This window comes from Lissotriton vulgaris, chromosome 1_1 (assembly GCF_964263255.1).
Source record: "Lissotriton vulgaris chromosome 1_1, aLisVul1.2, whole genome shotgun sequence".
Classification (NCBI taxonomy): Eukaryota; Metazoa; Chordata; class Amphibia; order Caudata; family Salamandridae; genus Lissotriton; species Lissotriton vulgaris.
Genome location: NC_141685.1, coordinates 834,099,788 through 834,676,503, shown reverse-complemented (window position 1 = coordinate 834,676,503; position 576,716 = coordinate 834,099,788). Strand labels below are relative to the sequence as shown.

The following is a 576,716-nucleotide window of genomic DNA, read 5'->3' as shown; positions in this document are numbered from 1 at the left end:
GAACTAGAGAGCCTCACACACCCAGAGCGTTAGGTGTGAAACACACCCTGACTGAAGGATGTCCAGTATCATCATCGGCTCACTGCCCCTCGTCAGACCGGCACTGCAATGTCCGACGGAGTCCCCTAGGGGGACTCTTTTGGCGGGGATCTTTTGTTCCTTGCCGATGGTGAGTGTGAGTGAGGATGGAGTGGAGTGTAGTCAGTGTAAAGTGAGTGAATGTTAAAAAGGGTAGTCAGTCCACAATAAACTTTATTGACGTGGCTGATTCCCTAATTAAAAGGGGTGGGAGGGGAGTTAGAGGCTGAGGGGGTGTACAGACATCTAACTCAACCCCCTGGTGTGGTCAACATGTTTCTCGCCTACCGGCGATTCGTCAGGACCTAAAACAAGGTACTACACAACAAAACGAAACAGTGGTGTGCTCATGCACTAAGTAAAGAGCAAATACAACCTCTCAGGGTCGGGTGCAAAGAGGGCCACGGGGTCCTGCTCTAATTAGGCGACCCTAAGGGAAAGTAACACGGGCTTCGCAGCATGCTCCCGTGAGGCCAGCACTGTCTGGTGGGTAAACCTCAGTGTGGGCGCTGGCACGGCGGAACACCTACCCCTCACGCTCGCGGCACCTGGTCAGGGTGCGGAGCAGCTGGAGAAAAAAAAAAATATATGCCCCTCTGGTCCCTGCATGTGACGTGCAACATTGTTTTACTTAATGTAGTTGGGTGACTTGACTACGCCCTGTTTCTGAAGCTTCTGTTTTGGGCTCCTTTTTGAGTGATTCCTGCAGGTCATTGGGTGTTTTCCTAAAGGCTCATGTAGTGTTGGTTGTATTGAAGCACACCAGTGGGTGTTCAGAAGCTGCTCTTTGGTTCCCCTGTGGTTCGGATGTGGCAATGAATGGGATTGGGCCTATTGCTCCATTGGAGGATGTTAGCGAGACTCTGTGCAGTGATGTGTGTATCTGTGCACCTGGTGTGTGGGCTGGGATGGTCATCGAAAGCTACCCCTTTTCCTCGAAGAGCCTCTCTTTCCCTTGGATCCAGGATGCTTTGAGTATGCCGCCCTCTGCAGGGATCAGGGTCTTCATACTCGGTGACAGTCTACTCCCACCGTTTTAGAGGGATGTGATCACAAACTCATTGAGGATCCAGGGGAGAAGCCTGAGACAGAGAAGGTACTACTCCCTATCTACATGTATAACTCACAAGTACACATCAAGAACAATGGAGTGAAGATAAAAAAATAACTTTTACAGTGTGGGTGTTGGCCATCATATTGATCTGACTGGCTACTGAACTCTGGTGACGTGTGTGTGTTTGTGTTTGTATGTGTGTGTGTATATATAATGTATTTTTTTCTATGTAGAAAGGCATTATGTGGTCTTGAAGAATGGCCTTGTACCCCAAAACCCCTAGTCTTCGCTCCTTTTAATCCTGTCAAAGGGGACCTCGAAATAAATAGCATTTGGCCTCATGTAGACAATTTTATCTCACATCCTATTTTTCATTGCACTCTGCCCCTCACCACTGTCCACTTCATCCCTTGAAAACACCACAGCTCCTCTTCAAAGTCCAGAGAGTTGTAGCCCACACCAATGACCTTGCAGCCTTGGTGTGAGGAGAGAACCAAATGATGAAGCATGTCACCTTTGGGTTATTGTGGGTTCTTGTCCCAAAAGAAGTCTTTCCCTATATGAGGGTTGGGACACTCAGCCCGATACTCAGACTGTAAGAGTTAATTTCTCTGAGGGACGTGATCCAAGGAGTAGACTTTGGATGTTGGAAGCCTTAGGACAGAGGTCTTCAAACGTTTGTAGGTTGAGCCCCCCCAGCGGATTTCTTTTAAATGTCGGCCCCCCACCAACTGACCGAAATTTCATGAATCTCGCATACCACATAATCAACCGCCACCCGCATATCCTGGGCCATATCGGGCAAATAATGTCCAACACAATAAGTGTGTTTATTATCTGCAGGTTTGTGAGTGGGTGTGGTTATATGACAGAGGCTTATTATACAGCTCAAAACTCAATTTTCTAGCAGGTACATTAGTCAACAGACACTGGTGAACCACACCTGAATATAAATGATGGCGCTTTTATTGTTGCCTAAAAACTGCTGGATAAACAAGGAACTTTGCAGTGTCAGCCCCAAGTAGCAAAACTGCCCCCACCTTTCCAGCCTACCAGAGAAATGCCTGATACCCAGTGTGGCCAATCCGGCCTTGCTACCACCCTCCAATGGTGCCCCTGATCTTCGCATAGACCGTCCCTCATGTGTATTTGATTTCTTTTATAGTGCTACTCATCTCAAATATGAACAGCAGGGTATCAGAGTGTCAGCTAAGTTCATCCCCACAGTGTTTTTCTCAAAACATGAGATCCATTTTTCTGCCTCGTCCATCAATGAGGGCAGTTTGGTCTTGAGCCCTTCTTTGTCCATCTGGGCCCATGGCACATATACGTGCCTTTCTATACTAACAGCCATAGTATGGCTTGGAGCCACTCTGCTGGCTTTTCTGCAATGTACTGCTCTCATCTTTTTAGGAATTCCGGCATGTAGGGTAAGCTTCATCTGGGATCTCCCCCTGTATGCAGGATGCAGTCTTCTGCAGAGGCCATGTTCTCTGGTTCAAAGGATCCCTCCTCTGGCCAAGGTCTATCGCACTTGCCCTCCGTTTGGGTCCAGCGGGCTAGCAGTTGACAGAATGGTTGCATGTAGACCTCGCCTTCTTCTCTCAACACTATCTCTGTAGGTGTCAGCCTGTTTAACCAGCACCTTCATGGTAGTGGCAGATGTCCTCATTGCTGCTCTACTCGTGGGGGCACAGAAGCACCATTCTGCTTTTCCTATATCTTAAGTGAATTTGGGCTAGGCTACCCTGTTGCATTATTTCTTGATCATCCCCCCTCCTACGCTGAGAATCTGGTGGCGTTTTTTGTTTCTAGTGCAGGCCTCCCATCTGGTTCTATTTCGGCTCCTAAGTTCGCGGAACCCAAGGTTTAGCTCGGCTCTCCTCCAGAGGAGGGTGCATCGTTCTGTTCTCCCTCTTTGTTCCCCAGGCTATGGCTCTTTCTCTCTCATCCTCAACCCGCACCTCTCTTCCAACTCCCACCTAGGCTGCCTTCTTTGCTCTGTGCTGGGTGCGATTCTTCTTGGTAGAATCTTTTCCTCCAGCTCATTTACTCTCATTTCTTCAGCAGCTTGAGCATACACTTAACACCATCAGTGCTGCAGCAATTCCCCCTCTGTGCTGGCTCTCATTCATTCCCATTGTTCATGACGAGCTCTGCTCGTCATGAGCACACGAGCAGTGTACTGCATGACGAGCTGAGCTTGTCATGAGCATCAAAGGGGTTAAGGAGTATACCCTGCGGGCTGCCCCTCAATGTCTTCCCGCCTACTAGTGGCGTTGCTATCCAGTACTGCAATGAACCTCCCAGTTACCTGTGAGCGCTCAACTGGACTAGTTGGAGGGTATTGTCCAGTGCCGTTGGGGCTTGATGAGTTGTGTGCGATGGATGGGGGCTCGCCCTTTTGGGAATTCTAGTGCTGAACTGTAATGAGGCAAAAATCGCCTATGTTTGTTGATCTGGCAACCAAACTGCCCTAGATCTAGTGGTTAGCTGTCCGGTGGAGGGTACTTCTGCCTCTTTGACTGGCAGATTGGTGTAACCCAGTGCAGGAACAGCAGTGATGGTCGGCATTAGAGAGAGCACCTCTGTGCCTGTGTATTGTGGGCGAGGTAAGGACGCCTTGCTTGCGGTGTCTGGGGAAGAATTGTAGGTTGGGCCACCTCAAAGACAGACCAAAGTTCTAATAATGCCTCTCTTCTAGCCTTCTTCTGCAATATGTACTTGTTCTGAATGTGTGTTCCATTATGTTGGTGTCAAAGGTTCTCTCCTCTTGCCAGGGGAACACATGCATCTTAGTGTGTGAATGCCATTCATGGCAATATTTATCTTGCTTCTAAGTCTGCGTGTAGAACCTTCTTTGCATGTGGTTTAACAGCGATTCCATGATGGGTTGGGAACTTTCTAAGGGCTAGTACACTTCTGACTTAACAAGTCTTTAAAACAAATGTAAATACTATTCTGATTGTGGGAAAAATATGTACAAGGCATTATACAAGCAATAACTACATTCACTATGAGCTCAGATTAGGACAATGATGCATAAAATAAACTTTCACAATACATAAAACAACACATAGGGAAAATAACAACCTGTAAGAAAGTGCACTGGTTAACTCAAAAACGTTATGAACTGTACTTCTAACAGCCAAATAATAAGATGTAAACAAATGAAGAATTGTTTCATACGCACAGAGAATCATTAACTGGTCATAACATTTAACATAAAACACAGTTTGCCATAATTTTATCAGGACCATAATATCAAGAACAAATGCATCAAATGAAAACAGAATAAAAAAATTACAGAGGAAAAAATGATGGTCTTGTCCAAAAATTCCTTAGCCCGCTACTAGCACATGCCGTTTAATGACGAGGGGAGGCTCTGGGCAGTACACGGAACTAAGTGAGCCTGAAATTCTGTCAGTGTTGGTTTGGGGACAAAGATAGCCCTAAATACAAGATGCACCTTACTTTCCGAGGTCCAAATTTTTCCCTAACATCTGAATTACTCACTATTTCCCACCCAGGAGTTATGCGTACTGGCTGTGTCATGCCCAGTGGTCCATGCGAATAAAAACTCCCACTTCTTTCAGATACTACCAGTGTTAAGAAACCAATAGCACTAAGAAAACTCATTTGGACTAAAAAAGTAATATTGAGATACTGGCTCTATATTACACCCAGAGCCTATGCGTACCCTCTATGTTATGCCCAGTAGTCCAAGTGGCTCTTTCTCACACCTAAAGAAAAACATACCCTCTGTGTCTCGCCTAGCAGTCCAATAAGTCCCTGTATCACGCCCAGAGACAAGCGTACCCCCCCCCCCCCCCCCCCCCCCGGGTCATGCCCCATGGTCCAAGCTACTAATACAACTATCACTGTACCTAGCGTGCTGACAATAAAAGAAAGGTAATCTCTGTCCTAAATTTTGCCACACGCCAAATGCTGGGACTAAGGATCAGATGTAGTCTCTTACACACTGATGGGGCGTCAGGGTAGACATCCGCCCGCGGATGCAGCAGAACTTTCAGTCAATTGCTGTCGCTGCTCACCGTTCTTGTTGCACCGATGGGAATCTGTACCGGTGGGGTCTTGTTCCTTCAGTTGTAGTCTGGCTTGAAGAACCTATCTTTCCTGGCTTGCTCACCAAAATGTTGCTTGAATATGAATTTACCTTGAAAAAATTAAAGACAAGAGGCGTTTGCAAAACTGGAACAGTTGGTTTAAGTAAACGCAGTGGCTGGGAGAGCAGGCAGCAGATCGGGGTCTGAAGGCTGTCTCAAAACACATTGGCTTGGGTTGTATATTTATACATTTCACAAAGTGTAACAAAGCAATTTGTGTGTTGTTTTTAGAACAGTAATCTGGGCCTAGTCATAGAGTAATAAATCTGATTAAGAAACACAGGTGGGTCTCGACCCTGCGTGGACACAATGCAGCACTAGTGGGTACATGTCCAGATGTCCGACATGGGGAGCGTGTAATGTGTGTGGTGTTTTCTGATTGGTTGAGTGTTCCTAACTGAGTGTGGCATCTGACTTTCTGGTATTTTAGGAACATGCACCCCTCCGGCCAAACATGTCTTATTTGGGGCAAGTCTACGGAGACCATTGTGGTGTTGCTACCTATCGATCTGGGTTTTCCTCGTCACCCAAGGGTTATATGTCGCCCCATTTGTGATCTGTCAATCAGTTGCTTCAGCCCTAGGTCGCAGGGCATACCTGACCACATAATTAGATTCAAGGTTGAGAGGGAGGTCATATCTGGTGAATTCAACAACAGAGATGTGAATTTGTTATTACACCTACATATATCATGGTGTATATCAACATCTTATTTATCAATATAAACAACATTTCCAAAAAGGAAGGGATCCCATCGGGGCTCCTTCCCCTTTGAGAATGTTAAGAAAATGTTTGTTGGGGAGTAGGCAGTGATCCATGGGGCCACTGTCCACTCTCAAACAAACTTTAAAAAAATAAAAGTTTCTTTTTACATGCAGCATCGCTTTCATTTAAGGAAAACTTTCTCCATTACAAAATATACTTTGTCTAAATGCTATCACAGATATAATGGTCTGCTGACCATTCAGAAAGTTGTCAAACATACTGCTTATTCCAAAGAGGAGATAAGAGGAGTAATTAATCAGAAATGGTCTATTACTTTAACTGGTGAAAGACCAAAAGGGTTATCAAAAAGACGTTGGACTTTGTATGGAATACACCTGTTGATCACGTGCTATATAGAACAGTGTTCACTCTTTATTGACCTTCATATGAGTGTTGCCAAACTGGCCAGTGCTGCACCGGTCTCGCCCTATCCCTGTTCAGAAAGCTGAATCAACAGCTTGCACTACACTGACCTTCTAGTGAAAGAGGAGAAACCCAACATGTGCACAGAGTGCTGACTCTTTAGGAAGAGAGTAAGAGTCATGGAGCAGACACCTGTGCCCTGCATTGTCCCTGTAGCCAAAATGTCTCATTTGACATGTGTTTTAAATTAGTCCTTGAGAGAGAGAAGAATTTACTGTACACTTTCAACTTATACTGCATTCAGAAAGTAAATGTCATTGTATGCAGGATTGTATAGCAAGCCCTTGCAACCCCTGCAAAGGGAGGGGGGGTAGCCCTTCAGTGTCCCCAAACCATTGAGGGGGGCCCCCTTGAGCCCAAAGCCAATGAACAACGGTGAGGTTTGGAATACTCAGGGGCCCCCTGCACATTCTGTGGGGGTGGGGGTCAGCAGAATGTGTAACAACACTGATTCTCTGCACTATCTTGAACCTTCAGTCATATATGGGGTGTCACTGTGTGCACTACCTTGACCCTTTAGTCAAAACAGGATGATTCAACATGTGATCTACATCAGGCCTTTAGTGAATGAAGAAAAATCACTGTTCACATTAGAATGAAATCAGAGAGCAGTAGTCAATCCATGAACTACTCTGCCCACAGAGAAAGAATAATACAAAGTGTACACTACAGTCATCCATCAGTAAGGTAGGAGAAGTCAGTGTTGTCAATACACTGGCCTTTTTGTTGAACAGTGTTGGACCGTATCACACGGGACTACAGCATTTAGGGGCAACAGTGCAATATTTGTAACAAATATTGGGTATTACCTCTTCTTCAGGGCCTAGAGAATGTATAGGCAACAGTGCAATCCTTGTAACTTACATTGAGAAGTGCTTCTTCTTCAGGGCCTAGTGAACTTAGAGGCAAAAGTGCAATCCTCGTAACATATATTCATATTGTCTCTGAAACCCCTGAAACTAGATAGTGTTAAGAGCTCTCTAAATGATCAAATAGATATTTTTAGGCATTGACGTAAAAGGGTGGTGGCGTTTAACGGTCAAGATTTACCATTTGAGTGGGATGGAGGTTAACAACCTCAAACATCCTAAATTAAATACCTCTCAATGGCTACCCAGGAGAAGTGGCAGTCATATCAAAGTCTCCCCATGGCTTTTCGGGTGAGTGGTGCAATCCACTTGATTAAGGGGTCAAAGAGTGGTAGGAGGTCTTTGGGCAGGGTTAGCAAATGATTTTTACTGGCACCAAAGGGTATAGCGGCCTCTTTGTCACCTGACACACATAGCAGCAGTGGCAGTGTTTAATCCTATGTCCCTCCACCCTCCTTAGTGACAGGTGCGTTTTTTTGTAGGTGGTTCCTTTTGTGTGGCATATGTAGGCAGATTTCAACTGCTGATTAGTGTGGCTTTGACAGAGGTTCTGGGGTTGTTCTTCTGTTGTTTTGTGCCACTATTAGGACAGGTTCTGCAGGTAGCTGCAGGAAGGACAGCATTGTCAAGAGTACATTTCAAGGTTTGGGAACACTACAAGTGGGTGATTCTAGCTAGGAGGGCTCTGGACAGATATTGAGGTTGATGTATGATATGGGCTACATTAACAATAGCAGGGCTATTTATGTAAAGAGAGTGGATGTTTGAGGGTGGGGAGGGTTGAATTTACAAAAGTTAAAGGGCAGCAATGTTAAGTAGTTTCATTGGGCAGGAAGGCTTCTGCCAAAGATTTGACTTTTTTACAGACCTGTTCTATTAAAGAGCCTTTTTCACTCAAAAAGTTGGATATCATTAGATAACTGCATTGTCCACACCAGTGTCATAGAAAAAACAAGGGTTGGATTTAGAGTTTTGCAGGTGCAGGGGATCTGTCAAAATTCACCAGATGTCCAGTTCATCCTATTTAGCATGTATCCTGCAGCACAGTCTGATGCTTTTAATCTACCTTTTTCACAGTGTGGTTTTTGTCTTACTGCCAAGGGAAAAACACTAAGGGGCCTGTTACGATGGCACCGTAACGATAAACGGGACCAACCACCAGAGGTGCGGCTGTCCCGCTCTGCCCATTAGGATGCGACCCCCACCATGGCGGTCGCATTCCACACCTTTTACATTGTGGTGGGCAGTGCTGTAAGCAGCACCCCGCGCAATGCAAAATATGCATGTTGTGCATTGGCATGCACAACGTGACAGGCACTGCGCGTGCCTGCCACATTGTGCATGCCAATGAAGAGAGGTACCATGGGTACCCGCCAAGTGCAGCCAACCACACCTCCACCCCCTGGGCCCCCAAAGTAATTCTCCGCATGACTTTCCATGGTGGAGTCTCCGCCATGGAAAGGAATGTCCCACGCACAAATAATATTATGGATGGCAGTGCCATTATGTGCCTTTTACACCCGGCCGGCAATAGAATGGCGACAAAGCGCTGGATGGTCTTTTTGTCCGCCGCCGGGGCCCTCGTCACCATACTAATATGGTGGAGGGTGAAACAGACACATTTGACTGGTGGATTGCCACAGCTGGGCCGGCGGTGGCCACAGCTGGGCCGGCAGTAGCGATCCGCCCGTGATCCTAATGGGGCCCTAAAATGAAACTTCCGGGCAATTCAATAGATAAGATTGATACATTTGAATGGTTTACATGGATGAATACCAGTGTCAGGAAGGACAGCATACTATGTGCATTAATCAATTCTAGGTCCCTCTCGAAAAATAAGGTGGAATTTCAGGAATATATTCAAAGTCACTCCTTAGATATTGTTTTTGTCACTGAAACATGGCTACGCAAGGTATTGGACCGGATCTTGCCAAAGCTATTCCTAGGGGTTATTTGATTGTTAGATTGGATTGCGTAACAAAAGTTGGGAAGGACAATCGTGTATAGGGGCACTTTCTGTTATTCTAGTGAGCCTACCTGATCAGGATACTGTGAAGCCCTATTCTTTCGGATATCTATTATTTCTAATATTAATTGATCAAGAATACTATTGTATCACCCTCCTGGACCATGTACAAATTTTCTTCTGAATTGAGGGCACTTACTAGAACCTTTTTTAAGCAAACCCATTTTTCTGTGTTAGTGGACTTGAATCTCCACTTCGAAAGTGCAGAGGATAAAGACATGATTGCTATCCTCAAAACACTGAAAGGATTTCTTTTTAATCAGTTAGTGACCGCTCCCACGCTTTCGGAAGGACACATTTTAGATGACATTTTAACTAACTGTCCTAAGGTAGGTATCAGAGGAGTGTTCTGGCTGATCTGGTTAGATCATAGGGCAGTTGCTTTAATCTGCCTCTAGATTCTATTACAGAATTCGTTTTTTTCCCTCTAATGGAGCAACATACTTAGGGGCTCATTAAAAGCCCCTTGCGCCGCTGGTGTGTCCATTTTTATATGGGGAAAATGGATGCACTGGCAGCTCACGGGGCTTGTAAAAAAGTCCCTAGAATCTTATTCTCACAATCACATCAGGCTCAGCATCAGATGCCTGTCCACGTATTCTTCAATTGGCTCCAGAAATGATTTATAAATCATTAACACCTATACTTAACCTGATTATTGAAGCAGGCACATTTTCTAGCATTTGGAAAAATACTAAAATAATTCAGCTCATTAAAAAATAATCTGCTAATCATAGTGAGATAAAGACTACTGCCCGGTTTCTATTTTACCCTTTCCAGGTAGAGTTATAGAGAAGGCATTGAACTCAGAATTAACTGTAGTGATATAAAAGCATGCATTATTGTTATGTTGTTGCTAGGTGAATTCAATGTAGCGCTCGAATCACCCGAGGGCATCTCATGCTGCCAGTAGTACCACGCAAACCTCCACACCAAAAGAGGATTTGTAAAAGGGAGGCATTTGGCAGTTTCTTAAATTGGCAATAGTTCATACAGGTGCAAATATAAACAGAAAGTCTGTTCCAATAAGAAGGAGCCAGGTAGGAAAAGGCTCTCCCACCACACCTAACCAAACGGATGTAAAGTTCTCACAACAGGGCTTTATCCTTAGATCATAAACTTCTGGTGGGTATATGCATTTTAATCTTCTTTTGGAGATAGCTGGGGCCTCTGCCTTTTAGGGCCATATATGTGGGACAACAGGTCTTGAAATACTCTTTTTTCTTCTGGCAACCAGTGCAGGGACTTCAACGAAGAAGCAGATGGGGAACCAGGCATGAGGTTGAGGACAAGCTGGCTGCCATATTTTGAACTACCTGAAGTTTAGCCACTAGTGTCTCATTTGCTGCAGCCAGTAAAGTGCTCCTGTAATCTAATCAGCTCAATACCAGAGCTTGGACTAATTTTCTTCTGGCCGCGATCGGAACGTAGGGAAATATTCCACGTAGAAGATGCATATTGTGGTGGCACAAATCAGTTGTAGCCAGAATATGGTCTTTCATAGAGAGGGCTTGGTCATTTTTTATGCCAAGTTTCTTCACGTATTGTTTGAGAATTGAGACTGATCCGAGTTGAGGAGGCCACCATTTATTTTACTACAATGTGGTGGCTTCACCAAACAGCAAGATCTTGGTCTTGTCTACATTCAATTGTAGATAGTTGTCTGTCATCCAACTCGCGATGGCAAGAAGTCCCTTAGGAAAGCGAGTTTTGGGTATGACCAGATCAGAATAAAAAATGAAGGTCATCTGAGTATCGTCCGCATAGGATATTATTCCAAAACCAAAAAGCTCAATGATCTTATCAAGGGGTGCCATATAAATGCTAAACAAGTTAGCAAGTCATGAGCCCTGTGGTACACCCTTGTCCAGAAATGTCTTTCAGGAGGTGGAAGGGCCAAGAGTGATTGTTTGAAATTTGTTGTCCAAAAAATTGTGTAGCCATCTAAGAGCTGTCCCCTGAACACCTATCGCGCACATGCTCTTCAACAGCCTGGAGTGAGATACTGTATCAAAGGCTGTGGAAATATCCAACAGCAGTAGCAGAGAACGAGTTCTTACGTCCAATGAGAGTCTCGAAATATCAGTGCATAGCTGCCAAGGTTTGAGATTGCTATGTGTGACATTTTCATAATGTCACTGTAATTATGAGTGACATTTCAACGACTATGAGTGACACTTTCTTGCAAGCAAAATCAAGCAATTTAGACAAGTAAAACATAGAAATATAAGATATTACACCCAACTGAGCAAAGAGAAACTCTAAGAAGATTTTAAAACTGCTGCGAACCACCAGAAATTGAAGGGCTCTAACCGGAGACCGATTTTGTGAGTGCAAAATAGGCAGCCACGTTTTTTATGTGTGGCATGTCCATGGTATTAGTGGACTTCTGAATGACATTTAACTACCAAATGTGTGAGACTTAGAGTAACACTTTCTCACAAGTAAAACCAGGTAATGAGGTGCATGGAAAGAGAAATATCAGAAATTTTACACAAGAAGTTCTAATAATATCTTGCAATTGAAGCAAACCCCGTGAAAGGTTACACTTGCACTCTAAATGCCTGCAGTTTGTTTGGCAGGCTAGCTTATATGATGTGTTTTAGACCTGGCATCCTTGGTGTGGTTTCCCATGACTTTTTGCCTCTACCTCCTGTATTTTTGACACTGTGCTGGATTTCGTTTTTGCTGGTTTAGATGCTTTAGGCACTTTGCCACTGCTGATCAGTGCCAAAGTGCAAGTGATCCTGTTTAAATTGTTATTGTGATTGGTTATCCATGATTGGCTTATTTGTTTTACCAGTAGGTCCCTAGTAAAGTGCAATGAGTGTGCCAGGGCTGGTAATTCAAATGTTACTAGTGGGCGTCCAGCACGGATTGTGCCACCCGCATAAGTAGCTCTGAAACGAAGTCTCAGGCCTGCCACTGCAGTGCCTGTGCGCAGTTTGTTAACTGCATTGTCGACCTGGCCAGTGCACCCACTTGCCATGCCTTACCCTTCCCTTTACTTACACGTTGGACACCCCGATGGTAAGCCCAAGGTACATCAGGGTGCAGTGTATGTGAAAGGTAGGACATGTACTAGTGTGGGAACAACTGATGGAGTTAGGTAAGCGGGAATGTAAAGTTCTTAATCAACCACTGCCCACTACGAGCTACTTGAGAAAATCCCTTACATGTGGTCTGATCAATAGCCACTCGTTAGTTAAACACCACATGGAGGTGTCAGTAATGATTGAGGACTTGAGCTTGGATGCACTGTTCCTAACCGAAACATGGATTAGGGCAGAGTCCGTGGTAGAAGTGGGACTTGCCTGTCCTGCTGGCTATAAAATCTTGCATAACCCAAGAGTAGCGGGTAGAGGAAGAGGGGTGGGAGTGATCTGTAGGGAGGAATTGAATTTTAAGGCAGTCTTCTTACTGGAATGGTATGCTTTAGACCCCCGGGGTGTGCTACTCAATACCACATTTTTTTGAATACTGTCACTAATTTAACTCGGGTGGTTAATCAAAGAGAACTAGCTATGTCTGTGTGCTATGTGTCTACATGGGAAACCATTTGGTTTAGTATGAAAGCCCTCACCCACCAACCTAGTTGGTGGCATGCTTCATCATCGGGCCCCACCCGAGGCACCGAGTGCGCCTCAGGTGTGCTTCGAAGCCAGATTACTGCAGAGCGGGTTTTTTTGAAAGGTGAGTGTGCTGTGCAGGCGTGTTGCGTGAGATTTTTAAATTCTGTCTTTGGGGTCCCTAACTGATACTTTATTGGTGGGCCCCACGCAGAGGTCAAAAACAAAGGCTTGGGACTCTGGGAAAAGTCAATTTTGAATCAAATTTTGAAATGCACCGCTCAGGTAAATGGATCTCCACCATATGTGGGTGATAGAGTTTATAATCAAAAATTGTTCCAGATGAAAAACGCTGAATCCGTAATTGCAAAAGAGTTCAGAATTCTTTTAATATTCCAAAAGAGAAACCAGCCAACGCGTTTCGTTGTCAGGCGGAACTTCTTCAGGGCTGTAAATCATAAAGTGAAACATACAAAAACCTGTGTGAGTTACTTCTAACCAAATTATGTGCAGCGTGATAAACTATACAAAGACATTACATACACCAAAAACAAACCAAAGTTAAAAACATCCTTCAGTTTAAAATTGCAGCATTCACATCTCAACAATGCATTGCTTAACCATTTCTCTAAATTCCTATGCTGCATAGACAATCTAAAAGCAGGTCCCATTATAAACCCGCAAACAAACCCAAAAATTGAGGTGATTTTATCGAGCAAAAAGTGTATACATTTTCAGTTATTCTCATATTTTTTAAGAACGGGTAAGGCATGAAATATTGTTTTCAGAATTGCAGTTAACAGAAACAGCGTTATCCTTATTGTCATTCATATCTGAGCATAAGACTGTAAACATGATTCTGCACCAAACATTTTACTTTGACCGAACAAATCATGTCATCATCCACGATCGGAGACATTTGTATCAAAAATTAATGTTATCAACATTGTTACAAAAAGTATAGTCTCAAGAGGAGAGGTGATTTTTATGTATATGAATCTTATGGCACATGCTATGTAACCCTAAGTCACAGACCATAGTTTTATCCTAGTTTACAGATATGGATGTCTGAAAGGAACACTTGTTCTTTGAGAGATAGGCCCATTGTTCGTGTACGTCTATTTTTTAAAAAATATTGAGGATAGTACTAAGTCCCCGTCATCAATGGGGCCAGCCCAAGCCACACGGAAAAGCGACAGCAAAAACTCTCCACATTAGTCTCTATAATTATAGATTGGTAATATAAAACATGTCATTCATTCAAAATATGGATATGTTTCCTACCGCAATGGTAATCAAAAAGCCGCGAGTATATTCCAAATCAGGGTATTGGATTGAAATAGGAGTCAATTCCCTCTGTGTGGGTGACGGTAAATGAGGTAGAATTCCAGCAGTGTTTGGAAATATGGTCTTCACCTAGAGATGCATGTAGCAAACGTATATATAGGGGAAAAGTTATTGGTAATACCCAGATTTATTTACATACGTTCTAGGTAACTATGTCTGCACTAGAACCCTATATCGTGTGGACAAATATGATAAATATGTACCTTGCAAATTCAAGAGATATGATTCTCGAAAGGGCGCTCATATTTCTTCATCCAGATTTCTGGTATGTTGCATAATTCACTGTATGGTATTAGCCTAAAACGATATTAAAAATTGTAACTAATTCAGTCACAGAAATGTATGAGATCTGCATTAGTGGCATTTTGTCTCTGTGAGAGTTTAGATCTCACACTAAATCTAAGATACTCAAGTAGCCTACCTTTAATAATATGACGTGCACGTTTTGCACCGTCACGTGGTCAATTTCAGCGGTCCTCGATTGACTCCAGGTTTACAGTCACTTTAAGGTAGTTACCTGCAAGTCGATACAAATGTACACGTTCATACAGTAAATGGAAACATAGTTCATAAGACAGATCCAGATGCCTCTGCCTCTAACGCTACCCTTAAATAAGCGTGGTGTCAGTTCCCCGAAATGCCACCTTTAGCGTCCCTTGGGAACACAGTAAATATATCCAGAAACTATGTTGTGCCTCTCTATGGAAACATAGGTCACGGCACTGTTGCATCGGGTTCTAACAGGCAGGTCATGGTAGCCGTAAGGCCCAAAATTTATATACCCATATCGTAAACAATTGTTACGCTACATGTTTGTCTGCATTTGAAATGTAAGCAAGATTATACCGGAATATGTGCCCATGCCGCAAGTGTATGTTGCGTTCTATAGTTATTGGCATGGGGAATAGGTCCGAACGGATTTCGAAAGAAAGAGTCTCCTATAAATCCTACCTGTCAGGGTCGTATCCGTTACCCCCAGATGGCGTCTCTGCAATCCGCGCGCCAAATCCTTTCCGGCAAGTATTGGGAGGCACCCTCCTTAGAGTTGGTTTAAATATAGCCACACCTTCTCCACGTGTGAAAGAAAAAGGTCGCGCATCCTGAACCACTACTTTTCGGTCCAAAACGGCCGCCATTTTAGGCTAGTGAGTGGAAGCTTATCATAGTTCTATTTTCTATGAGAGCCAGTGCATATATTAAGAGTAACTTTACGGTAGTGCAGTTAGACTCATGCAAATTCCTACTTTTATATCATCGAATTATAGTATATAAAATAATTTACTTATTGGTATTTAGTAAAACATATTGTTTACGATTAAGCCTAAATCAAGATATATAGGCATGCCGTGAAAAGTATATTTGATTCACGGTTGTTGTTTGAAATGGACCCACTAGGAGACTTATTCTAATTTGAGACTGGTTAATATAATCCAGTACCTTGAGAATATTGCATTCTATCGATAAAGAGAAATTGTTGCTGCTGCTCCATATGTAACCCGGATTGGTATCATGACGACAAGGAATATCTGGCCTCAATATGTTCGTACAACACAGCCCACGATTCAATCCAAGAGATGGAAAACCATTGTGTGTATTGGGTGTTTTAGATTCATGATGAAAGATGATGGATAATAAGTGCGGTTAAGACGCTGGTGGTGGAATACAAAAAATCACAAATCACAAATTGAGAGGTGGCACATTGCTAAGTGAGCCAAATGTCATACATATACAATACATTTTAAATTGGCCACAAATTTACAGATACCTGGTGGTCGCACTAGCACTAATATCCTAACTTAAATAATAGTGCATTTCTTCCTCTGTATTGTGTCCCCTTCCCACACATCTTAAGCGACATATCCAAGCTGCTTCCCTTTTCCTTAGGGTAAGTTCGCGATTTCCCCCTCTAGGATGTAGTGGTATATGGTCAATACCGTGGAACCATATTGTCCTATTGTCTTTATGGTGTGCTTGCATATGGTAAGTCATGGGGTACTTTAAGTCTTAGTTTTTCATGGCTCGGGTATGTTCTTGGATCCTAAATTTTAAAGGCCGCACAGTACTTCCAACATATATCTTGTTGCATCCACAGCCAATGACATAAATCACATGGCTAGTGTTGCAGTTTATATAGTGCCTTATTTCGTATTCTCTATCTGTATTGTATCTGAATTTCTTGGTTTTGTTCTTACCAAGGGGGCAGATATTACATCCTCCACATGTATAGAAACCTTTTGGTTTTGTCTGCATCCATGTTCCTGTCTTCTTCCTAATTGGGTAGCTGGGGCACAAAATGTTACGTAAAGTTTTACCTCTCCTGAAGGTAATACTGGGTGTCTCATTGATTTCTTCTTTGAGGTTGGGAACTTCACACAGTAATTTCCAATGTTTTCTCAAGACTTTGAAAACCTCTGTACTGTTTTGTGTGTATTGGGTAATGAAAGCCATCTTAGATTTGTTCTTCTTTTTATTATTCTTTGCTTTCTTTATAAGAGTATTGCTGCGTGTGACAGTTAGAATTCTCTTTTCCGCCTTGTCCAAGGTTTTGCTGTTATAGCCTCTATTAGCAAATCTAATTTTGCTGTCCCGTATGGCGTTCCTAAAGTTCTCTTCTTTACTGCAGTTGCGCCTAATGCGCACCATCTCACCATATGGAATATTGCGGATGGTTGAACTGGGGTGCGCACTGGACGCATGCAGCACGCTATTACAGGAAGTGCTTTTGCGGTACAGGTTGCTTTGTATTGTATTGTTCTCTACATAGAAGAGTATATCCAAGAATTCTATTTGGTTGTAGTTTGATTTCACTGTCAATTGTATATTATAGGGGTTGTCATTCAGATAGTTGAAATATTCCAGTAATTGTACTTCACTCCCTTTCCATAGCATGATGATATCATCGATATACCTCCCCCAAAAGATGATCATATCCATCCAGGGGGAGGCATATTTACCCCAGGCATGTTCACGTTCCCACCACCCCATGAAGAGTCCCGCGTACGAAGGAGCAAATTTGCTCCCCATCGTGGTACCCCTTATTTGGTGGTACCAGTTGTCTTTATGTAGGAAAAAGTTTCTAGATAGTATCAATTCCGTCATTTCAATGAGCATTTCGTTGTGGTCTATGTGATCTGCTGTCCTCAATGATAAGAAAGACGAGAGTGCTCTGATGCCAAAATGTTGCGGTATGCATGTATATAGTCCCGTCACATCAAGTGTGACAAACATTAGGTCGGCAGACCATTCTAGACCATCTAGTTTTTTCAAAATGTCCCCCGAGTCTTGTATGTAGGACGGTAAATTGACCACTAAGGGTTGTAAAAACCCGTCAACATATTGTGAGAGGCGTTCTGTGGGGGAATTAATTCCCGATATAATGGGGCGTCCTGGTGGAAAGTTGCCTCCCTTGTGTATTTTGGGTAATACATAGATACATGGTGCAGTTGGGTGTGTTACCTTGAGATATCGACATTCTTCGTCGGACAAGAGACCAACTTCACCCCAATCTTGTATTCAATTGTTGATGTGGGTGACAAGGGAGGGAATGGGATCGTCCTGTAGTATTTTATAACAGGTAGTGTCACTTAGTTGTCGGGTGATCTCACTGTCATAATCCACCGTGTTCATTACGACCACATTGCCACCCTTGTCAGCTTCCTTTATCGTAATGTTATTGTCTCTGGCCAATCCATCGAGTGCCACTCTTTCTGCCTTCGTTAGGTTATTTTGCTTGTGTATGTATTTATTGGGTGAGTCGATCATTTTACAAAAGTCTTGTGAGACTCTTTCGTTAAATAAATCAATATTTTTGTGTGTGTTTATGGGCATGTATTTGGAACGAGCCTTCAAACCACTATTGATGGTTGTGTCCTCATCAATGTTTAAGTCAGAGCGAATTTCCTGCAATGATGGATTATCACCAGTCTCAATTGATAACAAAAGTTGTGCGTTCTGGAGGTCAGAGATAGTGGTGGTACAGACAGGTTTAATGTTCAAATCACAAACAGGAACTCTAGGATTATTTTGAAAGTGATCTTTTAATTTCAAAAGTCGTATGAATTTAAACAAATCCACCATCAATAGGGTTGGGTCCCCAACCTGTTTACGATATGGGTATATAAATTTTGGGCCTTACGGCTACCATGACCTGCCTGTTAGAACCCGATGCAACAGCGCCGTGACCTATGTTTCCATAGAGAGGCACAACATAGTTTCTGGATATATTTACTGTGTTCCCAAGGGACGATAAAGGTGGCATTTCGGGGACCTGACACCACGCTTATTTAAGGGTAGCGTTAGAGGCAGAGGCATCTGGATCTGTCTTATGAACTATGTTTCCATTTACTGTATGAACGTGTACATTTGTATCGACTTGCAGGTAACTACCTTAAAGTGACTGTAAACCTGGAGTCAATCGAGGACCGCTGAAATTGACCACGTGACGGTGCAAAACGTGCACGTCATATTATTAAAGGTAGGCTACTTGAGTATCTTAGATTTAGTGTGAGATCTAAACTCTCACAGAGACAAAATGCCACTAATGCAGATCTCATACATTTCTGTGACTGAATTAGTTAAAATTTTTAATATTGTTTTAGGCTAATACCATACAGTGAATTATGCAACATACCAGAAATCTGGATGAAGAAATATGAGCGCCCTTTCGAGAATCATACCTCTTGAATTTGCAAGGTACATATTTATCATATTTGTCCACACGATATAGGGTTCTAGTGCAGACATAGTTACCTAGAACGTATATAAATAAATCTGGGTATTACCAATAACTTTTCCCCTATATATACGTTTGCTACATGCATCTCTAGGTGAAGACCATATTTCCAAACACTGCTGGAATTCTACCTCATTTACCGTCACCCACACAGAGGGAATTGACTCCTATTTCAATCCGATACCCTGATTTGGAATATACTCGCGGCTTTTTGATTACCATTGCGGTAGGAAACATATCCATATTTTGAATGAATGACATGTTTTATATTACCATTCTATAATTATAGAGACTAATGTGGAGAGTTTTTGCTGTCGCTTTTCCGTGTGGCTTGGGCTGGCCCCATTGATGACGGGGACTTAGTACTATCCTCAATATTTTTAAAAAAATAGACGTACACGAACAATGGGCCTATCTCTCAAAGAACAAGTGTTCCTTTCAGACATCCATATCTGTAAACTAGGATAAAACTATGGTCTGTGACTTAGGGTTACATAGCATGTGCCATAAGATTCATATACATAAAAATCACCTCTCCTCTTGAGACTATACTTTTTGTAACAATGTTGATAACATTAATTTTTGATACAAATGTCTCCGATCGTGGATGATGACATGATTTGTTCGGTCAAAGTAAAATGTTTAGAGCGGAATCATGTTTACAGTCTTATGCTCAGATATGAATGACAATAAGGATAACGCTGTTTCTGTTAACTGCAATTCTGAAAACAATATTTCATGCCTGACCCGTTCTTAAAAAATATGAGAATAACTGAAAATGTATACACTTTTTGCTCAATAAAATCACCTCAATTTTTGGGTTTGTTTGCGGGTTTATAATGGGACCTGCTTTTAGATTGTCTATGCAGCATAGGAATTTAGAGAAATGGTTAAGCAATGCATTGTTGAGATGTGAATGCTGCAATTTTAAACTGAAGGATGTTTTTAACTTTGGTTTGTTTTTGGTGTATGTAATGTCTTTGTATAGTTTATCACGCTGCACATAATTTGGTTAGAAGTAGGCATGGGCGGAAAATCCGTTCCGCTCGCGGATTTTGCGGATTTTCGGGAAATCCGCAATCCGCGAGATTTGCGAATTTCCCGCAAAATCCGCAAATCCGCGAGCAGCGGATTTTGCTCGCACTGCTCGCACTGTTCGCGTGAGTTCGCGCCCCGCGAATAAGTGCAAAATTGCAGAAATACGATCTTAGCAAAACTGAAAGTAACTACTTACCAGGTTCAAAAGTTCAGGCTCATCATTAGTAGCCATTTCCTGGAGTGCTTCCTGAGGGGCCCCTCCAGAGTTCAGTTGCCAGTTGAAACTATTATGTGACCCTGCTCTGAACCTCAGAATAGTTACACATATGCCACAAAGGTCCTGAATTACAGCTAAGGGAGACAAGCAGGAGCCAGGCTGGAAGTTAAAATCCATTAATCAGCCCCTAATTCATTATTGTCAGTTGGGGCAGGGCAGGTGTTGTAACTAATTTTGCAACAATGAAAGCACTTAGCAAGTGCAAAAGATCACTAATCAGGGCGCACTAAGGAAGCAGGTGCCAGCTAAAAAAATATTCTGTGACACATGAATCAGCCCCAAATTATTTCAGGTCACTTGAGGCAGGGAAGGTGTGCTTTGCTTTGCCGAAAATAATGTACACTGGACAACCAGAGGGTGTGGTGATGAAACAGAGGGTGGCATGGGTGGGCCAGAGGGTGGCATGAGTAGTCAGAGAGTGGCAGTGGTGACAGAGAGTGGCAGTGATGAAGAAGAGTGTCCCAAACAGGCTGGACACGTAGAAACAACAAGTTCGCGAAACTTGCGACCCGACAGGTAAGTTCGCAATTTGCGAAAGTGTACAAAACCCTCGCGAACTGGCAGAAACACGGGCGAACACAAAAAAAAAAAAAAATCCGCAAATTCGCGGGAATTCGCGGATTTTGCGGATTGCGAATCCACAAATCCGCAAAATTCGCGAACGCGAGATCCGCAAAATTCGCTCATGCTTAGTTAGAAGTAACTCACACGGGTTTTTGTATGTTTCACTTTATGATTTACAGCCCTGAAGAAGTTCCGCCTGACAACGAAAAGCGTTGGCTGGTTTCTCTTTTGGAATATTAAAAGAATTCTGAACTCTTTTGCAATTCCGGATTCAGCGTTTTTCATCTGGAACAATTTTTGATTATAAACTCTATCACCCACACATGGTGGAGATCCATTTACCTGAGCGGTGCATTTCAAAATTTGAAACAAAATAGCTACTCTAGTTCCTCTCTCTCTCCTTGATTAACAGAACTAATTTAACTTTAGCACCCTCCAGAATGATTATACTGGGAGATTTTAACTTGAGGGAGGATGGGAAGTTGAGCAGCCATTTGAGGGATCTGAAACATGCATGTGTGAATCTCAGCCTCCAACAACTGGTGAAACATCCCTCCCATCGGGGGGGGTACATTCTTGACCTCCTGTTCGCTAGTCATTCTGAAACAGAAGTACTAAGCATAATACCACAAACTGGACGGATCACTATTTAATACACTTTAATATCATGTTACCCTACCCAGTTGATAATTCCAAATATTTTGTGACATACCGGAGAGGAAGGGAGTGGGCGAAACTAGGAAAGGATATAATCCAATTAACCCCTCTTGACGCACATCTTTTTGCCTCTACCGCCACAGTAGAGGAGAATTACAAAACCTATTACAACTATATAACTGATGTTTTGGATCAAGTAATCCCGGAAAGGAGGCTGAAAAATAGAAATAAAATTACAGCACCCTTGTATATTAACGAACTTAACCCCTTCGCTGCTCATGACGAGCTCATCTCGTCATGAGGCACACTGGAGCTGTGCTTATGACGAGCTGAGCTCGTCATGAATTATGGATAATAGCAATTTCCAGCACAGGAGGGGAATTGCCTTAGCAGCCAAGGTGTTAAACAACTTCGCCTGACTTGCAAGAAGGTGGAGAGAAAACGGAGGAGGAAGTACTTAGAGCTAGACAAACAAGAATTGAGACTAGCGCAGTCTAAATATAAGGAGCATATTTTAAAGTCCAATGCTAACTTCTACGCCAACTCTATTTCACAAGCACCCAATGGCACAAGGGCACTATTTAAGATCGTTAATCTATCTGCTCCTACCTTTCTGAGTAATAAAGTGGTGGCATCGCAGACATTGTGCAATGAGATTGCTTCTTATTTCACAGATAAAGCTGCTAAAATTGTTGGCGCCTTCCATATTAATGATTATGGGGACGAGGATAATTCCGCACAGACGGTGGTGGAGGACTTGTGGAAGATACCTATTCTGGATAATTTTCAGATTTTTACTGATATTTCATTTAACATCCTGGTACATAGTGTGTCCTCTGGCTCTCCCCTTGAACCTTTCCCTCACAAAGTCTGGAAGACTTGTGGCCAAGCTACTCTTCCTTGGCTGCGCCAGATATGCAACCAGTCTCTAGAAGAAGGCATAGTTCCGGAGGGTTGAAAGCAGACTGTAGTGACACCCTTGATTAAGAAGCCTTCATTGGATCCGACTTCTCCAGCAAGTTTTAGACCAATCTCTCTTCTGCCATTTCCGATCAAAATCATGGAAAAGGCTGTAAGCAAGACTTTATCTTGCTTCCTGGAGGATAATAAACTGCTGGACAAGGACCAATTTGGGTTCCCACCGGGCCATGGGACAGAGACTGCGTTGGCCTCAATGATGGATAACTTACGCTTGCGGGCCGACAATGGGGATGTTACTGTTCTAGTACTTCTCCATATGTCGGCCGCATTCGACACAGTGAGCCACGCAATCTTAATGGAAAGATTGGAGAAGATTGGGGTGAAGGGACGGGCTCTGCAAAGGCTGCGATCCTATCTGGAAGGAAGACAGCAGGTGGTAAACTTAGTGTGTTTTCCGCTCGTAAATCCACGTTAGCCTATGGGGTACCACAGAGCTCTGCGATTAGTACCATTCTTTTTAATATCTATTTGCAGCCTCTGTTTCCCATCATTAAATCGTTCGGGGTTGACCTGGTCAACTATGCGGACGATACGCAACTGGCGTTCGCTCTGGAAGGAAAACACACAGTATCCATCGAGACGTTTTAGGAATGTATGTGTCAGACTGCAGGTTGGCTTCGGAGAAACTACCTGCAGTTTAATGGGGGGAAAATGGAGGTGCAGTACTGCTCTGCTGCTAAGATCCCTAAACTTATTCCATCAGAGTTTAGGCTTACTCCTGAGGAGGAACCTCTGACCCCCGTTAGTACGGTGCGTAATCTGGGTGTTCTTATAGATGACAATCTCCAGATGGAGTCACAGGCCAACAAGACAGCCAGCGTGTGCTTCTCCTTGATGCGAATGTTGCGCCAGATACTTCCAATTCTTCACAAGGACTCGCGCACTCTTGTAGTAAGAAGCACAGTTTTGAGCAGACTGGATTACTGCAATTCCCTGTATCTGGGAGCACCATGTTACATCTTGCAGGGGTTACAGAGAATCCAGTCGACAGCAGCAAAATTGGTGCTAAATAGGCAACGTAGATCTTCATCTACTCTTGCCCTGCGAGATCTCCACTGGCTGCCTATTAACCACATCATTGCTCTTCTATTTTTCCCCTCCTGCCCTGAAATTTTCAAAATCCCATTGTTTGTGACAAGGTCAACTCGTCATAAGCACAGGGCAGGTAAAACCCATGACGAGTTGACCTTGTCACAAGCATCGAAGGGGTTAAGGAGAGGGTCCATTTTAAATCGCTCTGTATGGTGCACAGAGCAGTACATGATCTGTGCCCAATCCCACTACAGGAAACCTTCACCTGGTACCTCCCTAAGAGGCAGCTTCGGTCTTCCAGTGCAAACTTGCTGGTAACTCCTAGATTTAAGCGATCTAGGATGGGAGGGAGGGCCTTTAGTGTTGCTGCTGCCCACCTTTAGAATGAGCTACCGTAGAACATCAGACAAATCAACTCCTTAATTGAGTTTAGGAAGAGCCTGAAAACTTGGCTATTTCCTAAGGCGTGACCCTACCTCTTCATCCTTCCTGCGTTTTGGCTCACCTAGATGATGACTACTTTCCTTTTAGTCTGAGCGCCAGGATACCCGTAGGGTGGCAGTATGCGCTATATAAGAACCAATTACATGACATTACATTACATTTACACTTCATATAAATAGAAAATTGGAATCTGGAATCACTGAACTCAGAATTTAATAACACATCTTTTAGGAAGGATGGTTTTTACATTTGGTGTTTGAAAATAGTACTTTTAGAAAGTGGCTATTTTCTTGTTCAACCTTTCTGTGTGCCTCTGCCTGATTGTGGATTGACTGTATGGTTTGAGAGGGACTGGGACTGGAGTGACTCCAGGAGTCTGGGTGAGTCAGCACTAGGCTGAATACACCTATCGGCATTTGGAGTGGTGGGAGGAGTAGCACCTGGTCCTGAAAAGGGCTGTGCCTGCCTTCCACAATGCTGGCTCCACCTCCTGTGGTGTGTCTGATGACCCTGGCCCACACTGACCAAGGAAGATGTTGTGCACTGGCAGAGTGCACCCAGAACTAGTTTGGACTGGGTCCAGGACCCCTCACACATAGAGAACAAAGACTTTTGGGGTATAGATATGAGAGCTGAAAGTTAGACTACCTCATGATCAAGTGGAATCACTGCCAAAGAAGATCAGCTGAAGAGACTGAGCGTAAGTACTGCCCTTGCTGTGTGTCTGGGGTTGGCCTGCAGTTTGATGTTTCTACTGAGGAGAGGACTATAGGACTCTCCTGTGCTCTGTGTCCCCTGCTTGAAGAAGGACTTTGCTGTGTGCCGTGTCCATCTGAAGAAAAGCCTCCAAGGGCCTGAGAAGAGCTGGCCTCCTGTTCCTGAAGTCCCAGCCCCAAAAGGACTTCACCCCCCAGCTTCCCTGAACGTCCTTGCTGGGAGTTCCCGTCTGCCAGGAGGGCCTATAACTGTGTGTGAGGACGTTTTGCTGAAGGGAGCTGGAAGCGCAACGCAACGAGAGAAGCGTGACGCTGCCGCAGCAGCCACTGTCACATCATTGAAGAAGAGTGTCGCCGCTGCCACTGTTCACCGTCGCATTACCGGAGAATCGTGCCGCTGCACAAAGGGTGCTGTTGCATCACCGGAGAAGCGTGTCGCAGGGCCATCGCATCACTGAGGAAGCGCGCTGCTGCTGATTGCCGACGCAATACCTGAGAAGCGTGTCACCGTCCCTGAGGGTTTCGTGGCATGACCGGAGAAGCGTGTCTCAGGGCCTGTCATGGCTCAGAAAACCATTGAGTTTGTTGCACAGCCGTCGGGTGTCCACGCATCACCGCCACGTTGTTGCATCGCAGTAAAGACACCATTTTCTCGTATCACACCGGATCGTCGCAACGCATCAACGCTCCATCTTGTCACATGGGAACCGGAGCACAGGAAGAATCGACGCATCACCTTCTCTGCGACACTTTTGTTTGTTTTGCATTACGCATCCCAGGTACTTTGTGAGTAAAGTGTCGAATTTTATTATCTACAAGTTTATTTTTGCAACAACCTTTCTAAAGATATTCTACTGAGTTTTGTATGTTGGATTTTTGTCGTTTTGGTCTTGTTTAGTTTAGATAAAGAGATTTTATTTTTCTAAACTGGTGGGGTGTCCATGTGCGGTGTTTTCACTGTGCTACTGTGAGTGTTGGTACAAATACTTTACACATTGCCTTTGGGATAAGCCTGTCTGCTTGTGCCAAGCTACCAAGGGGTTATCTAAAGTGGGTATCCCCCTTACCCTGACAAGAAGCAAGGGTCCCTATTTGGACAAAGATACCTAACTCTGCCAACTAGAGACCCCCATTTCTAACAAGTGAACTTGTATTTGTACTTGACCCACAGTGATTGGTGTATATCACAAGATTAGTGCAGACTACTACGCAACCACATACTGTGTTTGATTTTTTGGTCATGATCCTTGAGTCATCCACGCATCATGTCCCAAAATGGTAAAGTAGCAAGTGAGAAACAGAATTGGAGTTTAACATTGAGGAGTTGTATTCCTACAAGGTGGTTTAACTGAAACAATTTTGCAAAGATTTGGGATGTCCCACAAGGAGTAGCGCTAAAAAGGATGAGCTGCAGAAGGCCTTAAAAGCCTGGTGGGAGGACAAAGGAGCTGAAGAGGGAGATGATACAAATATGGATGAAGATGATACAAATGTGGATAAGAATGGGTTCAGGTCACAAGATTTGCCTGTGCCAAGGGCAGCTTCAAGGGCTGCCAGTGTCCATTCTGCATGAAGTCTCTCCAGAGAGGGACAGGAGGAGAACCAGGGGATCAGAGAACATGAGTTGGAGGTTTTGAAACTGAAGAACCAGGCCAGGGCGGAGGAGAGCAAGAGCGGTCTTGCCCTGGAAGAAAAGAAATTGCTTTTGGCTCATGAGTTGAGCATGAGGGAACTGGACATTAAGGCCAAACAAATGGAGTCCAGTTCAAATGGAGGTAGCGCACAGCCAGTGCAAGGGGGTAAGGTGTACATACCCAAGGATTTAGTGCAGAATTTTCAGAAGGGAGAGGATATTTATGCATGGTTTGAATCGTTTGAGCTTGCATTGAAGATGAATGAGGTGCCTAAGAAGAACTGGGGGGCGGGCCGATGGAAACACTTTGAGACTTCTGGGAGGGATGTCTTACCAAACTTAGAGAAGGCGGGTGCCCTGACCTACGCCAATATGAAGGAGGCCTTATGCCTCACGTATGGGCTTACCCCAGAACAGTACAGAGTGAGGTTCAGGAATTTCATGAAGTATGATTCAGACACTTGGGTTGAATGTGTGAGGTTGTACACGTGTGCACTGAAAGTGTGAATGCAGGACAGCAAAGTTACTGATTATTAGGGGTTGTGTCATCTAATTAGTTGGGAGCACTTGAGCAGTCTATGTGTTCCAGAGCTTCGCCAGCATCTTTTGGACAGTAAGTTAACTGATCCCAGTGACCTTGCTAAGGAGGCAGACTGCTGGACCAGCACCAGGGTCCACAAGGGGATTGTGGGTATCACAGCCAAACGTGGGCAGGGTCCCCAAAAGAAGAGTGGTAGGGACAAAGGTAACCAAAAGGAGTTATCTAAAGGGCTCCAAAACAGTTCAGAGGGAAAGGAGTCCCAGTCGCCACAGCCTAAGAAGCTGCAGCCCTCAAAGGGGGGCATAACTTCTAGGGTCCCCCAGGTGTTACCACTGTGGTGAGAAGGGCCACATTGCCCCTAGGTGCCCCCAAGAAATCCCAAGCACCCACTGGTGCTCAGACACTGGGTTTAGTGAGTGTAGCTTTGGGAGAGGAATTATTTCCGGTGAGGAAAAGCAGTTATGACCCTTTTCTCTTTAGGAGACATAGAGATGGTCCAGGAGACCTACCTGCCTGAGAACACTAAAAAATACAGGCAGTGGGTGACCATCAATGGGAGGAGGATCTAGGAGGCACAGGAGCCAGTGTGACATCTGTTAGGTATCAGTGGGTGTCTGAGGAGCAGGTCATTCCCGATGCACTTCACCCTGCAGTTGCTGCAGACAACTCCTTGCGCCTCTACGAATTGGAGCTAGTTGCTTTGAGTGGGGGGGTCTCAGGTTCCTTGAAGGTCATTGTTAGTCCATCCATGCCTGTAGACTATCTGCTAGGAAATGACCTGGAGAGTTCCCCATGGAGGGAGGTGGAAGGGCAGGCTCATTTGGAGATGATGGGTCTGCCTGAGTGGGTTTGTGTGACCACTCGTTCAATGGCAGCAAGTAAGGGAAATCACGGGGACCAGGAGCCTGAAGCAGTGGCCCAGGTGCCTCCCAGGAAGAGAAGGGGCAGGGGGCATGGGAAACCAGCCCCAGCCGTTCCCACGGTCCAGGAGGAAACAGAACCTCAGGGGGATGCCCTGGAACCTACAGGGGAAAAGGTAGCCAAACTGTGAGACCTGCCTGAGCTGACCCATTGGCAGCAGGAAGGAGGTCCCTCCAGGGAGGAGTTCTGCAGGTGCATATGGAATTCCCTTCACTCATTGGTCTGCGAAAAGAGGCTGCAGACCAGGCCGCAGGTGGAGAGTCCAAGACTCATCTCATTTACTGGAAAGATGACTTACTCTATAGTGAGCCTAAGGTCGCTGAGCCAGGTGCAGCCCCTGTGCTGGTGGTACCCGAGTGCTTCAGGAACTTCCTACTGGATCTGGCTCATGACGTGCCTCTCGCAGGACATTTGGGGTGCGACAAGATCTTTCAAAGGCATGCCACCCACTTCCACTGGCCCCAAATGAGGAAGCACGTCAGTACTCACTGCAGAATTTACCAGACTTGCCAGGCAAGTGGCAAGAGTGGAGGGAAGTGTAAGGCGCCCCTCCAACCGTTTCCTGTGGAGAGCACCCCTTTTGAGCGAGTGGGCATTGATATTGAGGGGCCATTGGAACACAAGACAGCCTTAGGCAACAAGTGTATCTTGGTCTTGGTGGACCACCAGGTACCCGGAAGCTGTCCCTCTCCGGACAATCACAGCCCCCATGGTGGGCTGTGCATTGATGGGGATCTTTTCCCATGTGGAGTTCCCCAGAGAGGTGGTCTCCGACTGGGGTACCAACTTGATCTTGAAGTACATGAAGTCTTTGTGGAAGGAGTGTGGGGTAACTTACAAGTTCACCACTCCTAACGATCCTCAAGTGAATGGGTTGGTTGAGAGCTTCAACCGAACCCTGAAAGGCATGATAATGGGCCTTTTGGAGCTCATGAGGCAGAAGTGGGATGTCTTTTTACCACGCCTGTTGTTTGCATACAGGGAGGTACCTCAGAAGTCCTTTGGATACAGTCCCTTTGAACTCTTGTACGGTCACCCTGTGACAGGACCTCTGAGTCTGGTGAAGGAGGGTGGGGAGAAATCCCCTGGTAAGACCCTCCAGGATGTGTTCAGCTACATGCTGGCCTTCTGCAACCAGACTCGATGCTTCAGGAAACTCGCTCAGGCGAACCTGGAAGCTAGCCAGGAAATATGAAAAGATGGTGTGACCAGAATGCCACTCTGGTCGAATTTCAACCTGGGCAGAAGGTGTGGGTGATGGCGCCAGTGAAGCCTTGCGCACTCCAACAAAAGTGGACTGGGCCATATGAGGATGTGGAGTGCAAGAGCGATGTAACTTATCTGGTTGACTTGCAGTCTCCCAGGAACCCTTTGAGGATTCTACATGTGAACCGCCTAAAGCCACACTTTGAACGGTCTGATGTGACAATGCTCCTTACTACAGATGATGGGATGGAGGAGGAAAGTGACCCTCTTCCTGACCTTCTGTCAGCAGAGGAGCAGGATGGGTCAGTGGACGGGGTGAACCTCTTGCCTACCCTAACCCCAGAACAGCAGAGGGACTGTCGCCGTGTGTTGGGTCAGTCCACCTCCCTGTTCTCCCTGACACCAGGAGTCACCGATTGGTGCATCCACGATGTGGACACTAAGGACAGTCTACCTGTGAAACAAAAATTTTACAGGGTAGCTGACCAGGTCAGGGCCAGAATCAAGGAAGAAGTTTCCAAGATGTTAGCGCTAGGGGTAATTGAGCCCTCCAGCAGCCCGTGGGCTAGCCCAGTGGTCTTAGTACCAAAAGCTGTTGCACCCGGTGCCACTCGAGAACTCCGGTGTTGTATGGACTATTGTGGGTTCAATGTGGTCACCAAGACTGACGCACACCCCATCCCCAGAGCTGATGAGCTAATGGATCGGTTGGGCTGTGCCCAGAACCTCAGTATGTTTGATTTATCATCTGGGTACTGGTAGATTGCCTTAACTGAGGGGGCCAAAGATAGGTCAGCGTTTTAAACAACAGAGGGGTACTTCCAGTTCCGTGTCATGCCCTTTGGGTTGAAGAACGCCCCTGCCACCTTCCAAAGACTGGTCAACTGGGTACTGTCTGGGTCTGGAGGAATTCTGCGCCGCCTACCTGGATGACATTGCTGTGTTCAGCTCCAGTTGGGAAGAACATTTGCAATACCTCTGTGAAGTGTTGAAGGCTCTGCAAAGTGCAGGCCTCACTATTAAGGCCATAAGTGCCAGATAGGGCAAGGATCTGTGGCGTACTTGGGACACCAGGTAGGGAGCGGCCAGGTGGCGCCCCTACAAGCAAAGATTGATACCATTCTGGCTTGGGAGCCCCCCCAAGACCCAGACAGAGGTGAAAGCCTTCTTAGGTCTCACCAGGTATTACAGACGGTTATCAAGGGGTATGGCACCATTGTTGCCCTCTTGACAGAGCTTACTTCAAGGAAGCAGCCCAGGAAGTTGCTCTGGACCGATGCCTGCCAGACCGCGTTTGATGCCCTGGAAGCTGCCATGTGCACTGCACCAGTGCTCAAGGAGCCAGATTTCGCCAAAGAGTTTGTGGTGCAGACAGATGCTTCAGAGCATGGACTAGGAGCAGTACTCCCACAATTGAACACAAGGGCTTGGACCAACCCGTAGATTTCATTAGCAGGAGGCTACTTCCCAGGGAACAGAGGTGGAGTGCAATTAAAAGGCAAGCTATTGCTGTGGTCTGGGCACTGAAGAAGCTAGGCCCTACTTGTTTGGGACTCACTTACGGGTTCAGACAGACTACAGGCCCCTCAGATGAGGGGTGAGAACCCAAAACTGTTGGGGTGGTCAATCTCCCTACAGGGAATGGACTTTACGGTGGAACACTGCCCTAGTACAGAGCACACCAATGCTGAAGGTCTGTCCAGGTTCTTCCACCTTAGTGATGAGAACTCCCAAGAGGGTGGGTAGTTCTTCCTACTTTTCAGCTGTAGGGGACACGTGTTAGACATGGCATCCTAGGCATGGTTTCCCATGACTTTTTGCTTCTACCGCCTGTATTTTTGACATTGTGCTGGATTTTGTTTCTGCTGGTTTAGTGCCAAAGTGCAAGTGCTCCCTGTGCAAATTGTTATTGTGATTGGTTATCCATGATTGGCTTATTTGTTTTACCAGTAGGTCCCTAGTAAAGTGCACTGAGTGTGCCAGGGCTGGTAATTCAAATGTTATTAGTGGGCTTGCCGCACTGATTGTGCAACCCACATGAGTAGCGCTGAAAAGAGGTCTCAGGCCTGCCACCGCAGTGCCTGTGCGCAGTTTGTTAACTGCCATGTGGACCTGGCCAGTGCAACCACTTGCCAGGCCTTCCCTTCCCTTTTCTTACACATTGGACACCCCTATGGTAGGCCCAAGGTACCCCCCTGGGCAGGGTGCAGTGTATGTGAAAGGTAGGACATGTAGTAGTGTGGGTAACATGTCCTGATAGTGAAATACTGCCAATTTCGTTTTTCACTATTGAAAGGCTATCTTGACTGTAGGACAAAATGGGGAATGCTGTATAATTTGTTTACCTGCATATCTTCCCATAGGAGAGAGATAGAAAATTGGAATCTGGTATCCCTGAACTCAGAATTTAATAACACATCTTTTAGGAAGGATGATTTTTAAATTCGGTGTTTGAAAATAGCACTTTAAGGAAAGTGGCTATCTTCTTGTTCAACCTTACGGTGTGCATCTGCCAGTTTGTGGATTGATTCTCTGGTTTGAGAGTGACAGGGGCTGGGGTGAGTCCAGGAGTCTGGGTGAGTCAGCACTAGGCTGAATACACCTATCTGCATTTGGAGTGGTGGGAGGAGTAGCACCTGGGCCTGAATAGGGTTGCGCGTGCCTTACACAATGCTGGCTCCACCTCCTGCGGTGCGTCTGATCACCCTGGCCCACACTGACAAGGGTAGCAGAATTTAATAGCAAGTTAAAAGTGAGTTTGTTTAAAAATAGCAGTCACCAAGAGAAATCAAGCTACATAAATTAGAAGCTTTGCATTACACATTCTAACAACACAGAAGCTTGCCTGTATTTCTCCACGAGTTCAGGCCGTCATCAGCTTTTATAGCCGGGAGAACTAGCATGCTAACTGTGAAGTCGTGCAAGGAACAAGAAGAGGGTCAGATGTAAAATGCCACTTTTTCCGCTACAAACAGTCTAATGACTGTGACGGACTGGAAAGCCGCGGCACAATTTAAAAGCAAATTTAAAGTGGGTTTGTTTATAAATAGCAATGTCACTAGGAAAAATCAAGCTACATGATTTAGGAGCTTTGCATTTCACATTCTAATAACACAGAAGGTTGCCTTTATTGCTTATTAGATCAGATTGAATCTAGGTTCAAAAGTGTCACAGCGCGTAGTCAGCTTTGATAGCCTCTAAGACTTATTACCTCCTTGTCCTGTCTTCCCGTCCCATTCCTGAACAATGAGCAGCTAGTCTGCTCCCCAGAAACCTAATACCTAGCAGAGCTTTCAGCACTTCCCCCAACATGGCGTCACCAATCAGGTGAGGATATAGGGGGAAGTGCGACATACCACATCCCGTTCATTTTTTTCTGACTTCCTCAGTTGCCTTTATGCCTAGCGGAGCTGCTGGTCGGTTAAGTGTACCTTCTGTTTTCTTGTAATGTGTTTTGGCGGCCAGTTGTAGCAGCCGCTCCTTTTCTTGTGTTTGGTGTGGGTGCAAGGCAAATGTTGCTACGGTGCATTTCTGATTTGTGCCTTCTCGCGGCCCGCTCTAGCGATAGCTTGTGCTGGTTCTTTTCCCGGCTCCTCGCCTAATTGTACGGCCTGCTTTGGACACCGCTCCTCTCCTGGGGGGTCCCGTCAAGCCCTGCTTTAGTGGGCGGGGTCCTCTGTATTTTCCCTGCTGCACGGCGCGTCCTTTGGGATTCCTGCCACCCCTGTTTTTTTTTTGGGTGGTCGGTCGCTTTTTTATGTGTCTGCCCCCTTGCCTGTTAGCACGAGAGGTCGGGCGCCTCGGGACTTTGTTTCTTTGAAAACAGGTCAGTTTGCTGTTGGTTCTAGCCTCTGCTGGTTGTGTTTGATGCCCCTTTCCCTTTGCCTGTGATGCCATGAACCAGGGTGCTTCTGGTGCTGCCGCTCCTACTTTGGATGCCCTGCGCCTCCTGATTAATGAGGCGGTTGCTGCTGCTTTCCGGGCTCTGGAAGCGGCCGGCCCCCCTGCCAAGGTGCCTCATGGGTCTCTTGTTCAGCCTGACCCTTCAGCTGACTGTGTGGGGACTGAGGAGGATGATTGTGTGGGTGGCCGCTTTGTTCAGGGTGCGGAGCTCTCTGCCTTGTTTGAGCATTTGCGTGGCAATTTGGGTTTCGCTACTCCTGTGCCGGATGTCCTGGAGGATGACTTTTCTACTCAATATCGCCAGTCGGATCCTGAGTCCTTGCCCTTGCATGGTGCTGTGTGCAAGGTGCTTGCACATGAGTGGCAGGATGTGGATAAGTCCGTCTTCCCTCGCTTTTTGGGTAAGCGATACCCATTGGAGGGGGTTGCTACTGAGTTTCCTCAGTATGTCAAGGTAGACAATTTGATGGCTGGTCTTTCAATGCAGGGTTTGGTTCTGTCTGATGATGCCCTTCCTTCTGACGCTTTGGATAAGTGGGTGGAGGGGGCGGTGAAGCATTCCTACGCTGCTTCCAACTTTACGGTTAGAGCAACGACCTACTCCAACTACACAGTCCAGTCCCTGCTGAAGGATTTCTAGGCCCTGGCTCTTCTTTTGTAGGACGGGGAGGATGCCTTCTCTCTCTTGGCCCTCATGGAGCTACAGGTGCGCTATTTGTCAGACATTTCCTTTGACAATTTGGGTACCGCAGCGGCTGTTTCTGGGGGTTTGATTGCTGCTAGCTGTCATATCTGGATTCGTTCTTGGAAGGCTGAGTCCTCTCAGAAGTCGGTCTTGCTTAAGTTGCCCTTTGTGGGGTCCATGGTATTCCGGCCCCAGCTGGAGGATTTGGTCAAGCAGTCGGTAGAGAACCGCAAGCTGGAGGCTCCTGTTCGCAGTCGGTCTCGGGGGCGAGGGTTTGGCTACTGCCATGCCTTTGGTTTTCTTCTACATGGGGTGCTCCACAGCCCTTTCGTGGCAGGGGTCGTGAATATGTGCCCCTGTAGGTGCCAAGTCACGGGCCCCCTCTGGTTGTGCTGTCCCCGCCCCTTCTGCTGCGCAATGACTGTCTACCTTTTCCGGTTGGAGGTCGCCTTTGCTTTTTTCTGCATCAGTGGTTGACTCTTCTGGATGCCTGGGAGGTGCAGACTGTGTCAGCAAGTTATCGGATCACGTTCTCCTCTCCTCCCCCACCAGTCTTCTGGTAGACACCCCTGCCCCGTCATCCTGGAGGGTGTGTGCCGGCTTTCACTGGCTGCAACCCATGAACGCGGACCTAGCACAGCCCTATATCTGGAATTAGGAGCACGCAGCTCCTTTCCCCATTGAGATACTCAAGCCATTGCACCTTTCCCTTCCCATCACTGGTTGGGTCTCACTAATACCGTGCCATTACCTTTGACGCTCTAAGCGGTCCGGTTCCGCTACACCTCTGATTGTATTTTTCTTGTTATTACAGGCAATTGCACACAGGCCTGCTTATTCTAAATGTCCTGATGATAATCCATTTATTGTATATATGGATCGAAATGCCGTCGACACCCGATACACCTTATACACTACTCTAAATTTTCATGTAATGTGTAAAGGTATTCTCTTGCAGTTTGTGTGTTACATTGAAAATTGTGTGTTTAACAAACCTACAGCTTTGCCTGAGCTTTTTGTGTTCTTCATTGTTTGTCTCTCTTGGTTTAGTAGGATACAGGCTTGTGTTCCACTTACAAATTGTTTTGTCTGTATTGTTCTTATATGAATTTAAAATATTAAATATCTGACCTCTGTCTGGCTGCACAAGTTATACAAATATAGTACTGACTGGGTCTATATTCATTCCCCCCCCTGCTTTTTACTGTTGTTTCTCCAGGAAAAACATAACAGTGCAGAAAGTTAGGGCATGTCAATGGGGTGGAAAATCTTTTAGGCATGAAAGGCCTTATTTACAAGGAATTAACGCAGCGCGGTGCCGCCAGCCATTTGGCTGCACTGTGCTGTGGTAATTTCGAACTGGAAAGTCCAGGTCTTGTCTCAAGAAATGGTGAGACATTAGAGACATTAGAGCTGCTTCTGATATGATTTGTCAGCCTCAGGTGTGGACTACAAACACATGTTAAAGTGTAGTGATGCAACCTATGCAGAAGGATTGTTGGTGAGGTCCAGCAACAGGAGAAGTGTAGGGGCAACACACCCACAGAAAGAACAATGGCGGAAGAAGTGTGTCTTAGCAAATACACCAAATATTGGTGTTTCACCCTTCAAGCTCTTGACCTTTTGAGGCTCTTGACCTCCTCCATTGTTCTTTGTGGTCAGATATGCCAGTGCAATTGATCTCTCTCCTAGAGTAAACATTGAGGGAGGCGGGGAGTGATGATGTCTGTCTTAAAGCAATGTCTCGGTCACTCTGCATAGTGGCAATAGAACTCTAGTCATAGATAGACTCCTCAACACACATAGCAGGTCATGAAGGCGGGCTCAAAGCAGCTAAGCTGTAATGATTGTTATGATTAGGCAAGGCTGGCTCTGAGCTCACAGGGTGGGTGCCATTCTCCTCGAGTCAATGCAACTGGGAACTTTTTTCCTCACTCCTAGAGTCTGCCCTTGATGGTTATAGAAGGATAGCAATACAGCAATGCTGGAACAGCTTTCATAGTGGTGTTGCTGCCATCAATGTTACATAATTAAAGTTACGGAAATTGTGAAAAATCCATGAGTCACACTAAGAGCAAGTGTAGTAAATGAACCATGCCTGTTCAGCAGGAGAGTGGTAAGGGTGTGATATGTAGCTGGTGATTCATTCTAGAGTTACAAAAAAGTGCTCCATTTATGCTTTCCTAACTGCTGACATATTTTGAAAAATGTGTAGAATTCATTTATAAGTATTTGAATTTGATTGCGTTAGAAAAACATTGCCATCCTACAGTGTTTCATTTCACATTCCCTGTACCCTGTACTCTTTATAAAATGCTCCTTGTGAGAAAATGGGGTTTTGTTGCTGTACCCCTCATTATTTACTGTCTTTTGATGCAACTTTGACTGAAGTTTACTGGACCCTTCTGTTCAGGTTCCCAGCACCAGTGTTCTTTCCCTAAAACTGTACTACAATTGACACTTCAGACCCCTCTGTAAGTCGGTAGTAAATGGTACCTTGATACCTAGGGCATGGGGAATGAAGTGGGTCTCCTAAGAACCCCACTGTAAAGGGGGGGCAGGATGCACACCACTTGTACCAACTTTCCCAAACTTGTCTCATTTAATCAAAAGAATGCGTGCTGATTGAGACTGGTGCCATGCCCTAATGGCACTAATGTTATATACATCACTGTAGTGGGGTTACGTCGCACCCCAAACAATCGCACTGCTCAAAGTGCCAATTGCTTGATTATTTACTTGTTTATTCGCTTTGTATCCAATTTAATCCATAATTTTTCTAACTTCTCAAACTTATTCTCCAATTTTAATGCGGGTCCGCACGCTGCGTGTATGTGCCGTTTCCGAGTTTTTACTGTTCAAACCGTGTAAATCCAGACTTTATGAATGAACAGGACTGAAGCATCAATTCATATCAGGCAGCGTTTATTTAAAATACCCAATGCATTTCGGGCTCAACGCCCTTCTTCGGGGGTTACTGTAAATAAATAATAAATAGCCACTGTCACACATTGTATGCACCTCAATGTAAACATATTCTAAATACTAACATATTGCACGTTAAAAGCATTTATGTCATGGTAAAACATTTATGTCAAACAGCGCTTTACACAACTAATCAATGATTCACAGTGGACCCTGTATACCAAAACATCCTAACTGTTATTCTCCTCCCTTATTCTTTGATTCAACCCTTATCACATTCCCATCTTTCTTTTCGAAGTGTTGAAACATCCCAACAACCCGTTCTTTACATGCACGTTCCAAACTACAGTTTCCTTTCTGCCATTGATCTTAATTCGCCTTCGTGAACTGCTCTTTTTCAGCCGGCATTGTTTAACGGTGTAATCACTCTCTGTTCCCACCCCTCCAATTTAGTTCACTTATTCGCCAAACTGTTCCCTCGCTTTACATTCTGATTTCTCCTAAGAACCCCTCACCAAGGCCTTGCCACTTCAGCTTGCCTGCCCTAGTGCAGTGAAAACAAGAACGACGGCATGGCACACTGCCTGTATGCCATGCCAACCAGCATTGCCTAAGAAATACGTATGTTAACCCTATAGCAGGCCTTACAAGCCCTAAGGCAGAGTGCACTATATCTCAGGTGTGGATGAGCAGATATGCCTCTACAATATTTAAGTTGATTCCTTCATATTGTAAATGCCAGAGAAGCCATAGAGAGTTCATGTGCTCGAAACTCGACAACTCAAGTTCCACAGCAACATGATGGCTTCACTACACACAGAAGTGTTTGGTACCAAACAACTCCTTTCAATAAACTCACACTGATGCCAGTGTTGGATTTATTGAAGTATGTACCCAGAGGGTACCTAAGAGATGCCCCCTAAAAGCCTACCAGCCCTGGTGTGGTCGCTGACTGGCTTTAGGCAGCCTGCCACCACCAGCCATGTTTCCCTGGGTCGGGAAACTCTGCTCCCTGGGGCCAGAAACAAAGCACATCCTGGGCAGATGTGTGACACCTCCTCCCCCAGGATGGGCACAGTGCTCAAGAGGAAAGCTTCAAGGCCTGCCGCCTTTGTAATGCAAACCCCAGCCTCTGCTGCTAGCAGCAGATGGCAGCCCCTGGTGCATACCCCCACGTTGGGCAAGAGAACTGGCGGGAAAATCTAGCAAGAATAGGAGGTCTGCCCTCCTTCACCAGCTCCACCCCTCAGGTGGAGGAGGCAAAGTAATGCACACTTTTCAGTGAACACCATTTTGGGATGTATCCAATCAGGGATAGGGCTATGCCCCCCTCCCACAGGAGGATGGCATAATAGTGGGTGTAGACACCTCAGGTAAGGAACCCACTGGTCCCTACCTGCTACTCCCCTGTAACACCCCTAAATGTAGTATTTAGGTGGCTTCCTTAGACATGTAATTAGTTCTTGGTGACCTAAGAAGAGAGAGGATAAAGAAGGCACTGTGCAGAGAGACTGGTGATGCCCACTGACTTGGCCCCACTCCTACCGGCCTGTCTGTAGCTTTAAGGACCCTGCAAAGAAAGCAACACCTGACCTCCAGTCAGCGACCTCCAACACCCCTGGGAGGACTGCCTGCCTTCGAAAAAGACCGGAACACCCAACAACAGTGGACCTGTCCCCAAGAAACCAAGACAAAGGACTCTGGTGCCCTCCGGAACCGCAACCCCTGGCCACTCTGCACCCGATGCCTCCAGCCTAAGCCCAGGTGGACCACTGGTCCAGCAAAGGTCCACACTGGCTGACTCCTCCTGGACTGCACGAGGACGCCTGCAGTGTAAATCCAAAGGATCCCCTAACCACGACTGGCTCTGGTAAGAGACACCCGATGTCAAAGGACAACCCTGCACCCGAATCCTCTGGGGCTTGGAGGGCTTGACTGATGGTGTCCCTGCAGCACACAGCATCCCAACGTACTTCTGCTGTTGCTGGTGTTCTTTGTGCAGCCTCTAGTTTGACGCCTGCAGCATGTTTCCAAAACCGATTTCCTCCATTGACTTGCATTGTACGCCCAACACCGTGTTTGGACCCTGCACACGACCGCTCCTGTTCTGCTTGTGGTGTAGTATTTGTGCTCACCTGAACCTTGCCCTCAGCTGACTCGAAACCAGAAGACTGGAATTGTAAGTTGTGTACTTAACTGCAAAACTGCATTATTGTTTTCCTCCCATAGGCTATCATTGCAAAGACTGAAAATTGCACTTTGTTTACTTTTCAAACTGAAAAACTGAAAAGTATTTTTAGCTAAAAATGTACTTACCTTTTTGTGAAGATCTTGGTATAGTAAATAAAACTTGTAAGAAGCTTATTTTTATAAAATTAGTGTGGATCTCCTTTTTGAGTTGTGTGTCATTTTTTGGTCATTGTGTGCACAACAAATGTTTTACACTCCTCTGTGTTAGGCTGCTTGCACACACTACCAAAAATAGAACACGTTGGGTTTGCATTGAAGCCTGTAAATGTCTGGAGGAATCTCTGGACTTAGTGATATACCATATATGGAGCAAGCTTCCTACACTTTTACTTTGTAGTCAGAGAAAGAAAAGTAATCACCAAGCGCCATGTGCTGGATTTTGTTTTTGCTGGTTTAAATGCTTTGAACACTCTGCCACTGCTGATCAGTGTCAGAGTGTAAGTGCTCCCTGTGTAAATTGTTATTATGACTGGATATACATGATTGGCATATTTGTATCACCAAGAAGTCCCTAGTAAAGTGCACTGGGTGTGCCAGGGCTGGTGATGACAAATGTTACTAGTGGGCCTGCAGCACTGATTGTGGCACCCACAAAAGTATCCCCAAAATGGTGTCTCAGGCCTGCCACCGCAGTGCCTGTGTGCAGTCCATGAACTGCCATGTCCTCCTGGTCAGTGTCCCCACTGACCAGGCCTAGCCCTTCCCTTTTTGTGCACATTGGTCACCCCTATGGACGGCCCAAGGTACCCCCTTGGGCAGGGTGCAGTGTATGTGAAAGGTAGAGCATGTACTTGTGCAGATGACATGCTCTGGTAGTGAATTACAGCCATTTTCGTTTTTCACTGCTGCAAGGCTATCTTGCTCCATAGGCTATCATGGGGGATGCTGGCTACAGTGGCTACCAGCATATCTTCCCATAGGAACAAGATAGGACATACAATTCTAGTATCCCTGAACTCAAAATTTAAGTTTTTGAATCCTGTGTTTGGGAACAGCACTTTTAGAAAGTTGCTGTTCTCTTGTCTGCCCTTTCTGTGTGCCTTCGCCTGTTTGTGTATTGACTGTCTGGTTTGAGAGTGACAGGGGCTGGGGATTCCCAAGGAGGCCGGCTGAGTCAGCCCTAGGCTGAATGACTGCATGGCAACTTGAGTGGTGGGAGGAGATAGCACCTGGGCCTGAATAGGGCTGTACAGCCACCAAGGACCACAGAGGGAAAATAGAACCCTGGTCACCCTCCACTCACATAGTCATATCAACAAAATGACCAGGTCCTTCTTGGCCTATTCTTATTTCAAAATGTGCACATCTTATCAGACTCAATCTGTTATTTTATCTCCCCACACTTAATGCTAATAGGGGTAGAGAGTACACTATTTCCAGGCCAACTTTAAAAGCAACACTATCCCATAGTGATAGTCAAAAAAACAACAGAGAAAACTTTCCTGTGCCAATCCAAATAATATGGAACGAGCTGGAATCTTTGGGACTAATGACTCTAAATGGAAATATGAAGGGCGATCAACCCGCAAGAATTACCTTTTTGAGTGGAAACAAAAATTCCACAATAGATTTCACACTAATTAGTAAAGACCTTATACAGCTGGTAAATCACTTTGGAATTGTAACCCGACTTGAAAGTGACCACTTCCCGCAAGAAACCATACTAAGCCTAAACATCGAAGAAAAAACGAGCATTGCGTCACTAGCTATAATCCCGGAAATATATAATCTAAGGAAACTCAAATGGAGAGGTCCAATAATTAGCGAGATAATGGATACAGTGTTTAGGCACATAATGAACACTGAGGCCCTCGAAAACCAATCACTTGAAAAAATGTGGGAGAACTTACACACTCTTGTGTTAGAAAAATTTCCGGTAAAACCAGAAGTGAAACATGCACATGATTCTAACAAAGAGCCATGGTACACTGCAAAGTTAAGAGATAAAAAAAAGGAAATCGCTAAAAAACTAAGAATCAAAGCTGCGAAAATCAGGCAGGGAAAGGATATAGAAAATAACGAGATACAGAAAATGAAAAAAGAATATAAAGAGGAATGCAGAAGGGCAAAAAGGCTTCATACTGGGACAATCTGGGAAGGTTTGCTACGGACAAGCGAACTACCTAACATCAGTGAATTCTGGGGCATAATAAATAAATTATCAAAAGGAACGGTAGAGCAGCAAAATATAGGAATAAGTGAAACTACATGTCTACAATATATCGACAGCCTGTACAATACCCACATGTACCAACTCCCGCACAAAGAATTGAACGAAGACATAGTAAAAGGAACAGAACCGGGGAGTGCAGTAATCAGATATGAAAAAAACAAACAGGAAGAAGAACCATCTAATGGTGAACCTGAAGATCTGTCTTTTTTAACAACAGTAAAGCAAACAACCGTTCTGATAAAAAGATTGAAAGCCGAAGGAGCCGCAGGCCGCAATGGACTACCAAACGCCTTATTTAAATATGACCCTGAATTTTGGGCAAATTACCTTACTCCACTCTTTAACCAACTGTTTATGGAAAATAAGATTCCCCGGTCCTGGCATGGCAACATCTTCCATACTATATACAAAAATGGATGTAGAATGGAACCCGGGAACTATAGGCTGATTGCTCTCATCGATGTAGAGGCAAAGCTTTTTGCATCCTGCATATTGCGTTATCTACAGGAATGGATAAACAAAAACAAAATAGTACCAAAATTCCAAACAGGATTAGGGAAGGCATAGGTTGCACCACAAATCTTTCAGTACTAGCGTTGCTAATTGAAAGAGCAGAAAAAAAGAAGGCAGGATTATTGGCATGCTATATCGATTTAAAATCCGCCTTTGACCGAGTTCCAAGAGACCGTTTGTGGAAAAAACTTGAATTATGGGGTTTCCCCCAGAAACTAATTGACATTATAATAGCTTTATGTAGCGAAACATGGGCTAAAGTAAAGCTTGGAGATGGGAGAAGGATATCTTCAGAAATAAACACAAGAAACAGCCTAAAACAGGGCTGTGCGCTCTCTCCAAGCCAATTCAATGTATACCTAGCAGACTTAGAAAGTCATCTGCAGAATGTGAACGGACACCTACCAAAACTGGCAAATGAATCAATTCAGTTTCTACAATACGCCGATGATATTGTGATATTAAGTTAAACCCCGATAGGCCTACAGAGGGTCATAACCAAATTAACTGAATATTTCGACCTAGTAGGCCTGGAACTGAATACCAAAAAAACAAAGGTAGTGAGATTGGCGGGCCCAAGCAGAGGATCATTTAAATGGTATACTAAGAATACGTAAATCCAGGAGATAACCTCATACAAATATTTAGGTGTTAAACTAAGCAAAAACATGTCCCTGTTGAATCAAAAACGGGATATCACAGCTAAAGCTCAATCACTCATGTACGCCTATAAACTGCTTCAAAAGAAACTTCAATGTCCTTCATATGGTCACCTTTTAAAAGTAATGGCAGCCCAACTACTACCAACCTTGTCCTACGGGTTGGAAATATGGCACGGGAAAGAAACTGATACCCTAAACAAATTACAGACAAAAGTATACAAATCTGTGTTTAATCTTTACAAAGGAACATCTCCAGCGCAAATACGACTGGAATTTGCCCTGCAAAATCAAGTTTACCAAAGGAAAGCAGTCTTTGCAAAATAGTGCTGGAAACTCAGATCATCAGAAAAAGGATCATTAAATAACATATGTTGGCTGGAAATTAAGGAACAACAGGAACCAAACTCTTGGGGTGACTACTTGCGAACAGCCCTGGAAACTCTAAACATCGAGGAGATTTGGAACAGCCACTTGGAACGAACATCATTTAACAAAATTTGTAAACTGAATTCAAAGGCTCTATCCTTGGTAGAAGATAAAAGGACTTTGGCCAAACTCCGTCATGCATGGACCGTAATTAATTCATATAAAAGATTAAAACCACAACCTTATCTTGAAGCCAACTTCCGGTTATCTCTAAAAATGAAATTTATGGCACTCAGATTGGGCGATCACTGCTCAAAAGACTTGATTCCGACGTGGAAAAATAAACAGCAAGAAACATCATGCCGACTATGTGGGTACCACACAGAAAATCTGCACCATCTAATGTGCACGTGCGAGACAGTAAAAAAGGAAAGAAGAATTTTGGTGAAATCAATTCTAAACTCCCTACAAATTTGCACCTGCAGGCATGCAGTTACAAGCTGGATGGGTGCCGTTTCGAACATTCTTATATGCCGCGGTGTAAAATTCATGACTCTGGTGGAGACTCTACTCTCAAAAGTTGAATACGTTTAAGACTGGTGTCTGGAAAGTAAATGTTTTTTAGAAATATAAATATTTTAAGAATATGAATTTTACTTTTCTTTTATACCTGATTGTTATTTTTATATGTATACTTTATGGTTGTGATAAACCAAATAAAGTTAAATTTGACTGACTGACTGTGCCTAAAAAAGTGTGAAAAAGGCAAGATGACCCCTCACAGGCGCACCACCAACGGGATTAACTGGTTGGTACTCACCAGTGTAGCCCTATTATCATCATCGGCGGTCATCAAGCCTTAAAAGAAAGGTGTCCAAACAAAAATGTAATGTAAGTGCAATTGAGTGCAGTGAAAGAGAAAAACCAACCAAACCAAAAAATAGATGCATTATAAAGTTAGGGATGCACATCATCAATCACTTTATTCTTTAGACTTTGTGCAATCTAACTGATTAAAAATGGAAGAGGTATAGGTTGCTAATCATGCAGCCCTAAACCCACCAGCCAACATTTTTCATTGCCTTTTACCATTTGATATTTACAACAAGGGGTGGTGAGGGACAGAGTCTCTGAATTAAGCAGAAAGCTCTCACCCAGTCAAGAGATCAGGGCTAGATCCAACACCGTTTTTTAGCTCACTGCACCATCCCAGTTTCAGAACCTGGCTGTATGCAAATTAGTCTGTTCCTGTCCCAGTGCATGATGGGAACAGGGCAAACCAAACTACAAAAGCCAATTCTTACACTGGGAAGGAAACAAGCTCCCGGGGACCGGTTTCTGGCATTACAGCCGTCTTCGGCCCGGTTTGCTTGAATCCTGATGGTGCAATGAGCAAGGGTCTCACATCTGAGAATACCCTTCCACGCTTAGGGTGGACAAAAATATTTACAACAAGGGGTGGTGAGGGACAGAGTCTCTGAATTAAGCAGAAAGCTCTCACCCAGTCAAGCGATCAGGGCTAGATCCAACACCGTTTTTTAGCTCACTGCACCATCCCAGTTTCAGAACCTGGCTGTATGCAAATTAGTCTGTTCCTGTCCCAGTGCATGATGGGAACAGGGCAAACCAAACTACAAAAGCCAATTCTTACACTGGGAAGGAAACAAGCTCCCGGGGACCGGTTTCTGGCTTAATTCAGACACTCTGTTCATCACCACCCCCTTTTCTAAATCGTTTTTGGCCACTGTAGGTGTGGCAGGGTATACTCAGACATGAGTCCCTTTCTCACTGCTCCATCAGGATTCAAGCAAGCCGGGCCGAAGACGGCTGAAATGCCAGAAACCGGTCCCCGGTAGCTTGTCTCCTTTCTGGTGAAGAATTGGCTTGGTAGTTTAGTCTGCCCTGTTCCCATGATGCACTGGGCCAGGGACAGACTGATTTGCATATAGCCAGGTTCTGAGCTGGGATGGGGCAGTGAGATGAATAACGGTGATGGATCAAGCCCTGATCTTTGGACTGGGTAAGAGTGGTCTGCTTAATTCAGACACTCTGTTCATCACCACCCCCTTTTCTAAATCGGTTTTTACCATTTGAGGTAATTTCATCAGGGCATAAATTTTCTTGCCACCGCTTCAATGCTAAACACAATGTTAAATAAGACTGTCAAAAGAAAAAATAATAAACAACTACTTCACAATATGCTCATGTATATGCTACTTATAAAAACATCACAACGCACAGAAAGCAACTCGTATTTACCCCAGCCAAGCTATGGTGACTCCTACCAGCTGCAAGGGTCAATTAAAAATGAGGCGCGACCCCTCCTGTAAGTCGACCTCCGTGTACTATCACAATCTGCATTAGTGGCAAATGAAAGACCAGTAAGTAAGTGACCGTTCATCTTGAACATTTCGGTTCCAAAAATCGAGCGTTTTTCTTACATATTAGTGCTCGAATTCTCTCAGGAGCCCTATGTCCAACCCCCTCTCCTTACCGGTAAAGAACACGCAAACCTCTTTGTCTCGTCCAAGTACCGGCATTATTATTATTATTATTATTATTGCATTTATTGAGCGCACAGCTACCCGGAGGTTTCCCGGAGCTTGCCTTGGGAACCCGTCCTGGCTTTTCCCTGTGAGATAGCCCCTACAGGGCATCCCCAAGGTGAAAGCCAGGCATCCCGCCGCAGGGGGCCGTTGTGGAGATTAAGCAAGCTTAATGCCCAGAGTTGCAGAGTGTGAACCCATGCTTAGAGCAGGCACCGAAGCAAGAATTATCGAGTCCGTGGACATTTGAGCTCAAGACCCTGCCGCGTCGGGAATTGAACCCTGGTCCCGGGTCTGACCTCAGCTTCTGGGTCTGCCTGCTCTACACCGTGAGCCACACTTCTCCATCAAGACAAGCATTCTCTATTTAAATAGGTGTGAAACACACTAACGTGGCCCATGGTTTAATTATCGCGAGATCTCTATCAGTAAACATGCCGCCAACTTGGAGTGGGGTAATATTGTTTTTCGATCGCTGCATGTCGGTATTTAATCGATTCTCTGTATATGTGGTAACTTCTTTTCACTTCACTTGGACTATGGGTCGCAACTTTCAATTTATAGTCCGTTGTGCATTCTAATGTTAACAGCAACAAATCATATAAAAGTTCATAACTTTAAAAAGAAATGAAAATTGCTTCCACATTTGTGCCAACCCATTGAGGCTTCCATATAGACGCACAGAGTGCTCCCGCGTTAGTGTGCACAACGTCCTCTTCTTCGAGTACCTACATTTCATCAATTACGGCGCAATACAGAAAAGTAGTGCAGCCATCTAGTAACAGGCTGGATATTATAGAAGATGCATATTAGACGTCCCTCATTTAGCCTTATGCACTGTTATGTAGCTCTTACCACTTCGACATTATGTTGATATTAAAGCTATACCGAGCCTCGTTCAGTGAGTATCAAGGCTCCAGTACTCATGGATACAGCGTCTCGCTGCGCAAGTCTAGTGTGGGCATTTACACACGCTTCCCCAAGTAGCTCAGATAAGGGAACCTCAAAGGTAAAACAGTCATTCTGCATCTATATCTTTATGTTTCAATGAACCTTGTTCCATTCTACAAGTTCATTGAGTCCGAGCTATTCACTTTTTTCTTGGAAGATCCACCTGGCCTCTTTCGATACCAGTTATCTTTCTACAGTATGGGGATCTCCTACCACTTTCTCCAACACTGTCCAGGTGAAACCATGTTTGTAGGTATGGCAATGCTGTACAAGTTTCGTGGACAGCTTACCAGCCCTTATCGTACTTAAGTGCTCCTGGATCCTGATTTTCACCTTTCTAGGTGTGAGGCCGATATATTGCAAAACGCACTCACATTGCAGCCTGTACATCACATTAGTGGTGTTACAATTGCTAACGTGTCCCAGGAACAACTCTTTTCCTGATCTTAATGTCACACTGGTTACTTTGTTCGTTAAGGGACATACTGAACACATCCCACATGGGAAATGTCCTTTAGGGATTGTCCCAGCTGTAGCTGTTTTCGTTGGCGGAGTCCGGGTGTGCACTAGTTTATCCTTCAAGTTGCATGATCTTTTCAAAGCAAACCCTGGGGGTGGCATTTTAAACTCATTGGTGGACAGCAAGGACCAGTGTTTGCGAATTGACTGCCTTATCTTCGTTGCCAAGGGGTCGAAGGTCATTACTACTGGGATGCATTGGTCTTTTACTTTTGGGTTTACCTCCAGGAGGACACTTCTTGGAGTATTAAGAGCTCTCTTCTTAACCTGTCTGATAACCTTGGCGGGATAATTACGGTCCTGTAACTTGCTGCTTAATCCCTTAGCCTGTTCAAGGTAATCCTCTGTTGATGAGCAATTTCTTCGGTTTCTGAGAAACTGCCCCACCGGCAGGTTGTCCCGTAAAGATCTCGGATGGTATGATTCATACAATAAAAGGGAGTTCCTGTCGGTGGGTTTCTGATGCACCCTTCTAGCTAAATGTCCCTCAGAGGCCTCTACATCCAGATCCAGGTAGACAGCCGAACCACGACTGTAGGACCAGGTAAAGCAGAGACGTGAGTCTTGTGTGTTAAGCCAATCCAAAAACTCTAACAGAGTAGATTCTTCGCCTGTCCATACACAGAGCACGTTGTCTATATACCGCTTCCAGAGGTCGATGTTCCTCTGGAAGGGATTGGTGGACGGGTAGACGACGTGCTCCTCGAATTGGCCCACATAAATACATGCCAAGCTTGGTGCCATCATAGCCCCCATAGAGGTGCCCGTAGTTTGCAGGAACAGTTTGTCCTCATATCTAAAGAAGTTCCTAGTCAAAGCCAACTCCACACGCTGGAGGATGAAGGTTTGTGGTACATCATAAAACCATTCTTGTTCCCCAAGAGCGCGAGCTGCTGCCACCAGGGTTGCGTCTTGGGGGATACAAGAATATAAATATTCAACATTGATAGTTACCAGAAACTCCCTGGTGGAATCAAACTCCATCTCACCCACTATGTTGAGTATATCCATCGTATCTTTGACAAAAGATTTCTGATTGAGTACTGACTCTCAGAGGAAGAAGACAGTGAACTGGGATAATGGTTCTAAGACCGATTGAATCCCAGGTACGATGGGGCGTCTCAGAGGGGGGCGTGCGGGCTTGTGTATTTTAGGGAGGATATAAAATGCTGGAGTCCTGGGGTTGTTACTCACCAAGAACTCCGCCTCCCTAGCTGTGATCCATTTATTTTCTTTAGCCGTACTGACCATCTCTTTAATGGTTTTAAGTAGTTCTTGAGTAGGGTCTTTTTTCAAGGGTTGATAATTTGTGCGGACATTGAGGAGTCGGTTAAATTCCAGTTCATAATCACCAGTATTAGGGACGACAACCGCTCCTCCTTTATCTGCACTTTTTATATTAAAGGCAGAATTATTTTGCAAACTCGTCACTGCATCCCAGTCGCATTTCGACATATTTTTATATTTAGACTTGATGTTACTAGACTCAAAATTCTCAATATCTTGTAGCACTTTAGATTCAAATACTGATACTTCAGGGCCCACTGATCCAGTGGGGGTCAAAACTTGGATGGTTTCCTCAAATTAGTACTGAATATACATCCAGTATCATCTGGTTTATTTGCAAAGAACTTTTTAAGTTTTATTTTCCTGACAGTGTCAAAAAACTCCAACCTACATTTGAAACTGTCATGAGTGGGGGTCGGGACAAAGCCCAAACCCTTATTCAAGACTCTCTCCTCACTGATAGTTAAAACAAGATCAGAGAGGTTCACTACAATGTTGTTTACAATTGTTGTCTCCCTCTACTAGACTCAAAATTCTCAATATCTTGTAGCACTTTAGATTCAAATACTGATACTTCAGGGCCCACTGATCCAGTGGGGGTCAAAACTTGGATGGTTTCCTCAAATTAGTACTGAATATACATCCAGTATCATCTGGTTTATTTGCAAAGAACTTTTTAAGTTTTATTTTCCTGACAGTGTCAAAAAACTCCAACCTACATTTGAAACTGTCATGAGTGGGGGTCGGGACAAAGCCCAAACCCTTATTCAAGACTCTCTCCTCACTGATAGTTAAAACATGATCAGAGAGGTTCACTACAATGTTGTTTACAATTGTTGTCTCCCTCTGCTGCGAGTCACTCGTAGGGAGTACGTTTGCCATTGGGGTGGGTGGTTGCCACAACCTCTTCCTCTGCCCCTCTTGTTCTGCTGGGCCTTCCCTAAAAAAGAGCGTAAAAGTACTCCCAGATCTTCGTTAGTGTGTAACCTGTGGATCGAACCTGACTTTGTTTGGTTGCGGACCTTAATGTTCCTCCTCACTCTGGGTATTATCAAAGGTCCAGTTAGCGGGGGTGCGTCTATGTTGTTGTTGTCTACCACCTCTCCCTCTATTCTGGCCCCCCTGATTAGATTGTCCTGTGCCTGTTTGGTAGTATGTATCACTAATATAAGGGAAAGCCCATTCGTGAGTGTATCTCTGTAAATTACGCGGGAGACCTTTTATTTTTTGGTTCACCATGTAGTTTTTATATTCACTGAGATCGTCTTGTATTTTACTCAGATGTTCCTTAGTATTGGTGAAAGAGGTGTCACGTTTAATGCTTTCTTCCAATTCCAAAATCTCTCTCAATAGTTCTTCACTTAGTCTTTTCACTGTGCTAATAATAGGAATGAGCCAATCCCTGGTGCATTTATTTGATATATAGCTCCAGTCTAACCTGAACTTGCTGTCATCAAGAAAAATTATTGGTTCGATTCTGACAAGCAACTCGCAGGGGATGCTCCTGCCCTGTAATATTCTGACATTAGAGCCCCATGAAGGGCAATCCTGACCTGCTTTTTCTTTAAATTACTCAATTTCTCCCATTCCTCCCTCGCAGATGTGTTCTCTAATAGGGGAGTGTCCGGGAAAAGAGATGGACCTGCTAAAATTGCAGCAATCTGTTCGTCTGTGAAGGCTAGACAATTTTTATCCATTATCCACCCAAGTAACACAGATTGGTTCTAAAAAATTAATTATCAAAAAATTGTTGCTGTGCGAAGTGATGTCAACCGAGCATATGCGTTAGTGTGAAGTGGCAATATTAAAATAGGGATGCGACGTTGTATAATGCTCTCACGGCTGAGCCGCCGTCCAAACCATACAAACACCAAGGAGCACTGAGGGAAAATAGAACCCTGGTCGTCCTCCACTCACATAGTCATATCAACAAAATGACCAGGTCCTTCTTGGCCTATTCTTATTTCAAAATGTGCACATCTTATCAGACTCAATCTGTTATTTTATCTCCCCACACTTAATGCTAATAGGGGTAGAGAGTACACTATTTCCAGGCCAAGTTTAAAAGCAACACCATCCCATAGTGACAGTCAAAAAAACAACAGATAAAAATGTCCTGTGCCTACAAAAGTGTGAAAAAGGCAAGATGACCCCTCACGGGCGCACCACCAATGGGATTAACTGGTTGGTACCCACCAGTGTAGCCCTATTATCATCATCGGCGGTCATCAAGCCTTAAAAGAAAGGTGTTCAAACAAAAATGTAATCTAAGTGCAATTGAGTGCAGTGAAAGAGAAAAAACCAACCAAACCAAAAAATAGATGTATTATAAAGTTAGGGATTCACGTCATCAATCACTTTATTCTTTAGACTTTGTGCAGTCTAACTGATTAAAAATGGAAGAGGTAAAGGTTGCTAATCATGCAGCCCTAAACCCACCAGCCAACATGTTTCATTGTCTATTACCATTTGAGGCAATTTCACCAGGGCATACATTTTCTTGCCACCGCTTCAATGCTGGACACAACGTTAAATAAGACTGTCAAAAGAAAAAATAATAAACAACTACTTCACAATATGCTCATGTATATGCTACTTATAAAAACATCACAACGCACAGAAAGCAACTCATATTTACCCCAGCCAAGCCATGGTGACTCCTACCAGCTGCAAGGGTCAATTAAAGAATGAGACGCAACCCCTCCTGTAAGTCGACCTCCGTGTACTGAATGGGGCTGTGCATGCCTTCCACAATGCTGGCTCCACCTCCTGCTGCGTGACTGACGACCCTGCCCCTCACTCTGAAAGGAAAGGAGAAGCCAGGAAAACAAAGTGCTCAATGAACACCCAGAACTGGTTCAGACCGGGCTCAGGGTCCACTTGCACAAAGAGAACAAAGACTTTTAGGGGTATAAGTACAGGACCCCTGACAACAGAAAATTAGATCATCCTGGAATCAAGAAGGAACCTCTGCCAAGAGAAAGCTGAAACTGAAGAAGGAAGATTGCCCTGCTGTTGCTTTGCTGCCAAGGAGAGGGGAAGTACTTTGCTTTGTGCTATGTTCCCTTGCCTGAAGGAATCTCCAAGGGCCTGAAAAGAGGTTGCTCCTTGTTCTGAAGTCCCAGGAACAAAAGGACTTCACTCCCAGCTTCCCCTGAGCTCTACTGAGAGAGCTATGTCCTTCCTGGAGTGTGTGGCCCATGTGTGGTGCCTCTGGAAGTTGTACCTGTGTTGGGAAGCTGGAAACCAAGCTGTAAAGACTTTGCTGCAGAAAAGTTATTGCATCGCTCGCTGCGGAGCGCATCCCCGACAGTGCGAGGAAATTCCCGCCGCTACGAAGGCCGAGATCGTCGCAGCACCAGTTGCCGCTGCCAGAGCCGTTGCATCCTTCGTTTGCGAGATGCACCAGACCGGTGCGGGAAGACTACCATAGCTGCGAGTGTCATCGCAGAGCCTGTCGTCGCTGGGTGAGATCGCCGCACCGCTTGCTTGCAGACCGCATCACTTCGCTGCGAACATACTCGCAGAGCCATCGCATCGAGGAGCTGCGAGAGAGAGATCGCCGCTGGATCGGGCATCGTCGCCCCGGAGATCAGCACAGCCCCTACAAGATCGGCGCATCGTGCCTTTGCGAGTACAAACTTCCTACGGAACCTACGCACCGGAATCCATACGAGTGGCCTTCCTCCCCATATAGACCGGATTCGTCGCAACACGCCCGCTGCTGCAGCGGGGTTGTTGCATCGCCTCCCCAAGGTCTCAGGAGCAACGCATCGCTTGTTTTCCACTGCATCAACTTCTGCTTTTGGAACTTTGTCGCATCTAAAGGTTCTGTTGGCTAAACGTGACGCAACTGTGAACTTTTAACGCAACTGTGGATTATTTTTATCGCAACCTTAAGAATTCTTTTGCAACCATATTCTTGAACTGTGTATGTTGGATTTTTGTCATTTTGGTCTTGTGTAGTTTAGATTAAATACCTTTATTTTTCTAAGCTGCTGTGGAGTCAGTTTGTGGTGTTTTCACTTGGTTACTGTGAGTGTTGGTACAAATACTTTACACATTGCCTTCTGATTAGCCTTGACTGCTCGTGCCAAGCTACCTAGTGGGTGAGCAGGGGTTATCTCAGAGGGTTTCCTCCTTACCCTGATTAGAAGCAAGGGTCCCTATTTGGACAGTGGTGCCTACCTCTGTCAACTAGAGGCCCCCAGTTCTAACACTACCCTTGTCTTGTCTTGTCATGTCTTGTCTTGTCCAGAGACAGAGAGATACCAGACCTCCTTTATTCTAAACCAAGGTACAGAGCTGATTAGACCCTAAGAGAAATCTTGGATAGATTCTTGGCAAAAAAAGAATACTAAACTTATGCTACACCACACTTACTTCTTCCCTCGTACTAGACTTAGGTTAGGTACATCGGGGTAGGCATATCTTAGAAGCACCAGTTGAGTACTTTTATTTTTTATTTATTCATGTATGTATTTTATGGCTTAGAAACCATACCATGCTTTTACAGTATTATTTTATAATACTATTCTTGCTGTACGCATTATACTTTGCAGCCAGTATTACGATTATAGCAGTTCATTTCTTCTGCATGAGAAAGAAGACTGTTCAATAAATACTTTTATTGAAAACGCCCATCTCTCTATTTCTCTGCACCTCCGGTGAAACGAAGCATGTACGATTGACTGAGTAAAATATCCATCTATTTTTTCCACGACTCTGAAAATGCGTTTTATATTGGGGAAACAAAGTTGTCATGTTTATGCGGTGGTCAGAAACGAATCCCTTCTTGTGAATTTGAGAACGTTTCTAGTGACCTCTGAGCTAACTGGCACTCTCAATTAATTCTAATATATTCGATAGAGACCTAGTAGACCCAAGTCCTACGTCGTCACATCTATAGGATATATTATTCCAATGCGCAGAGCCTATTGGGAGTATAGGAACTACACTACAATTTGACCTATGTCTTTAAAAGCACAGCAAATGTGACAAGATAACAACAACATTTAAAGGCATCCTTATTGCTCAGTCCCCTTCTAAACTCCAGTATGGTCTGCAACACCCCCAAGTCCCTACTTCGAGCGTCTAAGCCATGTTGGTGCATATAACTTTATAAAAGTCAGATCATGCACAGTTCATTAGTTGGTAAGGTCGGAATATATTCAGTGCTTGTGGCAGCTGGTACCAGGCTATCACTGATACTCCTCAGCTTTTCAGGATATGGAGAAAGCCAACCAAATTCAAGTGCATCCTTTTGTAGTTCATTCATGTAGCCCAGTAATATGAGTGGCCCATACGAAATGGAGACTGGCACATATCACATTTCTTTGTCCCATGTAAGAGTACTAGCCACTCTCTTGGCCTCTGCTACTTCCAGGCAACACGCTGAACTATTTTAACTTGCTGCAGCCCTGGGGGTACACATAATGAGCCTCTCTCCCCTCTCCTGGATAGTTTGCTCATCATGTACAGGGAAGGGCAAGGGAATGAGCAGTAAAGGGACATGCAGAGAGACGACGGGGCTACAAGGAAAGTCTACAACTCTCTCAGTGGTATGCCACTAGAACACACATTCATGGCATACCGAGGGGCATCCCAACCCCTCAACTGCAGGCAAACATACCATACACATATATCTCATACTTGGTGGATGGGATGGATTCTTCTCATGACGTACTGCACACATTCACCTCGGAGGGCAATTACTTGTCACCAACAGTCATCAAAAATAGAGCAAATATCCAGTAATATTGGAAGGAGTTTCACATTGAGTGAGATCTGTCTCTCTAGAGCTGAATTCACTGCAGACAAGAATACTTTTTACCAAATCATGTAGATCACCTCTCAGGAGACACATGACACTGGCAGGAATCCACAACAAGTATGGGGGAGTGACAACATCAGGAACACAGTGACACAAGCTTACCACCAAGGAACTTTCAAACCAGCAAAGAGAAATCAGTTTGCACACTATACAGACTCCTCAGTCAGAAAGATGAAACCAGTGTCCATACCACACTGAACCATCAGGGCCGATAACTCAATGTGTGAACTGCGTTGACCCTTCATTTAAAGGTGACGAGTCACTGTGTGCACTCAGTTGACTCCTCAATCAAAAGGACGGGACGAACCAGTGCACTGGAGTAAACTCTAAACTGAGAGCCAAGAAAGTTTCTTGCTGGATTTTGACCTTCTGGTAAACAGCTGAGGTGTGACGTAGAATCGCATTGCACTCATAAAGATTGAGAGATGTGGCTTCTAAAAGGAGAACATGATATTCATTCTTTTGAGCCCTGTGATCTTTGAAATGAAGAAATGAACTCTCTACAATCAGAGAGAAGAGTCAACATTTATATTTAATCACACTGAATTAATGTTTATTTCGGCGCAAAGGCCATAAAAGAGCAAATTAAGAGCACAATACATACATATATATAAAAATAAATAAAACATTGGTACAAAAACTCCAGAACATAGGGCAGTCGAGCCAAACTTGACGAAGAGTTTTATATTCTTATATTAATACAAACGATAAAGCCAATTAGACATGGAACATTGCATTCAAAAATATGTTAATAAGATGACAAACAGTATCAGCTAAAAAGTTGGCTAAAAAGAAGCAGCTCTGGATAAAACATAGACCTTTAACTTGAAATGTTGTTCTGTCTAAGCTTCCACATACACATTAAAAATCTAGAGACTGGAATAACAATGCAATGACTGGTATCACTTCTTAGATTTCTAGATGTTGTGCTTAAATTCCTAGTTTTTTCGTTCTAATAACTTGGTAGTTTGGGCAGAAAACACCAAAGTTCTCAACCGTTTCAGCCACCCATGGACAGAATAGGCAGAACCTATCGCTATCGCTAGTTAAACCATTCCATTTACTGGTGAAGGTACAAATGGGCAAAATCCCCAAGCAGAATTTAATATATAAAGACTTAGCATGGGGAGGTTCAATCTCATCCAGGTATGTTTTTGAGGCATAATCCGCCTTAAACTCAGTGAGAGAACCAGCCCTAAGGGAACACAAGGTTAAATTGTCAATTTTGTTAATGGGCACCTTTTAGCTCCGTTATAGAATCCAAAACAGCATCTGCAGGGGAAAGACACAAATTCTTGACCCAGTAATGTAAATTGATACTTGTATAGCGCACTACTCATCCGCAAGGGTCTCAAGGCGCTTGTACGAATACCGCTGTGGAACCCATCCTGGTGTTCCCTGTGAGGCATCCACTCCTGGGCACCCCCAAGGTGGAGGCCAGGCATCCTTAGCGTTGTGATGGCCGTTGTGGAGATTAAGCAAGCTATTGTCCAAAGTTGCAGAGTGGGACCCATGATTGGAATAGGCACCAAGGCGAGAATTATCAGGTCTGTGGAATTTTGAGCCCAAGACCCGCCGAGGCAGTGAATTGAACCCTGGTCCCGGGCTAGACCTCTGCATCAGGGTCTGCCGCTCTAATCATTGAGCCACACATCTCCACAAACCCAGTCAATCTTTCATTGTCCGAAGCCATGCAATCTTACAGGCCAGGGCTGCCTGGTGCGTCCTCTAAGTCCATACGAAATGGTGTGAGCTCTGGAGTTATCCAAAGTCTCTGTCAATACACAAGCGGTCTTAACCTAACTATTTTATTAATGCGTCTAAGGCCATAATCTAGGCAAAGGGGGAGAAGCGTGGTACTGACATGTAGACTGCAAAGATTCCTCACAAAATGATTTTCTGTAACTTCTATGGACCTGGGGGCATATTACCAAGCAATAGCGATACGTATCGATATTGCATGGTTAGCGTGAAAAAATTATCGCCGAGCTGCAGCGATTTTTATCGCAGATAAACCTTGGTATTATCAAGGTTTATCGCAAATGCGATAAAAATCGGCCGCAATTCATGAATATTGCTGAAAAGTCAGCGATATTCATGCATTAGCGAGCTAATGCTCTTAGCCATGTTATCCACCTCCCATTGGATAACATGGCTAAGAACTGCTCAGGGCAGGTGTTAGCTTTTGGAGATATTCGAGCTTAGCACGAATATCTCCAAAAGTTGGTAATAGGAGATAGCGATGTTAGCGACTGTTTACAGTCGCTAACATCTTGGCACGCCCACTTTGCATGTCATTAGTGATAAATATCACTGATATGCAAAGTGGGGCCCAAGATGGTCGCTATCTCCTACTAGCTGTCGCTAACTGGTGTTAGCGACAGCTAGGTAATAGGGAGATAATTTTATCTCCGCTTTCTTGGCTTTTAAAGCCAAAAAAGCGGAGATAAACCCCCTTGATAATATGCCCCCAAGTGTCTTGAAAGCTCAAAAGTTCCACACCATACAAGGTAGCTCCTAAAGCCTATTGTTTATAGTTTTCTAGGGCTGGGCTCACCGGTCGAAAAAGAGAACCACAGTGGGCCCTCAAGATATCCCCACAGTGCAGCTCTAGCTTGAGTCCATGTACTCAAATGAGAGATGACTCAAATCAAATCGCTCTGTGAGCGTAACCCCAAGATAATTGTACACCTGGGCTCTTTCCAGGGCTACCCTATTGAGTGTCGGGTTTGCATGGAAGTTGGGCAGGCGTTAAAAAGCACATATTTTGTCTTGCTGAGGTTGATCTCCATGGTCAAACTGTTAGCAGAATGACCAAAAACAATCCAAAAGATTCTAGATATTTTTTTAGTCTGCACAGTGCACTTTATTCCTAATTTTGTGCCTTCATTGATACAATATGTTGTTTATCTACTGTTGGTAATCCTTGGTGTGCCCAATGAAATTTATATATATTGCATGTTGCCCCATTTTTATGGATTTTATTGAGACTCAATGAGCTAATTTGAAATTGAACTCTCGCAGCAATATAGAACCGTCTTGGAAGTCCCCGGTGACTGGCAATATCCTTACAGTGTACTTTATTCCCTATAATATGTGGGTACGCCATCACCTTTCCCAAAAACCACTTAAATCCTTGGTGATTCGTTCTTTCATATGAAAGAGATTGGATCATTGCGTCAGGTGCGTCACAAGTAACCTGTAATAAAGACATTTTTGACAGGTTCTCATACTGAATCCCATTCACTATATACAAATAATCTGAAATTTTGCATTATTTGTCTTCTACAATGATGCACATATTTTACAAGCCATATTTCAAGACATCAACAACTTTTTTAGCATCCCAAGGTGAACACTGTGGACATGAGGAGCTGCCTAAAAAGTCATACTTTCAAATATTGATGTTTGTGTGATACCCTTCGAAAGAGGGCATTGCAAGAGTCCACTTTAGTTGATACCAAAATCAGGTTGCACCCAGAATGTCGAATCCTGACAAGAAATCTATGATATTTCTTTGCTTCCCATGTTAATAAAAACGTAAAAAAATTGACATTTATGCTGATTGTATGAGTGGCGATTTTCAGCTCTGGGGGCAATTTTAGAAACAACAATTCCTAAAAACAAATGTAGCATATGCTTGTTGCTGGTGCACCATCGAGCTTGTTTGATCCTCAACTCCTCTAAAAGGCGAGGTCTCGGGTTGGAAGCAAATATTAAAAGTATGCTTTGATGGCAGTTTACATTTCTTTGCCACCTTATGCATGTTATGGAGATGGAGTAAGAATAAGTGACAGCACACCTTAGCTAAATAGGGCAATCTAACATTCCTATAATGATGGAATTTGTGGAGTGTGAGAAAAAAAGCTGTATTTCACAGAACATAAAAATTGATAATTTATTAAGGGAAGTGTTTATGAAAGACAGTGCTTGGAATATGAATTTAAATAAACACGGCTGACTCGACACTCCTCACTTGGTTGTAGTATGTTCCCTGAATTTTCTCCATAGTGTGGCACTCTGATGTACACATGTGTCAAAAGTAGGTGGAACACACGGTAATGGCAGAGTGAATAAGTCGACAGGTGCGGTAAGTCCACGCCTGTATGTTGGTGCCCAATAGCAGTCACTGTTTGGAAATGGCATGGTAATGGCAGGGACATACCGCACAGTACGTGTAACAGGAATGCAGTTTTATCTCTAGGCGATTACTATCACAAACGTGATCAGACCCTTATGGGAGGCTGCTACCAAAACCTAAAGATGTAGTCAAATGCATAGTTCAGCATGCCAGCCAAAGAGTGCATGGACTCGAGAGCAAATATTCAACCTGCCCTGAATCGCCAAAGTGGTTGCTTTGAATAGAGCATCTGAGGAAAGAAATCTCTGGCTCACGCTTCAGCTGAGTCTGTAAAGGAGTTATTGCAAAACAAAATGAATCAATAGTCTATGAGAGAGAGAGTGTTTATTGTACGGTTAATAAAACCCTCAACAAACAGACATGTAGATTAAAAGCATTTAGCGTGCAAAGTTAAAATGTTCCTATGAGTACAAGCAAGTATGAGTTCGACACAAAGGGATTGAGCCTAGCGGTTGTTAAAACGGAAGAACAGGATTTGATGCTTATTTGATTGCTAGACGGCAATGCACAAAATTGCAAAAGCAACAAAGACAATACCAAGCCCGTTTAAGGCACACAAAGATTAAGCTAAGTCATTGAGGTTGGGGATTTTGCGGTTGAGTAGGAGGGCCGTTGGACAAGAATGTGCATACTGCGGTTGAATTCACCTTTCAAAACATTCTAGGAATCTGTCAGTTTGAGTTTAGATTTAGAAGATGAATAGCATGGCTTTGCACGTGAAGGAAAATTGGGTTGAGACTTCCGAAGGATTTGATTGGTGAAGCCTGTCCACTGTCTAATGGGAGAGTTTCTTACGTCGATGGATGCATTGTATTGAGCTCTCACACATGCCAGAGAATCCTGGTTGATATCTTTGTCCCATTTTAGCCATTTTAGATTTTCTGTGCACACTACAGTGCTGGTGGAAGGAGTGGCTTCCAGTTTCAATGGGCAGGCAGAGAAATAGCTGTTCTGCGGTCTATGGTCACTGTCAAAGTTGGCCCCTAGAGAGAAGTTGTTGATGTGTTTAAAAAATCTGACTGTACCTAGGGTAATGGCAATGTAGGAGGTGAATTTCCCCGCAGCTCCTGTCTAGCCGGGTGGTATATCGCAGCTGAAGTGCCCATTGAGGAGCCTGGGGCCTAAGGGATCACACTGTCAGGAAAAACTCTGTCAGCTTGCTCCTACAAGTTGCCACAGATAGATTTTGGGCTGTCATGTCACACACAATGTCCAAGAAGATAACCTCATGATATATCGACCCCCCCCCCCGAACAGGTTGGTATTAAAGTCGCCAGATAGCAAAACATTTACTGTTGAAAATTTTAGCTTAAGTTCTGTTAGAGTGGACACTAAAGTCCCTAAATTTGCTCTTCTTCCCTGAGTTGGTGGGGTTAATGTAGACTTTAATACCAGCAGCGGCCCGTGCAGGTAAGAGCGGTGAGCCCAGGTGGGGGGTTTCAACAGATGACAACGAGGGAAAATTATTTATTTATTTCATTTTCCCTCATGTTCGTCTGTTGAATCCCCCCTAACCTGGCCCCACTGCTCTTTACTGCACAGGCCGCACCTGGTTCATAATCAGAAGCGAGTACCTTTTGTTAGTGTGGAGTATGCTGAGATGGACTGCTTGAGCCCGTGGTACTTTCAGAGGGATCTCCTCCGCCGAAGAGTGCAGCGATGTTGAAATGTAAATAGCTAGCCCTCCCATTGCCAGACCATGTCTATTGATTTTGCTGCCAGCTTTCGGATACTCAACATAGCCAGTTAGAAGGACAGTAATTTGATCCCAAGTTTCTTGTAGTAAGAGAAGATCAAAGTCACTCCAAAACGTTACAACTTGATTGTATTCCACTTTTTGCGTAGGACTGTGAGTATACCATGAGCATAGGCTAAGTCTAGCCCTGGCTGGGCATTGGTTGGCATGGCTTATGGTACTTTGTCACAGGGAATTCTTTTCCGAAGGGCATTTGGCAGCCAGTTCAAGTCGGTTCGGAGGATATCAGTTTGCCTTGGTCCATTTGCTCAGTGTGCACTTATTGCTCCTGGCCAGCCGTTCTGGGAAGCCGTACGTATTAATGGGATGTGGTTTTTAAGACCTTGAGCTCCTTGTGCGTTTTTTAGGATGGAATAAGTGGGAGGAGTGGACTGGCGAGAGAGCACAGTTGGATATCCTTTAACCTTCACTCTTTCGACCTCTACACCACAGCCTTCCAAAGCTGCAGGTTTCACCAGAATTAATTTAACTCATGACTGGAGAAGCAAATGTGACCTAAGTGGGTTCTGATTCTTGCTTCCCTCTTGGCTCTAAGAACTCAATCTCAGAAATATCAGCAGATTTTATGTGGTGTAGATAAGGGATCAATTGAAGCAGGGGAATAATCTTACCCCTGTTTAAAATATTGTGGCCCCTCTTGATTGCTTGTAAGGTATAGGAACCAGCTAATTAAGCTGAGAGAGTCAGATGGGAAATTGAGGGGGTCCCATATGCTCAGTTTCATAGGAGGAGAGTGGTGGGGTGAAAAATTGATCTGATGAACTTCACTAAGGGGTGCTCTTATGGACAGTTTAAAGCTGGATTTCTGAGAAAGGCCAGGATTGTTTTGGTTCTCTGTGAGTGCTTGTCCCTTAGTGCGCGTGTTGTTACGATTGTTAAGGAAAGGGGGTGGTGATGGATCAAGCCCTGATCTTTGGACTGGGTAAGAGTGGTCTGCTTAATTCAGACACTCTGTTCATCACCACCCCCTTTTCTTAATCGTTTTTGGCCACTATAGGTGTGGCAGGGTATACTCAGACATGAGTCCCTTTCTCACTGCACCATCAGGATTCAAGCAAGCCGGACCGACGACGGCTGAAATGCCAGAAACCGGTCCCCGGTAGCTTGTCTCCTTTCTGGTGAAGAATTGGCTTGGTAGTTTAGTCTGCCCTGTTCCCATGATGCACTGGTCCAGGGACAGACTGATTTGCATATAGCCAGGTTCTGAACTGGGATGGTGCAGTGAGATAAATAACGGTGATGGATCAAGCCCTGATCTTTGGACTGGGTAAGAATGGTCTGCTTAATTCAGACACTCTGTTCATCACCACCCCCTTTTCTTAATCGTTACGATTGTTAAGGCATTCTGAGTGCAATGGGACTCTTGGTGATGCCTGAGATAGCTCTTCTTGGGTGCCTTGGGTGATTAATGGAACTTGCCCCTTCCTATTGTCAGGTCCTGAATACCGATTGGTATCTAGGCTGTCTTCTGCTTCGAAAGAAGCTTGAGGGCTTTGTGTTCCAGCAGTGCAGCTTCCGGCGCCAAGATGTTCATGGAGGATTTGCTAATCAGCGCTGCTGGGTCTGAAGGATGTGTGGATTCATTGCATTTGTCTTTAATAAATATGGGGTATCATAACCCTTGCCTTACTGTAGTAGACGCCTTGTGGATCTTGTTCTGTTGTTTCCGTAGCCGTTCACAAGATTGTTTGCTTAGCTTTGGGTAGGATGTTTTGCTAGGCTGGGGTGATAATACAATGGGCTGCAGAGGAGACTGCTGTAAAGCTACAGGTCCATTCCTGGGTGGTGGAGCAGTGGTTGGACTTGCATCCATTGCTGGGGCTTTAGGGAGGCCCTTTGGTGCAGTTTGTGTCCTACCAGGACCCAGAATGGTATGCTTTGGATCACACTCCTTTTCTGGGAGGTTGACGGTCAGAAGCTGTGATCTGAAGTTCTGCCACAGTTCTTCCATGACTTGAGGCAGAGTGAACAATTTGTTCAAGATTGGAGAGCATGGGTATGAACTCGGAGGCCTTAAGGGCGTGTCAGCTGGGTCTACCGCTGATTGCGCACACTTGACCAGACCTTTCAGGGTGTCTAATTTCCTATCAATGCCCATGATAAGAGTTGCAAGAGAGCCGAGGATGATCACTTGCACATCTAATTTGTAGGAGGGGTATGTCAGGGCGGCTGCCAGGGATTGAATGGTGCTCAGCGAAGAGGACCAATTGTCCATCGTTTACGTCATTGAGATGAAAGAGTTATTTCTGTTTAAAGGCTAGTTGCCTTGAGTTCTGGAGCCTGCATGGGTAGAGGATGTAATTAAGCTTTGAGCAAATACCTCAGGTGCTATTTCAGTTAAGAGGCTTGATGTAGAAAAGGGACCCCCAAATGAAGACGGTAGGTTGGTGGTGATGAAAGGGGTTTGAACATAGGACCCCCCCCCCCCCCCTTGTGCCTCGTTTAGCCTTCTCTTAACTGGGCCAGGCAAGCATAGAGCTTTAACTTTAACTCCTGTTTCATCATGGAGTTGAGCAGGGTTTGGGCTAAGCGCAGGCACTAGAACTTTCCTGACAGGGGCGAGGGAGAACCGGTCAGGGGATTCTTTGTGTGATAGTTTAGAAAAGGGGTAAGTGTGTTCTCCACATGGAGTTACATTAGTTTTCCAAGATTAATATCCGTTCTTCCCAGGTCATAAAATGGTGGACAGAGACATTTTTGTTTTGTAGTGCAGTTCCTTTATTTTTATTTTCATTCATAGAACAAGGACAGCCGACACGTGTTTCGCCCCGTCTTGGCGATTTGCGCCGGGGCTTTCTCAAGGCTAAATTGGCTAAGTCACGTAGGCAAATGTCGTATCCATATGATTAACAATATCTCAAGTGCAAAAATATAGTTCTTCAGATTTGAAAACAATTTTTGTAGGCAAGTGCCTCTGGTCCTACGGTTCTTCCGGCATGGCGGGTCTCGGGTTGAATCCCAGCGCTGGGATTCAACCCGATGTCCACCATTTTATGACCTGGGAAGAACGGATATTAATCTTGGAAAACTAATGTAACTCCATGTGGAGAACACACTTACCCCTTTTCTAAACTGTTTCTTCATTTGAAGTTCGAGAGGTCCAGAGCTTCAAGTGTGTCTCCACCCACCAATCAACATTACTTATTTAAGTGTTGTTCAGGCCTCAAAATCCCTGGACCTTTGCTACCCTACTCACGATTCTTTGTGTGATGTTGATCTAGATTAACTGTTTGAGGCCGGAACCTGGTTGCTCACAGCTGTGGCTGCTCTAACTGGTGTTTTCTTTTCATCAATAGGTTGCTCGGCAGGGGAACTCCTAATCTGTGCCTGACCCCATGCCTGTACTTTGGCTTATGGTGCTTCTGATGACGTATGTGGAGATGCATCAGTAGCTGCGACAGTTCCTGTGTAAGTTGCTGCCTCTCGTGATGTGGCTTCTGAAAGGCCAGCACCACCCACTGACACTGTGTTTATTGTCCTCTGAAAAAAAATCAGTAAACTGATTCCCAGGAGTTAGCAGGAAATCAGCCCCTGTTCTAACTGAGGGAAATACTGAGGATATTAAAGGGCTGGAGTCAAAAAGTGGTTCTGAATCAGAGTCACTCTGAATTTTCCGATGCTTGTTATCTACGGAATCCGTAGTGTAAGCCTTGATACTCCTGGGCCTCAAGCTTGTCTTGCCTACCATACCATTAAAATCTTGGTGCAAAATTACACTATTGATGGGGCAGCTGATGAGATGACCGGCTAATGTACAGGGAGTTCAGGGGTATTCTGGCTGGATTGACTAACAATTAAGTTCCAATATAAGTTGTTAGAGTGGTTAGTCACTCCAGGCCCCTGCGAGCTGGTAGGAGACAGACACTTTCCCATAGGTTTGAAATAAAGGCAAGCTTGCCAAGAGCTCCTGCCTGACTGGCCTGGCCGGCAGCTGACTGGTTGCTGTGTTGCAGGTTTGCGACAGAACGGAGAAAGAAGAAGAGCCTGCCATTAGAGTGATGGAGGAGCACAGGAGCTTGAGCAAAGAAGTAATATGCTGATTTGCTTTTCATTGTTTTTTTCCTCCAGCTCCGCTAAAGCGTGCTGATGCTTGTGCACTATGCAAAAACAACAGTTGATGGACAGAATGCAGAACAATGTCATACATTCACCCCAGTACAGAGATCTGGGCTGAAATCCATGTTTTTTTTGCTCACCATGCCATTCCAGTTTGAACCCAGCCATATGCAAATCAGTCTTGACCCTGTGCCCCATGGGAACAGTCCAGCCCGAACTGCCAAGCCAGGTCGTCCCTGGACTGGAAACAAGCATCCAAGGACCGGTTTCGTGCTTTTAGCCCTCATCAGCCTGGATAGCTTGATTCCAGTGGCATGGAGAGCACAGGACTCACGTCTGAGCATACCCGTCTCACTCGGGGTGACAAATGCAAAAACAACAGTTGATGGACCGAAAGCAGAACACTGTCATATATTCACCCCAGTACAGAGATCTAGGTTTAAATCCATCATTTTTTTCCTCACCATGCCAATTCAGTTTGGACCCAGCCATATGCAAATTAGTCTTGACCCTGTGCCCCATGGGAACAGTACAGCCCGAACTGCTAAGCCAGGTCCTCCCTGGACTGGAAACAAGCATCCAAGGACCGGTTTCGGGCTTTCAGCCCTTATCAGCCTGGATAGCTTGATTCCAGTGGCATGGAGAGCACGGGACTCACGTCTGAGCATACCCGTCCCACTCGGGGTGACAAATGCAAAAACAACTGTTGATGGACAGAATGCAGAACAATGTCATACATTCACTCCAGTGCAGAGATCTGGTCTTAAATCCATCGTTTTGTTGCTCACCATGCCATTCCAGTTTGAAGCCAGCCATATGCAAACCAGTCTTGACCCTGTGCCCCATGGGAACAGTCCAGCCCGAACTGCCAAGCCAGGTCCTCCCTGGACTAGAAACAATCATCCAAGGACCGGTTTCGGGCTTTCAGCCCTCATCAGCCTGGATAGCTTGATTCCAGTGGCATGGAGAGCACAGGACTCACGTCTGAGCAGACCTGTCCCAATCGGGGTGACAAATGCAAACATAACAGTTGATGGACAGAATGCAGAACAATGTCATACATTCACTCCAGTGCAGAGATCTGGTCTTAAAACCATTGTTTCTTTGCTCACCATGCCATTCCAGTTTGAAGCCAGCCATATGCAAATCAGTCTTGACCCTGTGCCCCATGGGAACAGTCCAGCCCGAACTGCCAAGCCAGGTCCTCCCTGGACTGGAAACAAGCATCCAAGGACCGGTTTCGGGCTTTCAGCCCTCATCAGCCTGGATAGCTTGATTCCAGTGGCATGGAGAGCACGGGACTCACGTCAGAGCAGACCCGTCCCACTCGGGGTGACAAATGCAAAAACAACAGTTGATGGACAGACTGCAGAACAATGTCATACATTCACCTCAGTACAGAGATGCTTGTGCACTGGCCTCGATAAAGGAGGTAGTAAGAAGGGAGGGAGTAGCATATGAGTAGCGGATGGGTGAGCAGGGAGCAGGTCCAGGGAGGTGTGGTGCTGTGGGGCTGCAAGCCATGCTGAACCCTGGCTAAGCCACCTCTTCCGCTGCTGCACTCATGCCACCTGCCCTTACAGGACAACATTCATTCATCATTTTCGGCCTCTAGCTGCGAGCAATGGAGGCTAACAGCAACTGGAGGACCATGGGGATATAAGGAGTAGATTGAAAAGTCAGGTTTCGCCACAAGCTGCACTCAGACCTGGCTGTGCCACTTCCGCGGGGACCAGGGCTTACCTCTCTGCAGTAGCTGACTTCAGCTGCTGTGCTTAAGCGCTCACCCCCCCCCCCCTTTAGCTCGACGCTGTGCCTCACCGGGTGGCAGAACCCCCTCATAATATTGTGATTTTGGCCACAATAGTTCTTGCTCCCATTACGGACCTATGTAACCTTTATTTCAATTCGGAAGCTCTTCCAAATATATGGAAAGCGGCTCAAGTTAGGCCTATTCTTAAAAAACCCACGGTAAACCCTACAGATTTGGCCAACTTACAAGCCAATGTCATTGCTCCTTTTTCTTGGGAAAGTGACAGAGTCTTTGGTAAACCAACAACTTGTTTCTTTTTCAGAAGCCCTTTCCTTATTAGATCCCTCCCAGTCAGGTTTCCGTGCCTCACATAACACGGAGTCTGCCCTGGTGCAAGCCACTGACACTATTAGGCTTGCCTTAGATCTGGGGAACTCTGCTATGCTGGTTCTTCTTGACCTATTGGTGGCTTTTAATATCGTCTCTCATTCTATCCTAATCCAGAGATCTGGGGAGACGGGTGTCTGTAACGACCGGATTTTCGGACCAGATAGAATCAGCTCACCAAGACACCACCAACCCGGCCGAAACTTAACCACCTCCCTCCTCAGGACCTACTTACCATGGTACCTGGGTACCTACCTAGGGATGGGAAATTAGCAATATACAAGCTTAGATCATCCAAAACACCACCAAATCCATAGGGATTACTAGAAAGAATCACTAATTGCTACGGAATTCCATATTCTACACCACACTCATACCTTATAGTCTCGTGGCAACTTAGGCCCAGACTATGCTACCCTCCTACTCATAGTGAAGGGGGCAGTTCTGATTACTTACCATTACACACTGACCTCAATCAGTGCTCACGCAAGCCACAATCCTGAGGGTATATACACGGTATCCTCCTGGTGCTCTCTCTCTCTCTCTCAAGCCACAATCCTGTGGGTATACACACCATGTCCTCCCGGTGCTCTCTCTCTCTTTCTCAAGCCACAATCCTGTGGGTATACACACCGTGTCCACCCGGTGCTCTCACTAACGCCGCTACACAACGGCGATCACTGTCCTATTGATACCTTTAACTCTCTCTCTCTCTCTGGGGAAGTTTCACTATATACCACTGGGATACAATATTATAGGTTATGTGATAGATAGACAGTTCAATCCTCTCACACAAGAATGGCCAAATTACAACATGCAAAGGTTATTCTCTGATATAAGTGCTCCCTGCTCCCTTGCTCAGTTACCACTTACCCGGACGGGAAAGGCATCCGTCCACATAACAGCATCTGACTAGAAGAAAGGTTAACTTTACCATAAAAACAACAGTTACACAATGGTTCACTAAGAACTGGGGTCCCTTTATTACACAATAACAAATTATAACAACAATATAATACTGTAATATAACATATAGCCTGAAAAGCAAAGGAAAGAATTTGAATGTGTGTGCACGCTAATAAGAAAGGGTCGACGTCACCTTATGAGTACGAAGTCTGGACTCAGTTGTCATCTGGGTTCCCTTCTCGTCTGTGCCTTGGCTCATCTTAGGATCACTCCTGCAGTCACGGATATACGTCTGCACCGCTATGCTCTGTCTCCTCTGCTCCCCTCCAAGTCACTGGGACCTCCCTCTTGTTCTCTGTTTCGTCTGTCTCACTCTCGTCGTTCTGCACTAGTCCTCTCTCCTCTCGATCACGGGCTTTCTTCACCTTCCGTCTTCGATCTTATAAATCAGTTACTGCCGCTCTAGTATTTGTTCGCTCTGCTAACTTCTTCACTCTGCATGCTCTGATCTTAATATCAAAGCTCACCAGCTGCTCCAACTAAAGTAACTTCAATCTTTCTGAGAGATTATCAGCCTTCGGTCTTTTCGGACTTCAAAATGGCGACTGTCTGCTTTAAGTTGATTAACTGCAATAATGCTAACAACTAGCTGCCGTCTACTAACTGACTGTATGAACTCTCTTCCTCTCTGTACTTTCGCTAATATAGAACCTTGTTCATGCATGGAAATTTCCAGCCAGTAACCTGCCGCCCACCAAATTCTTGTACCACCCCGTGCCAAGGAAACGTTCTCAGCCGGCCGGCCTGATGCTATGTCTTCGACACAAAGAAAAATACAGTCTTTCGATAAGGGCCAGCTCGAGCCGGTTCTCTCCAAGCGAACAACACCTTATAACTAAAACATTACATTTGACCTAAAAGCGTCTCAAGCAGCCGAGGCAGAAAGAAAGATGGAGTCTCTCCTGTTCGAGGCCTACAAGGCCCGAAGTAAGCATGAAGATGAATAACTCTATCAGGAATATACTAGTAACCTTACAAAAGGACAGATTAATACTAATACTAAGGAATCTTTCCCCTAACATAAGCTTATAGGCCCTAGAATAGAGAAAAGAATAGGGAAGTATGTCAAGCACCTTGTAAATAGGCCAGATCCAAGGCTCTAATCCCTCTATTAGAATGATAGTAGGCTAAAGTCACCTTCACTCAAAAAGGGGAACAAAAACCCGGTCAGAACAGTGTCCATGGCAAAACTTTGGGTTGGCTGGTAAACATTTTGCTGGAGAGAACCCACATGCTGCAAGAAAATCTCTTTAATTCCAGACCCTTGGTCCTGGATAAAGGGGTCTCACAGGGATTCATTTTAAGCCATATTATTTTTAACAAATATGTGGCTCCCCTGGCTTAGGTTATCAGGTCGTGTGGCTTTGATACATTACATATTCTGATGACACACAACTTGTCATCACTATGGACTCTAATCTGGAATCGATCAAACTGAAATTTAGGGACAGCATGTTAAAAAACAGCTTCTAGATGACAGCTAATTTTCTTCAGCTTAACGACAGTAAGACTGAAATGTTGCTCTTTGAAAGGCACATGCAGTCTGGTCAATGGACTGGTGGTCATGGACTGTACCCCACCACTGAAAAAATTGTAAAAAATCTAGGTGTTCTCCTAGATGACACACTTTCCATGACTGAGCATGTCAATTCAATCTCTGGGACATGTTTTGGTGTTATGTGCATGTGTAGGAAAGCCTTTCAATGGGTTCCTATGCAAACCAGAAAATCCCTAGTTGATGCTCTAATAGTAAGTCACCAGGACTATGGGAACTATTTGCTGGCTGCAATGAATAAAGGCCTTTTTACCAGGCTACAGGTGGTGCAAAACACGGTAGCCTGTCTTGTCTGCAACCTTCGTCCTCTCTCTCCTTCTGAACCTCTCTTACGTACCTTTCACTGATTTCCCATGAAAAAAAATCATGCTCTTTTTAAACTTCTTTGTTTAGTTTTTAAATCTTTGCACGGGTATAGTCCATGGTATCTCAGAAATAAGTTGCAGCCATACATTCTGGGTCAAACTCTTAGATCTAGAGTTACTACTTTTACGCCATAAACATATTCCCAAAATTAGGTAGGGGCCACTCTTTTTCTTTTTTAGCCCCTCAAATATTGGAATCAACTACCCCTTCAGTTACATTCCTGTTCAGATCTATCCTCTTCTAAGAAATCCCTAAAAACCTGGCTATTTGATTTCTAACACCTCCATTGAAATGCGACCAGTGTGGGCTGCTCTAGCACCAAGAGATCCCCTCTGGATGATGTGTGCGCTTAATAAATTAAATGAATGAATAAATAAATAAACCACTTCCTTTGATCAGTGCGATCCAGTTGCAGAACCCTCAGGGGAGCTTGCTGGGAGCTCGGTTGCGCACATGCACACAAAGCTGCTGCTGCTGACTCTACCTTTTCGCTGCCCTCCTGATTGTGGGAGGGGCTCATCTTAACATCTCCCACTTTCCTGTTCTAAAATGTTGGCATGTATGTTTGTTAATTATAACAATAATGCAATAGTCAATGAGTCACAGAGCCATCTGAGAAAGGGATGCCCTCAAATCCGCAGTGATGACAAACTCTCAGAGAGATTGCAACGCTACAATCTAGACGTTTTGAGTATGGATTACTATAGTTACTTCTCAACAAGAACACAAGCAGGTGCTTCAGTTGTAATTATGAGACTAAGGAAATGACCGTCAACATTAGCATAAATAGTTTTGGTTGAGAAAGCTAACTCACAAACTTCACATCGTGGGTGCCAGAGCGTAAAGAATCTCAGCCTCAGAGATGGGCCCCTCCTGTTGGTAATGTTGGCATGAGGAGAAAAAGATGGCTGCGGCCACAAGTTACAGCTCTGACACGCTAAATCAAGTAGATGTATTTTAATTTCACACATCCAAAGCACACGTACTGCTGGACAGTGTATGCACTTACTTCTGCATACCTACATAACCGTTAATACACATTATCTAAAAAATTCCAATCAATTTATCAGTTCTGCAGTTTAAGACACTTAAAATACAATGGGGTTGATTCGCAAAGGGATTTAGGAGTATGTGAAGTACTACTACTATTGTACAATCCTAATACTCTTACATGCCTTTGTAAATTGCCCCAAAAATGTCTAAAATGGGAATATTCCCTTATTTATAAAAAAAAACATTAACAATATGGCGGACCCCCTAACCAGCCTGCGGGCTAGGTGGGATCACGATGTCGCATGTCTGGATGACATTGAGTGGCGGGCGGCGGTGGCCTCCCCATGTGAGCTGGCCGGCTCAGATTGGTCCAGCTTAGGCTGCTTCACAGGTCCTACTTGTCGAGACCTCTGCTGGTTCGCATGGTTTATGTCCCATAGGGCAGCTGTGCGAGGCAATGTGGGCAGGAAGGTACGTTCATACATGGTATTTGGGAGTGTGCGTTAATCCAGGAGTACTGGAAACAGGTAGTGGGCCGGATGGAGGAAACACTGGGGCAACAGATCCACTGTAACACAAAGTTAGCACTGTTAAATATTTGGGACCCTAGGAACTTGAACTCTAAAGAGCAACTGTGGGTGACACATGGGTTCAAGATCGCTAAACAAAATATTGCACGGCTCTGATGGGCTCCAATCCCGCCAAAAGTTGTGGATTGGTCAAACGATATGGACTGGTGCCTGGTGACCGAGAAATCTACCTACGAATCTAGGGGATGCCCTAACAAATGGACTCAAGTCTGGGGTCAGTGGAACTCTTACAGAGGGGAGATTTGTGTACTGCCTCGGACCAGAGAGGATGTCATTGTGGGTCTAGATGTTATATAACAAGGTCACTATCTTGCTACTGTACTAGGTGCTCTGGGAAAGGTTAGAGCCTCACCACTGTATGAACCGCCTTGATTGCAAATGTGTGTCTGTGTAACATGCCTTTTTTTCTAAATAAAAAAAAAAGAAAATATACAACTCAATAAGGAAGAAGATTTGTGAAAGAGCATGCACATAATATGAAGGGAAGGATACACTCTGATTACCCATCACAGTCTCCAAATTGCACACTAATGGCATGGAGATCGAGCATGGTACTTTGAATTGCAGTGCAACGTTAGCCCCCCACAATTACTGTGCTAATTGCAATCGTTAGCGAGCTGAAAACAGTGCGTAACAAGGTCTATTACTTATAATACTTTAAAGGTGGAGGGTAGATTGTAAATAAAGGGTATAATTACAACATTAGAATTTTTAAAGTTTATGTATTTTAAACTTGATTTTTATAGGAAAAATACTTTTTCCTAACTATAACTAAGCTTTAACCGTTTTCTGATTGGATTTCAGATTCTTTTACAATTTTTAATAAAAATATGTTTCAATCATCCAGTGCCACAAGTGTAGAGTTGTTATGTGGAGTGTAGTACAGTACAGTAGAGGATAGTGAGTCTATTGTCAAAGAGTGTAGGATTGTAGTTTGGAATAGAGTGGAGTAGAGTAGAGTGTAGTAATGTATTGTACACTGTAGTAAAGTGTTACATATTGCTGTGGTGTGGTGTCTCATATAGCAGAGTCAAGTATCAAAGATTGGAGCAGCGAACTGCACAGTGGAATTGCGTGTCAAAAAGTAGAGTAGGATGTTGTAGGCTGCTATGGAGTGGAGTAGAGCAGTGGTTCCCAAACATTTGACCCCTGAGGACCCCCATTGAGTCACCACTGGAAGCCGGGGACCCCCAAGCAATCTGTATGAGTTAAATATCAAATATTAAAACTGTAATAAAAAAAAAACACACATGTGCACACAATACAAATACTCAAAGTACTAAGGATTTTGGGGGCAGATGTACGACCATTTTATTTAGCGCTTCGCAATTGGTGACCCATTGCGAATGGCAAATTGCGAGTCGCTAAATGAAATGTACAACAGTGTGTTTAACACGGTTTGCAATTCACAATGGGGTCGCAAATTGCGAGGCTCATGTATATTAATGAGCCTCTCGCAATTTGCAAGCCCATTGGGAATGGTAGGCCCTCCCAGGTATGGTTGCCTGCTGGGCTCAGCAGACGACCATGTCTGGGACTACTTTTAAATATAGCAGTTTTTAAAAAATAAAATGCAGCCTGTTTTCCATGCATTTAAAAAAAGAAAATGAAACGTTTTTGTTTAAGTTTAATTTTTTAAGGGCAGGCAGTGGTCCCTGGGACCACTCACTGCCCTTAAAAAATAATTTTGCATGCATTTTCAAAGAAGAAGGGGTCCCCGGGGGACCTCTTCCCATTTGTGAATTCATTACTATCTACTTGAAGTAAGTGATAATTGTGGGTGTTTTGCGACTGTAATTGCAGTCGCAAAACATTTGTACATGGTTTTGAGACTCGCTATTTGGAAGGGAATGCCCCTTCCAAATAGCAAGTTGCAAAACCTATTTAGCAAGTCGCAAAAAAATTGCGGCTCGCGAAATAGGCTATGTACATGGCCCGATGGGTTTTTGTATGCGCAAACGGGTTCGCGAACCCGTTTGCGCATATAAAAACGGGTCGCACATCTGGCCCTTAGTATTTTATATTGAAGGAATACCCCCTCTGTCACATGTATTTCCTTTGTTTTATATCATCTCTCATACCATTGTAGGATGTCAGAGCACTTTACATCACATACATATTGAGATAATGAATCATACATGTAAATCAATGTATAGAAAATGGTACATCAGGTAAGGGGACTATAAGGTGTAGCATTAACATGTCATTCATACTGATAGGCATTTTTAAAGAGTGCTTGGCCTGGAAAAGCACAAACTCAGGATTCAGAACATAACACAGTGGCTAGCACTGACTTTTACATAAAAAATGTATTTCTTTCCAAATAAATCTTGTTAGAGGTCTCTCTGCTAGATTACAATTGTCACTTATGAAGTGCACAGTAACAAAAGAATCTCTGTGACAAAATCAGTAACCACGGACCTATGCACATCAAGTCTGTTTGTTACACGTTCTTTGCAGTAGGCACATTAACCCTCTGTGCTACATTAGTTAAGTCAAAGCTGCCACTGAACAAAACTCTCCTCTCTCTCCAGCAGGTACATTAATCACTGGCATTATCTTGACACTTTTATTGTTGCTCGAACTCTGCTAATTATACAAGACACTTTGCTGTGCTTTTAAAACTGCTGCCCACGGACCCCCTGGGAATGTGTCACGGACCCCTGGGGGTCCGCGGACCCCAGTTTGGGAAACACTGGAGTAGAGTGTTTTAGAGTTGAGTAGGATGAAGTCAAGTGTCAGAGTGGAGTATCGTCAAGTGGAGTGTCGTAAAGTATAGTGGAGGAAAATGTTGTAGAGTGAAGTATTGTGCCATACAGAGAGAAGATGAGTGGCGTGTCATCAAATGTCATACAGTGCAGTACAGTGGTGTGGGTTGGATGGTCATAGAAGAGAGTAGAGTGGCATAGAGTGTGGTACACTGTTATAAAGTGGAGTTGCATACACTGTAGTACAGTGTCAGACAGTGGAGTGGAGTAGAGTACAGTGGTGAAGAGTAGGATTAAATGTCGTAGAGTAGAGTATGGTGGGGTGGAGAACACCTATGTAGGGTAGTGTAGAGTGGTGTAAAGTGTCATAGAGTATAGTGGCATGTCGAAGACTATAGTGGTGTGAGTGCAGTAGGATGAAGTGGAATGGCAAACAGTTGATTAAAGTGTCATAAATTGGAGTGTAGTGGGGTGTTGTACAGTATTGGAAAGTGATATACACTACACTAGGGTAGAGTGGCATACAGTCTGGGTGATTTATGTAGAGCGGAGTGGAGTGTAGTACAGTACAGTGTTGGAGAGTGTGGTAGAGTGGATTGGCATACAGTGTTGTAGAGTACAATGTCATAGATGGATGTAGAGTGGAGTGGCATACAGTGGAGTACTGTATCAGAGTAGAGTGTTTTGAAGTGGGGTGCAGTGGCAAACAAAGAGTTCCGTACAGTATTGTATTCTGATTTAGAGTATTGTAGAATAGAGTAGAGTAGAGTGTTGTACAGTGGCATACAGTATTGCACAGTGTTGTACAGTGAAGTGAAGGGGTAACATGTCAGTGTGGCATACAGGGTAGTAGAGTGTTGTAGAATGGAGGTGCATAGAGACTTCTAACAGATTTAGAAAGCCTACAACTGACTCAGCTGGTAGTATCAGCCACACATGTTAAAGGTCACTCGTTGGATGTGGTAATCTCCAATGACCCTGACTTGGCAGTAGCCACCCCCATACCGGTACCATGGTCAGATCATCACTTTATCCCTTTCAACATACGAAAATCAGGGAATGGATATAGAGACATCACCTCCAAAACTATAATAATGAAAAGTGTTGGGATAAGATCAATCCGGGAGAATGGGAAGATATCCTAATAAAATCCGCAGGTTCAAATTCAGAGAAGGTGGATTTGGTGGATGAATGTTATTCACAATGGATTACGCAATCCCTAGACATAGCGGCTCCTAAGGTCGCCCATAAACCCAAGACCAGAACACTAGCATGATGGTTTAACCCTCAACTATTAGGGCTAAAGAATTTTTTTTTTTAAATTGAAAGGGAATGGAGGAAAAATTATGATCCCAAACTCAAACTGAAGAATAAATTAGCTATCAAAAATGATCATCCGGGGGCGTGGCTAACGGCCGAGCAAGATGGCCGCTTTGTTTGTGAGCTCCGGGGACGACGCAGCCCTTTACATCAATCCGTCCACTGATCCGCAACTCTCAGCGTTCAAACCACTGGAGCGGAAGTCTAAACCCAAGCGTCACCGACCGGAGGAACTCCGGTGAAAATCCGAAGCTGCGCACTGGTAAAATTATCGCCTGATCGGGAGCGGCCTGTGTGCGTCATACAGTAGCTAGTGCCACCGGAGACGCACACGAGCACAGCGCAGTGACAAACACAGCTAGCGATTGAGGGAAAAACGACACCTGGCTCAACTTCTGATGGCGCCTTCGATACAGGACTACTGGCACTCTACGCCAGACGGGCCCCGCTGTGAAAACTGGCATTGAATACTGGGGGCCTGCTGCCGGCAGAGCAACCGGGTGCATGAAGCTGATTTTGAGGCCGGACAAGCGGCGCCGCACAAAGTAAAGATAAGCGCCTGTGAGAAGTTGGAACTATTGTAGCGCTACTAATTCCAAAACACTTCTCCTTGAATCAATTTACCACAGCTACAAGACGTACGGTCCCTGGTGATAACGCGACCGGAAAACCTATACCGATGTGATCTGATACGCATAGACTAAGGGGTGAACTGACCTGGTATCCGGCGCTAAGATCCTGGCGATTGGTGGCGCATTAAGAAGCTGACCGATATTGATAGCGGCGACTGCACGTATAAGGAGAAGACAGCACGCAGGGGCCTGATGGTGGACCTAGAGAAGAAATGTCGACATGAGATGAGTAGTGCTGGCACTCTCCGTCACACTGTGAGGAGTTAGCGTCCGGCGATATCGTTGATATCACGCAAGTCCAGGGTGGGAAGAGCAAAGCAATCTACTATATCGGGGGTAAGCTAGCGGTTGGGTTTGCAAGGCGATTTGAGTTCCTATACCCCTCTGCCCCCTAATCACCGCAGAACACGACCTTACAGAGGTGATACCCAGGGAGACAACGTCGCAGAGCAGAGACATTGGTATATAAATAAAGAACGAAACTCAGTGGTGATAGTGAAATTGTGTAAGATTAAAACCCCCGTGTGCTCATCATACTATTAAGCAATGGCGGGCAGGGGACCGAGAGGCCATACCATGCAAACCAAACTGGATAAATTAGCGTTCGATAAAAGCTCAACCCCAGCGTCAGAAGGACGACCGTCCCTAAGTAAGGAACCGGATGGAGAAGGAACAAAAAAAGTCACACTCGAAGATATTATGAAAGCTCTGGCGAGCGTCCAGGCGACAGTCGGAACAATCTCCACAGATGTCTCTCTACTGCAGGCAGACCTACACAAGATGGCGGATAGAGTAAAGGAAGTGGAGATAGTTGCGAAATCTTTAGTTACGGACACATCAGAATCACAGAGAAGCTCGATGACCAGGAGGGACGCGCAAGGCGGAATAACATACAAAATATTGGTATTCCGGAGACTGAAGGCACTCAAGCAATGGATCTATATGTGGAAGAATTGGTAAAAACTAGACTACAACCTAAGGGACTCTCCCACTTCTTCTCAGTGGAATGCGCCCACAGGGTGCCTGGTGGCAGGCTTAAGCCGGAAGCACCCCCAAGACCAGTACTCGCCAGGCTATTCAATTTCAGAGACAGAGATGCAATTTTGCAAACGGCGAGGGACTCTCCACTCAGCCGAATTTTAAATTCCACTATCACCTTCTTCCCAGATTACACTGCAGCGGTATCCAGATGCAGGCAACGTTTTTTTGAAGTTAAAAAAGTGCTACGGGCGCAAGAACTGCCTTACTCTATGCTCTTCCCTGCAAAACTCAGAGTAGTAGCTGATGGCCGGACATAGTTCTTCGAAACACCGGAGGCGGCACATGACTGACTTGAGGGATGGCGACCTGTTAGCCATGCTGATTGAGGGAATAGAACTCATCTCCGACGAGATGGAGAAGAAGACCCTGGAAACCAAAGCTCCAGAAGCCAAGAGCCAGACCACGAGCTGTTGCTGGAGGAGGAGTAAGCCAAGCAGTGGTAATGGTGATCCCCGACGAACTGCGCAGCTACATAGACTACTGCGATTGAGCCGTCTTGGGATTCTGGACTGAGGCATGCCTTGGAGGTCAAGAAGGGCTGTTGCCTCGCTGAGCTCATTACCTCCGACAAGCAAGTACCGTGGTTTTGGGTGGGAAGAAGCACTCTGCTAAGTTGGGGTGTCGGGCAGTTGTAGGTTCGCTAAGCAGGGAGGCAGGGAGGGTGGGTGGGACCAAGGGAAGGGGAGTATTGGTCTGTTTAATTTTGTTGGATTGGTTGAGAGTAATGTTGACGGGGCAACAAATTGTTTCGGTAGTGGATCCATGCGGGACAAATGTAACTTTAAATGTTTGACACCTATCATTGTCATTAATGGCCACACATACCCCGCAAGAGCTTAAGTTTCGACAGACACAGCTGCAACTACAGACAGCCTTAAAGGTGTTGACCTGGAATGTTCTAGGGTTAGGACACAAGGTGAAGAGGGGCCTGGTGCTGCAATATTTAAAGTGATGCGGCCCTGCAGTGGTTCTACTGCAGGAAACGCATCTAGTGGGCTCTGCTATGGATAGATGGGGGTATAAAATGGTGGCACATACAGACTTTTCCTCTGGCTCTAGAGGTACGGTGATCCTTGTTTAAAAAAACTTCCCGCTGGTGATACAACAGAAGTGATTTGATGACCAAGGTCGTTTTGCGGCGGTTACATGTCAATGGGAAGGACAGTTGTTTAATTTGGTCTCTGTTTACATCCCGCCCGCCTTACACGCATAAGCCCATTCCGCTCTCACAACATTCCTGCTGACACTACCAGCCGCGACATTGCTGATAGGAGGCGATTTCAATGATATACTTGACGGCAAGGTAGACAGATATCCTGTCAGATTGGAGACGCAGGGTAGGCTACGCCTGCTCAGACTTGTAGACGCCCTGGGACTCACAGATAGCTGGAGATACAAACACCCTGGAAAAAAACAATACACTTTCTATTCTGGGGTCTATAATTGTCTCACACGGATTGATTATTTTCTGATGTCAGCAGATGGCCTGAAGGGAATAGAGGAGGTAGAAATTTGTCCTAGGGGAATATCAGATCACTCCCCACTGATGCTAAAGTATACACATCACCAGACTCATAGAAGGCGTATGTTCCCGGTTCATGCTGGTTACTTACATGTATCACCTCTTATGAAAGGCCTCACAAACACCACAAGCACTTTTTCTAAGAAAATGCTGGATCGGTGGACTCCCCCAGTACGTTCTGGGAGGCCTATAAAGTCGTCCTACGGGGACAGGCAATGGCCTCAATAACAGGTCACAAGCGAGCGCAACGAGCGGATTTGGACAGACTTGAAGCAGATTTAAACACTGCAACAACCAACCATGCGGCACACCTGACACTGGGGACCGCCCAGGAGGTTCAACTTAAGCAAACTGCATTTGTAACGTATCAGAGGGAAATGGCGGAAGAAAAACTCCAAACAACTTGGCATAGAATTTACGAGACGGGGGACAAAGTGGGGAAAATGCTTGCCTGGCTAGATAAAAAAGAAAAAGTGAGCAGAGTAATTGCACAGCTGGCGTCTTCCACAGGTTCCATGGTCTCTGATCCCAACGATACAGCTGGCATCCTAGCTGATCATTATGAAAAAATATACGCTCCCCAAGCGTCCTACACAGTTGAGGAAGCATACGACTATATTAAGGATCTATTGATCCCTCAACTTTTCCCTGAAGTGGCACTCCTTCTAGAGACAGACATCTCCACTGATGAAATACAGATGGCAACTTACTCTCTTGCGTCTGGTAAAGCGCTGGGACCCAATGGACTCCCAGTGGAACTGTATAAAAAAACAGTGCAAACAACGGCTCCCTTCTTATTGAATATGTTTTGCGATAGTCTTAAGTTTGGAGAATTGCCGAGGGATCAGCGTCTTGCCACGATTGTAGCAATCCATATGCCTGGCAGGCCCGAGACGGACTGCACCTCCTACCACCCAATTTCCTTAATAAACGCGGAACCCAAGATCCTAGCCAAACTGCTGGCGATGCGGTTGACTCCCCACCTCTCCTCCTTGGTGAATCCAGACCAGTCGGGATTCATGCCACATCGTAGTACAGCACTCAACTTGCGTCGGCTATACGCGGTCATGGCGCACAGAGCCTGCATACAGGAGCCTGGAGTCATCCTCTCTCTGGATGCTACCATGGCGCTCGATACAGTGGAATGGCCTTATTTGCTTGCAGTGCTGCAACACATGGGCTTTGGTCCTAAGTTCTGTGCCTGGATCCATCTGCTTTATGATAAACCCATGGCGCACGTGGCTGCCAATGGGCACATCTCAAGAGACTTCCCACTTGGCCGCGGCACAAGGCAGGGATGTCCGTTGTCCCCCTTACTATTTGCACTGATTCTGGAGCCACTCGCGGCCTGGATTAGATGGGAGCCCTCTATCAAAGGACTCCGTTGGACCAACATATGGGAAGACCGCATATCCCTATATGTGGATGATATACTTTTATATCTCACTTCCCCTAAGAAATCTATTCTGGAATTACTGAACGTATGTGAGAAGTTCGGAAGAGTGTCGGGTTATAGGATTAATTGGTCCAAATCTATCCTATATGTTCTGGCTGGCCCCCCACCTGTGCTGCCCATGAGCTGCCCCCTACGAACTAATACGAATGCGTTCAAATACTTGGGCATTTACGTTACACCGGACCCAGATAAATTTTATGATATAAATCTAAAGCCCCACTTGGACCATTTCAAACATGACGTTAAGGTATGGCACACTCTCCCTCTTACACTACTGGGAAAAGCGGCACTATATAAAATTATGGCACTCCCGCGCTTCTTGTATGTACTCGAAAAAACGCCATTTCTGGTCCCTGCATCATATTTCAAAGCAATAGCGGCGGTAGTTTCCAACCTACTATGGGATGGGAAGCCAGCACGCATCACGCAAGACAAGTTAATGAGAGGCTGGTATGACGGGGGTATAGCGCTTCCAAATATTGAGCTATATTATTGGGCAGCCCATCTTAAACAGATAAATTATTGGCTGTATGCCCCACAAACCGAGCCGGCATACTTTGCAGATAGACAGTGTTTGGAGTGTAAAGGACTAATGGGAAATCTATATAGCCATCGCATGCCAATAGACGTAATTGGCCCTATGCAACACTCTGTACAACTTTGGTACAAAGCGAATAGGCGTCTTCAATGCTCTGGGACCATCACGCAAATGACACCGTTGTGGGATTCATACAGGTTGGGTTTTCTTCGTAACAGTAAAGGGTTCCAGGTCTGGAACAATATAGGCATCTCTGTGGTAGGTGATCTTTGGAAGAAGGGAAAAGTGGTAGAATTCTCCCACCTGCAAACAACATATGAAATGGCACAGACAGAAAAGTTCAGATACTTCCAAATTCGAAATGCACTCCAGTCGGCCATACCGCCAGGTACCGAATTGCAGGAATCTTCCCCTCTAGAAGACAGACTTCTGACAGAACACATGCCGAGTAGAGCCACATCCTTTACGTACCGAAAACTAGTCAACAACCTTCCAGACCCGGCGTCCAAACTGAAACAGAACTGGTCCCGAGACGTGGGTGACTTAGATGAGTCCGAGTGGCAGAAGGCCCTTTCCTCCCCCCGAGAAACAGCGATACCCTCCAGGTTAAAACTGGTCCAACTCAAAATATTACATCATACATACTACACTAGAACGACGTTATACAAGATAGGGAAGGCGTCACATAAATATTGTATGCGAAACTGCGGGGAGGAGGAAACATTCTTCCATACTATCTGGGGCTGTAGGCACGTGGCACTATACTGGACAGCGGTAATGCGTACGATTTCCCAAACCATAGATGTTTCCTTGGTACCGGAGCCCCAACGCTGTTTATTGAACGTATGGGAGCCCAATGATTTAAATCACCGACAGCAAGATTGGGCTATGCTGGGTATGATGGTGGCGAAACGCAATATCGCTACGTTGTGGGGCTCAGAAGTACTGCCTACACTCCAAAAATGGTGCAGGGATATGGACGAAGCAATGGTGGCGGAGAAAGAAGTATTTATCCATCGCGGGTGCCCCAGGAAGTGGGAGAGAATCTGGGGTGCTTGGAATAAGTTTTGAGGTTATATTTGTGAGCCACCAAACATAGAAGAGGATGATGTTTCCCCAGAGTGATGGTAGATGGCTAATTCAGATGTGATAATGAGATGCTGTGTCAAAGTGATTGATCAATTATGTAATTCAAGTATTGGATAAAGTTGATTTGTGTTTTGATGTATCCACGAGTCATAATGATTCGAATGTATGTATCTTTGCCCTGATTATTATTTTAATAAAAACATTTTTTTTTAAATAATTATCATAACAATATTAAATCAAGTCAAGCAAAATTTTATGATTAAAAGATTAATGGTGCTCAGAATTCGGCAAGGGAACTGTACACAGTTATTAAGACCCTCACCTATTAAGAACGGTCCCTCCGATACGCCAGAGGAAAGATGCAATAAGTTGGCCTCATACTTTCTCTCAAAAGTTACAGACATTTATAGCTGTTTCAATAGAACAGGAAATTGACCTTGCTCTAGCCCCCTTGCAACAGTTATCACTGACTTCCCGTGTATGGAACAGAAGGAGTTAGACACCCTATTAGAGACAGTGAAGTCCGGATCGCCGTTGGATCCAGCACCTCCGCATATTCTTAAAATAGTAGCGCACATTATTGGACCCACCTTACTGGAGGCTATGAATCTGTCACTGGAACCAGGCACAGTCCCAACAGCATGGAAGCATACAGTGATAAAACCCCTATTGAAAAAAACCAATGCGGATCCGTCACAACTTGGGAACTTCCGCCCCATCTCCCTACTACCACTTGCTGGTAAGTTATTGGAGAAATACGTTGATAGACACTTATCAGTATTTCTAGAGAGTAATCATCGCCTACACCACTCACAGATGGGATTCAGGGCTTAGCATAGTACAGAAACTGCCCTGTTAGTGGTGGTAGAGGAGCTAAGACAATCTTTGGATCAGGGGAAACCAGCCGTATTGCTCTTACTAGATCTGAGCGCGGCTTTTGCCATGGTGGATCATTGTATATTATGCAGAAGGCTTGCAGACATTGGCATTAGGGGGAGGGCACTGAAGTGGGTGACTTCATTTCTCAGCGATCGAACATTTCAGGTACAGGAAAATGCTATCTTCTCCAAAACCGTGTCCCTGAAACGTGCGTCCCGCAGGGCTCGTCATTAAGCCCAACACTTTTTAATGTCTATGTAGAGCCACTTGCTAAAATCGGATTGGAATTTGATATATCCATGACTTCATACGCTGATGATACACAGCTGATCATTTCCCCTGATCCAAATAATTGTAAGGACGGGGAGAGACTATTCTCTTGTTTGGTAAAAGTGAAAGACTGGATGACAGCAAGCTGTTTAAAGTTAAACAGCGATAAAACTGAGCTTTTACTTCTTGGGAACAAAGCAATACCGGGACCTATCATAGACTGGCCTGAATGTCTAGGCAAACCACCTATTCCACCAGGAACAGTAAAGAACCTACGTTTCTGGCTTGAAACGGATCTTTTGATGGCGACTCAAGCCAAGAAGATCGCAGCAATGTGTTTCGGACTTCTTAAAAGCCTGCGCAAAATCCTAGACAGAATTCCCATACAATTAAGGAGGGCTGTGGTGCACTCTCTCGTTACTTCGCGATTGGATTACGGGAACTCATTGTTCTTGGGAGCACCCAAATATGTCATTAAGAAACTTCAGGTGGCCCAGAATGCAGCTGCAAGACTGCTGTGCAACATTCCGGTACGGGAATCAGTGGGAAAGTATTTACTTAAATTACACTGGCTCCCAATTAAGGCCAGAATAACATTCAAGACACTGGTCATCACTCACAGAGCACAGCATAATAAAGGCCCAAAAAGAATTAAGAACTTAGTCTTGCCCTATATCCCGAAGAGACAGCTGCGTTCCAGCACCGAAGACCGTTTAAAACAGACAAAGGTTAGGAGAGAAAAATGGGGAGGACGATCTTTTTCCCATCTGGCCCCTAAATTGTGGAACGGGCTACCATTGGAATATAGACGGATTGACAGGGAGCTTCAGTTCCGCAAAGAGATCAAGACCTGGCTGTTCAAGCAATATCTTTAAGGCCTGGCCTGCCTGTACTTAGCATTCGACCACTAGCACTGGGAAGCCCTTGAGTAGCCATGCGCTTTATAAGTCCCCTATAATAATAATAATAATACAGACTTGTGTGAAACAGGGGAGCTGCGTAGAGTGGATTGTTGTATAGTAGCATAGAGTGCGACAAAGTCTCGTAAAGTGGAGTAGATTCTGGTGGAGTGATGTAACTTAGGGACCCATTATGATGGCAGTCGGAAAACCACCCCGACCGCCATGATAGCAGAAATCAACCGGCCGCCTGTACCGCGGAAGAACCGGCAGTACAATTAGGATCAACCACCCCAAAATTCCGACCGCACCTGTACGAGGCAACGAAAAACCATCTGTAGCGGGCAGAGAAGGCTAAAATCCATCCGCGGTGGTCGGATTTGCGGCGGAAAATTACCAAACCGCCGCCATACCGTCGGAGACACCGCACAGAAAATTTGAATATCCCGGATGTGACCGCGGTACGTTGTGCTGTTTCTGACCGCCGCTGTCGCAAACAGTGATGAATGAGAGAGCCGGTGGAAGAGCTGTAGCATATCGACCGCTGAGGACGCTCCGTGACAAATATGGTGGTCGACAGAAAAAACTCACAACAAGGCCACAAAGTGCACACAGCAAACTAGCCATGCCCCCAAAAACACAGAACACACCCCAATGACACAACCACATGGGAACTACAAAAATACATATCCCAGGATAACCCACACAACACACCTGACAGCAATACCCCATTTGGACCCTGCCACATAGCTGAGCATAAAACCAGCCCCTTCCCTAACCACAATCCTTAGCAATACTCCACAACTGAAGGGCACAACACCAGAGCACAAAGGAGAGGCAAGTCAAAGCACCATAACTATTCACACCACACAAAGCAGCACCACCATCTCAACACCTGCACTTCTAACCCCTTAGCACCTCACACACCATACACATCAGCCCCCCTTACACACCTGCACCTCTGACCCCTTTGAACATCAAACACCATGGCACCACAGAAATTGCCCAGATTCACAGAGAGTGAGTTGACAGTCATGGTAGTTGAGATAATCAGGGTAGAACCACAACTGTTTGGTAACCTGGTCCAACAGACACCATTATCCACAAGAAATCAAATGTGGGTAAGGTTAGTCGACAAGGTCAGTGCAGTAGGGACCACCCGCATGACAGACATGAAATCATGAAGCGGTGGCATGACCTGAAGAGTCTTGTCAAAAATAAGAGGAGCAAGAAGCGTGAGCTGGCTCAGGGGAATGGCGTTGGCCCTCCCATTCCACCAAGAACACTGCGTGGGAGGAGAAGGTGCTTGTCATACTGCATCCAGAGAGTCTCAAAGGAATAGCCGGGGGAGTGGATGCTGGTAAGTACAAACAAATGTAGACCATTATACTGCTATGTACTGTCCAGCACAACTACAAAGCTACATATCAGAGGCACAAGTATATCCATATGCACCACAATATCCAACACATGCCCTACAGATGTAACATACACTACATCTGAATCACCCCAAAGGTAGCCAACATTTACAGGGTTGTATGTTGTCCGGCAAACAACACTAAAACCCCCACAATGCCCCCTGTCCAACACCTGAGCAGGATGGAGCACCCATGAGCAGTTGAAAGCCATTGTATTTCCACAAAGAAAACTTACAGGTAGGTAGCCATCTTCCCTGGGAGGGCTGTTTGGGTGTGGGAGGCCTGCACTACAACTCCCACCATGCCCCTTGTCCCACCCCTGAGCAGGATGGAGCACTCCACACCAACCCAGAAGCAGTGTGCAGCCATTGTATGTTTCACCCTCACCAAACAGGTAGGTAGCCATCTTCCCAGGGAGGGCTGTTTGGGGTGGGAGGCCTCCACTACAACTCCCACCATGCCTCCTGTCCCACCCCTGAGCAGGTTGGAGCACTCCACACCACACCAACCCAGAAGCAGTTTGCAGCCATTGTATGATTCACCCACACTGAACAGGTAGGTAGCCATCTTCCCTGGGAGGGCTGTTTGGGGGTGGGAGGCCTGCACTGCAACTCCCAGCATGCTCCCTTGTCCCCCAGCTGAGCAAAAAGGAACACTCCCCACCCACCCAGAAGCATGTGGCAGCCACTGTAGTGCAAGAACGAACCTCACAGGTAGTTAGCCATCTTCACAGGTTGTGCTGTTTGGGGGCGAGAGGCCTGCAAAACTACTCTGCAATACTACTCCCAGCATGCTCCCTTGTTCCTCAGCTGTGCAAGATATAGCACTCCACTCCCACCGAAGCATGTGACAGCCATTGTAGTACTGTAGAAGAGGATTTCGGCTGATTCTGGGCAGTTGTTCCAACTGTGCAAGCATTGTCATAACTCACCTAGCTCCCTGACCTGGGACTTTGGATTGGTTCAATTGGGAGTTATTATACTCCTACTCATCCTTCTTCCAGTAGATTAGGGTGTTAATCAAAACCTATAATTCACCATATTAAGGACGTAAGCAACTGGTTACTCCACTCTTGGGTTACGATGCTGTCTATTTACCAATGATGACAGTATAAAAGACTCTTCTTGCCCTGAAGAAGTCCTTTTGATAAGGACGAAATGTGTTGGCTGTGTCTTGATCATCTAAATCACGTTTTTAAAAATATTGAAATAAAGTAGAACATTTTTGAAAGAATACTCTTTGGACGTGGATTTTATAAAAACTCTCGTTCCATTCTTTATTGTTATTGTTATTGTCAAGTACTTTTATATAGCACGCAGCTGCCTCAGTGAAGGGGCATCCCGGCACTTGCAGCAGTGCCAATGGAGAGCAAGGGCTAGATCGTATGGAATAATTAGGTCTTGATGGCCTTACGGAAGGACAGCAGACAATCTAACCGCCGAATCTGAACAGGGAGAGAGTTCCATAATTTAGCGGCAAGAAATCGAAATGACCGGCCCCCACTCTAAGGGGCTTCACACAGGGGACCGTTCCAAGGGATCGCTCTGCCGAACATAGCTGGCAAGTAGGGACATAGGGGACTAGCAGATTAGACAGGATCTCAGGGGAAGACAGCTTTAAAGTTTTAAAGGTCAGGCATAGAGCTTTAAATTGGATCCTTTGGGGCATGGGTACCCAGTGAAGGCGCTGTAAGGCACCTGACGCAGGGCTGGTCCTGGGGAGCCTCAAAAGGACTTGGGCAGCTGCGTTCTATACTCGCAGCAGGCGAGTGACTTCAGCCTTATTGGCACCTAATATAAGTGAGTTGGCATAATCTAATCTAGATAGGATGGTTGCCTGGACTATCAACTGTCGGGTCAAAGAAGTCCAGCACAGGCCTCAAACACCGCAGGAGTCGGAAGCAAGTACCAGCGATCTTCTTGGTATGTTCCTGGAACCCAAGCGTGGAATCAAACCAGATCCCTAGATTTTTTACTGCCAAATTGGGGGTAGGGGCAATCCCCAGAGAAGCCGACCACCAATGCTTGCTCCAGAGCCCCTTATACCTCCCCACCAACAGTACTTTTGACTTGTTGGCATTAAGTTGCAGGCATTTTGCCGTCATCCAGTGTGCAACTGACGCTAGGCAATCCCGGATTTGTACAGCACCCTGAGTATGGTCATCCGAGAGGGCCACCACTAGTTGCGTATCATCGGCGTACAAGACCATGGTCAAGTAAAGATCCCTCGCCACCCTAGCTAGGGGCTGAACATAGAGATTGAACAACACGGGCTTAAGGCCGAGCCCTGGGGAACCCCCTGCTTGATGAAATGAGCTTGTGAGAGGAAGGGGGGGCGAAACCTGGAATGATCTTTCAGATACAAAAGAGAAAAACCACTCCAAGGCCAGGCCCACCACCCCGCCTCCTCTAACCGGTGCAGGAGGATCTGATGGGAGACCGTGTCAAAATCGGCACTAAGATCGAGTAAAATAAGGGGCGCGGTTTGACCCTCATCCAGGATGTTTGTGGTGCACCTGTGCTGTTGTTTTCAAATTGTAGTACAACAAATAAACTCACAGGTAGGTAGCCATCTTAACAGGGAGGGGGATTTGTGGGTGTGAGGCCTGCACTGCTACTGCCGCCATGCCCCCTTGTACCACAAATCATCTAGATGGAGCACTCCCTCCAAACCAGATGCATATGTCAGACATTGCACTGTTCACTTTAAAATAACAGGTAGGTAGACATATTATTCTCTCTTGTCCCACCCCTGAGCAGGATGGAAGCCTCCAGCCTACACACACACAGATGTGTCACAAATCCAACACACATGTGAAAACAGAACAGGTAAGTAGCCAGTACATGCACCCAGCCATTACTCTCAAAAAGCATGGTGCCATATGACAACACCAGCCCTCTCATCGCACAAACATACACACAGATCAAATTGCCACTCACAGTGTGCAGACAGCTAAGCAAATGGAACTGTCACAGCAACCAAAGTGTGACTCACCAATTCACATGTAGAAGAAAGTCTGTGTTCAATCATGCACAGCATTGAATGCCATAAGAAAGTGCCATGGAGCAAGAGCAGCAAGGACCACATAATGACAAAAAAACATGGTTGCTGGTACAAATTCAGACATGCACATGACATGACAAAGGTGTGCATGAGATGACAATGGCATTTCATGCTCAGATGTAACGTCTGCCAGGGCAGAGTAATCAACAAAGAGGCTTCACCGAAATAATTTTTTGCGCTAGTCGTCAGATGACAACATGTCCCTGTAATCACAAAATATGCACGTGGCGCATGCTATGTATTGATACCTCACACCATGGACAAGTAATGAATGTATTGCAACATCATGTCAGTAGGCACAGTTGTGCATATACAAACAATGTGATGATTAGTCAACTGTGTGGTGTACAAACAGTGAATAATACACAGCTAACACGAAGATTGCGGGGTGCACTACAATGACCATTTCTCATCTGACCCACAGGTGACCAAGAACTGACTGCAGAGGACAACACCAGCAACCTGCAGAGCCAGTCTCCCCCCCAGACCATCGACTCTCGGATGTTGACTGCCGGGATTCTTTGGACAAGGAGCTCAAAGTCAGCCCATCTGGTGTGGGCACATTAAATTCGGTCGAAACATGTTGACTTTGGCAGTCTTGGGAGGGTTGATGTGAGTTCCTAATATTCTCACAAATAAACCCATCCGTTCTATTTGTAATCCTGTCAATGGAATGCTGGAATAAAGAAATTGATAGAGTACCCACGAGGCAGTTTTAGTTTCACATTCCACTGCACTTCTTCTTATCACTGTTCCCAGTCAGGGTTGGTAGCACTTTATACTCACCCATATATGTTTTGTTGTTTATGTTGTTTGTTTAATCCCCCTCCCCTATGCTCCATCCTGTGGGTGACTACGCCAGGGTGTTTTGTAAGCAGACCCGATGATGAAGCATTTCACACACAGACTTGTGTGTGAGTGAGAGCAGTTTTACTAGCACTGTGTGTGCCCCCGTATGTTTTATCCAGGTTCCCCTTTCCTCTCTACCCCTCTTGGTATGTTTAATGTTCACCCCCTCTCAGGTCACCATAGTAAAAAAAGAATCCTTACACACATGCCGTTGTTTCTGATCTGTGTTTATTCCAGTATGTGCAGTCTCCACCATGATTGCATTGTACCAGGAGTATTGGATGTATGTAGGCAAGAAGAGGCGGAAGGGACCTAGGAAAACACAACAGAAAAATACTCACTAGTCTGGGTGTGACATCACTGACATCACACAACACTAACCATCAATCCAATCCAACATGCACACATCACAATGAGACATGTCACTGATGATCTTTTGGATATATTTAGTAATTTTTTCTCCTTTGTCACTTTCCCATGAGTTTCAAGTATTGAATTGCCTAGGTTATTATATTTCATAAATTGTGTTTTCCTGACCTAGGAATTACTATATTCATATATTCAGGGGGTCCTTGTTACCTATACATATCACATCACAATGAGCCACAGTGCCAACATACACAAACTGTAGATGTACCGAACTACCCTGTGCAAGAAACATTGTCAGCCACCACTGGGTCAACAACCGGATGCAGTCACAAAGCTCACATACACCCTGACAATAACAGCAACATCATCATACAATTGGTCCGTTGTACAGCATCACTCACTTTCAATTGAAGTAGCGGGTGATGAGCTGTAGACGCAGGTCAACACCTTCCTCCTCTCCACTACCCTTGTAACTGGACACGGGTTGGTTTACAGGTGGGGGCCTTGCCTGCTCATCAGCATCCAGGAGCAGGGGGATCTCCCTGCAAATGGCCAAGTTGTGGAGAAGGCAGCATGCCACCACACTCTGACACACCTTCCTGGGTGAGTACATCAGTGCACCTCCGGTGTTGTCCAGGCAGCAAAACCGTGACTTCAGGAGACCAAAAGTACGCTCCACCACACAACGTGTCCGCCCATGGGCTTCATTGTAGCGTATTTCAGCTGGTGTCCAGGGATTTCACAGTGGGCTCAGCAACCAAGGATGGTTGGGATATCCAGAATCACCTAGGTGTGAGAAACACAGAGAAACCTTGTAATGTTACTGTGGCAGAGGACAGCATATCACACACAGCAAGCTTTTTCACTATGCATACTCACCCACAATCCATGCACGCTTTGGAAGCAGATTAGCCATCAGCTGTGGTACAATGCTGTTATGCATGATGTATGAGTCATGGGCTGAGCCTGGAAATTTTGCACACACGTGCGAGATGATCATATCCACCTGGCACACGGCTTGTACATTTATGGAGTGGAAATGTTTACGATTTCTGTAGATGTGCTCACATGCCTGTGGTGAAACAAGCTCAACATGTGTGCAATCAATGGCACCAACAACATGGAGGATGTGTCCAAGGGTGCTGGACACCGTGTGCTGGAATGATCCAGTGGCAAAAAAATGCAGGGCGGCCATCAACTTAGAAGTGGGGGTGAAAGCAGTTGGATATGTCCTGCGAGGCTGCAGGTGGGGCTCCAACATAGCACATAGATTTTGTAGGTTGGCTCTATCCAGACGGAATTTACGGATTACCTCCTCATTCTCCATGACTGCCAGCACTGTGAATGGACAATGCAGATTTGGTCTACTCCTAGTTGAGGTCAAAGTGGACACATGTCAATGCTATACACCATGAGATGTGTACAACATCTTACGTTTTGACTGACACAACGCCAATAATGACTGTTATCATATTTGAGTGACAGACCAGCTTATATGTCGGGACTCCTTCAGTTACACAACTCGTACACTTGTCCTCTTTCACACAGAAAGTACCTCTGAAACAACATCTGACTATCAGAATGCACAAAGGGATATGGCCACATCTAGCATCAGCATATGTGTGAAACTGCTACACCACTGTCTCATACCTAGCTGCTGTACATGCCACACATTCATGCGTAAGTTGAACTTGGCACACATCAACAACACAATGACAATAGGCTGTGCATAAACTACAAGTGTGTGCATTAGCCAAGAAAGGTAGACCATCAAATCTGCACATTGTTCATTGAGACATACATCACTCAGATTTTCCAAGCACCTTCACACATTGACATGTGTACCTATTGGAGAGTCCATCACAACACTGTTCTGTGTACATGCCCATCAATATCACAAGTTACATGTGAGGGAGTACATGCCAATCTCCCAAATCACATAAACAAACATGGCATGTGTAGTCAGCCGTGGGGTAAATGTTACATAGCCAATGTGTGCACAATGATGTGACATTAATCATGTGGCCACTGTGCACTGTTGATAACTGCCCATTGGCCACTGACACAGCATGATGTGTCCATGGTGATGTGTCCAGGTGCTGTCACAGTGCTCTGCAATCCAAATCGCAGTCACTCATGTGAATGTATGGCACCCAAATTGCGGTAGCTACTGCCTGGCATCGGCGATGTGCCACCACCTATCCCCAAAACGTAAGAGCGGTAGTGATAGCCATATACACATGCCCAAATGGTGGTTGGCATGCCCCACCACCCAAATTGCAGTCACTCATGTGAATGCCTGGCACACAAATCGCGGTAGCTACCGCCTGGCACCAGCTGTGTGTCACATCCATGGAGCATGCCCTTACAGTAGACAAATGCAATTTTGAAAATCGAGGTAGGCGTGGTCCACCACCACGGGCCAGTCTTTGGATGCAATTGAAAGATGCACCACCTCGGTAGTGCCCGCCTGACCCCTGCAGTGTGTCATCGCCTAGAGCATGCCCTTACAGCCAATGGGAACCTTAATTGCGGTAGACAAATGCAATTTTGAAAATCTCTGTAGGTGTGCTCCGCCACCGCGGGCTGGTAATTGGATGCAATTGAAAGATGCACCACCGCTGTAGCACCTGCCTTGCCTCTGCGGTGTGTCACCACTATGGAGCATGCCCTTACAGCCAATGGGAATCACAATCGCGGTAGACTAATGCAATTCTGAAAATCGGGGTAGGCGGGCTCCACCACCGCGGAGCCTGTCATTGAATGCATTTGAAAAAGGCTGACCTAGACCACCAATTGCAGCAGCTTAGAACCACTGAAACGACCCCAGTGGGCTATATATACGTGGAAAGAGCCCCACATTTCCACAGCTCACAGTGCCTGCTGCCTGAGACCCCTCACCTGCTGCTGCCTCCAGGGACTGCTGCCTGAGACCCCTCCAGGGACTGCTGCCTGAGACCCCTCACCTGCTGCTGCCTCCAGGGACTGCTGCCTGAGACCCCTCACCACCCACGGCCACTGCTGCTGTCACCTGGCCACAGTGATGTCAAGGACTGGGAAGATCCTGGCCAGTCCCTTCACCTGCGAGGAGCTGGAGGTCCTGGTGGACGAGGTGCTCACACAGTATCCAAGGCTATATGGTGCCCCAAATGTCGTGGTAAATCTTCAACAGTGTGAGTGACAGTGCAGCGGTGGGCACACGTGTAGTTGATCTGATGCAGTTTGTGGCTGAGAGTGTGGGGTTGTGTCATGAACTGCCTAACATGCTGTCTCCAGGGGTAAGGGGGGGTGTACCTTATTTCACACGTTTCCATGCCTGCACATCAAGATTGGAGGGACATGTATTATCTTGTCAGCCATACAGTGACGCAGAAAGTTTGTAATGCAGGATTCAGTACATTGATTGCTTGTGTGAATGGCTGTGTGGGTCCCTGTTGTTCATCTCAATGTGAGCCCACCTGGCCTACACTGTCAACATTCAAAGTGTCACATGTGTCTTTCGTCATTGCTCTCCATCAATGAGCCATCTCAGCCCTGTAGATTGCACACAACAGGCCCTGTGAGAAGGATGTGGGTTTGTGAGATCATGTCCCTCAGTGTGACATCCATGACACAGTGAGCCATTCACAGAGCAAGGACATTGAGGGCTGCGCAGTATTGGACACAGTGAGTCTAGTCTCAAACACATGTTGATATATAATGTATGTCTTGCTCTACCTAAAAATGGACAGTAGATGTGGGCTGACTACACATGGCTTTCTGTGCTGGCATCCTGCATGTGTATGAGATGGGCAGGTACTGTGTTCCCCCTCACATATGCATGCATTTACATGTGCTTCTCCTATAATGAGGTACCATGTGAGATGCATTCTTGTTTCTGAAAGACATATCTGTGGATGTGTGATGAGTCACTATCATGCCACTGTACAAAGAGATTTTGGTACATAACACTGTGTCACTGATGTTTTCCACCTCTAGTCTTCCATGCCTGCAGCTCAAATTACACCAGCGTAAGGCCGTGTGGAGGGCCATTGCATGTAAGGTGCGGGCTCTGGGTGTCTCCAACTGACGTCGCACCCAACATCACAAGAGGTCGGATGACATCTGCCGGCTGAGCAAGAACGTGGCGGAGATGCAGCTGGGGCTGCTCCCTCGGACTGGCAGGTTGGCGGGGCGGAGCATGATACCACTAATGGCTCGCATCTGGCTGTGACACAGCCTGAGCTGTATGCACGTTTGAAGGAGCATCAGCAGCAAGCTAGACATGAGTATTCTTGGAAGGGTGACTTTGGATGTGTGTGTCTGCATGTGTTCACAGCCTGTGCCAGTGCTGGGCAATGTGATGTTGGTAGTGTGATGCAGGTTCTTGTAAGTGGCCTCTGTGTTGGGTGCAGCTGTAATGCATTTGCACTACCTATATGTATTGACCGGGTTTTTGGTTCTATTTCTGAGTGATGGTGACTTTACCTTGCTACCATCCTAGATCCCTATTCTTAGCCTGTTTTGGTCCTTTTCAGGCCTCTTTTCAGACCTAGAAGCATAAACTAGAGGATAGCTGCTTTATATGATGATAGATCCCTTATTTCTGACTCTAATCCATCTATTGCCTATTGGCTTTGACATAATTATGTGTCCTTTCATCATTCTCAGGCCTGAAGACCTATATTAGAGGGCGGATCCTGTAGTTCTGACTGTATATTACCTATTGGTAGGGTTTGTGTATGTATCTTGATAGAGCTATGTGTCTATTTCATCCTTTTCCGGCCTACAAGGCCCAGAACCAGAGAGACTCCATTTTGCTTTCTGCCTCTGCAGACTGAGATGCTTGTAGGTCAAAGTGTGATGTTTTAGTTATGAGGTGTTGTTCGCTCTTTGCAAACTAGAGAGAACCGGCCGGAGCTGAATCTTATCAAGAAATGTCCCTGGGGCTCAAGTCTCTAGACGAAACAAGCAGCTGATCACTGTGAGAGCGTCTGGAGCAGGGAGCCTGGTACATGGATTTAGTGGGAGGAGGCTACTGGCTGGAACTTTCCACTAGGGGAGAGCATTCCATATTAGCGAAGTGCAGAGAGGTGGAGTTGTCAGAAGCAGTTGTGTTCAGATGGATCTCGGAGCTGTCAGATGAATCTTGGAATGATAGAGTTCAGATGGTTTTTAGAGCTGAAGAAAGCAGTCAGAAGCAGTTGCAGTCAGAAGCAGTTACTTGTCAGAAGCAGTTGTGTTCAGATGGATCTTGGAGCGGTCAGATGAATCTTGGAATGGTAGAAGTCAGATGGTTTTTGGAGCTGAAGAGAGCAGTCAGAGATGATCCTTGGAGTTGGAACTGTCAGCTGGAGCTGCCAGTTTGTCAGAATGTATTGAAGCAGTTGCCAGTTAGATGGAAGAGTTGGAGCTGCCAGTTGGAGATTTTGGAGCAGTTGAGCCAGTGGAGTGAAGCCGTGGTGACAGAGGGAGAGAGCCCTGATTCCACCAGAGAGAGAGAAACATTCCTTTCTTATAGGGTGAGGTATTCTAAACTAGTTTGCTTTACACTTAATCATTCACTTTCCTTTATTTCCTAGGCTATATTCCCTACTGTATTGTTGCACTGATTAATCCCTTTTCTTTCAGCGGTGTGCAGTCCTCTTATAATCCATTATTTCCCTTTTTAGCTATCTACAGTTCCTGTCAGCTATATGTGGATGTGTTAGTAATAAAGCTTTATGTATTCCTTAGATGTGTCTATTTCCCTTTACTTTTCAGGCTATGTCTAGATTGCTAGTTATTGTGATGTTATAATTTGCTATTGTGTAATAAAGGGACCCCAGTTCTTAGTGAACAGCTGTGCAAGTGTTATTTTTTCATGACTAACCTTTCTTCTAGCCAGATGCTGTTATGTGGACGGATGTGTTTCCCGTCCAGGTAAGTGGTAACTGATCAAGGGAGCAAGGAGCGCCTAAATCAGGGAATAACCTTTACATATAGTAATTACATTTGGTTGTTATCTTCTAGGACAGAGCTAACCCTTCTTTTTACCCAAATGCTGACAGGAAAAGGATGTGACATTCCCTTCCCTGCAGATAATTGAGCATGGAAGATTGTGTGTAGATCAGGTCAGGAGATAACCTTTAAATACTACAATATGGCCATTCTTGTGTGAGAGGATTGAACTGTCTATCTATCACATAACCTATAAAATTACATTCCCAGTAGATATTAGGTATATAGAGAAACTTCCCAACAGAGAGAGAGAGAGAGCACCAGGAGGATACGGTGTGTATACCCGTAGGATTGTGGCTTGAGAGATAGAGAGAGCACCGGGAGGATACTGTGTGTATACCCACAGGATTCTGGCTTGAGAGAGAGAGAGAGCACCGGGAGGATACGGTGTGTATACCCATAGCATTGTGGCTTGAGTTCGAAAGAGAGAGCACCGGGAGGATACGGTGTGTATACCCACAGGATTGTGGCTTGTGTGAACACTGATTGTGGTCAGTGTGTAATGGTAAGTGATCAGAACTGCCCCCTTCAATATGAGGAGGAGGGTAGCATAGTCTGGGCCAGATTGCCGTGAGACTATAAGGTGAGATCATAGGATGTGACATGTAATTCCTTAGTAATCAGTGAGTATTCCTAGTAATCCTATAGATTTAGTGGTGTTTTTGATGATATGAGCTTGTTATTGCTAATTCCCCATCCCCAGGAAGATACCTAGGTACTGTGGTAAGTAGGCTCCCGGGAGGGAGATGGTGACGTTTCAGCTGGATTTGTGGTGTCTTGGTAAGCTGGTGATATCTGGTCTGAAAATCCGGTCGTTACACTATACTTCCTAATGTTCTTTGAGTAATGGGCATTGACATTGCATTGAGAGCTGTGGGCTTCAGGTCTTGTCAGCATTGGGTCAATGTGGGAAATACCATGTAAGGGCACGGCAGTGTGCACATTCTGAGATGCTTTCATCAATGTGTGCATTGCCTGACCTCAGTATGTTGATGTTTAGACCTCTGACACCAATATACAACAGTAGTTGTGCCCCACAGTACAACATGGTGTAAGGCATAAGCTCATGGCAAGTGTGGACAGTTATGTTGTCGTCTGTATCTGTGTTATCCCCTTTTTGTGCACCCAGATATGCCAGTGGCAACATGTGGTGGGGTACATCTTTGCCCCCTTCAGGGCCCTATGTGTGCTCAGAGCTATTTGTGTGTCTGGTTGGAATGAACGTCATCAGACGCCAACGGTGATGCATCTATGTTGGCTGGCACAGGGGGACTCAGGGGGACTCAGCCTCCTCTTCCACCACACAACGTACAGTGCCTACCCTCCCACCTACATCCACTAGTGCTGTCCGTGTTCGCACCAGTAAGAAGGGAATAGTGTCCTTCACCTCTGGCACTGCTGCCCCTGTCACCCCTGCTGCCATCAGTGCTGAGTTTGTGGACCTTTTTGAGCCAGCTGTGTGTGGGCCAGGCAGCTCTCCTCAATGCCTTTCTAGACCACAACAAAAAGTTGACACAGGTGGTTGCTTTCATAGAGGGCATTCATTCAGACATGGGTGGACTACACTGGACTTTCCAGTCTTTGTCCTCCACTGTGACAGCAGCCCTTCAACTGGCACAATCTCAGAGTCCAGCTCCAGTCCCTTTGTCTACCCCCCTGCTGGTGGCCACATATGATGATAGGGACCACACACCACAGACACCAAAGGCTAGATACAGTACACCCAGCACACAGCAGCAGCAGCCCAAGAGGTCCAGGGCACAGACACCATCCCTACAGAAAATAAAGACACCCCAGAGCGCAAAGACAAAAGCTCGTCAGGGAATACCAAGGGCCACAAAGGAAAGAAGCAGGCCTCAGGGTCACATGCCTCAGAGGCATCCCCAGCCCAGGACTCTCCTGTCCCAAAAGTGTCTCGCAGTGACAAGCAGACGGCTTCCCTGCCCACTGAGAAGATGGTGCCTGCTAAGCGTACACATAAGAAGAACTCCACAGCAGATTCACCCACAACTTCTACTCCCATCCAAAGCCCTGTGAAGCAGGAATAGGAGGGCACTGTAGGGGGTACACCTGGTAAACAGGGGATGGAGGGGCATAGGCAAGGCCAGGCTATTCTGGTTCCAGCGTGGCAAGGCCAAGCCATGCTGGATCTAGCATGTCCCCAGAGGGATGGGCACTGTCTGAACTAGATGCAGCTTTGGTGGTGAGTGTGCCTGTTGTGTACACACCACTTTCCATTAATCCCAAGACAGGGAGGCCATTTTGAATCCCAAAGAAGTGGAAAGGCACCCCTCAACAATCTCCCACCCACACTGTCTCACGGCAGCATGACTCCACCTCCACGTGCCACTACACCACCTGGTCCAAGCAGCTCTCCAGCTTTCCAACCCAGTGATGCCTCAGCCTCAGCTGGGACTCTCCCAGGTCCAGTCCTCCGACTTTCTCTGACACACAGCTACCTTCCAGTCTGACTGACAGCAAAGTCTGAGTGGAAGTCCCCCTCACACACCTGTCTCACCCACAGCAGTGCCTGTACTGCCCATTGGTACCAACCTAACTGTGTTGCTGACCATGGCAGTGTACAGTCACACACATTCCCTGTACAGGATCTCATGCAACTACTCTGAGCATTGGACTTGCCACTGGCCTTGATGTGTGCCCCTTACCTGAGCAGCTTCTCATGGACACACTCTGCACTTTGCCCTGGACACTGGCCTTGTTGTTCCCTGCTGTTTGACACTTGCCTGTGCAGGATCTCATGTACCTCATCTGCTCTTTGCCCTGGCCACTGGCCTTGTTGTTCCCTGCTGTTTGCCACTTGCCTGTGCAGGATCTCATGTACCTCATCTGCACTTTGCCCTGGCCACTGGCCTTGTTGTTCCCTGCTGTTTGCACCTTGCCTGTGCAGGATCTCATGTACCTCGACTGCACTTTGCCCTGTCCACTGGCCACGTTGTGCCCTGCTGTTTGCCACTTGCCTGTGCAGGATCTCATGTACCTCATCTGCACTTTGCTCTGGCTACTGGGTGTGTTGTTCCCTGCTGTTTGCACCTTGCCTGTGCAGGATCTCATGCAACTACTCAGAGCATTGCACTGACCACTCGCCTTGATGTGTGTCTCTTACCTGTGCAGCTTCTCATGGACATACTCTGCACTTTGCCCTGGACACTGGCCTTGCTGTTCCCTGTTGTTTGCCACTTGCCTGTGCAAGATCTCATGTACCTCAACTGCACTTTGCCCTGGCCACTGGCCTTGTTGTTCCCTGCTGTTTGCCACTTGCCTGTGCAGGATCTCATGTACATCAACTGCACTTTGCTCCTGATGTGCTGCTGTGTTTGCTATGTGATTTCTTGGCATGTGCATCTGTTGTGTATCCGATGTGGCGGTGTGCAGAGTTTGGGCTGCGTTGTCTCTTGCAGTTGACAGCTGTTCTGTGTGTGGTGTTGTATTTGCATGCCAGTGTGAGTGTTTGGTTGGCGTGTTTCATTCAGATGTGTATGCCAGTGTGTTGTGCCTTACTTGTGTGTCTGTCACATGTACGTAGGTCCATTCTAGTTCCTGTGGTTGTGTTTGGTGTGTCCTTAGTGTTTCCTCGTCTCATATTTGAGCTGTCTCTTGTCATTCTTGTGCATGTGCGTGCATGTGCTACACTATGACACCATGTTGACTTGATGGGTGGTCTATGTGTCTTTGTACGCCCATTTCTCCCAGTTTGTGTCCATGATTGTTTTGGTTTGTGTTGATGCACTTCTTGTCTGTGTTGTGGTATGTTGTCTGTGCATTGTTCCTGACTGATGAGTTTTTGTACTTCTGTTGGTTTTGTGCTCCCATTGCCTTTCCACAGTTTTGCTGCACAGGTCATGTTTGGTCTTGTTGTGGTTTGGTGTGTGTTTTTATTGAGTTATGTGTTTGGCTGTTATTTTTGTGCACACATTGGTTCAGGCTTTCCTGTGTGTGTGATTGTTTGTCAGTGCATTGACTTGACAATATTGGCACCCTTCTGTGTGTTTGACACTGGTGTAGTGTGCTGCAGGTGTGAGGGAGTATGTGTGAAGGTTTATACGTGTGTTTGACAGTCATGGTGTGTTAAATGGGCCCTGTGTGTTGTGCTCCTGACATACTCCTGTCCAGTAGTTGGATACAGATGTGTGGCTGTTCACTGTTTGACTTCATTCCCTTCCTTTCATCCCTGTGCCTATACATGGGTTGAATTGCTGTCTCCCTGAGTTGTTGCACTGAGATGACTGTGGTTTGACTTCACTCACTGTGCCAACCATGTGTGATTTGATTGGCTGAGGGTGTTGTTATATGGTCCTTGTCTTGCATGTGATGTACTAATGCTTGGTGGTTGGCTCCTTGGCCTTCCATTTGTTTGCATCTCACTTTGGCTTTCCTATTTGTTGTCCTCCATTGCTGCTGGCATGTGGTCTGTGTATGTGGCTGTGTGTCAGTGTGGGGTATGTCTGTGTGACTTGGCAGGCTGTGTGTACAGTTGGGTGATTGTTCATTATCTGTGTGTGTGTTCATTTTGTGCTTGGAGTCAGTTTCCTTGCCATGAGTGTGGTGTTGTTATGGTGTATGGGTTGCTCTGATCCTGTGCTTCTGTGCTATGCGTTCCTCTGCAGCCACACCAACTGTGGCTGTTTCCCTAGTTGTTTGGTGTGTGGTACAGGGTGTGGGCTCACCTGGCTAGATATTGTGCATGGGGGAGCACAGGTGGGGCACATGGCATGTCCCTTCATGTTGGTGGGGGCTAGTTTGTGGAGGGTGGAGGTGTGGCCCTGTGGTCTTTGTGCACTACCAATGCCTGGCGGCAGCCCTGCCTTCTACATTGTGTGCATGTTTTCACACGGCTTCACTGCTGCAGTGACGTGACCGGGACATTGCTTTAAGATCACGGTAGATGGGTGTCCTGGATGCCGAGGGGTGCTTTTGTATCAGGTAGGACATGTGTTGGCACACTTGTGGATATTTTCCTGTCCCCACCAGGGTGTCTGATGTGGCCAAGAACACCATATCAGCCCAGGAGATGTGTGTTGTGGTTGTGTGCGGGATAGTGTGTTTGCGTACCTGATGCATCGTCCGCGATGGTGCATGAGTTGCTGGTAATGTATCAGGTACAGAACCGGGAAGACGTGTATCGCTGGATCCACTGCGGTCATGACCGGGTGGTAGGGTCCGGGACTCTGGTTTCGCGCGCCGCTGTTGTGCTTCCGCCGTCTCTGGTTGGGCGGTTTCTGCGCTGCGACTGTATGTTTGGGGAATCCTAATTTGTACGGCGGACGGGACATCATTCCGCACAGCGGTGGATCTCCATTGGCTCCCACCACCCTGGTGGCGGGCGCACTTTGATGGGGGGTTCGCTTTGCACCGCAGCGGATGGGAAATGGGCTACATTTGGCTATCCTAATATGGCGGGCGTGAGGGCCGCAGCTGGCGTGCGGAAAAAAACATTTTCCGGGAGCACCACGGTTGTACCTCTGCCTGCCATCATAATAGACCCCATAGTGTGGAGTAAAATACAATAGAGTGTATTGGTGTGTTGCACATTAGAGTGGCATGGAGTGGAGTGGAATGTACTAGTGTAGAATAGGTAGTAAACTGTTATAAACTGGAGTGGGGTCTCATACAGTGGAGTGGAGTGCTGTGTTGTATAGAAAAGTGTTGTATAGTGGTATAGGGTGCAGTACTTTGGAGTGTACTGGCAAAAAAAATAAGAAAAAATATGAAAAACTGAGGAAGTATCGTCTTTGAATTTAAGGGTGACATTGGAATAACACTTCTATATGAGAGAGTTTTGCGTGTGGTGCGTACGTAACAAAAGGAGGAATCCAACTAAGAGCCATAAAATACAAAAGATATTATTAATCAGAGTTCCCAATAGGACGAATTGCCTAATCAACTGACGGTTGAAACTCTGCATACAGACCATCTCCCTGCATTTTCGCTAGGATATCCATACAGAGTCCACAAATTGTTGGGACGAGCTTTGTTCTGTCAAAAGGTCCTGAGGAAGGTGGTCTGAGCCCACCGAAACGCGTCGACCTAGCGTGACAGTTCACATAAAGACCTGTGACTCCTTAGACACAGATAAAGAGTGTATTTTGGGTGAATGATAGTGTATGTATGATACATTTGTGAGACTGTTTAGATGTGCTCTCTGTATGGTATTTTGTGTATATTTTTTTATTGTTTACACATGCATTGCTAATTATATATATGTGTTGATTCAAATTTTTATGAAATGCGAATATAATGAATTCATATATGAGAAAAAAAGTATAAATAGTAATTTTGCAAAAAAGTAAAAAAAGAATAAAAGAAGAAAAAAAGTAAAAATATGAAATAAACAAGTGTGTTTGCCATGTTTTGAAGGACTTTTTTTGAAAGTAGAGATTACACAACATTGGTAAAGAAATTTGGGCCACGAGGGAATTAATCTTTGTTAGTGTACTGGTAAAAAGTCATAACAATATATTAGTTAGCTATTTTAATAACTGTCTAATATATTGTTATGACTTTTTTACTCTAATATCTATCTCTTTTTAAACATTGTATGTAAACAAAATCAAACAATTAAGGCATATCTTTTGTTTATTAGAACAAAGGAAAGAGATTTTTTCTCTGGTCATCAGTTCACTTTGATTCTATTGTATGTTTGTTAGAATCATTGTACACCCATAGATTCATGTTAACTGTTTCTTATCCAGGTATGTTTCTAAATATATAGAGTAGAGTAAGGTATAGTGGATTAGTGTAGAGTGGGGTGGCATACATTGATGTGGCATAGCATAAAGCTGAGACAACTGCTATAAATTGGAGTGGCTTCTCAAACAGTAGAGTGGAGTGCTTTGTGGTAGAGTGTTGAAAACAGTTGTAGGGTGGATTAGAGTGCTATACAATAGAGTGTATGGGCATTGAGTTTAGTGCAAATTTGAACAGTGGAGTGTGCAGGGATAAAGTGGAGTAGAGTCTAGTAGAGTGGCATAGAGTGTACTAGAGTTTTGTAGAGTGGACGTATATAAAGTGGAAGAGAGTACACTGGACTGGCGTAGAGTGGAGTGGCATAAAGTGGAATAATGTAGAGAGGAGTAGTGTAGACTGGAGTGGCATACAGGTGAGTGGCATAGTGTGTAATAGCATAAAGTGTATTATCATACACTGAAGTGGCATAAAGCGTAAGAACGTATAGTGTAGTAGCGTACAGTGGAGTGGTGTACAGTGAAGCGGAATAGACTGAAGTGGTGTATTGTGAGGTGGGGTAGTGTGTAATACAGTGGAGTGGTGTACAGTGGAATACCATACAGTAGAGGGGCAAAGTTTGAAGTTACGTACAGTGTAATAGCATGGAGTAGAGTGGAATAGAGTGGAATAGTGTAGAGTGGAGTACAGTGAATTGACATAGAGTAGAATAGCATAGCGTAGAATAGCATAGAGCGGAATAGCGTAGAGTAGAATGCCTTAGAGTGGAGTGGCATACAGTGGAGTGTTGTACAGGGGAGTGGGATAGAGTGAAATAGCATATAGTGGGGTGGCGTGGAGTGGGAACCAGTTTCAATTGGTACATCTTGCCAAGTTCTCTTCTAAGAAAATGAAATTTTACTTGTTGCCTTCCCCAGGGTTCTGCCCTTTCCCCGCTGCTTTTCAATTTGTACCTCCTTCCTTTAATCTCCTCCTTGCGAGAAAGGAAAGTTGGGACATATAATTATGCTGATGATCTTCAATTGGTCTTCAACATCAATCTCTCTCCATTCTCTGCGTCTCACTTTCAAGACACTATGATCTTCATAAGTGAATGGATGAACGAAAATCAATTGAAGCTCAACCCTGATAAAACTGAGCTTATCCTCACTGTCAGGCTTGCTAATCCATGGAACTCCAACTTTTGGCCTTCTATCCTGGGTGACCCTCCCCTTCCGGTCAGTTCAGCCAAATGTTTAGGCATAGTGATAAGGAATGACCTGTCCTCAAAGGCTCAGATCAGCTCGGTGGTCTCTGCTGGGTTTTTTCAACTGGATAGAATTAGGAAGAACAGCAGATTTCTGTTTAGGGAAGCCCTGGCCTTAGTTATCTTGGCTTTGGTCATCTCCCAACTGGACTATGCCAATTCACTCTATGTAGGCATCCCAGCTTACCAACTCAGACGCCTTCAGCTAGTCCAGAATAAGGCTGCTAGACTGATCTTTCACCAACCTAAATGCCATCACGGCAGACCACTGATGAAAAGCCTCCACTGGCTCCCAGTCGCCATGCGTTGTGTTTTTAAGTTGGGATGCACTATTTACAAAGCTCTCCACGACAATAGTCCAGCCTCAGCACAATTTCCTCCACACTAGACAGGTCTAAACCCTATCTCCTCGGCCACTGGCTAGTCTCCCCCTGGTAATTACTCAACCTAGTAACCCCTCTCATCCGGGTCTCTCCATATCCTAAAGATGCAGACGCCTTTGACCGTTACCGGCAGCACCTATGCTGGGGTCTTTAGCTGCCACCACCCTTATGGCATGACTATCTTCCAAAAGAAAGAACAGGTCACTCACAACATTTGGTACGCCCCTTGCAGAGAAGCACCCTTGGGCCCTTGACCTAGGTCCTGGCTGGGACACAGGCATCCAGTCCATGACTCACCACCACACTGGCAATGCCGGGGAGGGCTGAGGTTGCCTGGTCAGGCAACCCTGCAGCACACTCTGCCATGTAGCTCCACAGAGAAAATCCCCTCAGGACCCTTGAACCCTATTTTTGTTCTTCCCTGCAAGAAGAGGGCCTAGGCACCCAAACCTAGGAGGTTGCACAGTAAGTGGGGGCCAAGCATACCCAAGACCATAGGATTTGATTTTGATATGATTTGAGGATTTATAAAGCGCAACGAATGCCCATGGGCGTCTTGGCGCTAAGGGAAGAGTACGGGACCAAGCTGCTCAACATAAACAAAACTAGCCCGAGATTAATAACCATGTTTTTATCTCTTTTCGAAAGGAGAGTAGCGAGGGGCTATTTTTAATTGAAATTGGAAGCTGATTCCAAGCCTTTGCTGTATACAGCAGGAAGCTTCTCCCTCCCCACCTGACCTGTTTGTATCTTGGAATCTGGATCAGTTTTAGATTACTTGATCTGAAGGACCTAGTAGGCTGATACCTTTCCAGGAGGGTTTTTAGGAACTGCGAGCCTACCCCAAGGAGGGCTTTATAGGCCAGACATAAGGATTTAAATTTTATTCTGTTTTTAATGGGGAGCCAGTGCAGAGATCTCAATCTGTGAGCTATTGGCTCGTGTCTGGGTATGTCTAGCACCAACCTCGCTGCTGCATTTTGTAGGCTTTGGAGTTTTGCTAGGTGTTGGGTCTGGATCCCCGCATATAGCGCATTACCGTAGTCCAGTCTTGATAGAGCCAACATTGTGACTACTGTTTTGCAGGATGTCAGGGGGATGAACGGTAGGAGTTTCCTGATCATTTTCAGGATAAACCAGATTGATGATGACAGTTTGTTAGTTTGTGCATCATAGGACAGTTTGTTGTCAAGGAGCATACCTAAATTCTTTACCTTGTGCACTGGAGATGGACAGTGACCTAGGTTATCTGGCCCCCAATCCTGGGACCATGTTTGCAGGTCCGAACCTAACAGCATCACTTCACTCTTGTCTCCGTTCAGCTTGAGGCAGTTCGTCTGCATCCAGTAAGTTATCTGTTCCATACAGTGTTTGAACCTGGTAGCTGTCTCTAGGGCATTGTTTGAGATTGAGACCACTATTTGAGGCTCTCCTGTCTTAAGACAACTCCTTGGCCTCTCTGGCAGCTCTGCTGAAGACCACCTGGGACCCTAATGACCCCCTTCTGGGACCCTGACTGGTGACCATGTAGGCACAAGCTGCCACCTTAGGACACCTGCCTTATACTCTGCACTGCAACAGTGCACCCTTCAGAAGTCTGCCAGACAGAGTCCTCTGCAGCCCCATTTGCATCTCAGACCTACAGTTCTGGACAGAAGTGACTACACCAACCCAGTCAGAAGCACAGGGTCCCTTCACTTACAATAGGCCTCACCTGGCTCCCTGGTTATGCCACTGAGGCGAACCGGCCTTTTGTATCTTGCTGAAGGCTGCACCTATCAGCTAAGCCCCCTCAAGGGGCCTCAGGGATGTGCCCCAAGGCTGGTATACCTAAAGTGCACCAGGCAGGAGTCTGTTAAGGCAAAGCCTCTGCAGCCTGTTATAACAGACGTGGCTTCCTGCCCCTCCTTTTTTCTTGGAGTCTGACCCCACAGGACATACCTGATTGGTCACTCGGCCAGGAACTGCTATAGCCACCACCTCAGGTTAAAAAACTCTAGGGTGTCATCCTTTACTCTTCTTGGGAAGTCACATATCCTACCCTGATATCTTAGGGTCCACTGCCACCCTCATCCTGGAACCTAGGGAGTCCGCCACCTCAACTTAGATTCCCTAGGTGGACTAAATGACTGACCATGAGAATATCTAAGGATATATGATGATACAACGCATGTTATTACAACGCATGCTTTTACATCGCATTTTTTACAACGCAAAAACTTTTACAACGCATGTATTTACAACGCATGTTTTTACAACGCAGGTACCTTTACAACGCATACCATTACAACGTAAGTATTGTTAAATATATGTTAATTTTATAATCGTAAATTAATTGAAAAAAATATAATTTAATGTAATTTAATTTAAATTTAATTTTAATTTATTTTTACCCTGTACCCCTGTACCCCAAAAACCCAAAACTGACCCTGAACCCCAAAAATACCCCTTTACCCAAAAACCCAAAACTGACCCTGAAACCCAAAAATACCCCTTTACCCAAAAACTAAAAACTGACCCTGAACCCCAAAAATACCCCTTTACCCAAAAACTAAAAACTGACCCTGAACCCCAAAAATACCCCTTTACCCAAAAACTAAAAACTGACCCTGAACCCCAAAAATACCCCTTTACCCAAAAACTAAAAACTGACCCTGAACCCCAAAAATACCCCTTTACCCAAAAACTAAAAACTGACCCTGAACCCCAAAAATACCCCTTTACCCAAAAACTGAAAACTGACCCTGAACCCCAAAAATACCCCTTTACCCAAAAACCCAAAACTGACCCTGAACCCTAAAAATACCCCTTTACCCCAAACATATAAAATTTAAAATATAATTATATACTTACCAATACTTACGTTGTAATGGTATGCGTTGTAAAGGTACCTGCATTGTAAAAACATGCGTTGTAAATACATGCGTTGTAAAAGTTTTTGCGTTGTAAAAGTTCCGTTGTAATGGTATGTCGTTGTAAAAGTTGTGTTGTAAGTGATGTTTCCCATATCTAAGGTCTACCACTACACCTCCTATCTGGGACCACCCTCCTCTGGGGCCACTTCCCGCCATGGGCCACCCCTGAGTAGCTCAGCCTCCCACCAGATAACCTATGGGCCTGTGGGAACCACAAGTTTCTTGCAACCCACACTGTGAGAAAATGTATTGGGGGCCACACCACCCTCCTGATGGGAACCCCTAGGGGTGGCACTACTTCTAGGAAAGCCTTCCGCCCACCATTCCAGTTGTTTTGGTATGTGTCACTGGCGGGAAAACCTCTTTGGCGAGAATGACTAGCTTTGGCCTCTCTCTCTCTCTGGAAAACCTTCCCTTGACAAACGCAGGAATTTCCTGAAGCCCCCAATCACCTCCCACACCCCCCAAGAAGCAATGCCCACCCCTATTCCCCAAATCTTTGATGTGGGTATCAATTGCTTTCCCTAAACCTATACAGAAAAATCCTACTCCCCCAGAACTAGTGTCTGCAGTGTTTCAGCTTCAAAGGGACACTGTGGCCTGGAACAATCTTATGGAAAAAAAATTTGAATGTCCCACCCAGCAAACACATCCTTTGTAAATGCAAACCAGTCATGACAACAACATTAAACCTCAATACCTTCACATGACATATATGTGTGTAAGGGTTTCCGAAGGGCGTGGCTTGGCCACCAACAAGAATGGACGTGTGAGCACGAAGCTCCATGCTCACCTCTAGTTTTATCCTGCTTCATTTTGCCATGCTGTCCTTGGAGGGCTGACCATCATTGCCTCCGGCTGCTTAGCCCCTGGGGAGCCGTCCGCTGTGGCGAGTGCCGACCTGCAGCGGCGAAACGCAGAACCGCCGAGGAGTCCATCAGCCCGGCGCCGGCCATCTTTCTGCGGCCTACACAACCAGGCTCATCCCCGACCTCGAGTGCGCTGTTGGCCGGGCCGGAGTTCAGCCGAGCGGGCCCCAACTTGCAGCAGCAGCCGGTGCACCGACAAAATCTGGAGCGAGGACGCCGGAGGTGCGACGGGCCTCGGAGCAGCCGGAGATCCCAGCCGCGCCCTGCTGTGACCCTGGAGGGGTGCAACAACGCTGCATTCCAGCGACGCTTAGACCTCGAGGTGAGGATGCGGGGCGGCCTGCAACGCCCTGGTGGATGCGGATACCACCAGCGGCCAGTCGACCCCTGGGACCAGAGTGGGCGGACTGCTAGTGGAGTCTGGCTATAACTCGGAGGGCCCTCACTGATGCCTTTGCGGGACAGCGCTAGGCACCTCCGCGAGCTGGTGCATTCGGCCTAGGCCCTGGCCGGGATCATGCGGGGGCCTAACTGGAGGTGTTACTCGGCTGCCCCGCCTGCATGCAATCCTACCTGCTGACCTGGGGTGCCGGCGGGCACCGTGTGCGGGAATCACGCGTTCCGCCTCATTGTCCCGGTGCTGGTCCCTGCGGCCCCGGTTGAGGAGTGGGGCAATCTGTTGGTAACCCTTGACAGTTCGCGTACCAGCAGCGAGGGACCCAGGGGTGCTGACGGAGATCCACCTCTTCTGCCAAGAGACACTATTGACGGAGGGCGGTCTCTGGGCCCTTCACCTGGACAGACATCGATGTTGTGAATACTAGGGCCCTGACTGCATGGCGTCTGTAGCTCGCCACCACATCCGACTTGCAGCACAGCTGATTGACTAGGATTGGCAAGATCACGGGCGCGTCTTTGCTTCTACTTCTGGGGGCTCTGCGGGTCCTCAGGGACCTGGAGCGGTCTGGTGTTTTCCTGGGACGCCCGGCGAGCGAGGCCGACTATGACCACCTTGGAGACCTGAGGGTCATCCGGCGCGACAGAGTGGGGTCTGCTGTTGGGAGAAGCCCTATCGCCTCTGTGATCGGAGGTACGAACTGTTGCTGTAGAGGGGTGCTCCTGGCGAACCTGTTTTGGGGGGACGTTCACAGACGCAGGGCCGGCGAACTGCATGAACGTCAGTACGACGGGGAAACTGCCCTGACCCTGCGGTGGACCTACCCGGAGATCGTGACCAGGGCCTGTCTGGGGACCCCGCGGCGGGGCTACAGCAATGCCAGATGAAACAGATCCTAAAAGCCATTGCCGACACGAGGGAGGCCCTACATCATGACATCGCCCAGGTGTCCACTGGATTGGGACTCTTGCGTGCAGACCACGGGAAGCTGGTGGACCGTGTCACGCAAGCCGAAGTTACGCTGGCTTCGCTGGCACCATCTCAAAAGGCGAAAGATGCCACCCTGGGGGGCCTACAGAGGAGAATACAGCTACTGGAAAAAAGGGCTGAGGACGCAGAAGGCCGCAACCAGCGTAACAATATACGCGTGGTGAGTTTGCCAGAAAAAACAGAGGGGATTGACATGGTGAGCTACCTGGAAACTTGGTTATGCGAGGGGGTTGCGTCTGAGGGGCTAACTCACTTTTACACACTGGAACGGGCTCACCGGGTCCCGGCCCGTCCTCCGGCGCCAGGGCGACCCCCTCGACCAGTTGTAGCACACCTTCTGCACTACAACGATAGAGACACAATCCTGCAGAGAGCGCAAGCGATGGGGCCCTACCAAGAGGACAATGCACGTGTTTCCATCTACCCCGACTACTCTTTTGAGGTACAACGCCACCCCTCCTCATTTTTAGCAGTAAAGAAAGCTCTTCGAGAGTAGGGTATCCGATACTCGCTCTTGTTTCCAGCCCACCTACGGATAATGATGGATGACAAATCCTCCTTCTATAACACTCCTGAGGAAGTGTGGAACTGGTTGGAGTCTTACAAGGCCGGGACAGATGCTCACACGGCAACTGGGGAGCGACAGAGCACTGTACCCAAGCCTAGATGGAGCCGACAGAACAGAGGACGAACGGCGCGGATGCCCTCGGAGTCGCAAACGGAATTGGAACGCAAGGAGGCCCTCAAGGCGGTTTCCACTATTTCCAGGGCGGTGATCTCTACTTCTGCAGTGGAATCCGGGTCTTGGAGGGGATCAGATGATGCAACATCTGAGGGCTCAGGGGGCGGTGACCAAACGCTGCCCCATGTCACGCCGCGAACTGCAGATGGCCTTTTGGATGAGTGACCCCTGTACCCCCCTCATCATGGTATAGTACGAGACTGTGATTATGTGCCTGGGGCGGGGGAAGGAAGATGTGGTTTAGGAGGTTGTAGGCTTGACGTGATGGTGGAAAAATGTGCTTCAAAAGTCTTTATGATGGCTGCCTAGGACTATGGGACATCAGGGAAGTTATTTGGGAGGTTGGGTTACCAGATCACGAGAGATTCGTTGTCCATGATACTGAGGTGCTGAACCCCCTCGCTCTCACACCAGTTGTGAGACTCTGGTGGCTACCAGAGACTTTCTTTAATTAGGGATTTTGACTTTGGATGGGTTCCTGCAGTTTAGCACCCGTTCTGGGGGTGGGTGGGAAGGGGGTTTGGTGGGCTGTTTTGGGGTTTCATGGGACTGTCAGTGCGCCCGGGATTTGATGAAGAGACGATTCACATGTATGCTTTTGAATGGGGCTTGAATTCCATGATAAAGCGCCACAAACTAATGCCTATCTGGTACGCAGGGGGGTCCAGGTGGCTTTTGTGCAGGAAACACATCTGGATCAAACTGAGGGGCGGGCCTTGCAGCGCAGGTGGAGGGGCGAATTGTTTTATACTACCTTTTCGGTTTTTGCACGGGGGGGTTCTGATATGGGTGAGAGCGGGAGTTCCGTTCCAACCCCTGACTACAATGGTGGATCCCGAGGGGAGGTTTGAGGCAGTGCAGGGCGGACTAGATGGGAGGGACTTGACGCTATGTAGTGTTTACGCCCCGAATGTGGAGCAAGCTGCCTTTCTTGCACGTTTATCTGGTAAACTGGCAACAGTCTTGGCTGGCACGATTCTACTTGGGGGGGACTTTAACTCTGTCGTTGATGTGGAGCTGGATAGGTCACACCCACCTTTAGCTCAGTCCACAGTGCATAAGATAGCAAAGGGGAGACGAGATTGGCAAGACACGTGGGGTCTGGTTGACACATGGCGGACACACCACCCTGCTGAGAGAAATTATTCATTTTATCCCGCACCACATGCCCTACATGTACGACTGGACAGTATTTTATGCTCACCAGATGTCCAGGGTTTGGCCTGCCATAGTTAGTACCTGGCAAGAACAATCTATCAATCAATCAATCAATGGCATTTATAGAGCGCACTACTTACCCGTAGGGTCTCAAGGCGCTGGGGGGGAGGGGGGTGCCGCTACTGCTCGAACAGCCAGGTCTTCAGCTTCTTCCTGAAGGAGAGGTGGTCTTGGGTCAGGCGCAGGTCGGTCGGGAGGGCGTTCCAGGTCTTGGCGGCCAGGTAGGAGAAGGACCTTCCTCCTGAAGTCACTCTTCGGATGCGGGGGACGGCGGCGAGGGCGTGGTTGGCTGATCGGAGGTGGCGTTTGGGAGCGTAGAAGTTGATTCGGTTGTTGAGGTAGCTCGGGCCTTGGTCGTGTAGGGCTTTGTGTGCGTGGGTGAGGAGGCGGAAGGTGATTCTTTTGTTGACTGGGAGCCAATGCAGGTCTCTCAGATGTCCGGAGATGTGGCTGGTTCGTGGGATGTTGAGGATGAGTCTGGCTGAGGCATTCTGGATCCGCTGGAGTCTCTTCTGGAGCTTGGCGGTGGTGCCGGCGTAGAGGGCGTTGCCGTAGTCCAGTCGACTAGTGACGAGGGCCTGGGTGACGGTCTTCCTGGTCTCGGTAGGGATTCACCAGAAGATCTTCCGTAGCATGCGTAGGATGTTGAAGCACGCCGAGGAGACGTTGTTGACTTGCCTGGTCATGGAGAGGGAGGAGTCCAGGATGAAGCCCAGGTTACGTGCGTGGTCTGTCGGTTTAGGTGCGGTGCCCAGGGCGGGGGGCCACCAGGAGTCGTCCCAGGCGGAGGGTGAAGAGCCCAGGATGAGGACCTCCGTCTTGTCTGAGTTCAGTTTCAGGCGGCTGGTCGTCATCCACTCGGCTACCTCTTTCATCCCTTCGTGCAGGTTGGCTCTGGCGGCGGCGGGGTCGTTGGCCAGGGAGAGGATCAGCTGGGTGTCGTCGGCGTAGGAGATTATGCTGAGGTTGTGTTGGCGTGCGATGGCCGCGAGGGGGCTCATGTAGACGTTGAAGAGGGTGGGGCTCAGCGAGGATCCTTGAGGGACACCGCAGATGACTTCGGTGGCCTCTGACTTGTACGGTGGTAGGCGGACTCTCTGTGTTCTTCCGTCGAGGAAGGAGATGATCCATTCCAGAGCCTTCTCCTGGATACCGACGTTGCTGAGGCGCTGTACTAGGGTGCGGTGGCAGACGGTGTCTAATGCCGCGGAGAGGTCTAGGAGGATGAGGGCCGCTGTTTCTCCGTTGTCCATCAGGGCTCGGATGTCATCGGTGGCGGCGATGAGGGCGGTCTCGGTGCTGTGGTTGGCACGGAAGCCAGATTGTGAGGGGTCGAGGGATCCATTCGTCTCCAGGAAGGCGGCCAGCTGCTTGTTGACGGTCTTCTCGATGACTTTGGCTGGGAACGGGAGGAGCGAGATGGGGCGGTAATTCTTGAGTTCGGTGGGGTTCGCTGTGGGTTTCTCTGACCATAATCACTGTTTGGTGGTGGTCCAATGGACTAGGCAGCGACAGGCGATTCCCACCTGGCGTTTGAACCCGCTGGCGTTGGAAGTCTCAGTTTTTAAATCGGGAGTGCAGGAAGGTGTGGAACGTTACTTTGCTGAAAATTAGGGGACGGCGTCAAGTAGGGCCCTTGAATGGGATGCCTTTAATGCGATGATTCGGGGAGTGCGGGGCTCGCTAGACTCTGCTGCAGGATCTTGAGAAGAGCGAAGATCAATTACGTCAAGCAGAGCAAGCCAGCCACGCAGATTTGGGGTCTCACGAAGCGGTTTCGACTGCACGTGAAGAGGTCGCGGCACAAATGGAAAGACTCCGCTGTTTTGACCATAAGGAATACCTCATTCGGGCTCATGCCGAGCGGGATAAGGTGGGCTCCCTGCTGGCCTGGCTAGCGAATCCTGCCGCCCACGGCACCCAAATTTTGTCCCTGTCTACTGTGGAGGGCCGTTTGGTATATTCCCAGAAAGAAATTAATGACCAATTCTTCGCCTATTATGAACGCCTCTATAGGAGTGCGATGCCTGACATACCTGGAGATCTTGATGGTTTCCTAGCTGCTGCTCAACTGCCGTGCCTAGATCCGGAACTGGCGGATATCTTGGGAGGAGAGATAACAGAGGGCGATATTCGTACAGTAATCAAACATATGGCTCGCCGTAAAACCCCTGGTGCGGACGGTTTACCAATCGAGTTTTACGCGGCATACCAGAAATATTTGCCCCACGATTGCAAGCTATTTACAGGGAAGCTTGGGACACCGGGGTATTGCCTGTGACTTCAAGGGAAGCACTTATAATCCTTTTATTAAAGCGCGGGGGATGCCAGCTCTCGCTCAGCTTATCGGCCATTATTCATGCTTACAGTTGATTATAACATTTTGAGCAAGATCCTGGAGACGCGACTCCTAACGCACATGAGGGGCCTGATTCATCTGGATCAGGCCGGTTTCATTCCCCAGCGCACCATGGCGACATGTATACGCCGGCTCATTTGGCTCCTGGGGGAAGATTTCGAAGGGCTCCCAGAGACTGCTGTTCTTTCAATCGATATTGAAAAGGCCTTTGACAGTGTTGAATGGCCATACCTGTTCCGAGTTTTGAAGGCGTTTGGATTGGGTGACCGGTTTGTGAAGTGGACTGTGTTGCTCTATAATGCAGCTACGGCTAGAGTAAAAACAGGAGCCACAATATCAGCCGTGTATCCGGTAGGCCGTGGGACACGCCAAGGGTGTTCCCTGTCCCCCCTCTTGTTTGCGCTGGCCATCGAGCCCTTGGCATCTCATGCTCGGATGGGTCAGGCGTACGAAGGTTTGACTCTGAGGAGTGAGACCCAATATATATCTCTGTATGCAGACGACCTGCTGATGTTCTTGGCGAATATAAACGACTCGCTCCACTGAGCCAAACTCCTGCTTCATAATTTTGGCCAACTCTCAGGACTGAAGGTCAACTGGTGAAAGTCTTGCCTTTTCCCAATGACCCCCAAAGAGGACACACCCCAGCTCACCGGGAACCTTCGGTGGGAGAATCACTGTCTCCTGTATCTGGGCACCCATATTTATCACTCTCCACTGGACCTATTGGAGGGCAATGTGAACAGGGCGATCAGGAGCCTACAGAGTAACATGAGGTTTTGGCGTACCCTGCCTCTATCGGTGGTGGAGAGGGTGGCTCTGCTGAAAATGGTGGCGCTTCCTCGCCTATTGTATTTTTACGCACATTGCCGATATGGATCCCAGCGTCGATATTTCAGAAACATCTGGGGATCGGGCAGGTGACGAGTCGCTTTGACCACTCTGCTGCGTCCCAGGGCTGAAGGGGGCCTAGCGGTCCCTGATTTTGAATGGTACTACCTGGCAGCACAATTGCAATGGCTTACGCAGGCAGTGGCTCAGGAGTTCAGGGGACCGGAAGGACCGCAGGGTAGACTGATTCCCAGACATGTACTTCTTTTATAGTATTGCATCAGAAGATAGAATTAGAACAACTCACACTTGAAGAACGTACCATTCGTCTCTGCTGGAATTGGAGTCACAAACGCTCGGGTATCACTCATCCGTATGCCCCAGAGATTCCTCTGGGAATGTGTACGGCTCTCCCACACGGCGGCAGTTGGTCGGTGTTGGCTATTTGGGAAGATCTCGGGCTGCATATGATTGGAGATTTATGTAACAATGGGGTCTGCTGACTTTTCAAGAGTTTCAGGCCGCTTACGGGCTCCCGAGGGGAGATTATTTACTTCATGCCGCGTTGATAGCTGACATTTCGAAACAATGGAGTATGGGGCTCTCTGAGCCTCCGACCTCTCTGGGCTGCCAATACGTGGTTATGGCGGCTGGTACTTACAAAGCTGTGACATGCCTCTATAGGAGGCTATCAACGGAAACTTTATTGCCTCTGGAGGGTTTGCAAAGTTAATGGGAGGCAGATATTGGAAAACCTATTCCTGAGACGACGTGGCCCCAGTTGATTCGACGCGCCTGGAAGGGTACTAGGAATGTTAGATTTCAACTAGTCCAGTTTTTTACGTTACATCGGGCATACTTGATTCCGATTAAGATCTCGCAATATTTTAACGGCGCTCCCTCACAATGCCCAAGGTGTAGAGTAGATGGAGCTGATTTCTCCCACATGTTCTGGTCATGTCCAAGCCTAACAAACTACTGGACGACAGTGGTGGATTGCTTGAATACTGTAATAGACCGGAAGTTAGAGGCGGACATGGGTACCTGTTTGTTATTATGGTTCCCTCATACCCCCCGAACGAAGGTTACTAGCAAATTCTATGACCTGTGTTAGATTCTGGCCAAGAGAGAACTCACCATGCATTGGAAATCGAACATAGGCCCTAGTTATCTGAGGTGGAATGGGAATCTACTGAGGCAAAGGCTGAGGGAACGCTCCGACTACAGCAAGCCAGGCGATTAGATAATGATAGATCCCTAGCAGCGGCTAGAGCTTGGGAGGCCCTGGTGACAGCGCTCCAGACCCCTGCAGAGGGTTCAAGTGCGGGGGAGGAAGATATGGATTAGGGACGCATAGCCAACTGGCCCGAACCTAGAGCAGGAGGGATAGATAGAGTTTTTCGCAATGGGTTTGTCTTGAGAAATTGTCCCCTTTGCATCACCTATTGAGGAGAATTATAAGTTATGGAGGGTACCCATGTAAAATGAGCTTCTTATGTTTTGGTTGCAGGCGCACTGACAGAGGGTGGGGGGTTTGGGGGAGGGGGGAGGTTTCAGTTTACTCCGGCGAGCTCAGAGTGTCATGTAATTTTATGTGAAATGTTGATAAAATGGCATGGTATGTTATTATACACGATGCTCGCCTAGTTTGCGAATAACAATAAAAATGTATTTACAAAATGTGTGTAAGGGTTTCCTTTCCCATACTTTTAGTTCTGATAACTAAACCTTTGAACCCTTCTCAGAGCCTTGCGCTCTAATATATCCTCATTAATGCATAGGTGATGTGTGGCAAAACTGGACTTATCAAATGCTATTAATACGTACTGGAATGGGAAACTATGTTTCCTGCTGCTGAACACCAATATAATAAAATGGGCCATTAGGTGTGTGGCCTGCAGAAGTAATGGATCCACATTTGTACTCCACTGGGAACCAAACACCCCAGTGTAGTGCTTGACTCTGTCAGGGTAGCGAAGCTGAGCAGTACAAGACCTACTCAAGGCACGTGGTGTGGGATAGTAATTACCATTTACAGGCACGCAACAATAACACTCAATAAATGATTGTCCAGTCTGTGCTTTTTCTTTAGAAAAAGGAAAAGTACATTTATAACACACACACTACTCAATACTATGCAGTAACATACAAGAGGCTGATGGAAATCCTTTTTGATGACAATGTGTAATCATCTCTGACCCTCCAAAAGGGTCAAAAGCAACAAACCACATGTCAACATATAATTTTGGGAGGCGATGCAATAATTATTAAATGCATTTACACATGATTATTTTTTAAGTTAATAAATAGGGCTCTCAGTTTTCCGTTTTTGCTGATTTCTACAGCTAAATACAGACAGAAAACTGTTTATTTTCCTGTCTTCAGTTCAAAGTACTTTATTCGGTTAGAGAGTATAACCATAAAAGCATAAGACATAAAATTTAATTTACATTGAAGATTTAAACATTTTGTATATAGAACATATTTTTCTTGTGATCAGAGAATTACAATTCATCAAAGCTAATCAATTTTTCCCGATAAAAAAAACAAACTTTAAAAATGATGGAACTGTTTACAGCAAGTGAAATTTTGTCCAATCTCTATAGTTCTAAAAAACAACGGTATATAATTCATTACCTCTTAGGGACAAAATAAAAGAATAAAAATTTCCTACAAAGTAATGTCCGTAACCAATCAATCCAACAAGTGTAAACCAGAAAATAAATCAAAACGATTGTAAGTGGGTATGTTATGGCTGCTCGATACAAGGGCTCTACTACCCACCATGTAGTCAATTTCTGCATTCATTCTTGGAGGTGGGAGATAGGATGTTCTAGGGTAGAAGTCTGCTAGTTCCCAGGTTACAATAGGGCCGTCTCCTATTTGTGGCTGCCAGCTTTGGAGATAAGGGACAACGTGGTTATCCCTGAAGTTTACTATAACCAGGTCTCCAACTATATCTTTTGAAAGAGATCCTAACCAGCCCACCCTTCTGACGTTTAGTATTCTTCCGTCGATGTTTGGTGGAAGGGGTCTGTTTTTAGTTAACCAGAATGATACTTTATTTTTTTAGTTCCTGTTGGCCTTCAATTTTTCCCTTTGTGAGCACAGGCACTCCCGAGAGGATGCACACAAATGGTGCGGCCTCCGGTGGTAAGTGTATGTTATTAGTTTTCCTTGAGATCATACATTTGTTAACGACTATCCCATCCTGGCTCGTGGCTTCTTTGTTCGGATTTACTCTAGGGGCAGGACTCTGTACTATAGCAGGTTTTGGAGTTACTTTCTGAATATTTAAGGCTGGCATTTTTTGAGCTACTGGTTGATTTTGGGAAACAGTATTTTGGGCAGTAGTTTTTGGCGCATTAGTAGGAGCTAAGGTCTGTTTGTACTTATAACCTGCTATTCTTTTTATAAGTAATGCGTTTGCCTTGGTGGATTCCTCAATGCCCGTCAGCCTTTCCCCTATACTCTTCATTCTTTCTAACAACTGGGATATTAACGAATGAACCAAATGTTCAATGTGCACCAATAGAGTAGCCTGTGAACAAGATGCTTGAATTTCCAGTGTTGGACCTGCCTTAGATGCTATCGGGGTGGTGATATAGTCCAGTGGGGGACTTGAATGTAGTTTTTGTTGTTTCGATAGTCTCCCCATCTGTTTAGCACCTTTCGCTTTCTCTTAGCAGTAGGAAGCTGAGGGTGCACTATCGCTTGCCTATTATCTTTAACTGATGGTGAAAGGGGAATACCCAGGAGACTTTTGTTTAATTGAGTAGGTATGCTAGGCTGGGGACTTATATTTCCCCTAGGGCAGGTGGGAACACCACTTTGAGCGTTTCCCTGTTCCACAGGATCATAGTTGGTGTTACATATCTTATTTAATCCCTCCAATAAAGAAAAAGATTCTACTACGTCAGCTGGCATCAAAGGGATCGTTTACTAGATGTAATTTCTATAGAGAGACATTGTTCTGCTCTCTCTAATTCTTGATCGATTACCGTTGTTGCCCTGGTTAGGTAGTGGTCGAATGTTCCCTTAAGAGAGATGGTGTTTTTAGAAATCCCTTTACAGGACATAGTATGGCTAGCATTTATATATGTAGCACAGGACACATAACCACAACAAACATCTAGAGCATGTAGCTTAAAAGCCAATGTTAAGTCCCTTAAGGAGAGCCAAAGTGCCCAGTGTCAGTAGTTTCTAGGTGTAGCTTAGATCTCTTTACCTCCTTTTACCGGAGCATCAAGGGGGGGTGGCCCAGCCCGGCCTCTACCGGCCCCGGACGGCCACAGACGGTCCCGCGGATATATGATGTTACAACGCGGACTGTAACAACGCATACCGTTACAACGCATCTTTTACTTTTTTTTTTTTTTTTTTTTAGATTTTATTTGGCAATTCACAAATGCAGACAAAAAACAATACTTTTTAGTCACCGAAAACAAATTTACAAAAAGAGAACAAAAACTACGAAACACAAAATGGAGAAAAGAGAGAAAGAAGAAAATAAAAAAAACGAGAAAGAGAGCAAGATATTATTTACATAGGTGATTTCATTCTGGCTAGCATTTCTAGTATTTGCTCCAATTCTCAATTGGTTTCCAAATCTTAATACCACGTGCTTGAGCCCTCAACCCTTTACAGGCAAATATCGCTTTCTCTTGGTTATACATACCCAACAGTCTTGATAACCATATCTGAAAGTTGGGGGGATCTGTGTCTTTCCACCGTGCTGTTAATATAATACGAAAGACTGCTGACCCCAAAAAAAGCAGTGCTTCTTCTTCATTGGTATGTGATAGTGTATTATCATATCCCAAGATAAACAAGGAGGGGGATTCAGCGATTGGATGACTAAACACTTCTTGCCAGAAATCCATTATCATTTTTTTCAATAATACTAATTTTCCACACTCGTATAACATATGAATCAAATGTGCCGGGCAATTTCCACATCTAGGACATTCTGAATTAGCTCTTTTCCCCCAAGCGAAAAGTTTAGCGGGGGTGAAATATAGATCATATATGGTCTTATACAACTGTGCTTTTAAATTAGAAGACATAAACAGTTTTGTTGACAAAACCAATATCTTATCAATATCGACATTGGGATTATTTAATTTCCTTGACCAACCCTGCTCCACCACATCGACGTCATCAGATTGGCTGTCTATTAGTACATCATAAATCGTACCAATCCTAGTTGATGATCTTAATAGACAGTCAAGTAGAGGAACATTCTCCAGTGTAATATCTGCACACCTTAAGCCCAATATCGTGTTAATCTGAATGTACTTAAATACACTATTGCTATGAATAGAAAATTTAGATTGTAACTGTTGGAATCTTTGTCCAACAGGAGGGGACAGGAAGTCACCGAGAGTCGTGACTCCACATGTTTCCCATTTCCTGGCAATTGTATCATATATAGCTGGTGGCAGTATGGTAGAGTGCCAAAGTGATGTATACTTATTGTATTTCGTAATATTCAGTTGTTTTCTAATTTTTTTCCAAATACCCCAAACGCTCAGTATAGTCTTAAATTTAACTTTTTTGTAGTATGAGGGCTCAAGCTGTTTTACTAAAAGGCCTCTTGCCTTATCCCCGATAACTAGTTCGAATATTGAGGGAATATAACTCTCACCTACTTCGTTTCTCAGCGATCTTATATAAAACAGTGGCTTCATCTGATATAGTAGAGCTGCAAGCATATAGTACCCTAAGTTAGGTATTGCGAGACCGCCTCTTATGACGGGGAGAGAAAGAAAACGGATAGATCTCCTTATCTTCCCGTATCCCCATATAAACTTACTCATCTGAGATTCGAGGATCTTAATGGTTTTGTCATCCACCAATAGCGGGATCGCACGGAACAAATAGAGAACCCTAGGTAGAGTGTTCATTTTAAGGAAGTTACTTCTTCCAATGATTGAGAGATGTATACCATCTATCCGCTTTAAATCTGTTGTTATTTTCTGTACTAGTGGATCATAGTTTATTTTAATAATCTCATCAATTTTAGAGGATATACGGACTCCCAGATATACCGCGCTATCTACTTTCCTAGGGTCTATAAATTGGGTATTTTGTGTACATATAACCATCGTTTTATCCGTATTTAAGGAATATCCCGAAACCTGACCAAAAGCATGAGTAATTCGTTCAATTTCCGTTATTGCCTCCTTGGGGTGTGATGTTACTACCGCCACGTCATCGGCATAGGCCAATACTTTAGTGTCGAATGGACCAAGAGTTATTGGTCGAATTGCCTCGGTGTTTAATAATTTTATAATGAGGGGATTTATATACAGTGCGAAGAGGATAGGGGAGCATGGGCACCCCTGCCTAGTCCCACGGGATATATCAAAAAGACTCGATTCCTGACCCATCGCCAAAACTCTGGCCCTAGGTGAGAAGTACATTGCTTTTAAAGATTTAATTAGACATGGTCCCATGTTATTATACTCTAGCACTGCCCACAAAAAAGCCCATGAAACCCGGTCAAAGGCCTTCTCGGCATCCAGGAGGACCACCGACATCCGGCCCCCCGTGACAGCCATGGCATCAAACAGGGCGATGACCCGTCTAGTATGGTCCGTAGTGTCCTTACCCGGAATGAAACCATGCTGCCACGGGGAGACCAGAGACTCGATCGTCCCCCTGAGCCGATTAGCCAGGATCTTAGAGTATAGCTTCGAGTCTGAATTGATCAGAGAGATCGGTCGATAGGATGATGGCAATTTGGGAGATTTATCTTTTTTTGGAAATACCACGATGTTCGTTTCCAACCATGATCTAGGAGGTTTACCACTAACTTGAACTCCAATAAATAGATCGAGGAGAATAGGAATTATAATACTATCCAAACTTTTATAGAGCTCAAGGGGAATTTTGTCGGGACCTGCTGCCTTGCCCGAGGCCAGTTCTGCTAAGGGTAGTCTTACTTCACTCAGGGTTATATCCCTTTCTAGGTCTTGTTTAGTAGCCATATCTAACCCTGAGATACTTCCTGATTCAACAGCCCATCCGGCCACTTCGTTTTGAATTGCTTTGAGGTCGAGAGAGTCCTCATTATTATACAGTTTCTTATAGAAATTCTTAAAAACTTCTAATATTGCTTCTGGTGTTGTATGTTCTTGTCCCTCGGACTCAATGCACACAATTGAATTAAGAGATTGTTTTTGTCGCGTACTGAGTGCTAGTTGCTTCCCTACCCTCTCTCCAGTTTCATAAATCTCATTGCGGTGGGATTGATACGTCTCAGCTGCCTTTTGAGTTAGTTTGCTATTTATCGCTGCCTTGAGGATCGTCATTTCTCTCAAAATTGAATCCCCCTCTCCATCCTTGCCACCCTGAGCAATTATAGCAGTATGCCTCTCTTCTTTCCTAGCTAAGTTTTGTAGTTGTATATCATTTAACATAGCAATTTCTCTTCTGTGCCTGGCGACGTAGCTAATTGTCTCCCCCCGTATCGATGCCTTAAAACAATCCCATACCGTATTTCTGGATGAGCTATATCTATTACAATCGAAAAATCCTTGAGCCCATACTTTAATATGATCAGTATATCCCCTATTAACAAGGAGTTTTCGATCGAATGTCCAGCTTGTCCGAGGTCTAGCCATATAATCTATATTTATATAGAGTACTAACGGATTATGATCCGCTATGAGTTTCGGTAATTTACAAATTCTTGCCTGGCTAGCCCTGTTACTAGACAACCAGATGTAATCTATTCGGACATATTTTTTATGAGGACACGAGAAATATGTGTATCCTGGATCTTGTGGCTGTTTCAGATCCCATATGTCGGATAGACCTAAACTTTCCTTTAATTGAAAAAGAGCGCTATAAACTTTAGGCTTACGGCCAGTATATTTGTCACGGGATTGATTATAAGCGCATTCCATTTTCGGCAGGGAGATATTGAAATCACCACAAAAAATAAGTGCTTGGGGCCACGATGACAACTCTGTCTCGAGATCAAAAAATACAGAAGGATCGTCCTCATTTGGGGCATAAATAGAGCATATTGTAATCCCCTGCTTAAGCTCAACTATAACCCATCTGCCCAGTGAGTCAGCAGCTACGCGTTTTGGTTCACCCAAAAAAGGTTTAGCCAATATAGCAACCCCTCTAGTCCTTGAGGTATGAGAGGTACATCCCAACAATTTGAATCCAGGGACCCTTAATACTCCCCTTTCATCCCAAGGAATATGAGTCTCTTGAAGACATACAATATCGAACGCATTCTGTGTAATTATCCCACACATTTGCTCTCTTTTTGTCCTATCATTGAGGCCAGCCACATTCCAGGAGCAAAGTTTTATCCTAGCCATATTATGTTTTGTTTTTTCCCCCATTCCTGATCCACTATATTGTCAAACAAAGCTTTATTTTCCCAGTTAGAAATACAATTTTTTTTTCTGATTCTGCTTCTGCTTCTACATTCATGATTGCTTTTTTTAGATTTTTTCCCCCAGCTGCTCCCCCGCCCATTCCCACCCTCTTGCCCTTCCCTCCCCCCCACCCTCCAAAAACAAAGGCAATTAGACTCCATTAGAGTCTGTGGTGATGTGCGTGCGTTGTCACTCTGGTGCTCCCAGTCCAACAGTTAATACTTATTCATAAGGTCCTAATCCCATAAGTGAAAAGTGACCAGAAAGAATTTGTAAATGAAGAAGCAAAAATGCAGCGTGAGCAATCAAATATAAAAGGTTTTAGTCTCGTCTTTTCCACCTCATGGAAGGCTATCTAAATACTCTTTTGCCTGAACCTCTGAGGTAAAAAACTTAATCTGGGTACCATTAATCACTTTCAGCCTAGCAGGATTATTTAGGTATGCCTGGAGCTTCTTGTCTTGAAAAGGTTTTATGAGCTGGCGCAAGCGCCACCTTCGCTCAACTGTGGTGTGACAGAAGTCAGGGCGTACAAAATAGGTTATCTGCCCGCTAGTTTTTTTTGACTCTGGACGTGCTTTTTCCCATATTGCCTGTCTCAGCATGAAATTCCCGAAGTATACGAGTATAGCTCTCGGATATGCACCGGGTTTCGGGGCATTTCTCATGGTGAGAGGTACGCGATGTGCACGCTGGATCTCTAGGTCCCAATTCCAGGCTGACAGTTCTGGTAGGGAGTCCTGAAATAGTTTGACCAAAAAGGGGCGGGCGTCCGCTCCCTCCGCTCCTTCTGGAACACCTAGGACTCTCAGATTATTTCTGCGTAAGCGGTTTTCCATATCTTCGAGCTTCCACATCACATCAGTAAGCCCCTTCTCATGGTTGTCAATCTGTTCGCGATTTACAGCGATCTCGGATTCATTAACGACCACCCTTGCTTCTACCTCAGTCATACGATCATTAAATGAAGTAATTTTCCTTGATAGTTTGCGGACCACTCCCTGAACTTTTCGTAGCTCCGCTTGTGCCTTCCGCCCATCTTGAGAAGTCTCTTCTCGATGTGCCGCAATAGCTAGCAGCACCGTCTCAATTGTAGGGGCGGATTTATCAGTCGCAGTTGGAGTCCCAAAATCTGGTTGTTGGGTCGCTAACGCAGCTGGCGGTGGTATACTACTTGTAGTTGCGTAGTCCCATGTTAATTCGTCTGTGTCTTGTTGGCTCCTTCTGTGTCTATGTAAGATTTTTTGAGCAGTTTTCACAGCCTTAATGCTAGTTTCATCATCACTAGAGTCACCTAAATTTGAACCTGATGTCCAACCAAGTTCATCTGAAAAGGAATAGAAATCACTCGGATCCTTATCCTTATCTCTTTCCTTATCCATTTCCCAGTCTCTGTCCTTATCTGTATCATCTTCACCATCAGCTTCAATATCGCTCTGACTGTGTGATTCTGCTGGGAGAGCCACCCCTTGTTCCTCATGTTCCTCATGTTCCTCATGCCCCAAACGATCCAGATGTAGAGCAGCCTGAGATTTTGTCTGCCAGTTTGTTTGGGTGTCCGTAGGCTCAACTATAGCTGGAACTGGGTTTATTGGCTCCAGAGTGCAAGTTCTAGGTTCAGCAGGAGTTTCAGTGACAATACTTATTCCGTTGTGCTGACTATCTGTTTGTACATTAGTCCCGGGAAGTATGACCAACCCAACATCCATATCCACTGGTATCACGCGTGAGTCTGATTGAGTTGATACAGCATTTGCCCCCCTAGAGATGTCATTCACACTCTCAGTAACTATAGATCCAGGTGTCAGCAAATTGGTTTGTATTAAAGAATCAGGCAGTTCATTTGAAACTGTATTATTTAAGGCATTTGCAGTTACCAATGCTTTTTTATTCATGCTGCTCGTTTTACCCTTGCATCCCATATTAGCATTGACACTGATATTGACATTGTCCTCGCTCACCGTTTTGTCCTGCGTGATTCCTCCTTCTGTCCCTGCTCGTCTGTGTGGAGCCCTTTCGTTTGTCATGGCACCAGCTGGTTCACACAGAGCAGTCTCTGTTGCCGGCGTCTGAGGTCTGAGCTCTGCGCTTGACTGACTCTGCACAGCTTGCCCCGGAAGGAGCTTCCCTGGGGGTTTGCGGAGGAAGTCGGCGACAGAGGGAGTATTCTGCCCGCCTTTCCGAGCGGCGCCAGTAGCCGACTTGCCAGGTGTCTTCTCAAGGGCCCCCCCGGCTGCCGGACTCCTCACTCCGCCTCCACCTCCCCTAACCGAGGCCTCCATATTTTCGCGCTGAGCGAGTCGCGCTGCTCTCGCCTTTGCAGCAGCCGCTGCTGCACTCTTCGGCGCCATACCAACACCGCAATCGCGGTCACCCGGCACACTCGGCTCCGTAGGCTCCGGCGTCAAACCAGGCTGCGGGTCTGCATCTGATCCCACGGCGGAACACAGGTGGGTCAGGCAGAGGCTTCTGTGGTTACTGATATGCTGGAAGTAGTACTGTATGACAGCGAGTCCAAGTGCCTTAGCCAATATGGGGAGCTGGTTCCTTACTTGGCTCTTTACGTGCGTGGTCTGTTCTTTGTAGAGGGTGTCTGCAGTCATTATGCGTGGGGCATCTTGTGTTCCCCGACTGTGATTTAGCGTAAACCAAATACAGACCTTCAGCTTCCCTTAATGTCTTTAGGTTGTGGTCTATTCGGTATTTGGTATTTTTCGCTCAGGATCGCTTCATTTGCTTCAGTTTTCTACGCTCATTAGGGTCAAATTTCCTTCGAGTTGACCGAGAGCACTGAGTGACCTGCACTGCGGTCTCAGGCGGCCGCCATCTTGCCTCCCGCATCTTTTACAACGCGGATACTGTTACAACTCATGTATTTACAACGCATTTTTTTACAACGCAGGTACCTTTACAACGCATACCATTACAACGTAAGTATTGGTAAGTATATATTAATATTAATATTATAATCGTAAATTAATTTTCTAAAATATAATTTAATGTAATTTAATTTAATTTAATTTCAATTAAATAATTTAATTTAAAATTAATTTTACTTTATTTTTACCCTGTACCCCTGTACCCCAAAAACTCAAAACTGACCCTCAACCCCAAAAATAAATTAAAGTAATTTAAATTAATGTAATTCCAATTAATTAATTTAATTAAATATTTTAATAAATTAAAATTAATTTTACTTTATTTTTACCCTGTACCCCTGTACCCCAAAAACTCAAAACTGACCCTCAACCCCAACAATAATTTAATGTAATTAAATTTAATTTAATTTCAATTAATTAATTTATTTTAAAATTAATTTTAATTTATTTTTACCCTGTACCCCTGTACCCCAAAAACTAAAAACTGACCCTGAACCCTAAAAATACCCCTTTACCCAAAAACTGAAAACTGACCCTGAACCCTTAAAATACCCCTTTACCCAAAAACTAAAAACTGACCCTGAACCCTAAAAATACCCCTTTACCCAAAAACTCGAAACTGACCCTGAACCCTAAAAATACCCCTTTACCCAAAAACTAAAAACTGACCCTGAACCCTAAAAATACCCCTTTACCCAAAAACTAAAAACTGACCCTGAACCCTAAAAATACCCCTTTACCCAAAAACTGAAAACTGACCCTGAACCCTAAAAATACCCCTTTACCCAAAAACTAAAAACTGACCCTGAACCCTAAAAATACCCCTTTACCCAAAAACTGAAAACTGACCCTGAACCCTAAAAATACCCCTTTACCCAAAAACTGAAAACTGACCCTGAACCCTAAAAATACCCCTTTACCCTAAAACCCAAAACTGACCCTGAACCCTAAAAATACCCCTTTACCCAAAACATATAACATTTAAAATATAATTATATACTTACCAATACTTACGTTGTAATGGTATGCGTTGTAAAGGTACCTGCGTTGTAAAAAAATGCGTTGTAAAAACATAAGTTGTAACAGTATCTGCGTTGTAATAGATGCGTTGTAACAGTATCGCGTTGTAAAAAATGCGTTGTAACAGGTGCATACCCGGTCCCGCCCTTGCCCCAGGCTTCTCCCGGCGCCGACCCGCGCGCGATCCCGCGACGCGGGTGCTGGAGTCCTTTTGAAGCGCCCCCCTCGCACTGTGGTCGCTGGTCTGGATTTGCGACTGCGGAGGGGAAGGATGGAGCTGAGCTGGTCCCTGTGAGCTGGTCGAGGTAAGCCCCCAAATTCCTCTGTCTTTATATATTTGTAAATGCAGAAAAATACAAAAATAGGCCTTCTTTGGATGATTTGTTTCTATTGTCAATCATGAGTGCCAGGTCGGTAGGTGAACAGATTGAGAAGTAGGGCAGATTAAAAAATACAATAATTACACTTAATTAGGAAATCTAAGTGGTGCAGATCTACAGTTATGAATGCTATTTTACAATGCAAGTGTTTTTAGATAACGCTATTGCATACTGCTGAAACTTTCTGGAACATTTAAATGTGAGTATACATTTTTCAGTTAAAAAAATGTGGAAAAATACCCACTGCAGGTTCATTTATACAAAAAACACAAAATGAAAATGGATAAATACAGAAAAAAAGAGCAAAAGATAAACATGGATAAATACAGATGGAAAGGTTGAAAAAATAAATACCATGGGGCGTGGCTTGGCGCCCGATGGTGATGGCGGCGTTCGTGTGAGGCTCTGCTGAAGCTTCAGGAGGTGTAGCGTCTACAGCTCGTCTTTTCCTGATGGACGGCTTTTTACCAGCGGCGGAACACTCCTGAACGTCACCGCGACTGCTGAACCTCCGCTGCTATGCCCTGAGACAGAGAACTCTGCCGTAGTCACCAGCTACGTTTCAGGTACAGGCGCGGCCGCCATTTCGTGACTCCGCGCTCCTCCAGCTTTCTCTGCTGCCACATGGGGTTTTCTTTGTACTGCCGCCGCTTGCCTCCTGGAACCTCCATATTTTTTTTCTTTTCTTTTCTTGGCGGCCTACAAGCTCTCCCCTCGCTTCAGTCTCGTTGTGAGAGGCTGATACATCCTTGCTCCTTTCCGACCGCCATTTTGCGAGGCTTATGGCGTTATCGCCCATTGTTTTTGCTGATGTGGCGTGGGAGTGCCTGAGTTAAGAGGCGGCTACCTTCTCTTCATAAGTTGTTGCTGAGCATTGGCCACAAGTTATCCTCTAGCTGGGTGATTCCTACTCTGTTCCTCAATGAGACGACACGCTTTTGCCATGCCACTTAATCTACCTCAACCTCACTGGATATCGTGACGAGGGGAGTTACCGCGATTTGCCCTTTGGCTCTAATCTGGCTCACCGCTTCAGGAATGAGGCGAAATACTGCTGCCTCATCGTTGTCTTTACTTGTTACTTAATGTCTTCATCGATATTCTTCTGCCCTATTTTGATTGTGGCGCGCAAATTTGTGCACCAATAATTACTGCTCCTTGTCCACCTGCTGCTACCCATCGCTGTTTTTAGGTTTAAAGCATTTTTATTAAGACAAAAAACATGGGATAGGGGAAAGGAGGTTAAGGTTACATACAGTATAGCAAGAAGAAGCGTGTCTCAGGAGCGTTGGTCAAAAGTAGTCCGGTGGTCCAGAAGGGAAATACAACAAATATAAGGCAATTAGGCAGTTTGTGTAACCTTCTCATGCACTCCAGCACCCCACCCAAAGTCGAGCGCGAGTAGCCATCAGCGATCCAATAAGGCCTAACCCCACCCCTCCATGCCCCCCACCCCCAATGAAGGAAAAAGAAAGGAAACAACACCCCAACTCCCCCGTCCAATGGCCCTGTCTCAAGATAACCCGCCCCAAACAGCCCACACCCCACCCCCCATGCCCCTATCTTCTGTACACTCTAATCCGCCGGGGTCACCGGTGGCGTAAGCCTGAGAAGGCGAAGGTACCTCGGGCAGGTGAGTTCCCGGAATTCCGTGGACAGTAGTGCTAAAAATGGTTGCCACAGTTCCTCAAATTGGTCCACATCCCCAGCCACTGTAAGCGACATCTTCTCCATACCCAACACCTGCCAGAGTCTATGCAACCAACCAGTAATGGAGGGGGCAGTGGCGGTGCGCCAGTGAATAAGAATATTCTGGACAGCTGAGCCTAGCGCGATAGCAATCTGTCTACCCCTGCGGGACTTCAACGGGTACATGAGGTCATTGGGAAGGCCTAACAGAACATATGCTGGGAAGCGTGGCAGCTCAATCTCAAAATGCTTATCTACCTCATCCAAGACCTCCTTCCAATAAGCAGTCAGCACCGGGCATGCCCAAAGAATGTGCGAGAGAGTACCCTCCTGTCCGCAGCCCCGCCAACACCCCTTGTCAGTGTGTTTATGCATTTCGTATAGCCTCTCTGGGGTGTAATACCAATAAGTAGACACTTTAGTAAATGTCTCTGTAAGTCCAGTGTGGTATGCAGAGTGCCTCGCCTGATATGCAATTTTGTCCCATTCTTTATGACTAAGTGTTCTACCCAATTCTCTGTGCCAGCGCTCCCTCCCTGGGTTATGATAGTGAAACGTCGGGGGTTGAAGAAATTTGTACAAATCAGTAATTAGCTTGGCGTCCGAGGTCCGGGTCACCAACCAACGCTCATATGGTGTGATTTGGCGAGCTGCGGTGTCGCGCACTTGGGGTTGGAGAGCCCAGTGTCGGACCTGCATATAGCGCAGTCTGTCCATCTCCGTCAGGCCGAAGTCCTGTCGAAGTTGCTGGAAAGGAATCACGCCATCCGGCCCATAGATCTGGAAAAGCGCCCTGCAACCCGCGCTCACCCAGTGGGAAAAGGCTCCCGGCTCCAGGCCCGGTGCAAAGTCCGGGTTACCCACTATGGGCGTGAACGGCGAGGGGAAGGTGGTCAAGTCACGGGCTTCGCAAACCGCGTCCCACACCCGCAGGGGGGTCCGCGTGACAAAGGAGGCGTAGAGATTAGCAGGGCGATGCGTGCGGCGCAAGAACGGAACCTCCTGGAGGGTGCGGCCCGCCACTGCCTGGTCTTGAAACAGCCAGTGCTTATCGGATTCCCACCTGCTCCACTCCACCAAGTATCGCAGTTGTGCCGCTTGAAAGTATTTCCGGAGGTCCGGGATGCCAAGACCTCCCGCCTCCGGAGCAAGCGTGGAGAGGACCCTCTTCATCCGCGGCCTGCGGCCTTGCCAAACGAAGCGGGAGATGTCAGCTTGCGTTGGCTGTATCCAACCCACAGGGGGTTGGAGAGGTAGAGCGCGGAAGAGGTACAGAATCTGGGGCAGCACCGTCATCTTAACCGCCGCGATACGACCCAGCCATGACAGCAGACCCTTGTTCCACCGGCCAAGTTACTCCTTGATCTTCCTACTGAGGGAAGTGTAATTGGCTGTGACCATCTCGGACAGTGTGGGCGCCAGCAGAATCCCCAAGTACGGCACCGCAGACGAGGACCACTGCATGGGAAAAAGACGTTGGAGGTCTCTCCTGGTGTCCGCAGCCAGTGACACGTCCAACGCCACCGACTTGCTCATATTCATTTTGAAGCCGGCTACTCGCGCAAAGGCGTCCAGTTCCTGGACGCAAGCAGGGAGTGACCTCTTGGGGTCGTCTAGGGTCAGCAAGACGTCGTCCGCGTAAAGCATGACTGTGTGAACATATTGGCCCATCTTAACCCCAATGGCGTCAGGATTATTGCGAATCCTCTGAGCAAACGGCTCCATATAGAGGGCGAACAGAAGCGGCGAGAGGGGACAACCTTGTCTCGTACCGCGTTCGATGGCAAAACTACCGGAGCTGCACCCATTGACTCGCACCGACGCCGATGGACTTTTGTAACAGTTGAAAACCATGGTGCGGAACTTCTCACCGATACCCAGTTTCCCGAGAACCAGCTCAAGGTACGGCCAATGAACCCTGTCAAAGGCCTTCTCCGCATCAACTGATAGCAACATCCGCTCCCCGGGGATACGCGAGGCCTTTTCTAATACATGCGTCACTCTTTTGGTGTTGTCCACCGTCTGTCTACCGGGTACAAAGCCCGCCTGGTCCGCCTCCACCAGTCCCGGTAAGTGTAAACCAAGCCTGGATGCTCGAATCCCTGTGTATAGCTTGAGGTCAACATTTAAGAGTGAGATGGGCCTATACGAACCACACAAGGTCCGGTCCTTCCCGGGTTTCGGGATGACTGACACCGTGGCGTTGAGGAGGTCCGGTGGGATAGCGCCCGGCTCGGAGAAGGAGTTAAACAGTCGAGCCAGGATTGGGGCCACAGTGGTGCAGAAGGTCTTATAAAACAAAGCTGTGTAGCCATCCGGGCCCGGGGCCTTACCATGCTTTAGTCGCGCTATAGCGGAGATGACTTCCTCAACATGGATGTCTCTCTCTAGATGGTCCACCTGGGCGGAGTCCAGCACCGGGAGGGCTACTGACTCCAAATAATCCTCGGCGTCCCGCAGCGAGGAGGGCTCCCCAGCGTACAGTGTCTCGTAGAAGCTGCGAAAGGATTCCGCCACCTCCGCGTCACCAGAAACAGTAACCCCGTCCGCTCCCACCAGTTCCCTCACGACATTACGCTGCTGCGCCACCCGGAGTCGATGGGCCAGAAGCTTACCACACTTGTCTCCCCCTGAGTAAAAGGCATGCTTCAGGCGCAAAGCGGCATATTCCGCCCTATCAAGATCTAGCGCTGATAAGACCTTCCTCGCTGCTTTCAATTGCCGCCAAACTCTCGGAGCCCCTGTGCGGCGGTGAACCTGCTCAAGCTCCCTGACCTGCGCAGTCAGTTCGTCCCTCTTACGCTGCCGCTCCCTATTTTCGGCTGAGGAGATGGAAATAAATTCCCCTCGGAGGACCGCTTTCAAAGCTGCCCACTGCGTTGCTTGAGACGTGTCGGAGTTGCCATTGTGGATCAAATAGTCCTGAATGACCTCCCCTATGCGCTTCACAACCGACTTCTTATGTAAAAGAGTATCGCGAAGACGCCACGTCCATCTGTTCGGCATATTTATACAGAACCTCGCCTCTAAAGGAGCTGGCTAAAAGAATGGCCACCCCCGCTGTCTTGGTCGCTGCTGAGGAGAAGAACTGAGTGGGGAACTTGGCAGAGCGCAGCCTATGGCTGTCCCTGGGCAACAAATGGGTCTCCTGCAGGAGGCATATATCCGCCTGCGTCCCCTCCAGCAATGACAGGATCGCCCCACGCTTCACAGGGTTATTCAGACCCTTAACGTTCAGGGTCACTACCTTTAGGGACGGCATTCTACCCGGGGAACAGAAGCGCCATGCAGCAGGCATGGGGTTGATAGGCGGGGCGCACGGGGCAGGCGCGCGGAAGAGGCCAGGACAGGCCAAGCGTAGGCATGGGTAACATCGGACGGGACCCTCCCAACAACAAAACAGCCCTTACTCCCCCCCAAAACATACTCATGGCAACTAGCCAAAAACAAAAACAGATGTAAACACCCCATTGTCTCAGTCAAGCCCAAAAAAACGGGCAAGTCCGTAGGAAACAGAAAAGTGGACGTCCAGCCACACACCTCCAACCGCCCCCCCCCCGGCCACAAACCCAGCGTCGTAGAGGCTAAGAATCTCTCCCCCCGGAGTGAATTCAGGCCGTCAAGGCCATGCCATTGGAGTCGGCCAAGTCCCTGGCCGCTGCCCTCAAAGCATCTGCCATGTCCGCCCTGATAGTAGGGGAATCAGGGCGACTTGCACTCGCTGGTGACTGTCTCCTCGTCGACCTCCGTCGGCTCCGTCTCTCTGGACGCCTCCAGGACGGTGTAGCTCCGTCTTCCTCCGTGGCCGTGAGGCCCAGTACTCCGCAGATGTCTTGTAAGGAGCGCAGTTGGTGCACCCCGTTCCACCGAAAGATCAGACGGAAAGGGTGTCCCCAGGAGTAGGGCGTCTCGTGTTCACGCAAAAAGTCAGTGGCAATCCTGAAGGACCTGCGCTTCTGAAGCGTGATGGCGGACAGATCTTGGTAGAGCGCCACAGGCCGCTCCCTGAAAGTTAAAGGCTGCTTCTTTCGGGCCTCCGCCATGATGCGTTCTTTCAGCGGAAAGTCGGGCAAGAATGCCAAAATGTCCGGGGGGGGCGCCGATGACTGGCGCTGTCGACCCACCCTATGCGCTCTGTCAATGCGGACAGGGAAGTCTGCTTCTTCTCCCAAGATCTCTCGGAACAGGTCCTGTAGATAGGCCACCAAGTCGGTCCCCTCGTCCGCGGACGGGACACCCCGCACCCGGATGTTGTTCCGCCTGAACCTGTTCTCAAGGTCTTCAGAGTGGGCCTGGAGCTCGACACATTGCTCCCGGAGGCGGAGAACGTCCTGTTGAAGATGGACTATCTCTTCGTCTCGGCGCTGGCTCGCCGTCTCCACTGAGTCAACCCGCTCGCCAAGGCCTTCCACCTCCCTGCGCACTTCACGGACTTCACTAGCCACCTCTCGCTTCAACGTCTGAAAGTCTTCCTTGAGGGAGCTGAATAATTCCTCCATAAAGGACCTCGTGACCGGTGGTTCGCCTCCAGTCGCATCCGCTGAGGCCCGGGAAGACCCCGGCGACGGTTGCGTTCTGTCCCGCAGCTGCTGGGCCCTGCTGAGCATATCCGGCAGGGTGCGGTCCCCCTTCTTTGAGCCGCCTCTACCAGTCATCGTGATCGCTGCAGTGGACAAGGCCTAAGTCCGGCCGCAACAGAGTTGCCCAGCCGCCCGTGGGTGCCAGATGTGGAGACAGCTCTGCAAGCGAGAGTGCTGCGTCACAAGCAACAAAATGGCGGTCCGGCTCGGGTACCACCAGTCGTGGGGTCCGACCAGGGCGGCAACTGGGATCCAAAGCAAGGGTCACTCTTCAGCACGCCCCTCGGGAAGTCAGTTCAGTAGTGGAGGCGACAACAAGCGCCCACCAGCCAAAGGCACCGACGGAGGCCACCAACACCAGCTCCTCAGGGACAAGATGGCGGCAGGGCGGGGCCAGGTAGAGCGGCCCGGGCTGGCAACACCGCCGGCGACCCTCGGGATACAGCGATCAGAGAAAGCCCACAGCCGTTGTCATGCAGTTCCATCTGAGGGCCCCGACGGGCCGATCCCAGTGTCGAGGCCTCCGGTCGTCGTTCACGGGGCCGGGACCCGCACAGCACAGTGTGTCGCTGTCGCTAATCGGGGGGACAAGGCGCAAACTCAATTCCAAAGTCTTCGGGGTCCCCAAGACACCGTCCGCGGGGCACTGATATCCTCCAGTGCGCGGCGGGTCCGGTCCCCTCCGGATCGGCAGCTTTCAGCACCAGGCCCAGCCGACGGATCGGCAGCTTTCAGCACCAGGCCCAGCCGAGGCGCCTGGACAGCATTGCAGTTCGCCCCGCCCCCTAGGTTCTTCTCCGTGCTCCGATCTTTGATCAAACTTTCAAAGTGCTTCCTCCGAGGCGATGTGAGCCAAAGTGGTATCAATGTGTGCACCAGAGACTCCGGCACACTCCTCTTGCTCGCTGAGCAGCAGCGGGGGGAGAGAAGCGCAGAAAAAGGGGCTCGAGCTGAGCCGGGCCGGAGGAGCTACGGGAGGAAGCGTCCGCTCACCCCGCCATCTTGGCCACGCCCCCCCATCGCTGTTTTTGACGCTGCGGATGTCGATGAGGGTTGAATGCGACTCTGCGCATGGTGGTCAGCTTTTACTTGGCATCTTTATAGATTAAGACTCTGCTGTCTTCAGGACTGCGTTTTTGGACTATTTACTTCTCTTCAACTTCATGGTAAACTGCACATATTTCTGCCTAGGAGCCATTACTCCTTTACACTGTGTGTTTTTTGTTGTGTTTTATTGCGCACGTTTACTTCTGGACATACATCCAACGCTGGAGTCCTTATCCTCTGTGCAATAACATAATAAGCACCTGTTGGTCTTGGACTCTATCTTGTTGGTCGCTTATTTCCACCTTGTGCTTGACATTTTCAACAAGTGATTCTTCTCACCGACCTTATTGCCTTCCTCATCTCTTCAGAGATTCTTTTTGCAGCTTTTCCATCCCTCCTTGTGTTGAAGTTCATCCTGTTGTGCAGGCAGCGCGCGTTACGTAGATCGTTCCGTTCTCGCCTCTTTCTTATGGGACGACTTAAATCCATGTCGCGCACCTTTTCCAAAACTACAACAAAGGTGGCCTTCGTGAAAAACTCCAAAGTATTTTCAACTTTTTCTAACTTAGAGGATTTTCTCACCTCGTCTGGCTCTGATACTACTATGGAACCCCCTCAGTCATCATTGGGGAAAACTAACACCAAGAGACTAAAAAAAGATCCTCCTTCGCCTCTCAAGTCGTCCACGCCTGTCTCAATGGAACTCTTGCTGGAAGAGATAAGATCTTTTCGCCCTTTTCTGGCGGAAATTGGGACCTTACGTCCCTTTATGGAGGAAACCAATGTCAAGCTTCAGGCTCTTACGGACAATTGGTCACAAATTGAAACAAGAGTTTCTTCAGTCGAACAGTCCGTTGCCTCATTCCAGGAAACTCACACTACGGTTTTTCATCTAACCTCACAGGTGGGCGCCCTCCAGAGGCAGGTGGAAGAGTTGGAAAATAGGAACAGGAGGAACAACCTCCGCATTTACGGCTTGGTGGAAGGTCTTGAGGGTTCGGCCTCAATCACTTTCTTTAAGTCCTTCCTTCCTAAATTACTCCATCTGCCTGAAGGTACGACTCCTAACATTCAGCGTGCTCATCGATTGGGTCGCCTGCCTACATCTGCTTCCATGTCACAACGCCCAAGAGGTGTCATTCTTTATTTTTTGGAGTACACTGATCTTCTGAAGGTTCTTACGGTTGCCAAGGCTTCACCAAAATTAGCATGGTCTGGCTCCTCTTTGTTCTTCGCTCAGGACTACGCAAAGGCGACTGCCAATCGTCGGAAAGCTTTCCTAGGCATGAGAGACGTCCTTTGTTCCATGGGTGCCAGATATGGCCTGTATTCTTCCTGCCTGTTTAAAGTCACCTACAATAACAAGACGACTACCTATGAGGATCCAGTGCGCCTACAGAGCTTCATTAATGCACCCAAGACTACCGCCATGGACTCCTCTGGGTCTTCCCCCTCTCATCCTGGCTGAGATGATGCCCTGCTTGTTCTTGTTTTTATGATGTCCATGTTTTGGTCAAGTTTTGCCTTTCTATTTTGTTTTGTTCTCTTGATTGTTACTCCCCTTCAGTTGCATTGCTGTTGTTGATTGCTCCCTGTTCTCCTTTGACTTATGTTTGTAATCTGTTCTCGTATTTCCTCTCTTTGTTTCCACAGGAATTCCTCCCCGTCTGATGATGTCTCCCTAGCTTCCTGCCCAGCCATCCACGGTTGTGTCGCCTTGCCTATGTGGCCCCTCCCCCCCCCCGACTCCTTCTCGTCTCCTCCTTTTGTAGGTATGTTCTTCCCTTGTTTTCTCCTCCTATTTTGTTTCCTTTATTTCTTACCCTTCCTCTTGTGTTTCAGCTTCCTTGTTTATGCAGATGCCATAACTTTTTTTCAGGTTGTAGTTTTCTTCATATTTTCTCTCCTCTCCCTTTAACCTTCCTGAGCTTCTCTCTAGTTTTTACTCTGCTCTTTCTTTCTGCATACATTTTCGTTCTCACCAGTTTTTTCTCTCTTCTTTCTCTCTTAATCTCAATTATATATCTGTCTCCTCTTTACGCATCCTCATTCATGGGTCTTTATCCTACTTTTGCATATGATGTTCTTTATGGATTATTCTTTATAGCATGTCATCTAATGTTAAGGGTATTAACTCTCCCATTAAGAGTCAACGCATTTTATCACACCTTGCCAAATTGAATGTTGATGTGGCGTTTCTCCAGGAAACCCACCTCTCCAACATTGAATCTGCAAAACTTAAGAGAGGCTGGGTGGGTGAGGTCTTTTATTCACAAGGTGATGGTAAACGTAATGGTGTAGCAATATTATGTCGTAGATCTCTCCCTCTTACAATTATTTCCCAAGAATCGGATACTAATGGCAGATGGACACATGTCAGACTATCGCTTAGAGGTGTTCCAATCTCCCTCCTTAATGTCTATGCTCCCACTAATGGTGAACCTCTTTTTGGGGCTGAATTCTCTCAATGTATAACTCAATTTATGCATGACAACTTAATCCTAGCTGGAGATTGTAATCATCCTCTATATCCTTTTGTTGATAGGAGTTCTGATGCCACTTATGTTCCCAATGAACCACACAAACATTTTACTCTAGCCATCTCCCAACATAAGCTTGTTGACTACTGGCGACTATGTAATCCGACCTTGCAGGAGTTTACTTTTTACTCTCCCTCTCACCGATCCCAATCGCGGTTCGACTATATTTTTGTTTCTCATACCCTTGCTCAAACACTCACCGCTGCTGAAATTGGTCCGATTTTGCTTTCGGATCATGCCCCTGTTGTAATCAGCGTTGATGTGCTTTCTAAGATTGATGGGCCCAAGAGGTGGCGCTTTAACAATACCCTCCTCTTGGATCCCAAATTAACTGCTTCCTTCACTGCCTTTTTTGACGAATTCTTCCTGTTCAACGATACTCCTTCCATCCCGAAGCCCACCGTTTGGGATGCTTTTAAGTCAGCAGCACGTGACTTTATTATTAGCTATGTTGCAAAGAAGCTTAGGACTGCTTGCCAATACACTAAAAATCTCCTCTGTGACATTAAGAGATTGGAACATGTCTACTTCACCTCACATTCTAAAGATACTCTGACAGCTCTTGTTGCTGCCAAGATGAAATTTAATGAGAAGTCTACGGAGGATGCCTCCTTATATTTGCTTAAGTCTAGTGCTAAGTTTTGTGGTGGTAGGAACAAGGCTGGGAAAATCCTTGCCAATTATTTGAAGGTCAAGCACAACAAGCTGAACATTGAATCTATTTATGCCACTAATTCTAACTTACTACACAAGGACGCCGACATCCTTACTGAGTTCTCTCGTTTTTACAAAACCTTATACACCTCTGAAACCCAACCCTCTATTCATTCTCTCACACATTTCTTTTCTACTATCCAAAAACCTGCACACTTCCCTCTTGATCTTTCTTCTTTGGAGAATGACATTTCAAAGAAGGAATTGATCATCGCACTCCAACATCTCAAACTTAATAAAGCCTCTGGACCAGACGGTTTTACTGTTGAATTTTATCTCCACTTTTCCAACTTGGTGATTCCAAAACTACACTCTCTCCTTAACACTTTTGCTGTTCTAGGTAGCTCCTCAGGAACCTTTTCTGATGCACACATTTGTTTAATCCCCAAAGAAGGAAAGGATGTGAAACATTGCAAGAATTACATACCCATCTCCCTTGTCAACATTGACTACAAAATCTTCGCTAAGGCGTTGGCGATAAGGTTGGATCATTTGCTTCCTGACCTCTTGGGTGAGGAGCAGTCTGGTTTTGTTAAGGGTAGGTGCATCACTGACAATACTAGACTTCTATTCAACATACTGTCGAAGTGATCTCATCTCCAGCATTCCCTTGCAGTGATCGCCCTAGATGCCGAGAAGGCTTTTGATAGGGTCGAATGGCCATATCTTTTCCATACTCTCGATTGGTTTGGTTTTGGCCCTAAATTCATTTCCCTAGTTTCATTATTGTATCACACCCACGGGCTGCGTTCTATGCGAACGGTCAGATTTCCTCTTACTTTGACCTTGGTAGGGGTGTTCGCCAAGGCTGCCCCCTTTCACCTTTTCTTTTCAACCTCGCTTTAGAGCCCTTTTTGTCCAAGCTTCGCCAGAATCCCGACATTCATGGTTTTCAGACTGCGGAATCTCCCATTAAACTTGCTGCTTATGCAGACGATATTTTACTCTTCATTTGTAACCCCACAGACTCCATTCCCGCTTTCCTAGAGGAAGTGCGGATTTACTCCTCAATCTCGGGCTATAAGCTCAATAATGACAAATGTGAGATTCTACCACTGACGAAATTCACCTTTAAACCTGATTTCAGTGCTTCCAACTTTGCCTGGAGTTCCTCCCATATTAAATATTTGGGTTTGCACATCACCCCTTCTATTTCAGACACCATTTCCCTCTGTTTGAATAAGTGCTCTCAGAAAATATCTGACCTTACCGCTAGGTGGCATCCTCTCTATTTGTCTTGGTGGGGTCGTCTCAACACCATTAAGATGATGTTATCCCCCATAATCCTCTACACAATCTCTAATATCCCTGTCTCCATTCCAACCAAATTCTTTAAGAAAATTAATTCAATCTTGTCCTCTTTCTTATGGCATAACAAGAAACCCAGAATGTCCCTAGCCAGACTAATTCGCCCTGCTTCTGAAGGTGGAGTTAATTTTCCGGACTTTCCAGCCTATCAAAAGGTCTTTTTGTTACGTCAAGCTTCTTTTTGGTTCCAGGATCCCGCCTCCCCCTGCCCTTTGTGGACTAAGGTTTAGCGTCTTTTCCTTTCCCCATTCTCCTTTGCTGAGTATATCTCTTTCTCACGTAAACCCTCTTCGATTCCCACTCCTATTCATAAATTCACTGTCAAGCTCCTTTTACCCTCCAATCCTCCTCCTCCTGTGACTACTGCTGACTTTCTCTCGTCTGCCATTTGGCATAACAAGTATCTTTTAATCAATAATAGACCCTTTTACTGGAAATCCTGGAGGACCAGACGATTGCTATAGACCTCGCAGTTGTTCTCCAATTCAACCTTTCTGCCCTTTCACACTCTATGTTCCTCCTTTGATTTACCCTCGTCCTTTGCTCCCAAATATCTTTTACTTAAGGCAGCGGTCATGGAGATCTACACACGACTCATGCAAACAACACCCCCCTCCATTTCTCCTGACCCAGCTCTCCGGCTTCACTCTCTCCTACACATTACTCCTAAAGCTTCCACTATCTACAAACACCTTCGTGCTCATACATCTACTAGACCCAAGTCTAAGGTAGAGGAGCAGTGGGAACAGGACCTTGCTACATCATGGCCAATACCCCTGTGGGACAGGATATGGACAAAGGTTTGTAAATCGTCTAGGGCGGCGTCCTTGACGCAATCCTTGTTTTTCATCTACAACAGGCTGCTTCATACTCCTTTTACCCTTAACAAGCGGTTCTCTACTGTTTCAGACGCTTGTTGGTCCTGCTCCTTGCCACACGCTACTCTGTTTCATATGTTATTTCTCTGTAAACATGTACATGCCTTTTGGTTGCAGTTTTGGGCTCAAATCAATGTAATTTTTCATACCTGTATTCCCCTATCAACACTCATCTTTTTTAGGGAGCCTCTCTCCTTGCTGGGAGGGGACTGACTTACCTGTTCGCATTGTTGATTTGTTATTGGCAGTTGCGTTTCAACAGATTACCATCAATTGGAAGGCTTCTTCTAACATTTCTTTTAAAGCATGGTGGTATAATGTTTCTCATAATCACAGACTTGATACTGCTTTTGTGTTTCCTGCCTAATTGGCAGCCAAACGTTCAGACCTATGACTCCCTGTTACAATGTATTTGGATAATTGTGTGACTCGTTCATTTGTTTCGCCCAAGACCTGTTCAACAGGAGGTTCCCAAACCTTCCTGATACCCTTTTCATTTCCTTTATTTTTCTGCATTATTACTTACTATGTCATTATTCGCATTTGCTGGAGTTCCACGTCTCCCCGTAGTTCCCGGGCTTCCTGTTCCTTGCTCCCCCCTCTTCTCTACGAGGCTGATGGTTGATGGCGACCGCTCTGTTTCGGCGTCTGGGCAGCGCCTGATGAACTCTCCCGGACCGGACCTCTGACAGCGGGGTTTAAAGAGCCGACTGCAGCGTTACAACGTGGTGCGCCGATTACTTGCTGGGACTTGGATTTGGATCTGAACTTCAGTTTTGTGGCTTTTCAGTTCATAGTATATTCACCATCGAGTGTGGAAGGGACCAGTGGCGATATGGCCGGGATGCCCATCACCCCCTCCCAACACAATCCCCCAGAAGCAATTAACAGCCCGAGCAAAGGGGAGAATACGTCGTCAGCAACTGAAAGATGGGGCAGAAGCGGCCAAAAGGGCAGACATGATCGCGGATAAGGAATGCTCTTCCGCTGAAGTTTCCGAGAGCTCTGGTGAGGGAGAAGATGAGCCTCCCGATGTCGTCTCTACCCCTGTCTCCCAGCTGAAACATGGTAAGCCGGGCAACGACGCTGCGCAGGAGGGTTTTGAAGCGTCTTTGATAGGAGTGGATAAGTTAGTCGCTACTGGTGGGAGAGTAGCGGACAGTTCTATTCAAAACGGCTCGCAGGCGCCTCAAGAAGTAAAGTCATCTGGAGCTATCAAAATCTCCAAGCAATTCCCATTATTTGAGAGAAGATCAACAATTGCTGTATCTAATAATTTTGTTCGCTCTGAGACTAGATTGGCTGCGCATCCTTGTGCACAAGCACCAGCCGCTTCAATCACTATAGCTCCATCTAAAAAGCAGGAGACCCTGGATTCACTGTTAAGCCCTATTGAAATAGCTGATATAACAGCATCTAATCCTTTATCTTCCAATGCAAAAATTTCTTTGGCTGCTGGTAAAGCAATTTATGTCCCAGCCTCCCCAGTAGCGTTACAAACCAATTTAATTTCTGTTGATGCCACCAATGTACAGAGCTTGACTATGGGGAGAGATACTGACACAACCGGCGATTTCCAAATATCAGTAAAAGATATGCTAAATTTGATCCTGGGCTAGGTTAGAGAGTTAAAGCAATATCAAAAAGAGGAATTGGCCGTAATCAGTCAGCGTCTCGATAAAATCGAAGATTCTATGGCCTCTCTTCCTACTCGACTTCAAGAGGCTGAGACCAGGATCTTGAGCTTGGAAGATAACATGTCGGAAATGAACAAGGATGTCTCAAATATGTCAAAATTGTCAAAAGTTTTCGAATACAAGCTTGATGAATTGGAAAATTATAATAGGAGGCCAAACCTTAGAATAGTTGGCTTACCAGAAAATATCGAAGGATCCGATATGAGGCAATGGATTACCTCTTTTTTTCTCCAGGAGGTTATCCCTGAGTTCAAAGGAGACTTGACAATCACCCGTGCTCATAGAGTCCATGCGCGTCAATTTTCCAATTCCACATTCCCCCGGACCATCTTGGTGAACTTCTCAGATGTGCGTGTTAAAGAAACAATCCATTCAGTAGCTTTTAAACAAAGACAATTTGCTGCCAATCCCACTACTAAATGTCGGATCTATTCGGATATGTCCGCTGCAGCCGCTAAGCGGAGAAAATAATTTGTTAAGATTCTTCAGTTATTTAAAGATAAGGGCGCACAAGCAACGATTGCGCAGCAATCAAAGTAAAACATTTTGGTCAAGGGTAAATTTTATATGTTCACCTACGTAGATGAAGCACGGGATCTGCTCTGTCAGATTCAGCAGGGCTAAATATGACTTTTTGACTTGATTTCTATGTTCCTCTTTTTATCATCTGGGGCGGGCCGCCTGTATAATTCTTTTTTCATTCTGTCTTTATTCAAATGTTCTTGCTGAATGGAGGGGGGACAGGACAGGAATAAGGAAGCCACGGGGTTAAGGGATGCAACAACAAGGCACCTCCATGTTAGGGATTTGCACCTGGTGGCTAGCGTGGTGGGGAGGAAGTAGTGTAGATCAGGGCCACAGGGCTGGGTACAGGATGCTGGGGCGGGGGTTACTGGGGTTGCTGGGGGAAAAAAGGGGAAAAATTGAAGTGTCTCTGGGTAGAGATGGAAAATTAATTGGACAGAAAGGATACATGGTGATGTCCGGGAACTTTTTCTTGCACAAATTATTTGTTCAAAATGTCTAGTAGGGGGCTTCAAATAATTTCTTTTAACGTTAATGGGCTAAATAATAGAAAAAAAATGCGAGCCATAGAACTTTGGATTAAAACGGAGAATCCCGCAGTCGTGATGTTGCAAGAAACCCATATTGCTGCTGCAAAAATTGATGGTTTTTCTATGTTTAAAATATGGGCCCCATATTGGGGGTTTTCATGCTCTGTAGAATCTCAACGCGGAGTTGCTCTTTTCATAAATAGGAATCTAGATCCAGACATCCTTCAGTTTGAAGAAGGGGGTGTTGGACGTTGGTGCTGGGTTACATGCTTACTAAAAAATAGACACAAGCCGATTACTTTTGTTTGTTACTACGCCCCGGTTGATGATTGCCCCCAAATCTATGAGGGTCTGTTTCAGTCATTACTTATGGTCAAAGTAGATATAGTTATTGGGGGGGATTTTAACATCCTTATGGATATAAAATTGGATTCGACCACTCCCCCTAAACGACAACTAAAACCCGAATCACGTAGATCAATTAAGCATAACAGAGCCGTATTAGATCTCTGCGACCCATGGCGCCTAAAAAATGCACAAAAAAAAGCCTTTACTTGTTGGTCGGGGAGACATAAATCTTCCCGAATTGATATTTTTTTTTGGCCTCCAGGCAATTATAATTTTCCTATCAAAGCTTTTTTTATAACGGGTTTTCAGACCATGCGATGTTAGCAATTCAATTTGCGGCTGGCGAAGAAATTAGAACTCCGAAAAGATGGTCATTTAATGAATTATACTTACAGGATGAGAAATGGATCTCCTTTTTAAAACTGGAGATCTCAGAGTTTATAATACGCAATTCTGATACTGCCCCTCTTCACATTATTTGTGACGCAATGAAAGCTTTTATTCGTGGCATTATAATAAGCAAGGATGCAGCAGAGTGGCTTGCTTTTAAACAAGCTAGAAATTTATTATATCAAAAAATAAATAACGTAACTTTTTTACGACACTCTGATTCTTCTAGCGCCGTCCAAGGTAAATTGAACGAATTAAATTGTGAACTTAGTGCAAACTTTTACACACAAAGCGAAGAGCAGTTCCGAAGACAATCTCAGAAAATCTATGAGGAGAGCAATTTTACCGGTAAATTTTTAGCCTGGCAGGCGAAAGAACAAGCCGCCGCTAACCAGATCCGCTCGCTAATCTGCCCGATTACACATATAGAAACATCAGAATCTGCTACAATTGGTACTATAATGCTCTCCCATTACCAACAGATATACAGTAAACATCAAAATATAGAGCACTCACAACTAACTAATTTTTTAGGTAGACATGAATTGCCTTTTCTTTCACAAACGGAACAGGATGCTATGATTAATCCATTTTCTATGGCTGAATTAGAACTGGTGGTGAGGGACTTACCAAGTGGTAAGGCCTGTGGCCCTGACGGTCTTCCCGCTGAATTCTTTAAAGTTTTTTTTACCTCTTTTTCGGATTTATTACTTTCATTATTAAATTCTATGTTGGGTGCTGGGCAAGTTCCAGATTCTTTTGGTGTAGGCACGGTTGTTAGTTTTTTCAGGAAGGGGAAAGCTCAAAAAAATCCTAACTCTTATAGGCCTATTACATTACTCAACACCGACTATAAGATCACTACTAAATTACTATCAATAATTTAAACACTATTGCAGCGGGACTCATTCACTCCGATCAAAATGGCTTTATTGCGGGTCGTCAATTAGCCACCAACACCCACTTTTTGATTGAAGCTTTAGATTATTTTCAGATTAAAAAAATTCCTGCTCTAATTTTCTTTTTGGACGAAGAAAAAGCTTTTGATTTGGTAGTTTGGTCAACATTATTTGTTATTTTAGCACACTTTGGAATCCCGCCACAAATTATTAGTTTAATTCAAAATTTATACACTGGTGCTAAAGCCAACATAATTATTAATTCAGTAATGGCCGGTACAGTGATGGTCCAGCGCGGCACTAGGCAGGGTTGTCCCCTGTCCCCTATTCTTTTTGCTTTTTTTTATTGAGCCGCTAGCCGCAGCAATTCGTAACTCTGAGAATATGGCCCCCCGATTACTTCTATGGATAAAATTAAACTTTACGCCGATGATATTATGCTATTAATTAAACCAGATATTCAAGCTCAGACTTTTGTTTTAAAACTTTTTGAAGAATTCAAAGCCTTAGGAGGCTATCGGATCAATAAAAAAAAGACCAAAATTTTAGTTTGCGGAGGAACGGACTTAGAGTTACACTCAGATTTGGCTGGTTGTATTAACTCGAGACCTAAGAAATATTTAGGTTTTTTTTCTCTGTTTTAGTCGCGGATTTATATAAACTTAATTTTGAACCTCTTCTTCGGAAGGTTCTATTTTGGGCCGCGTGGCCCTGATCAAAATGTCTGTGCTCCCGCTCTTTAATTTTATTTTTTCAACTGTCCCATGTTTTTACCTGGTACTTTTTTTTCAAAAGTTGAATCTTTGTTTTCTGGATTTATATGGGCTAAAAAAACTCCTTGGCTTGCAAAAGAGACACTATACGCAGATACCGAACTAGGAGGTCTTTCTTTACCTAATATCAAAGATTACTATAGTGCATATTTTGCTCAGTATTTAGATCGATTCAAAACTCGAATACATAGTCCAAATTTATTTATTAACTTTTTTGTCAATCTGATATGTTGTGAGGCCCAAATTCCTTCTCCTTTACAAATTCCTAAATCCCCGAAACTTGTCCGAAATAAGGTCATGAGCTGGTTCTTTAAATGCTGCGATACCATTCTTAAAAGATATTCTCTTCCGCAGTTTAATTCTAGAACTCCATTAATGAATGTCTTTATGTTTACGGGTATTAAAATTGGACCAGACATCGTAATGCACTGGAACCGTGCTGGGTTTAATACCTTGGAAAAAACACAGTTGATGGACAGAATGTAGAACAATGTCATACATTCACCCCAGTACAAGGATCTGGGCCTAAATCCATCGTTTTTTTGCACTCCACACTACCCTGGGTTAGACACTGGCTATATGCAAATCAGTTTATCAAAAGGGATAGGACACTTGTGACCACTTATTCCAAGAGATAAATTGAAAAGCCCTCATAAACGCTGCGTATCTCGAGAAGCGGTATATCTTATTCTCCGCCCCACGCAAGCGTTATGGCAACAGTCATTGGGCTTATTCAGTCAGTATCTTGCCAGGCTCACCCGAGGCAATCTCTGGTTTTTTCGTGGCAGTATCCAGAGAAAAAGGGGTTACCCCACTGAAGCTGAATGATAAGTAAAATAGTATGCAAGTGATTATGGGTTTTATTCGAATCACTTGACCACTAATTAAAAACTAATTGGTATGCTCTGGGGATAGTTGGGAATCCTTAGCATAAGTCATTTGGACAAAAAAATAACGTCAACATGTTTCTGCTCTATCGGCCCGAGGGTCTAAGAGCTTTCGTCAGGACATATAAACAGGAATACACACAGTGAATAAAAGATAATGTCACTATTTGTGACATAGAAGGGTCTCTATTATTTGATAGTCTTACCCATGAAGGTTTTCAATTTACACCTAAGGAATTAGAAAAAATGAATAAATGGGGGTAACTTATGGCCTTTTAACAATTTCATGTTAAAAACGTGGTCTAAATAACATGCATTGTGTTAATCAGCACTTTGCGCGCTTATATTGAAACATTTTGTGCAATTTTTTAAAGAAGCACACAACAGTAGTGACATCATGGTGAGTTAAAAGCAGGGAGGAAGGTGATATAAATAATATGCAGTGCACACTAAACTATGTGGTATGTTAAATCATACCGCTGAATTAGGAATTTACACGAAGAACCTCGCTGGAAAGAAGGGAGGTGGGAATGCAAAGTCGCTCTTTTACATGAGTTTGCGTTTTTCAATACCTCGTGACGAGGTCTTACCTTAACTAGCAATTTACCGGGTTTCAGCAGGAGGTCCCAGGCTGAAGAGACATCGAAACGAGATTGTTAGCACGATGTCTGCCGGTAACTGATACACGGCGTGTGGAGAGGGAAACACTCACCCGCTCTGGAAGCGTGTTCCGCGTCTTGTGCTGGCTCTGCCTCCTGGACGCTAGGAGCACGCTTCCGATGGCGTTTTTACCTTGCTCAGTCATAGAGATAGAAAGCCGACATATGTTTTCAACAATCGGGGCACATTAAAAGTCATGAAAATATGGTTTTAACTCCCTTTCTGTGTCATAATAACTAATTTAGGGTGATTGGCATGACTTGTATGTAAATATCAAAACGTTAGTAATGAAATCTTGTATTTAAGAAATTTCTGGAAAATCGGCGAAAAAGGTGCCAAACTAGGTGGCTCCATGCTATTTGACTATCACTATGGTATTATTAGTGATCTATGTCTTAAAAGTGCATTATCATATTGGGCTTCCACTTAGTTTGCAAGAACTCATGTATATCAGAAGGCTCCAGCTTTTTAAGCTTATAAGTTCAGCGTGCAAAGTGATGCCATGAGATTTCGTCATTTAAACAATAAGTTTGGTTTAAATGACGAAATCTCATGGCATCACTTTGCACGCTGAACTTATAAGCCTAAAAAGCTGGAGCCTTCTGATATACATGAGTTCTTGCAAACTAAGTGGAAGCCCAATATGATAATACACTTTTAAGACATAGATCACTAATAATACCATAGTGATAGTCAAATAGCATGGAGCCACCTAGTTTGGCACCTTTTTCGCCGATTTTCCAGAAATTTCTTAAATACAAGATTTCATTACTAACGTTTTGATAATTACATACAAGTCATGCCAATCACCCTAAATTAGTTATTATGACACAGAAAGGGAGTTAAAACCATATTTTCATGACTTTTAATGTGCCCCGATTGTTGAAAACATATGTCCGCTTTCTATCTCTATGACTGAGCAAGGTAAAAACGCCATCGGAAGCGTGCTCCTAGCGTCCAGGAGGCAGAGCCAGCACAAGACGCGGAACACGCTTCCAGAGCGGGTGAGTGTTTCCCTCTCCACACGCCGTGTATCAGTTACCGGCAGACATCGTGCTAACAATCTCGTTTCGATGTCTCTTCAGCCTGGGACCTCCTGCTGAAACCCGGTAAATTGCTAGTTAAGGTAAGACCTCGTCACGAGGTATTGAAAAACGCAAACTCATGTAAAAGAGCGACTTTGCATTCCCACCTCCCTTCTTTCCAGCGAGGTTCTTCGTGTAAATTCCTAATTCAGCGGTATGATTTAACATACCACATAGTTTAGTGTGCACTGCATATTATTTATATCACCTTCCTCCCTGCTTTTAACTCACCATGATGTCACTACTGTTGTGTGCTTCTTTAAAAAATTGCACAAAATGTTTCAATAAAAGCGCGCAAAGTGCTGATTAACACAATGCATGTTATTTAGACCACGTTTTTAACATGAAATTGTTAAAAGGCCATAAGTTACCCCCATTTATTCATTTTTTCTAATTCCTTAGGTGTAAATTGAAAACCTTCATGGGTAAGACTATCAAATAATAGAGACCCTTCTATGTCACAAATAGTGACATTATCTTTTATTCACTGTGTGTATTCCTGTTTATATGTCCTGACGAAAGCTCTTAGACCCTCGGGCCGATAGAGCAGAAACATGTTGACGTTATTTTTTTGTCCAAATGACTTATGCTAAGGATTCCTAACTATCCCCAGAGCATACCAATTAGTTTTTAATTAGTGGTCAAGTGATTCGAATAAAACCTATAATCACTTGCATACTATTTTACTTATCATTCAGCTTCAGTGGGGTAACCCCTTTTTCTCTGGATACTGCCACGAAAAAACCAGATATTGCCTCGGGTGAGGCTGGCAAGATACTGACTGAATAAGCCCAATGACTGTTGCCATAACGCTTGCGTGGGGCGGAGAATAAGATATACCGCTTCTCGAGATACGCAGCGTTTATGAGGGCTTTTCAATTTATCTCTTGGAATAAGTGGTCACAAGTGTCCTATCCCTTTTGATAAACTGTACCTTGTTCTGGGGAACTGACAGGACAGCTATTCCTCTTCCCTCCTCTTGATAAAAAATATATATGCAAATCAGCTCTGACCCCGTGCCTCATGGGAACAGTTCAGTCCGAACTACCAAGCCATGTCTTTCCCAGACCGGAATCAAGCATCCAAGGACCGGTTTCTGGCTATCGGCCTTCATCAGCCTGGATAGCTTGACTTCAGTGGTGTGGAGAGCTTGGGACTCACGTCTGAGTATACCCAGCACACTCGGGGTGAAAATTGCAAAAAACACAGTTGATGGACAGAATGTAGAACACTGTCATACATTCACCCCAGTACAAGGATCTGGGCCTAAATCCATCGTTTTTTTACACTCCACACCACCCTGGGTTAGACACTGGCTATATGCAAATCAGCTCTGACCCTGTGCCTCATGGGAACAGTCCAGTCCGAACTACCAAGCCATTACCTTGCTCTTTTCCTCCACCAAATAAAACATAATAAAATACACCCAAAAAAAATATATTCGCATTTGCTTCTGACGTACAATTATTGTATCCCTTTTAATACTATTGCCCACGATAAGTCTTTTGTTATTTAATTTTCTTGTAAAGTATATCTTGTTTATTTTTTTCTTTGTTTCCCCCTTCCCTTTCCCTTATTTCCCTCATTTCCCTTCCCTCATTCTGTATTGATGCCTTATTTTATGATTAATAAAATTCTTCTTGAAATTGAAAAAAAATAAATACCATAAATGTGGGAGCCCTATAAATAAAGCATATATCTTTTGATCAGTAATCACTGCCAACATTCTTTCAATAAAGCATTAATGATCCTCACATGTGGCTGGTGTGCCTTTTATATACTTTTAACATCGAAAATACAATTATAATAATCAGCCCCTAGAAAGCATTACACCTTGATCACACACGAACAACATACAACCATAAACTTTGTCCATAAGGAAGCGTTTTCTTAAAACCCCTTTAGGTCACAATACTTGCAGCCATAGACTTCCATCCCTAAAAGGACCTGCGCTTCCAGCTGAAGGACACATACTCCAGCCAGGGGAGTGCTTAAATTTGATAGAGAACCCAGGGTAGTATTTCTTTCTTAGTCCCACCGAATTTAGGATGGGGACTTCTTGAATCCTTTAGGGTGAGGCTGTGTCACTTCTGCAGCTCCCCTGCACCTTTTGACCTTCTTGATGGTGGTCAGTGGTGACCCTGCCACCCTGGGGACACCACAGGGGGAAAAATAGCCAAGCCCCGCAGGGGCAATATGGGCACTGCTCGCAAGCTTGTGCATCTTTAAGTAGCAGCTCTCCCACTGAGCCAGGGAGAGCCACAGTGTCCAGCTGGCACCGTGCAGTTTTAATTTCCTTTGTTCTAGTCTGGAATGACAAGTTCCACTTGGGAATCCCACGCAGAGCTAAGGGTGGCGCAGCCCAGGGAGGCCAACCTTGGCTACCCCTGCTGGCTCCCTGTGTAGGCAGCACTCATTTGTGCTGCTGCGGGAGCTGGCAGGTTTCTTCTGCCCTGCCTGCGCCTGCGGGCAGGGTGCTGTGGCGCGTGGCGGCCTCCAGCTCCCCTCAGACATGGAGAGCAGGGCAGCCAACCACGTCTGGGGAACACAGGAGTGCTTCCCCCGTTTCCTTTGGCCCTCGGGCCAGGGGATGGGTTCCTCGGCCCCTCCCTTCTCTTGCCTGGTGCAGGGAAAGTAAAATGGTGCTTCCCTGTATTACCACCGTCAGGGGGTAAAAAGGCTTGGCAGGGGGGCTTCAGTGCTCTGGCCTCGCTGGAGGGGTCAAAGGACAAATTCTTTGCAGGCTGATATCTCATGGCCCGTTGCACCATTTCGCTTGTTCCTGGTTTCATTTGGCTCCTGGTGTTGAGCCCTATCCACCTGGAGTACTATCTTTAGGCCTACTGGGCTCAAAGGTGTTGAACTTTGAGGGAGCTGGTTTCACTGGCTCCCTGTGCCAGCCATTATCCTTGAATATCTCTGAGTCTCTCCTCCTTGGCGCAAAAGCCCAGTCTTTCTTCTAACTAGTCCTCAGGGGGTGTAAGGGGACCAGCTTCCCTAGTCTTGGGGATAGTCTCACTGGTCCCGTGGTCACATGAAGTCGAAGTCCTAACTCCAGACGCCCATCAGTAGGTTCTTCCTTTCAAATGTCCAGGGCGACTGCCGCCAGTCCCAGTGTCCAGCAGAAAATCATAACCAAAAGAGAGCTCTCCCCCCTGTACAAGCCCTTTTAAGTGGGGGTGGGAGGTTCCAGCACTGAGGCACCTCTGGCCCATCCTGGAGTCCGATATCACCTCTCTGCCCATCCCAAACTTTTTGCATAGCGTGCACTTCAAAATCGCCTCACCCAAGTTTCAAGTTTCAAGTTGAAACTTGAAACTTGAAGCCTCACCCAGGAGTCACTTGGCAGCTGTCCATGGGGACTCAGCTCTGCCCCTCGCTGACGTCACTGCCAGGCATGCCCTAGCAGATTTTCAAAGGAAGCCCCCTCCTGGGTTAGCTCCTCATATCTGGGCTCCCTCCTTTGTTTAGTGGCTTAGGCATACCCATTACTGGCACACTGTGACAGCCGGTTGATTGAAGCAGAGCATTTTGTCCCACCCCTTTCCTCTTCAAGAGCTGAGTGAAGCACTGATAATTGCTCCCTTTGTGTGCAGATGCCTTTGTTTTTGCCGCTGGCGAGAAATGAATTTAGCAAAGCAGGATTACAAAAGGCTTGGGTTTCTGATCCTCAAATCAAATCAAATTCGGTATTTGTAAAGCGCAAACTAATCACCCCTAAGGGTCTCAAGGCACTGGGGGCCGTCTGGGAGATTAAGTAACGTTTGCAATTTGTTCATACATTAAGAAGTTACATTTACTATGTGTGTAGAAATGTGCACACATTTGTAACCCTGTGCACTATTAAGTTGACATACATTTTTGAGCCTCGAAAACTGTTTCAGTATGAACTCACTTTTAAAGTCTATCATGTAATTCATATTTAACTTTCAATGTAGCGTGTAGAAGTTAATAATTTCTATTTCTACTGTATGTGTGTACAAAGCCTTATTAGCTAGAAAAGAAGTTTTTTTTTTAGTTAGATAACAAGATATGATAAGATGAATCTTGGCAAGAAGAAACATGGTAACGAGCAAAGAGGTGAGTTCTCATGGAGAAGGAGAAGAATAGCCAAGGATGAATGAAGTGGCAACTTATCGATGGGGAAAGGTGGTGCCAATAACCAACTTGTGCTGGAATTGTGGAAAGTTAGTGGAGATGAACATGTGACTTACCTTGAGGGCAACAAATGTATTAGCTGTAACGTAGTGAGGGTCAGAGGGACATTCTAGAATTTCATCCTGTACAGACCTCTGCTTCTGCTTCGAGTGGCTTCAAGCTACTTGACCCTTCTTTGGAGTTCTTCTATTGAAGTCTCTGACCACTGACATCTTTCAAATTTTCATTCGTATTCAATGCTTCTTAGTCTAGGGTTGACCCTTTTAAGGCAGTGTAGGGAGAATATCTTGTGCATGCTTACCTTTGAGAATCACTTGATGCAATGTAATGTCCAATTATTTTTCCTGATTACTTGCATCATTATTGAACTATTATTCTGCTTTTTGTTATATAGGGTTAATCTCTTTAGGAGGGTTAGACTCATTTTGTTTGTTTGGTATTTATATATAATAGGCTGATATCACTCAACCTCAGCATTGTTTCTAAATTTATAATTACAGTTTACTAATCACAGATTTAGTTGTTGAGTGGATTATTATGTGACCAAATTCGGCTACATGGTATTGAAATCCACTTGTGACTGTTTCCTTCCTCTTACCTCTAAAACAGCTAGGAAGACCATCTGGTTGAGTCCAAATGTTTAAGTGGGCCCCAGCTGTTTCAGGAGCAACATTATAATCTATTTAATCAAGCACAACAGATTTTTGTACAACTGTATTCTGAACTCACATATTTGAAAGTGTTTTCATGCACATTAATGAACAAAAAGAGTTTTGGTGAAACAAAATATTTGCCTAGATTACACAATTTCGACACGGAAGTGGCAATTCAGTTTTTTATGTCACTTTGTACATATCAGCCAGCAAATGGACATCTATTTGTCTTTTCTTATGTTAAGGCTTTGTTTTTACCTTCTGTATTTTTCTGCATTTTTTTATTTAACGTGAACTCAACACAAAGGGATTGGAGTGCTTTGCCTGTTAAATGTTAGTTGCAATACACAAGTTCACATTCATTGTTTAGAGGCAGGGGAATATTAAGGGCCAGATGTAGGAAGGCTATTACCGGTCGGTAACGGCCAAAATGAACGGATTTCGGCCATTACCGACTGGTAATAGGCTTTTCTGATGTAGGGGCCGAAATTCAGGATTCGGTAATTTACCGAATCGGTAATTTAAGGAATAGATAAATTACCGATTTCTTAAATACCGATTCGGTAAATTACTGAATTCCTAATGTAGGGAGCACTTAAATGCTTATCCCATGGTAGGATTCGTTATTTACCACCAACTGCAAGTTGGTGGTAAATAACGAAAAAACAACAAAAAGCTATTTTATGCAAATTGCTTCAGTGCCATGCTGCAGAAATACATGCCCTTAGGGCAATTACCGATTTTTACAGATTTGGTAAAATTTACCGAAAAATTACCTACATACTATTTACCTATTCTTAAATACCGAATCAGTAAAATTTGGTATTTAAGAATAGGCAAATAGTATTAACCTACATCTGGCCCCTAAGTGATTTGCCCGGAAACACAGCATAGCAAGGTTTTCTATTCAATAAACTTGCTGAATGTTGGATTTCCGAATGAAGCTGTGGAGACCACATTGGTGTATTCTTGCAAGGAGTATCAAGATCTTCTGAGCCGGCGGCAGTACCCAGTGACTTAAAGGATTGGTTTGGTGGTATTCAGCAAGTTATAACAAATAGACAACCTTGCTAGGCGGGAGGCCGTTGTCAATTTTTAATCAGGCAGCTTAGCTCAAGATCCACAAGTTCATTGTCCCGAGGAGACCCTGAACATGAAAGGGTCGAAATGCATCAACACAATTTAACTAGGGAACTAAGGCTTGATAAAAATTGGAGGGAGGCCTGAACATAACAAGCATTGGCAAAGCCAATAGGTTTTGCATATGCGAGGTCTATTGACTTTGCAATTTGTTTTTAGCTATGTTGCAGAAGGCTGAACGTAAAGAAAAACAGCTTTATGACACAGCCAGCATTGACTGCATTATAGTGTTTTTTAATTACTTGCTTCTATGCTGCACCGAAGCCAGAACAGCTGTATAAATTTATACTATACCGACGCTGTAGAGCTACAGTCTGGTGGCCGCAAGCCCACTGCTGACCTTTGCATGCGGCCCCCTGTTCAATAAACGGGCAACCATTTATTTACAAGTTAATTAACCTGAAAGAAAGCAAGTAACTAGGGTGTCCTGCACAGTTTATGCTTGGGCCACCTTCATTTTTAAAGACATTCTACTAAAAATGTGTACAAATATGAAAACTTCTCTTCAAAAATTCCAAAAATGTGTTTTACACATGCAGAACTGTTTCATCTTAGTAGCAGTAGTACATCAGACTAAATTTCTGCAGGTATTTCTTGAGAAATAGTTTTTAAATATGAATTGTGAAAAATTCATGTTTCCTGTCCCTTAGGACCTATTGTTTTTTCTTTACTCAATGGAAATCACTTTAGGCACTTGCAGAATTATTCACGGGCTTCTATGAAATGTCCCATGCACTGTTTTATCATAAGAGATTTACCTCTTTGCTACAGAATGGGATTTAAAGCTTCCATGTGCTTCTCTTTTTGTAGTAAGATAAATCTTTCCAAAAAACCAGAGCTCTTCTGCTGTGGCTCCAGTGCTGCTATAGATTGTTCCATTAACCTCCACTAGGCAGTGGAGGTATATGTTTCAGAGGTACGGAGCACCACAAGTACATTTGCCTCTGAGTCCAGAAAGCGACTTCTGTTTTCTGAGACTACCCAACAGTGTCTTGTTACCCAATATCCATCATGTTAATTGGAAAGCACAAAATAGAAGTGTAACACAGAGACCTGATTACTTTTCTACGTGTAATCTGCTCCTAATACTTTTTCAAAGAATATCAAACTGACGGGCCTCATGGATTCATCTTTACAAGATATATTTAAAATACAAATATCTCCGCATAGCATGTTCAATGCACACATCTTTCTTCAGCAAGGCAAATTCATTGATGAAATATATACCATAACGGTTTAATAATTATTTTGTGAAATCACATTTTAAAATACATAGAATGAAATGCATTAACACTCATGTACAGCATATATACCTGTTGCTGGATATAAAAGTAGAAGATAATACTCGATGTACAACTTGTTTATAGACCAATATTTACTGGTATCTCACTGAGTTCACTGACATCATCAAACTGCCTCACATGTTGCCAGATGCTTCTAGTCTCTTTTTTGTCTCCAATCTGAATCTGATCTAGATCCTTCTGCTCTACACTTTGCTTTCCTCTGTCTTTTTGCCTTTGTCTTACACATTTCAAGTCTTTTTGCTGCTTTTCTGTCTCCAACATGCCTCTGGACTGTACCTATCTAGTCACTTTGTTTCTCCTTTTTCTCCAGGTGGTACATTATTTACTCCTTTTTTTTGATAATCAATTTTATTAATTTCAGAACATATAAACAGGTCAGCAATGACACGGAGGACCACAAATGTATTGCATCCATACAAATAAGGTATCTCCCAAACACCTCCCTGGCATTGCAAGTCAATAGGGCGGTTTAGCCACTCAGTCAAAGTTTCCAACAGTGCCCAGCCATTTGCCCCATACCCTACGTTATTTCTTAGGGCATCTACGTGCCACGTACAGGGCCCTTTCTTGGGTCGCGCACCAGTCCACTCCCTTATGCCACCTCTCCAGGGTCGGTGGGTCAGGGCATTTCCATGCCGCCGCTATATCGTGCTTGGCAACAATCATGGCCGGGTTGAAAAAAATCTTGTTGTTTCTGGTACTGTCTAACCCATCTGTGATCCCTAATATTGAGTGTCTTGGATCGTGAGGAACCTCCCATCCAAGGACGTCTGTGAGCTCCTCCTCAATGGCCCCCCAGAAACTGTCTGGTTTAGGACAGGACCAGATCTCATGGAAGAAATCCCCTGGGAGCAAGCCACACCTTGAGCAAGACGCATCGGGTCGCAAGCCCACGCAATGGAGGCACAGTGGAGTGAGGTAGGCAGCGTGTAAAAAGTATAGTTGAACTAGCATAAGTTTGGCGGAGGCCCTGATTGTCTTGGGTGACATAAGGGCATCCCGCCAATCTGCCTCGTCTAAGGGGCCCACCCATTGTATCCATTGATCCCTCAGCTTGTCCAGGGGGGTGGGGTTATTGTTAACTAGGGTACGGTAGATGCGGGAGATGCCTCCCCTACCCAGATCCCTCAACATAGTTTGGGCCTCGGTGGGGCTGTATTCCAGAAGCCGGGTGTCAGTGGCGATGTGTGTCCGGAGAGCATGCCTTAGCTGTAGGTACTTATAAAATTGGGAGGAGTGCAGGGAGTAGCGGGTTTGCATTTCTTGGAAGGAGAGCAATCAATCAATCAATCATATCATTTGTAAAGCGCACTACTCACCCGTGAGGGTCTTAAGGTGCTGGGGTGGGGAATGCTGCTACTGCTCGAAAAGCCAGGTCTTGAGGAGTTTTCTGAAGGTCAGCAGGTCTTGGGTCTGCCGTAGGTGGATGGGGAGGGTGTTCCAGGTCTTTGCGGCGAGGTGGGAGAACGATCTGCCACCTGAAGTAGGTCTTCGGAAGCGGGGGACTGTAGCGAGGGCGGCGGAGCGGAGCTGGTGGGTGGGGGTGTAGAAGCTGTTAAGGTACGTTGGTCCGGTGTTGTGGAGTGCCTTGTGTGCATGGCTGAGGAGCTTGAAGGTTATCCTCTTGTTGACCGGAAGCCAGTGCAGGTCTCTCAGGTGGGGTGCGATGTGGCTGTGGCGAGGGATGTCGAGAATCAGGCGTGCAGAGGCGTTCTGGATGCGCTGGAGCCGTCTCATGAGTTTGGCCGAGGCTCCTGCGTAGAGGGCGTTTCCATAGTCCAACCTACTGCTGACAAGGGCCTGGGTGACTGTTCTTCTCGTTTCAGTGGGGATCCACTTGTAGATCCTACGGACCATGTGGAGGGTGTTGAAGCAGGAGGAGGAGACGGCATTGGCCTGTTTAGTCATGGAGAGGGTGGAGTCGAGGATGACCCCTAGGTTGTGTGTGTGGTCGGTGGGTGTTGGAGCAGTTCCCAAAACGGTCGGCCACCAGGAGTCGTCCCAGGCCGAAGGGTTGGATCCAAGGATGAGGACCTCCGTCTTGTCCAAGTTCAGCTTCAGTCGGCTGTTCCTCATCCATTCAGCAACGGCCTTCATTCCTTCGTGAAGGTTGGTTTTGGCGGTGTGGGGGTCCTTGGTGAGGGAGAGTATCAGCTGGGTGTCATCGGCATAGGAGAGAATGTTGAGGTCATGCCGATGGGCGACGTGGGTGAGCGATGCCATGTAGATGTTAAACAGAGTTGGGCTGAGGGATGAGCCCTGGGGTACACCACAGATGATCTTGGTGGCTTTGGAGCGGAAGGGGGGAAGGCGGACGCTCTGTGTTCTACCAGAGAGGAAGGAGGTGGTCCAGTCCAGGGCCTTCTCTTGGATCCCAGCGTTGTGGAGGCGTGTTCATAGTGTGTGGGTTTCTTGAGTAAGGCGTTGATCTTGGCGTGCTTCCAGCTCTCTGGGAAGGTTGCTGTAACGAAGGAGGTATTGATGACTTTCCGGAGATGGGGTGCGATGGATATGCTAGCTTTGTTGAAGATGTGGTGTGGGCATGGATCTGACAGAGATCCGGAGTGGATGGTGTTCATGATTTTGATGGTGTCATCGTCGTTGATGTTGGTCCAGTAGAGCAGACGGTTGGTGCGGATGGTGGTCGAGGGGGCGGAGGTCTCAGTGGTTGTCGTGGCGGTCGTGGCGTTGAAACTGTCGTGGATGTCTGTGATCTTGCGGTGAAAGAAGGTGGCCAGTGAGTTGCACAGGTCTTGCGAGGGTGGGACGTCGTTGGTGTTGGAGCTGGCGTTGGAGAGTTTCTTCATGATGTTGAAGAGCTCTTTGCTGTTGTACGCGTTGTTGTCTAGGCGGTCTTTGAAGGAGGCCGTTTTAGCGGATCTGATGAGGTGATGATGTCTGCGGGTGGCATTCTTGTGGGCGGCGTGGGTGTCCGGTGTTCGTTCACGGAGCCAGATCTTCTCCAGCTTTCGGCAGGTTTGCTTGGAGGCCCGGAGGTCTTTAGTGAATCGGCTAGCTTTCTTGTTGGTATGATTGTCGGAGGGTTTCTTGATCGAGGGTGTTGGTGCAGTCGTTGATCCACTGTCTGAGGTTGCGGGTGGCGGGGTCGGGGTCGGTATGGTCGGTGGGTGGGCTGTGGGTGAGGGTGGTGGTTAGCTGGTCTTCGGTGACTTTGCTCCAGCAGCGGTGAGGTATCTGTTGGGTGCAGTGGTGCATGGTGGGTTTCTTGAAGGTGAAGTGGATGCAGCGGTGGACGGTCCAGTGGAGTTCGGTGGTATGGTTGAAGGAGACATGGGTGCTTGCATAGAAGATGGGGTCAAGCGTGTGACCGGCGGAGTGGGTGGGTGTTGTGACGAGTTGTCTGAGTCCGAGGTTGGCTAGGTTGTTCATCAGGGTGGTGGAGTTGGTGTCGTCATTGTTCTCGAGGTGGAAGTTCAGGTCCCCGAGGAGGATGTAGTCCGTGGAGGCGAGGGCGTGTGTGCTGACGAAGTCGGTGATGGAGTCGCTGAACTGTGGTCGGGGTCTGTAGATGAGTGCAGTGCAGGTGTTCGATGGTGCTGAGGGTGTCGTCGGTTTTGGGCATATGACCGCTCACCCAAACTTCTCCAAGCTGTGTGATGCCTATCAGGTCCCAGGCTCCAAATCCCCGCAGACCACTCGTTTCCCGAAGCCAGGTCCCGTGCCACAGGGGTGTGCATTGTGTCAGTTTACCCGACCATCAAGTGTGATGTAATGAGACACGCCAAGCCAACAGGTCAGACCGAGTTACGTCAGGTATTTGCGATGAGAGAGTTCCCCATACATCATGGTTTGAATCCTGGGAAGGCTCAGTACACTTAACTCTAGCCGGTAGGCTGGGTCAGACCATCCCCCATTAAACCAATCATGGATCACTAGGAGACGTGTTGCTAGGAAATATAAATACAAGAGTATCAACCCCATACCCCCATCGAAGGATGGAACCCGGCACACAGACAGGGCCTAACGCCCCCCCCCCTCCCCCCACAGGAATTTAATCAGTAGCCTATCTAGTTCCCTAAACCAGGACATGAGAAACAGAAGGGAGTATTTTGAAGGACATAAAGAAATCTGGGAAGGATCATCATTTTAAATAAAGTGACCTTACCTAGGGGGTTAGGGGTAGTGAATTCCACTTCTGAAGGTCTTCTTTGTCCTTTGCGACCAGTGGAGTGACATTGAAAGACCAGCACAAATCCGGGAGCAGGGTGATCAATATCCCCAGGTTATTTAAAGGAGATGCGCCGAATCGGTATATTAGACTGCTAGTCGTAGCAGTCTCTTGATAAGTGGAGCGGGACCAGCACCAATTTCCCTGGGTTCAACCTAAGCCCTGAGACTTGCCCAAAGACCTGTAAAATATGGAGGCATTGTGGACCAGAGGTGGCGGGGTCGGCCAGGAAGATCAGAGTATAGCGTGATTTTCTACGACTCAGTATTCGGCCACTCCCATCCTCGAATGCACTCATCCGCCCCCACCAAAGACCCCAAGGGCTCCATCGCTAGAGCGAACAGTAGGGGAGAAAGACGGACAGTCCTGCCATGTACCCCTCAAAATGGGAAAGGCCTTGGATAGTACGCCGTTGACCAAAACACACGCGCGTGGCTGCACATAGAGGACCCGGACTAGGGCCAAGAACCAGGGACCGAACCCCATCTCAACCAACACGTCGTGTAGATAAGCCCAGTCCACCGAATCAAAAGCTTTTTCAAAATCTACAAGAAGAAGAGCTAAATAAGGGGTAAGTAGGTGTTGGTGGGCCAAAGCCAGCTGCTCTCTCAGAAGACAGTGTCGGGTCGCACGTTTGGGCATGAAGCCACATTGATCGGGTGGGTTTGGGCATGAAGCCGCATTGGTCGGGGTGGACTAATATGGATAGATAAGGCTTCAGGCGCTTGGCCAAGATAGTGGCGTATAATTTGACCTCTGTATTGAGGAGGGATATGGGACGTAGTCTGCACATGAGCGGGAGGGAGACTGGGATTTCGGGATAACAACAATAGTGGCAATGTCCGTCTCTAACGGGAAGGAGCCCTTCTCAATGGCTTCTCAGAATAGATCATCCAGGTGGGGCAGAAGAGTGTTGCGGTACAACTCATAGTACTCTTGGGGGAGACCGTCCGGTCCTGGTGTCTTGCCCGATGAGTTCTTTCATGGATATGGGTCAGTCCAGGTCTCGTTGGGCGGCTGTCTTCAACAAAGGGAAGAAGTATGTTGCCCCTCGCAAGAAGAGCACAGAGCAGTAGATCAGGGGTTTGTGCCGGATATAATTGCCGGTAGTAAGTTGCGAATGTGTGGGCCATTGCCAATGGGGCGCTGTGTAACAGTCCCTGTTCGTCCGCAACCTCTGAAATTATACAATTCGCCTTTGGGTAAGTGGCCAGTCTGTGCAGAATCGTACCATTTTTGTTTTCCCACCCATACACCCTCACCACTGAGGATCTCCACGGGAGCTTGGCCGCATCCATGGACAGCTGTCTGATCTCGGCCCAGAGGTGGTAGAGTTGCCGGCTTTGGGCGGCGTCCTCGGACTGTGAGAGTGACTGCTCCAAGCGAAGTGCCTGCGCTTCTCTTGAAGTAATGTCACGCAGCTGCTCCAATCTCTGCTTCTTGAGCTGCCCCTTAGCAATGCCTCTTATGGTCGCTTTCCTGGCCTCCCACAGGGTACACAGGGCGGACACTGAGCCCACGTTGGTGAGAAAGTAGAGCTCGAGCTCCTTCCCGACTGCCTTCTTAAAGTCTTTGTCTTGGAGGAACCATGCATTCATTCTCCAAGTTTGGCGGGCCGAGGGGTGGGGGCACCTGTACACAGGAGCACTGGATAGTGGTCTGAAATTCCTCTGGGTAAGATGTGGGTATCAACAATCACTGAGCAATCCGCTGCTGGGACTAAGATTGCGTCTATGCGTGCTTGTGTGTGGTGGCCTGCAAAGGTGTGAGTGAAGTGTCTGGTACGCGAGTGCCATGTGTGCCATACATGGATGAGGCCGAAGCATTCGGACCAGGTCCGTAGGTGTTTCGCTTGCGCCTCGCCGGAAGCCGAGTGAAGACCCGTTGTGTCCATGGCCGGGAAGGAGACTGCATTAAAATGTCCACCAACGACAGAAATGCCTAGAGAGAACGTGGTCAGTAGGGCCGCGGTTTGTGCTATGGTGGGAGCAAGCATCTGTCGTGTTTATATCTAGGACCCTAATTCAATATTCCCGATTTATGCCCTTGTGAGGTTATAATCAATAATATCCTGATAAAGGCATAAGAATCAGATCCATATTCAGTAATAGCCCATGCAGTCCGAAGCACAGCACGGCTAAACCCATCGACTCCTAGAAAGCACAACACGTTCTTTAAACAAACCAAGCCTCCAGCAGCCCGGGAAATCCCCCCTGCTTTTGTTTTGATTTGAACAACAACTCCTGAAGTCCAGCAAGAACTGTTAGTTCTTAGGGGCACATGCATCAACAGAAATTGCATTCGCAAACAGTGCGAATCGCTAAAATTTGCCGTTTGCGAATGCAATTTCTGTTTTTGGAATGCATCATTTTTTTTCATAATTAGGAATCGCAATTGGCTTTGCGATTCCTTATTTTTTCGGAAACAGGATTGCGAGTTTACCTAAATTTGCAAAAGTAAGGATTCCTTAAAAAATTTGCGAAAAGCGGAATGCATGAAAATTCACTATTTGCGATTTTCATAGAAATCGCTATTAAGAATTCCTAAATTTAGAAGAAGTGTGAGCAGGTGTTATTTTTTTTTCTAAAACAGAAACATGTGCAATTGATTTGGCAACTACAAAAGGGGTTTCACAGACCCTCAGGAACTCTTCCAGGATGGCAGCAGTGATTGTGCTGGCACGTAGGTGGGGTTTGAGAGCAGCAGGGAGGAGGAGAAGAATACTTAATGAAAGAATATTTAGATTGCGAATCACTTTGTTTGGGCAGACACAGGCAGACATATATGATAAGTATAGGCTTAATGCAGACTCAATTTTAGATCTGATAGCAGAATTAGACCCCATATTGCAGAGGCAAGCAGCTAGGACTCAAGCCATACCCACCCATGTACAGGCGTTATGTTGTCTTCATCTTCTAGCCTCTGGCTCCTTTCAAGGTGTCATTGCTGTTGCTGGGGGGGTTTCACAGAGTGCTTTTTCTAGAATTTTTAGAGACTTTCTTAATGCAATGCTACATAGAATAAACCATCACATAAAGTTCCCTACAACTCAGCAGCAGGAGTTGCTGCAGACAAAATTAGACTTCTACAACATGGCACATTTCCCACATGTAATAGGATGTGTAGATGGAACTCACGTTCCCATTTGTCCCCCTTCTGCTAATGCATATATTTTCAGAAATAGGAAAAATTATCATTCCTTAAATATTCAAACAATCTGCAATGCAAAAGGAATCATCACTGACTTAGTTGCCAGTTATCCAGGGAGTGTTCATGACTCCTACATTTTTAAAAATAGTGCCATCCATTCTCGCCTGCTTGCTGGAGAATTTGGAGATGGATATTTACTAGGTAAATGTAATTATTCAATGTGAAATGTATTTAAATGTCATGCTCTTGCATGTAATTGATACTCATTTCCAACTTGTATTTTAAAACTTAGGAGATAGTGCATATGGTGTGAGGTCATACATACTCACACCTTACCTGACTCCAACAACCCACAAAGAACAGCAATACAACCATGCCCATATCTCAACCCGCAGTATCTTAGAGAGGACTTTTGGTGTCATGAAGTCTAGGTTCCGCATACTGCATAAGACTGGTGGAGCATTGAAATACCGTCGGGATGTCTGCTGCAAAATAGTTGCAACATGTGCTATCCTGCACAACATAGCTACTAGGAGAGGCCTTGAACTTGATATGGAGGATATGCTACCAAATATTGACAACCAACCTCAACAACCCCGTCCAAGATTACATGGACCTGACACAGCAGAAGGGAGGAGAAGAAGGGCAGAAATCACTCAACACTATTTTTGACAAAAGGTGAGTTTAATGTAATGTGTATAACATTTATTTAAAATTTGGCAAAATACTGCTTGTAATTTGAAGACAAAAATAAAGTGAAAACAAACTTCAATCAGTCAAGGTCTAATTTGCAGAATTAGATGAAATCATGACAATAGTTGCAAATTAATAATGAAAATCATTTCTTCCTTCCATGCAAACCTAAAGCTTTGGTTTTGACATTCTCAGAATTTTTTGGTTTTCCTGTACTCATGTCTTGACCTCTTGCACTACGGCGTTCTGGCAAATCTTTAGGTTTAATTTTGTCATTGCTTACATCATAATCAATGTTTGGACCCCCTTCATCAGATTTATTAAGGTTTTCTTCAGGCTGCATCTCAGTAGCAGCACTTCTCATAGACAGCATACCTTCACAGAGTACCCCACAACATCGACGAATGTCCTTTTGAATGGAAATTGTATGTTTCATTAGTCGTGCATTGCTGGTAGTAACTCTGTTTAATGCCCTGGCATATGTGTGCATGCTCATCATTGACCTCACGTGTCTATTGCAATTTGCAATCTTCTGGCCTTCCATTCCATGACAAATGTTCTCCAATGCACTTGCTATGAGGTCAAAATTGTCACATGAGGCCTTGTGTGCACCTTCAATCACTTTTGTTAGTGTAGTAACATTTTTGTTCATTGCAGTAATATTTTCACTGATATCACTGAGTTTCCCCTTCATAATTCTCATATACTTCCCTTGCAGACGCTACACTTTCAATAATTTTAATTCTACAACACTTGCAAGGGTGTTATCGTCTATGGAGTCACTTTGATTTGATGACCTTGGCCTTCTTCTGAAGAATTTTTGAAGTCTTTTGCGCCGACTTGACTGTTTATTAGTATTGTCAGTGATTGCAGCAATTTTCTTTTCAACTTCAAGGACATTATTTTTTTCCTCAGTGTCTGAATTCAGAAGCTGACACACTCTCTTTCTAACTTGCAATGTGTGCACAGGTGTTGAAGATGTTTCTGACTTTGGATCAAATGTGTTCTGCAAATCCATGTTGGTTTCTTCAGAAACATTTATTTCTGTTTCCTTATCAACATCTACAAATTATAAAGTGCATTCAGTATATGTATGATTTGAACTAACATGTTTTAATGTGCACTAAAATGCACATTTGTTTACCAATAAAATTGCTAACTGCAAGCATTTTAAGTATTCCTTATGTGATGTTTAATTTCTTAATTGTAAATATGAAATTTTAAGAACCTTTTAAAAATCATGTTGAAAAGCCTACATATCCCATGATGCACTGCTTCCTTCAATAAAATGCCCTTTAAACTGCCATAAGCCAAAGCAAAGTGTCCTATTCTTAAAGGGGTTTGAACATGAGCTTTACTACTATGTGTCATTACATCTTGCAAACCAATCAAATGAAAATTAAAATGTATCAAATTTACAATATACACATACCTTGTGAAGTGCCAGCATGCTCAGAGGTGTCTGTCTGAATCACTCCAATCACTGCTTCAGTCACAAGGGTCCCCTCAACCAAATCCTCAAGGGGGGTAGTTGGTGTGTCCTTGGGAGTGCCTCCAACAGTTTTCTTTGCACTTTTGATCCTTGTCGCAATCCTTTCTTTTGCGCGAGAGCGTAAGTCATACCACCTTTTTTGCAGGTTGGTGAAATCTCGTTGGGCAACCCCCACAGCATTTACCTTGTCTTGAATGGCCAGCCAATGTTTTCTTTTGACTGCTTCTGGGACCTTCAAAGACAATTTTCCAAAAAGCTCTTCCTGCCTCATAGAGACCTCCTCTATTAATATCTGCAACTCCTGCTCACTGAACTTCATCTTCCTTTTTGTAGCATGAAGGTCTTGACTTCCAATTTCTGAATCCATTTCTCCCTCTGCAGCTCTCAAAAAACAGTCCTCCTGGTGCAGCAAACAAAGTTGTAGTGACCAACTGCCACTCTCTAGTTCAAACTAGGTCTCAGGTGCATTCAATTAGTGTGTAGGCTTCCTGGGTGTGTCCTCAATCCAATGCATCAAAATGCGAATTCGCAATTTTGCGATTTTTTTGCGAATTAGCAACATGCAAATTCGCTAAAAAATCGCAATTTATTTGCGAATTCGCAAGAAATTGCGATTTTTAGCGATTCCTTAAGTCAACTCAAAAAAATGATGCATCCCGTTTTACGATTCGCAAGTTGCAATTCCTTAAAAATCGCAATTTACGAATCGCAAAACGGAACAATGATGCATGTGCCCCTTAGTGACGTCTTATGTCCAACCTTACGTCAAACCTGGCACCTTCCAGGTATAAAATACCAACAGTTGCCTTAAGCAAGCACACGGTGGTTTGGAGCAGAGCGGCCATCTACTTGCCCGAGAGCCCAGCTGATGCGAGAAGCCCACGGAAGCCGCCCCTCCTGTTTGACGCACTGAGAGAGACGCTGTCTTTTTCTCCAGCCGAGAAAATCCAGCTCTGGTGTGTCCAGCCTTCCCTTGCGGGTTGCTGGAATATCGAGTCCTGAGGAAAGAGATACCAGACCTCCCACATTCTATTACCAAGGTACGGAGCTGACTAAACCCTTAAGAGAATTCTTGATGCAGATTCTTGGCAAAACTATCTTAACCAACTTAACTTGACCTGATACTTACTTATCCCCTCCCACGTATTAGGCTTAGGTCAGGTACACTGGGGTAGGCTTCGTTAGAAGCACCAGTTGAGTACGTTAGTCAATGTATTTGTGTATGTATATATTTTATCAATTTTAAAGTGTCATATGGCTAAGAAACCATATCAATGCTTTTACAGTATTATTTCATAATACTACTTTTACTGTACGCACTTTACTTTACTTTAAGTATTGCAATTGTGGCAATTCATTTCTCTTGCATGAGGAAGAAGACTGCTCAATAAATAACACCTTTTATTGAAAAACGCCCGTCTCTCTATTTCTCTGCATTCTGGTGAAACTAAGTATGCACTGCTGACTGAGTGAAATAGCTGTCTATTGTTTTCACACGACTCTAGAGATACACTCTTATTCTGAGGGAGCAAAGTTGTCATGTTTATGCGGTTGTCGGAAACTGAATCCCTTCTTGTCTGAGCCAGGAAAGTTCATCCCTCCCTATTCATTCGAGAAAGTTTCCAGTGACCTCTGAGCTAGCTGGCACAAACCTAATTAAGTTTAACATAGTCAGTAGAGACCTAGATGACCTCAGTCCTACGTCTAAACTGCTGTTTATGTTATTCCAATGCGCAGAGCCTATTGGGAAAATAGGAACTACACTACATGGCGCCCAACGTTTGGTAAGGCGATAATCTAACGCAAGACAATAGAGTAACTCAGTCGTGCTTTTTCACACAGAACCCTTTCTCCGTATAACTCCAATAGACGTCTGGAGTGGGTGAAAGGTTAATATCCGCCGGAACTTAGTAGGATGAGAATCCTATGTATTAGTTTTTGGTTTGATCAACGTTGAAGGATACAGTGTTCCAAAATATTGTGCACCTAATCTTTGTTTCCTTGAAACTTGATCTGCAAAAGAAAACTTTCAGTCAGTTAAATGGCAGAAAGTGACGAAGAGAGGGAGCAAGCTAGACTAGCAGCTCGACTCTTAGAGGAAGACACAAGTATCCAAGAAACTGACCCGGATGCAATAATCATTCCAATCAATATAAGAAGAACTATAACTCTAAAACTTATAGAAAATGGACTGACAGCACGAGGTGGTACAGTCATATTCGTGGTAGAGGCACATGAATATCGGCAGACAGAGGTATTCTATTCATGGATACATTTTCCAGCAGCACACGCTGTGACAAAAGACTTCCACTATTACAAAATAGAGGAACCTCCGGATGAATACACTCCTTTCGAGGAGGTTGAAATCCCACTAAATTACCAAGAGCACCTGCTCTGGTTTAATGGCACCCTAAAACATAATAATCACATCACCAGGCTCGGTCCACTAGGTAGACCAGAAGCAACGGGGCCGGTCCTATGCAACTATGCAACACACCCAGACTACGAAATAATGTCAAGCGAAGAACTCCTAGTTAAACTAAAATAATTAACAAAGGCATGTAGAGAATTAGTTCAAGTGGCAAGGGATGATATAAAAAACATCCAGAAATTGAAGGAAACAGATATAGCAGAGCAACCATTTGAATTTGCCAGAATCACAGAAAAATCCTATGAAGAGCTAGGAAGAGATAGTTTGTGTGGGAAACCGGTAAAACCCCAACTAACTGAAAATCCTGAAAAAACATTTATTAAAAATAATCTAAAAACTCCAAAAAAAAGTTGGGATGGTAATAGACAAACCACTCCCAGGGAAAAACATTTCCAGTCCAGAGGAAGGTCTCCTCAGCGGAGAGAGAAGTCTCCCCAAAGGGAACCCTCTGAAAAAAGATATAACCTTAGAGATAGGGATAAAATAAGAAAACCTGACAGATATCAAGATGTTGATACACGTCCCTCTCGATCCTTCTCACTCAATCTTTTTCGATCTTCCTCACAGAAATCGGAAAGAAGAGGACGGTCAGAACACGGAGAAGAGCACGTCAAGTCCAAAGACAGGGAACCTGCTCATCAAAGTAAAAAATTACAATTTCCCAGAAAGAAGGTAGCAAGTATTAAAATTAAACATGCAGAGAATTCTGAGGACACAACTGAAAAACGGAGAGTGGGCACAGACAATGCTTCCCACGAAGCTCGGGTCCTGCAATGAGACAACGCCGGACAGAGCGGAGCCTCCTTTTTCCTGAGCTGGGTTCCAGGAGAGGTGAGGTACACTCCCTGAACTATTCAGATGTAAGAGACACCATTTGGTACAGAGGAACACGATTTTGGACTATTTATGTATATCCTTTACAGATTGTCGTTACGTTCACTTTATGTATGCAGTAGCTAATGCTTAGAACTCTGGCCCTGAAGAAAGCCATGGGATCTTGTCCCTACCGGCTGAAACATGTTGGCCTTGTAAATGCAGTTATATGTTTAGACTGCTTCCTCTGCATTGTTCTTGTTTGTTTGAGGGAAAGGACAAATTACATTAGAGTTTTTCGCCTATTGATCCTTTTACCCCTTGTTTTTAACTCACACATCTTTTGATTTTTGCACTGCACTCTATCCCATCTTTATCTTTTGTTCATGGGTACCTTAGCGATTGATGGTGCGACCCAATTGAGTAAGGGCGATGGATGGGTCTCATTGATCAAGAGACATACCACCCCATTTTTGGATGACCAAATGAGAACACTTGATTTACATACCTATTTGATGGGAATCCAACACATCTCTGTACGGGTCTTACCAACAATCTCAGTAGGTCCTTCGACAGGTTTGTCCTGGCACACATTCTGATATAAAGACTTATATAGCTCTATTAGCGCCTAACTCACTTATGTAGGAGTTTTGCAGCAGCTCGGAGTACTTGAAGCTCCGTTATAGACCCCCGGTTCTTTTGTTGTTAGGATTACAGTTAGGGGGATACAAACTGGGCAGGTCTTTAAATTTCCCTCAGACCCTTCTTCAATTGTTTGTGTTTTACAGACAATGCTAGACAGAGCAGCAGAAGTGAGCATAGCTCGCAAGATTCTGATGAATCTTCTGGAGACAGTGGACACGAATGAGTACATTCAGGTGGAAACTGCAGACACACGAGTTAGTGTGCCCCATAAACTATATGAAATAACATTACATATAGAGGGAGATAAAACTAGGAAAATAAAAGGTCTCTTTTGGGAAAAACTTTCAAAAGGCTATGACATTCTGTTAGCTGAGAAAGACTGGCCACCAGAGTTTGTCAGGGAGTGCCCTCATGGCGAAGAAATGATTATGCCTGCCTTCTCGAATCATATCCCGATTCATAAAAAATACACATGGGCAAGAAAATGGGCAGTAGCCCAAGCTCCTGCTTTATACAAAAATCATGTAGGATGGGATGAGGATTCACCTCACCACAAAATCCAGTTAAAAAATCAGCCCACTGCACAAAGGCAATACCCAGTTAAACAAGAAGCTAAAAAGAAAGTCAGGGAGATCTTAGATCAACTGGAATATCAAGGGGTGATCGAAACATGCACCTCTCAAATGAACAATCCTTTGTTTCCTGTCTCCAAGCCAGACGATTCATATTGTCTAGTTTTGGACTACAGACACCTTAACTCCTGTTGTAAAACATTTGCAGTACAAAACTCACATAGTGCAGCACTTATGAATAACATTGTGCGCAAAAAATATAAAACAACATTAGATATCTCTAATGGATTCTTCTGTCAAAACATTGCACCTGAAAGCAGGTTTTTGACCGCTTTCTCAATAATTGGATCGCAAAAACAATTTTGCCGACTCCCACAGGGATTCAAGAATAGCCCAGGATTATTCTCAGCAAGCGTAACAGAGTTACTACAAATATATGATGATGAAGCAATATCATATGTCGATGACATCTATCTCACAGATGATGACCTGGAGACTCACTTAAAGAGGGTGAACACCATAATACTTGGGCTCGCGTCAGAGGGTTACAAATTCAACTTTAAAAAGTCACGAATTGCCCATTTAACTGTCCTATTCTTAGGATACAAATTATCAAGTGAAGGCAAAAGCCTGTCAGACAATTTCTTAGAGAAATGTGCTGTACTCCAAGCACCAAAAACGCTGAAGAATTTACAATCACTATTAGGTTTCCTGAATTTCGGAAGAACATACATTCTAAATTATGCTGAGAGGGTTAAACCTCTCTATGAATTAATAAAACCAGATTTCAAACAAATCAATTGGACTCAGAAACACACAGAGATTTTGATATCATTGCAAACAGACATGTTAGCTAAAACAAAATTACAAACTCGCGAAAACATACGCAATCTTGTAATCCGAGTCATCCCAGGAAGATACGGATTCAAATACCTAACCTCTAATGAGGGAGAAACAGTACCTATAGCTTACAAATCACATTTGTACACTGAAGCTGAAATAAAATTCAGTTCTACAGAAAAAATTCTGTCTGCTGTTCAAACTACTGTAGCAAAAGAAAGAGCCCTAGCCCAAGGCAGAAGAATAGCTGTTTTTTCATCAGAACCAGCCCTTGAGGCGTTGACAAGTCCTCGTAATCTGGTTAAAGGGGTATTAGATCTAAAATGGATAGAATGGGAAAATTCATTTGCTACAGAAGACGTGAAATACTATTTTGACCCAAACTGAAAAAACTAGATGATCTAGTATATGAACGAGAATATCCTCTGCCAGCTGAAATTCTGCCTCTAGAACAATATACCTGCGTAATCTATATGGACAGATTTGCACAACACTACGATGTAGAAAAGAAATCCTACGATGCAGCGTGCGCGATTGTTAAAGGTCACTGGCGCTCTGGTAAATTCAAACCAATGATTACCAAAACTGAATCACTCAGGAAATGTTCGGCTCAGCGAGCTGAAATAAGAACTTTAAAGAAGGCGCTTGAAAATGCAGATCGCGAATTCCCCACACTAATAGTGTGCGATTCGTATTTCTCATACAACAGTGACATGCAGACATGGATCAAAAACGGTTACAAAGATGACACAGGTGCCACAATCAAGCATAAAACGCTTTGGGAACAAGTAGTTCTTTTAAAGAAAGAACTACGAAAGACTCACGTGATACACGCACTGAGTCATCAACGTGATGGCGTTCACGTTGCAGGGAATTCATTGGCTAACACAGCCACAGCGGAAGCGGTTCAACAGGCTCCTGTAGCTACGGAAAAGCGTTCAGAAAAACAAATAGATGGAGAAACCATGTTGGCAGTAAAAGCCTCATTAAAAGGCGATTATGCAGTATTACCTCTCAACTATCCACTCAGTAACACATACATAATTGATGCAAACTCCGTTCCGTTTGCTCGAATCCCTGGAGTGGGGGATAGAGTAATTCCAAACACGAAGCAGAGAATCTTCTTACTACAGGAAGCACATATGGGGTTGGATCTGAGGCACCAAGAGATCCTGAAATCTCTGATGGAACTACAATCGGAGTACTGATGGCCGGGAATGAGCGTAGATATCTACTATTTTGCTAAAAACAGCAAGGACTGCAACAGAGATCGCAGTTATGAACCGGACCAGCCTGTGGCCAGATACCACTATTAGGTAGCATAAGGCTATCTATAGCGCAGAAACCCAGTTGGAGAAATGCGTCCCATGATTAATAAAAGACTTAAAACACTTAAAAATGTGGCCCCAGCACTCGACTGACACCAGAACTGTTATAAAAGATTTGCGAGTCTTTATCGGCACATACGCAATTGGCATGCTACATTCTGATCAGGGTCCTGCGTTTAGCTCTCGAGCTTACAAAGAGGCCATGAACAGCATGGGCATCGCATTGCGGTACTCTTCTCCCTTCCATCCTGAGGGAAATGCGGTTGTGGAAAGAAAAAACCGGGACATAAAGCAATCTATAAAGGCAAGGGTATTAGGTTCGGGTGATGGGTGGGTCAAACATTTAACAAGTGTCCAACGTAGTCTTAATAATCTGCCAAGAAACTCTCTAAAAGGTCTCACTCCATACGAACTATTGTTCTGAACTAGAATGCTTATTCAGGATCTTGATAGTCACACTTCAGTGGTAAAAGATAAATCCTTTGATATCGTTTGGCTGTTTTACAGGATTTAAATGAAACAAGAAAAAACCTGAGTAACATAAAGTTGAAACTACAGCCGACAGCCACTGAAGAAAAACCACCTGTCCCAGCAAAACCTGTCTGGATTCCAAAGATTGGGGATCTGGTCAGAGAGAAGATCGCGGTAAAGAAGGAATTTGGGCCTTCTTAAAGAAAAGCAGTACCTGTGTAAGCTATCAGCGGAACAAGATCAGTTGTACTACCGCCCCTTGCTGGTAAAAGGGAGAACAGGGTTGTATCCATCGACCTGGTAAAACCACAATCATGTGGCCAATAATAAGTAGTAGGCCAAGTGAACTCCCAAGAAATTGCAGAATACTGAAATTTGCTACAATCCAAGAGGCTCATACTGAGAGACTAATCACATTTGATAAACCTGCAGTGAATAAAAAAGGACTATGCAATAATGCCATGGAACTAGTGCCTCTTGAAACCCAAATAGTAACAGTTCATCAAGAAACACCAGTCTACAATGATGTAGCTTCAGACTATGCTAATGAAACAAAGAAAAATGCAAAAACAAATGAAAATAGGGAAATAATTGACAGAACTGCATCTGGTTACTTCATCAATTTCGACGACTTCTCTGAAGATCCAAGCGAGAATCAAGAAACGCCTCCAACAAAAACTCTCAAAGACAAGTTAAATGAACTTTCTCACCAACCAAAAGAAACATATCTGATTTCACCATGGATTGAATTTTTGATTGTGTTAGGGGTACTTACTCTCCTGCTTTGGCTCATCATGATCCTCTGTTTGGGAAAATTCATTGATGGAAAATATAGTACAATGGACACAGCAAGTCAGAACATCAACTTGGTCCTAAAGCCTCACACATCCTCCCACTTCGAGAAAAGAGAACTGTCATCTGTGAACATCTCAGCCAAACTAATACCCGGTGGGGTAGCATGGGACAGAACTGATTATGACATTTTTGGCCCGGTTGAGCTCTTGAAGTATCTACATCAGTTCAAGGTTTCATTAAGTAACTTTGTGACACCAAGTACATTCTCAGATGATTAGGACTTTGAAAACATTAATAATATGTTGTCAGATTTAGTAATGTCAGCTAAATTTACAGAACATGATTACTTACAGGGTTCATCAATTTATGAAGATCTATACTGCTACAGCCATTATGGTGATCACTATTTGCATAAAACTGCTCAGCCTAGAAATGTTTTATCTTATAACCAGTGGGAACACTGTCCAACTCCACCAAAAGGCAGTTCAAAAACATTTTATGAGATATTCCAGTACTTCTCAGGGTTTAATAACAGTGATCCAGAAACGTTTTACTTTAAAATGTTAAGTAGGACAAGAATGAAAACAATGTTGACAAATACTAAACTGATTTATTCTGAAAAATGTTATGATAAAATGTCTACATTTGGTTTCGAATTTTGGAAAAACACTATTGAAACAAAAACGATCTGGGGTTCCAAAGATTGGCAAGTACAAGGCCTAGAAGCATTATTTAGGGCCTGCATGATACCAGAACAAATTATATTCTTGAATGATACAATTCAACAAACTATTTGTCTTGGTCTAGCTAAGATAAAATAGTGACAGCCCTGCAGATGTGGAGATAGACGTATCCCATATTTTACACCAAAACAGAACACATCCTGATTGGAAAAAGTGGCTGATCTGGCCAACAGACACGAATAACTGTCAAGATAGATTCCTGAACAAAACACAGGGGTTAGAAAAGACCAGACCAGACCCTAAATACTCCCAGAGACAACATCCAGGGATAGTTACAACATACAGTGTAGGGAAACTTTGCCTTGAGTGGCTAGAGAAATCCACACTGGCTGAAATTAAGCAACACTTGACTTTACTTAAAGACGGTGCTGACTTGCGTGATTTCATAATGGGACCACGCAAACAGAGTCAAAAATGTTTCAAAGTGGCCGGTATATACGCTGCGTACAACGAGGCATGGAAAGTAATGCAAATTGAAACAGCAGAAAAAATACGAGAATTGATCATATAAATTTGGAAAAATCACTTTCTGTTGTGGACAATGGGTTAACGACTCTGTCCTCCAGAATATATTCTCTGGACAGCATTGTATCATCTGCTTTTGATATATTAGAGCAGGACTTACTAATGTTACAACATGGTCAGTCTCAATTACGTTCTGTTGTACAGCTTGGTTGGACGTTGCAAAATCTGCGTTCAGGCTACGTACCATGGCGTTTAATCAACACAACCTCATTATTCGGCATCTTTAACCTTACTGATAAACAGATCAGTTTGGCACAAAAAGGAGCAGACTACACGATTCTGAGCATTGAAAAACTCGAGAGATTACCATTGAGAACGTCAGAGAGACCTGTCATTCAATGGATAATGCATGGAATGATTACAATTCCGATAACAACTTTCCAGTTCAAATACTGTCAAGAGTATATACCTGCAGGCCAGTATGAAAGGTTGGGTAAAGAATACATCAAATCAACCTGGGATTTACCCTATACACACAGATGTTATAGTGAAGGCAACAAGGTGGTATTTCTTAGTGGTAAAAATTGTAAAAAATCACTAAGCCGTACACTTCTGTGTCACGGTATTAATTTGCATGGAGCCTGCGAAGGGTCTTCAAATAACCTTTCATGTCACATGCATGGCTCGCCTGCAAAACGGATAGAGCCATTTTTTAGACCACTTTCTAACGGCAGTTATGTTTTAATAAGTGACCACAGCTGTTGTGGCATGCTGCCAGGAAAAGCCTATCTGACAACTGTAACTTCCAGGGCCATTTGCTGTATGCAAGTATTGTATCCACACAGCAATCCAGATATGGGGGCTGCATTATGGCCTCGGTTGAATATCTCTTCTATTCGAATTGATACTTTTAAGCAGGATGAAGTCTATTCTTTTACAGACAACTGTGCCTTTAACATCATCAAAAGAAATGTATGATCTGCAAGTGGCAAGGACATCGGCAGAGATACATTCCCTTTTATCGACAAATTGCCCCGTCCATTTCGTAGAAATACTAAGCCAAATCTTAAACATGCCTGATACCAGTGGCATCGCATATGTATTTAAGACAATTTTTTCGGGACTGTTAGCACCCTTTGAAACAGTTCTGGGCATCTTCCTGAATTTTGTCCATTCTGTTTTTTGGCGGCCTACCCTTAATCTTGGGACTCGTGGCAGGAATTTTATTTTTGCTCCTTCTGCACCGATATGGCAAGCCAATCCACAGACAAGACTCTGGCAACGATGGAAGAAACGATCCTAGCAATACGATACCGAGACCGTATCACTAAGGTCCTCGGATTGGCCCGGCTAAGAGCTCTGAGTACGACTTGGTTTCTTTCATTCAGACCGATCTGAAAAGATTGCATCATACCTGTGCTTCGATGTCTGCTATGCGGAGAAGAATGCGTGTTGGACGACTGTCTTACACTACAATCAGCAGTACCAATGGATATCAATACTTTGCTAGGTCCTGTAACGACTCATGCATCGTGTTGTCCCCAGTGGCTACCGATTCTGATGACGGCATTCGTTGAGACTTCACCGCTACGAATAGGGGGCGGTGATGTACAAGAGGAAAGCAGCACCGAACAGGTACAGCCTTCTGTGAGCATTGCTGATCCAACCATCGATGATAGGAATCACGCAGAGAACTGCGCAGTTGCAGTATTTTTGAACTTAGCCGAACTTTCACCTGATGTGGTAGACCAATTTTTTGCGGGTCTGTCTGAAATAATGTTCTCTCCAGTCAACGAGAATAACTCTTAATAAAAATAATGAGCACACAGCGTTCCCTGAACTCTGAATTCGGCCTTCAGTTTTTGATAAACAAAGCTACAGAAAATATTTGGAACTATTTTTCCCCTGAAAGTGAAATTATTTTTGCCCATTTTACAAAATAATTACCTTTTTATTTTTGACACATGGTACTCTGCTTAAAGTAGAACTATTCTTAGAGAACAGAGCTTCTATTTTAGGATACTAGAGACAATATTTTACCTCAGCCTCGAGCAGATATACAGCAGTTTGTATAAATATGTGATGAAATGGTCTCGACCTTCTTTTCCTTATTAAGAGCCATTTCATGTGTAATTTTCGCAATTCATTCAGCTGATATATATATGCATTTATCTGAATGATGACACTGCTTGAAAAGCGTACAGTACCAACACTAATTTTCGTGTATTTACCTTATACCATTTCAAATGCGAAATATGTATTTTGGGGTGGGTCGGAAAACACACATGCATCGTTGAATGTTTACTATTGCTTAGTTGTTTAGTAATGATGGACATCAATCCGTGGAGTGGGTGTCGTGTTTATATTAGGACCCTAATTCATTATTCCCGATTTATGCCCTTGTGAGGTTATAATCAATAATATCCTGATAAAGGCGTAAGAATCAGATCCATATTCAGTAATAGCCCATGCAGTCCAAAGCACAGCACAGCTAAACCCATTGACTCCTAGAAAGCACAACGCGTTCCTTAAACAAACCAAGCCTCCAGCAGCCCGGGAAATCCCCCCTGCTTTTGTTTTGATTTGAACAAGAACTCCTGAAGTCCAAAAAGAACTGTTAGTTCTTAGTGACGTCTTATGTCCAACCTTACGTCAAACCCGGCACCTTCCAGGTATAAAATACCAACAGTTGCCTTAGCAAGCACACAGTGGTTTGGAGCAGAGCGGCCATCTACTTGCCCAAGAGCCCAGCTGACGCGAGAAGCCCACGGAAGCCGCCCCTCCCTTTTGACGCACTGTGAGAGATACTGTCTTTTTCTCCAGCCGAGAAAATCCAGCTCCGGTGTTTCCAGCCTACCCTTGCAGGTTGCTGGAATATAGAGTCCTGAGGAAGGAGATACCAGACCTCCCACATTCTATTACCAAGGTACGGAGCTGACTAAACCCTTAACCCCTTCCATGCTAATGACAAGGTCAGCTCGTCATGGGTGTTACCTGCGCTGTGCTTATGACGAGCTGACCTTGTCATGAACAATGGGAAATAAGGATCTGCAGCACAGGAGGGGAAAACCCCCTAGCAGCCAAGGTGTTAAGAGAATTCTTGATGCAGATTCTTGGCAAAACTATCTTAACCAACTTAACTTGACCTGCTACTTACTCATCCCCTCCCACGTATTAGGCTTAGGTCAGGTACAGCGGGGTAGGCTTAGTTAGAAGCACCGGTTGAGTACGTTAGTCAATGTATTTGTGTATATATATATTTTTATCAATTTTTAAGTATCATATGGCTAAGAAACCATATCAATGCTTTTACAGTATTATTTAATAATACTACTTTTACTGTACGCACTTTACTTTACTTTAAGTGTTGCAATTGTGGCAATTCATTTCTCTTGCATGAGGAAGAAGACTGCTCAATAAATAACACCTTATATTGAAAACTCCTGTCTCTCTATTTCTCTGCATTCTGGTGAAACTAAGTATGCACTGCTGACTGAGTGAAATAGCTGTCTATTGTTTTCACACGACTCTAGAGATACACTCTTATTCAGAGGGAGCCAAGTTGTCATGTTTATGCGGTTGTCGGAAACTGAATCCCTTCTTGTCTGAGCCAGGGAAGTTCATCCCTCCCTATTCATTCGAGAAAGTTTCCTGTGAACTCTGAGCTAGCTGGCGCAAACCTAGTTAAGTTTAACATAGTCAGTAGAGACCTAGATGACCTCAGTCCTACGTCTAAACTGCTGTTTATGTTATTCCAATGCGCAGAGCCTATTGGGAAAATAGGAACTACACTACACATCGATGGAGGAGAGTATACGGACATTAGGTTGAGGGGGAGCCTGCCAAGGAGCCACAAATTGCTACGAAAGTGCCTTGGGGGTCGTGAGCCACCTGGGAAAGAACAAAGGTTAGAGCGCGTTTCATAATTATTTACTCCTTTATAGTATATTTCTTTCTACTGTTCTGTCTCCTGGTGTACTCTTATCTAGATCCTCTCTTCACCCCAATCTACAGGTCGTCCATTTGACCTTCATCATGTTCTAAACAATGCTTCAAGTAACATAATTTGCTCAATCATTTTTGGAGATCACTGTGAGTATGATGACAAGAAGTTTCAGAGTCTCCTGAATCTGCTCGAAGAAATTATGAAGGCACAAACTGGATTCCTTCCTGAGGTACTGTGATATGGGAAGTGTGATTATTAAAATATATTGCGTGCATTGAGTCTGAATACTTTATCTTCTCAAATATAGACGTGTTATGTTAGCAGTTATTCATCATCTATTATTTTTTGTTTTGAAAATGCAGCTTTGTTCACTGAAGGATGCAAGTCTGAAATCTGAGGTTGAGAGAACCTCTAAATGATGAGGTTGTAAGTTTATATCAAGGTGCAAAAGACAATTGAAGCAGTGATATATTGGTGCTTTTCTAGGGGTGATTTAGAGGTCCGACGTTTAGGTGGAATTTGTGATGAAAGCTGTAAATAGATGTCCCAGAGACTGGATGTGTGTTGTCAAAGAATTTCCCCAAAAAACATTTATTTGTGGAACTGCGCTTTGCTGAGAGTGAGCTCCAAAGGCATGGAATGGGCGTTTGGACAAAATATCGATTCAAAAATATCATGTGGACAAAATATTGTGTCAAGAATATTGAGGAAAAAAATATTGGGATGGTAAGTGTATATGTGTAAGCAAACATATACTATTCTTAACTCCACATATATGCACCTTGACGATATATGTATCTTCTTCAAGTTATGGAGATATGGAGTTAAGAGTAGTAAATCTATTCTTACCTATTTGCACTTACCTTCTCACTATTTTGGTCCTCTATATTTTTGACACAATATTCTGTCCATACAATATTTTGTCCTTGATACTCTATCAGATAACCCCTGGAGTGACTACATTAAAAGATCAATCACCATTAGCCGATTTACTTTTTAAAGTTATCATTCTTATGAAGGTGTCCGCCATGGTGGTGCAGTTTTTGTTTGATAGATTTCTCTTTCAGATAATTTCCACAACTATCTCTATTGACAGGTACCTAAACTTTACTGGGGTAATGTGTACGCATCTCTGTAGTCAATTATTCCCCTGATGATCTGTGTTACCAGGATCTTAGAAAGGCTAACTATATTGCTATTGCATTTCGGACAATTTGGAATATGTTTACAAAATATTTACATATATTCCATAAATAATTTATTTTAATATTAAGGATAGGAAAGATTAAGGGCTTATTTGGCCATATTGAAGTGGCAAGAGGAAGCAGATTCAGTTTGCTCAGAAGGTTTAAAACTCCTTAGCACAAGCCTGCAGTTTTCTGTGTTTGTTGAAGGACAGTAACGAGATAGAGGGAAAAGGTACCTAGCCTGAACACAGAAATCTGGGTAACATGGAAATTGAAGGTGGTAAAGTCCCAGGTTTCAAATCATGTCTCCCTAATGCGAAAACATATTTACTAATAGGCTGCCTTGATGCAGGCTGAGCCGGAGTTAAGGAAGAGATGTTGACCATTTTGAAGTGGTTACATTGCTTCTGTCACACCTACACGATGTCCTTCCCCATTTCTTGTTTGTATTGAAATTTTATGGCATGGGTACCCTCCCCCACCCCCCAGGACTAGGCTAAAATCCCCCCTCACATTCTCCCTAGGTGCCTGCTTCTTCTCTCTACCTCGTGCTTATATCCCTCCTATGTACCTCTCCTCCTCTGCCCATTCTCCCATTCTCTGGGTTCACCTACTGTGTTAGTCCTCCTTTGCAGTATATCCTTTCCTTTGTCTCAAGTCTTCTTTTCTGTATTCCTTCCCTCACACTCCCTGAACTCTTCTGGCATCGGCTCCATCTCTCAATAATACTATGGCTGATCAGAATAGTTCAGCCTGTCCATTCGAAATGTAAAAGACTCTCCCAGAAGTAAAACTGATCCATCAACAGTTTACTGTGGTTGACTTGAAGCTGCTATGTAACCCTTGCACCAGTGCACGGATCCTTCATTGCAGATGTTCAGATGGTAATTAGAAGTTGAATATGTTTCCTTTTAATTGTTGGTTGAGATTTGTGTTCTAATTGTATGCAACTGTGTTTGTTAGGTCTTATAACTGAGCGCATACCCTAAGGCCTGAAAGGTCTGTCTCAGGATTCAAAAGTGGTTTCCACTTAATTGTCCGGCAAATGACCTTAGCAAGACAAGTGTAATTTACTCGAATTAGATCATGATACCCTTTGGACCTTTGTTTTGTTTCACTTACAATATACCTTATTTGTAGTGAGTGTTTGTGGGAGACGCTTTTGTATTGTTGTGTGCTCTGTTCTGTTGTGTGCTGCGACAAAGAGTGTGCCAGGTCGCAGTTGGGCCTAACGGGTAGCGCAGAGGCTGGCAGCGCAGGAACTCAGGCTCACACCGTGGTCACATTCGGAAGTGACGTGCACGAGCGCCCGCCCTTCTTTTATTTCACCCCGCAGGCCACGCCTGGCCTGCGGATGTAGGGATGCGTGTGTGCGTGCGGCAACTAGACCGTTGCCTGCATTACATCCCTATCCAACTATATATATTTTTTTTCAAAGGGCGAAAAACAGTCCTGACTTGTAATACAGTTCGAACACAAATGCCTGGGTACTTGCGTGTCCCTTGATGACAGCTTCAGGGTCTCAGCAGGCAGGCATAGTCTATCAACTTCTGACTCGGTGGTGGGTTGGGCCGCAGGTTATATCTCCGGGCATTGGCCCTGCCACCTTCAGCACCTCGAGGAGTGCCTCTGACCGTGTCCGGCGGTGTTTGGGGCACCGACGCGGATGCAGGTCCTTCCACCTGGCTCTCTGGGGGTATATTACCTTCTTCCCTGGGAGTCGCCGCCGCGGTGGATCGTTGTCAGATTCCGCGGCCTCCGGGTGTTGTCTGGATTCTGGTGGTAGGGCCTTGAACCATGAGGCATTTTGTGATACTTCCTCTTCCCTCTTTTGGGCGGTGACCATAGTACCTTTCGTAGACGTTACTGTCCAGGTGCCCGGCTCATATCGAGTCTGGAACTTTCCCCCAGGGAATCTGTCCCGTATGATCACCCGGGTCCCTTGGCTCAAGTTTCTTGGAGTCGCTCTCCTGCATCGGCTGGCTCGCTGATTTCCTTGTCGTCTCCGTTCCTGTGCTTCTGCAGGGTCGACCGGGGAGGGTGTCCAGCCTGGGGCAGTAGGGAGGAGGTCCCTTCGTGGTCCTTGGAACATGAGGGTCCATGGGATTCTCTGCTTTGTGCAGTGAGGAGTGCCCCTATACTCTCGTAAGAATTCATGCAGTCATTGCTCGGGTCGGCCTGTTCCACCATGGCTATCCGGAATTCCTTGTTGAGGGTCCGCATGAATCTCTCAACGTCCCCATTTGCCTGGGGCCACTGAGGTGTGATTTGTCGGTGATGAATCCCTCTGGTCCTAAGGAACGTGGCGAATTCAGTCCCTTGGAAAGGTGGTCCATTATCACTCCGTATCTCAGATGGGTATCCGAACATGGAGAATATCCTTTCCAACGCCGGCCCTACATGTGTGAATGCCATGGAAACAACCCTCTCCACCAGCGGGTACTTCGAGTAGGAATCGATGGCCACTAACGTGTGTCCTTCCCCCGGGAAACTTCCAAAATCTATGCTGACCTTGGTCCAGGGAGACGTGCAGGCTTCTTCCGTGATCACCGGTGCGGGTATTTCAGGGTCACTTGTCAGCTGGCAAGCCATGCAGTTCCTCACGTATTCCTCCACCATGTTCTCCAGCTCCGGGAACCATACTTTTTCCCTCATGCGCGCCTTCATCTTTGTCGTGCCCTGGTGACCCCCATGGGCGAGTTGTACTGCCCGGTGTCTCAGGGTCTGGGGGATTACCAACCGTGACCCTCTTAGTAACACTCCATCTTCCGTGGCACTTAGCTCATGTCGGACTCTCCAGATTTTCGTGAGTGACTCTTTGTCTTCTGCGGACCAGGAATTGGGTGGACGTAAGTAGTCGGCCCACGAGCCTTCTTGAACCACCTGAAGAGACCTCAGGTAGATGTTGTCGGCGGCAGCTGCTTCCTTAATGTCTTCTATTGTCATGCTTTGCGAGCATGAGGTGAGTGCCACCCACTGGGCATACTCCTCACAGTCGTCGTCCATTGATTCTGGCTCTTGCAGAGAGGGATGACGCGACAGGTAATCTGCGGGATTCTTGGCCCCCAGGCGATATACTACTTCCATCTCGTATGATTGTAGTTGGATCACCCATCGTTCAATGCGAGGTGGCGGGTGTGGGGCAGTCCCCTTGAAGAGGGACACCAACGGTTGGTGGTCGGTGACCATGACAAAGGAGTGTCCTTGTAGATATAAGTGAAAATGGCCACAAGCCCACTTAATGGCGAGAGCCTCCCTCTCGATCTGGGCGTACCTGGTTTCAGTCGGAGTTAGGGCTTTGCTGGCAAACGCTAATGCCGTCCACTGGCCGGGTTCGTGCTCTTGGGTCAGGACCGCACCGAGGCCCACCGGGCTGGCATCAACGATCACCTCCGTGCGTTTTGTGGGGTCAAAGTATGAAAGAGTGGCCTTTTCCAGGAGAGCGTCCTTGATACTCTGGAACGCTTCGTCTTCTTTCGGGCCCCACTGCCATGCGGCATCCGTCTTCGTCAGCGCTCGTAGCGGCTCGCTCCGAGTAGCTAGGCACGGTATGAACCGGCCACAGTAGGTGGCCATTCCGAGGAAACTCCTTACTTCCGTCGGGGACTTCGGTGCTAGGGCATCCTTAATGGCCTTGGACTTCCTCGGGTCTATTTAGATGCCTTCCTGGTTAAAGACGTATCCGAAGAATTCTATTGAGGGCTGAAAGAACTGGCACTTTTATTTGTGGAGTGTCGCTCCATGGGTGCTCAGTCTCTTTAGGACATCCCGCAGCTGTTTGTGATGTTCTGATGCGGTGGCAGAGTGTATCAGAATGTCATCGCTGACATTTATTACCCCCGGCAGTCCGGACAGGAGTTCCCTGATGGTGTTCTGAAACACCTCCGCCGCCGATGAGATGCCAAAGTTTAAACGCTTATAGCGTCGGAGGCCAAGATGGGTGCTAAAGGTGGTAATAAAGCGGCTTTCCTCCGCTAAAGGTAGCTGATGGTATCCAGCGTTTAAGTCTATTTTCGAAAACCACTTCGACCCGTTTACGTCAGCCACAATGTCATCCATTGGGGGTCAGATGTCTCTCCCTCCGGATCGCATCATTAGGTAGCCGCATGTCGATGCATAGGCGGATTTCGCCGGGTTGCTTAGGCTTCTCCACAATAACCATTGGTGATACCCACGGGGTGGGCCCCGTGACCTTTTCTATGACGCCCAGGTTCTCCAGTTTCTCGAGTTTCTTTTCCACCAGGGGGCGTAGGTGAAATGGTATCCGGCGGTGGCGCAGGGCGGGAGTGACGGATTTGTCAATATGTAGTTTGATCGGTTCACACTTTATGCAGCCCAGGCCTCGGAATAGTTCGGGGAATCGTCCCAATAGTTCATCTACTTGATGTGCTCTGATGCGGTTGGCAAATGCTATTAGTTTCAAGTCTTCAGCGGTGTGACTACTTAACAGAGTGTCGGCCTCTCGGTTGATGATGTGGACTGTCGCCATCACTTCGGACTCATCAGCCTGAATGGGTATTGTGATTTTTCCTTTGAGGGGTAGCGGTGTGTCCGCTCCGTAGGTGAAGATCCTTGTCTTGGACGGCACCACCAGGGGCCGCGGGCGTAGTTTATTGAACTGCTGCAGGCCAATTACGTTGACGGTGGCGCCAGTGTCAATGATGGCCTTGACTTCGTTTCCCGCCATCTGCACAACGCACGTTGGTTGCGGTCGCCGCCGTCGCTTGAGTTCTCGTGCGAATGAGACGATGTAGGCCTCTTCATCCTCTGACTCCGAGTCATCATACACCGTGGGTAGGTGTTGTTCTGCTTTCGCTGGCGGTGGGTCGGCCAACGACAATTGACGGACAGCTTTGGTAGGCGTCCGTGATTTCTTGAAAGTCTTTGATGTGTTCCTTCTGCGGCACACTGATGCGAAATGGTTTGGGATTCCGCAATTTGCACACGTTTTTTCTTGGGCTGGGCAGTCCTTGGCTGCGTGAGGCTCGTGTCCGCAATACCCGCATCGCGCTCGTGGCGGGTCTCTCCGATGATCTGGGTCCCTCCGATACTCTTTCTGCGGTGGTCCCCGCGATTGAGGCCGTGCCTCATCTGCCCTTTCAATCTTGATGGTTTCTGTCTTGATCGGGGGTTTGCGTAACGCTTGTTCCATGGCGGTGGCTCTGATGTTTGACAGTTCATGAGATCTGGCCAGAATTAGGATATCTTCCAGGGAGATTCCTGGTTTGCGTAGAATTGACCCTCTCAGTGCCTTGTCTCGACATCCTTGAATGATCTGTCTCCTTATGGCCGTTGGTTGGTCTTCGTCGGTGGAACTGGCTAGCTCCCTGACGCAGGCATGGAACTGGTCCATCGTCTCCCCTTCCCTCTGGCGTGCTTGTCCCAGTTTGAACACTTCGAAGTCTACATTCAGTTGGGGGTCAAAATGGCCGTTGAGGGCAGCAACCGCCACGTCGTAATTGTCCGCCGCCCCCGTATTAGGCAGGTGTTTGAACAGTCTGAATATCTCATCCCCTGCATAGTGTAGCAAGAGTGACCTTCTTACTGCTTTGTCAATCAATCAATCAATCAAAGCATTTATATAGCGCACTACTCACCCAGAGGGTCTCAAGGCGCTAGGGGAGGGGGATCCGCTACAGCTCGAACAGCCAGGTCTTGAGTTGCTTCCTGAAGGCGAGGTGGTCCTGGGTCAGGCGGAGGTGGGTCGGGAAGGAGTTCCATGTCTTGGCAGCGAGGTAGGAGAAGGACCGTCCCCCTGTGGAGGCTCTTCGGATGCGGGGGACGGTGGCGAGGGCGTGGCCAGTCAATCAAAGCTGGCGTTTGGGAGCGTAGAAGTTGAGGCGGCCGTTGAGGTATCCTGGGCCTTGGTTGTGTAGGGCTTTGTGTGCGTGGGTGAGGAGTCGGAAGGTGATTCTCTTGGTGATCGGGAGCCAGTGCAGGTCTCTCAGGTGTCCGGAGATGTGGCTGCGACGGGGGATGTCCAGGATGAGTCGTGCTGAGGCGTTCTGGATCCGCTGAAGTCTTTTCTGGAGTTTGGCGGTGGTTCCGGCGTAGAGGGAGTTGCCGTAGTCCAGACGGCTGGTGACGAGGGCCTGGGTGACCGTCTTCCTGGTCTCGGTGGGGATCCACCGGAAGATCTTTCGTAGCATGCGCAGGATGTTGAAGCACGACGAGGAGACTGCGTTGACTTGTCTGGTCATGGAGAGGGTGGAGTCCAGGATGAAGCCCAGGTTGCGTGCGTGGTCTGTTGGTTTGGGTGTGCTGCCTAGTGCGGGGGCCACCAGGAGTCGTCCCAGGCGGAAGGTGAGGATCCCAGGATGAGGACTTCCGTCTTGTCCGAGTTCAGTTTCAGGCGGCTGTTCTTCATCCATTTGGCTACCTCTTTCATCCCTTCGTGGAGGTTGGCTCTGGCGGTGGCGGGGTCGTTGGTGAGGGAGAGAATCAGCTGGGTGTCGTCGGCGTAGGAGATGATGTTGAGGTTGTGCTGGCGTGCGATGTCTGCGAGGGGGCTCATGTACACGTTGAAGAGGGTTGGACTGAGCGAGGAGCCTTGAGGAATGCCGCAGATGACTTCGGTGGCTTCAGATCTGAACGGGGGGAGGCGGACTCTCTGTGTCCTTCCGGCGAGGAAGGAGATGATCCATTCCAGTGCCTTCTCCTGGATTCCGACGTTGCTGAGTCGCTGCACTAGTGTACGGTGGCAGACAGTGTTGAAGGCTGCGGCGAGTTCTAGGAGGATGAGGGCCGCTGTTTTTCCGTTATCAAGCAGAGCTCGGATGTCATCAGTGGCTGCGATCAGGGCGGTCTCGGTGCTGTGGTTGGCCTGGAAGCCAGACTGCGAGAGGTCGAGGGATCCGTTCGTCTCGAGGAAGGCGGCCAGCTGCTTGTTGACGGTCTTCTCAATGACTTTTGCAGGAAACGGGAGCAGCGAGATGGGGTGGTAGTTCTTGAGGTCGGTGGGGTCGGCTGATGGCTTCTTTAGTAGAGCGCTGAGTTCGGCGTGCTTCCAGCTCTCCGGGAAGGTAGCGGTGTCGAAGGAGGTATTGATGATGTCCCGCAGGTGGGGTGCGATGACAGCGTCGGCCTTGTTGAAGACGTGGTGAGGGCAGGGGTCGGTAGGAGATCCGGAGTGGATGGAGTTCATTGTGCGGACGGTGTCTTCGGTGCTGATCGGGGTCCAGGCGTGGAGGGTGGTGATGGGGGGCAGTGGTTCGGTTGTGGCGTGCGTCGGTTGAGTGCTGAAGCTGTTGTGTATGTCCGCGATCTTGTTGTGGAAGTAGGAGGCGAGGGAGTTGCAGAGGTCTTGCGAAGGGGTGATGTCGTTGTTTCCGGCGTTGGGGTTGGAGAGCTCTTTGACGATGTTGAAGAGTTCCTTGCTGTTGTGTGCGTTGTTGTCCAGTCGTTCCTTGAATGCGGTTTTCTTGGTGGCGTGGATGAGTTGGTGGTGTTTTCGGGTGGCGAGCTTGAGGGCAGTCATGTTGTCCGGTGTTGGGTCTCTGCGCCAGGTTCTCTCGAGGGCTCGGCAGTTCTTCTTGGAGCTCTTGAGTTTGTCGGTGAACCATGGGGCTTTCTTGCTACCGGGTCTGCTAGGCGGGGTCTTCAGAGGGGCGAGGTCGTCTGCGCAGTCGCTGATCCACTTCGTGAGGTTGGTGGCTGCTTGGCTGGGGTTCGTTGCGCTGGTGGGTGGGTTCTTGCTCAGGGCGGTCAAGAGCTGGTCGGCTGTGATGTTGTTCCAGCTTCTGCGTGCAACCTGTTGCTGGTGGTGGTGGATCGTGGTCCTTCTGAAGCTGAAGTGGACGCAGCTGTGGTCCGTCCAGTGGAGTCCGGTGGCATGGCTGAAGGCGATGTCTTTGCTGGATGAGAAGATGGGGTCGAGTGTGTGTCCGGCGTAGTGGGTGGGGGTGGTGACCAGCTGCTTGAGTCCGAGGTTGGCGAGGTTGTCCAGCAGGGTGGTGGTGTTGCGGTCGTTGTTGTTCTCCAGGTGGAAGTTGAGGTCCCCGAGGAGGATGTAGTCAGCGGAGGGGAGGGCGTGCGGGCTGATGAAATTGGCGATGTCTCCGCTGAATTGTGTGCGTGGTCCCGGGGGTCTGTAGATGAGGGTGCCTCTGAGGGTGGTCTTGGGGTTGATGTGGACCTGGAAGTACAGGTGCTCGGCGGGTGCGAGGGTGTCGTCGGTGTTGGTCGTGATGCGGATGGTGTTCCTGTGGATGATGGCGATGCCTCCTCCGGTGTGGTTGATACGGTCCCTTCGGATGATCTTGTAGCCGTCTGGGATGGCGATGGCGATGTCGGGCGCTGAAGAGGCGTTCATCCAGGTTTTCGTGAGGAAGGCGACGTCTGGGGCTGAGGTGTCGAGCAGGTTCCAGAGCTCGACGGCGTGTCTGTGGACGCAGTGGGTGTTGAGCATTAAGTATTTCAGGTGGCTGCTGCTGTTGCTCGTCTTGGTCTTGGTTGGTGCTGGAGTAGTGCAGGTCCGGATGCAGGTGAACTTGCAGGAGTTGCAGCAGAAGGGTCCGTGGGTGCGTCTCGGGGTGGCTCGGTAGCATCCTGGGTTTCGGCCGGCGTTGAGTGCGTTGAGGGTGGCGGCGTCGTACGTCGGCGCTCAGTCGGTGCTCCCGCTGCACACGTCCGCTGCGCGGTCGCTCTGGGGACATCATAAGAAGGGAGCCAGGGAGGCGGGAGCGAGAGCCAATCGGCTGGCGGGGGGGCGGGGCCACGGGCTGGGGCGGCGGGAAAAGCTGGAGCGGGCTTGGCGGCCCTCGGGTGGCTGAGGCTGCGGGAGGCCGGTGTGGGCTTGGCGGCCCTCGGGTGGCTGGGGCTGCGGGAGGCTGGTGTGGACTCGGCGGCCCTCGGGTGGCTGGGGCTGCGGAAGGCCGGTGTGGGCTCGGCGGCCCTCGGGTGCTTGTCTGTCTCTATCGTGACCACGAAATAATTTGACAGTCTTTCAAGCCAAATCTTCCATCTTGGCGCGGCAGTGGACGGGTCCTCCGTTTCACTGAATGGGTGTGGCACCCCAGAAGCAGCATGCTGAAATGGGATATTAACCGTAGCTGTTGGCGCGTCTTCGTCTGCCATGGTGGCAGTGCGCTGGGGTGGCTTTCTCTATTTGTCTTTACCCACGATTGGAGGGTTGTGCGCACCCACTGGTTGTGTTTTACATTTGCTACTTCTGCTTTGTGATGGTTCTGACAGTGGCTCCGTAACTGCGCCGGTACTGCGGCACCACGTGGCAACTGCGCGGCTCACCTCGGCATCGATGAGTGTCTCACTGGCCTCCGTCCGCGTGATGGCGCTGGAATTCTGTTTGGGGTCCTTCTTAGAGCTGCGTAGCTGTATGCACTCCCTCCAGGGCACAGTAGGATGCACCCCTAGCCGTTTTCCACATCTCACGCGCAATGCGTGGGCATCAGTAGGGCGTTTTCCTGCCTCTCACGCGCAATGCGTGAGCATTTGCAGGGCGTCCCGGGATCCGCGGCTCACGCGAGATGCGTGAGATACAGCACCTTGTTGCGTCTCCGGTCAGGTGAAGCACACCGCGGCGCCATGTCCTGCAGGCAGCCACCGGATCTTCTGGGGCTCAGGCATGAGGAGGCAGGGGTGGGCAGGCACAGGAGGGCACCACGCCACAGCAGGCAATGTATCGCGGTAGGTACCGCGTAAGGGAGCAGGCAGCTCTGGCAGAGTCACCAATGCGCAGGCGAGGGTTGGGCCCCCTCCGCTCGTCGCCAATGTTGTGTGCTGCGACAAAGAGTGTGCCAGGCCGCAGTTGGGCCTAACGGGTAGCGCGGAGGCTGGCAGCACGCAGCGCAGGAACTCAGCCTCACACCGTGGTCACATTCGGAAGTGATGTGCACGAGCGCCCGCCCTTCTTTTATTTCACCCCGCAGGCCACGCCTGGCCTGCGGATGTAGGGATGCGTGTGTGCGTGCGGCAACTAGACCGTTGCCTGCATTACACATTAAACAGTTACCATACATTTAACAGTTCACTATCGAAAAGCTGAAACAAACACCTTTCAATACGGCGAGTCATTTACTTTGATGTTTGAGCAACACAATGACAACAGGGGAGGTAAGGGGTGAGGGTGACAAGTGATGGTGCATACCGAAGTCTGTGTAAGGAAGAGACAACTTTATTGTGTTTTTAACAGTTTTTATAATGAGATGAGGTTGGGTTTGAGGTCTGACGGATGGTAAGAGTGAGTTCTAGGAGGAGGGTGCTGCCAATAAACAGAAACTGTTCTAGGATATAGATCTCTAGAATTTGGGAAAATTCGCAGGTCATTGTGACTGTGGAGGTTTATTTGGCCTCCTTAGGTAGGCAGCATAGCTGAAAGGTAAGGGGGTATTTGAGTTTATTGCATTGCAAGTAAGACAGCACAGTTTGAAAATGTAATTATTCTAGCTTTCAAATGTAGCCAGTATAGTTCTGGCAGATTCTTCTTGTGTCAATCCCAGCTGCCCTGCGAGAGCACGGGCAGCTGCAACGTTGTGGGCCATTTGTTTTGTAGACTCCCAGTGGGGACCCAGGAGGCAGTTAGTGCCAGTGGTCATTTAGCCTCAGCTGCAGCGCCAGTTAGCAGCAGCTGCAATGAGGGGCATTCATTTTGGTTTGCATGCAAAAGGAGTGAGATACATTCCCCCTGCCCCTGCGCATTGCACACATTTTCTTTAGCTGCAAGTGCCAGCTTAGCGCCCTGACATTCTGGACATAGGGCATTTTGAGCCCAAGTGAAAGGCCAATTTGCCTGGGGTCAGTTTCTAAGGTAATGTATGCACCTGGTCAGTGTACCATGGTGCACTACATTTTATTGCATAATGTGTTTCTGCTTGTGATACCTAATGTCATGCTATGATGTTTTAGGATGATGCCTATTGCGCAATGTGTTTATGCTAATGAGGTTTTGGCCTAATGTGTTTTATGCCTACTGTGATGCAGACATAATGTGTTTAAGTTGCTAGATATAATGCTGCGGTCATTTTTGTGCCAGTAGTTACTGGTTGTGTTTTACATTTGCTACTTCTGCTTTGTGATGGTTCTGACAGTGGCACGATCGGCCCTGGCCTGTATATAGTCGTCTGTCAATATTGCCTAGTGCCAGTTGGCACAATGTATATTGTGTGATTATGATTCTAATGTATTTATGATAACACAAAGGCTATTCTTGATATACCCTTGAGTGGAGTTTCTTTTGCCTCTGGGATAAGCCTGACTGTTCCTGCCAAGCTACGAAGGGGGTGAGCAGGGGCTATCTTCAGCATGTACTCCCTTGCCCTGACTAGAGTGGATGGGTCCAGCCTGGCTTAGGTCCAAGTCATAGCCAACCAGAAATCCCAATTTTAACAGGGCCAAACTACAAACTTGGATTCTCCCAACAGGTTCAATATCCTTGATTCAAGCATTCCATATTTCAAACTTCACAAAAAATGGAGAGACGCATTTCCATGTCAAATGAAGAGGACCTTGTCATTTTAGATTATACCTCGAGATGCCTTCAGAAAAACCTTGACGCACTAACAGCATATTATATGTAAAATCACTTAAGGATCAACTTAGAAAGGACAAACGTGCTAGTTTTTGGTGATAGAGTGTCTAATTTCAGTTGGTTTACAACCACGGGGCTCCGATGAAGTTGCATGCTAGGTAAATTTGCCTTCTACAATCATTCTACAAATTGTGGCTTTGATCTTTTGCAGCAACCGGGACGCCCATGAAGCTGGCACTTGAAGCGCTTTGAGTTTTTTTCTAGGAATCCTGGAGAAGAACTTCACCTTTTAATAAACCACAAATTTGTGGTTTTTGTTGCTTTTTTCACGTAGTCGTGGGCAGGGTACACCTTAGCGTGTGTACACCACCCAGACTACCACCACTGGTCCTGACGAAAACCTTACATTTGCATCATGGTTGAAACATGTAGACCAATATTTTAACTCACTACACGCCTCTTTTGACACCACTAGCCTACCTAATCAGGCCAAGGCGTCCCACTTTGTTGTTTTATCCGTTGCCCAATCACTCTAGAATAAATTCTACGAGTGAGTAGTATTGGACAACTTTTAAATATTCACTTCCAATCTCGTACATATAAAAAACAAAAAACCCGCTCCAGTGTAGTCAGGTGTCGTAGCACACCCGGATGGCACTCGGCTGTCCGGGTGGGACCCCAATGATGAAGCATGTCACCAACTAGGTTGGTGAGTGAGGGGTCTTCTAAAAGGACAAAATCTGTCCCCTGTTGTGTGGCACTGTGTGCACCTCGATATTCTCCTGATAGAGGCTATTCATCAGCTTTAGGCGCTGCTACCTCATGATTGACAATCGTGCTCCATTGTTACTGGATCACCGCACGGCTGCGCTGTGCGCTAATTGAGCTCATGCGATAGTAAACCAACACAGTGTTACACCATCAGTGTCAGTATCAGCCAGCATGCTTTAATATAAAAATTCACAATCCGAGTAGAATGTAATTGCTAGCATCAAGTACTAGGGGTGCAACTAAGGGGGTCATTAGGATTGCGGATTTTCCGCATCCTCTGGGCCGGCGGAAGCCACCGCCGGCCTGGAGGATGCAGAAAAACCGCAGCGGACCTACCAAAGACCCACCGCCACATTAGGATGGCTGGTGGGTCCTGGTTTCCGTCCACAGCTTTTCCGCCGCGGCTGGCTTACAACCGCGGTGGAAAAGCTCTAATATGGGGACGGTGTCTGTCAGATACCGTCTCCCATATTAGGATGGCCTGTTTCAGATGCTTTTCCGTGGCGGGTTTTCCGCCGTGGAAAAGCATGTGTAACTTCACTGCGGGGGCCAGTTGCGGGCCCCCTAGGTGAAGGGGGGCTGGGGGGTGCACATGGGGGGTATCTATGGTACCCCCCTGCATTTGATCGCAGAAAGCGGCAGGCACCTCGCATTTTTAACATTGCCGCGGGTGCAGCATGAAGCCGCACCCGCCGCAATGTTAAAAATAGAGGATGTGACCGCCAGGGTGGCGGTCACATCCTAATTGCACAGGAGGGAACTCTGCATGCCATGCGGAGGTTCCCTCCTGCTCTGGGGTCGCGGACGGACGCAAGTCCGTCCGCGATCCTAATGAGGCCCTAAGTCACTGTGAAGCTGGTATGCAGTCCTGGTGGTCTGTAGATGAGAGTGCAACTTAGGGTGGTGTGAAGTTGGCTGTGACGTAGAGCTTGAATGACAGGTATTCCATAGTTGAGGATGTAATACCGTGGATCTGTTGCAGCTGATGGCGTTCTTGCGGATGGAAATTCTGCCTTTGAGCTTGTGGAGACTGTATCGCCTGGCAATCTTGTTGTGGGGGGGATGGACTGCTGTTGCGATGTCAGGTGCTAATACAGGGTTCAGTTTGGTTTCCGTGAGGAAAAGCCGGTCAGGAGCATTGTCTTACAGCAGGTCCCAGATCACTGTGGAATGCGTGGTGAGTGAGTAGGGAAACATCTTTTACCCCGCATGTGTTACTCCGCATGCCATTACCCCACATTTTTTACACCCCAAAATCTTTTACAACGCAGGGCTTTACACGGCAAACTATTACAACGCATTCCCTAAAGTAATGTCCAGTGGAGTTAGAAAATTAAATTGCATTGTAATAGGGAAGACTTTGTAATGGATTGCTTAATAAAGCCCTGCGCTGTAAAAGATTTTGCGGTGTAAAAACTGGGGGGTAATGGCGCGCGGAGTAAAAGTGTGCTGAGTAAAGTGTCCTATTCGAGTGAGTGGGTGTTGAAGAGCATGCATGTGAGAGAGGAGTGTTGTTTTGGGGGTTTTCAGGACTGTGTGAGAGTGGGGTGAAAACTTGTGGAAATCACAAGAGAATTCTCCCTTCGGGTGGTTTGGTGAAGCAAGGCAGCAGCATATGGAACTGTACCCAGGGTTGAGGCCACAGAGGGTTGCAGCGCAATAGTGGCGGGTAAGTGTAGGACCAGGGTTCCTGTTGCTGGGTGCAGTCCAGGTGCAGACAGGTTTGCCTTTTGCAAACCCGAAGCATGCCCACACTGTGGCACCCATTGAATGGGTCCTAGGAGGGAAGAGAAGTGATGTCACTATGTGTACAGATGGATGATGAGAAATTCAGTGATGGATTATGGGAAATCCAGCAATATCACTTCCTGTGCAGATGGATGAGAGAAATCATCCCACTCAATGAGCGCTGTCTTACAGACTGATCCAAAATGCAACTGACCCTCCAAATGCCAGGCAATTACAATGTAAGAGACAGCTTTTAGAAGCTGACTCTACCATTGATCAACTAGATGTGCTGTGCATCACAAGTATTGTCAAATAAACATAGGGAACACCAGCTTAAACAAAGGTAATCTGCTGTATGTTTGTCATCCATTCCTATGAACACAAATCCAATGCAAGATGGCTTCCATGGCTTGCTATAACACAGCAGACAAAAAGATTCTGTCCTCCAAAACGACCATGTGTTGCATTGAAGGCCTTGCCGCTGGTTTGCCTCCTTCATGCAGTGTTAAGTGCTGGCAAATCGAAAGAGCTTTGCTCTCTCAAAGCAACTCTAATTTAACACAGTACACATGAATCAAAAGTGGCTCCAGAGCTTATGATTTATGATTTCTAGTTATATTCTGGGAAGGTATTGATGACATTGGTCAGTAATAAAATAGCAAGGGCCAGATGTATCAAGATTCCGTTTTGCGAATCCTAAATAGCGATTTTTTGCGAATCGCTATTTAGAATTCGCAAACTGGTATGCATGTACAAATTCGCTATTTTTTAGCGATTCCTTATTATTTTTTATTTGCGAATTCGCAAATTGCGAATTCGCAAATAAAGAATAATTTCCAATGCATTCCTATGGGCTAGGAGGCCCATAGGAATGATAGTGCAATAATTCTCAAATTGCGAATTCGCAATTTGAGAATTATTTCAAGGGTGCAGGGGTGTCTCAAAAACACCCTGCTACACCCCTGAAATCTACATGTGTGTGCATGTGGCACACATACATGCCCTATGGGCATGTATGTGTGTCACATGCCACCCTCACAAATGCCATATAGGGCATTTTTTAAAAGAAATCGCAAATTACCACCAACTACAAGTTGGTGGTAAATTGCGATTTCTAAACACAAATTTGCAATTCTAAAATGTTTCTTACATATCATTTAAGGAATCGCAAAATTTGCGATACCTTAAATGCTATTGCAAAATAAGGAATCGTAAATTATTGCGATTCCTTAAATTGCGATTGTTTCATACATAAGAAAAAATGCAAAAAGGCCGTTTGCGAGTCGCAAAGGCCGAAATTCTGCGAATTTCGGCCTTTGCGAGTCGCAAAAGCCTTGATACATCTGGCCCTAAGTAAATAAACCTTCAATTGAGTACATAGGAGCCTACAATACGACCTCTAGTGTGTTCCTAATCACTCCTCATTTGGAAATTAGTTGCTCTTTACCATGCAGCTAAAGCTTTTGCGTTACATTGAGAAGTGCTACAGAAAACCTTAAAATAGCCATAGAATAGGAAGCAAAGAATTTTGAAAGAAGATGAAAATGGACGAAGAGGTGAGATCACTCTTTACACCCTACAGCAGGGGTGTCCAAATATAATTACAGAGCCATGACAAATTTCCTGATTTTCATGCAGGATCAATTTACAAACAATACATTTCATTGGAATTATTTGCATAATTTGAGTTATTACTGGAAACCTGGCATGGATCTGGCTTAGAAGATCAATGGTGGAAAATTCCTTTTATAGGGTTTTTAAATTAAACTGTTGTGGGTGCTGCATTGGAATCAGAATCTCAGAATATCTATGGTAAGGAATGTTGGTTTCTCCCATTAGGGTATGATTTGACACACATCCAGAGTTTAACATCATTGCACATCATTGAATCTGTCCCTGCATCTGTGCCATATTGATGACCTCATTAAAGAAAAAAACTTGACCACTGTAAATGCTCTACTTCTAAGATAAGTTATTGATGGAGAGGCATATTGGCAAATATGTCTCAGATAGTTAATTCAATTTTGATATAATTTACTGTGTACAACTTAAAAATTGTCTCTGATAGGGGGTAAGCACAATGATTATTCCAATACAATAATGGGCCACAAGACAAACTGTTCACTACTGACAAACAAAACAACGTATTGGCGTGCTAACATTTTAGGTTGTACCAGGTTTAAACTGTGCTAGTAGAAATGTCTGCATAGATTCTACCCTTCGCTCTTTTGTTTGTTGTGCGATGACCCAAGAGTGATGGATGTGATCAGATGTAAATTGCATGCTCCCCGTGCCACAGACCTCAAGCTGCACCCTACTGATGAGGCCGAATCAGGCTGGGGTTGCTTTTGTTCCCATTCAGAGGAAACCAGGTCTGGCATTTAGGGCTTGACTGTTCCTAGTGGAGCACATCCAAGCATGATTTGCATATGGCTGGATCCAGTCTAAGGTAACATGGCAGACAAACAAAAATTTTTGTTGGAATGCTGTCCAGTGTACCTATCTGTGGCTGAGATTAATTCAAGCAAGCCCCTCATCACCTGTTTTTTTCCTACACATCGGCCTATAGCATTATTATTCAGAAGTCCCGAAAACTAGCATTTCCAAAGATAGAAGCAAAATATCATTAGAACTTAGTAATATTCTGTTACCCTTTGGATTTGTGATTTCTGACCATATATAGCACACACAAAAACAGATGACCAGGTGCTCAAATGTTTGAACCACATGAAACAACTGCCATAATCACAGGCTCTACAGATATTTCTTAATACCCATTAGTACTTTTTGGATTATAGCATCCAGATTTTAACGCAAGTCCCTGAGTTCAAACTAGTAAAGCACTGCATGCAAACACCACTGGCTTTGGTTCCCCTTTTTATTCTGGAGTCTTGAAAAAGACAGAATTCGAATCATTCATGTTAAATACAAATAGATCAGCTAGGCTTACGGTGAATGCATGGCCTAGCCTCATACTTTTATCAGGTGGGAAGAATACATGATTCCATCCTTTCTGCAGCTGGACATCAGCTAAATCTATAAGGTGAAATGGTCACTGGAGTCTATAGGTGTACTAGTATTTGAAGACCTGTATTTGTCTCAAAGAGATATGGCACTGGACTGAATATCTGCCATTAGGTTCATAAACATGATGAACATATTAATGGGGCTATTTACAGAGTAGCAGACAAGATGTGAAACTGCCTGTGTAGTGAAGGCAGAACCTTCATCTCTTATACCCTGACATGCTTTGGAGCTTTTTATTCTTAACCAGCTCCCACGATCAGGACAGGAGCCACACTAGGAGAAAAAGAAAGTTGTAGATTCTGACAGTCCAGACTTTCCCTCACTTACCACTCCCATGACATGCGGGTCATATGCATATGTGTATGCTCAGAGGTGGGTCCCTTGCTCACTTTTCCACTAGATTTGCCACTGGATTCAAGCTAGCCTGGCTGATGAGGGCTGTTAGCCCAAACCAGTCCCAGGATGCTTGTTTCCGGTCCAGGGTAGCCGTATCTTGGCAGTTCGGGCTGGACTGTTCCCATTAGGCTCAGGGTCAATACTGATTTGCATATAGCTGTGTCTGAACTGGGGTGGCGAAGTGAGCTAAAGAACGATGATGGATTAATCCCAGATCTGTGACTGGGGGTGAGTGTGTGAAAAGTTTTAGCGCTCCATCCATCATCTCCTTGTTTTTGCATATGCATATGTCCCACCGGTCCTTGTAAAGTGAGAACCTTTGTTGCAGTCCTCCTTTCCTGATTCCATCCTGTCATATGACTTCTTTTCCCACCACCAGCACCCAATCCCGAGGGCCCTCGAAATCTATATTCACTTTGAACCCACCATCATGGTATATTTTCACATACTGGTGGATTTGCCGAGCCAGTCAGATACATTTTCACTGTTTTCTGTGCAATATGAAAGCAGAAATGGCGTTGGAAGGGCTGGATAACATTTTAGTGTCAGGGCTAAAATCAGCAACACTGTATTCCCATGACCTCCAAATGAAAAGTGGAATGATGTGCTGGGCAGACTGAAGATAAATCTTCTAGGTAAATGGGGTGTTACTGCCCGCTTGTACCTGAAATGCCTGGAGAAAGGATTGGTGTCAGTACAACGCGGATTTTTACATCGCATTCCGTTACAACGGAATTTTTACAACGCAGGATCCATTACATCGGATGCCATTACAACGCATGGCATTACATAGCAGATGCTATTACAACGCATGGCATTACATCGTAAGTATAGGTAAGTATACCTTTTTTAAAAAAATGTTATTAAGTTAATTTAATTAATTTAATTTAATTAATTTAATTAAAATACATTTTAAAATAGCCATTAATTTATTTTAATAAAATAATATCTATTTAATAAATGTAATTTTAATAAAAAAAGGAAATAATTTAATTTAATTAAAATAATGAAATTAATTTAATGTACATATTTTTTAAACTTGAAATTAAATTAATTGAAATAATTTATTTAATTTAATTAATTTAATTTAAAAATGTAATTAATGTAATAAAATTAATTTAATTTATTAAATATATTTTAATTAATTTAAAAATGGTAAATATAATTTAATTATCCCAAAACACAAAACTACCCCTGAACCCTACAATACCCCTGTACCCCAAAACCCAAACCCTGCCCTAAAACCTAAAAACACCCCTGTACCCCAAAACCCAAACCCTACCCTAAAACCTAAAAACACCCCTGCACCCCAAAACCCAAACCCTGCCCTAAAACCTAAAAACACCCCTGTACCCCAAAACCCAAACCCTGCCCTAAAACCTAAAAACACCCCTGTACCCCAAAACCCAAACCTTGCCCTAAAACCTAAAAACACCCCTGTACCCCAAAACCCAAACCCTGCCCTAAATCCTAAAAACACCCCTGTACCCCAAAACCCAAACCCTGCCCTAAAACCTAAAAACACCCCTGTACCCCAAAACCCAAACCCTGCCCTAAAACCTAAAAACACCCCTGTACCCCAAAACCCAAACCCTGCCCTAAAACCTAAAAACACCCCTGTACCCCAAAACCCAAACCCTGCCCTAAAACCTAAAAACACCCCTGTACCCCAAAACCCAAACCCTGCTCTAAAACCTAAAAACACCCCTGTACCCCAAAACCCAAACCCTGCCCTAAAACCTAAAAACACCCCTGTACCCCAAAACGCAAACCCTGCCCTAAAACCTAAAAACACCCCTGTACCCCAAAACCCAAACCCTGCCCTAAAACCTAAAAACACCCCTGTACCCCAAAACCCAAACCCTGCCCTAAAACCTAAAAATACCCAAACACCCCAAAACATATACCTCAGTACCCCAAAACATATACTCCTATACTCATACTTATTTAAAAAATTACTTAAATTAATATATTTAATTTATAATATTTAAAAACATAAATAAATATTTTTATTTATAATTAATAATAATTAAATCAATTATATAATATTAAATAAAATTAAAAAAAATTATATACTTACCAATACTTACGATGTAATGGTATGCGTTGTAATACCATCTGCTATGTAATGCCATGCGTTGTAATGGCATCCGATGTAATGGATCCTGCGTTGTAATAGCTGCGTTGTAACAGCATTACGACGTAAAAGTTGCGTTGTAAGTGTTACATACCCTGGAGAAATATTTCATCACAACAAAATCTAGAAAAAAGCACAAATTCAGAACTGTTCAAAAGTCACCTTGGACAACTACATTTATTGCCGATGTTTCACTCTTGCAGATGATTAAGAATTGTAAACAGTCAAGGGCTGCATTACCAAAGCCTCTTAGCTAGAAACGAGAGTAATTTTTTCAGACAGGAAGTATTACCTTATCGGAAGGAATTGAAAAAGCACCTTGAATGTCCTTGTTTTGCTCAGCTAGGATCCACTGCAGTTATTGCATCACTGGCCTAACGAGGTTGGTCTTCCTTAAATGTAAACACAGTTTAGCCACTTCAATAAGGCATTTGCAGAAAAAACTGATACTCAAAAGGGAGGCCTGGCACTGGCTATGAATCCCTGGAGTCTCTGATTTCTTACTTTTTAGAGCTGATGTAAACTATATTAACAATAATGCAGTCTGGGCAGTATGACAGCACATTACTAGTGATGGAGCAGGATTTTCTCCAAAGAAACCTGCTAGGTCAAACACCCCTATAATACGTACTAACAGTAAGTAGTGTCAGAACAAACTAATGTGCACATTTAGACTACACGTGGGAAGCTTGCTTTGCGATATGCATGAAATACCCCTGAATAATACATAAATAAACGGAAATGTAATAATTTTGTGTTTAAAATGAATTAAGACGGTTTGCTTGGCAAGGCTGCATGTGAAATCGGTAAAAAGCATAGTGTGTGTTGCAAAAAACTACAAACTAATGCAGTGTGTATGCTTGTGCTATGCTAGACTAACTATTAATGAGGAGTAGAGCTAAAATAGGGGGTAAACAGTGAAAATTGCATTGTCTTATAATTAACAAATGTTCGTTTTCCGTTCTTTTAGTAATGGACAAGTCCTGCATATTATAAAGTTAGCCTAAAGCTAGAGAGGGTGGAATTAGGAGCAAGCATGGACTATGATCACGTGATCGAACTGCTGTGCGCTGCTGAAAAAGCTTGACCTGGTGAAGGACGGAACTCTTCTATAGCAGCCAAAGCCAGTGTCTTCATGGGAATGGAACTTGTAGACGTTGAATTTAACAAAACGTACAATAAATTGTTATATGTGTACTCATGAGAGAGAGCAAGCATTGATGACTGTATAAAAAATGTTTTAAACAATGGTGTAGTCAAAGGTAGTTGATTTCCTAGTGGGGCGACATCCCACCGCTAAAACACAACCAATACCTTAGCTGTAAAAATGTATTTAGCAGCTTGTGGGAAGGACATGTAATTTTAGGGTATAAGAATAGGGGCTTTAGTGGTGTGGTTACAGAAGTAGGAGCAGGTCGCTTAGGCTGTAGGTGTCCGGGAGAGGGTGCATTGCTTATCGTCGGTTTGCTGTGAGGCCTAGCTGGTCCTGTCCTGTCCCTATTTTGGTCTTGAGTCTTTGATCTCTGACTTTTGAATTCAGGGCTTCTCCCCTGCTACCTAGGCCTGGGTGGTGGTTTCCCTTTACAGATCTCTTGGGTTTGTTTTTAACTTAGCTTAGCATTGCAGAATATATTTTGCAGATTTATTTTTGTCTCTGAAACTTCTGTCTCTTTATCTAACCCCTCCAAAATGTATGGATTTGTTCGATATATTTGTTTGCATCTAATGTCTCTTCATCTATCCACTCTATTGCAACGTAAATGTTGATGAAAGATTCAGTTTTTACTCTGTTATAAATTGGAGTTTCTCTCTCATGAGGTTTCCAGTTTTTGAACATATGGATATTATCGCTATAAGCATTTATTATTACTAGATAAAATGTTTAACCTCACAAGGAGTTTGTGGTTATTTTTGCCAGTTTTATGATTTAAATGTCTTTTGAATAGCCATTGCTATCAACTCTTAAACTAATTGGTCCATCAACCAAGTAGATGAAAAGTCGATTTACATATGTTTAAATACACTAAAGTACAGGATGAATAAAATCTAGTGTTTGAGTACACTAGAGTAGAGTGAAGAAAAACTTACAAACTTGACCCCAGTGCATCAGGGATTTGGGTGAATGTGTATGGGCCAAAGTGATGTGATGTTGTTGAATATTTACCCCTGATCAATATATATTTGGATTTGCGCTGGGTCACTAGAAACGGTGTGAAAGAGCGAGATAAAAAGCTTTTAGTGGACACTATTTAGGATACCTTCTGGAAGACATAATGTACAGTGTAAAACATTTGGCCTCAGAGTATCAAAGTGGGGCAGCATGTTGGACTATTTTATTCAAAATATTTAGCGCCTAATTTATTTAATGGAAGGAGGCCCGTTTCTCCATCAGGGAGATGGAGTAAATTACTCCATCGCCATGACGGAGTTGGTGCCTGACAAGTTTAAATATCCGCCAAGCTGGCGGTCATTTATAAAGCATTGGCAGGAACCACCATCAAGGCTGTTCCTGTCAATGCCTTAGTCAGTTTAGTACAGGGCTCTGTCAAGAAAACTAAGCCCGGCACAGAGGTGTTTTCTTTTTTTATTATCAAAAAGAATATTCCAGTAACAGCATTTTTGGGGGGGAAATAAGAAAGAATATTTCCCCCTCACCATGAGAGTTTTTTTCCCATGAAGATGGGAGCATTTAGCAGGTTTCACTGCCCTTTACAGCCAGGGTTATCCTGGTAGTGATAGGCAGTGAAAACTGGCCTCTAATTCTACCCATCTACATTAGGTGTGCATAATTACAGGCCTGCCTACAAAATTCCTTACTTCGCAGGGCCATCGGAGTGGTTTAGTCACAGCGCAGAAGGAGTAGTCTCTGCCGTGATTAAATCAAAGGTCCACCCGCTTTTAAATTTGGCTGTCAGTTCATTATCTTGGCGGTAGGTATAACTGCAGCCGCTGTGGAGCGTACATGCCACCAAATTATAAATCAGGCCCTCAGTCTATAGTAACTGCCCGCCTCTCTTACTATACCTTTTGTGGTGAAGGTGGAGATGCTGAACATGGAGAAATGTTATCAATGTAGCTGATAACCAGAGTGTCATGGATTTCCTGCAGGATGAAGTCCAAATTTACAACTGCAGCTGATGACTTTTGGAGCCCATCTTTCTCAATCGTATGGAGAAGCAACTACAGAATACTTATCTAAGAGAGGGTCACATAGAGAGGAACACATATGATGGGTGGGGTGTGCAACAGGCATAGGACTCATTTTTTAAAATTTTATTTTGGAAATTTTGTTTAGCGCAGACATTGCCCAAAAACATTAGTGTGCTTTACAAAGTAGCAGAATACAGGGTAAAGCAAGTTTCAGTTACAATAATTAAAATTCAGACCTTAATATCGGTAGCTGCAACCAGGACAGATGCAGCAGATTGGTCAATGGTGGAACACAGTTGAAGCAATGATTAAGATGGTGGTGTCACATTATGAGGGAAGTTTGAATCCTGGTGGAGAGAGTACCTAAGTCTGGTTGAGAGTGATTAACCAAGGTGTCTGTCAAATACAAGGACATTGAGGTCCTTTTTGAAGGTGACAATGCAGGTTTTTAGGTGAAAGGGGGAGGTGAGGAGTTCTAGATTCTTGTAGCACTACTAGGAAATGATTGGCTTATGTACTGTTCTCGACTGAAGTTGGTGGGTTCCAGGAGCAGGGATTGGGCATTTTGGGGAACCCATATTTGCTCTAGAGATTTTCAGTTTCTCGCTTAGATAGAAGGGTGAAGAGGAGTGCAGCGCTCTGTGGGTAATGCAGGCATGTCTAAACTGTGCTGGTGCTTCAATGGGAAGCCATTGGACTAAGATCTATATAGGATTCTTCCCCATTAAAGATATACAGAAGAGGAGAGCAGTGCTCTGTGGGTAATGTAGGCATGTCTGAATTGTGCAGGCGCTTCAATGGAAAGCCAATAGACTAAGATCTATATAGGAATATTCCCCATTAAAGATATACAAAGCTGGTTCTTCTTGTACAAAGAGAGTGGACAACAGCTGAATAATGTTGGAGAGTCCATTGGAGGTGGATGGTTATCTCACTCTGGCACAGATCTTGTAGAAATTAGGGCTTCGTGTGATAGCAAAGACAGCATTCTCTTTCGGCCCAGGCTGTCCCTCAGGACTGGTAAATGTGAAGCACTGCAAGAGGGTGGTAAAAAAGAGAAATAGCTCCATCTTGGCAAGTTGTTCCCCCAAACAAACACGACGACCTGCAGAGAAAATGAGATAGGAAGCCTAATCAATGACAAAGTGGTAGAGTGTTATTGTGGGAGAAAAACATGCAAGAGCATTCAAGCTGTAGGATCTAGATTTCACTGAGGAGCATTCTTCAGATAGATTTGCAAGGGACTTCAGTGTTCAATTGGCAACTTCCACCCACACTGGTGATAACCCAATTCTATGCACGTCTAGTTCTCTCATCTTTATCGCGATCATATGCAATATGGTGGCAAACAGCATTCTGGAAAACCATGTCCACCCAAACTAATGTGCAGAAATAGTAATTTCACTAATTGTTTTCAGAGAGCATGGCTCTACGAGTCCCATGAAAGTGATGTGTGCCATGATTGTAACTGTCTCTCACACACACACATGCGCACACACACTTGTATTCCCTCCTCTATCAAGCACAGTCCTTATACAGAGTTGCCTTTACCATGAATTTTCACGTTTTGGCATTTACTTGTTGTTTTAGAACGTGGTATATGACAAGCAGGTTTGGCAGTGCGGCAGCAGAGCAGACCCGGTAACGCACCGCCAAACTCGTAATCAGGCCCTATGCATGGAAGGGGCAAAAGTTATAGTTATGCTTTGACTGACATTTTCACCTAACTATAACATCCCTATAATGTATATATACACACACACACACATATATATGGGTATGTTTTTGTACATAAATATATATTTAATATTAAGAATTACCCAGTGCCAGGCGCCAGTGGGTAGTTATAGCTAGGACTAAGTTTCTATGGGAAAAACCTTGTTTGGTGTGCTTATAACTTTGGCTCATTTGATGGATCTTCACAAAACTTTCCCGAAAAAGTTCTTTCACCTCAGCTCTTTTTTGGAAAGTTTCAGAGTGATCCATCAAATGGGGGCTGAGAAATATTGCGGCTGCCATTGCAGGACTTCGTGGAGTTACCCTTTGTCTGAAAATGAGTAAAAAAGAAAGATTTATGGGGGCAGAGTAGGTATACCCTGCTCCCCCCAGCCCTTTTAAAGAGAGGTGCCAAAATGCAATTTTGTTTGTTGCTATGTTGGGGTACTCCTACTGAATCATGGCAAACAAAAAAAGGCATGTTCATTAAAATAAATATGAACCCTAGGATGAGTCAGTGCCTGGGGTCAATAAATATTGTTATTTGGGGGATGGAGGTGTGTGGCCCCTCCTCTACAAGCCGATTTTGGCTCAAGGGGGACTGCATATATATATATATATATATATATATCTAGAAAAAATACTTACGTACCTCTATCTCTACCTAGCCCTGAATCTTAAAACCTCCTTACCGCCCTTAACCTCTTCATGGCCCCATAACCCTTAAAAACCCATTCCCCATTTACTTCTACCCATATCTAAACCCTAAAAAACCCTAACCTCCCTTCACTGCCATTCCCTGCTGAAACCTAAAAAGCCCTTACCTCCTTCTACCTCTATCCACCTCTGAACCCTAAAAACCCTACCGCATTTTACCTCTACTTGTCCCCTGAACCCTAAATAACGCTTATGTCCCTTAATCTATACCCACCCATGTACCTAAAAAAACCCTACATCCCCTTTGCTGTAAATACTCCTGACCCCTTAAGAGCGCTTATGTTTCCTTACCTCTAGGTACCCCTGAACCCTAAAAACCTCACTTCCCTTTGCATTTCCCCACCTCTAAACCCTAAAAAAGGTGAGCCTTAAATACCATATTTTAAATGATGTTAACAATGTCTTTTAAAAAAAATTACTTGCCTCCCTAGTAAAGTGCTGCGTTATGAATAGGCCAAAAATTACCTGCGTGGTATACTTACCTGTGTTTTACTGACCTACAGTGTAATGCCCCTAGTAATAGAAATTGCATGGCAAACGTCACATGCCCCTTAGACAGACAAATATATTCACCTGCCGAGAAAGCCATGAATGCCTCTCGCTTCATAAAGTTCCCATCTTTATCAAGGAAGTGTTGAGGGTAGAACTGGTGAGGCTTTTCCCAAACCGTCTCATCCTTCAGCACAGAGGACAGGTTGGTGATTACAGTTGTACCCTAAAGAAAAAAACAAGACCAGGAGAGAAATGTTTCGGTTTAGTTCATTGTAAAAGGTACTCTCCAATTAAAGGGACTCCTGCCTTCCAATGTTCTACAAGATGCAAATCCAACATACATGGCCTGGCGGTGATGAGTAGATCACTCTAAAATGAGCTGGAAAAGATTGGTATAAGATTTATTTAGGGCCAGATGTACGACCATTCAGTTTAGCGAATTGCAAATTGTGCAGAATCGTGACTCGCAATTTGCAACTTGCTAAACTGAAAGTACAACAGTGTCTCAGACACTGTTTGCGATTCCCAATAGGGTCGCAAATTGCATGCCTCATCATATTCATGAGGCAAGCGCAATTTGCTTTTAGCAAACACAGGGATAATGGCCTGCTGGGGTCAGCAGACAACCATGTCTGTGACTGCTTTTTCAATAAAGCAATTTCTTTTTCTAAATGCAGCCCGTTTTCCTTAAACGAAAACGGGATGCATTAAAGGCAGGCAGTGGTATTTTCGCACCCATTTTCAAAAAAAAGAGGTCCCCAGGGGTCCCCTTCCTGTTTGCGAGTGGTTTACTACCTACTTGAAGTAGGTGGTAAACTGTGATTGTTTTGGCGACCACAAATGCGGTCACAAAACAATCATACCTTGGTGTTAGACTCGCAATTAGGAAGAGTCACCCTTGGCACGCACCTTCTTAATACCGAATCGCAAACCATATTTTGTGAGTCGCTAATAGGTTAGGGACTCGCAAAATATGATTTGTGCACGGGCAGACCAATTTTGCATTCGCAAACGGGCCGAATTCCCGTGTGTCTCCGCAAAAAACGGTTATATATTTGCCCAATAGTGTGGAATAAAGTAAATAGGTAGCAACCAAATAATCCAGATGCAAAGCTTTGTCAGGATAAGGATTACGGTAACCCATTCATTGGGTTAAAGGTTAGTGACAACCATCCCCTTTACATCACTTCCATAAACTTCAGAATGATTCAAATTCGTTGATCCTGGGTGTGGGAAACAACCTTTACAACGCAACTTTTACAACGCACTACCATTGCAACGTAACTTTTGCAACGCAACATCCATTACAACGCATGCCATTACAACGCAACCATTACAAAGCATGACACTACAAAGCATACCACTACAACACATGTCATTGCAACTCAGTCATTACAACGCATACCATTACAACGCATAGTATTACAACACATAGTACCCTTACACTATCTAACACTTACTCTACTGTTGCACCCCCTGGAGTTAGAATATTCATTTTTACCCCTACACTATCCAACACTTACCCTACTATTGCACCCCCTGGAGTTAGAATAGTAATTTTTACCCCTACACTATCTAACACTTACTCTACTGTTGCACCCCCTGGAGTTAGAATATTCATTTTTACCCCTACACTATCCAACACTTACCCTACTATTGCACCCCCTGGAGTTAGAATAGTCATTTTTACCCCTACACTATCCAACACTTACCCTACTGTTGCACCCCCCTGGAGTTAGAATAGTAATTTTTACCCCTATACTATCCAATACTTACCTTACATGCAATGTAATGTTATGCGTTGTAATGGTATGCGTTGTAAAGGTAGTATGCGATGTAATGGAATGCGTTGTAAAGGTAGTTTTTAAATATTCGTTGTAATGGCATGCGTTGTAATGGCATGCGTTGTAATGGATGTTGCATTGTAAAAAATGCATTGTAAAGGTATGCGTTGTAAAAGTATGCGTTGTAACGTCATACATCCATGGGTGTGCATCTTCTCACACCTTTTTACTTTCAGGGCTGTTAAAAGTAGAAGTGTGAAATGATTCCTTAGAGCTTGTTGTGTACTTCAGCACTTTCTCTTGACCTTGTGACATCCTACTGAGTTTGGGTTTGTTAGTCTCTATTGTTGGTATTGTCTTCATTTGCTGCTTACTGGAACTGGTCATCAGTTCCATTGTTCTGGTTTCATACAGGAAACTGGAGTGTTTTGCAGTGTTCACCAACTACCCCTTTCTCTATCTCTTGTATCCCAGAGGAAGGCCTCTCCATGTCACTTCCCGTTTTAACCCCTTGTCCGTTGTGTTGCATTAAGTCTACTCAGCCGTCAATCTGTTCATGTTGTCATGCCTGTTAAGATGTATTCTCTCACCTCTAGCTGTAGCTAGATGCACTTGTCCTTTCCATGCCCAGCAAATTTGCTCTCAATTTCCTAATTCAGTGCTGCTCTTCATGAGGAAGGTGGGCCAACCAACATTTCACTTTTTAGCCTTGGTAAAAACTGAGAGCGGTGGAATAGGTTTTCAGCTCTAATCTACTGAGATCAAATCAATTTAGTATGGAATCTTTGCAGCCACCACCTATCAGCTTCTAAGTCGTGGCTAAGGGGAGGGTTTGAGCTTTTTCAATCGTTTTTTAAAAATCTGTATTTTTAATGTTTAACATTGGATCCATTGGTGTGACTAATCTTTTCTAACCTTTATGCTCAGTTGGCATTAACTGCATTGTATTGGATTTTGAAATGATGTGTTCCTGCTTGCTTCCTTTACATTAAATTAGCCCTGTTTACGACTGGTCAGTCACTTCCGAATTGTGTGGTAACTATTGTTACTGGACATATCAAAAGTAGGAGAATTTATTGCAACCTCTACATTTTTCATTAGGTAGATTTCAGCATTGCGAACCTGCTGATATTCAGCATGCGAAAACTACCCTCTAGATAGTGAACCATTTGGCTTTTGGTGAGAAGAGAAAACTAGGACTCATTGGTATTTAGCACACCGGCAGATACCGCCCCTGGATAATGATATTTATGAGGAGCCTTTTGTGATCGCATGGTGTTCTTTTTTTAAATGCACTAGGTGTTTCTGAACTAGGGAAAGAAAGGTTCAGATACAAAAGCACTGGTTCTGGAAAACAGACATCTCCGGGATTCGTATGTAGGTAACTCTCATAGGTTCGTAAATTTAATTAGAATATAGGTTCTCCAGTGCTGGTGCTAACACCAACCTTCATTGAAATCTCTGCAATTTCACCTTTTAGGCTTACATTATCATGAACTGAACGAAGTTGCACAAACTTTTTAATAATAACAACACGGTTTGGTAATGAGAGAATCTGACAAAAATCATGGATGTTCAATTCGTAGTCCTCTTTGTCTCCCCATCCAGGTGGGAGTGGGGGCAAGAAGGCATTCAAGACCAGATTGCAGAGTCACCGTCAACTCGGCTATCAGGTCTGCTTCCTGTCAAAGGTGATACTATCAATAAGGCAAGAGGACCAGCAGCCTGAATTAGGGCGGCAGATCTGTTCCCGTTTATTTTTGGAAATGGTTTAATTGAATTTTAAGTCAGCATAAGAGTTTCAGACAAAATAAAGACAGTGATACTCGCACACTGCCCCCCTCACCACCAACCTGAGATTACATGTTGCGCCCACGGTTCGTTAAGGCGAGTTTGTCAGCTGCATGCCACGGTTCCAGGCGACCGGGCATCCTTTTTTTTTTCTTTGGCCTCTGTCAACACAGTTCTATTTTTCCTGACTTCTCTTCTGTTTTCATTTTTGAAAAGTCACAGCCGCACAAAACCCTCAGCTAAAACATGGCATTATTGCATGGGAAGGCCACAAAATGTTCCTGAAGTAAAGGGAAACGATCTTAGGGCATTAGAGATATTTTAAATGTGGGTCCCCAAAAGGCACACCAATTTTCATATACTATTCCAGAAGCTACATTGAACTGGCATATGGTCTGGGAGGGAGCAACAACTTAAAAAAGGCAAAACACATATAGTCAAGGCTTGAATGAGGACCAATTTGTGAGGTATGAAGTTAAGCATGATGGTGGTTCATGGCACTGGTGTACAGGGCCCAGATGAAGGTGGTCACAGTAAGGGACCACATCACAATCCAACAAAGACCTGCTCACCCAAGCAGCTGGTAATGTGGCCTCAACTGTACAATCCAGTGGAACATAGACCGCCAGACTGCCAGAGATATTTCCTCTGCGGGCCAACAATAAGCACTAAAGCTGTCTGTCCTTTGTAAAGAACTTACCTTTAGTGGTTTACATGTAAATTAATTGTATCCAGCAAAACCCTTTTCTGCAGTGGTTTTCCTATCATCTGGAACAACACTTCTCTTAGCCGGTGTCTGCGTAAAGGATTGGCTCTGTAAAAGTATTCTTTGAAATGTCATAGATTAATTTAAAACAAATGTGAACTTTAGGGATCAAACAACTTTACAAAGTAAGTAATGGACTAGTACCTTAGGGATAAAAAAGTCTTGGATCCAGGTATCTCTGTATGTCATATGTGGCAAAGATACTGGAAGGATATCTCCATAGCGTTGGGTTTCATGGATCACGGCATTGGTGAAAGGCATACTGGCTTGATCGTCCAGGACAGGACGCCTATTTCGTCCAATCACTTGATCAATTTCCTGGTGGACTTGACCTGCACACAATAAAGAACACTTTAGCCAGGATGTATGAATCTCATCTGTACTCAATAGATTTCATCTATACATTATCAGGTGAAATATGTGTTTGCTGATACAAACAGATGTATAACCACTTACTTTTGTGAAGCCACCATGAGCAATATGGTCATTATTCTTATGATTATCCTGGACTGATTCAAAGATGAATCTCTGCTTCACCAACTATCTCTGGATAGACTGTCTGTACCGGGGACTGTTCTTCATGTGATAGTTCTCTCCAGGCTGTCCTGAGAGTGCACTCAATGCATCATTCATTCAAAGTACAAATGTTATCATCATAAGCTGAAGTCAAACCTACCTTGAAAAATGTAACATACAAATTCTCTCTTTTATAATATCCATATTTGTTTACATCTAAATTGGAAGATTCAGAAACTGTCTGAAATGGCTCCATAAATTTAGAAAAAGGTAGACTTTTACATGGCAGAGGAAGGGCCAGTAAATTTCAACAAAGCAGGACAGCACCACCTGACCCAAGTACTTCTTTTAGTCTGCGGCCTTGTATGATATTCAGAGGCCATATTCATCTTTTCTTCTAGCTGGCTGACATGATGTGACAGAATAGGGTGCTGCAAGAGAGAAGGTCAACCAAAATCCGCATTTAAAGGTGTATCACTAGGTCGTTCAGACGCATTTCATAATGTGTGAAAGGGATGTGGCAAGAGGAATGAAAGATTTATTATATGGGCAGGCACTAGTGACCTTTACTATGTTGGTACTTTTTAATGACATTTATTATGTGTGTAGGTTTTAGGGACATTTAGAACGTGTGCACAATGTAGGGATATTTCTTGTATCTTTTGTGTTAATGGCAATTTATTTTATGGGAGAATTCTGGGTCCGATTCACAGAACTGACTTAAGACAAAAGATTCACAGAACTGACTTAAGACAAAATCCTAAACTTACTACCATTTTGGTATTCACAGAAGACACTTACTCATTTTGGTATTCACAGAAGGCACTTACTCATTTCGGTATTCACAGAAGTTAGGAGTCCTAACTTTAAGACTCCTAAATGTCTTCTGTGAATACCGAAAGTCTTAAAATTAGGATGTTTCTCAATTTAGTAGTAGTAAAGTAGGACTCCTAACTTTAGGACTCCTAAATGCCTTCTGTGAATACCGAAAGTCTTAAAATTAGGATTTTTCTCAATTTAGTAGTAGTAAAGTTAGGACTGCTAACTGCCTTCTGTGAATACCAAAAGTCTTAAAATTAGGATTTTTCTCAATTTAGTAGTAGTAAAGTTAGGACTCCTAACTTGGAAATACACTTCCGGCTGGGGCAGTCCACAAGTAGCTCATCCCCAACTCACATAATAGATTTTTAACAGAACTGAACCACACAATTTTCTTGTTAACATCTAAATCCCTCACTTCAAGGAGGGCCTGGGCATAATGTGCAAGCTCAGGAGTCACCCTAAGCTGCCTCCAATATGCTAAAAGCCTATAATGAGCCACATCCCTTATTGAGTGGCAGCCCAAATCCAAAAGAAGAGGAAGTAATGGAGTGGATTGGGGGAGGCCAATTAGCGACCTTAAAATTTATTCTGGCCCACCACTAAGGTATCCGGATTGACATATCCCCACAACTCCGCCCCATATAAAATTGAGGCACCAATTTTTGCATTATCAATCTGTATCACAGGAGCTATTGGTTTAGTATGTGAACATCTATGTTCCTTAAGCAAGGCACCAGATAGTTGGACATGATAAACAGAGAGGCAATCTAATTGTGGCTTCCAGCTCAGTTTTCTATCGATCAAGACCCCTAAATAGGAAAAAGTCTCCATTTGCTCCAGGGACCCTTCCTTCATACTAACATTGGCAATAACTTTTTTAGAATTGTGCAAGACCATATACTTCGTTTTGTCGACATTAACAATAAGGTTGTGGTCTGCACAAAACTCTTCAAATCTTGAGAGGGCACATTGGAGTCCCTGTCTTGTTTTGGAAAGTATAAGAGTGTCGCCGGCGAACATTAGTAACAGGGTCTTGACCCCAGCTAAAAAGGGAGCATCTGTGGGGAAGTCTTCAAAATAATTCACTACCCCATTGTTTACATGGAGAAGGGGGTAGGTGCTAGAACACATCCCCGTCTTACCCCTTCTCGACCGAGAATTTTTCAGTAGTGCCGCCTGCCGTGTCCCATCTGACCTGGGCAAAATTGTCTGTATGTAACGTGACTACTAGAGCAAAGAGTTCAAGCGGCATTCCCAGCTTAAGCAGGGTGTGCCACAACTTAGGTCGCGGGACCAAGTCAAATGCTGACTTCAAGTCTACGAAGGCAGCATAGATAGTACCTTTCCCCAGGGTTACAGTGCACCAGTATATGAGAATACACTTTAGAACCTGGTCCACTGTGCTGATGCATTGCCGAAACCCAGCTTGCAAATCAGAGAGGATATGACAATCCTCCATCCATGCCTGAATTCTACATAGCACCACCCTAGCAGCAACCTTTTGGATGCAGTCAATCAGGCTTATGAGCCTGTAGTTACCCGGTATTGAGCGATCCCCTTTTTTGTGAATAGGAACAATTACGGCTCCTGCCCAAGAACTGGGCAACGATGCTCCTTTGGCAATGGCATTCAGAAAAAGTTGGATATACTGTGCCCCGGAATTGAGATCCTGAAGGAACAGGTCCGCGGGGATGCAGTCTAGTCCGGGAGCCCTACCTATTGGGGCCAGGAGAAGGGCATTTTCCACTTCTTTTTTAGTTATATATATGGCGGGGATAGAAGACGGCATTACAAAATTATCTTGGACTGGTGAACCACTTGCAAACTTGCCTTTGTAATGGTGAACCCACTGGTCAGGTGCCACGTGATTCATTGGAGTTATACTTGAATCCCCACTCCCCCACTTCACCAAATGCCAGAATGCGGTCATGTCTCTCCCGGTACAGACTTTAAGCAGGTCCGCCCAGTGTGCTTCATCCCAGTCCCTTTTGGCCTGGGATTGTGCTACCTTATAGGCCGACCTTTTCTCTCTAATTAAGGCACCGTCTTTGCTCCTGATGGCAGCCACTAATGATCTATAAGCAATGTGGCAAGAAGAGTTATACCAGACAGCAGCCTTCTGGCAGGAGGGTTTAGCCAATTTTTTAGGTTTGGCAATAAAAAAACTTTTAAGATCATTAAAAAATTGCTCATGAACCTGAGCAGCTCTAGACGTGGATAGATCATGTGCATCATCAACCTGGAGAGTAGCTATGGCATTGGTTAACAGTATACTCATTTGATTCAAATGGTCTGCCTTATTTATCACATTTGACCATTTAAGGCGTTGTGTGTCATTTGTCAAAAGAATCTCTATATGATCAGCATGTGGTAACAGATCCTCTCCAGAAATTGGATGCTGATCCCGCAGGGAAAGAGGCAAAGGAATGTGGGCACTTTTCAGGCGAGAGTAAACCTTCATGTCTATCAGGTAGGTCCAAAACTCCTTTTTAATAATAAAATAGTCAATGCGACTAGTACGTTGACCACTAAAGTAAGTTGGCAAGTCCTTTTTGTCTGATATGGGACGCCCATTTGCTGCTCTCACTCCATGTTCTAAACATAATACTTTTAATTGAAGTGCTGTGCTAGACCACCTTTAGGGGTTCGAAAGTACAATTAAAATCTCCGGCTATTATTATGTTGCTTTGGCCTCTTTGGTTTGTTAAAAAATCAACAAGCAAAGCTATAGTGTTTGAGGCCTTCCCACCCTGCAGATCCCTGGAGTAAACATTAATTAGTAGGGCATCAATAAGATTACCCTGATAAAACCTAATAATGAGAATGTCCTTAGAATAAATGTAAATCTCCTCTACCTTATAGTGGACACCCTGCCTAACCCAAGTTATCAAGCCCCCTTTGGACCTACCCCGTTCTCCCTGTTCCGCACTTTTATAAAAATTAAAATAACCTGGGCGGAATACCTGATCCACTCCACTGCCCACGTCTCTTGGAAGAACAAAATATATTGATCCTCAATGAATGAAGACCAATCAGTTGAGGCAGTTTTGCTTACAAGCCTGCAATATTCCAAGAAGCGAGTTTTAGGCCAACGCAATTAACCTTGGAAGCTCCAATTCTTATATGAGGGCTTGGGGAACTCCTAGTCAATAGAGAGCCAATAACTTGTGAAGTGGGATTCATAGTGGGAAGCATACCACAGTCTACATTGCTTTTTAGGCCAAACGGACCTAACCTATTACACTGAGGTGGCCCTGAGGAAGCATGGGAATAAGGAGGGTCACTTTGCGTGGGGGACATTGCTAGGTTGCCCACACTCATAACAGCCACTGGGGATGGGATCTTTTCACAGGCGAACAAACAACCCAGTCAGTCTATGTCTTCCAGATTGGATAGTGTATTGTAACTGTTGTGGGTGGGAACATTAAATTCATCAGTTCCGGAAGCATAAAGAATAGCTCGGTGGTCAACCATCCCGATGGGCAGTGTTGGAGGGTTCCGATAGAAAAACCCCAATGGTAAAATACTGATGTCAAATGCCTCGACCCTGCCCTATCTAAAAAATGGTTTTAACTAGAAGGGGGGACCCAAAATTCAATACTACACAATCACCTCTACTAGTTTTGGCAAACTCTCAATCCATGGAACTCTGCAAATCATTTTAAATTCCTGAAATAGGTGACTACCTAGCCCAGTTTTATTGTTTAAAAAGTGAAGGGCCTTGTTCCTCACCAAAACCCAATGTTCCCCATTGCCAGATTGTATTGGGGGTACATTAGATAATATAATAGTGTAGGGTGTAGCATCGGGGGGTAGATTAAGGTAGTCAATTTGGTTAGCCGAGCCACCCCACGTCCTACCTTTATTTTTGCCCCCAGTTGGTTCCCTCATGGGGGCAGCCTTTGGATGCTAGGAAGTGTACAACTGGGGTTCACAAACGGGGTTGGCACAACTAAATTAGCACCTGCAGCAACAGCAGTAACAGATGAGGTTGTTACCGTGACTGGGATTGTGTTGTGATCAATAGGGCCACTAGTAGCTCCTTTGGAAGAAATGGGTTTTGGGAGAGAAAGCTGATGCTCAATTTTGTCCAGTCTTAAATCAATGTCAGACAACTTGGAAAATAAAGGTTTAAGCAGAGCTGTAAGTCTATCTTCAATTTTGGCTAAAATACGAACTTCATAATCGCATGACACGTCACTAGGTCGGGCCTGTGCACTGGTCTCTAGTGAGCTAGATATGCTAGTGTCTGCAATTCCCTGGGAACTGCCTTTGTTACCACTCGCCACTCCTCTGGTCTTAGGCACTTTATTGGCCTGATGAGTGGTAAGTGGCAACCCATCTGCTTTCCTTTTCTTCGCTACAACTGTAGAGGCACCCTCCCTACCCTTTGACTGTGATTGCGAGTAAGGAACTTGGCTGGTGGCGGGGGAGTGGGGATGGGCACACTAACTGTAGTAAGGGCATCAGCTAGTGGTACTATAGGCGACAAAGTACCCTGGTGGTGCGTGCATTCAGAAGGAGGGGCTGAAGTTAACAAGGGGCCAACTAGGTGAGCTTCACAGAAGGCTCGACGGGGCTCTAAGGAGAGTCTCCTTTCCGTAAGCTCAATCTCATGCATGAGAACAGATTCGGCCCTCAACAGGAATGCTTTGAGTGTGTCTACAACACCTTGCCCCCCCCCTCTTGCGGCTGCCCTTACTCATATTAGCTGGTAAAGAGATTGAAAAACCACAACTGAATTTAAAGGATAAACCGCAAATCCAATTACACTACAAAAGTACTGACCAGAGTCAATGCAATGTCCAACGAAAGGGAGGTGGCCCTGTGCTGCGGGAGGCTTAGCACGTTTTTTATGAGTGCCTCCTGGCGCTTAGGAGTGCCCGCAAGGAATGCCGGGAGTAGTAGTTCGGGAACGCCCATGGTTTCACCTGCGGGACGGTCTCCCCAGCAAAGAAATAATGCAGGCGTGAGGGTCCTCAGTTGTCAATGCCCTGTAAGTGATGTCCCACACGAACAGGTTGCCAAGAAGAAACACAATCCCGCGCTGCGGTAGGCTCATCGCGTTTTTGAGCGCTTCCTGGTGCTTAGAAGTGACGCTGCCAGAGTGCACCTGCGAGGGATGCCGGGAGTAGTGGTTCGGGACCGCCCGCGACTTCACCTACGGGACGGTCTCCCCAGCAAAGAAAGAATGCAGGTGCGAGGTTCTTCAGTTGTCAACGCCTGGTAAGTGATGTCCCACACAAACAGTCCGTCACGCCGAACGAGCCTGGAGATGACAATACTGCCCTATCCTCAAAGCCCAGTACACCTCCCTTCTGTTGCAATACAAAAAATCCATTCTGACTACCAAAACGGACTACTTTTCCTCCAAAATCCTAGTCGCTGAGAATAAGCCCAGAGAAATTTCCTCTATTGTCAACAAACTAGCTTACTCTGACAGAACCACCCTCAAACCTTCCCCGTCACAATCTTTATGCGACTCCTTGAATACCTACTTCCTGGATAAAATCGCAAAAATCAGAGCCAATATCCCCCCCTCCTTCTTCCTTCCTTAATCCGCCCTGCCCCCCACTCAGAGGCTCGTCTTGACTCATTCCCTCTCCTAACAGAAGAATCCCTTCTCTCCCTTCTTCCTCTGGTGAAATCCGGGTCCCCACTTGACCCGTGTCCTGCCCATATTCTCTGTCACATTTTCACCAACTGCCCGCTACCCCCGCTCACTTTTCTCAACTGCTCCTTGTCTCAGGGCATTGTTACCCCTATTCTAAAAACCGCTATAATCCTCCCCATTTAAAAAAAGGCTGGCACGGACCTCTCTGCTCCCACCAACTATCGCCTCATTTCTTTACTCCCCTTCCTTGGGAAAGTTCTGGAGCGACACGTGACCAGAGTACTCACCACCTATGTGGAAGAAAACCGAGTTTTAGCCCCCCGTCAGGCCGGATTTCGCCCTGCTCACTCCACCGAGTCAGTAGTGCTATCGGTACTTGACGACCTCAGAGAGGGATTGGACACAAACATCCCCCAGGCCTTGGTCCTACTCGACATGTCCACCGCCTTTGACACGGTGGACCATTCCATCTTACTTTCCCGTGTCAGGGCGGCGGGCGGCGGCGGCTCGGCCTTGGTCTGGCTGTCCTCCTTCCTAAGTGATCACACCCAAGCGGTGCGCCTGGGCGACTTCTCGGCCGAACCACGGAAGGTCTTATGCGGGGTCCCTCAGGGCTCTTCCCTTTCCCCACTACTATTCAACCTGTACATAGCCCCCCTTATCTTCGCTCTTCAGCAAAGGGAGGTCTCCGTATACAATTATGCGGATGGCCTCCAGCTCATCTTCTCTCTCTCTCAATCTTCTGACTCTATATCTAATTTCCAATCCACCATGCTCTTTATCCGGGACTGGATGAATCTCAACCACCTGAAACTAAACCCAGATAAAACAGAGCTGGTTTTGACAGGTGGTTTCTCCAGTCCCTGGTCCCCCCTTTTTTGGCCCTCCTCCCTTGGACCCCCTCCATCCCCTTCCTCCTCTGTCAAAACGCTCGGTATCAAATTCAACGACCAACTCACTTTGCACTCCCAGGTGAGCTCGGTGGTTTCCTCTTCTTTTCTCTCTCTCCGCACTATCCCCAAGGTCTCCCGCTTCTTTTCCTTCACCGCCCTAAAACTAATCGTACTAGCTATGGTCGTCTCTCGCTTGGACTATGGCAACGCCCTATACCACGGCATGCCAGCCTATAGCGTACGACGACTACAGCTGGTACAGAACCAAGCCGCCCGCTTGGTTCACAACCTGACCAAATCCCATCACATTACCCCCCTCCTAAAATCCTTGCACTGGCTCCCCATTTGTGAGCGCTCCCAGTTTAAGGTGGGTTGCCTCACCTTCCAGGCTCAGCTAGGCTCCGCTCCTGCTTTCATCTCTTCAGGGATCAATGCCTATGCCCCCGCCAGGGAACTACGCTCTTCCTCTCAACACCTTTTGATAGCTCCCCGCTTTGGCGGTAAAAAATGGGGAGGCTCTAAATTCTCCACACTGGCCCCCATCTTCTGGAACTCCCTCCCAGCCCATCTCAGATGCTCTTCCCAATACTCTCTCTTCAGAAAGGGGTTAAAAACCTTTCTATTTTCCAAAGCTTTCCCCCAATAAACTCTTGTTCTGTTTCTCAAGGACTCAGTATACTGTAGCGCCATGAAACCGCCAGGTGTACGCGCGCTTTAAAATTAATTTAAACTCAAACTCAAACTCACACAGGTTGCCAAGAAGAAACACAATCCCGTGCTGCGGGAGGCTCAGCTCGTTTTTGAGCGCCCCCTGGCGCTTAGAAGTGACGCTGCTGGAGTGCGCCTGCGAGGGATGCTGGGAGTAGTGGTTGGGACCACCCAGGACGTCACCTGCCGGACGGTCTCCCCAGCAAAGAAAGAATGCAGGCATGAGGGTCCTCAGTTGTCAATGCCCAGTAAGTGATGTCCCACACGAACAGGTTGCCAAGAAAAAACACAATCCTGGCCTGCGGGAGGCTAAGCGCGTTTTGAGCGCCTCCTGGCGCTTAGAAGTGACGTTGCTGGAGTGTGCCTGCGAGGGATGCCGGGAGTAGTGGTTCGGGACAGCCCACGACTTCACATGCGGGACTGTCTCCACAGCAAAGAAAGAATGCAGGTGTGAGGGTCCTCAGTTGTCAATGCCTGGTAAGTGATGTCCCACACGAACAGGTTGCCAAGAATAAACACAATCCTGCGCTGAGGGAGGCTCCCACTGGCGGCTCCATGTGATATTCATGGTCGCTCACATTGCAGGTTACAAATAGCTCATCTTCCGAAGTACAATAGCAATTGGAAGCGATTCCTCTTTCGGACGAAGCCAAACTGTAACTTCAGTGGGGGCTTCAACTAATGTTATTTACTTTTGGTAAAAACTTTTTGGGTAGAAACTCTATCTAAAAGCAGATTACCAACCTTGTGAATACCCCCCAGACTGTCTCTGGAGATTTTTTTATGGCAATTCCCATGCGCATCAGTAGGTGTCATCACGTGGCACCGTGTCGAATCCATACCTCCTTGGATGTGAAGTTGAGGCGACTATATTTGTAATACCTCTGTGAACCAGCATCAGTTTGTTTTGGATCTCAATCCACACCTCCGGATGCAGAGCTCATAGAAATAAGAATGGGCCAGTGTGCAGATCACTAGATGGGAATGTTATAAACGGACCGTATGAGTCCATTCCACAGAACTGGGAGGAGGGTGGGCCAGTGAGGAATCTGCAGTTAGACAGTGTCTCTACCAGAAAAGGTGGTACCAAAGGTAAGTAACGTGTTCTTCTGATAGACTTTAAACTGCAGATTTCTTACTTATTGAATAGATTCCATTGCAGTACTTCCTCAGGTGGTGGGTTTGTGGAATGGCTCAGGCCAGGAAACGCTGCAGAACAGATTGGGCGAAGTGCGTGTCCTGCCAGATTTGGTTATCTAAACTGTATCGTTTCATGAACGTGCGGAGGGACATTCAGTAGCAGCCTTGCAGATGCCCAAGACTGGTGCACCGTGAGCCAACACAGTGATAGAAGTTTCTGCACTGGTGGAATGAGCCCAAAGCATTCCAGGGGCTGTTTTTAGATCACCCATAACAGATCTTAATACATGAAACAGTCCATAAGGAGGAGATGGTTCATTTTTTCATTGCTTTCTTCTTTTTTTCTCCACAGAAAGCCACAAAAAATTGGTCATTCAATCGATGATTTCTGCTTTGATCAATATAAAAAGTAAGGGCCGTCTTTGGATCAAGCTGATAGAGCTGTTCCTCTTTCTTGGGTGGGTAAGGTGGAGTATACAGCCCGAAAGTTGATGGATTGTCCTATGTGGAAAGGCATCATTATCTTTGGCATGAATGTCGCTTTTGTCAGGAAAGAAGGATGTGAATGACTGCTGGACGGACAAGGCCTAGAGTTTACTCACTTACAAGACAGAAGTTACAGCAATAAGGACTACAATTTTTATGGTGAGTAGACGTAGAGAGCAGCTGTGCAATGCGTCAGAGGAGTAGGAACAGGTATGTGAGAACCAAATTAAGGTTCCAATGCAGCATAACAAAAGGTTTCGGCAAGAACACGTAGACCAGCCCCTTCAAGAAGCGCATCACAACAGGTGATATGAAAAGAGATGACTAACTAGGCAAATGCAAAAAGGCTGAAAGGTAACCCTTAACTGTTGCCACAGCAAAGTTTTCTTTGGCTTAAGGAAAGACAAAATAGTAGAATGTCCACTAACTTTGCCTGTAAAGGCTGACTGTCACAGGAAGAACGCAAGACACATTTTTCCGCCTAGTGTCCATTCTATACGGTTTTGGTGGAAGAAATTACATGAACCACTTTATGCAGGAGATCGGTAGACATCGTATGCTGCTGTTCCATTTCCATGCATGGAGGTGCAAGATGTGCACATTTGGGTGCAGGATCAGCCCCTGCTGTTGCAACGTGAGGTCCTGCAGAAGTGCAGCAGTAGTGGGGGACAGATTCTCATGGCCAGATGTTCTGGGTACTCACTCTCCTTGCTCAATTCGGGGTCACTACAATGACTTGTGCCTGGTCTTCATTGATATTTTTCAGTAATCTGGGTAGGAGAAGCAGGGGCGAAAAGGCATGCAGGAGTCCTGAGAACCAGCCGAGGTGAGAGGCATTCTTAAGGGAGAATCGTTTTGGAAACTCCGATACACAAAAGCCTGGACACCGCGTGTTCTTTGCGGTGGTGAATATATGCAGCCAGAGTTCTCACCATTGTTAAAAGATATGCTATATTTACTCTGAGTGCAACTGCCGAATGTGATCTGCTAGGCAATGTTGGCTGAGTCTGTTCGTCCTGGCATTTAAAGATTTTTCCAGGTTTAGGATGATCAAGGAGGTGCCTTCGGTCACTTCCAGAGATGCCTAGCACAGGACCTGCCATGACCTCATGCAGTCATGTTTGCTTTAGTACCATATGGCGGTTATGTTGTCTGTATGTACCTGTACCTGTTCCATCTATATAGGTGAGAGGAATGCTTTCAATACCAATTGAATTTTTCAAAACTCAGGCAAAATGATGTAGAGGCGAGTCTCTGCTGGAGATCAGCATCCCTCGATCTCCACCTCTCCAAGATGAGCTGCTCAACTCAGTTTTGATGTATCTGCCATGACCGTTAGTTCTGAGTGGGGTAGAGAGAGGGGTCTGTCACCAGTCAAGCTGCCCCCACTGAAGATCTTTTGCAGTCTCCTCTGACACCTGGAGGAATATGCCAGCTTTTATTGGTGGTGGGTCCACTGGAACTTCAGATCCCAATGCAAAGCCTGCATAAACCACCTGGCTTGGTTGAAAAGCAAGATACAGGAAGCCTAGCGGCCAAGAAGCCTCAGAGCCACTCTCACTAAGACTCGGGTCAAGGGCAGGAACATCAGGATCATAGACCAAATGTCCTGGACGCGTTGAGGTGGAGGAAAGATCAGGATAACCACCGTATGATGAAGGAGAGCCGCTGTGAAGAAGCCTGTTGTGACTTCTGCATGCTGATAGAAAAACCTAATGATGTCAACAGGTCAGCTGTCAAATGGAGATGGCTCACCACTTTTTGAGGCAAGCGACCTTTAACGGCCAGTTGACGAGGAAGAGGAAGACTGGTATTTCCAACCTCTGCAAATGGAAAGCAACCCCCACCATCGCCTTTATGAATACTCAGCATGTACTGGTGTGGCAAAAGGGAAGCACGAGGTACTGAAAGCGCTTCTGCCCTACCTGAAACTGCAGGTAACATCTGTGGGACTAGATTGGTTCTTCAGCTAGTCAGATGACAACACGGTGAGCTGAAGTAGGTGAAACCTTTCTTGATACCTTTGAAGTGGACTAAACATTTGTGCAGCCTCTGCATTAGGAAAATAAGGGCATTTTATTTGTGGAACTCAAAAGTCCGTAAAAATGCACACATAACTTAATTTCATTCATGCACTCATACATATCTGCCCTTTTGGAGTCTCGCAAGAGCCATGGGAATTGAGACTCCCTCAGATCATATTTACAGATGATTTTGAGGCTCCAAAGCAGGGCAAGAGACCAGGCACACACTCGCCCTAATAGCACAATTAAGATATCAGAAGAACCAGACAACTCTAGGGACTCTGGTCCTTGGACAAATCTCTAAGTAGATACCATGGTCTCCCTGCTAACATATCTGGGTACCCAAAAGGTTGAATGCCAATCTCTATGGGTTTTCCCCAAACCCAGAACCTAAAGTGGGATCTACCAAGGTTACCTAAATAATCCATGGGTTTCCTAATGCTATGACTGGCTGAAACACACTGCCTTCTTTTTGCTCTTTTTTCTGAACCCTTAACAATTTGAATAAATGTACAAGTATCGAATTCTCTGTGTGCCTTTGGTGTTGGTGGGTATTAGGCTTGCAATGTGGGACTGAATTCCAGTGACTCACCACGGAACCTTGGTGCGTCCTGTGCAGCATATGGCTATTATGGAAGTCTGACCTGGAACTGCAATCCCAGATAGGAGTAGGAGAAGGACATCCATGGGCATGCTCTTCAAACTCTAGTTTTCATTTGACTCATCCAGACAAACATACACAGTCAGGTTCTAGCCCTCTCCTTCTATTGCTAAGGCACGCCTCGCTTCTGTCGCACCTATAAAAAGTGTAGCATCATCACTGCCACTTCCAGGAACATTGGCAGACACAAAAAGGACTTCCCATTATAAACTTGATATACCTGTGACATAGGACTCTATAAACCGTCATCCTAACAAACAGAATTTCTGAAAAAACGGATGCACTGAATCCCCATAATGTGCTGGAGCGTATCGTCGACTATGGCATCACTAGACCTCACATACATGTTCTCTAAAAATACCTTAACTATTTGTGGGAGCAAAAAGGTTTCATATACGTATTAATGGGCCTCAATGACTGTAGCAGTGTTCTAAAAACAAAAAGACAAAAGTTGGAAGAAAACAAAATCTACATCAATTGAACCAAGTCAAAGGGCATGATTTAGATCATGGCGGATGGGTTACTCCATCACAAGTGACGGATATCCAGTTTGCCGAAATATGAATCCCATTATACCCTATGGGACTTAGATTTTGGAGGACGGGATATCTTTCACTGTTGTGACAGAGTAACCAGTCTGACAAGATTTAAATCAGACCCATAGTCTTTCTCAAATATCCTTCTAAATTAATTGGGACTTCAACAGAAAGAGTGAAGGAAGAACTTTTGGTGGCTCAGTGTATTATAATATCTTAATTTTGTGGCAGCAGTTGTGTTTTTCTGTAATAAAACTAATGAATCTTAGCTGCCTGCAGAAAGTCAACTCAATTAATGACTAAATGGTAACAGTATGTGCATTGATTAAGGTTTGATGGCCAATCGTGGATTCAAAGAATTGAGGGAGAGATTCAACCTTCTTTCTAATAAACTTACAAAAAGGAATAGTCTATTAAGTATTTGAAGTAGCAGGTTTTGACTAATGCAAAGCCTTCTAAATTTGTGTTAGATATTATAGGAGCTGGCAACAAGGGAATCTCAGGTTGGTAAATGAATCACAAGTGTAGATTTGCCATTCTGTCCCCAAATAATGTGAGAAAATATGACACATTTTTACAATAGTGAATGGCTGTATCAACACTGCATAATGTGAAGAATAGAACAATCATTTGTACATCTTTTTCACATTGAATATTCCTCTCTTCTTCTGTTATGATTGCTACGTAGGTAAAACAAAGACAATTACTCAAAAAGTAAGGAAGGGACAACAGCCTTTATAAATATAGTCTATACAGATATGGTTATTTTCATATTTTGGGATGAGAGGTGGGTGTTCATTCAGAGGGAGAGAATTAAATACTTAGTAAAGTGTCCCTTCATATTAGAGGTGTTGATGGAGGAAGAAGACAATCATTAGAGCTCCAGGATCAGAGTATTTCTGGAATTGGCACAAGCGGAAGCTGCAGAAACGTAAGTGTACTCTTGAAGTACCTTCCTAGGCTCCATGATAAACATGAACAAGTTACTCCTTGAAATAAACCTAATCGAAAACAGAGTGCCATGATCAATACACAGTGATGTGCAGAGTTTAGACACAACAAAACAAAGCACAAAGAGTATCATTTAGAGTTTGGTGGTCACATTTGGAGGTGGGGGACCAGCTGGATGTTTGACAGCAGAACCTCAACTGGCTTCACAAGCAGAAACAGTAAACCTGGCAGTGCATTCACCACTAGACAGACAGTCACAGTAGCAGTCTCCTGAATCTCATTAGTGAAGGTTGACAATCACAGTCTTTTACATCTTGAGAACCAACATCCAATAAAGGAAAATGTTCAACTGTTGATGACAGGCAGGGAGAAAACTCCTTCCATGCTAGGAACATTTGCCTTTTGTTTTGGCCGCAACAAACCTCTGCTTTTGGGGTTCTTGCTGCATATCAAAAGAAAATGCTCAGCTGGGCTTCAACATGGTAGAGCTAGGATTTCAACAGTAATGAAAGTGCAAACCCCACAATGGCTGATACACTTTCATTAAAGATCCCTAACTGCCATCTGTCTCAAAATATCGGGTGCAGTCCTCCACCTAGGCCAGAGTAAGGCCCCCACCAACATGGTTGGCTGGCAGGCCATCTGCTAATGTTTAATAGCCCCAAAGTGTGTCGCGGTTGGCTCCTGAAGACGAATATGCACAAGAGAGCAGACGCTGTTTCTCCAAGTTTGTTGCGGTTCGAGTTGTACAGAGGTCGTAAATCCAGCACAACTATTCACAAATAAACACAAGTGTGCACAAGTCAGCCATACAGTATGGAGAGGACAGGCCTATGAAAATGGAGAATGTATGTCTCAACATAACCTGATATGCCTCAGACCAATATCTAACAGTGATTTCTCTTAACATTTGTGATATATAATAAACCAATGAAAACGACCTGGTGAAGGAAAATATTACTTAACTTGTGAGCAAGTGTTTGTAGCATGTACTGCTGCAGATTCTCATGCTCTCCGTACTCTGCCACTGAGTGGTGTTTTTCTTCAATAACTCTTTCAAGTCACAAGGTGTGCTGTCACTCCTTTCTAAGTGGACTCCACGTTAGATTGTTTTTGACAGAGGTTGAGAATGTTTATGGAATGTTGAGTAGGTTTAGCATGCACTTTGTGTAGAGGCAACTAAGTGTCAAAAGAAAAGATTGCATTCAAAACAAGCTTCCATAGAGGAGGGTGGGCGCATGCGAATCTACAGCACAGCATGCTATGAACAGATGCTTACAGAGTAAGCAACATTAGACATTCGTAGCATGTGTGGCTTTAGATACACATGCTCTGCATCAATTGTAAACAATTAACCTCCATAAGCAATTGCTAGCGTGTGGACGATGCAAACGTCTGGAACAAAATCCATGACAACTGTCTAGCCCACCACAGCCATCTTTCCCTGCTAGTAGGATTCAATGTCCACAAAGTAGTTCTAGGTAAAAGTCTTTGGGGTTAACCAGGTGGCAGCACTACAGATGTCAGCGGGTGGAATGTTACCTAAGAAAGCCATGACTGACCCTGTCTTACAGTTGGGAGTGTGCCCTGTGCAGAACAGGTAAGACTCTCTTAGCTCTGTGGTAGTAGGTTGCAAAGCACCTAACTATCTAGCTTTCTATACATGTTTTGGAGATAGGATGGCCCTTGTGAGGCTTGCAAGGGCTACAAAGAAATGGTCAATTTTGTGATGTGATATGTAAGAGTTCTTTGACATCTATCATGCTTAGAGCTCTTTCTGTTACTAAATCAGGCTGCATAAAGAAGACTGCCACTCTATAGTAAGATTTAGGTGAAAATATAACACCTCCTTAAGATGGAATTTTGTATTTGCTCTAGGAAAAAACCTATCTCTGTGATCCTGAATGAAAGGTTCTTGTAAGGAACTGTAGGGTATATAAAGGTTCAAAGGATGACCCCATGAGTCCCCTGAGTATCAGGTTCCACATGGGCACAGGAGGTGTTCCTTGAGATATGACCCTCTTGAGACCCTCCATGAAGGGCATAACTATCGGGATCTGAAAAAGGGAAGACTGCTCCATTTTTTGCATGTGAGCTGCCATGGCAGCCTGGTGTAGGGGCACCAGTGTGTCGACGAGGCCTGACGATGTAACACATAAGAGCTCTGTTGCAATCTAAGGTTTGTAGAGCTCTTTCAGCTACTGAATTTAGTTGCAGACAGAATACTGGGAGCTCTTAGTCTAATTGAGGTGAAAAGGAGATATCAATTTTGGAATTTAGGATTGGTTAAAGCAACATCTGTGTCTTTGTGAACCGGAATGAAAGGTTCTTGTAAGATGAGTGCTTGAAGCGCACTAATGCATCTCAGGGAACTAAGAACCACCAGGAAGGCCACGTTCCAGGACAGGAACTGTAGGGAGCAGGAGTGTAAAAGTCCAGACGGTGGACCCAAGAGCCTCATGAGTTGTTTATTCCACAAAGGGGCAGGAGGTGTTCATGGAGGTGTGACCTTCTTACAACCCTCCAAGAAAGCCTTGACTACTGGGATCATAATAGGGATGATTTTCCATGTTTTACATGAAAGCTGCCACAGCATCTAGGTGTGGGTGTTCTGATATGTAGGCAAGGCCTGAATTTTGCAGATGTAAAAGACAGCAGATGATGGTCTTGATGATAGGCTTTAGGAGATGTTGGCCTTTTAAAGTACAGTTCTGCTCAAATCTCTTCCAATATGCAGTGTAGCAGGATTGTGTAGCGGGCCTACATGCTTTTGCAGAATGGTCGTGTAATCCTGAGGATGGTTTAGGTAGCCAAATTGTATGACCTCATGTGCTGATCACTAGGTTGAGCTATCTGGCATCTGGGCGTCTAATCTGACCTTGTCTCTGAGTGAGAAGGTCATGCCAGAGCAGGAGCTTCGTCTGCAGGCTGATAGACATCTCCAGTATCATAAAGTGCCTGAGCTGCCTGGTCCAAGTGGGAGTCTGCAAGATGAGTGTTAGGGATGTTTGTCTCATTGTCCTCCCTACCTACAATAGGAGTTGGAGAGGAGAAAAGCCTAGGTAAAGATAATTGATCAATTAATTCATAGTCTATGGACCATGTACAGTGGGTATCTGAAGGAAATGTTTGGGCATTTCACATTTTAGTGGGTGGTAACCAGGCCAATTTGCAGGTTGCCCCAATACCAGTAGGGCTTACAGGAGGAGTTCCCACCAGTGGACTTGCTAATGTGTACTGCTGAGCAGGTCTGCAAAGTCATTGTTCACCCCAGGAACATATTCCGATAAAACTTGTATGTCTTTGGGAATTGCCACTGCCATATCCCCAATGCTAGTGCTGAAAGATGGGGAGATTATGTGCCACCCTGTTTCTGCAGGTAATACCTGGCGATCATGTTGTCTTTCTGGATAAGGACTACCTTTCCCCGAATAACATGAAAGAAAGCTTTCAGCATGAGGTGTATCGCTAGCAGTTCTAGGTAGTTGATGTGGAGGTCCTCCTATTGAGGGACCCACATTTCCTGCTCAGTCAAACTATTAAGACGCCACTAAGCCTATGGGAAGGGCTTCTGTGGAGAAGGTCACCTGCAGAATCTGTTCTGAAAAGGGCCTGCCCCACAACAAACTATTGCTGTTCCCCCAGTGCAGACAGCAGTGAGTGCTGACCTTAACCAACACTTAATCTTCACAATGAACTTCTGCCTGGAACCACTGACCCACGAGGCACTTCTGCAGGGATGCATATGGAGCCCGGTATAGGGAACAGTGAAGACACACATGGTCGTCATCACTAGGAGGCACATCAATGTTCTGGTCTGTGTGTTGACAATTGAGCTGGAAAAGAGGCAGCAGCTGCTGATATTCCAACATACTTTTTTACTTGGTGTAAGCTTTCCCCATAACTGTGTTCAACACAGATCACAGGTAGAGTTAGATCAGATGAGGTTGGAGGTGGGGTTTGGTGGCGTTTGTAGTAAATCCCAAGCTGTGGAGAAAGTAAACTGCTGCTTGGGTGTCGGTTAGGTATTGCTGTCTGCCACTGTTCTTGACCAATCATGGAGGTAGGGCAAGACGTGGGTGTCTCCATCACAGATGCATGCACATTACTGCTAGGCTCTTTGCTCTTCCTGCCCTCTTTCTGTATTTCTATGGAAGGTGTCTTACCAGCTTCTGCCACTGGGACCTATCATATTTTGAAAGGAGTTCGAGGGAGATGGATATGCACCAATGCGTGGCTGCAATGGCTACCATTTTACCTACTGTATCAATCTTTTACTTTATTTATCTGGCGGTGGGCCAACGCCTGAGGCTTGAGCAGAGGCTCTTTTGCAGGCAGCCAGTCAAGAGGAGCCTGGCTTTTGAAAGAGATAGGGTCTCTGGATGATCATTTATGTTTTTCTCAATCATTGGTGTTGCTATCCTAGCTTTAACTGACTCCTAAGGTTCTCTGAGGCAGACTTGAGCATGGACTTAAAAGTGAGCACAAACTGCAGGGAAAACTCAACAAGGAAGTTATCTTCCTCCTGAACGATGTGCATGTCGACTTTGTGATACACCAAGACCGAATAAATGACTTAATGGTAGGTTGTGGTATTTTCAGAATGTGGAAACTCTAACTGGGTAGTGGTCTTATGGGGTAATTTGGACTGGCTGGATTGAAAAATTTACCTGGTGACCTCTAGGTGGTTGTACTGGAGGCAGAGGAGGCGGTGTGTTTGAGGGTAGTGGCAGAAGACGTGGAGTTGGTTGATGATACAGAATCAATTTAATTTATTTGGGCTTAGATAAAATGTTAATCTGTAACCTGCATTAACCCTAGCTTACATGATTTACTTGCGATTTCTTCATTTTGTACTCATAATATGTCATTTATAAATGTTCACATTGTTTGTATTTAGATTTAGCAGAGTGAACTATATATTTCATTAACATTAGTCAGCTAATGTGAATTTAAAGTTGACGTGAGTGGGCCTAGGTCCCTCACTCCATTTTGAAAATAAACTGTACATTTGTGCTTGCTGTAAATAATACTTGCCTGTCTCAGGTACAAAAGTAATTGTGTGCTCATTTAAAATGTTAGCTTACATTTTAAAGGTCGTAGTTTAGTGATTAGTTGGGCTGTTGGGCAGGATCAAACTTTAATACCGGCAGTGGATGAGAAAGTTGAGCAGGCAATACTCTTTTGTGTGATATCATTATGGTTGTGGTGGAAGAAGAAGTTGGCATTGTATAATTCCGTGAGAAGGAGGCTGACACCAAGTAGGGAGAGAACACTGGGCTTTGATTGGCTATCACCTGGTGGGAAATCTGAAAGTTTATATCATTTGAACAATGATGGAGCAAGGTAAAGAACAACATTTTGTTCAAACTTGCGAAGTTAATCACTCCTAATAAAAAGTAAACAGAATAACAAGCTTGTGGTGAAATTATTAATCAACTTAGTTTTAAAGATGCACACATGAAATACACGTGGGTCTAATATGCTTTTTGTTGCAAACGCAAAGAAAAATTCATAAACTAACCTTGTCTATTGTCTTTGTCAGTATTAAATGCGGCTGTTTAATTAATGGCATGTGCGTATTTTATGTGCTTATATTATGTCTTTTGTGACAAAAGCTTTAAGAGTTCAAGACATTCGAAAAGGATTGGTGAATATAATGCTGCATTCTTGTGCTCAAGCTAGGTAACATGATTAACTTGGTTAATTAGTCAAGGGGGAGGGTAACAGAATGGGTCTTAATTCTCTAAATAATTGATGTCTTGTGTTTGTTTAATAATAGTTTTCGAAGTAAGGCCTAAAGAGATGGTGCAGAAATATGGCTGACAGAGCTGCAGACACGAAAGCTTGTCCAGAGTAATTTCCTGCACATGCGCAGCTGAGAAGAATTTTGCTGCAAAATTTTTATGGAAGAAACCGACTTCCTTGTCGTGTTGAACGTGTTCACGGAGGCAGCCAAGGACAGCATTTTGTTATGCCTGCCAAGGTTAGGAAGTAGATGTCCTACGCTCGTGAAACAGTATCCTTCTTGAGGAAGCCGAGGATGTGGAATTGAAAAGACAATGGGCCTTATATGAAACCCGGATAGTGGTCAGGAATCGAATGACCTAATAACTTTTATCATGGACTGACTCAAGACAGCCAATGAAAAGCTCGGAATGGCTAAAAAGAATGTAAAATTTAGAAAATTTAGCTAGAGAGAAAGGTATAAATTATGACACCATGAGTGGAGAAAAAACTCTTACTTTCTGATTCCTGAATGGTACGCGTTATGCTGATGGACTTTTGGCGCATGAAAGGACAGCAGATGTATAATGATTTATTCCTTTCTAGGTTAAGACAGATTGAGACAGGGAAATAGATTCTATGTCAGGACCGGAGGCTTCAGATTATGCTATATCTTCCTTCGCTTTATTAACATAAAGAAACCACAGCAGCTTAGGAAAAGATATAATAAGAACAAAAAATGCTTTAAACATAAAGCATTAACGTAATGTTCAACAAAAAATCAACAACAACTCCCAAGAGTCTCTTTGTTATAATCATAGTCCACAGTCCTTTGTCACTGTTCATCATCCCTATATAACCGGACTTCCCATCATCTTCCTCCTCTTTCTTCGCTGCTCCCGCAGCCAGATAAGTGCTTTTCTATTTGTCTTCTTTTATTGTGATTGATTGTCTTGCGGTCTTTGGGGACTCCTTGCATGGTTTATTTCCTTTCAGAGTCCCCTAGTTGCGGGAACGTTCTGCCGTTCCTACGCGACTTTTTTCCCACTTGTGTGCGGTGTGTACATAGACCGCATGGGGGCGGCCTGTCGCCTCGCCGACCCTCCGGCGCGCCTCCGCGGTACGAGGAGCCGCGCCGTGGGGTCTGCCTGCGCAGGGGCCGACCCTCGCGTACCCCTCTGACACCTGGTGATCCGGGTCTGTACTTTCACAATCTTGACGCCCTTTGGGGTCTGTATGGCGGTTGTGACCGCGTGAATCGCCTTCGGGCGAGATCTGTGCACCTCTTTATTCGTGTGTGGCCTAGCGCGCTTGAGGGGTACGTAGACCCGGTCCCGGCGAGGAGGGTCTGCGCGCTTGGGGGTTGGTGCAGCCCACCTGCCACGTCAGCTGGCCCAAAACGTGATCGCAGCCACTGGGCCTGCCCACATTCGAGAACTTTCTCGGTTGCCGCCCTCCTGGGTGCCCCGCATTTGCCCTTGGTTCCGAGATGGAAGGGGAGTATGAGGAGGAGGCCTGCCCCTATCTGCAGGATGATGAGTTTTATCAGGCGGTGGACAACTCCATCTATCGTTGTGTGACGGAGGTGGTAGGGCCCATGGAGGACCGCCTTTCGGCCCGCATCGTGGAGGAGTGTGCCAAGCTGGCAGCGGCGCAGGTGCCGCCGTCCCCCGTGCTCCCGGGGACGTCCGGCGAGTTGCCGCCCGCTCCGAAGAGGCCCCGGGGTGAGGGGCCCTCATCGGAGGCCCATGGCGTGGATAAGGGCGCCTTCGAGCGTCTTCGTGACGCCTTCCTGGCCAAGGCGACGGCGGTGCCTCCGACACCCTTGGTGGACCCTGGCACTTCGGGCGGCCTGTCGACGGCGCCCGCCTCCCCGATCTACGACTCTCCGGACACGGATGACGACGGGGAGTCGACCCGTTCTTGGCTCCCGGCGCCTTCGGGAAAGGAGATGCCCCGAGATGAGTCGGGCATGCTGGACCCGGACGAGATCGTCCACCCCCGTTCCGCGGCCTGGGCCCCGGGGGAGACGGTGGCGAAGTTTGTCGCGGGCCGGCTGCGCAAGCCCCTGGAGAAGGAGGCGAGGGGTTGCCTGCGCGGGGAATGCCCTCGGCCTACTTTGGAGGGGAAGGTGGCCATGACACCAGAATTGGACCCCAAGATGGCCACCTTCCTGGCGAAATTCATGAAGGACCCCAGGAAGGGGATCGATCGGTCCTGGCGGGCCTGCCAGGACAAGCTGTTGGACGCAGTCGGGCCCGCCACGAAGATCCTCGATATGGCGGAGGAGGCTCGAGCGAATGGCACCGCCATTTCACCGGAGGTGCTCTCCAACTGGGCCCAGAGGGTGATCGTCTTCTTGGGCAACGCCAACTGTGCCCTGTCCACGGAGCGGCGGCGGTCGCTCCTTATTAAGCTGGACCCGAAGCTGGGGGACCTGGCCTCGTCGGAGGCAGGTGCCGTGGCCCAGGGTGGCCTCTTCGGTGAACCTTTCATCCGCGAGCTTGGGAAGTTCGTGAACACGTTCACGTCGCTGGACAAGGCACAGTCCAGCATCAAGAGGGTGTTCCACCAGCGTTTTTCTGGAGGGGCCGGTCGCGGCAGGGGCCGCGCGATCGGCCGTGGTCAGCAGACCAACAACCGTGGACAAGGCTCCGGAAGAGGTCAGTACCAGACCTCGGCCAACTACACCAATTTCTACCCCACAAGGGGACAACGCTATGGTGGAAGAGGATTCCAAAAGAAGTCCGGACAAGGAAATGCCCCCGGTAAGTGTACTTTGCTTGGATCAAGTTCCGATTGGGGGGCGGCTGGCAAGCTTTTACGGGGAGTGGGAGTTGCTCACTGCCGATGCTTGGGTTTTGCAAACTGTGAGAGGTTTCCATATAGAGTTTCGCGACCAGCCAACTCAGGTGAGGCCCCCGCGCCCAATGGTTTTCTCAGATTCCGACGCGCGATTGATAGACGGGGAGGTCTCGGACTTGCTGCGCAAGGGAGCCATCCGCCTATCAACGCGCCACCCGCATGGGTTCCTCAGCAACGTCTTCTTAGTAGACAAGACGGATGGGGGCAAGAGGCCTGTGATCAACCTCAAGGAATTCAATGGGTGGTTGGTCTACCGTCACTTCAAGATGGAGGGGATCCACCTCCTTTGGGACGTGCTCCTCCCTCGGGATTGGATGGTGCGCCTGGATCTCAAAGATGCCTACTTGGTCGTTCCTATCCACCCCCCTCATCGTCGTTTCCTACAATTCCTGTGGGACGGCCAGGTGTTCGAATTCACCGCCCTGCCGTTCGGCCTTTCTTCGGCCCCGTGGTGCTTCACGAAGGTCCTTCACCCGGTAGTGGAGTTTCTCAGAAGCCAAGGGGTCCGTATGATAGTATACTTAGACGACATCCTCCTCATGGGGCAGTGCCCGGAGGTGCTGGCAGGACAGCTGCGTCAAGCGGTCGACCTGCTTCAGAGACTGGGGTTCGTCGTCAACGGCTCCAAGTCAGTCTTGGTTCCCACTCAGCAGATCACCTTTTTAGGCTTCGTGGTGGACTCGGTGCAGGCGGTTTTGAGCCTGCCGAGCCGGAAGGTCGCAAAGATACGACACCTGCTTCGGCAGACGATCGCGAGGGATTGTACGTCACTGCGCCATGTCGCCAAGGTGGTGGGTCTTCTGTCGTCCTCCATCCAGGCGATTTTCCCAGGCCCACTGCACTACAGGGCTCTTCAGCGCCTGAAAGCGCAGCATTTGCGCCGTGGGATGTGTTACGATCAGTGGGTTCCCCTCACGGACGAAGTGAAGGAGGAGATGTCATGGTGGCTGTCTCACATGGAGGCATGGAATGGGCGAGCGATCTTCGGGTCGGCCCCGGACTTAATAATAGAGTCCGACGCCAGCAGGTCGGGCTGGGGCGCCCGGTGCGGGGATTTTTCCACCGGCGGCGCCTGGTCGTCAGAAGAACAACAATTGCATATCAATTGTTTGGAGCTCCTTGCGGGCTCCTTCGCGGTTCGCTGCTGGACCAAAGATTCGGTCAAGGCTTGTGTCCTGCTACGGATGGACAATGTCTCGGCGGTCCGATATGTGAACCACCTGGGAGGTCCTCGGTCCCGCGCATTGGCGGATTTAGCGAAGGACTTCTGGGATTATTGCCTGTCTCGTCACATTGCGGTGACGGCGGAGTATCTGCCAGGCCAGTCCAATCAGGTGGCGGATTGGCACTCTCGACATCTCAGGGATGCCAGCCAGTGGAAACTGGATCCGGGGGTCTTCCGGTGGCTACACTCCCTTTGGGGCCCCTTCTCGGTGGACCTATTCGCGTCCCGTCTCGACCACCAGCTGCCGCGGTTTTACAGCTGGAGGCCGGACCCTCTGGCGGAGGCCACGGACGCGTTCTTGCAGGATTGGAGTCGGGAACAGCCGTTTGCGTTTCCCCCGTTCTCCATGATCATGCGAACGGCGGCTCAAATACGCCGCCAGGGTGCGGACCTGGTGTTGGTTACACCGCTGTGGAGGTCTCAAGTTTGGTTTCCGGTTCTTCTGGAACTTTCCTGGGATTTTCCAATCCTACTCCCCCTGTTTCCTCTGCTCCTGACGAGCCCGGATCGGGAACCTCACCCTCTCGTCATGCAGAACACTCTCCGCCTCGTGGCGTGGAGGCTCTCAGGAGACGCTGGACGCTCCCGGGCCTTTCGGGGTCAGCTGAGCACTTGCTCTCCAAGGCATGGGCCGATAGTACGACGAAGCGTTACAGATCCGCTTGGCTTAAGTGGATGCGTTGGTGTTTACGAAGGGATTTGGATCCCATGGTCGCCGGCCTTGTTCCCGTGCTGAATTTCCTGGCTCATTTGGCCAACAAGGGCTTGGCGTATAGAACGATCAATGCTATCCGGTCGGCGATTTCTGCGGGCCATGATAACATCGATGGCCACCCGGTAGGGGAACACCCTTTTGTGTGCCGGCTTCTGCGTGCGGTTCGCCTCGCACTGCCGCCTGAGCCCAGGTACTCCGTCCTTTGGGACGTCAATTTGGTTCTGAACCTGTTCCTATCGTGGCCAGCGAATTCTTATCTGTCTCTGAAGGAGCTTTCGGCGAAATTAGCCATGTTGTTATGTCTGGTCTCTTGTAGGCGCGTCTCGGACGTGCGCGCGCTGGATGTTTCTGCACGCATTTTTTCCCCGGAGGGGGTTACTTTTACGGTGGGTCGACGCACTAAGACGTCGTCGCGTTCCATCTCTTATCCAGCCTTTACTGACACTCCTAAGTTGTGTGTTGTGCAATGCCTCAAAGCATATGAGGACCTGACATTGGATCTTCGCCCTCCGAGCGAGCGTCAGTTGTTGATTGCCCTGCGGAAGCCACACAAAGCTGTCTCCTCCCCCACTATCGCTAGGTGGGTGCGTTGGGTCATGCAAGAAGCGGGCATCAATACTTCTCTCTTTGGAGCACACTCCGCCAGGGGGGCCATGGCCTCTAAGGCATTCTCGGTGGGTGCTCGTCTGGAGGACCTTATGCGAGCGGCGGACTGGTCCTCGGATTCCACCTTCAAGAGGTTTTATTTTAAGCCGGTGGTGGATTTAGCTCAGTTGGTGGTAAGTAAGCTTTAAACTAGCATAATCTGAAGCCTCCGGTCCTGACATAGAATCGAAATTTGCCTAGCTTACGTAACGGTAAGTTTCAATTCTATTAAGGACACGGAGGCGAGGATTATCCCACCCGGACTACGGTGGTGTCTCTTCCCACCCGTATGGCAGTAAGTAAAGCGTTTTCCTTTACGTTGTCTGTACTGTGTTGTTCACTGAATGCTCCTCGCCTTGTTGTAACCTTTTCCTGGGCCACCTCGCTTATGCTGTTCCTTTTTTGGCAGGCAACGACGGTGCTAAACAGGACCAATGAGGCTTAGCGTGATCTGCGCGAAGAAAGAGGAGGAAGATGATGGGAAGTCCGGTTATATAGGGATGATGAACAGTGACAAAGGACTGTGGACTATGATTATAACAAAGAGACTCTTGGGAGTTGTTGTTGATTTTTTGTTGAACATTACGTTAATGCTTTATGTTTAAAGCATTTTTTGTTCTTATTATATCTTTTCCTAAGCTGCTGTGGTTTCTTTATGTTAATAAAGCGAAGGAAGATATAGCATAATCCTCGCCTCCGTGTCCTTAATAGAATTGAAACTTACCGTTACGTAAGCTAGGCAAATTTCGATTCAGGGAAAGGGAAACTGTTATTTGCTAATTCTTCATGATTCTGAATTAACTTTGAAATGTCAGTTTTAATTTTTACTTTCTTATTAAAAATGCTGCTTTCTTATTTACTTATTAAATAAAGATTATAAACTTAAAATGTTCTTTCTTTTGAAATAATAAAGCTAATAAATTAGATTTTAAATGACAAGCTGGTCTTGTTTATTCATGGTCTAGTTTCCATTAGTTGATCCATCAACCTTAGTGGTTTGATTTAAATAATACATTGTTTTATGTCATGATAGTGACAAATAAACTGCAGTTGTACATATTACTGTAAATAATATGAGAATAGAATATAAATAAAATCACTTGATTCAGCTGCTCAATAATTGTCTCATTGGTGTTATGGGCCTGTATAAGAGTTTAAATAAATAATGGTGAGTATTGAGGTGTTAGGTAGCGTTTGTGAGACAGTTTTTCTATAGGAGCGCTGGATCAATTCCTTGGTAGAAGAGTTAGGTTACTATGGTAACTGACATGTTACATGGTAATTACATAGGATTACATGTTTAAAACGTGTTACGTTTGTATAGTTGTTAAATGTAGTCGAAAGGTTTTTTCCAGTAGTGTGAAAATTCCTAGTTGTGCCGGCATGAGTAGTGTGATAAGTGAGGTTACACAGTACATTTGTTCTGTTTCAAATTAGTGACATCGTCGTATATCACTAGTGTTGTGGACATTCAGCACACGTTTAGGGATTTTAGGTGTGTAAGGTAGAATGTATAGCGAGGATTGTCTATGAAATCGTAGCTTTTGAGTATAGGGATTCTTCTTTTCTTGTTTTAAAACTCACTGTGAAAAGAGTAGTAGAATTTATCTAAGCTTTAGTGAAGGGTAAGGAAGCGTTGTCTATCTTACTGGTGAATGAATATTTCTAATAGCAGGTTAAAGTCACACTAAAGATTCATGTATGAATGGTTAGGGATTCTTTCCGTATAAATGTGCGTAAATGAATGGGTAAAGTAGCCTTACTTTATCGACAAATTTAAATATTCTGTGAAAATAGTGTTGTCTATTGCACGCGAAAAGAATACTTGAATGTTTGAGAAAACTATCACTTTATTTTAGCGAAACAGACAAATGGTTTGTTCTCTGTGAAGTTCTTAACTGAATTTCATTGAAAGTTTTGTAAATATGGCGCTGTGAAAATTTTTTGTAAAGGAGGGGTCAGTTTAAAGAGTGAGAGGCGGAGCAGTTTCTCTGCGGTGGTAGCATACATCACTAGTGCCGCGCTGTGATTGGCTAACATACGTCACAGTATTCGCGCACTGATTGGTTCATGTGACAAGGCAGGTTTACAGCTGATTGGCTTATGCAGGAAAACTGTAATTTTATTGGTCGAGGAGAATAGTGACAAGGTTTCTTCTGATTGGTTTGTTAGCAAGTTTCGCGCACGGATTGGTTGGTCTCGCAGAATAACAACTTCCTTGTTACGATCTTTTTCGAAGTTGAGGAAATCGTTTAAAACATTGATTATTATTTTCAGAAAGAGAAAAAGAAACTTTCATGGTTTCAGAAAGTGAAAAATAAAATGAAACCCGACAAGAAAATTGCAACGCGAGGCGGAAAATGAATTCATAAGTACAAAACGCCTGCAGCTTATATGTTAGGTGAATATGGTTATCATACTTGTCTCTGGATTGAGAATTGGATGAAATATACAGAGAATGATGGTGTTTTAGCATGGCCAGAAGACGGATCATTTAACATAGCAGTCTTGAAAAATTTAAGAGAGAGAATTATGGAACTTATACCTAAGCCAAGACCTACACAATTTGAAGCTTTAGTTGAATGGGAAGATGAGATGCGTGAATTAGAACGAGAGAATAGAGGATTTCCAAAAAGATTAATTAATGAAACACATCAAGATAGAATGCGTCGATGGAGAAGTGCAGACATGTGTGATGGCTTGTACCCAGTGAGATTAGTTGATGAAACAACTGGGAAAAAGAGTTCCCAAAAGAAAAATAATACTAGAGAAGAGAGTGATTCAGAAGATGCGGTGCTAGAAAAAATTTATACTAAAAAACCGCCACCTTATCAACCAGTTTGCACATGGATGACTCCTCCAAGTGCCCCACCTAGAGAAATTAATTTTGAAATATCCCCTGAAATAAATTTGACTAATAGTAAAACTCCAGAAAGAGTAGAAACAGGATGTAATTCAAATGTATCACCAGTAAATAGTAATTTTACTGAAACTCCAGTTCAGAGAAATGAAACCCCAAGACCAAGAGGTGAAATCAGTGCAGAAAGGTACGAAGGATTACCATTACCAGATACTTCAGAATATATTTGTTCTGCAAATGAATTAATACAACAGTTAACTAAAAATACGAAGCAGTAACAGTACCTGTAACGATTGGACCTGTTCTTCCAGTGTTTGATCAAAAAGAAATTAGACATTCAGCTTTAACTGTTCCGTTAAATACAGAAATACAAAAAGTAACTGAAAGATTTTATTCGGATTTGACTGAAATACACCGAGAAAGAATGAGGATGCCAGACTTAACTCTTAATCAAAGTTTATCCTGTAAAACCCCAATTGGTGCAGATTCTGATTCCGGATCGCCAGAAAGAAATATAAATAAAATAAATCTAACGCAAACACCAGATGGTAAATTACTTGATGTTGGCAAACTGAAAGCCGATATTGAGGAATTAATTATTGGGACAATTGGAACTGACAGTTTAAAGGCATATCAGGATGATGAATTATTGTTTATTTGCAAAAGCATAACATGGAAAACGAAAAACAGATATGATCAATTGGAAGAAATAGCTTCAGAATTTGAAGTAGATTTAAGCAAGCAGAAAAATGTGCAGAAAAGTTATAGGGTAGATTTCTCTGAAAAAGACATTGAAAACATGAATACTTGAGGAAGAATTACACATATAAAAGATTTAATTACGATTCGGAGAAAATGGGGTGAATTAAGTAAATGGAGAGCAAAATGGACAAAGAAAAGAGTTGAAGACAGAAAAAGTTTAAACTTTCCTGTAAAGGAAAAAGATAAAGTAATGAATGAATTTCCAATGAGGGAAATAGCAGGTGGTGGATTTGTGCATGTCCCATTGACAAGACAGGACATTTTACTGTTTACAAATGATTTTCCCCGATTGAGAGAAAAACCTGTGGAATGGTATCGACAGGTAGAAAGGTTTGTGAAAGTTTCAAAAGTTTTATGGGTTGATCTTGATGGATTATTTGACATAATTGTTCCATCAGATATTTGGACTGAATGTAAAATTTCTATAGATTGGCCTAGAGAAGAACCATCTCGAGATAAAGTAACAGGTGCTCCTTCAGCAGATGTAATGAAAATGTATGATAAAGTAATTGTATTTTTGAAAAACAAGATTCCTCCAAAAGAAATAGATTGGGTTAAAATTGACAGAACAATTCAGGAAGCAAAAGAATCAGTACATTCGTTTTATGAAAGATTACTGCTGGTATTTAAACAATACAGTGGTTATGAGCATCTGAGTGAGAAGGACATGAGCCATTTTATATACAGATTTGTATATGGCTTGAGACCTGAAATTAGTGAAATGATAAGAACTGCAATAGTTGGTTGGCAATCACATACAGTTGATGATATTTTGAGAAAGGCAAAATACTGTAGTGATGAGATAGATGCTAAACAAAAGAAGCTGAAAGAAAAAGCAATCTGGGCACAGGTGAAAGTGGCTGAGCAACAAATAGCAAACTTAGGAAATAGAAATGCTGATCAGAATCAAGGAAAATTTAAAGCTAATTGTAAGAATCCGCCCAGAAATTTTGTTAAAAATCAATCATTAAATCCACAGATGCAGAATTAGATAAATAAGCAGCAACAGCTACAGCGACAGGTAGTGTTTCAGCAAAGTCAGTTGCCACAACAGTTACCACAACCACCACTTCCAAACTGTGTACATTTGCAGAGATACAATACAGAAACAGGATTCAGCGGAGGTGAACAGGTAAACAGATCACCGAGAGTGAATGTGCCGAATGTGTCCCAGCAATTTTGGTTGAAAGAAGATGGAGGGAGTGAAACTGAGGATTACTTCTGACGGTGCCTGAGAGAGGAGGAAGCGTGTGTGCTTGGAGCCACTCTTGAGGTAGATCAATCTGGTCCATTTGTGAATGGTAAAGTAAATGATGTAGAAATTACTTTCCTAGTGGATACAGGTGCTACCCGTTGTACTGTTATATCATTGGAAATAGAAAACCTGCATCTCTCTGGTGACAAGATCCAAGTAGTAGGTGTAGCTAATCAACAAATCAAAACAGATCTAACTGAACCAGTTGAAGTTGAAATAGGTAAATTTAAGGACATGCATAGATTTGTAGTTTGTGATAGAAGTCCTGTAAATCTATTAGGAAGGGATATTCTCTGCAAGATGAATTGTAAGATATATTGCTCACCGGATGGTACAGAGTTTCAAACTCTAGAAGAAGATGGACTTTACAAATTAACAATGTCAATGGTTGAGGCAGAAGAAAACGGATTATTTCCTGTGTTTGATAAAAACAATTTACCTGAAGAATTAAAAGAGACAGTAAATGTAAAAATTTGGGATTTCACTGGAGATGAAATGGGTTTGATTACAAATGTAGACCCAGTACAAATAACAGTAAAACAAGGAGCAGATTATCCAAATATTCCACAGTATAAAATGAAAGCAGAAGTGATTGAAGGAGTAATTCCTGTGATAGAAAAAATCATAAAACAAGGTGTTCTAAGAGAAATTGAAAGCAGTCCATGTAACTCACCGATTATGGGAATTAAAAAGCCAAACTGAACTTTCAGAATTGTTCAGGACCGGAGAAAAGTTAACAAAATTGTTGTTCCATGTTGTCCAGTGGTACCAAACCCAGCGGTAATTTTATATCAGATTCCGCATGATGCAGAATGGTATACAGTCATTGACTTGTGCAATGCATTCTTTACTGTTCCACTGCACCCAGAAAGCCAACAAATTTTTGCGTTCAGGTTCAAAGAGCGTGTTCTAGCATGGTGTAGAATCCCTCAAGGGTACATTGAGAGTCCATCGATCTTTAATCAGTTGCTAAAGAAATCCTTGGAAAATCTAGATTTACCTGGAAAATCTACGTTAGTGCAGTATATTGATGATCTCCTTGTTGCTGCAAAGACAAGAGATAATTGTGTAACAGATACCATTATTCTTTTAAATCATCTGGCAGATGAGGGACATAAAGTGTCACCTGCAAAATTACAATTTTGCAAACAAGAAGTAAAATATCTTGGTCACAGAATTGCAAAAGGTACCAGACAGGTAACTACAGAAAGATAAAAAATGATTCAAGCAATGCAACCTCCAAAAACACAGAGACAGTTTAGAATGTTTCTAGGCATGGTGGGTTATTGTCGCCAATGGATTAGTGGATTTTCAGCAATTGCTAAGCCATTGCAGAGACTGACAAAAGCAGACATAAAAAACCCGATTATTTTATCAAATTCTGAATTGGAAGCTTTTGAGCTGCTTAAAAGAAGTTTGTGTGAAGCCCCAGCATTGGGAATGCCTGATTATGAAAAAGAGTTTGAGCTGTATTGCATTGAAAGAGAAGGTTGTGCATTATCAGTTCTGATTCAAAGACACGGAAGAATGAGAAAGCCAATAGCATATTTCTCAGCTGTTCTTGATCCTGTTGCAAAAGCATTACCAGGCTGCTTAAAAGCAGTAGCTGCAACAAGTGTGAGTTTGGAACAAAGTGAAGGAATATTTATGGGATTTCCTGTAAAGGTATACGTACCACACTCTGTTGAAATTCTCCTTACCAGAAGCAAAACACAGCATTTGACAAGTAATAGATTGACGACATATGAAAAAGTGATTCTTGGATCGGACAATGTCTCGATTGCGAGATGTGTAAATTTGAATCCTTCCACATTGTTACCTGACATTTCTGAAACTGAAATCAAAGATGAAATTGTTGATCATGAATGCTTGGATGTATTAGAATATTGCACAAAACCAAGGCAAATTTTACATCGGACACAGCGTCCCGCTCAATCAGTACTAGCATATTGTTAAGCAGGCATGCTTGGCTCAGGATATCTGAATTTAAACAAGAGGTGCAATCCATTATCTTTAATCAACGTTTCAACCAAGAACACCTATTTGGCCCAGTCGTAGACACATCTTTAGAAAAAATGAGAAAGAACACGGAAACTGCCAAGTCTATGGGAGCCTTGCAGTACATTATTCTAGAGGATCCTTTCAACGCTCCTTTTATAGGGCTGGCTCCAAAACCAACACACCCAGAGCACTCATCCTCATCCTACAAAAGCCCAAATCAGAGGTCCTTTTCCAAAGGATATTTTAGGGGAGGTTACAAAGGTAACCACAACAACAGTAGAGGCCAGGGTAACAACACCAGCAGCTCCCCTACCACCAAGCAGTGACTTCTCTGTGCTTCCCCCGTTCATTCCACACCTGTCTGGGGACGCCTTTCAGTTTTCCTACCTGTCTGGAATTCAGATTTCCAGTATGGTTGCTGCCTGGAACTCTCAGCCAGTCCCCCACATATTCACCCCAAACACCATCCAATGTCTGCAGAACATTTGACTCTACTCAAACAGGAAATTCTCTCCCCTGCGCAAAAATGCACTAGAACCAGTTCCCTTAGCCCAACAGGGCACAGGGGTTTATTCACTCTACTTTCTGATTCCAAAAAAGGTTGGCTCTCTCAGGCCAATATTGGAAGTCAGACCTCCAAACTTCTAGATCAAATCAGACCACTTCCACATGGTCACTCTCCAACAGGTACTCCCACTACTTCAACAAAGCAACTTCCTCTCCACTCTGGATCTGAAAGACTCCTACTTTCATATTCCTATTCATCCCTCTCACAAAAAGTATCTCAGGTTCATGGTGGACGGACAACATTATTAATTCAAAGTCCTTCCATTCAGAGTAACCACAGCACCCAGAGTCTTCACCAAATGCCTCGCAGTGGTAGTGGCTCACTTAAGAAGGCAAAACATCGCCGCTTCCACTGGCACGCCCCAACTTTTCCCCGGCCTCCTGCTAATCCTGTGGCCCTCTCTTGGACTTTTGGCCTGGCTCCCGACCTGCTGCTAGTTTCCTGTTATTTCCACGCATAAGAATTAAGATGGAAATATTGTGCTGTGGGAATTTATGACCTTGAGAAAAACTTTCAAAACAACGAGGTTTCCTGAAGTCTGTCACGTGACATGACCAGTGCGAGCCGCCTAAATCCAAAATACTAGACTATCACCAAGCGCGGAGAGAAACTTGGAGACAGAGAGCTCACTTGGTTGCTGCTGGGTTTGAGATTTCCGTCATGACTTCAAACAAATTAGTTGTAAAGGGGCAGCTGAAATTCCAGGAGCCTAGTCCCGACAGCTCGACGACTTCGGAGGGCTGGAAGGGGTCCCCCGCTACACGGCGGAGGAGGGCACTGGACATTGAATGCTGTCTTATGTAAAGCGCTTTGATAACCTAATCGGTTCAAGATCCTGAAATGTGCAATGTAACTGATTCTATGTAAACTGCTGTGATAACATGTAACGGAACTGGTGCTATGTAAAGCGCTCTGATAACCTAATCGGTTCAAGTTCGCGCTATAGAAAACTCTAAAAATAAATAAATAAATAAATAAGGCAGGATATTAAAGATGTTCCATTGCCTGAGTCTGACTATGTCTTGTTTGTTGATGGTTCATGCCTGAGATCAGATGAAGGTGTGTTGCACTCAGCATATTCAGTGTGCACGGTTGCGGACGTGATTAAAGCTTCAAGTATCAAAGGAATTCGTTCAGCTCAAGTAACAGAATTAATTGCTTTGATTCGAGCATGTGAATTGGGAAAAGAACAAAGAATTACCATAGTGACTGATAGTCAGTACGGTTATGGTGTAGTCCATGACTATGGCCAGCTTTGGTCTCAAAGAGGTTATTTAACTTCTGCGGGATCATCAATAAGGAATGCTAAATTAATAAAAAGACTGATTGATGGTATTCAATTACCAGAAAAAATTGCAGTAGTTAAATATACAGCTCATCAGAGAGGAGTGGACTACATAACAAAGGGAAATTCATATGCTGAGGAGATTGCAAAATTCTGTGCAAGACATAATGCAGCAATCAATCGGGAAAAATAAAATGAACATGTTTTGAACTCACTTATGCTAATATCTGTAGTTGATACTTGGCAAGGAGTAAAACAGTTACAGGATGAGGCAAGTGATGAAGAAAAGGACAGTTGGTTAAAAGCAGGATGCAGACAAAGAGAAGAGGATGAGATTTGGGTTTACAAAGATGACAGACCAGTAATGCCAGACAGCATGATTTCTGACATGACACGCATGTACCGTGGTCCAGGACATATAGGCAGAGATTCCATGATTAGGCTATTTAGGCAAACATGGTACAATCCAAAATTCAGAATAATTGCAGAATCCTTTTGTCAAAGATGTCTGATCTGCCAGCAGATCAATCCAAACAGAAAAACTGTTGTAAGCATGGGAACCATAGGACGGGAGGGAGGTCCTTTTACCAGAATACAGCTTGACTTCATTGACATGCCTCCTCACAACAAACTGAGATATGTCTTGGTAATTGTTTGTTTGTTCTCAAGATGGGTGGAAGCTTTTCCAACTCGTCACAATGATTGAATCACTGTTGCAAAATTGCTTTTGAGATAGTTCATAATTAGGTACGGATTCCCAGTGTTGGTCGAGACAGATCGCGGCACACATTTTGAAAACAGATTGCTAAAACTGATTTGTGAAGCATTGGGCATAAAGCAGACATTACATTGTGCATACAGACCAGAGGCATCAGGTGTTGTTGAACAAGTAAATGGAACGATAAAAAACAGAATTAGTAAGATGTGTTTAGCAACAGGAATGAAGTGGACAGATGCACTACCACTTGTTTTGATGACTTTGAGAAGTATTCCTGATAAGAAAACAGGATTGAGCCCTCATTAAATATTAATGGGCAGAGTCATGAGACAAGCATTTGTTCCAGTTGATAAGTTACTGAGTATAAATGATAGCGTCATTATGGATTATTGCATAAATCTATCTGACGTGGTGACTTCTGTGTTACATCATGTAGGAACTGAAGTGCTCACAAAAGAGAAAGAACAAGCTCATGATCTGTTGCCAGGAGACTGGGTGAGGACAAAAGTGCATCGGAGAAGAAATTGCCTAGTACCAAGGTGGCAAAAAGCAAGACAGGTGATTTTGGTCACAACAAATGCGGTAAAGTGTAGGGGATTGAAAAGGTGGATTCATGCGAGTCATACCATACGAGTCCCAGAACCTGAGAATCCAGATGAAGAAGGTGATACAACAGCTGATTCAGATTCTGAAGAAGAGCCTGAAGAAAATCCAGATCCTGAAGATCGACAAGATAGTCGACATCTGGAAGATTCAAATGCTAATGAGGCATTGAATGAAGAATCTGAAAAAATTGTGATACTAGATTCTGAAGGAGAAAATGACATTCTGCTAGATCAAGAAGCAGAAAAAGAAACTGATCAAATAGTGATTCAAGATCAAGATCAGGAAAGTATTGAATAGCAGATTAGAAACTTTGGAAGAAAGAACAAAGATTCTGAAACTGGTGAACTGGAAGTAATTGAAGAAGAAGAAGAAAAAATTCCAAGTACCAGCTATAAGAATGACTTTCCTAACAAAGTGAAACTGCTGAGTAAAAAAGTACCTGAATCTGATGAAGAATCTGACTCAGAAAAATTGATCATTATTGAATCAGCTGAAAACACAGAAAGTGAAACAGATGACAGTGAAGATGAATCTAAATTGAAGAAAACAAGAAAAAGAGCTTGGAGAGTGGAGTGTAATTTGAAAGAACCGAAAAAGAAGCTAACAAAAAAAGGAGATAATTGGCCAAAAGAAATTGGAGCCATAAAATTTAAATTAGTGAATAAAGCAAAAGAGCAGGTTAATGAGATCTCATGTCAAAAGGAGGAAGACTTGAGTAAGAAAAATCAGGCAGGTAAGAAAATAGAAGTAATAAGTAGTAGAGCAAAGAGAACAATTAAGCCAAATCAGAAATATAAGTCGCCAGAGTGGACCTACATCATTATCCCACCAGTAGTGGAAGTCAACAGTAGCCAGGAATATTATGATGACGCAAGTGACAATGATTGAACTTATTAATTAATTGACACAAGGTTGAAGAAACTGTGTTAGGAAACACAAGGTCGAAGAAATTGTGTTCGCTGAAAAACACATTTAATGTATGACATAAGGTCGAAGAAAAGTTGTTAGGGAAAAAAAAGAGGGGGGTACATTTAGTAATTTTTCAATTTTTATTTTATTTTTAGTTATTGTTTTTAATAGTAAAGATGCCTTATACTAATGAGAATTCGAGATGCTCTATTCTTAGAAGATGTTGTAAATTGTCTTCAATATGTATAATTTTAGTTTGGTTAATTTTAGCTGTTATTTTTCCTTTTGGTGTAGATAAAGAAATGTATAAAGTCAACATGACAAGTAAAGTTGTGGTTAAATCTGAGAAAACTGATAAACTATAGAATAATTGTACATAAACCAGAGATTCATCAAGATAGGTCTATTGGAGATTTTTCTAGCAATACCTTCTCAAGACTTTCATCTGAATATGTTAAGGTGATGAATGCAAAAGATTGTTACGTTTGTGTAAAATTACCTACTTCAGTATCAGAAGGGTTTAAATATAACATGCTTCCTCTTACTTATGGAATAACCTGCAGTGTAATAACAAGTTTGTTATATAAAACTGGTCGTCTGGAATATTATTATTCCGACTTTGATGACATTTTTGCAAATTTAAAGGTTATAGATAATCTGAATAAAGTGAAACCTGCTAAACAGATGAGGGAATTTTTCCTAACAACTAGTGAACTTACATAAGAGTATGCTTACAGAAATATTCTAACATGTACATTGAGAACAGAAGAGAAAAAATTCTTAAACATGGTGGAAGAGAGAAGGGCAATTTATAAGTGTAATGAGATGTCGAAACAGACTAAGTCAAAGTTTTGGCAAGTTGAAGATGAGAAGCTTAATGGTGGAAATGTAAATGTTGCAATTCATATAGATAAACCTGTTAGTGGAAAATTTTGTATAAGAAAAGATAATACATTGTACGATAATTATTTTGTAGGAGCAAGTCAATGTGAAGATACTTATCGAATTATAGGGGGATGGGGATGTAAAGAAGGCAAAGATCCAATTTTTCCTGGAATTTATTTTGTTTGTGGGAATAAAGCTTATTACAGCCTTCCTGACCACTGGTATGGAACTTGTTATCTGGGATTAGTTTTTCCCCCAAAAAAACATGTAGATAGAAATGCAGATTGTTCATTTGAAATTAGTAACCATGTGAATAGATTCAAAAGAGAAAGTTTTTCAGAAATTTTGGGAGACATATTTAGTGCATTAATACCTATGGTAGGAATTACCTTGAATGCAAACAAGATTAGAAAAATGTCCACAATTGTTGACAGATTGTCAACAGACACTGCAAGTGGTTTCCAATTAGTGAATACTGAACTTGTTGCCATGAGAACCATGGTATTGCAGGATCGTCTTATGCTAGATATCCTGCTGGCAAAGGAGGGAGGAGTTTGTGGAATTTTACATGTTCAACACTGCTGCACATACATACATTCCTGACAAAAGTCAGAATATAGAAATGTACATTAAGAATATTACTGAATTACATTCAGAAATAGAACCCTTAGAAGATGAGAGTTTTTCAGAATGCTTGAGTAAAAGATTTTCAGCTATCAAACATTGGTTTCAAGAGATTGGTAGTTCAATTATAGGTAAAATAGTTTTCCCTTTAGTAATAATGGCTATGGTGATAATTTTGTTAAAAATTAGCTGCATGCTACACAAGAGAAGAAAATATGTAACAGAAAAGAAAAGAATTTATAAGCTAAGAGATGAAAAGGAAAAGGAAATAGAATTAGAAGGGTTTCGAAAAGCTCATTATGAAAGAAGCAGAAAATCAGATGTTGAGTCAAAGGCTTAGAAATACTAATATTAAGAAAGTCCAAAACATGTTCTAAGGTTGAAAATGTATAACATTTTGGGTATTGTTTGGTGATTTTGAAATCACCAGATGAGGGAGTTGATGGAGCAAGGTAATATGGCTGAGATACCCGCCACCCCCTCTCAACACAATCCCCAAGGATGGGAAACCGGAAACAGTTCTGAACTTTTGGAAGACGGGAGGGAGTGACCCTCCCGGCCGTATTTATTAAAATATGAAACAAAATTAAAACATTAAAATAACAGTTTCATATTATGTACAATTTCATTACGACATTGCGATGTTTGGCTAACCTTAACATATTCTCTAATACAAAGGTTCTCCTAGCCGAACTAACATCCTACAAAACATTTAACTTGAAATTCTGAAATTGTACATCCTAACGTTTAAGGGCCAACGGCAAGGTCGTAACCGGTGTCAAGATCCCTAACCAGAAATATCCCCCTCACTTGTGAGGGGCGACCGCACAGGGGTGTACCTCAAGTGCAACTACCAGTTTCCCTTGACTTGACGGGGGCCCCATTAAACTCGACGCCACTTAAAGGTCGTCCGAGGACTCGTGTGAGGTATCTAGAAGGTAGCGTAGACCCCCCCCAAACCCCACACAACTTACCACATCTGCCGTCGCAGATGTCCTGGCCCTGGGAAATTCTCCAGGAGGGGGCTGTAGCCCCTCCTACCCAGGAAGGGGCCTTGACCGCCTTTCCTTTCCTTTCGGCGGCCCATCCTTAGAAGGGACCGCCTCCCCGTTGAGGGGCCAATGGCCACCTCCCCCGAGCGCTCCCATCCGTAATGGGTGACGCCCACTCATAGGGATCTTCCAATTAGTGCTCACCGATCATGACCTTACCGCCCGACCAAAAATAAATACGACAATTCTAAACTAAATGACTAATTTACTTAAAAGACAGTAACAACAATGACTTTATTAAAAAATGCTTACTGATCAACACTAGAGCAGGATTACTTTATTAGCACAACATATCACAAATTGACCATTCTTTATTGCATATTCAAAGTTATCACGATAATAATCCGAACCTGCAAACAAACTTAGAGTTACCACATCAAACTTTATTCAAAAACCACTTGCTGTCCTCAGGGGCTGGTGGGTGGGTCAAAATTGGCTCTTCGTTCCGTCTCGAGCTCACGTGCAGCGAGGTGGTGCAGCTTCAGAGCACAGGAACAAGAGGATGCTTCCTTGGCTTGTTGCTCCTTTTATCCGTCTTCAGGGCGGGCGTAAACCCGCCCCTGCCTGCCCCAAGGGCGTGGCCGGCCGCGTCAGTGTCTAGGCCAGCCCACTCCAGGGCGGGAAAAAGGCGCGCCCCGGCTACGCCGCTTCGGGCATACCAGCCGAGACTCGCCTCCCGCCCAAGATGGCTTCCCGGGGGGATCGTGGTACTCCGCCATACGTTCGGGGGGACCGAATGGTCGCCCCTTTCCATATGGCTGAGATACCCGCCACCCCCTCTCAACACAATCCCCAAGGATGGGAAACCGGAAACAGTTCTGAACTTTTGGAAGACGGGAGAGAGTGACCCTCCCGGCCGTATTTATTAAAATATGAAACAAAATTAAAACATTAAAATAACAGTTTCATATTATGCACAATTTCATTACGACATTGCGATGTTTGGCTAACCTTAACATATTCTCTAATACAAAGGTTCTCCTAGCCGAACTAACATCCTACAAAACATTTAACTTGAAATTCTGAAATTGTACATCCTAACGTTTAAGGGCCAACGGCAAGGTCGTAACCGGTGTCAAGATCCCTAACCAGAAATATCCCCCTCACTTGTGAGGGGCGACCGCACAGGGGTGTACCTCAAGTGCAACTACCAGTTTCCCTTGACTTGACGGGGGCCCCATTAAACTCGACGCCACTTAAAGGTCGTCCGAGGACTCGTGTGAGGTATCTAGAAGGTAGCGTAGACCCCCCCCAAACCCCACACAACTTACCACATCTGCCGTCGCAGATGTCCTGGCCCCGGGAAATTCTCCAGGAGGGGGCTGTAGCCCCTCCTACCCAGGAAGGGGCCTTGACCGCCTTTCCTTTCCTTTCGGCGGCCCATCCTTAGAAGGGACCGCCTCCCCGTTGAGGGGCCAATGGCCACCTCCCCCGAGCGCTCCCATCCGTAATGGGTGACGCCCACTCATAGGGATCTTCCAATTAGTGCTCACCGATCATGACCTTACCGCCCGACCAAAAATAAATACGACAATTCTAAACTAAATGACTAATTTACTTAAAAGACAGTAACAACAATGACTTTATTAAAAAATGCTTACTGATCAACACTAGAGCAGGATTACTTTATTAGCACAACATATCACAAATTGACCATTCTTTATTGCATATTCAAAGTTATCACGATAATAATCCGAACCTGCAAACAAACTTAGAGTTACCACATCAAACTTTATTCAAAAACCACTTGCTGTCCTCAGGGGCTGGTGGGTGGGTCAAAATTGGCTCTTTGTTCCGTCTCGAGCTCACGTGCAGCGAGGTGGTGCAGCTTCAGAGCACAGGAACAAGAGGATGCTTCCTTGGCTTGTTGCTCCTTTTATCCGTCTTCAGGGCGGGCGTAAACCCGCCCCTGCCTGCCCCAAGGGCGTGGCCGGCCGCGTCAGTGTCTAGGCCAGCCCACTCCAGGGCGGGAAAAAGGCGCGCCCCGGCTACGCCGCTTCGGGCATACCAGCCGAGACTCGCCTCCCGCCCAAGATGGCTTCCCGGGGGGATCGTGGTACTCCGCCATACGTTCGGGGGGACCGAATGGTCGCCCCTTTCCATATGGCTGAGATACCCGCCACCCCCTCTCAACACAATCCCCAAGGATGGGAAACCGGAAACAGTTCTGAACTTTTGGAAGACGGGAGAGAGTGACCCTCCCGGCCGTATTTATTAAAATATGAAACAAAATTAAAACATTAAAATAACAGTTTCATATTATGCACAATTTCATTACGACATTGCGATGTTTGGCTAACCTTAACATATTCTCTAATACAAAGGTTCTCCTAGCCGAACTAACATCCTACAAAACATTTAACTTGAAATTCTGAAATTGTACATCCTAACGTTTAAGGGCCAACGGCAAGGTCGTAACCGGTGTCAAGATCCCTAACCAGAAATATCCCCCTCACTTGTGAGGGGCGACCGCACAGGGGTGTACCTCAAGTGCAACTACCAGTTTCCCTTGACTTGACGGGGGCCCCATTAAACTCGACGCCACTTAAAGGTCGTCCGAGGACTCGTGTGAGGTATCTTGAAGGTAGCGTAGACCCCCCCCCAAACCCCACACAACTTACCACATCTGCCGTCGCAGATGTTCTGGCCCCGGGAAATTCTCCAGGAGGGGGCTGTAGCCCCTCCTACCCAGGAAGGGGCCTTGACCGCCTTTCCTTTCCTTTCGGCGGCCCATCCTTAGAAGGGACCGCCTCCCCGTTGAGGGGCCAATGGCCACCTCCCCCGAGCGCTCCCATCCGTAATGGGTGACGCCCACTCATAGGGATCTTCCAATTAGTGCTCACCGATCATGACCTTACCGCCACAGGCCGGATAGTTGACCGGCTATCCGGACCCCCCACAACACTCCTACCTAAAGGTCATGTCTTAAAGTCTTTAGCCAAGCTATCAAGTCTCCTATGAGTAACTCGTTCCCCACCCGGGACAAATGAACACCATCCCCCAAATACATACTGTCACCAGTAATACAACCATGCGAAATAGAATGCAGTGTATTGGAACGGAACAATCTACTCACTTTGTTATTAATTTTCCTTACAGAATGATTCAGAGCAGAAACAGAAATAGCCCCCCGCCATACTTTTCGCGGGATCATATGGGACCATGCAATTGTGCACCCTGGAACTCTCCTCGCTAACCAACTTACCGTGGAAAGCATCACCTCAAGAAGAAGTCGTCTACCAGTGGTGACCAAGTCATTGCCCCCAAGATGTACTATGACTATAGACGGCGGTGACCTCGTCCGCCCTAGCAAACCCTCGAAAAATGACTGAAACTGGTCAATACAGAGTCCGCCCCTTCCGTGGAAGGACACACTGTACCCGTATTCCCCAGCCACGTGAATCATGTCACCTGCTTTGAATACGTCCGCGGCACGCCTCACGTATGAGTGGCCCACGACCCACACCTCCTTTTTCACAGCCGGTGAAGTCTGACCGCTGGCCCGGTGTTGGGTCGACTGCATAGTCCGCCCCGCCTCGTAGGCTTGCGCAACTGAAACCAAACAAAAACAAGAAGCGTGAGTACAACATTACAGCTTCACAACATGTGCAACCGCACATACCTTTTATAACAATTGGAGGACCAACGCCCCACACGTTTAACTTGTTCGACATTCAGACCCCTGGCTGTAGCCTCTGTAGCAGCCCCTATCCGAAAGGAATGGGTCCCAAACTCGCCCGGGTTCAAGCCCGCAGCGGTAATCGACATCGCAAGCACCCGCTGAAACTGAAACCTCGTCAGTGGGGTGGCGTCAGCGTGTCTCAACAAGGTCCCCCCCCATGATGCCACCCTTTGTGCTAAATATTCCTCTACACAACTCACCGGGCACATGGAGGACCCGGGAATCCTTTGTATGATTATGCAATCACCCATCGCACCCTGATCGGTCTTGGACCTGACAAACGAGACAGTCATTGTCCCCCCTCTGACCCGAACGTGCTCTCGGCACAGTCCCCCCATCACGTCCTGCTTGTTCCTAGCCACTAGTTCGCTTACCCGCATAGCCCCATGGAATGCCAGCGTAAAAGCGGCTCAGAATAACACTGTTTCATACTGGGATGAACACGTTGCAGGGAGTATGGATAACAACAGGGCCAACCTATCCAAACCTATCGGGCGCCTTTCATCTACTCTGCGACCCTCAAGGCGTTGCCACCCACGTAGCGCTTTTTGTACAACGAAAGACGCTGTCGGGTCCTGGATCCCATGAGCCCTAGCCACAAAGGAAATGGCGGCCCGATGCCTCTGGGCCGTAGCCACTGATTTGCCTGCCTGATGTAAAGACAGCAGGAATTTCACTACCCACTCCTCCTGGCCCCAAAGCTCCCCTCTAGCAGTCCCCAAAAAGGCCCAATAGGAACGGAATGCCCCTTCATATGACTTCCTCGTCCTGGGTGCTAAACTCTCTCCCACGAGGTTACGAAGTTCGGGGCACCGAGAGACCAGAGAGCTTCGGGAAAGGGTGCCGCCACCGGGTCCGCTGTGGGCAGAAAACCCCAGAAGGCCTGCATACGAAAACGAGAAAGGGCATCAGCCGCCTGGTTCATTACCCCCGGCACATGTCTTGCCTTAAATAGCACATTCAATTGCATACATAGTAATACAATTTCCTTGAGCAATCTCAGAATCCATTTGCATCGTGCTGCCTGGCTATTGATACACTCAACCACGGTCATGTTATCAGACCAGAATACCACAGAGTGATCTCTGAACCCCTCGGGCCAAGTTCTCAGGGCCACCAGAATGGGGAAAAGTTCCAGAAAGGCAATGTTACTTGTCAGTCCACTATCATGCCACCATGCCGGCCATTTTTGTGCCGACCACTGAGTGCCGAATATGGCACCAAAACCAATGCTCCCTGCCGAATCTGTCCACAGCCCCAGCTCCTCAGAGGACACCGCCGGTGTGTTCCAGACAATTCGACCATTGAAATCCGCCAGAAATGCCAACCAAATGCGCATGTCCTGGCGAACCTCTGCCGAGAGCCTTGTGCGATGATGACCCTCCTTCAGGCCGACCATGGCTTGAGCGATCGAGCGGGAAAAGGGGCGGGCCATCGGTATTACTCTTAGGGCAAAATTCAACTGTCCCACCAATTGTTGTAATTGATGTAGCTTAACCTTAGACTCATTTATACACATTTGCAGGGATGCCCTGAATCTTAACACTTTGTCACCTGGTAAACGAAAACAACCTTCTTTGGAGTCGAGCTCGATCCCCAGAAACTCGAGGCAAGTCGAGGGACCCACAGTCTTACCTGGTGCCAATGGCACGCCAAAATGATTCATCAATACACAAAATTCATTCAAAGCCTGTCCGCATTCCGGATCCCCGGCTGCCCCCAGAAACAAAAAGTCATCAAGATAATGCATAACATGTTGAAACCCCGTCTTCTTTGTGAAGACCCATTGCAGGAAACAACTGAATTTTTCAAAATAGGCACAAGATATAGAGCACCCCATCGGCATACACCTATCCATGTAATAGTGACCCTGAAACATGAAACCAAGGAGACGCTGATTGTCTGGGTGTACCGGCAGCAACCGGAACGCTGACTCAATATCTGATTTTGCCATCAGCGCACCGGGCCCCAGGCGATTCAATATGGCTACAGCCTCATCGAAGGATGCGTACCGCACCGAACATACTTCCGGGTCTATCGCATCGTTTTACGGAAAGACCACGTGGGGCTGATAAATTATGTATCAGCCGAAACTCCCCCGGGTCCTTCTTGGGGACCACCCCTAAAGGGGAACAAACAAAGTTAGCAACTGGTGGCACATTAAATGGACCAGCGACTCGACCTCGAGTAACCTCTTTCCCGATCTTTTCCTGTACCACGGTCGTATGCTGCAAGACCGATATCTGGTTTTTACATTTCGCTATACCCTGAAATTCCCCCAATGGGATGCGGAAACCATATGAAAACCCGTTCCGCAACACCCCAGCGGAAGCGTGATCCGGGTATTCGCTGAGCCAGGGAATCATTGCCATGGTATCAATCGGAGTAGGTAAAGGCGCCCCTCGGACTATGTCAGACCTGTTTGGCGCCTCCTCTACCCCCGTTATCACCCGTTTTGGCTCTGCACATGGACTCAGGATGGGATGAATGCCCACACCCACCACATTCGTGCCTAAATTTGCATGACCCCTGTGGCCTGGTACATTTACCCCTGTTAAAATTCCAGCAAATCCCCCTTTTTCCTGTGGTGCCGATTGGCCTCGAGTGGTTGTCGTTACTCGTACCTGATCGAAAGGGCGTCCCAGCATATTGACGAGAGGATTCACCCACGCTACTCCCTACCAATGGCACCTTCAACATACCAGTATCTTCCATTTTGGACCAAGACACAGAATCATAACAATCCCAAGTTAAGTTTCTATCATGTTCCTTCGCTTTTCTAAAAATATTATCGTAACAGAACCACTGATTGCCCTCGTGTGATACAGAATATCCCATAATCCGTGACTGATAAATCGGCAATTCGGACAGCAAATCGGGCCTACGTTCACCCATGATGGATGTAAAAATCCCCCATGCTTTGCCCCAATTGCCAATATTTTCATTTACCTTAAAGGCGGCCATCTTTGCGCGCCAAACACTTGGATGCATGAGCTCCTTCTGGCCCTTAACATGCTCCATCTCATAATGATCGGTAAGTAAAGAGAAGATGTTTATATACTCCCCTGCCCATATCTTCTCTTTGATAGCCAGAGGGACATGTTGACCCAACTTTTCCCTCCGCGAGGGTGCCGACTCATCCCTCGCAATCGGCAATGGCCGCTTACCTGAACCGGAAGCTGTATCTGCGACTGGACCTGTCCCAGGTGGTTTCTCTACTGCCGCAGCCGGCGATGGTGCCTTCGTCGCTTCCCTTGTTTCACGCAGTTGCTTCATCAACACCTGCGCGTCGTCAGCCGTGGCGCCCTTGCTACCTTTACCCAACCACGCTGCTAATTGTGCTGCCAGCTCGGGCGGCATATCCTCCCCGGACACGGGGGTGACCACCACGGGAATCGGATTCCCTTCCTCCGGCACGGGAGTTGGTGCCCCAAGCGGGGCCTCGAGTGGGGTACAGGGAACCGGGATGTCTCCCCCAGCTGCTCCCCTTCTGGGCCTCTTGCCTTTTCCTCCTGGAGCTGCTCCTGCCAAAGGACGTTTCGGCCCCCCTTCCTCGTCTTTATCCGCCATTCGCCTCTTTAGGTCGGTCACCTCTTTCATAAGAACACGCAGCATCTGGTCGGTAGTCATTCTCTTTCCCGCCTTCTTGGGCATTTTCCGACAGAGTATCTGCAAAACAAACAAGAAAGATTACAACGCTCAAAATTGGCTCTTCGTTCCGTCTCGAGCTCACGTGCAGCGAGGTGGTGCAGCTTCAGAGCACAGGAACAAGAGGATGCTTCCTTGGCTTGTTGCTCCTTTTATCCGTCTTCAGGGTGGGCGTAAACCCGCCCCTGCCTGCCCCAAGGGCGTGGCCGGCCGCGTCAGTGTCTAGGCCAGCCCACTCCAGGGCGGGAAAAAGGCGCGCCCCGGCTACGCCGCTTCGGGCATACCAGCCGAGACTCGCCTCCCGCCCAAGATGGCTTCCCGGGGGGATCGTGGTACTCCGCCATACGTTCGGGGGGACCGAATGGTCGCCCCTTTCCAAGAACAAAATTTTGTTCAAACTTGCGAAGTTAATCTCCCCTAATAAAAAGTAAACAGATTAACAAGCTTGTGGTGAAATTATTAATCAACTTAGTTTTAAAGATGCACACATGAAATACACGTGGGTCTAATATGCTTTTTGTTGCAAATGCAAAGAAAAATTAATACACTAACCTTGTCTATTGTCTTTGTCAGCATGTGCTTATTTTATGTGCTTATGTTATGTCTTTTGTGACAAAAGCTTTAAGAGTTCCAGACATTCGAAAAGGATTGGTGAATATAACGCTGCATTCTTGTGCTCAAGCTAGGTAACATGATTAACTTGGTTAATTAGTCAAGGGGGAGGGTAACAGAATGGGTCTTAATTCTCTAATTAATTGATGTCTTGTGTTTGTTTAATAATAGTTTTCGAAGTAAGGCCTAAAGAGATGGTGCAGAAATATGTCTGACAGAGCTGCAGACACGAAAGCTTGTCCAGAGTAATTTCCTGCACATGCGCAGCTGAGAAGAATTTTGCTGCGAAATTGTTATGAAAGAAACCAACGTCCTTGTCGTGTTGAACGTGTTCACGGAGGCAGCCAAGGACAGCATTTTGTTATGCCTGCCAAGGTTAGGAAGTAGATGTCCTACGCTCGTGAAAAAGAATCCTTCCTGAGGAAGCCGAGGATGTGGAATTGAAAAGACAATGGGCCTTATATGAAACCCGGATAGTGGTCAGGAGTCGAATGACCTAATAACTTTTATCATGGACTGACTTAAGACAGCCAATGAAAAGCTCGGAATGGCTAAAAAGAATGTAAAATGTAGAAAGTTTAGCTAGAGAGAAAGGTATAAATTATGACACAATGAGTGGAGAAAAAACTCTTACTTTCTGATTCCTGAATGGTACGCGTTATGCTGATGGAATTTTGGCGCATGTAAGGACAGCAGATTTATAATGATTTATTCCTTTCTATGTTAAGACAGATTGAGACAGGGAAATAGATTCAGGGAAAGGGAAACTGTTATTTGCTAATTCTTCATGATTCTGAATTAACTTTGAAATGTCAGTTTTAATTTTTACTTTCTTATTAAAATGCTGCTTTCTTATTTACTTATTAAATAAAGATTATAAACTTAAAATGTTCTTTCTTTTGAAATAATAAAGCTAATAAATTAGATTTTAAATGACAAGCTGGTCTTGTTTATTCATGGTCTAGTTTCCATTAGTTGATCCTTCAACCTTAGTGGTTTGATTTAAATAATAAATTGTTTTATGTCATGATAGTGACAAATAAACAGCAGTTGTACATATTACTGTAAATAATATGAGAATAGAATATAAATCAAATCACTTGATTCAGCTGCTCAATAATTGTCTCATTGGTGTTATGGGCCTGTATAAGAGTTTAAATAAATAATGGTGAGTATTGAGGTGTTAGGTAGCGTTTGTGAGACAGTTTTTCTATAGGAGCGCTGGATCAACAGCATGTTATATTTTAACTGTGCAAAGCTTGTTAGTTAGTTAGATCACTTGCAGGGGGGAGGCGTCATTTCTCATCTCCTGAGACCAGCACTCCTTATTTTCCTGTTCATAGAGATACTCTTGAATTAAAGTAACTTTCTTCTAATTATAATTGGAACCTTTATCTGGTTCTTCTTTTGTACCTATTTTGGTTTACGCCAGCTGCTTCTGAATTTCTCAGGTCGTCCCACAACTTTATCCTAGAATTAGGGAGTTTCCTTTATGGAAATAAGTCTTTGCTTGGATTTGCACATGTTGCGTTCAATATAATGAAATAGCTGCCTTACTAATTAAACTTTTTGGATTATATTCATGTATGCTGTATCCAGGTGATTACCAATTTTGCTTAATTTATTAGATTTGAGATGTGAATTTCCTAATCTGTTAAAAAACCTTAACGGTTTGACAATGTACTCCTCTCTGGAGTTTCTATGGGCAAAAGCTACTTCACTCAATATGAAATGCTAAACATTTTGTGATTTTAGCCTCAGTACGAGACAAATAGGAAGTAGCAGGGATTTAAGATTGTGCCAAGATTACCGGGTGCAAGGACAATCCTTATCTTATCTGCTATTAGGTTGCACAGGTAGGAAGGTGGAGGAGAAGGTGGAGGTGTAATAGAAGGAAGAGGGCTTGTGCCCCTATAAGGAAGTGTCTCACATGGCTTTGGCAGAGGTGATTTCATCAAGGTCTTCCCAGCGTTAGGGTGAATTAAGAGATCCATTTGCCTGAGCTTGAGCTCTTCCTGGAGTCCCTGCAGAATTGGTACCTCTGACTGCTTGGATCCATCAGAAAACAAAACTTTTGGATTGACAAGATCTTCAATGTCAACAGGATTTTGGGCATCAATGGGACCTTTGTTCTAACTTTGGTGGTGCCTTCAACGCCAGCTTCTGTGGAGAGCGGGGTGGCTCAATGTCCTGGGATCAGGAAGGGCATGATGGCCAGTGATGGTTGACATCCATGGGCCGAGCTTCATTTGACTAGCAAGCCTTCTTTTGGTGCCAACCACTGTCCGTAGAAGCTCTGGAGGTGGCAGTCTCTCATATCCGTGCTTGGGGCTCATTTCCTGCCTGCAGCAAGAGCAGTGCTCTCCCTCAGCGTGGGACTTTCTATAGGTCTTGGCTAGTTTGCATAGGTCTCTAAGCCAGGCAGGCGTGCGTATTATCACCGATTTGAATATTGCCCGGACTGCCAGTATTCTGGATGGGCTGGATCTTTGCCTTCTTCATCACCAAAGGGATTGCCTTCCCCAAAATATCCAGAGTTTTGGAGGACACCTGCGCATGCATTCTCTGGTGTGTCCAGCACCTGTCCCTTCTGTATGTTAGGGTCTTCTTTGAGTGGCAGGTGAGCCATGACTCAATGGAGGTGTGGTCCGAAGAGAGACACAAGTTGCAGACCTTGTGGTGATCTGACCACAGATACATTGGGGCAGTGTTGAAAGGGCAGCAGTCTGTAGTCTCCAGTATTAATTGGTGAAGGATGACCTGTGCTCCTGATCCAGTGAAGAATCTCAACAGAAAATCGACAAAGTAATGACTGGTTTTCTGATGAGTCGGTGTCAAAATACAACTGTGTGGTGCCTAAAAGATTGAGAGAAACACACAAACTTGGAATCCTCTCCTTTATGTCCAAATCCGATGGTGAAAGAAAAAAACAACCTAAGACGGAGTATGTGCCCATGACCATTGTCTAATATGAGAGGAGTCACGACACATCTCATGACGCAAAAGACTTCTTCAAAGAAAAACAAGTTGCAAATGTCTGAGCCCAACACTAGAAGGCAAGAGTTTGCAGAGTATGTGTATTTAGAGCAATACATGCTATAAGCACATTCTTCCACTAGATGCAACTTGATGAAGTGGACCAACTTACTCAGGGGCATATTCCCCTTGAATAAAAGTCCACCTGTAAGTCTCCACTACCAACTAAAAGTACTTTCAAAGGCAAACTAACCACTACCAGAAATTCCATCACAACAGCAATTACTCACAGCTAGCCCCTCAACCACACATTATTGAGGAGAGCACCTAATCAAATGTAATATGCTCTCCTAGACCTTTTCTACCTCTCCCAACTTTTAAAAGGATGTATGGCAAACAGTCTATGCAGACCTTAGACTGCCTCATGCTGAAGCAATGCTTTGATACCACATCTGAAAACCCCTCTGAAAAATTCCTTGACTCAGGGCTTCTCAGAATTCCAATTAGTCTGAGTGGTATACACAAAGTATTAGAAACTGTGGTATATTTCCTGCACACTATTTTTTTTGGGACATGAAGCATAACACAGTATCATTCCTTTAAAGAACGTTGTCACTTCAACTGGGCCTACATTTTTTAGGTGTTCAGTTGATGCTTGAAATGATAGTGGTTTGGATTGCATAAATAACGTTCACCTCTTGTCTAAACCTTGCATGACTGTGGGTGACTTTTTCACACAAACATTGCTCCAAAACGTAAACACATCCTAGTCGATTAGTGCTAAGCCTTCTGGTGTTTCATTACTGGTCTATTTCTAGTGTGGTTTTGGCATGTAAAGTTTAATATTTCTTGCACATATGTGACAATGTAAAATCCAAATGGTCCATCTATGCATCTTTCTCATCAAAGGGAAAAGTCTCTATCCACCGACATGCAGATATATCACATCTATGTTTTCATGCAATTCAGTACATATATTTTGGGCTGATCAGTTCAACAGTAACCACACATGCAAATGTCACCCTCTGAGAACATTCTTATTTTCCTGTGCTGTTTTGATTTGTCTTCTGAGGTTACTTAGTTAGGGACTTCCCCCGATACCCGATTCCTTTTTTCCTGATACCACTTCACACATGGACTCCATTCCACCAAGTCATAGGCCACAGGATCAAGAAGAGAGGCTGAGCTAAGTAACTTAAAATGTTAATAACCCAGTTGAGCCATGCACTAATATGGATGTAGATACAGGGATAACATAAGCTATGTCAATTGTTGGGTCTTCTTTTGTGAATCACTACTGAATGTCAATCTTTGCCTTTTAGAGGATGAGTAAGATTCTGTCAATATTACCCCAGTCTTCCAGTCCCATCACCACTCCTTACTTTGGATGTCAGGATGGAGAAGCATGAACAGCAGCCCCCAGCGCAGGGTGGTTGAAGTGGTCTCTGTGCCCGCTACAAAAATGTCAACTGTTGTCAGGGGTAGGTTATCTTCATTGAAGCTGCTTTTGGGGTCATCTCGAGCCTGATGGAAAATGCACATGAGAATAAAATAATATCACTGCAACACCTGTGGCACAATCATAGAAAAAACAAAACAGCTTTACAAGGGTCTCTACCCAGTGATGGAGCAAGGTTTCGTACGTAAAGAAACTTGCTCAGATTCAATCCTCTCAAATAACAGGTAATAATGTACCCAACATGTTGTTGTGAATACTAATAAATACATTACACATCATATTTTACATCTAGGGGAAGCTTTTAAATGTGTTTTACTAACCAGTAACCAGAGTGACTAAAAATGACTGCACAAAAAGCGGGAATCTTCTGCGCATGCGTGTACGTCATCTATGTAGTATGACATCTTTAGCTTGATGGGAATTCTTTGCAGCTGCGCAGTAGTACTTAAGATGGCCTCTTAACTCTCACATGCTAATGCACATGCTGTGCTAAAACTAAATCTTGCTAGTTCTACTAAACTGCTAATGCATTAGTAAAAATATAATAAGTGGAATAGAGTAGGAATAAGTGGTATACAGTGCATTCATTTATTTTCGTATTCTAATGTGTTTTTCTTTGACTTTATTATTAGTTCGTATTTGGGCCTCAAGGGCGAAATCTCCATCTTGAAAATGATGCGCACGCTCATTGAATCATGTCAGTCTGCGAGCCATGACATTGAAAGCTTCCCAAATACAGTATGATGCAGAAGACGCTCCTGGGAACATCAACTCTTGACCCGAAAAGAGGAAGAGACTGAAACAAATGCTATATAAAATGTAGATGAAATTATATGAAATGTGGGTGGAATTAAAGCATGGGAAATTGAAATTAAGGGGAGGGAACACAGAACAATAAAATCTAAGAAAATGACATTACATTAGTATGGTGTGCTGACCTCTCCCCATCCCATTGTCCAAACAGGAGTTAGGAATACACGAATATTGAAACATTGGGGGGTGGTACATACACTGAGAATAGTATAACTAAGGTAGGCTTAGCCAGTTAGATTGTCATTCGACTTGGTCACCGACTTGTCAGTCTTGTCACCGACATGTCACCGACCCATCATTGAAGCAGAAGACGGCAGATGTATGAGTGTTTAAGGGCCCAGGTGAGTATGGTAGTTTATGAGTAACCCAAGTTGGTAAGTATTATGCTGCATCACCAGAAGCAAAGGAACAAAGTTGATAAGTAGCCATGTGATGTTAATAATAATATTATTTGTTTAAAAAGCGCAGGTTCAGTTCAAGGACCATCTTGGTGGTAATATATCACTACTAATAAAACCCTGATAACAAAGAGGGGGAGCACTAACAAACCAGGTTAACAAAAAAGAATAGTCTTGAGTACTTTTACCAACATACCTGGGACCGTATTATAAAAGTGCCCCGGAGGTCCGTTTGCGCCTGCTTAGCACGCCCACAGGCACTTTGGTATTACAAAAGGGGCTGCATATGCTTGTGCTGATAGCGCTGGTGCACATAAAGCACCAGTGCTATCATCAGAGGGCGTCCCCTCATTTGCATGGGGGCATGGCCCCAAGCAAATGAGGGAAACCCTTTTACCTCTGCGTACACGCTGTATTAGATTCGGGTGCAGAGGCAAAGAAGCTGTCAGCAGGAGCACTGACAGGTGGCACACTGTCAGTTCACCCACTGATAGCAGCCATCTGGAGGGGGAAAAGGGGGTAATTTGGATCCCCCAGATATGCCCTGGCAGGCAGGTGCAATAGCTCACTGCACCCGCATGCAAGGGGATCTCTAATCCCCTTTAAAAGTGCAGGCAGGTTGCCCCCTGCAGAGTGAAACACAGATCAGCTGCTTCAAAGCTGCTCCGTTTTTCACCTGAAAATGTTGCCCCCTGGCAGCATGCATGCTCAGCTGCACTTGGGGCAGTTCATTCTATTTAATAGGGTGCACTTTCCATGTTTGCACCCGGTGAACCTGTTTTAAGGTGCGCCTGGTGCAAACAGGGAATGCCGGGTGCAAAAAGGGAAAGTGCGCCCTACATAATAGGGCCCCTGATAACTACTAGATCTTCCCCCAGCACATGGAAGGCTGATCAGAGGGACATGTAAGAGTAGGCAATAATCAGAACAAAGAAGCCTACCAGATGGATGTTTAACAAATCTGTCCTTAACACATAAATTCCATATTACCATAAGAGCTTTGTGCAAAGTGCACACTGACTCAAAATAAATAAAGTGTTTCACAGGTAGTCAACAAAGAATTTGCATGGCTAGTGTTGTGTAGTCCCTATATGCCCAATAGAGGATCTGCACGTTTGGATAACATACACTGCAGGTTTGGTGGCAGACTGACTCTGAACACCCCTATCGAGAATGTTATCCTGTTTTTGTATTAGCTAGCTCACAGTGTCACTAGTGTCTCCTCTTATCAGGGGGAGAATAGTTTCTGGCAATCTTAGAACATGACAACCCTGATTCCTCAGAATCGTGAAAACAATGTACTACTTTTCGCTCAGTCACTCGTGCTCACTTATCTGTCTCAGATACACAGAATAAACAGTCTGGGCTTTTCAATAAGGATTTATTGAACAGTTGTTATTCTCGTGTAGCATAAATGAGCTGCAACAACCATTAGACAGTAGCAGAGACATATGATTATTAGTAAGATGAATATACAAGGAAAGTACAGTTCTACCGTCTTGCAATAAGCACGAATAAATACATGAATATAAAAGGCAGGGTAAAAGTGTGCATACTCCTATGATGCCTATCTGGATGTACCGAAGTGTAACTAGCATGTGAGTAGGTGTATAAAAGAGAAGCCAAGAATCCCTCTAGGATTTAGTCAAACCCATTACCTGAAATGTGAGAATGTAGGAGCCCTCTCTGGTCTCGAGTTGGACACCCTGCAAGGGATGTTCAGACCACTGTCAGTTGGAGCGTCTGCATGCAGGAGCCTCAGCGTCTCTCGTCAGTGTGTCGGCCTGGAAATCTCGGTTCCCTTTATCTAATACCAGCAAGAGGTATTGTATTTATACGGAAAGTATCTAGGGCTTCTTTGTCCATTGTGTGGTTTGTATGGGTCATTGTTGTACTGAGGAAGACGTAAGGAATAAACCTTGTTCAGAGATAATATACAGGTGATGTAGTTTCTGCTTCGTGTCCGTCATGAATCCTCATGCATAATGTATGAGCATATCGGAGATGTTATAGGAGGCCTTTGTTTGGGAAAAACCCTTCTTCTGCATCCAGACCACAGACTAGATAATGTTCAACCCTCAGAGCTCGTTATTGTGTAGTATGGGGAACTAATGGAGGTAAAAGATCACGCCTATATAAGGGCATCTCGAATCATGCCTATATTAGGGCATCTAGAGCCAAGTCTATATTAGGTCCTCTATATAAAACATAACACTAGTGAAACATGACGGAATTTTTTCAAACTAGCAGCCCTGTTACACATTATGCAGTCCTCGCTTGTCTGTCAACAGAGCTTTGCAAATTGAATTCTTGATTTCAAAAGTGAAGTGACAAGCTCCTTAATGCCATTTGATATTGGTAAAAAAACAGGACTGGCTGTGGCATGGAACTACATGACACCTATGTAGTTAATGTTACAGTAAAGTCTCTGACACAGAAGTTTAAAGTCAAACTCTTTCTATAATGCAGACAAGAGTATTTGGACTCTATGTACACCTCTAAAGTGGTCAACCCTAAATCTGACAAATGTTGGCAATTCAAGACAAATGTGGAATCACTAATAAAGAACAATATGGCACTAATTCTGCCACATAATAAAAATAACTTACGTGCTAGAGCTTGGGGGAAAAATACTCTGAACAAGAATCTATCTTTTGCTGCTTTACCCACCTGTGTTTCCCCTTAACATCCCATGTTTTTTAAATCGGCAATGCCTGAGATCTGCTGCTCAGTTCTTAAACACATAGGCTCTCATAGCTGCCAAGGTTTCAGAATGCTATGTGTGACATTTTCATAATTTCAGTGCAATTATGAGTGACATTTCAACGACTATGAGTGAGACTTTCTTGCGGGCAAAATCAGAAATTACACCTGATAGAATTGGCTTTTTCATCGGATTCACCCCAGACTTTTTGCTTTGTGGCCTCCTATTTTTTACTCTGTTTTCGTTGATTTTAGGACTCTAAGCACTTTAACACTACTATTCAGTGCTAAAGTGCATATGCTCACATGGGCTTATGGATTGGTGTTTCCATATTTGGCTTATTTGATTTATTATTAAGCCCCTAGTATAGTGCACTGTGTGTGCTCAGGGCCTGGAAATCAAATGCTTCTAGTGAGCCAGCAGCACAATCGTGCCACCCACACAAGCAGCTTTTCAAGGGTGTCTCAGACCTGCCACTGCAGTTTCTGTGTGCAGTTTGTAACCGCAAATGTCGACCTGGCAAGTGCATCCCCTTGCCAGGCCCTAAACCTTCCCTTTTCTTACCTGGATGGCACCCCTCAGGTTAGCCCAAGGTACCCCCATGGGTAGGGTGCAGTGTATGTGAAAGGTAAGAATTGCACTGGTGTGTTTTACATGTCCTGATAGTGATATTTTGTTTTTCACTATTGCAAGGCTATGTGCTAAAGTGCATATGCTCACATGGGCTTATGGATTGGTGTTTCCATATTTGGCTTATTTGATTTATTATTAAGCCCCTAGTATAGTGCACTGTGTGTGCTCAGGGCCTGGAAATCAAATGCTTCTAGTGAGCCAGCAGCACAATTGTGCCACCCACACAAGCAGCTTTTCAAGGGTGTCTCAGACCTGCCACTGCAGTGTCTGTGTGCAGTTTGTAACCGCAAATGTCGACCTGGCAAGTGCATCCCCTTGCCAGGCCCTAAACCTTCCCTTTTCTTACCTGGATGGCACCCCTCAGGTTAGCCCAAGGTACCCCCATGGGTAGGGTGCAGTGTATGTGAAAGGTAAGAATTGCACTGGTGTGTTTTACATGTCCTGATAGTGATATTTTGTTTTTCACTATTGCAAGGCTATGTGTCCCATAGGCTGACATGGGTGTTGCTTTGCAACATCTTACAAGCATAACTTTCCATTGGGGGAAGACAGAGAAATGGAGTTTAGGCTGCCTGAATTGGTGTTGTGTGTTTGAAAATGCCACTTTTAGAAAGTGCAAAAACCACAATTGATGGACAGAATGCAGAACAATGTCATACATTCACCCCAGTACAGAGATCTGGGCCCTATCCGTCGTTTTATTGCACTCCACACCACCCCAGTTCAGACATGGCCATATGCAAATCAGTCTGACCCTGTGCCTCATGGGAACAGTCCAGCCCGAACTGCCAAGCCATGCTTTCCGTGGACCGGAAACAAGCTTCCGAGGACCGGTTTCAGGCATTCCAGCCGTCTTCAGCCCGGCTTGCTTGAATCCAGTGGTATGGAGTGCATGGGACTCACGTCTAAGCATACACATCCCACTCGGGGTGACAAATGCAAAAACCACAGTTGATGGACACAATGCAGAACAATGTCATACATTCACCCCAGTACAGAGATCTGGGCCCAAATCCATCGGTTTTTTGCACTCCACACCACCCCAGTTCAGACATGGCCATATGCAAATAGTCTGACCCTGTGCCTCATGGGAATAGTCCAGCCCGAAATGCCAAGCCATGCCTTCCCTGGACCGGAAACAAGCTTCCGGGGACCAGTTTCTGGCATTCCAGCCGTCTTCAGCCCGGCTTGCTTGAATCCAGTGGTATGGAGTGCATGGGACTCACGTCTGAGCATACCCATCCCACTCGGGGTGACAAATGTAAAAACCACAGTTGATGGACAGAATGCAGAACAATGTCATACATTCACCCCAGTACAGAGATCTGGGACCAACTCCATCGTTTTTTTGCACTCCACACCACCCCAGTTCAGACATGGCCATATGCAAATCAGGGAAGGCATGGCTTGGCAGTTCGGACTGGACTGTTCCCATGAGGCACAGGGTCAGATGATTTGCATATGGCCATGTCTGAACTGAGGTGGCAGAGTGGGCTAAAGAACGGTGATGGATTAAACCCAGATCAGTTGACTGGGGTGAGTGCTTGTATTGTCAACGCTCTGTCCATCATTACCTTTGGTTTTTCTTTGTTCGCCATAAGTTAGCAGGGTATGCTCAGACGTGAGTCCCTTGCTCACTTTACCACTGGATTCAAGCAAGCCGGGCTGAAGACGGCTGAAATGCCAGAAACCGGTCCTCGGTAGCTTGTTTCCGGTCCAGGGAAGGCATGGCTTGGCAGTTCGGACTGGACTGTTCCCATCAGGCACAGGGTCAGACTGATTTGCATATGGCCATGTCTGAACTGGGGTGGCAGAGTGGGCTAAAGAACGGTGATGGATTAAACCCAGATCAGTTGACTGGGGGTGAGTGCTTGTATTGTCAACGCTCCGTCCATCATTTCCTTTGGTTTTTCTTTGTTCGCCATAAGTTGGCAGGGTATGCTCAGACGTGAGTCCCTTGCTCACTTTGCCACTGGATTCAAGCAAGCCGGGCTGAAGACGGCTGAAATGCCAGAAACCGGTCCTCTGTAGCTTGTTTCCGGTCCAGGGAAGGCATGGATTGGCAGTTCGGACTGGACTGTTCCCATGAGGCACAGGGTCAGACTGATTTGCATATGGCCATGTCTGAACTGGGGTGGCAGAGTGGGCTAAAGAACGGTGATGGATTAAACCCAGATCAGTTGACTGGGGGTGAGTGCTTGTATTGTCAACGCTCCGTCCATCATTTCCTTTGGTTTTTCTTTGTTCGCCATAAGTTGGCAGGGTATGCTCAGACGTGAGTCCCTTGCTCACTTTGCCACTGGATTCAAGCAAGCCGGGATGAAGACAGCTGAAATGCCAGAAACCGGTCCTCGGTAGCTTGTTTCGGGTCCAGGGAAGGCATGGCTTGGCAGTTCGGACTGGACTGCTCCCATGAGGCACAGGGTCAGACTGATTTGCATATGGCCATGTCTGAACTGGGGTGGCAGAGTGGGCTAAAGAACGATGATGGATTAAACCCAGATCAGTTGACTGGGGGTGAGTGCTTGTATTATCAATGCTCCGTCCATCATTTCCTTTGGTTTTTCTTTGTTCGCTATAAGTTGGCAGGGTATGCTCAGACGTGAGTCCCTTGCTCACTTTGCCACTGGATTCAAGCAAGCCGGAATGAAGACGGCTGAAATGCCAGAAACCGGTCCTCGGTAGCTTGTTTCCGGTCCAAGGAAGGCATGGTTTGGCAGTTCGGACTGGACTGTTCCCATGAGGCACAGGGTCGGACTGATTTGCATATGGCCATGTCTGAACTGGGGTGGCAGAGTGGGCTAAAGAACGGTGATGGATTAAACCCAGATCAATTGACTGGGGGTGAGTGCTTGTATTGTCAACGCTCCGTCCATCATTTCCTTTGGTTTTTCTTCACTTTTAGAAAATGGGCATTTTCTTGCTTAACCATCCTGTGTGCCTCTGACTTTTGTGTATTTACTGTCTGGATTCAGAGTGATAGGAGCAGGGATGTGCATTCACACTAGATAGACACAACCGGGGGTAGGGTGTTCTGTTTTTCCTGAGAGACTCACACCTAGGCTGAATAGACTTAGCTGCATTTAGAGTACTGGGAGGATGTGTTGCTTGCACCTGAATGGATTGTGTCTGTCTTCCACAATGCTTTCTCCATCCCCTGGAGTGAGCCTGCCCTGAGCCCGGCAGAACTGGATTATGTATGCCAGGGGAACTTTGTGCGAACTTAAAAGGGAAATGTGGTATAAATATTGGGGCCCTGACCCCGGAACTACCACTTTGCTGTGTGCTTTGCTCGGTTGGCATGCAGTTGCTTTAAAAAAAAAAAAATTCCGGAGTTTCATATAGCACAAACTTGACCCAAAGGTATCAGAGTGCTTTACATGAGCACCAGCTACGTTACATTTGTGGTAGGCATTGGGAGATTAAGTGATTTGCCCAGAATCATAGGATGTTGAGCGTCTCTTCCTAGACTCGAACATGGTTCCCCAGTGTCGAGGTCGACCGCTCTAGCCGTAAGGCCACATCCTCTCCCCACTTCTTCTGTCGTTGGCAGGGAAAGGACTTGATTGTGCTTTCTGCATCCTAAGAATCTTCAAGGGATTAATGTAGAGCTTACCTCCTGTTGAAAATCTCAGAGAAATCAAAGACTTCAACATCTTCTGGGTACCGGCTTCTGGAACTGGAAGCTTCATCTGCCACAGAGAAGAAAAAGGTAAGCCAAAGCCTTCAACAACGCAGCTGCCAGCTACGTGACCTGAAGGAACCGCAGAGGGCACCACTGCACTTCGCACCAGAATACTAGTCTCACCGATGACACCATCCGACGCCACTACTGAGCTGCTGCTTGTACTGTGACCTGTGGGCACCGCACTCCACCCCACCTTGCGTCACACCACAGCCCTGAATACCCGACAATGCCGCAACAGCACCACTACTGCCTGTACCGTGACCTGTGGATATCTGGATATTAGTTGTGGAGCACACAGAGCACCATACCACTTCACACCGTACCACTTCCCACCACAATCCTGGTCTCCCCAACACTGCTGTTCCAAGCTGAAATTGTCACCACTGCCTGCACCGTGGTTTGAGTGCACCGCTCGTCGGTTACTCTACGCACCGCCCCATCCCACACATCAGCCTTTGCAAACCGACACCAGCGTCATCGACTCCAGATCCTCAACCGCCACCACTGCTTGCACCTCACCTGTGAGCCACGCACACCGCATTGCCCCGTCTTGCACCGCAGCCTTGGGTCTACTGATGACAGCACTTCAGCAACGACGACACAGCTGCCAGCACCGTGACCTGTCAGCACCGCCCACTTTGCACTGCAGCCCCGATCCCATCGATGTCATCACTGAGCCGCTGCCTGCATGCGACCTGTGGGCACCACACGTCACACCACTCCGCTTCAGAACACAGCCCGACACCTGTGACGGTGGTGTTCCTGACTTCAAACTCACGGAGTTCCACCTGCAACAGGTGTAACTTTAATGGCTCAACAAAAATTGCACTGATGTCTTGGGCCGTCACCTACAGACGCCGTTCTCCAGATCTCACCGCAAGGTCCGACGCCCTGCATCTCCAAAGGTACTGTGTTATGGGTCTCACCGACACCGTAGCTGGCCTGCGACTGACCAGAACTGTTGAATTTGTTTGTGCACTATGCCGTCATAGCTCCGGATGGAGCTATCAACTTTAAGGAACTGTATATAAAGCCTATTCTTGCATTATTCATATTTTGATCAATGTATGTTGGATTTTTATCGTTTTGGTCTTGTTTTACACAGATAAATATTAGATATATTTCTAAAACTGGTGGGTTGTCATTTTGTAGTGTTTTCACTGTATTACTGCTGGTTATGTGCAAATGCTTCACAAACTGCCTCTGAGACAAGCCTGAACGCTCGGGCTAAGCTACCAATGGGGTGAGCAGGGGTTATTTTAGATGTGTAATCCCCTTATCTTGACTAGAGTGGTAGATTCTGCCTGGCTGAGGTGCATACCCTAGCAAACCAGAAAACCCATTTCTAACAACACCCATTTGAGAAACCAGAAACTCCAAGAAGAAATTAATATTGATGTAAAGCACCAGAAATCATTGCCAACCTTTGGCCTCCTCGCTGCCGGCACTCAATTAGGAGAGCATCAGGACTTCAGGGTCCCTCTACATGCATGTGATGTGGGACCCCGGCCCAACAGGAAGGTGAGGCCCCAACATGAACAAGACAAGTTACACAAGGAACCAGGCATCTCAGCTGCCTAAGTGTCACACAGTCTCAACTGACGGTGCAGTAATCTCCCATACAACATAGCTGAGGCTGTCAGAACCTGTTAAAATTACCCCTGGCAGTTTTGAGAAATAAACCGCAAACGTAAGGTGGCCAGAAACACACACACACTGACTTGTCACATCCCGGGCCGCAGCAAGCAGCCTCGCCTGCAGCCATGCCAGAGGGCACTGCAGAACTTCTGAGCTACAGTGAGTTCGTTAACACAGCAGGACCGGTGTTGTGTAATATGTGGTATCCCCCTGGTATCGTGTATCCCCTGCACTTCGGCCGTCTTCGGAGAATGAACTCAGCCCGGGCAGGATCAGACAGAAGCAGTCGATCTCTGCTCGGGCTGAGTGCAGGGATACACGATATCATGGGACACCAGACCGAGCACACGCTATAAATTACTTGACGTTTATTTTCTCTAATGCTGGAGCCACGCTGCACAAGAGACAGGAAGTAAATCAAAGTAGTGCAAAGAATGACAGCTTAAATAAATGAAAAATAAATGCAGAGACGGAGTGAAACAATGGAATGATTATTTTCCAACCAAATCGCAACTAGTACAAAGAAGGAAAGGTGGGATAAATGCACGCACGGAATCGGAGTGAAATAATGTTCTTTTTTATTTTTTAAGCAAATCGCAACTAGTAGCAAGAAGGAAAGGTGAAATCAATGAAAAATAAATAAATGCACGCAGGGACTGGGAGTGAAAGAATGCAATTTTATTTTTATTATTTAAGCAAATCGCAAGTAGTACAAAGAAGGTAACGTGAAATAAATGAAAATTAAACATATACACGAAGTCGGAGTGAAAGAATGGAATTTTTATTTTCAAAGAGATGGAATGATGTAAATTAAAACATGGGGAGAGAGAAGGACAGAGAAGGGAACATAGCTTGCAAGGTTTTAGATTGCTGTGTGTAACATTCATATAATTTCAGTGTAATTATGCGTGATATTTCAACTACGAGTTACACTTTCTGGCAAGCAAAGTTAATTAATAAAGATGATTGAAGCCTATAAATCTCAGAAATTACATCCATATCACGAAAGAGAAACTCTAAGAAGGTCTTAAAATTTCAGTCACCAGTTATGGAAGGGCACTAACCTAGAACTCTCAAACCACCGCAGAAAGACCAGGGCAATGGCAAGGCTCAGGACAGTGAGGCACACCCTTACAGCCAGCAAGAAAGCGGTTCTTTTCAAAGACAGTACTGTATAATCAATCCGAATAAAAATGATAACGGATGAGTGCAGCTGAGTAGTGTCATCCCCGGTTGGCACGCCACTACCTGCCCCACCCCGCAGCACCAGATCACACCACCAGGCTGCAGCTGTCACAGACCTACTAAAAACAACAGACTCGAACGTGACAAAGCTGCTGGCCATGCTGAAAGTTGGGCCATCATCCTTACCACTGCCCCTGATTACAGTAACCAGGTATCAAGTTGTCGATGCTAGGGGCCGGAGTCGCTTCGCTAGGCAGGTGCCAACAGACTGAGGCCCTAGAGAGGCCACATCAATCCTGGTGACTGCTTCCTAGGGCTCACCTTCCTGCTTATTTATGTGTAGGCAGCACTCCCCTGTGGCAGCCTAGTATGCAGGGGGTGTAGCGGGCAGTCCTTTTTGGAAGGGAAATATGGAAGCAGGGACGCTGGGTGGAGGGATGGTGAGTGTATGGGTTTCTCTGGTGTTTTTGGAGGGTGTGGGGGAAAGATTCCAGTTGCAGGCAGGTGTCTCACATAGGGTCCCTTACTTCCTGTGGTGCTGCAGATCACTGCCGTTTATCTGCTGTGAAGCGCCGGTGGGCATCTAGCCATTTGCGGGGTTAAGTGGTAAGTGCAGACCTTTTAATTCCTGTGGCTCCCATTACCTGCTGATTGCGTGAGTACTTGCTCTCCTGGCCTGCTCTGTGAGAATTCAAGACCAAACCGACCAGGGAAGCTAGTATTGGCCCACGTGGAGCGAGATTAAGCTTCAAGGTGGGGGCACGGGTTCCCTTACCTGCTGTTGGTGTAGGCTCAGCCTCTCCCTCCTGGGTGCTGCTGTCTTCAGAGTTGGCTGCAGCCGTGCTCCTCCAGGAGTTGAGTTGATGACTCCTTGCCTGCTGTGCCACTGTATGCATTCTGTGGTGAGGCTGTTTGGCTGCAGCTAAGTGCTGCCTGTAAGAGACCACCAATCCCTTGGCTGTCTAGACTGGGACGGGACCGGCCATGTGTCACAAGCCTGTCACATTAGTCAGTGACTGCCGCATAGCCCCCTCGTACCAAGCCAGTCCGCCAATGTATAAAGAGTGCAAGCCTCTTGATAGAAGCTGTTGGGCATAATTTTAACACGGACTGTGAGGTGCCATCACTTGATGGGTCTCACAGTGAGTCACACGGTTAACCTGAATGGATTGCCCGAGTTGAGGGGAAGTGTATAAACTTTGTTACATTGTGGCCTCTGCTCCCGCCTGCCTAAGCCAGCCTAGTCACAAGGTGAGCCCGCCGCCCAAAGCCGGCACAAGCAGCGTGGACCGTGCATTGCAACCTGGATTTCAGTTTCTAACAGAGAACTAATAGCACTCTGGCTTGATACTGAGGCGCTAAAAATGCATGAATTTCCATTTCAGTGTAGTGATGTGGACAACCACACTGAAATGTGTTAGTCTAACATCTGATGCGTGGTACTTGGCAGAGCAGAGGGAAACAATGGCAGAGATTACAAAACCTGAAAGGGTAAAACACATCAATATGGAAAGAATATTAAAGTGTGAGGGTGTTGGACTTGGCCCTGCTTTCAGGGTCATCCCGGAACTTTTTGCCTTCCCCCTAGTTTTTTTTTTACCTAATATAGATTTGGTGGTTCGAAATGAGACATAATACATACGTATGTTTTTTATTTTTTTTATTTCTTCATTGATTTTCACCATAATACAAATACAAAGCATATAAAGGATACATAAATAAAGTGCAAATAAAAAGGAAAAGGAAACAGAACATTGACCATACCAGAAGAGAAAGCAAGATCCGGAGTACACATCCGAGCAGGAGACAAGAGCATTTCCATTCATCAGTAATCCTCAATTCAAAAAGAACATATGCATTTACCAGTAGAAACAAGGCCATCACCCATTGAGCCTATAGTAGAGGATTGCTATCATATAGTGCTTAGAAAATGGCAAACCATAACACAATATCAATAACATTGACCTCGGATAAACTTTAACCCTCATGCGACCCAGCAACTCTCGCCGGATCAGTATCACCGCTAGATGCGCCCGACCTTTCCCGAGCCCAATCAATAAAGGGCCCCAATATGTCCTTAGGCCTAGACGCAGGTGGCATAAGTTCCCAAAAAGTAGATAACTGCGTTTGACCATAGGTGATCTCTCTGATCCAATTTCCACAAAAAACAGGATGCCCCCCACCAGGGAGACCTATACTGTTGTGAATAGGTTCAGTTCTTGAACCTCTTTCACAATTCTGCAATTGGTTTTTGAGACCTATCGTACAGTCGTCTACATCTTGCCTAAGACACCAAAGTTGTTCTGTGCCTACTGGAGACCTCGAGATCATCACAGCTGAAGATCTTTTCATTACTATTGACATCAAGGCATTAAACACCAGCTTACCTCAGAGACGCACATTGAGCGTGGTAGAACACATTCTCCTAGAAAGAGACTAGGAGCTCATGACACCCAGACATTTCATCATGGAGTGAGCAGAATTTGCTCTCATGGAAAATTACTTTGAATATGAAGACACAATATACCATCAGATCAGATGCACTTCCATGGGAAGCTATTTTGCTCCAAGCATGGCGTGCCTCTATGTAAACCAATTTGAAGTGGACCACATCTTCCATCAAGGCAACTCACTTGCAGCACAATTGAAAGTATGGAGATGATATATTGTCATTTGGCGCGGCAACCAAGATGAAGCTGAGGACTTTGTGAGATGGATCAATACTAGAGAAGAACATCTGAAATTCACACATGCAGTCAGCAAGGAGGGAGCCGTTTTTCTGGACCTAGCTATAAGCATGACAGCGGAATGGATCCAGACTAAAGTTCACAACAAGAGCACACACAAAAACAGCACACTACATTTTGGGAGCTTCCACTCCAAATCACTGCAACAAAATTTGCCAGTAGGTCAGTTACTCAGGATCCGGAGGAATTGCTCTAGTATGGAAACCTATGAGGAACTGGCCGAGACTCTGGAGAAGAAGTTGATTGAACAACACTACCCTAGAAATATGATCCGAAGAGCAAGGAAAAGAGCTAAAAACAATAACCGAGATGCTCTACTTGAACAACAAGAAAAGAAGATGAATGAAAGAGTAGTATGGGTCACCACATACACCCCAAATTTGAATAAAGTACTAAACATGTTATATAAACATTGGCTTATCCTTAATGGGGCAACAAAAACAGTGCCCCCCCGCAACTATTTGCTTTCAGACGTAACAGGGGAATCCGTGATGAACTTCTTCACACTAAGGCACCACCTCCAAAGGACCTGAACTAAACCACACTATGGGGCAACCAAACACCAGTTGGACACTACGCATGGGGAGGATGTGTGGCATGCCCATTTACCAGCACAACCAAAATGGTGGATATAAAAACAAACAATTCATGAATGTTAAAAAACCTTAGCAATTGTAACAGCAAGAATATTTTTTTATTTGCTCACATGCCCCTGCAATCTTATGTATGTGGGAATGACAACCAGAAAAATCAAGGTCCCCATCAACGAACACATGAACACCATTAGATGCAAAAAAAAACGGAAACAAAGTTGACATGGCATTGCTTGGAACACAATCACAAGAACACAGATCTGAAATGGGTGGTACTTGAGGTCATAAAACAACAGGCCCTGATATCCAGGGGATCCTCCACACGAGAGAACAACAGTGGTTCTATCACCTATGTACATGGGACACAGGACTGAATGATGAAATACCATGGCTCCAAATTGGAAATTAAAACAACCTCAATGAGAATAATTTTGTTGTAGACCTGGACACACAGACAATAGCCTACCTGTCTGCGTCCAGTGTGGGCATCACTATATTAAAGAAATAGCCACACCCTTTCCATCCTTTACCCAAACCATTAATAGCGCCTTTAAAAATAGTTAATAATCTTGAAGGAGCATGAACACTACAGGTCCTTTGACCATTCCACCTCATTCTGCCCATACTCCTCCACACTGGCACTAAGCAATTACTATGAATCTGTTATTATATCACAGATTACCATGATGTGTGAAATTTCTAAACGCCTTGCACATAAAATCCAACCCTGGGGCTTTCATAATTATTTGCTTAAATGTGTGATTTGATGGCACCAATGTACAGTCTATTTGAGGGGCGCCTGCGAGTTTGAACACACATTGCACACCATCGCTTGACCCTTACAAAGTATTTCTGTTCTTTAGAATTTTTAAACCACCCTTCATTTGCGGTTTTGAGTGCAAAAGAGGGGCAGTACCATAAAGGCAAACAGGGGCTGAACAGCCTGACGCGGCACATAGATGCACCACCGAAGCAGAGTCAGGCGGCTTCCCCGTGACACCTGGAACCATCAATGTCGAGCTCAGTGACAATGGTGTAGTGAGTGTCATATATACATGGGTGAATCAAACTTATGTGCACATTTTCATGAAAGAGTAGGTTAAAAATGGTCAGAACAACTACGACACCAATATCTCTGGCAGTTTGCACAGTTGCTAGTTAATTTAGAACTTGTCACTGAGCACGTTTCTTTCACCATACTATATGGCACCACAATCTTGCATTCAATTGTTGACAGCCTTATACCAAAAATACATATCAATACTGCTTTATTGAACAAAAAGTAAATACTCTTTTCGCAACGCAAATTTCAGTTTTTTTGTGTTTCTTTGCTGTACATTAATGCTCCAAACACAAATGAATGTTTGATGATCAAGCTCATAATTGTGAAGCAATTGTACTTTCCCGACAGAACCATTGTAGCTTTTCACACTTGTTATTTACAGCGCTATAAATGGTAAACACTTGCAAGCACTGTAAAAATAATCAGGTTCTAATTTGGTGGTAAGACCAACATGTACACCTAGCAGGTAATCTGCTTTAGATACCATCTGTCCTCTTCTATTTGCAAAATCAAACAGAGAAGATATGTTTTTTTGCTCGCATGTCTATCGGACAATGGTGCATTAAACAGATGGTGAGTCAGAATGGTAACAGAAAGCACATTCACGAAGAGGTGGGAAATCTGACAACAGACTGAGCCAAACGCCACATCACTACTACTGCAGTCAGATCCCAGCCGTAGTGGAGGGCATGCTATGGAGTTGGAGCTCAGTGGGAAAATGGTCTCATCTTCCAGAGTCAGTTTCAAGAACAAGGCAAGAGCAGGCTGCTGCCTTAAGTCTAGAGGAGCAGAAGACCATCAGCATTATCATAAAACTAGCAAAGAGTATAGGGGGTGAAGTGGCGCAAAATGTCACTTTGTCAAAGGTAACAGATTTACAATTGTCCTCAAAGGAATTGTTTAAACATTTCTTCATTAATTAATACTGTCACTGTAAGTGATCAATCATTCATCAGAGGCAAGGTAGATACAGTTTCTTACTGTTTTTTATTTCCAACAACTTGATTTGTTTTTTCATCAAAATTTAAGTTTGGCAACAAAACTACTACAACAGTTAATTGTTTTCCGTAGTATATATGTCACCTCATGCTATTCCCGAGTCTTTGAGGCGTGAGGAAGTTGAATGTGAAAACTCCTGAGCACGAGTGATTGAAAATACACCGTATGTCTCGGTTGGAATAGATATCTCCCGACTAATTTGCTGGATTGATTCAAGCATTTTACTTTGGGAAGATTTTTGCGCAGTAAAGCCTTACAATCACCGGCTGGTGGTTCTTGATATTTTTGAGTGACTGGTCCTGAGGATGGTCCTATGGAATTAATTAACCGAAGAAGGACCGAAACGTCGACGCTTGACACCGTCTTGCTTGTATTGATATAATTTCTTATGTCAAAGAAGACTGTATTATAATGAGAAGTTCTCTCGTACATGGTATTTTGTTTGATCCATGTGAATAGCATGAGGTGTCATATATACTACGGAAAACAATTAACTGTTGTAGTAGTTTTGTTGCCAAACTTAAATTTTGATGGAAAAATACTCTAACAAATCAAGTTGTTGGAAATAAAAAACAGTAAGAAACTGTATCTACCTTGTCTCAGATGAATGATTGATCACTTACAGTGACAGTATTAATTAATAAAGAAATGTTTAAACAATTCCTTTGAGGACAATTGTAAATCTGTTATTGATTATACCCAGTCCTCACGGGATTATTGGGTAGCTCTGTCTTTTTTGAATACTTTGTCAAAGGTAGCAAAAATCCATGGACCAGCTCTGATTAGCTTTCTTTGTTACCCACTGTTTCCATTGGAGAATGTTTGAAAGGGAGGGAGGACTACAAAGCACTTTAAGGTGAACTACACAATGCTTCTTACATGGTGGGCTGTGGCTTCATAACAGAACACACATTTTCCAGCAACTTCGCACTATAGCTTAGAGAAACAAGGCATCATGTGCGTTAATATTTACAGCTCTGACACGACGTACAGGATCACGTCTCAACATGCAATCTATTCTCACAAGCAAGCAAGGCACAAAGCGCACTCAGAGCGTCCCAGAGAACTTTTTAACATTGTCAAAAACCAAACCAGCACATGCCCTCCAAAAGTACTAGCTACTGCTGAGAGGTGTGAAAAAATTGCTAGCTTCTTTTCTGATAAAGTCACGAAGTTTGATCAATCCTTCATCCCTCCTCCCCTCTACTCAGCCAACACCCCCTCCTTAGCATTCCGCTGGTACCTTCTTCCACTTCCCTTCCCCACCTGACCCCCCACAACTCCTCTCTCTCTCCCAGTACGATCCTAACTCTATTGACCCCCAGATAAAAAACAATGCATCATGGAGTGATTTTTGTCCAATATCAGAAAGTGTTGTTCTCAACAACATATCCAAGCTTAAACCATCCTTGCATACCAGAGATCCCCACCCTGCTCATTTAGTGCAAGAACTTAAACACATCATTGCCCCACTATGGACCAATATTATCAACTCTTCCTTTGCTACTGGTATTGTTCCTGCCTCCCTCCATCTAGGCCAAATTACCCCATCATTAAAACTCTGCGGCGGAACCCAATGATTTAAACAATTTACGCCCTATCTTCAACCTTCCTTTCCTATTCAAAGCCCTCGAAAAATGTGTCCTGACACAGCTGGACAAACACATCAACTCATTCAACCTCCTTGCCATTTTCCAGTCAGGTTTTAGAAAGGGATGCAGCTCGGAAACAGCAATGCTCAACACTACTGATGACATACATCGCTCCCTGGACAAAGGCGAATCCTCCCTCCTCATTCTTCTTGACCTCTCCACTGCCTTTGATACTGTTAACCATGTCACCTTACTCAAGATTCTCAAAGACCATTTTGGCTTTGACGGCAATGTTCTCAAGTGGTTCACCTCTTATTTCCAAAATAGAACTCAACAAATTAAACTCAGCGGTTGCCTCGCTAAACCTCAACCTGTCTCCTTGGGCATCCCACAAGGCTCTATCTTTTCTCCAACTCTTTTCAACCTCTTCATGGAACCCCTCCCACTTATTCTTAAACAAGCTAAAATCAGTTACCACCTCTATGCCAATGACACACAACTATATTACAAGATCAAATCCCACAATGACATCTCACATCTTAACGATTCCCTGACTAAGATCCACATGTGGTTTCATCAAAACCACCTCAAAATTAAATCCCCAAAAAACTGAAATCATACTATTCTCTCCTAAAAACAACTCGCTCCCTATCCAACACTGGATCTCGGACATTAAAGCACTCACCTGCTCTCTCACCATCTCTAACTTGGTTGAATCCCTCTGCATTAGCGTCGATCAGAATCTCAATCTCACCCCTCATATAAAAAACTCGTCAAAAGGTGCTCTCTTCACTCTAAATCACCTTAAAAATATTAAACCCTTCATTCCAGCTGATGACTTTAAATCAGTTGTACAATCACTGGTCCTTTCCAGAATAGATTATGGCAACGCCACCCTTGCTGGCACCCTCAAAGTCCACCTAGCCCCTATCAAATCCGTTCTCAACCTTGCGGCCAGGCTTATCTCTGACTCTAAGCGATACAATCACATCTCCCCTGTCCTCAAAAACCTCAAATGGCTTCCAATCGAAGGCAAATCCACCTACAAGATTGCCTGCATCACTCACAAAGCCCTTCACCAAAAATACCCCTTGGTACCTTTCGGACAAACTCCAAAAAGCTGGGTGTACTAGATCTCTGAGGAGCACTAACGTCCTTGTCCTAATTCCCCCTCAGCTAAAAAAGAAAGCAACTCCATCTCGCTCTTTCTCTGGTAATGCCCGTTCTATTTGGAATACTCTTCCCAAAGATCTTCGTTGTAACCCTTCTTACCCCCTCTTAAAAAAAACTCAAGATGCTTCTCCTCAACAAATATTGGGGTTCTTAATTATATTGTCCTCTCTGGCCATTTACTCCTCGCTCTACCTTTACTCACCTCAGCCATCACTTCCACAACTTTTTCTAAAATCTCTCACCTTCTTCCATCCTCAGACTAACTATACAACCCTTCTCAATCTTCCTGATCTACTATCTATGTACATGCTTTTTGAACTCTTTTATCCTTATCCACTCTGAAAGCTCAAATGCCTTATTTTATGTTAACATTAGCTCTCAGTTTGATCTCTTCTCGATGTTTAACTTATCCTGTAAAGCGCTCTAATACTCTTGGGTCCAGCTAGCGCTATATAAAACGTTTTAAATAAATAAATCTCTCAAGTAACATTTCTATATGTCTTTTATGCTTCCAGTCACTGGTCTTCCAGGTGTAAACATAAGACCACATTGGCAGGTCCCCCCTCACATGGCTTTCAATCGCCGTCTGTGAAAAAGAAAGGAAACCTAAACTGCAATAATGCTCGCTTGAGCAGAATCATACCAAATACACAGAGAAACATGCAGCGGTCAAGATATCTGTCTGTTTGAAGCATGCAGTTTAAAGTTTGAATGCATCCATGCTTAAAGTTGAAGCTTGAAGTACCACACAGATGAATAGATAAAACACTGCATGCCGTGCTGATCAAGAGGGAAAGAGCAAATAAGCCGCTCGTTGTGATGGACAACCAGGAGGAACATTTAGTCAAATTGCCTGGGCGTGAACCAAGTACCAAAAGAGAGGACAATCACAAGCAATGCATTAATAAAAAGGCAGCATTTCTGATAGGAACAAAAAAGAACAAATGGCAATCAGTGGCCTTGGTTAAAGCCCATATTGTAGATACATCATGCTTCTCAGGGCAGTACATGCACGCTCACTCTAGCCTTTACCTAAAAAGGAGATATGACACGGCTGTAACCCTTTTTAGGGCTCGGACTCCTCCCCACTGAAAGTGGGAGGAGTTTCGAGATCCTAATGTTAAAGAAGAGAAAAAAGAAGTATCTCCTAGGGCTTTGGCGAGACAAATTCCACACATTCCTTAGCGTGTTGTGTCATCTGGCCAGTGATTCGTCTTCGTTGTGTTGTCGTTTTAATAGGCTTGAAGTGATAGGGTAAATGTAGTTTTGTTCCGCCATCTTGGGCATTTTTCGTTCGTGCTCGCGCAAAGAAGTACATTAATTATAATTAGGAGCTGTCAGGGTGGCCGTGTAATGCATTCCAGATGTGCGCGCGTTCACCATCTAGCAGTGTGTTTGTCTGGCGCGCGTCCTCCTCACGTGCACACAGGCATAGACGCCGTGTGCGGCTCCTTCCTGCCGGCCCGGGGAGCTGCTCTGCCGCTCTCTGGCTCACCCCCCCGTCTCCCCGCCTGATTTAGACATCGGGCACACGTGTCCTTGCTTTTTCAACGGAAGCTGAAGAATCTGTGGAGGAATGGGTCGGGGGATTTTGTGCAACGACCTTAGTGCTCCAGGGCCCCGTGTTTTTCCTGCAGAAGGCATAACGCCATCCCTTCCCCGTGGATCAGGGGTGCTATCAGTCAGAATAAAAAGAGCGGGGAGTCCTCAAGTGACGGACGTGTACTTGGTAATCGGCTGCGCGATTATGCAAACGTTGTATTATCCGGTTTTGTGATGCAGTGCAGGAGAGGCTGAACATACAAATCTTTTACATCCCTTTCCAGCAGATAATGGATGCTTGAATGATCAAAGCAGAGGGAGACACAAACTCACAATTCAAAGCTCATAACTACCCTTGAGTTGTTTATTAGCCGCCACAGATGAGCCGGCAAACAAAAAGCCATTAGGCACCTATTATTTTAAAGCAGGGTGTGCGGTTTTCATCACTTTCTGTGGCTGAATTTTCACTCCCGAATCCTGTTGGAGATAATTAATTGCTTTCAGCTGAGAGCAGAAATAATGGAATAAATTATCCCCACACTTCTTGTCAGAGGACTAGTCACGCGCCAGCCTCCTTGTTAGAAGGGACTCGTAAGACAGGTGAGAAAAGAAATATGGTACAGTTGGCCAGCACTGTAACATTTTAAATGATGTCATTGACTCGGCAGTCAATCACGCGTCCTGCCTGGAGCACTCTTGTCTTATGATGAATAGCGTTCTCTTCTCAGGAATGTTGAAGTGAGTGGCTACACCTTTCCCCCCCCCCCCCCCCTCTCCCCCCCAATTTCATGTCGTCTAGCCCTGTTTCACACACAAGTGTATTTGCCTAAGTCACACTTAACGTGCAGGAAACGTGGAAAACGGTGCACAAATCCAGAGCACATTCACAAAGACAGGGGTGTCCTAGTTCTCCACGAGGAGAAGTCATTCGCTGAAGCTCTGCCCGTTTAAGTTTTAATTAGTGAGTGCAGAGATGTGAGTGCAGAGTAGTGAGTAGTGAGTAGAGTAGTGAGTAGAGTAGTGAGTAGAGTAGTGAGTAGAGTAGTAGAGTAGTGAGTAGTGAGTAGAGTAGTTAGTAGTGAGTGCAGAGTAGTGAGTAGTGAGTGCAGAGTAGTGAGTAGTGAGTGCAGAGTAGTGAGTTCAAAGTAGTGAGTGCAGAGATGTGAGTGCAGAGTAGTGAGTAGAGTAGTGAGTAGAGTAGTGAGTAGAGTAGTGAGTAGTGAGTGCAGAGATGTGAGTGCAGAGATGTGAGTGCAGAGTAGTGTGTAGAGTAGTGAGTAGTGAGTAGAGTAGTGAGTAGAGTAGTGAGTAGAGAGTAGAGTAGTGAGTAGAGTAGTAGAGTAGTGAGTAGAGAGTAGAGTAGTGAGTAGTGAGTAGAGTAGTGAGTAGTGAGTGCAGAGTAGTGAGTAGGGTAGTGAGAAGTGAGTAGAGTAGTGAGTAGTGAGTGCAGAGTAGTGACTAGAGTAGTGAGTTGTGAGTGCAGAGTAGTGAGTAGAGTAGTGAGTAGAGTAGTGAGTAGAGTAGTGAGTAGTGAGTAGAGTAGTGAGTAGTGAATAGAGTAGTGAGGTGAGTAGTGAGTAGTGAGTGCAGAGTAGTGAGTAGTGAGTAGAGTAGTGAGGTGAGTAGAGTAGAGTAGTGAGTAAAGTAGTGAGTGCAGAGTAGTGAGTAAAGTAGTGAGTGCAGAGTAGTGAGTAGTGAGAAGAGAGTAGTGAGTAGTGTAGTGAGGTGAGTAGTGAGTAGTGAGTGCAGAGTAGTGAGTAGAGTAGTGAGTTGAGTAGTTAGTAGTGAGTAGAGTAGTGAGTAGAGTAGTGAGGTGAGTAGAGTAGAGTAGTGAGTAAAGTAGTGAGTGCAGAGTAATGAGTAGTGAGTAGAGTAGTGAGTAGAAAGTAGTGAGTAGAGTAGTGAGTAGTGAGTAGAGTAGTGAGTGGAGAGTAGTGAGTAGTGAGTAGTGAGTGCAGAGTAGTGAGTAGTGAGTAGACTAGTGAGTAGAGTAGTCAGTAGAGTAGTGAGTAGAGTAGTGAGTAGAGTAGTGAGTAGAGTAGTGAGTGCAGAGTAGTGACTAGAGTAGTGAGTAGAGTAGTGAGTAGAGTAGTGAGTAGTGAGTGCAGAGTAGTGAGTAGTGAGTGCAGAGTAGTGAGTAGAGTAGAGTAGTGAGTAGTACATCACAGGCAGCAGCTGTGCAAGCATCTTACACTCACAAGGAGACCACAGGCAGCTGAGGTGCAAGCTTCTCCCACTCACAAGAAGGACATCACAAGCAGCAGCGGTGCAAGCTTCTCACACTCACAAGAACGACATCACAGGCAGCAGCAGTGCAAGCTTCTTACACTCACAAGGAGACCACAAGCAGCAGAGGTACAAGCTTCTCACACTCGCAAGAAATACATCACAAGCAGCAGTGGTGCAAGCTTCCCTTACACACTGACAGCAGGTACTGTGCCAAGGCAGCAGCAGCAACAGAGCAAGAGTCCCTTACAAAGAACAGGAACAGCACAGAGATGCACAATGCAATCTTCTCATACTCACAGGCAGCAGCGGTGCAAGTTTCTCACACTCACAAGAAGGACATCACAGGCAGCAGCTGTGCAAGCTTCTTACACTCACAAGGAGACCACAGGCAGCTGAGGTGCAAGCTTCTCCCACTCACAAGAAGGACATCACAAGCAGCAGCGGTGCAAGCTTCTCACACTCACAAGAACGACATCACCGGCAGCAGCAGTGCAAGCGGTGCAAGTTTCTCACACTCACAAGAAGGACATCACAGGCAGCAGCTGTGCAAGCTTCTTACACTCACAAGGAGACCACAGGCAGCTGAGGTGCAAGCTTCTCCCACTCACAAGAAGGACATCACAAGCAGCAGCGGTGCAAGCTTCTCACACTCACAAGAACGACATCACAGGCAGCAGCAGTGCAAGCTTCTTACACTCACAAGGAGACCACAAGCAGCAGAGGTACAAGCTTCTCACACTCGCAAGAAATACATCACAAGCAGCAGTGGTGCAAGCTTCCCTTACACACTGACAGCAGGTACTGTGCCAAGGCAGCAGCAGCAACAGAGCAAGAGTCCCTTACAAAGAACAGGAACAGCACAGAGATGCACAATGCAATCTTCTCATACTCACAGGCAGCAGCGGTGCAAGTTTCTCACACTCACAAGAAGGACATCACAGGCAGCAGCTGTGCAAGCTTCTTACACTCACAAGGAGACCACAGGCAGCTGAGGTGCAAGCTTCTCCCACTCACAAGAAGGACATCACAAGCAGCAGCGGTGCAAGCTTCTCACACTCACAAGAACGACATCACAGGCAGCAGCAGTGCAAGCGGTGCAAGTTTCTCACACTCACAAGAAGGACATCACAGGCAGCAGCTGTGCAAGCTTCTTACACTCACAAGGAGACCACAGGCAGCTGAGGTGCAAGCTTCTCCCACTCACAAGAAGGACATCACAAGCAGCAGCGGTGCAAGCTTCTCACACTCACAAGAACAACATCACAGGCAGCAGCAGTGCAAGCTTCTTACACTCACAAGGAGACCACAGGCAGCAGAGGTGCAAGCTTCTCACACTCGCAAGAACGACATCACGAGCAGCAGTGGTGCAAGCTTCCCTTACACACTCACAGCAGGTACTGTGCCAAGGCAGCAGCAGCAACAGAGCAAGAGTCCCTTACAAAGAACAGGCACAGCACAGAGATGCTCAATGCAATCTTCTCATACTCACAGGCAGCAGCGGTGCAAGCTTCTCACACTCGCACGAAGGACATCACAGGCAGCAGCAGTGCAAGCTTCTTACACTCACAAGAAGGACATCACAGGCAGCAGCAGTGCAAGCTTCTTACACTCACAAGGAGACCACAGGCAGCTGAGGTGCAAGCTTCTCCCACTCACAAGGACATCACAAGCAGCAGTGGTGCAAGCTTCTCACACTCACAAGAACGACATCACAGGCAGCAGCAGTGCAATCTTCTTGCACTCACAAGGAGACCACAGGCAGCAGAGGTGCAAGCTCCTCACACTCACAAGAAGGACATCACAGGCAGTAACGGTGCAATATTCTCACACTCACAAGGAGATCACTGGCAGTACACACCACATGAACACACTCCATAACACATAGCAACAATACATTGGCATTTACAATGCCATTAGCTCAAACTCAAATAAATCCGAGCCCGATTGCATTTCTAATGCTTGTTCTAAATTGCTGGCGGGGTAGAAGGGAAAGCAGGGGATGCAAGGAGGGAGGAAAGGAATGGGTGTCGGGGGCAACATGGACAGTGGAGGGGATGGGAATTAAAGCACCTTTTTATTTTTTCAGGCTGGAGGTATAGCTCTGCCAAGTATCATGCATCAGTGGTTAGACCAATGCAGTTTAGCATGGAATTCCTCATCACCACACTAAAATACTTAATCATGCATTTATAGCACCTCCTAACACAGCGGCACTGCTGGGCATAGGAAACTGCGAATAGGAGCAGGCCATTGCAAAAGCGCAATCAACCGGCTGCCTGCATGCAGTGCTGTGCAAACTGTGCTGCCTGTGAGCCTTCATTATACAGTGCCGCCTTCAAGGTTGAGTTTCTTCACTAACAATAATGAGCACAAATTGTCTTCACACAGAATAATGCAGTCTCCAGCTCAGACTGCAGTGCACAATGAATCTGAGCCTCCGGTACTCAGCCACGGGACATGCCATGGCTAAGTCTGTTAAACAGACTCTGACAATTACCAGTGACGGCTCCTCATGGGAATGCTTTGCAGCGATGCAATGCAGCGAGTGCAATGAAAATCGTTTTATTTATTGTTTTATTAACGGGACTCCATTCGGCCTTAAGCTGGAGTTTACTACCCCTCACCCTTCCCCTCCAACACCCTGCCCCACCACCCTGCAGCACTTCCTCAACGAGCCGCCACTGACAATCACATCCTCCCTGGAGAGTAGTAATAACACTGAGACTACTCAGCTGTGCACTGCCCCTTGCTCAGACTGAGGCTGAGAGTGATGATGCATCCAGAGGGTGACAACTTGCCCTGTTGTATTTCGAAAACTGAGGCTTCCTGCACGCCACCGTCAGTGACAGTTAATTCAATTCATCAAAGTGAGTGATTGGATGATTGGTCAGTGACCCGTTAACTGATGGGCAAAATTATGTTTTTACGTTGCTACACGTTGTGTGCTACCCTGCAGGCATAGAGTGAGTGGGGCTGTTGGCACCTCTCAGACCACGCATCGCTACAGACCCCCAGCCTCATTAACAGTGCTTTCTTTGTACTACCTTGTGTGCTAGTGTGTCAGCACACTGAAGACTGGCACCAGAATGTTTTTTCAAAATCCTCCTGCCGCTCCCCAGAAAGGCATTGCTGCAAAAGGACGGGGCCCATGGGGCCCACCTGGTGACACGATAAACAAACAAGTCACTCATGTCACACATGCTGCTCTCGATAGGCATCCACATGTGGGAAGGCCCAGGATGGCAATCTGCTTATGTCCAGTCATGGCAGGGACATGTGCCACGCTGTAATGATACAAAAATCTGGGGTGGCTGTCAAGTGTGGCTGGCTGTCAATGCGCAGGGAGTTTTTCCCCGTCTACACCCATGAGAGAGAGCACACGGTCTCCACTTACTCTTACTCCACACCGTCACCAGCAGCACTGAGTAGCAGAACACACCAGCACACTAAGTAGCAGCATCTCTGCACCAGTTGAGTATCAAAACGCAGACGGTGTCAGTCCACACACAGGAGCAGCTATAACATGAGAGTCAGCATGCAGAAGGCCAGCAGAGAGAGTTGGTTAGTTGCAGGCAGGGCAATGATTAAGAGAAACACAAAGCGATCTGTCTGTCACTGTGCCGTTTGGGGTGATTATGTTTGTATGTCATATTGTGGTTCTCTAAAACAATGAGAAAAGGAGATTTAAAATCTAGTTTCTAAGTTGTGATAAAAGATGTGTTTATATAGCTAAATTACACCGTGGCCCCGCAATTCTGCACTTTTCAGAGACAGTAATGCCATCATTTGTCCATAGTGCGGCAAGGGTAAGAGCTGCCCTGGTAATTAGTGGCGTGTCCAGGAGTTTCTCAAATTTTTATAGTGGAGGACGGTTGTGATAGTAACCTTCCATTTGAGGTACTTAGCAGCTGTTTCAAGATTGTTTTAGAGCTTTTCAGTGCTCAAAAGACTGTCATTTCGCTTTCCTTGCACTTCAGTGCTTGGTTTTACTCAAGAGAAAGTGTCACTCTAAGTGTCACATATTTGGTAATTGAACGTCACTCATAAGTATGTTTAAACCATTGAAATGTCACACATAAGCAGCACATAAGCAGCTATGGAGGCAAATTGGGTGAGTGGGTGAGTCAGGGGGTCAACATGGACAATGGATGATAGAAAGGATGGGCTCAGAGCAGGCAAATTGACAACCCATGGTGGGAGAGTGGGTAGAAGCAAACACTGGCAGCAACACGGACAACAACAAGAGGGAGGGTAAGGTACAGAACAATAAGGGCAACAACAGGGGAGGATGAGTGGGGAAAGCAACAACACAAGAAAAACGGAAGGAGTGAGGGTGGGTGGGATTGCAAACAACAACACAAGGAACAATAGAAAAAGGTAGTGTAGGTGGAGGCAAGCGACAACAAAGGCAACAACTGAAGGAGGGGAGGTGTTGTAAGCAATTACACAAGCAACAATGGACAAAAGGAGAATTGGTGGGGAAAGCAACAATAACTGTTGCAACAACGGAAGAAGGTTGGGTGGGAGGAAGCAAGCAACAAAGGAATGAGGGTGGATGTGGATGTTGCAAGCTACAACCTGGACACAATGGAAGGAGGGAAGGTGCAGGGTACTCAACAAGTGCAACAATGGAAGTAGGGTGGGCAGGTAGAAGCAATCAATAATGCGGACAACAATGGAAGGAGGGAAGGTGGGAGCAAGCAAGCAACAACACTGGCAACAATGGAAGGAAGTAATGAGAATGGGTAGAGGAAGCTACAACATGGGCAACAACGGTAGATGGGAAGGTGGGTGTTGCAGGCAAAAACACAGGCAACAACAAAAGGAAGTTGGATGAGTAGGGCAAGCAACAACATGGACAACACTGGAGGGAGGGAGTGTGGGTAAGCAACATGGATGAGTGAGGGGCCCTAATTGGGAGATGTACATGAGGGAGCCAGCTGAACAAGACTCATTCTAGTGCAGTGCTTGAACACAAAGTAAAAGTAAGTATCAAAAAACATGATCAGTGTAAAGATACCAGTAGTGTGTCCATGCCCGAGTGGAAGGACAAACATGCAAAAACAAAGGAAGCCTACTGAAGTTTGCCAATAAAAAGCAAACAAAAGAGAGTCACAATAAAGCCAACAAATGGTAAGCAGTGAGTGGGCTCTAAGACCACTCTTGGAAAACAAAAGATCTCAAATTCACAGTGCTTGCTCTGCCTAGGCGAGAACTACAAAGCAAATGTATACAATTCTGTATGTTTTCTTTTGACATAAAAACCTAAAAGCATGTATGTGAATAAATCATTTAAAAGTGTCTAATTTTTTAATACTTAATAAAGGAAATGGAGGCATGATTTTGACTAATGAGGACTGACCATTTTACATAAATTTGTTTCCACCTACTAGCTCTTGGCTGTTCCAAAATAGCAAATGTAAGCAAATGATATTTTTTTCTTGTGTGACCCGATTATCAAGTAGCTGCATGTCATGTGAGATTGCAGTCTTCATTTTTTAATTACACCATGTTGCATGCTGGGACTGGAAATGTTTCTCTTTTAAGTTTGACAGTACAGCTGAAAAATGATAGCAAGCAAAGTGGTAATGTGGCTAAATGAGAAGGACATTGAACATGTTTTGTGGGCATCAACAGTGCATTAGTCAACAACTTGAAGAGAATGAGTACTTCACAGGCACCTGCAGTGCAAACCTCAGTCAAACACAAAATAGCTACAGGTACAATAGTACACCTGTACACTGCTACAAGCACAGGTGTACTAGATGACTTCCTAAGGAGCCCAGAGAAGTGCATTCGAATTTGAAACATTTCCAAATAAAAACAAAATCAATGAGAAAAAAATCATTAGTCTAGATCTCTTGTTGGTTTTTGGTGTTGGATGCATCGTCTATTCGGTTTGCTTATGGTGCCGTGTTATTTGATGGCGACAAGCCTGGTTGCCACTGGTAATAGCACACACTTGCCTTGCACTATAGGAATGAGTATTTGACATTTTGTAAAAATTCAAAATTAGCAGATAACACTACACGGCCATATAAGCTAAGTTAGCAGTGTGCCAAAAAATGGCCCATATAGGCTGTATTTAGTAGCACTTACATACCAAGTGTTAACACTTACCGGCATAGAATATGACACGTTATTCACTTGTTGGCTAATTTAGCAGAGTATTTACCTGTCACATCACACCCTTCGTAGTAACTTTCACTCTGCTTTATGGGAATACCAAATATTATGGATTACACATTGCTATAGTATCTTGTATCTCCCACTATTCAATGGTTACCTTTTAGCCATTAACCATTTGAAATTCGTTTTTTTTCATTTTATTTGGCATGGTCTAGCAGTAGGTCTATCTACAATTGGTATTTTTAATGAACCCTTTCACATTAAATTTCCTTTGGGGATACCAAATAAAATCACCCATACAAACTATAATACTTAGGGCTCGATTCCGATCCGGTAAAAAAAATCCCCCGTACGATTCGTATTCGTAGCCGTTTCCGTACGACTCGTAAACACACCGTACGACCCGGCGAGTACGATCCGGACCGGGTGATCAGGACGCTATTCGTACGGTCCTCGTCAGGTAAGTGCGATTCGTACGGAAAAGTGCTCAATCACATACACACCGTACGCCACGTACCCCCCATGTTCGCCGGGGTACGCACCGTACCCCTGCGATCATGTGGGGTACGCGGCGTACACCCAGCGTACATGGGGTGCGCAACGTACACCCACCGTACATGGGATACGGTGCGTACCCCATGTACGCTGGGTGTACGCCGCGTACCCCACATGATCGCAGGGGTACGGCGCGTACCCCGGCGAACATGGGGGGAACGCGGCGTCTCCGGGGGGGGGGGGCGTTCTGTACTTGTTTCGGCGCGCACTATGCGTTTATGGCTGTTTCCAGCTCCCATAAAAAAAAGGGTTGTACGTTGCGTACCCGACACAAATCGTACTTGCTGGGTCGTAAAAAACCAGCCGCGAATCGTAGCGATGTCACGTACAGCGGGTTCCGAGTGAGACTCATACGGATTTTTTAGTCGTACGGAGTCCTGTACGACTCGTACGGTCTTTGGCTCCTGGTACGGATCGTACTTCGTCGTACGTACGGGGACGTGTACGGGTACGATTCGTACGGGGAAAATTGCTCCGTACGACGATTCGGAGCGCATTTTACCGGATCGGAATCCAGCCCGTATCCAGTAGGTTTTGGGGTATACAATATTCCAGGCTTCATTTGGACATGGTCTTATTTTTTTTTCCTCAAATCTGTTTATTGGCATTTTAGGGTTTCATAATACAGTAGAAACTTCAACCATTGCAGCACAGCTGTCTGGGCATGTCAATTAATTATTAACATACATAGTAACATTATGGGCTCGATTCCGATCCGGTCCGATCTGGTCCGTGGACAGTAACTCCGCGACTCCAACTACGCGGAGTTACAGAGGCGGGGTCAAAAATAAAAACAATGCCCCGTGATGGAAATTAGGCGTTGTTTTTATTTCCGCGTAGTTGGAGTCGCGGAGTTACTGTCCACGGACGCTGTGGATGTGATTTGGTATGTGAGTACACGGCGCGTTTCTTAGATAACTTTGACTATGGTTTTAACTTGCTCCTAAACCCCAATCCGTGCTGTTTTTCCTCAGACTCACCCTCTATCGTGTCTGACTTCATGGCAGTTCAACCCACGCTGTCTGTAAGCTATCGGCTGCGGATTTAAGATAAAGGTATGTCGAGCATTCACGCACACCGTACCTTTGGTAATTTTGCTCCTTCTACACTCGTAATCCAATCTCAATTAGTTTTGATATAATTTAGAGAGGAGTGCCGCAATCTTAATACTGGGACTTCTTCCCTCACTACTTTTTTTGTTAAATAAACACCGTAGTTAACTCATACCATCGTTCTCCCCTGTCCTTAACCATCAATCCTTGCTCTCCCTCAGATTGACCTTCACTGGGTTTGTAACTGTGGCAGCACGACTCACGCTGTCTGCAAGCTATCGGCTGCCGACAGACTTTTTGGCTTTGCGGCTCCGTCGAACTCAATTGGATAAACGTTTTGGAAACCTGTATTACTGCTTTTCATTTAAATACAGGTATGTCAAGCACTCGCTTATCTGTATTATTGAAGGGATGGCTTTTGTTTCATGCTTTAATCTCTCACACCAATCCCGTGGCTTTGAGACATCTGTTAGCCGTAATTTGCAATATTGGAACTTGTGTTCCGCGTTATTTTGTTCTGTAGACAGTTTAAACTCAATAGACATCAACTTTAATGGCTGTGGAGTCTATCCACTAGCTTCAACGTTTTAGGTACTCCTCTTACCTTACTCACCAGATTAGACACAGGTCTTAACTAAATAATCTGGTTGTTTAACCAACAGTGATATATAGGATCCCCTTTTCACTGGTTGTTCTTTCTCCTCTGTAGCTTTGCGAATAAATCACGCCGTGATCGACATGTGACCTACGCACAGTCCATCATATTTCCACGTCCTGAGCCCAGTTGGGCCACGACTCCATGGTAACTTGTTTGGTCTTAAATTGTATACGTAATTTTCATCATGGTCTAAATCAAATGACCATGTTGTAATAGCACAATAAAAACACACTTAATAATTCAATTATTAATGTATCTGACAGGATTGCCCCTCACTCTCCCCTGTTTTTGTCCTGATGAAGACCCCACTCAAGGACTGAACCTAGCCTACATATATAGGGGTCGAAACGTCGACGGCTTTCTTCTGAAACTTCCGGCACAAGCCCTTCACAGCTTCAAATTGACTGTGTGTCCGTTGAAAGTTTATCTGTTCAGTTAGTTATCATTGTGTGCCCTGATTTTCGGGTGTATGTATTTGTATTAATTTGACTTTGCTGGAAATTGTTGTACTTGTCATTTGTCTTCTTAACTGTGTTCATTCCTCCTTTACACTCCCTAAAGCACTCCCCCTCCCTTTCCCCCTTCCCCTTTGGGGCTTTTACAAAATTGTTTGAATATGTTGCTACCGAGGTATTGTTAAGAAATCACAGTACCCAGATTGAATCTCTCCCTTTTGTAATCATTTATTCTATGAAATTGTATAAATCATATTTGTTGGTTATTTGACACAACATGTTTCTCTTGCGGGGATCCCTTTCACATGTACCAGATATCGCCCAGGTCCCCGCGACTGCATGGGTTCAACCCCCCTTTTGTGTAATGTCCTCTGAGCAGGTGCTGACCTGCGAGGTTTCTTTAGTCCTAATTTAATTTAGATACACCATGGTGGAATCTGAATTATTGTCCTATACAGAGGAGTACATTAACCAGCTAACCAAGGATTTGTCGAGTACCTTTCTATCCACACCTGTTCCCATAATTGATCTCTCCTTAAATGATAAAATATCTCGATTGGCGAGATTAGAGAAAAAACTGATAAGAACACGATTACACGGACATTTATTCACAAGATATCTCCAGGAAAACATAATACCGGTTGGTTTACAGATCAAGATTGAACCGGCCATCTTTGTTGATGTGCCCAAGTTCAAAGAGGGGTTCAGCTACGTGGCGAACAATTGCTCCCGGCACTGGATGGTGCTGGGGGTCGAGACGGCCGCGGAACAAGTTGTCTCTTTGAGCAAGGAAATTGCTGACCTTAAAGCAGAGATTTTGGGAGATAACACTCTCACTAAAGCCAAGGAGGCCGTGGATAATCTAGAAGCCACCATCAAAGAATGTGATATCACAGCCCAAACCAAGAAATTGGAAAAGCTAGCAAGAGACCTGAGACTTTTTGACAAAAAAACTGTGTACCCATATTTGTAGCCTGGCTACTACAAGCAGGATAATCAGGGCCGTTTCACAAACCGCACTCGCGGTGGCTACAGAGGAAGACGTAATTTTACAACGTTTTTGGACTCCTCTTATAGCTCTGGTAGTGACGCGGAAGCAGGACCAAGTACCTCCTACAATTATCCACCCCAAGAGCTTGGATACCAACAGTACCCCCCTCAATTTCAGCAGCCTTTTTTAGATCAAGGCCGCGGTCAATGGCGGCCCCCACGAGGTCGTGGCAACTCTTGGATGAGAGGTCAAGCACGAGGTCAACAACAACAAAATCCTGGCGGTTGGGAGGGCAACAGAGGCAAACAGCAGAAACGAGTAACATTCCATCCCGAAGCCCACGGAGAAATCTCAACCAGGAGAAATACCTACAGGTGGTGAACCACGTATCTATCCAAGATCAGACTATGTCACCTATCACATCTGACAGTAGTGAACCATCTCTCAATCCTGTGATTAACATTTCTCATCACAACCTAGATGAAGACGAGACTAAAGTCCTGAGTAGAGGCCTCTCTTATGGCCCCACTGCTTCACCCAATAAATTCCTGCTCAAAACTGAACTATACAGATTTTTCAGAAAAATCAGGCTTAGATATTACTTTCGGAACCAAACCACAAGACAACGCAGCTCCATCACAGGTCTCAGAGAACCTTCTACTTTCTTTCCACCGACTTATGCCATGAGCCATAAGATTTTGGCTTTTGAAGAAATTGTGACCTCTGCAGTAGACCGAGCACTGGACCAACGTAAATTTGTCAAATCGAACCTGCCCAAAAAGGAGAAAAAGGCATTGACAGAGCTGTGCAACAACAAAGAAGTCGTCATCAAGCCCGCCGACAAAGGCGGGGCAATTGTCATCCAGGACCTTTGTAAAGATAAGGAGGAGATCTATAGACAATTGTCAGATGGAGTAAGTTACCAGCCACTATCCACTGACCCCTCACGTGATTTGGCAACCACTATTCTGGAAGCTACCCAAAAAGGATTGGATGCTGGTTTTCTCAGCGAGCAGGAATTCAAATTTCTTAATCAAAAATTTCCCCGACTTGCCACTATATATACCTTACCTAAGGTATACAAGAGCCTAGAGAGCCCACCCGGCCGCCCAGTTGTATCAGGGTGCAGGTCCATGTTAGAACCTTTGTGCAAATACGTGGACTTTTTCTTGAAACCTATTGCTCTCAACACCAAGGCGTATCTTCGTGACACCACACAAACTATTAACCTCATTGATGAAAGGCCATTCAATCCAGATAACCAACTTCTGGTAACTTGCGATATTGTCTCGCTTTATACTAGCATCCCTCAACTCGATGCTTTGGAAGTAATGAGTCAAGCCTTAGACAAGCGACCTGCACCTGTCCAGGTTCCAACCGATTTTATTATCGATTTACTGAGTATCGCCATGCGACAGAATTTCTTTATCTTTCAAGACAACTTCTATTTACAGACTAAGGGGGTAGCCATGGGGGCTACCTTCGCTCCAAATCTGGCCATCATTTTTATGGATCATTTCGAACACCAATACATTTTCTCCACTGACAATCCCTTTCACAGCAGTCTGACCGTTTGGGTAAGATACATAGATGATGTGCTTTGCATCTGGGAGGGAAGTAAGGAACTCCTTTCGGAGTTTCATGTGTGGCTTAATTCCAGAAACCCCCATATTCAATTCACGATGGATTCCAGTAATGAGAAAATTCCTTTCCTAGATATCTCGATCTATGTGGAAGACAATCGTCTATTAACCACCTTATTCAGGAAACCAACGGAGCGCAATTCCTTACTACAATATGGTAGTCACCATCCTCGAGGGCTAAAAGACAATCTCCCAGTCGGCCAATTTCTCAGGATTAGGAGAAATTGTTCCACTCACGGAAACTATATCCAAGAATCTGAGATCTTAAGTGAGCGCCTCATCTCAAGAGGGTATCCATCAAAAATGGTGAGACGTGCCAGGAAACGAGCCTGGTATAATCCATGCGATATTCTGTTAAATCCGGATAACAGGGACCAATCGGAAATGGATCGTATCATCTGTGTAACCACCTTCTCCACACGGAGTAATGAAGTAAAACGGATCATCAATAAGAACTGGTCCATTGTGTCAGATGAGATCAAACAGACGCAGTTTCCTCTCTATTCCTTCAAGAGGGCTAAAAACATACGAGACATGGTAGTCCACTCGTATTTGGAACCTACGAGTCAACCCACTCTTACAAGTATGTGGAATCTGCCTCCAGTGTTGGGACACTACAGATGTGGAACATGCACTGCATGCGAGACCACCATGCAGATTAAGAGTTTTGATCATGGTGGACGGTCTTACAGTTTAAAATACCATACAAATTGCAACTCAAGTTGTGTGATCTATATTATCCTATGCCCATGTAGACAGATATATGTGGGACAAACACAACAGAAAATTAAGTCACGCATATCGTCCCACAGTAGTAGGTTACGCTGCAATGTGGTAGGGGCCCTGCTAGTAGAACACTGGCAAAAGGCTGGGCATGCTGTCTCAGAATTGAGATGGTTTGTGATTGAAAAGGTCTCTCTGGGGAGAAGAGGAGGCAATATATTGACTGTACTAAACACCCATGAATCTAAATGGATGTCCCTTTTAGACTCAATTAAAAATGGCCTCAACGAACAAGAAGGCAGTCTAGCACAGTTGGCAGCCCTGGGTTAATTAGGTTACTGATGGTCTTTCCTAATTCAATTGGGGGTATGTACCGCTAAGGCACCTGTGATAATGATTCCTGTCTCTGCACTACTTAATTAAAGCCATTCGCCTATTAGGTCATTAATTGCCATCCACATGTTTGAGAACTGAGCAGGTATTATGGATCATGTGATTGTTTATATGACAAATTATGTTAGTCGGTTGGTTGTAATACTAACATACAACGCTATACTGTTATTGGCCTTGGCCTCCCAAAATTCAACAGCCCGTCTTCAACCTCATGTTTGAGAGTTGCACGGCTAGTGTCAGTTGTGTTGTTTTCCCAAACATTCCTTTAATGTTTTTAATTAATTCTGTAATCTACATTGTTCGCTCCATAACATAAAATGCTTATCATCATTTAGCCCATCGGGCTGCGCCTCTCAAAATACAGCTATCCGTCTTCAACCTCTTGTTGGAGAGTTGCACGGACAGTGTCAATTCCATCATTTTTTTCCCTAAATACTAAATTTCCAAACGACTAAAATATCACTTTAATGATTTGATGAACATTATGATCCACTTTCATGTCGTATATACTCTGGGTTTCTTAACTTCAAATGCTTCCCACCATTCGGGTCCCTTTTTGCAAAACAACCCGCTTTCAACCTCATGTTGGAGAGTTGCGCGGGTCTTCCAAAAAGGTTTATGATTTTGTATTTAACTGTAAGTGTAATAATGACAGAAATACTCCTTGGATGAGTTCCAGTATACCTGACCTGACTTCTGAGTGATCTCTTGTTTACTGTTCGTTGACGATCGCGGTAGTTAACTAAGTAACTCTTCCATTTCCATCACGGGGCGTTGTTTTTATTTTTGACCCCGCCTCTGTAACTCCGCGTAGTTGGAGTCGCGGAGTTACTGTCCACGGACGCTGTGGATGTGATTTGGTATGTGAGTAAACGGCGCGTTTCTTAGATAACTTTGACTATGGTTTTAACTTGCTCCTAAACCCCAATCCGTGCTGTTTTTCCTCAGACTCACCCTCTATCGTGTCTGACTTCATGGCAGTTCAACCCACGCTGTATGTAAGCTATCGGCTGCGGATTTAAGATAAAGGTATGTCGAGCATTCACGCACACCGTACCTTTGGTAATTTTGCTCCTTCTACACTCGTAATCCAATCTCAATTGGTTTTGAGATAATTTAGAGAGGAGTGCCGCAATCGTAATACTGGGACTTCTTCCCTCACTACTTTTTTTGTTAAATAAACACCGTAGTTAACTCATACCATCGTTCTCCCCTGTCCTTAACCATCAATCCTTGCTCTCCCTCAGATTGACCTTCACTGGGTTTGTAACTGTGGCAGCACGACTCACGCTGTCTGCAAGCTATCGGCTGCCGACAGACTTTTTGGCTTTGCGGCTCCGTCAAACTCAATTGGATAAACGTTTTGGAAACCTGTATTACTGCTTTTCATTTAAATACAGGTATGTCAACCACTCGCTTATCTGTATTATTGAAGGGATGGCTTTTGTTTCATGCTTTAATCTCTCACACCAATCCCGTGGCTTTGAGACATCTGTTAGCCGTAATTTGCAATATTGGAACTTGTGTTCCGCGTTATTTTGTTCTGTAGACAGTTTAAACTCAATAGACATCAACTTTAATGGCTGTGGAGTCTATCCACTAGCTTCAACATTTTAGGTACTCCTCTTACCTTACTCACCAGATTAGACACAGGTCTTAACTAAATAATCTGGTTGTTTAACCAACAGTGATATATAGGACCCCCTTTTCACTGGTTGTTCTTTCTCCTCTGTAGCTCTGCGAATAAATCACGCCGTGATCGACATGTGACCTACGCACAGTCCATCATATTTCCACGTCCTGAGCCCAGTTGGGCCACGACTCCATGGTAACTTGTTTGGTCTTAAATTGTATACGTAATTTTCATCATGGTCTAAATCAAATGACCATGTTGTAATAGCACAATAAAAACACACTTATTAATTCAATTATTAATTTATCTGACAGGATTGCCCCTCACTCTCCCCTGTTTTTGTCCTAATGAAGACCCCACTCAAGGACTGAACCTAGCCTACATATATAGGGGTCGAAACGTCGACGGCTTTCTTCTGAAACTTCCGGCACAAGCCCTTCACAGCTTCAAATTGACTGTGTGTCCGTTGAAAGTTTATCTGTTCAGTTAGTCATCATTGTGTGCCCTGATTTTCGGGCGTATGTATTTGTATTAATTTGACTTTGCTGGAAATTGTTGTACTTGTCATTTGTCTTCTTAACTGTGTTCATTCCTCCTTTACACTCCCTAAAGCACTCCCCCTCCCTTTCCCCCTTCCCCTTTGGGGCTTTTACAAAATCGTTTGAATATGTTGCTACCGAGGTATTGTTAATAAATCACAGTACCCAGATTGAATCTCTCCCTTTTGTAATCATTTATTCTATGAAATTGTATAAATCATATTTGTTGGTTATTTGACACAACACGTTTCTCTTGCGGGGATCCATTTAACATTTACCTTAAAGCGCTCAAGCGCATGGTCTGCCTTGTCTCCAAAAAGGCGACGGCCATCAAACGGCATGTCCATGAGAGTATTCTGGACATCAGCCGAAAAGTTGGCGGACCTCAACCAGGCGTGGCGATGAATCGCCACCGTCGTTGCCATTGCTCTGCCCAGTGAGTCGGTGGTATCCAGCCCACACCAGATGGAATAGCGTGCTGCATCTCGACCCTCCGCAAGGGCTTGGGTGAGTTTAGCCTTGGCCTCCGCCGGGCATTGTGGCAGCACGTCCGTGACCGTGTCCCACAGAGAGTGGGTGTTGCGGCCCAAGAGGCATGCGGTGTTGGAAGACCGCAGTCCTAAATTCAGGGAGGAGAATACCTTCTTGCCGTATTGCTCATACCTCTTGGATTCCCGATCAGGCGGAGCCGACGGGAATACGGTCTGGGAGTTGGAGGCCTGGAGACCAGGCTCTCGGGGGTGGGATGGGTGGACAGGAAACAAGGGTCGCCCGGGGCCGGGCGGTGGCGTCTGGCCACGTTCCTATCTACAGGCGGACCTGTAGCGGGCCTGGACCAAGTGCCCAAAAGAACGTCAGTCAAGGCCTCATTAAACGGCAGCAGAGGTTCAGCCGAGCTTGACTGCGGTTTAAGGACCTCAGTGAGGAGGTTAGTCCTCACGGCTGCGACGGGGAGCTCAAGGACCAAGGCCTTGGCCGCCCGCGTCAACACCAAACTGAAGGCTGCCCCCTCCTCCGAAGCCACAATAGGGGGTGAGACAAAACCAGCCTCTGGCGAAGTGTCCAGACCACTGGCATCCCCAAGTTCACCTGTCCAGTCCTGCTGGGACTGACACTCACGTGTCAGACGGTACTCAGACCCCTCCCAATACTCATCACCCATTTCCTGATAATCAGGGTTGTCAAAGGATGGGGCCGGTTCATTCAAGTAAAATTCTCTCCAAGCGGCGTCGAAAGCAGCGCCCATCGGTGCCGTTGCGACACCGGAACAAGATCGAGGGAGGCATCGGGAACGGCCGAAGCACCCGCCAGCGTCGTGGCCAAAGCACCCGACCCGCTAGGGCCCCCAGACGGGTCTGCGGGGCCCGAAGGCGCCGTGGAGCCCATCGGAGGAGAGAGGGACCTCATGGCCATGAGGAAGCGCTCGATCTCCTCCGGCGTCGCTTGCTGCCCAGGGACCGGAGGGTATGGGGCAGGTCGCGGCACCCAGGACTCCGACGGAGCCGCGTGGGCGGTGTCACCCGATGACGTTTCTTCGACTTCTTGTGCTTACCTGTCGACTTCGAGCCTGAAGAGTGATGTCGACTCCCTGAGCTATGATGGCTCCGACCCCGCGACCGGTCCCTCGACCTCCGTCCGGACCGGGACCTCTCGCGGCGCGGGGCTACTGCCGGAGCTCGAGCCGCTTGCGGGACCGCTCCCGCCTAGCTTTGGAAGTCAGGGCTTGGCAGTCGGGACAGGCCTTGTCGTTGTGGTCGACGCGAGACAGTGAAGACACCGGCAGTGAGGGTCGGTTACCGACATCAGTTGGTCGCAGTCCTCACAGGGCTTAAAACCTGGCATCCCTACCGGCACCGTTCGGAGTCGAAGACTCGAAAAGGATCAAAAGGGATCACAAAAAAGTTTCGTCAAAAAGTGACTAAGGTACCACTTATTCCGGATCTGCGCTGCTGGCGCGGAAAAAAGAAGAACTGACGTCAGCGTGCGAAGGCGGCGTCTAAGTACTCCGACAACGGCATCACGGCGCCCACGACGCTGATGACGGACGCGGAGCCGCAGACGACGCCTACCGACGCGCAAGGGTACTGCTACGCAAAAATTTCCGGATCCAGTCTGACGCCTGGAGATATTCTAAGGTAAGGAATCTAATACTAACCTGTTTCTTTCAGATTTGGTGTGTTAATGGTTTCAAGCATTGTAGTGAGAAAGTTGGAGAGGGTGTTTGAAAGGTTACATGGGGGTATGAGTGGGTGCATCAGAGATTCTGTGGATGATGTCATCAGTGATGTCATTTGAGCAGTGGTATCACTGACCATGTCATGAGTAATGAAATATGTGAGCAGTGCATTGCGAGGGTGCGTGTTATAGTTATAGTTAGCTCGGCTAACTATAACTGCTGAATTTCTCTGATTTGTACGAGTGACATACCACCCTAACTATAACGTCCCCATAACCTTTGTTTTTTTCAGTGAATTTCTACTTTCTTAAGATTCTATTTCTTAATTGTAACGCCCATTTTTTTTTTTTAAGTGAAACCTCTAAGATTTTCGTTCTTTCTTTCTATAGTTGGATTTTGTATATTATATTTATATTATACACCACAATTTTTTTGATTTTATATGTGTTTATCAAAACTTAATTTAATAATTGGTTTTATTTTTAACAATTTTGTAAGTCAGCACAACATTGTTGCATTTACTGTGGAGAACCTGTCATCATTCGCGATATATTCACGATTATCGCAGAGAAATTGCAAAAAAAAGTTCAAACCTATTACAAGCATCATTAAAAAAAAAAAAATACCACACACCAGTTTATTAGATAGTCTTGATTTGGAAAATAAAGCTTGCCATCACTTCCATTGTGTCATCACTTCTCAACTTTAAAAAAAAAATGGTCTGTATCTTTAACACCCTTCCCCCCAATACACTCTTAGCTCAGTTAACCTAACAACCCAATGGAACCAGTAGGTGACAAGTTCACAGCACATTCTAGAAGGAACATGCTACTTCCAAATGAGATACAGCCCGTGTGGTTTACGCCACAGATTCAAAAGCATATCAATGTCTGTATTACATTTCTATTTTTAAACAACAGCCAATATAAGACTTTGTTCTGAGGCATCCAGCACAAGACCTAATTTTACTCACTATCATGCTCCTGACTACTATTGCTCCTTCACATTTATGTATATATATATATATATATATATATATATATATATATATATATATATATATATATGTACGCTCGTGGGGAGGTCCAACTAGAGAACTGCAGCCGAACACAGGTGAGCTGTTCCCCAAACAGATTTTTATTAAAGGTACAGGCAGTCACGCTCTCTGGTACATTAAAAGCATATGTCCACAGTCCCAACGCGTTTCGAGTTTGCCTCTTCTTCCTGGGGCACTGCAGTCATCACACGCATATTTCGCTCCATCTCCAAATTAAAGCCATGATGAATGCCATGAATTAGCGGATCTGCTGCTTTCTGGGAGATGAAGTTTCAGTTTATATCCTGGATGGATGCGTGCTGAAATAAATGCCAGATAAAGCCCCTCTTGGGCCCCAGAGTGCCGGCTGCCTTTATCCAACACCTGTGCTCCACAACGTGGCCCCCTATTCTTTGTGGGGTGGTGCTAGTTCGGCGGCAGGACAACCGCCAAATGTGTACGCTCGTGGGGAGGTCCAACTAGAGAACTGCAGCCGAACACAGGTGAGCTGTTCCCCAAACAGATTTTTATTAAAGGTACAGGCAGTCACGCTCTCCGGTACATTAAAAGCATATGTCCACAGTCCCAACGCGTTTCGAGTTTGCCTCTTCTTCCTGGGGCACTGCAGTCATCACACGCATATTTCGCTCCATCTCCAAATTAAAGCCATGATGAATGCCATGAATTAGCGGATCTGCTGCTTTCTGGGAGATGAAGTTTCAGTTTATATCCTGGATGGATGCGTGCTGAAATAAATGCCAGATAAAGCCCCTCTTGGGCCCCAGAGTGCCGGCTGCCTTTATCCAACACCTGTGCTCCACAACGTGGCCCCCTATTCTTTGTGGGGTGGTGCTAGTTCGGCGGCAGGACAACCGCCAAATGTGTACGCTCGTGGGGAGGTCCAACTAGAGAACTGCAGCCGAACACAGGTGAGCTGTTCCCCAAACAGATTTTTATTAAAGGTACAGGCAGTCACGCTCTCCGGTACATTAAAAGCATATGTCCACAGTCCCAACGCGTTTCGAGTTTGCCTCTTCTTCCTGGGGCACTGCAGTCATCACACGCATATTTCGCTCCATCTCCAAATTAAAGCCATGATGAATGCCATGAATTAGCGGATCTGCTGCTTTCTGGGAGATGAAGTTTCAGTTTATATCCTGGATGGATGCGTGCTGAAATAAATGCCAGATAAAGCCCCTCTTGGGCCCCAGAGTGCCGGCTGCCTTTATCCAACACCTGTGCTCCACAACGTGGCCCCCTATTCTTTGTGGGGTGGTGCTAGTTCGGCGGCAGGACAACCGCCAAATGTGTACGCTCGTGGGGAGGTCCAACTAGAGAACTGCAGCCGAACACAGGTGAGCTGTTCCCCAAACAGATTTTTATTAAAGGTACAGGCAGTCACGCTCTCCGGTACATTAAAAGCATATGTCCACAGTCCCAACGCGTTTCGAGTTTGCCTCTTCTTCCTGGGGCACTGCAGTCATCACACGCATATTTCGCTCCATCTCCAAATTAAAGCCATGATGAATGCCATGAATTAGCGGATCTGCTGCTTTCTGGGAGATGAAGTTTCAGTTTATATCCTGGATGGATGCGTGCTGAAATAAATGCCAGATAAAGCCCCTCTTGGGCCCCAGAGTGCCGACTGCCTTTATCCAACACCTGTGCTCCACAACGTGGCCCCCTATTCTTTGTGGGGTGGTGCTAGTTCGGCGGCAGGACAACCGCCAAATGTGTACGCTCGTGGGGAGGTCCAACTAGAGAACTGCAGCCGAACACAGGTGAGCTGTTCCCCAAACAGATTTTTATTAAAGGTACAGGCAGTCACGCTCTCCGGTACATTAAAAGCATATGTCCACAGTCCCAACGCGTTTCGAGTTTGCCTCTTCTTCCTGGGGCACTGCAGTCATCACACGCATATTTCGCTCCATCTCCAAATTAAAGCCATGATGAATGCCATGAATTAGCGGGGGCCACGTTGTGGAGCACAGGTGTTGGATAAAGGCAGCCGGCACTCTGGGGCCCAAGAGGGGCTTTATCTGGCATTTATTTCAGCACGCATCCATCCAGGATATAAACTGAAACTTCATCTCCCAGAAAGCAGCAGATCCGCTAATTCATGGCATTCATCATGGCTTTAATTTGGAGATGGAGCGAAATATGCGTGTGATGACTGCAGTGCCCCAGGAAGAAGAGGCAAACTCGAAACGCGTTGGGACTGTGGACATATGCTTTTAATGTACCGGAGAGCGTGACTGCCTGTACCTTTAATAAAAATCTGTTTGGGGAACAGCTCACCTGTGTTCGGCTGCAGTTCTCTAGTTGGACCTCCCCACGAGCGTACACATTTGGCGGTTGTCCTGCCGCCGAACTAGCACCACCCCACAAAGAATAGGGGGCCACGTTGTGGAGCACAGGTGTTGGATAAAGGCAGCCGGCACTCTGGGGCCCAAGAGGGGCTTTATCTGGCATTTATTTCAGCACGCATCCATCCAGGATATAAACTGAAACTTCATCTCCCAGAAAGCAGCAGATCCGCTAATTCATGGCATTCATCATGGCTTTAATTTGGAGATGGAGCGAAATATGCGTGTGATGACTGCAGTGCCCCAGGAAGAAGAGGCAAACTCGAAACGCGTTGGGACTGTGGACATATGCTTTTAATGTACCGGAGAGCGTGACTGCCTGTACCTTTAATAAAAATCTGTTTGGGGAACAGCTCACCTGTGTTCGGCTGCAGTTCTCTAGTTGGACCTCCCCACGAGCGTACACATTTGGCGGTTGTCCTGCCGCCGAACTAGCACCACCCCACAAAGAATAGGGGGCCACGTTGTGGAGCACAGGTGTTGGATAAAGGCAGCCGGCACTCTGGGGCCCAAGAGGGGCTTTATCTGGCATTTATTTCAGCACGCATCCATCCAGGATATAAACTGAAACTTCATCTCCCAGAAAGCAGCAGATCCGCTAATTCATGGCATTCATCATGGCTTTAATTTGGAGATGGAGCGAAATATGCGTGTGATGACTGCAGTGCCCCAGGAAGAAGAGGCAAACTCGAAACGCGTTGGGACTGTGGACATATGCTTTTAATGTACCGGAGAGCGTGACTGCCTGTACCTTTAATAAAAATCTGTTTGGGGAACAGCTCACCTGTGTTCGGCTGCAGTTTTCTAGTTGGACCTCCCCACGAGCGTACACATTTGGCGGTTGTCCTGCCGCCGAACTAGCACCACCCCACAAAGAATAGGGGGCCACGTTGTGGAGCACAGGTGTTGGATAAAGGCAGCCGGCACTCTGGGGCCCAAGAGGGGCTTTATCTGGCATTTATTTCAGCACGCATCCATCCAGGATATAAACTGAAACTTCATCTCCCAGAAAGCAGCAGATCCGCTAATTCATGGCATTCATCATGGCTTTAATTTGGAGATGGAGCGAAATATGCGTGTGATGACTGCAGTGCCCCAGGAAGAAGAGGCAAACTCGAAACGCGTTGGGACTGTGGACATATGCTTTTAATGTACCGGAGAGCGTGACTGCCTGTACCTTTAATAAAAATCTGTTTGGGGAACAGCTCACCTGTGTTCGGCTGCAGTTCTCTAGTTGGACCTCCCCACGAGCGTACATATATATATATATATATATATATATATATATATATACACACACACACACACACACATACACACACATATATATATATTTTTACACCTCCATTTTAACTGATTTTCCTTTCGAGCACTACCACATTCATCTCAAGCTTTCTCCTGACTGCTATTGCTCCTTCACTTCAAAATACTTAGGGGCCCATTAGGATGGCGGGCGTATTTCCCCCGCCAGGCCGGCGGTGGCTGCCGCCAGCTTGGCGGGGCAATCCGGCGGGGGGTCACTGAAATGACCCCCCGCCACATTAGGATGGTTGGGGGTCCGCGGCGGACGGAAAGACCCTCGGCCGCTTTTCCGCCCTGGTCGCCTTGCAACCGTGGCGGAAAAGGTTTAATATGGTGGCGGTGTCTGTTTGACACCGCCAGCCATATTAGTATGGGCCCAATCTTATGCCTTTCCCTGGCGGCAATACTGCCACGGAAAGGCAGGCGGTCTTCAATTCGGGGGTCCCCTGCGGGCCCCTAGAGTGAAGGCGAGGTGGGGGGTGCACACAGGGGGTACCTGTGGTACCCCCCAGCATTTGCATACACAAAGCGGCAGGCACCGCGGGGTGCCTGCCGCTTTGTGTATGCAAATGCATACATGCATTTTTAGCATTGTGGCGGGTGGTGCTGAGAGAACCGCCCACCACAATGTTAAAAATGGTGGATACGCCCGCCACTGTGGCGGGCGCAACCTAATGCCCCCCACGGGACCCCCGCCCTTATGGCGGGCGGTCCCATTGTCCGATAGGATTACAAGAAAAATTGAGAGGTGCACTCAGTGAAGTCAATAGATCAAAAAGTTCATAGATTTTGTGAGTCTTCTGTTCTTTCTTTAATGGATTCTTTATTTTCTCTTTTTTAAATACACAGGCACAGCCAACGCGTTTCATTCCCTTTAGTGCCTTGGGAATTTCGTCAGGGCATCGAAATGGATCATTCGAATCCGATGATCCCAACTATGGTCGCACCTTCAAAATCAGTGCTGTCGGGATATCGTCAATGGATTAACCCTGGTGTTCCTGAATAGTTTTTGGTTGTCGTTCCACAGTCACGCCAAATGGTATGTCAAAAAAGAAGAACGAAAGTTTGTTCTGGCCCCCTTCGAAATGCAGTGTCGAAAAGGGGGGGTGGCATGTACTGGTTGTCGGGTAACGTCCTGCGAGTTGCCAGATGGGTCTTGAATTGCAGGACCTGCAATAGGGTCTCCTGATTCTCCTGCTCATCCGCGTGGATTATCCGATAGGATGGCGAGCAGACTAAGTCCGTCCGCCATCCTAATGACCCCTTAGAGTGTGGATTGTGGGCCACAGCTATATCTATTGGGCTAAAGAGGCTTAAAAAAAGAGAGGTATTGAGAGATTGAGAGGGACTTGGATTTGCCAAATGAAAAGATTACTTGGTTTGGCCAGAGAGGGTTAAAGTTTCATCAGTTGCTGGGTAAATCGATTGTGAATTCCCAAACTCCTCACTTACTGGTTGTGCACTGTGGGCACAATGACCTAGGCACATTGACTGTCTAGGGCTGTAAATCCTAATGAAATAAACATTTGCAGAACTGATGTCACTTTTCCCTCACTCTCTAATATATGCCAAAGACAGAAATGCTCATGCATGGCATGGGGTTAGTCACATGGCCTATGCTGCAACCAGGCCTTAATTCCGAATCCCCACAGGCAGAGAAGCCCATACCGTGAACAACCTTTGTCTGTGTGCAGCAGCCGTTGATCACAGAGCTTGGCCTAGTACAAGGCCCTGTTGCCAAACTCCTCAGCAGGCTGCCAACTACATACCGTGCACATCCCCTGGGGTCATACCAATAAAAAACAAGATGGGGCCATGTGGCTCCCTCCCTGAGCCTCATTTTGCCCTGAGGCTACCATCCACCAGGGCCTCAAGTATTTTTAAGGGGAGGGGGGCCACATGTCCTCCTTCCCCAAGCCTCACTGGGCCCTTGAGACCCCATCCCCCAGGGTCTTTTTGTTTAAAGGGGAGGGGGACCAAGTGACCACCTCCCCCCAAGCCTTATTAGGCCTTGGGGACTCCATCTCCCAGAGCCATTTTTTGTGTTAAGGAGAGAGGCCGCAAGGCACCCCTCCTCAAGCCTTATTCAGCCCAGGGGACCCCATCAACCAATTCCACTATTTAAGTTAAAGGAGAGGGGGCCACGTGGCTCTCGTCCCCGAACCATTTCTAGTCTGGCGACCCCATCCCCTAGGCGCAAAACACAGGTAAAGGGTGGGTGCCTTGGTACCCCCCCCCCCGTGAACCCACAATCCACAATGCTTGATGCCCAGGGCCCCCGCAACCCCAGTCGGCTCCCTGCATGTTGTGTGAGCCGGAATTGCACCTGCCAGCAGGGAGAAGCTATTTATGCTACTCCCTCCAGGTGGGAGTAAACTATTGATCTGTTTCCCTGCCTGCATCAGTGCAGGTTGGGAAACAGATTACACATTTACTCCCAGCTGATGGGAGCATTTTTAAAGCTCCTGCCTGCTGGAATCAGACTTTGTGTTTGATTCCGTTTGGCTGGAGTTTAAAAAATGCTCCTGCCAGGAGGGAGCAAACACAAGTTTCCCTGCCCACGATGATGCAGGCAAGGAAACTGCTATATCCCGGATGGGCTCACAGAGACACAACAAGTGAGTTGGCTCCAAGGGGGGCCACTTGGGCCTATATTGGCTTGGGGAGGGTGTCACGCGGCCCCCCTCATTTTAATTTAAGTAGAGACTGTGAGAGATAGGATCCCAAAGGATTTTTCAAGACTTGGAGATATTAAGAAATAATATGGTCTCCAGGGGATAGGATCACCGGGGACGAATATGGCTTGCAGAGGGGACCAAACATACCCTTCTCCATATATTTAAATTGGATCCCGGGGATGGGGTACCCAGGCAGTCAATGGCTTGCGGGGGGGGGGGCCATGCAGTCCACTTTCCCTTATAAATACTCTGGGCCCCAAGGATGGGGTCCCAGGAACCGAATACGGGGAGGGGGTTGCATGCCCCTCTCCCCATGTAAATTGGGCCCCAGGGGATGGGGTCCTTAGGGCTGAATACAGTTCAGTAGGGGGAAGCTCACTCCCCACCCCTAAATAAGTACATTGAACCCTGGGGATGGGGTCCCCAGGGCCGAAAATGGTTCCGGACACCCTTTTGTTGTCAGCCCCCGCACCCCTTTTTGTTAAATTTGGGCCCTGAAGGATGGGGTCCCTGGGGACTAACAAGACTCAGGAAGGAGCACACACATCCTAAACACTATCCAAAGCTCAATCCACATCGAAGCAGCGCTGGCATAAATCACTCTAATGGCCTTCCCTCAAATGTGTAGAGATGCAACTAAGGAGACCTCAGGACAATCAAATCAGGGTCACCGCTCGATCCAGCCCCCCTGATATAATAAGGAGAGGAGGAAACACTATCCTAACTCAACTGGCGCCCTCTTCAACCACTCACAACACAGTTCCCTTGGCTTGGAAATATGCAGTGGTCAAACCCCTCCTAAAAAAGCCCACCACTGACCTACTACAGGTAGAGAATTAATGGACCACTTCAATACTTCCTGGGGCAAGTACGGCTATAGAAAAGTATGTTACCAAGCATCTGTCTGCCTTTCTGGAGGCTCACTCCTTCCATCAACCAACTCAAACTGGCTTCAGGTTGGGTAGCAGCACCGAATTCGCTCTTTTAGTGGCAACAGAAGACTTTAAAGCTTTTCTAGACCAAGGCGCTTCAGCAGCAATTATTCTGCTGGAACTGAGTGTGACCTTCAAATCCGGGTTCACAACTGATCCTTATCTGAAGACTAGAGGAGGCAGGAACAGTCTGAAGCATTCTCAAATGGCTCACAGCTTTCCTAGAGCAAAGGAGCTTTCAGATCCAGGAGGACTCCTCAGTATCCACAACATATGCATTAAAGTGTGGAGTACCACAGGGATCGTCTTTAAGTCCCAAACTCTTCAATCACAATGTACGCCGAGGGGCTGAAATAGTGCTCATGGGATCACCCTGGTCTCCTACGCAGATGACACACAGCGCTTCATCTTGCTCTCTGCAGCCACCAATAATATCTCAAATCAGTTAAATGCATGCCTTAAACAAGTAAGAAACTGGATGTCTAACAGCTGATTGAAACTGAGCGGGGATTAAAGAGAGGTCCTAGTCGTAGAAAACATTCCATCCCACTGGTTGGAACTTAACTGGCCTGGCTGCCTTGGACCACTTCCCATGCCCTCTCCTTCAGTTAAGAGCCTGGGAGTCTGGATAAGGGACAGGCTATCCATGGAAGTCTAGGCCAAGAATTTGTCCGCTTGCTGCTTTGGACTTCTCCGCACTTTAGGAAACCTAGTAAGCTGGCTCCTGGCTCCTCTCGGTAGTGTGATAATACAGGGACTAATCAAATCACATCTGGATTATGGGAACTTTCTCTATCTAGGCAGCCCTAAATATGTAATAAATTGACTGCAGGTAATCCAGAATGCCACAGCATGTACTCTCTACAAAATCCCCTAGCGTACATCAGCAGCACCTGCGCTGGTTGCCTGTCCAGAAGAGAATACAGTTCAAATGTCTCTTCTTGGTTAATCCCTGTGAACAAAAAAGGACCCTAGCCTATCCAATGTCTGGTAACACCCTACACACTGAGAAGAACTTTACGATCCGAGGGTCACAACCCGCTAATGGTCCCAAGAGTCAAAAAAGCAAGATGCGATGGAAGTGTTGTATATGAATTTAGGACCCTAGTGTAATTTTCCTGATTCATGCCCATATATAGGTATAAATCACTCTATCCTCATATAGGCATAGAAATCATAACCATCTTTAGACTTAGCCTATGCAGTCCAAATACGGCAGGGCTAGTTCTGAAAGTCCACAACGATTTCATGGAAAAACCCGCCTTCAGCAGTCAGGGACCTCCCCTTGCTTCAATATTGATTTATCCAAGATCTCATGGAGTTTTTAAAGAACTGAGTCTTTGATGACGTTATTAAGTCCAACCTTACGTCAAACTCGGCACCTTCACGGTATAAATATGCCTACACTTGCCCAGGCAAACACACAGTGGTTTGGAGCAGTTCGACTGTCTACTTGCCCGACGCGCCCTGCTACAGCAAGTGCCGAAGGAAGCCTACCCTCCAGCAGTCGCACTGAGAGAGACGCTGTCCTTTCTCTTGCCGACAAATCCAGCTCCAGTGTTTCCAAGCTACCCTTGCGGGTTGTTGGGAAATAGAGTCCTGAGAGAGAGATACCAGACCTCCTTCATTCTAAACCAAGGTACGGAGCAGATTAGACCCTTAGAGAATTCTTGGATAGATTCTTGGCAAAGAATACTAAAACTAAGCTACACCTTACTTACTTCTTCCCTTGTACTAGACCTAGGTTAGGTACACCGGGGTAGGCGTATTTTAGAAGCACCAGTTGAGTACTTTTAGTCTTTATTTATTAATGTATGTATTCTATGTATTTTATGGCTTAGAAACCATTTCATGCTTTTACAGTATTATTTTATAATACTCTTCGTACTGTACGCATTGTACTTTGCAACCAGTATTATGATTGTAGCAATTCATTTCCTCTGCATGAGAAAGAAGACTGTTCAATAAATACTTTTATTGAAAACGCCCGTCTCTCTATTTCTCTGCACCTCTGGTGAAACGAAGCATGCACGATTGACTGGGTGAAATAACTATCTATTGTTTCCGCGACTTGAGAGATACGTTTTTATCTTGGGAAACAAAGTTGTCATGTTTATGCGGTTGTCAGAAACTAATCACTTTTTGTTTATTCGAGAAAGTTTCTAGTGGCCTCTGAGCTAGCTGGCACTCACAATTAAGTCTAATATATTCGATAGAGACCCAGTTGACGTCAGTCCTATGTCTAATCTATAGTATATATTATTCCAATGCGCAGGGCCTATTGGGAATATAGGAACTGCACTACAGAAGTTCCTTCGCATATCTAGCATCCAAACTTGGGAACGCTCTCCCCATGCACATTAGACTGAACAGATCACAAATCAGCACCAGAAAACTTCTAAGGCACTAGGCAGCAATGCAGCGTCAATAGTTGTCTTTCTTACTTATTCAATTATTTTTTTTGGTACTTCTAAATGCTTTGCACTAGTTCTGTATAGGAGAGGGCTGCCCTTTTGTGGTACAGCAAGTCTTGCATGCCTGGGAACTGATTGTAAAGCAGGCTCTGCAACAACTTCCCTGCCAGATTTTTCAATATCTGGTGGCTGCAAACGTTTGGGAGACCTATACCTGAAAGACACATTTATTACATTTGAAAATATTAGACACATATTTCAGTGAGTGGGATCTGTTTTTCCAGTTGCAAAGCTCTCCAGCACAGTGTGGGGAATTTGGCCTGACTTTCCTGCGGAGCAACCGGAGTCACATACATTGGTGTTGTTACATTACACAGGGTGCAGCAAAGCTATCACTTCATGTTGTGTGTAGCTTTAAAAAAGGACAGAAGACAAAAGTGGAAGGGTGCTGTTTAAGACTAGTGTGAGTGGATGAACATGCAGAGCGGGACTTGGGCCTCTGGGAGGATATGGTTGTCTAACCGGGACACAATGGAGGTTAGTTAGACTGATACCTCTTCGGGAAGTGGAAGATCGAACTGAGTAGTGCACCTGTGATGGGATTATGAATAAGGTAGCAAAGTGATGAAGGAGTAGAGGAAAGTTAATGATGTGTGACATTTGATGGTGTCCTCTTCCACCCCCACCATCAGAAATGTTGGATTGTTTCTGCTATGTTGATTCAATGATGTGTAGGCTGAGCTTTAAGTATTATTTTGTTACAGGCAAAAGGATAAATAAAGATTATAAATAAAAATGGGTCACAGTGTCCCTGTTGGTAAGTGACATCCTCAACAAACGTAGACACCACCTGCTAGATTACCTATTGCTGGCCCAAATGTCCCAGTCAACTATGGACTGATCTCTGCCCTAGACACTATCATCAACATTCTGGAAGTAGCAATCAGAAAAAAACTCACTAACTATATGGAAACTAATAATCTCAACAGGTACTTCCAGCTCAGCTTCACAACTCTTAGAATCTCTAGAAACCACCTTAATGCCCTTCAGGAAAAAAGTACTCCCTTCCAAGGGCGATGTTCGAAGCTATGCCTTGATTTACCTAGACTAGTGTCAAACACAGCCCTCTGGAATTTCCATTAGAGACATTTCAATTATGTTTGTGATAATATATTTGAAACAGCCACCATCAAGTAAATCCTGGCGAGTTCACAATAAAGTATATTCGTGCCTTGTGTTCTGCCTCAAGGATCACCCCTATTGACAGACTTCTTTAACACGTATGGCTTCCCTTACAGCAATCCTCAATATTCACAATGTTGGCAAACACAAGAATCCAGATCCAGAAAGGAGTAGAAAATAAAAGGAAAGTACAACATTGGGTGACAATCAATTGTCTATGTATTAAGGAAGCTAAAACTGAGAATCTACTCATCAGCCCTCAAAAACCTATAACCCTTACCATGATATGGCCTCACCCTTATGGCACATCACTTAAACCTACCACTTCAGTCAGAAATCAATTTAACAAGGATGCCTCTCTTTAGTAAATGGATGCTATATTACACAGCTGTGGTTGCAAATGATATTTACGTGCAGGTACCTGAAGGAATTTTGGCTTGGTGTCTTTGCTAAATTAAGCTTAAAACTTGGATATACCATCATTTCAAATACGTATGGTGCACTGTTTGGCATTGCTGTAACTCCCTCTGGTATGTCGATATCTCAGCTCCAGTTGATCTTTTTTGCAGCATTGTTGGCTAGATCATTAATTCTGGCGAATTGGAAAACAGAGGATATTCCCTTTGTTTCTCAACGGGTTTTAAAGATGGATAAAATTCAAGCACGAGAAATTATGTATGCTAGGAGAGTGGGAGCAACAACTCGTATGGTGTGCAGACAAAATATCGACTTTTAAATGTCGACCTACAGAAATATTGAGTCCTAAATATCGTGTGCGACAAATATCAACAGCAAGAATATTGTGGTCAAGAATATCGATTTAAGGTAAGAAATATTGATTTTAAAACTATAGAAGTTATTAATATCTTTTGCAAAATATAGATTTAAAAAATATTGATTGTTTAATTAGTGTTATGTATTTTAGTATATATTTTAAATGCATGTGATGTATTTTTTTGTATAAGAATTGTTTACATTTTTTAATATGTGAGTTACATTTTTAGTGGTTATTAATGTAATTTTAATTAAATTATGCAATTTTTAGTTCCGTAGTGAGTTGTGGGTTTATAGGGGAATACAGTGGGAAGTAATTTAATTATATTAAATTAATGATTATTTTGTATTTAATATTTATTTAATTGAGATTTTATAGTGTTAATTGTGTGTGTAATTTATTATTAATTAATTCGTAATTTTTGTTATTTAATATTAATTAATTGGTAATTAATTATGGTATTTGTGTAATTAATGTTAGGGGTTTATAGGGGTAAAGGGTGGGAAGTAATTTATTTGTAATTTATTAATAATTAGATGTTAATTTATGTTAATTAATTTATTGAATGTTAATTATGGGTATTGTTTAAATCTTTTAGAGTGTGGGTTGTGGGATTTATAGGGGTAAAGGGTGGGAAGTGATTTATTTTTGTTTAATTAATAATTAGTTGTTAATTGATATTAATTAATTAATTGTAAATTAAACATGAAAATTGTGTAATTGATTTTAGGTGTTTGTTGTGGGGTTTATAGTGGTAATGGCCGGGAAATAATTTAATTGATTAATAGTTGTTAATTAATATTAATTAATTTATTGATATTTAATTAGGGTAATTGTTTATTTTTTGTATGTGGTTTTTACTTTTAAAGGGGTAAAGGGTGGGCATTTAATACATTTTACTTACTTTATAATTAGTTCTTTATTGGTGATAGTTTTTTTATTTAAAAATTATTTTAAATTGTGTGATTATATGGTTAAAGTATGGGAAGTTAATACATTTTTATTAGTTTTATTTTTTCTTAATATTATTTATTCAATTGGACATTAATTATGTTAATTATGGAAGTACATGTATTTGTAAATTTAGATGTGGGTTGTTATTTGTGTGGTATTGTAAGGTAGGAAATAAAATAAAACAAATTATGAAATAATTAATGTTTTTCTTTGTAAATATTTTCTAGTTAACATATTTATTAGTTTGAAGTTTATTTTTTATTTTATTTTATATAATATTTGTAGGTATTTGTCATATGTAATTAACATTATGATGTTTTTATATTTTATTTTTAATATTAAATATATTTTTATTTTTATGTTTAACATATTTATATATATATTTTGTTTTTTTAAATATGTTTTTTATTTTTTTATATATATATTTTTTAAGTGACTGGAGTGGGAATAGTAAATGTTATCCCTCCGCTATCCAACACTTTCCCTACTATTGCACTCACTGGGGTGGGAATAGTAAATTATATCACTCTGCTATCCTATACTCTGCTATCCAACACTTTCCCTACTATTACACTCACTGGAGTGGGAATAGTACATTTTATCCCTCCGCTAACCAACACTTTCCCTACTGTTGCACTCACTGGAGTAGAAATGGTAATTTTTACCCCACTGCTATCCAACACTATCCCTACTGTTGCTCTCAGTGGAGTGGGAATAGTATTTTTTACCCTGCCGCTATCCAACACTTTGCCTACTGTCACATTAACTGGAGTGGAAATGGTAATGTTTACCCTTCCACTATCCAACACTTTCCTTACTGTTGCACTCATTGGAGTGGGAATAGTCATTTTTACTTTTCCACTAGCCAACACTTTCCCTACTTTTACACTCACTGGAGTGGGAATAGTAATTTATACCCCTCCCCTATCCAACACTTTCCCCACTGTTGCACTCACTGGAGTAGTAATAGTAATTTTGACCCCTTTGGTATCCAACAATTTCCCTACTGTTAACTGACTGTATTTGGAAATGAAAGTTTAAATATATTTAAATAGTTTAATGTTTAAATTTATAATAGAATCTTTTTTTAAATTATATGTTATGTTATTGGTATGTATATATATATATATATATATATATATATATATATATATATATATCTCCTGATTTTCGCCTCTAGCACACAGGAATCGAATCCCAAGAGACGATGCAGACCCAAATCGTGCTGAATATTTCTTTATTTCTCTGTTACTCGCCCAACACCACCGCCATGACGCGTTTCGGTCCCTCTCGGACCTTGATCACATGACACATCACATGGGCAGATCAACACCTTTTAAAGTGACAGTGCAATTTCAATCATGATGAACATGGATGATATATATATATATATAAAATTCACTGAAAAAACCATTGGTTATAGACCATATATAGTTAGGGATTAGCCTTTTCAAAACCTTATTTTACTCACACAAAACCATTGAAATTTCATATATAGTTAGTTGCACTAACTATATATCGCGCACCCGCAATCCACTGCTGATGATGTCACATATTACATCATTCATGACATGGTCAGTGACATCACTGATGACATCACTGATGACATCTCAAATGACATCACTGATGACATCACTGAATTTTCAAGGTTTTGTAAATGCAAATTCCTAACTATATATGGCCTATAACCTATGGTTTTTTCAGTGAATTTCATTGTTTTTTTAATAGCAAATATCAAAAGCTGTAAAATGTCAAGTACGTGATAGGTAAAAACTTTTTCGTGTTTATGCACGCTGATGTGCTTTGAACGCTGCCCCCCTCCCCTCTTTTCTCTTAGTAGTACTCTCTCTTTGCAGATAGTGAAGAGTAGTTAACGCAGGCCTTTACCCCCGTTGTAATCCGTCGTGCCTGCTTGTCTCTCCATTTGATTGATTGTTATCCAAGCATTTGCTGTTTTACAATTGATTCTTTTTGGTTCATTCTCTATTTACAAACAAGCACAAAGTCGCAATACTCTGTTTAGTCTTTGCAGATAGTGAAAAATCGTGTTAAAAAATAAAAGTAATCGAGCAAAATCAGTAGGCCACTAATTGGATCTCTTTTTGAGCTCGCTAAAATAGAAACATCAGGAACAACCCTTCATGAGAAATACGAAAATAGTGAGATGAACTGAGCTCCACACCATGAGGGCTGCAAGACAGCTCGGCTCCGTCACCCACCCCGCCCAAAATAACGACAAACCCAATGCAAATATTAAAAATATAGACAACACACCAGCAAAGTAACAGGGTAAAACATTTTATTAAATAACTATTTACATTACGTTGGTTTATGAGATGATGTCAGTAGTGGACCGATGTGTGAATAGGTCGGAAGCAGCACAAGGCGCCAAGATCCGGATGGCAAGTCCTGGATGTTGGGTGCCATAGTTCAGAGTTCTGAGTTTGAGCCTTTTTCAATGCCGGTGCTTTTCCCCTCCATCAAAAACAAAAAAAAAATATAAAACTGTGCAAAAATACAAAAAAAGTTTAGAAAAGCAGTGCTTGTAAGACTGTCTGAAGCTTATTTCCACCTACTGCAGCTTCACTATTCTCAAAGTAAGTGAGGGTCGTTTGTGGACCTGACTGCATTTGAAAACAATGTTATATGGTACCTCCCTAAACCGCTTGACGGAGGCCCCCGAGGGGCGGTGTGATGGCACGGACTCGGAGAAGACGCTTGGCTCCGACCCCCTCCCCAAGTCTTATAGCACTGGTGTAGCCTGAGATCGCCCCCGACATAGGCGGCCGGCTCCCGGGGTCCGGCGGAACTTTTTGCCTTTTGATGACTCTTCTATTCTGGACTTTGTCCCACAATCCGTTTGACCTGAAGACACGCTGTAGTGGGGCGCCCCTTTACCGTTTTAGTTGCCATTCCGCCCGCTTTTGCTACACTGTGCTTCTTCTGCCATTCAGCTGTTTACCGCCCGCTCTTGCGACTACAGCGTCTCGCTCACCATGTAGTTGAGTTGCTCCCGCTCTTGCGGTGCAGCGATAGGCGACTGCCACAGGACTCTCAAAATGGCGGCCGGCTCTTCGGTTTTGGGCCTGGTCCACTAAAATGGCCCTGGGACACCTTGGAACTCGGACGCTTCCCTGATAGGGCTTGGGTCCCATTCTCGAAAGCGTCCCCTCAGCCGTGAAGATTCTACAAAAGTCTTGGGGGCCCCCGACTCCCGCAGGCTTCTGGTGGGGAGCGGCTGCCATGTCTGCTCGTGGAATGGCCACGACGGAGCTACGAGATGGTAGTGCTCTCGTGCTGACGCCAGCTTTAGTCTGAAACATCCAGAAACACTGTAGACTACCAATTCAATCAGTTCCGGTAGCACCCCAACATGACCCGGCAGAGAAGAACTTGCCCTCCCCTCTTTGACTGATGGTTCTTGTTGCCTGTCCCCTCTGTTGTCATTTAACAGAACTTTTTGGACTGCTGAAAGGGGTTGTGTTCCGAACGCTGGTTGGTGGAGACATTTTGACTATATTCTTGACCTACGTTGTCGCGTAATGCGTTATATGACACGCCGCGTTAGCGCACCCGGAAGTAATCCGGGGCGCGGCGCGCAGCGCGTAACGTAAGCATAACAGGTCATGTGACTTGTTTATAAAACTTTTCATTGGTTCATTTTACTTTTGGTTTCCTAAAGATGGAAGGCTTGGTCATATGACCTAAAAATAACACTTTTCATTGGTTTAGAATTTTTTTTTTTCCCAAACGATAAAAGCCCCATCTTGTTTCTGGATGATTCAGACTGAAGCTGGCGTCACCATGAGAGCACCACCATCTCGTGGCTCCGTCGTGGTCTTTCCGCGAGCAATCATGGCAGCCGCTCCCCACCGGAAATCTGCAGGAGTCGAGGGCCCCCAAGACTTTTGTAGAATCTTCACGGCTGAGGGGACGCTTTCGAGAATGGAGCCCAAGCCCTAGCAGGCAAGCGTCCGAGTTCCAAGGTGTCCCAGGGCCATTTTAGTGGACCAGGCCCAAAACCGAAGAGCCGGCCGCCATTTTAAGAGTCCTGTGGCAGCCGCCTATCGCTGCACTGCAAGAGTGGGAGCAACTCAACTACATGGTGAGCGAGACGGTGTAGCCGCAAGAGCGGGCGCAACTCAGCTGGATGGCCGCCACCTGGGGAGGCCCGTTCACGCCGCCTCCCCCACGCCCCCCCCCCCCCCCCGGGCCACCCCACGCCAATTTTCGGAGCAGCATTGTAGGATACCAAAACCAGTGCGGCAGTTTACTGGACATCACCTGGGTGCCATCCACATCTCAGCGCGTTCTGCTGCCTTGGGACTATTCGCTCAACAGACCGCTACTGACGAGGCCTCCCCCCGCACCACCCGGGACGCCCCACGCTGTTTTTCTGAGCTGCATTGTAGGATCCCAAAAACCAGTGCGGCACCCAGGTGACATCACCTGGGTGCCGTCCAGAACTCAGCACGTTGTGCTGCCTTGGGACTATTCGCACAAAAGACAGCTTCTGACAATTGTTGCTTTTTTTGTCAAAAATGTTTAAATGTTTTTACAGTTTTTGTTCCGTTCGTTATATTTAAAAGTTAATAAAGTTTTATAATCCTACTTTGTTGGAGTGCTATATATTTTTAAAAAATCGGGTGAATGGGGCCTTGAATCGGGTTATTGTCATGTGTGGGCTTTGCAAGTGTACTGCTACAGGATCAGACATTTCAAACTCAAATGCACGTTCTTTTTCTTACCTTTCCGAAGCATGGAGCGCAATAGCAGGCAGAGAAAGGGTGATGCAAGTGTTGAACACTGCCTGGCCTGGCAAGTTGCTGGCAGTGCCCCCCCCCCCCCCCACCCGCCCGCTCCTGAAAGAGGACACACACACACCGCCGCCCCGAGTACTTCACAGATCTTTAAAAGACCATGCGCTTGTTCATGAGGCTTAAATGGTTTATCACCCCTTCTAGAACCCCTGCATCGACCCTCTGACGTTTCCTGGAAGAATTACCACGTAACACAATACCAAGCCTTGTCAGCTGAAACCCCCGAGGAATCGTGGGGCATATTATCAAGGGGGTTTATCTCCGCTTTTTTGGCTTTAAAAGCCAAGAAAGCGGAGATAAAATTATCTCCCTATTACCAAGCTGTCGCTAACACCAGTTAGTGACAGCTAAAAGGAGATAGCGACCATCTTGGGCCCCGCTTTGCATGTCAGTGATATTTATCACTAATGACATGCAAAGTGGGCGTGCCAAGATGTTAGCGACTGGAAACAGTCCCTAACATCGCTATCTCCTATTACCAACTTTTAGAGATATTCGCGCTAAGCGCGAATATCTCCAAAAGCTAACACCTGCCCTGAGCAGTTCTTAGCCATGTTATCCAATGGGAGGTGGATAACATGGCTAAGAGCATTTGCTCGATAATGCATGAATATCGCTTACTTTTCAGCGATATTCATGCATTGCGGCCGTTTTTTTTCGCATTTGCGATAAACCTTGCTAATAGCAAGGTTTATCTGCGATAAAAATCGCCGATGTGCGGCGATAATTTTTGTCTCTAAACAAGTTAGAGACAAAAATTATCGCTAGTTGTTGGTAATATGCCCCTGGGTTTTTGCTTGCAGAAATCGGGAGGCGGGAGACTAGCACTGAAATCAGTAGTCTCACGCCTGAATCGGGAGGCTTGGCATGTCTGGATTCTCTACAGTTGGGGCCATAAACTACATCCGCAGGGCTAGGTGATAGCCTGGGACCGGCCTGGCATCTAAAATGGCTGCCGTGCACGACAAAATTGTGGCATTGGAAAAAAGGCAAGATGGCGCAGACAATGTTTATCAATAAGGATTCATTTATAACAAAATATTTTATCGCACTGACAAATTGGCGGTCAACACTTCCTGATTTCCATCGAATCGAACGTTAACAGACGTCACGCAGCAAAAAAAAAAAAAAGCTCACGCACAGCCGCTGGAAGACATGTATCAACATATATGAGCCTCCTCAGCCACCCTCAGAAAACATAAGGGATTAGGATACGTCTCCCGCACCCCCTTATACCTAGTAATTTAATTAAAACAAAGCACAAAATGGCGAATTCCCGTTTCGCTACCAGTTTGCGGCCCAGTTCGCGGCCCGTGAAGCGCTTCTACCGTGAAAAATAATTTTTTTTTTATTTTCCTCACGGGACCCTTTAATAACCCCAACAACATTCCTAGGGGGTCAAGAGGGGTATACCTTGCCCCCTTTCATTAAATTCCCCCTGGCGGTCAACACTTCCTGATTTCCATCGAATCGAACGTTAACAGACGTCACGCAGCAAAAAAAAAAAAAGCTCACGCACAGCCGCTGGAAGACATGTATCAACATATATGAGCCTCCTCAGCCACCCTCAGAAAACATAAGGGATTAGGATACGTCTCCCGCACCCCCTTATACCTAGTAATTTAATTAAAACGAAGCACAAAATGGCGAATTCCCGTTTCGCTACCAGTTTGCGGCCCAGTTCGCGGCCCGTGAAGCGCTTCTACCGTGAAAAATATTTTTTTTTTATTTTCCCCACTGGACCCTTTAATAACCCCAACAACATTCCTAGGGGGTCAAGAGGGGTATACCTTGCCCCCTTTCATTAAATTCCCCCTTCGTTTTTCACCTCTTCTTCTCTCTCGATCCTACCGAGAGATAAGATGGCGGCCGCTCCGGACTGTTTAGAATGTTGACAGACACCGAGGAGCCAATCAGCTTCGCATCGCAAAGTTCCGTTTCGCGAAAAGTAAGCGGACCGGAGCGCAGCCCGGAGCGCTGTTACAGATATATATCTTGTTTTGAACGTTAATTTCTCAAAATCCACTGGAGCACATATATTGAGACCTAGCAAAGGCACATCGGGCTAACAGTCCCTACAATTTTGCCAAGTTTCGTACAAATCCATTCAGCCGTTCGAGCTAAAAGTGAGGCCAAAGGCCCTATGGAAATTAACATGGGAAAAACGCGTTTTGGGACCCCCCTTTTTTCTTGGCCCCCCCTTGACGAAACCCCCCCAAATTTTCAGGGGCTGCTCAGAAACACAATGATTCCGTCCACAAACGCCAAAGTTATTAGACATAGAATTTTCAAAAGTTCCATAGAGAAAAAATCCTAACTATATATACCTACTGGCTATCGCCAGTAGGTAATATATATATATATATATATATATATATATATATATATATATAGTCAGTTTCACCTGCAAACTGCCATTTGCATTTTGAGCCCAGCTGGCTCTTGATCACTGGCTTGCATAGTGATAAATAAAAAAGCAGGATGGTGCTATGTGACCATATTTATTTCATCATTGTTGCCGCCCAAGTGGGCGTTGCCCATAGCATGCTGGTTAATGTAGCCCTCTTGATAACTGGACTCAAATACAAAACCTTAGATAAAGTACTGCTGTCCTCGTTAAAATTAGCCCTAGTGGGATAATGTTCTGAAATCAAAGTTATTGGAAATGACAAAAGGTTTCGCCGTAATGACACCAATATCAATCCAGGGGTCAGGCCCCCTCCACCTCAGAAAGCACCCGCGGTTGCGAGCACTGAATCAGCATGATATGCGGAGGGACGGCTCCTGCGGCTGGACCGACGTGGAAAGGAAACAGCACACAGCCCCCGGCAGTATCACCACAGCATTCCCATGTCAGTTTCACCTGCAAACCTGGTTTCTTTTGTATATTAACTGTATGACCACTAATGTCTGTCACCTTAGGTGAATGAGTTTATGTGGACCTCTAAAAAGACCTTGAGTAAACCCCAAAACGCACTAAACTTTGCTTTTTACTTTTAACCTGCTAGTAGTCTCCACTTACCTTCTCCTTGAACACTGAGGGGTTGAATATGACGGTGGGCGGATCGCCATCACAAGCTGATTTACCCCGCCATATTACCATGGTGGGGGGGTCTTTGCGTCCGCCGCTTTTCAGCTGGTCGGCAATCATTACGATTGCCGGCCAGGCGTACTTGGGCACTAATATGGTAGGCCTTTCCATGGCGGCGATGCCGCCATGGAAAGGCTGGCGGGGAATTGCTTTGGGGGCCGTTGCGGGCCCCGGGGGTGGGGGCTGCACTTGGGGGGTACCTATGGCACCTCCCTACATTGCCATGAACAAGGTGGCAGGTACCGCACGGTGCCTGCCACAAGGCACCGCCGCAAGGCACCACCGCAAAGGTGCCCTGTGTTTTGGTTCCGCAAGTCGGTGGAAAAGGATCGCCTTGCAGAACCGTGGCGGACGGACTTTCCATCCGCCACGGAAAGATTGGGATTCCCACCGGCATCCTAATTTGGCAGTGGGAATTTCCTGTGTGATGGCGGAAGGACCGCCATCCTAATGACCCCCAAAGTTTTTTTACAAATTAACCACTGGCGACAACACTATCAGTAGGTCAAAAATAAATTGTCTCAGCCTACACCATCAGGATCTGGAACAATATCACCCCTGCCATTCGAACAGCACCAACCTTCCTACAAATCAGGTAGAAACTGAAAACTTACCTTTTCAAGGAACACTACCCTAAAAAGGATGACTTCTTACCCCTTCCTCTAGCCTTGCCTTCTCCTCTGCCCCCTCCCCACCATGTATCCCTGCAGGAGGTTGCCCACTGTACAGCACTCATTTGTAGCCGGCTAGGTGTGCGCTTCAGAAATAACAAAACATATCAACATATGCACAAATCCTTAATAAGTCTCCTTCTACTACTAATGATAGGAAAAACCATTACAAACTCGTAATAATGATAATATAAATATATGACAAAGTCAAAATAAGTTAATGGAACAGATTTTATCACTATACCACAATGCACTGCATTTATTGATAGGAAAATAATAATAAATAGGATGATAGTAGTAATAATACTATTAATAATTATAATACTCATTATTAATAGCAGTGTTGCTATTATTAATATTACGGTTCTATTAGTAATAATAGCAATGGTAGCAGTATTGCTATTATTATTAGTGTTGATATGATAATGGTGATAATAATAATAATGATTAATATTGTTATTATTATTGTTGTTACTACTATTATTATTTTCATTATATTCGTCGTAGTAGTTATAGTAGTACTGGTGGTGGTGGTAGTACTATTGATATTATTATTAGTATTGATATTAGTAGGATGATTATTATTATAATAATAGTGATTATAATTTTATTAGTAGTAGTTGTTGTATTAGTATTGCTATTATAATTGTTGGTGTTATTATTATGATTATGATTAGCATTATGCAGACTGCAGCAGACTACTGTCAAACGGCTGCCATTGACCGACATGGGATTCCGTGCAGCATGAAATATGTGGTTTTGAGTATGTATGCTTTGCATAGATAGTGCTGAGGTTCCTGGACTTACTCATGGACTAGAATATGAAAGGGGAGTAATGGCAGAAATAAGGCCTTAGAGAATCGCCTGTGCTAGATCTGGCTGGATTTTAATTGAAAGATGTATTAAGGTAGTGGTAGTAGATCTCTCTCTCCAACTATCACATTTCACACAAGAACTATCTTTGGACATACGCCTGCCTCTTACCTTTTCAATTTCATCTAGAAAAGCGTCAATGAAGTCCCGTACCACCGAAGGATCCCGCGTCGCCTTGTGCTCCTCAGCAGACTCCCTGATGAACTTCAGTAGCTCTTTTTCTGGTTTAAACAGCTTCCCCACAAGGCCTGGGATATGCACCAATGCTGGAACAACGTTTAGTATCTACAGTGTAACAGCAAGAGAGCAGATTCTCAAAAACAGGGACATCAATAACAAGATATACAAAAGAGAGCTATTCACAGATGTTTATATAGTGGAGGTGGGCAAGCCAGGAAATTAATATGGAAAGCTGAGTAGGAGCCGAGCACAGAGCCAAGCCATGTTATGATAACGAGATTTGTGTAGCGCATTACTGCCCACAGGCGTCTAAGCGCTATTCAATTCAGGCTCGGAAATGTCACAGGTCCGCAGAAGTTACCAGCACCTGAACAACCAGGTCTTTACCGCTTTCCTGAAAGCTAGGGAACTGGGTGCTGTTTTTATGGAGAAAGGCAGTATGTTCCTTGCTTTAGATGCTTACAGCACTATGCTCTTTCCACCCCAACGTACTAATCAACATAAACAACATAGCTGAAATAAAAGATTGTAACAAATGCCATTTATTATATAACTAGCAGCCCGTCCCGACGTTGTCCGGGTATGAATTCCTGCCGGCCAATAGTATATTGTTTTGTAGGATTTCGTTTTGATAGCATTTCTTGTCTGTGACAGGCCTGTGAAACGCTCCGATTCACAGTGCCCTGCTGATGCACTTAAGAGTGCGCGTTCAGTAGTGTGTGAACTCGAGTTTCCCTACTTTATTTTTCCTTGCAATATTTTATAGCGCGAACTCCAGCACAATTTACATTACAGAAGAACATTACAGAAGAACACATTCATTTGTGGTAGGCACAGGGAAACAAAGCGATTTGCCTGGAATCACAGGATGTTGAGCTGATGCCGAGATTCGAACGTAGCTCCCCAGCTCTAAAGTTCGCAATTCTAGAACTTGTGGCGGGAGGTGTGTCTAAAAGTGTATGTCGGTGCTGGCCATCAATGAGAGAGACCTGTGCATTTTTCAAATGGGTGGTGAAAAAATATGAGTATGTTGCTGGAGATGTGGGCCGCCGTGCCACCAATGTACTTACCGGGGGAGGGTAAACACCCATTATTCCGCAACTTTCTTCTAGCATACCATCACTCCGCATACTTTCATTACGAAAGTACCATGACTCCGCAATGCCATTATAACGCATGGCATTACATTTTATATGCTTTTACCACGCATACCTTTACAATGATATTCGTTGTAAATGCATAAATGGCAAAAGCATGTTTTTTTTGTAATGTTTGGATAAGGTAAGTATGAGTATAGGGGTATATGTTTTGGGGTACTGAGTTATATGTTTTGGGGTGTTTGGGTATTTTAGGGGGTCAGATATAGTTATGGGTTATGGGGTACAGGGTTAGTTTTAGGATTTAGGGATAGGTATGGGTTTTGGGGTACTGGGGTATTTTTAGGGTTCAGGGCTAAGTTTGGGGTACAGGGGTATTTTAGGGTTCAGGGGTAGGTTTGGGTTTTGGGGTACAGGGTAATTATTAGGGTTCAGGGCTAGGTTTGGGTTTTGGGGTACAGGGGTATTTTTAGGGTTCAGGGGTAGGTTTGGGCTTTGGGGTACAGGGGTATTTTAAGGGTTCAGGGCTATGTTTGGGTTTTGGGGTACAGGGGTATTTTAGGGTTCAGGGGTAGGTTTGGGGTTTGGGGTACAGTGGTATTTTTAGGGTTTAGGGATAGGTTTGGGTTTTGGGGCACATGGTATATTTATAGGGTTAAGATGGGTTAGTGTTTAAGGGTGATGGGGTATTTTAAGGAGTAAGGGTGGGTTATGATTATGGGGTGCAGGGGTATTTAAAGGGAGCAGGGTGGGATTAGCACACGATATGAGACCTGGCATGAAGGGCGGAACGTACCACACGCCCCCAGTGTTTGTCACGCCCCCAGCACACGCCCACAGCACAACGCAGACACGCCCCCAAGGGACTACTTTGCTGGCACGGTTCTTTTACCTTTTAAATGTATATGGTGGGCGTCTGCATAGCCTATGTCCTTTTGCTGCAACTGCCCTTTCCAACGCTGTATTGGGTGTTGTGATTGGTGCTGTGGTTCCTGAGACTACCCGCCTCAAAGGTTTGGTCTCTCTCTTTATTATATTAGTATGGATTGTCACAATAAGTATCTCTAGAAAATTTAAAAGTTATTGCCATTCTATCACAGGCTAACAATGTGACTATTGAAAGAGATTCCATGAAAGACTGGACATCTTAAATGAAGGCAATTAATAACATATTTTAAACCAAACAAAGGTCTTGGGTAGCGCATCGAGTTAGAGGTCTTGAGGTATACCCAAGTGAACTGCAAAGCTCAGCTCAGCCACACCTAAACAGAGGTTGGACTTTTCAGTTTTCACCCTGTAGCACCTCTTCCATTTTGCTTTCTGTTCAGGATTTTTAGGTTGGGCATTCTAGACCTCTTGTATATACTTTAGTACATATTTTTATACTTTTATATATACTTATATGTGTATGTACTTTATGGGTTCTGGAGATGAGCCCTAGGACTTGTCTGCTTCCACTTAAGGACTTTTTTCTCTGTTCAACTGCCTCTATTTAACTGTCTTGATAGAAAACGACCAGCAGAGGTCAGTAAAATACCAGAATTGCTTTCTGCTGAGGGACTTTCTTTTTTTATTTTTCTGGCAACTGTCTCTATTTAACTTTCTTGATAGAAAATGACCAGCAAATACTCCTCATTCCATGATAGGGGTGAGGCAGTCTTGGTCACACGGTCAACGTCCCTCAAAGCCCTCTCGGTCCTTGTAAAAGTCCAGTCGGCACTGGACTACCAGTCCCCGGGTAGCAGCCAAATCATTCTCTGGGTGATAACTCATCTCCTGGGTGACCAAGCTGCACTCCAACGACTCTCCTGGGTCCTGTGGACTCAGGTGCAACTTTGAAAATTAGGTTCTGGTCTCTAGTGCTACACGGAGGCAGTTGGCAGTGCTCTGAACAATCTAGGATACCAACTTGTCACAGCAGGCTTCTTCAACTGTTGTAGCCCTTGGAGTCTCTTGTTTCGGCTGGGATCTTGAGACAACTTCTCCACAAGCAGGACACAATAAGCATAGTCTCTTCTTCTTTGCTAGCCACCAGGTTCAGCAGGTGCAGCCCAGACCAGTGCAGCCTCTCTTTGCCTGTTCTTCAATGCAGTTGTGATCTGACTTCTGGGTGCCAGCGTGCCCTTTTTATGAACAGAAAATGCCCTCTTGGTAGGAAACAGTTGGTAGTCAATGGGCTGCCAGGTCCCCTCCCTCCTGTAGACCATTTCCTGTGAAGTGTGGCATCTGGCTATCCCAGGATACACCATTTTACCCACTTACAACATGGCAGAACCCTTCTCTCGGTGTCCAGAGCTCACCAGCCCAACCCAGAGGTGTGACTACCAAGGGGGCGTCACACCCCTAGAAAAATGGTTTGTCTGTAGTCCCAGCCTGCCTACCTAGACAATGATGCAAACCCTTTACCAAGTGTTATTTATTTGCCCTTCAAAGGTTGCTTCTCCGTTGAAGCTCACCTTTTGGGCCAACACTGGTGTGGCTTCCTGCAGAAGGGAGGTAACAAATCTCTCCAGAGCATCCTTCTAGTGTCTCCTTTCCTGGGAGTCATTAGCACGTCTCCCTAGGAGGGCAGAAAGCTGTCTTGGGGATAGGCTCCTTCTGAAACTATTAAGGACGCAGGAAATTAAAGGCCAGATAAATGATATGGCTAAAGAATTCTAATTTAGTCTTATGGAACTAGCAATCATCTGCATTCAAAGTCATGCCTGCAATCAGATAGTAAGTGACTTACTTGAGTGAAAGCTATATCATTTTCCTTTTGTGTAGCCCCGAAAATCAATATGTCACTGCTATAGTTGAATGTATTTACAACTGACTGTATGACACATCGAATGACGTCTTGGAAGACTTCTGCAGCCAATGACCGCTCAAAATAGAGTCTTTTATATCGAAACAGGCCTACGTGTGCATCAAAGGTTGTAATATACTTGCAATCTTCTTTGAGTTCCACCTGATGATAAACTTTTTTGTAATCAAGGCACAAGAAAACCTGTGCACCATTTAATTGCGTTAATATGCCAGGAATATGTGGACCTGGATGTCATTTACGTTCATTTGCCTTGTTTGGTTGGCACATATCAATGCATATGCTCCTTCAGTGTCCTTTTTGGGTACTGCTACTATGGTTAAAACCCAGGGAAACCCAGACTAGTTAAACACTCAATAATGTCATGTTTAAGTAATGATTCAAGTTCTTCTTCACCAGCTTCCTGTAAATGAAAAGCAACTTGTCTACTTCTCTGAGCAACTGGATAGATATTGTCAATCATGTGTAACTTTACTTTCATAGTATTTAGTTTTCCCAAACCATGAAACAATGAAGGAAGTTGACTTACTATTTACTGGTGAGCATTCAGGTTGTAATTCACAGAAATCAGTCCCATATCAGTAGCAGCACTGACACTGAGCGATCAGGCACTTGCTGCTGTACTTTGGAGCACATGGATGGGTGCTTGCAACTTTGTTTTTTTGTGTTACAATGTCACTACAAATTACCCTTGACTTTTTATGGGCGCTGATGCAGCCCAAGAGTACACTTTGGTTTTCAATGGTGTAAGTCAAGGTAATAGAGACAATTCATGATATTTCTCTTCAGGCGTTACATTTATTGATTAACCACTGTCGATGATTGTTGCAAGGTGGAAATATTATGTGGCATTGCTTGGTAGCCTTACCATGTAATATTAACACAATACCCGAAAGCAGACCTTGGATTCACACTAGTATTCCTTACTGGTAGAGTGGCAAAATGCAGTCAGGCTTACTTAGAGGAACATGTGTTAGGCATTTTAGAGTACCAATATGCATGAAAGGTAATTGACACGACTCAAAAGAAATCCAAGACAATATATGAAAATTGAGCTTATTTCCTATATAAATTTAGACACCGAAACAAAATCAATACAAGGTGTATAACTGGAGTTATCGATTTTTATGTGTTCAGAAAATCAGTACTTTGCAGAGATGTCAAACCTTACCATTGCAGACAAACACTAAGGGGTGATTACAATTTTGGCAGTGCCGGGTCCGCCCGCCACTGCACTCTCAAAGCGGTGTTCAGACCATCCTATCTGGAGGGCTTTTTTGGCCATTCCCAAAGCAGTGCCTCTAAAAGCAGGGTACTGCAATGGGAACGCCAAAAACAGTTCCTGCATGGCATGGACTGAAAAGTCCATGCCATGCAGGAACTGGTGTGCATGCACACAGTGGAGCACATGTTGTGCCTCCCTGTGTGCATCCACATGGTGCAGAGGCAATAGTTTCCTCTCTGCTAGGGTTTTCATTGAGGAGGAACAGCAATGTAAACCCTGGTGGAGAGAAAACTTTTAATATGCTCGTAATCAGTGCCTTAGTGACACTCGGTCACTTGCAGGGTGAGCTCAATGGAACGCACTCAGAGTGACGGTCTTACAGGTACTCAGACCAAGTCGCATCAGTGAGAACAACTTTACCTTGCCCAGATAGTCCGGGTGAAGAGGTGACTTTGCTGACCTTGGTGATGAACAGGGAGCCACTGTACCTGACAAAACACACTTGTGGCACTCGGTTACTTGCAAGTTGAGTTCAGGGGAGACCCTTGGAGGTTAAGTTTGGAGGGGCCCATGACTGGGCCCCACCAGGCAGAACAGCTCTACATAGCTCGATGCAGAGGTGCTCCTGGCTATCTGTGGTGCAGAACGGGAGTTACAGTTACTGACTAACAGGCGAGTAAAGAAGCCAGTAGTCAGCCAGACCACCAACAAACTGACCACTGCAAATGCAACATTGTAGCAAATCTTCTTCCAGAAGTCCTGGGAACGCTGTAGAAAATGGAGACCGGGAGAGGTTCAGGATTACACTTCTCAAAAGGCACTTGCAGGTTACTTTCAGGCTGGTCCTTGATGGGGCCAGGCAGACAGTCCTTTTTCGGTCTTGGAAGTGTGTTTTGTGTCTACCGACTGCAGGGCATTAGTATCTCTAGTTCTAGGGAGTCCTGGTGAAGTCTTTTGGTAGCAGAGTGGTTCACCTTCCTTTTGGAAACGGTCTTTGGTCCATAAGGAGTAGTAGTTCAGGGGGTGCAGGGGGGCAGACACGGGCCTTTTGCAGACACAGGTTCTTTGTCCTTTCTTCATCAGCGGAGATCTGGAGTGCTAATGCCAGGGGTGCCCCTTAAATCCTGGATTTAGTGGGTGTTTAGGAGTGTAAGGGTCAGTAGGTAATGGGCTCCTGCAGCTAATCCAACCCTAGAGTCAACACATTCGGAGTCGTTTGTCTCCAAACTACCCAGAACCCACTTCTTTCAAGATGGCACGGGCCATCCTCTGCTGCTGTACAGACCAGATAGCTCACCCTAGAGGTGTGGCTAGCTTTTGGAGGATGTACGCCTCCTGTCTAATTTCCCACTTGCTCGCAAACACAAGTGCCTGGAGGCAGCAGGCTTTATCTCTAATGTGAGATAATTTACTTGCAAATCAGAGGAGGTGTGGTCTTTGAGGCTGACTCCCTGGAGTGTCACCTCCTCCATGCTCAGGCCTTTTGTCTCCATCCTCTGAGAAAGATAGAACTTCCCAGCAGGAGGGAAGACTTCTGTCTTGTCGGCAATGGGCTTGGAAAGCCCACCCAAGCACTGGGAGACTGCGGCAACCTCCAGGAAACATGTCAGCTTACCCTAGATACGAAGGTCATGGCAGGGGTGAAAAAGCACAGAGTCTGATATGAAACACAACTGATTTAGGTGGAACTATAATGGAGCTGGCTAACTCGGGGTCATCCGCTAGCTAGTCCACGTTAACCTAAGGACCGCCGTTCACTAACAGTGATCTTTAATGGAACTATCACTAAAGGGACATGTATGCTTATACATACATGTCCACACCTTTAATATAATGCATCCTGCCTCCTGGGCTATAGGAGGCCTACCTTATGGATCGCTTACTTACATTATGGAATTGAGGTGACCCTGTGACACATGGCGTGTGCAGGGTCCATCTCGAACAGGGAAGCTGCTCGGGCTGGGTGCAATGACAGATCTGCTGACTCCTTTTACTGGGGCCACAAATAGCGCTGCAGCCCTGGTGACTCCTTTAACACCCTGGCTCTGGGTGCCACTGGTACCATATACAAGGGACTTATAAGGAGGGTTGAAGCATCTTGCCAATTGGGTGTACCAGTTCACATTTCCTTTGAGGGAAAGAGCACTGGCAGTGGGGCCTTGTTAGCAGGTCCCAGTGCACTTTCAGATCTACTACTACAGCATCTAGAGCAAAAAGTGGGAGGGTGACCATCCAAAAAGGGCTCTTTCCAACAATGATGAAAGGTATTGAGCAGTCATTTATTTTTAATGTTATTTTCGGGCAATGTTTCTATGACTTTGATGCTTTGGCATGCCGACTTTTCTTTGACTGACATTTTACCTCGTTTGCCGTCAGTCCAGCATGTGCTCTTTTTTCTGAGGCAAACATTGACATGTTCATAAGTGTTTTGAAGTATTGTATATTGCGTCTATTGTAAATATAGTTTTGTATGTATATATGTGATTTGGAGGTTGATCCATGTTTTTAATTCTACAGCCGTGATGAAGTGCTCATGGGCGAAAAGGGTTGGCTGGGCAGACATACAAATTAAAAAAAAGTCATTAAAGTGGATTTAAAATTCATGTGCAAAACTCCGAAGTAATATTATTAGATGTTATTTGTTAATTCAGCATTATTTGTAACTTGTCCTAATTCTCTGCATTACGCTATATTGATTATATACTTGTATGCTCCTTTTCATTTGCTATTGTTGGTTTTGGTCTGTTTGTGACTTCTAAGCAGTAGGGTCACGAGAAGTAGTGTATGGAGAAAACATATAATAAATACAATAATACACTAGTGGGACATCCAATGGCCCACACTGCTAGTGCCGAATTTCTGTTGATTGGATTGCGGTTTGTTCTGCACAGTATAGTTTTATATGTAACTACTGTTCAACATGGAGGAAGATCACAAAAAATTGGCAGTGGATTTATTCAAACAAAGTAAAATCATAGTGACAGAAAGTATCAGAAATCCATCAAAATGACAGTCTTAACAGTAAATTTCTTAAACTTGACAAAAGGAAAAAAGTCGAACTTTCCAGGCGGTGGGATGGAATAAGCCTTAAAAACTATACTGAAAATAAACGCATTCCGCGAGGTTTACGGATTTTGATTTTCTCCACATCTGATGATCTAGAGGATGACCATCTTAAGGAAAGAGGGGAGAATTTATATTCTGCCTCCTTCTGTATGATGCATATTCTAATTAAAAACTCAGAAAGAAAAGTGGAAAAGTTAAAAATTCACATAAAGGAGTTAGAGAAAGAAATCAAGGGAATGAAATGGCAGGACCTTACTGAAAAAAACGATCACATCCTAAAGTAGATAATAAACAAGCATCAACTGCAGATAAAGGAAAGGAAGTTAAATAAAATCAGAAGAGACGTGAGAGATTACAGCACTTGTTGTATTTTTACATTTGCTAAAAGGTTCGATCAAATGAATAAAAACAAATTGTTACAAACAACAGATCTGGGAGCTAAGTTAAGCTCAGTTAATTATAACAGTTTTTACCTATCCTCAAACAATGAACTAGGTCCTCGTAACATGATGGGTTCGAACTCATCCCAATGCTCCTCATTTCTGAGGAAATCCAGTGCATGAAGCTAAGGAGGAGAAAAAACATGGGAAAACAAGGAGGAGTAGGAGAAACACAGAAAATACATAGATGGGAACCCACAGACAGAACAGGAACAAAGTATGAATCTAAATAGAGGGGCTCTCCTTATGACAACTGAGAATTATGAAATATTACAAGCGATGTATCTGTCTGCTAGAGATTTGAATGAATCTGAGTTGAAGGTATTACAACATGGCCTTTCGTTTTGTCCTGACATGAGTTGTGACATTACAGATCTAGAGATTGACCTTTATAAACTTGCAAGGAGACTAAAGGTGAAAGTTTTTGCTATGAATGATAAACATGTTGTACCAGTACATAGACAAATAAAAAGATCTGAACTGTCAATCTGGGATGTACGTTTGTTGCAATCACTATCTGATGAAGTAGAGGTGAATATTGAGGATCAACCTGTTATTGCTGTTCAGATGGATTATAACTATACAAGTGATTTATCACTACCATCCATATTTTTTCAGCAGGGTAGTCAATTTGCAGCAATTGATCCTTTCATTAAAAAACTATGGAAGACATTTACAAAATGGAAGATAGCAAACCCAAAAAAGACACATATTTCATGAGAAAGATAAGTTTGACTTTGGTAGAACAACATGCATTAATAGATCTAGGAGAAGACAATTGTATTGTAATAAGAGAGGCAGATAAGTGGGGGAAATATTGTAATCATACGGAGAGATAATTACAATAATGAAGTAGGAAGGCAGTTGATGACGCCAAATGTTATAAAAAACTGTCAACCAACCCGACAATGGAGGCTAATAGGCTCCTTACCGACAGATTATTTTCATGGCAAGAAATAGGGTTGCTTTATTAAAGTGAATTCATTTCAAAGCTTTTTATTGATTTTTGGCATGTATAAAATAATAAATACAGACAAAATAACATAACAATCCCTGAAGACAAAATAACAAAAGAATCCTACTCAACTTAAATGTTACTAACAAAAGTACATTTTAATTCTAAATCTAAGGGGTAGGAGCAGTTAGGGAGAGGGAGCTGAGAATATAAATACAGGATTTTATATCCTGTAAAATATAAAATTCTGACGAGGTGTGGTGGCTTACTGACAATATGAGTTGTATGTAAGCTAGCTTGATGTATAAGTGAGTTATACAAGTACAAGAGTATGGCAGTATTTTGATGTACAAATGATCTATGCGTGGTGCTTATAAAGAACCAGGTTGTGGTTCTCTGTGTGGGTTAAAAATGTATTTGTGGTGCAAAGACTTAAATAGGTTGAGCTAACCTCGTAATCGATAGTGATAATTGTTCAGAGCTAGAGAGTCGAGTCACAGCAAGGTGTTATACTAGAAGTGGCTGAGGGTGATCGTTCGCAGTGGTTTATTGGTGGCAAAGTAGTTGTCCAACGGATCGCAGGTGGGTTTAGAGGGAGTCTTCCATGGTGAGTGTTGGAGGAAGATATTGTCTGAGCCTCTAATGTGTGAAATCCACTTGATCGAGCAATCAAAGGAGGCGTTGTGTAGCCTTTTCCAGTTGTTTAGGAATATTTATATTGCAGAGGTTAATAGTAAATTAAACAGAGTGCTGTTGGATGAGTTGTCGAGGTTTGTGTCGAGGAATCCTGCAATCAGGGTTGCAAGTTCTTTTTTAAGATGGCAATTAAATAGTTCTGAAAGGGTTGAAAAAACCTTATTCCAGAATGGGGAAAGGGATTTGCAATGAAAAATGAGGTGAGCGAGATACCCTACTTTTTCCTTACAATTCTAGCAAGTGGGATCATCTAAGATTTTGGTGAATGTAAGCGACCTGGGGTCCAAAATATTTTGTGCATGAGCCAAAATTTAGTTTGTGAGAGTACAAGGGATATTTAGATAGATGTGACTGATTTCTAGATTTAGGACCTGTCAGAATCTGTTCTGGGCTTAGAGGAGTGTTTTTCCCAAAATGTTGTTATGTTTTTGGTTAGTTGCAAAGTTGTTGGGCGTAGGTGTTTGTATAGGTAAGAAACTTGGTGGCTGGAGTTGTTAATTTTCAGTATAAGGTGTGGTAGGGAAGGTGTATCACTATTATATCTACATTTGGAGATGGCAGCCTTGATTTTAAGGAAGTTGTAGAACTCTATTTTATCAAGGTGGTATTTTATTTGTATTTTGGAGAAAGTTATGGGATGAGATGAGGAGCCAAGTTGCTGTGGGAAGAAGATGCCCTTGTCTATCCTTGTTTGATAATATATGGTTTTTCCATTATATTTAATGTGTGGATCATTCTGGAGGGATGCAAGGATGGAGAGTCTTATACCTGAGGGAAGTTTCTTATCTATTTTTAGGAGAGACATTTTTGTATTCTGGAATATATATTTAATCCGTCAAGTTGTATTGTGTTGGATATTAGTAGGGTTAGCAGATTTCGGTTGTTTCGAAGAGCCCTTTCTACTTCTAAAAAAACTGGGGTATAGTTACTGGGGGGTGAATCCAGTAAGAATCCTGTTTTGCAAGAAAATCAGATTGATAATCTTTAAGGTTGGCCAGGTTAACCCCCCCCTAATGAGTTGTGAAGTCATCTTATAATAGAAGAGGGAGCATGCTGATGAGGTAACTGATTATAGGGATAATCATAATTGTTATAGTTCCGATTCTACCCCACCAGGTAATAAATGTAGGGGACCATTTGTCCAATAGCTTTTTTGTTTTTTTGTAGGGTAATGTTTTCATTCTGTTTAATGGTGTCTAGTGGGACTGACCCGAACTTGATACCCATATATTTTATGCATACCGGTTGTCAAGATAGTCCAGAAATACTGGCCACATATTTTTTGCAGTGGAGATTTACAGGTTTCACTTCCGTTTTATCCCTGTTTAGTTTTAATCCTGAGTGTTCGGGTAGAGTTCTATGGTGGACATAAGGTCTTGTATGGAGTGGCCCAGGTTTTCTGTGACAATCAAAATGTCATCCACATATGCAGCTAGTTTAACATATTTGTCTTTAAAATTGATTCCGGTATTTTCGGGGTTTTGTTTTATATCCATGAGGAGGGGTTCTAGAGCTAGGAGAAATAAGGATGGAGAAAGTGGGCATCCTTGTCTTGTGCCTTGTTGAAGGTTAAGTGGTTGAGACAGAGAGCCATTAATCGAGATGCGTGCTGATAGGTTTTATATAGAGCCATGACCATTTTTATGTAGGTGTCACTAAGGTCAAAGATTTCCATGCATTGTTTGAAACATGCCCAAGATACTCTATAAAACCCTTTTTCTGTGTCTAATATTATTGGGACCAATGCTGAGGTAGATTTTTTCGCATTCTCGAGGTTGTGGCAAAGGAGGCATGGGTTGTCGTTTGACATTCAATTTTTGAGAAAGCCTACTTGGGAGTTGCTTATTAACTTTGGGAGATGTTCATTAAGTCTTGTAGCCAAGACCTTTGCATACATTTTGAAATATACGTTTATCAGAGATCGGTATTTAATTTTCTGGTAGTGATGGGTCTTTCCCATCTTAGTGGATCACAATAATGTTAGCTTCAGCCATTCTGTCTGTGACTGTGCTAGAGTTATCAATGTGATTGAACAGGGATATCAAGGTTGGTTGTAGCAGTTCAGGAAAGGATTCATAACATTTGGCAGTAAAGCCATCTGGGCTTTATATTTTTTTAGTGTTTTAACTTCATTGGAGGTTATCGGTTTACCGGAGTCAATTTGTCAGTTTCTGATGGCTGTGGGACTTTAATTTTTCCCAGGTAGTTTTTGCATTTGTGCGAGTCGAAAGTTTGGTTGTTCCGATTTAAGGATTCATAAAAGTTCTTGAAGGTATCAAGTGGGTTGGTGTGGGTGAGGTTTTGGTAGTATTTGATTGTTGTGAATCTGTTTTGGTTTTTCATATGTTTGAGGTACGAAGCTAGTATCTTTCCCACTTTGCTAGTTTTGCATAATTTGAGGCCTTTGAATTTAGTTATCCACGCTCCTGCCCTTTCACTCAGGATCTTGTCATAATAGTGTTTCTTCTGTGTGAGCTCGAAGAGTGCATTGTTGTCTAAGGAGTTTGTATGTGACAGTTCCATTTCTTTTATTTCTTTTTCCAGCGATAATCATTTTGTGCTGTTTCTCTTGTTGATTTTAGTTTTGATTTCTATAAGGACACATCTCAGGGTTGCTTTGGGAGAATCCCATAGGGTATGTATATTAGTTTCTAGAAGGTCATTGTTCCTAAAGTAGTTTGCGATTGTTTCTTTGATTTTTTTCCTGTCGTCGGGGTTTGACAGTACTTCATTATTGTAACGCCATCTTTTAGTGGTTGATTTTGCATGGCTCCCTGCTAAGAGGGTATTGATGCATGAGTGATCAGAGAGAGACAGGTTTCGGGGATATGTTATTTTGGTCAATCTGGTGGGTATAAGCACCAGATATTAAAATGTTGTCTATTCTTGTGTATGAGTTGTGCGAGCCGAGTAAAAGGTAAAATCCCTAGAGTCAGGGTGTTGTAGGTGCCAGGTAGCTTTAAGATTATATTTTGAGCATATTTTCAGTACTACACCATGAAATTTCGAAAGTTGATATTTGCATGACGATTGACGACCTCGAGTATAGTCTAGCAGGAGTTTGAAGTCTCCGCACAGTACAATAGGATTGTCTTGGGGCAGGTGGCTGATCTTATTAGATACATTTTCCCAAAAAGAAGTGTTGTCCGTGTTCGGTCTGTTTATGTTTATGACGTGAAATGAGTCTTCTCCTCTACGTAAGTTTGTGATCAGGAGTCTACCCTCCACATCGTGGTGGAATGATTTGAGAGTCATGGCGTTTTTTGCTATTAGGGTTATTACTCCTCTTTTCTTATGGTTTGTTGGGAAACAAGTCATGTTTGAGATCCACTTATTTTTAAAGAACTCAGCGTCTTTGTCACTTAATTTGGTTTATTGGAGAAGAACAATGTCTCCTTTAGATTTTGCTAAGCAATCTATGATTTTACTTCATTTGATTGGGTGGTTTAGACCTTTCACATTTAAGGAGATTATACTGAGATTGTCTGAAATATTATGTGCTAACATTTGTGAGTGTGTAGGTGGTGGATTACAATTGGTTGCTATCTCAAGTAAATGTTCCTGTCTAGTGTAGAAGCATACACAATGAACGATAGATATGTGTACAGCTGTGTTCTCTCTCGTGTACTTGAGGGTAAGTTATGGTTGTTACTCCAAATTGTTTTTACATTATGTGTGAAGAGGTGCTGACTGCGATAGAGCGGGAGGAAACAGACAATAAGGGTAGAGTCTACCAAAAGGTGAAAAAGAAGTAACAGGCCTATGCATAAGTAATTACTGGTACAGCAACTGGTCAAAAAACAGAACCAAAGGAGATAATAAGCACAAGAACAAAACCCCCACCCTCACCCCCTGTCCTACCCACCCATCCCAGTCCCCAGAAACATAGAACAGAGGAGGTGCGACGACAGGAGCGTCTATCGTCCAGCATGGAGTGATTCATAACTAGCTAGTAGGGTAGCCTTATTACGTAATGATTGCAGTAAATTTGCAGTAACTTTGCAAGTCATGTTGAGTATTAACTAATTAATGGGGTATGGGCCAAACAGCATGCCTACAAACGTGAGATTCAGTAAATTAATCAGACTTTGTAACTAGTCGGAACAGAGATCTGTCAGATAGTGAATTGCGTTATACCAGGTAAAGGGGCTATTGATGTTTAGTGAAGCACAGTAATATTCGAGCGACAAAAAGGTAACCAAAAGGCAATAGGGGGTAATAGAGAGTAATGCCCTGCAGTGAGCGAAATTGTGAATAAAATGCTGGTGCAAAATAGATGCTTTTAAGATGATATTGTACAAGCAACATAGAACCTTGTAAATTTACTATAGGTATTGACAGTTAGAACTAACATGTATGAGTAATACACCAAAATAAGTCAAGGTTAGATAGATTCTGCTGGAACATATGGTAGGGCTGTTTTCATGGATGAAGGACATTATGACTTCCTTTTGTTGGAGAAAGAGTTAGAGTGTTCCATCTCCTGAGAGGTCAGATGGATCCGCGAAGATGTGTTGTTTTCATTTTGCTGTGATTTTTAATTTGGCAGGACCTGCAAAAGAGAACTGAATGTTCATTTCGTGAAGTCTGACTCGGAGTGAGAGGAAGCCTTACCTGGTTTCAACAGTCAGTTTTGAGTAGTCCTGTGTGAATATATTTTATATGTTCATTCCACATGATCTAGTGGTTTTTACGAGCATAGAAAAGGATGGCTTCAGCATGCTATCACAGAGGCTTACAGATGATCGGTGGTGTCATGCTTTTTGAGGAAGACTTGAATGTTAGGATTCTGTAGGCCCATTCCAATTCCAGGTCTTTATTGAATTTTTTCCCAGTGATTTGTGGGATCCAGTTTTCTTGGTATATGCAGGAGCTGGCAGAATCTTCCGAGCCTTCCGGCATTCCAAATATTCTAATACTGTCCATTCTGATGCGATCTTCGATTTCGGAAATTTCTCTTTTCATGTGTTTTGTGGCGATAAGCAGGGATTTTATGTTTTTATTGGAGAGAGTTGTAGAGCCTTCCATCTCGCTTATCCTTTGCTAGCCCTCTGAAATTTTTGTGGTAATTGTGTTAATATCAGCTCAGATGGCAGTTATTTCAATCTGCATAGCGTTCGTATTTTGTTTGGTTGACTTCGCCAGGTCATGTACCTCCGCCAGTTTCTTCAGTATCATTTCCATTGTGCTGTTCATGTCAGCCCTGGATTTAATAGGAGAGTCCGGTGAGGGAGATTCAGCTTTTGAACATTTGTAATATGATTTGGGTTCTTTTTCTGCCATGTTGTTAATGAGCAGAGTAGGGAAGGGGGTTGTTTTTAATTGTAATCAGTTTGGATTGCCAGTTGGTGAACGGCGTAGCTGTGTTATCCACACAAATCTGTAAGAAGTAGTTGCAATCACCATTTTTAGGTGGTAAATGGGTAGCACTTAGACAGTGGAGTGTCCAGCCCAGGTGGCGTTGTTTGGTTGATGACAGTACAGCGCCCAATTCAGCACACTATACAGTGCACTGTACAGCGCGTTTCCAAGGCAGACAAACGGTCAAGCCGCAGGATTCGATTGGGGCCTGGTAGTTTTGGTTGCTGCTTGATTGCCCTAGAAGTCAGGCGGGTGATGGGTCACTTCTAGCCTCTAAATTGTCCTTTAGCACTTAAAGACTCAGGGGTGTTTCAGGTCTCAGGATCCTACCAGACCTTTTGTGCCTTCATAACATAGTCATGATTGAGTAGAGAAGGGCTTCAGAGTTGCATGTGGATCCACCATTTTGAAGTCAGGTATTGCTTTCTGGAGTGTCTTTGGGGTATTTAAGAGGATTGTATCTTTACTCGTGGTACACCCTCAGTATTAGAACAGGTATATGTGAGGCAGGCTTAGAAAGAGGTATCAGTGCTGGGCAACTGATTCAGTGTGCGAGTTTCAGGGTGGTAGGAGAGTTCACCTCTAGATGATCTGCCATCTAAGGGTCAGACAAATCAATATCAGCAGAGAGGACCTGTAGCGGTGGTCCCGAATCAATAACTGTACGGTGAGACATTACATTGGGATCTCCTGATCCGCTGCGAGATCTTTGCAGGTGATTATCAGCTGCTTGGCAAAGTTCCAGGCGTTCCGGTGCTTCAACAGCAAGTCCCAATTGGATCTGACGAGATTTTGTGATCAGATCGCTTGGGGGAGATAAAAGCCTTTATCTTGGCCCCTGCTACATCAAATTACATGCCAGTATCTGTTGAGGGTGCTCCAAGCTGGGTGGGGTCATAATCAGACTTTTGTTTGCCGAAATTTCTGCATGTACACAGCGAAGGCGTGACATTAACCTCTGTGCCGGGTGGAGGGATGAGATCAGGCAGCCATAAGCTCTGCCGTCCAAGCCATGCCCCGATATTAGTGAATTGAAATATCTAAATGTCAAAATCCCAGGTTCCCTTTTATATACATCCTACCTAAAATCCATAAGTCCAAACAACATCCTTCAAGTAGGCCGATTATCTCCAATATAGATAGTTTAACAGAGCATCTTTCAGATTATGTTGGCGCCTTCCTCAAACCTCTGGGGACTAATTTACCTTCAAACATCTGTCACACGATGGATGTTCTTAACAAACTGCAGGGTGCGCTCTGTGAAAACTGTCCAGGGGGGACTCGATTGACCGGCATCCACTGCTGCAGCACCCGTTGGGCTTCGGCCTGGTAGCATTTCCTGTTCCTGCAACCCTGTTAAGGGCAGAATAATCTCTGCACCTCGGAATGCGCTCTGTGGAAAATGACATGGGGGGACTCCATTGACCGGCATCCACTGCAGCCAGGCAGCATTTACAGCTAATGCAGCCCTAGTAAGGGCAGAAATATCTCCATGGGGCGCAGGCATGCCTGGGCAAAGCCGGGGCCAATTGCAGGCCTGTTTGTACCCGTCAGAGCCTAGAGGAGGCTGGGCTACCCCCCTATTGGGTAACTTTTTTTGTATTATTAAAAACATTTTCCCTTATTGCCCCATATTTTGCTGTGATTAAACTTGTTATTGTACCAATACAAGGCTTATGGTTGGTGTCACCTTACTTAGGTTTTGTTAATTTGCTGAATTTGAAATCAGAGTATTGTTGCCAAATTGGTAAAAGGAAAGCCCTGGAAGGGGGGAAAGGTTTGGCCAAATAATGAAGAAAAAAACAAACTCCAAACATGCAGCTGAGAACTGCATGTTAGACTGCATTGACAAATTATTGGCGGAATGTGCAGTGATTCTTGCCTCTCCTGATCCGCCCCCTTCTTCTGCTAGCACCTTAAACCCCAACACAACATCTACATCGACTGACCTTTTGTGGAAGCAACTAAGTATACCTGGTCTATTCAAAGAGTATACTAAAAGAGCTCAAGCCCAACATGCTGAGGCTATAATTAATCCTCCACCAGTTTCTAGAGAAGTACCTTGTGATCACGTTAACCCCTTCAGTGCCAAGGAACTAACGGTTACATCCTCGGCTGTGGCACTGGTGTGCCACGGACGTAATCGTTACGTCCTTGGCACACCACCGCCTGAACCCTCTGCTGTAAACAGTAGAGGAATATCCTTTTTTTGCCTCAGGAGGTGGGGAAGAGTGTCATCAACCTCCCAAGGTATTTTCTTTCAATATAATGACGATCGTGCGCATGGAGCGCTGACGTCATTATATAGAAACTGAAACAAGCCGATCAGTTTCAGGTTAACTGCTTCAGTGCTCGTGGGGCTATATCAACCCCCAAGTACCGAAACACACGGGAAAGGTATCATTGGAAAGGAGAGAATCCAGTGGATCCCTGTTTGAGGATAGCCGCAGGAGGGTGATCCCCAAGCAGGGAACGACCACTAGACACCAAGAAGGGGGAGCGACTCCTTGGACAACGGCCTTTGCTCCCCCATACTAAGTTGGGCATATTCTGTCTTTCTGCCACCCCAGGGGAGAGATGGGGCAGTTACCCTCAATCTGCCTCACCAGGTGGCAGAAAGCACACTAGACACCAGGGATTTTTTTTTTACTTAGGGGTCGGTGCTGCCCTAAATGGGCTATATAATGCCCCTACCCCCCCAAACTATTGCCACAGTCTTTCGGCCTACCCCTGGGGTGCAGATGGGAGCCATAGCCCCCTAACTCCCCCCCCCTGAGTTTTTGGTCCTTGGCTAGGCTGCCATCTGGGGAAACCTCGAAACCCAGACATTTCTGAAAGCTAGACATCCGGGGGAGTACAGGGAGGATGATATCCTTAGCGTTAAAAGAATCACCTCTCCCATTTCTAACTTTGACACCCAAGAAATGATAATTACATCAAAGATCATAGTCGATAGCCTGGGGCATTATGTCTTTTATCAGCTTGTTTTTAGGTGTCAATTTGGTAAATGGGAGTTGTTTGTATACATTTTTATATAGAACTCCTCGAAGTTCCAAATCAAAATAAAATAATTGAATTGCTGAGGGGCATTAGACTCTAGGAGTAGTTCTCCAGGTTATTCTAGGATACTATTCAAATATCCTTGATCAGGTCATCACACATTTAAAGCAGCCAATATGACATGTGATGATTCTCATACAAGGCTAAACGATACAGATTGACTGAGAGAGACGATTGTTCCATTGTGTTGTCCATCTAGTATTCAGCCAATAATTTCTAACACGCCAGGATGCCCAAGGGACACAGGAGGATTTAACAATTCTAATTTTAGATTTAATATGAGTCACCTTCTGAGCCCTTTCTCCCCTAATTTGTTGCCTGTTAATCCTACTTCCGAAGCTGTTAACATCTTGTCTCCAGTGGCACCCAGCAGTACATCACCCCCAATGCTGGAACCCATCATCTCCTTTCAAGGTCATGTATTGTCTGACCCTAAGAAAGTACATCTGATATCCTGGAACATAGCTGGTCTGAAATCTAAAATACCTCTTCCAGATAGTAATATTGTAATGGACAAACATGACATTTGCATGCTCCAAGAAACCTAGTCTCTGGACCCCATCCATAGACTGGGCTATCTTAATTTCTTTGTTCCTGCCATCCCGAGCCCAAGGGGCAGGGCTGCTGGGGGTTAGTTATTTAGATATGTGCTTCACTAAATTCTAAAATCCACCACCTTAAAATTGATTCTCTTGCTATATCAGGTATCCAGTTGGACACTGGCAGCATCAATCAAATAATCATTCTCATTATTTACGTAAGGAAACCAGGAATGGGCTGGCCTCATGTACTCTACATGCACTCGAGAATGTTCTTAACCAACACTCCCATCAACATTTTCTCATTTTAGCAGGTGATTTTAACCTCACATTTGAGCCACTAGATACTGTGGATGCCCATCTAACTGGAGAATGAAGATGCTGCTTGGGCAGGTCTGCTTCTATATATTCCACCAATCCTAGCAGGACTCGTTCAGCGGTTTATGTTAAATCATTTACAATGGAGCATTGCCTGAGGGCTCTCAATGGCTGCACCAAATTAGATCTAAAGTGTGATTATACCTTTAATAAACCTTTCCATGCAAGTTGTGTAGATTACATACTTGCTGACCTGGGTTTATGTCCAGCAGTCATTGACATGTCAGTGTTGGATACTGAGAGTGACCATAACCTCTATTATGCCACTTTTCAAGCTTTTTGCAAGCACATTCCTTCGGACCCCTGCAATCCCTCCTACATCAGGGAAGTCACCCTGTCTACAGACATCCATCACTTAAAGAGGAAACAGATAGCTATGTGCCCAGAAACCCATGTTGAGGAGGTCCATCCTAGTCCTCCCGACCAAGTGGTGGTTCTGCATTGGGTCTCTTTGAGTGAATTCTTTCTCACTTTACAATTCTAAATGCATGTAATTGGAAAAAAGTAGTCACATATATTTCCTGGTACAACAGAGAATGTCATATAACAAACTTCTTCCTAGCTAAAGCTATAAAAAAGAAAGACATGTTAAGTATCTCAGTTCTTAGAAAGGAATATAAAAAGGCCATTGCTTGGGTAAAATAAGATTGGGATGAAGAGAGGTGGGTGGCCTTTTTGGACGCATGTTCAGCCAGCGAGTTTTCTAAATTCTGGTCACTGGTGTCACGGTGATGCTCTGTAGTTGCAATAGACTTTTCTAATAATGTCGCTGCTACTGATTGGGTCAACTACTTTTAAAAACTTTATTTTGGTGACTATTGAGATCACAGCAGCAATACTTAACACTGTTGCTCAGAGGGACACTGATCCTGACCCCTTGTTTGACATGACTGATATTCTACAGACCATTAATGCTGTCACGCATGGTTGTTCAGCTAGTCCAGATTGCATCCTGGCAGACATATTTTTACTTGATACTGAGATCTGGTCTTGTTACATTCTTAGTCTGGTTAATGCTGTAGCAGTACAGGCACCCATCCAAGATTCTTGGAAAGGAGCCATTGTAATACCTATACATAAAAAGGCCAAACTGGTCCATATCCTCAAATTACAGACCAAAAAGTCTCATAGATTGCATTTAAAAAGTGTTTGATCATTGTCTCCTTAACAGAATACAAGGCTGGATGGGCGAAAGTGACGTATTAAGCCTATTCCAAGCAGGTTTTTGTTGTAGGATTTCAACTATTGATCAGGTTTTTCGCTTTGTGTTAATTTACTGGAGAACAGTTTTGATCGGCAGGGGCAGTCTTTATGCTGTCTTTGTCGATCTAAAAGCGGCCTTTGATTTGATTCCTCGATCATCCCTCGGGAGAGTCCTAGCAGATCTAGCTATGCCCCCACTCATTCTATCCCTTTTAATCTGCTTGTATGACAATTTCTATGCATGTATCCTTTGGGGTGGGGATCAGGCCCAGTTGACAGAAAAGGTACCAGTCCGTAAAGGAGTCTGCCAGGGCTGTGTCCTGGCTCCTACTTTGTTCTCACTTTTCATCAATGATATTGTGTCCTTTTTGTCCACAGTGGAATCAGATGCCCCATCACTGGCTGGTATTAAAATCTTCAATCCTACTCTTTGCGGACAACACCTTGTTGATCTCCAAGACCCCAAGAGGGCTTCCGAAATTATTTACTTGTTTGAACAGATTTTGTGCCACACGCGGCTTGGAGATCACACTGATAAAATGTAGGTGATGTTTTTTAATCAGCATAGATCCTACAAGGATAGGTTATGTCTAGGTGGATTCACTTGAGAGGGTGGACTCTTTTGCATATCTAGGGGTCACATTTGCAGGGAGCATGTCCCGGCACCTCCATATTAGTACGGCAACCACTAAAGTCAAGCAGATTTCAGGGGTGACACTTAAGGAACTCTCCATGTCATTCACTAAACCCATCCAACCAGCTTTGAAGATCTATGAAGCAAAGGCTTTGGGCTTGGCACTATATGGTGCAGAACTGTGGGAGTATTCTAACTATGAGGATCTGGTAAAAGCTGAGAGCAAATTCCTTAGGAAACTGGTCTCCCTTCCACCCACCACTCCATTATATCCATTATGTAGGGATTTGGGGGTCACAGGGGTGTTGTATAAAATCTGTCTACAGCCCCTGCTTTTCTGGAAACGCCTTTGGAGAACCCCTGAACTCACATATTATGTTGATAGTGTGAAGTATGTTATGAAGCCCAATCATTTTAGCAAAATTCCTTGGTTTAGGACTTTGAAATCATAACTGTACTCCCTGGGCCTGCACAGCTTATGGGATTGCCCGGCCATAAATCCTTTTCCAACTAAGATTACTCTGAAAAATAATTATTGGCAATTGGTATGGCTAAGGAATCACGGAGAGCCGTCAGCTCTAGACTGACCAGTGAATACATTGACATCAAGTCTGCAAGGGGGTTTGACCCATTTTGGGATCTGGTGGCTGTTTCTTTACACAAAAAACAATATTGTCAGTTTCGTATAGGCACTCTACCACTAAGGATGTTCACATCTGGATGGTTTGGCAAAGGAGACACTTGTTGTCCCACCTGTCATTTTGCAAAGGAGAGCATCACCCACGTATTGACTGTCCAGGGTATGTGTCACCTCGTCACACTTGGCTTGCACTGGCATGTAGACTGCTCTGAGTACATACCCATCAAGAGGACTTACACATCCTTAGATCAGATCCTCGCCCAGTCTTAATTATCTCCATCTCTAAGATTCTGGGTGCAATGTGAATGATTCGTAGCAAAGCCTTACATGGTCATGTCACTTGAATGCATTACAGTGTTCTATGATTTTGCACTTTTTGGCCTCTCCCACTAATTATTTGACGTAATGATATTCCCTCCTACAAACAAGAGGCTCATTTGTTGTATATCTTTTAGATAATGTGTTAATACAAGAACGAATCAACTGATCACTTTTAGATAATGTTTGTATAATTTACATATTTTAAACCTGGATTTATTTTATTGCTGATGTAATATAAATGTTTTATAAATTGCATGTTTTATACAATTTTTCTACTTGTATGGCCCTGGTGGCCGAAATAAAGTAAATTGAAGTGAACTGAACTGAACAAACTGCAGGATGTAATATGGGATTGTGTTTTGCAACATTGGATGTAGTAGGATTATACACCTGCACTGAAAACGAGTTGAATCAAAAAGCATTGAGGCATTTTTTATTTAAAAGGCCGTCCAATCTTATGGAACATTAAAAATGCCCCTTCAAATGAGTGATCTGCTATCTCAGAATAACTCTTCCTGTTTGATGTGTAATGGTTTTATTAGATTTGAGGTGCACCCATGGGGTCTAGGGTTGTTCCCTCTTTTGCCAACCTATTTATGGATGAATCATATAATATTCTGGGGTTGTTTTATCGGCAGCATATTGATTATATGGCGAGGTACCAGTGAAAGTTTGGAGGAGTATGAGTATGTGAATTATCTTAATGACAATAGTTTGAATGTCAATTTTGCTATGTGTCACAATAGCAACAGGATTTACTTTTTAGACGTGTAGCTGTATATTTCTGAGAATAGAATACATAGCAAATTATTTCTGAAAGAAACTGCCACTAATAACATGCTAAGGGCAGCTAGCGCGCAACCGCCTTCAGATATCATTGGCATCCCGTTTGGGGAAAGGATGAGAATCTGGAGAAACTGTAGTAAGGGAGAAGATTTTGACGAATGCTTAGATGACCTCAAAAACAGACTCCGTGTTCGTTCGTATCCAGAACACGTCTTAGAAAAGGGGGAAAGAAGAATCAAGAACATCAATAGAACAGACACTTTAGTACAAAAGCCAAGAAGGGAGTCAAAAGACAGCTGGCTTTTATTTCTACCTATAGCCAAGTTACAATCAAATATATAAAATCTTACGTAAAAACTGGGATCTGTTAAAGGGGGTGCGGGGACTAACTAATTTGATCACAGACAGACCTTTGGTAACATGAAACAGAGGCCCAGCTATTAGAAATAAAATAATGAGAAATCATTTTGAGGCATCAAGAAGTACAAATACAGGTTCCAATTGGTTGGTGCAGCAGCCAAAAGGCTTTTTCATATGTGGTTCATGTATTATATGTAGCAAAGGACTGAATACATTGAAAGAATTTCAATTTAACACACAGAGAAAACATCACATAAATCAATTCATTAATTGTAATAGTTGCTATATGATTTATGCCATTATATGCAATTGTAAGAAGGTGTATGCTTGCAGCACAAAGAGGGCATTCAAACTAAGGATCCAGGAGCATCGCAGGGCCATAGTCAACAGATATGATAGTTCTCTCATACGGCACATGTACTCATCACTTTAGTGAGGTTGATTTTAAATTTCATGGAATTCAAAGGACAGAGAAAGACTCAAGAGGGGGAGAGACATAGAACTCAAATTGAAACAGGAAGAAGCTAAGGGAAGTAAATTAAGAACTGTACAAATGGATCTCAACTGGGAAAATGAGTTGCATTATTTCCTATCTTTATGAGATAATCTTTAACCAAATGGTTATTGTGATGATCATATTGCTTAAGATCTAGCATGGCTAAAAGTAAATATCAGGCTAATAATGATAATAAGTTCGTGTTAAATTGATATTATTGCATGCTAACCATAATTGTTGTATACCCTAATATATTGTACTATTAATTGAGATATAACTAATGTCACCTTCATGAATCTTAAAAAATCTGTTTCGTGATAGCATACCCCATGGGGTAACAGGTTTCTGGTTGGGGGCCACTTTGAATTGCATACTATAATCCATATAAAACTCCTCCGTGGTCATTGAATTTTTATGAGCACCATGCCTTTGGCAGATCACGGTTAATTTAAAAAATGCATATATTTTCAGACATTGCAAATTAAATAGAGGTTCTTTTGGTCAATCAATGAGGGGCTCACCTAAGTTCCTCTTACACAGGTGGACCAATCAAAAGCACATTTTGTTTAACAGAAGGAACATCTGCAGGCCTACAGGAGCAGAACAACTTGTGATACACAGTTTCTGTGACAAAGCTAGATATTCATCAACTCAGAATAATGATTGGAGGTTTCACATTTCATGAGACATTGCTCTGTCCTCTTGCAGTGGTACCGTGGGGTGAAGGATAGAAAAGCAGGAACCTCAAGCATCACACACATGTTACATGTCGTCAGGGCTGCGAGAGCAAGCTGCAGCTAAGATTTGCATTACGCTTGGAACCTTGGACTGTGTAGATTTGGAACTGTGGTTGGACCCCGCAGTGCAGCATCATGGGTTGTTGCGTGCGAGTGATTTTTATGTTAGTTTGCATTGTTGAATGGACGTTTACAGGGGAGGAGCCTGAAACCCCGGATACACTAACATAATGTAGGTAGTTTTGGTGTCGAAGATAAGATGGCTGGTATGCACATGGTCAGTGTGCAGGGCATGTTTGGAATTTTCTGCTCAATGTTGCTGGTTTTTGATCATTCCGTTTGTTATTGAAATACCGCCGGATCAGAGGGCAGGCAACCTTTGTAGAGTGTGGTCAACTGACTGGTGGATATACTGGGGGGACCAGAAAGGGAACCTGCCTGAGGAAGAAATTGACGTAATGCACTATGGGCGTGCACTTTGTTGTTCAAGCCTGCGATCGGCTGGTGCAGGAAACGGACTTAAGAGGAAACCTACATTGGAGTTCACCTGAAAAGGTCTCCGGATCACTGTCGCTTTAGCACAAAACATCAGTATTAATTTGTGACACTAGCCGGAAAAGGAATTTAAGATTCTTTGCGGTAAACTAGGTGTGATTTGGGATTTTATTTGTATAAATCAGAAGAACTGTTTATGGCAGGAAATGTAGGCCATCTGGTTGTTACATGGGCCATGGGTTACCTTGTGCTACAAGCCGCTGATTGGCTGGATTACGAAATGGACCACAGAGAAAGTCTCCTTCAGAGTTTTGCATAATAAGTGACTATCTAACCTTTGATTTACTATGGGGAAAAGCATTGGTAGATGAAGCTAGCCAGAAGGAGACATTTAGATTCTGGTTGTCAACCTGAGAAAGATGTGTTGATCAATGATATACATTTTGGGAACTCCAAAGGATAATTGATGCAGGCTTGTGATTTGAAACACAGACCAGGACGGGTGAGGCTAGTGTATGGCAGATCCTCTGTTATTTTATAAATAATCTAGAATGATTGTGGCCTTATTAAATTGGTGTGGTGGTGGGCCAGATTAGAGGAAAAAACATATTTTTTCGTTTGGCCTTTCACTGAAGAAGGAATTGAAAATATGATTGGCATTGTATAAAGATTGGAAATTATTGTGCCATTTAGTGTTGTTGGTGGGGCGTTTTTGTGAACATATTTTTACACATAGCATTCTACATGTATAATATGCTCGAATGGACCACCCAAGTTATATTAAATGTTCCAATTGTAGATTGAATAAGAGGGTACCTTTCCACTCTACGTATTATTTAGAACATTGGTTTGACATCTGCTTTCTTATATTCGCCTACACTGTGAGACACTAGGAATTAAAGAATAATCCAAGTACTTCTATTCTTTATTTATCCCATATGAGAAAATTGGTCTGGTACAACACCTGTCAATTAAGAAACTGGATTAACAACAAGAAACCTGTCATGAGAGCAACAAATATAATTGTGTCGTTAGTATATTAACGCATTTGAAAGTGTATAAAAACTGGCTGTTTAAAAAAAATGTATATATATATTTTTAAATAGCAGTGTATATAGGTAGGAAGTCTTGTATTTTCTGTTCATAACGGTTTTGAAGTATTATATTTTGTGTCTATTGTAAATATTGTTTTGTATGTATATATGTGATATAGAGGTTGATACATGTTTTTAATTCTACAGCCCTGATGAAGTCCTCATGGACAAAACACATTGTCTGGGCTGACATGCAAATTTTACAAAAACGTCAATAAAGCAGATTTGAAAATTCATGTGCAAGACTCCAGGAGAATATTATGGGATGTTATTTGTAGATTCAGTATCATATGGAACTTGCCCAAATACTCTAACTTAAGCTATATTTATTATATAACTGAATGCACCTTTTCATTTGTTATTGTTGGTTTTAAACATTGGCATGGTCAACTGTCTCCCTCACCTTCACTGGATACTGAGGCAGACAAACTGTTTGCCTATGATTTCAATGACAATCAACTTCGTTTAGTGTCAATTTGTCTCAATTAATGTCGCTGCTTGGCCTAGTGGGGTTGCATTGAACGTTTCCTCTGGAATGTTCTGGAGGCCATTTTGTCTTCATGCCATGACGCACTTGCTTTTTCATTCACTTTACTAACTGTCTCAAAATTGTTTTCTTTCCCACATCCATTACATCTCTGTCCAATGGCGGGACATTTACATTCATGTGACAACGAAAATCCACATCTAAAACATAACTTCTTTTTACTAGTAGACAGCACTTTGTGTCATTTCGTCTATTGATTTGGCTAACTTTTTATGCTCATAACTGGTTCACTGTGGGTACTTCGGGCCTCCATATCAGTGGCTTGTCTTCAGCAAGCTCCTCAGCTCTGGCAGCTATCAGCATTCACTCCAAACTAAGGTCCTCGTTTGCAAGCCTATTGCACCGCAGGTGCATCACTTTTGTAGACGCACCGGCGCCACAGTGTGCCAGCCCATATTTACGAGGCCACATAAAGTCAACCTGCGTGACTTTTCATGACCTTGTAAATATGGGCCTCTTTCACACATTTCTCTGCGTGAACGGGGCGTTCTATGAGTGCTGGTGTGGGTGTTCCCACGCAACATTCATGGAACCTGGTACATTCCCAGATTTAAAATGAGTTATAAACCTGGGAATCCATCAGAATCCAGTGTAGGGGCAGATTGGGGGTGCGCAGCAAGGAGAAATACTTTTATTTCTCCTTGTTTTTTACTCTTTCCATGCCTGCTGCATTATGCAAATATCTTTTTGCTAATTATATGAACCTACACAGTTAAAGTTTCCCCCACCCCCCAGGTCGGGTCGTGTTAGTATTGCCATGTCAATTCCGGGTTCTAGATGCCCAAATTCTATATGTGTGGTCTATGTGTCTGCGCCATTCTCAGGTGTTGGGGAATTTCCGTGTATGACTAAGGTCTCTGATCCGTCTCTGTCTGCCTGTGTCTCATAGGTTTCCTCTGGAGGGAGGTCATCTTCCTGTGTTATGTCAGTTATCATGGTGTAACACAACAAATGGAGAAGTGCCATCTGGGTGTGCTGCACACCCAGATGGCACTCGGCTGTCTCGGTGGGACCCCGATGTTGAAGCATGTCACCAACTGGGTTGGTGAGTGAGGGGTCTTCTAAAGACAAAGGTTGCCCCTAATTTGGGGTACAATATATGCACCTTATTGAACAGAGGTTGTAACGAACATCAAGGAGACACTCCTCCATTTGTTGTGTTATACTTAGTTCAGGGGACCAGGAGTTCTTTTCCCAGCTATATGGTGAAATATCCTTTCTCTCGCCTTTGTTGATTTATAGTTATCATGGTGTACCAAACTCTTGCAATCTCTTCTAATTTATCATCCCTTCTAGAGCTTGCCTTTATGGGCAGAGAGGCCAGAGCTCGTTACTTCGGGGAGGGCGATCGGAATGGAAGGCCTGTTTCATGGATTTTTACTCGCAGCTCTATACCGCTGCCCCCACCTCTCGCAAGGCCTTCGAACAATATTTCGAGACTATCGCTTTGGTATGGCTGGAGGATTATCATTGGAAATTCTTAGATGAGCCCCTCACTAGGGAGGAGATACTCACTGCCATCAGCAGCTTGCCTCTTGACAAGGCCCCCGGTCTGGATGGTCTTCCAGCCTCTTTTTATAAAAGGTATGCATCGCTTTTAGAACCACATTTGGCTGCTATGTATAACGACTCTTTTGATAATGACATCTTTCCTCAGTCCCTCCTTGAGGCAATTATAACACTGTTACTCAAGCCTGACAAGGCAGCCGACTGTCGCGATTCCTATCACCCCCTCTCTCTTAATAATATTGACAATAAAATCTTCGCTAAGTCAATTGCCTCTCGCCTTCTTCTACTCATGCCTCTCATTGCCCTCCCTGGCCAGTCTGGTTGCATTCCTGACCGGGCCACCTCGCACAATATCCGGGCCATATTTTCGGTTCTCCACCAGATCAACCCCAGTCTCCCCGCAGTGGGCGCTCTTCTAGACGCCACTAAGGCATTCGACACGCTAGAATGGCTTTTTTCATTTTTTCTCCTACCACGCATTGGTTTTAGCACTAAGTTTATACGAAAGATATCTCTTCTATACACTCACCCCTCATCTCATCTCCGGATTAATGGGCAGATATCAGATCACATTGTTTGAACGTGGCACTCGGCAGGGAAGTCCACTATCACATATGCTCTTCGCCATCGCGATGCAGCCTCTTGCGGCCAGACTCCGGCAGCATCACACTCAGAGGGGTATAGTTTTCTCGGCCTGCTCCCTCATGGTCTTTATGTATGCGGACAACATCACTTTGTATGTTCGCCAGCCCCTAGACAATCTTAGCCCTCTTGTATGTGAGATAATACGCTTTGGTGGATTGTCTGGCATACAGGTGAACTGGAGCAAGTCCGTGTTGTTGGATGCCACCAGACCATTTACAATGAACTTTCCCTTTGTATGGGCCTCCGGCCCCACCCGCTACCTGGGTATACTGCTGAGTAGGGACCTAGACGACCTCTGGAGATCCAATTTCTGGCATGCGGTGGTTTGGCTGGAATCCAAAATTCCGAATTGGAGTCGGCTTTCATTGTCCCTTGCAGGCCGCATAGCCATTGCTAAGATGGTGGTTTTGCTGAAATTCTTTTACCTTTTTTTGAACATCCCTATCCTTCTCACTGCTCACTTCTTTCGCAAACTACGTACCTTGATCATCTCTCTTGTTTGGGCCGGTAAACAACCTAGAGTCCCGTATGCTATCCTCACTCTCCCTATGTCGGTAGGGGGAATGGGTGCTCCTAATTTTAAGATTCACGATTTATGCGCTCAGACCAGCTTTCTGCATTTTTGGATCCACCCCTCTCCTTATCAACCACACGTGGCTGTGGAGACTGATATTGCATCCCCCTGGCCGCTGGCCACGGCCCTATTTGCCCCGGCGTGTCGCCCGCGAGCGGAAGTGAACTCTGTTGAAACGTTGAGTTGGGCCTGGTCTGGCCTGCGCCGAATCTCCAATCTCCCGATGCTATCGGCAAATGCCATGTCGATTGTGTGTCATCCTGCTTTTCCCCCTCTCCAGCCATCCGGCATGTCTAAACATGCATCACACCTGGGCCTGTCGACATTAGCAGATTTATATCCCGGTAACACATTCTATTCCCTTCCCGCCTCTTCTGGTCCGCTGGACACACTCTTGTTTTATCAGTTGCATGCTATATGCCGGGAGTTACATCCTACGTTCCTTCAGCCTCTGCCTATAATGCCTGCCCTCGATTTCATATACAAATCCCGACTCCACACAAAATAGTCACTAAATTATACGCCCTCACATTGTCGTCCACTTCCATCTCCACTGATCGGGTGCGCTTGGCGTGAAGCGTGGACCTGGGCACGGACATCACCGAGACTAACTGGCTCTACTGCTGCAATCAGACGAAGAAACTGTCACCCAACTACCGACTTCGTCTTATTAATTTCAAGTATCTACATAGGCTATACAGCACTCCTGTCCAGCTTCACAAATTAGGACTCATACCCAGCGATAGTTGTATGCGTTGCGCTGCTCCTGCTGCGGACTTTGCTTGTCTAGCATGGCTATGCCGCACGGTGTCAGAATGTTGGCAGGCGGTATGCGCCGCTATCTCCAAGATTACCGCCGAGACGGTGCAGCCCGATCCTCCGCTGTGTCTGCTAGGCTTTGTAAAATTTTGCCCGAATGCTTCTCGCTGCTTGATCGCAATGCTGCTTGTGTTGGCTAGGCGTAGGGTGGCCATGTGCTGGAGTCGCAGACCGGCGCCTACATTCGCTCATTGGCTTGAAGACGCCTCGAGATGCCAGACCTTGCTATCGGAATTCGGGGACTTACTCCCTGCGAGGTCTCGTCCAATTGACATATGGGGACCTTTATTGACATATCTCCATTCCCGAATCCCTTCGAGCAGTGCTGCCTCTCCCGTGCTCCCCGCAGGCACCCCGCCCTCGGCGGCCGCCGGTGCTGGTCAGTAACTGCCTCCCTCTATCCCTCTGTCTCCCCTGTTCGCTGCACTTGCCACCATCACTGCAGTTGTGTCCACACCTACTCTTGTTAGGGGATAAACATGTTAATTCTGTTGTCACAACTGTATCACACGGATTCGTCTTTTGCATTTGGGGAATGTCTTCACATTTACAATATTTGACTTGGAATCCACGGTGTATGTCGATCTGATCTGATGCAAACTGTATTCTGACTGTTTTGAACTTGTCAATAAAGGTTTTTAAAATCAAAAAAAAAGAAAAAAAATATCATCCCTTCTAACTTTTTTCATTCTGATTAGCTCTGCAGTGGCCTATTGGAGCTTATCTTTGGCCCAGCTCTCTACCGTAGGGGAGTCTGAACTCATCCATCTGATGGCTATCCACCATTTGGCTAGCACTTATCCAAGCTGGGGAAATTCCCTGGTGAGTTTCTTGGCTTTGGGGAAAAGCCCCATTATCACCTCCTTGACTTTGTGTGGTACCATTAAAGCCTGTGGCATTCTGTAGGCAGTTTATCACCTTCTCCCAATAAGGTGTCAGCTCCGGGCAGTCCCAGATCATATGTAGAAAGTGGGGGTCTGTATGTCTGCATTTCAGGCAGTGGGCTGATCGATCCAGGTATATTTTATGGAGCACTTGCGGGGTCAGGTAGGTTTGGTGTACTAGGTTATATTTTGTACGTTTAAATCTAGCGTTAGAGCTAATCTGTTTGACCCCTTGTGCACCCTCTTCCATTCTCTCTCTTTTAGCGGTACATCTAAAACATTGTCCCATTTAGAATGGATTGGGAGGGGACCAGTGGGGAGGTCCTCTCTGAGTGCTTTGTAAATAAGTCTAGGTCCTCCAGCTAGGGTGGTTATTGCCTGTAGTGTTGCCATGATGTGCGGCTCCTGCGGAAATGTTGGCCACAGCTTGCGGGCACCGCAGAGATTTTTGCATACAGTAGGTATTGCCCCCTATCCAGCTCAAGCATGTTTTCCGCTTCTTCCCTTGTCAGGAATTGTTGGGCTGCATATAGATTTCCCATCGTGTGGCAACCTCCCTCGGTCTATTTAGTGTTTGACATAATTTGTCCTATCGTTTTGAAGGGCTGCACAGTCCAAAGTGAGGCATCCGGGGCATAAAGTGCTCTTTTCACAACTTTTTTATTTGCAGCTTCAGAGGTTGCAGATTCTTGTCAAATAATGTATGGGATTCGCTCAGGCCCCCTGACCCCCAGCATGAGGAGTTTGGGGAGCGGGAACTCATGGTGCATGCCTGCTAATAACTGTTCATTCCAATTATCTTGGTCGTCCAGCAAATGCATTGCATGCTGGAGCTGAGCCGCCATGTAATATGGCTCCGTCGAGGCACCTCAAGCCCTGCCTTCTCCCTTTTCCTCTGCAAGATGTCCAATTGTACCCGTTTCCTTTTGGATCCCTATAGGTGGTCTACCAATAGGTGCTCCAAGTGTTGGAAGTGCGTGTGTGGGATTCGGTAGGGTGAGTTTTGTTTGACATACTGGCAGCGTGGTAAGATCACTATGTTCATTAATGCTACTTTAGTCGGGACATGTACGGTAAGAGACAAGTTGCCAGTATGCCACTAACATTTTTTGCGTCAATGTTCAGGAGAGAGATGGGCCTAAGGGAGCTCGGGGAGAGAGGTTCTCTGTCCGGCTTGGGGATAATAGACACCATCGCTTCCAGCATGGTTTTGGGGTGCTCTCTGCGGTGCACAGTTTTATTAAACACGTCAAGGAGGTGAATAGCCAATTTCGGGGCACATTTTTGATAAAACTCCACTGGGAGTCCATCATTCCCGGGACACTTCTCTGGTTTAGCTTTATAATTAATGCTAGCACTTCTTCTGTCAAAATTGGTGCCCCCAGAGTATCTGGTCCTCCCCTCCTATGGTGGGGAATGAGAATCATTTTGTAATCAGTCTCTTGAAGTGCATCAATGAAATCATCAAGTGTCTCTATCCACGCAGACCATCTATTGCCAATATTTAGCTTTTTGGTTGTATAGAAAGGTGGTGGTGGTTTCAAAAAGGCAGCAGCATGATAACAGATTATGAGAGTGGCTGACCTTGAGGGTGGAGCTATTTAGGCTCTTGTCGGTTGTTAATTTAAGCCTGTGTCATTCATTCTATTTCTGAGGTCTTGCAAAGGTCCAGCCTCTGAGTCGTCATGAACAATCGAGAAGCAATGAATTGCATCCCAGTCTCCATCAGCATGTTCAAGGGTAGGGAAAGTGTTGGATTGCGGAGGGGAAAATGTACTATTCCCTCTCCAATTAGTACAACAGCAAAAAGCAACAACATATCTTAAACAAAATAAAAAGACTTTAAAAAAATGTAATTAAAAAATATAAATACATTGAAAAGATATAGAAATGTATTTCATTTAAAATATTTTAACAAAGAAGCACAAATGAATAGCACCATACTTAATAACACCAGACAAGCCCTACTGAAGGTAGACCAGAAGCTCGAACATAGTTCAAACTCAAACTGGGAATCCCTGTGTGCAAACACAAAGATAATATACAGGGGGAAACCCCTGGACAGAGAATCCTGGAAAAGACTAGGGTTCTCATACCCGGCACAGCTGGAAGAAGGGGGAATTCCATGCACTTTTAACGGCCTAAAAACAAAACACAACCTACCGGACATAGAATTCTACAACTTCCTCAAAATCAAAACAGCGATATCAAAATCAAAAATAACAAAGCACAAGCCATCAATTATTCAATATATGGAGAACCTAAACAAAGTGGGCCACCAGGTATCCCACTTATATAAACTACTCCAACCAAACTCCTCAAAGCTTAACAACAAGACAACTAGTTACTGGGAATCACAACTTGACACCACACTCTTCAAGCAGGAGAAATGCTCCGTCTGGGCGTCCCCATCGAAAAACATGATCTCCCGGGTGATAGCCCAGACACAATTCTGGCTACTGCACAAGACATACTGGACCCCAGCCCGCTTAGCATCCCTAGGACTGAGAGAAAATGACCGCTGCTGGAACTGCGACATAGAGGAGGATGACTTGGCACACCTTATATTCCACTGTATCAAGGTTAGGAAATTCTGGAAAAAAGTCATCGCATTCATAAATAAGGCCTTAGGCTGCAAGCTAAAACAAGAGGTTGCCTCACTCACCACTGCATTCATAACGGCGACATAGCTTCACAACAAGACAGAAATCTCCTAGACTTCCTCTTAACGGCTGCAGCCAAGACAGTGCTCACCAAATGGAAAGACACGGCCAAAGTCACATTCAAGGGGTGGATGAACTGGGTAACATATCTTAGGGGAGCCAACATCATAACACTAAGAAACTCACCATGGTAGAACCCCACCAGGGGGATGTGGGCAACCTTGGACACATTTCTAGACCCCTACGATCCCCTAGAACAAACGCTGCTACATATATGTTTTTCTTGTTAAGTATTGCACCTCGTAACCCCAGAACATGCACCAATACATTTATGTTTAGTGTTTTATGTTTGCACGCCGAAAAGGCAGGGACACCCAGGCGTATGAACACCTCGAATAAAAACACCAAAAGAAACAAACTGCTAAAGCTCAAGGGCAGGGGGCCTTGCATGGGAAACTGCGACGAAATGTACATGTTATATGTCTTATGCTGTAAATGTGAAAAATACCAATAAAAATATATTTTTAAAAAAATAAATACAAAATAAAAAAAAACATATTACAATGCTAAATACATAAAATTACCTGCAAATATTATAAATAAAATTATTTTTTTTCACACAAATAAAAAAATATTTAAAAATTATTTTGTAACATAAAACTTTTACATACATTTAATTGACTTACTACCATATAACCTCACAAAACTCTCAACCTACACCAAAACTTTAGTTAGAAAAATATTTACACTATTAATACAGATATTTAACAACAAACTAATTATCAATAATTAAATATTAATTAATTAATTATCATTAATGTACTTACCAAAATATACCCCCCACAAAGCACAACACACTCATAAAAGTTATCAAAAATAATTTGCACAATGAACAACATAATTAATTATATAATTATGAATTAATATTAATAATAACACAAAATTATGACTTTACTTTCAATTAATTTATGTCCCAACCCATTCCGTTACAAAACCCACAACCCACATATACAATCTAAAACAAATTATTAAATAACACAATTAACAATTGCAGCTAAAATGGGCGCCAACAGATGAGGAGCTTGAGAAAGCACTCATAGGCTCGGGATCGCATAATTGCTTAAATTCTGTATCAGCCTTAATTCCCCAGCCTCGCCACTCGCAGACTGTGGAGCTCGATCATCAGCAATACCGAGACTGAACTTACCTGGTGATTGGAACTCCTTTACATTGTGCTGCCCCGTGACTGTTTCCTGATGCGGATTTGCCATTTTGATGCCTGGTGTTCACTTCATTGAAGTCCTGCTGGCTTCTCGCCCTCCTACGATCTTGCTCTACCGGCTTCTTTCCGAAACTCTCTACTGCCCAGCTGATTTTCCCTCTCTCCGATGATCTACCATCCTCCTTTGTCGGGTGAATTCAAGACTGTTGTGCTAAGGTGAGCCTCTCAGAGCCCTCCGCTTGGCCCTGCAGGCTGTCAATGTGGTTTCCTTGCTGAGCGTAGCAGGGCAGCTCTCCTACTTATTCCTAGAGACTGGTCTGGCTCCTTTCCTGATCGTTTGTTGCCCCTCTACGATTTGCTCCACATGTTTATTCAGTCTGTCTTCCCTGCTCTCCTGGTTCTAAATGGAGCAGGGAGGGATTGAAACTCTGCTGAGAAGCTTTTGTTCCCTTTAAAGCTTCTGTAGGATTCACACAATGCAGTCTGGTGCATATGGAGATGATCTGTGTTTACTCGGTTCTGTTTTCTGTGCCTTGTCGTCCGATCTCAGCGCCAAGCTAGTGGATGCTGTTTCCTCCTATTTTGATTTTTTTTGCCCCAGCCATTTTGCTTCCATCCTTCCCTCCTTGCCTTACTCCCTACCTTTTCCTCCAAAATGGCAGGTCTCTGTGTACTTCTCTGGGCATAGCAATGGAGAGAGGACTTACCAATCACTGCTTGTGAAACAAAGATAGGACTACCACATTTTGGCTGTTTTTCCTCTGTTGCAACATGGTGACCAGCCTTCAAATCTGTCAGTGAGCTTATAATACCTTCCTGGAGTTTCTCTACTACTGTTCCTTTTTTTTTATTACACAAATATGCCTGGAACAAACTTGACTCCAGCAGGTAGCAACTCATACTCCAATATATACCCTCCCAATCTATCCAGGAATGCATGTAGAAACTTCAAACACAACATATTAAGGAATAACCCTGAGACTTTGATCTTCTATCCCTCCTTCAAACTAAAAAAAGGCATCATAGTTAATGACTTGATATTCTACACAAGAAAAATTGCGAAAAGGCGATCTGCCCTTTCCAATTCACTCAACTCCAGCGAAATCAGAAACATTTCTTAAGGCACTAAGATTCGGATCACATCTTCACACATATTAAGTGCTGACCTATCCATTACCACCTACAAGAACGCATTGTCCTTATTCAAGCTTCCGATAATGACTTAATGAAATTTGACGACTTTTTTCCCACTCTAAAATATCTTGAGCTTAACAATCCTATTTCCTGCTCCACTGCTTCACAAATGGTCATCTACCCAAAACACTCCCAACCAGATCAGACCTATCCATCATGGAAGAGCTCTAGCCGACTAATCTTTCTCCTAATCATAGCTGTACACTCAACAGTTGCCATCGGTACACTCTTGCTCAACCACAACTTCATGCTAACAGCCTCCTTTTAAAATCTCCTATTAATAGACCCATGAAATGAAGAAAATTACTCAGCTTACAGAAACCTCTCTCTCCAAAATCAATACTATTCAAAAATCTTTTTGTGAGCTCCAATCCAAACTAAAACCTACCCCATGGACCTTTCTAATAGGCAGCTTCTCTTTCGCAATCAGTTCAAATACCTTTTGGATGTTAAAACTCAAGACTTGCTACTCTCCTATGAATCAGTAACTAGCCTCACTACTGGAGAGATGAAACAATCAGCTCCGTCCCCACCAATTCCAACAGAAACACGTCTCCAAATAACAGAAAGGTCAACTTTAATAATCATAAACAAGAAAAAAAAACTCGCAACCTCTCAAAAATAAATATTGGCTACGGGACACCAAAAACTTAAATAATGTAAGTCTAATTGCACACTGTGAGAGAGAGCTTCATACACCAGACAATTTGGGTACTGTTATTGATCTCACTGATCACTATAACTCTACAATGTCTAACATAATCAGCTCGACTACTTTTCTAAAACTGAAATGAATTCATGATAAAAGTAAAAATCCATGGTTCAATGGATTGCTAAAGGACGAAAGGAGAAACCTCAGACTTGCTGAAAGGAAATGTAGGCATCACCCCACTTCATTCCAGTTACAGATTCTAAGAAAGATCAGAAACACCTACAACAAAAGCATTCTCATATCATTTCTGAACTTGACAATGCCAAAAATAGATTGCGTAAACTATTTGAGCTGATTGGGGGGGCGGAGCTTGCTGGCGTCCATGAAAGACGTGTGAGAGCTGAGCTCCTCGCCTGAGCCCCTTTAATATTCGACAAAGATATCCTTTTGACGCCTTGCTGGCCCTAGCAGGGGCAGGTTTCGCTTCTACGATCCCCAGAGCTAGCGGGGGCACCTTCCCGGATCGAAATCGGTGGTGGCATCGGTCAACAGACCGGCGGAGTTTGGCGTGGCGGACCAGGCCGCAATCCACGGACTTTCCTTGGAGTTGCCGGACCTACGTAACGCTACGTGCGGCGTGGAGTCCCTGTGAGGTCCCGGGCTGCCGGACTGCCTCCTATCCTGTGGTTCTCCTGGACTGGTTTGCACCGGCGCTTTGGACATTGGACTCTGTCGCGCAGCTCCTACGAGTGTGTCAACTGTGTCTTAGCAGCGGAGGCCTGGGGCACTCTGGAGAGGCCCGGGAGCCCAGCGGCAGGAAGTTGCGCCCTACGGACGCCGGCTGGCGGGTGACATTTCTGCTTCGGCCTGCTTGGGGGCTGGAAGGGCACTGGTGCCGGGACACGTTTTTGGAGTGTGCTGGCGCTTCTTGGCAACCTGCGGTAAGACCTGCACTGTGGTGAGTGACTGGGGGTTGAGATCGTCCCCCTGGCCTCGCCCGTAACACGCGGCCCCCATTTTAACCTCCAATCTTTGCTACGCACCGGACTGATTAACGGAGTTCGCTTCCCCGGCGCCCCCCCTGCATTGTGCCGGTGTTTGCTCTCTGACTCTTCCACACTGTGAGCAACGCCATGGGAAAGGGCGACAGAAACCAGCCGAAGCTCACGTTCGAGCAACGGAGGCCGAGGGGCGCGGAGGGGGCTCCCCCGGAGACCTCCTCGCAGGCGGCTGATAGCTCGCTTTGCGCGGACATTCGCGAAATGCTCTGTACCATGGAAAAGGGCTTGCAGGAAAGTATGTCTGCGATTGGCACAAAAATTGACGCTTTATCCTTCAGAATGGACCGGATGTCAGAGAGAGTGGACAAGCATGCTGAGAGGTTGGATATGGCGGAGCGTAGGCTGACGGAAGCGGAGGAAGCCCAGACGGAGTGGGATAAGGACCGTAAGCAGTTCGGTCGCCTGCTCCAGGTCATACAGGACAAAACGGAGGACTTGGAGGCTCGTTCACGGCGCTCCAACGTCCGCATCACAGGGGTGGCGGAATCCACCAACACTGGCAAGATGGAACTGTTCGTTGAGAAGTTGCTTCACACGCTGCTGGGAGAGGACGTCTTCTCCCCCATGTTTATCGTCGAGAGGGCCCATCGCACTCTGGGTCCCAAACCGCAGCCTGGCCTCCCACCGCGGCCAATCATTGCCAAACTTTTGAATTACAGGGACCGCGATTTGGCACTACGACTGGCGAGGGAGAAAGGGGAACTACAGTTTGAAGGCATGAACATTTCCCTCTATCCTGACTTCACGGCGAGAGTTCAAGAGGAACGGAAGCGCTTCGCCCCCTATAAGAAGCAGATGAGAGACATGGGGCTGGACTATGCCATGTTGTACCCGGCGAGACTCCGGATCAACAAACAGGGGCACTCGCACTTTTTCACCGACCCAGCGGACCTGAAAAAATCGCTTAAGGAATGGGCCAAGGAACAGCGCAATAGCCCGAGGGGTCAACGTACAGACGAGGAGGAGGCTGCGTCTCTGGATGGTCAGGGGTGATTTGTCCTTCGCCCCAGAGCCAGGTTTGGCTGAGTCATCGTGAGTGATTGTGTTGCACTACAAAGCCCGATGTGCCTTTTCTTTGCTTGTCTGGACCACGGTTGATGGGCCCGGAGTAGTGCTACTGAGTTGGGTTCTTGCTGACATTTACTGCTGTATTTCTGGTTTTGGGGGGGTGCTTCCCGTAGAACATTGGGCCTGGTTATCCACCACTCTGCTCACTTTCCTGCTGGGGCTGGGGCAGGGTGCCGGAAGCAATGGGGGTGGGGCGGGGAGCTACGGTTGTACCTGGTCCTTGTCTGAGCGTATTATTGTCTGGCTGGGAACCTCTGCCCCTGCGCTTTCGGCTTTTGACTCTCTAGAGGGTCTTGGGTTTGTAGTGGGTAGTATCGGGTGGGTTCGGGGTGGGTAGTGCCATGCTCTGTCTGACCGGGTTGGGGTTGGTCGGCTGTGGGTGGGTAGTTGTTTGCTATGTTCTTATGCTGCTGCTAATATGGTGTGTGGGGTTCGGGGTCTGTTGGGAGGGGGGTCTGTTTATGCCGACTACTGCAATGTGTCTGCTGCATCGTCTGCTCTGCCCTACTGTTTTCTCTAGTCTGCTATGTCGACCGCTGAGACTCTAGGACCAGAGAGCGCCCTGGGCTCTCTGCGATTACTGTCATGGAACGTGAGAGGGCTTAATGATTTCCGTAAACTCAGGAAGGTCTTGGCGTACTTGCAGCGCCACCGGATTGACCTCGCTTTGCTGCAGGAAACACATCTGCCACTGTCCAGTCCTATGTTGCAGATGAGGGGTCTTGGTTCCGCTTGTGTTGCTGCAGGGTTCACCACGCATGCTAGGGGGGTGATCACCTGGGCTAATCCCAAATCCCAACTGTCGCTAAAGCGGGTGGCGGTAGACCCTGGGGGGCGGTATGTGATTGCACGTTGTGTGGGGAAGGGACATGACCTATTGCTGGTGAATGTGTATGGCCCCAACTACGATTCCCCAGATTTCTATGCTTTGCTGGCAGACAGCTGTAGGCAGTTTGTGGGCTCTAGAATGCTGTGGGGGGGGGACTTTAACTTAGTGCTGAACCCAGAACTAGACAGATCGGCGGGCCCCACTAGATCCCCGGCTGCTTCGGCATTGCTTCTATTGTCGGAATGTGTGAAGCTTGACTTGCTGGATGTGTGGCGTCATAGACACTCAGGGCGGGGTGGGTTCACCCATTACTCGGCCTACCATAACCTCCATACACGTATAGATTACTGGTTTGTTTCCCGCTCCCTGCTTGATGCGGTGAAGGGGTGTACGGTGCTGCCTCGCACACTGTCTGACCACTCGCCACTACTCTTGCTATTGGTTGCTCCTCCTAGGAGGATTCCCCCGTTTACCTGGAGGTTCCCCCCGTATTCCCTCCTAGATGAAGTTTTCAGAGGGGAACTAGCCGAAGACATAGAGACCTATTTCTCAACTAATGTGGGATCGGTGGATGACGTACAGGTGCTTTGGGATGCGTTTAAGGTGTACATCAGGGGGATGACTATGGCAAAACACTCTGGGGTGCTCAAGGCTATTAGGCGCCGGCTGAAAATCCTTGAAACACAACTCTCCGATCTGGAACGGCAGGCGGGAGTCTCGGGTGCTGCCACAGATGCAGACAAACTTAAGTCTTTGCTAGAGGAATTTCAAGAGGAGGCGGATAGGGAAATTAAACATATGGGTAAATATGCCACGGCGCGCGCGTATGGGGAACGGGAGCGACCTGGTGCTCTCCTGGCCAAACTGATGCGCAACAACAGGCCCCCATTGGTGATTGAGGAATTAGTGACTGCTGCTGGGGAAGTGGTGGCGGAGGAGCAGGACATACTAGCGGAATTTCACTCTTACTATAAGGCACTCTACTCTTTGAGGGATAGCCACCTTGAGGAGGAAATCGATGACTATTTAAGTTACATCCAAATGCCCTTCTTAGCCGACTGGCAGAGGGAGTTTCTTATGGCCCCAATCCAAAAGGAGGAGATAACGGAGGCACTGGAGGGCATGAAGTCTGGTAGTGCTCCTGGAGCGGATGGCCTCACGGTGGCGTTTTACAAGGCCTTTCAGGACAAACTCGTCCCGTATTTGATGCTTCTGTTCGATGACATTTGTCAACAGGGCAGCATGTCGAAATCCATGAGAGAGGCGCTACTTATGACCATCCCGAAGCCGGGTAAACCCCCTAATCAGTGTGGCTCTTACCGACCACTGTCGCTGATCAATGTGGACGCGAAACTGTATGCAAAGGTACTTGCGACCCGTTTGGCGCTCCTGGTCCCGGACCTGGTTGCCCCAGAGCAGGCTGGGTTTGTCCCCTCACGCAATCTCACTTATAATATCCGCACGGTATTGGGCACGATACAACACGTCAAGCAGGAGAATAAGGCGGTAGCCATTTTCTTAGACATGGAGAAGGCCTTCGACTCTGTTGAGTGGTCGTTCATGCTTAGGGTCCTGCGTAAGATTTGACTCGGTGAACCGTTTCTACAAATGTTGGGAGCTCTATATTACAAGCCCACTGCGAGATTAAAGATAGGGAACTTAGTGACTGCTCCTATCGAGATTGGAAGGGGCACCCGTCAGGGCTGTCCCCTTTCTCCGCTGTTGTACGCCATGGTGGTGGAACCCCTCGCCTGCGCTATACGAGAGTATCATCGGTTCGAAGGGATAAACTTTCTGACGTACCAGATTGGTATCTCAACTTACGCGGATGACACTCTGCTATATGTCCGTGAGCCGGAGACAAACCTCTCTGCGGTGCTGCGGGAAGTGGTAAGATTTGGGGCCTTATCGGGCCTTCGGGTCAACTGGAACAAGTCGGTGGCGTTGCCCTTGACTCCGGTGACACTCCCATTTGACTCGGAGTACCCATTGCAGTGGACCACAGACTCCATCCGCTATCTGGGGATACGCATACATACGGACCCGGAGGTCCTGATACGAGAGAACTATTGGGTCGCCTATTCCAAACTGGTAGATGATGTCGAAGTGTGGTGCAGACTTCCGCTTTCTCTCATGGGCAGGATAGCGCTCATGAAGATGGTAGTGCTCCCCAGATTTATTTTTTTATTTACGAATATACCGGTGGTCCTCTCCAAAGCTTTTTTCCGGCAACTTACTCAGACGCTCATCCGCCTTGCGTGGGGGGGTAAGCAGCCGAGGGTGCAGTGGCAAACGCTCATGCTTCCGTATGAACAAGGGGGCCTTGGGGCTCCAGACCTGGAGCGGTACTATAGGATCGCTCAGGGAGCACATCTTCACTCATGGATTCATGGGGATCCTGGCATCCCTCATGTGAAACTGGAACAACTCTTTGCAGACCCCATCCCTCTCCCGGCCACAGTATGCTATCCACCCGATCGGAGGGTCGGCAATCTGGATTCTATCGCAGCCACGAACCATGCTTGGCATGCACTGGTTGGCTCCCGAGAGAGTGTGCTGCTGTACTCACCCTTGCTCCGTGTGGAGTGGGCAGTCTGGTTGGCCCCGCTGACGGAGAAGGGCGTCCTGAAGGCGCTACGTGAATTGGGTATTGTCACCGTGGGAGATCTCTTTTTAAACGGCACCCTGAAGACGTTGCAGCAGGTCCTTCAATCCTGCCCTGGGGCAACGCTGTTACATAGCTTTCAATATCATAGGGTTCGTAGAGCGGCGCTGGCCACATTGGGCCCGGAGTTGGCTGAACCGCAGGAAGTGCTGGAGCTCACGTATGTAATCAAGACCCCCTCTTCTCGCAAGCTGATAACGGCTCTCAGGACACTGGGTGATAGACATCGGCAGTGCCCCCCCTCCAGGGCCCGATTGGCCTGGCAAGCTGACCTCCAAACTCCTATCTCAGACGAAATGTGGCGCTATTGCTCTACCAACACTAGAAAGATCTCGCTCAACAGTCGGCACCGCCTGATACACTTTAAATTCCTGCAGCGTGTCTACTACACGCCCGAAAGGCTGCATAGGTATGGGCTGAGGGAGTCGGCGTAATGTGAGCGTTGCCACTTTCACACGGCAGACTTTCTCCATATGGCCTGGACTTGTCCCACTATTCATAAGTACTGGGTAGAGGTCTTTGCGGATCTCAGCACTATTTTAGGTGAGGAGATTTTGCCCGGCCCGGCGCTCGCATTGCTCGGCTTTTCCAAACCGCTGCCGGTGACACTGCGGCGGCTTGCGGACATGGCGTTACTGATGGCAAAGCGCCTGGTTGCCCTGTGTTGGATGCGGGGGCCAGTTCCCACGAAGAAGCGTTGGGAGGCGGACTTACTTTACTGTTGCACGCAATCAGAGGTGTATAGTGAACTACTTCCTCCGAAGAGTCGCCCCAAGAACTTCTGGGAGTTGTTTAGGGCGTTTCAGAGCGTGCAAGGGGATGGTGAGTCAGATCCTGAAGGAGTGGAGTTGGATGTGCTGCAGGAGGATAGGGTTGCGGCGGCTGAGGATGAGGAGAGTGGTAGTTGAAGGCTTAAGTGTTGTGAGTGAGTAGTGGATCGTGCCTGGCCTTAACGATGCTATGCATTGGAGGGGTGCTCGGGACGGCTGTCCTGGTTGAAGGTAGACGCGACCCCCACTGAACTTTGTTTCGCCCTCGTGGGCATGTGAGTCGACGCCCATGGCCCTATTGGGGGTTTGTGGAAGTGGTGAATGGTGGGAGCGGGCGAGTGGACACGGGTTTAGGTAGTCTGGCTAGTTTTAGGGGTGGGTGGGCTTGTGTTTGAATGGGGGTTTTGGTTCCTGTATACACCTTTTCCTGATTCCCCTCTTGAGAAACTCCATCCCTGGGTCTTCATGCATTTACTACTGTGTGTCTGCACTGGTCGTATCGTCCTGGCACACTGACCTGCGCTTAGAACTGACACCGCCGGCGCCGCCGGGTGGGCTTTCCTTGGACATATTGAGGTCAATCATCTGCTGCTTCCATGGACTGGTGCTACTGCATGCTTCTTTTACACCTGCAGTTACGCCGCCAGGCCTCCGGGCTGTTGGTATCATGGCTGTGTGTTTTATCTTTACCCATGGATTTGAGAGTGACCTCTTGCTGCCGCCGGCCTCTGGGTTGTAGGCGATGATGGCTGTGTGTATGACTCGAAGGTGTAATAAAGTACAAATTTAATAAAAAAAAAATAAAAAAAAATATTTGAGCTGATTAAACATCATTCGTACAGGCTTGCTAAAACCTCACATGAATCACCCATAACCCAAATCAGCTGTGAGGAATTCTTCTCCTTTTTCTCATCCAAAGCCAACACCCTGTAAATCAAACTACTGACAGCTGCTGATGCACCCTCCCCCTCATATATTCTTCATCCTGAACCAAGTCACCCTCCACTGCCAAACTCCAAAAACAAAGCACAATGGTCGGACTTCCAGCTCTATGACCACAATGACATTACCGGAACCATATTGTCCAATAATCCTAATAATCACTACAATGATCCCCTCCCATCCAAATGACTTCCGTTACTACACCAATGTATCGCCCCGTGTTGGACCAACATAATGAATGCTTCTTTATCTAAAGGTTCCATACCTGACTGCCTCAAGACTGGTCAAGTCCTTCCTTTCTTAAAAAAAACATACAGGCAATCCTGCTGACCCAAATGATTTTTGGCCTTTGACCAAAATTCCTCTTTTAGCCAAAGTACCAGAAAAATGCGTTCAACAACAGCGGAGCCAACACATCCAGAAATTCAATTTGCTTGATGACTGCCAATCTGGGTTTAGACCTGGTCACAATACCAAATCTGCAATTCTTCATATAGTGGGTGACGCTCTTTTGGCTCTTGATCACAACAAAACCTGCCCACTAGTTCTACATGACTTGTCTTCCGCATTGGACACTGTTAACCACGAAATACTGCTATCCAGAATCGAAAACAGGATGGGGCTTTCAGGTACAGTGTTGGACTGGCTTAAATCCTTCTTGCAGAACAGAACCCAAAGATTTTGGGTTAACCACAATTTATCCTTACCTTCCTCTATCTTGATTGGTATTCCATGAGGCTCTACTCTCTCCCCTTCACTGTTTAACCTTTATGTCAAACCACTCACTGATACTCTCCAGCATACTAACACCTCCCACCACCTGTATGTGGATGATACCCAGATTCTCATGAAAATCTTATCTCTGGAGGAGATCAAGTCAATGGATGATGCCTTAAAGCTCACCTTAAATTGGCTAAGCTGCAATCACCTTAAACTCAATCCGCCCCAAAAATTAATTCCTCTTGATTTCCCTGCCCAATAGCTCTGCAGATGTTAAGGAATGGACCAAGATGATCCCTGCTCTAAACTGTACTCCTGTCCTGGTTGACTTCTCAAAATCTATCTCAGGAAATTAAAACCATTCATTTCATCTAATGAACTTAAAATGGCAGTACAATCCTTAGTCATTTCTAGGATTCAGTATGGTTGCACTACACTTTCAGGCTTACCGAAGATCTCCACTGCAACGTGCTTCAATGCTGCAGCAAGACTCCTTACAGGATCAAAGAAATTTGACCACATCTCTCCACATCTGAAACTTTGAACTGGCTTCCATTCGAAGCCAGAATTCAACATAAACTGTCTTGTATTACCCACAAAGCCATCCACCAAAAAACTCTGATGTACCTTGCTAAACAAATCAAGATCTCGGGGGTAGGAAGACCTTCGCGAGCGCAAGCGATCTAGTCCTGAAACCACCCTTATTCATGAAGAAGAAAAGCTATGACAGAGCCTTCTCTGGAGAGGCCCCTAGAATCTGGAACTCGCTTTCCCCTCATATCAGAAGAATGAGCTCTACTTCTGCCTTTAAAAAGAAAGCTGATATCTTCCTTATGACCAAATTCTTAGCATAAGCTGTTCACTTAACTCAATACTCATCATCTCTTAACCGACTCTGCCACCCAGTCCTTTCCTATCATTTCCATTAGAACTATCGGAACTACTATGTGCCTGATCTCTGCATTACAGCAAGCCCTTACTAGCTGAGATCTATCGATTGTTGTACACTTATTTTACTCTTTTTCCTATAACGTCCTCAAAGTTACATTGTCTAACTCAAGTACTCTGCATTGACCTTGTTTTACTCCTATTTTACTGTACCCCATGATTAGTTTTATTGTTTATCGCCTTTTGTAGTAACTTTGTTTTTCTTTACCTTTATGTACTTGTTAAGGGCTGTGATACCCTTGGTATGTTTGTTTGTACTTTATAAAACATTAAATAAATAAATAAATAAACATAATGAATTATCAATTAAACTAATAACTGCTTCCTTTATTAGATGGCTATCCAGTATTCTAGGGAAGAACTTCTTAGACTGAGGTATATGCCCTCTTCCAGTAAGTCTGCCCTTTTACACCCTCTTTGTGGCCCTTATGATTGCCCTTGCGGTAGGCTGCGTCTTCCCATTCCCACTCCTTTAACTAATTCCATGATACCCCCCTGCTGTGTGCATTCTTCTTCGGCTACTCCTGCTGGTCATATGCAGCCATCTTCACATTTAAAGATTTGGCATCTTAACATCAGGTCGTTGCCTAAACATTACCAAAATATTCACGACCTGCTAGTTCAGGAATCCCCTGACATATTCTGCATGACTGAAACCTGGCTGCAGGACGAGGCCACGGCTATAATCAATTTAGCATTTCCCTCGGATTATGCTATTTTTACGCTTAATCGCAATTCCAGAGGAGGAGGTATCGCCATGGCTATAAAATCCTGCTATCCCTGTATCTGGAAACCTATGGATATAGCTGGCTGTGAATCCGCTTTCTTTGCTGCCACTATTAACCACCATTTCACTTTGTCGGGGCTGGTGATATATCGACCGCCAGGCAGTGATGTCTCATTTAGGAAAGCGCTCCCTGAGCTTGTTAGCTCCATGGCGCTTACCTCAGCTAATTTTAGCATCATTGGGGATTTAAATCTCCATTTCGATGCTTCTGATACTCCAGCAATAAGTGGCATCCTTGCTGATCTAGAGGCTCTTCAGCTATCGCAGCTGATTCTCCACCCCACACATGAGGGTGGTCATATCTTGGACCCATTGTTTACCAACTTGACTGTGGCCAAAGTTAGTCCGCCTAGACCTATAGCTTGGAGTGACCACCATCTTGTCGAGTTTCAGGTTATCACTAAGGACCCTCTGTATAAAACATCAGACAGATCTATTTTTAGACGTCCTTGGAAAAAACTCAAACTTGCGGAATTCCACCATTTTCTGGAGTCCTTCCCTCTGACCCCTCCTGGCGATGTTGAGTCTGGTTATATTCTTTTCTGTGACTGGATCACTAAAGCTCTTGAAGTTCTGATTCCTGCTGTGTGGAGTAAGAGCCGTCGACCAGGATCTAGTCCATGGTACAATGACTCCCTACGGCTTCTGAAAGCTACCTGCAGACAAGCAGAGAGAGCATGGCGTAAGACCTATGAGGTGGGACTGAAAACTCTCTATCTTGCCAAAGTTAAATTCTATCATCGAGCCGTTTGTAGGGCTCGCACAGCGTACTATTCTCACGAATTCACTATGAGCACCAATCCTACCAAATTGATTTTTAAAGTCTTAAAAGATCTCACTGCTAATAGAGCTGCTGTGCCCAAGGTCTGTTCACTATCTCATTGCGAGGCTCTTGCAGCCTTCTTTGTTGATAAAGTGACTAAGATCTACCGCTCCTTCCCTAATATTATGCTGGCAAGTGTGGAGTTGGGGCCCACTCCTTGTAACAACTTGACTCTTTCGACACTCCCAGCTCTTTCGTCGGAGGAGTTGGAGAAATTGGCAGCTAAAGTGAAATCTGGATCCCCTGTGGACCCACTTAGGCCAGCTCAATTTAACGGCTCAGCTGCTTTTTGCTTGCCTCCTATTCGTCACCTTATCAATTTATCCCTCTCTTCGGGTATAGTCCCCTCGAGATGGAAGGAAGCTTATATCACCCCCATCCTGAAAAACCCCTCACTGGACCTTCTAAAACTCGAGAACTATCGTCCTATCTCCCTCCTTCCATGGGCTGCGAAGGTGACAGAAGCCCATGTAAACGGCATTCTGTCCAATCATCTTCAATCTTCAATCTGCTAACACTCTAGACCCTTCGCAGAATGGCTTTCGTGCTGGGCACAGCACTGAAACAGCCCTCCTCTCCATGGTTGAACATCTACGCGCTGTGTTGGATGCGGCTCAAACGGCGGCACTGGTATTACTAGATCTCAGTGCCACCTTTGACACTGTCTCCCATGCAATTCTTCTGCAGCGTCTGGGAGAGGCGGGTGTCAAGGGCGTGGCGCTGGAATGGTTTCGATCGGTTCTCTCTGATCGTACCTTCCGGGTCTCCACGCCTCCCTTTGAGTCTAAACCCCATAGCATCGAACAGGGAGTTCGGCAGGGATCAGCACTGAGCCCCACGCTTTTCAACCTTTACGTGCAGCCGCTGGCTGCTGTCGCCAAGCGTTGGGACCTTACAATGGTGTCTTACGCTGACGACACGCAGCTTGCGGTTGCACTTAGTGGGGACTACGATACTGCGGCTGCTAATTTTCGGAGGGTCTCAGTGCGGTGGCTGGATGGATGACGGCCAACTGCCTGCAGCTCAACGCCAAAAGAACGAAGTATTGATTGTGGGCAAACAGAGCAGCCTCTGGGGTGATAAGTGGTGGCCAGCTGACCTTGGCCCCACTCCGATTCCGGTTGTTGAGGTGAAAAATCTAGGCGTTTGGCTAGATTCTACGCTCAATTTTTCTTGTCATACCAAGAAAATAGCTGCGACCTGCTTTGGTTATCTATGGGGGCTCAGACCGGTATTGAAATTTTTTGACGCCCCGACTCGCCAATTGATTATTCAGGCAGTCATATTGTCTAGGCTCGACTATGCGAGCTTGTTGCTGCTTGGAGCCAATCAGGCTGATATTATGAGATTGCAGCGCGTTCAGAACGCTGCAGCTAGGGCTTTAGTGGGTCTCCCTAGATTCTGCTCTGCTAGAAGCACTATTACCAAGCTTCACTGGCTGCCTGTGCCTCAGAGGATAGAATTCAAGACTCTATGTCTTGCTTTTAAGATATTAAAACTTGCCTCTCCCCAGATATTGGAGCATCTCATTCTTCCTTACACCCCTTCCCGTCTGCTGAGATCCTGTGGACAAAATTTAGCTGTAGTCCCTCGTTTTCTAAGGAGTAGGTCTGGCGGTCGCTCTTTTAGAGTGCTTGCTCCTAAACTTTGGAATTCTCTCCCTGCCCATTTGCGTGCTCTCGATGACCTTCTGACATTCAGGAAAGCCGTAAAAACTTATCTTCCCAAACAGATGTTAATTTTCCTTATTCTGGATTCTTTCCTTTCGCTCGGTTTGTGTTGTGTTCCTTTCCAGGCGCAGCGCCGGGACGCCTCTTAGCTGGGGCAGCTGTGCGCTTAAAAATGGAGTTAACATAACATAACATAACATAATATTATTAATTTAAACCTGAATACAAATTAATTACAATGAAGTAACTTCCCACCCTTTACCCATATAAACCCCATAACCCACACCTAAAACCAAACTACAAAAAAAATGAGAACATCATTAACACTATTAATTGTTAATGAAATAATGTATAGTATTTAACAACTAATTATTAATTAAAATGTACCGCCCGCCCTTTAACCCTATAAACCGCATAAACTACACATAAAAAAGTAATTAAACAATTAAACATAATTAATGATCAATTAAGTAATTCAGTTTAATTACTAAAAAGTCATTATTAATTAAAAATAAATAATGTCCCACCATTTACCCCATAACTCCACATTCAAAAATATTTGTATTAAACAATTAAAATGATTAATTATTAATTATATAATTGATAATAATCTACAAAAATATTAGTTAATTAAAATAAATTACTTCCTTTACCCCTATAGCCCCCAAACCTGCTCATATTAATCAACAATTCATTAATAATGAATTAAAGATAAATCACTTCACACCCTTCACCCTATAAACCCCACAAACCACACATAAAATGTACTTCAAAAACAATATATTAACACAATTAACATAATGAAATATCAATAAAGTAGTCATTTTTAAATAAAAAATAATCATAAATTTATTATAATTAAATTACTTCCCCCTCTATACCCCGATAAAACCCACAACCTGCTAGGGAACTAAACAACACAAAATTTAACTAAATTAAATATAATAACTACTAAAAACGTAAATATATATTTAAAAAAAAACAATAATTATACAAATAATTACATCATACAAATTTAAAATCTAAACTAAAATACATAACAATAATTTAAAAAACGATATTTTAAACAACAATATTTTAGAAAATTATATTAATGACTTTGATATTTAAAAACTCCATATTACCTATATTCAAGTCGATATTCATGACATCGATATTCTTGAAAAAAAAAATTTCCAGCCAACAATATTTTAGACAGGATATTCTTGTACATCGATATTTTAAACTCAATATTTTGTCTGAATACCGAATTAGGAGTAAGCAATTGTTCATTACAATCTTATGTTGAATAAAACAGACTGATCTGCGCGATCAATTTAAGGATCAGCTTAAGTAATGAAGTTGCTATAAATTTACCCAAAAATATTTTGTGTACCTTGAGCCTATAAAGAAGGCTATAGATCCAAATTCTGTGAAGTCTCTTTCTGGCTTCGGGATTAGTAGTAGCCCAGCTTCTTTCTTTGAATCTGGGACAATGCTCCTCACCAAAGTTTCCCCATTTATTTCAATGAATTTATCCTCTGTGTCTCTGGTAAGCACTGATAGAACTCTGCAGAGAATCCATATTACCTGGGGTTTTTCCCTGGTTTCATACATTTAATATAAGGGAGCAGCTTTTCCAGCAGCGTGCATTGCTCTTTGGAGAGACTAAAAGTGTTAGAGTGGATCAAATAAGTATGATAACCTCGATATCTGGTACCTCACATTGCTTTTTTTTGCTGTTACATTTAGCACTTGAAACTTCTAATGGTATTTTACATTCTCCAGTCAATGGGGAACTTATTAGTGCCATGTTAATGCTATGCCAGCATATTTTCTTTTCTTGTGGAGCTCCTTTCTATAATAGCAATAAGTCAACATCTATAATTGGAATTTGCAAATAACAGCATTCACCTCATATCAAAGAGATCCCTAACTAGGAGCCTTACTGCGGTTTCAAAAGCAACAGCCTTTTTACAATAAAGGCTGTTGGTTTTAAAACTGTCCTGACATTCCGGCTCACTTCCGACGGGCTCAAGGAGCCCTTCTGCCTGTCAGAACCGGCACATAATCCCTATGGACAGCATTTTAAACCGTCCGGATTACAATGTGGGTTTTCAGCAGGGTTTCCATGCCAGGCTTTCTGACATGGAAACCCTGTTAAAAAGCGACTTTGGGGGCCCCTAGCAGTGCCCTCTTCAGCCAGAGGTCTCTGGTTGGGAGCCGTGTTCATCCCTGATACGCGGCGTAGGATTGTACACAAACTCCCTTTTCTGTATGATTAAGATTGTGGTCGGAAAACCATTCCGACCGCTGTGGTAGAGGTATATAACCGCCTGCATGTACCACAGCAAAACCAGTGTCAGATTAGAATGCACTGCCAGAAAATCCGACCTCGGAGGTCGGATTCCACGAAACTCCGCCGGGAACATCCCGAAAAACAGAAAATCTGTCAGCAACGGTCAGATTTGCTGCGGAAAAATCAAAAACCGCCATGCGACCAGCGGAATGAACGCAAGTGAAATTAGGATACAATGGCGGTGCCATCGGAATGATCAGTTGTTTCCGACCACTGCGATCGCAACAAATGATGAATGGGAGAGCCGGCAGAAGGACTATTGCATTCCCACTGCCGCGGTCGCGCGGAAAGAGTAATGGCAGTCGGAAGCAACCACACAACAAGGCTAGCAAGTGTGGCTGCACATCTGGCTCAGCCTCAAAAAACATCTAACACACTCCAATGACACCTCCCCATGGCAAGTAAAAAATACAAATCCTGGGTCATTCCAGACAACACACCTGACATGAATACTCCATTTGGACACACCCACATAGCGAGTATAAAACCAGCCCCTACCCTGCCCAGAATCCTTTGCACAACTGCAGAACTGAAGTGCCTAACCCCACAGCACAAAGGAAAGGCAAATCAGCACACATTACACCATCACAACCACACACACACCACACAGAGCACCATCATCACCTTCACACCTGCACTTTTCACATCACACACCATGTCACAGAAGAAGATGCCCAAATTCACTAACAATGAGTTGTCAGTGATGGTAGATGAGATAATCAGACTAGAACCACATTTGTTTGGAAGCATGGTCCAACAGACACCAGTAGCCAGAAAAAATCAAATGTGGGCACGGATAGTCCATTAAGTCAATGCAGTAGGGACCATCCCCTGCACCCTGAAGGACATCAGGAGGAGGTGGCATAACCTCAAGACCAGGGTGAAAGAGCATGCCAACAAGGACCTTGAGCTGGCTCAGAGAACTGGCGGTGGCCCTCCCATTCCACTATTAATGTTCAACGAATGGGTGGAAAAGGTGCTTGCCATACTACATCCAGAAAGTCTCACAGGAATCGAGGGGGGAGTGGAGGCTGGTATGTACCAACACATGTCTCCATTACACTGCTATGTACTGTCTTGCACAACTGGAAAGCTGCACTTCCTAAACACAAATGCACTTACGTACAACACACTCTACCCAACACATGTCTCACAGATCTAACATTTCCTTCCTCTGAATCACCACAAAGGTAGCTAGCAATATTTCCACGGGGGCATGTGTACAGGCAGCCAGCATTACAACTCCCACCAGGCCCCATTGTCCCACAGCTGAGCAGAATGGAGCACATTGCTCGCCTCCACCTAACAGGTAGGTAGCCTTCTGAAGCCAGATTGGGAGGAGTCGAGGATGTTGTGCTCTTCGATGAAGGAGGCGAGTTGGCTGTTGATGGCTTTCTTGATGACTTTCACTGGGAACGGGAGCAGGGAGATGGGTCTGTAGTTTTTTAGGTCGGAATGGAAATGCTTTCTGTTCCTGTATATGTGCTCACGTGCCTGTGGTGGAACCAGGCCAACATATGTTTAGTCAATGGAGCCAATAACATTACGTATGTGGCCAAGGACATAAAAATCACCCTTCACAGCTGCCAATTCATATCTCCTTGGAAAATGGATGTACTGGTCCTTGTATGTCATCATTCGGACAGGACATCACGTAGCACCATGATGAACATCGCTTGAGACATCCCACCAGTGATGGTCACTGTGTACTGGAACAAACCAGTTGCAAAGAAATATGTAGGGCAGCCATCATCTTAACTGTTGGTGTCAAAGCAGTCGGATAGGTTCTGCGAGGCCTCAGATGGGGCTCCAACTGACCACATAGGTCTTGAAGGGTAAGGCAATCCAGACGGAATTTTCTTATGATGTCCTCATCCTCCATGTTCCCCAGCACTGGGAACGGACAATGCACATTTGGTAATCTCCTACATAAAATGAAATGGGACACATGTCAATTTAATTCTCCTATGAGATGTGTCAAACATACATCTTGACTGATGCAGCGCCAACAATGACTGAACTGTATCAACAGCTTAATGCACAAGTCACATGTGCAGACACCTTGATCTCATGTAGTCGTACATGTGGTCAGTATGTACATACTGACTACCTCCAAAACATATTCTGACTATGTGGATGGCAAATGGCATACCCCTCCATCTTGTGTCCCCAGCCCTGGGAGTAGTTGACACAGCACGTTGGAAACAGTAACACTGCTGACTTTTTACATAGCTGCTGTACCTGCCACACCTTCTTGCTAAAGTTGGACCAAGCGCAACTTTTCTACACAATGAGCACAGTGTGTGTAAGTTCATCAACTACCAAAATCAATACAGCAATGTGCACAGTGAAATAGGCACATTATGTGGTCTGTCCATCATTAATGTGGGTTGATTAGCTATCTCACACATTGAGATGTTGACAAATATGAGACTCCATTACACACCAAATCTGTGTACATGCACACAAATATCATAGGTGACATGTGAGTAAGTACATGCCAATGCACGTAAACATGTGCACTAACATGGCATGTGTAGGCATCGGTGGGTTGAATGTCACACTAGCATTACACTTTGCAAACAGGTGCTGTAATTCATTGAGAGTGTATAGTTTTATTGCCATTGCTAGACCATATTGTGTCCATAGGTGCAGTATGCGTGCTCCGCCACCGCGATCACTTGCATTGGATACAATTGAAAGTTGCACAAATGCGGTAGCGACTGCCTGGCTCCTGAGGTGTGACTCTGCCAATGCCAATGGCATTGCAGCCAATGGGAACCGCAATTGCGGTAGTGCTATACAATTTTGAAACCCGCGGTAGGCGTGCTCTGCTACTGTGGTCCCGGGCATTGGCCACAATTGAAAGATGCGGGATTGCGGTAGCGACCACCTCACCCCGGTGGTGTGACACCGCCAATGCCAAAGGCATTGCAGCCAATGGGAACCGAGATTGCGGTAGTGAAATACAATTTTGAAACTTGCTGTAGGTGTTCTCCGCTTCCGTGGTCCCGGTTATTGGATACAATTGAAAAATGCTAACCAGGCAGATCAATTGCAGCAGCTGAGTACCACTGAAACAACCACAGGGGTCTATAAATCTCTGTGAAAGAGTCACACATTTCACCTGCATTCACTGCTGCCTGCGATTCTTCACCACCAACTGCTGCTGATCCTGTATTCTAGACCCAGTGATGGCGAAAACTGAGAACATCATGGCCTGTCCCTCCACCACAGGGGAGCTGGATGTCCTGTTGGACGAGGTCCTTGCACAGTATGGGAGGCTGTATGCTGTGCCAGATGTACTGGTAAATGTTTCAGAGTAAAAGTTTGAGAGCGCTCAGAATGCTCACATGATGTTGCCCTGCAGTAGTATGTGCCTGTGAGTGCAAGGCAATGTGTATGCATCCATATTTTTCCTATAGCATGCTCCATACATGGCCTATTAAGAATTGCGGAAACAGGTGACCTTTGCGCCCCCCTGCTGTTGCACTGCTATAGTGAGGATACTGTCCTCTCGAGGTAAACATGGTTCAACATTTTTATCCAGGTAATCCAAAGTAATCTGATGTTATCCACAACATTTTTAATCAATTATTCATCCATCTTTCTTATAATAACTCCGGAGACAGCGATAATAACTTAGAATGGTTTCATAAGGACTGCAGCAGCAACCCTGAACCCTCAACGAAACCACCTTAAATATTCACTGTGAAAACAAAAAAGTTCATTAAAAAAAATTTCCTCCCCACCTTCCTTAACGAACATGCCTCATGTGAAAACTGATAATGGCTCTACTTAAAAGAAATATAAACCGTGCTCCCACCCATTAGGAATGCCCATCTACGCACCCGTAATCCTTTTACCTCATCGCGCCGTAGCCGGCAGTTGCTTATGTGCTTGTCTTCTTCTGTTATCATAGCAACACTAGCTCTCCACTCCTGATGACAGGTCTTATAGCCTCCTCTCGCACGTTTATCTTATTAGTGCCTAATTGGACTAACCTCAAGCCCATCCCTGTGTTGAGGTTCCTAAAAAAACGAACTGGTAACTAGCATCCCCATAATGCATCACCGTTGTGAGCAAAAGCAATAAATACCACCAGAATAGAACGTATGTGTCTAATCATTTGATAACGAAAAATCATGAACATAAGTGAAAACATCAACAATCATAAAATTGCTTAGAAAAAAAGACATCAGTCCCATTTTGTTGCAGTTAAAAGTCTGTTGTATATAGTAAGTTCATGAAATCCGACCTGAGTAACACTACCAACAATCTTCCCATTGTGATGTAATAACTTCTGTCTCCAAAGTGATCGTTTTTTCTGAAATCCTTAAACTCGTCCGTATGTACTCTTTTGGGGTGCAGCTTCACTGTTGGACGTTGAATTGCGAAGCAAATGACTATGAAATAGCGAGTGCACACCTTCTCTTCTGTGTTTTTTATTTTAACTTAGATTGCCAAATTTGTGCGTGCATTCCAGCAGCTGTGAACGGGTGAATGGGTTCCCCGCTGAATTTTTTAAGCGCACAACGGATCTCCTGACACGCCATATGAAGGGACTTTTTGATGGGACTTTACAAGATGGGAGACTCCCCATAGATTTATGCTCGGCAAGGATAATCCCAATTTATAAAGAGGGGAAACCGCAGGTAGACTGCGCCTCGTATCGCCCCATCTCCCTCTTGAATACGGAGGCGAAACTCTTGGCAACGATCCTGGCGCTGCGGCTACGTGCGGTGATATCAGACCTGGTACAACTAGACCAAACAGGTTTCCTTCCAGAGAGAGCCACTAGGTTAAATCTCCGTCGCACCCACAACTGGCTACGGGAAGTACAAGGGAGGGAGGACCCACACTGGTTCTTATCCCTAGAAGCCGAGAAGGCCTTCGACGCGGTTCATTGGTTGTTCCTTGAGGTCGTCTTACAAAAATTCGGGTTCGGCCCCAAATACCAACAATGGGTTCGGCTGCTGTACTCTGAACCCAGTGCCAGGGTAAGAGTAAATGGGGTATTGTCACGAGAGTTTCAAGTCCGAAGAGGGACCCAACAGGGATGCCCGTTATCTCCCCTCTTTGCGCTTACAATAGAAGTGCTCGCCGCTAAGATTCGCCAGAATGTAGCCATTAGGGGATTCAAAAGAGGAGAGAGGGACGATGCAGAAGAAAAAATATTGCTATACGCGGATGATATCCCCTTTGTATATCACCTGCCCAGAGACGACAATACCGGAACTGTTCCGGGAACTAGAACAATACGGACAGCATGCAGGCTACCAGATTAACTGGCACAAATCGATTCTTTACGACCCTAAGGGACAGGGAAACTGGCCGGACCTCCCGGGACGATTGTTGACGACCGTGGAGGGTTTCAAATATCTCGGTGTGTATGTCATCCTGGACCAACAGCTGTCATATCGACAGAACTTGCAACAAATTCTAGTGAACTTCACAACGGATGCGGTCCGATGGAGGCAGCTCCCTCTCACGCTCTTAGGGCGGGCCGCGATGTTCAAGATGATCTCACTGCCCAAGTTCCTGTACGCCCTACATAATGAGTATTATCCACTTCCCTCAAAAGTGTTCCAGACAATACATGCTGAGCTGAGATCATTCCCCTGGCTGGGTAAACAACCCAGAGTGTCGCTGAACACCCTCCAGAGACATCAGTACAGCGGAGGGATTTCACTCCCGAATCTAGAAGCATATTACTGAGCGGAACACTTAGCTCCGATCAATGACTGGATACACGCGCAGGCAGATCATCCCACGTATGCCCTTGAAATATACAGGATGTCCCACAGGCTGTTGATGTAGTATCTATACGGGGGCGCCAGACGGGGGCAGATACTTCCGGCTACAGGAATCCCTTTGCAACTCTGGAATAAGGCTATGAAATGCACTAGGTGGGGCATGAAACCCACATGACAGACACCGATATGGCATTGTACATCACTCACAGAATTAAACAAATTAAAGGGCTTTCAGAGATGGGACGACGTAGGTATCTCCACTTTGGGAGACATAGTGGCCAGGGGAGCGCTAAAACCATTTACGGCTCTAAGCTCAGATTTTGGACTGCACCGTACACAGTTCTTTAAATATGCACAGCTACGACATGCTTGGAGGGCCCAAGATATCCAGGCGAACTAACTGCCGGAGTACGCGCCTCTAGAGGGATGCCTCCTACAGGAGCGCATTCCGGAAAAGGCGGTCTCACTTACATATAAAACTTTGACAAATAACATGTTGGGCGATCTGGCTAAGCTTAGAAAGACGTGGGAGTCCGAGGTGGGAGACATGGAGGATATCGACTGGGACATTGTGCTGGTGCATCCCAGAGAGCTGGCAGTTAAATCCAGACTACGCCTCATCCAGTTTAATGTGCTCCACAGAACCTACTATGACAGGGTACGGCTCCACAAAATGGGGAGGACGGAGAACACGACGTGCAGAGACATAGAGGGAGACTTCTATCACACCGTATGGTCATGTAGCAAGATACAGGATTACTGGGGTAAAGTCTTTGAGGAGTTGAGTGAGGTGCTGGAGATCCACCTCCAACCGGAGCCTAGGTTGGCCCTCCTGGGTATGACCAATGATGTGGACCTAACGCGCCCCTTGCTGACCTTTTGGGTATTGGTGCTAGTAGTGGCCAAAAGAGACATAGCCAGGTATTGGGGAGCATCACAACTGCTAAGGCTGGATGAATGGAGGAAAGGTCTAGATCTATATATGGCTGCTGAGAGGGTCACTTACAAAGCAAGAGGATGCCCGAAGAAGTTCCGTAAGGTCTGGGGGAAACGGAGACACTATCATGGTCTGAATGGGGGGCTATGAGAGGTACCTGATAAGAAGCCAATTAAACGATTGCATGAATACACCTCGGGGACTCACGTGTCCCAAACATATAGACTACCGCAATACAGCACTTTGGACATTGGACAGGATCGGAATAAAATTTTTAATGAAGGTAACGTGGGGAGGGTGGTGGGTGGGAGAAATGGATATGCGTATTGCTGAATACATGATTGTACTGTTAAGTTATGATAAAATGCAAATAAAAATGTTTTAAAAAAAATCATAGGGAATGTAAAAAAATCAAAACGTAGCACAAAAATCAAAAGGTAGCACAAAGCACTTGTGTCACACATGAGTTACATTTGTTCAGTAACGTGGTAAGGGTGTAGCATGTAACTGGTGGTAATGCATTTTTTTGGGCACACTTTCGCAATTATATTACTAAAGTATGGTGCAGTAGCCTACGGTCATTCACAGATAGCACATTTCCATTGAAATGGCACCTACATTTTCACAATCATGCACTTCTGATATTATAAAACAACGATTTGCCCACTGTTCTAAAAAAAACTCGCCAAACCTGCTTTATGATAGGCTCGATCACTTGCGACATAACACTCAACAGCTTCTATGCCCCACCACTTTCAAATTTCACAAGCCCCCACTGCAGACACTACCTTGTTCCCTCTAGTCTCAGACGTCATGAAAGTAGCAGCACAAAGAGTAGGTGGAGAGGGCTCTTTCTCTAGGGTTGACTCCTTCCTTTTCCAGAGACCGTCAGCAATACATCGAATCTAACAGGGCGTTTAGGGTGGGACAGTGGACTACCCTATGCTGCTTTTATAGTCAACCAAATACTTAAGTGTGTTGCCAAGGCACAAGTGTTTAAACGCTAAGCAGAAGGAGTAAGAAGGGGCACGGAGATGGCAAATTAGCAGGACGACACAGGACAAAATATACAAAGATAGTGTTTAGTTAGGAGGAGGAAAGAGTGGAAGTAAAATGGTGACAATGAGAGGAAGAGAGGAATGGAGACTGAGTAGGCATATGTAAGGTGAATAGTCTAGGAGAAGATGCAATGCTAATAGCCATCAATCTTCTATTTATACATATAGATATTATCCCAACAAACAACTACTTCATCATCTGTAATACCTGTGGTAGAAATCCTGTTTCTGCCTTCAGGCTCTGTTCAAAGAGCTGCAGTAGTCTCCGAAACCTTTGATCGTCATACTCGAAACGATCGCCAAAGGTGATGGAACATATCACGTTGCTCACTGCATTGTTTATTACAAAATGTGGATCAAAGGGATGACCTGCGGAGAGATCGGATAAGAAGGGATTACAATGACCTGGATCAGCAAGTACTTCCAAATACAGAAGAAATTAGGATGTGAGATGGTTCTCAAATAAGGACAACCTAGAAATAGACATGCAACTTAGAGATTACAATATTCTAGATCCAGGACAGCCTGAAGAGAAATAATACATTAAAAGGATAATATATTCTATTTTTTTTTATTTTTTATTTTTTTTATTACTGAGAGTTTGTGTACACATATCACGTAACAAAAAGCAATTCAATCCAGAAAATGCAGTATGCCCATTGACATATAAGAACAAATAATGGTCAAAATCAAAGCCAGTTCTTTGCATTTCATGTCGCCACAAATCACATTCTAAATAAAGTAAGCTATACAGAAAAGAGAATCCTAAGGCATAACATTTACAGACCCACTTGAGAGACCCCCCATCCTTGCCGCTCTCCATCTGGCTACTGGTGCCCACAGCCGTAGCCCCATCTCTTTGGTTTTTAAGCCCTTGAGCTCATATAGAGCACCCTCAATGTTATGAATGCCGAGACGCCTACACATCCACATTTGAAAAGTTGGAGCCTCTCTCTCTTTCCAGGCAGCTGATAATAATATTCGGAGTACAGCTGCCGCTATAAAAACTAAGGCTTCCTTCTCGATGCTTAGATTCAATTTAATATCACACCCAATAATCAGTAATGTTGGGGATAAATTCAATTTGACATCTAAAAGTCCCTCTAGAAAAGCCGCTACCTCTGATTTGATTAATTCCAATTTCTCACACCCATGAAACTTGTGCACAATATCCCCTGGTCCTCTACCACATCTAGGGCAATCACTATCAGCCCTCTTTCCCCAATCAAACAGCTTGGATGGCGTATAACATAAATTAAATAAGGTTTTAAAATGTTGAGCTCTAAGATTGGAGGAGCGGAGGAATCTTTTATCCAGTGAAAGGGCCCTATCCAGATCATTCTCTGGGTCCCCCAATTTCAACGCCCAAGCAGCCTCATTCTTGACCAAGTCGTCTGGAGAGCTTTCCATAAAAATGTTATACAGTCCATTTATTCTGCGCCCCCCACCCTTCAGGTAATCCAGAAGTGCACTCCTTTTCCCCAAAATTATTCGGGGTCTTACTGCTCTAATTGTGTTTACCACCTGAAGATATTTATGTTCTTGCCCTTCCCGTAATGAATATCGCATCCTTAGGTCCTGCAGTGATCTACATACATCTTTCACCATTATCTGCCCCAGTGTTACACTGCCCTGCTGCTCCCAATGCCTCCAAGATCCATCCATACACAAATTTGGGAAAAGTCCAGAATTCCACAGAGGAGTATGGTGATTATACCTAGAAATTCCCATTGCTTTCTGCACCGATGCCCAGACCCCCACTATATCTTCGAGCAGTTTATACCGGGTTTTCTTATAATACCTTCTTTCTGTTTTCCGCAAGAGTACCCCGAAAGCTTCATTACCCAATGCCAGCTGGAATATAGATGGAATGTCATCTTGGCCCCTTCCCTGTCCCGCCCCCCCTGATCAAACAGTATTGCCATTTCTATAAGGAGACAGGACCAGTGGTAATTCCTGATATTTGGCATACCCAAACCTCCCCTTTCCTGAGGTAAAGACATAAATTTATTTGATCTTCTGATCTTGCCGTATTGCCATATAAATTTCATGAAAATTGCTTCAATTTCCTTTATTAGTTTATCCTCTATTTTAAAAGGGATAGACCTAAACTTGTACAAAATCTTGGGAAACATAGTCATTTTAATGACATTAGCCCTACCTATTATCGTTAGATGTAAAGTATCCATCCTTTTTAAATCTTGTTCCATTGATTTCAGAAGTGATGTAAAATTATCTCTAATTATATTTCCTGGTTGTGAATTAAGTGTTATACCAAGATACACCACCGAATTGACATATCTAGCATCCCGTTTAATTATATTTTTAGAGCACAGAATTTAGGTTATAGCCTCGTTTAATCTGTATCCTGAGCATTCCCTGAACGAGTTTGACAAAGTCACTATTTCCCTCTTAGTAGATTCGGGATCAGTTGTGATGATGGCAAGGTCATCCGCATATGCGAGCAGTTTTGTTTGGAATCCTTTTATAACTACAGGTTTTATCAACGTATTAGACATTATTTGAATTATTAAAGGGTTTATGTACAACGCAAATAAAATGGGAGAGCAGGGGCAACCCTGTCTGGTCCCCCTTATTATACTAAATTTTTCTGAGCTCCCCCCCATCAATTGGATCCTAGCTGAAGGAGTAGAATACATTGCCTGTATGGCTTGTCGGAACCTTGGTCCGAACCCTCTCTCCTCCAGCACTTTCCACAAGAAAGACCACCTTACCCGGTCAAATGCCTTTTCCGCATCGAGGAGGACCATCGCGGCCCCCTCCCCACTGGCAGCACAGATATCAAACACAGTGATAGCCCTTCTGATGTGATCCGTCGTGCCTCTCCCTGGGATGAACCCATGCTGCCAGGGCGATACAAGAGCCGCGATAACCCTCCCAAACCGGGTAGCCAGGATCTTAGAATACAACTTGTTATCAGCATTGACTAGGGAGATAGGCCGATAGGACCCCGGTTTTCTTTAGGTTTGCCCTTCTTGTGGAACACCACGATGTTGGTACTCATCCAAGACTCCGGTATTTTGCCAGATATCATGATCCCGTTAAACAGGTCTAGAAGGAGAGGGGATATTTCCTCCCGCAAACACTTATAAATCTCAAGTGGTAGCCCATCCGGACCGACCGCCTTTCCTAATGCCAAACTTTGTAATCCTCCTATGACCTCGTCCATAGTAATAACTTGTTCGAGCGCTTCCCTCTCTTCCTGCCCCAGTCTTACACCTGTGTTTTCCCAATTATTACTTGTGGTATCTATCTCCGCCTCTTCCTGATATAGGTCTTGATAATACCGTCTGAAGACCTCTAAGATCTCAGATGGTTCCTCATATGCTCTCCCCTGTTCTTCTATTTTTGCAATTACATTTTTCGACGTGGCCTGTTTGATCCGCAACGCTAGTGCCTTCCCAGCCTGTTCCCCTGTCTCATATAACCTGGTTCTTTGTGTATGGTATTCAGCCGCTGATTTTTTAGCCAATTGACTCTGTAGTCCCGCTTTAATAGTATTAATCCTCTCTATACTTTCCAATCCTTGCAGCCCCTGACATATATCTCAACAGTGTTGTGCTTCTGCCTCACTCAATCTATTCAATAGTTGCTCCCTTTCCGGCTTGCTCTTTTTCCATTGCCTATTAGAATAACTAATGGTCTCCCCTCTTAACCCTGCCTTATAACTGTCCCATACTACCCCCCGGGAGGCACTGTATCTATTGGCATCAAAGAAAGCCTTTGACCAGTTTTTAATACATTCTATATAGACAGTGTTGGATAATAGTTTCCTATCAAAAGTCCAAGGTCTGGGCCCCTTGGTGGGTCGATTAACATCCATTGTAATTACCAGTGGATTGTAATCGGACATTATCATTGGAAGTTTGGAGATTTCGACCTTATTCAATTCAGTAGTTGATACGAAAAAGTAGTCTAATTTTCAGTATTTGTTAAAAGGATGTGAGAAGTAAGTAAACCAGGTATCCCCTGATTCTTTAATACCCCATACATCTCTTAGCCCATGTGTCTGCAACAGCGCCGATATGGCTCTATATACCCGGGGTTTACGTCCGGTATATGAGGCACCATTAGTAAAATCGGCTGATATATTGAAATCTCCGCACACTACTATTGGGGCAGGCCAATCTAACAATTCCTTCTCCATAAAATCAAAGGTCCCCGGGTCATCCAAATTCGTCCCATAAATTGAACAGACAGTGAATCCCATGTTCATTTCGCACAAAGCCCACCTGCCAAGGGCGTCTGCTTTCGAGCGTTTGATGCCTCCCAAACCCTCCTTCCCGATAATAGCTACCCCCCCTTATAGTAGATGTTTGAGAGGAGCATGAGAGAATATCGAACCCTTTTAACTTAAGCCAGTGCTTTTTCTTCCATGGCACATGAGTCTCTTGTATCCCAAGGATATCAATCCCTGTCATTTTAAGATATTCCTCAAATCTACCCCTCTTTTTCCAGTCATTCAACCCATTAATGTTTATGGAGCCAATCCTAAGCTTAGGCATACTCCTGCACCAGACATTGCCAGCTTCTCAAATGACAAAAATACATATTAGAAACATAATTGCAACACCTCTTTTCCCTTATTTTTACAATCGAATTTTTAAGTGAATTTGTGGCACGTGCTCTCTTTTTTAAGTTTACCCCCCCCTTTCCCACCTCTCTCCCCTCCCGCCCCCCCTTGCTCCCACCACCCCCCTCCCTGCACTGGCCCCTCGGCCACTCTCCCACTTCTGCGGGGTGCTCAGACTGTGTCTGTGCATGTGATGGAAGCAGCGTCTCAGCGAGGACAACCTACTTTTTGGCCTTACCGGCCTTAGCCTCAGAGCTCCAATATCCTATAACCAGCCACCGAGTTAACGAATAGCAAACACTTGACAATTCAATTTATTGCCTATGCCTTAAAGATCATCCCACCAGTACCCAATAGCCTCTTATCCCTTCATGTACACTTAGCTACTGGTATATCCTGATATCTGTCTGTCCGCACCCCTTAACCCACCCTGAGATGACAACAATTCCAAAACAAAATTTATATAGAATCCAAGAATTCCTTCGCCTTAATTTCTGAAGGGAAATACAAGGTTTTCCCTTCATGGATTATTTTGAGCTGGGCTGGGTTTATAAGATAGACTTGCACTTTCTTATCTTGGAAAGGCTTAATCAGTTGACGTAACCTCCAACGCCTTTCTACCGTCACATGGCAGAAATCAGGTCTGACAAAAAATGATACCCCCTCAACTGTTCTCTTTGCGTCAGGTCTAGCCTTCTCCACTATAGCCTGTCGCAGAATGAAGTTCCCCAAAAAAATCAGGATTGCTCTGGGTTTATCTCCTTCTCTTGTGTTTCGCTTTAACTTGAATGGGGTTCTGTGCGCCCGCTGAATTTCTGACTCCCAGCACCAACTATCCAATTCAGGAAATGCTTTAGAGAATAATTTGGCAATAAACATTCTCACATCCCCCCGCTCCAATCCTTCCAGAACCCCTAGTACCCTTAGATTGTTTCTCCTAAGCCTATTTTCAAGGTCCTCCAGTTTCCACTGTATGTCCTGGGCTTGTGCCCCGTAAGATTCCACCTTACTGGTGGCAGCAGCAGATTCGGCCTCAGTGGAGACCACTCTTTCTTCGAGGTTTGACACTCTATCGTCCACCGTCGCACAGTTCTTTGAAAGCTTCCTCACAACGCTCTTTATTTTCCTCATAGCTGCCTGGGACTTAAGATTATCCTGCCTGGTCTCCTCCCAATGCGCAATAATTTCCTGATGGATCGCCTCTAACATGGACCGTTGGATGTTATGTTATGTTATGTTATGTTATGTTATGTTAGTGCTATTTGTATTGCGCACGGCTGCTCCAGCGAAGGAGCGTCCCGGCGCACCGACAAGGTGGCGAACACAACACAACTGGGGTACAGAAATAATTATTAAGAAATTGGGGAGTGAAGGATTTAACAAAGCTCAGAAAATAAATGAGTTTTAGCGGCCTTGCGGAAGGAGAGCAGGTCACCAAAGGTCCGGAGTTTCAAAGGGAGAGCGTTCCAGAGTGCGGCTGCCCGCACCTTAAAAGAGCGACCCCCCACCCGACTGAGTTTGAACCGAGGGGCTACCGCTAATTCTTGGTCTAGCGAGCGCAGAGTGCGGCCCGGGATGTAAGGGCGCAAGAGTTGATGCAGTAAGGGAGGTGATAGGCCCTTCAGAATTTTGAAGGAAAGGCACAAAACTTTAAAGTGGATCCGCTGCCTAACGGGTAACCAATGCAAGGCTCGCAAAGATGGACCGGCCGAGCAAAACCTAGGAAGACCTACGATCGCTCTGGCCGCAGCGTTCTGCACTCTTTGAAGTCGGGTTAACTCAGCCTGGTTTAATCCTATAAAAAGGGAGCTGGCATAGTCCAACCGCGCCAAAACCGTTGCTTGCACCACCAATTGACGAGTTGCGGCATCGAAGTATTTAAGGGCAGGGCGCAGATTGCGCAGGATGCCGAAGCAGCAAGCCGCCGTCCTTTTGGTGTGGCCAACGAAGTTGAGGGAAGGGTCCAGCCAAACATCAAGGTTTTTGATCTCCGCAACCGGAGTGGGGGTCGGCCTCAGCTCAGAGGGCCACCAAGTATCTCCCCATAGGTCCGTCCGCTTCCCAAAGATCATCACCTCCGTTTTTTTGGCGTTTAGTTGGAGACAGTTGGACGTCATCCAACCACCCACCGCCCTGAGTCCTTCTCTGAATCTTGGGGCATCCACCCCAGAGTCCCCGCTGATCGTGACCGCTAGCTGGGTGTCATCTGCGTACGACACCATGGTCATACCACAGAGCTTCACAACCTCAGCCAGCGGCCTCACGTAGATGTTAAACAACGTGGGGCTCAGTGAGGAACCCTGTGGGACCCCAAGAGACAGAGGATGACATTTGGACTGGTAGGGCGGGGACGCCACACCGAAGGAACGATCCCTGAGAAATGAACGGAACCACTGGTGTGCAGTGCCGATCACCCCTATCTCCTCAAGACGTTGCAGGAGAATGTCATGGGAGACCGTGTCAAAGGCGGCGCTTAGGTCTAACAAAACAAGCGCCGCCGTTTGACCTGCATCCAGAACTACCCGAAGGTGCTCGACCATAGATAACAGTGCTGTCTCCGTACTGTGGCCAGCCCGAAAACCATTCTGGGTGTCGTCCAGAATGTTGGCACGCGACAGATGACCAGTGAGGGCGGTGTTGACATGCGCCTCCGCGAGTTTGGCTGGCCACGGGAGAAGCGAAATCGGGCGGTAGTTCTCCGATTTTGTAGGTTCGAGAGATGTTTTTTTCAAAATGGGCATTACTACCGCATGCTTCCATTTCAAAGGCACCTGGCCTGATGATAGCGACGTGTTGATTAAGTCGCAAACCGGGCGAGCAAAAACCTGGTCTCTGAACATAGGTGGCTTGAGTGGGTCGTCCGGCGACCCCGACTTAACTCGGAGAGCCAAGGCCGTGTAAGACTCCAAAGAGAGAGAGGGGAGAGAGTCTAGCACCACCTGATCCAACCGGATGGGAGGCCCCATACTGTCTTGAGTTTGATTTGGCGAGCCCTGAAGTAAATTAGTAGGAGAATGATCCCAGACCAGCCCCTTCTGCCCAGTCTTTTTTAAGGAAACTCCTGGTTTCACTGCCGTTACAGGGATAGTCCCCTCCGGATCACTTTCTGACTCAAGATTGCTACCGTCTATATCTGAACTTTGTTCACCCACGTCTTCAGACCAGTCTGCTTCTTCGGCCACAGAGTGAAAGCATTCACTAGGGGTTTTCTCACTTTAAGTGTTGCTGGCTACCGCCGTCTCCTCAGTTGAGATGGTATCCTTAGGCACAGACATAGTACTGACTACAGTGTGGTCAACCTTAGTCAAATCATTGCACAGCGCTTAGTAAAAGTTTTTTTCCTTAGCCTCTTACTACGTGTGAGCGGGGGGAAAGATGGCAGCCGCGGTGAGCGGCTGAGCAGCAGCGACTCGGGAGCGAGGACAAGGAGTGATAAGCGGGTTTTGCCTCAGAGCCGGGCTTTACGTTTGCACGGTAACATGGTAACAAATGTTTACCTACCGACTCTCGCTGCCACCGGCTGTGCTTCGAATGCTTGCAGCGTCTGGGATCTCAATCTGCCTGGAGTCGGGTAACATGGAAGCAGTCGGCGGAGTTCGCGGAGTTAGTGGGCGGAGCAAACCCGGTGCACTCACGGTCATCCTCAGCGGTGGAGGGACGCGCTGCCGACCCGAGAGGATTGAGAGGATCAAGAGGGGTAGTGCGACCTGCTCCAGGGCCAGACAGCGAGGCAGCAGGATGGCCCCAAAAGTCAATATCGGCGGGAAATCATCTAAGAAGAAGAATGTGGGCGAAATTGTGAGCACTCCTGCAGCAAGTAATGTTGGACAGTGCGAGGAGTCAGCTTTAACACCAACACGATCTCAACCCCCGGCGAAGGAAGTCAGGCCACCAACGGTCAGGACCCGCCAAACCACCGCTACTACTACTGCGAGTGTAAGCATAGTGGAGATGTTCGCCCGTGGTGGTAAGGAGAAAGGGGGTAAAGCTCCTGTTACTATGAATGAAGCAGAGACTGGAACGGTTGGTGGCAAGATACTGTTGGAGGTTGAGAACGACCTCGAGGCCAATGAAGCCAGCGTTTCAGACCGAGAAAGTAGAGAGGGGTCAGATCTGACTGCTCCCACGGTTACTAATTCAATAATGACTACGGTTGGGGGCGCCTCAGACACACTCACTCAAGCTTCCCTGGTTAATCCTCCAGATTTCTAATTTCTAATTTCTAGGTTTGGTAAAGCGCAACAGCTACCCCAGCAATGGGGTGTCCCGGCGCTAGGAGACAAACTAACTCTTACAGAACGGGGAGGGGAGGATAAGGGCCCTAGAGAGCGGGGAAGAGGTGGGTCTTGATGGCTTTGCGAAAGGCCGGGAGACAATCTATGGAGCGGATGCTGAGGGGGAGATCGTTCCATAGTTTGGGCCCCAGGACGCTAAAGGAGCGGCCACCAGTGCGATGAGAATAATACCCAGGCAAGTACTGCCAGTCTTATTCCTGGCTCAGTAAATATAACACAAATGGGACGCTTGGAGGGTATGGGAGGCAGCGCTCTCAAAAACCAGGATAATATATCCTATATGTTGCCATGGTGGCACAGTGAGTGAAAACATAGGGAGCCTAATCATAAACTGCACCTTGTAGTATGTTTGGTAGCACTACAACAGTACTACCCATGTACTACAAAATGCTGTTCACAAACCTGTGTGCAGACCTCAGCTTCTGCCTCTTCTATCAAAACATAGATCTCCGCCTCAGATCTAGAAATCTCTGTACACGCAGGTACACATTAAATAAATATGGGAGGACCCTGAGGGAATAGCTGGTAAATGGGAAATACTTTATACTAAATAGGAGGGGATTAGAAAGAGGAAAGGTGGGACTTAGGGAAGAGTAAGGAGGGGTTTGGAGAACGATAAGTAAATACAAACACCCATCCACAACAGAGTAAGCCTGTTGATATGCAAACACTGCACTTCTAAAGTTAATACACCCAGAACGGGCAGAAAAAAGAAGCAAATGTACTCAAGTCTAGTTTTAGAGTAAGTCAAGAACCACACATGGCCGCTCAAAAGTACTGCATCACACTCCCACAGAAACAACAGAGGAACGAAATAACAATAGAACTATACAAGAAACTATTATCAACCTTTTTCACTTTTTGTTCATTTGTATTCAGTTCTTTTTTTACTTTTAAACAAGACAAACATTTACAACATAATTGGAAAATAAAATAATGATGGTTTTGGTTTCAATCACCCATCCATTCCAATAACAACAATTCCCATACAGGCTGAGAACATAACAAATGGGGTCTGGAAAAAAGTGAATTATTCATTAGGGTGGATTGTATTCCACCACAAGTAATAAAGTCACATACTTGTTTGGAAAAGGTTTCAATATTTTAAACCTGAGCTCAAACCCTAATAGCTATGGCACAGAGCTGAAAGGTTTAACGTGGCATTTAAAATCAAAACAGTTAAATAGTTAAAAAAATGACACAATACAAATCGCACTCCAATTTATAAAAGAGAGTTAAATGTAACAAATAAAATGATACCAAAATGGCAAACATCCAACAAGGGGAACTGAAGATATACATTTTTAAAGGTTTAAAAAAATAAGCGCCATGAAAACATAAAGCATTAATAAAAAATACTGTTTGAGTGTGAACTGGAGCTAGGTGCTATCTGAGGCTAACTGGGATGGGATGCTGGTCAGATACACCATGAGGGTTTGCCCTGGTCAAAGATTTTACCTTGTAATTTAGCATCTGTAATGGAAGTGAAAATCTCCCAGAGAGTCAAGGTTGTGGACTGTATCAGAGGAAGTCCTCTAGAAGCTAGATAGCCGATGCACAAGATCTCGCTGTAGCCCCCTTCGGTTTGGCCGGAAAAGGTCATATTTCACACCCAGTGAAGTCCTGTCATCAGTTGTATACTTTTGGCGCCTTCGTCTGGTCAACATTTCTACAGGGCCTGAATTAGAGTGCGGCAAATGGGGTGATTGTGTCACAAATGTGATGGCTATCCTGTCTACTATATTACAATTCCATTATATCCTATTGAACTTGAAATACAGCGGATGCGATATCCGTTACGTTTGCGATGGAGTAACCCATCCAACAAGCTCTAAATCAGGCCCTTAGTCTCTTTTTAGAGCTCAGAATCCTTCAGTGGAGCAACGCTGCAGACTGTATCTGGGAAGGTCGATACAAAGTTAGATCAGTTTGCCACAAGGGTTCAGTGAACATTATTTTGCGTGGCAGAGAGCTCCAACTTGAACTAACTTGATTTTCCTGTCTAGTGAGGTTATGCTTTGGGTGGATTGACTTGGGTAATTGATCCCAGGCCTTCGGAGCACCCAAAGACCAAAAACATCAGAAATGTCAAGATTTCAGAAAAAGCCCTTCTTGATACCAGGAAGGCTCTCAGGATCTCAGAGTCAGGGCTCACTCTAGCAGAGGCCAGTAGCAAGGTCTAGTTCTCTTCAAATTGAAACTGGTCACTTTAGGAAAAAGGCCTCTTGCAGTTTGTGATGTCCCTGTAGCCACACAGGACGACAGCTAATTTACCCATGGAGTCCACCTCTATGTCCTAGATACAAGTGGGGGAAGGTCCAGCCCTTCAGGGCTCCTCACAGGTCTCAAACACTAGGTGCAGTCCTTACTCTGTATTTTCACATGTCCAGAAAGGGTTTTGAGGAGCTGTGCGTGAGGGGCCTGTTTTATAAGTTTCACTAGCCAGTGGATTGGGGTGGGTGGACTCCTGGGTACTTCCTAACCAATGAGGAAAACGTTCCCAGGGCAATCCTTCCAAAGTTTGCAGTATGTCCTCCTGTTTGTTATACTGCAAACTGACCCAGAATACTCTATTCTAGGGGGAATTCAAGATGACACAGGCCTTCTGCCCTTGAACGAAGCTTGTTTGAAGAAATGAGCAGTTCCCTCCTTATAAGCTATACAAAACTGGTTCTGGGACCAGCTCTCCCCCCGCACAGGGCTGCTGCCAGTTGGCTATAAAGAGCCTAAAAAACAAAGGCACCCCTTTCTCGGGTCTCCTCTTAAACTAGGAATGGGCAGGCTTCATCTCTGTCTCTTTCAAGTTAATGAATTTCTGTAACCTCCAAAGCTGTCATCCTGAGTTGATACAGATCAGTTGCCCCACACCCAGCCCATCCTGTCACCAGAGCTAAGCCACTGTCCTACTCAGGAAGTAGTATCAACATTCATTAGGGTTAAGTACTGACAGGGCATCTGCTGGCAGGCTAATGCAAATTAGATCCCACGAGCTTGAGGCAGGGAAATATCTTTCTTTAAAAGTAACTTTTGCTAAATATATAGTGAAAATCCAACTTCCCCTTTGAATTGGATTCTTAATACATCTTACAAAATAATGGTAGATCTATTTTTCTAGCTTGCCCTAAAACCAAGATGGAAGAATTAAAATTTTAATCTGTACTCTAGTTTTCTTCATAGGACAGCCAGAGTTTTTTCAGAGTGAAAGGGGCTTTTGGGGGCCTAATACTGCCAGGGCATGGTAGCATTAATGTTCTATATATCCCATTTTTAAATATCATGCATCCTACCTTGTGGGTTACAAATCCTACATAGGGGTGATGTATTACTATTTAGAAGGAAGGTTTTCCCTCATAAAAGTGATATTTTGACAGCCCGATCTCTCAGGTTTAAGCTGCAGCAGTCAGACTATATTGATATACCTGAAGCCATGTTTTCCTTTGTCACACTAGTGGACAGCACAATAAACCCTGCAGTACACAGATGATACTTGACTGTCCATGTCATGGGGGTATTTCTGCACCATAAACTATGGATATAGGAAGGTTACATATGTCAATTTATTTAGATTTTAACGGTCACAGCACATGCCCTGTGCCCCTATTAGCAGTGTCCCAAAGCACAAAGTCAAATATTCTGCAGGATCAGTCCAGAAAAAAATTGACACTTTCTCTCAAAATTATATACCCAAACACTTTTGTTTGTTGCTTTACCTCTCATGTTAAGAAACAATTTCTTGAGCAGCAGAGGGAGGATTTACAGGGAAAGGATCAACATCCATAGCATGTCCAGTGAAGTAGTCATTGCAGATACTGCTTCTCACCTGAAGCGATCCCTTACAGAGCTACAGACTGGGAGCATGAGCATTATTTACTAACAGCCCACTACCAGCTTATCCCTGCATTTGCCAAAATACTGGTGGTACTCCAATTCATGGCCACTGAATCTTTCCAAAAGGTCAATCCTAACAACATCTAACAGTCAAGCCAGTATTGATGCTTGCATCAGGTATGGAGATGTATCGACAGAAGAGTCTACTAGTTTACTGCCATGCCACTCACTGGCGCAAAGTCAAGGGTGGGCAAGGGACTTGAATGCATTTACCGCCTTCTCTTGGGTTTTAGGCAGTACTGATAGCACCCACACTTCAGCCACCTCACCACCCAGCACATCTTTTCCACAATAGACAATGCTGGTACTAAATCAATGTGCAAGCTATCTGTGATGGCAGGGGCTGCTTTACTGATCTATATGCGGCAATCCTGGGAGCACACATAAAAACTACATCTTGTGTCAGTCACCTCTGGGGCGTTGGTTTGTTGCTGTGAATTTAGACGACATGTGGATCATTGGTGAGTAAGAACATCTCACATCACGCTATATGTGCACTTGGGGGATGGCATCTCAAACATACTTACTCATTACCGACTATATCACAACAGATATACATTACCCTGACATTCTCTGCATGTGCATAGACATGATGTATTAAACTTAGGGCCATATGTATCAAGCAAATTCGCATTCGCAAAAGCCGAAATTCGCAGAATTTCGGCCTTTGCGAATGCGAATTTGCTAAATGGAATGTATTAAGAAAAATTTGGTGCAAAATAAGGAATCGCAAAATTCGTGATTCCTTATTTTGCAATTGCATTTAAGGAATTGCAAATTTTGCGATTCCTTAAAATGTATGTAGCAAAAAAAATTTGCAAACTGCCCTTAAGGAATCGCAAAGGTAAGTTGCGAATTCCTTGAAAAATGCACATTTTTGCATTTTTCAAAGTGCCATGTGACGCACATACATGCCCTTAGGGCATGTATGTGCGCCACATGTGCACCCATGCATATTTCAGGGGTGCAACAGGGTGTCCTTTGGACACTCCTGCACCCTTGATATTATTCTCAATTTGCGATTTGCAAATTGCGAATCGCAAATTGAGAATAACTTCCCATTCATTTCTATAGGCCTCCTGGCCTATAGAAATGAATGGGAAAGTATTACTTAATTGCGATTCGCAATTTACTAATCGCAATTAAGGAATTTTAAGGAATCGCAAAAAAAATGTGATTCTGTACATACATACCCATTTACGATTCTCAAATAGCGATTTCTTAAAAATCGCTATTTGACAATCGCAAATTGGCATCTTGATACATATGGCCCTTAGAATACAGACCCATTTTTGGAAATATCACTTCTTTGTTGCAAGTTATTGCCACGTATGCTGTCTCTCCTCATCACTTCATACCCTACTAAAGCCCAACCCCGTAACCTCAACAGAGTTGCAATAGGGCACACACACATACACAAGCCATCATTAAATGCACTTCTGCGATACTTAAGTTGCCTTCCAGACGTCTTGACCTCTAGAGGGTATGCTGGTGTACTCCCCAGAACTTGTATGCAAGATTGTTGCTGCAGGTCCGGTGTTGCAAAACATCAACATGCAATGAGGCCTAAATATGGATATTACCCCTGATCTTTGGCCACACGTAGGCAGTCGCAGTAAGGGATACAACAGAAGTTATGGCATTCAGGTTCAGGATTCATTAGTTAACTCATTTTTCACTTGAGATGCTACTTTGATTGCTACATTTACAAGGCTGGACAGGGTATAGTTGATGGTGAATACAGCACAACTCCACTGTGCATTTATATCATTTTGAGTCAACACTATCACATACAAACATGCTATGCTCTAGTTATTATAAGGCTTACACTTCTCTATTATTCTTAAACTTTAAACTTAGAACACTTAATTACAAACAATTTCAGAGTACACTCATCATTTCCAACGAAATATTACAAAAATACATTTAACAACTTAAAGCATGAATATCTACCACTGCCTGTAACAATGTTTGAGTAAACCAAACGCTTTTTCTGTTTCTGTACACCCAGGGATCTCCCTCCCGCATGAAGCGGTCTACCTTCCTCCGCAAACAGGCCAGAAACTCCGAAGTCAGAGCTGACATCTCTGCATGCAATGGCAGGAAGCTACCTGAGGAAGTCAGCCATTTTCTGTTCATTCTGAGTCATAATTTCACCGAAACCACATCCTCTACCATCCTGCTGCTCCTTTGACCATTCAAAGCCCCAATATGGGTGATGGATTATATGAGAGAGCACTCCCAGCTTCCCTGACAAACAGCTGAAGCTCATCTAAGTGGGGGTGCTTCAAAGGTGCTCTCAGATTTATAGGGGTTCAGGTATCCAGCTGAGCAATGCAGTGCTGGCCCAAATTAGGTGAGATATAAGCACATGCTGCAGTCGAGTGGGTGCTTTGAAAAAGGAATCATTTAAATCTGACATAATGAAAATGGTTTTCAAACTGTCTGTTTTGTGACAGAATAACATTTCTGACACTACTTTTACACTTTACATACATAAAACATCCATTTTGTCAAACTAAGTTTTGTAAGACTGATGTTAACTTACTTTCAAAACACCAATTAACCACACCGTTTTCAAAAATGAAAAAACATGTTTTAGATCAATAATATAAAATATGACATAATCACTTTAATAATTAATCTTCCTTTTATAATACATTTATTTGTAAACTAGGCAGTGATGTTCAAAAAATAAAAAATGTTGAAACATAATGATGTAATTACACGAAATCATATTTCTTTGCATATATATTTGCTTGCCATTGAATGCATGTTATAAAACAATAATCCTTTTCTATAATTGATTCAAAGTTTTTATTATTTTAAGATTTTTACACACACATTGGCATGGTCAACGTTAGTTAAAGTATACACAATTTTATTTCTTGCATTTGGGATAGAATATCACTTAAAAATAGAAGTGTTTTACATATGCACTCGGCTTTTCTTCATTTTTTCTTCATTTCTTTTAGTGAATAAATCTGGCCATGTCTGATCACAGCAAGACCTGGTGCACAGAATAACATCCTCGTCTGCAAGGCAGACACAACAGCTGTGCCCACCAGGAGCAAGGATGAGAAAGCCAACTCTGGCAGAGAGTGCCTGCTAAATATAAACACACTCCTTAATAAAAAAAAAAGACTCGGAGCAGAGGCTGTAGGGCTGAGGATGGTGGTTTATGTAGACACCACCAGCCAGAAGGAGGCAGATTGAGGATACTTTTGGCCGTAAGAAGATTTGCAAGTGGCGTCTGAATTTCAGGATACATCCTCATAAGAGTCTGAACTCGCCCACTCCGAAGGCCCCATATCATCGGTCCTCCTGCTGCACCCCCAGAACAGCCTTCTCTTCCTAATCCACATGAGCCCTCAAGTGCTCCTACTCCCGTTCCAGACTACTTCATACAGTCTGCTCTCAAGTAGGACTTGAGGCCAATTGAAGAGGTTCAGGGATCAATGTCTTTGGTATCTGAGACTTAGTTGGGGAGTTCCAGATACTTACACACTCTGTAATTGAAGATCTCCAAACTTTATGTGGTCTCATGCACTACTTGATAGCAGGACTAACGTGTAGTCTATTGTCCTGTCTCCCAGTTCATCAGCAATATCTGTTTCACCTACTACACCTCTGTTTTGAACTACCCATGGTGCATCTGTCTGTGCAGCAAAGGCAGCCATTTAACATCTTTGTATGAAGAGGATATCAACATTGCCCGGAACTGACAGGAATGTTTGCCCTCTACCCATGGTATGTTATGTTATTTTGCTTTTATAAGGCGCACAGCTACCCAAGGGTTTCCCGGCATCGCCTGAATGTACCCAGAGAGGGGTAAATAGGACCTATTGATTGAATAACCAGGTTTTTAAAGTTCTGCGAAAATGAGCAAGGCTGGTCTCATTCCTCAGTAGTAGAGGAAGAGAATTCCACAAGGTGGGGCCCAGGTATGAAAAAGAGCGACCACCCACCCTGGCCAGTCTATGCCTCGCAACCAAAAATTTTGCTTGATTTGCTGACCGGAGAGAACGAGAGGGGATGTAAAGTGTAGCAATAGAATTCAAATATTGAGGGGCCTTGCCTGGTTTGATCTTAAACATATACGTTAGAGTTTTAAATTTGATGCAGGTTTCCACTTTCAACCAGTGGAGTCACTCAGGGAACTTGAGACCGGGGTTGTTTTAGGGATCTGGCAAAGCAAGTGAGCAGCAGCGTTTTGTACAACTTGCAGTTTGCGAATAACATCCTTGTTTACTCCTAAAAAGAGAATGTTGCCATAGTCCAGGCGGGAGGTGACCAAGGCTTGGATTACAGTCCTTTTTGTGGAATCGGGCAGCATCCACAAGATTTTCCTAAGCCATTTATGGATAACAAAGCAAGTTGCAGCCACCTTTGTTGCTTGGGGTCTCATCGAGAGATGGTCATTGATGATAAAACCTAAGTTGCGAGCTTGATTAGTAGGCTGGGGGAGAGCACCCATTTCAGGGGGCCAATGTTGGGGGCCCCAAAGCTCTTTGTTTTTCCCTAGGATTAAAACCTCAGTCTTCTCCCCGTTAACTCTAGCGGGTGAGTAGCGCGCTCTACAAATTTCTTGATTGGTTGAGATTGAGTGAATTTACTGGCATCCACTGTGCAATTTTACAAAGCCCTACTTAGAGAGACGAAGGCTTCGAAGTTTCTTTGGCAGAGAGGGAGAATACTATTTGGGTGTCATCAGTGTAGGAAAAAATCGACAGTCCTACCTGCTCAGCAATGTTGGCCAGTGGTTTAACATAAGTGTTAAATAATAAGGGGCTAAGAATCAAGCCCTGTGGAACTCCATAGGGAGAGGCATGGGTCTTAGAAGCTGTCTCTGCGGAGACGACCTGAAACGTGCGGTTCAGCAAAAAGTTAGCCAACCATTTCAGGGCCTGTCCAGTAACGCCAGCAGATTGTAAAGTCTGCAAAAGCACGGAATGGGATACCGTATCAAATGCGGCGCTCAGATCTAAAGGTATGAGTGTCACAGTGTCACCAGCATCCAAACGGCAGCGTATCATTTCACTGACTCGAAAAAGTGTAGTTTCTGTTGAATATCCTTCCCTGAAACCTGATTGTGATATATGAAGAAGCTTGTTAGTTTCCACGTAGTGGGTCAATTGTGAATTTACGTGTTTTTCCAAAATTTTGGAAAAAGCAGGGAGCAAGGAAATTGGGCGGAAGTTGGACATCTAGGCCGGACCGGCATTAGCCTTCTTTAGCAATGGGCGAACAATCGCAATTTTCCACTCCGGTGGAATCACATCTTCTCAAAGGGAGGCATTAAGAAGTTCCAGGATCAGCTGTAAGGTAGACAGCTCCATTTTTTCCAGTATGGTAATAGGGAGCAGGTCCTGAGGAGAACCTGATTTGATGCCTTTTAAAATGCGACAGAAGGAAATAGTCTCAAATGGTAACCTTTGTTCGAGTACATTCAAGCTGACCCCCTCGCGAACCTCTATCTGAGATCCAGTGATAGATAAGCTGGGGGTAGCCGTACTTTGCTGAAAAGTGGGGGTCTTAGCAGCATTTAATGTGAAATAGATCTGCTCTACTTTATTAAGAAAGAACATTGCAATATCTTCCCATTGTAGTTTAGAAAGAATTGGAGGTGGAGCTTGATTGACTGCACCGGACAGTTCCTTGATCACTTTAAATAGGACTTTAGGGCAGTTTTGGGCATTATAAATAGTAGAGTTTACATAGTCAGCCCGAGTGGTGTTACAGAGAGAGTGATATATTCTAATTGACTGTTTCTAAAAAAGATTACGTTCAGGAGCATAATTCTTCCTCCAGCGTCTTCCCAACGCTTTACACTTGCTCTTCTCTTTTTTTAAGCTAGATGAAAACCGGGGAGCAGGGGGACGATGTTCCTTTACTTTCTGCATAGAGGGAGGAAGGCAAGTGTCAACCGAATTAGAGATCCAGTTCATAATAATATTTAGATCTGTCATGGAGACCTGATCAATAACAGCCGTGGTTTCAGTTAGAGATTTGTTGAAAAGTTCCATATCCAGTTTACCCCAGTTTCTTGAATTGATCCTAGTTCCTAGGTTGGGTACAGTTAAGTTAGTCAACTCTGTCATGACCCTGAAATCAACAAGAAAGTGATCAGACCAGGTCACAGGAAGAGCCAAGGAAGAGTGTATGCTGGGGATATTAGAAAAGATTGGATCTAGGGTAGGAACTATATTAGAAAGGACAGTGTTCATAGCCTCCAAATCAGAGATTAAAGTAGTGCTAATAGGACAGGTAGAGTCGTCAAAATGAAGATTCAATCGCCTCAGATAGTAAAATTGGCTGCGCTAAGCAAGTGCGGAGCAACCAGGTCAGGAAATGCACAAGGCCACAGGCCAGCAGGGCCAGGGGTGCGATAGAGTAGTATTCCTGAAAAGGTAAACTGAGGGGTTAAGGCAAGTTGAAATAACATAGCCTCGCTGCCATTCCAAATTAGTAAATTTACACCTATACCGTTTATCAAAGATAATGGCCAACCCACCACCAATTTTTCCTTCACGATCTTGTCTAACTATCTAGTACCCAGCTGGGAATGCCGCTGCTACATCAGGGCCTGAACTTTTATGGAGCAAAGTTTCCATTAGGAAAAATGCATCCGGGCGTTCACTGATTAGGAGATCAAATATGCCCGCTTTATGTTTTGGGAGTGAGCGACAGTTCATACTAAAAACATCTGAATTCTCTATTTGTGTGGGACAAACTCCTAGCGGGCTTTTTACCTCTGCCCCATTGACATCCAGGGGGTTCCTAAAGTCTGTGTGTCTCCTTTGGGACTGCGGGGCCAATATATAGCCACATCTATCACAGCTCCTTGACAATGGAAGAGGGGTGCATCTGTATGCAATCTATGTAAGGATTAGTGTGAAGATCTTGCAATTGTTTAGAGGAGTATTTGGTAGTAAAGGATCAGGGATTCTGGCCCCTGGACCCGTAGTGGCGCAGACGGGTGAAGACGGGCTTGCCTTTGGCGAGCCTTCGGCGCGCCCGCTGCGCGTCCTTCCCATGTCCATTAAATAGCTTAATGGGTGGGCGGCGTGCAGGAAAATCGATCATTTAACAACTAGATCGCAAACAGCCCGAGGCGCGTGGCTACCCACCAAGGCAGTCACGTAAACTGGAAGTTAAAAAAAAAAAATAAGGAGTATAACACACTACGTAAAACAGCAAAAAAATGACAGTTCCCCAAATTTTTATCATCAAGTGTAGTGCGGCAGCAAAGGGTTTAGGATTAAAAGTAACAGCAACTAACACAGTTTTTAAAAACCCCTTCCATTTCCAACAGACCTTTCAGGCCCTTGAACTTGATTCAGAACGCCCCCACCCCCCCTCAGTTTGGGGGAATTATTTTGTAATTGATTAGGACATTGGGATTTATTTGGTAATTCTGACATTTTTAGGACTTTAAAACGTAATATATGGACTCATTGTATTGTACATAGTTTATAGTCATGTTTTTCAAATGTATGACCTTTTCTATATAGACGTGCTCTCTTACATTTCCTGATGAACTTTTATTGTTTACTCACTCCCTTCCACATTTGGATTTCCCCTTTGCAACAAAACTGTATTTAATTTCTCCTAGCAAAATCTCAAAGTCCGTTTTTCTGATAAGTAACATTTTTATTATAGTACCTAAAAAAGATGTTTTTGGTTGTAAAAATGATATGTTTGGTATTACTTTAAATAATCTTAATATTAATAAATGTTATGACATGACAGTGAAGCGTTTAGTTAGACAGGTGGTTTTTAGGAGCTAATCAACAAACCTTGAAATCCATAACAATTTGAATGTTAACAAAGAACAGAAGATAAAAGATACTTTCTTGGGTCCAAAAAAAAGTGATCACAGACAAAAGTTACACACTATTTTTTATTGTTTAAAAAGGCACATACCATTTTTAGTGAGTGTTGTAGGGTGGTAGCTGAGGTGGTGGAGGTAATAGTGGTGAAGGTGTTTTGGGTGGAGGTAGTAGGTTTTAATGTGGTGTGAACCTCATAGGTTGAGGTGTCTCTATAGAATCATGTGCATTTGTTGTCCCTGAAAAAGGACATTGTCATTGTTCGAGTACTGCTACTGTCATCTTCATATTTAAAGCATGTTGCCTTGCACTTCCTTCCCTCACACTACAAAAAATTTCTCATGGCTCTTTGCTATGTCTTGGTAGCATTTCACAACATGATCTAAGGCCTGGATCTGCTTGTCAGTCTTCTGAAGAAGTCTTTTAAGGCAGCCAGCTATCTCACACAGACATGGGCTCATTGTATGAATATCTCCACACAGTGATCTACTTATGGAAAAAATGTTCATCCCACAGGGCAGAATTACACCATGGGAAACTCCATTGCATCGCCGTCTGGTCTGGCCAGCAGGTTGTCCATCATGAAGAGGGTAGCCCATTTGGACATTTGTTAGGGAAGGGGAGGAAACTAATGAAGAGAGGACACTCTTCCTTACCACGGGTGTTCCCTGTCACAAGAATGAGAGAAGCCCGGAGACGCAACTTTATGGGAAAAGTATGATTCTCCAGAGGTACCTGTTGGTTGAGGGCTGTGTGGAGGTGAGTATGCATAGGCGGAACAAGCATCAATGATTACTGAATTAAATGCAGGGGACTGGCAATCCTCGGACTTGACCTTGGAGGAAGACTGCTGCCCAGTCGTGAAGAGATCTTGCTGGTAATCTTGCAATGTCCTCCTCCTCATCTGCTGCATCCTCCTCCTGAACTTCTCCAGCACCTTCTCCTCGTTTTCCTCATGCACTGTATTAGCTGCTGAGATGGTTACTTGGAGGATTGGATTTGATTGCCAACGGGCCTCTGCATGTTGATGATTCAACATAATTGTCTGATGCAATGTCCCCTTTACCTACAGGAAGACGACAAAAACTGTTGAAATATAGAGGTTAGTGATAATACTTCTATAGACTACTTGAAAAGAAAATGAGAGACAAATATCTAATAAGGCTAGTAATATGATAACTGAACAAATATGAAGGTAAGGGTTAATCCATTCATGGAATTATTACATCTCTAAAATTTCAACTCTCCAGCTTCCGCCACAGACGTTTCTGTTCTGGATGGTCTCCTCTTAGTTGGTGTTCAAAATGTATCTTCTAATTCAGCACCTACAAAGAGAAGAGTAACATAAAAAGCTAATTACATGTTTATTGTCAAGCTATAAATGGGATGTTTGCAAAAAATGCTGACAAATTACAAGTAAATACATTAATGAAAAACTATGAACATCATTAAAAAATACGTTAAAAATATTAAAATAGCAAACTAAAAACACTGTCTCTTGATTAATGATGATGAAATATAGAAGGAAAGATCAGAGATTTCCACGCTCTCCTGACATTGGTGGCAAGTGGTGGATGGGACAGCATTACAGGGCCTTAACTGAGGGAAAATAATGTCTATGAGTATATTCTGGTCAAAAATATGAATCATAAAATCATATTTAAGCACAGATATTAATCAATAAAAAAAACAATAGGCTTGGGGTATATAAAACTAAGTTATAGAAATCCCTTAGAGTGTGGAAGTGAGCCTGTTAGACTAAAGGCGTACCTGTATGGATAGTTGGGTTCCATTGAGAGACATGTCTTGTGTGTTCCCCATCTGAATTTGGAATTAATCTACCTCCAGGCAAAGCAACCAATTTACTCAGAAAAGTGACTGCATGAAATTAATGAAGATTAAAAGAAAATTAATATGAACATCAAAATATATGGTATGGGTGCTTAATAATGTAGGTATAGGGGAAGAACAGAGCTGGCTGGGTCAGTGATTGTCCCAATTTCTGTGGCCCTGGTTAAAATCTTACTTGCCATGAAATTCAGGTTGTTTTCAAAAGTCCACGCATATAGTTGTTGAGGGTGCATTGTGGAGAGGGAAGTCTCCTCCAGCGGGCTGTGGCGGAAACAGGATCCAGGTAGCTCTCCAGGAAATGTTGTGGAAGCTGAATCCTGGGGAACGTTGACTTCCTCAGCCTCCTCTCACCTTGACATTTTTTTTTTACATTTCTTTATTAATTTTCAAATGACAACAGAACAAATCAACAATGATGTGCTGCTGTGAATCACATCTCCAAGATGATAATCACTGCGCAATAGCACAGAGACATAATCAACATGAGATACAGAAAATAAATGAAAAAACGTGAATCAGCCAAATCAATGAATCAAATTGTGAGGCAGCGGGAGTGAAAAAGACAAGGATAAGACCATACTGGAAAGGAAAGAGAAGAGAGTGGAGATAGTCACACAGTGGCCCCCAGATATCTCTGGGCAGGACAAGGGTGATTGAGGAGTGCATAATCTTTGCTGACATTTTCGCAATATGACATGCTTTTAAAACAATCAGAGGGAGAAGGAGCTTTATTGCTGTTCCAGTGGAACGATATCTCACACTTGGTTAAAAGGAAACACATGGGAACGAGGCAAAAGAATTTACGTCTGTGGTTGCTAATGATGGTTTGAATTTGTGAACCACAGTATGACTATGTCTGAACCATGAGGGAGATTCCCAATTTCTCTGCCACACTCCCGCACCATCGTAGTGGTATCAAGTTTGAGGGTAATGCACATATGGTACAATCGTGAGACTAGACGTTTGCCATCCGCATTGGCCATTACAAGTGTCAACAGAGAGAAATCTTCTGGAGACAATGGGTAGGTGGGAATCAGGGAACGAGATGTGTTATGGAGTCTCCGAATAATAAAGTGATTCATAAAGGGTAGGTCATGTGAACGGGATTCCACAGCCAGTTGTATAACATGGCCATCTGGAAATAAATCTCTCAAAGTGAGGAGATTGTGACGGGGAAGTATACGGTGTACCAATTTTTCTCAGGTACGCGTGAGCAAGGTATTATCATGTAATGGAAGAGCAGGGGAATATAGAGGGTCCTGGCCTAGTAACTGCCGCAGCCTGTGCCACACCAGCAGGTCCTGGATACCGTTTGGATGTCATTGGAATCCAGCGGGATGCCCTTCAGTAAGATTAAAGTGTGTGGGAGGTCACCCAGCTGGTCATATTCTGGTCTCAGATACGAGATGTGGGCATCTAGGTGATACCAGCAATAGGAGTACTGGCATTGGGCAACAAGATAATATAAGTAGCAGTCAGGAACCCCAAATCCACTGTGCTCATAAGGAAGAGTAAGAGTGTCCCAGCAAATGCGTAGACGACCTCCAGCCAACATGAGACCCTATAGAAGAACACGCAAGGAGCAGAAAAAGGTCTGAGGCAAAGGAATAAGGATGTTTAAAAATAGGTATAGGAAGCGAGGCGTTATGACCATTTTAATGATGTCCACGCGACCAGCCATAGAAAGGGGGAGTTCAATCCAGCGGTCAACTTGAGTGACGAGGTTTGCCATTGCTCGTTCGTAGTTAAGTTGCAGCACTTAATCACTATCTCTATGGAGCTATATGTATTTTGCACCATTCGCTGCCCAGGTGAATGGGTAGTCAGCAGGCAGAGATCGTGCAGAATCTGTCAATGGGAATAGTTCTGATTTGGCCCTGTTAATTTGGAGCCTGGACAGATTGCTGAAGCGGACAATCTCCTGCATCAAGGGGAATAAGTTCTTCGATGAGTTGCGCGTACAGATCAAGATGCCGTCCACATATAGGGAGAGTAAAAGTGGGCCATGGGTAAAGTAGAGGTGGCGATGTAGGTGTTGGTCCTGCATGCAGCGGAACAGTGGGTCCATAGCAATGATGAAAAGAATGGGAGACAGTGGATAACCCCGCTTGGTTCGTGTCATAATGGGGAATGTTTCGGAGTGAACTATTGACTCCAATTAGGCCATCTGATCGAAGTGCCTTACGGCCATAAAGAGAGTCAATAGTTAGTGCAATTTCCTCAATGGTGATAGGCATGGCAAGAAACTGGCATTGGTTGTCCTTAAGCCAAACCATTGCAACCTTCTCAAGGTATGCAGATATTTCCGATGGGATATCGGGTACACCTGAGGAATATAGACACTTATAGTACTGTTGTAGTTCTACTACAACTCCCTTTCAACTAGATATTTGTTGTCAGGAGTCTGAGCGCAGATCCGTAATGTAATGGTGCAAGTGGTAAGGTTGTAAAAGTTGTCCAAGAGTGCAACCCGGTCCCTCCCCCTCCCAGTAACGGCGAGCCCTTGCATGCTTCCCCATGTTTGCGATCTCCCTATCAGCAAGATTGCAGAACTCTGTCAACAGGCAGATCACTGATATAAACAAGGGTTGCTGCCAGCAGCAAAAGATTCATCCATGTCCCGTAGGGCAGTCTCAATACAGTGCAATTGGGTAAGTATGTCTCGTATGATTCCTGTATGTTTGGAGATGCATACTCCAAACAGACTCCACATTCAGCTAAATGTATTTGGTCATGGCAGCAAGATCCTCCCCGTGAACATTGGATTATGGACTGTTGAATCTTCAGGTACGCTCCGAGCCACAGCCATATGGGACCTGCATTTGGAGAGGACCGGGCTGTAGTCAGACATTGTGAGCTGCAATGACATGATCTCTGTCATCCAGGAGTATACATTAGCCGAGAGAAACCAGTAGACCAGCCATGTCAAGACAGAATGTAGTGCAGAATAGAAAGTAAATCCTGGGTTGGAGGGATAGCGGGTGCACCAGGCGTCATAGAGCATGTATGTGTCTGCGATGTGTCGGAACCCGTCCCATGCCCGAGGCTTACCACTGGGTTGTGTACTAGTGGAGTCAGAGTGGGTGCACAGCGGCATATTGAAATCCCCATCCAATATCACACAGTCTACATTCAAACGTCCCATGTGTGCCAAGAGATTATGAAAAAAGTCAGGGTCCTCCAAATTAGGATCATAAATATTCAACAATAGTACCTATGTGTGTGCAAGGATGCCCTGAAGGAATACATAATGGCCGTTTGGGTCTAATAACTAGATTGGAGACTGAAAGGGATGCGTTTATGAACAAGAATGCAAGTAGTCCAGGAGTACAAGCTGTAACAGCAGAAATCAATGCGTTCCCCAAGGTTTAGCATATTAGAGGTCAGCAGTGGGGAGCAAATGAGTCTCATGCGAATGGAAATTTTAACGTCATGCCTGTTCAGGTATGATAGTACCTGTTTCCCTTTCTTAGGATTATTGATTCCACGAATATTCTAGGTAAAGAAGGTGAGATCAAGTGTCCTACTGGTATGAGTGGGTGGCATGCCAGAAGCGGGGGAGGACGGAAAGAGGCCACATTAGGAATGAAAAGTGTAAGCGTCATGGGGTGTGTCGCAGCAGAGAAACATAATCTAACAGTTAAAATAAAATTAAGATCAAACCCTAGAACCCCAACCCCCATCCACATCAGATCAAAAGGTATCCAGTGAATCCCAAAAGCGCAGAGCATAAAAACAAAACAATTCAAATACGAAAATGTGGTATACACCATGAGGGCACAGCAACATGGCAAGTGTTGGGCCATTATGAAACATTATCATACAGCAATGGAGGCTAATCAAATGCAATTATGCAACAACAATATGAGATATGCACAGGTGATGTTAGTACTGAAGGCTTGGTTGAAAGTTCATAGTGGGTCAGTGAATAGACCGAAATAGAGCAGTCATTTCAGAACAGGATGATCCAGAGAGGGAGTTCATGAAGGGGTAGTGAAATCAGACAGTTCCGGTGCAGACATTTCTTGTTAATGTCTCCGACGGGTCACGTCTCATCCCCCAATGCATTGCCAGAGTCTGTGAAGTCCTCCCACAAGGCTGCCTTCTGTCCTCTACTGAATGAGAATGCAGGCTGCCAATGTAATTGATAGTGTTGTTATAAAATAAATCTCATGACAGGGGTGGTGTCATCCTTAGTGAAACTTCTCTTCCCTTTATAATAGTGGGTTCTGTATTTTTCAGGCGAATGTTGTGGCTGCAGAGTTTTAAAAAAGAACATTAATATATCAGAGTCTACAGTGTGGGCACCTGTACTGTGGTCGGAACTGAATGAGTGTCAGTTGTGTGATTTGGTTTAGATATATATATTTATTATAGCTTACCATTTGGTGGGCACTCCTCTACATGCAGCATTCTCTGTCCTAGTTGCAGAGGTCTTCACCAAGTGTTCTGAACATACAATATGGCTGTAAAAGGTTGTACTAGTTTTAATTTTATAGTCGTAAATTAGGTTGTAGCAGATTCAACCCCTTGAACTGAGATGGTGGAGAAATGTAACCCAACACGTAGGAACACTCGGAAATGTAGAACAGTGAATCTTATGTTTGTCAATAAGGGCTACATATACAACCGCGTTTAGAGGTCACAAACGGGAAATCAGGCCGGTTGCGCCCGATAAATACGACTATGGCATGAATACACCCTTTTTTCGGAGTCAGTAACCAATTACCAACTAGGAAAATAGGCTTTGCAACTCGCTATTAGGAAGGGGTGTGCCAAGGGCGTCCCTTCCTAATAGCTACTCGCAGTGCCATGTAAGAATGCTTTGCGCAAATGCGCTGGCAAAACATTCGCCTTTTACCACCAATGGAAAGCTGGTGGTAAACCAGTGGCACATGAGAAGGGGTGCCCAGGGAACCCCCGCCCTTTGCAAATATGTGCACAAATATTTTTTAAGAGCAGGCAGTGGTCCCAAGGAACAGCGCCTGCTCTTCAAAAATGAAAGTGAAACTTTTCATTTTCTTTTTAAAATGCATCCCATTTTCGGTTAAGGAAAACGGGGTGCATTTAAAAGAAATTGCTTTCTTTAAAAAGCAGTCACAAACATGGTGTTCTGCTGACCCCAGCAGGCCAACATCCCTGTGAGTGCCGGCCATTTCCAATGGGTCGTAATAGTGACCTGCCTTGTGAATATTAATGAGGCAGGTCCCTTGTGACCCATTTGGGAATTGTAAACAGTGTCTTAGACACTGCTATTCCATTGTGTGAGTCGCAAACTACGAGTTGCAAAAAAATGCAATTTGTCACTCGCAAAATGGAATGGTCGTACATCTGGCCCCAGGTCCCTTACTACTGATGTTTACGGCTGTCTTCACCTAGGCAAGGCCAACTTTGCCTTCCATCTTTCTGAGGTTGGTAAATTCAGAACCATTCAAATAGGCAATAACACCTGCAATATATAGCACTTAAAATGGTAAAAAAAATACCATTCAAAAGCAATTTATTAGTATTCTATATCAAAGATGACACAGAGGCGAAAAGCAATTTAGAAGCTAAAAGTTTCTATATTTACAACTACATGTAGATTCAGAAGCAATGAAGAGGTTTTAAAGATTCATGACTTTGGACTACTTTGTGATACAAATGTAATGAAGAACTTTGAAGGTTCTCCAATGGAAATTACCCGGGGATATAGATGCTCTGGAGAGGCTTAAAGATCAAACGTCAGTCAGAGAAGTCTGAAGGAGCCTGGTAAACTATGTTTGGGAAAAAGAGGTGGAGAAAACATCAGAAAGCTCTAAATTCTAGATCACCAGATGGTAAAGAAAAAAAGAAAAGTTTGGAGCACTCTGGATTAGGAATAATCTGTGGACAAAGAAGCACGGATGCATATAGTTTTCGAGAGAAAGGAAGAACTGTGGCCCAGATTTACCAACAGTTTGTGTTGGGTTTGCGTCACGAAAGTGATGCAAACTAGCCACAAAGTGTTGGGGTGGGGTTTACTACCCAACACAAACTAGAATTTGTTTTGGAAAGTTCCCCAAACTAATGAAAAGTCGTGCTTTGCGCTACTTTACATCAAGGTGGTATTCTATGGGGGGTACATGGGAGCTGCAGCCATCAAAGGTTTTTTATGTAAATCCCTAACTAACATTCATAGCAGAGACTGGCATAAAAAGTTTTAATTTCCTTTTGGCAGGAGTAAAGAGGAAACATGTTTTCATTTCTGCTTACATTTCCAACGTTGCATGTGTGCTGCATTGTACAGCAGACATTCAAAGGCTTAACATCTTTTTGGTACTGGAATGGACCTCTAAGTACAAAACCTTGCTTGAGAGAATGCACACACTCTTGCTCTGTGGAGAAAGGGTGAGTGCATTTACGCATGTCTGCCAAAGCTGAGCCAGCATTGGTGAAGAAAAAATGCACTACATCTTAGTAAATCTGGGCTTGTGTTTCACAATCCAATACATCTTTTGGATCAATTCCGTTTATTGTATAAAGCAAAAGCAAATCAGTCGACATGAACAGCTGTCCGCCTACAGCCCTGAGGCCGGAGAAGTGAGCAGTCCTTTGCGGATTATTAGAGAATCTAAATTAAAAGGTGTCTTGATAAAGGTGGACAAAAATTTGGAAAACCACCGAAAAGCGTCAACGCTTCACCCAGTATAATTCAGGATCTCGACATCTTTGCTGATATACTGTATTATAGTGCACATAGCTTAGGTGTTAACAATAGAGTCCGAATATACAATCAGTATTGCACAAGTTCCATGACTTACAGTTTTTTCTGTCCTTGTGATTCAATCTTGCTGGTCAAAATTGAATGTTAAAAAAAACTTTTTATTGTTTTATCTGTGTTGAGTGGGCTCCACTTTGGACCACTCTCCTTTTAACATTTGTATTTTCAAATAAATTGTAAGAATTCTTTATATATACTTGTATTTTGCTATTCAATGTGACAATCGTAGTTCTGCATTTGCAACATCCACTTTTCTATCCTTGTTGGTGGCTTTGAAGAGGTGCCGGAGAACAAGGGCAGAAGAGCCTTGTGGTCCGTGGCCACCACAAATGGCTTACCGTAGACGTACAGATGGAAATGTTCACAGCCCCAGTGGATTGCGATCACCTCCTTTTCAATCTGGGAGTACCGCTGCTCTGTGTCCATGAACAAGAAGCTGGCGAATGCCACTGGGCCCAGTCTTCTTCCGCCATGCGGCGTTGCATTAGCACTGCGACCAGTCCCTTTGGGCCTGTGTCCACTGCAACCATCGTGAGCTTTTGTGGATCGAAAAAAACGCTAGAGTAGTGGCAGACGACAGAGCATCTTTAATGTCCTGGAAGGCCTTGGCTTGTGGTTCTTCCCACACCCATGGGACTGAGTCCTTGGTGAGCTCTTGCATGGGCAGGCTGAGGGTCATGAAGTCTCTGATGAACCACCAGCAGTAGTTCACCATGCCAAGAAAGCTGCAGACTTCCGTGAAGTTGACAGGGGCCGGCGTATTTTTGAAGTCTTTGACCTGTCGGGTCAGGATTCACCTCCTCAGCCGAGAAGGTGTACCGAAAAAACTGCAACTTGGTCTTGGGAAACTCACATTTTCCCGGTGCAGTGTTAGTCCAGCATCTTTTATTCTCTGGAGAACCTGCACCAGGCGAGAGTGGTGCTCCAGGATGGACTTGGCGTGTACCATGATGTCGTCACTAACGTTGATGACTCCAGGGATATCCATGATCAGTTCGTGGGTGACATCCTGGAACACCTCTGTGGCGCTGGATATCCCAAAGCTCAAACGAGTGTACCTGCAAAGTCCTACATGAGAGGGGAATGTCGTAATATTCCTGGACGCCTGATCAAGGACTAGTTGGTGGTATCCTGATCGTAGATCGAGTTTCAAAAACCAACACGCCCCTGCCATCTTTCGGATCAAGTCATCAATTGTCGGGGTGATGTGTGACTCCCTTTTTATGGCTGCATTCGGCAGTCTCATGTCGACACATATCCTGATGGCTCCAGGTTGCTTTGGTTTCAGGGCAACAACAATTGGGGACACCCAGGGTGGGGGACCAGACACCTTCTCAATTATGCCCACCTGCTCCAGCCTGTACAGCTCCTGCTTCACCAATAAGTGTAGATGAAAAGCCACACGCCGGTGCCGCAGGGCCACCGATTGTACTGTGTAGTCAATATGAAAGTAGATTTCATTTTCCTCTGTACTCTCCGATGCCTTCGAAGACCGTTGCAAACTCTGTGAGTATGTGCTGGATTGACTCCTGATGGATTCCAAATGCGAATGATACAATGCCAAGGTCTTCAGCCGCCCGACATCCCAACAACATGCCTTGTCCATTTCTGGTGACATACACCATTGTGGTAACCTACCTGTTCCCATGGGTTACCGTGGTCTTAAACTTTCCTTTCATCTCCAGGGGCTTGTCCTGTCCATAAGCGAAGACCATGATTTTGGTGGGCTGCAGATTGGGTGCCGGGTTCATGGATTTGTAGAGATCAGCTGCCATTAAGTTTATGGTGGCTCCAGTGTCCACCACAGCAGTGACATCTGGTGCACCCACCTGAATGCGGCTTTGGGGCAAGTGCTAGTTATCAATTGTCGGGGTGATGTGTGACTCCCTTTTTATGGCTGCATTCGGCAGTCTCATGTCGACACATATCCTGATGGCTCCAGGTTGCTTTGGTTTCAGGGCAACAACAATAGGGACACCCAGGGTGTGGGACCAGACACCTTCTCAATTATGCCCACCTGCTCCACCTTGTACAGCTCCTGCTTCACCAATAAGTATAGATGAAAAGCCACACGCCGGTGCTGCAGGGCCACGGATTGTACTGTGTAGTCAATATGAAGGTAGATTTCATTTTCCTCTGTACTCTCCGATGCCTTCGAAGACCGTTGCAAACTCTGTGAGTATGTGCTGGATTGACTCCTGATGGATTCCAAATGCGAATGATACAATGCCAAGGTCTTCAGCCGCCCGACATCCCAACAACATTCCTTGTCCATTTCTGGTGACATACACCATTGTGGTAACCGACCTGTTCCCATGGGTTACCGTGGTCTTAAACTTTCCTTTCATCTCCAGCGGCTTGTCCTGTCCATAAGCGAAGACCGTGATTTTGGTGGGCTGCAGATTGGGTGCCGGGTTCATGGATTTGTAGAGATCAGCTGCCATTAAGTTTATGGTGGCTCCAGTGTCCACCACAGCAGTGACATCTGGTGCTGCCACCTGAATACGGCTTTGGGGCAAGTGCCAGCTGCTGTTCGACGCTGCTCCTATCATGTGAACTTTGTGAAACCATATTTTCTACTTCTTTGCCATCGTCCATGTCGTTGGATCAACCGCCTTCCTCTGGTACTGCATTGACTAATTGCCTGGGTTTGCTGTAGTGTTTGGAGCAGCACACTTTTTCAACAATGGTTGAACCGTCCGCAGCCAGTGCACTTCTTGCCCTTGGCTGGACAGTCAACTGCTTTGTGGAGTGGCCCACCACAGTACCCGCAGTATCGCTGAGCTCCTTGCGGGCTGCTGGCGAACGTCTTCTTCTTGTAACGGTCTGCAGGTTTTCTTATGACTGCATTTACCGGTTCTGCTTTGACAGGTAACTGCAGTGCCGCCTCCATGTGCGCCGCTCTGGCTTTCGACAGTTCCTTCGTGTGTCCAAGTGTTAAAATATGCGCTAGTGGCTTGCCTGACTCTTCCAGGATCCGTTCGTGTAGCTTCGCCGAGGCACACCATTGGATAATTTGCCCTCTCATTTCTTCTGTCTCATCTCTGAATCCGCACGTAGATGCCAGAAGTTTAAGCCTGGAATGGAATGTGTCGAGTGACTCTTCAGGCAGTTGTCGGGCCTGACGAAAGATGAAGCGCTCATAGTCTTGGTTGGCCATGGGTTCAAAATGGCATGTGAGGGCATTGATGAGGGTATTGTGAGTCTTGAGCGTCGCCTCCACAAGTGTTTTTGTGATGGGGTGAATGACCTTCCCTCCTAGATGGAGTAACATGGCCCTCTTCTGGTCTCTGTGTGCTTTGGTGGCCTCAAAGAATATGATGAGGCGTTCTACCCATTCTTTCCATCTAAACTCCTGAGCAGAGGGAGACCCCTCCACTACAAATGGCTCAATTGGGGGAATGGTGGACATGGTGAGCCTTTCCCAGGGCAGCCCGCTGCGATGACGTGACGCTGCACCTCACACGGAGTTCCTCTCCAGGATAATGTGTAGAGGAAGCCTAGAATCCTCTGGCTGGCCCAACTGCTGTTATGTGTGCATGCCAATCACTCCCCCACAGCACCTGCAGGCTGACTGGAATGGCTGAACTCATAGGGGGTGATACTATTGCTGCCAATGTTAATTTGTGGCTGGCTGCCTCCCTGCAGTACTCTCAGGCATCCAGGGGCCACAATGAAAGCACCGCGTAAGGGAGCGCGGTAGTGCAACTTTCAAAACTCCCTTAACTTCATTAGAGGCCAATGTGCATACGCGCGACTCTCCCAGCCACGCGGATCCAAAACGCACAATTGGCGCCTGCGGGGAATCGGGCAACTCTAATCCCCGCGGCACGTGAATTACAGTTCACACCCCCAGCAACAGTGATAATCCTGACCTGCTTTCACCCCAGATACCCTTCGGGCTGGGCGCTGGCAGCCAGACGTTGGGGCACGAGCACAGCGGGGTCTTTTCCAACCGAGCGCGGCTGCCCCTGCGTAGAATCGCGATGGGAACACGCCTGCCCTCGTCGCCAGTGTAATGTAGTGCCTAGCGACCTAGGCACTGGTGATATGGCACTTAGAATCGCCGCAACAGGGCATAGGTCAAAGAACACATGGAGCCTGTATTGATGCTTGTTAAGGCTACCACGTGTGCACATCTTGTGATATCGCATGTGTGGTAGTCGTTTTTATTACTATACGATCATGTGACCGGAACCATACTATGTGGCCCGGTCACAGTAGGGGTTCATCGGGATATTCCCCTGCTGAGAATTCATTCATAGGGACACCCTCAGTGTCGCAGCTGTTCATGTCACAGCTGCGACACTACAGACAGGATATTGATGAATTGGGCGGACAGTTCAGGTTATGAGTCATGTCTTTATAACACCACTAAGGATTGCTTTTCCATCCGTAACACGTACCATAGTTAATGTAACCAAGTAGTGTAGAATGTAGGAGGAACGCCAAGCAGATCTATCCCTTACATAAGGGCACTATGCCGCTCCCCCATTTCAGGCTGTGGCTGTGTCTGAGCTGTTATGGTTTCCAGACAATGCACCATCACACCAGAAAGAAGTGGCAGTTATTGATGCAATCATCGCAGCGCTGTTTTACTGGCAGCATTGAGTGGCAGGCAGTTTTGTACTAATGAGCATAAAGTGACCCCCATTCCAATCTATCTTAAACTGTATTATATTATAGTACACAAATCTAAATTTTTATTAGGTAAAAAAGTTTAGTGGCACTACTCAAGAGGTTGGCCACTGCTCTTCTGCTAGTATCAGTGAGTGATTAAGCCCAGAATACAATGAATCACTCCAGGCTGCAACTACTTTAAAAGACATGAACTGTCCTTATTGCCAACCAGTTTTCTAAATCCCGAAACATTATGATGCATTTGTTTTCAAACTTTGGATTAAAAAAAGGACCATAGTACATGTGCTTAACAAACTCCACTGCTCATTCAGCGTATGGTGTTGTTCCTATAATGTGTGCTGGACACTAGACTCTTCATGTGCTCCCTGTAATATATGCTCTAATTGCACTACAATCCAATGCTGCTATCTGCCATTTGTACGGTGCTATCTCTGTCATGTCCAGCTTTATATGCTTTCTGTCAGGTACAGTGTACAATGTATTGTTCTATCTGCCAAATGCACTATACCCTGTATTGTTCAACCTTCACTATAATGTATGGTAGCCTTCATCTCCACTACAACCTGCCTCATACTATTTACAATGTGCACTATACCCTGCATTAAGCTGTATGACAAGCAATTTCTACCCTAATTAGCCCTTAGTACTTCATGGATCTACCTAAGCGTCACAGGCTATGGAGAGAAGAATGCTATCTTCACTTGTCTGCAATATACTATCAGACCAGTGTAGTACACACTTTTCTCTGCTCTCTGCCTTGAGTCTTCCTACCTGCTAGGCCATGTGCACTCAGCCCTTCACTGGTGTATACCTTTTGCATTCTACAGTGTATCTAGTGAATTGTGCACTTTTCTCTGTCCTGCTCTGTGCCTTTGCTGCTTGATGCCCAAGGTAGAATTCTTGAAGATACGGGGCAGATTTACAATGGTTTTGCATTAAGGTTTCATCATTACTTTATGTGTCACAGCCTGACACAAAATGATATGCGTTAGAGACTTCTAGTCGCAGATTCCTTACCTTAAAGTATTCCCCAGGTGTCAGACTGGATTCAGACTTTTTTGGTGGGAAGAACCCCAGCGCATCGGTAGGTGGCATGATTAGCTCTGCATGGCATCATCAGCAACGTCCAAGTCGGAATGTGCACAATGCCTATATAGGGTCCAACCCAGCACGCTGATGCCCACTTGTGGAACTACCCCATCATAATTCCCGACTGATACAGAGCCAGACTCACGTCAATGCTGGCTCTGGCACTGACCGTGGGAAAACTCCCCATGTAAGAGCCAGTACCTTATTCTTATCATCATTGGGTGATGATGGGGGGGGGGGGAGGCTGTGGACCCTTATCGGTACCAATCTTAAGATCTGAAGGATGCCAGTGGGCTGGACAGCTATCCAGACACCGACCTGGTTTCTCCTCCCACCAGTGCTACAAAGGAGGATGCCTCTTTCGCAATGGTGGTGCAGAGGCTGCCTGAGGTCCTGGACCTTACACTGCCCTCAGTGGCAGTCAAGACAGACGTCTTGATGGAGGTGCTTCAGCCGGGGATTATTCTCATTCAATGAAGCCCTTACCGACGTCCTACTTGGGGCCTGGACTAAACCCTGCACAGGGGCTCCTGTGCATAGGACAATTTTCTGCCGCCATTGCCCTAGCCCACAAGACCCCAGTTTCCTCAACCAGCACCCCCACCACAGAGGGTTTGGTGGTCCAAACCTCTACTTCCAAAGTCAATCCTGGGGCATTCCCTACCACTCTACCAGTCAGCAAATCCAAAATGCTGGATACCTTTAGGAAGAGAATGTTCTCCTCCACCAGCCTGGAACTGCGGTCGGTGAACACCACATGCCTTTTGGTCTGATACTCCTAAAGCATCTGGGACTCAGTTATGCAAATGCTTCTCATAGTGTTGGAGAAGGCCCGAGCCATACTCTGTCAAGCAACTGCTCATGGGAGGGATGCAGACAAGTTCACCATCAGATGTGGGCTGGATATGGCAGACTCGCTGGGCAGAGCAATTTTAATGTCGCTGGCCTTTAGGCGCCATGCCTGGTTAAGATACACGTGCTTTTCGAGGGACGTCCAGGCCTCGCTCATTGACATACCCTTTGATGGCACCGTCTGTCCAGAGAGAAGGCGGGCTCATAGCTGGAGTGATTTAAGGACAGTATGTCTACTGCCAGTTCCCTGGCCAACCTCAGTCTGCCTTCTGTCCCATTCATAGCTTTCAGGCTTTTATCTGAGGCTTTATACACCCAGGACCAAAAAACACAACAATCATTTCATGGCTGAGGATGCAGTTCCCACAGACCTGTGGGAAGGGCAGCCAGAAGATAAGCCAGTCCACCACTCTCCCAGCAGCAGCAGCCTCCAGACTCCTTTAGCTTGCCCTCTGACCATCATGGGCATCCAGTGGGAGACAGGCACCACTGGAGGTCAATAACACCTGACCATTGGATTTGCTGCTCGTACAAAGGGGCTACTCCCTCCCCTTTATCACAAAACCCCCACCCATGTCACCTACTTATGACAAGCTGACGGATGACCACTTCTCCTTGCTCCATCAGGAAGTGTTAGCTCTCTTGGCCAAGTGAGCTATAGAGACGGTGCCGGCATCAGAAATAGGTCGTGGTTGCTATCCTTACTACTTTCTGGTGCCTAAGAAGGATGGAGCCATTGTCCTGTTCTAGATCTGCACCTTCTCAATCTCATCCTTAAAAATGAGAAATTAGAAATGCTCATGCTTGTACAAGTTCAGTCTGCTCTATATCCTCGGAGACTGGATGGAATTGTTGGACTTGCAGAATGCATATTTCGCATCCCCATCCTGCCTGCCCACAGACGTTAACTGCAGTTGGCCAAGAGCGCTTTCAACTTGCTGTGCTCTCCTTTGCGCTTACCAGCACCCCTCGGGTGTTCACGAAAGTGATGGTAGAGGTTGCTGCGCAGCTACAGAAGTCAGGAGTTTCAGTCTTCCCCTACCTCAGTGACTGGCTGTTGAAGTCAAGCTTGCCCCAGGTAGTCATTTCCCAATTTCAGACTATGGTGAACCTATGTGCCTTGTGCATTCACCGAGGTCCACTGCCAACCTCAACATGTAACTCCCTCTCAGATGCAACCTTTCATCTGAGCTGTTCTGGACACAGTGCAATTTCGGGCTTATCTTCCTGAGCAGCAAGTCTAGGATGTTCAGGCTATGATACCAATTTTTCAGCCTCTATTCTGGATTTTGGTGAGACAGACTCTGAGACTGCCTGGCCTCATGGCCTCCTGAATCCTGTTAGTAACAAATATCAACTGCCATATGAGGGCTCTGCAATGGGACCTGAAGTTCCAGTAGGTGCAGCATCAGGGGAATTTCTCCAACATGGTGCAGATCTCGGAGGGAACTGCAAAAGTCTTTTAGTCGTGGCTAACAAACCGTGACTAGTTCAGTGGAAGACCCCTCTCTCTATCTCAATTAGAGCTGACTGTAGTGACAGATGCGTCACTCCTAGGCTGAGGTGGCCAACTGGGAGAGGTGGAGCTCAGAGGGCTCTGGTTTCCAGCAGAATCCAGATTCCACTCAATCTACTGGAGTTTCAGGCAATCTGGTATTGACAGCCTTTCTTCTTTCAAACAGGGGATGGCTGGTACAAGAGTTCATGGACAACACGAACACCATGTGGTATCCTAACAAACAGGGCGGTATGGGGTTGTAGACCCTCTGTCAAGAGGCCCTGTGCATCTGGACTTGGCCGGAACACCAGGGCACATCCTTAGTGGTTCAACGCCTGGGGGCTCTCTGACTTTCAGAGCAGATGAGCTCAGCCTTCGATGCCTAGTGGATCATGGATGTCATATCCATCCTGAGGTGGTGCAAGGCCTCTTTCAAAAGGGTGGAGAGCATTGATAAGATGTATTTGCGTCTGCTGATAACATGCAATGTCAGCAGTTTTGTGTGCTGGAGTTTACAAGGCGTCTCTCGCTCTCAAGACACTTTTTGTCTTGAGTAGCACCCTGCCTCCTGTATGCCTTTCCGCCCATACCACTCCTGCCCAGAGTTCTCAAGAAGATCAGGAACGCCTGCGCCCAAGTCATTCTTGTGGCTCTGAATTGGGCATGGTGAGCCTTGTATACCAAGCTGCTAAGCTTGAGCACAGGTCTTCCCATCAGGCTGCCTCTTCGGGAGGATCTACTGAGACAGCAACAGGGCAGGGTTCTTCACCCAGAACTGAAAACGCTTACACTTTTTACCAAGGCCAAGAAGCGACAGTTAACAGCTTTCGACCTTTTGCCCAAATTCTGCAATTTTATCTTAGCAGCCAGGTGTCCCTCCTAAAAGACAGCATATGCCTACTGTTGAAGCAGATCTGTGGCATGGTGTACAGATAAACAAGGTGATCTATCTCCACCCCTTTCCCAGGTTCTTTTGATTAGTCTTACCCTAGCCCAGCAGGGCGATGCTTTGGACACATTGAAAGGTTATCTGTCCGCCGAATGTCTGACATAATATCGACAGACAGAATATCGAAATACAAAAATATCGGCCCAAAAATATCGACATCAAAAATATCGGAGTCATATCTTCATAAAGGTAAGTACAAAAATATCGAAAAAATAATATCATAGTACAAAAATGTCGAAATTAAAAATATCGTTTTTTTAAATGTATTAATAATAATGTAAAAATAATTTTAAAATACATATAATTTTACAAATATTAAATATAAATATTAAAACAAAATTTAAAACTTATACATATGCATTTAAAATAAATAAAACACTTAATAATTTAATGTAATTTTCTTTTTTTTAAATTTCATTTAATTGATTTAATGTAAATTATTTTTATTTTTACCCTGTACGCCTGTACCCCAAAAATCAAAAACTGACCCTGAAACCTAAAAATATCCCTGTACCCCAAAAACCCAAAACTGACCCTAAACCCTAAAAATATCCCTGTACCCCAAAAACCCAAAACTGACCCTGAACCCTAAAAATACCCCTTTACCCAAAAACTGAAAACTGACCCTGAACCCTAAAAATACCCCTTTACCCCAAAACTGAAAACTGACCCTGAACCCTAAAAATACCCCTTTACCCAAGAACTGAAAACTGACCCTGAACCCTAAAAATACCCCTTTACCCAAAAACTGAAAACTGACCCTGAACCCTAAAAATACCCCTTTACCCAAAAACTGAAAACTGACCCTGAACCCTAAAAATACCCCTTTACCCAAAAACTGAAAACTGACCCTGAACCCTAAAAATACCCCTTTACCCAAAAACTGAAAACTGACCCTGAACCCTAAAAATACTCCTTTACCCAAAATTAATTAATATTATTTAATTACCAATTAATTATTAATTAACAATAACAATAAAGTAAATATATTAGCACATTAGCTGTAATTAATTTAATTTAATAATTAATATTATTTTTTCCCAATTAATTAATTAAGAATAACAAAAAATTATATATAAAAAAGTACTCAAATTAATGTAATTAACTAATTAATATTAATTAATTACCAACTAATTAATAATTAAACATATGTACAAAGTTATATTAATTAATTAACTAATTAATATAAATTAATTACCAATTAATTATTAATTAAAATATTTACAAACATATATTAATTTATTAATTATTAATAAATTACTTCCCACCCTATTCCCCTATAAACCCATAACCCGCTACAGAATATATTTATCAATTAATCAATTAATTTAAATTAATTAAAAATTAATTCTCAATTAATTAATTAATAATTCCTACTAATTAATAATTAATTTAACATAATTAAATTACTTCCCACCCTATTCCCCTATAAACCCACAACCCGCTACAGTAGTAAAAGACAATATTTAATTAAATTACATTAAAAATAAATAATAAAACATAATAAATACAATATAATATACACTAAATTTATTTAAAAATTGATATTAGTAACATCGAAGTTATTTATTTCGATATTATTGACATCGATATTTAAAACTTCGATATTACTTATATCATACTAATATCGATATTAAGACTGTCGATATTACTTACCTTCGATATTTTGTCCCATCGATATTTAAACTTCGATATAATTGTATATCGAAATTTAAAACTCGATATTTTGTCTGTGTACCCTGTCCGCCACCTCTGCATTACAGCAGTTGACAGATTAGCCATCCCTTTTAAAATCCCCCATTGTATATAGGTTTCTAAAAGGACTTCAACATATGTTTCCAACAGCACCTTTCATTATGCCACAGAGGGACCTCAATCTAGTTCTCACATGTTTGATATGTGCTCCCTTGGAGCCACTACACAACTGCTCTCTTGTTCTTCTTCCCATAAAAGCAGCCTTCCTAATTGTGAAAATATCTGCCCAGAGGTTCAGTGAGCTACAGGCTCTGTCAGCACATCTTCTGTACCTCAACATCTACTTAAACAGATGTGTCCTTCAGACTAGAGCATCTTTTCTACCGAAGGTGGTAACGCCCATTCACATAGGCTAGTCCATCACTCTGCCTACCTCCTAAGCTCATCCTCACGCCTCTAAAAAATAGGAGAAACTCCATTGGTTGGACCCAAAAAGAGTGTTGTCATTCTGCCTTGACCAATCAAAAGAGTTCTGGGTAGACGATTAACTCTTCATGGGGTATGTCTGAGTAAAGAAAGGAACGGCTGTGCAGAAACATACCATCTCACAATGGATAGTGCTTTGCCCCAAGATCTGCTACACATTGTCGAAAAAGCAACCTCTTGATAATTTGCGGGCTATTTTCACCAAAGCACTGATAGCTTCCTGTCCTGGATATGTGTCAGAGAGCAACATGGGCTTCCCTGTAGATGTTCATGAAGCATAACTGCCGGGACAGTCAGGACCATTGTGATTGGCATTTCGCCTGTTCGGTCCTATAGCACTTTCTAGTCTAATCTGTATCATAGCCTCTCCTCCAAGGTAGGGAATCCGTGGCTAGAAGTCTTTATCAGATGAACAAGTTACTTTCTTTTGGTAAAGCCTTATCTTGGAGAGACTCTATCTAGCTGCAGATTCCTTGCCGACCCACCCATCATACCTGCTCTGAGGTAAGGGCTCTTTTTCCTTTAAAGGCCCTAGCTGAACGCATGGTCAGTGTTCTTAATTGCTCAAGGCTTCTGGCATAGAAAGTGCAAAAAGAAACTGGCGTCAGCACGCTGGGGTGGTGCCTATATAGGCACAACACTTGTCACTTCTGGCATGAACAAGGCCAACGATGCCACCCGGAGACAAACAACCCCAACTAATGGCTTGTAGGGGTACTGCTCACCCAAAAAAATTCAGATACAGTCTCATACCTGGTAAATAGTGTAGGGTAAGGAATCTGTAGTTAGATAGAGTCTCCAACAGATAAGCTCTTACCGAAGGTAAGTAACTTGTTCTATTGACATTTACTAAGCCACACAAAGCACTTTGAGTGGCTTTGTGTGGTTTAGTAAATGTAACGGAACACCTCATGTTAATCTGTGTCTGATAGCCATTACATGGGTGAAGGATAGGTGTTAACATGCATCACATATGTATTTTGACGCAAACGCAGATTTGCAAAGACTTGTAAACTTGGACTTGGGCCAAAATGGTGCACCTAACCAACAGAGGTGTAATGAGGAGAAATATCTTCATTTGTCTTTGTTACTTTCTCTTTTCATGCAAGCTGCATTCTGCTGCACAAATAGAAGGAGGAATATACCTCTTTGGATTGTTTTTGTGAGAGCAAAGATCATCATATCTTAGTAGATATGGCACTTTTCTGTTCTCTCCTTTTCACAAAACAGAGCACAGCAACATGCCTTTCTGCACTGCGCTGTTGTAATTCTTATTAAATCAGCCCCATGTATATATTGCTATTTCAATTAAATTTCAACATTTAAGTGCCCCTCACTTGGATCATCCAAATCTCAATTACAAGGTCTAAAGTTATGGCTCATAACTGGAAGTTACTCTTCAGAGACTGGTGAGACTAGGCACTAAGACACTCAAAATACATGCATGCCATCACTCATGAACAAAGGAATTTTTGAAGTATGGTCTTAGTAAGTAAATGCACTATAATAATTATAAGGTGTTATTTATAAAGAAACATTTTTTGGGTATGCAAATTATATCTCTGCTCACTTTCCACTGTGCACGGTAAAAGGCCATGTACGACAGGACTGCATGATGGCAGTGGGTTTGGTAGAGGCCCTGCAGCCAACTATAACTCGCGCTCTCACCGCGAACAGTGCTGTCATCAATGATGTCATTTCAGTACATCAGAAAAGGTTTCCAGTCCCTGTCTTTGTAAATAGCAGATTTAAATTGCTAGTTTGTTATTCATAGACGGGGTCTAGCTTCAGTAGCAAAAAAAACTATCTATCACGATACGAATTAGAGATACATGCAAGGCAGAGTGGACCACAAAACCGACAAATGGATTAAATTGAAACCATAAGTGAATATATCAAGCAAACAATTTTTGTCATATTACAATATAATCATAGAATTTATTCTTTACCTCCCAACTGGGTTACAATCTAAAAAATAATCCAAAACAAGTGTTAAAAACCACCAGCAGTGGTAATACAATGGATGTCTCAAACAGTCAAAGTTAAAACAGTCGACGCAGCGTTTCGGTGCTTTTTCAATCTTGCCACCTTCTTCAGGACATTTAAAACATTTGACTCCGTATCTATAAATTAAAAAAATATTTTAGTGTTTTGTTGTTTATTTTATAAGTTCATCCCACTTGCCTTGCTTTTACTTTAAACATACTTAATGCCTAGACGTGTTTAAAACATGCTAGAACCCCTAACTGAAAGAGTCCGATAATAAGGAACTCATTTCGAGATCACACATGAGATTCTCATTATCTCTGAGACATATTCGACGATATTTTCTTTATTTGGACCGGTACCCTGGATTTGCTCAATGAATTATTCTCTGGCTAAATCTGGGCGACAAAAACCTGAAATTCACGTCCAATTTTAATAAGGAAACAATAGAATTTTTAGGTATTAGAATTAGAGTAGAGAATGCAGCCTTAGGTGTTGATCTTTTCACCAAACCTACCGACCGAAACACCTTATTACACTACAAAAGTAATCACCCCAATAGCCAAAAGAACAACATACCGTTTGGACAACATTTACGTATCAGACGAAATTGTACGAATATACAAGATTATAACAAACATGCAGATGTCCTATCCGCCAAACTTAGAAATAGGGGATACCCCAAAAATCTAATCAAACGCGCGTATAAACGTGCGAAATATTATAACAGAGAGGCACTCTTTGATAAAAATAAAAATAATGATAGCAACAAAAGAAAAAATGATAATACTAAAGACAGATTAATCTTTGTAACCAACTTCAGTGCAGCAAGTAACAAAATTAAAAACATCATAAATCGTAATTGGTCGTTACTTAATGACAGGCCAGGAGAAAATATTCCAAAACCTATGTTCAGCTTCCGCAGGAACAGAACAATCAAAAACTGCCTGGTGCATACTTTCAAAGATAAGACCCGCAACACCCAAAGTACTATCAATAAAACACCTCTTCCGGTTGGGAACTTCACTTGTAACATGTGCTCAAACTGCACTTCACTGATCAAAGGCAACTCAGTATCGTACAATGGAGTAGAACACAAGGTAAAAAATTTTGCAAACTGCAAAACTAAAAATTTGATCTATATGATTAAGTGCCCCTGCAATAAAGCCTATATTGGAGAAACAGCTAGAGAGATTAAAACCAGAATAACAGAACATAGATCTGCCATCCGAACACAAAAGAAATCTGCCCCATTAGTAGAACATTGGTTAACACACAACCACAAATTAGAGGATCTGAAATGGTGTGTGGTTGAGGTAATAGCATACAGCACTAGAGGTGGCAATGTGGACAATAAGAGAAAGAAAAGAGAACAATTCTATATGTCTTTATTCAACACCTTTCGCACAGGGTTAAACAACAGAGAGGAATGGGAGAGATTAATTTTATAGAAGACTAATAGAAATGTCTAAACCCTATGTAACCCACTGTAAATCCCTTAACTCTCTCAGCCCCCGTATGTATTTTCAGGGCAACAAGCCCATTGCGATAGTATCTCACCCCTTTTTTATCTGCAAAAGTAAAATACACACATACATACATTTACATAAACAGCATGTGTTTTTTTTGTTCTTCTACGAAGTACTGCCTAATATTGTAGATATACTGAATGTTATTGGTATGGGTACCCTCTCTTTCATGTACGCTAGCTGGTATACAGAAAAGACAGAGATTAAAGAAAATAAATGCAAATATCACTGAATGTAATCCAAGATTAACGACAACATATTGTATGATTATATGTAAATTTAGAACATAGTTACACGTAGATTTGTATTTTTCATCTATGTATTTATTTTATGTATTTGAATATCCCGATCATACAGATGAAATGGTAAGATTGATAGAATACACCAGCTATGCAAAATATGGCGATATTAGCACTGTCACTCTACAAAAGGGCCACCAATCTTTGTCTCGTTCCGTTCTCAGAGACACACTCTGGTTCTGCCCATTCCAACATGGCCGCCAGGATAAAATTCGGTATGATCAAACATAGGGTCATATGGAACCGTAAATTGTTAAAACATGTGTGAAAATGGAATCGGGAAGATAAATAATAAATAACAGTTACCAGTTGCCGTAAATTACAATAAATAATATTGCCGAGGTCGACGATGCCAATCGTGTACTTCCGGGTTAGCGCACCGTTTCTCAGCTTATAACTAGAATGCGGTATATCGTATATACCTACATCGTCAAGTGGTGCACTATAAACATAGTACATGATTATTGAAAGAACGAACAACAGAAAAGGTCTAGTTTAAAGACTACGAAATAATCAGTAATTTTAATACTTCCGGGTCTACTGGGGTAGCGTCAGTATAAAAACACTGGTCGCTAACACTCAGGTTACTCTTCGAATTCCCATGAAGACGAAAGCACGGAGGAGCAGGGAGGCCGTATTCTGAATACAAGGTGAGCTATGTCCCAGAGGGTGTGGATAGATAGAAGCTAGAACTATCCCCCTTTTTTTGTTAAATACCCGCATATTTTTCACCCTACGAGCGTTTTTTAACTTTGCCCATAGTCGGTAGACACAACCTGGCCAAACATAAAGGGAGATTTGGATAATAGCGATCTATGTGATCTTTTTTAAATCCTTATGGGTCCATACGGGAGTTCTAGATATAAACAGTTTTCTTTTGATTTAAACAAAAGAAATACTCTCTTGACCAAATAGTCTAACTGATTTATTATTTTTAAACTTAGCAATTTGCTTTAGTCATTTATTAAGCCCCTCTCGGACTACTCTGTCATATTTCCACAGATTCCTTTTTCTACTTGCAAAGAGAAGATTGGGACAAACAACAAGATTTATAGAACGACTACGAGTCCCAGACAATAAAAGACTCACCTTATATAAAAAAAAAGGTTAGTATATCGTGTCTATGACATGATGGTAAGAATTATTAACTTTTTCCCGAAATCCCCATATAAGTGAAGATAACTAAGAGAGATATGATCTTTACATACCCAGGTCTAAAGATCTCAAGAAGCCACTCCTCCTTATCAACGGTGGCCCCTCCGTGCGCACAGAAGATCCTAGTTCTGTCATTTGAGGTAAATTTACACTGCCCATAAACTTAAGGGTAAAAGTCAATGTGGGGAAATGACGACATTGAGCTCTCTTGTATTTATCTGTTTATATAGCTCAAGGAAAACATGAAATTCCTGAGAAACTCGTAACATATCGGAAATAATCTGAAACGCATCAAAAATTTTTTTTAAATACAGGTACGAGTCATAATTTACATCTAAATTCTAAAGGGTGAGACTCATGTAGACAGTACATGTGAATAGATTAGAAGAATATGTCTCAGAGATAATGAGAATCTCATGTGTGATCTCAAAATGAGTTCCTTATTATCAGACTCTTTCAGTTAAGGGTTCTAGCATGTTTTAAACACGTCTAGGCATTAAGTGTGTTTAAAGTAAAAGCAAGGCAAGTGGGATGAACTTATAAAATAAACAACAAAACACTAAAATATTTTTTTAATTTATAGATACGGAGTCAAACATTTTAAATGTCCTGAAGAAGGTGGCAAGATTGAAAAAGCACCGAAACGCTGCGTCGACTGTTTTAACTTTGACTGTTTGAGACATCCATTGTATTACCACTGCTGGTGTTTTTTAACACTTGTTTTGGATTATGTCTTAGATTGTAACCCAGTTGGGAGGTAAAGAATAAATTCTATGATTATTTTGTAATATGACAAACATTGTTTGCTTGATATATTCACTTATGGTTTCAATTTAATCCATTTGTCGGTTTTGTGGTCCACTCTGCCTTGCATGTATCTCTAATTCGTATCGTGATGGATAGTTTTTTTTGCTACTGAAGCTAGACCCCGTCTATGAATAACAAACTAGCAATTTAAATCTGCTATTTACAAAGACAGGGACTGGAAACCTTTTCTGATGTTACTACCCCCTCCCTGCTATAAACTACAGGGCAACCTCCTTTTTGATTATTAGTCATTTCAGTACATGTCATGAGAGATGTAATATGTAAGGTCATAAGCAATGGATGTAGTTGCTTGAGTTAACTATAACTGGTGAAATTCAGTGTTTTTTCTAATTGAAAATGTTACATTTAAACTGACATATTTTCCAAACTGCAACGTCACTTTAACTTTTGGATTTTTCTGTGATTATTTATATGCATACATATTTATATGTATAATGTGGAGATTGCAACTGTGCAGTTACAGGTAGTTCACAGTTTCCATAGAAAGAGAGCTTTTTTTTTTGCAGAGTTGTATATAGTGCGAACTTGACCCGAATCGGGTATCAGAGCGCTTTACATAGCACCAGTTACATTACATGAGGACACATTGCTAGGCACTAAAAACTAAAAACTTTGATGAATCGTCACAAAACTTTCAAAAAGAAAGGTTCCTCCACCTCTGCTCCTTCCTGTAAAGGTTTGGGGTGATCTGTCAAGCGGTGCCAAGAAAAAAGTCAGAACTACAGTTGAAACTTCTCCGAAAGCATGCTTGTTGTGATTTGGTGAAAAATCTTGTCAGCCACTTTTGAGAAAAGAGGTGCTCGGGTTGGACTTGAAGGGTTTTCAACAAAATAAAAATAGGGCCCTTAACTTAGCAAGGGAAGCTTTTTCTCTCATCAGCCATTTCGGTCCCTCAGTACTGAGCAATCAGATTTGCTGGTTGCAACTCAGGAAAAAATGCTAGGAATACCATTAAATGGCTTGGAGATCTGGTCCCTGCTTCCTGAAAATGTTTTTAAAATGCTGCATAAGGGGATAGGTTAGGCATACCCTGACCCCCCCTGGCACTTGTGTAGGAAATAACAAGAATCAAAAGACACAATCAAAGAGTTTTGCATCCTTTAACATTAGGTCGGTTTTATAAGTACTTATTTGGGAAAGATCACTTTAGAAAAACATTGATACATTAAGGATAGAGAAAGAGATTAATTAAGTATTGAGGTATTTCTCAAGCAGGTCAGATTTCAGGAAGTGCTTGAATTAGTTGAGAGCAGAATGGTAAGTGTAGTAACGGAGCCAACCGGCCTGTCCTTACACGCACGCATGCACACACCCACCTCAGGGGCGGGTTAGCCCCTGGGTATAAATAAACGAGCACGAGACCGCTCTGGGTCTTCGGCCCTAGTCAGCAGCCAGGTGTACGTGTCATCATTCGACCACTATATAGTGATGCCCCACTCTGCGGCCTAGGCTCCCCACCCCGTGACCAGATACCACATTGGCGATGAGGCGTGTCCTATCCCACGCCTCGCCACCGCAGGAGTGCACGGCAGCCGCCCACGCCCCGCCTGGAGGGCTCGCGCCTGCTGCGCTTGAGCCCTCGGCCCGAGGCCGGCTGTAGCGGGTGCCCTCCCTGCTGCATGATTGTCCCGCTGGTCGACGGGCAACTGTGTGCCTATACCGTGCATCGGCGTCAGGCCTTGGCGCCCAGGTGAGCCCGCGCCTCCGTGCTGGAGGTCCGCGGTCAGCGTGAGTGCGGCCGCAGCTCCAGTACCACGTCGCTCCGCGACCACGCCCCGAGCGGGCGCGTCTACTGCCGGTCGCGGTCCTGCTGTGCATAAGTGGCCCCTGCGCATCGGGGGGACTCTCTTGGCCCCCGCGCTTTACGCTCACAGAGGACAGATAGTGCAGGAGGCGGCACGCGTCGAGGGAGAAAGGTCTGCCCTCACGCTCCCCAGCTCACGGAAAGCAAAAGTGAAACGGGGGCATACGGAAATAAGGTTCAGCCTGTTACTCCGACCCCCACACAGGGGTAAACCCAGTCCAAGCCCCATAAGGTGAAAGGGGCAGAGCACGCTGCGGAAAGGCTTCTCACTTTGGAAGGCCCCAGAGCTAAGGGCACACCAAGGCCTCAAACTTATCGCGCAACAGGCCGCTCCCAGGTGTCACTCCTCACCAGCGACCCTCATGTGCGGCAGCACGCAGAAGACGGCCGTTCAAGCCATCAACCCCACCGCCTGCCCACGCCAGTACTTACCTCAGCTGCGACGTGAGGCCTTGTGCACGTGCGATCACACCAAGGAGGAGCCCCGCCAATCCGCCTTACAGTGAGGAGCGCCTCAGGACTACAAGCATCGGCCACATGCTCACCCACAGACCAGCATGAGCATGCAGCCGGCGGACAACGGCGGCGCAGCAGTAGCGCCAGCGCTGCAGCAGGCCCCACTACAGGCTGGCCCCCAGATAGCGGTGAAACCTCAAGTCGGCGCACAGGCGGCAGGTCCGGCCGCAGCTGTTACACCGGCCTCCCCCGGCCATGGGCTCGCAGCTCCTCTCCCACCATTCAGTGAGCTCTCGGACCCATTCACAGCAGCGGCGCGATGGCGCCTGTGGATAGGAAGGCTAGAGCATTACTTCATAGGACTAAGAGAAACAGACAACAAGGTGAAACGCTCGCTACTATTGTGCTACGGGGGCGACGAACTTTACGAACTATTCAAAACGCTGCCGGATAGAGGTGATGCCAACAATTACGACGCGGCGGTCACTGCGTTGAATCGATACTTTGACCCGAGAGTGAACCCGGAATACGAATGGTTCAAACTTTGCCCGGCACAACAGGGGGAATCGGAATCCATAGACACATTCTACGCCAGGTTGAGGAAACTTGCACTTGCCTGTCAGCTGCCGGACCAAAGACTAGAGATTCGGGCGCAACTCATCCAGGGCTGCAGGTCAGTACAACTCAGACGCCTCATCCTCAGGCAGCTGTGGATATCCTTGGATGAAATCCTCGTTCTTGCAAGGTCGCACAAACTTTCCAACGCCAGAGCAGACGAGATGCAGGCCGCCCTGAAACGCCCTGGACCAGTGGCGAAGACCCCAGTTATCAAAGACCCACCGACCCAGAGAGGGAGCGCCCCGACGACGCCCCGCGCGGCATGCGGCAACTGTGGAATGGACCACCCAATGGGAGGAAGGTGCTTTGCGAAAGGCAAGATATGCTCGAACTGTGGGAAGCCAAACCACTTCGCGAAGGTGTGCCGCAGCAGCGGCAGTCGCCGCCCCGGACTAAGCACAAAGGGACCCACCCATGATGTGCGACAGTTATCTCTGGAGGACCCGGGACCATGCAGCAACACCACACGGTCCGCGTTCCGCCTGGAAGAAGATGATGATGATGACGTCTTCTATGTGTCATTCGTAGGAAGAGAAGGGTCACGACGGAGGCCGCCCCCCATGTGTGAGGTCACCATAGCCGGCTCCCCAGTACAGGCACTGATCGATATGGGAGCATCAGTGAACATGATGGACAGCGCCCAATATGAACAACTGTCTCCACGCCCGCCGCTATCACCGTCAAAGGCCAAAATATACACCTACGACAGTGACGACCCACTTCCCTTACGAGGGGTGATAGAAGTGATAGCTGCCTGCAACGACCAGGAGGTGAAGACGAGATTCCACGTAACCGGAGGCAGGTGCGGAACACTGCTCAGTTGTCACACGGCTGAAGATCTACAACTAGTGTTCTTTGCACAGCAAGTGCATGAGTTGCACGCAGATACAATGCTGAAGGATTTCCCCACTTTGTTTCAAGGACTCGGCCGCCTAAAAATGAAGACTTCCAAACTCCATGTGGACCACACCGTGAGGCCAACGGCTCTAAGACACAGACGGGTGCCGTTCCATCTTCGCCCGCAGGTAGAGGAAGAGTTGCGGAAACTCGAAGAGTTGGGGGTCAGAGAGAAGGTGTCAGGTCCGACGCCCTGGGTCTCGCCTCTGGTGGTTGCCCCGAAGCCTAAACAGCTGGTGCCATACGCCTGTGTGTGGACATGCGCTTACCCAACAAAGCGGTAAAAAGAGAAAGACACCTGACACCCACGATGGACGACATCGTTGCAGACCTAAACGGGGCCCGGTGGTTCTCAAAATTAGATCTGAACGCCGGGTACCACCAGCTCGAGTTACAAACGACAGCCGAAACATAACCACCTTCTCTACACACGTCAGGCTTCGGAGGTACAAGCGGCTAAGCTTCAGCGTATCCTCAGCCGCAGAGGTGTTTCAGAACGCCATTAGAGAGACATTGTCAGGGCTAGCTGGAGTTATCAACCTAAGTGATGACATCCTAGTCTTCTCAAAGACACTCGAAGAACATCATGTACACCTTTGCGCCACCCTACAGAGCCTGGCGGATCACGGTCTCACTCTCCATCGGGTCAAGTGCTCTTTCTACAAGGAGTCGGTGGACTTCTTCGGATACATATTCTCGAGGGAAGGGCTCCAGGTAGACCTGAAGAAAGCAGAAGCAATCAGGTCGGCACCGAAACCAATGTCAGTAACCGAGGTCCGAAGCTTCCTGGGGATGGCCACATACTGTGGCCGATTCATCCCCAGTCTGGCGTCACTCTCGGAACCCCTGCGCATGCTGACCAAGACCGGACAACTGTGGACATGGTCCGTGAAGGAAGATGAGGCATTCCAGGCCATCAAGGATGCACTGATGGATGACAAAGTCATGGCGTATTTCAGGACACACCGACGCACGGAGGTAGTCGTAGATGCGAGCCCGGTTGGCCTAGGGGCTGTACTTATGCATGAGACAGTAGCACACAAATGATTACCCACTGCCTACGCTAGTCGGGCGTTGACTGCGACAGAAATGAGGTACGCGCAGATAGAACGAGAAGCCCTGGCAATCAAGTGGGCGTGCCAACACTTTCATCTATATCTATATGGTCACGAGTTCAAAGTAGTCACAGACCACAAGCCCCTGGTACCATTGTTTGCAGGGATGTCCAGGCTGGCCCCTCCCCGCATCGAAAGGTGGGCCGTGCAGCTGCAGACATACCGTTTTGAAGTCATCTACCGGCCTGGAGCCGACAACACCGTGGATTTTCTGTCAAAACACCCCGGCACAGCAGCACCGGGTCCTGGGACGAGCGACGCTGAAGAGGTCGAAGAATTCGGCAGGATGCTGTCGCAAGAGGCATGCCCCATGGCCCTCACGCTGGAAGCCATCGGCAAAGCCACGAACGAAGATTAGTGTCTCATCCGAGTCAAGGACACCCTAGCGAACCGGAACTGGAAACAATTCCTAGACGGGGTCAGTGCTCTCACGACCACAGAACAACAGTCCAGACAACAGTTGTGGAGGGCCCAGAGTGAACTCAGTGAGGGGCCCCACGGAATAGTCCTCAAGGGCGCAGCGATTGTGATCCCGTACAGCCTACAAAAGGAGGGGTGCGCCTGGCCCACCTGGGCCATCAGGGAGTGTCAAAGACTAAAGCGCGGCTATGCAGTAAGGTATGGTTCCCCGGCATGGGCTCTGCGGTCGAGGAAGAAGTCAGCAATTGTCACTCATGCACCATCACAGGCCAGGACCCGGCCCCCCCACCCGGTGATCACTGAGGAGCCATGTTGGGTTCCGTGGTCGAAACTCAGCATAGACTTTGGGTCCTTTCCAGATGGATGACAAAGGCTTGTAGTGGTCGACTCCTACTCACGATTCCCAGTAGTGGAAGTGGTGCCCTCCACTGCGTTCACCCACGTGAAGAAGGCAAAGGAGAGAATTTTCGCCATGATGGGTTTGCCGGAAGAGATAAAGTCGGACAACGGTCCACCTTTTCAAGGAAGAGACTTTCAGTCGTACCTGGCAATAAGGGGCATTCACCACCGGAAGATCACCCCGCAGTGGCCGCAAGCGAATGGTGAAGTGGAGAGATTCATGCAGACGCTGAACCGCGCTCTTCAAATCGGAGCGGAGAAAGGGGAAGACGCTGAAGAATGCCTGTCCCAATTCTTTTTTGTTGAAAACCTTTATTTAACATTTGTAATCAAATACAGACACGGGCCTACAACCCCCCAGGGCTGGCTGCTAAGCATTTCAGTACGTTATTACAATCCAACTTCAGACCCAGCCTCCCTGGGGAGCATAGGAACTCCATCCACAAAGCACATCGGTTGCAAAGGGAGTTCAATTCGGAAACAGGATAAGAGGTTTTCATTTTACATATAATAAGTTGAAAGGATCAGGTGTCGTACAGTGTCTCGGATCACAAAAGGGGGCGAGCAAAAGAACAACGTGTCCAAAATAAGTTCGCTATCATGTAGGTCAGCGGCGTTAAGACATACGACATCAGGATAAGTAGCACATTATTATTCGTCTACGCCATCCTTATTGTCCGCCCCACAGCACCAAAACCTCAGAAAAGTCAAGGTACAGATGTAGAAACAAGGATGTAAGGAAAGCCGAACCCACTACACTAACCCGGAAACGGAAAAGGAAGAAAAGGCGAGAAAGGAGAAGGAAGAAAAGAGGCCATAGAACAAAAATAAAATCGAAACACCCACCCCCACACCCCCCCACCCTGCACCCCTGCTGATGACTACGGCCACCCCCCTCGCAGCGTGCCTGTCGCCCAGTAACCGGAACCCGAAATATAGTAGAAAGGGAAAGAAAGGAAAAGGCAAAGAATCCCACACAATGAGGGAAATCGGAGGAGGGCATAGTTCTACGGGCTCCCGGTCTCCTTCCCCCATCGTAGCCAGCCCCGCCCCGGACTCCGTTAGGTCAATAAAAACAATCCTGTTAACATAATGCCACAATGAGAGACTCGGAGAAGAATCTCAACCCTGGCCCCGTCGATCAAATGCACTGAAGTCATCAATTAAGGAAAGCACTTCCCACAAAGTACTGCCAAAGTCTAACGAACAGGAATACACAGATGAGAAAGGAACGGCAGGTCCCGATGTAGATGGCTGGTACCAATGTTGACCCTCCCTGCCTCCGAAGCCAAGCTCTACCCTATCCGCCATCTTGAAAGACCGGCAGGGGAGGGGAGTCGACACGGTCCGAAACAACAAAGGATAGAAAGTAGAAGGCTCCAAAATGGGGATGACATGGAAATGTTCCGGGGGATACACAATCGGGGGTTCCAACGGTTCCATGAAGTGACCAGGCACAGTACAGTCAGGTAGAGCCACTTCAATAGGGGCAAACACTGCTTCCAGCGCCGGGTTAAAACACACCTTGGAGACATCTATTGAAAGGCGGGCCGGCTGCCGGGTCGAGGGCGTCGAGTCAGGATCCGGTCTCATGCCTGTGAGTCCATCCGTCGCAGACAACAAACTGCAAGTCTGGACTGCAATAGTTCCCTTAAGTGCCATGAGTGCCTCCAGCACCGTACGCAGTGACGGGCCATTTCGAGCCTGTTCCGCTAGATTTGTTTCGTCCCCCAACATGGTGGACCCCACGGAGAGGCGCCTTCCCCGGGGCAAAGTTAAGCGGAGCAGGAGTAAGCCGTGAGGGACTGACGGTCAGCGAATATTAGTGCGCAGCGAGGCACCGACCCGGGGGAACGATGGTGTGAATACCGGACCCCCGGTCAGGGACCCCCGCAACACAGCACCGTGCGTCACCCGTCACGTCACCTTCTGTAGGGCACCAGGCAGTTGATGGCAACAAAACAATCAAAAAGTCCGAGTGTTCCAGAGACCGGACCCAACCACCTTCAGCAGTCCGTTGTTATTCAACTCGGACCTGGCAGAGCCAGCACTCGAGTCCCCGGCTTCTCTGCTGAGTTAGGCCTCAATGCGACCATCGACGTAGCTCCGCTTCACAACAGCGGAGAAACTCCGGGATTGCACCACTGGAGTGCGGGTCGGATCACACACACAGATCCGGTGCAGGACATCAGGATGAGCAACAGGATGATAGAGCGAAGGACGGAGGTCAGCGGAGCCGGGAGACTATGCGGCCATCTTGGTTAGTGTCGTAGCTCCTCCCCCTGTCCCAATTCTTAAGCGCATATCGACAGACACCTCCCTTCACCACCCGGTGCGCCCCGGCGCATCTGCTATTCAAGAAAGCGCCACAAGACTGCATACCCGCCGCACTGGCCTGGTGTCCGCCCGAACTAGATCAAAATGCCACCCAAAACAGAAGAAGACAAACCAACGAGAAAGCCAGTCAGGCTCGGAGAGCTCAACCTAGGTCCCTGGTGGTCGGTGACAGATTGGTCCTTAAGAGCAGGCATCCGAACTGGAAGTACGACACTGCCTATGAACCCGAGGTGTGGGAAATTGTGAACATTCATGGCACCATGGTATCCGCAAGCGTGTTTCCCGAGAACGTGGAGACACGGGTCAGTCGTGTGAGGATGTGGAGAACGAGTGTAATGATCAGGCGGACGACGAAGCACAGACAAGCCAACACGGAGATGAATCAGCCCCGCCGACACCTGAGTCCGAGCGACATTACATCCCTGAACAAATCTCCAGAGACACCCAAGGTTTCGCTGAACAGCCCGAAGAGGACAGAGAAGCGGAGAATCCACGGAGCCTAAGATACCATCTGAGGCCAAATCTGACTCCCAGCCAGAGACTGAGGGACTATGCTTGTAACTTGGGCTCGCCCAGGAAGCTCGCATGACCTGGAATATTGATCCGTGGTTTTGGAGGGATGTAGTAACAGAGCCTTACATGCACACATGCACGCACGCACCTCAGGGGCGGGTTAGCCCCTGGGTATAAATAAACGGGCACGAGACCGCTCGGGGTCTTTGGCCCTAGCCAGCAGCCAGGTGTACGTGTCATCATTCGACCACTATATAGTGAGGCCCTGCTCTGCGGCCCAGGCTCCCCACCCCGTGACCAGATACCACAGTAAGGAGATCCATATCTTTAGTGCATGTCCGTAGAAAGAAAGGGCAGTGGAATCATCTTTCTTTAACTATTTGCAATATAGTCAAAGATGTATTCTGCTTCTAATCACGCGGGTTCACAAAATAGATAAAGGTTTAACACATGCATCCAGTACGTTAATTCACATGAACAGATTCTGTAGTAAAAGTTGAGTCACACCCTTGGCGTCACTAATCCTCAGTTTGAGTTCAACTCACCTTCTTCAGCTGCAAATGCTGAGCAGAGAAAGCCAGCCTCCTCTCTAATTCGTTCCTCCAGGGACTTCTTCCCGAGTCCAAAGTTCCTCAGGGTGGAGAGCGAAAATCTTCTCTGCTCCTTCCAGCCGCGGCCATATCTCGCTACGACCACCCCTGTGTGAACCAAGGAAGAGAACAGACAGACTGTTATATGCCGACTGTACATAAAGAATACCTGATTTGGTGATCGACGCCATTAACGTCAGAGAAAGTTGATTACACTATTATTTTGTAATGATACAGGTGATGAAGCTCCTATTGCTACTGACCCGCATGTATGCTACTATACCCTAGGACATGCCACTCACAGTTAATATCACAACTTAAACCCGAGATGCCACCTCTGACTCTATTGGATGTGTCAGCCATAGGCCATTAAAGCAAACAAAAGAAACGAGTGCGAAATGACGATACTCATCTGGTGATTTGCACAGATGCATTGTGTACAGCACTGCTGATTAGTGGGAGTGTTGTTTTAGTTGCTGTCAGTCATTTGGTAATATGCACAGATCTATTGTGTGCAGCACTCCTGTTTTGTGGGCATGTGGCTTTATTTGCACTCACTCATGTGTTGATATGCACAGCATTGCCGTTTAGTGTACAAGTGGTTTCATGTGCCTCATCTGGCCAACATGCCCCAATGTATTTTATATCACACCGAATGTCAGTGGACGTGGTGTTTTATGCGCTGGGTTTCATCTGGGACAGATCCCTTGGCAGCTTAGTGGTCTTTTTATGTTCTGTGCATCATCTGGCGACATGCACAGATATATTGTGCAGTTCACTGCAGTTTAGTTGGCATATTCTTTTATTTGCTGTTCCTCATCCGGTGACATGTGCAGACATATGTTTGCAGTCAATCTAGTGAGCATATTATTAAGGGTTGACAAGAAAGCGGATGCTCTCTTCCCATGTAATGCAAAAAAAAAATGTTATGGACAGAATGTTGAACATTCACCCCGGTACAGGGATCTGAGCCTAAATCCATCGTTTTTTTGCTCCCCATGCTATTCCAGTTTGAACCTAGCCATATGCAAATCAGTCTTGACCCTGCTCCAAATGGGAACAGTCCAGCCGGAAATGCCAGGCCAGATCATCCCTGGACTTGAAACAAGCATCCTAGGACCAGTTTCGGGGTTTCACCCTTCGGCAACCAGGCTAGCTTGGCTCCAGTGGCATGGAAAGTACAGGACCCACATCTGAGCATAGCCGTCCCACTCGAGGTGACAAATGCCAAAAGAGCAATTGATGGACAGAATGTTGAACAAAGTCAAACATTCACCCCAGTACAGAGATCTGGGCCTAAATCCATCGTTTTTTTACCCCCATTCCATTCCACTTTGAACTTAGCCATATGCAAATCAGTCTTGACTCTGCTCCCAATGCGAACAGTCCAGCCTGAACTGCCAGGCCAGATCCTCCTTGGACTGGAAACAAGCATCCTAGAACCTGATTCGGGGTTTCACCCCTCATCAGCCAGACTAGCTTGACTCCAGTGGCATGGAGAGCACGGAACCCATGTCTGGGCATACCCGTCCTACTCGGGTTGACAAATGCAAAAAGAACAATTGATGGACAGAATGTTGAACAATGTCCCAGAATGCTTGTTTCCCCTCCAGGGAGGACCTGGCTTTGCAGTTCCGGCTGGACTGTTCCCTTATGGAACAGGGTCAAGACAGATTTACATATTGCTGGGGCCAAACTGGGGTGGCGTGGTGAGCAAAAGAACAATATCCTAAATCCAGATTTTTTTGTCTGGGGGTGAATGTTTGCATTGTTCAGCATTCCGTCCATCATTTGTTCCTTTTGTCGCCCTAAGTGGGAAGGGTAAGTCCAGACGAGGGTCCCATGCTCACTGCGCCACTGGATTCAAGCTAGCCTGGCTGATGAGGGGTGATGCCTCAAAACCAGTCCCAGGATGCTTGTTCCCGATCCAGAGAGTATCTGGCCAGGCAGTTCGGGCTGAACTGTCCCCATATGGAACAGGGTCAAGACTGATTTGTATATTGTGGGCCCAAACTGGGGTGGCGTGGTGAGCAAAATAACAATAGCTTAAACCCAGATGTTCATGACTGGGGGTTAATATTTAGATTGTTCAGTATTCCTTCCATCATTTGTTCCTTTTCCTCTTCCCCTGTAATGGCACACACCTTTGCTCCAACATACAAATGTGTGTGTGGTGATGTCAGCATTAGATGTGCACTATACACCTCAGCTAACTATATTGCGCGCCCTCGCCATGCACAGTGTTATTAATAATGATGTCATTTCAGATATTGTAGAAATGTTATCAATGATCTTAAAGAACATGTCAACAGTGATGTATTACCGGAAGAGTTCAGTTTGAGAGTGCAAGTTATACTTACTTTAAGGCATGAGTCATAGCCTTTGTTGGTAGAGCTACACTGGCTCCCTATACGACAGCGCATCAGTTTCAAAATATGCTGCACGGTCCACAAATGCTTATATGGGGACAGTCCTAAATATCTCTCTCAATCTCTTGAACTGTACCAACCCAGCCGTTCACTTCGTTCAAGTAACCAAGCACTCTTGAAACCCCCTGCAACAAAAAGAGCTAGGCAGGGAGACCGAGCATTTTCATCGGTTGGTCCTGCCTTATGGAATAAACTTCCCATAGAAATGAGGATGAACACCAACCACCTATCATTTAGAAAGGCCCTAAAAACACTCCTCTTCCAGGAAGTATTTCAGTCCCTTTAATGCACCTTGAAGACTACGATAACTTTTTGGCTGGCAAAGCGCGGAGATACCCTTATGGGATTGAGTCCAGCGCGATACAAGAAATTAAAATAAATTAAATAAATAAATAAATAACTGGTGAATTTCAATTTGTTTGTTCGTTTAAAATATTATGTGAAATTCTAAGGTTTTTTTTAATGTAAAGTAAGATATTATTAAAATTTCTAACTATAACTTTACTTTATTCTTTGGCATTTTCAGTGAATTTTGGTTGTTGTCCATCATCATGCGCAGTAATGGGCAGCTTGGGATTGCAACGTCCTCTAGGATTTCTTAATAATCAACTAATTGTCCCTGGGGATGATAGGTACATGGCCTTACAAAGACTTGGGGGAAGGTGGGCACATGCCCTGCGTCCCTAAATATTAATGACTCAGTCCTGGGAGATGGGGGCACCAGAACCTTGAGAAGGCTGCACACCCTACCCCTAAAACAATAGTGTGCTGGCCCACAGGGCCCTGACCCACCTCAGGGGGTTTATTTTTAAAAAGCGCAGAAGCTCACATGGTTTTGTTTTAAACAGAACCACACATCCTCTGTGTGCCCATGGTGTCCTTACAAAACCACTGGCCAGCCATCTGACGCAACCACACCCAGAATGGAGAGTGGTGTGTGGGTCAAAAAATATCGAGGAAGGCAATCTAGTGGGTACCCTGCTCAGTATCCCTCCTAAAAACTACATAAAAGGCAACCTCGTCCAGGAGAGCAAGGCCCTCACTGACATCTTAAGAGAGGCCATAGATCAGGTAGCACCTGCTTTGAGGGAAAGAGTCAGAAACAAGGGCATAGGGCCTCCATGGTTTAACTAGGCCTTGAGGGGAAGGAATGAAAACCTTCGCCAATTTGAGAGGCTCTGGCGCAAATCTTATGACCCAGCTGCACTCGCAAGCTACAAAACTATGGTAGCCACTTACAAAAAGCTATTATGACCAGGAAGGCTCAATACTATGAGGCAAAAATTACAGATGCCACAAACAAACAGAGAGAAACTTTCAGAATTCTGAAAGAACTCAACCAGAAATCAGAGCGGAAATCCATACCCTAATTAGCAGACTGTAATACGTTTCAGGCCTTCTTCCTTCAAAGAGTCAAGGACCTTCTAGAAGATATTGGCAACACTCGAAACCACCAGGGCCCCTGGAACGGGACCTAGCCCCCACATCCCTGGCAAGAAACTCACCGCTCTTCCTAGCTTAGACCTAGCCTCCCTGTCACTCCTGATAAACTGTGTTAAATCAAGTTCTCCGGCGGGCCTCTGTCCTCCAAAGGTATATTGAATGGCCCTTCCCGGGATATAGAGGGAGATCCTTGATCTGCTCAATCGCTCCCTGGTGACAGGCTGTATGCCCGGCAGCTTGAAGGAAGCCAGGGTCATCCCCCTACTAATAAAACAGGGGCAGATGTGGCTAATCTAAAGAACTACAGGCCCATCTCCCAGCTCCCTTTCCTGGCGAAATTAGTGGAACAACATGTCCTTAAAACACTTTCGTCGTTTATTGAGAAGCAACAGCTACTGCAGGTACGGCAGGCTGTCTTTAGGGCCCATCACAGCTGATGCTGTCAGTTCTGGACGAACTTAGGCTCATGGCCGATAATAGAAAGCAGATTGTCCTGGTCCTATTGGATCTGTCCATTAAAAATAATGGGATAACCCAGTAACCCTCAGAACCTGGGTGAGTACACTAAAGAAAAAGTGGTTCTGTCGGGAAGCTCAAATCATTTGTACAATGTATTAAATACATAAAGGAAAATGCATTAGTCATATAACTAGGTGACACATAAAGAAGAACAACTTATAAATGCAAAGAAATCAATTTCTTTACTTTGCATTTATGTAGGCAAATCAATGAAATGGCTGTCTGTGACACAAAACATACGGCGAAGAAACAATTGTAGTGTACAGTTAGTGACTGGTAGTGATACGTGACATAGTGCTGTACAAAAGTGACATAAATAACACATACATGACGCAGGGGGATATTTATCTTGCAAAGTCCAAGACTCAATGCATAAGTCCCAACAGTAGATATGATTTCATGTTCGAGTTTAGGAAATTGCTTGGACTAATCGTAACTGTAACGTCAACATTTCGACCCTTGACAATTATGCAGCTTATTAGGCATCAGAAGCGGGTCTTCATCAGGACGGGGGGGAGGAGCAAGTGACAGCCTGTTAATTATTTCTTCACCGTATGTTTTGTGTCATAGACAGCCATTTCATTGATTTCCCTACACAAATGCAAAGTAAAGAAAAGCTGCAGGTGACCATGAATGAGGCAGCTAGGCTGATCTTCAGGCTTCCCAGACAAGCTTGCGCTACCCCTCTTCTGCAGCAGCTGCACTGGCTCATCATTAAACAGAGAGCAAAGTTCAAAGGCCTCTGCATCGCTCACCAAGCTGTTCACAGCCAGGCCCCAGCTTACATCAAGGAACGCCTAGGGCACTACATGTCAGGACATACACTTCGGTCGTCCGAGGCAGGTCCACGGGTCCATCCCTGGTTCAAAACCACATCTAAAGCGTTAGAGCCTTTTCTGTTTTAATTTCCCAACTATGGAACCGTCTGCCTGAAAATCTCCGCAAGGAACCTGCACTCTTCTCTTTCAGGAAACAACTCAAGACTCTTCTGTTTAGGGAGGCTCTGGACACAGCATAAACCCATCCAAGTGTTGTGTTTGTAACTGCTGGTGGGTTTCGCCACTTTCTCAAAGCGCTAAGAGACCGGCCCATGATTATGCGCTATACAAATCCAAGCTAACATAACATAAAATGGCTGTCGCCACATCTTTGTTGATGCAGTGGCAGCCAATGAGATCTTATTTTTAAATCTGTTTGATCTGCGGATCGACCCTGGGGTGACATATACAAATATTGTGAAACTTAGTTTCTATAAAACTACTGAATGAGAGAGAGAGAAACTTGTTTATTTAGACCATGGTCTTTTAAACAGTACAAAATAAACCACGATCAGGATCCAAAAAGTACGAACAGACAAAATTCTACTACATCATAAATAGTTAACATTCAATACATGTTAAAAGAGGGTTAAAAGAGGGGGGCACCCTCAAAGACACACAATTCATTGAACACAAATTTTACAGAAGTCTCAAGATCCCTAGAAGAATAAAAGGAAAGATTTACACTTTATAAAAGACTTAAAAAGACTTAAAATCAATGCCCCTCCTTCGATATCTCCCTTCCAAATTCTTTTATGGGCTTCAGGAATTTACTCAATCCGATTGCAATTTCTAACGAGTGCATATCTGTAAGTAAACAGATCGCCTGGGCACATGAAGTTATCTTATGTGATAAGAATATAGGACGTAAAAACTATTTCCTTATATCATGTACCATGTACAAATGTGCAATCAAGCAATATAAGCAACATATCATTTCTTAGGCCACGCCCACAGTTACAATTACCTTCTGGGCCAATCAGTGCACACTTTATCTATCTTCCAAGGGTTAACTCCAACCCGGGTCCTTAGAATTTCATATATTAACCCTTGGTTAGGCAATATATCCAAATACGGAAACCAACCTTCATTGACCCATGAATTCTTTAACCACTGGACCGATTTTTTCGCCAACATATAATCTAGGTCCTGTGCCCTTGAGAAGGACTGGCCTTGTTCCCTGAGCATTCTCTTTGTAAAATCGCCTATAAAGGCGTCCTGGGAGAATCTCACATTAAGGCGCCCTGTTAATTTCTGGACAATTCTTCTCACATCCTTTACCCAGCCAAGATTACTTATTTGGATTTCCTCGCCACACCATTGTGAGACCTTCGATGTCACTCCTGGGTCTTTGTGCTTCTAAAATCTTACCAGGGCCATTTGGGATTGTACACTCCAAGACGTTAACCCTAGTTCCATTCTAATTGCTTGAACCATTGTAAAATTAGGTAAAGACAATAAAAAATAAAAAATAAATCCCTATTCCTGATCCCACTCCCGTTTACCGCTCAAGTATATCACCTCTGCCCCATACAATACCTGGGGGGGGATCATTGCTTCAAATGCCTTTATCATTGGTTTGTGTGTCATATCGCCATATTCTTTATTAAACTTTTTCAACCCACATGTGGATGAAAAAGCTTTTGCTTTTTGAGCCTCCAAATGGGTGCGCCATTTTAGCGCACTATCAAACCAGAGGCCTAGGTATCTATATTCCTATATTCCTTAACTGCCTCTAGTTTGTCATCACCCAAAAACCAATTGAAGTTCTTCTGACTCTTCCCAAAACATAAAACCTTAGTTTTTTCCATATTTACAGTCAGTATTTTCCAATCACAATAGTGTTTAAAAACATTTAGTTTCCTTTGAAGTCCTACTTCAGTTTGGTCCAGGATCACTAGGTCATCAGCGTATAAGAGGCAAGGCACTTTGTGACCACTCATTCTAGGACTTGCGCTTCTTTCCACTTCGAGTGCCGTGGGAAGATCTGCCCAAAAAATTGAAAATAACAGGGGTGCCAAGACGCACCCCTGTCAAAGGCCATTCCCTACTAATATCCTATGAGTTAGTGACCCGTGCGTGTCTCTAATGACCTGGGCCCAATTTCCTCTATGAAGCTCTTTTAAAATCATCAACAAGCCAACTGGTATTCCATATTTTAACATATCTTCCCAGAGTTTATTACGATCCACAGAGTCAAACGCGGCCCGAAAATAAACAAAACAACAATGCAACTTCCCATTTTGTTCTATCGATTTCGGTGCCAGGGCCCATAGGGCAAAACAGTGATCTATTGTGGAATGGCCTTCTTGGAAACCACCTTGTTCCACTGGAATAATTGCTCTCTCTTCTGCCCAAGTCTTTAACCTACCTAATATTATTTTGGCAAATATTTTTTCTCCACTATCGAGTAGGTTAATTAATCTATAGTTCCTTGGTGTGTTGACGTCCCCTTTTTTATGGATCGGTTTAATTATCGCACCCTTCCAATTACTAGGAATTATCCCTGATTCTAGGATTACTGAAAACATTTGGGAGAAAAATTCAGCCCACCAAGATGTCCGTGACTTAATTATCAAGGCTGGCAAGTTATCTGGGCCAGCAGCTCTTGTTAAGTTTGGGGTCTTTATCGTATTAAGTACATTTTCTACAGAGAAGTCTGGTTTTAAATCGTCTACTAGACCACTCCAGTCCCCTTGCACTTCCTCTTCAATTTCTCTCCCCGGTGGGTAAAATTCTTTCAGATAATCCTCCCAGGCACCCTCTTCTACCACACAGATCATTGAAGCAGCTGAGGCCTCTGATACTGATCGGACTAGATTCCAGAACAGTCGTATGTTCTTGGATTCTATTGCCTCCAGCAATTGCCCCCAGCATTTATCCTTATGGGCTCTTCTTGTACTATAAAGAAGCATGGTGTAGACTTTCTTTAATTTGACAAGGTTTTCTGCTCTAGACGTATCAAATTTTAATTCTCTTTTCTTATTTAAACAGTCTATATTAAACCAGTTAAACTAACAACAAGGAGCTTAGAGGGAAGATAAGGTCATAAGTCGCCCTCCACTCAATATCTACTTTCCACAACTATGACCTAGACCAAAAGGCACTTATAATTGCTTAATTACTGGTGTACCTTACGTTGCAAAGCTATTACAACTAACTACCCTATTTTAATTGATGGGGTAGGAGGTACATCCATGCTGTGCCACTTTTAAAATTGCCCTATCCCTTATGTAAAACAACAGTTGTGAGACGACTAAGAACACACACCCATGTATCAGACTCAGACAAAAGAAAAAAGTGTGTGTGAGCGAGATGGCACCTCACGGGCGCACCATCAACGGGAACCTGGCAGGTACTCACCAGGATTGCCCTGATATCATCATTGGTACCGTCAAGCTCAAAAGAAATGTGCCCAATAACAAACAAAATATTGTATGGTTAACCCTAAAGTCCTTTATTAAGTTGAAATTCCATGCTGGCATAAAAACATAATCTATGGGACAATTTTCTGTCCCTTGTTTGAAAGTTTTCTTTGCTGGGTGATCTTATGGAAACCTACCATTTAAGCAGAAAAAACTCTTGGTCGCTAGGTAGTTTACATCATGCATTGAGCAAGAACTTTTGGAAAACTTTGCTTGAATTATATCATAGGATTCTAAAATTTCCAGATACATGAGATTGTGCCGCTTAGGGTTAAGTTTATGATTAAAATCTCCTACCAACAAAATCAAATCTGAATCGTACTTTTCACACAATAGATCTAAATCATTCTTAAAATGACCCATTTCAGCTCCATATTCCTCCTGGGCACCCCATTGCATGTACACGTTTAAAATCAACACATTTTCTTTCTTATTACCAACAGCAAAATAGGGTTATTCTACAGCAGAGCAGCCATTTACATGTGACAGTGAGCTGGGATACATTTTTCACCAATTTTGGAGATATTAAAGTCAATAAACCCCCTGCCGGGCGTTCTGATCTGGATTTTACTGCCGGTCGATTGGCTTGACGGAACCCATCCACAATGGGGGGCTCGCCACATAGCCAGGTCTCCTGGATACAAATGATCACATTATTTTTCGCCAGTTCTTTTAGCCGTTCAAGTTTTATTTGATTTCCTAACCCATTTATATTCCAGGAGACCACTTTTAGGCCATATGGCTGCCCCATTACCTATTCCACGTCGCTAAGGGGCCCATACGTATTGGATTCCTCTAAGTACCGCTGGGAAGGTCCTGGAGGGCTAGTACTAAGGCTCCAATTCTTCCAAGAGTCCTCCGGAGCAGAATTATTTATTATAATGTTACGGTTTCCGGAGCCTAGCCCTACACCTCTTTCTAATAATCTTACTTGCCTTTTACCAAGCCCTGCATGGTGCTTTAAGAAAGCTCTTTCTTGCAGAACGCTTTCTTCTGCCCCTACTTTTTCAATAGGTACTAGCCGAATCCCTGCTTTTAGTATCTCACTTTCTGCTCTCTCGATGGCAATTTTTACTAAGTCAGAATAAACTTGTACCTTAGTAAACTCTTTTCCATCAAAGGTTGCTTGAAAGCCCACCTGTCGGAGATTTTTTGTGCTGATTCCTTTCAAGTTAGGGCAATGGGCGAATGATCTAAGAAGAAGTGATCTATTTAAATACAAGCTCTTCTTCATTTTTTCCTGCCCCTTCCCATTTTTACTTGCTCAAAATACAGCCATTGGTTTCATTTAAGCTCCATTCCTTTTCATTTTGCCCCCCTATGTGGTTGTTGTATATTAGTTCTAACCTCATAGGCTTTCTCGTTGTGTTGATTCCCCTTGTTATTTTGTTTTCTACTGTCAATACCTTTTATTACTTGATTCATTGCTGGTTTCTCTGTACTTCCTATTCTTACTCTGCTCGCTCTCTCTCTCTTGTTTTTTTGGGGACTTTGATTTTAACACTTGTTCCGTTAGTCCTAATAGTTCCTCCATCTCTCTCCCTTTTCCCACTACTCTGCCTTTACCCTTTCTTTGCGCGCCTTTACTAATGGGTCTCCCCTGTCTTAATAAAGTATGCCTCTTATATTTGCCCCTTCTTTTTACCAACATAGGCCACTTTGAGATGTAGACTTCATGGTTTGCAGCTGGGGGTTCTATATTTCCAAACTCCCCCCCCCCCCCCCCCCCCCAGTTGGTGTGATATGCTCGAGGTCAGGAACTGGTCTTAACATTGAAGGCATTTGGCCCCTAATTCCTTGTAATTCACCCTGAATTTTTGAAAGGTGCGAATTCTGTTTTTAAGATGTCATGGTTTAACATTGACACTTCCAGGATTCCCTGGAGTGTTTTTTGCAACATTAATATCAGTTCCAACATTGAGGAGGCCGGATTTGTAGAAGATTCTGTAGAGATTGATTACAGTCTTTAGTACCCTTGGACCCTGTAGTGTGCTCATCGTACACTTCAAGTCCCTTCGAGTTTCCATTCGACACAGAACCGTCTTCCTCTTCTTGTCCTTGGTTTTCACTATTTGTTTCCTTAGAGTCGTGGAGTAAAGACAACTTTGGGGATGAGGATAATCGGGGTGACATTATGGGTCCATTATGAAGTGTTAAAAACTGTAGAGATTGATTAATTAAATTTTCAGAGTCCACCATTTGTTCATCAAATATAACGGAGGAGCCTCCCTTCCAAGATTCCTCCCCGGCTGTTTCCAGGTCAGATACAAGGGGCTTAACTGGTAAAAAAACCCTTTTAAAATGTTTTCCCACAAAGTCTTTCAGGGAGTTTGAAGCTATACCCCCCTTACGTCCCACTTGCGATGACTCCTTGGGTGTTTTCTCTTTTTTCTTTTGAGTGCATTTGGATTTTGGTTTTGACCCAGGTCCACAGGGCTTCCTCCCGAAGCGTTTTGATCCATTGGGGGGACTTTAGAAATCTTTGTCTGTCGCAGTGCACATTTATTCTTGCTTGGCGCCATCAGATGAGCTTTTTAACTCAAAGTTACGTCTGCACTTAACCCCAGCTGACTCAGCCCCTTAATTCTAAACACTGTCCTCAGGACTGGGGTGGTCAGTTTAAGGTAATGAAAGGAAAAATAAGAAAATAAAGGAAGAAAAAGGGGGAGGGAGCAAGAAAACACCCTTTACCCCACTTACATCTGTTGTGCTTTTATAAGTATACCTGTGCCGTGCCCATGCCCTTCACTGCGTACACCCGAGAGGTCCTTGCCTCTCCTTAATTCTTCAGGAGCCTGGGACCCCTTGCGCCTTGTTCCTGCGCCTTCCTCCAATTTGGTCCGGCGTCTCCCTCCACTTCTCCACTTACTGCAGGTACTGGAGGGCTCACGCTGTGGGGGCCGAGATTCAGGGGGCCAAGCAGCGGCGCGCGCGGCACGAAAACCGCGTCTCACGCGTCTTTTTCCCTTTTAGCCGCCTCTCTGCCCACACAGGAGCTATTGCAGGTCAGAGGCCGGGGGGGCCGCGAAGCCAGGCTGAGGGATGCGGTCCGATGTAGTCTGTGCTTCTTGTTCCTATTCTCGCGTCTCTTGCGACTTCCTCACTGATCACAAAGGGGGTCACGGGTCAGGGGAGTCACACAGCACAATAGAGATTAACTGAATGGATTCACATCAAATCACATAAAGCATGCTTTCTGGATGAAGTCTAGCTTTCTGTAAAATATGGTTTAATTCTGTTCAGCTGTTTTACCTGGAGCTATGTCTGATTTTCCTATGGAAAAACTGCATAGGTAAAACATGTTTTGGGACTCTCCAGTTTTCTGGGCTCCGCTTGACGGATCACCCCAAAACGTTTTAGGAAGGAGTAGAGGTGGATGAGACATTTCTTTGGAAAGTTTTATGAAGATTCGTCAAAGGATGTCAAAATTATAAGCAAACCAGAAAATCCATTTGCTTTGGAAACGTGGTTTTCACTATAAATACCTAGTGGCGACCATCAATGTATAATATATACAGTGGTGTGTGGTACCACCAATGTGATTTCAGGTCGAGGCGCATGCCTCCAATTGCAGAAACGGCTTGCCCGATTAGCCACGCTTAGGTGTCCGCAGCAGTGTCTGGGTGTCAGCGCGGCATTAGTTCTGCCGACGATATGGAATTCCGCGTATTTATTTATTTATTTATTTATGTCGTTTGTAAAGCGCCCTAATCACCCCAACCGGACTATCTCCCTTCTGTGACTGCCAATGCCAACGTAGAGAGGATGAATCTGAACAGCGTTGTCTTCAGCAGCTTTCTAAAAGCCAGGAAGTTTGTGCATAGGCGCAACTGGATAGGGAGTTGGTTCCAGTAACACGGGGCTAGATGGGAGAAAGCTTTACCACCCATACAGGCTAGTTTGAAGCGTGGAGTTAGAAGAAAAGCTTTGTGACCCGACCACAAGGGCTTAGGTGGTATATATCTGACCAACGTTTCTGTCAGACAGCTGGGCCCCATGTTGTTCAGGGATTTGTACACCATACAACAGACCTTAAATTAATTCTCTTTCGCACTGGAAGCCAGTGAAGGTTTTGGAGTAAAGGGATAGATGCAGTTCTTGTAGGGGCATTGGTCACCAAGCAGGCCGCCATATTCTGAACTACCTGAAATTTGTTGAGGGAGGTTTCCTTGGCTGAAATCAGCAGAGCATTGCAGTAGTCCAGGCGACTCAGGATCAATGTCTAGACTAGGGTTTTGCATGTGGAGAGTGGCAGGAAGGGGAAGAACCTTCGGAGGAGGCTGAGTGTGTGATAGCATGCCCCGGCAGTGGTGGTCACTGCTCCTCCAGTGTTAGTTTTTTGTCTTTCCGCACCCCTAGGTTCTTCATCACCTGTTTTGAGGAGGGGGCAGATCCTAGCTCCTCAGGCCACCAACTGTGGGACCATCTTACTGTGGCTTCTCCAAACAGCATCATTTCAGAATTTTCAGCATTAAGTTGCAGGAAGTTTTCTCTCATCCAATGTGCGATGACTTTCATACCCGACGAAAAGGTGGACTGAATGTTGAGGTTGGTTTTATTAAAGGAGAGAAGAAGTTGGGTGTCATCGGCATAGGAGATCGGAATGAAGCCCAATTTCTTTAGTAGCCCAGTCAAGGGGGTAACATAGATGTTAAATAATGTAGGGCTCAGGCAGGAGCCTTCAGGAACCCCCTTGGTAACTCTGGTGGTCTGTGAGCAAAAGATCCCAGATTGATGGTCTGGGTTCTATCGGTTAGGAAATTAACCATCCATTTTAAGGCGTTCCCCTGGATGCATATGTCCTTGAGTCTCTTTAGTAGTATCTGGTGGGAGATGGTATTGAATGCTGCAGGCAGGTCGAGCAGCACCAAAAGTACTGCCCGACCATTGTCCGCTAGCATTCGGTTATTATCAGTGACTTCCACCAGCGCCAACTCAGTGCTGTCCCTAGGTCGAAATCCAGATTGTGAATGATCAAGACGATTCAGGGATTCAACAAACTCAGACAAGCGCTTGTTTATGTGCTCCTCTAAAAGCTTGCTGTGTAGAGGGAGCAGAGAGATGGGACGATAATTAAGAACATCTTCCGGGAAGCTTTAGGGTTTTTCCTGATTGGAATGATCTGAGCTACTTTCCACTCAAGGGGGAGACTGCCTACCTTCATGGAACTGTTAAGGATGGAGCAAAAGGGAGCAGCAAGTGTCTTGGACAGCAGGGCAGAGGTCTTGGCAGGAATAGGGTCAAGCAGAGACCCTCATTTAACTGCTCTTAGTAACAATTCCACTTCCTTTCGTGGAAGAGCGGGAAGGTTTTCCAGTGTTAAGGCGTCAGGTGAGATGGGGGGGGGGTCTATTCTAGGGCTTGACTGGGAGGCAGTGGCTGAAGTAATCTTACCCTAGATGTTTTCTTTTTGCCGGGTGAGATAATTTCCAATGTTGTCACACAGAATTTGGGAAGAGGCCTCTTCGGTGTTACACGCCCTAGGGTTAGTGAATGATTTTAAAACCTGGTATAGAGTTCATGGTGAGTTCTCAGCTTGTTCGAGCTGTAGTACGATATGCATTTTCCGAGCAGATTTTAGGTTTTTGTGGTATTGTGCCAGTGCATTCTTGAATCTTTCTTTATCTAGTGAGTCATAGGAATGGTGTCAGAGTCGTTCGAGTTGTTTGCAATGACTTTTTTCGGTCCGAAGATTGAGAGAATACCATGGGGTCTGGGCGCGTTTGGAGGAAGTCGGTTGCAGTTTCAGTGGGGCAAGACGATCGATATTGGATTACATGCTAGTTGTAAAGGAAATTAAGCGTTCCTCCGTACTGTCGAATTAAGAGTTCTGGGGAGGTATGAAGTTTCTTGAAACTTAGTGGGAGTAAGTTTGTGCCACTGTCTGTGTCTCCTTGTAGGGTATGTTTTGGGGGCTGTGTTTTCTCTAAGGCCGTTGAGTTGGAATTCGATCAAAGAGTTATCTGACCAAGTCAGAGGACTGGTAGCTCCACAGATAATATTGGGGGAGTTGGTTAGAATTAGATCCGTGTGCCCTGCCAGATGGATGGGTTCATTATTTATTTTAGTTATTTCAAGCGTGTACGGGTCTGTCAATAGTGATGTAGCTTTTCTGTTAGCAGGATTTTCACCGTGCAGATTGAAATCTGCAAGAAGTAGGACATTTCTGCTCGAAATAACATGGGGGGAGATGAGCTCCATAAGTTGAGAAGAGAAATTGGTAAGTGGCGGTCAGTATACGAGAGCACCTTTCCAACTGAGTTGTGGATGTAAGTCAGCTCTGAAAACTAAGATCTCCATAGTGTTGCTGCATTGTTGGTCTATGATGGAGATTTTGAAGGTGTCTTTATAGATAATGGCTAATCCTCCTCCCATCTTATCATCTTATGGGGTCTATCACGTTTTTGAATATGGGAGCCCTCTGGAAGCGCAACAGCAATGTCTGGGTAGGAGCAGGGCTTGGTCCAGGTTTCAGTCAGAAACCCGATGTGAGGGAAAGTAGAGGATAGCAGGTCCCAAATATTTATTGCATGTTTGGGTAGAGATCTGACATTGGCCAGGAAGCAATTCCAGCCTCTGTTGTTAGGGTGAACAGTGTGCGGGGATCCTTCCTGTCCACAAGTGTCCTGAAATGGCTTAATTTGCTGGTCAAGTGTGGTTTTATTGGTTGGGGGCCATGTAATCACCATGCTCTGAAATGTACAGATCCTACATGAGAAAGGTCCTTCCAAGACTATTGGTAGGGTGCAGGCTTTAATTGCTGGGAGTTGAGAGAAATACTTATCGCTAATCCTTACTAACTCTTGGCTTGAGTATGTACAACAGGTGTCAGTCTTATTAGCACGCTAGGGGGACAAACCGGCAGGGGTTCTGCCTCCTGGCAATGTCCAGGCACGGATAGGTACAGACGGGCTTGCCTTAGACGCCCGCTCCGCGTCGAGCCCTGCATCGGTTTTTATAGAGGTAGCTGAACTGCTAACCTCCCCATTCTGGTGTCTGCCGGAAGTAGTCTCTGAATTACTTCCAGTTGGAGTCTGCTCCCTCCATGCAAACGGAATGATCCGCGATGGAACGGGGAGGCACCCAACAGTGAGCACAGAGCAGCATGTGCAGGTACAATATGAAGTGCTCTACCATGTAGGTGGATTAAAAAGTTAAAATGTTAAAATTAGCGCTTTAACATTTATAACCATAGAGTAACATCCAATTTAAGGAGCCCTTTACCAGGCGCTCCTTGTTTTTGGTTGAGTCAACTGACCACAGTTTAATGAACATGATGCTCCAGCGACCTCCTTGTTGACACATTTTTCAGCAAATCTTCTGTGGATTAAGAATGATTTCCATGTTGGGTGGTGGATGGTGCTGGATGTCGGGGCTTAGAGTGGGAGCTATTTAATTTGTGTCAGCCATCTTTGGTGGCTAGGCCTCGCCCCCTGCTGTGTTTACTTGAAAACTGCAACTCCAACATCCAGCACACAACATGGAAAACATTCTTAATCCATAGAAAAATTTGCTGAAAAATTTGTCAACTAGGAGGTCGCTGGAGTATCATGTTCATTAAAATGTGGTTAGTTGACTCTCTGTTGTCAGTCAGTCAGTCATAATACTTTATTTCGATAAATCAATATCATAAAAAGACAATAGTACTATACAAAGGTGGCACCAAAGGTTTTTCACTGATCACAGCCTTCAAAAGGCTGCCTACAGTAAGAGTTCCAGATTCCACAGGTGTTGTGGCACGGAATTTCATCAACGGGTGGTACCAAATGATGCCGGCAAAACTCAAAGGCCTTTGCATCAAAATGACTGGCTGCATTCACATCTTTCTGCTGTTGGGGGCACCCAGTAATCAATGGGTACCACTGCACAGTTTTGTACCCATTGGGAACAGGGGACAAGGCTAGGTCTATAGCATTATCTTCTAATGCTACAACTCGAACCATATGTCATAGCACAACGTAATAATGATCTTAACGTTAGCATTTTAAATGCATAAGACAAAACATAATGATCCTTCAATGCTCTGGAATTTGAAATTCAGGCACCCCAGGAAATCAAGGGGGGTGTTAAAAACAACACAAAAGAAGATGCGATGGAGTTTAATGCTGCCCTTCTTGGGTGTTGGGGCCTCTTCATGAGCCTCAGCAAAGGTGATATGCAGAGAATTTTCATTGTGAAAGACGTAAGTGACTAAATTGGAAAAGAAGGGAAAATATTTTAGTATAAAATTGTACCACTTGGTTTCTTGCCTAAGACATTCTCTGTGCCAAAAGATGGCCACCACTATCCCAGTCAACTTGCCACATATGTCTACAGTGAAAAGGGAACTGGATAGAGCAGCATTAAAAGAAAATAAGGCAAATCAGTCTTTAATTTTCGCCTTGTTTGTAAAAGGTGGAAGCGCAATCTCTCTGTTTGTATTCTTGACTTATTTGTGTTACTTTACTTGTTCCTTACCCTCTTTCATTAAGTTCCTCAGGGGTATCACTGCTCTTGCCTTTACAGAGGTGGTCACATGTTCTTGAGGAATTGTTGGGTTCATGCTGTCTCCAAAACTTTGTGGAGATACTAACCACATCTAGTTCATTGTGACACAGCCAATGCAGCACAAAAATGTCACATGAGAACACTCTGGGCCTGGTTACGACATATGGTGGTGCGGGAGAGGGCAGCACACCACCGCCAGGCTCGGGAATTGCCAAGTGTCACCACCGCCCACCTTGCAAATTAAGAGTAGTTTTATGGGCTGACGGGCAGACGGTTCCACAGGAGTGCAGTTTAAAGGCTCATTGTGAGCCTGAAACAGCACCGCTGCAGGATTGCCAGTGCATGTTCCTGCACACGAAAAAATGCACCTTGTTGTGGACTTCTTCCAGTGCAGGAACTGGGAGTGCAGAAATACAGAGGGGCAACATGTGCCTCCTGCATGCACCCCTGTGCACAGGGACAAGAGGGGGCCCTATAGGGTCCCTTTTCTTTCATCACCAACAGCCTTTTCAAAGAGGAAGAACCTCCATGACAGCGCGGGAGGTGAGGAAAGTCGAAATATGGTTGGCTGTGCCTCAGTGCACAAACAAGCAGATTTCGTCCTTCAAACTGCAGCAGCACCATCAACAGGGAACAACGGTTCCCATGGCGGCTGTGAAATGGCTGTGAAATGGCCCCACTAGTAATGAGGCAGTCGGACCACCAGTATGGCAGTGGCTGGACCGCCACCGTCGCAATCCTCCACCACCCCTAATCTGAGTAACATGCAGGTCTTCCTTTCCCCCTATTTCCTATGCAAATGAGTTCTGTAGATTTGCTGCACTGGAAAAAAGTCAAGTGTTCCTAATTGGGCAGAAATTTCTAAATGTATTATATCCTATTTTTCTCTTTTATTAAATTTAAAGAAAATAAAAGCCCTGTCTTTTTTTCAGTAATATAATTGACAGCGAAATCCAATTACTGTATATTATTTCGGTGCATGCAGTATCTAAATAACTATCCCACACCATTACAAGGAGGTGCCACAATCTAAAGACCAAAGACTAAAAAAGGATGTAATAGGTAGTTCATTTAGGTCTGGCTACACGGACTGCAGGCAGGATTTATCACAAGGTTTGCCCAGTTGCCACTCAGTTCCATAGGCACTGGAGAACAGGCTGGCAGTGGTGGCAAGCAGATTATATTCAAGAAACTAGGCCTCGGAGCATATTTACCCATAAAGCATCATTAATTCACCTTAAGTGCACAGTAATATGGCAGATATAATAGATTTGTGGAAGCTGAGTAGGACGTTATGATGATTGGGGAGCAGCTAATAGTCAGACAAATCAAAAACAGGCCCACCCTATGAAGTGTGCAGATACTCAAGTGAGTGTAGAGCCCACAGAGAAAGATTGCTTATGCATATCCGCTGCTCTTAAGGTTTTCCCATGCTATGTGTTTCCCCTGCTAAATATATCCTAGAGGCCTGCAACCAGAAAGAGCAGCATGTTAACACTTAAAAGACTGGCAAAAGTGATGGAATAGCAGAGAGCGAGGATAGGTGGGAAAATATTTGCCAGTGAGAGAAGTCAGAGAGCATAAGACAAGATAAAAGGAAAAGTGTAGCACAATAGACACAAGCTGACATGTCCATGTTATAACAAACGCAGAGAATAAAAACATAAATAAATAGGGAGGGCATTAGGAAGTGGTTCTAATGATGCACAGCAGGACAAATATGTGGTCATCATGTAACTGGACATTTTCCCTATCTTGATAATTATATTTACTGGAAATTGCATTGGTATTAGTAAGAGGAAACCAGGTAAAATCGTATATAAGTCCTCGTAACTGTGAAGCTGCAACTCTTCCATTTTATTACTGACAACATTTGTGCTGTTAAGAGCAGCGCAAACAGTGTCCCTGACAGCAAATCCCACAAATTCAAGGTCACCTCATAAATAAGGTGAAAAGCAACTACTGGTAATGGTAGAGGAAATCATCCCTTCCCACCATGAACGAGGGTCATATTGAGATATAACACGCATTTGCAATGCAATAGGTATGTACGTATGTATTTGTATTTATAAAGCGCGACATTCATCCAAAGGATATCACGGCACTGTGTTGGGACTTCTGGCGAGTGGCTGAGTGGTTTATGGGTGGTTCATGAAGGTGATCGATATTATTATTTTCCTGAGAATAGATATGTTTTAAGTTTTTTTCTGAAAATGAGATAGTCCTCTGTGAGGCAGAGTTCTTGTGGTAGGTCATTCCAGTGTTTAGCTGCCAGATATGAGAAGCTGCGACCTCCTGTTCTTGTTTTCCTAATGTGTTTTGTCCTCGCTAAAGCCAGGGACCGTGATCTGAGGCATCTTGAGGATACATAGAATTCAACTTTCCTCTGCAGTAAAGTAGGCCCCTGTTGGTGCAGGGCCTTGTATGTGTAACTAAGCAGCTTAAATTTCTCTCTTTGGCGCATTGGCAGCCAATGGAGTGATTTAAAGCACTCAGACGAAGAACTTAGTCTGTCTTTGCTGCATACCAGTTTGGCTGCGGCATTCTGCCTTACCTGTAATCGAGTGAAAAGGTAGTCTGCTATGCCCATAAATAATGCATTGCCATAATCCAGCCTGCTGGTAAGTAATGCCTGTGTGACAGTTCTCCTACAAGCGTGCGGGATCCAGGGAAATAGCCTTCTTTGAAGTTTCAGCATCGCAAAGCATCATCCATGTGGTCCTGCATGGATAGAGTGTTATCCATGAGAATCCCCAGATTTTCTGCGCATTGCTTTGGGACTGAGGCATCACCCAATGACTGGGGCCACCAAGTGGCGTTTCAGACAAGTTTGGCTCCTCCGAAAAGTAGGATTTCGGATTCCCCAGCATTTAATTTGAGACAATGTTCTGCCATCCAGGTTGCCATCTCCGAGAGACAGTTAATTAGTTTTAGTCTGGTGTTATCATGCTCTTATTCGATGGATATCAGCAGCTGAGTGTCATCAGCATAGGAGCAGATACCCAAGCCCCACTTCTCGCTGATTTTTGCCAGGGAAGACACATAGACATTGAAGAGAGTGGGGCTCAGGGATGCCCCCTGAGGAACACCACATCTGATAGGTTTAGGTTTAGATGAGAAACTCCCCATTTGAACTCTCTGCGTTCTATTAGTCAGGCAGGAGCTCAGCCATTTAAGGGGTTTAGCATAGATTCCTTTTTCATGAAGAATCTCCAGTAGGCGGTTGTAGAAAACAGTGTCGAACGCCGCCGATAGTTCTAATAAAATTAGAGCGACGGCTTTCCCTTGATCAACCAGAGATCTTATATTGTCGGACACGGCTAGGAGAGTTGCTTCCGTGCTATTGGTGGATCTAAAGCCGGTTTCGGAAGGGTCTAATAGATCGTTTGACTCGAGATAATTAGATACCTGTTTATTAACCAATTTTTCCATAACTTTGGAGAGGTATGGCTTTCTTAATGGCATTATTGTAGTTCCTCAGCTCAGTCTTGTATGCCTGTCTAGCATTTGCATGAGTTTAAGCTATTGGCATTGCAAATGACAAAGCCTTTTATTTCTAGGATCTTCAAGGAAAGATAAGCAAAGGCACTTGGTATTGAGGCAAATTATTTCTGATCCAAATCGGACCTGAAAGCCAAGATATCGCAGTAATGATGCAAAACTGGCAAGTGTTCGAGATTTCTGAGCGCTGGAGCAAATGTCTGCATTTCTAAATGGTTATTATGTATTAGTACGAATTCAAACATGCATTTATTTTTTGGGAACGACTGTGAAAATCTGAACATGCAGCAAAGATTACAGAAGCATGAGTTAAATCTATTAATTAAGGATTACTGAGGAATTGGGCAAATATGAACATGCACCATGGATTACTAAGTGATGGAGCAAATTGGAAAATGCATTAAGCATTACCAACGGATGGTGCAAGCAATTCTGATTCATGGATAATAATTATCCTCAATATTTATGAGTAATTATGCAAATCCAGGCACACCTTAAAGATGTCTGACTAGTTCTGTAAATACCACAAACACCGATTATGGCTGAGTGGCGGAGCACATTTGAGTATATACTTGGGTATATACTGGAAATTAGTGACTATTTTTGTGAATACCAGCACACACCGATTATGGCTGAGTGGCAGTGCACATTTGGGTTTATACTGGAAATTAGTGAGTGATCGTGTGAATCTGAACATGCACTAATGGTTCACTAAATGATGTGGCAAATCTTAATATGCACTAGAATCACTGAGGGGCTGATTCCGATCTTGTCGGTCAGCCCTCCGAGACGTGTCAGTAGCCCTTGCCTTATGGCCGAACCGTACCAGGAGCGAGACCATCCGGGCGAGGAAGTACGATGCGGAAAAGTGCCAAAATCCAGACCGATCCGCATGCTCCGGCTCCATCATCAGTCTCCGACCGAGCCTGACCCGGAAACACTCGATTTGCGCCGCACGGCAACATAAACACAGCTACTTCCGGCCGGTCAAGTACGATGCGCAGTTCCTACGTTCCGGACGGGTCGCTACGTACGGCACCTCACAGCACCCGGAAGAGCTGCATATCAACTCGGATTTGCGCCTTTAACCCATTCCATGGATTCGAACAGGAGCACCTTGGAACTGATCAAGACGGAGCATGAACCCAATCGCGCAGGTCATACCAGTCCTGTACATCTATGACCGGATCAGGAACAGACGCGGAGGTCACAGATGGTAAGTCCAACACCCACCCCACAAAAAAATTCAGGGGCTCCAGACCCTGCCCACCATTACCACGCCTCCTTAGGGAACCCATGGCCACCTCCACTGCCACCCCACCCATAGGGGCATGTTACCTTTCACTGATGCCACCCCACCAATATGTGTCATGTGCTCTATCACTGATGCCACCCCACCCATATGTGTTATGTTGCCTATCACTGATGCCATCCCACCAATAATTATCATGTTGCCTATCACTGATGCCACCCCAACAATATGTGTTATGATACTTCTCAATGATGCCACCCCACCTATAATTATCATGTTGCATATCACTGATGCCACCCCACCTACAATTATCATGTTGCCTATCACTGATGCCACCCTACCCATATGTGTTATGTTAACTATCACTGATGCTACCCCACCCATATGTGTAATGTTACCTATCCCTGATGCCACCCCACCCATGTGTTATGTTGCCTATCACTGATGTCACCCCACATATAATTATCATGTTACCTATCACTGATGCCACCCCACCCATATGTGTCATGTGCTATATCACTGATGCCACCCCACCCATATGTGTTATGTTGCCTATCACTGATGCCACCCCACCCATATGTGTAATGTTACCTATAACTGATGCCACCCCACCCATATGTGTAATGTTACCTATCCCTGATGCCACCCCACCCATATGTGTAATGTTACCTATCCCTGATGCCACCCCACCCATATGTGTTATGTTGCCTATCACTGATGCCACCCCACCCATATGTGTCATGTGCTCTATCACTGATGCCAACCCACCCATATGTGTTATATTGCCTATCACTGATGCCACCCCACCCATATGTATCATGTGCTCTATCACTGATGCCACCCCACCCATATGTGTTATGTTGCCTATCACTGATGCCACCCCACCCATATGTGTAATGTTACTTATCCCTGATGCCACCCCACCCATATGTGTTATGTTGCCTATCACTGATGCCACTTCACCCATATGTGTCATGTGCTCTATCACTGATGCCACCCCACCCATATGTGTTATGTTGCCTATCACTGATGCCACCCACCCATATGTGTTATGTTGCCCATCACTGATGCCACCCCACCTATAATTATCATGTTGCCTATCACTGATGCCACCCCACCTATAATTATCATGTTGCCTATCACTGATGCCACCCCACCGATATGTGTAATGTTACCTATCACTGATGCCACCCCACCCATAGGGAGGATGATGTGACACACATCCATCAAACATCAGCCACAGGCATGTCAGTCAAATACATTCCACAACACCATCATGCCAACAGTGTGTAGTGCCTGACAAATAGCCATAACAGTGTTTATGATTCATGACACACAAAATCACTAGCATCACATGTGTGAAGTATACCAGAGTGCGGGCTACACAAGTCAAGCTTTGAAATAGCACTGGGTCAATGTGTGAAAACACCCCAACAGTGTGTCCATCCAATGTAAAATGTGTGGACACAAAGTGCAGCTAAAGTAGACCATTGTGGAAAAGGGTCAAAATCACCCATCATCACAGTGACCACAAGGTAAGGGTCATCATGGAAATAGCAGCACTTGACAAACAGTATGTATGATTCCTGTGCATTTCAGGACAACACCTGTACAGTCAAACTTCATCTACCGCCCAATGTAGGCACTGGTGACATACGCATGGGTACGGTATTGCCCCTTAAGTCACCTGCACTTACACAATACATATGTCTACCAAGTTGCACAGAGGACACAGTTGACTTTACACCAAGGATGTCCAGCACCTGCATGGACAGTGTAGATGCCACAACAGTCAGGGAAAGTGTCACATTGCACATTGTGAAGCACATCATATGTGCATGGGTGCAAGCCACAGATGTGGCCATGCCAAAGAAATGTTACCATTCCTGTGCCAAATTGGTCAATTATGACACCCCCACTCAGCTGCAAATGATGACATGGATACCAACCTGACCATAAAACTAATCTCATGGCCCACATGGAGTACACCACATCAACACCTCAGTAACAGACATTTGTAAATCCTGCATCTTCACACCAAGGTCAGGGTAAACAACAGCCACAAAATCTACAGCTAAATCAAATGCACAAGGAGAACAAAGAATTGTTTATTCAGCAATCTGCCATCTGGAAAAGAAAATGAATAACGAAATGTAGTCCAATGGGTACACAGACAAAATATCGAGTTTTAAATTTCGATATACAATTATATCGAAGTTTAAATATCGATGGGACATAATATAGAAGGTAAGTAATATCAACAGTCTTAATATCGATATTAGTATGATATTAGTAATTTCGAAGTTTTAAATATCGATGTAAATAATATCGAAATAAATAATTTCGATGTTACTAATATCGATTTTTAAATAAATTTTGTGTATATTATATTGTATTTATTATGTTTTATTATTTATTTTTAATGTAATTTAATTAAATATTGTCTTTTAGTACTGTAGCGGGTTGTGGGTTTATAGGGGAATAGGGTGGGAAGTAATTTAATTATGTTAAATTAATTATTAATTAGTAGGAATCATTATTAATTAATTGAGAATTAATTTTTAATTAATTTTAATTAATTGAATAATTGATAAATATGTTCTGTAGCGGGTTATGGGTTTATAGGGGAATAGGGTGGGAAGTAATTTAATTATGTTAAATTAATTATTAATTAGTAGGAATTATTAATTAATTAATTGAGAATTATTTGTAAATAATTTTAATTAATTGATTATTTGATAATTATGTTCTGTAGCGGGTTATGGGTTTATTTATTTTTAATTAATTGATAAATATGTTCTGTAGCGGGTTATTGGTTTATAGGGGAATAGGGTGGGTAGTAATTTCATTATGTAGAATTAATTATTAATAAGTAGGAAACATACATTTATTTTTATTAATTGGTAAATAAATTTAATTAATTGGTAATTAATTTTAAATAATTAATTAATTGATAGATGTAATTTATAAGTATGTAATTTAAACCCCTACGCTATTCAACACTTTCCCTACTGTTGCACTCTCTGGAGTTGGAATAGTAATTGTTACCCCTACGCTATCCAACACTTTCCCTACTGTTGCACTCCCTGGAGTGGGAATAGTAATTTTTACCCCTATGCTATCCAACACTTTCCCTACTGTTGCACTCTCTGGAGTTGGAATAGTAATTGTTACCCCTACGCTATCCAACACTTTCCCTACTGTTGCACTCTCTGGAGTGGAAATAGTATTTGTTACCCCTACGCTATCCAACACTTTCCCTACGTTGCACTCTCTGGAATTGAAATAGTAATTGTTACCCCTACGCTATCCAACACTTTCCCTACTGTTGCACTCTCTGGAGTTAGAATAGTAATTTTTAATCCTACGCTATCCAACACTTTCCCTACTGTTGCACTCTCTGGAGTTGGAATAGTAATTGTTACCCTGACGCTATCCAACACTTTCCCTACTGTAGCACTCTCTGGAGTGGGAATAGTAATTTTTACCCCTACGCTATCCAAAACTTTCCGTACTGTTGCACTCTCTGGAGTAGGAATAGTAATAGTTACCCCTACGCTATTCAACACTCTCTGGAGTTGGAATAGTAATTTTTAACCCTACGCTATCCAACACTTTCCCTACTGTTGCACTCTCTGGAGTGGGAATAGTAATTGTTACTGCTACGGTATCCAACACTTTCCCTACTGTCGCACTCTCTGGAGTGGGAATAGTAATTTTTACTCATACGCTATCTAAAATGTATTTAGCTTTTTTATTAGTATTATGTTGTTATTAATTGTTATTTATGTGAATATTTTATGTAAAATAGTATTAGTAATTTATTACATTTTTAATTGTTTTTAAGTTATGACAATAATTAATTTAGAGTTATTATTAATGAAAAATATATTATGTATTATATATTTATTAATATTAATTTGTATTACATTATGTATTAATTTTAAATATTATAGTACATTTTAAATATGTTTATTACATTTATAAGTATTATTTTGTTAATATTAAATTTTTATTATATTTAAAAAAACGATATTTTACAAAAAACAATATTTTTGTCATTCTATATTTTACGTATGTGTGTGAAAGCTTTATTCGATTTTGTTTTTTAAAATCATAAAAGCATACAAAAAATGACAGTCATTAAAAATAAATATATACATTCAACAATAAAATAACTTCACATTCAAAAAAGACATAACCCCAACCTCAGAGTTCAGTGGTGAGACATGTTATTCAAGGGGTTTATCCCTATCTAGAGTAAAGATACACGGGTTTGTCCTTTAAGGTGAGTAGAGTCAAAAGTTACGAAAGTTGTACAATGGATCAAATCTGTTGGAAACAGAGAAACTAAAACCACTGGGTACCTGGACTTCCCCACCTAGCGGGTGGTGGTAGGCTATTGTTGTTCCTAACCGGTGGATATTTGGCATACAGGGATAAAAATCAAGTAGATCCCAAATCTGTATTGGGCCATCCCCTTCTTGGGGTGGACAAGATCTTAAATATGGTGCGATGTTCCAGTTCCTGAATCTAACCAGTGCCAAGTCCCCTGAAATGTTTTTTGGTAGTGGGCCCAACCAGCCCACCCTTCTCACACTCAGGATTCCGCCGTCTTTGTCCGGTGGTAGGGGTCTATTTCTTCCCATCCAGAATATAACTTTGTTCATTAGGTCCTGCTGTCTTTCAGCTTTTCCCAACGCAAGTGGTGGTATTCCTGAGAGGACGGACACATATGGCGCGGCTTCTGGCGGGAGGTGTATGTATGGTGCTTTGCGTACTGTCTTGACCTCTGAGGGCCTTGATATAACAGGTTTGAAAGGAGCTTTGGAAGTAGTTGAAACTGGAATTGCAGGGGATTGTAGGGTGACTTGCTTGCTTTTGAGGATGGCAGTTAGCTTAGCTGTTGGGAAAGTGGTAGGTGGCTGGGGTCGGTTCGATGTTACATGATTATCGATGGGTTTCAGGATAGCCGTGATTTTGTTCTCGAGACCCAAGAGCCTTTCCCCTATAGCGTTGATTTTTTCTGTTAGTGGGGAAATGTTGGTTTTAACAAGTTGTTCAATCTGAGTCAGAAGAGAGATCTGGGAATAAGATATTGATTCATCCAGTTTGACATCAGTCTCCATGGTGGTAGGGAGATTATGAACAGACAAAGCGGGGCTTACAGTTGGTTTATGGGATTTGGATTGAGTCCTTTCGGCATTATCCTCATCATGCTTTCTATTGACGGGTAATAACCATGAAAGTACAGAGGCTTGTGTGTTGACTTTGTTCAATAAAAAGGGGGTTTCCTGTGTACTGCCTTTAGTATTTGTAGTGCGGGTGCCTTTGGCGAAAGAGGGTGCGTCCACACTGACATACTTTGTTTTACATAGACTGTTTAGTTCATCCCACAGGGGCAGGTTATGCATTCTTGGGGAGTTTAGTGGAGGAGATAGCGTACTAGATGGGGAGTAACAAGGACAGATTATGTCTTTCACATGCACAGTAGGCCGGGAGCTTGTGGTAAGCGTTTGGTGCATTTGCACCGCATGACACCCCTGCGCAGCTGAGCTTGTTCCCCCTTACAGGGCATGATCACAGTGGGAATAGTGATGTTGCAGACAAAGGTTAAAATAAAGTGTGTACACTATACCTCCTTTTGCAGTAGTTACAAGAGGGGTGGCCTGTCCCGTCCTAATCGGTCCACTGAGGGCCAGAGAGGGCCCGCCCTTTGCCCGGGCTTCGCCCGGCGTCCCGCGGAGCGGAGCTCTCCCTTAAGGCGCCTCCTGGCGCTTCTCTGTTGCGTGTGGAGCAGCGCCGCCGCTAGGGCCGCCGGGATATGTAGTCCCGGAGCGGCGGCGCTGTATGCTGGTCAAATGGACTCCTGGCGGTGGCGGCAAGAGTGAGGGCTTGCTCTCCTCCCCCCTCCTCGGTGCCGGTAAGTTTCTGTGCCCCCGCGCTCCGCCGAGCACAGCTCTCCCTTAAGGCGCCTCCTGGCGCTTCTCTGTTGCGTGTGGAGCAGCGCCGCCGCTAGGGCCGCCGGGATATGTAGTCCCGGAGCGGCGGCGCTGTATGCTGGTCAAATGGACTCCTGGCGGTGGCGGCAAGAGTGAGGGCTTGCTCTCCTCCCCCCTCCTCGGTGCCGGTAAGTTTCTGTGCCCCTGCGCTCCGCCGAGCGCAGCTCTCCCTTAAGGCGCCTCCTGGCGCTTCTCTGTTGCGTGTGGAGCAGCGCCGCCGCTAGGGCCGCCGGGATATGTAGTCCCGGAGCGGCGGCGCTGTATGCTGGTCAAATGGACTCCTGGCGGTGGCGGCAAGAGTGAGGGCTTGCTCTCCTCCCCCCTCCTCGGTGCTGGTAAGTTTCTGTGCCCCCGCGCTCCGCCGAGCACAGCTCTCCCTTAAGGCGCCTCCTGGCGCTTCTCTGTTGCGTGTGGAGCAGCGCCGCCGCTAGGGCCGCCGGGATATGTAGTCCCGGTGCGGCGGCGCTGTATGCTGGTCAAATGGACTCCTGGCGGTCGCGGCAAGAGTGAGGGCTTGCTCTCCTCCCCCCTCCTCGGTGCTGGTAAGTTTCTGTGCCCCCACGCTCCGCCGAGCGCAGCTCTCCCTTAAGGCGCCTCCTGGCGCTTCTCTGTTGCGTGTGGAGCATTCTATATTTTATTTTCGATATATTTGTACTTACCTTGTTAGGGATAGGATTCCTATGTTTTTGACTTCGATATTTTTGTTCCGATATTTTTGTATATCGATATTTTTGTTTTCGATATTTTGTCAGACATTCAGTCCAATGTCCATTTTAAAATGAAAAGTCCAATGATGGTGTGAGTGACACATGTCACCCATTGCTTGCCTGCACTGATAAGGACTGGAGGACATCCACTCTGAGGGGTATACATTGGGCAGGCCAGAAACCGCAGGAACAGGATCAGGGCTCAGAAGGGTGTTGGGAAGGGGTGCTGGGTGGAGGAGAGTCAGTGGCAACTGCAGTGGAGTGGTCTGACATGGGTTGTGCCGTCACAACTGTGGGGCACATGTCTGATGGGGTGGGTACTGGAACCACTGTAGTCGTCATGTCAGGTGTAGTGGACATGGTCCCCACTGCAGTGCCCATGTCAGACAGGGTGGGCGTGGACTCCACTGCATTGCCTAATACCATGGGAGTGGAAAGGGGTGCATGTGGGGTTGGCAGGACAGCTGGGGGTGACACGCTCCCCACAGTAGTTGCAGCTACAGACAGACTGGCGGTGGTGTCAGTGGAAGAGCAAGTGGCAGGGGGAGGGCCTGAGCATTTTGGGGATGACATATCTGTGGGTGGGGAACCTAGGACAGGGTGTGGTGGGGGAACCTGTGGTGTGCTGACCTGGGGGATGGAGGAAGGAGACTGTGCAGTGGAGCTGGAGGGGGGTGGTGGGGTCTTGCTCTTCCGGGTACGGGGTGACTTGCGGGTGGGGGCCTCAGTCTGCCTGCGCCTGGGGGAGGGTGTCCGGGTGTGAGAGGCACTCTTCTCTGTGTGTGGGGACTTCCCCTTCCCCCTGTAGTATGAATCTGCTGGATCTGAGGGGAATAGGCCTAGTCACACAGGAAGAGCTTCTTTGGATATGGGGTTGCAGGTGAGGCAAGGGAAGGGCTCTTGGAGGGAGAGGGATCGGAGGACTGCGGAGTGCTTGTGGATGCCTGTGTGTGTGCCTGAGCCACATCCCCTGTGTGTGCAGTATCAGTCCCCTGACTTTGCTTGCTTGCACGTTTAGACTTATGTGTGGGTGATTGTGTGCTGTCTGTGTCTGTCTGTTTGGGTTACCGTGCAGGTATGCTTGTGCTGGGGACAGGTAGGGTGCTAGGAGGAGTTGTTTAGGCTGAGGCTGAAGGGGTCAGGGTCAGATACTGCTGCCGTCAGTGAGGAGGCCATGGACTGATTGGTCCTCTGTAGGGCAGACATGCCAGATGAGATGCCCTCCATGAACGACACACGTTGTGTCAACAGACCGGTGTGTGCATGGAGGACACTCAGCGTTGATGTCTGCCCTACATGGATATGTTTAAGTAGGTCCACAGACTCCACACTCAGCACGCAGGGGGCACAGGGGACACAGGGGCTGGGGGTGCGGTGATGGCATGAAGGAGACATGCTCCCGAACACTGGAGCTGCCACGGACCTCTGGGATGGGAGTCAAGGGAAGGGTTGTGGTGGTAGTGGCGGGGATAGCCTCATCCTCTGTTGTTTCCTGGCAGCCGACACCCGCCCCCACAAGGGAGCCATCCTCTGAGCTGCTGTGGTCCTCAGCTGAGGTGGATGGTGCTGAGGACTCCTGGGTGTGGCTCCCCTCGCCCTCCGTGCCACTGGGTCCCTCCAACTCCTCAGTTGCTTGTCCAGGCTGGCTCTGTGGCTCCTCCTGGTCCGTGGCTCTGTCTCCTGAGCCTGTGGATGTATCTGCATATAAGTAGGAAAAGAAGGACACATTAGTTGCCTGCGCTTACATGCACACAACACTGTCAATACACAACATTACCGGTCATGCACTGGCATCCTTAGCTGATATTTACTAAGAAAATTCACACACAGGGGTACATAGGTCAATACCCAGTCTGAACATCAACCATGGCACCCATATCCCTCCTGGACAGGTACCCATATGTCTGTTGCATGCTGGCTGTCAATACCCCAAAGTGCACACATGCACCACATACAGTTGTTGTACATGCAAATGACCATGTAGAAGAACATCACCATTAACATACATCACATCAAATGCCACACAATGATATCCTAAAGTCATGATACTAAATGACACAATGGAGTGCATGGAGCACCTCAGACTCCAATGTAGGATCCCTCCTAGCAAGTCAATGCCCTGGCACACAGATGCATGGTAAGGCAGTCTTCACTGTCACATGTCATGGGGCATTACATCCCAAAAACAACAGCCTTCACTGCGTCACATTCATAGGTCATGCCCATACCAAACTCTGCAGCTGACAAGTGCACCAGTCTGTCCCCTGCCACACACTGTCCTAGGACTATGATGATCCTACCTCACTAAAATCTCAAATACGAGTGACTGCAAACACAACTACCTGAACATGAGCACCGCACAGTCTGCTGATAATTACACACAGCTGCGTGAAAGTCACTCTTGCATACAGCATTGTGCTCATTCAACCCACCACACTCCTATATGTTGCACAGGTATCATCCCCATTGTCGCAACTCACAGGTCCTGCTCACACTAAAATCCTCAACACACCAGTTGCCACAAAATAGGAAGCCAAACTACAATGACATTGTGTCAGACACCTGATGGCACATTTCAGGAAGCACAGCCAGTGGGTCCATACACGTGAGTGTGAGTACAGAGACTCACTATGCCTTGGAGTGGGCATGACAGAGCAGGTAAACCAAATACAGTGTATTGGCATGGACAGTGGGCAGGTGTCTGGGCCAGTGTAACAGACTTCCTCTACATAGCCCTGAGGACACTACATGGACTCACTTGCTGCATGGGTATTTTTCAACCACCCCAAACACATGTTGTGACCCAGACCTGCAATTTGAACTCATATTAAAGGCACACACATAACACATGTCAGAGACCAAGCATAGTGCACACATCAGAGTCACATGAACATATGCTGTGCAGGACCATCAACATAGCTCATTTAAGGGGCACAGAGCCCAAGTTGATAATAGTAACAGACTGTAGGGGCCACAACTGTGGATCAGGTGAGGAGTGTGACTTACACAATAGAGGGACATGAGTCCTGGACTCCAAGACCAACGTAATGTGGGAGTATGACCAGGCCACAACACTGCACATAGCATGTCAGACATGTTCACAGATCAGGCATGGACTTACCCCCTCCTTGCTGCTGTCTGGCCTTCAGTTGCCCATCCAGGTCCGGGAAGATCACTGGCAGGATCCGCAGCATGTTGGGGGTCAGGGTCCGGTGTCCGCCCCTACGGTGAGGAGGCGACAGCTTTAGCTGGACCCTCGCGATCCTCTGGGTCCAGCCACGTAGGTTCTGCCACCTCTTCTGGCAGTTGCGGATCCGGCGCTTGTAGACCCCCACTGATCTGACTGCCCTGGCGAGGGTCAGCCAGATTTCCTGCTTCTGGTGGGCATCAACCTGTGCGGATGACAAAGTGAAGATGGCATTAGCACAAATGCCACATAATTGTGCTGCATACAGTTGAAATTACATGTAGTCATCATAAAGGCAAAAGAGGTACACAGTTGGGTGCACCCATAGACATGTGCATTTTTGCTGCAGGTCTGACATGGAAACATTGGCTAGAACTGTAAGGCCAGCACTACTGCACCACTGCAGCAGGACACCTGTCCAACACATGTACCCACATGAATAGGTAGCTGAAAGTACTCAGTGCATATGCCTCATACTGCTGTGCATACTTCCATTACTTTTAGTCAGACAACTTGCATAAAATCATAGGCAGTGGACTGCACACTCACCTGCTCCCCTGGTGTCCCATACAGCTTGCTGTACTCTGGGAGGACCCCATCCAGCAGGGCCTGGTTCTCCTCCTCAGTGTATGCTGGGACCCTCTCCAAAGTACGTGCCATTGCAGGATCCAGAGGAAGCACAGACAGCAGCAGCAGTGGATAGTGAAAGTGGTCCTCTAGCAAGTAGTGCAGGCAAATGAGGCCCCTGGGGGCCTGCCAGCCTTAAATCAGTGCTGCAGAGGCATATTCGGAGCCATTGCCCCTCACTGATAGGCCAGACACGGTTGCATTCTGTGAATCTGTCCAATCCATGGAAATGAAAGACTCCTACACATCTTCCTCATCGTTCAAAACACTCACCTCCAGGACCCTAGGATTGCAACATTGTTGTACGCATCCAACTGTACTTCTTGAGCACGTTTCGAGCATTTTTTAAATTTGCGTCCATCTCCATGACAGCCCATTGACAATGACTGCGCACGGCTCAGAAAACTGACTATCCGACGCGTTTATTTTTAAAAATACGCATTCGGCTCAATACGAATCGATGGGCTATCCGAGCTCACCGCTCGGTCCATGACTGTACAACGCGCCTGCTTACGATTCACCCGCGTTGGGTCAGATTGCATACGCGTCCAACATGCATGAACAAGCATTGCCAATTGGCATCAATGTGATCCTATGCGGGTGACTGTAATGCATACGCATCGTACAGTCAATGGACAAGGTGTGTGCACAACTCGGTCCATGTATGTACGGCGTCTCTGCATACAAGTCAGCCACGTCGGATCACATTGGTGTGACTTGCAGACGGTTTTGACACTGATTTGAGTGCCATGGCCACACCTTCAACACCACAGCACGTCCCACGCTGCATTCCATGGCATGTAAGGCTGTATCACCTGTGTGTGTATGGGGTGGGGCAACATTACTATCCTTTAATGGCACTTAGGTCAAGCCACTCCCAGGCTGGGCATGAGTTCATGGGGATAGATTACTTTTGGTGTGCTGCACCTCACTAATGTGATGTAAAAGTTGTGGCTTATGGGCATGAGTCATGGACACAGTACCAGTTTGCAGATGTGTATGACCTGTCACATACACCATGAGTAGAGGGTTGCATGTCCTGTACGTCACAGACAGAGCCATGGCTACATTCATGATCTATCCACAAAGTCTGTGTGCATGTTGTGTCTCTGTTGTTTGTGTTTCAATGGCCACAATGTGAGACAGGGTCCACCATGTGCCTTGTGCATGCTATTTCATGTTGTGTGTGTAAGGGGCATCCATGTATGGCCTTCAGGGACAACAGGGTCCACTAACTGGGGAAGTCATTATTGTTTGTTGGATTTCCATGATACGACATGGCATTCCAGTGCACATGTGGCAATACAGGGGCCATGGCTATCTCCCTGACATGGAGTTGTGAGGCATGTGAAACATCTGTCATCACTTGTCAATGTGTTGTGTGTTTGTAATGGGACAGCAGTCCATGGGTACTGTGCCACAGACCAATGATTAGCCATAGCACCACAGGGAAGTCATGCACACATGTGTCAATGATATGTGAGATGATGGGCATGAAGGTGACATATGTGTCCATAACAAGAAAGCACACACCTTAGTTAATAGTGAATTGCTATGATGTAAATTGCGATTTTTAGCAAGATGAGTGCTACATGTGTAGCTGAATGTATAATGTAACTTTACCCATCTCTGTACTGCAGTGCACCAGCACTCCATAGACCGTTCCCAGACCTTGAGACCATTATGGAATGCGACAGCATCCGTCGGTACCGCTTCACCAGGAGCCTCATTGATGAGTTGGCAGAGCAGTTGGCTCCACATCTGCAATCTGGCCGCACATACCCGACAGCACTGCGCCAAAGGTGAAGGTGATGTCAGCCCTGCACTTCTTTGCCACCGGTACCTTCCAACACACTGTGGCTAGTGTTGGGGGTATGTCACAGACAATGTTTACCTGTGTGCTGCAGGATGTATTGGAGGGAATGTTGCACCACCTTGACTCATACATCATGTTTCCAACACCAGGTGAACTTGCAGGGATCAAGTATGCCTTCTATGGTCTGGGGAGGATGCCTAATGTGATTGGCTCTATTGATGGCAAACATGTGGCCCTGATACCACCACGTGCATATGAACATACCTACCGCAACCGCAAACATTACCACTCAATTAATGCTCTGGTGGTATGTCTGGCGGACATGGGTATTTCACATGTGTGTGTACGGTTTCCTGGTTTGGCCCATGATGCCTACATCTTGAGGAGGAATCGCATCCCGGTGATGATGTCACAGATGTCAAACCAGCGTGCCTGGCTTGTTGGTAGGTACTGCTTACCATTGTATGTGTTTTGCTATGTTGTCTCCAACCCCCTTACAAAACTCAACTAATGTGTGATTCTTTGTATGTAGGTGACTCTGGATACCCCAACATGCCTTGGTTGCTGACACCCCTGAGGAACCCTGTGACACCATCTGAGATGCGATACAATCGGGCAAATGGCCGAACCAGGCGAGTCATCAAGCCTACCTTTGGACTCCTGAAGAGGCGCTTCCGCTGCATGGATAAGACCGGAGGGGCCGTCCCATATGAGCCTGCAAAGGTGTGTAAAATAATCATCGTCTGCTGCATGCTTAACAACAAGGCAAAACGGAAGGAGATGCCTCTCATCCTGGGCAATGACGACCAACAACCACCACCTGTGGAGGATACTGGCCTGGGCCACGAGACCAGTGATGATGAAGAGGCTGACGTCCACAAGCAGCTCATCAACGACTTCTTCAGCTGAAGGTAAGTTGACAGAGTTGTCATGTCAATGTGCTGAGTTAGCCAGTGATGTGTTACTGCAGCTCAGTTGCTGTTTGTGTTTGTCCGTGTGGTACTTGACTGGAAGTGTGCTGTGATGTGTCTGGTCTGATGATCTGTAGTCCACAATTGTGTGGAAATGCTAAGATTTTACTGTGTAGGTTTCTTGTGACATGTTTATTGCATTTCCTACCTGTTCCGGTGTGCTTCTGATTGTGTCTCATTTCTGTCCTTCCCAGGGTTCTTTGCTAGTTGCTGAGGCAAGTCTGACACCAACAACCAGAATTCAACCTTACAGCGCCATTTGACAACAGTTGTTGACCATATGTCCACTGTCATGTGGATTCACCTTGAAACTGTTGTGCAATAAACTTGTTTCGGATTCGTAATGTACCTGTGCTTCACTTAGTAATGTGTGTTGTCTGTCTTCACACATCTGACTGACATTTGGTAACCTCACCTGTGGGCTTGTTGGCAGTGACTGTGTAAAGGTGTGGTGTCTGTGCATTCCACGTATATCTGGGAACCATCTTTGTAGGCAATGTGCCACATGTCCATGGTAAGTATGTGTTGTGGAGCCCTATTGGTGTGTCTCCCTCATAGGTGTCACATCAACATGAGTCATATATCGGTAATGGCATTGCTGGTGTAGTCGGCATGCAATGTGTGCTTCAGCATTTCATCATCTCCATGACACATAACAAGTTTGAATAACAACATAGGCAAGTATAGTGTGATGGTGATTTTATTTACATACATGTGTGGGGATAGTGCTGTAAATAAGGTTTAGAATCCACAGTTCACACATGATTTTGAAGTATTGGTAGATGAAATGTCCAGAGTGAAGTCCACATTCATCTTCTACATTGGTACAACATACCCTCCATGTCATGATGGGGACCTGTGTCATGTTCAACAAGGAGAACGCTTTGCACCCAAAGACCAGCATCCAAAACAGGTTCTGGGTTCCTGGGGGATGTGCGGGGAGAACTTTGGCTCACTTGTCCTTCGGACGACCCCTCCTCTTCTTCTGTGAGGGATCCTCAGCGGCAAGCGCCGACGGTGAATCGGAGTCCTCACCAGATTCATCATCCCTCCCAGTGGCATTAGCAGATGTTGTTGCTTGAGATGTTGTAGGCACACAGGGAGGTGAGGACAGATTTACGCTAATCTGGCGGAGACAGGTCAATATGTCCATATGCACCGCCGTGAGTTTGTCCCACTTGGCCACCATGCGGGCATGATGGGCCGCCTGCTCCTGCTGCATGTCCTTGAGGACCCCCACTACCTGGCTGAATCCACCAGTGCTATCCTGGTACGCATCTATGATGCGTACCACTTGGGGTCATCAGGCAGTCCAGGCCCCTCTGCAGTCCATGTCCTCAGCCTAACACCACTCCCACCAACCCAACACCCTGTGTTGGCAGGCACAGTTGACACAGGGCCCTTGGCTGTTGCCACTGGTGTCATTGTTAGTATCATCCTGTGTGGCCCGGGCCCCTGTGCTGCTTGAACTTGGTCTCCTAGGTCGGTCCCTGTTGGCGGGGGTGTTAGGCCTGGCGGCAGATGGTGTTGACAACGCTGCAGGGGACTCAGGTGTTTTTGATGGTGGGGCTACCTGATGTCTCACACCGGAGGTGCCAGGGTGAGTGTTGTCATCCGAAATGGACAGGGCCAGATCAACACCAGAGAGCTCATCCTCCACCAGAGTCTGGGCCAGGGACTCATCTTCACTTGGTGCTGAATCCCCAGTGGCACCTGTGTTTGGAAGAGACAGACATTGTAAGTTATGTTACTACGGACATCAATGGTTGACCTATGTATATTGCAACAGGGAGGGGGGAAGAGGTACTGAAATATTAATCTTGCAATGGGTAGTACTAACAATGAAGGTGGGGGCGATGGATCACAAATCCTGTGCATCCATGATATGTACAGGATTTCATTCCTTAGTAAATTCCCTCCTATACGTATACAGGAATAGGGCTGTGCTACTTGGATTCCTGCTTCAGTGTACTATAACCTCCTTTACTTTGGTTCACCTTTACTGCAAATCTGATGTGCCTCCACCTGGAGGTAGACTGGCTGCTTTCCCAGTAGTGTCCAGAGGAGATATTAGGTCTAGGATCACATGGGGCTGCAACATGTTGACCAACAGTGGCCAACCCTGGTGTGGTGTATGAGTAGCCGGATCCACACACAACACCTTTGTTTGTAACTTCATACATCACAATGTTCAACCTTTGGGTGTTGTATGTATTTTTGACCCATAGCACTTGAGCACAAACACACACTCTCAGTTTTCTCCTCTGGGCACTAGTGAGGAACCAGCCAAGTTACCTCCATCTGGAGGCACAGCATATTTGCAACAAGGGGGAGCCAATAATGCTGCTGCTACAGTACACTGATGCAGAAAAACATGATGTCACGAACTACGCATGTGTACATATGCGTGCCTTTCAATAGAGGGAACACAATCAGTTATGAACCAGGTTGCACAGGAGGAGCAGACCATTCACCCCTCCTTGAGCTTTGTAACAATGTTTTATATACATGACATTTGCAACGTGACGTCAGGATGCATGACTGAACACTGCATTGTCTTCAGTTGTCACAGACAGAGTCTGATGTTGCGGTAGCACATTGTCCTGCCAACATGGAGCCGTTCAATGCGCATGCTGATGTGTGCACATACCCAGCTCATGTATGGATTTCCATGTACATGGAATTTGTTACTCAAGGGCCATCAGGTGGCTGACACAGGAGTGTGATCCATGTTCAAATTTGACTCTGCTTCCCCGTGATGGGGTGTGCCTGTGCTGACAAGATGGCTGACAGTGCAGTTCTGGTGTTTGTTGGTGCACAGTTCCCAGCAGGGCCTTGTGCTCCCGACAACAGGACCCAGTGTCAGACATCTTGTCAGTCCATTTCCACTCCTTGTGAGGTGAGCATGGTTCAGTGTGATCTTGCTGGGCCATTTGGGTGGGTGGGTATTATGAGTGACTGCAAGTCCCAGCATGCTCTGGGCTACACCCCCCTTTCCAACATGTCCTCACTTCCCTCCTTCTGACTCTGCTTCCCTGTGAGGGGATGTGGCAGCAATGGCAAGATGGCTGACAGTGGAATCCTGGTGTTTGGTGGTGGCCAATTCCCAGCAGGGCCGTTTGCTCCACACAACAGGGTCCAGTCCCAGGGTACCTGCCAGCCCATTTCCACCCCCTGTGAGGTGAGCATGGTGCAGTGTGATCTTGCTGGGCCATTTGGGTGGGTGGGTATTGTGAGTGACTGCAAGTCCCAGCATGCTCAGGGCTACACCCCCCTTCCCAGCATGCCCTCACTTCCCTCCTTCTGACTCTGCTTCCCTGTGAGGGGGTGTGCCTGTGCTGATAAGATGGCTGACAGTGGAGTTAAGTTGTTTGTTGGTAGCCAATTCCCAGCAGGGCCTTGCGCTTCCCACAACAGAGCCCAGTCCTAGAGTACTTGCCAACCCATTTCCATGCCCCTGTGAGGTGAGCATTGTTCAGAGAGGTGTTGATGGTGCAATTGTGAGGGGGTGCATTATCTGTAACAACAACACCATCATGCTTTGGTATACACTCACTTCAGCAGCACACCCACTTTTCCTTTCTGTCAGTCAGCTTCACTGCGAGATAGTGGTAGTGGTGGCAGGGATGTCGGACAGTGTTAACTCAGATTAGTGCCACTGCCTTGCCCTATTTGTTGGTAGGTTTGTACATGTCAAGACACAGTTACAATTCACTATGATGTGGCCATTGTTGTGTTTGTCTGACTGCCATGGACTTCTTGGGTTGATTGACTTTTGATTCCTATGCCTTAGCTCTCAGTGCATGGTTTCACAGTCCCCTTAACGGTGCTGTGTGTGTATTGCGACACAATATTGGGCATATTGGTTGTGCACTCACCAGGCTCTGGTATGTCAGGGAGGCCATGGACACCCTCTGGTGGTAGGATGTCCCGTACCTTCTGCTCCCAGGACCTGAAGTAGACTGGTTTGGCAGGAGGGCCACTGCCGGTGACCTGGCTCAAGGTGTGTTCCTTCTGGAGGAGCTTCTTGACCCTCCTGCGCACGTCATACCACCTGTTCTGGATGTCGATCTTTGTGCTATACGCTGGTGCTTGTGCGTTCACCTTGTCCACGATTCTGTCCCACATCTTGGTTTTCTGTGACATGGTGGTCCTTTGTACCAATGCGCCAAACAAATGTGGCTCCACTCTGAGGATCTCATCTACCAATATTTCTAGCTCAGTGTCTGTGAACTGTGGATTCTTCTTAGGGGGCATGGTGATGGGTGATGGTGAGGAGTGATGTGGGTGTGTGGGTGCAAGTGATGGTGGGTGGGTGCAAGTGATGTCTGTTTTGTTAGGTGTATGTGTGAGAGCTTTTGGAGTAGTGCTGATGGTGTGTGGTTTGAGTGATGGGTGAGTTGTGTGTATGTGTGTCTGGTGTCTCAAGGTGTTCTGTGCTGGCTGCTCGGTAGTATTTGCAAAGGATCATGGTAGTGTACTTTTGCCTTTTTATAGGTGGAGTTGTTTGTTTTTTTGGGTGTATTTATTGACTTTGTCATGGCTTGACTGGTCCTTGTTTTGTATTTTTGGCATTGTTTTTGGTGGGCATGTAGAAGACGTTCTGACCAAGTCAGACTCTCATGTTGGCTTGTGCGGGCTGCTCTGTGTCTTTCACGCTGATTGTGTTCTGTGTTGCATGCAAGTCTATAGCTGTGGTCTCTCGCTTTAGGCACGTTTTCGATCCAGGTCGGTCGTGCGGTTTGGGCTCCGTGCGATTCGGTCTGCCTTAATGCCTTTGCCATCGTACTGTGAGGCTCGGACGTCACGGGTACGTATCGGTCGGGTTTGTTGCGGGTTCGATTCGGTTGGTGCGGCTTGTGTACATTTTCCGTCCGGATGGTTGAATTTTATACGCCTCGGTCGGACAGCTTGGTTTCCGTACAGCTCGGTTGTAAATCACAGGCTTTGCATCATACTGCATGGGTCGTAGGGTGCCGGTCAGTGTCGGTCGGACTCCGTTCCTGGTACGAGTCGGTCGGACCGATTTCCGACCCGAATCGGAATCGGCCCTTGAGTGTTGAACTGAACACACACTAATGATAAGTGATGGTTCAAAGAGGTGGCCATGTGCCCAAGACTTTTAAGTGATGACGCACATCAGTGTCAGCACTCAAGGTTTCAATGTACATATCTGAACACGCACTCAGAAGTGAATGTTAGTGCAAATCTAAGCATGTAGTAAGGGTAACTGAGTGATGGATTATGTAAATGTAAATGTACAGGAATTTATATAGCGCAAATCACCAAGCAGTTTCTAAGCGCTTGCTTAGGGAACCCGTCCTGGTATTCCCCTGTGAGATAACCCCGGCAGGGTATCCGCAAGGGGCCGTTGTGGAGATTAAGCAAGCTATTGCCCAGAGTGAGAACCCGTGAGTCGAGTAGGCACCGGAGCGAGAATTATCGAGCCCATGGACATTTTAGGACTCAGGACCCCGCCGAGCCGGGAATTGAACCCTGGTCCCGGGCTGACCTCGGCTTCCAGGTCTGCCTCCTCTAACCAGTGAGCCACACTTCTCCATTATATTCAAACACACAACAATAACTGTTAAGCAACGGGGCAAATCTAAAAATGCAGTAAGGATAAAAGTGCAAAATGCATAATACGCATTATTTTGTAATGTGTACACTGGCATATTCGCGGTATGTATTAAAATGTTATTAGCACACTTTACGCAATGTTGCCCACCGCTAGTGTAACACTTACTGTAGCAAAATGGAGGTACTCCTTTATATATTGTTGACATTCTTTGCACACTTCTGCACAGTCATGGTGTAATGCTTGCAATGGCATAATGCACGCAATGGTTGGTGTTATAGCATTGGGCTCTGATGTGATGTTATGTTAAATGAACTAATGTTAAGATGCTATATACCTTCTGTTTGGTGTTTGGTGTTTTGCTGTGGGGCCGAAGTCGAGACTAGAGGACGCCCTGCACCAGCAAACATTCAGGGACGCTTGCCGTATCTTCTGATCACAGCCCAGCGTTGCACCCGGGGCGAGGACTCCAGTCCCCACGGTGCACCGGAGTGCACACAGCTGCCGCGAGTGAGGGGGGAGGCGTGGTCTATCACGCTTAAAGCGCTGCCTCTCCACCCACGATGCAGGACGCATGTGGGACGGTGCCCAGATGAAGCCCGGACCTCATTGTCTGCGAAGCTATCTATTGGCCTTGTTAATGGCCTCTAAATGCAAAATTACTGGACTGGGGGGACGGGGCGTGGTGGGCATGCTGGATGTGTTTCTATCAAGGGCAGAATCTGTCCTACAGCACAAAATCCAGCTTATTGAGAAAAGACTCTCACTGGGGTCATATGTGGAACAAAAAAGATCATCCTTGGGGGCAATAACTATGGCTAAATCTCCCATGGGAGGCCAGCAAGATATGACACGTCCAAGTATGGAGTCTTTAGAAGCCGGTGGATTATGGAAGCGACCCTGATCACTGGAAACGCCTGGAGACTTTAATCACTGTTCTCCTAGCACCTTTTTGGAACAAACTAGGGGCGATTGAAGAAAAATTGTCCCTCCTCTTAAAAGGTTCTCAAGTCCTGAATAACCCTGAAGTAATTGGGTCCCATAGCACTATTGGGGGGGGGGGGGGTATGGCAGCCACGGCAGCCTCATTGCCAAGGTGCAGTTGCCTTGCTGGGGATTGCATGGGGGATGTGGCCCATGGGGCAGGTAAAAACCTTACTGGCAATGTAACGCGAAGATTGCCCTGCCCGCTAGTGGCCATGGGAAGCCAAGGACTAGGCGGACAGGTGAATGCTCCCCGTACAGACCAACGGAATCTGCCCATGTTGGGAGGCCCTCAAGGACCATCAACCACAGAACAAGCCAATCCATCCCTGAATCTTGGTAATCAATATGGGGAGGGTACTATAACCTTGAACCCTGTGACGCAGAATGGGTTCCGTGCTGGTCACAGCACGGAGACCGCCCTCCTGGCAATGGTAGAACATCTGCGTATTGTGTTGGATGCAGGTCAAACGGCAGCGCTCATCTTATCAGACCTTAGCGCTGCCTTTGACACGGTGTCACATCGCATCCTTCTGCACCGCCTGGAGGACATTGGCATCTGTGGCTCTGCTCTGCAGTGGTTCCGTTCCTTTCTTAGCCATTGCTCCTTCTGCGTTGCCACCCCTCCTTTTCAGTCCAAATACCATCAGCTGGACATGGGGGTCCCTCAGGGCTCCTCGCTGAGTCCCACGCTTTTCAACTTGTAGGTGCGGCCGCTGGCTGATGTCGCCAGGCAGTGGGGCCTAACCATGGTCTCTTATGCCGACGGCACGCAGCTAGCGGTCTTGATCAGCGGGGATGTCGAACAGGATGCCCCCAGGTTCCGAAATGGGCTGAGAGAGGTGGCCAGCTGGATGAATAACAACTGTCTCCAGCTGAACGCGAAAAAAACTGAGGTGATGACCATCGGGAGGGGAGCGGATCGCTGGGGGGACAACTGGTGGTCTCTCGAGCTAGGGCCGGCCCCTAACCCAGTGATGGAACTTAGAAACCTGGGAGTGTGGTTAGATCACACCCTCTGCTTCACTACCCACACTAAGAGAGTGGTGGCATGCTGTTTTGGTGTCCTGCGTGGGCTAAGGCCGGTGCTCAAATTTTTTGATGCTCCGACAAGACAGTTGGTCATCCAAGCGATGATTATCTCCCGGCTGGACTATGCCAGCTCGCTCCTGCTGGGAGTTAACCAATCTGAGATCGTTCGCCTGCAGCGCGTACAGAACGCGGCTGCGAGAGCAGTGGTGGGTCTGCCAAAGTCCTGTCCCACTTCCAATACTCTGCGGTCCCTACATTGGTTACCGATCAAAAGTCGAATCCATTTTAAGGCCCTTAGCCTTGCTTTCAAAATTTTAAAAGGGTCGGCACCTGAGATTCTCAATAATCTATTATCCGCCTATGTCCCGGCTTGCTCTCTTAAATCTCTTGGGCAATCCCTTGCGGTTGTCCCGCGTTTCAGGCTTAGCCGGATGGGCGGTCGCTCTTTTCGTGTGAGAGCTGCGGCTCTCTGGAATTCCCTCCCTTTAGAAATCCGCCTGTTAGAGGATCTATTAGCATTCCGTAGGGCCGTGAAAACTCACCTGTTTTAGTTCATCTTTCACTCACTTTTCTGTTTCCTTTTGCGTTGTGTTATGTTCACCTTTTCCTTGCGCCAGGACGCTCCTTAGCTGGAGCATCTGTGCGCAAAATAAATGATATTAACATAACATAACATAACATTAGCAAGCCTTAACGGGACATTTTAGACCTGCCACCAGCAGCTTGTCCTTATGTAGTGGTTCTCGCTGGTGTTCCCCCGCTAAGAACAGATCAATCTGAATCCTGGACCCAACTCAAAAATAAAACTGTTGACTGACTATCCAGGCATGAAGGCTTTAGGGTAGTCATGAGTAATAATATCATAATGGTGCGCAGAGTTGGGTGGGTGGGGCGTACTCCAAAGAACATTGAGGGGGATTGTGTGGTTGTCAACCTCCGTAGCCCTGCAGTTGCTCAAATGATCTTAAGGGCGCAGGATCTGTGTCCACTGTCTGATACCTCTATCCGGGCCCTGCCACTTGGTTATTTTTATAAGCCCCCACTTAGAACACTGAAGGAGATAGTGCCCCAAATCCCAGTTTTAAATAGGTTTGAGGCTTTATCTGGACTAGACACTCAAGATTGACTACCTGTTACTAATTCAATCATAGTGGACAAATTAAACCAAGAAGAAATGGCGGAGGTAGAAACACATGTCCCCTGGACTAGTCCTCCGACTGTAATTACACCTCCTATTATGGAGTCACGGCCCACCTTACTTGGCACTGCCAATTCTAGCCCTACTCAGTGGTTAACTAAGGGAGGCTGCATAAAGGTCCTATCGTGGAACATAGCGGGCCTAAGGACCAAAAGGGGAGACACCACTTGGGAACTCTTGCTTGCTACCCGCCACATTATAGCCCTCGAGGAAACTTGGGAAGCTAAAGAGTTTTATTATTTGCATGGGTTCTAATCAATTTGTAACTTTGCCATACCATCTTCCATGGGGAGAGCTAGGGGGGGCTTTTGTTGCTATTCAACCTTAAAATGTCATATAAAGCTAAGCTGATAGACTCTGGTTCACCCAATATTTTAGCAGTCTAACTAAAAGGAAAGAATTTACCAACCTTCCTAGTGGTCAATTTTTATAATTTCTTTACGAGAGGTGATGACCTGGAACATTTAAGATCACTCACTCTCTTTTTGGCGAACTATGAGGACAATGCTGGCACATATTATAATGTATTAGCCCTGGGAGATTTTAATATTCATGTTTGCCCTATTAACTGTTTAATAAAATTGGACGAGGAATGTGGTCCTCAGGGGTTAACGCATTTTGAAGACTCTCTGGGACATTCTTAGAAAGTTTTTTAGCGGCCCATAACTTGTTCTTCCCAGTACAGTCGGAGAGGTTACCTCACATACCAACATATATTGGTCAAGGCCGCCCAAGCACTATTGATTACATTTTAGTTTCAGCATCTTTGTTGGCCTCAACAGAGACACTAAGGGGTCGATTCCGATTTGGGAAAAACCACTCCAAATAGCCGTTCGGAGCGTTTTTCCCGTATGAATCGTACCCTGCAACGTCCCCATACGTAAGACGAAGTACGATTCGTACCAGGAGCTGGACTCCGTACGAATCATACAGAGACCGTACAAATCAAATCCCTGTACGAATCTCCCTTGGAACCCGCTGTACGCGACATCTGTACGGTTCGTGGCTGGTTTTTCCGACCCAGCAAGTACGATTCGTGTTGGGTACACACCGTACGACCCTTTTTCTACGGGAGCTGAAAACAGCCGTAAAAGCAGAGTTCGCCCTGAAACAGGTATGGAACGTCCCCCCCCCGCCCCCCGGGTACGGTGCCTACACCCCATGATCGCAGGGGTACGGTGCGTACCCCTGCGATCATGGGGTGTACGCACCGTACCCCTGCAATCATGGGGTGTACGGACCGTACCCCATGTTCGCTGGGTGTACGGTGCGTACACCCTGCGATCGCAGGGGTACGGTGCGTACACCCCATGATCGCAGGGGTACGCACCGTACCCCACGATCATGGGGTGTACGGACCGTACGGTGTGTATGTGATTGTGTGCTTTTCCGTATGAATCGACTTACCTGACGTGGACCGTACGAATCGCGTCCTCATACCCCGGTCCGGATCGTACTCGTCGGGTCGTACGGCATGTTTACGATTCATACAGAGAGGGCTCCGGATACGAATCGTATGGACGTTTTTTTTCCAGGATCGGAATCGACCCCTAAGTGTAAAAAATAATTGTTTTAGCGACCATAATCCATTGACACTGGACATTATTATCCCGGCTGTAGATAAAGCCAGACCTACGGTCCAATAAACCAACATTAATATCGCTCCAATAGACCAAGCCTGTAGGATAAGGTGGGAAAAGATTACTCCTGATAGTTTTACAGATAATTTATTTAGCGATTGTGCGCAGGAGATCAGTATCTGCTTGGACCAGGATTCCGAACCATCACTAGCTCTGGGTGCTTTTGACCGAATCATAAGGCAAGCAGCGGCAAATTTGACTGTATCCCTCAGACCAAGGCCCCAAAAGCATAAAAAATGGCTTGACGAAACCTGTACAAGCGCCCATAAAGTTCTTATGCAGGAGCTTAAAGAAAAACATAGGGTTGCAGATAGAGTGAAGTATGCTAGAAGGGAATATAAAGCCGCAGTGGAAAGGCGTAAAAAGCAGTCAAGAGAGATGGCATGGGAAGAGCTCAGCCAAGCAAGTGTTTTGGCAAATAGCACCAGGTTTTGAATAGTCGTGAATAGCCCCATATTTGATGAGCCGCCCAACACCGTTATAGACTGCCACATTCCGGCCGAGGGGTGGATCCAACACTTCGGGGGAGTCTATAGTGAAGTGAGTAATGGATCCCTTGCCAGATTTGATGGCAGTGGGCGTGCTTCGCACCCCCTGGTATTCACATTGGACGAAGTTACTAAGGGGATTATGTCAACATCTGGGGGAAAGCTCCGGGCTCTGACAGAGTACCGGCCGACCTCTATAGAGCAGATCCCAAGTTATGGGCTAAGATTTTAACTCATGTTTTTAATGCAGCCGCCCAAATTGGATTCCCCTTGTCTTGGGTCAAAGCTGTTAATATACCGATTTTTAAGAAGGGAGACAGAAATGATCTGGCCTGTCACAGGCCCATTTCGCTTCTGGACTCCGTGGCTAAAATCATGTGGAAAGTTGTCCTTGCTCGCCTTACAGAGTGGCTTGATCAAAACAGTATTATGTCTGATCTTCAATACGGCTTCAGGCAAGGAAAAGGACTTGATTACTAATTTTGAAAAATCACACTCTATGTCCATTGGTTCAGGAAAGGCAAGGAAGGACAAATTCTATTGCAAGGATATGGAATAAATAAAAGTCCCTGCTTTGCCATATTTGGGGTTTTTTGATGATCGGCATACGTGGTTCACACAGCGCCTGCACAAAAAGAACACATTAGCTAGAGCTTCGGGGGCTACTTTAAGCTTTGCAAAAAGATTTGGCTCTAAGCCACTCCCGGCCCTCATGAAGATTTAAAATGCTAAGTGTCTCCCAATGGTGACCTATGGGAGCGACATTTGGGGGTACACAGACACTAGAGAAATTCAAGGGGTTGAAAATACTTTCTTCCGTAGATTGCTGTCTGTCCTGGCCTCTACCCCAGTTTTTAATATACACGAGGACCTAGGAGCTGGTTTTATTTCTGATCAGATTGCGGTCGCCCCCCTATTGTGTTGGTTAAGAATATGGGCTCAACCTGCGCCTAATCTTAATCAACTGATCATTCAAGACTGTATCACCTTAGGTAAGGGGCTAGACAGAGTATTGATCCGTTATATTAAGACCCAGATGGAAATTTATGGATGACTTATTCCTGAGACCCAGAGCTCTTGTCAAGTCAGCCATTAGAGGTTTTAAGCAGCAGTTCTTGGCAGATCCAGTCTGATAAGGGAGGAAAGGGAATTGGTAAAACCGACTGTGAGAAATTTTGTCACGCTGATTCTAGGTAGACAGTTGCAACCATATTGATCTTACAGAAACAAACCTTACCACCTATTTGTATTATAAGGTTTAAGCATAACATGGTTCCCTGGCTCCTAGCATTTCTGAAAGGGTTTTTTAAAGAAGGTTCATTAAGTCCCTGTCCACGTGACAACTTCTCTGAACAGAATACTCTCCATCTGATATTTTTCTGTGCCTTTTACGACTCACTACGTAGGAAATATATTATCCCCCTCCTAAAAGGTCACAACTTTGAACAAGTCAGGCCAGCGCTGACATACTTGCAAATGCTGGCGACACCAGTGGTGTGTTTTGGGGTTGCAAGTTATATAGTAGGCGCAATCAGGCGTAGGAACAAGCTATCACCGAACCATAGTGGGGACTCTGTTTCTTAAATATGTCACCTATTTATTATTTTGTTTTAACCTCGTTTGATAATGGTTAAGTTTTGATCGGGCCAACTTTTATCTTAGATATTTTATTTAAATCCCAGGACTGATTAAATTAGGTTGGAGTACTTAATTCTGGTTTTTCCTATTAGGGACTATCTGGGACTAGACTCTTTTATATGATGTCTTATTGCAATTATAAGGAGGGCACTATAACTTGATTGAGTAATTTTAATGTATTTATGTGTTGTGCCTGAATTGTTTTGTTTTGAGATATGCACTTTGATGGTTTTAATCAATTGAATAAAGTTTGATTTGATTTGATTTGGATTTGATCTGCTATATTTTGATTCTGTAACACACATTCCTATGCAGGAGTTATTATGGCACCGATATTCAATTTAGGTGCAGGGGAGTGAATCGCCCTAGCATACAAGTTGGCCTCACAGGCTATGGTTCATTATGGGCATGGAAAGAATTTCCATGACACTCGCAAATCAAGGTGACAACTTTAGGAAACTCTGGCGTCCTTATTTGTTACTCCTAACGCATGATTTTATAGAACCCACTTGCCTGAAATTTACAACTTTCACGTTTACCAGAAGCTGCCCTCATCACATGAGTAGATACGTAAGCATGAGAGGTCAATCAACCATGTTTAAATCGGATCACTGACAATATTGAATACACAAATATGGAATTACCAATATATAGAAGAAAAAAGATAGAATGCAAAAATATCGAATTCATATCTACAAACAGGTAAGTATAAAAAAATCGAATCAAAAATATAGTTTTAAAAAATATAGTTAGTTAAAATATCGACGTTTTTTAAATATCTTATAATTAATTTAAAATTAATGAAATAATAAATATAATTAACTAAAACATACTTAAAAATACTTAAATAACCTTAAAATTATTAAATAATTATTTTAAGTTGAAAAAAACATGCAATTTTTTTTAATACATATATATATTAACATAATTTTAATAAAAAATATACACTATTTTTACAGTAGGACAATGGGAGGGTAACATTTACTATTACCACTCCAGTGAGTGCAACAGTAGGGAAACGTTGGATAGTGTAGGGGTGAAAATTACTATTCCCACTCCAGCGAGTGCAATAGTAGGGTAAGCGTTGGATAGCGGGATGGTAAAAATTACTATTCCCACTCCAGTGAGTGCAACAGTAGGGAAAGCGTTGGATAGCGGGAGGGTAAAAATTACTATTTCCACTCCACTGAGTACAACAGTAGGGAAAGCATTGGATAGCGGGATGGTAAAAATGACTATTTCCACTCCAGAGAGTGCAACAGTAGAGAAAGCATTGGATAGCGTGAGGGTAAAAATTACTATTTCCACTCCGGAGAGTGCAACAGTAGGGAAAGCGTTGGATAGCAGGAGGGTAAAAATTACTATTCCCACTCCAGAGAGTGCAACAGTAGGGAAAGCGTTGGATGGCGTAGGGGTAAAAATTACTATTCCGACTCCAGAGAGTGCAACAGTAGGGAAAGCATTGGATAGCGTAGGGATAAAAATTTCTATTCCCACTCCAATGAGTGCAACAGTAGGGGAAGCGTTGGATAGCGTTGGGGTAAAAATTACTATTCCCACTCCAGAGAGTGCAACAGTAGGAAAAGGGTTGGATAGATTAGGGGTAAAAATTACTATTCCAACTCCAGAGAGTGCAACAGTAGGGAAAGCGTTGGATAGCGTAGGAGTAATAATTACTATTCCCACTCTAGTAAATTTAACAGCAGGAAAAGTAAAAATGTAATATATTAATAAAAATAAATTAAATCAATACCAATAACACATTAATTAAAATTAATTGCCAAAATAATATTATGTAATAATTAATCAATTATAAATACTTATAAACATTAGTTATTAAAATTAATTACCTATTCATAATTAATTACCAACTAATTAATTTTCAATAACAAAAACTAATTATTAATAGAAATTTATGCCAATTAATAATTAATTAACAGTAAATTAATTATCAATACACAAAAAGTATTTTTAATATGTAATTAATTACAATTAAATTACTTCCCACCCTATTCCCCTATAAACCCACAATCCGCTACAGAAAATAAATTGATAGAATTATCGTAATTATCAATTAATAAATGAATACAAATAAATTACCAATTACAAAAAATGTATTACCAATTAACAATTAATTAACAATAAATAAAAAATCAATACCAATAAAAAAATAAAAATTATTTACTTAATTACAATTAAATTACTTCCCACCCTATTCCCCTATAAACCCACAACCCGCTACAGAAAATAGATTAATACAATTAATATAATTATCAATTAATCAATTAATAAAAATTAATTACCAATTAAAAATGTATTAACAATTAATTCAAAATTAATACCAATAAATGAATAAAAATATTAAATTAATTACAATTAAATTACTTCCCACCCAATTCCCCTATAAACCCACAACCCGCTATAGAACCAAAACGCAAAATTAAATTAAAAATAATTAGTAATTTCTAAAAATGTATATTTAATTTAATATAATTAAATTACTTCCCACCCTATTCCCCTATAAACCCACAACCCGCTGCAGAATTAAATTACGCAAACATTTAAATACCATAAAATTCATTACTTAAAATAAATTTAAAAAATAATATACACTTTTTACTTAGATACTAACGTACAAAACACTTTAAAAAATTCGATATTATTAAAAATTCTATATATTTTAATACCTATATTATATACTTCGATATTTTGACTTTCTATATTTTAAAAAATCAATATTATATTACTTACCTTCAATTCGATATTTTTCACCACTATATTCTGTCCATTCGATATTTTGACTTCGATATTTTGGTAATACTATATTTTAAATTCAATATTTTGTCTTGTTACCGTTTAAATCATCAACCCAAGGTGATCCGGACTTTGGGGATGGGAGGAGGAAGGGCATGGGGTGGGAATGTGTTTTACTTGTTTCTGTTTTCTCTCCTCTTTCCCCTTTTCTCTATGTTGGTTGAGATGTTTCTCGTTTTCCCTTCCCTTTAACCGTTGAATGCTGTCAAATATGTTATTTGCTGTGTCAATCTTGATGCATATAACGATGTAAACATTTCTCTCGCATGCTCTTCAATGAAATAGATTTAAACGATAAAGCGAAAGGCATCTTTGTAATCAGTTACACTTATCACTAAGCTTCAGCTCTAGGAAAGACCCCAAGGGAAGCACCTCCGCCTGTCAAGAAGCCAAAGGTCCCCTACAGAGTTAACATGGTACAAGCAGAATGGAGGAGTAATATTACACACCCAGCACTTTAGTCTAGAAATTGCTTCCACCTCCCCTGACTAGCTGTTGATGCAGACAATGATATTCATAAAAGCAGTTAAACATCCTTACAAATCCCAATGAAGGCATATGGCCTGCAAACAATTCTGTGAGTTACTTCACAGTTCAAAAGGCTTCAGACTCCTTTCAGCAGGTAATACAAGTGAAAAAAAATCAAGAAACAAATTCAAACATGCTTGAAGGAGTTTGCATCAACTGGCATTGGTCTTTTAAGAGTTGTCCCCGCTTTCAGAGACAGATGTAATCTGTGCACAACCCTACCCACCCAGGTAATGTACCGGCACTCTGTATTTGTGGCTCATGGCCACAGTTGTTTAGTCGCAGGGATATAGGCATCAGTAACAGGTTCATAGCCCTCCATTCCTCAACAGACAACCCCTTAAGGATGTGAAAGGTTAAAGAATGAGCATTAGCATCCACTTTAGAAAGGAAGTATCCTTACCCCCTGTGCTCAAGGGTCTTTATGTTGAACCCCAGCATAGGCGAGATGGTGGCAATGTCTTCTCCATTAAACTTCTTCAGTGTAATAGTAATACCAGCATTGTCAAGACCGCTGCAATTAACTCTTTACAGAAACATAGTCGATGCCAAATATCATCTAGTGTGTTTAAAAAATAAAACACAACCCCCTCCTGGGAAATCACAGGGCTTCCCACCTACTACTCCTGGGTCTGACAACTTGCTTCTGGCTGCCTGTGCCCCCTACCCACTTCTACTTGGACATCTCAGTCAAGAAACACACTAAATACCTTGAAATAACACACTGCTCCTCTTCGCCCACAGCCTCACCTAGCCGATCACTGCCCTCCCATTAATTCTAATTGCTATAATTTATCCATTTTCCAATCAATACCATTTCAAGGGAGCACCACAAATATCTTTCCCCGAGTATCATCTTCATACAGCAATGTAGAGGTGCCACATCTTACCTGGTTCAAATTCTTCACCATCTAGAATGTATCCACTCTTCATCCTTTCCCCCCTACAGGCAAGCCTTTGGTTCCTTTTACTCATGAAACTCTTCCTTGGGCAACACCTGAAAAGACTCACCTGCGTGACCAGAGCCGTGAGGGGAACGGCGGCGCAGCGGAACGCGCTGAGGAAACCGGGAGGCAGCGCGAGCAGCGCACTACAATCCCCAGCAGCCCCTGGGGCGTGTGCACGCCGGTGACGTCCAAGGAGCGCCCGGAGGCGCCTGTAAAAGGCTGACCCCCCGGGAGCCCAGTGGGGAAACACCAAACACTCACCTGCGTGACCAGAGCCGTGAGGGGAACGGCGGCGCAGCGGAACGCGCTGAGGAAACCGGGAGGCAGCGCGAGCAGCGCACTACATTCCCCAGCAGCCCCTGGGGCGGGTGCACGCCGGTGACGTCCAAGGAGCGCCCGGAGGCGCCTGTAAAAGGCTGACCCCCCCGGGAGCCCAGTGGGGGAACACCAAACACTCACCTGCGTGACCAGAGCCGTGAGGGGAACGGCGGCGCAGCGGAACGCGCTGAGGAAACCGGGAGGCAGCGCGAGCAGTGCACTACAATCCCCAGGAGCCCCTGGGGCGGGTGCACGCCGGTGACGTCCAAGGAGCGCCCGGAGGCGCCTGTAAAAGGCTGACCCCCCGGGAGCCCAGTGGGGGAACACCAAACACTCACCTGCGTGACCAGAGCCGTGAGGGGAACGGCGGCGCAGCGGAACGCGCTGAGGAAACCGGGAGGCAGCGCGAGCAGCGCACTACAATCCCCAGCAGCCCCTGGGGCGGGTGCACGCCGGTGACGTCCAAGGAGCGCCCGGAGGCGCCTGTAAAAGGCTGACACCCCCACTCGCCCCGCGAGTCGCGCGCGGGAGCGACCGGGAGAAGCCCGGGACAAGGGCGGGGCCGTCTGTGGCCAGAGGAGGCCGGGCCGGGCCACCCCCCTTGGCACGAACTGTGAGTACTATTCAACGACACACCGTGGAAAATCCATTTGTTCCCCTTGTTTTAAATAATAATCATTTGGGATTCTCAATCAAGCCCTGAAATGTCGGTCCAAAGTACACTACCGGACAACTACTTATTGAAAGTGGTCTCCAGAATTAACAGTGATAGAAGGAAATCACTAGGAAAAAGTACTATTGCAGACCTCCCATTGATCTCGTCCGCAGATGTAAATAACTATACTAACTCAGACAATATTGTTAATGAGATGGACGCTCCAGTAGAGCTTGATAATAGTATTAATGTTGAACTGACTAGGGTTCCAGATAAGTCGATAAGGGGGGATGATGACCCATGTGATAATGTTGGGGGAACACCCCAGCAATCTGGTAGGGCCTCCAAATTTATGCGAGCCTGTAGAAAAACAGCCCCCAAGCGAGGTAGTCATATCACAAGAAAAAAGACACCATACATTTGGAGTATACCGAGGACATAGGAACCCCGAGCCAAGATAAATATGTTTCCATTAAGCCTGACCAAATTGATTTACTAATGAGTACTATTCTTAGTAAACTTAGAATGGTGGTAGAGCCATTGCTAACCAAAATAGGAGATCTTCAAGAGGAAGTAGCTAGGTTAAGGGGCGTGGTGGACAAGCATGCTGACAACCTAGAAAAGTCTTTAGTCGATATTAAAAAGACAACTTGCTTAGCCACTAAAGATAAGGAGCAGCCACAAGCTTCAACTAGTACCCCTCCAATTACCACCAGGAAACATCCTTCCAAAGAACCTCTGAAACCACTACCCACATTGACTCAGGAGGCAGGTAGATCTTCAAAGCAATCCAACGTTGGGGTAATAAGTACATTGCCGGATGCCATATTATCAGCCCCCATGCAAGTATCGGCACCAGTGGTGCCAGTTCCATCTGATACGATAGGAGGATCTAATGGGGTGCCCACTAGGATATGCAGACGCCCAGTTGATCTTCCACCCGACTGTGTACCTTACGTTGTGGTATTAACTAACGTCCCGATCCTTACCCAGCCCCCAAATGATCATGAGACATCTGATTCTTTGAGGAATAAAACCATCTCCTGGTTAAACCACCATTGTGGCTATCCAGTTGGCTATTCTGACCAAATCATCTCTATCAGAAGAGTCAACTGGATAGGTAATACCAGAAAAGTCTGTGGGGGGGATTGTGTGATAATTAATTTTAAGCACCCACAACACGTGGCGACTGTCTTGCTTAGAGCGGCCGCAATCACACAGTCAGAGACTGAAGTAGTTGCTAGACCACTGGGCTACTTTTATAACCATCTTGGTGGGCAACCATCCGTTAATTGTAAGGAGAGGGTATTGAGCAATTTTACCTATCCCTCTATGGTAAATAGACCAGTGATGTCTAACTTCTTCTCTGGACCACAAAATGGTCTATTCACCCCACCGATGCATATGGGGAATACTATGTTAGGGGGGAATGTTCCCTTAATGCATACCCCCAACCCATTTGTACCTTTTGGTAGCACCCCTTTGTTCGATAATGGAATGGTTTACCAGGTCCCAACCCAGAACAGGTTCCAGTCCCTGAGTCACCTAGATCAGAACGACTGACATGAGATTGACCCTCTAAGGGATGTAGGAAATAGTACCCTTAATCAAGAAGTTATTTTGTCAATAGATGAAACGGGTAATGATGTGTGCTTGAACTGTACATTGACAGGGAGTGACATCCCAAATTTTATACCTAACATAGAGCCTTTTATCATAGAGAATAACATGTCCATATCTAGTGTTGAACAGCTTAATGTCAGCCAAGAGAGAGTGAAGGTAATTTGTTACATTGCTAGCTGGAATGTTGCTGGAATTGCGGCCAAGGAGGATGCGTTAGGCTGGAAGGATTGTGTGCATCTATTTAATATTCTGTGTTTTCAGGAAACCTGGTGCAAAAATTTCAAAGGCATCGAGGGGTATGTGTCTTATGAGCTTCCAGCACTGCCCTCAACCCATGGTAGAGCTAAAGGAGGGTTGATGGTGCTAATTTCAGTTAAATTACCCATCTCAGTGAAAAGGTTTGTTAATGTGGGGGTGCATTCGCAAATTCTATGGCTTACTCAAGAAACTGGTAGAAATATTCTTTTGATTAATTTCTATAACAATGTTTTTGACAACACTAGACATGTAGCAATTAATGAATTAGATACGGCATTGATCAATTTCGTGAAGAATTTTAATGGTGTATTTGAATTTATTTTTGTGGGGGATTTTAATGTTTCTGTGTGCCCATTATCCTCTCAGACGGTTTGCCGTGTGTATAACCGACTGGGGGAAGCTGAAGTCCATTTTCCTCATCACACCTATGGGGAAACCTTGAATAATTTTCTGATACAATATGACATGGAAATTATGGACAACGCTAAAAATGATATGGGGGAAAATATACCAACTTTTAAAGGAAGGGGAGCGAATACTACTATCGATTTTATGTGCATGTCTTCAACCATTGCTCCGCTATGCCCAATGCCCAAGGTGATTGATATCATGTTGAGTGACCATAACTGTTTGACTACTGAATTAACTTTCTGGAAAAATGATCATGTCTGTGAACAGGGTATCATTGTCAATATCGAACCCCATAGACAGAATGGATATAGATTGAGGTGGAAAGGGGAAAAAGCGGACATAACATCAGATTCCATTATTTCTAGTTGTCTGATGGAGATCGTGGCAATTTTAGAACAGGAAGACACCTCGTCCGACAGTATCGACCACTTTAACAGGATTAATTCTATCATCAATAAAAAGTTTACTAAAGTGGCTGGGTCTAAAGTTAGGTGTAAAGGGGGCTGGTTTGATCATGCTTGCTCTACTGCCCGGAACGATCTTAAAGAGGCTCTTGCAGCGAAACCAAGGGATAAGAACCTGGTGGTCCAACTTAGGCAGGGATATAATACGACCCTTAAACGTAGAAAAGCTGAATTACAGCAGGAAGCCTGGGATAACCTTTCCCAAGCTGCGGATACGAATAATTGTACCTTGTTCTGGTCCACGGTGAATAGCCCATTCCTAAAAGATGACAAGGTCCCAGAACTCACATCTAATGTGAGTATGGAAACGTGGATCCAGCATTTTTCTAACATCTTCGACTCTAGTAATTTAACAGTTTCCCATGGAGAAGGCTGGCCCATCTTAGCCTTAGATATCACCATTGGAGAAACCATGGCTAGTATAAGATCTAGTAAAGGAGGTAAGGCTCAGGGGCCGGATGGCGTTCCCATAGACGTGTATAAGACTGCGCCAGAGATTTGGGGTCCATTGCTTACTAAAATCTTTAATACAGCTATCTGTTGTAAAATACCGCCTACCTGGGAAGAGTCAATAATCATCCCCATTTATAAGAAAGGTGACCGGGGGGGATGCTAAAAACTATCGACCTATATCCTTACTGGACTCATCTGTTAAAATCATGAGTAGGGTCCTTCTTGTAAGACTAGAGGAGTGGGCAGAAACCAACGAGATCCTAAGTAATTGCCAGTTTGGCTTTAGGAAAGGCCGCGGTACTATTGAACAGTGTCTGAACCTAGAGCTACTAGTAGGGAAATATACCCAGGCAAAAAAAGGGTCGCTTTATTTATGCTTCGCTGACCTTAGTAGCGCTTTTGATTTGGTAGATCACGCAATATTATGGGTCAAATTATTAGAAATGGGAGCACCTGAAGGCATTATATATTTCTTAGCCCGACTGTATGAAAAGCTCCGCACCAGTGTCCGTTATGGACCCAATGGGGAATGTACGACTAAGTTTAGGATTGGAAGAGGTATTAGACAGGGGTGCGTTTTAGCACCCCTGCTTTTTACTCTCTTTATTAATGAGGTCGAATCTGCCCTGCAGGCAGTCGCTGCGGATGCCCCTAGAGTTAATAATTTTAATATACCTGTATTACTCTATGCGGACGACGCAGTGCTACTGTCTAGGACACCCTTGGGTCTCCAACGCCTGATGGATTGTTTTGCATCTTTCATCAAGAATAGGAAACTGGTGATCAATAAGTCTAAGACATATGTAATGGAGTGTAGATCGGGAAAAGCAAAAATTAAAGGTAAAACCAACTATTTAATTGATGGTGAACCAGTTAAAAAAGTTGAAAATTTCGCCTATCTAGGAATTACCTTTTCTGATAATGGGAGCTGGGCCACTGAACATAAAGTAGTCAGAACCAAGATGATTAGGAGTTCCAATGGGGTCTTTCTGTTTGCCAAGAAGTTAGGGAATAGACGTATTAAAGACATGTTAAAAATTTACCAAGCAAAATGTCTTTCTGCGGCCCTTTATGGGGCAGGTGTGTGGGGTGTGTCATCAGCTAAGAGCCTTCAGGTAGAGGAGAACCTCTTCCTGAAAAAGCTCTTGTGTTTACCCAAGTCTACTTCCAACTCCTTGGTCCACAAGGAAACAGGGATTCAAGCCCTAAGTGATCTGATTATGCTAAGGCCCCTATTACTGTGGCGCTCTATCTGGCTTAGTGATGGTACCTCATTGAACAGAGCAATTATTAAGGACTGTTTTTTATTGGACCAGCACTTAAAGATCCCCTGGATCAAATATATTATTGAATGTTCACAAAAATTATTCGGGATCAACGTGCTGATGGACCCTTTCAGTCTCTCGGACATCCCCAAATCTAATGTGAAAACAATCTTTTTAAATCACTGTAATGAAAGGCACCTTCTAGAGGATTCTAAGTTAACCACATGTGTACTGTACAATAGCATGAATGAATTTACTGGTTTTAGCCCATATTTGTCACAGGTCACAAGAGCCTCACACCAGTTTGTACTAACCAGAATGAGGATGGGTATAGTACATTATCTGGTTGCGTGCCCTAACATTAAAATGCGCCCTATTGGCCCATGTGAATGTGATAATAAAACAGAACAAAGCACTAAGCACTTTTTATTAACATGCGAACTGTATAGGGAGTTACGGAAATTCTACTTGAAGCCTTTGTTAAACAGATTTGGAGTGAGAAATACATTGGATGCTATGAGACTGCTTTTTAATCTGAATCACCCGGACATCTGCTTTTTTACTGCTTCTTTTTTGCTTAAAGCTATTAGCGCCAGGAGAAGTATGTGTTTTTAAATATATGTACATTTTAAATATTTATTCCATCCCCCTCTGGATATTTTGTATTATGTGTTATTTTATGGAGATATGTACTGTTTAATGTATTGTCTGTAATTAATAATTGCATATTCTATATTATGTGTTTTCTTTAATGAAATGTGTATGAATTGTCTGTATTCGTAACTACATGTGCTTTTATGGACATGTTTTTTTAAATGTTCCGAATAAAGCTTTATGAAATGAAATGAACACCTGAAAAGTCTTATGTGTCAACCTTTAACGCCTTGCACCCATCTATTGATTATCTGGGCACTATGCAACATTAAACACTTGCACACCCACAAACCTGTTCCAGCCAGGTAAAAATATTTACAGTTGAGACAGACTTAAAACTTAAAACTCACAAACTGCTGTAAACATTTTTTCTTAACTGCCCTTAATTTCAGGCACTCTTTCCCTCAATTACCCATGGCAATTCTCCAATATATGCCAACCACCCACATTGCACAAATGTTGCTCACCATCCTTTCCCCTCAACATTTCACACAGCAATGCCAAGACCATGTGGATACACATCTCTTCTCTTCCTGCTTCGTGCATTGGTTGCTCCAATTCTGCGCGAACTCAAGCAACATCATCTCCTGTCTCTTCTTCTCTTATTACATCTTTGCAGACTTTATTCACATTTTCATACCATTTTCTTCATTCAAACCCACTTTTGACATGCATAGCAGAATGTCTTTCTGCCATAAGCTACTAGCTGGCCAGTCAACATCAGTGTGCTCTTCCTCAATCACGACACAAATCTGTAGCCACTGTGGCTGTGTCCTGGTTTCATGGTGCACACCAAACAAACAATAATTACACCCTATAGTTGTCCCGTTGGTGCCACATCAGTAATCATCATATCCTCTCTGTCCCATGTTAACCTCAGTTGTCAGATCGGTCTTCCTCCTGGCACTCTATCACTGGAACTCTCCCGCCACGCATGTGAGCCGCCTTCCTTAAATATTTTCAAAAAGAGCAGCCACCTGACCAAAAGAGTGTGAAGAAATAGCTACACAAGACAATCGGGGGGGGGTGGGGGTGCCACACCAGGGTTACACCCAGGACTTAAAGAAGCTATGAATTAAGTCATTGTCATCAAACATTCTTGAGCAGGCAGGCCAGTCAAACATCTACCAATGCTAACATACATACCGAATACTAAACAACCCTGCGCTTGTGTTTTTAATCATTTGTTAGTTTTATATGGACGTGTATATTCTGGGCCCTACAACTCCGCTTTTGATTCGTAACACACATTTAAAAAACTGAAATTGATTGAGTAAATCACCTCAAGGAATGACACCACGGAATGTTTTCAGCACGCTTCTGCAAGCTAGTAGCAGGTGGAAAAGGAAACCCTGGTTAATTACCCATTTCTTAAGTTATATACTTTAAGCAGCCGTAGTATTATGTAAACATACCTCAGTGTGCAGCACTTATGGTGCTGGCTGATTGCATATGTGCCACTTCTAAACGTAGACAGACAGACACACTCACCTAATACTTTAGAGCAAAAACAGAATAGATTACGAGTCCTTTCTAGAAGAGCATATTTTGTAGAACCAAGTGAAAGTGGGAGACGTGGAAATTGTATGATCTGAATAAAATTGCATACTGTATTGTCAATTGCCCAAGACTAAAAGTACATTAAAAAACTAAATAGATAGACATCATGCCATTATTAAACCTTTGGCCAGTTAAATCAACAACCTTTCAACCTTCTGCAAACAAATACAGGGCAGCATTCTGTGGTATACACACTCGTATACTAGGTACACTGAAGATTGGATACCTTATTTCCAACCGAATGAACCAATAGCAACCAAAATGTAAAACTACATCGAACATTCGATTTGTCTCTAATCCAACAATGTCACACCGTGTCAAGATGACTACAATCAATAAGAATTGCCAGAATCTAGATTTCTGATACCAATGCGAGGCCAGCATGGGGTGACTCCAATACCTACTGCACAGAGTTCGTGTTGGCAACATCTCTTTCGGGTGATGTCGGCAGCTGCAGGGGAGGAGGGGTGGTGGGCAGGTCTGAGGCAGGCTCAGCAGCTAATCATACTGGGGCAGATTTGCAAGCCACCTGTGCCACTTTTGCGTCACTTTTAACATGGGAAAAGTGATGCAAATGTGGCGCAAGGGGCTTGTAAATCTGCCCCTTGTTTTTGCAGCTGAAGAAGTGATCCCAGGAGAGGCCGAGCCCGGCTGATGACGAAGGGCAGTCTCCTTAATCTGGCAGCAGGGGAGGGGTAGAGGGAGGTACTTTAACTAGGCACTTGAGAGACTGGCATTGGAAAGAATCATTCAAAATGAAGACTTAAGAGAAATGGTATTAATACTTGCAATCCCACTACTTATTTTATCATTGTACTAGTATTAACTCCTTAATCCAGCAGTGGGGGAGGGGAGGTGTGAACTAGGGAGCCTGTTCTAAGTGGTGGGAGGGAGGGCACCCTATGGCGGAGCTTTTGTGCTGAAGCATGTAATATGTTATAGCTACGAATGACGGCGCTGTGCTTAAGCAAATCGAGGTGCCCGGGATAAACACAAGAAGACGACACCAACCTGGCGGAGGCCTCCCTCCCACCGGAGCCACCAGAGGCAGCCGAGGGAAGTGCTCCAGAGCCATGCAACCGCCTGCGCTGTGAGATCTGCACGGATGTGAGCTCCAGTGGCCGGGCCTAGTAGGGCAGGCGAGGGGGCGGGAGCCCACTGGGGCAGGACATGGCAGCCTTGTCAGGACCAGGTGAGCGCTCTGTCCATCATCCACTTTGGTATCACTTTGTTGGCCCTAAATTGGCAGGGTATGCCCAGACATGGGTCCCTTGCTCACTCCACCACTGGATTCAATGTAGCCTGGCTGATGAGGATTATGAATCCGAAACCGGTCCCTGGATGCTTGTTACCGGTCCAGGGAAGACATGGCTTGGCAGTTCGGGCTGGACTGTTCCCATTAGGCACAGGGTCAGACTGATTTGCATATGTCTGAACTGGGGTGGTGGAGTGAGCTAAAGAAGGATGATGGATTAAACCCAGATCAGTTGACTGGAGGTGAATGTTTGATTTGCTCAAGCACTCCGTCCATCATCCCCTTTGGTATCGCTTTGTTCGCCCTGAGTTGGCAGGGTAAGCCCAGGCGTAGGTTTCTTGCTCACTCTGCCACTGGATTCAAGATAGCCTGGCTGATGAGGGTTATGAATATGAAAACGGTCTCAGGATGCTTGTTACCGGTCCAGGGAAGACATGGCTTGGCAGTTTGGGCTGGACTGTTCCCATGAGGCACAGGGTCAGACTGATTTGCATATGGACATGTCTGAACTGGGGTGGTGGAGTGAGCAAAAGAATGATGATGGATTAAACGCAGATCAGTTGACTGGGGGTGAGTGTTTGATTTGCTCAAGCGCTCCGTCCATCATCCCCTTTGGTATCTCTTTGTTCGCCCTGAGTTGGCAGGGTATGCGCAGACGTGGGTCCCTTGCTCACTCTACCACTGGATTCAAATAGCCTAGCTGATGAGGATTATGAATCCGAAACCGGTTCCCAGGATGCTTGTTTCTGGTCCAGGGAAGACGTCTTGGCAGTTTGGGCTGGACTATTCCCATGAGGCACAGGGTCAGACTGATTTGCATATGGCCATGTCTGAACTGGGGTGGTGGTGTGAGCTAAAGAATTGTGAAGGATTAAACCCAGATCAGTTGACTGGGGGTGATTGTTTGGTTTGCTCAAATGCTCCATCCATCATCCCCTTTGGTATCGCTTTGTTCGCCCTAAGTTGGCAGGGCATGCCCAAACGTGGGTCCCTTGCTCACTCTACCACTGGATATTCAAGATAGCCTGGATGATGAGGATTATGAATCCAAAACCAGTCCCAGGATGCTTGTTTCCGGTCCAGGGAAGACATGGTTTGGTAGTTCGGGCTGGACTGTTCCCATGAGGCAAAGGGTCATACTGATTTACATATGGCCATGTTTGAACTGGGGTGGTGGAGTTCGCTAAAAGATGGTGAAGGATTAAACCCAGATCAGTTGACTGGGGGTGAGTGTTTGATTTTCTCAAACGCTCTGTCCATCATCCCCTTTGGTATCACTGGATTCAAGATAGCCTGGCTGATGAGGGCTATGAACCCAAAACTGGTCCCAGGATGCTTGTTTCTGGTCCAGGGAAGACATGGCTTGGAAGTTCGGGCTGGACTGTTCCCATGAGGCACAGGGTCAGACTGATTTCAATATGGCCATGTCTGTACTGGGGTGATGGAGTGAGCTAAAGAATGATGATGGATTAAACACAGATCAGTAGACTGGGGTGAGTGTTTGATTTGCTCAAGCGCTCCGTCCATCATCCCCTTTGGTATCAAGGTGAGTTGACAGGGTATGCACTGCCGTACTGGAGGTGCTGGGTGAAGGCACCTGGAGGCGTGGGAGCATACCATTGAGCGCTGTAGGAGGCACTGCATTCTGTTGCAGAGAAGGGAGTGCTGTAAACAGCGGTCACTAAGTGCACGTCCATGGCCCACGAGCTGCGAGAACACGGACAGCAGGAACAAAAGGAACACAGACAACGGGAGAGGGACAGGAACATGAAACTAAACAGAGCAGCGCTGGCTCAGACTCGACCTACAAAAAAAGGACACCTACTGTGTAACAAGTAAAGGGGCCATTAGCCATGGGAGGTTACAATTGATGACACAATCGTACTAAGGAGGTTCTAAAAAGCCTATTTAGGGACCAGAAGCCAGCATTTAGGAAGGACAAACATACAAGCCAATGAAAAATATGGGCAGGGTAGTGGGCGGGGCTTCTCTCCCGTACTGAACTACCCCAGATCTGCCCTAGAGCAGCGCTTGCGCACTGACTCTAGCTTCGACCTAAAAAGTGGTGGCAGGTCACTATAGTGCAGGCGATTTAATATAAATAAATATTGCACTAAATAGATTGACCATCCACTTCTTTCTACAGTAAATATATGCTACTATTTTATTGCTTCTTATACTTACTTCCAAAGATAATATGGTTGTTTAAAAATAGTAAATGCATGCTTTCCTTACACAATTAGGTCAATGTTATATTATTGAAAGTAGATATGGATGATCTTGAGATAGTGTTATATATAGAACCCCAAATGGACAAAACACAGCAGATATGAATTTTCTGATTCTATGCTTTTTTTCCACAGTTCTTGGAAAGTAAACACTCACCTTCACTGTGCTCATGAAATCCTAGATGCTCATAAATTGGAAAAGGTGGTCGGTCAGCAATGTCTTCAGATTTGTTGACAAGTGCCTCTTTCATCACTACAAATTTGTTCAAGACAACCACATTTGTCCAGCAGAACTGTAGGCTAAAAACGTTTCCATACTTCTTACGGAGCTGCAAGGAGAGAAATAAAGACATGATCTAGAAAATATAATTAGGTTGGAGAGTCGAAGAAAAAAGAGATTAAGAAGGAACCGAGAAAGACACAATGGTAGGTAAAATGAAAAGGATCAAACAAACAAAAAGGATGAGGAAAGAGTGGTAAATGTATACATATGGAATGAAAAATGGAAAGACATAATACTGAATGTGGGGAATTAAAGAAGCTAAGAGAGGGAAATACATAGGGAGAAAAGGAAAATGAAAAGAAAACTGATGGAAGGAGGGAAAAGAGGGAGGAATGAAGAATGGAGGAATGAAGTATTAAGGAAGAAAGTAAGAAATAAACAATGGCCTAGGCCCAACACTGCACACGCACCTATCCCCTCTCAACGCACAGCCTTTGTTGGTGCATGCTGTTGGGGTGGGCGAACAGCCTGTGGCCAGGCCCTGCACCAACCCCCTGCAAGCACCCACCCCTCTCTCTGGGCACACAGAGCTGACTACAGTCCTTTAATGTAAGATGAACCTACCAACTTTGTCAGAGGGTCAGAACAGCAAAATATGAAAAGCAAAGAGCAAGCAAGGGGTCAGCACATCAACATGTAAGACAGACCTATTCGTTTTGTCAAAAAATCCCCAATAACTACAATCAAATGCATATTTCATATATTACAATGTTTATAAATATTGTGTGTCTCAAATAATTTTTACTAATGCATTATTATTATTTTTTAAACAATAAACTTGCCCTTGAGTAATTTTTCTTACCATTTTCAAGCTACAAAGTGCAGCTATAAAACTAAACAAATGGGGGCTATGCTCTCCAGCTGAAGAGCATACACCCTCAGTTGAGAGTGCTCTAAAAATATGGTAAGCTCTCCTGGGATCATTGTTAGAAATGGGAGTCTCTAGTTGGCAGTGGCTGGCCACAGTCCAAGTAGGGACCCTTCTTCCTAAGTCAGAGTGAGGGGGCTACACCTTTTGATAACCCCTGCTCAACCCTGTGGTAACGTAGCACGAGCAGCTAGGCATATCTCAGAGGCAGTGTGTAAAGCATGTATGATCATACATAGTAACACAGTGAGGGACACTACTACAAAGGGACACCAAACAAGTAGTTATAAAAAATAAGTATCTTTATATATAGACTTAACACAAGACCAATAACAGTAAAAAGCCACAATGCTGAAAAAGGGGGGGGTACTCATGAAAAGCTGGAAAAAGAGTTCAAAGTGTTCAAATAGGGGTTCAGTTCAAAGCAGGGTCTCTGCGACCCTTTTACTTACAAAGTACATGGATTTTGTAGCAAAACAAGCAAAATGTCGCAAACGAGCTGTAGCGATGATTTTAGCCAAGCTAGGCCAGTGATCCGTTGAATCCTTGCCTCAAGGGAGGGTGATGCGCCGGTCTGTGGGTGCGTGCGGGACAAAGCGACAGACTTCTTCACGCTAGGCCAGCGATGCGTTGAATCCTTGCCATGAGTGAGGATGACGCGCTGATCCTGTTACGTGTGCGATCTTGTTGCGATGAAAGAAAATGACGATCTGGGTGCAAAGCGAGGAAAATGGCGGACGCGCGGCTTCTGCTCTGCGATGTCGTGATGCGATGATCTCGATGCAATGATCCGGGGTTAGCGAGCCTTCGACAAGCCCGTAAACGTGCAATGCGATGATCTCGGGGGTTAGCGAGCACTTTGGGGCCTGCAAGCTTGCGATGCGATGATCTTGGGTTTGCGAGCGCTCGGCGGCAGCAGCGCAATGATTTTTCTTACGCTATTTAGCTGCAGCGGTTCGCAAGCTGGCGTTAGCGACGATTTCAGCACTTTCTTCTCTGTAGTAGAACGAGAGGCCCTGGAACTCACAGGGGCCTCACCTGCAGATAGAAATCATCCCTGGGAGGAATCAGGAGGCTGATGGAGGAGTCAGATGGGCCTGTGACTCCAGCAGGAGGCTATCTCTCTTCTAGCCCTTGTGTGATTGCTTTGCAAAATAAAAGTCTCTCAAAAGTCCTTTTCCCTCTTCTTCCAAGTCCAAAGGGATTTACTGCAGGCCAGTCCAAGAAATAGCCCACAAGCACAAGGACAGTCCTCTCCTGCAGATTCCTATAGTAACACGGACAGAGGTTCCTCTTGACATCCAGGAGCAATACCAATTGTAGGGGTTTGGGCACAGATATTTATACCCCAAAAGTCTTTGTTCTGAAGAGTCACTGGTCCCTTAACCCAGCCTGAACCAGTTCTGCTCAGGCCTGGAGCACTTTGTTTACCAGGCTGCATCCTTCCTTTCAGAAAGAGGGGGTCTGCCATCAGACGCACAGGAGGAGGTGGAGCCAGCATTCATTTTGCCAGGCACAACCCTGCTCAGATGAACGGGTCACCCCTCCCCTACTCCAAATGCAGATCTCTCTAATCATCCCAGGTCTGACCCAGCCTGCCTTGCCCCTCTAAACCCAGACAGTCAATACACATAACAGCACACTGAAAGGCTTAGGCAAGAAAATACCTAATTTCTAAAAGTGGTATTTTCAACCACAGAATATTAGAACCAACTTTGCTAAAAGTTGTATTTTATCATTCTGAGTTCAGGCATACTACACTCGAATTTCTACCATGTTCCCTGAGTCAGATAGGACTGTTGGAACCAGAGGTCTCTGGTTGGCACAGGTATGCACTTGTGACAAGCAAGGACCCTCAGCTCCACGTCAGGGCAAGGGAACTACTCCTTCGAATAACCCCTGCTCACCCTCTAGGTAGTGTGGCGCCAGCAGACAAGGCTAATCCTCAGGGCGATAGTAAGTTAAGCATTCATGATCACACACAGTAAACCCACTGACCCACCACAAATGGACACCAGTCTTATGATTGTATCAAAAATACGTATACTTTATATAAAAGATGGATTCAAGCAGGATTATCACAAGACCAAATAACGTTTATTGAGTTGAGGTCACCAGATTACAATAGGCAAGCTTAGTCTTTAAATGTTCGTTGTTCAGCAAGGTACTATGACAGGGAAATAAGAACGTTGCGGACCCTGGATACGATATGAACTCGGGGCGGAGTTCAAGTGTACCTTGCTGGGGGAAGTCCGAGGCGTTTCAGGCGCGGCTACTGGTGAGGGCGGACCCTGGACGAGGCCGACGGTTCTCCAGAGGATCTCTCTGGCTCGGTCCCCCTGGAGGAGCGAGGCGGGGGAGCTAGACTGTGGAGGGTTGCGGCGATCCGGGATCGATGCAGCTCACGGGGCGAGGCGCCGTTCAGGCTTGCGGGACGTGCTAATTCTTAGCACGCCGGGTCGTACTTGTGGATCTGTGTGGGGCGTCGCGTTCTCGGGCAGACGGGTACAGCACCAGGCTTCCGGTACCACTGTACGGGGAGGCCTTTCTTGAGGTGCGGCACGAGCCTTGGTATGCAGGAGGGCAAAGCGAGACAGTCGGGTACAGTACGACGTGCGGACCGTCCGAGGCTATGGAATGCTCTCCGTGCAGATTCCGGCTGGAGAAGATGAGAGGCACACAGCGCGCTCCGTTAGCGGCGAGGTGACAGGAGAGCGGGCAGCCCGGCACTGAAGCAGAAAGCGACTCAGGGATGAGCGGGGCTCTCTACGGCGGGGCGACCAGGCTCCGAGCTGTCACGACCTGGGAGGGGCGAAGGCACCCGAGTCACAACTCTGGCGAGGGAATAAGAACTGAGGCCCAACAGCAGACGGGCACAAGCAGATAGAACGCAATGGTCCTGGGGTTCCGTTCAGGGGGCAAGCTCTCGATCAAGCCCTTGGAGATCGTTTCAGGCACAAGTCTACAAAGTCCTCTCTGGTCCTTTCCTCTACGTTCTCAGCAAGGCACCCCTGCAGGCCAGTCTAACAGGATACAGACTGGTTTCCGTCCTTCAGCTTCTCTTGGTCCTTCTAGTCAGGCAGAGGTTCGTTGTGGTCAAAACTGGATCTCAAAAAGATGGAGCAGACAGCTCCCAACAAAGGAAAATCCGCCAGGCGTCCAGGAGCCGGGCAGGGCCCAGGGAGGCAAGCCTTCCCCCGGGCCCAAGCAGCAGCACGCCCCTGGTAGTTTCAAGTTGGCAAACAAGAACAGGAACCTGAACATTTTAGAAGAGGTCACAGCCTCCTTTTATACACAAAATTCCTTTGTCTAAAGGTGCAGGGTGGGGGAGAAACCAGTTGCGGCAGGTTTTGGAGTACTTTGTTTTCCCCAGCCACCCTTTCCATTCACCAGGCAGGCTAGGGTCATCAGACGCACCAGAGGGGGCGGAGCCAGCATTGTGTGGGAAAAGCCCAGCCCTATTCAGGACCCAAGTGCAGCCCCTCCCTCACATCAGCAGGTTAATCTCTCCATTCACCACCGGGGCAGACCCACACAGACTCCTGGAGCCAGGCTCACCAGCCAGCTCCAGCCAATCACGCGCCTGCACGCTCACTGCACCCATACATCCATGTCTAGAAGTGGCACTTCCACACTAGACACATACACGCCGCATACATCATCGCGCAGCATTCAATCTCACGAGTTCCCACATCCCAAACTCGAGCCTGCACTCCCCACGCATCAGGAACTAACATGGACACATACCTTCCCCATGCATTCCTATGGGAGGCCAGGCCTATCTCTCCACACACACTCAAGGTGCGCACGCACTCTCCACTGGGACCCAGTGAAAGTGCGCAGAAACCAAGAATCACTAATACAAAGTCACAATTAAAAAGCAAAAAGTTTCGGGGTGAACCTGCCAGAAGGGCCAAGTCCATCTAGGACTATAAGATGTAATAGCCAGTCTGCCCATCCTAGCCTATGGAGAACAGGTAACCTTGCAGCAGTGAAAAACGAAATGGGGTGTAATTCACTACCAGGACATGCTACACATATCAAGCCATGTCCTACCTTACACACACAATGCACCCTGCCATAGGGGTGACTGATATGATGCCAAGGGAAGGTTCAGAGGTTGGGAAGTGTGGGCACTTCTCAGTCAAGATGGCAGTTCCGGACTGCACACGGACACTACAGTGGCAGGTCTGAAGAACACTTTACAAGCTGCTTCTGTGGGTGGCGCAGACCAGCGCTGCAGGCCCACCAGTAGCATTTGGGTTACCAGCCCTGGGCACACACAGGCCACACTACTAGGGACTAATAGGTAAAAAAATAAGCCAATCAGGGATTCACCAATGCACAGTCATATTTACACAGGGAGAGCATATGCACTTTAGCACTGATCAGCAGTGGTAAAGTGTAAAGTGCCCAGAGTCATAAAGCCAACAAAAATAGATCAGGAAAAATCCAGGAGGATGGCAAAAGGTTTAGCGGAGACCCTGCAAAAAGTGCCATTTCCAACAGTCATGAATTCAATGACCCAAGAGACTTATTGTGTGTGTTTGTGTTTTTGGTTTAAATTTTGCTTGGGGTGCCCACACCACCAAAAACGTTTGGGGCCATGAAGGGAGCCCTAGGACCCGATAGCCCACACAGGCTCAGCATTTTGTTTTAAAAAATGGGTGCACCAGTGCCCACCTGTGGCACCCATATTAACAAATTGTTGGGGGCTGCAGGGAAGCCCCAATGCTGCAGCCCCAGCAGGCTCCCCAGCCAACACCCATATTAGGCACTGGTGGGAGCAGGGATATTTTTTTTTAAGTAGGTGCCCTAGTGATCACCCAGGGCCTACTTAATACCGGACGCCCAACTTGCCGCATTTTGATTTCATGTCGGCATTTTAATCTTTGCTATACGTGACAGTTCAAATAATATTCTGGAATACTTCCCTTGCATAAAGCTAACCTTCAACAATCCGTTAACGCTTTCAATCCTGTCCCAGTTTTCCAACCATGATGCCTCCCCTCGGGCTGTAGGACTTAAGCTTTGAACGATTGCACTTTGAATTACTCGCCCCACAAGGTCGTTTTTTATTTATTTAAACAATTCTTTCTGGGCTTCACAGCTATACCTGCCCCACAAAAAATTCAAAAATAACCAATGAAAACATGGCATATGGCCAATGCAACGTATTCTGTGGAGTAAATTAAATGCAGTGATTGTACTACTATGTGAATCATGCTTAAACTTACTGAAATGAAATAATGTTTTTCCGTATAATGCCTTTTATAAAATGCTCTTACATACAATTTAAATACATTGTTCTGAATGTATACATAATATATTTGACAGCTCGAAACTTGAAAAATAATCGGAGATGTTGAAAATAAGTCAATATTATGAAGATCTGTAAAATGAACACATGTTATTGTAAATAGGTATGGAGAGGATACTTTGAACTTTTCCTTTCGCCTTACACCTTACTGGCGGCCTATTCTGATCACCTATGATTATACTGCATTGGTCATGTTCCTTTACCCTGAATACTTTGATTCGCACTTATTGTAAATATCCTCACAAAAACGTTAGCCATAAATCACTAAATCTCTAAATCACAGCAGAGACAAACTTAAGACCACTATGCATCCGTCTTCCCTCTTGAACTTTATAAATATCACTGGGCTTTCTCCTATCTATCAATTCTTTTTAGTAAACTCACACTTCTAAATCATGCTAGTTTTTTTCCAGCTCACACTTACTCACCCTTCCTTTCCTCTTTCCATCTCACAGGCACTTGGGTCAAAGGCTTCCTGTTTTAAATTATTTGCGCTTACATTTGTACTCTTTTGATCTTTTTACAGCCTTGAAAAAGCCCCGGCGCAAATCGCCACAGGGGGCGAAACACGTGTCGGCTGTTCATGTTTTAACCTTATTTAATACAAGTAATTTTTCTACATCATATGGACTCCTGATTCTGATTACAAGAGCAAGGATTCAGCCTAAGGATATTAACAATTTGGTCAAACACACTCATCATCCCTTTCAAAGACTTATTTGTTACAAAACTCAAGCGGTCCAGAGTTTTTTGAGTGTGTTCCCTTCAATACATGAAACGTGAAAACTGATATAGATTTGGCATTTCCTGTGGACCACTCCTTTTCCCTAGAAACCCAATAAGAACTGTCCAGCCCGAACTGCCCGGCCAGGTACTCCATGGACTGGAAACAAGCATCCTAGGACCGGTTTCAGGCTTTCAGCCCTCATTAGTCAGGATAGCTTGACTTCAGTGGCATGGAGAGCACGGGACCCACGTCTGGACATATTCGTCCTACTCGGAGTGACAAATGCAAAAAGAACAATTGATGGACAGAATGCAGAGCAATGTCATACATTCACCCCAGTACAGAGATCTGGGCCTAAATCCATAGTTTTTTTGCTCACCATGCCATTCCAGTTTGGACCCAGCCATATGCAAATCAGTCTTGACCATGCGCCTCATGGGCACAGTCCAGCCAGAGCTGCCAAGCCATGTCTTCCCTGAATCGGAATCAAGCATCCTAGGACCAGTTTTAGGCTTTCAGCCCTCATCAGAAAGATAGTTCGACTCTAGTAGCATGGAGAGCATGGGACCCACATCTGGGCATATCCGTCCCACTCGGGGTGACAAATGCAAAAAGAACAATTGATAGGCTGAATGTCATACATTCACCCCAGTTTAGAGATCCGGGCCTAAATCCATCGTTTTAGGTCTTGCCCTTGCGAAAGCGCGCGACGCGCGTTCTCGCCGCGAGAACTATAGTCGTCGGCTCAGCCGACAACGAGTGGAGACAAGAGATGGTCACACGCAGCATTTTGCAATGGGATTAGGTCACGTGCATGAGCTTCTGCCGTAGAAGGCATGGCAGAAAGAATCGGATCACGACGCGCGCCTCGTGAACAGTTCACGTGACTGACTTTGGAATGCTTTAGGTTTTGGTTTTAGTCAGCGTGCGTGGGAAGGGCAGCGGGGAGCAGGGGGAGTCTGCAGAGGGGCGTGCGGCGCCGATAAACAGGCAGGCTTTGAAAATAGCTCGCAGCGAGAGGTACAGCGTATAAAGATTATATGACATTTTCACACTTCACTGACCGCAGAGGGACATGCGGTGCCGATAAACAGGCAGGCTTTGAAAACCAGAACACTTAGGAAGGACCACGCTGCCAACACCCATTGCAACAAACAGCTTTAGCCCCCCTCTTTGTCGACAGGCGCACAACCTCCATTGCAACAAAGAGCTTTAGCCCTCCTGTGTCGTTTTTCGCAGTTTGAGTTAATAGAGCTCTAGGGTATGCACACGTAGTTAATTGACAACTTCATAGGTGTTCACAACAATATGTGCATGTTAAAGAGGCTTTTCTACAAGATAATATGATATGGCGTCTCGCTGGCACCAGCAACTGACTTTTACTTCTACTAAAAATAAAAAATAAAACTTTGCAAATAATGTTACTTTTTTTCACTCTTTTCAAACAGTTCCTGTGTGGCAGCCTACCCTTACACAGCTTCTGGCCACACATACGAAGAAATATGAAAACCAGCAATAAAACAATCCCTTTTGAAGGAAGTTCTTTGTAGCATATGACTGTACATGCTCGCAAACGTTGGCAAATAAATAATTCTAAATTACTAGAACAAAAAACTCTCTCGCAGCTCCTCATGTAATAATAACCAGTTGCATAAATCCCACCACGTAGGCCACCTGCTGCACACACGCAATCACAGGCTTCCTCCTCCACTGGGGACATCCCCTTTTCCCGCCGTCTTACTTCCCTGCAAAAGCTCACACTTAGCTGTCCCCATTGACGCTTTCTACCTGCTTTCCTCACCCCTATACACGTGGAAGAAATATGAAAACCGGCAATAAAACAATCCCTTTTGAAGGAAGTTCTTTGTAGCATATGAGTGTACATGCTCGCAAACGTTGTCAAATAAATAATTCTAAATTACTAGAACAAAAAGCTCTTCTTGCTAAACAGGTCAGAAAAAGCTGCCGTATCAACATTTTCTCTTGCCTAGCTCTCATAAAAACGTCATTGTATGACTTCAATAACTTGGAAACATCGCAAAAAACGAATAGGTACCAAATGAACTTTACTTCTATAACAATTAACACAATGCACCCTGGATGAGTCAATATTCAGGGCACAGCCTTAAAACCTTTGGGTTGCGACTAGCAGATAAACACTAGAAATCAGCCTTGCTACTTTTGACTCACTGAGCACACGCCATGAATATGCTGCCAAAGGGAGTGCTACATTTTTATTTGCAAGATTAGGTAAAGCTGAGCAGTGGTGAATGAAGTCGGGCCAGTCATAGTGAGAAAGAACTTTGTGCTAGATGTTTAGGGGGCGCTAGAGGGCGCACGAGCTAATGGCCGCACTTCTGTGAGGCTCTGGCTGCCTGGCCAGCATTATCCTGCATTTATCCACTTAACCTGGAAGTGGACGCCTGAAACTCACACCGAGGGTGGACCCACATGTGCTACGGACCCTGACCGAGTCTGGCGAAGATCTGATGCCTGGCGCCTGAGATACGGCTCTTAGTGCGTCCTCCGGGAGAAGGCACCGCGGAAGGCTGCTGCGGCGCACCAGTCGCTGACCTGCGCGAGGCCGCAGCGTCCCACGAGGCGGCTGGGCCGCGGAGATACGGAACACGGCCTGAGAGCCGGGCGATCGACGGGCAGCTCACCGATTGCAAACGGAGGTGAGTCTTGCCACATCTGACAGCGCTGCGGCGGGAGGCGAGTCGGGAGACTGGTGCTGAGTCCGGCTGACACCCCCGGTGCGCACACCGTGCCCCGTCTGGACTTACGGGGGGTGCTACTGTTATACCTGGCCCCACTGCGCGCCTCCCTCCCGGCCTCCCTGGGACACCTGTGGGATTCTGCTGCCACCGGCCGGCGTTCGGAATGCAGGGAACGAACGGAGGCGAGCCTTGCAGCCTCGGACGGCGCAGCAGCGGGAGGCGGATCGGGAAACTGTGCCTGGGGCCGGCTGGTGCTCCCGGTACCTACAGCGGAACGCGCCTGGGCTGAAGTGGGAGACACCGTCATACCCGGCCACGCTACATGCCCCCCTGCTGACCTCCCTGGCATAACTGTGGGACACTGCTGCCATCTGCGATTGCAGCCACGGGAGCGGAGGCTCACCAGAGAGGTCGGATATAGCAACGCTGCAAGGGCTGGCTTGGCCTTACATCACCGGATTACCCTCCACCTCCTGTGCGCTCCTGCCGCCAAGAACTGCTCGTTTCCACACAGGAGAGCTGCGACCAGACCACCAACGCGTGAGCTCTCATGACGCTCTAAACATTGCAATTGAGGCGCAGGGAGGGCCAGGAGGCCACTGGGCTTTGCCGACCTGCTCATCGGCTGATACTACCTAGGGTGGGGTCGCCACGTGGGCGACGGCCGGCGGAGCGCCATAGACTGGGGGAGAGGAATCCTACTACTGCTCGCCATTTGCCCACCCCGAGCAGCGCCAACAGACTGGGCACTATGGGCAAAAACGACGCTAAACAACCCAAACTGTCCTTCGAGCCCACGGCCGCCAAAAAACCAACACGAGGCACCGTGGGATCCGGTGGTGCTCCAGGACCATCTAACGCAGAGTCCTCCCCTGCACCTGTGACTCCGGAATTGCGACTGCTTATCGACGAGATGCGGCAAGGCTTTGCAACAATCGTGGATAAGGTTGACCGCCTGTCCTCCAGGATGGACGGAGTTGCGCAGAAGATAGAAGTCCACGAGGAGCGGCTGACGGAGGCGGAACGGCGCATCTCCACTGCTGAAGACACCTCCAACGCTCACGAAACGCGCCTAACCCGAATGGATAACATCCTCCGAGTGATTGCGGCTAAGAATGAGGAGTTGGAGGCGAGGAGTAGACGCAATAACATCCGCGTCACGGGAATTCCGGAATCCACCAACACCGGACGAATGGAGGAATACGTGGAACGCATACTGCTTACCGCAGTGGGTAAAGAAGCCTTCTCTCACCAGTTCATTGTGGAGCGGGCGCACCGCTCACTGGGCCCGGTCCCCAAACCGGGGGCCCCGCCACGTCCCATTATTGCCAGGTTACTCAACTACCGTGATAGGGATGTGGCCCTCAGAGCAGCCCGTGCGAACCGGAACCTAGCCTGCGATGGTGTACGGTTCTCCTTGTACCCAGATTTCACACCCATGGTACAGGACCAACGGAGAAAATTTCTGGGTGTGAAAAGGAAGTTAAGGGACATGCAGGTGGACTATGCTCTTCTCTACCCGGCACGCCTCAGGGTGACTCATCAGGGCAAACAACACTTCTTCACGGATCCGCAACAAGTTGAGGACTACGTAAAGAGACTTCGCGCCGCTAGGAGGGACAGGCAAAACGATGAGGAGGAGGAGGCAGGAGGCAATCCAGCTGAGCAGGATGCGTCTTGATAGTGGCATAATGCTCGTTTTATCGATAGCTCCTTGTTGAATTGCTGATGCTCACTTTGGACAATGTTGCTGTTGGATACTAGTGCCTCCCGCGTCACCTACGGCGCCTATGATAACTGTTACCTTGCATATTAGATAAACTGCTGAGCGATGTAGGGCATACGAGCATTCTTTCCCGCTGCTGGGTGGCTGCTGGGACTGCACGGCTGTATAGGAATGCGGACACAGAGTGGGCAGTGGAAGATATGAAGGCGCCTAACTTTACTTGCACAGTTTGTTATCTGAAGGGAGGGATGTCGGGGGGTTGAAGCCCTCATGTTAACCTGGCTGTTGATCTGCTGTTGAACTGATGAAACTTGCTTCGGAGGTTATGCCTCACTTCCTGCCTGCCTGTGTGGACACGAGCAACTGCTCACTGGCCGTAAAAACGTGTTGCTGTATGAGGGCTAGGTTGCCCACTATACGCCACTGGAATGGCTAGTGGCTTGCGTAAGAGGGTGGCGATGCAGGGGGGAAAGAGGGGGCATGGGCGAAACCGTGGTTGATCCCCCTATCCGCATTGTTGACTTAGACTGATGGGAGGCGAGGAAGAACTATGATGGTGTGTTGTGACGGCTTAAACTTGCAGGGGTTATATATGCCAGGCACCACCCCTTCTTCTCTGTCTTCCCCGTATGTCGTATGCGGGGCGGGAGGGGAGTGTAGGGGTGTATAGGTGCGTATCTCTATTGCCCCCAGGAGGGGATATCCCACATGGTTTGACTACAGTTGTTGAGTTTGGGGGTTGGGGTGGTGGGTGGGTTTCTGGTACTGGCAAGTTTGGGTTGCTTCAGTGGGTTGGGGGTGGGGTAGAGCTACGGGAGCTGAAAAGATGCGCGTGGACGGGGGGGGAGTACATGTTGGGGTGGGTGTTGTTGAGAGTGGCAAAGTTCTTGAGGGTGAAGTACATGGTGCGTATGCGGGTGCTGGAGATGCGAAGTGTGATGGTATGGATGGTCGTGCACAGCGAGGGTTCATTTTGGTGGTGAGAGTGGTACTTGCTACGATCCTGCGAAGGGCTGGAACGCTGGAAATATGCGTGCTTATGTATTGTGATGACAAGTGCGGGTGATCACGCCTTATCCACTATGTCCATTTTGTCCTGGAATGTCCGAGGTCTTAATAACCCCCGGAAGTGTAGGAATGTAATAGCATACCTGGATAGGAACAAGGCGCAGATAGTGCTGCTCCAGGAAACCCACCTGAGTCCAAGCTGTACTCCCCAACTCGCAAGTAGATGGGCGAATGTAAGAGAATTTTCCTCCTATTCCACCTATTCCAGGCGGGTAGCCATTCTGGTGAATAAACGGTTAATGTTTCAGAAGATGGGGGTTCGTGCAGACAGGGAGGGGAGGTATGTAATTTTGTGGGGGCGGCTGGGCACTGATGTGATACTGGTTGTAAACTGTTATGCACCTAATGTCGACACTCCGGGATTTTTCTTGACGTTGTGGGGTCATGTGCTAGAGGTAGAAGCTACACACATTGTCTGGGGAGGGGACTTCAACCTCTCATTACATCCGGGGATGGACAGGTCGGACGGTAGTGGACAGTATAACACGAAAGCTAGGGACGCACTGCAGGGTATACTCACGGAGGCGGGATTACTGGATAGCTGGAGACACTTACACCCGGGAACTAGGGAAGGTACCCACTTTACCACATACGCACGCTCGTGGGCAAGGATCGATTACTGTTTCGTCTCTCGGGGCCTAGCTGGGGGTATCGTCCAGGTAAAGCACCTGCCTCGTACGTACTCGGACCACTGCCCTGTAATGACGGTTATAGATATGCCTGGCTATGCAAGAATGCGCCCCCCGTGGAGGCTCTTCCCTTCGGCCCTGCTTGATCCTGTTTTCAAACAGGAACTAGGCGAGGAAATTGAAGCCTTCTTCCCTAGGAACAAGGGATCTGTTGCCAAGGTCGAAACGATATGGGAGGCTTTTAAGGTTACCGTGAGAGGTGTCACAATTTCCAAGAGCTGTGGAGTACTAAGGGAAATCGTACGTACATTGACTGCTCTTGAAGCGGAACTGAAGTCGCTAGAAGCGGAGATGGTCAGGAATCCCTGTCCTGACCTAGAGAGGGCTTTTAGGGCCAAACTATCAGCCTATGAAGACGAGGCTGCCAGAGAGGTGAAGTTTCGAGGCAAATATTGGACTGCCAGGCGGTATTGCGAGGGAGATAGGCCGGGAAAAGTTTTAGCAGCGCTTACGAGGCATCAACGGTTCGCCACACATATATTGGAAATCTCTGATGGAGAGGGCGGGCTCTACCGAGATACTAAAGGGATACAAGACACCTTCCTACAGCATTACCAACGTTTGTACTCCACACAACAGACAAGCGGGGTGGAGTTTGGTTCTTTTCTAGACGAGATAGCACTCTGCTGGCTGAGTGACAGCGACAGGGCGTTCTTGGGATGCCCCTTCGAGTTGGACGAAATCCGGGAGGCGATCATGTCGCTCAGTAATGGCAAAGCTGCAGGTCTTGACGGCCTTCCGGACGAGTTTTATAAGTGTTATATCGACATCATGGCACTAGTACTGAAGGAGGTATTCGAAGAGTCGTTGGAGGAGGGAATACTGCCAGGCTCTATGAGGGAGGTGGCGATCACATCGCTACTGAAACCAGGGAAGAATCCAGTGGACACCGACGCATATAGGCCCCTATCATTGCTAAACTGTGATGCGAAGATCTTGGCGAAAGTACTTGCGACTAGGCTATCCCTCCTTATGAGCACCCTTGTCCTGCCAGATCAATCTGGATTCATCCCGGGGAGAGCTACATCCCATAACCTCCGCACATTATTCTCCCTCATACCCACCATATCGACTGAACTTCCGGTAGCTGCTGTATTTTTAGACGCCACCAAGGCGTTTGACTCGGTGGAATGGGGATATCTTTTGGCCATATTGGGTAAAATGGGGTTCCCCCGGATATTCATCGCCTGGGTCCAACTGCTATACACTTCCCCAGTTGCCAGGGTCGTTGTTAATGGTGTGCTGTCAACTCAGATGCCGATCACGAGAGGGACTAGGCAGGGATGCCCCCTGTCACCCCTGCTCTTCGCCCTGTCCATTGAACCGCTGGCCTGCAGGATCCGACAACTACATAAGGCCAGCGCCTTTAATTGCAACCAACGGCAGACAGGCATATCCCTCTACGCGGATGACGTCACTTTGTATGTGTGGCACCCGCAGGACAACCTCAATCCACTGCTGAGGGAATTTGTTTTATTCGGCGGTATTTCTGGAGTACACATCAATTGGAAAAAGTCGCAATTCTTTCCCCTCACGGCATCAGTGACCCGCTTTGCGCTGGAGTACCCCTTGGAGTGGTGTGACTCTGACTTGAAATACTTAGGAATCGAAGTGTCGCTCAACAGGGAAGACACGATCCGGCTGAACTATGGGGTGGCCATTTCTCAACTGGCCGACAATGTGACTCTCTGGACGGCCCTGCCACTGTCGATGGCAGGCAGAGCCTCCCTGATAAAAATGGTTGTTCTCCCACGGTTCCTATACCTTTTCCAGAATATACCTTACTACCCGGGGGCCTACTTTTTTAAAAGACTTCGAACCGAATTGCTGAGGTTGTTCTGGGGAGGCAAGCAGCCGCGCCTTAGCTGGAATGTCCTCACACAGCCATATGACAGGGGAGGTTTTGACGTACCCGACCTGGAAGTGTACTACCTTAGTGCTCAAACTCAGCATGCTTATCACTGGGTTAACCCTCCTCCCTTTATGCCCCAGGTTGCTGCTGAGGACTGGATCGTTCACCCATTGCCACTCAAGGGCATGCTGATGGGGGTGGTGGGAGATGTTGAGACACCGGCTACCACTGTCACCTGCACCATAGATTCATGGCACAGAGTAACGAAACTGCTAGGGGCTCCAATGCTCTACTCGCCGGCAATGCCCCTTGCATACCACCCGAAACTATCTCTTTTAACGGAAAGCGGATTCCGATCCATGTGCACCCGCGTACACATTAACACCTACGGCGATTTATTTCAGGATGGACAATTCCGCACCAAGGAGCAGATCTTCCTGACCGCCCCACCGACACCAATGGAGGTGTTCTATTATATTCGTCTTCGTCAGGGTATGAGGGATATACTCCCCAATTTTCCGGAGGAACCAGGTACGGTCCTGCCTTTGCACGTTTTATTGTTGTCAGACGGCAGACATCTGGTATCGAAATTATATGCTGCCATTCGGGAGCAGCGTCCCCCTGTCCTGGCCAGGGCGCGAGCTGCCTGGGACTCTGATCTCACTGCTGCACTTACCGATGAACAATGGAAATATTGCTGCTCAGTCACGGCCAAAATTTCCTCCAGCTGTAGACTAAAAATTATTCATTATAAATTCGTACAAAGATATTACTACACTCCAGTTCGGAAGCTGCGTTTTCACCTCTCGGAGGATGATAGATGCGCGAGATGCCGGGCGGAGGGCGCTGATTTCCTCCACTTGGCCTGGGAGTGCGGAGCGATTCAGGCATACTGGGAGCAGGTGCACGCTGCGCTCCAAGTTATGATAGCTGGCCCTATTCCCATGGACCCGGTGGTGATGCTGCTGGGCTACACCAGGAATGTCCCCAAAGCTGACCGTCGATATGTTGATATTGCATTGCTACTTGCAAAGAGAAAGCTTGCCTGCAGGTGGGGGAGGGGCAGGGCGCCAAAATTTAAGGAATGGCTGGACGATCTCAAGTACTGCCAGGATCAGAATGGCGTTTATGCAGAGCTAATGCCAGCCCGTTGTAAACCCAGCGATTTTTGGTCCCCCTTGCAGGTGTACTGGCTGTCTCAGACGACTCACGGTGACTCTTCTGGAGATGATGAGTCGGTGCCGGGCCCATGAGCGTGCTCAAATTTCTCACACCACACCCACCGCACTATAGATCACACGATGGGGGGAGCTCGAACCTTCCTGACTGGGGAGAGATTGAACAACCACTATTGGGGTGACGCTAGGCAGCCCGTAATGAGTATAACACACATGGCATGGTTTGAACGACTGGTCGCTCTCCACTTTTAGATCCTTAGATGCAATGGGCCTGTGGGAACGGTCCACCGTGCTGGTCCCCACGGCCGCCAGCCGATACAGTTGACCCTTATGCTGCCTTGCATTGCGCCCTGCACTGGATTTGCGCCCTAATCTGATCACTCTCCCGCTGACTGTCACTGGGGTGTTTGACAGACCCGCGCTTGCTTGTTGCACATGCGACACGATATTGTACAGGGGGATGCTGATAGCTTACTACTAGATACCATCACGAATGGGGGTAGACGTGCCTAGTGATGACTCTCGCCAGCCCTGCCGGGATGCCTGTCTACGACAGATTGGATCTAAGCCTCCGCGGTCCGCGCCTCGGGTCGGGAGAGGGGGGGGGCCTCAGAAAGTATTGGCTCGTATTCCAGGACACTATATGTAATTCATGCGTTGTACCAGCCCTTGTGTAGCCACTCCTTATCCAATGTATGTACCATGAAAAGTATTGTATTGTTGTATTGATGCTTTGACCTTCATGACACTGTGTTGAATGCCACTAATAAAAAAAGGTTTAAAAAAAAAAAAAAACTTTGTGCTAGATGTTTGATTACAGAAGAAATTCTCAAGTGTTAAAAAGAATTTAGAGCTCACAGCTCAGAAGAGCCACCTTAAAGTATATGATAGTTGCCCTTTTTAATGAAGGAAAACGCGGTCTATACACAATACAGAGTTTTGCAAAAAAATTCATGCAACACATTGTCATATACAATGCCAATAACTCAAACTTTAATGCTGCGAGACCTATTGCATTGCAAATGCTTGTTTTGTTCACCATGCCATTCCAGTTTGGACCCAGCCATATGCAAATCAGTCTTGACCCCTGTGCGCATGGTTCAGGCGCAGTGGGTGTTATGTTATGTTATGTTATTTATATTTTTATAGCGCGCAGCTACCCCAGCAAAGGGGCGTCCTGGCGCTTAGACAGGCACTATAACATAACACACAAAAAAAGAAAGGGACAACTATTCAGAAACGGGAAACAAGAAGGTTTTAATCGCCTGGCTAAAGGCGAGCAAGTCATCAAGAGCTCGGATGCGCACCGGGAGCGAGTTCCATAACCCTGCCGCGAGCACCCGAAAGGAACGGCCACCCATTCTGCTCAGTTTGAAACGGGGGCAAACTGCCAGGTGGAGCGCCTCAGATCTCAAAGATCTCAGAGGGATATAAGGAGTGAGTAAGTTGGCAAGTGCCGGCGGCGAAGAAGATTTCAAGATTTTAAAGGCCAGACACAGCGCTTTAAACTTAATTCGCTGTCTGACCGGGAGCCAATGTAGAGCCACGATGGTACCAGACACCGAGCAATGTCTGGGGAGGCCCACAATGGCCCGAGCCGCGGCATTTTGCACCCTTTGGAGCCTAGAGGCCTCCGCTTGATTCATCCCTAACATCAGCGAGCTGCCATAGTCCAGCCGAGATAGAATTGATGCCTGGACCACAAGCTGTCTGGTAGGGGGATCAAAATACTTTAAGACCGGCCTGATACCCCGCAGGATGCCATAACACATGGCAGCCACCTTCTTGGTATGGTCAATAAAAGTGAGCGCTGGGTCCAGCCAAATACCTAGATTTCTCACTCCAGCGGCTGGAATCGGAGTGACGCCCAGCTATGGTGGCCACCACTTGTTTCCCCATAGCTCAGCGTGCTTCCCTAATACCAACACCTCAGTTTTGGTGGCATTCAACTGAAGGCAGTTGGTGCGAAGCCAGCTTGCTACTACCACAAGACCCGCTCGGAATCTGGGGGCCTCCACCTCAGGGTCTTCACTAAGTGTCACCGCTAGCTGTGTGTCGTCAGCATATGAGGTCATCGTCAAACCCCACTGTTTGACGACTGCAGCTAGCGGTTTCACATAGAGGTTGAACATTGTGGGGCTCAACGAGGAGCCCTGTGGGACTCCCAGCTCCAAGGAATGGGTGGCGGATTGGCCTGGTGGTATAGCCACTTTAAAGGTACGATCCGATAGAAAAGATCGAAACCACTGGAGAGCGATGTCAGTAACTCCAGCCTCCTGTAAGCATTGGATCAGTATATGGTGGGACACAGTATCGAAAGCAGCGCTTAAGTCTAATAACAAAAGCGCTGCTGTACGTCCAAAGTCAAGTACCTGGCGAAGATGTTCCGTGATGTAAAGTAATGCCGTCTCGGTACTGTGTCCTGGCCGGAAGCCATTCTGACTGGGATCCAATATCTGGTTACGAGCCAGGTGCTCAGACAGAACAGAGTTGACGTGGGCTTCCGTTACTTTTGCTATCCAAGGCAATAGGGAAATAGGTCGATAATTTTCTAGCAAGGTTTTTGCGCAAGACCTGGCCTGTGGCTAATATGCCCTGTGCCTGGCAGAAGGATGCTCAAGGAATGGGGTTCTCTCCCAGCGAGAGGTTGAGTGCAAGGTCTGGCTAACAGGCCAGGTTCCACAGTCAAACCCATGCCGAGCACAGCTGAAGGCTGTGTCCAGCGTTCGGTTGGCTGCCTGTGGGAGTACTGTTCACAGGGCCTGGCTGCAGACAATCCCTGAGGCCAATACCATATCAGACCCTGTTCTCTACAGGTTGGTACTGTTTACGTTACTCGTCTTGGTTAGTTAGAATCGAGGATGTTGTCTAGGTTACTGGTGGCTTTATGTAAGTGATGCTGGGTGTCACACATTTGTTTACTGTACAACCCGGTCACACCGGTGGGAGGAGTGTGTTCTGCAAAAATGTAACAGTAAAATAAAAAATAAAAATAATAATTATGGATTTACTATGTTTGCCACATATGTTTATGGGATGTGAATAATTTGCATATTTCTACAAAAAAATTCTGGACTATTCAAAGCGGTGCTTCTGAAAATGTAGAGAACAGCTGACAAATATCAGCAAAGCTTTCTAGCTAGACTTGTAGCTGCTAATACAAATACACGTCAATTAACCGGTCAGCTGATCACATACCCTCTGACTTTTTATGGCATTTGTAATCAATTGTTTTAAACTCAGCCCACGACGCACCATTAATTTTACACACCTCCCCCTTGAGCTCTGTGACACAGTGCTTACCAGATGAATACCTCAGTGTTAAGATACATAGTAAACACCGGTAGTATAAAGTGAGCAAATATGTTAGGTAGTAGTATCAGTTGTTATACAAGGGATAAGGCCAATAGTGCAAATACCTCATACACGTTCAATAGTGGTTTAATCTCTTTTTAGTTCTTTCACACAGGCCATATTACCTGTACCTTGGAGGGAATGGAGCCTACAGGAACTCCCTTGGACAATGTGTTAATTACCTCATTACTGTCTATGTTGTTCTGAGCTAGATTCTCTGAAAATGTCTGGTGGGCTGGTGATATATATATCTGCTTTTCTGCCAGACTAGATGCAAGTGCTCTATTTCTTCCTTTTCTAAGTGCAAGCCATTGCTTAGTACCACAAGACTTTGACTGACAGGGTTTGGGTGTAAATCACACTCCATTGACCTGATGCAACTAGCTTCCTGTCTGTCTTCCAAAATGGCTGGAAAGAAGGTGAAAATCACAGGGTAAGAGAACTCTACCCTGAAAGAAAGTGTTTACACTTTAAAGGAAGAAAAATCTTTAGTTGGTCTGGGGTTCCTCACAGTTATGTTATGTTATGTTACAGCGTTCTTGTATAGCGCACGGCTACTCGAAAAGAGTGTCCCGGCGCTTTCCACCTGCAGCTCAGAATACATATAACACAACACAGCAAAAAGAATGAGAAAAAGAACTGAAACTGAAACAATAAGAACAGCCTAAAGATTAAAAAGCCAGGTCTTCAGGCTCTTCCTGAACTGGAACAAATTGGCAGTGCTGCGCAGCGAAAGAGGAAGCGAGTTCCACAGCTGAGGAGCTTTGCAGCTGAAAGAGCGCCCTCCCGTGCGGGCCTTCCTCACCCGAGGGACCACCGCTTTGTAAAGGGATTCCGAGCGCAAGGAGCGGACTGGTCGATAAAAGGCCAGTCTCCGCTGCAGGTATCCAGCCCCTGATCCAAACAGGGCTTTGTGCATCAGAGTCAGGGATTTAAACTGGATCCGCTTCCGGATAGGCAGCCAGTGTAGCGCCTGTAGCAGCCCGGAAGCTCGGGCTCGTCTACGCAGGCCAAAGATAGCCCGGGCGGCAGAGTTCTGTACCACCTGTAGGCGCTGAACTAGGTAATCAGGGAGGCCAAGGAAGAGGGCATTAGCATAATCTAGCCTAGAGCCGACGAGAGCCTGCACAGTAATCCGCCTGTGCTCCTCAGACAGCAGGGGCAGGAATTTACGGAGCATTTTCAAAATTCCATAACAGGTGCCAGCCAGACCCAGAATATGTGTTCGCAGCGACAGCTGGTTGTCCAGCTTGACACCCAGATTTTTAGCCACCAAGGAAGACTGTGCAGGAGGGCTCATGTCGAACGGCCACCAGTGCTGCCACTCCGGATCGACAACGCAACCGAAGAATAGAACCTCGGACTTGCTAGAATTGGCCCTTAGACTGTTCCGTTGGAACCAGTCAAAGACCAATGTAAGACAGTCCCGAATTCTCCCTCCATCAAACTCCTGGTCTTTCCCGCATGTGAAGAGGAGTTGCGTGTCGTCGGCGTAGGAGACGATCTGGGCCCCATATGCTTCCACCAAGGCCGCCAAAGGGGACATAAAGATGTTAAACAACGTGGGGCTCAACACAGAACCCTGTGGAACCCCAACTCCCAATGGCGGCATCTCGGCAGAGCTCTGGGAAACCCAGACCGTCTGGCGGCGGCCTTCAAGGAAGGATGTAAACCACCTGAGCGCCGTCCCCCTAAGGCCGATGTCATAAAGCCTCGCTAAGAGCGCCCTATGGGGGACGGTGTCGAAGGCCGCCGATAGATCTAACATGACCAGCATGGCCCTCCCGCCGACATCCAGAGTCTCCCTGATGATCTCAGTGACCTCTAGCAATGCCGTTTCCGCCCTCATAGATGGATAAATAATGCCTCCATGCATCCAGGAGCAGGCCTTCAACTGCTGACATTAAAAGGGGACCCAGCTGTCCTGCAGAACAGAAAAAATGCAAAGTCCAGCTAACTGAAACCTATGTGGAGGTAACCTCGAGGACGAAAACTGTCCAGGAGTGTAAGAAATTGGGTTATTGGTTGAGAAGGATAGAAGCCGCACTCAGGCAACAACCACAATCCTTGTCAGGGTGAATCACGAAAGTCACTAAATGAGCCTGTGCTCAACCATCTGGTAGCTTGTCGCAAAAGCAGTCAGGCTTAACTTAGAAGCAATGTGTAAAGCATTTATGGAGCACACAACCAGTAATCACATGAAAACATAAAACAAGACAAATCCCACACATCAATTTAGAAAACTGGTGTAAACTTTGACTAGTGTAAACTTTGATAAATAAAAGAACACACAAATGAAAAAATCCAATCAGTAGAACCGGAGACATACAATTTCAAATATTTCGGCAAATATAGCACCTAAAAGCACAAAATGCTACTCGCGGTCATCTGGTCGTGCTATACCGGGGAAAGTCACAAGCTCAGCCAACCTCGATGGAGTGTGGGCCGGATACAGGGAGCAGGTCTGTACCACTGAAAAAGCTATCTTCTCGAACTCTGATGCGAAAAGCCCATTTTGTGGTGGAGGAGGCCAAGAGGAGCAAGAATAGCTTTATTGAGGATCATAACAGTAGAGCTAAGAGCAGGTTGGGTGTCGCAGATGGTCGTTACTGTGGACGAAGAGCCAGGATTACCGGAGCTTTACTTTGGTGGGTGATGTAGATGGCAAGATCTTGGCACTAGAGGCCCTGTTCACTATCGCAAAGAGCCTAAAACTTCTGGATTGCTCCTTTGTGTTCAGTGAAGTGCACTATGATGCCAACCCAGGGCCCAGGGCTAGTGGGAACTCCTCCTGGAAATTAGGGACAAACTCTTGCAGAGGCTAGCAGGGCTCAGACAGGTCCAGTTGCAAGTCCGGGCAGGTCCAGTTGCAGCATGTCAGGTCAGGTGGGCAGTTGCAGCGAGGCCTCTGGGGCTTGTTGTGCCCTTGTAGCTCAGGCAGAATGTCAGCCAATGGACCCTTGGAGTCACTTTAGTAGTAATGTGTTCAAGGAGACGGCCCTCTCTCCTTTAAGCAGCACTGCAGACCTTAAGCGGCAGGGCAGGTCTCTGGCAGAAGGGCAGTCCTTCATCTGTGGTGTCCACAGGTTCAGGAGTGTACTAAACACTTGGTCTAAGGGTCAAATATTTATACCTGGTGCCAGCTTTGGTGTGGGAGAAACTTCTAGATTTCCCCCCTTGTCCAGTTCAGGAATTCCTTCCTTCCCCTGCCCTGGTTCCCAAGGTTGGGGGAATAATAGACTATTGTAAAATTCTTTGTGTGTGTGCTGAGGCAGCCCTTTTGAAATGTAATTGGGGAAAGAAATTGCTCCGCCCCCCCCAATCCTGATAGTATGGCGCATCTTGACAACATCTAGGCTTACTGTCTGGAAGAAATACACAAAGCCCACCTGCCAACTACACCAAGTCATCTGACACAGGATTCAAGTTGCAGGCACCAAATGGTTAGGACAAGAAAATGTAAACTTTCTAAAAGCAGCATTTTCAGAATTGTGACTTAAAACCGACTTTACCATTGAAGAGGATTTTAAATTACTTTGAGTGTAAACATATTTCTACTGTTCCCAACCAAGGGTTATCATCTAATAAATGTAACAAGGTAACCCAATGTTATCCTATGGGAGAGGTAGATCTCACAGTAGTGAAAAGCACATTTAGGGAGTTTTTCACTACCAGGATATGCAAAAACGTGAAAAGTGAATGTGCAACTTTTTAAATACACTGCACCTTGCCCTATGGGCTGTATAGCGCTTAGCCTAGATATCACTTATTTGTTTTAAATTGAAGTTTTAGACCTGGCGAAATGACACTTTAAAACTGAACACAGGCAGCTATGGCAGACCTGGGGAATGTTTACAAAGGCTACTTAGGTGGGTGACACAATACGTACCGCAGGTCCATTAGTAGCACTTAATTTACAATCCCTGGGTACATGCAGTACCACTTTACCTGGGACTTATAAGCAAATTTAATGTGCCAATTGGGTGTAAGCCAATTTACCATGTTTAAAGGAGAGAAGAACACAAGCACTTTAGCACCATTTAGCAGTGGTAAGGTGCAGAGACTCCTAAGGCCAATAAACACTAATTCAGCAAAAGAGGAGGACTGATGGCAAAAAGTGTTGGTGAAAAGCACGCCAAGGAGATCAGGTCTAAAAAGTGCAAGTGAGACTGGGTACCGCTCCTTCCCAGTCATCCTGTCAGGATGGCCCACCCAATTCACTACTAAACCCCCCTTGTACTACTATTTGAAAATAATATGCCAACTCCCAACAGCGGAGCCATTCATAGTTATGTGACCCAGTACACTGTCTGAAGTTACGAATGGTTAGGACAAGAGAATGTCAACTTTTTAAAAGTGTTACAGCAAACAAATGATGGACGGAATGCTGACAGTGCAAACATTCTCCCCAATCAAAAGATCTGGGTTAAATCCATTGTTCTTATGCCCACTATGCCACCCCAGTTTGGGCCCAGCCGTATGTATGCAAATCAGTCTTGACCCTGTGCCCCATGGGAACAGTCCAGACCGAACTGTCAAGCCAGGTCCTCCCTGGACCGGAAACAAGAATCCTGGTACCGGTTTCAGGGTATGTCACCCTTCTTCAGCAAGGCTAGCTTGAATCCAGTGGCACAGTGAGCAAGGGACCCACGTCTGGGCATACCCATCCCACTTAGGGTGAAAAGTGTTACAGCAAACAAATGATGGACGGAATGCTGACAATGCAAACATTCTCCCCCAGTCAAAAGATCTGGGCTCAATCCATTGCTCTTTTGCCCACTACGCCACCCAAGTTTGGACCCAGCCATGTGCAAATCAGTCTTGACCCTGTGCCCCATGGGAACAGTCCAGACCAAACTGCCAGGCCAGGTCCTACCTGGACCGGAAACAAGCATCCTGGGACTGGTTTCAGGGTATGTCACCCTTCTTCAGCCAGGCTAGCTTGAATCCAGTGGCACAGTGAGCAAAGGACCCACGTATGGGCATACCCATCCCACTCAGGGCGCAAAGTGTTACAGCAAACAAATGATGGACGGAATGCTGGCAATGCAAATTTTTTTAAAGTGGCATTTTCAGAATTGTAACTCAAAATCTGATGTTACCATTAAATAAGTTTTAAATTACAATTCATTTGAGTGTAAACAACATATATCTCCCTGTTTCCAATCCAAGGTTAGCACTTATTAAATCTAATATGGTAACCCAGTGTTAAACAATGGGAGACCTGGGTCTTAAAACAGTGAAAAATGACTTCAAGAGTTTTTCATTGCCAGGACATGTGACACTTAAGTACCCATGTTCTACATTTTATATACAATGCACCCTGTCATATGAGCCTTTAGGGCCTACCTTATGGGTGACTTGAAATTATTAAAAAGGAACGTTTAGGCCTGGCAAACTGTTTATTTTGCCAGGTTGAAGTAGCAGTTTAAAAATTCACGACATGCTTCCGTGGCAGGCCTGAGACGTGTTTTAAAAGGCTGCTTTTGTGGGTGGTTCAAGAGGGCTGCAGGCTCACTAGTAGCACTTCATTTACAGACCCTGTGTGCATGTAGCACCATTTACTAGAGAATTTCAAGTAAATTAAGTGAACCAATTATGTATATGCCAATTGTACCATGTTTTCGGGAGAGAGAACAAGGACCATACCACTGGTGAGCTGGGAAAAATACAGAGTTCAAATGCCAACAAAAACATGTTCCGCAACAGAAGGTAAAAATCTCAGGGTAATCCTGCATAATGACCCAGGTGCAAAAAAGGGCCTTAAGTGTTATGAACCTATGATGCACACTCTGTATAGTGGGCCTGGTGCACAGGGCTCATGTTACGTTACCCCTGTGGTGCCTCATTGCGCGCTAGAATTCCATGCCTGAGTTTCCCATCTCCCCCTGATTCTATTACGCCAGAGCTTGCAAGGCGACTGAAACATTGGTACACTCTGAGATGAACTTTGGTAGTCAGTCCAACACACGCACAAATAGTGCCCTTGTGTTGAACTGTGGCTGTGGGAGCAGTTGAATTACCCACTGCTTTGGAACTCGAAATAGTTCTCTTAGTCACTATTTTAACAAGCATTGGCAAAGTCAATAGGTCTGCATTTAACATTCTAACACATGCAGCAGTAGTATATTAGAATGAAACACTCCAGAGGGGACCATCAGGAGCACAAAGTGAGGACTAAAGTCAGTGCATGAAATGAGGGGGATCCCGTCAGATCTTGGAACCCGGAAGCCTTTATTGAATTCGATCCAAGATCTGGGCCAGTCCCTGTGAAACAGGATGAATTTGTTCCAGCGTAATTTTCTGTCACCTGGACACGTTTAGAAGTCCCCACATGTATTCTGCTTTCTGTTAGGAGGAATTTCATGCAAGAGGTGGGAGGGATTTAGTATTTTCATTTACAGCTGGCCTCAACATATAGACCTCACTTATCGAAACATCCGCCCTCCTTTTTGGTGGCATCTCATCTTGCTGGGAGCTGTCTGGGACCTAACACCTACAAGCCAATTGAAAGAAAATGGGTTTTTGTTTCAGGGGTTGAAAACCCAACTCAAGCAACAATCACAATCCTTGTCAGGGTGAACCATAAAAGTCACAAATTAACATGTGCTTAATCCTCTAGAAGCTTGGTACAAAAGCAGACAGGCTTAACTTAGAGGCACTGTGTTAAGCAGTTATGCAGTACACAAACAGTAATAAAGTGAAAACACAACACAAGAAAAATCCCACACTAATGTAGAAAAATAAGAGTAAAATGTAATAAATAAAATGACAAATACCAATAAGTAGAACCGGAGAAATGCAATTCCAAGTTTCACGTAAGCATAATGCCTAAAGCAAAATAAGTATAACGTATAAAGGCACAAAGTGCCATTCACATTCATCTGGCCATGCTAGACCTGAGGAAAGTTACAGGTTCAGGCTCACCATGATAGGGCACGGGTGGGATACAGGGATAATGTTAGTCCCACTAAAGAAGTTACCTTCTCAAAGTCTGGCGCAAAGCGTAAAGTTGGAGGCTGCAAAGGAGCAGATAGAGCATTGAGCACAGTCTGCGCTGTAGAAAGAGGAGCAGGCCTGACATCAGGGACAGTTGTTGCTGCAGTGCGAAGATCTGGTGGGGCGTTGCAGACAGTTGTTGCTGGAGCTTTTCATTGGAGATCTCCGCGGGCTGTTGTTACTGTAGTCGGAAGTGTAGATCTTGCGTTGCTGGTCATCGCAGGTGGTCACTGTAGCATGTAAAGGAGGGTTCACTGGAGCTTTGCATTGGCGGTCATCAGGGGCAGCAGAGCCTTGGTGCGAATGGATCCATATGCGGTTGCGAAGAGCACATAACTTTGGGATTTCTCCTTTTCCTTTTTCAGGGGAGTGCACTCTGATGCCAGACAAGGGGCCACAACCTAGAGAAGCACCTTCTGGAGATCAGAGACACCCGCTAGCAGTAGGATACAGGCAGGTCCAGTTGCAGGTCCAGGCAGGTCCACTTGAAGGTCCAGGCAGGTCCAGTTGCGGAAGGTCAACAGGACAGTTCCCTGAAGGCCTCTGGAGCTTGTTGTATCCCTGTAGTTCAGAACCGGAGGTCAACCAACTGACCCATGGAGCCATTCTGGGTTCAAGGAGATGGTCCTCTCTATTTCAACTAGCAAGGAAGGCCTCAAGTAGCAGGGCAGTCCTCTGAATAACAGGACAGGCCTCAAGCAGAAGGGTAGTCATCTGTTAGCAGCAGCCATTCCTCTGAGAAACACGGCGCCCACACCCGTCAGAGCCCAGAGTAGGCAGGGCTGGGCCACCCCTCTTTCACCTGGCCACTGCTTAATGTACTGTGCCCACCCCATCTCTATACTGCCTGTTGCACCTGTCCCTGCACTACATGCTGTCCCTGTGCTGCAGCTTCCCTGTGCATGCGCTGCCCGCTGTTCATGACCCCACGCTGACCATCCTTGCACTGAATGCTGTCCATGTGCAGTCCATCCCAGATTCTTCCCTGGCACCCAAGACCACCAGGACCACTTACCAGTACCACTAATGGAGGCTGCTGCATGACCAAGCAGCTGACACATGCAGTAGGCCAACACCAATGGACCACCGGTAGGACAATGCCCAGTGCCAGGACCCACAGCCCTCCTGCCGCCTAACGGTACACTGCCAAGGATCTCCTGGACCCGGACACTGAAACAACAGCTGCGTCTCCTCCTCCCTCAATCCACCAAGTGACATTTCACTTGCCAACACTACCACTTTTCTTGCAAAACAACCTACCAAAGATCCCACACCACTCCTGCCCACAAGACCAAAGGCACCCCACAACCACGGGAAACAACCATTACAACGCAGTCATTACAATGCACTACCTTTACAACGCAGTCATTAACACGCAACATCCTTTACATCACATGCCATTACAATGCAGCCTTTACAACGCATGTCACTACAACAATCAATCAATCAATCAATCAGAGTACTTGTAAAGCGCGCTACTTACCCGCGAGGGTCTCAAGACGCTGAGGGGAGGGGGGGTGCTGCTACTGTTCGAAGAGCCAGGTCTTGAGGAGTCTTCTGAAGGCAAGTAGGTCTTGGGTCTGCCTTATGTGGGTGGGGAGGATGTTCCAGGTCTTGGTGGCGAGGTAGGAGAAGAATCTGCCGCCAGAGGTCGCACGTTGGATGCGGGGGACAGCGGTGAGGGCGAGGCTGGCAGAGCAGAGCTGGCGGGTGGGGGTGTGGAAGCTGAGTCTGCTGTTAAGGTAGGCTGGTCCGGTGTTGTGGAGTGCTTTGTGTGCGTGGGTGAGGAGCTTGAAGGCGATCCTCTTGTCGACGGGGAGCCAGTGTAGGTTTCTCAGGTGGGGGGTGATGGGACTGCGGCGGGGGGTGTTGACGATCAGTCGGGCGGAGGCGTTTTGGATGCGTTGTAGTTGTTGTAGATGTTTGGCTGGGATTCCTGCGTAGAGTGCGTTGCCGTAGTCCAGTCTGCTGCAGACGAGGGCATGTGTCACCGTTCTTCTAGTTTCGTCCGGGATCCACTTGTAGATCCTGCGGAGCATGCAGAGGGTGTTGTAGCAGGAGGAGGAGACGGCATTGACCTGTTTGGACATGGAGAGGGAGGTGTCGAGGATGAATCCAAGGTTGCGTGCATGGTCGGTGGCTGTTGGTGCTGTTCCCATCATGGTCGGCTACCAGGAGGCATCCCAGGCTGAGGGGGTGGGTCCTAGGATGAGGTCCTCCTTCTTTTCCGAGTTCAGTTTCAGACGGCTGCTCCTCATCCAGTCAGCCATGGCCTTCATTCCCTCTTGGAGGTTGGTTTTGGTGGTGTGTGGGTCCTTGGTGAGGGAGAGGATGAGCTGGGTGTTGTCGGCGTAGGAGATGATGTTGAGGTCGTGATGGCGGGCCACTTGTGCGAGGGGGCCAAGTAGACGTTGAACAGCGTTGGGCTGAGGGATGAGCCCTGAGGGATGCCGCAGATGATGTCAGTGGCTTCAGATCGGAAGGGCGGGAGGCGGACTCTCTTGGTTCTGCCTGAGAGGAAGGACGTGGTCCAGTCAAGGGCCTTCTCTTGGATTTCGTCTTCTAGGAGGTGTGTCTTTAGAGTGCGATGGCATACCGTGTCGAAGGCGGCTGATAGGTCCAGGAGGATGAGGGCTGATGTTTCGCCGTTGTCTAGTTGGCACCTGATGTGGTCTGTGACGGCGATGAGGGCTGTTTCGGTGCTGTGGTTGCATCTGAATCCAGACTGGGATGGGTCCAAGATGTTGTGGTCTTCAAGGTGGTGGGCCAGTTGCATGTTTATGATTTTCTCGATGACCTTTGCCGGGAACAGGAGCAGGGAGATGGGCCGGAGGTTTTTGAGTTCCTCGGGGTCTGCTTTGGGCTTTTTGAGGAGGGGTTGATTTTGGCGTGCTTCCAGCTTTCCGGGAATGTCGCTGTTTCGAAGGAGAAGTTGATGACCTTCCGTAGTTGGGGTGCGATGGCTGTGTCTGCTTTGTTGAATACATGGTGTGGGCATGGGTCTGACGGAGATCCTGAGTGGATGGAGTTCATGATCTTGCGTGTCTTGTCGTCGTTGACGTTGGACCAGGAGGTCAGGCGGTTGGAGCTGGTGGTGTTCACAGGGGAGGTTACGTCTGGCGTAGTCGGGGCAGTCATGGTGTGGAAGCTGTCGGGGATGTCAGCGATCTTGCGGTGGAAGAAGATGGCAAGTGAGTAGCACAGTTCTTGTGAGGGCAGGATGCCGTTGGTGTTGGCGCTGGGGTTGGAGAGTTCCTTTACGATGCTGAAGAGCTCTTTGCTGTCGTGTGCGTTGTTGTCCAGGCGGTTTTTGAAGGAGCATCTCTTGGCTAGTCTGATGAGGTGGTGATGTCTGCGGGTGGCGTCCTTGTGGGCTGCATGGTTGTCCGGTGTGCTTTCGTGGAACCATGTCTTCTCCAGTTTCCGGCATGCACATTTGGAGGTCTGGAGCTCGTCGGTGAACCAGGTGGCTCTCTTGCTGGCGTGGTTGTTGGGGTGTTTCTTGAGTGGGCGAGAGTGTTGGTGCAGTTGTTGATCCACTGTCTGACGTTGCGGGCTGCGGCGTCTGGGCTGGTGGGGTCTGTGGGCGGGTTCTGAGCAAGGGTGGTGATCAGCTGGTCTGTTGGGTGCAGTGGTGTGTGGTTGGTTTCTTGAAGGTGAAATGGATGCAGCGGTGGGCGGTCCAGTGGAGTTTGGTGGTGTTGTCGAAGGTGACGTGGGAGCCTGTGGAGAAGACGGGGTCCAGCGTGTGGCTGGCGGCGTGGGAGGGTGTGGTGAGGAGCTGACTGAGGCCGAGGTTGGTGAGGTTGTCGATCAGGGTGGCAGAGTTGGCGTTGTTGTTGTTCTCGAGGTGGAAGTTCAGGTCCCCGAGGAGGATGTAGTCCGTGGAGGCGAGTGCGTGGGTGCTGGCGAGGTCAGCGATGGAGTTGCTGAACTGAGCACGGGGTCCGGCGGTCTGTAGATGAGTGTTTCTCTGAGGGTGGTGTTGGGGTTGGGGTGGATCCGGGAGTGCAGGTGTTCGGCGGTGTGGAGGGTGTCATCTGTGTGGGTGGTGACCTTGAGGGTGGACTTGTGTACGATGGCTATTTCTCCTCCGACTCCGTTGGCGCGATCCCTGTGGGTGATCTTGTAGCCGTCTGGGATGGCTATGGTGATGTTGGGCACTGAGGAGTCGTTCCACCAGGTCTCAGTCAGGAAGGCCACGTCTGGGACGGAGGTGTCAAGCAGATCCTAGAGCTCGACGGCGTATTTGCATGCGGAGAGGGTGTTGAGGAGTATGCAGCGGAGGTGGTAGGGTCCAGTCCTTGGAGGTTTGGTGGTTCTGTCGCAGGTGAAGCTGCAGGTGTGGCAGGAAAAGGGTCTGTGGGTCCGTTTCAGGGCAGCCTGGAAGCAGGTGTGGTTTCGGCCGGTGTTCAGTGCATGGAGGGTACTGGTGTTGTAGCGGATTCTGGTGTCGTGGAGTTCGCGGGGTCCAGGGGTTCTGGCGCTGGGCGCGGTCCAGGCATGCCTCTACCAGTACAACGCATGCCACCACAACGCATTTTAAGGTAAGTAATGGGAAATAGTAATTTTTACCCCTACACTATCCAACACTTACCCTACAGTTGCATTCACTGGAGTTGGAATCGTACTTTTTACCCCTACACTATCCAACACTTACCCTACTGTTGCACTCACTGGAGTTGGAATAGTATTTTTTACTGCTACACTATCAAACACTTACACTACTGTTGCCCTAAAAGTATTATATGTTGTAATGGTATGCGTTGTAATGGAATGTGGTGTAAGTGTAGTTTCTACAAATGTGTTGTGATGGCATGTGTTGTAAAATCATCCGTTGTAATGGATGTTGCGATGTACAAACTGTGTTGTAAAGGCATGCATTGTAAAGGTTTGCATTTTAACCTGTCCTATTCATAACCACTCCCCTGTATCCTGCTGAATCCCCCGCTCCCTATGCAAACATGCCACGAAATTCTGGTACACCATCAACACCCTCTCCACGAAGGTGGCTTCATCACAGAACATGGCCCAATCCCTCCTCAACCCCCAGCATCACCACTGCCACTCCCAGAGGCTACAAGATGATACACAAGACTGCGCCAACAAACAAGGTGGAGGCATCGTCATCTGCTTCAAGGAAATCATCAGATGCACCATCACCAACAACAACCCCATACCTCTCATGGAACACCTCAACTTCCTACTGCAAGCTGACGCGAAGACCACAATAAGAGACACCCTCACCTACAGACCCCAGGACCCAGAGCAACAATCCTTTATCCCATCCCAAACTCATCGCTCCCCTAGCAATCAACTCTCAACACTATGTCCAACACGGCAACCTCAGCTTCCACGTAGACGATGTCAACTCCATTGCCCTCCTGGAGAACCTAAACAACATCTGCCTCACTCAACTGGTCGCCGAATTCAAGCTCAAAGCAGGACACACACTCAGCCCCATTTTCACCTCTAGCAACAGAATCAATTCAGCCACACCACACAACTCACCTGGACTGACCACACCATTATCGACACTCAGCACACCATCACCCGGCAACAGATCCACCCCCCACTGCAACTGGAGCAAGGTCACCGGAACCCTGTGGTCGTAAATCCTCACCACTCTCCAACCAAAGGCCTAAACAGATCTCAACAAGGCCTCACAGAACTTCGCCTCTTGGATCACCAACAGCGCCAACATAGTTGCCCCACTGAAACCTACAAAATCTAACAAGACCTCCAAGCATGCCTGCTAGTACACCCCAGAACTCAGGACCACCAAGCGCATCTGCCACCAACTGGAGAAAGAGTGGCACGCCACTAAGAACCGAGCCGACAGAGCAGCTCGTAAAATAGCCCTCAGCAAATATCACCTGCACATTAAGGAAGCCAAGAAAGCAGCCATCACCACCCACATCAACTCCACAGCCAACCACACAAATCAACTCTTCAAAACTGTTAAAGAATTCTCCAACAGCCAGAGAGAACACCATCCACCCATCCCAAGAACTCTGCAACAATTTCAACTTCCAACCCGCCACCCTCAACCACAACAACCGCAACCAACCAGCGTACATCAGCCAAACCATTACCTCCTGGTGCTCGCTCGCCGGCCTGACCAGCTCAGCCATCCTGTCTTCCATCCACTCTGGGGCTCCAACAACTCACCAGCATCCTCAACATCTCCATCTGCACAAAAAACTTCCCAGACAGATGGAAATTCCCAGATGTCAGACAGCTCCTGAAGAAAACCTCCACCGACCCCAGCTATCTCCCAAATTATCGTCTAATCACCCTGATCTCCTACCCGACCACATTACTCGAGAAAGCCATCAAGCAGCAGGTCACCAAATTCCTGGAACAAACCCACCTACTGGATGCCTCACAATCAGGATTATGTGCCAACAACCACACTGAGACTGTTCTGATTACCACCACAGGCGACATCACAACACTCCTCAACCACAGTGAAACCCTGATCCTCCACAACACCGTCTCCCACAACACCCTCATCATCAGACTCTACGTAATAGGCATACAGAAGATGCCCTCAGGTGGATTGCATCCATCCTTACAGGAAGCAAACAGAGCATCCGACTGCCTCCCTGCACCTCCACCCCCAAAGATATCATGTGCAGCTTACCACAAGGATCATCCCCTGCCCCACCCTGTTCAACATCTAAATGACACCCTTTGGAGACATCATCAGATCTCATGGACTCAACACAATCTCCTACGCAGACAACACTAAACTGATTCTCTCACTCACCAAGTACCACTCCAACGCCAAAATAAACGTCTGCAACACCATGACCAACGTAGCCAAATATACCAGAGACAAATGCCTCCAACTCAATTCTGACAAAACTGAAGTACTGATCTTTGGGAAGAACACCTCCGCACAGGACCACAGATGGTAGCCTGCAGAACTCAGACCTGCACCGACCGACTGTGCACGCACCCTCTGCATCATCCGCAACAGCTAACTGACCATAAAACGACAAGTCACAGCAGACGCCTCCTCCTGCTCTGCAGAATCTTCAGATTGATTCGACCAACAACAGAAAGACCGTCACTCAGGCCCTTGTCACAGGTTCTCTGACACAACATCAATATAAAAAATATTGAGTAAATAATATAGACAACAAAAGTATCGACTCCTCTACTTATACAGGTAAGTACCAAAATATCAACAACAGAATATTGATGTAAAAAATACAGATGTATAAAATATCGACTTTTATATAAATATAAAATTAAATATTATATATTAAATATTAATTTAATTTTTTCAAATGTAATATACATTTTAATAAAATATAACAAATGAACCATTAGGGCATGTGTGTGGACCACAAGTACATACCTACCTTTTTTGGGGTTGCATCAGGGTGGCCTTTTGGGCCCCTTGCACCCTTCAAATTGCATGTGCAATCTGCGAATACCCATGTGCTACTCGCAAATTGCACATGCAATCCCATTAATTTCTATAGGCCTCTAATCCTACAGGAATGAATGGGAAGCCATTCCTTAATTGTGAATCGTAATTTGCAATTCGCAATTAAGGAATGTATAGGAATTGCATTTTTATTTGTGATTGCTACATGCATAAGGAATTGCGATTCCTTATAAATTGCAATTTAGGAATTGCAATTCCTTACTTTGCTGCATGTGGCCTTAAACTATTGAAAACATTTTAAACATGAATTTCACAATACAATCAGTGCAACAGTAGGGAAAGTGTTGTATAGCAAAGGGGTACAAATTACTATCCCCACTCCAGTGCGTGTAACAGTAGGATAAGTGTCAGATAGCAGAAGGGTAAAAATTACTATTTCCACTCCAGTGAGTGCAACAGTAGGGAAAGTGCTAGATAGCTGAGGGGTAGAAATGACTATACCCACTCCAGTGAGTGTAACAGTAGGGAAAGTGTTGGATAGCGGAGGGGTTAACATTACTATTCCAACTCCAGTGAGTGCAACAATAGGGAAAGTGTTGAATGTCAAATGGGTAAAATGTACTTTTCCCACTCCAGTGAGTGCAACAGTAGGATAAGTGTTGTATAGCCGAGGGGTAAAAATTACTATTTCCACTCCAGTGAGTGCAACAGTAGGAAACGTGCTGGATAGCGGAGGGGTAAACATTTCTATTCCCACTCTGGTGAATGCAACAGTAGGGAAAATGTTGGATAGCGGAGGGGTAAAAATTACCATTCCCACTCCAGTGAGTGCAACAGTAGAAAAATTGTTGGATAACGGGTGATTAAAATTACTATTCCAACTCCAATTAGTGCAAAAGTAGGGAAAGTGTTGGTTAGCGGAGGGTTAAAAATTACTATTCCCACTCCGGTGAGTGCAACAGTAGGGAAAGTGCTGGATAGCTGAGAGGTTACAATTACTATTCCCACTACAGTGAGTGCAAGATTAGGGAAAGTGTTGGATAGCGGAGAGACAAAAATTACTAGTCAAACTCAAACAGTTCAAACAAAAATAATAAAATATAACAAATTAAATAAACTCATAAAAATAAAATAAACAACATTTAAAAATCAAATATATTCAATATATAAAAAGACAAAATATTATAACATTGATTACATATAACATAAACCTACAAAAAATATATAAAATAAAATAAAGAAATGTATTTAAAAAAATGTTTTCATTTAAATATTATTTGCTTAAAAATTAATTAATACAGAAAGGCATTTATTTTATTTCCTACCCTATAAAACTACACCGCTAACAAAACACTTCAACATTTTTTAATAAATTAACATAATTAATAATCAATTAAAAAGTATTATTAATAAAAAACAAATAAACATTAATTGACTACACACACTTTAACACTATAATATCCACAACCCACACCTAAATTAAACTATAAAATGATAAAACACAATTTAAACTTATTTTTAAATTAAAAACTATTAGTATTAACAACCAATAATAATGTAATAAAATGTATTTAATAACCACCCTTTTTTTTTCCCCTTTAAAAATAAAAACCACACAAAAAAATAAACAATTACCCAAAATAAATGTCAAATAATGAACATTAATTAACAACTTTATATTAATTAATTAAATACAAATTACATCCCACACTTTACTTCTAAAAACACCACAACACACACCTAAAATCTATTACACAATTACCATAACTAATTACCAATTAGTTATTTAAAATGTATTAACAACTAATTATTAGTTCATGAATTAAAAATAAATTACTTTACACCTATAAACACAACACACACCTAAAATTAATTATACAATTACCATAATTAATTACAAAATAATAAATTAAAATTAACAACTAATTATTAACTAATTAATAATAAATTACTTCACACATTTAACACTATAACATCTCAATTTAACAAATATTAATAAATAAAAAATTATCAATAAATGTAATATAATTAAATTACGTTCCACCCTGTTCCCCTATAAACCCACAACCCACTAGGGAACTAAAAACGCAATATTCAAATTACAAATAATTAATAACTGCTAAAACATTTAACACATATATATGAACAATACAAACAATTCTTATACAAAAAATGTACAACAAATACATATAAAATATATGCTAAAATACATAATATTAATAAAAGACGATATTGTTAACAACTATATTTTTGCAAACAATATTAAACACTTTGATATTTTTTAACCTCTTCGAGGCTATTGACGGAACCGTTCCGTCATGGCTCGCGGGTGAGTTGTGCTCATGACGGAACGGTTCCGTCACGGCCCGGCCGCCGCGCCTGCGCGGCTCTGATTTTGCGCCTGCGCGGCACGTTTAATTGAGCGGGCGGGGCCTTGACGGAACCGTTCAGTCATGAGCACAGCTCACCCGCGAGCCGTGACGGAACGGTTCTGTCACCCGCGCAGCTCACACGCGTGCCCCCCCGCGACCGTTAGCGCTGCGGCGGAATAGACGCCGCAGCGAAAGGGTTAAATTGATATTACTTAGCTTAAGTCGATATGCTTGACCACAATATTCTTTTTGTTGATGTTTCTGAACCACGATATTAATGACTCGATATTTGTCCAACTTGATAGTGTTTTACTCAATATTCTGTCTCTGCACCCTTGTCACCAGCTGCCTCAACTACAGCAACGCCCTCTACACCAGCATCTCCACTCAGCTCCTCAGAAGACTCCAGACCATACAGAACCTGCAGCCAGACTTATCCTGGACCTTCCCAAACAAACCCACATCACCCCCCCCACCCCCCCCCCCCCCACACCTGGGAGACCTCTACTGGCTCCCTATTCAGACGAGATGCCAGTTTAAGGTCCTCACACACACCTATAGAGCCCCCAATGACCTAGGACATGCCTACATCAATCATCGACTGAACTTCCACCAACACTCTAGACATGTGCACTCTCTTCACTCGACCTCACACACCATCCCCGCATCCGTAGCTACCGTGGCTGCTCTTTCTTCTACATCACTGCCAAAACCTTGGAACGACCTTCCCCTCCAGTTCCATACAACCCCCTCGCTGGCAGACTTCATAAAGAGACTCAAGACCTGGCTCTTTGACTGCAAAACAGCTGCAAGTTACCCCCAGGGTGACAGTGTTGCGATTCACAAATGTTGCTTGTTTGATTGATTGATTGAAGGCAGGCCTCAAGCAGCAGTGCAGTCCTCTGAACTACAAGGCAGCCCTTCTGAAGTCTTTCACAGGTCCAGGAGTGTACTGAGAGTGGCTCAGGAGGTCCAAAATGTACACCTGGTGTCATTCTTTAAAGTGGGGAAAACTTCTAGACTGTCCCCACATCTGGTTCAGAAAATGTCATTCCATCCCCTGCCCATGCGCCAAGTGGTCTAGGGTGACAAAAGGCAGATGTGAACTCCCTTTGTGAGGTTGCTGGAGGCAGCCATTTGAAATTTAAGTGGAGAAGGGAACAGCGCCACTCCACCCATCCTGGCATGGTGACCCATTCTGCCAACACCTAGTCCCTATTTGACTAAATTTCCGGGAGGAATACACAAAGGCCAACTGTCAACTATTGACAGTGATGTAACCCAGAATGCAGACTGCAGGCACCAAATGGTTAGGAGAAGAAAATGCCAACTTTCTAATGTGCCATCTTCGGATTTGTTACTTAAAATCGGACTTTACCAATAAAAAAGAGCTTAAATTGAAATTCTTTTGAGATCAAACATTACATTTCTACAGGGTCCCAATCAAATGTAGGCATGTATTAAAAGTAATAAGGAAAACCAATGTTATCCTATGGGAGAGGTAGGCCTCATAGTAGTGAAGAACGAATTTGGGAGTTTTTCACAATCAGCACATGTAAAACTTAAAAGCCCCTTTCAATACAATGCACCTTGCCCTATGGATTGCTTAAGATGTACCTTATGTGTGACTTATATGTATTAAAAAGGAAGGTGTTAGCAAGAGGATTATTTGGCAGGTCGAATTTGCAGTTTAAAACTGCACGCAGGCTGCATTGATAGGCCCAAGGCATGATTTAAAGGGCTACTTAAGTGGGTGGCATTATAAGTGCCACAGGCCCACTAGTAGCATTTAATTTACAGGCTCTGGGCACATGTAGTGCCACATAACTATGGAATAGTAAATTAATTATGCATATTGGGTGTAAGACAAATTACCATATTTAAAGGCAAGAGCACAAGTACTTTTGCACTGGTTACAAGTGGTAAATTGCACAGAGACTTAAAGCCAACAAAAACGAATCTCAGCAAACAGGAGGGAAGAAGGCAAAGGTATGGGGGGAGATCACACCAATGCAATGGGAGAAAACAAAGGCACTCAGCTTATCACCTCACACGTTCTCAACAGAAGCTATGGTTTGGAGGCAGGTTTTTGGCATAGTCCAACCACAGTATGTTAAAAATATGCATGCCCTATGAGAGAGACAGATGTAGCTTTCTGTATGAGTAAATGCACTAGTATTGATTACTATTTGCTTTAATTTATTATATCTGATCACCCCAATGTAGGATGTCAAAGAGCTGTAAATCACACACACCCATTATAGAGAGCCAATTAATTACATAAGTGCGTCAATCAATATGCATGAAATGTTACATAAGACGATGAGACTTACAAGACGTAGGAGACAGATGTCATACATACTGTTAGGCATTTTTTGGTACGAATGCTTTGTCAGGAGAAACACAAAGTCAGAATTTATGTGCGGTTATCTATACTAATAGGGCTACTACTACTACTACTACTACTACTACTACTACTACTACTACTACTACTTAATCCCAGGAGCCATTTTTTTCAATTTTCAGCGATGGCTATAGTTTTAAACTAGTCCCTCGTACAGGAAAAACACTGGAGTGGAGGTGGAACGTTACACTCAAATAGACAAAGCATGTAGTGAGAAACTCAGATCACATTCCGGGGGCTCACGTGATTGACAAAGTCGCCAGCCAGTGGCTGCAAGAGACCAGTCAAAGAATGCCAATGGTTTAAAGGGTGAACCAAAAGGACACCAGATGTATAAGGTTAGCAACAGGTAATTGGGTGTTTATCTCTTAAATGCTTAAGGACTGTAAGTGTGTGCCAGGCATAGCTGGCAGCTGAGTGGAGCTGTCCTGTCGCTCCACATGCAGTCTGTCAATGAGTAATAGGAGTGCCAGTGAAAGTACGAGAGGGTCGACCATATAAAGAGAGGCGAGTATGAGTGAACATTGTCTTTGAAATCTCTAAATATACATCCGCACCACGCATAGAGAGAGGCTCTGGCACGCCTTCCGAATGCCCCTAGTCACCCCCAGACAGCATGGGAGAGGTGTCAAACACTGCTCGCTGCCTCACCTTCTCAAAGGACGCAACGGGGTCGCTGAAATCCACCTGCAGCATGTTCCCCAGGAAGGGGAAAGAGGGGGGTCCGGGGGGGTAGCCCCTCCACCTCTTCCTGCGCTTCATGAAGTCAAAGCAAAGAACGAAGACGGCGAAGAAGAGGGCGAGCAGGCTGAGGCTGCTGTAGAAGGAAGGACGCAGGAGGGCTGAGGGCAGCTCCATGCTCAGTCGAGTCCTCCGGCTGTACCTCTTCAACTAACTCCACAATCCAGCTCCCCGTCTGCTCGGCCTCTCCAGTGCCTCTCCCCTTTCTCATCTAGCCCCGCCTCTTCTCCCCACGACACTCGTTACTCCCTCTTGTTATTATCCGGTCCCTCCTTCTTCGATTTGTCACGTTGGCCGGGTTTTTGGTTGACCCATGACAATGTTTTATTGATTTATTTTGTTTTGCCTCTCTCTCTCTCGCGCGCGCGCGCTACCTTTCTCCCTGCCCACTTCTTCTTGCCCATGTGTGTGGCCCCCTCCCTTCACCAGGCCTCTTTCAGCAATTCACTTATTGTGTTGAACTCATACCGGTTTGGCGAAACACTATTGTATCGAAGTTATATGATATTTACGGAAATGCAAGAGGATCAGTGATGTTTTTCTTTGATGAGGAATGTGTGTAGTCAACATCAGGCGACAACCCTGGGTATCTTTCTAGCTCTGCTCGGGGAAAGGCTACTATACACACGCAATAACATTGTAATATGAGTGTTTAATGTCGCTTGTTTTATCGCTGAACTGTGGAATTGGCGTCGGGGCCAGAGGGAGTCCACGCGAAAGCCTAAATACCGCAGACTGTGAGGTGCATCTTCTCTCCACCGTACTCCTTCAGTCTCTGCTGTGCTTTGGCAGTCTCTGCTGTGCTCCTGCAGTCTCTGCTGTGCTTTGGCAGTCTCTGCTGTGCTCCTTCAGTCTCTGCTGTGCTTTGGCAGTCTCTGCTGTGCTCCTTCAGTCTCTGCTGTGCTTTGGCAGTCTCTGCTGTGCTCCTGCAGTCTCTGCTGTGCTTTGGCAGTCTCTGCTGTGCTCCTGCAGTCTCTGCTGTGCTTTGGCAGTCTCTGCTGTGCTCCTGCAGTCTCTGCTGTGCTTTGGCAGTCTCTGCTGTGCTCCTTCAGTCTCTGCTGTGCTTTGGCAGTCTCTGCTGTGCTCCTGCAGTCTCTGCTGTGCTTTGGCAGTCTCTGCTGTGCTCCTGCAGTCTCTGCTGTGCTCCTGCAGTCTCTGCTGTGCTCCTGCAGTCTCTGCTGTGCTTTGGCAGTCTCTGTTGTGCTCTTGCAGTTTATGCTGCGCCTTAGGAGTCTCTCCGGTGCTTGTGCAGTCTCTTCTGTGCGCCTGAAATGTGGGCTGTGATTTGGAAGTCTCTGCTATGCTTCTGCAGTCTCTGCTGTGCTTTGGCAGTCTCTTCTGTGCTTCTGTAGTCTCCGCTGTGCTTTGGCAGTCTCTGCTGTGCTCCTGCAGTCTCTGCTGTGCTTTGGCAGTCTCTGCTGTGCTCCTGCAGTCTCTGCTGTGCTTCTGCAGTCTCTGTTGTGCTCTTGCAGTTTATGCTGCGCCTTAGGAGTCTCTCCGGTGCTTGTGCAGTCTCTTCTGTGCGCCTGAAATGTGGGCTGTGATTTGGAAGTCTCTGCTATGCTTCTGCAGTCTCTGCTGTGCTTTGGCAGTCTCTTCTGTGCTTCTGTAGTCTCCGCTGTGCTTTGGCAGTCTCTGCTGTGCTTCTGCAGTCTCTGTTGTGCTCTTGTAGTTTCTGCTGCACCTTAGGAGTCTCTCCGGTGCTTGTGCAGTCTCTTCTGTGCGCCTGAAATGTGGGCTGTGCTTCTGCAGTCTCTGCTGTGATTTGGAAGTCTCTGCTATGCTCCCGCAGTCTCTGCTGTGCTCCTGCGGTTCCTGGTGCGCTTCGGCAGTCTCTGCTGTGCTTTGGCAGTCTCTGCTGTGCGTCTGCAGTCTCTGCTGTGTTTTGGCAGCAGTCTCTGGTGGGTTCCTGCAGTTTCTGCTGCACTTTTCCACTCTCTTCTGTTCTCATGCTGTCTCTTCTATGCACCTGCTCTGTGTGCTGTGCTACTGCAGCCTCTACAGCCTTGTTTGCAGTCTGCTGTGCACCTGCAGTTTCTGCTGCGCCTTGGCTATTTCTTCTGTGGTCCTGCAATCTCTTTCGTGCGCCTGCACTGTGTGCTGTGGTTCAGCAGTCTCTTCCGCTCTTTGGCAGTCTCTGTTGTGCTCCTGTAGCTCCTGCTGCGCTTTGACACTCTCTTCTGTGGCCCTGCAATCTCTTTCGTGCGCCTGCACTGTGTGCTGTGGTTCAGCAGTCTCTTCCGCTCTTTGGCAGTCTCTGTTGTGCTCCTGTAGCTCCTGCTGCGCTTTGACACTCTCTTCTGTGGCCCTGCAATCTCTTCTGTGCGCCTGCACTGTGTGCTTTGGTTCAGCAGTCTCTTCTGCGCTTTGGTAGTCTCTGCTATGCACCTGCAGTTTCTACTGGGCTTTGGCTATCTCCTCTGTGCTCATGCTGTCTCTTTTGCGCCTGCACTGTGGTTCACCAGTCTCGTCTGAGCTTTGCCATAGTAGGCGCTCAACGTAACACTCACTTCTCCACCCATTCTGTCACCTTTCCGCTCCAGCAGGGCCCAAAAACTCTCAGAATCAAGTTATGTTGTCCAAGGCATAGACTTTTTATTCATATCAAATCAGATCATCATCACAAGGGGGGCTTGGGGGGGGTCGCCGACCACGGAGAGGTCCCCCCCCCCCCGGGCAGTTTGGGAGGGTTGGGGTGGGGGCGGGGTTTTCTTCTAGACCACTGTGCGCATTTTTTATAATTGGGCTGCTTTTTAGTAGCGCCCAATTTTCACTATATATTGTACCTGACTCCTCCCCCGGCCACCATTTTAGATTTTGGTGACCTGTGGCCGGGGTTTATAGCGTTTTTCGTTTTGTAGTGTGTGTGGCGTAGTGAATTGTTACTTGAGACTATGGCGGCTGAAGACTATCGAGTTTTGGAGGCCATTCGTCTTCTTAGCGAAGCAGGCCGCCTTGACCTTGTGCTGGGGGACGTAGCAGGACCTTCCCAGCCGACCCGTCAGGCTTCTGCTGGCGTAGCAGCTGTGGTCGCTGCGTGTTTGACCCCGAAGCGCCCGAAATTGGATGGGGTGAGTGAGCGGGGCCGCCCGCGTTTTCGCAAGGTGGCTCCGGGCTCGAAGGCGCGTTCATTTGCGGTGCGGGATGCGGGCGCTGTTTCTCCGCCTTGTCCGGGGGTTATGGAGGGGCATGTGGGGCAGGATGGGGTCTTTCTTGCTCCGCCCGTTCTGCATGTCGCTCCGGCTGTTAAACCGCGAGCCGCGTCTGCCCCTGCACAGCGTGGGCGACGCGGGGGGGGCGGGGTGGTTCGAAGAAGCGCTCCGCTTCTGTTTCGTTTCTGCCGGTCTCTGGAGCGGAGCTGGGCGATGCGTGTGGGAGCCTTCAGCCGGCTCGAGTACACACGCCAGCTTTGACTTTTAATGAGGAGTCTGGTCAGGGTGTTCAAAGGCTTGTTAGCGCCCCCCCCCCCCCCCCTCATTAGCGCTTCCAGGTCAGGTGTGCAGAGGGGAGATACCTGGGGCTGGGCAGGGTTTTATGGTTTCCACTCCCTCTTCTGTTTTGCCCCCCCCCCAGTGCAGGGGGTATGCGTGCCGATTTTGGTTCTTCTGGGCAGCTGGAAGTTTCGGTGGCCCCCCACTTCAGCCCCCTCCTTTTTTCTCCTCAGGATTCCCCAAAGGGAGATGTGGTTATGGTTCACAGTGGTTCTGTTGGGGAAGGGGAGTGGGCGCAGGTTGGAGGGTGGGACGTTTTTGCTCAGCAGAATTTGGAGGTTGATTCAGGTCTTATGCCCCCCCCTTCCCGCACTTGGGCTCCTGGTGGGCAGATTCTTGTGGATTCTGTGGGTAGCAGGCCAGTTATGGTTGGGCCTTCTGATTATAGAGGTCAGGACAGGGACGCTAGGTCTTGGGGAGGTTTGGATATTTTTACCGTCTTGGTCGGAGGGGCTGCAGGGCGCTGCAATTGAGGAGGCTGGTGTGCTTGTGAAAGGTCAACATCCTATACAGGGTGTAAGGGGTTCGCCTGGTCGTCCTGCGCTTGTCATGAGTAAGTCTGTTGAGACCAGGGAGCCTTTAGTAGTAGGTGATGCAGCTCAATGTGCTCAGGTGTTGGGCCCTGCGGCGTCACTTGTGCAGTCTATGTTGGACTGGAGCAGTGGCGATCAGGTGCCTGATTCCCCCGCTGCAGCGCCGGTCGCGCATGGGGCGGGTGTTACCCAGGGTAGACTTTTTGAATCTTTGCAGACTTTAAAGACTGGTAGGGTGCTTTCTAGTGGTTTTCAGATTTTGGGTGTAGGTAATTTGCAGGGTCCCGGCACATCAGTCCGAACTTTCTTTCCACAGGTTAGGGAGTTTCCAGGAGCAGCAAACTCGGTAGGGCGGAGTGCGGCCCAGTGGCGCGAGGAGAAGGGAGGGTGGAGCCTGGCACGGCACATTCCGTACTGGCGGGGGATCCCGGCGTGGTCAGTAAACGCAGGTCCGGCGCGACCTCACTGGCCCCAACTTCTATGCCTTCACGACGGATGGAGCAGACAACAGAAAATGTTTCAAATGTTAGCCAATGTGTTGGGGAGTACCGGCGGGGACAGTCGGCTCCTCCTGCTGGTTTATGGAAAGAGTCTGGTCAGGCTCGTTTTGGTTATGAAGGGTCCGGTAAGGCCCGTGTTGGTTCTACAAGGCCCGGTAAGGCCCGTGGTACAGTGTCAATTGCTGGCCCTTCACAGGTGGAGGAGCCATTGGTGTTGGACTACGATGAAGAAAGTCCTGAAGAGGGGGAACTTTGTAACTTAGAGGTTAGGGGGGGCTCTCTCATCCTTCTCGTAGTTTCTTTCAGGCACCGCCAGTGATACCGCCAAGAGTGGCTACAGCGTCTGGATCTGGAGGAGAGCACGGCCCCTCAGTGAGGGTTCCTCGTCTGGTGGATAACGTTGAACAGGTGTCATGGCGGTCGGTGCCTGGTCAGGCCCCCTTGTTACAGCCAGGTGAGCTTTCTGAACCACGGGTCAGAAAATGGTGTCTGTGGGGACGGGGGGACGGGGGAGAAGAGGCAGGGGGAGCAACTGAAGGTAAACTGTACAAAGGTCGTTATGTTAAAGATCAAGGTGTTGGTACACAGGAGGATGAGGGAGTTTTAGGTTCTAAGGTAGAGTGGTGTGAACACTGACAAAGTCACCTTTAGTAAGGATACCTTGCATAGCATGGAATTGTAAATTAAGAAGCTGCCCTACATTTGAGTGACGAAACCTTTGGGTGCACATTTGATGCTGGCCACTAAGGAAAGGATTTGGAAGGGCGAGTATGTTGAGATTCTGAAACTGTTACATAGGGAAGTTCGCTCTAAAGAAGGCTCTAAAGAAGAAGAATATGAGCTGGCTAAGCGTCCAAAAGTCCCTTTAACTATCGAAAATTGGACTGCAGCATTTTTGATTTATGCTAGCGTTTACTGCGAAAAATTTCCAGAGCACAGCATTGCTATATTTAAATACATGGATGTGATATGGAAAGCCCAAATTACTGGTAGTGGTTTTGCTTGGGCTCAATACGATGAGGAGTTTCGAGCCCAAATGGCTTGGGATCCAGAGTCAAAGTGGGGGGAGTTGGATACGGATTTATGGCAGCACACGATGGGTGCGTCAGCAGGAGGTAAAACAATCTTTACGGCTAGTGGTTTGCCTTTGGTTTATCGGCCCTTTCAGGGAAAGCCCATCCGGGGTAGGGTGGGGAGTACTTCGTCAGCGCAGGCTGGAGTCGGTACTTGCTGGGATTTCAATAAGGGCATGTGCACCAGAGAGTATTGTCGCTTCAGGCATGAGTGTTCCCAGTGCGGTAGAAAACATCCTTTGTTCAAGTGTTAGGGTGCGTGGAACTCAGGCAGCCAGCAGTGGCTGCGACCAGCGGTCAGTGCTGCAAGCACTTCACAACAGCCCCAGTCTTCCAGAGGGGGAATGGGTCCTCAGGGGTCCAGGCCCAAAGGCTCATACTCCGGTTAAATTAGGTCCGTTGTCAGAAGCCCTGCAAGGATATGACGACGTGAGAGTTTCAAGGATGTTATTAGAGGGCTTTGCTGTAGGTTTTCGCCTTGGTTACAACGGGCCGCGTCAGCGGCGTTTTGCAAAAAATTTGAAATCAGCTTACGAACACACAGAAGTAGTGCAGGAAAAACTGGACAGAGAGGTGCGAGAAGGTAGGATGGCGGGTCCCTTCGATTCATGGACTTTAGAGGACTTGATTGTGTCTCCTATTGGGGTAGTTCCCAAGAAGGAGGCCGGTCAGTACAGGTTAATCCAATATCTTTCATGGCCGGAGGGGTCTTCAGTCAATGACTTTATTGATGAGGAGGCAGCCTCTGTGTCATACTCATCAGTGGATGTTGCCATGTCCCTGGTCGTGTCCGCGGGTGCAACTGCAGAAATGGCAAAATGCAATATTAAATCTGCATTTCGACTGCTTCCAGTCCATCCAGATGATTGGAGTCTTTTGGGGATCCATTTCAATGGTAAATGGTACGTGGACAAAGCATTGCCGATGGGTTGCTCTGTGTCCTGTTCCCTTTTTGAATCCTTTAGTACCTTTCTGCAATGGTTTTTCACTCAGCGCAGTGGCCATGTCCTAGTGACACACTACTTGGATGATTTCTTTTTTGTTGGTGCCCCTGGTTCTACAGAGTGTCAAACAGCTCTGGACACGTTTCAGATACTTATGGAGTTCCTTGGTGTGCCATTGGCGCCCGAAAAGACCATGGGTCCTTGCACGACCATGTCTTTTTTGGGGATTGAAATTGATTCTGTGACCATGCAAGCTCGCTTGCCCGTTGAAAAGAAGGTGAAAATGTTGGAGCTTTTGGCAACCATGCTGCAGAGACAACAAGTAACAGTAAAAGAAGTGCAGGTTTTGCTGGGCCATTTGAATTTTGCATGCCGGGTGGTTAGGGCGGGGAGAACTTTTTGTAGACGCCTGGGTCGTGCTCTGTCTGGCCATCATTTACCTCATCACCATGTCAGGCTGTCCGCGGGAGTTAAAGAAGATCTTCGGATGTGGTCTGTCTTTTTGCACTCCTTTAATGGAATTCCTTTGGCCCGGGAGGTAGACTGGGTGTGGGATGTGCAAATATTTTCAGATGCGGCAGGCAGTGAAGGTTTTGGTTTGTATTGGCAAGGCAAATGGTGTGCAGAACAGTGGCTGGAGGATTGGAAGTGCGGGGGGAGGTCCATTGCCTTTTTGGAACTTTTCCCGGTGCTGGTTGCTTTGACTCTGTGGGGACTGGATCTAGACCATAAGGAGGTCCTTTTTCGAATTGACAATATGGCTGTGGTGGATATCATTAACCCCTTCCAAGTTGATGACGAGCTGGGCTCGTCATGGCGTAGCCTCCTCGCACGTTGATGACGAGCCCAGCTCGTCATAAAACAATGTCAAATAGCAATTCCCAGCACAGGAGGGGAATTGCCTTAGCAGCAATGGAGTTAACAAACAGTCAGCCAGAGATGAGCAGATTCTGAAATTGCTTCGAGTCTTTGTGTTGGGTTGTCTGAAGTTTTACATCAGCTTTAGAGCTTTGCACATCCCGGGAGTGAACAATGGCATTGCGGATGCTTTGTCTCGTTCACAGTGGGAGAGATTCCGTGGGCTTGCCAAGGACGCGGACAGGACTTCGACCCCCATGCCGGAACATCTGTGGTATGTAGGCAACATAGGGTCATACAGCTGGTGGTAGGTTCTTTAGCGGTTTCTACTAGAGCAGCGTATACCCTGGCCTGGCCTGAATTTTTAGCGTCAGGTGCTTGTAGAAGGGATTTTGGTTGGCAGAGGTCAGAAGATGTGGTACAGTTTATTCTTGACCTGATGGATAAAGGCTTGTCTAAAGTAACCATAGCTGGAAAATTAGAGGGTATTGCCTTTATGGGTAAGCTCCTTTGGGGTTACACTCCTTTTGCAGGGGAAGTGGGGAAGAGAATGTTAGAAGGTTGAGCCAGGGAGCAGGGATCTGAACGTCCTGTTCGATCACCTTTGTCATGGCAGACTTTAGCTAGGGTGGTTGAGGCATTGCCCTTGGTGTGCAGGGATTCTTTTGAAGGTTGCCTTTTTTCTACACTTATGGTGTGGATGTTTTTTGGGGCTCTTCGGATTTCGGAGTTGTTGGGATCTAAGTTTATTCAGGGTTTGACATGGCAAGAGGTTCAGTTGTCTGACAGAGGTGTACACATTTGGCTGCACAGGTCAAAAACGGATCAGAGGTGTAAAGGAAAAGGCATTTGGTTACTTGCGTCCTCCCCCCTCGGGGACTTGCCCGTTACAGTGGGCTTGGCGTTGGTTGGTTTTGTCTGGTGGGGAGGTTGCAGATGGTGTTTTTCAGCATCTTGATGGGTCTCGAGTCACTGAATACCAACTTCGCATGGTCCTTAGGAAAGCTTTGCGGAGCCTCGGTTTGGACGAGTCCCGTTATGGTACTCATTCATTTAGAATCGGGGCTGCCACTGAAGCATATCAACGGGGTTGGTCTAGGCAGGATATCATGCGCTTAGGGCGTTGGTCATCTAATTGCTTTCAGCGTTATGTGAGGCCAGTGGGGGGGGGTGCGCTTGCGTCATACGTTTCGTCATAAGTCTGATGCTGTTTTTTTCTTTTCAGGTTCTGTGGCTGGCCCCAGAGCAGCAGAAATGACCATATGGATTGTGGGCCACTCGTTTGTCAAATGGGCTCACGTTCAAGCTTGCCGTAGTTACTTTGGTCCACTACTTGGTTTCAATGAGTGTTTGTTTTCTGTGGTTTGGAAGGCTCAAGGTGGGATGTTGTGGAGGGAGTTGATTCCTGCTTTAAATTCCTGGTTGGTTGGGGGTCGCTGCCCGGATGTTTTGCTAATTCATTTGGGGAAAACGACTTATGTGGAGTCAAGGGTGTTGTTTTGTTGCGGGCAATGAAAAGAGATCTTACGCTGGTGAAGGAACAATGGTCAGGTTGCCACGTGCTATGGACAGAACTGGTTCCTCGTAGAGTCTGGAGAGGTGTTCTCAAGCCTAAAGCAGTGGATAGAGCACGCAAGAAGATTAACTTGGAAGTTTCTAGGTTTTGCAGGGGGTTAGGTTTTGGCAGGGTTGTGCATAATGATATTCGTTTTGATATGGTTGAGTTTTTTAGGAGTGATGGTGTTTATCTTTCACGGATGGGGATGGATTTGTATCTGTTGGAACTCCGGGAAGTTTTGTCGCGTTGTCTGAAGGTTCAGGATTTTACTGGTTGAGGTGTACAGCACTATTAATTCTGTTTGGTCTGTTTTTGGGGGGCAGTAAGTGGGAGGGCAGTATTCTTCCCTCCTGCTTCCTGGGTGGCGGGGTCAATGGTGTTTTTGCCTGGATTGGCAGGATTGTGATGCTTCGTTGTTTTGGTTGGGTCGTTGTAGGGGTGAGTTGGGCAGGCTGATTTGTTGGGGTGTTTCATGTGGTTGGGGGAATAACATTGTTTGAGGGTAGGCCGGGGATTTTGGTTATTAGTATGGGGGATGTGTTATGTTTAATTGATTATGCTGGAATTTACATTGTTGGTATTGTATAATGTTGCAATGTATGGGTGGGGGCGGGGTCAATGACGTGTTAGGGCTGGGGGAGGGGTCTGGGGTTTGAGGTAAAAGTTTATTTAGTGAGGTATAGTTTTGTAAGGCGTTTGCCGAGGTTTGTGTTTGTTAATGTGCACCTGTTTCAATAAAGCGGCCTTTTTCACACAGTTCTTGCTTGTGGTATGCTTCTCCCCCCCCACCCCTCCCAAACCACTACCACAGAGTCAAAGGCCATAAGGAAATTAGGCCAAACATTACACTTGAACTTCAGCTTGGCCATACAGTTTAACTTGAGTTTGGCTGACTCAGCCGACCCACTCAGCTTTGCATTGTGCCAGCAGGCCCCAACGTGCAACAGCAAACAGTTGCCTCACTTGTAAAATAGGCCAAACATTACTCTTGAAACTCAGCTTTTTTTTTTGATTTGCTTATTTCTTTACCGGAGCCCCCACTAGCTCATACCGCTTGAGATATCCACCTGGAAGATAGAAGCTGCAGACCTAAAGAAACTACTATATTCCCATTTGAAGAACATCCAGGACACTTTCTTGTGACTGCTGAATTGGGTATTTGCCTTTGCTTGAAAAATTTTTTTATATTAAACACTGCCAATGGGATACCTTCACATAGGTATAAACCCCAAAAATCCCCAAAACCCGGCATCACATGGTACCATTAGTTGTAGATATTATGTATAATGCTTATAAACCGGGCATTGCTTACACCAGGGCGGCTTACCCTATATGTGAGAGCCTGACACACTGACTCCTGGGTTTTGATGAGACCCCTGATGATTAACTATGAGGGCACCACTCCCTATTTCATCATTGAGGGCCACTCTCTGGAGAACGATGTCTCTCTTTTAAGCAATGTATGTTTAATAACTATGCATGCAGACAGTGACACATCCCCAGCTTTCTAATTCCATAGTAAAACTAGCTTTTAGTTTTATCTCAATCGGGCTGACTTTATAAGGATGAATGCTATGGCCGCTGCCGTGATGGGGGCACTACTCCTCACTTTATTATTGAAGGCCACTCCCTGGAGATGATGTGTCACTTATAAGAAATGTACGTTTAATGGCTATGCATGCTAAATAACTGACACGTCCCAGTTTTTTTTTTGCCATAGTAAAAACTAGCCTGTAGTCTTGTCCTCCGCTAGCTGAATTTATAAGGATGAATGCTGCGGCCACTGCCCTCAGCGGCTGTGCTCCGCTCACATCACCCTGTAAAACACGGGTTGGGCGTTGTGCGGCCGCAAACTCTCTGAGCAACGCACTTTCACACTGCTTAATGACCAATGGCTGATACACTGTTACAAACATTAAACTACCCATCCATCTCTGACAATAAACATAACTGATGTAGCTGCTTGCTTACACCAGTCTTGTGGGTCGGTTGGCTTGTACTTTGCAGGCCTGACCATTTTTTACAGGCCTGTACCGATCTTCTTTTTTTTCCTTGTAATGTGCAGATGCGCGTCAGCAACACTGGAAAAACTACACAGTTACAGAGAAGCTGAAGCAAGGTATGTACAGATGGGGAACATCCATAACAACGCGGTCAAAACACCGCGCTGCCATTACCACGCGTCTTTTACAACGCAAGTCGTTACCACGACTTGCGCTGGAGGGCGCTGTAGACTAAGGATCGGTACCTGTGTGTTCGCCTCACGGTGGTTTAGTGCCATTGCGATGACCTCGAGAGTTTCTTCCTGGGGAATGCTAGTGTATAGTGAGATAATGTCGCATGTGACCAACAATTGGTCTTTAGGATTGAAGGGGTGACCATCTATGATGTTAATCGTGTGTGTTGTATCCTGGAGGTAAGCTTCAGTACTCTCTGCAATTGGTTTTAGGAAGAAATCAATATAGCGGCAGAGGGGTTCCAGTATCGAACCACAACCAGAGACTATGGGGCGTCCTGGAGGGTTATGCATGTCCTTGTGAATTTTAGGTAGGGTATAGATGGTTGGTAGGTGGGGATTCTGCTGGTTGAGATATTGGTATTCTTGTTCAGATAGGAAACCTTGTTCAAGGCCTTCCTTGGTCACTCGTTGTATCTCGGCTGACAGGTCCTTAGAGGGGTCTCCGGATAACTTTTTGTAGCTGACTCCATCATTCAACTGTTTCAGGATCTCATCCTTGTATTTCACGGTATCTTGGACCCCAATAGCACCGCCTTTGTCGGCCGGTTTTATGATCACCTATTTTTTGTTTTTCAAAGCTAGAAGTGCCAATTTTTCAGTCTTACTTATGTTGAATTTGGTGTATTTCTTTTCAGCTAGGATCTTCTTGACATCACGCAGCACTACAAATTCGTAGGCTAAGATCTTTTGGGTCATTGCGTCTGCCGGCGGGACAAAGGTGGAGGGAACTCTGAGGCCTGTGAACGATTGTCGGATCAGGGGTGCCGAATTTCTGAAAAAGTATCTAAGTCTGAACTTGGGGAAAAATGTATGAAGTTCTGTAAGGATAGTGAATTGATTAGGCGTAGCTGTAGGGATGAATAACAGGCCTCTGCTGAGTACCTTGATTTCATCTTCTTTGAGACTATAACTGGAGATATTGATCACCGGAGTGGGTGTGGTACCTACCACCTGTAGTTCTTCCGGCGTGTGGATCTCTCTCCGTGTTCCTCCGGTGGGAAGCGAACTTGCTTCTGGGCTTTGCCTCTCCCGCCATCCCAATCCATGTTGGTGCCTTTTTGTCCCCTGGGGGGCCTCTGGTCCAGTTGTTCCCACGCCCGCGTGGTGGTCTCCATGTTCCCTGGCCTAAAAAATGGGGTTGCTGCGGGGGATAGTTATATTGGTAGCTATATGCTGTACTGTGACCTGCTTGATCAAATTCGCCCTCCGAACTGTAGGATGAATCGGAGAAAGTTGTGAATTTACATCTTCCTCTAAGACCCCTGCGTCCACGATTGGTAAAATGCCCCTGTTGGTCTTGGTGGGAGTAATCCTCTTGAAGGTAAGGGTATTTTTTTTTCTTATCGTAGAAGCGTAAATCGCGGGCGAGCTTCTCCAGTTTTTTAGTCTGGGCCGTAGTCTCAAAGTCTTGGAGAGTCTTGGAGAGCAGCGCATGCAAGGAAAAGAGAGCGAAGTCAGGAAAGGGTGAAGAGGTCAATCAGAGCATTTCAAAATGTGTGATGGGACGCATTGGCAAAAAGATGGAGGGTAGAAACAATTGAGGGAGATAGGTTGTTCCCTCTATTGGTAAAGGGGTGGGAGATGCTCAAAGGACAAGAGAAGAGGAAGATGATAGTGATACAGATGAGATGACAGTCTATTGGAAAGATTACTAGCTGAGCATCCACCTCCATATAACCCAAGTTCAGAAGAGGGAATGAGAGCAATCACAGAGGAAACTGGAGAGCCGCAGACAAACTCTAGGGTAGAAGTAAGAGGAAAGATTTCAGCAGGAACAGAGGGAGTGGGGACTCCACCACCGAGGGGAACAGAAATGAAGGGAGAGGTTGTTATGAGATTGCCAGAAGCTCTTACAGTACCGGTCACAAATGGTCACATCGTGTCAGTGTACAATCCAGATCAAGCAGAAAGTAGGAGTTTGATAGAAACAACAATAGGAGAAAATATTGGTTCTGGAGGGACTGGTACAGCAGGGGTTAGTGGTCACCGTTCGAGACCCTTCGAATCAAGTACTCCCTTGCCAGCCACTGCAGATTCTTTTAGAGGTCGTGTGGAGCAGAGGGCAGTGAGAACAGGGACCTTGGCCGATTCATGTTCCGACTTGAGGATGTGGGAACCCCCAGTGAGAGGTCCTAGTGGAAGGATGTTGGGAGATGACAAAGGCCAGGGAGTTTCTGGGTGTCAATGTGTCTCGTGGAAAATAATGAAAGCGAATCAGCTGGAAGATCAGTGTAGTGAGAGTGGAGATTTGAGTAGTGCATCGAGTTAAGGGATGATTAAAGATGCTACGAGGGCTTAAGTGTTGAATGTGGTGAGGTTGAAGGCAAAAGTAGAGGAGATAATCAGTGGAAATCTGCCTTTGGGAAGGATGGAACTGTATGAGCCCGATGAATTGCTATTTGTGGCAAAGGATGTAACTCGCAAGGCGAGGAAAGCCCATGAGAAGTCGACAGAGTTGGCACAGAGGTATGATGTAGACCTGTCCAAGACAAAGATGTTGCAGGGAAGTCACAGGCTAAATTACAGTGATCGGAAACTAGAAGTGATGAGTGTCATAGGTCTGAAAACACATATTCGAGAGTTGATTGTAGGGATACATGCCTGGAGCAGGCTTGACAAATGGAAGGAAAGATGGTCTAATAAGAAGAGTGCCAAGAATAGTACAGGAGGAACTCCACCTTCCGGAGGGGGAATGGTAGGAGTAGAGGCTTACCCATTGAGAGAGGTACAGAGTGGAGGGTATGTGCATGTGCCTTGGAGTAGGGGTGATTTGGCGGCATTTACCAATGATTTTCCTTGGCTGAGGGAAAAAACGGTTGAATGGTACAAACAAGTTGATCAATTTGTCCAAATTTCCAAAGGTACTGTGGGTTGATTTGAATCCGTTATTTGATATTGCGTTTTATGGTCAACTTGCAAAATTGCGGTTGATGGGCCGTCTTCGGAACTTGAGTGAGATTCTGTCACACATGGTCCTTCACCTGTGGTTATGAAAAAGTATGAGCAGGTAATTACATGGTTGCAATCCAAAATTTCCCCACAAGATATTGATTGGGTTAAGATAGATAGAACTGTTCAGGAGTCAAAAGAGACTGTACATGCCTATTATGAGGACATGGGACAGTTTGTCTCTAAATGTGTTCTAGGATTGAGACCAGAGGTCAGCCTCATGATTCAACAGCACTTGATCTGCTGGCAGAATAATTCCATGGATGAGATTCTACGGTATCCCAGGTATTGTAGTGACGAAGTGGACGTGAAGTATAGGAAGCTTAAGGATAAACTGATGCTGGTTCAAATGCAGAATGCAGAAAAGGAAGACCAGTCACAAACAAGCGGAGGAACGTTAGGAAGTAGACAGGGAAACAATCAAGGAGGGTCTCAGAATGCATCATGTCAGGGAAAGGGAAAACCCATAGATCCTAAGACAGGAATAGATGTTGCCATGCTAAAGAAAACCACTGCATGTCATAATTGTCACAAGATCGGGCATTGGAAGCGCGAGTGCAGTTCAAATCCAGCTCTCATACACAAGAGGAGGAGGTGATGCAGACATCTGATGTTGTCAATACGGTGACGAGAACCAGGTCTGTACAAGGGGGGCAATAGCTCCGCATGTGCAAGTTCCCCAGCCACCAGGAGTTCCGCAGGGAAATTGAACTTATCAGCAGATGCTCTCGATTGAGCCTTCTGATAAATTCAACTCGGACCTGTTGCAACATTGCTGTCTGAGGGGAGAGGAGAACTATATCCTTGGAGCAGTCTTGGAGGTAGACCAGAGAGGGCCGTATGCAGAGGCAGATATTGATGGTAATCCCACCACCTTTTTGGTGGATACTTGTGCTACCCGTTCTACTTTGAGGTATGCAGTAGTTCCCAACTTACCCTTTTTGGGACAATCCATCCCAGTTGTAGGAGTAGCGAATAAGAGAATGACCAACCATTGACTGAGCCGATACATGTGAGAATAGGTACCTTCCATGATCAACACCAATTTGTAGTATGCGACTCAAGTGCAGTCTGTTTGTTAGGTCGTGATCTTTTGTGTAAATTGAATTACACCATCTATTGTACACCCAAGGGAGTAGAACTGCAGACTAGTGATGACGATGCTGCATTTAAGGTGGTAAACCAGAATCTGTGTATAGAAGAATTTCCTATGTTGACAGTTGAGGAACTCCCACTCGACCTGAGGGACTCTGTCTCTTTGGACGTATGGGATTTCACAGGGCAAGAGATAGGATTGATCAAGGGAGTTGAGCTAGTTAAGATTCAAGTCAACCCATTTGCTGGATTTCCGAGAACATAATCTATCACCAGAAATGGTTGCCGGAATCAAGCCCGTGATTGAGTCTATGATTGCACAGGGGATTCTGAAGGAAATAATGGGTAGCCCATGTAACTCACAAATTATGGGATTGCAGAAACCAAGTGGGAAGTATATAATTGTGCAGGATCTGCGTAAGATCAATACAATTGTGATCCCATGGTGTCCTGTGGTACCAAATCCATCAGAGATACTATTTAACAGTGCAGCAAAGAGAAATGGTTCTGTAGGGTTTGCCAACTAATTTGTACAAGGTAATGAATACTCAGGAAACATTTATGAGCAACACACCAAAATTACAAAAGTAATATTAAACTCAGCCCTTTCTTTAGCAGTGAGTAGTATCTTTACTATATATGACTTTAGATTAGCTGTCAAGTGACCAGATACATAAACAAAGACTGTACAATGCTCAAGTGTGTCTTGAGTGACTTTAGGTGATTAGTGACTGAAGTGCTGTATAAGAATTGATGACAAAGGAATGTGAATTTAAACAATTGCAAGGGACTTTTTTGATGGACAGGTCCAATTTTACAAACATATCACGCTAACATGGGATTTTCTTTCCAGTTCGGTTTAGAAGATTGTATGGAATGGTGGAGACAATAACGTTGCAAAGTCTTCACAAAGGCTGACGCACAAGGATGCAAGCGATCCAGTACCGTTGGATCATGACTGTCTGGTTGCGTTTCTGGAGTTGAGAGAGGACCTTTGTTGTTCTCCAGCTCTGGAGATGCCAGACAATAACAAGTCCTTTTCATTGTTCTGTTATCAGAGAGAAGGTTGTGCTTTGTCAGTCCTAACTCAAAGTCATGGAGGAGTCCGTAGACCAGTTGCCTACTTTCCAGCTATGTTAGATCCAGTAGCTTTGTCCTGGTGTCTCATGTCCGTTGCTGCAACCGGTGTCAGCATTGAGAGATGTGAGAGTATTGTCATGGTTCCTCCACTTACTGTTTTTGTTCCATATTCAGTGGAGCGCCTGATGACGAGAACTAAGATACACATATGACAAATAATAGACTCACACGTTATGAGCTTGCGCCAGAGAATGTGACTTTGAAACATTGTTCTGTCCTAAACCCTGCTACCTTGATGCCTTTGCCAAATGTTGGTGATGAAAATTGTGAGGACCATGACTGTCTCGATGTGACTGAACTTTGAACCAAAGCGAGAACCCAACATTGTTGATGAACCTCTACCTGAGTCTGATTAAATCTTTTTTGTAGATGGTTTGTGCTTAAGAGACAATGTGGGTCATTTCAGAGCAGCATTTCCTGTATGTACCATTTCGGGGGTTGTGGAAGCTGCTTGTTTACAGGGAGTATACTCTGCACAAGTAGCAGAGATCATTGCTTTGACTGGTCCTTGTTTGGTTGCTGTTCAAATCCGAGTCACCATCCCCACAGACAGCCAGTATTGGTTCAGTCTTGTTCATGATTCCGGACAGCTATGGTCACAGAGAGGATTTCTGACATTATCAGGATCTCCTATTAGAAATGGGGAATATGTGAGACAATTGTTGGAAGCTTTGCGTCCACGAGAAATAGCTGTGGTGAAATGTGCTGACTTTGTATTTTTGGGAAAAAAGTATGCGGATGAGGTTGCATGTTTTTGCGCTAAACAAGGATGCATTTTTACTGGAGAGAGCCCAGAAAGAACCGAGCTCAGCATAATGTTAGCTATGGCAGACACCTGGGACGAGCTCAAGCGTCTGCAGGGAGAGGTTTCAGAAAAGGAAGAGGCTGTATGGATTAGAGCAGGTTGTGAGAAAGGGATTATGGAATTTAGGTTTCAAGTGATGGTCGAGCAGTGTTCCCTGATGATTTATTGAGTCCAATGGCGAAGCAGATTCATGGAGCAGTACATTTGGTAAGATATGATATGGTGCAAGTGTTCAGACAAACATGGTATAATCCACGGTTCTGTGCATTTGCTGACGCATTGTGTCACAGGTGTGTCACATGTCCGCAAGTGAATGTTGGAAAGAAAACTGTGGTTGCATTGATTCACATTGGAAGTTCTGGAGGGCCTTTTAATAGAATACTGCTTGATTTTATAGAGATGCCTAGGTGCTTGAGGTACATTCTGGTTGAGGTGTGTGTTTTCTCATGGTGGGTGGAAGTTTATCCCACGAGAAGATGTGATAGCCTTACATGAGGGAAATTGTTGCATAGGGAATTGATTCAGCAGTTTGGGTTTCCAACTTCATTGGAGTCAGATAGAGGAACACACTTTCACAGTGAAATCATGAAACTACTTTGTGCTGCCTTACACGTTGATCAGAGATTGCATTGTAGCTATTGACCAGAGGCTTCTGGTATTGTGGAACAGTTTAATGAGACTATGAAGATGAGGATGGCAAAAGTGTGTTCATCTACTTCATTGAAATGGCTGGATGCATTGCCACTGGTGTTGATGAGTGTTTGTAGTATCCCCGATAGGAGAACTGGTCGTTCGCTGCATGAGATCCTGATGGGGAGGGCAATGCGGTTACCAGCAGTGCCATCCACAGCTTTGATAAACATCACAGATGATTTTATCGTTGGGTATTGCAAAGGACTGGCTGATGTGGTCCGTTCTGTGTCTCATCAGGTGGAAGCTGTAACTGCCCCAACCTCGAGGGACCTCTGTCATGACCTGTGTCTGGGTGATTGGGTGCTAGTTCGCAAGCATGTGAGGAAGAGTTGCCTTAATGCCCGTTGGAGAGTTCCTTATCAAGTGATTTTGATGACAAATACAGCAGTGAAGTGCGGAGGCTTGCCAAACTGGATACACGCCTCCCATACTCGCACAGTTCTAGAACCCCTGGAAGAAACAGCTCCTCTTGTAGAAGAAAATCCAGCTGTGGCAGCAGGGCCACTCGAGAGGATCAGTCAAGCTGTGGGGGTTGCTGCCGAAGCTGGTTCAGCAGAACAAGCTGAGGGGGGTCACGCTACACAGGACCCAGGTATTGACTCTGAGGGAGAAGGTTACGTTGCGAATGGTAAAGAGTCAGACTCAGCTAAAGTAACTGGTGCACAAGGTGGTCGGGGGCAGAAGAGACAAGCTGACACTGCAGAGGAATCGTGGCCTGGGAGACAAGGAAGACTACATCTGAGACTAGCTCCTGAGAGAGATATTGCTTCTGTGTTAAAGGTTAAAGAAAAAAGGGGCCAAGATACACCCTTGGCATACACCTCTTTCTATATCAAAGTTCTGTGACACTCGTAAATCCTGCAAGAATCTAACATTGGCCTTGGTTGCACGGTGGAGGACTTCTAAAAAATAGACAATATTCCTTTCTACCCCAATATTTATCATGGACTGCCACAGTTTGACTCTATTCATGCGATCGAACATGGAAGACAAGTCCATAAAAGCTAGATAAATGATGCCAGAACGTGCAGCCGTGTATTTGTTAAGGATCATAGTAAGGTTAAGGCACTGGGCCACCATGGATGGGCCTGGGCCTAACCCATACTGTACATTTGACAATATATTGTATTCCTCTGCCCAGCTGGTCAACCTATCTAGGAGCACACGGCCCAGCACCGTAACCACCGAGTCCAACAGCAAAATTTGTCTATCACAGAACCACCACAGGAGAAAGATCTTTCTCCTACCTGGCGGCCAAGACATAAAACTCCCTCCCCACCCACCAAGGCTGACCCAGGACCATCTCTCCTTCAGGAAGCAACTCAAGACCTGGCTCTTCGAGCAGTAGCAGCACCCCCCTCTCCTCCCAGCATCTTGAGACCCTAGCGGGTGAGTAGCGCACTCTACAAATGTGTTTGATTTGATTTGACAATGTGTGCTATCACAGTCATCCTTTTTAAAAACTGGCACTATAGTCGAGGTAGCCCAGGACTCAGGAAATCCGGTCCTTGCTGCAGCATTAACTACGGCAACAAAGACCGGGGCCCAAAAGGTAGGGTTAGATTTCAAAATGTCCGGAGGTATACCTTCGGTCTCGGTGCTTTATTGCATGTCAGCCCGGCGATACCCTCCTTGCCCCCCTAACCCAAAAGTCAGATCAGGGGTGAATTCCTCTCAACCTGACTGACTGATTAGCTCCGGTGGGCTCTCAAACATGGGTTTTAAAGTGGAGCACCCATTCGTCCTCAGTAATGTGTGCACCTATTGCCTTCGTCGTGCTCTAAAAAGGGGCTGTTGATAATGTTCCAGAATCTAGAGCTATTCCTCAGTGCACTTGCCTCCAACAACCCCCTCCACGCTTCCTTCTTCAGAACAGACTTGCGTTTGGCCAGTTTCAATTTATAATATTTACGGAGCGCTCTGACTTATTTCTATCTAGGGGTCGGGATGACTGTACTGCGAGCAAGGACGCTTATATGGTCACCTACTTTGGCAGAGATGATGTTGAAAGCACTGATAACCTCCCCTGGGGATGTGTGCGGTGAAATATACAAAGCTAAATCACTGGCAAATGATTCTGTTACCGACTTATAGAAAGCATCTGGGGAAAGCTGTGTCCACTTTAGCCGTCTTCTACCATCTGTTGGTCTCACTGATCCATTTCGCTCCACTGCTCTTTTGTATGTCAATAAACGTCCACAAAATTCATGTGATGTTGAGCAAGTTCGAGAAGGTCCAAGAAGTTGGAGGAGAGTGAGAGTGCCTTGCCAAAAATATGCTTCCCCGGAGTGGACGTATGTGGTAACTGATACCGGGAGTGTTGGGAACCGGGAGACTGAGATCTTCACAAGTGATCAGCAGAACGCCCAAGCAGAATATTGATGTGGGACTGATAGATCCTGGACTGAAAATAGAAGGAGTGCTGACAATAACATTTCAAGACCTTCAGTGCTGAGCTGAGTGAGGACTTTGATCCTTCAGGAACTGTCCTTTCCAACTTTTGGATATCAGCCACCAGCTCAGGAGATCGCAGCTGTTCGTCTTGAAATATTGCACTATGTACTAATTGAAATTGGCACTGAGCTTATAAGAGACTGTGAATGAACTGTGAACTGTAAATAGATGTTTCAAAGAAGATAACCTAGGTCCAAGTGGAAAAAAAATAAACTTAGGGACTTTTATGTAGAAAAAGAAAGAGGGCTAGGGAAGTCTTTTCAATTGTGTAAATAAAATCTTTGGGTTGCAAACTGTGAAAGGATTTCCAGCACTTCAATGAACTGTGTTTGGTCTGTTTGAACAACCATTGAAGGTGAAGAACAAACACTTTCCCTCTAGTTGAACTGAACCGACAACCTGAAGATGGAGCACGGAAATTCGAACCGTAGGTCTAAGTTTGTACTAGGTACACTCACTGTAGGAGTGATAGTTATAATAGCAGTAGTCATTATTGTATCTGTACAGTTTTCGCATGTTGCAGAGGTTGAGGAAGTGGGAGTACAAGGGACATCCACACCTAATACTTCCAGCACAAAAGAGGGTATCATAGCTATGGTGAAAAAGCTATGCTAGATCAAACTAGTCGTATGTTGCATGTAGATTTGTCTAGAGGTGATTACACACTTAATGCATATGCAAAGCTGCTATATGAGTATGTGAACACGATGGATGTGAGGGACTGCTATGTGTGTATGCAGTTGCCTGCGTCTGTGGAAGAAGGTATTCAATACCATCATCACGAGCTGAAGTGTGGTATTACTTGTAGTTTGTTGCTTAGTATGTTTTACGACAAGGGTCACTATGAGTACTATTTTTCTAACTATGATGTAGTGCTATCAGAAGTTCCAGCTTATGAGCATCTGAACAAGACTGATTATTATAAGCAAGACAATAGAATAGGGAAGTATTTTAAACCCACTGCAACTTTAGATACAGCTTATGCCCATCAACACAACCTAACATATTCATTAACAGATATAGAAAAGAAGTTTATAGATCAAGTAGAAGATAGGCATGGACAATTAACAGGAAATCGTTACAACAAGGAAGGTAAACTTGAGTGGGCCAAAGAAGAGTTAGCGCATAAGGCAAATCGGAGTAGTGGTCCAATTGTGTTAGATTTTGAGCAGAGAGGGAAGTTGTGTGTTAGGCAAGTTCAAACCTACTATGATAAGGTCTTTGTGTGAGAGAGTGTATGTGATCATATTTTCACCATCGAGGCCTCAGCGAAGAAATTTCTACAAGATGCAATACAAGTGGTGCCAAATGTGTATTTTGTGTGTGGAAAAAATGCCTATTGTAATTGTAATTGTAATTGTAAAGGCTCTTCTATAGCGCATGGCTACTCGGAAGCATCCCAGCGCTTAGGACTAACCAAAGGGAAATAAATTGCAGAAGATGCGGAAGCCTAAACTCGTCTATATCTTAGGGAACAGGGCAGTTTTTAGCTTCTTTCGAAATGCAAGTAAGTTAGGCTCTTGTCGGAGGAGTGAAGGAAGAGCATTCCATAACTTAGCCACATTATGCGAAAAAAGACGGCCCCCTGTGCGGGCCCTATTAATCCTGGGAATTACTAAAAGGTTTTGCTGATTCGAGCGAAGGTTCCTAGATGGTTTATTTGGCCTAATCATGTCATCTAGGATGGGGGGGCCCCTCCCATAGAGTGTTTTGTGGACCATACAGAGGGTTTTAAAGTGAACCCGCTCCCTTATCGGAAGCCAATGCAAGGTGCTCAGCGCGGGTCCAGCTGATGTGCGGTAGCTGGTACCCGTAAGTAGCCTCGCTGCAGAGGTCTGGGCGACCTGGAGTTGCCGGGTAACCGAAACAGGGGCTCCTAGATAAAGCGCATTTCCATAGTCCAGCCTAGATAAAATAAGGGACTGGACTATGGTTTTCTTAGCTGTTTCGGGTAGCTGAGGAAGGATTTTGCGAATTGTCTTCAACAATCCAAAGCAAGCAGCCACTGTCTATCTTGCCTGGGTTTTAAATGACAACTCCGCATCCAACCAAAAGCCGAGACTATTAATCTCGGTCTTTGGAGTGGGCCCAGGCCCCATGCAGGAAGGCCAATGTGTCAAGTTATTGAATGTGGCTTTTTTCCCTAGTAACATCAGCTCAGTTTTCCCCCCGTTCAACTTCAGGTGGGACGAGTCCATCCATTTCGCAACCGCCTCCAGGCAGCTGCAAAGATTGGTCGGAAGGGGCTCCACCTGATTTAAGGAGACAACTAGCTGAGTGTCATCAGCGTAGCTTACTAATTGGATTCCAAAGGGGGCCACTACTTCTGCCAGGGGCGCCATGTACACATTAAACAGTGTGGGGCTAAGGGAGGAGCCCTGTGGCACCCCACACTGTAATGGTACTGGAAGGGAACAGCTGTTCTCCGAAAAAACCTTAAAAACTCTATCACTAAGAAAAGACTCGAGCCACATAAGGGCCTTGCCCGTGACCCCAATCTTTCCAAGGCGAGATAGGAGGACACGGTGGTTAACCGTGTTGAAGATAGCGCTGAGGTCCAGGAGGATAATGGCCGCACTGCCACCCGCGTCCAGAATCCTCCTGGAGTCCTCGACCACCCTCAACAGTGCTGTCTCAGTTCCCTGTCCTCTCCGGAATCCTGTTTGAGTTGGATGGAGCAAATCATGGGTCTCTAGGAAAGATCGCAGCTGTTTATTCACCCATTTTTCGGTAAGCTTACTGATGCCAGGGAGAAGGGAGATGGGGCGGAAGTTGGAAAAATCGTCAGGGTCAAGGTTTGGTTTTTTTAACAGAGCCCTGACCATGGTCAACTTCCAGTCTTGTGGTACCGTACCTGACTCAAGCGAGGTGTTAACTAGATTGATGATGTGCGTACTGATATGGGGCAGAGCCAGGTTTAAGATGGTCATAGGGGCAGGATCGAGCGGGGAACCGCTCTTTATGGAGTTAATAAGAGGGGATAAAAGTTCTGCACTGAGGGGGGAGAAGAAAGAGAGGTGAGGCGGAATGAAGTCAGTGTCACCTACCGGAGAGGGAGTTAATTCAACCATGGGTAGGGGGGGAAGGGAGAGGAGGATCTTTTGGATTTTGGCGGCAAAATAATTTGCTAATTTATCGCAACGAACACCAGATTCCTCAGAGGATAATAATGATGATGATGGCGGGTCCGGGGCTTTTAACAGAGATTTAACTATCTTGAACATCTCTCTTGGGGCGTTGGCAGAAACCTCATTTTTTTCTGCATAGAAGGTGGATTTGACCATGCTAAGGGCAGATTTATATTTCTTTATGGTGGATCTGTATTTATTTTTCTTCTCCTCATCAAAATGTTTTCGCCACTGCCTCTCCTCCCGTTTACATTCCTGTTTGAGGGACCTTAGGTCTGAGTTAAACCAGGGTTGTTTAGTGGGGCCTTTCTTATTTGTGATACATTTTTTTGGGAGCACGCTATCCAACGATTGTTCAAGCCATTGATTGAAGTCTTTATTTGCCCTATCGATGTCCTGATTAACCAGAGGCTCGCTCTTCTTCAGTATTTCTAGCTAATCATTCAGTTCTAATTTCGTCCAGCGCCTACCTAAGACTTTATGAAAAGGTTTAGTTGAGCTGGATCTGAGTGTCTTCCATGTGAAGGGGATTACCATATGGTCTGACCAGGGAATCGAGTATGGTTCAGCTGAAGTTAATTCCGCAATGTTTGAGAATATGGGGTCTAGAAGGTTACCTTTGGAGTGGGTGGGATGTGAAACTATTAGGCTCAGTTCCCAAGTGGCTAAGTCCTTAGTCAATTCTGTTGCGGTGGTATCTAAAGGATTATTAAAATGGAGGTTCAAGTCTCCCAACACTTTGAAATTAGAAACCGTGCTAGCTAACTGTAGAGTAGTTTCGATTAGTCCTTCCAGAAATTGTCCTGTCGGGCCAGGTGGACGATAGATTAAAAGACCTGAAAATGACAGTTCTGAGGATAGTGTGATAGAGAATTGTGCACTCTCACAATCTGGGATAGAACTATCAGTCATACGACAGATTAAATGCTCCCTATAAAGAATGGCGATCCCTCCTCCAACCTTAGGTCCTCTATCCCTATGTTGGATCAGGTATCCAGGGGGGAGAGTCTGGACAATATCTGGGCCAGAGGTGGATCCAAGCCACGTTTCAGTTAAAAAAAGAATATCGAGGTCCAGATCATGAATTAATAGGGAAATTTCAATTGCATGTGCGATTGCCATTGAATTGGTATGGTACATGCTATGTGGCAGTGGTGTTTCCCAAGATTTATCATGTGGAGGATTTGGACCAGTTGGAAGGTGGATTACATTCCAGAGGGAAGCGAGGTGCAAGTGTAGGAGATGTTTTTGGAGCATTGATACCAAGTCTGGGAGTGGTGTTGAATGAAATCAAGATTAGAAAGTTGTCAACTATTGTGGACATGTTGTCAGCAAATACAGCTCAGTCGTTGTTGCTTGTGGATGGAGAGACCGTGTCTATAAGGGCTATGGTGATACAGAACCATTTTGCTTTGGATGTTTTACTGGCGAAGGAGGGCGGAGTCTTTAAAATGCTGAAGGTCCAACACTGCTGTACTTATATAGGTGCATGACTTAGCCACAGAAGAAATCTGAGACAAGGTGGGAAAAGGATTTGGTAAAGTAGGAAGTTGGTTTGCGTCCCTCGGAAAGGGAATTTTTAGTTACATCTTGAAGCCTATCATTATAGTGGTGTTTTGTGTGATTCTGTTGTGGGGAGTAGTGAGAATCTAAAAGTGACATAAGGCAAATGGAGTTGAAAGATCTCTTGGTGAGCGAGAGCGAAGGATGGAAAGACTGCAGGACAGTCATTACAAGAATATTAAAAGTCTAGAGAAGTTCCGACTGGGAAGAATGGCTACAAGCTCTGTTTAGGTTGGTTCTTTCTCCAGGGAGTGTGATTTGTTGTGATGACACTAGTCTTCAGAGGCGGTAACTGATGGTGCGCGATGGTGCTCTAAAATTTTAGGGGTGCATCGCAATCATGGATAGTTTGCACCCGCATATATTCTTACGTTGTATTAACTTTGATCATTAGGAGTGTGCTGTAATAACAATAATGTGTAACTGATGAATACAAAAGTATTCCGTACCATGCAAGAGAAATGCAATGGCATTTATATATGAAACTGTAACTTTTAGTATATTGCATTTGCTTAATGAAAAGCTCATGTGTAATGTAGTGTATTCTGATTCAAACGTGCACCATGATGAAGATTGCATGAGGGAATGATGAATTGTACCTAGAATGTAATATTATTAGGTGCTGCAATGTAAAGCAATATAAACATGTGTGTAAATTTACATGTAAAAGCCTAAATGAAATGCTCACGTTGTACTTTTGAAGGGTCTATTCATTTATTCTTATGTTGGCCGAATGGTGTAGGCCTGAAAATGTAATTTCCCTGGTAAGTTCTCGCATTTAGAGATAGTCATGGAATTTCATGTGCATGAAAGGTTTTTCTGTTCTCACGTTTCAGTTGCAGGTGTGAGAAGCTGCCTTTGTTAGAACTAATGCTCTTTGTTTTAGGAGTTAGGCATAGAGGAGAAGCAATACTTTGTAAATGGAATGTTGATAATTGGGAGCCAGTGTTCTTTCTCACTGAGGAGGCTTGGGAAGCAAGGCAATCGGACTGAACACTGGAAGGAGTGTAGAAGACGTTGGAAAATTACCTGGGAGAGGTGTCAGTTGAGATGAGGTGATCTGTGGGATTGTTTTACATCTTTGTATTTTGTATTAGGGAAAGTGACCCGAGGGAGGAGATTCAGAAAAGGGGGTGGTGATGGACAGAGTATCTGAATTAAACAGAACACTCCTACCCAGTCAACAGATCAGGGCTTGATCCATCACCATTTTTTAGCTCACTGCACCATCCCAGCTCAGAACCTGGCTACATGCAAATTAGTCTGTCCCTGGCCCAGTGCATCATGGGAACAGGGCAGACCAAACTACCAAGCCAATTCTTGTACTGGAAAGGAAACAAGCTTCCGGGGACTGGTTTCTGGCATTACAGCCGTATTCGGCCCGGCTTGCTTGAATCCTGATGGTGCAGTGAGCAAGGGACTCACATCTGAGCATACCCTTCCACGCTTATGGTGGACAAAACGATTCAGAAAAGGGGGTGGTGATGGACAGAGTATCTGAATTAAACAGAACACTCCTACCCAGTCAACAGATCAGGGCTTGATCCATCACCGTTTTTTAGCTCACTGCACCATCCCAGCTCAGAACCTGGCTACATGCAAATTAGTCTGTCCCTGGCTCAGTGCATCATGGGAACAGGGCAGACCAAACTACCAAGCCAATTCAGACATGAGTCCCTTGCTCACTGCACCATCAGGATTCAAGCAAGCCGGGCCGAAGACGGCTGTAATGCCAGAAACCGGTCCCCGAAGCTTGTTTCCTTTCCAGTAAAAGAATTGGCTTGGTAGTTTGGTCTGCCCTGTTCCCATGATGCACTGGGCCAAGGACAGACTCATTTGCATGTAGCCAGGTTCTGAGCTGGGATGGTGCAGTGAGCTAAAAACAGTGATGGATCAAGCCCTGATCTGTTGACTGGGTACGAGTGTTCTGTTTAATTCAGATACTCTGTCCATCACCACCCCCCTTTTCTGAATCGTTTTGTCCACCATAAGCGTGGAAGGGTATGCTCAGACATGAGTCCCTTGCTCACTGCACCATCAGGATTCAAGCAAGCCGGGCCGAAGACGGCTGTAATGCCAGAAACCGGTCCCCGGAAGCTTGTTTCCTTTCCAGTAAAAGAATTGGCTTGGTAGTTTGCTCTGCCCTGTTCCCATGATGCACTGGGCCAGGGACAGACTAATTTACATGTAGCCAGGTTCTGAGCCGGGATGGTGCAGTGAGCTAAAAAACGGTGATGGATCAAGCCCTGATCTGTTGACTGGGTACGAGTGTTCTGTTTAATTCAGATACTCTGTCCATCACCACCCCCCTTTTCTGAATCGTTTTGTCCACCATAAGCGTGGAAGCGTATGCTCAGACATGAGTCCCTTGCTCACTGCACCATCAGGATTCAAGCAAGCCGGGCCGAAGACGGCTGTAATGCCAGAAACCGGTCCCCGGAAGCTTGTTTCCTTTCCAGTAAAAGAATTGGCTTGGTAGTTTGGTCTGCCCTGTTCCCATGATGCACTGGGCCAGGGACAGACTAATTTGCATGTAGCTAGGTTCTGAGCTGGGATGGTGCAGTGAGCCAAAAAACGGTGATGGATCAAGCCCTGATCTGTTGACTGGGTACGAGTGTTCTGTTTAATTCAGATACTCTGTCCTTCACCACCCCCCTTTTCCGAATCGTTTTGTCCACCATAAGCGTGGAAGGGTATGCTCAGACATGAGTCCCTTGCTCACTGCACCATCAGGATTCAAGCAAGCCGGGCCGAAGACGGCTGTAATGCCAGAAACCGGTCCCCGGAAGCTTGTTTCCTTTCCAGTTAAAGAATTAGCTTGGTAGTTTGGTCTGCCCTGTTCCCATGATGCACTGGGCCAGGGACAGACTAATTTGCATGTAGCCAGGTTCTGAGCTGGGATGGTGCAGTGAGCTAAAAACGGTGATGGATCAAGCCCTGATCTGTTGACTGGGTACAAGTGTTCTGTTTAATTCAGATACTCTGTCCATCACCACCCCCCTTTTCTGAATCGTTTTGTCCACCATAAGCGTGGAAGGATATGCTCAGACATGAGTCCCTTGCTCACTGCACCATCAGGATTCAAGCAAGCCGGGCCGAAGACGGCTGTAATGCCAGAAACCGGTCCCCGGAAGCTTGTTTCCTTTCCAGTAAAAGAATTGGCTTGGTAGTTTGGTCTGCCCTGTTCCCAGGATGCACTGGGCCAGGGACAGACTAATTTGCATGTAGCCAGGTCCTGAGCTGGGATGGTGCAGTGTGCTAAAAAACGGTGATGGATCAAGCCCTGATCTGTTGCCTGGGTACGAGTGTTCTGTTTAATTCAGATACTCTGTCCTTCACCACCCCCCTTTTCCGAATCGTTTTGTCCACCATAAGCGTGGAAGGGTATGCTCAGACATGAGTCCCTTGCTCACTGCACCATCAGGATTCAAGCAAGCCGGGCCGAAGACGGCTGTAATGCCAGAAACCGGTCCCCGGAAGCTTGTTTCCTTTCCAGTTAAAGAATTGGCTTGGTAGTTTGGTCTGCCCTGTTCCCATGATGCACTGGGCCAGGGACAGACTAATTTGCATGTAGCCAGGTTCTGAGCTGGGATGGTGCAGTGAGCTAAAAAACGGTGATGGATCAAGCCCTGATCTGTTGACTGGGTACGAGTGTTCTGTTTAATTCAGATACTCTGTCCATCACCAATCGTTTTGTCCACCATAAGCGTGGAAGGGTATGCTCAGACATGAGTCCCTTGCTCACTGCACCATCAGGATTCAAGCAAGCCGGGCCGAAGACGGCTGTAATGCCAGAAACCGGTCCCCGGAAGCTTGTTTCCTTTCCAGTAAAAGAATTGGCTTGGTAGTTTGGTCTGCCCTGTTACCATGATGCACTGGGCCAGGGACAGACTAATTTGCATGTAGCCAGGTTCTGAGCTGGGATGGTGCAGTGAGCTAAAAAACGGTGATGGATCAATCCCTGATCTGTTGACTGGGTACAAGTGTTCTGTTTAATTCAGATACTCTGTCCATCACCACCCCCCTTTTCTGATTCGTTTTGTCCACCATAAGCGTGGAAGGGTATGCTCAGACATGAGTCCCTTGCTCACTGCACCATCAGGATTCAAGCAAGCCGGGCCGAAGACGGCTGTAATGCCAGAAACCGGTCCCCGGAAGCTTGTTTCCTTTCCAGTAAAAGAATTGGCTTGGTAGTTTGGTCTGCCCTGTTCCCATGATGCACTGGGCCAGGGACAGACTAATTTGCATGTAGCCAGGTTCTGAGCTGGGATGGTGCAGTGAGCTAAAAACCGTGATGGATCAAGCCCTGATCTGTTGACTGGGTACAAGTGTTCTGTTTAATTCAGATACTCTTTCCATCACCACCCCCCTTTTCTGAATCGTTTTGTCCACCATAAGCGTGGAAGCGTATGCTCAGACATGAGTCCCTTGCTCACTGCACCATCAGGATTCAAGCAAGCCGGGCCGAAGACGGCTGTAATGCCAGAAACCGGTCCCCGGAAGCTTGTTTCCTTTCCAGTAAAAGAATTGGCTTGGTAGTTTGGTCTGCCCTGTTCCCATGATGCACTGGGCCAGGGACAGACTAATTTGCATGTAGCTAGGTTCTGAGCTGGGATGGTGCAGTGAGCCAAAAAACGGTGATGGATCAAGCCCTGATCTGTTGACTGGGTACGAGTGTTCTGTTTAATTCAGATACTCTGTCCTTCACCACCCCCCTTTTCCGAATCGTTTTGTCCACCATAAGCGTGGAAGGGTATGCTCAGACATGAGTCCCTTGCTCACTGCACCATCAGGATTCAAGCAAGCCGGGCCGAAGACGGCTGTAATGCCAGAAACCGGTCCCCGGAAGCTTGTTTCCTTTCCAGTTAAAGAATTAGCTTGGTAGTTTGGTCTGCCCTGTTCCCATGATGCACTGGGCCAGGGACAGACTAATTTGCATGTAGCCAGGTTCTGAGCTGGGATGGTGCAGTGAGCTAAAAACGGTGATGGATCAAGCCCTGATCTGTTGACTGGGTACAAGTGTTCTGTTTAATTCAGATACTCTGTCCATCACCACCCCCCTTTTCTGAATCGTTTTGTCCACCATAAGCGTGGAAGGATATGCTCAGACATGAGTCCCTTGCTCACTGCACCATCAGGATTCAAGCAAGCCGGGCCGAAGACGGCTGTAATGCCAGAAACCGGTCCCCGGAAGCTTGTTTCCTTTCCAGTAAAAGAATTGGCTTGGTAGTTTGGTCTGCCCTGTTCCCAGGATGCACTGGGCCAGGGACAGACTAATTTGCATGTAGCCAGGTCCTGAGCTGGGATGGTGCAGTGTGCTAAAAAACGGTGATGGATCAAGCCCTGATCTGTTGCCTGGGTACGAGTGTTCTGTTTAATTCAGATACTCTGTCCTTCACCACCCCCCTTTTCCGAATCGTTTTGTCCACCATAAGCGTGGAAGGGTATGCTCAGACATGAGTCCCTTGCTCACTGCACCATCAGGATTCAAGCAAGCCGGGCCGAAGACGGCTGTAATGCCAGAAACCGGTCCCCGGAAGCTTGTTTCCTTTCCAGTTAAAGAATTGGCTTGGTAGTTTGGTCTGCCCTGTTCCCATGATGCACTGGGCCAGGGACAGACTAATTTGCATGTAGCCAGGTTCTGAGCTGGGATGGTGCAGTGAGCTAAAAAACGGTGATGGATCAAGCCCTGATCTGTTGACTGGGTACGAGTGTTCTGTTTAATTCAGATACTCTGTCCATCACCAATCGTTTTGTCCACCATAAGCGTGGAAGGGTATGCTCAGACATGAGTCCCTTGCTCACTGCACCATCAGGATTCAAGCAAGCCGGGCCGAAGACGGCTGTAATGCCAGAAACCGGTCCCCGGAAGCTTGTTTCCTTTCCAGTAAAAGAATTGGCTTGGTAGTTTGGTCTGCCCTGTTCCCATGATGCACTGGGCCAGGGACAGACTAATTTGCATGTAGCCAGGTTCTGAGCTGGGATGGTGCAGTGAGCTAAAAAACGGTGATGGATCAATCCCTGATCTGTTGACTGGGTACAAGTGTTCTGTTTAATTCAGATACTCTGTCCATCACCACCCCCCTTTTCTGATTCGTTTTGTCCACCATAAGCGTGGAAGGGTATGCTCAGACATGAGTCCCTTGCTCACTGCACCATCAGGATTCAAGCAAGCCGGGCCGAAGACGGCTGTAATGCCAGAAACCGGTCCCCGGAAGCTTCTTTCCTTTCCAGTAAAAGAATTGGCTTGGTAGTTTGGTCTGCCCTGTTCCCATGATGCACTGGGCCAGGGACAGACTAATTTGCATGTAGCCAGGTTCTGAGCTGGGATGGTGCAGTGAGCTAAAAACCGCGATGGATCAAGCCCTGATCTGTTGACTGGGTACAAGTGTTCTGTTTAATTCAGATACTCTTTCCATCACCACCCCCCTTTTCTGAATCGTTTTGTCCACCATAAGCGTGGAAGGATATGCTCAGACATGAGTCCCTTGCTCACTGCACCATCAGGATTCAAGCAAGCCGGGCCGAAGACGGCTGTAATGCCAGAAACCGGTCCCCGGAAGCTTGTTTCCTTTCCAGTAAAAGAATTGGCTTGGTAGTTTGGTCTGCCCTGTTCCCATGATGCACTGGGCCAGGGACAGACTAATTTGCATGTAGCCAGGTCCTGAGCTGGGATGGTGCAGTGTGCTAAAAAACGGTGATGGATCAAGCCCTGATCTGTTGCCTGGGTACGAGTGTTCTGTTTAATTCAGATACTCTGTCCATCACCACCCCCCTTTTCTGAATCGTTTTGTCCACCATAAGCGTGGAAGGGTATGCTCAGACATGAGTCCCTTGCTCACTGCACCATCAGGATTCAAGCAAGCCGGGCCGAAGACGGCTGTAATGCCAGAAACCGGTCCCCGGAAGATTGTTTCCTTTCCAGTAAAAGAATTGGCTTGGTAGTTTGGTCTGCCCTGTTACCATGATGCACTGGGCCAGGGACAGACTAATTTTCATGTAGCCAGGTTCTGAGCCGGGATGGTGCAGTGAGCTAAAAAACGGTGATGGATCAAGCCCTGATCTGTTGACTGGGTACGAGTGTTCTGTTTAATTCAGATACTCTGTCCATCACCACCCCCCTTTTCTGAATCGTTTTGTCCACCATAACCGTGGAAGGGTATGCTCAGACATGAGTCCCTTGCTCACTGCACCATCAGGATTCAAGCAAGCCGGGCCGAAGACGGCTGTAATGCCAGAAACCGGTCCCCGGAAGCTTGTTTCCTTTCCAGTAAAAGAATTGGCTTGGTAGTTTGGTCTGCCCTGTTCCCATGATGCACTGGGCCAGGGACAGACTAATTTGCATGTAGCCAGGTTCTGAGCTGGGATGGTGCAGTGAGCTAAAAAACGGTGATGGATCAAGCCCTGATCTGTTGCCTGGGTACGAGTGTTCTGTTTAATTCAGATACTCTGTCCATCACCACCCCCCTTTTCTGAATCGTTTTGTCCACCATAAGCGTGGAAGGGTATGCTCAGACATGAGTCCCTTGCTCACTGCACCATCAGGATTCAAGCAAGCCGGGCCGAAGACGGCTGTAATGCCAGAAACCGGTCCCCGGAAGATTGTTTCCTTTCCAGTAAAAGAATTGGCTTGGTAGTTTGGTCTGCCCTGTTACCATGATGCACTGGGCCAGGGACAGACTAATTTGAATGTAGCCAGGTTCTGAGCTGGGATGGTGCAGTGAGCTAAAAAACGGTGATGGATCAAACCCTGATCTGTTGATTGGGTACGAGTGTTCTGATTAATTCAGATACTCTGTCCATCACCACCCCCCTTTTCTGAACCGAGGGAGGAGAGGCAGTAGGATGAGTTAGGAGAAGGGGTTAGAAGATTGATCTGGAAACAGCATCTTAGAACAAGCTCAGTAACTTTTGCTACATGACTTACCTCGTGAATGTGCTTCTTAGGATGTCTTCACATGCTGACACCTTTCACTGACTTTGCCTGGGAAATGCTAAGCAGGGATGTCACTTTAGAGCAGAGATCTTCAAACTTTTTTTAGGTTGAGCCCCCCCAGCTGAATTTATTTACATGTCGGGCCCCCCCACCACTTGACCAAAAATTCTGGAACCTGGTATTCTACATAATCGACTGTCATCCGCATTTCCCAGTCCATATCTGGCTAATAATGTTAAACACAGTAAGAGTGTTTAGAAAACTGCAGGTTTGCGAGTTGGTGTGGTGAAATGACAGAGGCTTACTACACAGTCCAAAACTACATTTTTCAAGATAAAATGTGTGCAAATTTTTATGGGTTCTCCACTTAATTCTTGCAAAGCCTCCTCAAAGAAACTTCTGTGGTCAATAAAATGAGTACCATTAAAAGATCATGCTCTCCAATGAGAAGCACTGTCCAATGGCATTAAAAAAAACTATTTCAACTCTGGCCATCCTAAGCAGCACTGGGTGTAAAATTTAAACTGCAGTCGGTGAGCAGTGAGCTAATTACGGCAGTGCTTCTGTATCCGATAACACATGAACGAAATAACCTGCGGAAAATCCTGGCACATTTTAAAAGCCCTTCTGGAAGGAGAATGCCATTTATATTCACAAAAGATTCTAATTTTAACTTTTTCTCAATTCATCTGCAGAAAAGTGCAAATAAGCATATGCTGGGGAAAATGGGTTTCTCATACTTATGCTTTTTCTACCTAAGCGCGCTATGGTGGGCCCAGGCGGTCCATATGTTACTGTAAGTGACAAAAAGACCACTGTTAAACACTTTGCAAAACAATAAATACATAAATAACATACTCACTTTCTTGTTTTCACTTATTCTCACTTATTCTCGTTCACTTGCACTCTTTTCCTCTTTCTCTCTGCCTCACACACACTCTCATCTTCTCTTATTCCCTTTCCCTCCATTTTGTTGCCCAATTTTACGCTTCCCATTTCGGTTTCTATCTCTTCCTTTCTCTTTTCACTCCCTTCTATTCCACACTCACTTCCTATCTCCCTCTTCCTACTACTACCACCCATTTTTTTCATACCTCCTAACCTCTCTCTTCCTCTGCACGCCTTCTTTTTCTCACCATTCGGTATATGCCTCTCCTCACTTCTAAGGCCTCGTTCATCCCGTTCCCCTCCCATGTTTTCTCGTCCTCCATTCTGCTTCTCCCTCTTCCACTCTCCTTCCTCCTCTGCTTCTCCCTCTTCCTCTCATTCTCCTTCCTACACTTTCTTTCACTCTATGCCCCGTTCTAATCCCAGATCCTTTTATGTGTTTCATCTCCTGCCTCCTCCGGCTTGTCTTTAACTGTCCCAGTTCCCTCTGGGTGCCAGCAAAGCGTGGGTGTAAATGCCAGGCCGGGTATGATGCCCCTGCCCTCCCGTTCTCCGGACAGATCTGGATCCTTAATTGTACCCAAATTAATCTATACCGGAAAGGGCGCGGTTTCTACAAGGAGCCCGAAAATCTCTCTACATTTTTTCATCTTACTGGTTACGCTGTTAGACAAGTACTGCAAGGACACTGGAGAAGGGGACGCTATTTCCGTGGTGCCTTCACTACCTCTTCCTTATTTTTATGCTGCCAGCGGCCGGTGAATAATTTCGCAGATATCACGAGCCAAGAACAGGCGCCCATTGGAATTAAAGGGCTTCTCTCGACCCCCCCCCTCCCCCACCCCTCCTGCGTCTCTGGGTGGCAGCCCGGGATGAGACAGCTTCAGCTTCGCAGACACACAGCCCCCTTCGAGTTCTTCACAGGTCTTTTAATGACCTTTTGCATGTTAATCAGGCGTTGATGGTTTTCACCCCTTCTTAGGGCCCCTGCAGCTCCACTCTGCCTCTCCGCCGTGGGAAACAATGAAAGGTGAAATTTTATGGTGGAGAGCACGCCCCCCTGAGATGGCGTCGTGCCCCCCCCAGGGGGGCGCGCCCCACAGTTTGAATAACTCTGCTTTAGAGGTAGAGTAGGGATAGTCTAATGCTTTTTAGATCTCGGCTAGCGTAGGCTGCGCACATGCGCAGTCTCGCTGGCAAGAATTAATGACTCTGAGTAGCGAGGGTTAACCCCACCCCTCTTCTCCATTGGCTGGCCTCCTAAACGGCGGCCAGCCATTGGAGAATAGGTCTCAGTTACGTCATTCTCTCGCTGTACGCCCCGTCCTTTTCGGATTGGGGGCGTGTTTTTTCAGTTTGTTCTACCCTCTTCTCCATTGACTGGAATGGTAAACAACAAGTCAAAAACACGCCCGTTGTTTACATTCCAGCCAATGGAGAAGAGGGTAGAAAGAAAAACACGCCCCCCAGTCTGAAAAGGACGGGGCTTAGAGCAAATGGCAAGCGCTTGTTTACAACCGGAAAAGACTGCAGGAAACGTATTGGAAACGGTTTGCAGCGTATTTCTTAATCGAACCCCACCCCTTCTTCCGCAAACGACATGTTTATCTTTAATGCCTCGGCAGCCACCATTCCCCGGGGCATTCGGCGTGAAGCGTGTCCCACCCCCGCCGCGCTTGGTTGATGTCATGTTCTCTGGCCCCTCTCAGCAGCCCCAGAGGATGAGGCAGCGCAACAGCACCGGCTCCCTGCCTCCCTATAGCAGCCGCCTACTTTCTGCAGCCCATCCGGGCCACGGTCCACTTCCACCACCGAAAAGGGGGTGGGCACCCTCACCTGCTGAGCCCGACGCGCTCGGCCTCGGTGGGTAGCAACACGGAGCCGGGCGGCATCGTCAGTCCCAGCAACAGCCCTCCGATCTTCGGCGCTGAAAGTGACAGCCCCACCGGGCCGGAGCTCGTAGGCGGCAGTAGGGCCCCTGGTCGGACGAGGAGGTCTCCACCAGACAGCGGCAGGAGGAGCGGGTCTCCGGGTGCCCGCAGTACCAGCTCTCCTGTGTCCAGAGGTAAGAAGCGCACACAGCACATTCGACAGGCACCACTCAATGTATATCCATTGAATCACCAGGGACGTGTCATTTTTTGGCGATCTGTTGTGGTAATTCCATCACCTTTGCCCACCATAGTTGTGCACATTGCAATGACACATCACATATTCCAAAAGTTATCCTTGCGCAGCCCTACTTTAGGAACAAATAGAAAAGCTAGGGTTGGTGGTTGTGCAGCTCTTTACGCGTACAAAAAGCATTTTCATTTTCACCCTTGTATGCTTCAGAACAAATCATATCTGCGGGACGTCTAAAATACAACCTTCCAAGGGGCTGTTATTGACATTTATTTCATCTACTTCATCAGCACACATACTCCCTCCTTCACACCTTATAACATTTACTGTATATCTACGTTGTCATGGAGATGCCTTTTAACCAACTTCATAGATATTTATACTGCGTGAAGGACACTGTAATGTTGGGGACAGCCCATTCAATCCTGGCTTTGATCGGGAATGTACAGTGTGCACGTCGGCCATTCGTTAACTACTTTCCGCAGCTGTCTTAGGACGTCCAGTTTATGTAGTTGTTAAATGTTCTCTCTTTTTCAGGTTTTCGTATTATTCGGGCATGAGCTGTTTAGCTCACCCCTACTCCATAAGCTGCAATGCACTGATCCTCCAGGCCATCTTCATTTTATCACCCTGTTTTACTGCTCATGTGCCCTGATTTCCTTTTTGTCAGCCTTCGAAACTCTTATAATTAACATTAATACAATATGTACCTCGTTGTCTGTTGGCTCACCCCCTCAAATCCAGTTACGGTCCTAATATACAATCTGGCTGGGTTATGACTTTATTAGGCATGCCCACTTTGTAATCTTCCAAATATCGTCGACCTAAATAAAGGTACCCAGATGTACTTCACGGAAACAACTGACATTCATAACTATGAAAGTTGCATTTATTTATAAATGGTATTTGACCTCTTAAAGAGAGATTTAGGCACTGCCACTGTTAGTATAAATCCAACAAGCAGATGTGCTACTTGCGTAGGAGCCTCAGCTGTGCCACGTCCCGGGAAGCCCGTGTGTGTGTGTGTGTGTGTGTGTGTGTGTGTGTGTATATGTGTGTGTGTGTGTGTGTGTGTGGCTCTGTGTGTGTGCGGCTCTGTGTGTGTGGCTCTGTGTGTTTGTGGTTCTGTGTGTGTGTGGCTCTGTGTGTGTGTGTGTGTGTGGCTCTGTGTGTGTGTGGCTCTGTGTGTGTGTGTGTGGCTCTGTGTGTGTGGCTCGGTGTCTGTGGCTGTGTGTGTGTGTGTGTGTGTGTGGCTGGCTGTGTGTGTGTGTGTGTGTTTATGGCTCTGTGTGTGTGTGTGGCTGGCTCTGTGTGTGTGTGTGGCT

At 45.5% G+C, this 576,716-nt stretch overlaps 1 protein-coding gene across 2 annotated transcripts; it reads right to left on the bottom strand.

Annotated features, from left to right (window-relative positions):
* Nucleotides 1–199,908: 199,908 nt before the first annotated feature.
* On the bottom strand, nucleotides 199,909–539,650 carry LOC147747974 (cytochrome P450 2D15-like). 2 transcript variants are annotated; one of them, XR_015308498.1, is made up of 10 exons: nucleotides 539,331–539,648; nucleotides 499,875–500,046; nucleotides 436,498–436,650; nucleotides 381,393–381,553; nucleotides 321,646–321,819; nucleotides 258,420–258,561; nucleotides 207,211–207,398; nucleotides 202,807–202,948; nucleotides 200,594–200,905; nucleotides 199,909–200,476 (listed from the first exon to the last, which is right to left on the bottom strand). XR_015308498.1 is itself a non-coding variant. In XM_086957428.1 (9 exons), the coding sequence occupies exons 1-9, from the start codon at nucleotides 539,535–539,537 to the stop codon at nucleotides 200,727–200,729; spliced, it is 1,518 nt and encodes a 505-aa protein (XP_086813554.1). In that variant the 5' UTR covers nucleotides 539,538–539,650; the 3' UTR covers nucleotides 199,909–200,726. The 2 variants fall into 2 exon arrangements, 1 of the variants encoding a protein (XP_086813554.1); XM_086957428.1 differs by having other exon boundaries at nucleotides 199,909–200,905; nucleotides 539,331–539,650.
* Nucleotides 539,651–576,716: the final 37,066 nt, after the last annotated feature.

What these genes read in the sequence shown, in the direction of transcription:
- LOC147747974 (XM_086957428.1), bottom strand. Translation starts at nt 539,537, where the DNA reads ATGGAGCTGCCCTCAGCCCTCCTGCGTCCTTCCTTCTACAGCAGCCTC. An exon ending in CCGTTGCGTCCTTTGAGAAG is followed by an intron (nt 500,047 to 539,330) that starts GTGAGGCAGCGA and finishes CTCTCCTTGCAG; the next exon opens with CTCCGTAAGAAGTATGGAAA. An exon ending in AAGACTTTTTTATCCCTAAG is followed by an intron (nt 202,949 to 207,210) that starts GTACTAGTCCAT and finishes TTTTTTCTTTAG; the next exon opens with GGTACAACTGTAATCACCAA.